This window comes from Helicoverpa armigera, chromosome 28 (genome assembly GCF_030705265.1).
Source record: "Helicoverpa armigera isolate CAAS_96S chromosome 28, ASM3070526v1, whole genome shotgun sequence".
In the NCBI taxonomy this organism is placed as follows: domain Eukaryota; kingdom Metazoa; phylum Arthropoda; class Insecta; order Lepidoptera; family Noctuidae; genus Helicoverpa; species Helicoverpa armigera.
Window position 1 is genome coordinate 5,495,203 of NC_087147.1, and position 565,843 is coordinate 6,061,045.

The following is a 565,843-nucleotide window of genomic DNA, read 5'->3' on the forward strand; positions in this document are numbered from 1 at the left end:
AATGGTAAATCAACTGTAAATCCATGAAAAACATTCTTTTTAAAAAAAGCTGACCCCACCACAGCGTGGGAAAAAAAACATTTTTCCACATTTTACAGCTCAAAAGTGTTTTCTTTCTCAAACACGTCCATAAAATTCATAAAAAAATCTATTCCATGTCGAGTTTTTTCCCGTACGTTTACTCTCATACCCATACATATACATACGCTCAAACCAGTCTATCTACATACATACATATATGCAAAGCTAACACTCAAACCGAGTGAGAATCTGAGCAAATAGTTGAGCCACAGCCAATCAAACCGTCTGTTTGTTTCTAGTTAGTTACGGGGAGTAGAAATTATACTATACTTTCTTAACATTGCGGTTTCACCCGTGTCACAAAGGGGGATAAAAAGTAATTATGTATATCATGGACTTCATTGCTGCCAAGTTTCATCAAAATCCATCCTGTAGTTTTTCTTTAAAAAAAAAACGGAAACCATATACCGATATACATCCTTACAAACTTTTGCATGAGCTTATGATAAAAGCTCAGCAATATTATAATTTTACAGAAATATTATATTGATCCTCAACAAATATAACATACATAATTATGTCCATTATAAATGTCATAAGCAAGATTAATGCACTTCTTAACTAGTTAACTCTGAAAAATTAGTATACAATTATTATGCACTATATTTTATCGTTTTCAGCCATGCACCACCCGCTATGAAAATAAATTATGACAGACGAGAAACTTTGAAAATCACTGGCTCAGACAGTTTAAAAACTTTAGCTGCACTTTACCTAAAACGAGTGGAAATTACAAGTTCAAAACTATTTTATTATTAAGTAGTAGCACTTTAGAGCTAAGTTTGAGAATCATTTGCTTTTTAATTACTTCGTATGAATAATGTTTTAGAGATGAAGATAAAGATTTATTTTGGTTTGGAATGAATTATTGTGAAAGTTTTGAGTGAAAAAATTAATCAGTTAAAGTTACCTAAAATCCATGTTTGTTTCATTTATAAGACTGTTGAATCATAGTGAATAAAAGACATTGCACACTTTTTTAAACGTAAATATTCAAAAAAATCTGACTGTTAATACGTAAGTTAAGATCCAACATGATCCAATAGACAAACTATATTTATAGTTTTGATGGACAGTGTGTACTTTATATAATATAAAATGTAACTTTTAAGGAACAAATAAATAATAAGCATGTTACATAAATAGTACATATATTCACGACTGCACCACGTATTGCCAAAAAGATAATGACGAAAATTTCAAGCACGCTCTCATTATTTCAACCGAAAAACTGAAAATCATTTTACATTTCGATTTATCTTATCGGCCAGTAACTCGGTTGGAAAACTGAACAAGAAATGGCGAACATTTTCCGTTAAAAACTCCAGCAAAAAACATTATTGGATTTTATCGATATGTCCAGCGTTCGTCACTACATACGTATGTGACGAACCTATTTGATGGAGGTCGTGGTTGAATGGCACTCGTGACGAACTTGTGACGAGGTTGAACAAATCTGTCACACCCTGTGCAATGAAAATTCCTTTTTGATTTTTTTTTCAATCTGTGGACGTAGTTATTAATTTTTGGTTTGGATAAATCTTTTCGTCTATCTTAAAGTTTGTTTTTCAATGTTTTGATTGTATTTATTTTGCCAAGAGAAAAGTAAACTTATGAAGGTATATCCTTCTTTCTTCGGAAATTATTTAAAAATAAACTTCACCACAATATTGGTCCCCTATTCGAAGAACCAGGAAATATTCGCGATATACAAGTGGTATCGAGTATCGGAAGATTCTTGGAACAGTTTTTATTGTCTCTTCAAACCTTCTCGAAAGTTTCCAACTAAATATAGTTGCAATATTCTTATTCTTATTTTGCCTTTTGTTATACAACTATATTTCTACTTATTACGAAGCTTAGGTACTGAATGGTGAATGACACTATGTCTCTTATGCACTGAAATGAGTGGCTTTTAAACTTTACTTAACTTCCTGAAATAACAAAAAATCTGTATTAGGACTGTACTTGTATTATCATTAAGAGATAAATTTTGGGAGAGTAATCTCTGGCTCCACTTTTTTTTAACTGATTTCTGCAACTTGGCCATCTGTGTATATATCTGACTCTACTAAATCGATTTTGAAAAATCTTTTATCAATAGAAATCCATATTATTTGTGGATGTCATAATTTTTCAACACCATATTTTCTCTGATTTCTGCAATAGTTAAAAAGTCACTTTGATTTCCCCTATTCATAATGTAAAAGTTCCAACACACATGATAATCCTAACAAGCCGATGCAACACTCTAAACACACTTGCACCTACATATTGCGAATGACGGTGCATTAATGCGTTTGGCTATACTTAGCTGTCATGGCGTCATACAATTTGTATGGTGTACAGTCGCGGACGATAATGTTTGGAGCACTCACTTACCACAATTCGTACTTTCCTCAATACGATATGCCTAAAAAAGAATTAAATAAACTTCTGGATTAATTATTGACAACTTACTATAGAAAAAAGTATGTAAATTATGTGCCCAAGGTGAGTCTGTTGGAATTCGTTCGTTATTGTTCGTAGATAACATAGGTAGGTACTAAGACTTGCTAAGACACACCACGTGCTCCGAGAGTTCTTGTGATTTCACCCGTATCCTGGAAGAATTAATGTTTACGCAGATAACAGATTGCCTATGACACGTACAGATAACCTGGTTTTCTATTTTTATTAAAATAGTTTTTAAAACCACTTCTGTATTATGAAATTATCACCTACAACGTCACAAACTTGCATTTTTTTAAATTTTATATTAGTTTATTTGCGCCTAAAGATCACAAAGTTTTGAGGGCATAAAATAATGTCGTCGACTGTACTTCACATTGTAGCTGTCGGGTAATCCCAGTGCTCTTTGATGTCGAGTTTAACGTTAACGGATTACCATTTTGAATGGACGCTCATATCTACATAGATATACAAAATATGTTTGTTAATATGCATATTGCCTGGTAGATCTAGCATTCGCATAGCACGATTTCTGTGGACAGGGTTCGATTCCCGGGTGGGACCGATATTGCTTTATGGCTTTTAATTTAACCACTGCGCTGTCCACGATGAAGACACAATAGTTAAACAATTAGTGTATATCACATATGACTCATGTGATAGGGAATTTATTAAGGCACTTTCACAAAGCAGTCCCAGAGTCTGGATGTTGGTGATTGATCACCCGTGCACATTAATGTCGGTCCTGCGCCTGATCTCTCTCCGGTCGGATTGCCGTTTTATCAGATCTTTAGGTTACTATATTTAATTTAACAACCACTTCTAGAATTGGTAAAACTACCTAATGTTTCAAAGTAATTTCTAAACTATTTTTAAAAATAAAGACATCCGAATTGACATCCTTTACTTTTTCGGAGTCGGGAAAAAAGATGTGACGCTTATTAAATAAATAACAGCTTTATTGCTAAGTACTTAGTTAAATATTACAAATGCCTTGTCTTAATACCACTAACCACACAAATAAGCTGATATCTATACAGCTAATCTGATGAACCGGTTACGAAATAATTTGATGCCTCACTAGGCTTCGGGAGATTCGCTTAATAACTGAATACACCTTACGAGGCAATATTAGTTTGTTACTCAGTAAACAGATATCGAGATTATTCTGTATTGTGAAAACGGGGTATAATATTGACCTCATCATCCTCCGAGCCTTTTCCCAACTATGTTGGGGTCGGCTTCCAGTCTCACCGGATGTAGCTGAGTACCAGTGCTTTACAAGGAGCGACTGCCCTATCTAACCTACTCAACCCAATTATATTATATTGAGCCCATATACCCAGTTAATGGCGTCCACGACCGATTTCGGCCACGGCGGCTGTTCTCATTTAAGGAGATCAGCCAGCTGCGCAGGATATATTATAGTGCACGAGCATTTGCGCAGACGCAGGTGCACTCCCTATTCCTTCACTCTCATAACCCGATGGGACGGCAATCCGACACGACCGGAGAGAGATCAGGCGCAGGACCGACATTCACCAACGGGTGAATCAATCACCAACTTCCAGACTACGGGCTGCTTTGTGAAAGTTTAAGAAAACCCACAAAGCGATTTCGGCCCGACCCGGTAATCGAACCCGAGACCTCATGCTCAGCAGCCGCGCTTGCGACCACTAGACCAACGAGGCGTGCGATATACCATATACCCAGTTATATTATATAGGGCATAATATTGAGCTCGTGGCTAAATAACAGACCCACGAATCGATCATAAGGTTAAGCAACGCTTAACGCATGTGCTTAGGCAGGTAAAATTCGCGGGTTCCGGCTGTCATATGAAGATCTTGAGAGTCGTTACGGGTACTCAGAAACCAGAAGGTCTGATACCGGTCTTACCAAAGGGTACCGGATCATACCCCTTGGTAAGACAGGCTGTGGAGGTCACATAGGCAGTCACTCGTTGTAAAACACTGATGTTCATCTGTTTGACTGAAGTCTGACTGAAGAAATCAATACTTAGATACTTAATAGAAAATGCAAATTGCAATACAAAAAAAAATACCTGACTCAGATTGTAACGAGTAAGTAACTACATATATGTTAGTTGCAGAATATTCTCAACGATATTCCTTTACTTTGGCAAGTACTTAGGAAACTACACGTGATCTCAAAAAGGGCTCATTTTACTTTGATCGTTGAACCATGCAAACCTTTACGGCGACATTTTATGCCGTAAGATTTCACAAATTATTCCATACGTAGGTATATTCTACTCTCCATCTTTGACGTCATTTAACTGTGGTAAAGGTACTCGTAGTTGCATATACCTACATTATACCTACTTATAGAAAATAGACTGCCTAGCAGTTTCATAGCTTGGTGGGGGAACAACTTCCTGCAACTGGTTTAGAAGTATGTTATCCGTCTTTTCTCATGCTCTACCTGTGTATCTTTTCATTTGGTTCAGTGGTTCTGGCTTGAAAGCGGGACAAACAGAGAGACACATCTAGTCACTTTCACCCATTGTTATATGTGCTAAAAAAGCTGTATTATTCCTGTTTTGAGCTATGATTATAGTACAGTCATGAACAATAATAAATATAAACAGCTTGTACCCGGAAAACATTTGATATTTACCCTAATGTTCGCATGTAAAACACTCCCAAAACTGTCAGTTTTACACTAAGGAATAACTGACACAATAGGGTAGTGTCCAGGGTCGAAATAATGAAATAATATTTAGTCCGCTTTTTAGATACTCAAAAAATATTGGATACGTATTTTTTCTTTTTTTAATTAAACATAAAATGACAAAGATAATACACTTCAAAAATTAGGAGTGGGGGCCTTTTACGTCACAGTGTCCTGAAAATTGTAGCAACTTGTGACGTCACACTCAACTTTAACACGCTATATCTTAACAAGTTCTGATCCAATTTAAAAAAGAAAAAATACGTATCGCTTAATTTTGGACAATCTACAAGACGGACTAATTATTATTTTTTAGGAAACTAGCCTATTACTTTATTAGTTATTTTAATGATACACAAAGTTACAACCGACTAATGACGGGTCATTGGACTTACTAATAAACTAACGTTTATAATAAACTTCCTATATTTAACCGACTTCGAAAAAAGAAGGTGCCCGATTATCTCATGCTTGGCTAAACCGATTTTGCTGGTTTCAGCATAGTATTTTACAAACTATGGAAAAGGTATCACCTATTACCGAAATCGGTGTATTTTTTTTGGGAACAAGTTTTTTAAAAACGTTTTACATATTCACCAGCAGTGTTCAACGCACGTTCCGATCCACGACTCAATAAATTTTCACAAAACACCAACAGCCAATGAAAAGCATAACAAATATCGTTGAAAAAAGGTACAGTAGACTGCACATCAGTGGTAACTGTCATGCACCTTAACTCAATAGTAATAAGTACGATTTTCCTATAAACCTGTTACCACTGACCTGAAGTTGACTGTACGTATGTACGTAAGGGTGAAATACCGTATATTTTATTTACACGTAGGTACACCCTAGTCCACCGAAACGCCATAAAACTGAAGGGTAGTTCATAAAAAATATATTAACTTATCTGAATGGGTTAGCCACGATACGAGGGTCAGTTCCTGTCTCTCTCTCTCTCTTTATCTCTTACTCTGTCTATCTTTTCCTATGTGGCTCTATTTTCATGATGTATTTTGTGGGTTTTTTGACCGACTTTCCCAAAAAGGAGGTTTGTATTTTTTTGTTTTAATTCTATGGTACCTAAACCTATCTACTAGAAATACTTACAAGTTATATTTTTAAAATAACATGAAAAAAATTAACATAACCTGTTTTTTGTAAATATATTTATGTACATACGAGAAAATATGTACATATTTTTGAAGTACTATTTTGAAGTCAACAATAGTCAACTTAAGACAAGCAAAGCTTCTCGACAATGTCTGTACGAACAAATGCGCAAATGGTCAAACGGCTAACTTCACAAGGGCAAAGATATTTTGCACTTACTGTTCATAGATTATCTAACATTACCAACGCATGATCACTAGGTTACAAGTTACAACCCTCCTTTATATGTATTGATTGGCCATAGCTATGGACAATGGACATCCCAATTATAAATGAACTAATTCGATTAGTCATTATTGTTCTGAGAAGTAGACGCATAGTTAATGCTTTACAAGTTACGTATGGGTAACTACAAAGACTGTTAAAATTGCATAATTATTGTAAAAATTGTTTTAATGGGTTGCAAATCGTGGAAAAATATCTAGTACCTATAATGGCCAGTTTCAGAGATTCCAGATAAAGTTCCACATAGCATCTTACTGATAATGCCATAACAATGTTTTTATGTGTAGGTACATTTTGTGTAGGTAATAGGCAAGCTTTTTTGTGATATCAAAATAACTGTTTTTTTTTAATATATAAAGATACACATGTTTCTATAAAAAGCTAAAGTTCTAAATAATATCCGAAGCAACATCTTTTCAAAAATAAAAAAATACAGAGAAAAAAATACAAAAGCAATATCATTCTATTTTCAAATTCATAAAATCTAACACAACCAGTATCAAACGAAAAATTCGAATTTCGAATCGTATAAATTACCTTTGAAACCGCAGATTGCCAATTGGCATCTCGATAAAAATTCACACCGAATACCGATTCGAATCGAGATTGCGGTATCGATATAAATCTCGATTTCAAATCGAGATTAGTTACTAGTAAGGGTTGGCAGGACATAAAGTACCCTTGCCAAAAATAGTGGTAGTGTCGAGATGAAATGTTTATTAGGGTTCCGTACCCAAAGGGTAAAACGGGACCCTATTGTTTACACTCCTCTGTCCGTCCGTCCTTCTGTCACCAGGCTGTATCTCATGAACCGTGATAGTTAGAGAGTTGAAATTTTCACAGATGATGTATTTCTGTTGCCGCTATGACAACAAATACTGAAAACTAGAATAAATTAAATATTTTGGGGGACTCCCATACAACAAACGTGATTTTTTGCTCAATAATCGTACGGAACCCTTCGTACGCGAGTCCGACTCGCACTTGGCTGGTTTTTCATGTATGGCCAACTAGGTTTATTTGTCTGTGAAATTTCAGTGCGGACTGTTCGGTCATAAATCATGATTTTAATACTGTGCTAGTCTAGGGGGAGTTTGTAGACTGATTTGATTGGTTACGGCTAGACTCGGATGTGGTTTGCAGTCTAATTATTGCTTATTTTGTTTGATATGCAGGGAGGATGAGGGTGACTAGAATTTTCGTGTTATTAATGAGAGAGGAGATGGAGTAGTCTATTTTGAAAGCTGATGAGAACTAATTTAACATGGGATATAGTTTACATTAAAAAAAACTATAGGTGTAGGTAAAGTGTTTCATGTTTCATGAATTTTCATATCAGAAGGCACATTAAATTGGTGAGCACCGACTACCATTTGGACATTTTAGGCAGTCGTTACGGGTAGTCAGAGGCCAGATTTGATAACTAACTACCAAGGGGTATCGGGTTGCAGGAGAAGGTAACTGGATTGAGGTGGAAAGTCTGACTAATTGTTCCAGCAAATCTTAAAACGCTTGGACTTATTTAGATGTAACTATCAAAAAAAAAACGAAAACAGCTGATGTATCAAGTAATAACTTTGGCTACTTTTTATCCACGTACGGGAAGTCACCTTTGGACATTAGTCAAACCGCAGAGAACAGCAATGCAACGCAATCAAACAAATCAAACAACTAACAAAAGCGTTAATTTTCACATGAACTTCGCATTTTAGCCGACATTTGCCGAAACTAGTAATTTAGCGAGATCATTCAGCCAGCAAACAGATCTATTGCCGTGGGATTAATTACGGGATACAGATAATATTATCTGGTCCTGATATCGACGGTTTATGTACCTAGGTATGTAGCTGCGTGATCGAAAATACATAGGTTTTGAACTTATTTGAAGCAAGTAAAAAATATGTGTATTTTGGTAGGTAAGTGAATTTTTGTTTTTATTTTTATCACAAACTAATTCAGAAATTATGTTCAATGGCATACTTAGTAGACAAAGGGTAGCAATGTCTAAAAATTCTAAGTAAATATGTAAACTTACTGCTTAAAAAGTGTTACAATAAATACTCCGAAAATCGAATTGTTGTAGGATCTAGCTAAGCCCCTTGTTTAATTCTGCATTAAAATATTTTTATTAAATATTTGAAGTCATAAATACGAATAGAGACATAATAATGGGAAAATTCGTGCTGTAATTCAATCTAGAGCTTTCTCAATCCATCTAGAAAATTCTGGTAGTAACACATATTCCCTTAAAACTATACCTTTCTATTCTTAAACCATAATGTTATCGATTGATGGGATCCTCTCAAATCATTAAAAAGATAAAAAATGTGTGGGGTTCCACCACGAGTTAGGTCATCGACCCCGCCATCTCGTCTAGACAAACAGTTGGTATATCTGATTCAGTCAGTCTGAGATAAACGGCTAAATTATACCTACCTACTTAAAAATCCTTTAAACTAGGATAAAATGTAAAAATGTCATCTTCATAAATATATAACATAAATCATTATAAAGCAGGATAAGTTTCGGGAAATTGTTAAAATCAATAAATTGTTGCATTATACCATCATTATACAGACCCGTAAAATATAGGAAAAATATTACAAGGAAATCGCAATTGATTGAAGTAGGTAGGACATTATTTTATGTTACATTCGGGATCTAAAATTTCAAATATAAAATGTTCACCCTCTACTCGTAAGTATTTATAAAGATGAGAACAAAAGACGTAGGCATAAAGCCTAAAATATTCATCCCCAAAATACGTAGTAAAGCTGAAAATAGAAAAAGGTTCTCATAATTCATGCCCTGCCTACAATATTCCGTGAAACATTTTGATTATACTATAAATAGGCGAGCCCACCTCCAGGAATTAACAAATGAAATGGACATATCGTGATAAAACCTCATCATTTATCCACAAAGGTCGGAGACAGCCATTTGTTTCATAAACGTTACAAAAATTCAAACAGTTTTCAAATATTTAAAACCGACATTAAGAGACAGAACATAAAAATGTCTCAATAAACGAATTATTTATCATCCAATAAAGAAAAATGAGCATTTCACAAAGAATAATCGCGAAAAACATGTTTTCCCAACTTTCAGGACAGTAGTCCTTTCAATCGATTCGCACTTAAATAAAGGACGACCACAAATACAGAATCTTGACAAAAAAACTACTTACAGATTAGATAAGCTGTATGCTCGTATACCTTTGCGTAGAAAAATCCAAAATGTCACACACACCACAAGCACAGAACTATTTTTAATTCAAAAATGACACTAGAACAGACTGAATAAAGCGCGGGATAATTTGCGATAGACGAACGCGACTGTACGGAGCAATGGTGCGGGACCGACTAGGGAGCCATTGTGGCTCCTGCGAGCGCCCCGACAGAATTCGACCAATAATATTTATTAAATATCATTTTTATGGCCGATTCTGTCTAAAATAAGTATAAATAAGAGTAATTTGGTTAGCATAATGTTCAGAAAGTTGGTGTTTTATGCTTGTGCGTATAATTTATTCGTGGTTCGTGCAACAACAAAGGGTTTTGGTAGATGTATTGTCAGCCATGTGGTCGTCTTAATCCTGTTTGAAGGGCTGTCAGGGATTACGATCGTGGACAGCAATTAATCAGATATTTCGACCCACAGTCTGCTGTGCAATGTTGCTTGTTATAGATCATGCATAGATTAAATAACGATATGTTAAGAGGATATACTGCAATTTAATGTGTGGTTTCCTGAATATATGCTATAAAACGCATTTTTGATAATTGATTAATTTGTTTTTGTAAGAAAAATTATAAGTAAATATGAGGAAGTCGTAATAAGATTTACAGATTTTTCTGCATTTTTTTTTTTGAAAGACATTTTGTGTTTTTTTTTCATATTATCTAAGCAACTACATTGACTCAAGTTTACAAAAAGCATCCTATATTTGTCTTCTTTGATAGGGCGTAAACTTTCAGCCATTCTGCCGATCCAGTGTCGTAATGTTATCCCTTAATAAAATATGTACCTCTGAAGCTGGGACTTGCATGGGACTGGGACTGGCATCTTGGGACTCCTACTTAGACGGACAAAGCCGAATATAATTGTATAGACAGCCAGTTGTTTATTTTATAATAGAACCTCGGCTACGCCCGGGGTATACTTTATACGGTACCTACGTATACTTTATACGGTTGGTAAAACCTGAGTTGGTTGGTGAGAAGTGGTGGATAATATGTACAGTAGTTTTTGAGTTTATTTCAAAGAGACAGACAGACAAAACTGTGCTAAAAATAGACCACTAATTTGTTGCTGATTGGCGCTTTTGATTTTTGTCATGTTTTAGTTTGAATGTTTTTTTTTTTTTTGATAAATTGATATTATTCGCTTTTTTCGTAAAATTCAGTTTCATTTGACCATAAGAATGACCTTTCTATGTTTTTCTTCAGGTCATAATTTAAGCTCTGTACAAAGCTTCTTTCTTTCTTTTCAAAGTCAAAGTCATTTATTATTTGTAAAACTGAAATCGATGTGATAAATAAGTACAGAAAAACTTTACATTTTCTCTATGGTGGGACGAACAAATATGGCTTTTATCTAAACGTAGGTAATCCCCGTGCCCTTTTTTAATATTTGTTAGGCGTATCTCTTCACAGCACTTACAAAATATCTCATAACTAAAATAAAACATTGTTAATGTCAAGGTCATGACCGAAGGACGCGGGTGTTTGATAGTGTCCTTCAAAAAGGTCGGTGGCTCATGTATGTATTGCCACATGTATGAACTTAGGCTACTTTAACGGAGTCTTAAATTGATTAAGGCACGGGTATTCTTACAAATCTTTGTGCAATATTTGATACCATTGTCCAACTATACATTTTGGATACTTGTGGCCCTTCTGAATTGAATCAGCGATTTATCTACTATCTTTCCGATTAAAAAATAGCTTAATCAAAAATATCTCTTCATCATCATCATCATCTGTCTAGCCTTCTCCCAACTATGTTGGGATCGGCTTCAAGTCTTACCGGATGCATACTCTTGGTAAGACTCAGACTTTTTGACTTCTGACTAAGTATTCGTAACACTGCGAAAGATGTGCAAATGACAGCCGCGACCTACCAATTTAATGCGATTTCAGATACACGTAAGAACGTGTCATGACTAATCCACCCATCTACGGACCACCCACTCATGAGTGAGATGAATCATCAGTTTCGATCCGCCGTTTCATAGTCAAGAGTTCTTCTCTTCTCTCACTCCCAAAACATCTCTTCATCCAGCTACAGTTAAAATCTGCAAAAAATCTTTAAAAAGACACAGTCCTGCTTATCTTCAAAGCGACTTCAAGAAAAAAGCTCCAAAGAATAAATCGTGGACGATGCTAATATAATTTATAGAGGCAACGTGCTAGCAGAGAGCTTTTCCTTGTTACTTTACTTATGGAGACAGAAAAAATAACAAAACAAGAACACAGAAATTATGTTCGTTTGCATTTTTATTTGTAGTTCGTAGATTTTTTGTAAAAGGGACTCAAAAGTGATGCTGTGATTTCCAAAAGGTAAAGTACCCAAAATTATACGAGTACTTTTCTTGGTATATCTTGGACGTAAATAACTGACTTGCGATTTCATATTTTTCTTAGCCTTTGTTGTCCCACTGCTGGGCAAAGGCCTCCCCATCTCGTCTCCACACCTCTCGATCCTTAGAGTGGAGGAGATTCCCACCAGTCAGGGTTGTAGGCGTCATAATAAAACCTGTAAACACTTGAAATTACTATAAATGAATATCTTTTTGTTTTCCATTCATGTTACTTCTGAAAAAAAAATATTAAAATTCATTCAATTCATTTTAAAATAAAAGTTTTCAGTTTCAATACAAAAAGGTCTTCAGTACAATAAATACCGTAATCCCTACATTCTCCGAATACGATATTATTTCTCACTAGCTTTTTGGAAATAACACGTTGTTACACAGAATTTCAATATGGCGGTTTCCCAAAATACATCAATGCAATCCGATTGTAAATTCTGGTTTTGTAGTAAGTAGGATTAGTATATATCCATTTGGATATAGTGCCTGTGGCTTTTAGCCGACCACTATGGAAGAGTGGCGTAAAATCTCGATATTATGGTTTTACAAAATTTTTGGCAATAAAACAAGTGGTTATCTTGATTTACGAGGTAAGGCAAGATGATAAGTATTTTAAAAATGAAAATAACTCTTACCTTAATAAATATAGTAGTTTTTGTTATATTTTTTATGTTTTGGTCTGCTTGGCCTCTCGGCTAGACTTCGTTTGGTAGTAATGTCTTAAAAGTATCTACTATTTAAGTATTAATATTAGGCAAGTATTCTAATCCTGTATTTAATTTGTTAGTAGCTTTTCCGCTCCAAAGGGAACCACTTCCCTCACCCGGAAAAAAAAATTGTTATCCTATGTCTTTTTTCAGGCTCGTGCCTATCTGTCCTAAATCCATTGTCGTAGTCTTGGCCTAAAAGCGCAACAGTCCGAGTTAGCTACTTTTACCCAAAAAGCTTTTGCTACTTTTAAACCACATTTTCCAATAACCTGCATTTACTACCAAACATTATTTAGACCTTTACCACAGCCCTTTCAAATATCTTACTCCCTAAAGTCCTTCACCAGTCTAATGTAATGACATTTGCCTAAACCCTACCCCCTGATACCTTGAGTGTTTACCGACCCTGCCATACGCCATGTCAACTAGTAAAGCATACAGTTTCACTCAAATCAGGTAGCTATATTTCTCATAGGATATTGAAATGTTTATGGGGAGTAATGGAGAATATTTTATGTATTTATGTAACTATACTTAGGTACGTATATTATTTATTTATTTAGGTTTTGCAAAAATGTATAAAGATATGCATCCTTATCCTAGGTATACATAACCCTGTTAGGGCGCAGTAAATTAACTTAAAACTAGATAGTTGTATCACAACATTTACATATGACAAAATAATAATGTTTAATTTAATTCTTAACTGGACTTTTTTTTTTTTTTTTTAACTTAATAATAAATATATATACAACATACAACTAACTTATTACCTAATATATACACTTACTATAAATAAAAATATTTAAAAAATTGCATCAAAAAACTCCTCATCGCTGCCCACCGGGAGTGTACCCAAGAGGCTGGCAGCATTGCCACGTTGGATGGCAATGCTTACTTTTTGGCCAAAATAAAAACCAGCCCTTGGGTCACCTGAAGTGTCAGCAAGTCGCTTAGCGATATCCTTATATAGGAGATGAGCACTTGGACCCCACGGCCCGAGGGTTTCAACCCCAAACGGCTCAAAGGTATAGTTACCCACCAGGGTACTATATTTGCGCCGTTTGAGGTCCTCTGCCGCAGCAGCAGGAACCAGCACATCGCGCCGAGCTAGGAAGGTGAGATGGTGCAAGAGTATCGACGCAGGTCGCGTCCCATACTAAAGACCTACCCATCTTCCACGGGAACAACGACATACCGTCTGGTCTCTTGCCATCGTCGCGTGCCAGACCATTGGGTTCTAATATGGCTGGAACGCCGACGGCAACAAGAGCGCGACGGATTATGTCATAACTGGACTTACATCCAAAATACAACATTATTGTTTATTTATTAAATACTTTTTGCACATTGTACCCAGGCGGACTTAACGCCTTAGGACGATATAAAACGCGTGCTCTAAATTACTCATTTATTTTAATGTGTGTTAGATATAAACTACAGAATTGATTGTAAAACAAACAATCCATATTAAAACACTATTAAAGATCTTAGAATGAATAAAAAATACAGTCATTTCGTAATACCTAAAGCGCATTTCCACCAAGCACACATTATTATCCATACTCGTTTTTTGTGTACACACACAAAATAAGGATATAAATTGTAATGTAACCTCCGCAGGCTTTCATACAAATGAAACAAATAAACACGGTACTGTTAACGTGAACGTTGTATTTTTATATATTTGCACTCCATACAAAGCCCATTTTTGTAGAACATTTTTTTAATCCAATCGTATAACGTGAACAAAATGGCTGATATGAAAATGCTTTCGAAAATGTATTAAGTTTGAGTTACATAAGACATGTTTTATAATCATCTGCCTAGCCTTTTCCTGTTTTCGAGTCTGCTTACACACCGGGTACCTACATCTGAGTGCCAGTGTTTTACAAGGAGTGACTGCCTATCTGATATCCTCAACCCAGTTAGCCGGAGACTTTCTGGCTTCTGACTATCCGTAATGACTGCCAAAGATGATCTAATGACAACCAGAACCATCTACGGACCGACAGACAGAAGCATTGCTTAACCTTATGATCGATCCACCTGTGCTACTCTTATTTAACCACGAGATATAGTTATCGGCACGAATCTTGAGCTCTGACCTACATCTGCGCAGAAGTGATTTATTAGCAAAGAACCAATCCCGAGTGACGGCTATGATGCGATGCACTGCGGGGCAATCACCGCTTTAGCCCGCCCCCGCGCCTCACTTTATACCACAAAAGGGACCCAATAAAGTAAAGGTCAGAGCTCAAGATTCGTGCCGATAACTGTACTTTAAAACTACGTGGTTAAAGTAACTGCTACCAAGAAAAACACACGTTTTTACAAGTAAAAAAAATAGTTTTACTTATTCTATTCATATTGCATAAGATAGAAATAGTTCCAGTTAATATTCTATGCAACTAGGTCTTGTAACATCTGGCAGTTTCTCACGAGAACGTCGTAAGCTTTGCAGAATCTAATAAATGTTTTATGTATTTGCAAATGAGAGAACAATCGACTTTTCTTACTTCTTACGCTGGTTTTATTTTTGCTTTGGATTAAGTGAGCGAGAAGTAGGATTGTCTTGCGAATAACCTGATGGTTTAAGCCTTTCAAGAACCTACGAGTTTGCAGGTTCTATTCCGAGGCAGGCAATTCACTTTGGAAAAATTTAACTTATCTTAATTTCTAGTTTATTGGACAGCAATTACTGAGTAAAGGTGAAAGAAAACATCTTGAGGCATCGTTGACTTTACGGTCTGAAATCACTTACGTATTAAGCAAATTTAACGCTCATTCTTTCTTTGTATTAGAAGAGGCCTGTGTCCTGCAGTGGGACGATAAAGACGGATCATGATCATAGCATACCTTTTAACGTTAAAATAAACACTTTTGCAGCAAAAATGGTACCCTGAAATTGTGAAACTTTTTAAAGAATATTATATTGATATCATAAAAACCACATATTTAAGCAATTCAAAGTCAAGTAAAACCTCCACATTTAAAAAGCAACAGCATAGCACACACATACAATTTGCCGGCACTTCCAATAAAGTGTAGAGCCGTCGTGTGCTGAGCCTAACTTATGATTATGGCCCGTTATGGCCCGTTATGGGATGCAGCTTGCAAATGACGTCATATGTAACTGAGTCGAGTTACATGCTGAGTTAGCTGTTATATGGCTCACTTAGTGTGTGTAAGGGGTTTTAGAAAAGGTGCTGGGGGCTGGGAACTTTATTGTTTTCTGAATGAATTAGTTATGGTGGTTTTATACCTATATAACGTATTCTTCTGTTGATTTTGGTAACTAGAGATTGCAATTTGATATTACTCGTATGGCTAATTATCTCTAGTAGGTAAGCAAAATAACAGATAAATAGCTTTTTTTACATTGACCATAGATAAGTCAGTTTTTCCGTTCATTATGTAGCAGTTTATTTGATCAAAGGCTAAACTAAGCTTATATTTCATTTTATTTAAGCTAGGTATAGTTTAATACATTATTAAATTACATAGTTTGTCGTGTATACTTGGCAAAATCTTAAACACGATACCACACACAGATACAAATAGCGGTCAACCTATTACACCTCTTTTTACACTTGGGGTATAAAAACCGCTAACTTTAATACTAAACCAAATACTATAAACAACCACAAAAGTATCCACCACATAATTTAAAAACTCAAACATCAAATAAACACATAAAAACACCGTTAACTTAATTCCAACTTAACCGGCTCTCAAGAAAACCCCGACGTTTCAAGTTATCAAAGCAAAGCAAATCTTATTTACTCTCCCAAGGACTGGAGAAAGCTTAACTTAAGTGCATATCATAATCATAAAGCTAGGGTTAAGATACTTTTAAGTTAGCTCACATAACTGTCGGTAGTTAAAAACGGATGAAAAGGCCGGTTAACCCGGTTATAATTGATACTGTGTCTGCGAGATTATTTTATGGGTTTTTGGGGGTTATTTCTGATTATGGTGTTGGTTATTTGAATTCTATTTTAAATATTTGTAGTGTGGATAAAAATCTGATTTTTATATTTCTATGTGGTAAGCATTTTAGAGCCGTAAGTAAGAATAGAGAAATTAACTTTTTTTTAAGCTGATGTGTATGTTAGCTAGTCCTATATTATGACTTTAAAAGAATTAGCGAGGTTGTTAATCTGCATTGATTTCGCTAATCAATCTCTCCACGGAGTGTGGACACCTTTTAAGTAATTTGTATAAACTCCGTGCATTCTTAATTAAGAACCTTAATTCTGAAAGCCATTCCAACTGTATACAATGTGTCCCGGGGATAAGTGACCGCCCGAAATTTTTTGAATATCATCATCCTCCGAGCCTTTTTCCCAATCATGTTGGGGTCGGCTTCCAGTCTAACCGGATTCAGCTGAGTACCAGTGCTTTACAAGAAGCGACTGCCTATCTGACCTCCTCAACCCAGTTACCCGGGCAACCCGATACCCCTTGGTTAGACTGGTGTCAGACTTACTGGCTTCTGACTACCCGTAACGACTGCCGAGGATGTTCAATGACAGCCGGGACCTACAGTTTAACGTGCCATCCGAAACACAGCCAATGGTGTCTAAGATATACTTAGAAAGTACATACAAACTTAGAAAAGTTGCATTGGTACTTGCCTGACCTGGGATCGAACCCGCGCCCTCATACTCGAGAGGTTGGTCCTTTACCCACTAGGCCACCACGACCCACTAGGCCACCACGACCCACTAGGCCACCACGACGAAATTTTTTGAATATTTGTACAAAATTAAGGATAATTTCATTTATATTTTTGAAAAAAATCATTAAAAAAAAATTATTGTCAGGCCTGTTAATAACAGGCTTTGCTCTTTTTTTTCAAATTTCAACTGACTGTATTTTTGCATTTGTTTGAAATAGCAGCAAACATTGTTGTGAGCTATTGTAGGAAATATCATGTAGTTTATTAATAAATTAAAAGAAAGTGATATTAAGGGGGCATTTATTGGACTTATTTTGAAATAAACCGGCCAAGTGCGAGTCGGACTCGCGCACCGAGGGTTCCGTACAAATCCTGTATAGATAAAAAGTGAGTCTCGCGCCAACCGTTCAGTTTAGAACAATCATAGTTATGGTAATTTCGTGAGAGTCAAAATAGTTAATATTTTTTATTTTATAATATAACTAAAATAGTAGGCCAGTACCTTGTAAAAGTTATTTTTTATTAAAGTTATTTATATACAACATTTTATAGTCATCATTCAGAAATCTGATTGAAAATAACTAATTATGTCTTAAAGGTCCATTGGGCATATCTGACCCGCTTTGTAAAAAGTGGTGGACATGAATCAAAGTAGTTTTAAATCGTGGAGAATGGTATGACGTTTCTTTGAAGGAAAATAATTTATTAAAATTCCATGGAGACGAATGTCCAGGATCGTTTGAAAAATATAAAAGACAAGCAGTTTCAGAGGATTGTACAGGTTGCAATGCTAGTTTTTATTGTTAAAGACTTTTCATACAGAAAGAAGATGCCAATTCGGATGACCAGGTTCTGATGAGGATCTGGAAACCCTGAGAAATCGAGGGCAACTCTTGAATATTGTAGTCACGCATCGAGTCAAAACCAGACATGTGAGTGTACTTTTGAGGGTACTTGTAAACAGTGAAGGTTTGGAGCTGATTTGATTATGGAGACTACAGAGAGTCGAGGGAACTCCTGAACGGTATGTTGCAACTACGTGTTTGGGCTTATTTTATTCGTATTGGCGAAGACTTTCCACATAGATAGGTTTAACTGCCATTGTGGGATCGATAGCAAAGATCAGATATAGTTATGGGAACTCCTTTACAATTTATAGCGTAACCTTGTGTTGGAGCTTATTTTATTTTAGGTGATGAGAATTCACTACTTATGGGATCTTTTATTTTTTTAAACATACATAGAGTTCTCTCGACTTTCTCACGTCTCCATCATCAGGTAAGCTCTAAACTTTCACTGTTTGATAGTATCACCAGACATACATCTGAGAATCAAGTTTTAATCCTATGCATACCGACAATTTCTGATAGTTGCCCTCGATTTCTCAGGATTTCCATCATCAGGTCCTGACCTGATGACAATGGAAATAAACGGCGAGTATACTCTTTCATACAAAGAAATGATTTCTCAAATCCGTCAAACTTAGTCGTTTAAATTCCCCATTGAAATGAGGAAAATATTTGATGTTTACACCTGTTTTTCTCTAGACTCCCATGGTTCACATAGATGCGACTAATGCCATAGTAAATCAGAGCCTTTATCATTATACTGTGCTATATTTCGTTCGTATCCGCCGTGGGTATGGTTTCCATACTAAGGAGCCCAATGACCTTTGAATGATTTAAAATTTTTCACTGTTTAGAGGCAATCATATTTAAGAAGTGTTTGATATGAATTTCAACTTTAATATCTCTACGCGTTCATGTAAAAAAGGGTAGGTAGTAAGTTTATAATTATTAAAAAAATATTTTATGTCGTGTAAGCAAAAATAATATTTTAATATTTTATGTAACTTCAAATTTATCATTTTCGCAATTTTTCCTTTATCTGTACTATATAACGCTGCTTCGTGGCGAATTTCAAGATTCTGAGTTCACGGGAAGTACCTTGTAGGTTTTGATTCCCTAGCGTGTGACGGAAATTCGTCTAAGGTGTCGGTAGAACTGCTGTATCTTTTGATCGCGTTAACTTAGAAGTTTGATTTTTTCACTGCCTAAAGGGACAATAGACCTAGGTATTTGGTATAAATTTCAATTTGATATCTTTATTCGTTCGTGAGAAATAAGGTAGTAAGTTTCATTTTATTAAAATATTTTTTTTTTATATTATATAACTAAAAAAATGAGATTTTCGCAATTTTTCCTATATTTGCATTATATGACAATGCTTCATGCCAAATTTCAAGACTCTGAGTTTACGGGAAGTATCCTGTAGGTTTTGATTCCTTTGCGAGTGTCCAAAATTTGTTGAAAATATCGACATAATTGGCTGTATCTTTTGTTTGGCTTGGCTTAGAAGTTTGATATTTTCACAGCTTAAAGGGACAATAGACCTGAGTATTTCATGTGAATTTCAGCTTGATACGTCCACGCGTTCTTGAGATAAAGGGTCTTGACAGACAGACAGACAGACAGACAGACAGACAGACAGACAGACAGACAGACAGACAGACAGACGGACAACAAAGTGATCCTATAAGGGTTCCGTTTTTTCCTTTTGAGGTACGGAACCCTAAAAACTGAAAAAAGGCGTTATTTTCTTTGAATTTTTATTTTCTTTTTTTTCTAATAAATGTTTTATTACATTTTTGTTATGTTTGATAATTTTAATTGATAAACTATGATGTCGGCTAGTCAATAAAGAACAAAGAATTTAAAAAGATGTAAAAACTTAGGAAATATCTTAAAAAAACTGCAGCACGTCACAGTATTTACAAAAAATCATAAAAAAAAACCAAAGGCGGTAAGTCCCAAATATAAAGGAAATTATCCTTAATTTTGTACAAATATTCAAAAAATTTCGGGCGGTCACTTATCCCCGGGACACATTGTATAATATCGCCCTTACCCTATTCCACTACAAGAATTAATTTTCACACTTTACTTGCCCAAAGCTATATATCCTTTTACCCTTAATAGTCGTCAATTCAGCATAACGTTTGATGTCTATAATTGTAATACATAGGTACAAGCAACCCTCGCGACAAACATTGTATGAGAGATCATCCCCTCGCGTAGAAATTCGCTAAGCCGGAAAACGTTAGCTGCTATCATTTGTCGTATTTACAACGAATACCACAAATAAAAAATGTGTTGATGTCTATATTATTTGGTGTTTAGAATGTGGCTTACTTATTGAGGTATGGTAGGACCAACAGTGTTGCATATAAAATTATGAAACGACTAGCTGTTGCCCGCAACTTCGTCTGCGTGGGCAATATAGAATCGTCAAAATATGTAATACTTATCCCGTAGGTGCATTTTTTCACGTGACAATATAATTAGGACTACTACTTAGCAGCCGCACAGATTCATCGATCAAGGTTGTGTTGTGGATGTGTGACCATTTATCTAAACAAAAGAAGTACCTAAAGTTTTGTGACGTTGTGGAAATCTCTGGATCTAGTTATGAAACGATTGTGTTGACAATATAATTTCTGATAGGCATGCATATTGTGGGTGAACCTCTTAAAAGTAGTGAGAAACCAAAATTTTAAATAACTAAATAATACTTCTTAAATATTCGTGCACGTATATGACTTGGCAGTGTTATTTTCTATCCTGAAAAATAAGAGCGTGAAAGAGTTACTTACTTTTGCATGTAGGCAAGAAAATAACCTTATTCTTAACGAATTCGTTCAGAATACAGTTAAACCATATAAAATAGTTACTATTTTATATAAATAGTTACTATAACAACAATTTCTATATTTTTCAATTTACTATTCATATATTTACTAATCGCCATAAAACGGTCGTTTTTCTATCAGAAAGGCACCATCGTTTTGAGTGAGCCTCTTCAAGCTACTTCACTAGAGAGGAGGAAATGAGGAAATTGTGAGAACTCCCCCTTTAATTGAAGAGTCGTGTTTAATTATTTGCATTTCGTTATACAATAACGCTGGTAATTGCTTGTAAATATTAGATAGAACGTTTATTTGGAGCTATTAAGATGTATAACAAAAATAACTTTAGGTAGATACGGAATATAATTTCGCATTATGCCAACGTGAATAAAAAAGAAAATTCATTAAAAAATCCATGAAAAATTCATTCTGATTGTTGCATAATTTAAATGAAACATGATACAATTGTAGACTTATTTAAATACAAATAACTATTTATACTTCAAAAGGTGAAAAAAAATAAACAAAATAAGATGGATTACAATAAACACGATACAATCCTGGAAAAAATTATAATTTTCTCTTGATAAGCTGGAAAGGATCTAAAGGAAATCTACCTTTTATTTATCCTTCCAAAAAACATATACACTTCAAAGACATAAGTCTCACACCAAAAGACAAAACACAAAGAAAAAAGGAACTACCATTGATTTTTATCACCCCATAAGCATAGCATTTTCCCACAAGAAAGTACCAAACAAACGAAACTCAATAACAGTCTTTTATCTTTTCAAAAGAAAAGGATTGTAACCTTTTTGGTCGCAGCACTTAACGTACCTACATATGTAGTTTCCATACGCATTTTACAGAGCACTAAAAAGTCAGAAAACGCACCGTGGTGTTACTAGAAATGTACATGTGTGCTAAGAGCATTTAACGAACTGTAGCCGTAATTCAAGTCGTGGTGGCCGAGTGGATATTAAACCAACCTCTCAAGTAAGTGTAGTTTCGAATCCAGGTCAGGCAAGTTCCAATGCAACTGATTATTAGATTAAATGTCAAGGAAAATATCTCGAGGAAACCTGGACAATAAGTGTAGAATCCTGCATTGAGCGAGCGTGGTGATTAACGCTCAATCTCTTTCTGAGTGAGAGGAGGCCTGTGCCCAGCAGTGGGACGTTAAAAAAGCTGATGATGATAAACTGCCATAAGCCTAAGACTGCTAAATCACGTTAAGGGAACGCAAAAAATAGTGATAGCTTACTCATGTATTTTAAATCGTCACGCATACGACTAAATGTGAACATCTTGGCACAAAATATTTAGTTATTTAGTAGTATTTTTAGTTGATATTTTTAATTTATTATCTGTGTCGTTTCTTATTTTATTTTGTCGTTGTAGTGTGCCAATAGAAAACTCTTTCTTTCTTTCGTTCTAAATTGACAAACAAAAGCATAGACTTGACTACAAACGAGTATAAAAGGTGCTCTTGTACCTTTGACAAAGGCACGTCGATGTCGTGTCCGGTTGGTTGAATTCTCTAAGCATGTATGGGCAAATAAAATTATGATAGTACGGTCTCGCCGGTACTATGAAACGAGAGCGGAAAGTGATATCAATACGCAACCCTTTTGGTTGTAAATATTGGTAACATACTTGGAGAATTCTATCAGAATACCTATATACTAAATAAATGTACTTATTTATGTTTGTAAACTCGTATGATATTGACGTAAAGGGACAAAGGAGTCTACCAAACCATTTTGTCCCTAAAAACGAGTTGATCCCTTTTTTTCTCCTCCAAAATTCCAGCTTAAAATCAATGGAATATCTATGGACAACTTGACATATATTTACCAGTGAAAATCGGTTAGTAAATACTAAAGAATAATTACCTATGTAGTATTAAGAAGTTTCGAAGGCAGTAATAACATTTATCTGCGGTTTATTTTTATATCCTACTAGCGACCCGCTCCGGCTTCGCACGGGATAACAGTATTCCACTATACTATACTATTATTAAATAGTAGGCTATTAAATGTATGTTATTATACATATAAACCTTCCTCTTGAAACACTCTATCTGATGAAAAAAAACCGCATGAAAATCGGTTGCGTAGTTTTAAGAATTTAAGCGTACAAAGGGACATAGGGACAGAAAAAGCGACTTTGTTTTATACTATGTAGTGATAGTGATTTACGTAGGTTACGTTACATCTTTCAATCTCCAATCGAAAACAAGAGATATACGTAGATAGACGTTGTTTTATGATCAAAAATTGAAAGATGTACCTTCTAATGGGGCTACATCAATCGCAAATCCACGGATAGATATGTAATAGAAATCCACAGTAAAGCGATACGATACGAAGTTAAGTTTTTATATTGTGTCATGGTAGAGGGCGGGGAGCAAATTCTGGCGACGTGATGTCTGCCCAGAACATAGACTTATGAATATATAGAGAGATTTATGATTTTATACCTTTTTTTTCGTGGTTATTTGTCGCGTGGTTACTGGTTCTAAATGAACTTACTTTCAAAATAAACAACAGCAAAACCTTAAAGTAACTACTTCTGAAGCCATCATAGAAACAATAAATCTTTATTGATATAACGTAAAACAGATTATCGCTTAATGTAACACATTAACAAAATGGGTAGATCCAAATACTATAACAATCAAGTGGGTGATGTGCTGTTCTCCTTGCTAGGCTACTAAATAGTCTTATTTGGTTTTTAAGTGTTTTTCTTTTCTTAAGTCATTTTCTATATGTTTTTTCGTGAAATGTTGAAACTACGTTCTCGTTAACGTATCTGTGTTTTAGAGCAGAAAATAACAATTAAAAAAACCTCAACAAAATTGCGATCATGTAACGCTAAGTGCTAAATACAAATGTATTTTTGCATTTTAATTCAATTTTTGTATTTTAATTTTTTATTAAAATACATTACAATTTATTTTAATTTTTGTATTTTAAGGAGCAATCTGACATATTTTCAATTAGTAAATAAAACTTTATCATCTAAATTCTCAATACTTATTTCAAAATCCTAAAGGCCATAGACAGCGAACCCATTTAATCAGTACCTACGTCATCATTATGAGAGCTGTAATGAACGTGCTCGTTGCAGCGCATTCCAAATTCAAACCAATTAGCTCACATCAATCAATTACTGCGTGTTAGGATCGTAGTGTGCGTGTGATACGTACGTATAATGTAGGTATTTAGTTTTTTTTTTTTAATACAAAGGATTACGTAATCGTTTTTTCCTAAGCTATCAAAATTGTTACAGCCTTTTATCGTCCCACTGCTGGGCACAGGCCTCCTTTCACGCGGAGAAGAATTGAGCGTTAATTATTGCCAGTCAATGGCCTATCGATTTTTTTTTTGTATTTTAGGTCTAACTTTGAGGTATTTTTACGATACTTAATAAAAGTGGTTTTTCTGACAAAGGTAATTGAATTACTCCTAGTACATCAGTTACTCATGTGAGAGATGTTTAACATTTTTCGACGAAAAATACATATTACAGGTATAGGTTCTCACAACAGAGTCAATTATTTTATCTGAAAAGCCCTTCTTTATCAATCCGTCTTCTTCAACCTTAGATGAGATCCTATTACAATAATCGATATCGAATATACTGAGATACTTACACTGTAATAGACTCAGTGTATATATCTATACATCATTAATAATACACGATTTCGAGAGTTACATAATACTCGAAAACTATGAAAAACGCATATATCAATTTATGTATTATTTCCCATGTACGCGGCGCCATGGACGCGGTAATCGATTACTTCACGATTTATTTTTAACCTTTAATCATTCGTCAAAATAACTCCCAGTCTACGAAGCTAGTAAGTCTATGGTGATCGCCCGGAGACGGTTGCTAGGCAACGGGCGATCGTTCCCCCGACGCGAGCTGCGCTCCGATTTCGTTGCGTAGGTACCTATTTTGAATTTTTAAATGTACGTTCTCGCACTTATATTGAAATATGGCGTTCCATAATTAAAATTGACGTTAGCTGTCAATGCCGCCATTTTTTTGTCGGCATTTGAAAATGGAATAAATTATTTTTAATTTGTTTTTTGGGTCGGATATCGGTGTTTATGATAATTCGGATTATTAATTGCTTTAGTAGAAATATTATTTTTAGACGTACTTTTAACGTAATTTTAGAAATCTTCATTTCTTTGGAAGAGGCATCCACGATCAAAACCTACATAGATACCAGGCTGTCTACAATTTGAACTGACTCTGTTAACCCTCGATAGGAACCTAATCTAAATACCTTATTGGTTCTCAGGAATTGTCTACTTTGACCTAATTATCCTGTCCTTTTTAACCGACTTCCCAAAAGGAGAAGGTTCTCAATTCGGACATTAGACTGTTTTAAGTAAGTAAAAAAAACAATTACTTTCGCATTATTACTAAAGATTACTTCCTGAAATCTGAAACGAAACAAAAAGCCAATCATCCTCCGAGCCTTTTTCCCAATCATGTTGGGGTCGGCTTCCAGTCTAACCGGATTCAGCTGAGTACCAGTGCTTTACAAGAAGCGACTGCCTATCTGACCTCCTCAACCCAGTTACCCGGGCAACCCGATACCCCTTGGTTAGACTGGTGTCAGACTTACTGGCATCTGACTACCCGTAACGACTGCCAAGGATGTTCAATGACAGCCGAGACCTACAGTTTAACGTGCCATCCGAAACACAGTCAATGGTGTCTAAGATATACTTAGAAAGTACATACAAACTTAGAAAAGTTGCATTGGTACTTGCCTGATCTGGGATCGAACCCGCGCCCTCATACTTGAGAGGTTGGTCCTTTACCCACTAGGCTGAAACAAAAAGCCAATAAATCCCATTAAATAGGAAAGAAAGCTCAAAGGCAGTTTTGTTTCGCCGACTTATCCCCTTGATTAATTCGTCAGCCTAGTAAGACATTACGGCCCAAGTTCACCAATAACATTAGCGTATTTTTTTAAACAACTTTTTACTATGAATTTTCACGTTTCAAGTACCTAAACAGTTGCCGTGATAAGCATTTTAAATTAATTACTTTTTTTATATAAAATAACAACATAGATTTCAATAACCCAAAAAAACCGGCCAAGTGCGAGTCGGACTCGCGCACGCAGGGTTTCGTACAATCCAAACTAATATTCTATATATATTTATGGATATCGAGCAAAAATGAGCAAAAAGTAAAATGACGTTTGTTGTATGGGAGCCCCCCGAAGTATCTATTTTATTCTAGTTTTCAGTATTTGTTGTTAAAGCAGCAACAGAAATAGATCATCTGTGAAAATTTCAACTCTCTAACTATCACGGTTCATGAGATACAGCCTGGTGACAGACGGACGGACGGACGGACGGACGGACAGAGGAGCGAAAACAATAGGATCCCGTTTTACCCTTTGGGTACGGAACCCTAAAAACCGTATTCTTAGTCTGCTATGCTGAAAACCGCATCGAAATCGGTCCAGCCGAACATGAGATAATCACACTCAAACATACACTAAACTGAGAAGGGTGCTTAATATACCTGAGAACCTACTTTTTTTGAAGTCGGTTAAAAACGGTCGTTTATACTCTCGGTTAAGTTGAGCCGTAATGTTTATTGAGCCAAGTAACTGTGACATCGTGTGATTTCCCAAATCCGGGCTTATGTCGGACCTTCCGAATTATTTGTTTTATTTTATTAGGTTATTTGGTCTTGTTTTTTTTTTGGATTTTTATGGGAATATCCTTGTTAGTGACAACGTTGTTTACTTTTATAAAAATGTTTGTAAAGACGAACGTATTGATATGATACCTAGTACGTATAAACTGTGAAATAAAAATAGATACCTAAAAGTAGGTAGCAGTACTAAGAAATGTTTCTTTACAGAATCAAAAGCAGGCCAGAAATACACTATCAGACATGATATTTTTCTTGTATTTTCCTTTTGTGCGGATGAGCTAGATTTTTTTTAAAGAAAATCTTTATTCACTGAATGATTCCTCGTGGAAAGGAATCTCTTAAACAAACGAATCGATTCAACCACAACATTGACATACCTAACTTTAATTTAATTCTCCCTGTATAATTCGATACACAATGACGCACACAACACACGACAACGCAATTAAAATCTCCATAAACTGCTCATTACATTTTAATAATTAAATCTCCAATAAACACTGGAATTAATGCGTAATTATTCCTGAATTAATGAAACACGGTACGGAGAAAATTTTAATAATACGACGAACATTCATCGGGATATTGATAATATTTCATTTATTCCGGGCGGGCCTTTCATCGGTTTGCAAATAAACGGAACAGAGATATACACCGCGACTTTTTAGTCGTCTTACAAAGGTGGTCCACTGAATGTATCCGACATAAAATACCACTAGACATGATTATTAATTTTATAGCATTAATTAAGATAATAGGTGCAAAGAAAAATAAATAATACATTAGAAATAAGAAACATCCTGTTAATAATGTTTACGTATCAAACGGTAGAAAGTAGTACCTTCCCAGCGCTCGAGTCGAGTGATCGTTCCATCTCCATTTTTTACGAGACAAAATATCGTAAGCCAATCTAGCACAGTCCACGTGGACTGTCATCCAATGAGACTCATTCCACGAGCGGTACAACGGCACCGCCAAAGACGACGACGGCATTTTTCAAAGAGTCCACGTGGACTTTGATAAATGCCGCCTTTTACTTAAAAATAGGTTTTAAAGGTCATTCTGTGGCTCAGTTGCCGTCCGAACACCGCAAGTGGAAGTGTGCGCGCACTACCGGTAATCAAGTGTTGTTCGCGATCGCTACGAGTGAATAGGGTATACGTCTTGCATGATGAGTGATAGGAACCGTCGCTACTCGAATATCGAGTACCTACAAATGGTACGCGTGCACGCAATAGCTGGTGACAATTTAAGGGAAGCAAGAAGATTGTACGCTGCGCCTAACAATCTAATAATGTTACGGAACCGAGGAGTGATCAACCCGCACGAAATAAAAATAATAATATTGCGTTGCGCGCGGCGCGTGTGACTGTTGTGCGCCCTGAGCCGCGTGGGGCTGCCGGTAACCCAGCGAGCGGTAGGCATTTATCGCGTGCGAGTACAGAGAGTGACAGAGGCCTGATAATAGGTACGTCATTGTCAACTTACATCACTTTGTTTTGGTTTTATTACGAAAAATGTTTCTGACGGTCCTAAGCCCGTAAAAGTATGAAGGAAGAATTGGAATTAAGTGTTACAAGTTAAGTAAGAGTGCAAGTTTACAAACTGCTACATAATGAGAACATTAAGATTGCAATAGTAAGAAACTTATTTTGCGCTAGGGTGAATGAACTTTGATAAAGACGCCGCGCCGCGCCGCGCCGCGCCGCTCCATTGATACAAGACTCGGGCCGCGCTCACTACAGGGTGTTTTTATAATCTATGTCATGCGTCATAATAATGAATTTATTTTTATTTTTGAATTATTCAAATGTCATAAATATCTATTTTTTTTTTTAATGAACGTGTTCTAGTCATTGGATACATGAAGTGGGCTGCCGTTGTAAGACGACTAAAATGTCACGGTGTATATAACGAGGTTAAAACCTTAATTACTTGTATGTTTACGGAATAAACAGAAATGTATGACAGCCTGAATAACAGAATAAACGATTTTTTTATTAAAAAAGGGTTTTAGAGATCATGACATATGAAAGTACGTGTTTTTAAAACAGGCAGCTTGTAAAAAAAGTGATTGTTGCCCAAATCACCTTGTTACTGTTACAGCCTTTTTATCGTCCCACTGCTGGGCACAGGCCTCCTCTCACGGAGAAGGATTGAACATTAATCACCACGCTTGCTCAATGCGGGTTGGCGATTTCAGACTTTATAGTCCAGGTTTCCTCAAGATGTTTTCCATCACCTTTTTATCAGCCATTGGCGTCTCAGATATACTTAGAAAGTACATACAAACTTAGAAAAGTTGCATTGGTACTTGCCTGACCTGGAATCGAACCCTCATACTCGAGAGGTTGGTTCTTTACCCACTAGGCCACCTCAATTTCACCTAACCATCCTGCTAAGGCGAAATCTAATACATACCTAGTTCGAAGTCAATATCAAAAAATTAAGCAAAATTAAAAATTTTGAAAAAACCCACGACGGTAAAAATCGTATTCAAAAATTATAAAATAACTCAAAACCCCCGACTTAACCCAATTATTATGTAACTAAATATTATTACCATAATACATAACCGAAGAATAACCGTCCGGGGCTGCCATTAAACCAGCTAAAGGATTTCTGTATCGTGAATACAATTATTGAAGAATTGTAGATGTTTAACGATGGCATGAAATACACTCATGAGTATGGTCCGAGCGCGCACCTTCTTGCCAGGGATATTTCCCAGCGGTTGGTTGACACTTCCCGGGACCCAAAGGCTGGCTTTTATTTCGCACAGAGGTTGAGCATTGCCATCCAACGTGGCAATGCTGCCAGTCTTTTGGGTACATTACCCAGTGACAGCGATGAGGAGCAATTTTTTGATGCACTGTATTAGTTTTAAGTTGTATATATATATATAACTTTATTTTATTTTATTTTCAATTAATGTAAATATTTTGTGAATAATTAAAAATTTTACTCATGAGTATTATTAATTGTTGAAATTTCATATAGAAAAGGCAGCCCCCGACGGTTATTCCTCGGTTATGTATTATGGTAATAATATTTAGTTACATAATAATTGGGTTAAGTCGGGGGTTTTGAGTTATTTTATAATTTTTGAATACGATTTTTACCGTCGTGGGTTTTTTCAAAATTTTTAATTTTGCTTAATTTTATTTCAGACATTTTAGAGAGCATATACGAATTATACTTTTAATAATATTGCAATATAATCGTTTCACACTAATATAGCAGCGCCCCCTAGGGAGTTAATATCGTAAAACTTATCTTAAACCATGCACCAATCAACTAAAAGCCCATCGCTGAAAACCGCATTGAAATCGGACAATTCGTTATAATATTATTGCAATATTATTTTGCACTAATATTGTAGCGCCCTCTAGTGAGTTACAGACGTAATTTTTATTATTTGGGAACATGCATGAAGCACGTTAACATTGCTGATGAAAACAGAATTGTAATCGGACGTTTTGATTATATTGCAACATTGTATTGCACTAACATTGTGGCGCCCCCTAGTGAGTTCTAGCCATGACACCTATCTAAGAACATGAACTCATCGAACACAAACCCGTCATTGAAAACCGCATCAAAATCGGAACATTAGCTTAGAAGGTAGGTGGGAACATTACTTTGCTGTTTAGCATTAATATTGTGGCGCCCCCTAGTGAGTTACAGCCATGAAAATTATCTAAGAACATGATCACATTGAACACAAATCCGTTTTTGAAAACCACATCAAAATCGGATCATTAGTTTAGAAGGTAGATGGGAACATTACGTTGCTGTTTGCACTAATATTGTGGCGCCCCCTAGTGAGTTACAGCCATGACACCTATCTAAGAACATGAACTCATCGAACACAAACCCGTTATTGAAAACCGCATCAAAATCAGATCATTAGTTTAGAAGATAGGTGGGAACATTACTTTGCACAAACGCACACACAAACACACAAACGCACATCTCTCACCCCAAACGCATATACCTGCTCCGTTCCGTCGTGGGTAAAAAGTTTTATTACAAAAAGAACCACAGGCTCTCATGAGAAGACAGATACCAGTTGCCCAGTTGCAGAGGTGGATCCCATGAAGAAGAACCGGCATGAAACTCCTGTAAAGAATAGGTTATATTTTTAGTTCATAACAATACAAGAAAATCCAAGCGAGCCTTTACAATAAAACGACCCAGCAATACAATATATACGCAGTTGCACTTATTTCAACAAGTTTCATACAATAGCAGCGAACTAGAACAGCTTATAATGGAAAAATCTAGTTTACTAGCTCTGTCCCGTGGTTTCTGTCGCGATCTTAGTAGTACACTAGTAAACGCACGCGGAGTCGACCATATTTTTAACACGCTTATATAAGCTTCACTTGTAACTATGTATGTAAGATAATCTTGGAATCTTAATTTGATCCACTTACCAGACTTCGATTAGGATGAAATTTTGCACATGCTCTGAGTTCTGATGACAATACATGACTAGCGTGTTTTTAACTTTTTTAAATTATATCCGTCTTACCACAAAAACTTTTAAACGTCAGTTTATCACTTGTCTAAAAAAATGACATATTATGACGTTGAAATAAGGTCCATTTTGCAGCCACACTTTTTTTAGACAAGTGTTGGGCACATGTTTAAGTTTTTGTAGTAAGACCGTATTTCTTTAAGATTGCAGCTATGCTGTCACTATAAATGTCATCTTAAGTGGTTCAGCTATTTACAAAACAAACAGCATCTAAAGAGTTTTCTTTGTTTGAACGCGCTAATCTCAGGACTCACTAGATTGATGTGAAAAAATAAATATTTCAGCTTTATATAGCCCATTTGCTGAGGAAGATTATGGCTAGAAGAGTAGGTCCTATGGAACCCAGGTAACCTCGGGCAGAAGCTAGTAGTTAAGAAATTAGAATTAATATTTTCTTAACATTAAATTCATAATACCTAACGCTTTTAGTGACATAATATTCTTCCCATGGTCCTGTCTATCAATACCAATTATTTTTTTTCCTAGCCTGTACTGTCCCACTGCTGGTCAAAGACCTCCCATTTTCATCTCCACACTTTCCGATCCTCCGAAGATGTCATCTATCAATCATACCAATACAACGAAATTGATTTAGCCGATTTATCTAGAAGCGCGTTGTAAACAAACAAACTAACTTCACCATTTATAAATGAAAGTTAAGTTTCTTACAATAGCTATAGTCTAGCATAAGTTATAATGGAAGAATATAGTTTATTTCTTTCTACGAACAAGTATAAGAAACCCTGCAGATTTTAATACAAGTAGGTACTGACTTTTTAACTAGTTACACTGCTCTTTCTAGAACTTTAACTTATACAAGGTGTTGATTTGCATTTGTGCCATATTTCAGGAGGAGATCATAAAATACGTAAATAATCTATTGGAATTACAGTAGAGATAGCTAATATGCACTGCTTTTTTTGTCATTGTAATGTCGTAGTATTTCAGAAGTAATCCAATTTTATGAATGATCGTTGCGTAAGTATGCTTTGTGTTTGCGTTTGTGTAAGGGCGCAGCACGGTTTTAAGGCCAGTAACACACGCGCCAAGTTTAAATACGGCTAGATGACATTGACGGAATTCCGAAAAAAAAAAATTACGTACCAATTTTTTTGTTGATTTGGGTCGAGAATCATTAGCATAATTACGTCCTTGAATATGGCACGGATGCAAATCAACAGCTTGTATATAGGTACTAAGTTATGAAAGAATAGATTTACTACCTTAAACTAGTGTTTTTACCTGCATCCAGCGGAAACTATTCCGCGTACCTGGATAAATAGTAGCTTAAGTTCTTTCTACTACTATATGTGTAACAAATTTCATTTAAATCGGTTTAGCAGTTCTGGGGCTCGATTCTCCTTAGTTAATAATGTCATTATAAATTTTAAAAAACCCTCGTACCAAAAAAAGTACGCAATTACTATGACAAAAGGTTAAACACGCTAAACCCTATAAAAAGCAAAAAATAACTTTTAACACTACGTAAGTACGAATGTTGTTATTAGGTAGGTATCATTTGATTTATGTAAGTATTTATGAAGGTAAAAAGCGGCCCCCCGTGAAAAACGTCTGCTATTTTGGTGATTTTGGTCTATACGGTAGTTTGCTCTACAATCATATTGCAATCGTAAATCATTTGTAGACAAAATGATTCATTATTGAATGACAGAAAAGGATAAAAACGTTTATTTCAAAGAAAAAATTGCGGAATGCCACATACGTTTCAATCGTAATTGAGTCGGGATTGGATCTCAGTCGAACTTGAATCGTATGTCGCTTAAGTAAAATTAGGAGAATCGGGCCCCTGGTGTGAATCCTCGACAGACAAAAGGAGTTTCGAATTTATAATATTAGTAAGAATTTTGCCACGTTACTCTTAAATTGAAATTAACCGTTAATACCTTTTATTACACGCCGTTTAAAACGTTCCTTGTACTCATAATTACATTAATTAACTTAAACATGAAAGACAATAACAATATAAGGTTATTTTAATCTTACACATTCAATTATAAATGATTAATTAATCTTGGATTTTGTCGATAAAGCAAATTATAATTATGACGTCTATCTACTGAAAAATTACACTGCTAATATATATTTTATAAACTCTACACAAGACCATTTATAGCTTTTTCACACTGGTGATATTGAACGTCATTTCTGTAGGTTGACGAGATCCATCTTGTCATGACGAGTTTTTCCATGTTTCGGAAGACACTAGAGGTATAAAGTGGTGGGTCACGGCTGGCATTTCAACAGTCTGACAAGCAGTCTTACCAGGGGATACAGGGTTGCCCCGGTAACTGGGTTGAGGAGAGTCAGATAAAGTTATTTTCTCGAAAGAAGTCCCGCAGACGCAGCGCTAGTGTCTATGCGATAGCTCAGTAAATACGTACAAAAATATATTATTATTATTACTAGCCTATAATGTCCCACTGCTGGGCAAAGGCCTCCCCATCTCGCTTCCACACCTCCCGATCTTTCGACCGAGTCCACCAGTCTCGACAGTGGGCGTCTAGTTCGTCACGCCATCTCTTTCGGGGCCTACCCCGCCCACGGTGTCCATCTTCGGGTGTCCACTGGGTGATAATAGTGGCCCATCTTTCCGGATGCATGCGGCTAACGTGTCTGGCCCAGTTCCATTTCAATGTTGCCGCCTTTCGGCCTACATCAGCAACTCCTGTTCTGGAACGTATTACGGTATTCCGGATGCGATCCGTCCGTTTAATGCCTAAAAGGTTACGTTCCATTGCTCTTTGGCAAACCTTGAGTTTGGACTTCTGACACTCGGTAAGAGATCATGTTTGCGCACCGTAGGTTAGGACGGGCAAGATATACATGTCGACTAATTTTCGCTTGAGTGAAAGGGGGAAGTCCCCTTTAATGTACTGCTTCATGGACCAGTAGCTCTTCCAGGCGTTCTCTATGCGTTCTTTTCCTGCCTATTGTCAAAAGAAACTAACTGGCCCAAGTATATGTACTCGTCGACATAGTGTAGAGCTTGCCCATCTACCTCAACCCTACGTTTCATGCTATTGGTCATTGTGTGTGTCTTACTCATGTTCATTTGAAGTCCAACCTCTCGGCTTGCCCTGCTCAGATCTTGGAGAATTTCTTGGAGCTCTGCTGATGTAGACGCAAAAAGAACTATATCGTCAGCAAACCGCAGATTGGTCAGCCTTTTGCTCCCGATGACGATACCCTTAGATGTCCACGGCACGCTAAGTTTCTTGAATACCTCCTCCAATGTGCAGGTGAATAGAAAAGAAAATGATGGACCCGGGGAAAGTAGTTTTATGGATGCTGTGCTGACCCTGTAGACTAATTCCAAAAGCCAAATATGTTGCAGTCTATAGGTCTCATTTACTTCTTGAGAGCGTAAAGATGAAAAAATCGCTGTGTGATTGAGACTATTAAAAGCCTTACAATAATCCACAAAAGCCAGGTGTAATGGTTTATGGTACTCGTTATATTTTTCTACTATTTGGTTAAGTGTAAACAGATGGTCGGTTGTGGAGAAAAGAGGACGAAATCCGGCTTGCTCGACTGGTTGATGTTTGTCTAATTGGCCTCTTATGCGGTTATGTGTAATTTTTGTAAACAGTTTACATAGATGGGAGATTAGGCTTATGGGTCGATAGTTGTTGATGTCGGACTTGTCGCCTTTTTTATGGAGAAGAATAATATTAGAATGGGTAAATTGCTTTGGTATCTGGTCAGAATATAAAAAATATATAGTTCTACAATTTTCCGCGGGACTTCTTTCGTGAAATGGACTTTAGGCAGTCGCTCCATGTAAAAGAAGGCTGCAATACTTTTAAATTAAGGCCATTTATTATGGCTTTCATTGTTTGCGAACAAATTAATGTGGGAGTATAATTTTGGTGAAATCTCGGCATTAGAGTGCGATAGGACCTACCAATGTTGGGTATTTACTAATATGCGGTATCAATGCGAACAAGACTTTGTTTAACTGTTTGTTGTTAAAACTTTGATGAAAGGTGCGTGGGTTAAAATGTATGAAGTCCAGCTCACCCGCAAACAAATGTGAGATCACTTCAAATATGCTATGTGAAGCACAAATTATACAATAACATAAACTCGTTTTTGAATAGAATACAATAGAATAGAATTTTTATTTTGCAAATATGGGTATATAAAGTTCTTAAGAATTCATGAGGTTATTTTGTTGTAACAATTTTTCTCAATTTTTTTAATTTTTAAATAGTTTTTTTTTCAGCCATTGAAAGCTAATATTGGTAATGTTGTCACAGAAAAAAGGTTATGACATTTACATGTTTAACGGAAAAAAATAGCTAAAATCCCAACTCTAAAACCGAAATATCTCGTTAAAAATTTCACACTGGGTTAAAAATTATCTAATAATTAAAACCAATTATTTACGGTACTTTCCGGTTTGTTATAAATAGGGAGGAAAGAGGTTGCATGCACAGCGTTGCCTGTGGTCTGCTAAAAATGAGATGGCTAGTCCTCTTTGGTCTCTGCCAGGCGATTGTACTAGCTGCCTCTGCCTCGGTAAGTTTGTTATTTTAAATCATGACACACTTTATAACTTTAACTATAATCTGCCTAGCCTTTGTCCCACTAAATTGGGGTTGGCTAGATGCAGCTGTGTACCATTGTTTTACAAGGAGCGACTGCCTATCTGACTTCCTCGACCTAGTTACCCGGGCAACCCAATAACAAGGGATAAGACTGGTTGTCAGACTTACTGGCTTCTGACTACCCGTAATGACTGCCGAGGATAATCAAATGACAGCCGGGACCGGGGTTTACCGTGCTTTCCGAAGATACAATACCAAAATGATTGGTGTGGGAGACATAAATGAAAAAAAATGTGAATGAGTGTTGGAGTTAAATGACGATGTGTATCAGGTAAGCAGCAATAAGTATTCTAAAGGAGAGAAGAGAAGTAAATATGACGACTTGGTTGTAAAGACAATTACAGTTCTATTTAGGATATTAATACCTTTATATTTATCTTCAAAATAAGACCCGTCCTTAAACACCAGTATCCCTAATTTAACACAATTCTCCACAGAGACGAGACCGCTTGGTTATGAAAAACGCCAATCGGAGAGACAGGTCCGACCGACACTACCTACGCGCCAGGCCGTCGTCGTACAACAAGAGATACGACAATAACAACTATGACAACGAAAGACACGGAAATAATAATTATGACAATAAAAGACCTGAAAATAATAAGAGATACCAAAATAACAATTATGACAATAATAGATACAAAATTAACCATTATAAAAATAATAGAGACCGAAATAATTATGATGACAAGGTTAGACCTAAAAATAATAATAGATATAGAAATAACAATTATGACAATAACAGATATGAAGTTAACAACTATAAAAATAATAAATATCAAAATAACACTTATGAAAACAATATGTACGAAAGTAACCTTTATAAAAATAATAAATACGATAAGAAGGCTGATTCCCACTTGCCCCACAAATTGTTCTCTACGGGTAGGGCTGCCATCCGTCCGGGTTTCCCCGGATTTGTCCTCGTTTAGAGGCCGTCCGGGGGCCGTCCGGGCGGGGTTTCAAGAAGTGTCCGGGGAAAACCCGGACACTTTTCATGAAACGAAGCACCTCATTGAATGTAAGTATATGTTAATAGTAAATGGATTACAAATTAGATATTATTTTGTTTAAAAAAAATCGTACTCGTTCGGGGGAAAAATGCGATTTACGCCAAATGTCCGGGTTTTTTTAATGTTTGTCCGGGTTTGGCGAAATTCGAGATGGCAGCCCTATCTACGGGTCCAAAGCGAATGAAATATTAAATTCTTTAAAGTAAATAAAATCCTTCTCCCGAGTTCCAAACATGTTTAAGTAGAGACAGCCTACAAATTACGTTACAATCATTAATGATTATAAGGTTAAGGAATAAATGTATTATCACAAATCGATGGTAGTTTTTTTTTTCGTCATCATTATCCCCCGAGATTTTTCCTATGTTGGGGTCGGCTCTGGTGGGCAGTGTTTTATAAAGAGCGACCTCCTCAACCCAGTTACCTGGGCAACCCTGAAACCAATACCCCTTGGTTAGACTGGTGTCAGATCCGGGACATGTCGGCCGGATCTCCCGCCATGGGACCTGGACGGGAAAATCAGCGAAATAATCTTTAAAATCAACATAAATTCAACGTAACCAATATTTGCGATAATATGACATAGCTTCTATACCCCCATGGATTTCAGGCCGGTCTTTTTGGCACCATCAAAGGTCTATCATAATGAACTCATGGGTAAACATTTATCGAAAATGCCTTTATCGAGTAAGGTATTCCAATCAGTGTTTCCAGTGTCTGAATTTATATTGTATGATGTTTTTTTTTTCATAAGAGGAGTACATAAGGGTAGTACATAAGAGGAGTACATAAAAGGAGTACATGAGATGGCTTGTGTTAGTGTACCTTGTTTTTATGTTCCTTGATGTAACGTTCAAACGTTACCGGAATTATTGCAACTCTCTGTTGAGGAAATTAAAAACTAACTACGAAAAGTCTTTACTCCAAAACGCCAAAACTCTCAAAGATTCGTGGAAAGCAATAAAGGCTATAATTAACTATACTGGTGATAAAACAATTTCGGATAGCTTACTAAATTCTAATTTAAACAATATTGATACAATCAATAAATATTTTTCACAAATAGGCAAGCAACTTGCCGATGCCATTACTGTTACGCATAACCCTAGTTACAATTTTAAGGTACCTCGAAACCAGAATTCTATAGTTCTCTTACCGCCGGATGAATCTGAAATAGAAGCATTAATATTAAACCTTAAAAACAACTGTGTAACTAGCTGGGACTCTATTCCAGTTCAGTTAATCAAACTGTGCAAAAATACTTTAGTTCTCCCTCTGACTTGTCTGTCTGAACTGTGTTATGCTCAAGGTATCTTTCCAGATGTGTTTAAGAGAGCACTCATTACTCCTGTGCACAAGGGCGGGAATCGAGACGATGTGTTGAATTATAGGCCTATCTGTGTATTGTCCTCACTCTCAAAAATTTTAGAAAAAACTCTTAACAGTGGACTTATTCATTTTCTTGAAAGTAAGTGTATTTTCACAAACAATCAATTTGGTTTTAGGGCATCTAAAAGCACCGATGATGCAGTTAGTCTTCTTACTGATTTCGTGACTACTAAGGTTGACGAATAGCAAAAGTGTATAGGTATTTTCCTGGATTTAGCCAAAGCATTCGACACTGTCTCGATTTCAGCACTTGTGAACAAGCTGGAGGTCATTAGCATAAGGGGTACGGCCCTAAAAATTTTTGAGGACTTTTTATGAAACCGTAGGCAACAGATAAAGATTGGAAATCATGTTAGTTCTGAAGAAAATTTTGTTTTTGGCGTTCCTCAGGGCAGTATTCTCAGACCAAGTCTCTTCCTGGTGTACATCAATGACTTATGTCTCCAACCACTCTGTAATGGGAAAATATTTACGTATGCTGATGATACTGCCATAGTATTCCATGGAGAGACTTGGGACGAGGTAACTCGTATTGCCGAGAATGGCCTCCATCGCCTTGGCCAGTGTCTGGAAACCAATCTCCTTATCCTCAACGTATCCAAAACCTCATTCATTCAATTCTCATTTTCCAATAATAACATAAATATCAGAGCTCATTCCTGCAATTATCCTAATAGCACAAGTTGCTCTTGTCTTTCTATTAATAAAGTTGCACATGTCAAATACCTAGGTGTTGTACTAGATGAGAGGCTTAGTTGGGAACCTTATATAAGTGTCGTTACGTGTCGTACTAGGAAGCTAATCTGGGTTTTCAAAAAACTCAGACAAGCCGCGGATTTCTCGCTTCTCCGTAATATATTACGCCTTAGCTCAATCTATCCTTGGGTATTGTATAGGAGTTTGGGGTGGTGCCTGCAAAACCCACATGATGCAATTAAAAAGGGCTCAAAGGTCATTAATGAAAGTAATGACTTTTAAGCCCTTTAGATATCCGACCAAACTGTTGTATGAAAATTGCAAACTGCTTACAATTAGACAATTATATACAGGGTTACTTGTAAGTAGACCACATCCTTTCATGAGGTGATAGTATACGAGACTTTTAACTAATAATAAAAATTTATACATGTACCTAGACGACTTGTTAAGAAAATATCTTGAAATTCGATTATCTTGAATCTTTTTTTTTAATAAATCTTGAAAATCAACATTAATTCAACATAGCCTATTTTTATGATAATATGATATAGCTCCACCCCATGGATTCTAGGCCGGTCTTTTTGGCCCCATCAAAGGTCTGTCATAATGAACCCATCGGTAAACATTTCAATTCTGTCGATTCTTGTTTTTTTTTTATATGAAAAGCCATCTCCTTTCACTTAAATCGGTTCAGTAGATTTGACATGAACGCCCGATAGGCAGACAGACAGACAAAGTGACTTTGGAATTAAAAATATTAGTAGGAGAAAATTTAAAAAGGTTGAATTTATTGATTAACCACATAATTCGTTAAATTAAATTAAATTACCGTTAATACCCATTTACTATACACGTCGCTTAAAACGTATCTTGTACTTATAATAATGGTAATTAATTTAAACATGAAAGTTATAATAGTAACGGTACTTATAATCGCACTTTCTTTACTCATTAAATAATAAATACATATCGAATTAGTCTTGGATTTTATTGATAAGGAAAAACATCAATTATGACGTCGACTTACTGTAAAATATCTTAATATTATTTACTCCACAGAAATCCATTTACATATTTCACACTTTTTTTTTTGGGAAATCATCAAATGACCCTCCCACCTTAGGTTAGCAGCGTGAGGGAGTGTCAGACTCTTACTGAATAAAACCCATCATGTTCCCTCGTAGCTCGGTTTTTCAGCTCGGCAAACCTGCCAATTCGAATTTTTAGAAGGGCTAAATAATGTAATACTAACTCTTAAATTAAAATTCCTGAGATAAAAAATAAGCTGAGAAAAACAACCGGCCAAATTAGAGTCTCACTCCCGCATGAGGAGATCCGTAGACGAACTAAAGTCACCGATATAGCCCACCGGATTAGCAAGTTGAAGTGGCAATGGGCTGGCCATATTGCTTGCAGAGCGGATGGTCGATGGGGTCGAAAAGTGCTGGAGTGGAGACCACGGACTAGCAAGCGCAGCGTAGGACGTCCACCAACAAGGTGGACAGACGACCATAAAGGTCGCCGGAAGACGCTGGATACAGGTGGCCTCCAACAGGTATCTGTGGAGATCTAAGGGGGGAGGCATGCATCCTATGTTCTGCAGTGGACGTCCTATGGCTGAGATGATGATGATGATGACTCCCGCGTGAAGGGTTCCATACGGTTTTATTTGTACAACTGTCTGTAGACTGCCTCGTTGGTCTAGTGGTCGCTGTGCGCTGCTGTGCTCGAGGTCTCGGGTTCGATTCTTAAACTTCCACAAAGCAGCCCGTAGTCTGGAAGTTGGTGATTGATTCACCCGTGCATCGAAGAGCACGTAAATGTCGGTTCTGCGCCTGATCTCTTTCCGGTCGTGTCGGTTTGCCGTCCCATCGGGCTATGAGAGTGAAGGGATAGGGAGTGCACCTGTGTCTGCGCAAATGCTCGTGCACTATAATATGTCCTGCGCAGCTGGCTGATCTCCTTAAATGAGAACAGCCGCCGTGGCCGAAATCGGCCGTGGACGCCATTATTGTCTCTACAAACTTTGTGCGCGAAAGAAACATGACACAACATTCAACACATTATTTGTTCGCGAACAAATGTGGGAGAACAATTTTAATGAAATCCCGATATAGATATTGGTACCCCTCTATAAGAACTAACAATGTTGGGTATATGTATTACGTAAGAGTTAAGTGAACTCGAGCTTACTTGTTTGTTACTAAAATAGCGATGACATTTGGTATGAAAAAAAACTTTTAAGTTAAACGGTTTTATCTTATGTGCACTGAAAACTAGAAAAGACCACTGGGATAGCTGACAGTATTCTACTTGTGTAGCCCTTTCATTCGATACCCATATTGAGGAGGTTGTGGAAAAATATGTAATCCGCCATTTTGTACCGGCGGCCATCTTGGATTAACAATGTTATTGATATAACAATGTTATTGATATTGTATTGTCATCAGAATTAAAGGTGTGTGCCAAATTTCAGATCAATCTAACAACAGAAGGGTACTTAAATTTTAATTTCTAATTTTGACCCAAACAAACAAACAAAGAAATAAATACCGTACGGGTCGAGCTAAATAGAACCGTTTAAAAAGTGATAGGCACTCTGGAGTTATTACTACATATAGCCACGTATCTCCTTTATAAAAAATTACAAAATTATTAAAGTATCAAGTAGGTAGGTACTTTTTTTCAACTATCGACAGCAAGTCAATTAGCAATGTTGTTATGGAAACTCTATTAATGAAATATGTATAATCTCGTCTAAGATTTCACACTAGATTAATAATTAAAAGCGATTATTAACGGTACTTACCGGTGTTTTATATAAAGGGAGGAAAGAGGTTGTATGTACATTGTTCTCTGTGGTCTACCAACGATGAGGTGGCTAGTCCTCTTTGCTCTCTGCCTGGCGGTTGTGGCAGCCGCCCCTAGCTCGGTAAGTTCGTTATTTTAAATCATTGCACACATTAAAACTTTAATTGTAATCATATCATCATCAGCCTTATTCATCATCTCACTGCTGGGCACAGGCCTTCTCTCACACAGAAAAGGATTGAGGGGCAATCACCACGCAAGGTGGGAAGGTGCAAGGGTGTCGACGCAGGTTGCGTCACATACCAAAGAGCTTCCCATTTTCCAACCAATATAGATATCTCGTCTGGTCTCTTGCAATCGTCACGTGCTAAGGCTTTGGGTTCTAAAACGGCTGGCACCACGGCGATGACAAGAGCACGTCGATAATGTCATTAATACTGGCGTGCCGTGCCATGTGACCTGCACTCTTGCTGCATGAAAGACCATGGTGCACAAGGCAGTCCACAGATTCGCCGCATCGACAGCGATGGAGATCTAGTGGGAGGGCCTGGATGTAGGCATATAGCGAGCCATTAGTAGTACTTTGTGTACTACAAACTTGATATTGATGATTATATAAAGTTAATTATACGAAATTGCCACCCAGTAAAAGCCAGTAAGTCTGACACCAGTCTTACCAAGGGGTATTGGGTTGCCCGGGTAACTGGGTTGAAGAGGTCAGATAGGCAGTCGCTCCTTGTAAAACACTGGTTTTCAGCTGCATCCGTTTACATGGGAAGCCAACCAACACAGTTGGGAAAAAGGTTCGGGAGATGGAGATGGATGGAAATAATATTAAAATGCACAAAGTTTCAACATAAAATTCCAAGAATATAGATATAAGATACCTAACCTGCTCCTTAGAAGTAATGATGACATTAACAAATAGATAAACTGAGGACTAATGATGAAAACCCTCTTTCCCAGGACCGAGATCGGGCTGATGATGCAGACATCGGTAATTTGGTAATTATCAAACTTGTAATAAATCTAGAACAATAAGCTATGATCGCTCTAAAATAAAATAAAAATCTCCTAAGTAGGCACACTCATCTCTCAAGCCTAAGTTGCTATCCTTTCAAAGGTTAAAGGTGATGCAGTCGATATTCACAAAAAAATCTAACTTCCCAAACTCACAGCTAACCAGTTTCATAAAGACTTCAGTCTCCTACTGAAGTCTGCTACTGCCCTCAAAATACCTAAAAATGGTGCCAGAAAACAGGAAACGTAATGATTACCTACAAAAGCTGTCACCATGCCACTCAAATTGACTACTTTTGCTTAGACGCAGTAGTTTCAAAGACATCTAAAATTGAAAGGTGATATCGGTCGAAGCTATAGTCTCGCAGCCCAGACCCTTAATTACGCATGTGGCTTTAAACATTGAGTCAAAGATGGGTAAAGAGAGGCTCTAAGTATCAAATTTTATTAGATATTTATTAGGGGAGGCTGATTTAGCTGAGGAATTTAGCATAGTAGTGGTAGATAAAATGATTGATGTAAGAGATATGAATGAAAGAAATGCGAATGAGTGTTGGAGTTAAAAGGCGATGTGTAAGCAGCAAGAACTATCGTAAAGAAAAGAAGAGAAGTAAACAGTGGTGATTGACAGAATTGTAATTCACTGACATGAATATTTAGGATATTAATACCTATACATTTAACTTCAAAATAAAACCCATCCTAAAACACCACTATCGTTAATATAATACAATTGTCCACAGAGACGAGACCTAGCTAAGAAACTTTATCGCTATCGGAGCGACAGTTCTGACCAACGCTACCTTCGCGCCAGGGATTACGACAACCGATATGACAATGACAATTACAGAAACAATCGATTAGAAAATAATAATTACGACAACAACAGACTTGAAAATAATGATTACAGAAACAATCGATTAGAAGATAACGATTATTACAATAATAGACTTGAAAATAATGATTATAGAAACAACCGATTACAAAATAACGATTATATCAATAATAGACTTGACAATAATAATTATAGAAACAACCGATTACAAAATAACGATTATATCAATAATAGACTTGAAAATAATAATTATAGAAACAACCGATTACAAAGTAACGATTATATCAATAATAGACTTGAAAATAATAATTATAGAAACAACCGATTACAAAGTAACGATTATGACAACAATAGAATCGAAAGTAATAATTATAGAAACAATCGGATAGCAAATAACGATTATGACAACAATAGAATCGAAAGTAATAATTATAGAAACAATCGGATAGCAAATAACGATTATGACAACAATAGAATCGAAAGTAATAATTATAGAAACAATCGGATAGCAAATAACGATTATGACAACAATAGAATCGAAAGTAATAATTATAGAAACAATCGGGTACAAAGTAACAATTATGACAACAATAGAATCGAAAGTAACAATTATAGAAACAATCGGGTACAAAGTAACAATTATGACAACAATAGAATCGAAAGTAACAATTATAGAAACAACCGAGTACACGGTAACAATTATGACAACAATAGATACGGTCTTGTCAGATATGACACCACTAAATATCAAAATAACGATTATATCAACAATAGACTTGATGACAGATATTACCCGTATCGTCCTGGCAGATACGACAGCACTAAGTATCAAAATAACAATTATATCAACAATAGACACGATGACAGATATTACCCGTATGGTCCTGGCAGATACGACAGCACTAAATATCAAAATAACAATTATATCAATAATAGAGACGCTGACAGATATTACCCGTATGGTCCTGGCAGATATTACAACACTGAATATGAAAATAACAATTATGTCAACAATAGAGGCGATGACAGATATTACCCATATGGTCCTGGCAGATACGACAGCACTAAATATCAAAATAACGATTATATCAATAATAGAGACGATGACAGATATTACCCGTATGGTCCTGGCAGATATTACAACACTGAATATGAAAATAACAATTATGTCAACAATAGACTGGATTTTGACAGATTACCCGATGCTTTGGGTTCTATCAGAGATAACAATAGATACGGTAGAAGCAGAAGTGATGGGTCATCAAACGACCGTGCATGCCGAAAGTGTGGATACAAAGAAGACGATAGACTCGATAATGATGCCCTCGACAACCAAGACAATGACAACAGCGCATTAAGCAGATACGATTACGATCGCGAATACGATCGACAAAATAGGTATAAAGCTTACACACGAAGCAGATATTACAATGACAAGAGGACTCAACGCGAATATAATAACAGATACTACAATAGCCAAAATAACGACAGAGCAGTGAACGATCGTAATTTAAATAATGACAAATATGACAAGCCACATAACTACTACCGATATGATGACAGCAGGGATAATGATAGAAGGGATGACGACAGAAGGGATGACAACAGGAGGGACGATGACAGGGGCGATAATGACAGAAGATATGACGACCGACGAGATAATGACCGAAGAGGTGATGTCAGAAGCGATGACGACAGGAGGGATGACGATAGAAGGGATGACGACAGGAGGGATGATGACAGGGGGGATAATGACAGAAGATATGATGACCGAAGAGATAATGACCGAAGAGGTGATGTCAGAAGGGATGACGACAGAAGAGATGACGACAAAGGATACGACGACAAGACGTTTGATGACAAAAGGGATGACGACAGAAGGGATGACGACAGGAGAGATGACGACAGAAAGAATAAAAGCGGGAAATATGTAAGTTTCTTTCTGCCACAAATAAATAGGTTGGCAGCAATTGCATCTGTAACATTTGTGCCTTTTGATTGTTTAAACAGTGAGGCGGATCGAACACTTTCGACGAGTTCAGACCATTTCAAACCAAATTACTCTGAAGTTTTCACATTCTTAGCCTGTCTCTTCGATCCAAATAACTGGTACGAGCTTTAACAATGATTTTATTTTCCAGAAACCACTACGCTCTGCCCGGACACTATGATCAGAATAAATACATGTAAACTGACTTTGGCAACGATTGTGGAAACTAGATGATAAATTAATGTGTTATTAAATTAATGTGTTATTAAAGGGCATAGCTGCAGCATAATATTGCGTTTCATTGCTTTCCTATTTTATTAAGTTTCAAAAATACATTACCCAACTGCCATATAATACAATGCAGACTCCCTCGCTCTATGTGAGTAAGTCCTGATTGAAGATTCGGATAAAATGACATTGGCCGTTATTACGGAACACCATTGAAAGCACTATAAAACTTATGATAGCTATACGCACCCAATACAAACTAGGTAATGGCCCGAGTTTTGATAGGCATTTGAATTATTGAGTAGGCATTTGAAGTTAGTTGAAATCATGTCCTACCTGGCTGTAATATAAATATTGTAGATAATGACAAGCTTTCAGCTTCCCTTCAAACTCACAAAAAATACAACCAGCTTTCTAATAATAAAAATATCCAAAACAAATAAAAGTTAAAGGTTTTCATTTATTATAGACCTATTACAGGTGCTTAAGAAACGATTTATAGAGAAGAACTTACAAGAAACTCCATAGAAATCTACTCTTTTCAAATAAATGAAAAAAAAATATATAGGTTAACTCCTAAAAAAATATACAATGCAAGTTAAACGAGGAAGTTATGACAAAAATATGATGTAATTGTAAACTGATTTTACAAAGTTAATAAATTAAACAAACCATCATCATGTCATCTCCAAATAGAATTACCTACATCTGCCATGTCAAACATCATCTACGGGTGATCACTTAAATGTGCAAGAAACAAAAAGGGACCCAGTATTGTACCCTGAGGCACGCCCAGTTCAACTAATGAACCTGAAGATGTTGATCCGTTTATGTTGGTTTATGTCTGTCTGTCTGACAAATAGAATAAGACAAGTTTGAGAGCCTTATCATGAATTCCGTAATGGTTTAGTTTGCAAATAAGTGTATTGTGATCCACGCAATCAAATGCCTTGGAAAGATCACAGAATAAACTTAAGGCATCCCATGAGTTCTTCAGACTTCCAGGATTCAAACAACCGTAGTTTTCCAGCATTCTTCGTACTGACCGAAAAGACTGTCAACTACACCAAAAAACGGTCAGACCACACATATTTTAGGAACTAAATGAATTTTATCAACCAACTCAGAATTTCTTGATTTGGACTAAACTCGAAACGAAAACAACAATTTGTTTTAATAATAAAATTGGCATCAGACAAAAGTAACAGCAAAAATGTCTACTTTTCCGTCCATTGCTTCTTCTTCTTCCTCCTGCCCTGTTCCCAATTTTATTCAGGGACGGCGCAATGTCTTACGCTTCCATTCCTCGCTGTCACTCGTCATACTGGTAGATACTCTTCTTTCAGGCAATCCATCCACCTTTTCTTAGGTCTTCCTCTCACTCTCCATCCACCTACATTCATATAGCATGCACTTTGTTGCATGTATCATCACTCCTCGTTGCGTGGCCATACCAAAAACCTCTTACCTCTCCTCTTTTCCGTAACTGGTGCTACAGTCAGACTTCCTCTAATGTAATCATTCTTTACATTCATCAAAAAAACATTTCCCTCCATTAATTTTATTATAAAGTATTTAATACTTAATTATCCATAATGCTAATAAGCATTTAAAATTAATACAAGCTTCATAGTATAAAATTGAACACAGTATTAATTTAAAACTTTTCCAATTATATTCTTAATTCGATATGAGGATAAGATATTATAATCTAACGGTAAATAAAATAAAAGGAGATTTAACAAAAATATATGTATGTCCAAATATCCACCATGCCCGAAATCTATACCTAATAATTAAACAATCTGCTAAATATAGATTAACAGTAAAAAAAATAACATAGCTAAAATCTATATGTATGCAGAGGATGCATCACGCTGTGGATGCAGCGTAAGGGAGTGTCAGACTGACTAAAACCCACCATGTTCCTTCTTAAGCCCTTTAAGTTCCAGGGCCGCGGGAACTATTTGGAACTCTGTATAGACGTCAATGGTGTCAAAATTTCAAATCTGCCCGATCGTTTGGGCGTGCCACTAGGTTCTATTTTAGGGCCATTTTTGTTTCTTTGACTAAACATATTATTTAAAATCATACTTTGATATCGTATTATTTACTAATGTCGTATATATACAATGTCTTTATTTTTTTAAGTTGATAGGAATAAAGTAAACTACCTCTCAATAATACTCTTAAATTAAAATTCCTAAGACAAAAACTAAGCTTAAGTAGTAGGTTTCAGTCCTTACCTTTTGAGTAGTGCACTCTAGAACTTGCAGTCTATTTTTCTCTGTAACTGAAACAAATAACGGTTCATTTATAAAACTTAACAGTATTCGTTCGTTTAGTTAATCTTTTACAACATTTTCTCATTTCAACTAACTTCAGTCGAGCTTTCAACAGAATTGCTTCTTGAGATAGTTTTCGTGTTGTCTGGTTAAGCGACACTTGGTGCGGCCTAGAAGTAGATGGGTGGCTGCTTTTAATATTCTTGTTCCTACTATCTCTAAGGCTACCAATAATGAAAATTGAAAACATAAAGGCGATATTCCATCTGTGTGTAGCAATGTGACGAACACGAATGATTCTTCTGGCTTACTCGCTCTAACGAAATATCAAATCATTGTTTAGGTAGATACATTCTTAGTTTCTAATAAAAAAGATGAAAAAGCGAGTTTCTTTGTGTGTCTATCTTTTACCTAGGCATTCACGCTAAAATGACTGAACCGATTCAGATGAAATTCATGGAAATAGGTGGTAAGCACAAGCTTAAACACGTGCGCTCGGGTCACGCATGAAATTGCTGACAATTTTACTATCAAGTATGTACTTTATAATTCATTAATCGAATTAGGCATTGGTAAAAGTAAAAATATTATAATTAAAATCCTAACGGTATAATTGAATTATTAATGACAAAGTATCTGAACAGTTCACAATCTCGTTAAGATTTCACACTTTTTTAATGAGAAATATGTTATAATTAAAACCGATTATTTACGGTACTTTCCGGTTTTTTATAAATAGGAAGGAAGGAGGTTGGTTGTACAGCGTTCTCTGTGGTCTGCCAAAGATGAGGTGGATAGTACTCTTTGCTCTCTGCCTAACGGTCGCGATCGCTGCCCCTGCCTCGGTAAGTTTAAAACTTCCTATATTTCGCGCAATTTTAACTAAAATAGTATATAGTTTGACTGTTCTGTGTCTGTGATTTCGTAGCTCTCATGGATGAACCGATTTGATCGGCTTTTTTTATTTCAAAGCTGGTTTCCATCGCAAAGTTTATATTTAAAAAGTTAAAAATAATACGGGGTACTTTCACGTGGGGTACTGCTTAAATTAAATATGTATAATAATTTGTTCTTGCTATCTTGTTTCAGCAAAGTGCGGATTACAAGGTACGTACCTAAACTAATTAATATTTGAATACTAATTTTAACCCCTGGGTCTATCAAATACTTAATTTTTTAGAGGAAAACTGTGTCACTCTTGGAAAAACCAAAGTGAAGTTTAACTGAGGGCCAATTTTGCAATCACCATTACATTAATCTGAAAAATATGTTTCACACTTTCGACAGCGTTTATATAGAAAATAATACAGAATCGCCATACTTTCCTATATAGAAGTGACTATTAATGTATGATGGAAAATGGGCCCTGAGTATTTTAGATTTATTTCTACAGTTATATATATTTTCACTTGTTTTTCAATCAATCAATCAATCAAAACATTTATTTGTGAGCCATAGGTTTTTAATATTACTTTTCTTTTTCTTACATAAGCCAGCGGCAGATCGATTAGACCTTGTAAGTTTCAATAATTTTACTTTTATTTTAGCTTATCTCTTTACAAACTAGGCATTATCCAAACAAATGATGTCCTCCCAGCCGATTGTCAGCTACGGCGGCTGTTCTCATAAAAGGAGATTAGCCAACTGCGCAGGACATATTATCGTGCACAAGCATTTGCGCAGACACAAGTACACTCACTATTCCTTCACTCTTATAGCCTAAACAAACACTAGCTCATATAAAGGAATATCGATTGATTAATACATATTATAAATTCAAATATCCAAAACTTAGAAAAAGAAATGCGGGCCGATGGGCCTTGCATGGTCAGCAGCAAATAGGTTCGTAATATCCACGGCTCTTTTTGCAAGAACGTTAAGTTCGCAAAGGGGGTAGTGAGAAGCTGTCTCCTTTCCCCGTTACGAAGATGTGGTGGTTTTTCTTCGCTCACCATAGGGCGCCGCATGCGGGTGACAGACTAGAGGAGTCAGTCGTCCGACCAGAAATAGGCCTCGAAATAGCGGCGTAGTACTGCGCGTGTCTCTCTGGTTAAGTTACTGTGGCCGCTGGGTGACGGCCACAGAGGGTGACGGAATCTGCCTTCGAGCATTTGGCAGGCCAATACGAGTCGTGGGTACGGGGAGAATGCCTCAGCGATACCTGTGTCCTCAACCTTAGGTACCTGGAGGCAACACCAGGTGGGTTTTAAGCCGTTAAGAGGCCGGGATGACCACAGATCCCAGGTAGAGGATAGTCCATAAGGATTTTCCCCCTAAGAAAAATAAAATAGTTTTACGAATAGGTGAACTGAAAATTGATGATGAAAATACTCTTTTACAGTCACGAGATCGGGATGATGATGACGATGATGACGACAACGATGACTTGGTATTTACATTCTCTTTATAATTTTTACATTAATTGTAGAACAGCATCGGCAAATTTTTACATAAGTTGTTACAGGTGCTCTCATAGCTACTTACTTCTAGCCACACAAGTTTATCAAAATTCTCTTGTTTCTGAATTTTGATACCTACACTGTTAGACCAACTAAAACAGGGTACTTATAAATAACAATGCTTAAATGTTTACTGAAACCCCTCAAAATCACTACACATTTTCTTTACATTTTCTCTGACAAGTCAGAGAAAAATTGTATGACACCCGGTTTTACTAAAAGGTACCCGCGCGAGATGTGCCTGGCAAAGAACCAAGCATGTGCCGAACAGGAAAAGAGGTAATCTGAGTCCTCCTCCTTTGTCACTACACCGTTAAATCGATAAATAATTCACCCTTTTACATTCTGTGTTACCGAGACTATAGCTATATGTATTAAAAGACTTTATTGGGGATGAGGGAGGGGATGGGAGAACTGACATTAATATTTAAGACCTTCAAAATATAAGTCACATTAAAACACACCTTTTCTATTTAAAGAGTGTCAGACTCTTACCGAATAATACCAACTGTTTTATCTGGAACCCTTCATGTACAATGAGTCGCGTTAATTCTTTCACACAATCCTGCGTCACGGTCACGTCAATCGTCCGAAGCCGATGGCTGCGTTTGCTGACTTTCTTTGAGGAGTGCGTGAAATAACGCGAAAACAAACATGAAACACACTATCCTTAATGTAATACAATTTTTCACTCTTTTTTTAAATTTCCACAGAGGCGATACGGGAACGACAACAGACCAGTCGCCGATCGGAGAGACGGTGCCGACCGACTTGACTTGGGGTCATACAATGCTTACAACAACCCGTCGAATCGATACGCCAACAGATACGATAACAACAGAAATTACTACGCTAGAAGCAGAATTAACTATAATAGATACGGTGGCCTCCTGAATGATAGAAATAATAACGACAGGAATGACAGGTACGATAATGACAGGAATGATGATGATAGATACGGCTCACCAACCAACCTTAGATGCCGAAAATGTGGATCATCATACCAAGAAGGCGATAGACGTGACAACGATGCCTATGACCGACGGGACAATGACAACGGTGCATTAAGCAGATACGAAGCTTACGCACGAAGCAGATATTATAGGAGCGCGAGGAATAAACGCGAAAACAGCAATAGGTACAACAATAACCCAAATACAAATAGGTTAGACTATAATCGAAATGACCTTTATATGGCAGGCTATAATAATTAATTTAAAATACGGCAAGCCATATAATTATCACCGTTATGGTAGTAAGGTGATAAAAAAAAAAAAAACAGAAATGATAAAACTAAGTATGAAAAAGATTATTATAATAAGGAATTTATTAGACCAGACTATAATGAAGTGTTTTCTTACAGAGCGTACGACCGATTGGCGGGATATTATGGAAACCGATATGGATTAAATTCTAGACGAAGTTACAGCCCATACAATTTGCTAGAACAAGCTGGTCTTAACAGCCTAGATGATGACAATCTAGCTGATGACCTATATAATAACAACTACAGGCGAGACAACAATGATGATAGGAATGATGATGATAGAAATGATGATGACAGGAATGATGGTAACAGAAATGATGATGATAGAAATGACGATGATAGAAACGATGATAATAGAAACGATGATGATAGAAATGATGATGACAGACTAGATGACAATAGGAGATCTGACGACAGATACAATAATAACCGAAGGGATGACGGCAGTAGTGATAATGACAGAAGATATGACGGCATTAATGATAATGACAGAAGGAATGACTACATAAAAAGATAATCAGGAGGGATGACAATAGAGAATGTCGAGAAGATAACATAAAATAATGAATGGACAGGGATAACGGAATGACAGGAAGGATAACAAGAGAAGAGATAATGGATCGAATAAAAAATAACAAAGGAAATAACAAGAGAATAGATAATGACAGAAGATATCGGGATAATCAAGAATAATGACAGAAGAGAGATAACGGAAGATAACGAGGAGAGACTCGGAAGATACAGAAATCGGAAGATATGAGGACAATGGAGGATAATGACAGAAGAATGACAGAGAACAATCAGAAATAAAAATAAGAATAATATCAAAGGATAATGAGGAATCGGAAATAACAAGGCAACAAAGAATATCGAACAACAACAGAAATGGCGAAGAACAACGAGGAATGACAACAGATCGACAAAGGTCGATAATGAAGGAAGGAGACAGCAGACAGAAATAATGACAGAAGGGATAATGACAGAAGGGATAATGACAGAAGATATGACGACAGGAGGGATGGTAACAGAAGTCGCAATGACAGAAGACTCAGTGACCGGAGGGATGACGACAGAAGAGACAGAAGATATGACGACAGAAGGGATAACGACAGGCGATATGTAAGTTTCAATTCATTATTATTTTTACCCTGAATACTTTGACAGCCGTAACGTTTGTATAAAACCTTTGCCCATTGACTTTTTAACGGTATTTAATATAATACAAACTTTTTTTTCTTTTGCAGAATGACAGGCGTCTTAGGGGCTCGTCGTCTAATAATGATTATGTAAGTTCAAATAATATAAATACTTACTAACTATTTCTACACATTTCTGAGTAGTTCATGGTAATACAGATCAAGTTTTCCTTTGTCTATGGTTCCAGGTCCCCAAGATACAGGCAGCGCCTAGATTGGGGACCACAGAATCTATAAAAATGCCTCCCATAGAGAAGTTACATGGAACACTTGTATTAATTTACCTTAAAAAGTGATTTATTAATGTAACTGTGGATCAATAAACTTTTATTATTATTAAATTATTATTTTTTAGTTTGGTATAAAGGAAATTCTAAGGACTATCCAATAAAAAGACCTGAAACGCTAACCAGACATACTATGGCACATTTACACAAAAACAGTTATCATGCAACTATAAAATGATATTTGCTTCTTTTTAGTGCACCTAGGTATGTTCTTCGGTTAAAAGTTATAATCCTTTTTAGGAGAAAAGGACCTAGTTTTTTTTTTACTAAGTTAACTAGGCGTTAATCCTTAAACAATGATTTTTTTCAGAGGCAAGCACGATACCGCGACAATTACTATGATCTGAAGAAATGAAACGATCACACATCTCAACAAATATAACAAGACACCGGCAATGATTATGGAAACTCGATTATATGTTAAATAAGTAATTAATCAATGTATTATTAAAGAGCATAGCTGCAGCACAATAATGTATTTCATTGCAATCCTTAAAATTACGCCACCCAACTGTTATAGTCTCGATATGTGATCATGATCACAAGTATATTTTTTGGGACCGATTAGGATAATAAGAACAATGATGAAGAGTTTAAAACACTATTCATTGTATAAAACTCTTTGTGTAGCACACCTACAACAAATTAATACCCCGAGGGCAAGTAAATATTTGTGAGCAGGGTATTTGAGTCAATCTGAAAACATGCAGCAAACTGAAAAACTTTATCAGTAACCGGTGAAACTGGCCATAAATCTCCTAAACAAGTACGTACCTACCAAAAAAACCGTAATTTACCAAAAATACAACATGTGGCATCACTATCATCCATAAATGTCAAAGGGTAACGAAAAATATAGAACTTTAAGCATGGCATATGTTATCTCTTTCACTTTCATCATAGTAGAAAGAGATAACCAATACTTACTAATGCTTAAGAACCTAACAAGCCCAACCAAGCAGGATAAAATCTACAAGTAATGTCATAAGGTGTGTTTGATATTACTTAGAATATTTCAATGGTATCAAAATAATATAAAATCACTGAAACTTACTGAATAAAATGTCTACCAGTATAAATCAGAAAGCGTATTTGCAAAAATATCTTGGCGGTCCATCGGGAGACAAGAAAAAGAAGAAGAAAAAGGCTATTAAAGGCACTGGGTATGTCCGACTTATTTTACTTGATGAATTTGGACTATATGTTAAACAATACGTTTTTTAAATAATAATTTCCCGTAAGAAGTAGGAACAGTAGCAATTTTGAGCATAACATCTTAAAATGATTATTTATTTATTGACAATTTTTCAGTATATAGTTATAACTGTGTTTCCCTCCATTTATATGATAAATAATAATATACAATTTGAAAGTATTAAAACGCCCCAAAACCACAAATACATATGAATATACAGCTATGATAATACAGCTTCATACTTATGAAGTACAACACAGTATTCATTTTAATGATTTCCAATTATATTCTTAATTCCTCATATATAATGGTCAGGTTATAACATAATGTTAAATGTGGAGAAAGTTTTGAAGTAAATTGTAGTTTCTAATTTTAGTTTATCATGTTTATTCAGAGGTCCAATGCTAGGACATCATAGTAAAAACTTAATTCACCATTCTGTTTCCAAATCATATAGTGGTAATATTATCAGGGTACCGGATGCTATTTTGATCAGATAGTTACACACATTCCAAGAAAACAATAAACTGATAAGAAAAAGAAGAAAAAAAAACTGCATTTCAAAATAATGAAATCCTTTTTTTAATGTATCCTATGTGCATTTTCATGGTAATCTCAAAAGCAACTAACTAAATGATTCAGGCATTTCACCAATAGAAAGTGGAATTCATGACAATGATTAAGTTGTAATATTTATATCCACGCAAAGCTGGGATAGGTTGCTTGTACAATAATAGTGTCCTTACCGATTGTCAGCCACTAAGGCTATTTTCACTAAGGAAATCAGCCAGCTGCACAGGACATAATTATAGTGTACAAGCATTTGCACAGACACAATTACACTCTTTATTCCCTCACTCTCATAGTCCAATGGGATGATATCCAACACAATCAGAGAGAAATTAGGTGCAGCACTAATTCATATTTACATAGGTACATCACTGCCCTTTGTTGTCCGGTTTCAGAAATAGACCTCTTCCAATTCTTTCCGTCTCTGCCTACTTCTTGCCACTTTCATGTATTTAGACTTTCCTTTAACATGTACATTGCGTGTACTCAACAAGGCAGCGGATAAAATGGATACTTTTACTTGTTCTCTGAATTAATTCATAAAAATCACAATGTATGTAGTTTGCCAATGAAAGTATTATAATACACTATTGAATTAGGGAAACCAGTAATGATGGTGTTGTTGTATAAATAAATAAATTGGGTCAGGGTCCTAAGAGTCCTAAGTTCATAAAATATCCAAAATATTTAAATACTCATATAGTAGCTATCTATATATATGTTACCGGCCGAACCCGATTTTAGGATAAACCAGTTTTGCCTAGGCTCAACTAGTTCGTCCTATACGCGTTAGGATTAACTAGTATAGCCTAGTCCAAACTAATTTGTCCTAAGCCCGATAGGACGGACCAGTTTAGGCTAGGCAAAACTAGTTGATCCTGATATAAGTACGCACACTCTAGGATAAACGTGTTTAGAAAAATAATCATCTTTATTAAACTATGTATAATGATTCGTCGTTATGGATAAATTGATAATACGAACAATCATACTACATATATGTAGCTAACTAACAAATAATAGGTAAGTATTTTTTTTTTAATAGAAGCAATAATCAAATCTCAAATTAAAATTGTTGTCGTTAAAGGTTATGGATAATAATTGGTAATACAAACAATCACACTATAACAAATAATACTGTTTTTTTTAAGAAGCAATAATCATAGGTACGAGTATTTTGTTAATTATTAAAATTGTTATTTATTTTTAAACGGTTTGCTTTGGTAGCACTTAGAATTGCAGAGTATCATTGCCTTCTTGCACTGGCATCTGTTTGTGGAACAGTTCTTGTTGCAGCTGCATCTCACAAAACCTGTTTGTTCAGTTACTTTCCGACCTCGCTACATTTGTTTATTGTTTAGACTAGGCCATACCAGTTTATCCTAGAGTGTGCGTATTGATATTAGGATCAACTAGTTTTGCCTAGCCTAAACTGGTCCGTCCTATCGGGCTTAGGACAAATTAGTTTGGACTAGGCTATACTAGTTAATCCTAACGCGTATAGGAAGAACTAGTTGAGCCTAGGCAAAACTGGTTTGTCCTAAAATCGGGTTCGGCCGGCAACATATATAATCTTACAATATTTCAGATTACAAATAATAGACGATGATATAGACCTATCAAAGCTCCGCACGTTAGATGGAGATGAGCTGGACGTGTTTGATCAGGGTGAGGACGCCCCTCAGATAGCCGGTATCATTGATGACAGACCTGAGGAGGTGAAGAAAGCGGAGCAGTTCAGCTCCAGCTCCAAATGGAAGGTTATTAGTCAGGTGAGTTGTTTGTTTTTAGGTTTTAAATAAAACTCAGCCTCAGAAAAGCATAAAATGTGATTTTCTGCCTAGCAAATATTTTTTACTGATACTATTGATCTATTTTTAAGGATTTAGTAGACATTGCAACTTTTAATAATGAGGTTTGTTTGTTTTGTAAGTTTTTCTATACTAGTTTAAAACAGGGCCCCGATTCTCCTAAGTTAATAATGTCAAAATCGAATAGAAATCGAATCGCAATATGATCGTAATAGCAGTTTTAACCATATCGGGCATTCTGCTACTAATAAAAGACCAATCGTATTCGATTGACATTTGATTGGTGTGCGATTGGTCTGCTATTTTGATGATTTTGGTCTATACGGTAGTCTGTACAATCATTTTGCAATCGTAAATCATTTGCAGACAAAATGATTCATTATTGAATGACAGAAAAGGATAAAAACGTTTATTTCAAAGAAAAAATAGCGGAATGCGACATACGCTTCAATAGTAATCGAGTCGGGATTGGATCTCAGTCGAATCGAGTCGAACGTCAATCGAAGGTCGCTTAAGTAAAATTAGGAGAATCGGGCCCCTGAACTTCTTGAAACCTCCAAAATAATTTTTTTTTATATCTTCACATATTTTTTAATTCTCATCATTTCTCTTTATTAAAATTCTCATATCACTTCCAGGAAACTGAATTAAGTCCTGTGCAGTAGAAATAACTAAAATTGTATTCACAGGACGATGGCTTCAACAGTAAACTAGAAGTTGAGGAGATAAAGAGTAACATAAAACAGGCAGAGAAAGAAAATGAACTGATATTTGGTAAAATGTACAGTGATTCAGAAGATGAGAAGAAAAATGATTCTGATCTCTCACCGCCAAGGAAACAGGATCGAGACTCAAAGAGCAAAGCTTCAAAACCTTCCAAGAAACATGATAGCGATAGTGACTTTAGTCCCCCTAGGAAAAGAGATGGAAAGTCTCCTAAAAGGAGAGATGATGACAGATCTCCTAAAAGGAATGACAAATCACCCAAAAGAAATAGATCTCCGAATGGTAGGCATGATAGATCACCCAAAAGAAGAGGTGACTCTCCCAAAAGGAGTGACAAGTCTCCCAAAAGAAAAAGTCGAGACAGATCCCCTAAAAGAAGAAGTAAGTCTCCTAAGCGAAGAAATGACGATAGATCACCAAAAAGTCGCAAAAATGACGCGAAATCATCCCCTTCTAGGTCTGAAAAACCTAAAGAGAGGGTTCGTAAGCCCAGCCGATGGGGAGATTTCAGCCCAGAAGACCGATCACAGTCTTCAAAAGTCGATCATTCTCCCAAAAGGACTGAGTCGTCAACTGCTAGAAAAGCGAGAAGAGACTCAGATGCCTCACCGCAGAGGAAGTCCAAAAAGAACTACGATTCAGATCAATCTCCACCTAGGAAGTCGAAGAAAAAACATGATACACCGCCAAGGAAATCTAGAAAAGATTATGATTCTGATGCCTCACCACCACGGAGAGGTAAAGATTCCAAGAAGAATAGATCACCAGAATTCTTGTCTCCATCAAAAAAATCTGGACGAGTTTCTCCCCAACGTTCAAGTCATAAGGACAGATATGACAAACAAAGTAGTTCTAAGTCAGACAAGTATAGAAAACAGAGACATTCCTCGGATTCGGATCTGTCTCCACCGAGGAAAAATAAGAGACAAAAATCTCCATCACCATCGAGAAAGAATAGAAAACCTCATGAAAATAATAAGAGAAAATATAACAGTGATTCGGATCAATCTCCTCCTAGAAAAGAGAAAGACAGGAGTGCTGCAGAAAGAGATAAAAGGAGAAATGATAGTCCTCCCCCCTCTAATAAGAAAATGGCTAAGACTTTGGAAGGCAAAATGGCTGGTTTGCAAGATGCTAAGCAATTGAGGCAAGAGAATGAAAGCTTTAGGAAAAGGGAGGAAGAAGTATTTAGTAAAATGACTGACGAAGTCTCTGGGAGGAATGCTCAAGTTGTTTCAAGAAAAAGTAAGTGTTAAAATTATTTATTCTAACATCTTTATCATTGGGTTTTTCGCGAAACTCCCATGAGGAATGAGTGGTTTTATGTCTATTGTTTTTTACTGAAAGCCGATTAAAAAAATTTTATCAGTCGATTTACAATAAAAAAATGAGTAATTGTCACTACAGTTACTTGGTTTGCATGTTCAAATGTTATTCTCTTCTGAATTATTTTTATTACATTACAGGCAAACGAGAGACATCAGAGGAAAGGCAAAAGCAAAAAGAGAAAGCGGAGCGACAGAAAGAATTAGATGAGAAATACAAGAAATGGACTAAAGGGTGAGTGTATGGGTCTACTCATTAAAAAAAATCATGATATTTTTCGTGCATCATGGAATGTCGAGTTTTTGACTTATTTTTGGTCCGTAACAAACGATTTTTAAACATGGGATATAAATAAAATAAGTAATCTTTGACACTAGATTCCTTCTTCTCTCAATCCATCTTAAGGTTGTTTTGAAGAGATCTCTCTTAGCGATAAGACCGCCCATTATGTCACCTACTTTAACTAGATTAAGATCAAAAATGTAAAATTTGTGTACCTTATAAAGAATAATATATCTATCTATCTAGATATTTTTAGAACACCCTAGTCTAACTTTAATATATGGCAGAATCGCGTTCTTAATCTGAACAAAGTATAAATTACTATTTACTCATTATTTTCAGTATAAAACAACTAGAAGACCAAGAGGCTCGCGTGCAAGAGTTTATGCACGAGTCGTCTAAACCTCTCGCCCGACTCAGGGATGATCAGGACTTGGAACATAATCTGAAACAAGTGGAGAGGGACGGGGACCCCATGCTCAAGTATATGAGGGACAGGAAAAGGGAACGGGGAGAGTTGGGGCCAGGTTAGTCAAAAATAAAAACTTGATATTTCAGATATCTTTTAGTAAAAGTCTAAATAAATACTATCTTCCGCTCTCGGTTTCACTCGCGTCTCGAAAGAACTACACACTTCTCGCACCTAGATCAAAAGTACCCTATGTGTTAATTCAGAATACTAACTTTCTGCATACCAAAATTAGTCAAGCTGTTTGCGCCTGAAGAACTGACAAACAAAACACGCTCACAAACTTTCGCTTTCGAGACATTAGTGTGATGCAATGTTTTCTTTAAACTATTTTCACTAATGTTATTTACTGTATTCAGCCTATGCATAGTTTCCTCATTAAGCCCTTGTAGACTAATAATAATTTAATTTTGTCCACAGAAAAACCAATGTACAAAGGTAATTTCCCGCCGAACCGGTTCAACATTCGTCCCGGCTACCGCTGGGACGGAGTGGACCGCTCTAACGGTTACGAGAAGAAATACTTCGAACAACAAAGCAAACGCAAGGCTCAAGAAGAAGAAGCATACAAATGGAGTACAGAAGACTTGTAAATTATACTCTAAATCTACGGATATTAGGACGCATTTTGCATGGCACGTCAAATGTGTAGTAACTTAATTATGTATTATGTAAAGTTGTAAATACTTTTTTATTAATGAAATAAAGTTGTTAGTGGATGTGTATTTTTTTTGTTTTATTTGTCGACTTTATTGGGGAAATTCCGAGGCAATTTTAAGCATCCCGTTATTTTTTTCATATTGTTTACCATACTATACTGCCGTCAAGACGCCTAAAAAATAGAGTGGATTAAAATAATTATTGTTCAGTAAATAAGAACAGAAAGCAGTCCTGGCTGTTATGTGTCAATCTTTAGCGGTCGTTACGGGTAGTCAGAAGCCAGAAAGTCTGGCAACCTTTTAACCAAGGGGTATTAGGATACCCGGGTAACGGATTGTAGAGGTCAAATAGGCAGTCGCTCCATATAAAAACATTGGTACCTACCTATTCAGTAAACTTAGTGTGAACCTCAATTATTTATGGGTATGTTAAGTTCTTGGTGATCGATTGAGTTTTGCGTCCACCCGCGCCCGGGAACCAGAGGATCACCATACTATATCACTGCACAGTGATTCACGTTCCATTCAAAGGCGGCCATAAATACGAAACTCACAAATACTTTTAATTAATTTATTTTACACGTTGAAATATGTTAAGAAAAGTGTAAAATTATAACATAACCACATTCATTTAAAAAAAATATAATTCTATTTAGGTGTAAAAATGTCTCGTAGTAATTTTGTTTTAGACGATAAACCTAAAACATGTACTGCGACTTTTAATGAAAAATCTTTATAAATAATGGTTATTTATATTAAAAACAACCATAAAAGAATACAATAAAACAGCAAAAATACATGAACAACATTTTTTGCAAATACACACAAAACACAAAATATACCAGAATACATTCAAGCTCAAAAGTATTTACTACAAACAGATAACAAATCTAGAACATATTTTGATAGCACACCTTTTGTTTTCAACCGACTTCAAAAAAAGGAGGAGGTTCTCAATTCGGCTGTATTTTTTTTTTTTTTTTATGTTTGTTTCTCGATTTCTCAAAGACGCCTGGACCGATTTCAAAAATTCTTTTTTTATTTGAAAGGGTATGCTTGTCATTTGGTCCCATCGTCATCAGGTCAGGATCTGATGATGGAAACCCTGAGAAATCGAGGGCAACCTTCGAAAGTTGTAGGCATACTTAGGGTAAAAACTTGACATTCAGGTGCATGCCTGAAAGCACTATTCAACGGTGAAGGTTTGAAGCTGACCTGATGATGGAGACCAGAGAGGGTCGAGGGAACTCGACAACTGAATATGTAAACTACCTCGTGTTTGGGCTTATATTATTTGTATTGACGAGACCTTTGCAACAGTGCAGGTTTGGAGCTGACCTGATGATGGAGACCAGAGAAGGTCGAGGGAATTCGACAACTGAATATGTAAAATACCTCGTTTTTGGGCTTATATTCTTTGTATTGATGAGAACTTTCCACATATATGGATAGTGACAACTATTCGTATCACTGAAAAGTTGTAAATAAAAAACTTTTTTTCAAAAAAATTAAACCGACTTCCAAAAACACTAAAAGTAAAACGATTTTAGGTGCATCGGCCTAGAAGTCGGTGGCAAATTAACTTAGTAACATCCATTAGACACCGACTTCTAGGCCGATGCACCTAAAATTCGTTTTTTTTTTTTTACTTTTTAGTGTTTTTGGAAGTCGGTTTAATTTTTTTGTAAAAAAGTTTTTTTTGACAAGTAACTTTCGTAAACCTGTTGGGAAGGGATCTGAATGAAGAAGTTGATGGTTCAACTTTGTCAGACTTCTGAGATACATGTAACTCAATTCGCTCTACATCAATATTTTCAACTACATTCAGACAATCTGAATATTTCTCTATAAACTTAGACCTACTACGATTTGATTTTGCCCAATAATGAGAAATTCGTTTACATACATTCATAATTTTATTACTTAAAGTCTCTAGTTTGATATTTATGATGTCATCCGAAAGGCACGATGTTTCGGTCAAAGTATTCAGGACATGTTGCATTTTTCATTTGGACTACCCTCTTTAGAGTGCCAAATGTCAAAAATAGTCGTCCTCGAAACAGAACATTTGAAAGCTTTACCTAAAATATAAAGTCGTTCAATACTATGGATATGCATACTTTGACACTCCTTTAACCCAAGAAGGGGCAGAAAGATGCAGATGAAACTTGTATGGTTTTATAAGAACATCCTCTTTATTCGAAAAACATTTGCCTCAAGTGCAGCACTGAGCAGCAAAAAGTTATAGGTCCAAATGAAATCAAAATCTACAAAAACGCTACCTTCAATACAAAAATAAAATAAAATATTAAACGCATTAAAAAAAATGTAGTTGATAATAGAAGTACATACCTTGGTCTTGGACCTCCATACTATCACCATACGTAAACACTTGATTTGGAATAGTGACACTCAAAAACAAAGTGTTAAGTTTTGATGACTCACACGTTGCGATAATTAGACTCGAGATGCGCTAACTTCCGATGCACAAAAGTGGTCAATACGTTGACCTTATGACACGGGTATTTAGAGATTTTGGAAGCTTCTTAACTTGTTAATCACTTAGTAAGTAGATCTAATGGGGATAAGCCAATGACATTTTTCGATTTATGGCCTTAGAGTGAATCACTGTGCACTGGTAGTCTATATTTCACGATATATTTTGTTTTACACCGCGCGGCCAATTTTTTGTTCGAACTGATGTTGTCGCTTGAGGTCGACAGGTGGCGCTGCGATTTGTGTATAATAGAGGGTAGGATATAAGACAAATATACCAAAACATGTTTTAGCGATATCCAATATTGAATTTAGGACATACACCATTCGTTCTTCTTTATTTTGAAGTATACACGTGTGAATATGAATAAAAGAAACCACAACAATCATTTATATAATGTATTCATTAAGAAAACTTGTAAATCAGAAGAATAACATACAGAAAATTGTATTAATATTAATTAATTAATTAATATAAATAAATAAAATAATAACTATTTGCTTATTATTAATTGTCCATGTTAAATACATATTGCTATAATTTTTAAAAGGCCTCGTTAATCAAAGTACACATTTATGAAGCTTGATAATGGTATATAATAGGTATTTAGATTTCGTCATTTCGATTCTCAATCTTTCCTTCTTAATTTTGTAAACATGAATCTAGTACAATTATTACCGTAAAAAGTAATGCATGCAATTATGTAATAATAGGGTTAAAACAATACGAATGAGCAACTCATAGAAAAATATATGAAATAACATTTAATATTGCATGTTTTTTCTAATGCAAATCCATCCACAGTCGGGAGTTCACATTTGTTGACAAATTAAATATGATATATTAGAAATATAATAAATCAGACCATTCACATATTAATAAATTAAAATAAAATCCAATCAACAGATTCTGTTAGTAATTTTTTTGTATTTATAAAGCTACAAAAAGAAGAGCTGGTAGTAATTTTTGAAAAAGTATCAGAGTCAAGCTGAAAATCCTATAGTACCAGCAATACTTGTCTTGTAGTTCACACCAAATAACTTTTCAACTCTGAAGTTAGGCATTACTTCTTGCACATTTTGACGTAGACATTGTATTAAGTAACTTAGCTTGTCCGTAATTGGCTACTGTTGACTTTACAACAGTCAAGAACACTACTGCGCTTGTGATCATCCTCCTAGCCTTTTTCCCAATAATGTTGGGGTCTGCTTCCAGTCTAACCGGATTCAGCTGAGTACCAGTGCTTTACAAGAAGCGACTGCCTATCTGACCTCCTCAACCCAGTTACCCGGGCAACCCGATACTCTTTGGTTAGACTGGTGTCAGACTTACTGGCTTTTGACTACCCTTACCAACTGCCAAGGATGTTCAATGACAGCCGGGACCTACAGTTTAACGTGCCATCCGAAACACTACTGCGTTTGTGTGAGGTGTGATATAGCTAACTTTAGAGTTGCAAAGTTATTTGGAGCCTATTATACCTGGCTGGTAAGTAGTGGGACTTTAAATCTACGAGCCAGTTCTTTTTTGGTATTTTGAACTTTATATCGTTTTTAATAAAACTCTTTTTGTAATAAGGCAACACCTGTTTAGCGGTACAAACTATTGGAGTTCTACAATATTAGAATATTAAGATTATAATTATGTAACGCACTATGATATACAACCTGTTGTTACTATTTCTATTTATTTGATTTATATATATTTATATAGTGTATATATTTGCTAAATCATTCTATAGGTCGCTCGCCTTTTGATATATTTAACGTAATTTCATAGAAAATAATATCATATTAATTATATATTATATGTGTAGGTTACGTTTTTTGTATTGAGACTCTTATACTACATTTTATTGCGAAGTTTTTCATACTTTAGGAACATAATTTTTCAGTCACCATCTATAGCGAATTTACGATTCATTTTCATTAAAAAAAACAACAACAAGAACAAAAGGCCATTTCCTTTCAACTTCAAAATAGTACCAATACAAAAAACGTCACAATATTTGGACTAAATTGCAGCAATATATGTTAACTAATTTTATTGTTACGTTTGACAGTATACAGGATGTGTGGTTTTGTCAACGTCTCCCCCTGTATTGTCCGCGGCCGCGTCGGTCCCTGTCGTCGTGTTCGTTTTGATAGCCACCTCGGGAATAACCCTGGTTAGGCTGGTAACCCTGGTTGGACTGATAACCCTGGTTGCCATGGTAACCTTGGTTGTTTTGGTAAGGTTTCTTGTAGCCACCGCCGCCGCCGCCGCCGCCTCCTAGAAAAATAAGAGAATTGTTAGTTAAGATTTCAAACAATACAATTTCGATCTTGAAAAACAGTTTCTTTTAGGTGTGAAGTAAACTTGTGTTCTTTCCAATACAATAAAAAAGCCAATTAAGCAGTTTAACTATTAAGTGTCTATGACCACAAATATTGCATTTACATATGCAACTAACTGACAGAAACCGGACAATTTTGCCTTTAAAAGTCTTGTTAGATCAATAATTAGCGCCCGACAAAATGATTAAAAACGGATAAAAAAATAACATTATGAATATTGACCTTTAAAAAGGTGCTGATAACTATCAGCCTAGTAGCCCAAATAACTATTTAACTTTTCAGTATATTATACATTTCGACTTACCAAATCAAATTATTTATGTACTTAAAGAAATCAAATCCAAATCGAAAATAAATTGTCACCATTACATTTATAAAAATAATTACCTTGATATCCTTGATTAAAGCTGCCCATACTATCGTACCCGCCCTGCGCATACTGGTTATAACCTCCATGCTGGTTATAGTCGTGACTCTGGTGACCCTGACCCTGACCTTGACCTTGGTAAGAATGACCTTGATTGTTGTACCCGCCGGGAGGCACCTCGTACGTTTGATAATTTCTGTTTTGAGGCCTGCAATAAGATACAAAAGAAAATTGAGCATGAACAATGTATAGGATGGCATAGTAAAATACTAAAAATTACACTATAATAAAATTCTAGTAGGAAGTACAAATAGACGATATATTGACTCTGGCCTTTTGCCACTAGTATGACGAGATAAAATGACCTTAGGGGGTTTGATTTGTACATATTCAATAATATCTTATTTATAACATAACACGAAAATCAAACCAGACAATTGACATTAATTAGACAGACAAATGATAAAGCAACACAAAATAACATACCTGCCATGATCACCAGCCCCCTGACTATATCCTCCCTGAACTCGTCCCCTTCCTCCTCGTCCTCCTCTGCCGCCGCCCTGCCCTCCGGCATGACCATGACCTTGACCTCCACCGTGACCTTGACCTTGACCTCCCTGTGCGTTGTTGTATGAAGGCTGTGCGTTATTGTAACCTCCGCCGCCTCCTCGCCCGCCTCGACCGCCACCACCGCCGCCCTAAATGGACATTTATTGTGAACATACATAAAACGTCACAAATGGTAGATAAAGTGAACATACAGTAACTTTAATCCATGTTCATTAATAGAACTGTACTGGCAAATTGAAATTGTCGGTGAAATTGTCGATGGATAAATAGAAAGAAGAAAACAACACACCTTTGAATTTCACAACAAAAAATGTATGAAAAACAAACAGTTCATTGCTATAAGAAACATGATAATTTTCCATAATACATAGAAGAAATGACAGCTGAAGTTACAAAAATGGATAAGCACAAAACACTGGTACTCTGTTGCATCCGGTGAGACTGGAAAATGACCCCACTGTAGTTAGGAAACGGCTGAGTAGATAATGGGATGCTTTTCTAAAGGTGAATTTCTATAACTTATCCATCAGAATTTTGACATAAGCTCCATACAATTTAATCTCTAATCGCAAGAACAATAGATGGATACGGTATAGAACCCGCAGTATAAAATACGTATTGTTACTCACAGCATTTCTCTGTTGCCATGAAGGCATTTCAGGAGGTGGTGCTTGCTGTTCATTGGGACGACCTCCTCTGTCTGGCACCTGCGTAAAAATTATAATACACCATTATCATAGGTTTTTAAAAATAATTCTACCAATTTGAGTCAAATTGTCAAATAAGCAAGTGGAATAATTTTTCTGTGATATCTGATTTTTTATACCTGTACTTTTTATCCTTTATTTAAATTGTTTATGTGTTAAGTATAGTATAAGTAGTTATAGTATAAGTAGTTACAGCTAAAAAGAATACTATTTATATGATGACGACGGATTTGATGTAAATTGGGATTAGAATTAAGATGAAATCCAAATTTTATTCGTGGTCAGTGAAACATGTTTTCTCCTCCCATCATGTCACAAATAAGATTCTTTCCATACATATCGCATGATGAGTATATACTCGTCTTTAGAAAGTCGTACCTGTCCAATAATAACTTTATTGACATCAGTCTGAGTGTTCTTCCTGACAGTAGCACTGGAAGTCTTCTCCACATGTAGCAGTGCAGTCCTGGCTGCGAGGAAGTCTGACAGCTTGACGTCCGGCTTCACTTTGAGGAGCTCACGTTTGGGACGGTACGTGGACTGGATCACGTCTTTCTTTGATTTTAGGCGGTCTGACCACTGGAATGTAGGAAGTTTAGGACTTAAGAACATTTAAAATTATGTAAAAAAGTATTAATAATCTATACTAATATTATAAAGCTGAAGAGTTTGTTTGTTTGTTAGTTTGAACGCGCTAATCTCAGGAACTACTGGTCCGATTTGAACAATTCTTTCAGTGTTAGATAGCCCATTTATCGAGGAAGGCTATAGGCTACTTTTTATCCGGGTTCGTGCAGAGGTTCCCACGGGATGCGGATGAAACCGCAGGCAGAAGCTATAATATATAAAGTCCTACACCACATTTGTTTAATAGCACTACATGGTGAGTTTACACATTCATATCCTAAAACAGTATTATAGATATGCCCCACGCAGGACTCAAGCCCGATTGCCTGGGGCATAGACACTGGCCTTGCAATTTAAGAATCCTACAAAAATTTACAGTAATATAGCTTAACAAAAGAAAACTATTCAGGACAGGATGAATCAAAACCATGAGCTAATACAAACGTTTTATAAGGAGCCCCAATAAACTATCAACTTAAAGTACTCTTGTATTCAGCTGCATCAAATTCTACTGGACACTAACCCCAATATACTTGAGAAAAGGGTAGCCATATAATGATGAAATTACCACAATTTACCTCAAAACTCTGTATAGTACACTCTAACCGAGTGATGAGCGTTTCTCTCCTCAACCGGTACTCTTCATACATCTCTGTGAAGGCAGCCTCTAACTGTTTCCAATCCTTCTCTGTAAGCGCTTTGTTGTATAACGGCTTGCCTACTAGTTGGTCGCCTGGAAATCATAATAATTTTTATAAATGGTTGATTTTTAGGGATCATTCTGAAAATATATCAAGTTCTATAGTTAGACTACTACAAATAGATAAGGTAAAATCCAAATAATTTGAAACCATAGCTGGGCATTAACTCGTTAATCCGTTAATCGTTAATTAACGAAGTTAACATTTTGATTAGCGGATTAACTTTTAAGTTAACTTTAAAAAATGTTAACGGACATGTTAACTTCCGTTAATTATGCAGAAGTCCGTTAATCGTTAATCCAATGCCTACTATTTACCGCACGGCTCCGCGGGAGGAGGCGCGAAAAACAGGTTCAGACAAGTGCCGGGCGCGGCGAGCGCGGCGCGTGGCAGCCAGTGAAACACCAGATTTCAACCAAGTCAAAGGCCTTCTCATAATCAACAAATGCTAGACACAGGGGCTAATTATACTCTTCGGTCTTCTGTATAATCTGCCGCACTGTGTGGATGTGGTCGATGGTGCCGTATCCGCTCCGAAACAGTCGTTGTGGTCAGCTTCGTCAAGTGGCTTCTTCCAAGAGATTGTACGAACACTTTTGACCCCCGATTCAGCTCAATTGCTCTTTCAATGTCAAGAGTATTGGAGCACCGGATTCCTCGGGGAACATCATCATCATCATCATCTCAGCCGGCGGACGTCCACTGCTGAACACAAGCCTCCCCCTTAGATCTCCACAAATACCTGTTGGAGGCGACCTGCATCCAGCGTCTTCCGGATAACAGATATTAATAAATCTATTTATTAAATACAATACTGCTATACCCTCAAGCGCTGCAGTAGAACGTCGGTTTTACACGGGTAAAGACATTTTTACACCAAAATGAGCCTCGCTTTCAGACGAAAACTTCAACATGTTAATGTTTATAAAGGGGAATATGTACCTTATGTCCGACGATTAAATTATACATATTAGAATTATACAAGTATTTTGTTTTGTTCATAACCTGTTAACTTCCAGAACCTAAACTAACCAACAGGTTTTATAAGTTCACTAACGCAACGATATAAAAATGCAATTTTACACATAGTTAACGGATTAACGATTAACTTTAACTTGCGTTAATTCTTCCGAAATGTAACGCTTTAACGTTTAACGAAGCTAACTTTTTTTGTAGCGGATTAACGATTAACGAAGTTAACTATTTTATTAACGGTGCCCAGCTATGTTTGAAACTTATGGAAATACATAAAAAAAAAATATAAATGGAAATATCTGATTGGGAGGAGCTTGTCCATGAATGGGTGACCAATATATCGTCATGATAAGTTTTTAATCTGTGTTTCGGAAGGCACGTTAATTTGTGTATGGGTTGTCACTTGAATATCTTTGGCAGTTATTACGGATACTCAGAAACCAGAAATCGTTGTCGTGGTGGCCTAGTGGGTAAAGGACCAACCTCTCAAGTGTGAGGGCGCGGGTTCGATCCCAGGTCAGGCAAGTACCAATGCAACTTTTTTAAGTTTGTATGTACTTTCTAAGCATATCTTAGACATCATTGGCTGTGTTTCGGATGGCACGTTAAACTGTAGGTCCCAGCTGTCATTGAACATCCTTGGCAGTCGTTACGGGTAGTCAGAAGCCAGTAAGTCTGACACCAGTCTAACGAAGGGGTATCGGGTTGCCAGGGTAACTGGGTTGAGGAGGTCAGATAGGCAGTCGCTTCTTGTAAAGCACTGGTACTCAGCTGAATCCGGTTGGACTGGAAGCCGACCCCAACATAGTTTGGGAAAAGGCTCGGCGGATGATGACTCAGAAACCAGAAATTTCGACAAATAGCCTTACCAAAGGGTATGCTATGCAGTCACATTACCCATGTAAAATACTAAGCTGCATCCGCTTAAACCGAGAACCAATCCCAACATGTTGGCAAAAGGGATGGGCAGATGATGATTTTAGATAGCAGGGGAAAAAGTTAGGCAAATGGGAATCTACCTTCTTTCTGTATGGTATCCTTAAGCTTAGTTTCAAGTTTGGAGAACAACATCTCTGGTGTAATGTTGGGAGGCGGCTTGTTGAACTTCAGGGCTATTAATATGTCCTTCAAGTCTTTGGCTGTGGGCGATTCTTGCTGTAATGAGAATAAATAATATTTCATCGTAAGACCATACTTAATATAACAATTGAGTGAGGACAGACTATAATATAGATAAGGATAGAGTTGTAAAAAAATAGAATAAGTTGGGTAAGATTCCGTTTTTAATATCTTACAAAACAACCTGTATATGGACTCTAAAATGGATGATTTTTAACCAAGCCCCAAATTAAGGAGGTTCTTAATTTGTATGTTTGTATATTTTTTATCAGATTGCTAGATCCTCATCACTTTTGCAGGGCTACCCACAGAAAATTTGATAGAATTTTAAGTAAATCACCGATAAAGGTTTTAGTAGCACTCCCTTCATTTCTGAAGACTTGTACAATTTTTTATGTATAATCTGAGACAGATTTTCCTAAATCGTAGTATATTACCATAACAATCTCCATGCCCGCACCCTGCTTTTCCTTAGGACAGTCCACGTTGACCATGCGAGCTGCCATCAGCTCCGACAGTAAGTAATCCAGGAGTAACAGCCGATCCTCTTTTGTTTGTAATCGGGAAGACATGTGACCTGCAAACATTTGTAATGTTGATTGATTGATTACATACTTTGATAGTTTCATAGGGATTAAATGAGTGATATGTGGTAATTACTCATCGCAGTTGGTGGCTAAATTGATATTATATTGATAAGACTTGATAACATTTGTAGCTGTAATTTATACTTTTGCAAATTAATGAATGATTTCCTATTACAAACAGTATGGTTGAAATCAGTTGTAACACTGCCAAACTTGAGTTCAAAAACAGGGGCTCAAAGGTCACAGATACCCAAGCCCTTCTATTGTATTTGCACACATACACTGTACAGCACAGGCATTTAAGGAAACATCATTTTTTAGCCATGATTTTAAAAATAAATGAACGAAAAATACATAGTAAGTTAAAATTTATCATTTTCACGGTTTCTTAGACCTGACGCTACAATGCTGCTATCTTATGTGCATTTTTCCAGAAAACCTTCCTGGAATCTATTTTTATAGCTTGTTATAACATAGAAATTGTACTATACCTGTAACCAACTTCTTATAAGGACACTTGAGTTCCTTCAGAAAAGAACTGAGCTCCAACAAGAAAGAGCTGGACTCGTCGACATCATTCATCATGTTGACTGTCTCCTCGAGGTTGCATAATGTTTTGATCTCTTCAGCCAAGATGTGGACCAGCTTGGTGAACTCTAAGGACTTGGGGCCACCTTCCAGAGCCTTGGAAAACGCTGCCTCATCGGAGAGTGGGCCTTCATAGCTGGAATTGTGAAGTTTTGGGCTTGAAAATTAGTTTATAACTAGATTGACTTGTTCAAGTTGTTTTAGAAGGTACCAAAGTCTTGCCAATTAATTTGATTGGTTTTGCTGACTTGCAACTTAGATGTTGAAATAAACAAAATTTTTAAACTACGCAATCGATTATCATGCGGTTTTTTTTAATAGATAGAGTGATTAAAGAGGAAGGTTTATATGTATAATAACATACATTAAAAAGTAGGGAAATACTGCTATACCGTGCGAAGCCAGAGCGAGTAGTACTATAAATAATAGTAGTAAAGTAATAAATACTTATGAAACTATTTTTCGGTTTCTTTGTCATAAGATTTCACAGTTGTTACACAGTTTTAGTCAGCGCCAAAATATTTTGATTATCTAATTTACGATTTTAATCTTATCTAAGTATTTGAAAATATTATGACATTTAGAACTAAAGTACTTACTGAAGCTTATCAGAGGAAAATGATTTCTAAGTGGACTAATTACACAATTATTTTATTTATTAAAATATACCAGTTAGTGTTATATTAAAACCGGCACTATGAAATAATTTAATAAAGGACGAAGAGTTCCTGGAGAGTTTTAAATAAGATATTTTGAACAAATTGTCTATAAAATATTTCACTAAGCATTTCAATTTATTTTTATTTGTTGCATTTGCTTGTTGAGATTGTCCTTATTGCACAATGTTAAGCTTTTATACAAAAAATATGATGCAATTCATTATAGGCTGTCAGAATTTTATTATAAAGGGATTTAACCAAATAAAAAGACGTATTAATCTATAAAACTAATTTTTCACAAATAATAAAAAGCAAAATTTTTATTATTGATTTTTTAGGCATCTATCAAAAATAACTTGTAAAAAAAAGTAATTGTTATTTGAAAAGTGTAAAATTTTATATACATTGTTTAAGCTACAGGGCGTTCTTCCAAGCTAATTATTTACTAAATTAGCTTCTGACTTTAGCGTATGTAAGCTTCGCCAACGCAACAATTTAAAAACTTGGCATATTTGATCCAGAATAAATATTTTATACTATTAGAATATATGTTTAAATTGAGTTTAAAATAATTACAACACCATACGTAACTTACAAAGAGAAAATAGTGAATACTTTTCTAATTATTACGAGAAATAAAACCTACTTGAATCAACATAATTCAGAGATCTACAAAAGGAACGATATAACCTATAATTGGATAAAAATCTTACCCCAAATCGTTTAACGAGTCCAAAATATCGTTTTCCATGTTTAAGGAAGTTGAATTAGCATTCGCGCAAATGTATTATTGCTTTAAATATTTGTGAAAATGAAAATTACACTGCCGGTGATAAAATTATTCTCTAAGAATAACCATAGACAACTCTACTTATAGCTTTTATGTCAAATATTGAAATCGACTTGTCGGGTTGTCGTTCGCTAAACAAGTTTACCCCTTTTCCTTTCATCAATTCCGTCCGGATTGAACTTAGGGTTTTAAAATAATTTCTAACGTTCAAATTTCTTGATAAGTAATGCTTATCGATTTGTTATTATTGCGTAAGTGTCGAGTAAAACTAAATCTCTTACTTCAAAACAACAAAGGATGCTTAGATAAAATTAAAACTGCAGACTTAATTTACAAGCCTATCGACACTGTGGGTGCGGAAGTATAGACTATGATTCATAATTTCCCATCTTATAATAAAAAGTACTTATTGAGGTCATAGTATACCCTAAATTAGGGATTTGGAAAACTTATAAGCTTGCAACACTGACATTTTAATACCATAGACAATCTCAGCCATCCACTGTTCTGTGAAGTATGAATTGTTGTTGGAGCTTATTTGTGTAAGATAGGCATGTACGCAATAAAATAGTAAAGTGGAAAAAAGGTCTATTGAAAACAACTAACATTTACGATATGTTGTCACTACGACAGCAGCACGAATGATAATCAGCAATCCTTATAGATGGCGCTGCTTTCATGACTAACTCTACCCAAGAATTTTCCTACATTGTACCTGCAATCTGCATTGTAAAGTCAATCCTAGATAGCTATACCCAGGCTATTATTCATTACTTAGGTAGACTACGTCATAATTAACAACTTAACTGGTACCCCTACTTAATAAATATTTTGGAAAGCTATATAAGTATGCTATTGAAAACATAAAAATGCACGCATTTCAAAATCATAAGGCGAGAAGCAAGTAAGTGAATCCATAGGTGGCGTAGCTAGTCCTCCACTCCAACATTCTTGACTTGCAAGCATAAAATTAATATACTTAACCGATTCTGTCTGTCTTTTAATTTATTTTCTGCGTTTTTGTGTACGGGACATTTTTACATTTTTATTTTTTACACTTTTAGATCATGCAGCGTCTAAAAATATTAATTAGACCGGGGCATAGAAACCTGAAAACCTGGTGCACAGGTACTTAGGAAAACTGTTATGTCTGCAGCGAACAATAATATTATTATTGAAATCGCCATGATTTATTCATTTGTTATTGTTTTAGCATGAGAAATGATGTCATACAACCGAGTTACCCATACTTATAACTAATGCCCACGGCTTATGTCTTACGGCGCACCTGTTAGTCGTATATAGGTACAAACGAGCCATTCTCGCAATAATTACAACCATAACTATAATTGGTATATTCATTTTATTGCGTACCTACTGGCCGATTTCCCGCGGTTTCATCCGCGTCCCGTGAAACTTCTGCCTGTACCGGGATAAAATTTCCAACAGTGAAAGAATAATTGATCGAATTGTTTCTGTAATACCTTATAGTTTTTCACAGGTACAAACAAACAAAAAAGTATTTCCTCTTAATTATTGCTCCGGCCAAATGACCATAGACAACTTTTCGAAACATTTCTAAGGACGCGAGGAGACGTCTTGATGATTTCCACTTAAAAAAAGGGCATTTGGATGTCGATGTAATACAGACATTTATTAGATAGCGTGTTTTGGCACTCTCATAACACATTCATCAATTAAATAAGTACTTGAGCCAATTAATAACTTAGAAAAAAATACGCATTTAAACAATTTCTTTCCGAAGTAACTAGAGCGAACAAATAATATACAATTTCTACCTTACTTTCAACATAATTATTAATACTACCTATTTACTTAAACAAAAACGGGTGCAATGTGAAAGTTTTATGCAGTCTTATCTACTCTCTTTTTCACCGTTTCTTAGCCGTCATCAAATAACTGCAGAAGTAGCCTCATCATCTCCCGAGCCTTTTCCCAACATGTTGGGATCGGTTTCCCTCCTAACCGGATGCGGCTGACTACCAGTGTTTTACAAGGAGCGACTGCTTATCTGACCTCCTCAACACAGTTACCCAGGCAACCCAATACCCCCTGGCTAGACTGATGCCAGACTTACCTACATACTTCTGACTACCCGTAACGACTGCCAAGGGTGTTCAATAACAGCCGGGACCTACAGTACCTACGAAAAAACACTTCTCTACCTACGCAAGTCATGTGGCTGACCTCAGACTAGCCAATTTATTTTAAGAGACTTGTCTGTATCTACCTGGTACCTACTGAATGATCAACAGCACACATATTTTACCTAATAACGTTTTCAACTACAGCGGTCATAGTAATCTTAAAAGAAGTAGTCATTTTAATATCTAACATTATACAATCTGTGAGCTAAGGGGTCTGGCCACTTCTGTTACATTTGTAGATCCTACTGTAAGATTTTATTAAGAGAATATATTACCTAACTTTTATAGACCGACTTTATTATCGGTCAAAGTACAGTCAAAGTAGGTACCTACATGTATAATGCAACGCGTACAATATGTTTTTATCCCTACACGATCGTGAACAATGACTGTCATGTCAGCTCGCTCATTGTAGTCAAAATGTTAAATGTCAGCGCGCCATTGAAGGCGTGTTTAGACCGCATGCCAGTGTAACCGCATGAATGGACTGCGACCAAACGCAGCATAGTTATAAAAGGTTTTAATTGTGTGCTTTATTTTGCATTGACCTAAGTAATTAGGATCCTAAATAAGTAACCACCCTGTTTTCCCTGAAGAAGTTAAGAACATAAAGAAATAGGCAGGTTACATAAATAGTTTTTCTGTGATTATTACTTACCTACTTTAAGATAACTTACAAAACATCACGCACCCATCTTTTTGGTTCAAAGTACTCATTATAACTCGCTGATCCTAAAACCAGATCTACCCGATCCCTATAAAAAAGCGATTATGTATCACAACAAACTACGCGCATACACATACATTTTCAATATTAATCTACGTATGTACATAAACGGATAGTGAGTCCGTTGCATGTGTGAGTAAAGTGCGTTGGTGTGCGTGCGTGCACCTTCTCACAGGTGTTCGAGAGCGTCAGAGTAGAAGGTCCACGTGTTAATTTTATTTATCAGTTTTGAATAGTTTTAGATAAGAGTTTGCCTGTTCGATAGTTATATGGCTGTATCCTGTTGAATAGCTAGTCTGGAAATACTTAAACAGCTCCGTCAAGTAGGTACTTTTGAAAAACAAAGTGGCCATAGAGCAGGGGAAAAAAGTGTTCGCCTCTTCTGAAGCCCATGAATGTTTTTATTGTCTTTTATTGAGTTTATAATAAAGTAGATTTAATAAACTATGAGCTGCGAAGACGATGTTGAATGTTATTAAACTTTGAATCTTCGAACAAAATCTCAAACATCAATCGTGTACCCTCTATCGTAACGCACGTCTGCTGCTGGCCAAACACGTTCTCCGCGACGCTCTCTGTCCCACAATCACAGCCTTTTCACAACCGAAACGGCTGTACTACGACGAACAAGTACGAACGAACTCGAATTTACGCGGCGCGGCGCCATAGTCGACCGCGAAGCCAGCTGCGGTGCACGTCTGTATCACAGCGTCACAAAAAAGTTCTACAACGCATTCCGGATTCGACAACTTCAAATTTTAGGAATGTGATCGGTGTCAATCGTCAAAGCGAACCGTCTATGTGCCATATACAGTGATGTTAATTTGTGTGGATTAAAAAATGGGTGTTCTATTTAATTTGGTTTTATTTGTGACCGCTTTGGTGCCTAGTGTTTTCGGCCAAGAGGCTGCGACGTGCTATGGTGCTGGCAGCGTCGCTGGCGCAGCTATCGGTGCTTTTATTGCTGCACTCCTTTTGGTAGCAGCTGCTTACTACTTGAGGAAACTGTATTGGAAATCGCGGAAAGGTACGTGAGTTATTCCGAGGTTTTTTTCGCGAAGCGCTCGCGGCTCCAGTAACGAGTTCGGCCCACGTATTTCTAACTTGGAATAATAATTCAATGACCTTTGCCTTTGGAGATTTAGCAGTAAAAAATAGTCATTTTATTTATGGTCAATATGGCGAAAGAAATCTTATTTTGAACTTGGAGGAGAAACAAAAATATGAATGTTAATTTGGTTACAGTTCTCAAGTTACTGTTAAACGTTCATTGAATATGTATGACTGAGTTTAATGCTTAACGTGACTTAATTGCGAAATATTCAACAAGAAGTTAGTGTACAAACTGGTTTGTAATATACCTTTTATGGGCACATACCTACAAAGCGAAATGTTCGAATAACATTCAAGTTTTTAAGTGTCATATTTTACAATGATTTACAGTTTAGGCTTTATTAGTGACAGGTTAAATTGACCGTGGAACAGGTTTTAATATTGGTCAGAGAGTAAAAAATCGCCTAAACTGAACGGTATGCGACTAAGTTTTGTCGAAATGTGTGTAAAAAAATTCTAACAGCTAGCAGTAATTCACGATGACATACCTATTTTGTCTTTATAAAATAGACCGTTAATTTAATACCTATAAACTTTCCTATCAGTTCTAATTTTATGGGGGAGGTCTGTGCCCCTATGACGACCCACTGACCCCCCAACGTCTTTGTTCCGATTTCTGACGTCTCGCAATATCCACCAGCTTTAATTCCAGTCTTCCAGACCATGGTAGTCATACAACAAGCCCACAGGTTGATAGACACCTAACTTATGTAGGCACCTATTCTCTATGTTTTTGTAATGTTAGACGGTACCACCTACCTATTCAATTTTTATTTATAAAGTTAGATGGACAGGTGTATAATCACGTCACCTTATGGTTGTTTTCCTCAATGAACAAGATTATAAAAGCCTGCCTAGGTAGGTACCTATACCTACTGTTACATCTGTGAAGTTGTAAAAACCCCGCTTTTTGCCCAGTCACCTTCAAGAATTAGGTTTCCAAACCATTCGTAGGAACTCCTTGGACCAAAACTCCCAAGAGACTTGTTTTACCTGCTTGCCTTTCAATAAATTTTATTTATACCTACGTTGGTAGGTACCTATAAGATATTTTCAAATGCAAATAATATAAAAAATCCATGACCATCAGAAAAGATAGGTAGTAGAGCATCATATTTGACATGTTAAAATTACGTCCGGTTTTCACACCTAAAGAAGTAGCGAAACTTGTCGACATTAATTTTATTTTATTAAACTCCTAGCCAAAAGCCGTGAAATAGCTGATATCGTTAAACAAATAAGTCTTGTACCTAAGCAAACAAACAACAATTAATAAGAACATAACCGGCAATTTTAACTCATAAAAAAACTTTCGCTGGCAAAGGAAACTAATTACTAATTAGTTTAACAACAATAGCTATTAATTATCGATGCGCATAGAACCTGTATGCTCGTCGCGTATCACATGTCGGCATAATAAGCACTTTCACGATTTTCACGTGCTCATAGACAACGCATCAATCATTATTTCATTATTCGCTTTGTTTCTCTGCTTTGGTTGCAAGATTTTACACTGAGACTGATAATTAAAATCTTTTTTTATAGCATTCACTTTAGGTTTTAGTTTAGTTAAGACCTTGCTATATTGTGTAGGCCAATTCTATTTAAGTTATATTATATATCCATACCACAGGAACATACTTAACCAGCAAAATCTAAGTGTCTACCTCGGCAAATAAATGGGTCCTACAAGTATTAGTTAAAGGCTCAAAATCAAAATCATTACTGCAGGACCGATTTTTTACAAAATATTCTATGCCGTTGTGACCAAGGTTTACTTACATCTCAAATGCCACCAAAAATCCGAAGCACTTTTCCATTCAATGTACCAGGTTATGTGACCACTATCCTTGTCCTTTTATCGTCAAACTTCTTCCATTGATGTCAATTATTTCTTTCACGACCTGTGCCTTTAGCGAAGTCTCGGACATTCCAAATCCCTTACAGAACAAATTAACTCCTTACCCAGCAATCTAATGAGCTAAGATGTATATCTTAATTACTCTATCTGCATAACCCAATTTGGATGTTTATTCTAACCTTGTAGACTCTTAAGACTTTCTGTTATCAAGCCACTGAAGCCCTCAAGTGACCTACTATGCTCAATCTTGCTTGCCATACGGGTGCACGCAACATGCATTCAAGCGTAATATCTTTGGCTTTCAATCTATAACTGTACTATTATAGACTGCTTATGTTGTTTTTTGTTTGTATTGAGAAAAGTGTGTCAGTTTGCTAAATTCTAGAGTAAGTTGAAAAGAGTTTGGAGTATTTTTCCTGCAGGTTTTGATCTCCCCGTAAGTATAAATCATCAGAGGTATGCAAGTTGCAAAAACGCGCTGACATAGTTATTTTGGGGAGCTCTTAAGTTGTTTTGGATTGTAAAAGTGGACATGATCCTTTCTGAAATACAGACAAACAACTTTAACCCCAAAATGAAGTAAGTATCAGAGTAGTTTCAAACAAACACGACACCTATTCATTTATCTGTTGACAATCAATCTATAGTCACAACTACGTAGGTACTACATACAATCACAGTTGAGTAGGGATTAAATTCCACTTGCAACGTAAAGGAAAAAGCCTGAACAATACATCGTAGGCTGCCTAGTGCTTGCTGACCATTAGTTACAAAACATACCATTAAACCCAAGGCTGTGTCGTTGTTATGATCGTTTGTCTATGATTAGATTAATGTTTTTGTTCTTGTACGATCAAATTGGACTTAATTTAAGTAATGGGCTACACACGTCGTCTTTTTGGTTTGTGAGTTTGTGATATCATTGCCGAAAATCGATCTCAGTGGCGTGCACTTGGAGAGGCCTACGTCCAGCAGTGGACTGCGATAGGCTGATGATGATGATGATGTCATTATTCTTCTCTTCTTCTATTTGTGATTTATTGGCTATGGGATCTTTACATACCCATTTCGTAGAGCCTAAAAAGCTGTTAATATAGGTACCTGTAGAAATAATAAATGAGTCCGTTAAAGGTGCTCAGAAACTGGTCAGTAAGTAACTAATCGTCAAAAGTGGAAATAGTTTTCACGAGACTAGAGACAAAACATGGCCATGGTGAGCGAAAAACATGTTTGGGAGTTATTAATTTATCATCGAATTCATCTTGAGAAGTACCTCATGTACATTAAACTAAGTACATACCTTCGCAGTCAGATTACAAGCGACAATAGGTATTTAACGTACCTCACTGCGTATTAACATTCCTGAGATAAGACAAGAAAACCGACCCTGTGGATTTAATCTGTAAGATTACAATCTGTCTGAAAGAAATAGTATAATTTGGTCTTATTTAATTAGGAACTTTTCCACGAACATAGACAAGATTTTCTATCTGTTTTTATTCATTCATCCAAAAGATTTCGTCGTGAAAAGTACGCAAATACCACTGTAATTATGATCCTCATATTATTACGTCCTCCTACATATTATTCCTTACATGATATCAGCAATAAAATACTCACGTATTTGAAGTAATCTCTCACCACCTGGTACCTATGCTATCTGCCACACTCAGAATGGATACTTAAATTAGTCCTAACGAGTCCTTAACTAATTAGCATTAAATCTGTTAATGAACGATACATCCCAGAGACGAAATTTAAGGGTTCATTAGTTAATGACAGCTTTAAGTATCCGTAGGGCAGAGTATCGTCAAATTGTCTTTGATAATGCTTAGCGATAAACGAAAGGTGTAGTCGCACCTTAAAATGTGAAATTACTAAGTAGCAAAAACTGTTATTTAAATACATTAAAACCTTGTATACCAACAATAGAAATAAGAATTTGTTAATTTCGGAATAGTTTTTACGTAAAAACACCTATTTTCATGTAAATGATATAAAGTACATGGAAACTTTTTTCTGGTATCACTGTCAATATTGTACTGTCAGTGTCAAGGTTACGTTTAAAATTCTTGTTCCGTTAACCGTCAGGAAAGAAAAGTGTGATAAACTCTGAAATAAATAGCTATCTTAACATATTATCATGGTAAGTTTCGTTTCTATGTACATTAGTAGCTGCACACATGTATGTATTTGAAGAATTTAACTTGTGCTTGTTTCATTTTAGGAGTCTTCAGGAACAAGAGCCCCACGCAAACGTGTGGCTAATTTCACGGCGGACGAAAAAGCTTTGTAAGCACAATTAGTTAAAAAGAGACCAATCGTGGAATCTTAAATAACAGATGGCAAGTCAGTCGCCAAGAAACAAGCAGCATGGGATAGTATAACACAGGAGTTCAATCAGGAATCAATCACCAACTTCCAGACTACGGGCTGCTTTGTGAAAGTTTAAGAAAACCCAAAAAGCGATTTCGGCCCGACCTCCGACCGGCCGAGACCTCGAGCACAGCAGCCGCGCTTGCGACCACTAAATCAACGAGGAAGTCAAATAAACTTTGTACTACATAATTGGCCTCTTGTTCAACAATTAAAAAAGTATTCCTCTTATTTTATGGATTTTTATTTATTAAAAATTATATTATGAGAAAAATCTATCAACTATAGATTGTCGCTCCAAAAACCCATTGCTGTTGGTTGTGCTTTCACGCCTTTCACTCAGGACAACATCATCATTCTCAATATGAGGAGATTCCCAGTTCTTTGGAACCAAATCATCAACCTGTAAAGAAATATTATGCAATGTCGCACAAGCATATAACAGCCACAACTGTATCCATCTTAATGCCCATGCCAAGTTGGAGACAAGGAAACCTTCTTTTCCAAATGCCAAAGCATCTTTCCACAGTATTCCACATTATATTTTATTTGGCTTCTGTTGTAGTTTTCTTGGGCAGTTGAATTTGGTGATAAAAACGGTGTCAGTAGCACATTGCTAACTGCATACCCGCTGTCCCCTAAAATTATCCCTTTTAACACACCAGTATTCAGTCTTTGTTTACTTGCACTGCTGTTATAAATAAAACTATCATGGGTACTGCCAGGCCACCGGGCTACTAGATCATAACATTCCAAGTTTGTCCCAGTGACTGCTTGAACATTGATAGAAAAATACCCTTTTATATTCCTATAGACTTCTAATGTTACTCCTCCTGGGCTTCTTATTTGGCCCCACTACTCTTAACCTTCTGGTATAGTCTACAAAATCAATAAAGTCAAGAAAATCACCCATCTTTACTTCATTGTTTTACATTCCTATTCCTGAGACTTTTTAAAATATTTTATTTACTTTTATAACCTTAAACATAAACGTCAAAATCAATCATTAGAAAGTTAAGTAAAGGTTTTGCTTTACTTAACTTTAATTGTCATTAAGGGATGGTAACGGATCATTAATTGTCTCTGAGAGTGAACTTTTTTAAATCTATACTAAGGAGCCACTTAAGTAACCATTAACTGACTCTGAGTGTGGCAGTAAGTTTTTATCTCCCCACGATAAAAAATCTCCATAAGTCCATACAATTTTATTTCTACTGCATTATCCACCTTTTTTTAACGACGTCAAAAATCATCCAATGACTCCTCCCGCTGTGGGTTAGCAGCGGTGAGGGAGTGTCAGACTCTTACTGACTGTCGTAGGCCTTTTATGTACTAGGGCCGCGGTAACTCTTTCGAACAATCCCGCAGCCATATTCATACACCTGGCTCTGCAATCCGTTGTGTTTACAACCCGTCTGACCTTTTTGAAGGACACTGCCAATGAGGTCAGTGAATGTCCTTAAGTCCCCTTACCCTAACGATGTTTTCGTTTACATCCGTCTTGTATTTACTTTGATTAAATCGTCTTTGATTTATCCTCTTCATCGAATATGATTAAAAACATATTTTATTACGATCTTTATATTTTTTGTCAGATTTTTGGCTATTTGGCAAGAAGATGTAGGACATACGTTTGATGCATTATTTTACAACGGCCATAGATAGAAGAAATTAAAATTATAGATGTCCAAATCAACCTGTCTTTATAAATACGGTACTCTAGATGTAATAGTTTCTAGTGTTAGCAAATGAGGAAATTGTAGTAATTCCACTTATCTTGATTGGTACCTATCTTGATTTAATCCAGAATGAAATAATTCAAGTTGCATCATCACACTTGGTTTTCCTCTTACAATATCCTTGTGTCAATCTTTAAAATAAATCTTGGGGCCTCCCAGACCATACGAAGTAGGTACAAAGGTGACCGATCCTGTGGTTTCTAGAGGTATTTCTCAGTAAAATCAGTGACGATATAAACAGGTACCATTCACAAATGCGATTTCAATCAAACAGGTTATTATTGTGTGGAAACTGATTACTGGTTGTTAGGCAAAACATCTATTTTAGTCTATTAAATATTCATTTTCAAATTCCAAGCGTGTCAGTCTCTTGGGAACTATTCAAAATACGTTCATACAGAGAAGACTCGAGTACCTAGACTTAATTTAATATTTTTATTTGTATGTGAATTAAAAGCTGTATAATCTTGTATTGAATTTATAAATTCATCGTCAATTCAATCAATCACAATCATTTACAAAAATCTTAAACAAAAAAAAGAAAATTAATTTCGCATACAAATTATCAAGTTGACCTTGTAAACGTAGATGCTTGAGGGGTCAAACAAAATTACGAATATTATATATCAAGCCAGATTTAATATTTTAAGTTATAAATAAGTTGAAAAACTAGCGAATCTAGTTTATTAGGTTTGTATGTATGAGGTTTGTACACATATGTATGTAGATATATGTAGAAAGCACTGCGTAATTTGTGTAAGTTAAGTTTCTGAAGTCAGCCGAATGCATCCGGAGAGATGGACCACTATTATCACCCAGTGGACACTTCAGGATGGACATCGCAGGCGGGGTAGGCCCCGGAAGAAATGGTGTGACAATCTAGACAGACGCCTTTAGTTGAGACTGGTGGAGTCGGTCGAAAGATCGAGATGTGTGGGAGCAAGATAGGAAGGCCTTTGCCCAGCAGTGGAAGTGGGACACTATAGGCTAGAAATAATAATAAAATTGTGTCAAGTTGTCTCAAAAGGGCTTCAGCGTGTTGGCTTCGGCCCCACGTTCGCCTTTCAAAAATCCGGGGCTCTGTAGTCCCGTGGTCTGGTCGAGACATACAAAATAATAATAAGTTTCTGAATGAAATCGGTATTTTTGTCAATGCATGGCAACCATAGTCAAAACTTCAAAAGACAAAAAAAACATGAAAATTGTTTATGTAGGACATTTAAAGTGTACTAGGCCATTGCTCAAGTTCCTAACTAAGTTACCCGGTTTTCCCAGTTGACAATACTGTGCTTATCTTTCTATATTTACAGGCACGATAAGATGTCCAAATACAACGTAACGTAACAATTGTAAAATATGTAGGTACACAAAGAAACCAGATTTCAGATAATTATATTTTTTTAAACGGATGTTATTTTCATGTTAATATATTTTTATTATTACCTAAATCTATTTTTTTTTCCAAAAACAATTAGAACGCTTGGAACCAAGCCTATAAAGTCATAGAGTAAAATATTAACTAGTTGACGGACTTTATGCCTAACTTCTGACACTACTTAAATTCTTATCTATGCAATACGAACGAATCAACGAAAAAATATCATTGACGAATTCTTTGCATTAAATTAAGATTAGATTTAATGTTAGACAACAATCATTTGAATAGTACCTATACTATCGTTCTGTCTCTTATCTTTATTAGCCTTTAAAAACCTTTCAAAAATGTAATCATAAAAGGTGAATAATCTGTGTGTGATATTTCTTCAATTGTTTAACAATTGCCAGATTATGTTTCGAAAGTCGTAAATTGTAATCTGTCGATTAAGTAGTTCTTTTGAAATAGTAAGCAGATTTTTTAGAACTTGTATTCATCATCATCATCATCTCAGCCATAGGACGTCCACTGCTGAACATAGGCCTCCCCCTTTGATCTCCACAGATACCTGTTGGAAGCGACCTGCATCCAGCGACTTCCGGCGACCTTTATAAGGTCGTCTGTCCACCTTGTTGGTGGACGTCCTACGCTGCGCTTGCTAGTCCGTGGTCTCCACTCCAGCACTTTTCCAGAACTTGTATTAAAAAGGCATAATTGCAGTATTTTTGCAAAAGTTACCGTTAATGTTTTAGCTGCAACGTAGCTCCAAAACTAGATTAAAATAAGCTTTGCATCAACGAATATCAAAAACATTATCTTCAATTCAATTCACATTTTGGGTGTAATTCAACTTCCAACCATAGACACAAAACAATAAAAATCACAATAATTTTATTGCGAAACTCCAGTCACCATAGAGTATGCTATGTATGTATGTCATCAGGTAACGCTGTCTATGGTCCACAACAAGTCACAAGCCATTGGTCGCCATGACAGATCACGCTTATAATTACATATTTTGAAATCTAGCAAAACTGGTATGGTCACTTGTCACTATTTCATGTTTTTAGATAGTAAATCTTTGATATTGTAGTAGCTGGAGCTAAAGGATATGAGAATTTTTTGCTTATATGGTAATGACCAGTCATTAGTTGCCCTTCTAAGAAAGACGAGCGTTTTTATGTGAAAAAAGTCCTGTGATTTATCGTAAGGAATATGTATTTTCTGGGATCAGAAATAGGTCTTGGGCACAATAATTATGTCATTAAAACTGCGTTAGTTGAAAAAATTATGAAAGAGAAATATGAAAATTCAAGAAAGTAGTAAATAAGGTGTTTATCTGTTCATGGAATTTGCCTCGTAACTTAAACCTGCATAAAATGGTCTTCCGCGTTTGTGGCGATACTAAAATGTACGTCAGCCGCACCCTAAACGTTCAACCCCACCCCGTTTCCATTTTCTTAAAAGGAGATTATTCCTTCCAATATTCTTACAATAAACTACAGTGGGTTGCCAAATTATTAGGGACACTTACGTTTTTTGTCGATTTCTCACGTTGGATGCACTTGACTGCAGTTTTGAGTGGTGTAGGTGTTACAGAAATGTTTTATTTATGTTTGCCTGTTCTTTACTCTTTATATTATAAGTGGTTTTTGAGATTTCGATGGTTGGATTATTTTCTTCATTTTTTTAAATTAAGCGAGTGCTACAGTTTGCTGGAGACGTGTGATAGTGAAAGACGAATTTAAAATTTTAGACAAAAAATATTTCAGTATTAGTGCCTGAAAATTATTTTAAACGTAAGTACAGTAGAATCCGGATATAACGACCTTTAAGGGACCGACGATACTATGTCGTACTAACCGGACGACGCACAAAACGGATGGATTATTTCTTAAGTACATAACTTAACTTGTACATACATACATAACTTACGAATACATATTATTATTATTATCTTCTTATATATAAAAATGAATTGATGTTCGTTAGTCTCACTAAAACTCCAGAATGGCTGGACCGAATTGGCTTATTTTGGTTTTAAAATGTTCGTAGAGGTCCAGGGAAGGTTTAAACGATACGAAGTTTGTTGGGTCAGCTAGTCTTCTTATATATATTAGTATTACTATTTAGTATTCATGAAATTTCATTTTACGTGCACATATTGCAATATTTTTATTTTTTTCATATTTTTTTTGCCTTTCAGCATGGGTAGAGGTTGTGATTTGACTCCAAAAAAGAAAAGCGAAATTAAAACGCTTTTGCAACACACCAAGCACTCTCAAAGACAGATAGCAGATATCGCTGGTGTTTCTAAGTCAGCAGTCAACAAAATAAAAATTTCTTTGGACCTGGATCAGCCAATAACACCTCAAAGAAAAGGTCATTGCGGACGAAAGCGCATCACAACTCCACGTACTGACCGGAAAATACGCGATATCTGTTTAGAAAACAGGAAAAAAAGTGCTGGATTATTAACCCAGATGGTTCAGGAGTCTGGAATAATGATATCCAAGAGAACTGTGCAGCGTAGGTTAGCAGAGGAAGGCCTGACAGGACATCGTCCCGCTAAGAAACCCAGGCTGACAGAGGCCATGAAAAAGAAACGTCTAGCCTGGGCTCGTGAGCACCGGCATAAGACAATTGAGGACTGGAGTAAGGTCAGATAGGGTCCATATTTATAGTTGACTAAATTAAGAACGCATAAATAAAAAATATAAACAACTTAATTTTTTTTTTCAGGTGTGTTTCTCGGATGAGTCATCCTTTGAGATTTTAGCCGACAAGAGCAGCTTTGTGCGACGACGACCAGGTGAAAAATTCCACCCTGACTGCATTGTTGAGAGGGTAAAACACCCAGTTAAGGTAATGGTGTGGTCTGTCATAAGTGCCAAAGGGTTGGACGCCTCTACATCGTCCAGGGAACCATGAAACAAGACCAGCACAAGCAAGTTTTACAAACTCGCCTGTTGCCCACACTTGAAGAATGGTTTCCAGACGGTGAAGAATTCATGTTTATGCACGATTCAGCACCATGCCATAAAGCCAGGAGCATAACCAAGTTCCTGGCAGACCACAACATCCCAGTACTGCCTTGGCCTGGAAATTCACCTGAAATGAACCCCATAGAAAATCTATGGGAGATCACCAAGGCTGAAATAGCCAAGGAGAACATAACCACCAAGGTTAGACTGATCGAAAAGCTTATTAATGTGTGGCACCATAACCCAAAAATAAAAGAAAGTGCAAAAAACTGCATAGAAAGCATGCCCAGGCGTATAGCAGCACTCATTGAGGCGAAAGGCAACGTCACAAAATATTAACTAATTTTTCTGCATGTACATTTATTTATTTATAAATTTTTATTTGTATTATTTTATTCTTAAATATTTTTTATATCATTCTTAAATAGTTGTTTTATCATATTAAAGCTTTTACTATGTCAAAAAGTGTGTTTTTATAATTAATTTAAACCAAATACTTTACCAATACCGTGAATTTGTAACTGTCCCTAATAATTTGGCAACCCACTGTATGTTAGTAACTTACCATCAGTATCATTTGTATAAAATTATAGGTAAAAGTAAACTAATGAAAATAATATCGTTGAGTACCTATTGGCTAGCATCCATTTATTCTTAACCAACAGTCTAGATAGAAAATAAGTTTTTTTTTATAGTTTTTATGAATTTATTTAAAAACGGAAAATTAATAAACACCGATCACCGAAAGATAATGAACTCATATTGCCGGAAATTACAAAACTGCATTTGGCAGAGAAAAATGCAGTTTTCACGCATTCTAGTTTGGTTAGTTTCCGGAAAATGTATTAGTATGTACTTTTTTAGGTAGGTAGTTAATTTTAGTTCGATTCGTTCTCATTTACATTTACATAGGATCCTTGACTTGAATATTTTTACTTGTGCCCTGAAAGCATGCATAAAAAGCCTTGTAAAAAAATACTGACTTAATAAAGTTATTAAGTAAATATGAAACTCTTAGACGAAAGTTTTTGTTTACACCGTACATAAATGTTTCGTTGTTTACGTTGTGAGGTTTCACGCGAATACAGGTTTTGCAGTGGACATGAAACTTTCATAAATTTGTTGTATTCGCTGTCTTCTTATATGGTAACGAAAATATTTAAACTGTACTTGATACGTAGGTAGAATATTTACTCACGCTTTTCATGTCCTTTCTGATGAATGATTTATTGGAAAAACTATACAGAAAAGGGTGAAATATATTGGGTTTGAAATTATTGTTAAAAATTCTCAATTTTTAGGTAATAAAAGAGAGGTTTTTGTTTGTATACCAAAGGCTCCGAAACTACCGCACAGATTTGAGAAATACTTTCACTGTTTTGAACCCAGACTATACCCGAGTAACATAGGCTATATTTTGTCCGGGATGGAGTTCCCCCGGGAAATGGGTGAAACAGCGGGAGGCAACTAGTTTTAAGTATATTCAAGCATAAAAACCCCGTTCACATGCGTAAAGAAAGCGGTTTTGTAACGTTTAATTGCCAAAAAATAAACAGTCTCTTTTATGTAATTTATCCGAGAGAAACGTGTGTGCTTTCTCATAATATGAGTGTGATAATATTAATGACATTACATTGCATAATTTGAAATTACATGAACTTTTATATTTTGCCATATAAAAAGGAACTGGCTTGATCTCTGCTACTAAGCAAATTAATCATACAGAGAACTCATTGTTGAAATGACAACTAATAAGCGTGATAAAAATCGTATGAAATTCTGGGTATAAAATATCTTTTTTATGGGAAATTAGTTGAAGGTACAGTCAAAAAGTCGTGGTGGCCTAGTGGGCAAAGAACCAACCTCTCGAGTATGAGGGCGCGGGTTCGATTCCAGGTCAGGCAAGTACCAATGCAACTTTTCTAAGTTTGTATGTACTTCCTAAGTATATCTTAGACACCAATGACTGTGTTTCGGATGGCACGTTAAACTGTAGGTCCCGGCTGTCATTGAACATCCTTGGCAGTCGTTACGGGTAGTCAGAAGCCAGTAAGTCTGACACCAGTCTAACCAAGGGGTATCGGGTTGCCCGGGTAACTGGGATGAGGAGGTCAGATAGGCAGTCGCTTCTTGTAAAGCACTGGTACTCAGCTGAATCCGGTTAGACTGGAAGCCGACCCCAACACAGTTTGGGAAAAAGGCTCGGAGGAGGAGGAGGAGGATTTGAAGGTACAGTCAAATATTAATATCTAAGAAATTCTAAAAGTTTTATTCTTGTATTGAAATTCCATAGTCAACCAATTCGGTCTGTTCCTACGTTAATAGAGATGACCACCAGTCGATATCCTGTAGCCGAAGTATCGATAAAACCACAAACTTCTCAAACCAGTCAAGTCCCTCTCCAGATCCACCTCTTGACCTTCCAAAGCAATAATTCATATACACATGTACACGAGAACTAAATAATAGTACTTACATACTTTCTCAAAAGGTTACGCCATACCATACTATGATGTAAACTCAAACTCTCAAACTCAAACTCAAACTCAAACTCAAAATTTTTTATTTCAAATAGGCCTATGAAAGCTCTTTCGAAACGTCAAAGTTAGGTGCACGGTTCCAAAGAGTTGGTCTCATGGAGAAGAACCGGCAAGAAACTCCATAAACAGGTGAAGAGTTACCGAAAGGCATGTAACTGACAGTTGTTAGTTGACGGTGAAAGTGAAGATTATATGGGAACTTTGTGTACTGGGAAGCTGTCTTTGTTTGATTGGAACGGGAACTGGGTAACTAGGCTCGGAAAAGGAGCTTTGCTTGTCCGAAGTTGGCTGTTATCGGACTACGACATCGACAGCCCAAAAGTATGAAGAGTTTCGGATTGGCAAAGGTAAACGGGAAATATTCTTGATGAAAAAAAAAATTAAAATATTAGGGTTGTTAAAAGAGGTTTTATTTCAGATTTTAAGAGATATTTATGTTTAGAGACCTCATTATAAGAGTTGTACGAACTTATTTACTATCTTATCGAAAATATTTCAAAATTAAAAAAAAAACTGTTAGTGATATACTTGAGGCTCTCATTCTAATTAAAATATTCGAAAATTATACAAAGCCATCATCTGCTAACTACACTATACAGTTGTCGATAATTAAAAATAATGACAACTCAATTTTTTCTTCCAACCTGTCTCAGTTTTTACATTTTACAGCCAGTAATGATCGAAGCTGCATTTAGCACCACAAAAAAGGTTTTAATACCCGAATTAAATGCTATTAACTATCCAATTTATACGACCAGTTGACTATTTACAATGCTGTCTACTGCGAGTACTTCGAAGGGAATATAACTTGCAAAAACAGCGTGTTTTATGAATAATTGAAAGGAGAATTAAATCGAAGTGCACACGATACCAAATGATTATGGATGAGCGATGTTTATGGATCCAAGTGTTAAGTTACTGGCCTCAATTCAGTGTTAGATTCATGTTTTTTTAATACACGATGTAATCCTTACTAATATTATAAATCGGAAAGTGAGTTTGTTTGTTTGTTTGTTTGTTCCGCTTTCACGCCGTAACTACTGAACCGATTGCTTTGAAATTTTGCAGACGTAAAGTTAGAAGTCCGGATTAAATAATAGGGTACTTTTTATCCCGAAAAAAATAGATATTCCCGAGGGAAAACAAAAATATTGTTTGCTTGATGGATGGATTATAGATGGCGCTGTGTGTCGTTTAAAACAAGGTAATATATTGCAAACGAATATAAACATGTTTTAGAAGCTAAATGATACGATAATGAATCCCCGAAAAAGAGGAATTCCCGAGGGATGATGTACAATTTGTTTAATCGTCTAAACTGTTTTTTTTTTACATCTACTTGTATATTGCAAACGAATATGAACATATAAATTTAGAAGCTAAATGATACGATAATGAATCCTCGAAAATGAGGAATTCCCGAGGGATGACGTACAATTTGTTTTATCGTCTTAACTGTTTTTTTTACATCTACTTATCCTGAAATAACTATAATTCAACGAATTACTGATTGGTATAAGTATTAGTTAAGTTATTTAGTTCTTGAGGTATGCGATAGATGGCGCTAAAACGTGGTAACGATGTGTTTTTAAAATACGTAAGAAGTGGAATGATAGCTTTTTAAAACGTGGTGACGTTGTTTTTTTTAAGATACGTAAGAAGTGCAATGATATCTCGCGCTTTAACCTGTAGCTCATTGTTCAATCGCGAGCTTCCCGATAGCTTGATAGATGGCGTTGTGCTTTTCTGTATCGCGATGTTAAGGTTCGCCGCGAATTAGTCTTAAGGCGAGGAAGTGGTCAACAATAATTCCATAACCGGCACGCGCATCTAAGGCGCCAAAAGGGGTCGGAGCGTCTGAGCGGGGCGAGGATAACAATACGCGCGCTAGCTTATAACTAAAAGTCGTAAGCGACAAAATGGTTTTGTAATTTTATTATTTAGAAATGATAATTTGATAAAAATTCCTACTACCATTTTAAAGAGTATGTATATACTCAACTACTAAAAAAGTTAAGAGGCTTAAATCGGTCCCGTATGCCCATAATATGTGAATCTCTTTTTAAAAAGAGGTATGTTTGATATATTTTTCTCTGTTATAAAAGTTACGTAATCATGTTTCTACAACAAACAAAATAAGGTTTATATCGTGAACTTTCAGATAACCAAGTTGTATTTTGATCCGTTTTGTATTTACTGAGAAAAATTGAAATCCTTGGGGCCAAAAATTCCAATTCGTCCTCTTAAGGTGTTTTGAAATCAGTGGGGCCCAGTAGCGCCAGGGCTAGCCGCGGCTGCGGGTTGTTCGAAAGAGGTACCGCGGCACTGGTATATAAAAGGCCTAGGACGGAACACGACGATTTTAGTCAGTAAGAGTCTGACACTCCCTCACCGCTGCTAACCCACAGCGGGAGGGGTGAACCGAATTCCACGCGGGCGAAGCCGCGGGCGGAAAGCTAGTTTAATATAAGTGTTTGATATTGGTACTTTCACAGGCCTCATTTTAACGACAAGAAAGTTATCAAAATCAAAATCAAAATCAAAATCAAAAGTCATTTATTCAAAGTAGGCTGAAAATCAGCACTTTTTGAACGTCAAATCTACAAAAGACAGCCCCCAAAACGCCCGCCCTTCACCACTTCCTATGTGTTTTTGCTGGGAAGAAGAAGTGGTGGAACAAACTCCCCAGCAACACAATTCTGTCTGTATGGTTTGAAGAACCGTATACAAATTAGAGATGTAGATCACCGTCTATCGACAAACCGACACTTACGTATGATACTACATATTATATTCATTCATACATACATAAGTTATTCGTTTAATTGTATGTTTGGTGATCTTTAACAAAAAAATTGTAACTTCGTCCCCCTTTCTCAAGTTTTTAACAATATCCTTCACAAAAGAAGAGGTCAATTTTAATTACTGCAATTATCTACGATCTCCTAAAATAAAAACTCGATATCCAAAAATAGACTACATACTAAAAAGGCTACAATTTACAGCCCAAATACCGAACAGAAAGGTGCTTATCCCCAAATGTCCTCGGAACGACAATAAAATACCGTAATGTCCAATACCGTAAGATGGCCACGCCAAAAAAGTTAAATTTAACGTCGATAGCCATCCTTGAGAAAAAAGATACAACTATAAATAAAATAGCATCTCCGTATAGCCACAGTATAGCCTCTTTACAATAAACTAAAGGCGGAGAAGGGCCATTCGTAACATAGTTTCAGCATTTCACCAATTTAAAAAAAATGGTACACAGTTGATTCTTACAAATAACAGCTGTGTATGGCAAAACGACTGTCTGACAACATTGACGATTTTGTTGTTGCTTGTCTACATAATAATAAACATGGTATTGTCATTCATATTCTAGCTGGAGTAAGAAGATAAATAGGATACCTCAATAACACTTATTTTTATATTGATCACCATTAATTATAATATTTTCTTTTACAATTTGTTAACTCATAAGATTCGTTTAAAGATTTATGCAGTTAAATAAGGAGTGACAAATGATTCTTTGATTTACAATTCCAACTAGTTCAATGTATATTGTATAATATAGAAAGGACAAGCCTTCTGTGGCTACCTTTTCCTTTTTCTGACCAGAACATGTTGCCTTGTTCGGATACGTCCTATTCCATCTGGCCAGTACTACAGTTATGTAGCTGCTTGCAATCACTAAAAACTTTTTTCTGGTTTTATATTGCAAACTCTTTGGTAAAGAAAAAGTTGAACAGTCATTAAAGTAAATCTGTTTGGGTCTAATTTGCGTTTTAGGCCCTGAATGAATAAAATTATCTATCTTATTTTAAATAATTTATTAATAAAGAAATATTTTTTAATTTCAGGACTTCTGTGTAGACCTTAGAATTGCCCAAAAAAATGATATTTAATCTAGCATTTGTTTCTGAAATAATCGAATGACTAAGCAAAACATAGTAAGAAGGAACCGTTAGTTTAATCCCACCCAAAACAAAAATGTGAAAGACTGCCAAGTTCGATAATATGGGAATGCTTCGCCTATAAAAGAAGTGAGATCTGAATAAGTACCAAGTTCCATACACATACCTCAGTTAAAAATAGTTACTTTTTAATGATGTTACTTGGCAAGTTTTCATACACCTTGTTATAAACCTACTAAACGCAATGAATCAAGTATTTAATTTTCTATTAAAACTTGCCAAGTAATCATCATTAAAAAGTAACTATTTTTAACTGAGGTATGTGTATGGAACTTGGTACTTATTCAGATCTCACTTCTTTTATAGGCGAAGCATTCCCATATTATCGAACTTGGCAGTCTTTCACATTTTTGTTTTGGGTGGGATTTCATTTATTTTTGTAAGGTTGTTTATTTTATTTTTTCTTATGATGAAGTTAGTTAAAGAAATGTCTCATTTATACTATTTTTTAGATTTTTTAATATGCACTATGTTTCTTACAAAGAAATGAACTAGATTAACTAAATGGACTAGATTTACCAACTGACTGACATGTCATGTTATCATAATATTATGTTCGTGGATCAAAGTTACACATTCGTTATTTTCGAAAGTGATTCACACTTGGCCGTTTTCAGATTTTTACTTTACTTTGACTAAATACAAACCTTTGTACCATTCGAAGATATATTGTATAAATATAGATAAATTTAGTTCGTTTTAGTTCCTTAGGGGTATAAATTTACACCGGGTATAAAAAACCTTCATTATTTTGAAACCGACTCACACTTGGCCATTTTCAGATTTTTCCCTTTACCTTGACATAAAGACCTACCTCCATGCCAAATTTCAAGTCAATACGACCATTGGAAGTGGTCTAGGTTTTTGATGAGTGAGTCAGTGAATCAGTGAATCAGTCAGTGAGTGTATAGTAAAAATAGCGATTTTCTGACGTCAATATCTCAAGACCTACAATAGGTATATTAATGAAATTTTGTATTTTAGATAAGTGAGGGGGTCTCAACAGATACTAGAAATTTGATATGCGTAAATAAAATAGATTTTGAGTTACAGGGGGGTCGAATTTGGCCCGAAATGGTTCGTGTAATATAACCCACGGCCGGTGTGTCGCTTTTTTTGCTCGAACTTGGCGGACACACTGCCGTGTGTCTAGATACAGAGATTAAAGGTCTCAACCAAAGATGATGTCTCTAGCTACAGTCCCAACAATGTGTACGCATACCATTCACTACAGAAGAACAAAACAAAAAACAAATGCACGCTTGTTTTACTGCAACTGTTTACAAACACTAGATATAAGCGTAATCTTATTTCGCCGTAAGTCAGAGATAACTTGTCGATATCGGTTCCGTGTCACGTCACTATTCCGATTGTTTGGGTGACGTGGGAATTTTTTGATTATTTTTATCAAGAAAAAAATTGATGATTTGTAAGCGTTTGAAACTTGGAATATATTTCTTATTTATTAAGTTAAGAAATCAACACCTTAAAATTGACTTACTATTCTCTACAATCCTCAATATTTTTTTAACATGAAGGATTTCTCTTTCAAAGTTTTCAAAGATAAAGTAGGTGATTGTAACACACGCTACTTATTGACAAATCTTATAAGGGTTCGCATAAAAAACAAATGACTGCGTTTCTGCACAAACAAATTAATCGATAAAAATCTTGAAGGTAACAAACAAATTATTCATACTTACCTTAGTTCCCACAGCTCAAAGAATGCAAAATGACGTAATTAAGTCTAGAAGCTTCCTTATCGTGCCCTTGATTATGGCAGTACCTACCATAAGAGTAGCTGCACACTACAGAGTAAACTGTCGGTCGACGGTTGCCAAAAAATTGAAAAAAAATATTTTTGTAAGACAATCGTGGATTCAAATTTTCAATCAAAGTTTTCTCAAGTCGGTTGATACCGGCCAAATGCTTGATCGTTATTATGTGCGTACTACCATTCAATTCCATATTAATTTATGAGCCCGAACAAACTGTCGGCCGACTAAAAGTTTTGCAGTGTGTGGTTATTCTTGCTTGATCCACATGCACTCAAAAAAATTGGTCGGACATTTTTTTTCGGTCACGAAGTTCGAAATTTGAAATTGAAGCACGTCAACAATGTTGCCAACAAAAACAAAAGCCCGCCTAATTGTTTTGGGAGTGGGAACGGGGAAAAAACTCCTTCGGCATTCGAAGGACGGTGACGTCATCGATACAGGTACTTCAAGTTATTATAGTGGGGTAAGCGAGCATTGGCGTCGAAACGTGATTTGTTATTAATTTTTTTGTTACTATAGCAAAAAAACTACATAAATTGTGATTGTACATCATTTGGTTTTTACCATTTTGTTTTGCGTTAAAAATTATATTTTTCTCTTCATAATAAATAAATAACAAAAACGTAAATTCCTACCAATTACAGAATTTGTTCAGTTGAATCAAACTATAATAATGTTTAACTATACATATAGGTGTGTAAATACTGAATTAACTCGTATAGTCATTAAACAGCGCATATTTCATTAGTGAATGGAACACTTGTACATGTGTTTATCGTTACAAACGTGAACAATCAGTTTTCAAAGACAAGGTTACGGAAGACAAACAGGTGCTCTGTTACTATAAAATACATGTAATTATTATAATGATAAAACAAATAAATGATACACAGTTGGAGATTAAATAAACTTATAAATGAGGTATGGTTTCTAGTATTAAATCCTTTACAAACATTAAAAAAGAAACGATGGAAGATGGTTTTGTTCTCCTGTAGAAATCGAGTGAAACCGCATGCAATAGTAAGTGGTTTATTATTACACTTAATACGAGTCATAAAAATATTTTACCTACGTGCCTTATCGCTGAGAATAAAAAAAAACAGGTTTCGTCGGAAAATATTTATGAATCTTACCAACAAACAAGTTAATATTAATAAAGAATGTGGATAAATATGGTATAAAATAATTATTGGATTTATAAATAGCATCACCGTCAACGAAAATACAAAGTGGTATTTCGCCAGCAAAGATTTTTTATTTTACGTAAGAAAACACGTTTTATTAAAAACGCGCTAAAAAAATATATAACTCGAAATTGACGTCATAATTCAGAGTAATTTAGGTTATCGCTATTATAATCATATCAATTATGTATCTAATATCAAATATGTAGATACTAATTATATGTTTTTTTTGTATGACGTTGCGAAATAGCGCAATAAAGTATTTGCATAGTTAAGATAAACGTGTTGCTGTATGATTTATAAAGTATGTGATTTTTTCACGGCCGTTATGTGCGCGAGATTGTGTAAGTACTTAAGAAATGAATGCTATTTAGAGCCCCCGCAGACCACAGACTTTTTATCGGCCGATAGTTTGGTCGGGCTCTTAATCAGTACGCAGATGTAAGCAAGTGCGCACACTATGACGATTTGGTATCGGCCGATAAAAAAGTTTGATGGGCTTCCCGATTCCATTCAAACTAAACTGTCGGCAAACTATCGGCCGACCGTATAATCAGTATTGGCTCCCTACCACACGCGCACACATGACGATTTTTTAGTCGGCCGACTAAGCCGATAGTTCAGTTCGCTCCGAGCTCCGATGGTCGATCGCGCGTGTTTTGTAGCTAAGCTAGTTATGCTCATTCGATAAAAGGCGAATTTTTTTTCGGATAATCGAGTAATTTGGAATGCATAGTGTAAAATTTTCCATTTCATAATTTATCACTAAAGATAGGATGCACCCAATACTCTCGGGCTCTCTTTTTAATTTTCCTACTCCGGTGTATGAGAGCAATAATAACATTTCTATGCAATGTTTTATTAATTTTCATTGTGCGGTGCGACCACTCTTTTCACCAGTTGGTTAGAAACTAGCAAATAGTCGGCCGACTGTTGGATAGTTTGCGCTCTCATCACCGACTAAACTGTTTAGTTGGCTCGGTGTGCGTACTAGCAGGCCAACCCGACTAAACTATCGGCCGATAAAAAGTCTGTGGTCTGCGGGGGCTCTTACTTATCATCACGATTGGAATCAAATCGAAACTAGTTTTTTGATACATAGTCTTGTTTCTATTTTTAAATAAAATATAGGTTATGCACTGAGTTAAAATCTTGCTTTATAGTAGCAAATACAGTTTTTTGGTTTTTCTCCATAAGACCCAATCTTGGAAAAGTGCACCTACCTATTGACGTTTCTTAAGCACTTGTAATAATTTTATTAGGTAAAAATTTATTTTAACCTTGGAATAAGAATAACCTTGGAATAAGAAAAAGAAATAGGCGTTGATTTTTTTAAATTAAATTAACAATGATATTGGATGTTTTTCTTAATTTTAATTTTAAAAGGCAATATCTCAATAAAACCGCATACACAAAACCGTCCTTCACTTTACCCGTGCAGTGGCCAATCCACAGCGGCAGTACTACAGACAAGCTATGTGGGTCACTCGTGGAATGCTACCCGGCCAGCCGCTCCCACCTGCGAGCCGGTGCGTACGAGATGAGCGCTGGCAACACTGTCCTATTCTAATTTTGAATTTTTCTTTTTGTTTTTTTTTTTGTTGTTTGTTGTTGGATTTACGCGCGTAATTGACTTTTGTCGTATAGATAAGTTTTTTAAACAATAAAATTAATTTTGAAAATAACAATTACTGCGTTGTTTGCTATTTTAATATTCATCTGATATGTTGATATATTAATAGCCGTACCACTTTTGGTGGGTATTATAGGTAATTATAAATTAATAATCAAAGTAGATATAAAAATATCTAAGCCAATAAATATAGGTAGGTACATACTTAAGCTTTAAAAACTCTAAAAGGGGTACCTACAAGTACTTTTTCTTAAGACTAAATCTTCATAAACTACAGTCGAAGGACAAAACATCTTATTTAGAAATCTACGACTTTTCAATACGAATGTTTACAAATACATTTAGCACTAACAAGCCAACCATCTTTATGAACACTTGACATTTACTGTTTCAATATTATGAAAACGTTCGTAGGCGAAATAGTGTTAAATAGTCCGCCATCACCGTGGCTAGTAAGAAAAGGAAACAATTAATATTTACTTGAAATGATTTTTTACATAGTCATCCTCGCTCTATACTATAGGTATGTATTATTAGTAGGTAACTCTGAAGTCAATTTTTTTGTCCCGCTTTCCGTCCGTCCGATCCGTTACAAAGATAGCCTAGAGATTGAGAAAGAACATAGGCTACTTTTTATCCGGATGCGGAGAGTATTTCCCTTGGGACGCGGGTAATGGGTAAATCCGCGGGTACACAGGTAATACCTAGACCATAGACAACAAAATATATAGCGACCTCTTTACACCACGAAAAAGGTTTAATAGCATACGTGACAATAGTGTCGTCATCTTGAAGATTAGATAGAGCAAATATTTTCCAAGACACTGCGGCTATTAATGGCGTATGTTGACAATAAGTTTTATCAGTTACTTCTTATCTGATAATGGTAGTATGAATATGCTAAACTTAAATGTTCTGATTCATTTTTCTATGAAATGAAAACTAATTGTGCTTTAGAAGGCGCAATATGAGTTTTTTTATGAGTCTATGGTAGGCAAAGGACATTTTGATTTTATTAATTCTCACATCTGAAAACAGATGGTATGGCACTTCATTTTCTATCTGAGCAATTAATTAATTATACCGCAGTAACATGATATGAATCGCTTTTATTTAAAACAAAGTCATCAATTGCTAGCTGTCACAGCTATATCTGTAACTTAAAAAAAATACTTGCACCAAAGACAAAATACTCTATCCACGTTATTCGCACATCAAATTAACCCCAAAAAGAGTATTTATCTCGCTTACATAACACAATGTATTACAGAAGAGCACAAACGTGTTACGAATGTACAACAAAAGGATTTCAATTTCACATAGTTCGTGAGGAATCTTATATTGCAGACATGTTTGTTTTGAGAGTTACTGGCAGTTGGCAGTCTCTGTCGTTACCTTGACCTGAAGATGTAATAGTATACACGAGGTATTTTAAAGACTTTATAACTTGTTATGATGGAAATTATATGACAAACAATCTCTTAAGTTTTATTGTGGGAACTAGGTATTTCCCGTACCCTGATAAAAAGCCTTTATGTGGCTTCCTGACAGTGAAAGAATATGTATTGCAAATCGGTTCTTCTGTAGTTTTTACCCGACTGCCAAAGAAGGAGGGTAATGTTTTTTCTGCATAATATTAATCTAGATAAGTCTTTGCTGGCTCTTATGGAAAAAGTTTGAAACTAGGGGAACCGACAAGAAACTTTATAGACAGTCTTTTCCCCATTTCTTGATATTGTCAAATTATTCTTCAACTAACATTACATAATTGATACGTGCCCATTTATGTCAATGCCCCCAAATCCTGCATACCCAGGTGTGGTAAAACAAAGTGCCTACAACTACATGGAATAACTTCTATTGTCGTAACATACAACAACTTATACTAACGGCCATCCCAATATTCAAACTATCTATAGAATTAATTACTAGACATTACAGCGTGGTAATGCTGCCAGCCTTTTAGGCACGCTCCCAGTCGACAGCGATAAGGAGCAATTTTTCGACGCTTCTTAGTATCAGTGTAAACTTTTTTTTTATTCTAATATCATAAAGAGGAAAACTTTGTTTGTTTGTTTGTTTGGTTGTCATGGATAATCTCAACATTATTTTATCCTGGTGCGGGCAGTAGCTCCCACGGGACGCGGGTGAAACCGCGGGAAAACGGCTAGTCTTTAATAAAATTATCTTTCTTCAAAAGTCTTTTATCAAAAGCCTATCTCTAGTTAGCAAAACAAAAGGTAGATAGGATATTGGAAGCGGCCGTAAGTAAGTATACTCAGTATTCAGGACGCGTGCAATACATTCGACGCACTGCCTTGTAAGGCGCTGGACATTTTGTTTGTGTCTAGATTGTAGATACTTACAAGTAAATGTCTATGGTGTTGTGTTACTGGCTGTTGAGTGGGAAACTTCTTGTATATTTACTAATAAAATATAATCTGTGGTAATCAAGGATAATGTAGAATTCTAATGAAGAAAGAGTTTTTGATATCGGAACAGTAGATTTTGATTAAATTCATAACATTGTATTAGTACTAGCAGCACTAACATCGGTTAAGTTAAGAGAGAAAACATTATTTTATGATGAATTTTATGTAGTGATTCTGAAATCAAGAAAATGGTACTCTGTACCATTTGTAATGGTACATTAAGCATTGTTTTTAAACCAATTAAATTGACGTACGTATTTTAATTTAATTCCTGAAGCGATGAACTGCAAGCAAGGGAACAAAACAACGTCGTAAGAGAATGTTTCAACTGGGATCATTTCTATAATTCTCACGTAAATCAAAGCAGTTCGATTTCTTGCCGCTACATAAATTGCTGCAAGAAGCATCATTCAATCGTTAGCCAGACTAATTGGCACACTTTAGTCGGCCGATAGTTTGTATGAAGATGAATTATAGTAAGCACATTACAAAGATTAGGTATGTAGCCGCTATCAGACCGACTGAAAACTTTGATTAGAATCAAGGTTTTCTTAAAAAAAAATGCCAGCCATATTGTCAACTGTCGGCCGACTATTTGGTTTTCAGTCTGCAGGTCTAATATCGGAATAATTTTATGAAATCATTACGTGTATTCTCAGTTTTATTATGAGATGTCACGCCATCTTGAATAAGCTTCATATTGAACATCGTTTGAGCTAAAATCTTGCTAAGTTCATGCAATATATTTTATTTTTGTATCAACACTTTCTCTTTTATAAAATGAAATAAAATAACATGCGATGTATTGAGTTCTCGATCAGCGATAACGTTCATTTCAGCTGGTTTTATATAGTTTTTATTTTATTTATTTTCAGTATTGCAAGGTTATTTAATAGGTACTTTCTTTGCTAACAAGTTGTGATTTTTTTATCAAATGATGTTGTCATTGTAAGTTACTGTTTTATATTTGTGATTTATTGGTGAAAGCTGATTTAAGTTTCTTCATTTTTGTTATCTGTTGTAAAATGAATTGCAATATAATCATGATAAAATGTTTTACGGGATAAAGAAATTGAAATGGAGTTTAAATGTCTGATGATTGTTAATGCTTTATAGAGTTTAATTTCCTACTAATGCCAATAATACAAACCAAGGAAATTACCTACAGTAAGTAAAAAGTACGTATGTTGTAAACTTATACATACAATAAATCGAATAAAATGTTATCTATACATATAATAATCTATACATATAATAAATCTGTAAAAAAACTGTGTCTGTACATTGAATATATTAAAAAAATAATAATTGGGTGGGGTTTAGAAACAGTAATGGAGCACAAATCCAAAAAAAAAAATCTGTCTGTATGTCTGTATGTCTGTATGTCTGTATGTCTGTATGTCTGTTTGTTTGTACACGCTAATCTTCGGAACTACTGGACGGATTTCAATGATTTTTTCTTTGTTGTATCAGTATTAAGCCTGGTCAACATATAGGCTATAATTTATCTTCGAAAATTGAAGACCTGATGCAGAACACCAACAGACCAACAAAACTATAAGGGATACAAAAATGGTGCCATAGCAAAAATTGTTTCATGTGATGAGCATTTTCAGCTGAGATAATAAATTTTAAGATCTGGAACACCTGATGTGGAACCCCAAGAGCCCAGCTTCTCTGTACCATATACAGGTATGACGTTTTAGCAAAAGTTGTTCAACTTGATAAGTACTTTCTATTGACTTATACAAATTGAAGATCTAAAACACCTGATGTGGAACTCCAGGGGCCCAGCTAGACTATAGCATATAGAGGTGTGACGTTTTAGCAAAAGTTGTTCAATCTGATAAGCACTCTCTGTTGACTTATAAAAATTGAAGATGTAAAACACCTGATGTGGAACCCCAGGAGCCCAGCTAGACTATAGCATATAAAGATATGACGTTTTTGCCAAAGTGGTTCAATCTAATAAGCACTCTCTATTGATGTATATACATCGAAGATCTGGAACACCTGATGTGGAACTTCAAGAACAATACTACACTTGAAATGTATAGAAACGAATGTTATGAAATAGGTATGGTGACGCAAAACCGACGATTATCCCTTTATACACTATAGAAATGAACCCAAGGACAATCCCCGGTGGACGTCGTTAAAAAAAAGACAATCCCCGGTTCTGTGCTATACCATTGCTAACTTTGGATGAAAACTACTTGGGCTATTGTGATGGGATGCTAATGGACTAGGCATGGGGAAATTACGGGAACTATGGCACCTGCCGATGACAATGTATTAGATACATCTAAAAATTGCAGGTGGAGACTTCGCCAGCTCACTTACTGGGCCCCCGGCAATCAGTCACTGAATAGCAACAAGAGGGCAACAGGGACATGAGCGGCTGAAGTGTGAGAATACCTCGGCGGATTTTAAACGCAGATTACGCGCTCCCTGTGGATCACTTACCACGAGGCACCTATCCTCCGAACAGGGCTACTAACCCTGCTCTAGCGACTCCACTCTGGACGGCCAAGCCAAGCCAGAGGCGTGAGACCTACCCCCGTCATGGTTCACTCCGACCGGCCGGAGATGGGGGACAGTATACTCTCCCTGGAGAACTCAGTATATATAGCCCCGCGGGGTAGCTACTCCCCGTCATCAGCCTCAGATGTCCTGCGGTGCTTATATCTCATTAATATTGTCGTTATTATCTCAAGAGCCTTTGTCCCAATTATGTTAGAGTCGACTTCCAGTCACGATGCAACTGTACCAGTGTTTTACATGGAGCGACTGCCTATCTGACCTCCACAACCCGGTTACCCGCTCAACCCAACACCCCTTGGTAAAACTGGTCAGACTTACTGGTCTGACTTACAGCCGGAACCTACAGTTTTACATGCCTTCCAAATAACGGTCATTGGTATCCAAAATATACGTAGAAAGTACCTACATACGAACTTAGAAAAGTTGCATTGGCAGGTACTTGCCAGACCTGGAATGAATCAAAGACGCACGCTCATACTTGAGAGATTGGTTCTCTACCCACTAAACCACCACGACTTCCACTAAGTCACCACGACTTTGTCATCTATTTAATGTTTTTTTACGTAATAATACGTGTAATATTTTTGCCACACATAACTTAAATGCGGACTAATTAGAATCACTACTTTTATCCCTATGGTAGCGTCTATTGCGGTTCAGTTCTCAGCGCTTTGTTAAGTCTGCTTTGCTTGCCGTTGAAGTACAAAAATTAAATATATGGAACGTTTCTAATGCGTATTCCGTTGTTTTCAAGTCAACGGGCCCTTAAAATTAAAATATCGGACGATTCAGATCTTTGATTTTGCTGACCCCGTAGTCGCTGGCATAAGGGACAGGATCCGCGTACGAAGTCGCGGGCAGAAGCTAGTCGTCAATAAAGCAATTTCCTATTGGTTTTAATAATTTACGTGAAATAGGAAATGACAATTTTATTTTTAAACTTTTGAAAATCAAACGCAAGGATAAGGCCGTTGTCAAAGATTGGAGGCATTACCATAAATGCTTCCTGATACAAATTGTAGCGATTTATTTCGTGCGTTCACAATATAATTTAAAACCTTGTAACGTACAAAAAGATGGTCTTTCTGTTTTTGCGCACTATTCATAGTTTTTGTAAGCTAGAATAATGTTATTTGTTCACATAGTTATCTGTAGTATTCGATACTTATGTTTATCGAAATAATGGAAATAAGTTGTCTGATACGCAGTTGTAGCACTATTGAGTATTTCTTTTAGGAACATGGATTTCTGTACTCCGTGACTAATCTGAGAAAATAATGACAATGGAGACCAATTTAGTAACGTCAATATCTACGGAAAATATAGGTGAAGCCCGTTTACTTGAACATGGTGAACTCTCATAAACAGTCATGAACTACTAGTCTGACAAGAAAAAATATTGCAGTGTTAGATAACCCATTTATCGAGGATTCTACTTCTATAATATTAGAGGATAAATATAGCTACTTATAGAGTACTTTAACAGCCTGCATTTATTTAAATAAAATATTCTCACATAGGCACATAAAGTCATCTTGGCCACCGGATGCTCGGCCGTTGATTTGAATACAATCCTTGTTTACTATCCCACGAAATGAAACTCATTGGAGATTTAACGTTACCTACGTTTCAAGACGGAAATTATACAATCCTTATTTTGATTGTGTTTATAGATAGTAAACGCATTATGTTGTTCTTATTAACGTTTAAAATCGTATTCATGGAAATACACATGTTATACATAAAATGGAATCATCATCTGCCTAGACTTTTCCCAACAATGTTGGGCTCGGCTTCCAGTCTAATCGAATGCAGCTTAGTATCAGTGCTTTGCAAGGAGCGACTGCCTATCTGATATCCACAACCCAGTTACCCGGGCAACCCAAATACCCCTTGGTAAGATTGGCTGTCAGACTTGTTGGCTTCTGATTACCCGTAACGATTGAACGACATGAATCTACCAAATATTAGAACGAACTAATATGAAGTCTTCCATACAAGAAAACAGCAAAAGAGAGAAGACAAACAGCCTCATAGTTAACTGCTAAGTAGTAACTGTTTGTTAACGAGAAGGTCGTGAATCGTGACAAACCAACATGTTTTGCATATTTTCTACTAAACGGACCACTAACAGTTTCTCACAATGGCAATGAAACATGTAGTAGTTAAACTGATTTCATTCAATGAACGGATCGTTGAATGAAATCGAATTTAGGTAAAAAAAAAGAAGATTCATTTGAACTTTGTCATGGCACGTACAATATGTGACTTTCTCTAATTCAATTAACATTGAATTGAAGAATTCTTATGACTTATTTTAAAATAATAAAAATTGTACTAGAATAATTCACTGTTATGTTTCTGAAAAGTAAATAACCAAGGGGTATTAGGTTGCCCGGGTAACTGGGTTGAGAAGGTCAGATAGGCAGTCGCTTCTTGTAAAGCACTGGTACTCAGCTGAATCCAGTTAGACTGGAAGCCGTCTCCAACATAGTTGGAAAAAAGGCTCGGAGGATGATGTTTCTGAAAAGTATTTTCATTGGTGTTTCATCTTTTTAGCCATAACACTAATAAGAGTTTTGGAGGTGCTGTCAAAAAGTTCTTACTTATTTATTTGATTAGACAATGTCTACCAAACTTGGAAATTTTCCAGTGGACTATGTGACAGTAAGAATGGACAAGTTTATACTTTCTGATAAGTAAGTAATAGGTACTTCTTTGGCAATATCACTTAGTAACCCATTTCAAGTTACACATAATTTCGATATACATACAACATACAATTATTGATTTCGAAAGTCAATAAAATAAACGTGTTTCTGGTAACCATTTCATCAAACAGTTATGCAAGAAATTATTTTATTTCAATTAGTAATATTAATTTCGTATGAGTAATTAATAATTACTTGAATATAAGTGGTCCAATAAAGTGTAAAAGTAATTTAAGCAATTAAAGCTTTTATGTTTTATATTGAAAACGACATTACATAATTGTATTTATTTTTTAAATTGAAGATATTAGTAATTAAGCGTAAGTAAGTCAGGATATTTATATTATGTTGTGACAAATAAACATAAGGTAGCAAATATTGGAAGTATATACCCGGAAAAACAGTTAAATCTTAGTCTTAAAAATAGTTTCATTGACAAAAAAGTAATTAACATGCATTATTGATAAAAATATTTGAAGAAATTCAAATGTTTTGCCTTCGTTTTTGTATTAAGTTATAATCAATGTCAGTTCAATTAAAATGCATGTTTGGTAAGTGTCCTCAACTATCTCATTTTATTTTCAAGCAATTGAATGCAAAAAATAACAAATTATTTTAACACTTATAATTAAAAACATCGTTGTTTTTCTCTGATATTACAAATTACGTTTTTTGTAATCGTTTTGGGACGAAACAAGTATTCGATCCCTATTAACATGATGACTTCGTCAAAACAATCGATTAAAAACAATAATCGAACAAGATAAAAAAACCGATAACATCACAATTCGAATAAAACATGTGAGGAAAACCGCGGAGTTAAACAAAAAGTTTTATACAAAGCATTCGATACGGATGATCACATCTCGACTGTTGATACTTATCGATATGTAGGTAGTAATACTACCTGTATTGTGTCGGTTGAAATTGACTTGATATACGTTCACATCTGGCGTGAAAATCAAAACATTGCGCTGTTAACTACAAGTAGATACTTACTGTAACTTATAATGATAATATTTCCTACCTATTTCAACATTCATCACTTACAATAATGACCACACGTGTTTCCTTCGACTTGTAACAAGCAAATGACAGTCCTCGCCCATAATTTTGCCGCGCAATTACTTGAGATTCTGTCACTTTAAGGAAAAATAAGAATGAAAAATCACTTAAACCTTGGTATGTAAAATGACATCAACTTCACGATGACATTAACGCATTTGGTATTGGAAGAATTCCAGCGTTTATATGTGCATTGCAAATGCATATTCGCGGCGTCCCACAAGGTCGTTTACTTGGGCCATCGCTGTACAATCTATTACTTATTGCGTGTTTGTTTATATAAAACATTACTTGAGTCTGTGGCCTTGGATGTCTTACTATTAATTTCCTTTGTAAACATGTTTACGTTGTGTTTTTTTTTTTCTTTAAGTAAGTTTAATTCGTTCGATGTTATCGGGTTACCTACATATGTAAACGTATCAGATTTAAACATGATAGTAATAAAACAGTTTTATATCGAATATTTACCTACTTACTATGAAATCTAAATTGGTTAGGTAAAACCACTTGACTACATACTTAATGCTATAAATAACTCTTTATCATAAGAGTAATCATATTTTATTACGCTACGCTTTAAAACTCTTGGATCTTCATTTACTACATTTAAATACTTCAAAAACGAGAAAATCTCTTCAAAACCAGTCGGCCAGTAAATTCCAATCGCAGGGGTCATAACCCTATCACACCTCGAATCCAGTTTCATAGTATTATCAGCGATCATTCACGTGTTTATAGTATAAAAAGAGTTAAACAAACATTGATCCCTACTGCTTAGCATGACAATCTAATATCAGCTTTCTCCCATGGTAATAGAAATGGTAATAGCGTGTTAGATGGTATCATAAACATGGCATCAGATGTGAATATGGCTGGTATAAAAGCCTGCGACAGTGTTGGCATTAAAATGACATCACCTGCCCGTCCGAGGCTTCTTACCACAATGGTGTACGTGACTGTAAAATGTAAACAGAAGGGTCGTTTAGCAAGATCATCCAAGAATAACATACGTAGTAGTTAATCTAGCTTGATTATCTAGACGGAAGATTAACTGTAGCAGATTTCTATAGCTTATCCGTTGTATTGCGATAAGAGATTGAATTTGATTTATAATGTAAATACTCAATCTCACAAATCAAGAGACGGATTCGTTATGGAAATCAAGCGTATAGCGTATATTGTGTGAAATATGAATTTGAGTCCAAAATTAGTATTCGTTTTGCCATGACTCTGGTCGATTTTGTTGTTATCTTCGAATGTATCCAATGAGCTAATAGAGCCTTTCGTCACGACTTCTTAATTAGTTTTCTGGGTCACTTCATGGTTAATCATGTTAGGTACTTATCTCGCATTACGTGAACGTTTTAATCAGTAGGCTTAGCACGAACTACATGTAAAATTGTAGGATGTATTATTTTTGTTCAATGAGTATCTTTGACCGATTGGAAATCTGCCATCATCTCATGCAAAATCATCATCATGCAAAATACTTTTTTTGCATAATAAATCAAAATCTCTTTATGATTTCTGCACTGTTTCTCGCGGTTTCATCCACGTCCCGGGATAATTATTTCCCGTACCCGGACAAATGTAGCTTACGTTGTTCGGAGATTATGTAGCTGTCAATGTCAACCGTGCAAGAATTTTTGAAATCATTTCGGAGCCTTTAGTTACACGCAATCAAATTTACATTGGTATAGATATAGGTTTGGCAGTTCAGTTCAAAACTATTCTTGAAAATAGTAAACCTTCTATTCCTCATTTTCCCATTGTAACAACCGTGAGCAAGCCATCTGACTCGATTACACATGCATAACGCGTGTCATATTGAATACTGCATGCATGTGTGCGTACGTGAATGGACACTTACTTTCTTATGTGTTGGCTCATCTTCACTTGGTGTTAATACTGGGTTCTCTAGAGTTTTATTTAGTTAAACTTATCTTTTTTAATATACTGAAGTACCTCATACATAGATACTAATATTAGAAGAGTGTATTTACATAGTTGAAGCGGCTATCTCAGTAACCAATGGTGCTATTTGAAAAAATATATGACTGTTAGCTCCTTCATAGAGGAATTGTTAACACAACTTTTTATCCGGGTGCGAGAAGTGGTTCTCACAGTACGAGAGCTATCTTCGCTCGAAAGCTGATTTTTAATATGTCTATTTGTTCTACTACTACCGGATATCTATTAAACATTTGATCAATACTTTATTGATGGATATTGTGATTGAATTGATTGATTTCTTCAAAAACACGACATTTTCAAACGTTTAGGATCTCTTTATGGATGCTAAGCTTCTACTGGAAGTTTTTACCCATTCGCTGAGTTTATTCAGGATGTGAGAAACCATATCTAGTACTGGTTTATAAGGCCTCTATCGCATTACCTAACTTTCTACAAATGGTTAAATACCGTAATAATGAATTAAAGAAGTTTATAGTGTAAAGGAGTATTTTAAGAGCTTTTAGTTTTTTTTTACTCGCCGTGAAAAAATTACAGGGAAATACGGCTAGAATTCTCTAGTTTTAGCTTTTCTAAACGTTCTAATGATGAGTAAATTAAAAAGGCAGATAGGTAAATCGGTTATTTACGAGTTAAACCTTCTTAGGAATGATTGTGATCATTAAATCTATTTATAGCAAGGCCTTGGCTGTTGCATGATTTGCAAAACAAATTAATAGTGTACCTGTGGTTATTGAAAATCTAAATACGAGCGCTATGTAAAGTCACGTAGTCCTGTTTATTATGTATTCTGTTTGTTGGACTTTTATGGGAGAAATTCTGAGATGAAACTTAATAACTTACTATTTTATTAAGTAGTTCAATTGCTGGCAACACACCTGTATAGATAAAATGACATATCTTTAGCGTAAATTAGGCAATCGATACGATTAGTCTGTTAAAAATAGTTCCTAAATCAGATGCTTTTATTGTTTCTAAACATCCTTACTTAAAGTATCTACTCTGGAATTTACGAATACATTTTTTGTTACAGGTAACACAAGCTTCCTACTTGCAAATGGACCAGTTTCACCATACAAAACGGCAATTAAAGAAACAGTAATGTTCGTACGTAATTAAAAAACTTAATTTGTACTTGTAAATGCCGGTTTTATATAGGATGTGATGCAGGATGTTTTAGCGGAAAGAAAACTCGTTGGGCCATCGCTCGCTGGCTAGTAGTTGTACCTATAATGTTTTATGGAAATTATATGCGCGGGATCAGGAATATTTGCATGTCTTACCTGCATGAAATATTATCATATCTAGAATTTAGAATTCCTGTTATAATCTAAATGAAAATAACGATCTCTAGTATTTTTACTATTCATAAACAGGTTATTTGAACAAATTTTTGACTTTGCATTCACGATTTCGATTAACAATTCACACGTGGAATTAAGAGTGTACCTATTCGATGATCAAAATATGAAAGAAATTAGATTTTACAATATTTTTAGGCTACAGAAACTACCTAGAAATACCTAAACCAAGTCGTACTAAATAATAGAAATAAAAATAGCCATTATTTATAACAATTCTACTTTAAACAGTAGGCCAAGCACGAATATCTAACGTATTCGTATCGACAATGTATCGAGGCCTCGATTCGAAAACGGAGTCTGTCGATAGTAGGCAGCACGAACCACATTCGAAGCACTATCGAACACTCGATTCGAATTCTAATGTGACGTCATGCAAATGTAAATAGGGACGCGCCATAGTGAGCAAAATGAACGATTGTTGAATGAATGGTGCGTTCGAAAACTAACTCTAGTTGTTAATATTTTTTTTACCTTTGATTAAACGTTTTATTATTATTAAATTATAATAAAAACTGAATGTAATATAAAAAAGAGACCCAAAGTTAATTATTAGACATTATAAAATGACATTATCTTTAGCAATATAACATAGTTACGGAGATTTTATTTTTTTTAAATGACGGGTACCGAACGCACCCACTTGACGTCCGACGCGCGTAAGGGCGCCAAATTTGTTTATGCTTTGCTACACGTCCACAACAAAAGTATTTCTGTTTTTGTTTTGCTACAAATAATTAAGTGCTTTCAATATAATAAATAATTATGAGAACCAGTCAGACGCACGCAATATGAAATGATGGTTGAATTCATGGAAGCGTGAGTAAACAGTTTTAATAAGTTTGAGTGGCATAAACTTTAGTGTGAAGTATTTTAAGTGCAATGCTATTTCTATATTCTATATTTTTAAATTCGGTTTCATTTGTGTCCAGTGGGTTAATTCTATTCCTAAGTTTTGCTCTACAATGATTAAAAATAAACATATAAATAACAATTTTTTTTTCAAACACATTAATTCTATAGGTATCTACGCAAATAAATAAAATATGATTTAATTACTTAGGTACCTTGTTTCTCGTGATTGATATCCATAATTTTCTAGTAAATTTGAAGCTAAAAAATAATATGCGGTACTACGTTCATACAGTGGCGGTCTTTGCATTTTAAAGTATATTGAAGCTATTACTAATTGTTCCAATAACTTAACAATAATTTTAAAACACTTCTATTCACAAAACTAACTCTAAACAAAACATAAACACGGTTAAAACTTTATTTTTACACTTCTCGAAACTTTTCTCACCGACTTTTTTCAAGTGAATAATGTTTCGACCATACTCGATAGCCAGCCTTCGAGAGTTTACGTTACCGTACGTCAAAACAATGTTCGTGCTGCCATTTTTTGTTTCCTTTTACGCCCGATAGGGGCGCTGTACAATTCTCATACAAATGTTTCTCGATTTCGATACGAATAACTTTTCGCAAATATTCGTGCTTGGGCTACAGATAATGATTCTGAAACTCGCTAAGATACGTCGTACACAAGCATCGACTGTGCGTTGCGAAAAGATTATCCACGTATGTTAAAATGCCTTTAGGCAATCATTCTCCATGCCGTTCGACTACACACAAACCTGTATTTTCCCACGATAACTGTACATAAATTTAACTTTATTGTTAACTAACGGACCACGATCGCCATTAAACGTGCATTTAATTAATTGACAAGCATGAAAACTTTTTGGTGGACAAATTATGTAATCTGTGGCAGCTAATTGTGCTCGTGAAAACCATAACAAAATAAATAGAGACGGTTTTCACTTTTTCAAAATGAAATTCAATAATGAGCATAAAAACTGATACGGTCAGGTTTTTACAATAAGTGGTAGGTTCGTTAATCTGATAATTTCTGTGAAAAAAGGGCCATGTTATATTAAAAAGAAATAAATAATAGGGTTTCTATGAAATATTCACAGAATATTATGTTTATTTTACGATACATAGTTAAGTCATACGATGGTATTGTAAACTTGTCTGTTTACTGAACAAGTTTAGTGAAATAGTAAATACTGATTGATGTAGGCACATCTGTTAGAAACTTCGATAGGAACATCAAATAATATAAGGTATATAATATAAGGTTGGAGGAGGACCAGGCACCGTATCTACTAATATGTATAATATAGTAGTATAGCAACATTCGTCTTCACAATATAAATAAGGATAACAATAAAGACACCAAGAAAAAAAAGCGCGCCATTGAATGGATTCGCCGCCATGTTGTCAAAGCGAATAGGGCAGAGACAAACAAAACGTTTTTAATTAAAACTAGCGATTGTTTCAATCAACGTGACAATGATGTATGTTACTCATTCAATGTTTTAGCTTGGAAAGTATTGTTTTCTTAGTTTTTTTCCCTGTGAAATGAGATTGATTAGAGAGTATTAATGTTTGTCAATGGATAGTGTAGGTACGCTAAGTATTAAATTGAAAGTTAAAATTCAAACACGAAAAGTCTGTTTTGCTGTCAAAACCTCTTCTTGGACCTATTCCTCAATATCAATAGCGACCTATAATGAAAAGGAAAACAGGCCATAGACTAAAAATAATAAGAAGTGTAATTGGTTCAATTCGACTCGATTCGAAAATCGATGAAAATCAATTTCCTGTAAATAGTTAACTATTAGTTATTGTTATAAGTAACTGTTTGTTCTGCTAACCCTCGGTTAACTAGCGTGAAGTTAGTGTCAAGGTTACCGAAGAACCTTGCTGAGAAACTGAGACAATTACTTTTAATTGATTTTATTCTTAAGCTCGATTAACCTATTCAAATACAATTGTATAATAATGGTAATTGATGGAATGGCACTGTAATTTGTAGATATGTATTATTTAATGACTTTATCTCAGAATTATTTTTATTTAATTAAGCAGAATGGTATAAATTAATTCAAGAATCGAAAGGTGCATTGGAGGACAGCACTAACCCAGTTTTTAAAATTATTCTTCTGAGGTTAACCTCAAATTATAGACACTTTATTCAGATTGAAATTTTAAAATCTATTTTTAGACTCAAAAGTCTAGCAATAACAGTAACCTAACAACAAAACGGCACAGGAAACGACAAAAAAAAAAAACGCCACCAAACAAAAAAAAATTGTGAATTTTTCACAAACCAAACCGCAACGCTATAGAAATCATTCAAGTCAGCCAGCATCACATGCCGTATCGAATTTATTACTCAACCATAGACAATTACTTAACATTCCCGCCATTACAAGTCAGCTGTCAAGCCAAGATGGCGGCGGCCGTGAGGTATGGCGACCGGTTCGATTGATACTTGACTAGCCACAATAGAAGTCGTGTTGGCACATTAAACTGCATTTAGATCACTGGTTGTTCAAAGCGCAATAGTACATTACGTTTGTTCGCGACATTTTTATTACGGTGTTAGCTGAGGTCAAGGCTCCTTTCCCTTTCATCGTAATTGTAATTGCTCCTCTTGATACCTTCAATTTCTATGCGTTATGCTTGATTCTTTATGCTTATTTAGAATAGTATGCCCGGTTGATCTTATTAGCTCCCCTATTGAATACCTCGTAAGACCAAGGGCTGTAAATTGTAGGTCTGATCCTTAAGGATAAAAACTTCAAAAACATGCATGCATTAACGCAGATTGAAATCTTAGAGCTTAAATATGAGCGCGGGGTGGGACGTGACGGGACGGAACGATGACTGATTATCGGTAAGGGAAGTTCATCTTTCAAAATTTTGGTTATATTTTGGTATTTTCGTGGGTTTAAGTAGTTAGGCTTCATTTCTTTCCAATTATTTCCAAAAGAGTCATTCTGTACATAAGTAAATTTTCTGGTTACGAATTTACTTATCTGAAAACTTGTCTTTTCGTCATTATCAACAACAGCCCGCAGGTACCCAATAAATTAAACACAAGGCGAGGTTCCGCCATTGAACATCCTTGGCAGTCGTTACGGGTAGTCAGAAGCCAGTAAGTCTGACACCAGTCTAACCAAGGGGTATTGGGTTGCCCGGGTAACTGGGTTGAGGAGGTCAGATAGGGCAGTCGCTCCTTGTAAAGCACTGGTACTCAGCTACATCCGGTTAGACTGGAAGCCGACCCCAACGTAGTTTGGGAAAAAGGCTCGGAGGATGGATGGAGGATGGAAGGCGAGGTTCCGCCATTTTTGACTCATTACTTACAGTAAGTATTTCATAATTTCCTCCATAGTTTACAGTGTTTACTGAAGGTTTGGTTACCAGGCATGGTGGTGCCATTTTATCTTTTGTAATATGTTCATTGTTTGCGTTAGATAAAGGAATAATCCGTTCAGGAAATTCTTTGTCTTCAATAGTTTTGTTTGTTAAAGATGAGTTGGTTTTAGGTACTTTATGTAAAATTAATGGTGTAAGATCTGGAGCCCTTATATGTCCTATAAAAATTTGATCCTGCTCAACGTGCCCTGTTTCTTACGGTATCATTCTTAAACTTGATCAAGTCTATTATAATTTTCCAAAATTACGATAGATACGGCAGAATATTTTGTAGACTTGCTTTTTACATCTATCTTCTAATCTCAACTTCCATCGTATTTAAAGAATAAAACCTTCAAACAACGCAAGTTTATTTGCAGTACTGTTTTACAATAAACAGTAATGGCTGAAGCACGATTCACAACTTATTTATCATTGACAGTTTGATGAAATGATCGCTAACGGTGCCCGTAGCTTCAACACCATCAAAATATTTTTTGTATCTAAATCTTGGCATCATTTTTTGAATAATCCCGTTCGTTTTTTTTTTCTTTGCATTATGTGTCAAGTTCTGTTTATGTCGACAGGTCTTTTTAAGTAACTGTCCTTCTATAGTCAGTTGTTTCGTTCCTATTACATTAGTATTTTTTCATTTTGCTTATTCGCTTTGCATTTTTCGTGATGTTACTAGTAACTAACTTGGGAGCGGCTTTCAAAGAGATATTATTTACTTTTACTTCTTGAAGGAAAATCTTTCGTAACTTTTTTTTCAAAATTGTCTTTAGCGTTAAATCTTTTGTAGCTACAACTACTTCTACTATTTTCTTATCAGTTATGGATCTGGTTAAAATAATTATAATATGTTGGCCTCTAGTCATAATAAAATATTCTTGTTCTGATTGTCAAGTTTTAAACCGGTTTCAATATAAGCAGGTCAACGTTATTTTTTGCTGTGTCGAAGAACTATACTTAATGAAATGGCTATTGCTGTTAGTAGACCTCAAAAGGCGTTTCTAACCGACTTTTGAAAAAAGTTATTTGGAATTCGACCCTATATCTATTTTCTTTTTTGAAAGTTGTTTTTTCTTCTGTACTATGTACTGGTTTTCTGCCACGTAATAATTGCCTTCAAACAGTCAAAATTGCTCAACCTGTTAAATGACATTTTATTTTCACTTCAACACCCCATAAAACCATGGTAATAATGTACAGTTGAAATAATTTCACAGCGACGCGTACCGTTCGCATAATATTGTTTTCCTTAAATATGAGTAGGCCGTTCTTCGACCTGTTGGACTACATGAAAAGCTGGTTCTGATGTGTCAAAAACATCACACGTACAAACTTTCCTGTATTTTTGCCGCGAAATAAGAAAACGTTTACATGTTATAACATAGACATAATATTAGTAAACAGGACTGCGCACATAAACCCAAAAAACGAGCCGAGTGAAACAGCTAGTACGCAGGCTGTCTGTCCCTTTCTAATAGGGTGACTATGAGATTAAGCTACGTGAGACCAATCCGAGTTTGCTAAGATTATTAAACATAGATTGGTATTGAAGTTTTAACTTACGAAGTTTGTGACCTTAAAATACTAATACAGGCTTTTAATAATTTGCGGGAAATAGCAGTAATGAAAACAGGAAGATTCGAAGTGCAGACTGATTTTGTTGTATTTTTGCTTCAGATATAGACTGCTGAGCCATTTATATCACCTTTCTACATTTTTTTGGGAAGCTATAACAAAAGTAAAACAGTTTTAAAATCCATCACCCATATTTTGACTCATTACAAGAATTCATGGGCACCCTAGTTGTTTGATTTACGAAAATGTTATTATTAGCTTACCTGTGGAACAATATATTGCAACCACCATAGGATTCACTTTCACAAGTATAAAACAACACTTTTTCACCATTTTAATAGTTTAAATTGATTTAATACAAAAAAATATAAACAACATTTTAAATGCTGATTACGCGCCAAGAATGTTCAGGGTTACCACTAGAAAATAAAAAAAGCAAAATAAAAATTTATGTTGTTTATGTTTTAAGAATTAATACGAATAAATTAAAGCGATTGTTATTAATTTGTTGACTTACAATTGTTAAAATAAGATAAAAATATAAGTGATTCAATTGTTTTTTGGGAAGACAAAACTTTTGATCACAATATTTTTTTATGCTGGCAAGGTGTTAGAAAGAGACAAACAGCCTCCGTTCGAACTATCCCTCTCGGCTCAGATTTGCCTCTGTGTGTTATGCAACCAATTTAGTACTTTATTGCGTTAGAATAGAGTTCATTTTCGTAAATATATATTTTGAGCGTGCGCAATCTTGTTTAGTAATATTATATCTATGTGTTATAATGACTTTGACACACCATTCCCACCAACTGTCATTTTCTTTTTTTTTAATTTTGTCTATGCTTCTGCCGTGTTAACTTCAAAAAGTTTCAACTACAATAAATCTAAGTACAAACATAATATTGTATAATAATAATCCGCCGTTAAAAATTATGTACATTATGAAAATGGTCGGCGTAAACAACATTAATAGCTGGCCACATAAGGAATGATAGGAAACTGGTTGGCTATTTATGTTACAGTGATCACGGTTCCATGTACGCCGTAGATCTATAAGGCGAAGTCATGTTCCCTTCACAAACGCCATCAATAACAGTTCTATCTTTAAATTAAACTGTCAAAACGCGTTGACGTAAAACCAAGATGGCGTCATTAACACGCAATTTTGGCGGTAACCTCAATTGTAACGATGTGAACTACAAAATACATCAATTTATCAATTAGCGTAATTATTTTCGTGGCAAACTATTTTTATACGAGTTGCGGTTGCAATTATGCAATTTGTGTCTTCAGTCTTCCTATTCTACTTATCATAATAAATTAGACCTTATCTTGATGTAAGTAAAGTGCGTTTTTCTTGTAAAACTGCTTAAAAGAACATAGAGTTAAGAATGCGTTGGAAATTAAAATAGAGTTGACAATTAATGTGAACTTGGTTTGACATCTCCTTTAAAATTAGCTAAATCAGTTGTTTTGACCAGTTTTTTCCGTCGTGTAGCATTCCATCAAGATTTTTATCTAAATGTATCTTTACTAAGACACTAATAAAATCTCATGGTATGCAATTTAAACCACTTTTATATCATTTCTTGATAAGGGCTCAAAGCTTGGTTGTTGAAATGTCATATTCACTTCTTCTTAACCATTTCTACCTCCGTGTAACTGAGTAGGATTTCTCATAGCATTTTTTCCCAACCTATAATTACGTATCATGCAGTAAGCCGACTGCAGATGCTTATCTTCAATTGCAGTCAGCAACCACATTCCTCCCGTTTTAGTCATTATATTCTTAATTACGACTTCATTTGTTCCATAATTAACACCTTGATTGAGTCTAGCTGGAATTCTGGAAATATCTTTATAATTTTTCTTGGTAGGCGTTAGAAATGTATGATTGTAAAAGTTAGATATAAAGTTAACTTGGCTGTATGCTATGAACAATTAAGAGATCTTTTTATCCTAATTACTGTTTTAAATGCGAATGTGAGAACTCGAGCGTAGGAAAAATTATAGCTTTTTATTTAAATTAGAATAATGCTGGCCAACAGACGAACACGCATGCTCAGCGCGGTGAGTCTTGACAAATCTCCAGAGCTTGGGCGAGACCCTTGTTCAGCTGTGGATGTCACGGCGGCCCTGGTACATAAAGGGCTCAAGAAGGAACATGGTTTTAGTCAGCAAAAGTCTGACACACAGCAGGGTCATTTGATGATTTCCCACCAAAAAAAGATGTGGACGTTTTTACACAGTGACGATAAACATAGAACACTCGTCAAGGAAGGTTATGTTCACACAAGATGAATATGGCATGAACACAACAAATATGCTCTCTACTTGACACATCTGAAAGCCTTGTACCTGTATTTACTATAAATTCCCAGTACATATCATAGAAAAGCTAGAAACTCTTCACTCGAGAAAGCCTTTCGTTTAGTCTTAGACTAACAATGTGGTGAAAGTGTGACCTCAAGATGCAGGTCATTGTCACTGCAAGCGATGCACTTCTGAAGTTAATAGCTTGTAATATTGAATGGTGGGAATACTTGGGTGACAGTTGACACTAGCTTGGATGCAGTATTAATAAACCACTGCTCAAGAGAGTGCGGTTTCACAATCTGGCAATTACTTACATCGTATTTGGGGCTAGGTACAACTTTTTTTAAGATTGAAAAAATAACTAAAAGGGGAAGTGTGAGGAAAACGGAACATGATAAACAAGCACTGAATTATCGCCAGCAGCTTATATCTTCAATTTGCTAAGATCCTTTGCTACCCGGGGTTTCTACTCTGTAAACCCATTGATTGGCCTAGTTGTCGGTTCTTGAACTTAACTCGTAAAAGACAAACCAGTAAAAAACTAGCTACCAACCTAGTATGTGTGAAACTGGTACAAAAACTATTCTACAAGCCAAACCAACATAGCCTTTTGTTTTACAAGCAACATCTTTGAAGATTAGAATCATTGCGACATCAATCACCATTCTGATTCACACAAGGATGTACATTTGACACGACAATGGTGTGAAGTCATTCAAATACCACAAGATATTTTACATGTAACTCAAGTTCAGAGCTTGGGCAAATTTTGACAAGAATGGCAGTTTATGATGAATGGGTCTTGGTGGAATTTTGGAGGCTTTAGTCAGAGTATTTGACAGATTGCTAGCATGAGGTAATTCTTCGGTATCCGGTTAGACTGGAAGCCGACCTCAACATACTTTAGCAAAGTCTGGTTTGACTCAGTCTGAGGGACTGTCTAAAAAGTATTATGTCTACGGAAAACTCAGCTGTTATATCTGAACGATTTGCTTATTTGCATGTTTATATATGCAGTAAAAATATCAACATTTCTGGTCATTGACTTCCAAAACAAAAGGAGCGACGGCCATCCAAATATCAGCAAAAGGTCAGACAAAAACCAGAACAAACAATAGAAATTCTACACCTCTTTAATTGTTCTCGAAAATAATACAATTTAAAGTTTGCACAAATTACGTTCTAAATGTGCACTGTTCACGCATGCCAATTGTTTTAAGCAGACCATAATTTTGGCAACGTGAGTCGACATACAGTCAGTGCCTTCATCGTGACCCGAATACTCTAACATTCGATAACAATTATTCATGATATTTTATTGTGTCTTCATTTTTTACAAACCAAGAAGGTAGTTGTTAGAGCCTCTATAATTTAACGCCTCTGCCTGCGCGCCATAAAAAAATCAAAACGTCACGTTTTCGTAATGACAGTTTTGACATTTCAATGTTGCTGTATGCAAAATCTTTAATGATGTAATAATAGACAAGCCATTGTTGAGACTTGTCGCTTTATAAGTGTTTATAATGTTATAATGAATGTTAAAATGTTATATCTATGTATGCCCATTTTAGAACTGTTTTATTTTTAATGACTTTCCGACTTAATGATTGTCGTTCTGTCCTTAAAAGTCAGTTACAAAATGGCTTCTGCTACAAGTTTTGCACACGACTTGTAGACGAGACTTTTCCATTACCATAAGTTGGTGCTAAGAGCAACTGAATGTCAATATGTATGTTGCTTCACCTATGCCGTGTAGACGTGTAACTATTGTGGGGCACCCACGCAATGAGGTAGGTGACACCTAACTGTCTGCGGATTGACGAAATTTTGCGTGAGCGGTTCTGGAGCAAAAAAAGTAAACAATGACAGAACAGTCGAAGTTACGGAACTTCTTTTGTTTTGAGACTTTGGCGACATGTTGTCTATGATTCCAAATGTCTCTTCGATGAAAAATGATTGCTAAGAAATCATGTTACTTAATTATATGTATGTTTTGTTGGACTCTTATAAGACGCCCGATCTTTGCTTATATACAGAACTAGTTCTGGGTGGCGCAGTCATCGGCTAAAAAAGAAGGAAGCGATACAAAACATACTCTGTTCGAATTCCCCGAAAAAAATATTTAGAGATGGCTCAGTTTACAATAGTTCCTGCCCAACAAAGACAATTATACTTTTAATAATGAATCACATACTCAATTTCTTGAAACTTGAACCTTTAATTATATTCACGGCGTTTCATGTTCGCGACGCTACTATGTGCAAATGAGCCGGTACATTTACTTACTGATTTGCATGCAACTTGCATTATGAAATTACTACCTTATGTTAGGTTATGGGACATATGACGTCATTAGTTTACGTCAGCATTTTGGCATCTTCTTAGTTAAAAAATGGCGTTGGATTCTATAAAAAGATAAACATAAGGGATAGTGATTCTCTCCGGTTTATTTATGCGTAAAGGTGAAGCGTAACCTGTCAAATATTGGTTTTTAAATTATGCATTTTGAACTTAGAATGGACTTTTCAAGGCTTGTAATACATGCAGACATACTGAGTCATTTTGGTATCATCATCTGAAACTCCCAACTCGAATTCACAACTGGATACCGCTGAGTGCCAGTGTTCTACAAGGAGCAACTGCGTATCTGACCTCCACAACCCAGTAATTTCTCTGAGCAATACAATAGTTAAGACTGGTTTATCGACTTACTGGCTTCTGACTACCCCTAAGGACTGTCAAAGATGTTGAAATGACAGCTGGGACCTACAGTTTATCATGTCTTTCTTTTTGCTGACCGGCCACACCTTCTTTCGTACAATAGTACAATTTTATCAAAATACACTACATAAGTATTTGTTTTCCATCTAAAGTCGAAACTAAGGCAAAATGCGTGAGTTTATATATTTTAATGGCATGTTTACATTATACATTACAATACGCACAGTCGTACAATTTCGCATGAAGAAACTACCGTGTGTATTAATTACTATGGCTTCTCATTAGTCTAGCTAGATGACAATCGTTGATATCGTTCCGATTCATTGGATAGCACGTGAACTGTTTTTGTTGCTTGTTTACTATTAATGTTTGTTTTAGACGTGGTAGTAGGATAGAAACGTAGATGGTTGCAAATGATCTGTGTGCGGGTGATTGGATGAATTTTATTGGCATATCAGAAATACTGAACCAATTTTACCTTGGGCACATCCATCAGGGTCCGTAATTGTGATAATCATTTCATATTCTCCACCTAATGTAGAGGTATATTATGGAATTCAAAAAATGATGTGATATGATAATTTTATTTGTCGTGTTGGTCGGTCTTCTTCAGCATTTCCGTGATATTCTTCTCCCACTCCATCCATTTACGTTCATGCTTAAAAAACTCATGAGGTCATGAGTTTCAACCCACCCCATTACGTGACCATAACACAAGCGCTGCCCTCTCATTTTTTCAGCTCGAGCTGCACTTTTTTTAAACTCGCTCTACATCATGTAATCATTCTCATTTTATCCATTCTTAGTTAGAGTTTAAGCTGAAAAATAATAATAACAACTTCCGAATTTAAAACATCCTCCTTTTTGGGAAGTCGGTCGAAAACCTATTTTTATTCTGTGACACCGTTTGTTTAGAAGTGTTTCGTGACTTCATCCTATGCTATTGTGTCAGTTTTTGTCGCCAATTGTTTTGTATGCTTTGATATTGCTTACTGGGACGGTAGGAAGTTGCACGATTGAAAATAGTCTTTACTGAAATAATCTATAAACATTTAGTAGAAAAACCTTGAAGTCTAATTGATCTGGTTAAATTAGGTGGTAAGAGAATATACCTGACACTCGTTCGAAATATTTATAATCCATTTTGGACCATAGAAATCAGTCATCCATTATTATATTCTTTAGGTATTCCTACTCGATTGTTTTTGATGAAATTCAAACAAAGGTTAGCCTTTTCTTTTGGTGACGGGAAATCATCAAGTGAGTGTCAGACTTTTACTGACTAAAACACATCATGTTCCTTCGTAGGCCTTTAAAGTCCCAGAGCCGCGGTAACTCTTACGAACAATGCTTTCGTACGGATTAAAAGAACTACATCTCTAGCGAGAAGAACAAGATAATTGTTAAAAAATCTTGAATAGACGTGAACAATTGACATTGAAAAAGTTAGTTATCCGATATAAGTTCTCCTATTCGATTATCTTTCAAAGATCAAAGAAACCAATTTACAATTCTTAGGAATTGAAACCGACTTGAACCAACTAAATAGAACAAAAAAACTCTAACTTAGTGACGTGAAAGTGTCGACCCACTTCGTACATCCGACGACTATCGAAAGCAAAAGTCGATAAATAATTACCTACGTGAGAATTAACCGCTAGTGTTGTGACTTGTCATTGCAAATGCTTTATAGGCTGTATAAAGTTATTGTCTGTGCCATAAGACTATAATCATAAAACTATGAGCTTGCTTGTCCTATTATTGCTATATATGAGAAAGTTTGTAAAGATATACCTACCTATGTACGTGAGTATGTATGTTCGATACTCTTTCATGCAAAAACGATCGAATGGATTTTGATGCGTAATTTAGTTTATTTATCTATGTGAGGGAAGTAATTCCCTCGGGATTGTGGGCGGAAGCTAGTGAGCCAGAAACCTTTTATTTAAATCTAAGTAACTTAAGTTTACTTAGATAAATGCCGCAAAATGCGCTAGTTTGAAATCTAAAAATGAACCAATAGATTTTTCTTCTTTAAGCAGTTTAACTTCGAATGTGTCTACCCATTTGTGTACTTAACCATAAAATACATTAATTAAACATAGCATTCATAAAAACTGGGTGCACTATAAATATTCCAAGTTAGCAATAATTTTGCAGTTATCAACGAAAGTGAATTGCTAAGCTGAAAAAAAAAAACAGTGGTCATACTTATTACCGTTAAAAAACCTGCTTCAAAAAGTGCCTAAAACCACAACAAAACAAGTAAATAAACCAATAAACCGCTCACTTTTTTCTAATTACTTACAACATCCGTTCATGTGCACACGGCCTTAATCTGCGTGCGTGCGATCGACTAATTAAGGATTATAAACGCAGCGTTTATCCGCTCGTGCGTACCCGGCCTAATGATTTCACTCAGTGAAAACTGGGCTTTGTTACAGGAAGATGGTAGAAGATTTACTGAAATAAATCCACAAATATCTGTATTTTTATACGGTTTCACATTTCCCGTACCAGTACAAAATGTGGATTTTAATATTCACAGCGCGGCTTTCCAAAATCGGTTCAGCCGTTCCATATATTATAATGCTTTCCTACCTTATGTAAGGCCCGTCCATTTCACTATTTGAAAATATCGTAGTAAGTACGCTATGTCCTTTTTCAATTTCAGTACATTAATTGATTCAGCAGTTTTTAATCTCGAAAGGCAAATTGACTGATAATATTTACATTTTCTTTGGAGAAAAAAAAGTAAGATTCTATAGCATCTTAGTATTTTCTTTAAATACACCGTAGGTAATATTTTCTCTCTACGTCTTTTTTACACTACACCTTTCGTTAGACTCATTACCTAAAGTACCAAATCTGCTAAGTCTTACGCGTGGTTATTCTACTAAATTCCTGTAATAGTAACACTGCACTGGCCACTAAGTCACAAGCATGCTCATACAGTTTCAACAACTAATTACCGCTAACCACAGCTCGCAGTAAAAACTATAAGCCGGTAATCTTGCGCAATTTACCATGACAATTGTAGCGAAGTGGGTTACTGGTGTTGATGGATAAATTCATTAATCAACAATAAAAGTTAGTAAAAATACATGTAAATAAGGTGCACACACAGCACGCGTCATACTACACGTCACAAACTATTTACATATAACTTACCTAATATAAAAAAGCTAAACATATTGTTCAACTAACTTTGCAATAAATAAATGCTTTTCTGGTCTCAGTTTTCTATTTTTAATTTCGGCGTCAGGAAAAATTCAGAAGACGAGATTTACATACATTGATTTTGTTTTGTATGCGTGAGTTTATCTTGTGAATTTTTACTTAGAAATTAATTCACTTCGGTATATTCGAAAGAAAATTTACTGACACTAGTTAAAAAATCCATGAAAATGTGTGGGGTTTCCATTGATTGAATCATAACAATATTCTCAACTCAAATCTTTTTTTTGTCACCGTTAGTATCTTGACAGAAACCCACAAGATGGGCATGAATGAGATGAACCCAATTAAATTGTTAAGAGCAACTGCTTCAGAATTAGTTTCAATGGCTGTATTTAAACCTGAAACGGCGTAAAACAATGTAATACTATGTTTCTCAAAGTTCAACGAACCTTATGCGAAAATGTATTTAATTCACAATCATATTTTGTAACGAATTTTGTCCAACGGAAACCAGGCGCAATAAGTAGGTCTTAATTTGTATCTTCTTTGTTGCTTTAATATTTTATTATTATCAAGCTACATAATGGCCAAGTTTTAACTCTAAACAAAAAAATAATTAAAGTTTGAGGAACACATGTTCAAAATGAGAACAAAAAAATTAAAAAAAGGAAAAACGCAGAGAAATTATATACTTTTATTACACTTGCAATTAGTGTAAGTAATATTTTATTTCAGTATACTTTATGAAATAGGGTTACCAACATAGAATCTTGCTTGTTATTTTTGTAAACGTCATTGGATTAATGCGATTTATGAAAAGTGACAGTTCAGGAAATGTCAGATAAATTAATTGGAGGATATTACAATGGAACAGACACGAGACGGAGAATACAGAGTTCAGCATTTTGTGTTGTATTACTTGTTATTTATATTAAACATTAGACAGTAAAACATTAACTTTATATTTAGAGAGGAAATTCTGATGAGAAACAATAGAGCAATTTCTAAAATATATGACACAAGATTTCGAATAGACACTCAAGGGTTTCCTTCTCAACACAGTTTGTGGAAAATCGTAATCTATAAAAAGGACAAACTGTTCATTTTGAAAATTTGACGCGAAAATACATAGATAACAGTTTATCTTTTATTTGAAACTGTTACTGTTACAGCCTTTGATCGTTCCACTGTTGGGCACAGGCCTCCTCTCACACGGAGAAGGATTGACGTTAATCACCACGCTTGCTCAACGCGGGTTGATGATTTCAGACTATGTAGTCCAATAGTAGTTTTTTTTAGAAAACTGACGTTAATGTGGTCGATGGTCTTGCCTTGGTGTGAAAATATAAGAGCAAAGTTATTTGAAGAAATCATCTATGTGTTCCGATGATATTTTTACAGTTGCCTTTCGTAAGAGTAAACCGGTTACGCCAACGCGTAACAGTAACTTTAACGATAACGTATAATTTATTTGACCATCATTACGATCTTGTTACTGAGATTCATCTAACCATGTATTATACACCTGTTTCCGTTTTCTTTAGAAACGAGTAGGTGCAATTATTGATTCGAAGTTTTGAAGATGACGCTTATGTAACCTGGTTTTAATTATATCATGTATCAAGAGATGAATCAATTTTATTAATTGATATAAACTCATTAAGTAGCTAGGGTAACTAAAGCAACACGTCAAAAATCATCAAATGACCCCTCCCGCTCTGGGCCAAGCACGAATATCTAACGTATTCGAATCGACAATGTATCGAGGCCTCGATTCGAAAACGGAGTCTGTCGATAGTAGGCAGCACGAACCACATTCGAAGCACTATCGAACACTCGATTCGAATTCTAATGTGACGTCATGCAAATGTAAATAGGGACGCGCCATAGTGAGCAAAATGAACGAATGTTGAATGAATCGTGCGTTCGAAAACTAACTCTAGTTATTAATATTTTTTTCACCTTTGATTAAACGTTTTATTATTATTAAATTATAATAAAAACTGAATGTTATATAAAGAAGAGACCCAAAGTTAATTATTAGACATTATAAAATGGCATTATCTTTAGCAATATAACATAGTTACGGAGATTTTTTTTTTTTAAATGACGTGTACCGAACGCACCCACTTGACATCCGACGCGCGTAATGGCGCCAAATTTGTTTATGTTTTGCTACACAACAAAAGTATTTCTGTTTTTTTTTGCTAGAAAGTGCTTTTAATATAATAAATAATTATGCGAACCAGTCAGACGCAGTATGAAATGATGGTGGCATTCATGGAAGCGTGAGTAAACAGTTTTAATAAGTTTGAGTGGCATAAACTTTAGTGTGAAGTATTTTAAGTGCAATGCTATTTCTATTCCAGAAACGGAGATTTGTCAAAACCTTCAGGCGGCCCACGAGGTCGCAATTTCATAATTATGAAATGGAAGGAGTTGTCAAATCAATTAAATAGTGAAGGCACAGGCGAATCAAGGTCTGAGGAGAAATGGCGCAAGGTATGTTAACTCAAGTGACGCTATTTTTTTTTGTTGTTGGGGCACTTGAATAAAGTCACTCTTAAGTGTCTGCTTTAATTAGTTAGGTATCCAATATCTTTGTGTGAAGTAAGTTTGTTTGGAATTCCTGCTTAAATTATTGTTTTTTAATTCAAGGTGTGGAGCGATTACAAAAATAATTGCAAGAAGAAGTGTGCCAAAATTAATAGGGCTGCTAGTGGCACTGGTGGAGGGCCAGCACTTCAATTATCCTTGACTGATTTAGAAAACCGAGTCATGCAGATAATTGGAGTGCAGGCAGCTACTGGCTTGGTGGTGGAAGAAGCAGGGTTTCAACGGGTTAGCTACTTACTTACCTATTTTTAAAATTGTTTTTTTTTCTTTATTAACTAGTAATTATTATTTTTTAATTTCAGGAAGCTGCTGAAATTTCTCAACCATCAGAGATGAGAGTTCCTGATGCACATGTGGATGACTATGAAATAGGTAAATATGAATTTTACTTTTATAATAATTAATCAATTTATGTAAATATGTTTAATGTGGTTACAAATATTTGCTATGTATGTTTATGCATCCATAAATTAGGTACATAAAAGCATCATAATGTTTGTTCAATGTCAAGTCTTGAAAAAAAAATATTTATACATAAATCCCAATAAATTTATACATAAAATATTTAGACATAAATATCACATTACACAGTAAATGTTTTTTCTATGAGAACTCAAGTTTCTGCTAATAAGAAAAGGCCTAGTCAAATTAACATTAATAAAATGTTTTACAGATTGGAATATTCCGGGCACAAGTAGTCAGCCAACAGTGGCTCCCCTAGACCGCCGAGTCCACGAGATGAAACCCTGTTCTCCCATCCACTGATCCTCAAATACATGAAGAGGAGATGTGGAAACCACCACCACAAAAAAAAGCCAAACAACATATAGGAAAAATGTTTTTAGAAGCAGATAGAAAGGCAAAGGAGTATGCTAGAGAGCGTGATAGGGCCTATGAAGAATTAGAGAAAGAGCGGTTGCGGATTAGGACAGAAGAATTGAGAGTTAGAGAATTAGAGGTGAAAGAAAGGGTGAGACAAAGAGATGATGAATTGAGAGTGAGAGAATTAGAGATGCATGAAAGGGTGAGACAAAGAGATGATGAATTGCGATTACAGGCTAAATGGTTGGACTTTATGAAAGAGGCTATGGAAGTTTTTGTAAGGTGTATGGAAAAAAAACTTAGATTAAGGTTATTTTTTAATTGTTATAAAAATGCAATTTTTAAAATTATTAATAAAGAATTAAAGTTATGAGTGTAATCTATTAATTCTATCAACTAAAATATTCCTCATCGCCCTTCCCCTAATTAAGTCATCTCCTCCATTTTCCTGAAAAAGATGGTCAGAAAAAGATAAAGATATGTTTTGGAGTTCTTCTGGTTCCGGTTCGGGTACGTTAAATTTTAGGGCTAAATTATGCAACACACTGCACGCAGTAATGATTTTTGCACATTTCTCCGGTCCATAGTGGAGTGTGCGATCTTTACATAAGCAACGCCATCGGTTTTTTAATCGGCCAAAAGTATTTTCTATAGCCACCCTCGTCTTTCCATGGACTGCTGTGTATTTGTATGCTGGAGTCCCTTCAGCAGCATCCGGAATTGGTGTCATTAACCAGGGGCGTTGTGGATAGCCGGAATCACCTGTAAATATTCAAAACTTTAATTTTAAATATTCAATCTTTTTTATTTTCAATTATCTTGTAAACTAGCTGACCTAGCAAACTTTGTGTTCCCATATTTTTACCCGATTTTTTAATTATTTTAGTTTAGTAAAAATCGTGTTCCTGACTAAAACGAACACAACAAAGAATTATCCAATTTACAGAATAGTCGTTTGAAAATTATACGTCTACATTAGATTACAATTACAAATATATTCGGCAAATCAATTTTATTATTTATGTAGATGGATGAATTTACTTGATTGTTACTAACCTAATAACCATACATGTTCATTATTTCGATGTAACTCCTGCATGTAGTTATTAGCTAGGCTATTTTCCCATATGAAAGCGTCGTGGGTGGCTCCTCCATATTTTGCATTCACATTTAGAATTCGGCCGTCACTATCACATATCTAAAATAAAGATAAAACCATTAGTAGGTACACTGGTATACCATAGTAAAGTGGTACATACATAATGCTAGTATGTTATTAGTAGTGCTCAATCGCATACATAGTTACAAAAAACGAAATGCTTACCATTTGTACATTTAATGAATGAAAATGTTTTCTACAATAAAATAAATGTTCAATTTCTTTCCTGGGTGTAAAAATATGGAAATGGCATCCATCAATGCATCCTATAACTCCAGGAAAACCGTACTTCGCAAAAAAGCTGTAAGACAAAAATAAATATATTTTAATAGGCAATCATATGTTAGTATTAGAAATTAATGTTAAAAAGTATACAATAACACTATGTTTTAAACGTACTTCTACAAAAAAAATACTTAGATACATTTCCCCTCATAGATACCTATCACAATGTTCATACTAACTTGCTTTTTACTAGGTCTCTTTCAGCTCGAGTACTGGGGAATCTTATAAAGGTGTTAAGGATTGCAGGAGTTACAAGAGCATCAGTGACTTCCTTCACACATTTGCTCACTGTTGTTTGGCCCAAATATTTAGCCATTCCCACTATTCGCTGATATGAACCATTGGCATAAAAAGATAATGCACAAAGAACCTGAAACATAAAATATTTACTTATTTGATTTTAAGGATGTAACAATTTACTATTAGCTTTATAGATACCTATTTTGTCATATTAAATAAGTTGCAATTCGGTATACACTTCCATTTCAATACTGAAATACAAGTAGAAGATATTGAATAGGTATAATTATGTAGAATCTAAGTGGTTAGGTACCTACCTTAAGTTCTAGACTAATTCTAGAACTCGATGTTAATGATGTTTTATGTTTAAGTTGCTCACAGAGGAACTTAAAAGCTTCTTTATTTAGGCGATATCTATTTTTAAATTCGGTTTCATTTATGTCCAGTGGGTTAATTCTATTCCTAAGTTTTGCTCTGCGCGTAATTTCTCTACAATGATTAAAAATAAACATATAATTAACTCAATTTTTTTCAAACACATTAATTCAATAGGTACGCAAATAAATAAAATATGATTTAATTACTTACCTTTTTTTTTTTTTTTCACTTTTCCTCATATTCTATTTCTACAATGTACACACTATACATATATACAAACTTAAACTACTTATCTTTATACAAAACTAAAAATAAAATACTATATACAAAATATATATAAACATAAAACCTAAAATATAAAAGAGCATCGATCAGGCGTCGAAGTATTCCTCCGCATCACTGTCCTCCGGAAACGTGCCCAGAAGACTGGCTGCATTGCCACGTTGAATGGCAATGCTAATTCTTTGTCCGAAGAATAAGCCAGCCCTCTGGTCACGCGAAGCGTCGACAAGCCTTTTCGCGATGTCCTTATAAAGTAACCGCGAACTCGGGCCCCATGGTCCGAGCGTTTCGACCCCAAACGGCTCAAAAGTATAGTTCCCAATAAGGTTACTATACTTGCGCCGCTTGGTGGTCTCTGCAGAAGCAGCAGCCGCACCAGCATGACCTGCCGTGCAGGGAAGATGCGATGGCGCCAGGGTGTCGACGCACGTTGCATCCCACACCAAGGGCCTACCCAACTTCCATGGCAACAACGTCATACCATCAGGCCTCTTTCCATCGTCACGTACCAGTCCATTAGGCTCTAACACGGCTGGCACGCCGGCGGTGGAAAGAGCACGACGGATAATGTCGTTAATGCTGGCATGCCGTGCAATACGACCAGCACTTCTGCAGCACGACAGACCATGGTGCCCGAGGCTGTCGACGGCTTCACCGCAATGGCAGCGATGCGGAGCAACACAGGAGCGCCTAACCGTAAGCATGTAGCGATGCGGAATGTTGTGTCATCCAGCATAGTGCCTATGCTAGATGACGGGATCGCCTGTAACCAGAGGCCCGACTCCCACTCTCCCACAGCCAACAAACGGGCACGCTCAGCAGCACTATTACACGTATTTAATAGATTATTCCGTATAGTGCTACAGAGCGGCCCGTCCCATTGTCTCTGAGAGCAGCGGTTGCCGGGCAAATCCGTATTGGGAGTAGCCATTTTCCAGGCATCCAGCGCATCGGTCAAACACGGTACTTCAACATCAACCAGTGCAGAAGACGACAATATCTTTCTGGTTAATGTATCAGTACTGTGAACCGAGGAGAGGAATGCCGGTAAACTAACACTTGAAATTTTGCGGACACCGAGACCTCCCATGCGTATTGGGAGTGCAGCTTGCTGCCAGGCTCGATCGTCCAAGGCACTTACCTTGTTTCTCGTGATTGATATCCATAATTTTCTATTAAATTTGCCGCCAAAAAATAATATGCGGTACTACGTTCATACAGTGGCGGCCTTTGCATTTTAAATTATATTGAAGCTATTACTAATTGTTCCAATAACTTAACAATAATTTTAAAACACTTTTATTCACAAAACTAACTCTAAACAAAACATAAACACGGTTAAGGCGCTGCCCTTATCGGGACACCTGTAAAACGTCCTCTTTTTCGTTCGATAGTTACTCGTATTGCTGCATATTACAAGCTCAAAAAAAATACAATATATAGTCAAGGCTATAAATGAAAGACATATGCAAAAATATTTCCTGAAAATAATCCAGAATCTCGAAAAAAAAATTGCAAAAAAAGTACACGAAAAAAACCTTTCGTCTCGAAATGCTCAATATTTTGAGCGATAACCATTCGCATTTTTGTAACCAAAAAAAAGGAAATTTAATCAACTAAAGACATATGTAAAAATATTTTAACAAAATGGTGTACTTATTTTTTAAATAAATTAAAACTGGGAAATGTCTTTCATATTGGCGGACAAGAGATTGAATTATAATCAAACGCTTCGCTATTTTCGACCGTATTTGCGTACTGCGATGCACTACTGTCGCGTGCTTGGTAATGACACGCCCAGTCTGCAGCCAACTCTTCTAGAGATAGGTCACGTCACGTTGCGGCGCGTCCCGGTTGTCGTAATTCATAAATCAAAATAGTTATTTAGTGAATATTGACACTTTTTAGTATAAGGTTTTTGTGTGACAATTAGACACTTTAGTTTATAAGTTTTGTTTATTATTTATATTTGAGACTCGTGATCCTGTGTGTGTGTGTGATAATAACAATATAGAAAAAAACAATGGGGAATAAAAGAAATAAAGTGCTACGCCGGATTTGTACAAGGAAACGGAGAAATAAAAGCAAAAAAAATACTGTGTCTGGGTAAGTACTTCTAAAAAAATATATATACCTACCTATAATAGCTATGTGATATATGTACGTACAACGCACCATCAAGCTATACATTTCCAGTATAAGCTGACCTCTTATTGTACGAAAAGCCTATAAAACTCGAGATCAGCTCATACTGGACGTGTTGACGTGTGTTAGTAGGAAGGTAAGTACGTACGTTCATCACCCTTTACTTATAAGAATTACTTTACTGATACAATTATCATCGTAGCGCTATGTTGTCATATTTTCTCAATATCTGAAACATACTTATCTCTGGGTTGATCGTAATAAGTAGGGATACCTATCGAAGGTAAACAGAATAATATGATTGATATCACAATGTTTACCTACCGCCATGGCTACCGCGCGGACGGACGGCTCGCGGCCGGCGCGCAGCGCAATGTCAACTTTATGCTGTAGAGAATAAAGTTGAAAATCTACTGTTTCAGTTCTTGTCGACGAGACAGTTTGTCTATAATGAATTTTCAACTTTATGGTCGAGAACATAAAGTTGAAAATCTCTCGTATATAAACTACTATTCGTAACTGTTTTCAAACTTACAGAGTAATAAAAATATCGCACATGTAGATCAAAACTAAAGCAATTCAAAAATAGATATTGGTATTTCACTAATTAGGTACCTGCTAAATTCCTAAATAATACTTATACTGGGCTTTATCAGAGATCGGATAACCAGATGCATATTGGTCTAAAGTTGAGGTTGTGTATCGGAAATATCCAGTTATTCCGGGATGTTGTACCATGTGATTTACCTAGAATTGTGTGCAAATCCATTTATTAGAGTAGGAAAATATTGCTTCTAATCCAAAAAAGTTATCCAGTCCCGTGATGGCGGGACCTTTTTCAGATTATCCGATGTCTTCAAGTACCTACCTACATTCTTCATAATAATAATGTACATACATAATGTAACGCATTTTCCCATAAGGAGCCGTTCAAGTATTACGTAAGCCTTTGGGGGGTCTTTGTTTTGCTTATTTTGGATTAATTTACTTTTTTGCACGAATGGCAACAAATTATAGCATGATAATTATATAGAGCTTGCAAGACGAATATTCGAATTATTCGAATATTCGACTATTCAATATCGATTAGGTGACAAGGGGGGCGGGGGATAAATAACTGTAATAAATCTGCTTACGTAATCTATGAATGGCCCATAGGGATATATATGAATTTATATAATTACAGTAAAATGTAATGTATTAAATATTTTTTTTTATAAAATCACGCCTTTTTCCCATGGGGCTAGGCTGCTTATCCCCATGGGAAAAAGTTTATGTATGTAAATAATATATTATACAGGGACAAATCAATTTAGGTAGCGCGCAGATATTATGATGCAAGATATATCTTAGATACATATTATGATATCATCATCATCATCATCATCAGCCTATCGCAGTCCACTGCTGGACATAGGCCTCCCCAAGTGCACGCCACTGAGATCGATTTTCGGCTTCTCGCATCCAGCATATTATGATATATATGCATCTGTTCCGATGGAGTAAAAATTTTTTTTTGGTAAATTACAGAGAACCCAGGGATTCTCAGAGTAAAACTGCAAAATTACTCACACCTCTTACTGCTGTTAATCCAACCTCAACAGATACCGGAACTACACAAGAACGAAATTATAGGTATGTATCATAATTCTAATGATATAGTTTATCTTCGTAACAGAAATGGCTAAACTAGCCAGCTAGCTAGTTTGAGTCATTTCAATACGATTAAAATACGCATTACCTTTGTGTATTACTAAGATAACCCATTTATCTGTTTTTTTTTTAGGGAAACAACCGAAGTGCCATACCTTGTTGAAACCGATTCTCAAGAAAATTTATATTTACCAATACAGGGTCGAAGAATTGTCAATATGATGTACTTCATTCAGCAACTTCAAAAAATTTCCAGTCATAGTTCTCTGTTTGATTGCAATTTAAAAGATATGACACTGATAGGAGAAAGCAGAAATGGTTTGATTTCAAAATATAAGTTTAGATGCATTATGTGTCAAAAAGATTTTATAGTTACAAATGAAGAGCTAGCTAGCGAACATAATATCAACGCTAATTTGGCTGCAGCTACTGGAATCACTTCTGCGGGTATCGGCTTTTCGCAATTTAAAGAAATCACAGCGTGCATGGATTTACCTATTTTTACAGAATCAACTTATTTAAAAATTCAAGACAACGTTTATGAAAAATGGGAGGCAACAGCAGTTGAATCTATGGAAATAGCTGCCATCCGTGAGCGTGATGCAGCTATAGCTGAAAATAAATTGAGCAAGGATGGTATTCCTATAGTTGACGTATATGCTGATGGCGTTTGGTCGTCACGTTCCTACGGAAATAACTATAGAGCATTGTCAGGTGCCGCAGCAATTGTGGGTCGCAGATTCGGTCAAGTTCTATTCATAGGTATTAAAAATAAATACTGTCTCGTATGTGCACGAGCAGATAAAAAACAAATTTCTACTCCAGAACACACCTGTTTTAAAAATTATACAGGATCTTCCAGTGGTATGGAGGCTGATATAATTTGTCAAGGTTTTGAGACATCCATAGCGATGTATAATGTTATTTATGGCAGATTAATAGCAGACGGAGACTCGGCTACATACGCAAAAATTTTAGCACGTAATCCTTACCCAAACCATACAGTTCAAAAAATAGAATGCAGAAACCACTTACTACGTAATATGTGCAACAAATTGAGAGCAATCACCAAGGAAACTAAATATCCACTAGCGTATAGAAAATTACTATCAGAAATTAAGATTATGACTATTCGGAAAGTTGTGATTGCTTCAATACAAAAATACAAATCGGAGAAGGAGAAACCAGAAGCAATTACAAGTTTTAGGACCGAGGTACAAAATTCCATTTACCATGCTTTCGGTAATCATGAAAGATGCAAAGATTATTATTGTTTAAAAGACAAAACTTTACAGAGCAACATCGAAATAGAGAACACTATGTTCTGGTTTAGAATAAAGATGATTATTCAATCACTTTTAGCAAAATCGACAAGTCTGCTTGAGGATGTAGATACAAACGCCGTAGAGTGCTTTAATAGTGTAGTGGCAAAAATTGTGGGGGGCAAAAGGATAAATTTTTCACTTCGACGAGGTTATCGTGCACGATGTTTTGCTGCAGTTTTGTCCTTCAATAACCCTCATCCAAGACATACACTTCATAAGAAAATTTTAGGGCAAAGTCCCAGAAGTATACTGAAAAATTTTGAAGAACGACGACTGAAGAAAAGAAGAAGAAACCAGGCAAAACCTCATAAGAAAAATAGAATACAAAATAAAGAAAATATAGCTCAACGTGATTATGGACCTCATAGTACTACTCCTGATATGGAACCTAATGAATTCGTCAGAGCCAAAGAACTATTCTTAGAAAATTTAAAAAAATTAACTTCGGACAGAGATAACATACAACAGTCTACTATAAATCAGAGGGAAAGCAGTGACTGGTTAGATCTAAGAAAGAATATGTTAACTGCGTCAAATTTTGGAGTGGTAATAAAAAGAAGAGAAAACAGTAGCAAAGCCAAATTAGTGAAAAATATTTTGTATAAATGCAACCTCAGTAAAGTAACTGCAATTGCACATGGCGTGGAAAACGAACAACTTGCTATAAAACAACTCTCTATTCAAGAAAATGTTACAATTAATCCCTGTGGTTTGTTCGTAGACCACGAATACCCATTTATTGGCGCCACGCCAGATGGTTTAATAGGCCAAGATACAATAGTAGAAATCAAATGTCCTTTAGTGGCTTTCAAAACTGGTCTAGAAAATGCCATAAAGGAGAATAAAATACAGATATGGAGATATAATAAAAAAAATGATACGATCATACTGAACAAGAACAGTAATTGGTATTTTCAGATTCAGGGTCAACTTCATGTGGCATGTAAAAATAAATGCTTGTTTGCTGTGTGGAGTGGTGAAAACCATAACCTCAAAACGGAAATTATAGATAAAGATGATGTGTTCTGGGAAACGAAGATGAAATCAAAACTATTGTCATTTTATATGGACTGGCTCTTACCTGAAATTGTAGATTCTCGTCATGCTCGAGGAATGCCACTTAGAGAAAAAGAATCTCCCAAGCTCGATCATCAAGTCGAAAATAATCCATGTCGTAAGAGAAGACTGATTTTTGACGGATCACCAACACTTCTTTCTTCTTCAAGTGACGATGAGAAAGAAAATTATCTGTGTCGTAAGAGACGCCTAAGTTTTGAAGGATCGTCAAGAATACTTTCTGTTGCATTTGGTGCCAATCAAGAAAATATACCCTGTTGTAGTAAACAGTTAAGTTTTGATGAAATGTAACAAATTCGTAAAAGAGCTGAAATTTAAATGGTTGCCGAGGTCTGGTCCTAAAATTTATCCTCTCAAAATTTTAAATGTCTCGACTTGGCTAGTTTTCACATTCAAGATAGGTTTAGCTAATAAGGTTATCTTGCTTTATGTCAAACGCAAGTTAAATGACATTTACTTTGTTGGTAAAACTAGCTACGTCATCATGACATTTATGATTTTGAGGCTAAAATTCTAATTTTTTTATAGAAATTGGCACCCATTTAGATCTCAGTTCTTTTGTTGGTAATGATAACAACCACGCATATTCTTAGTTGAACTTGCACTTTCACAGTTTTTGTCTTGTGACTGGGACTGTAGCACCATAACTATTTTTGTACTTGTTTTATTTTATGTCTTTTGATAATTCATTAGTGCCTGTAATTGGCCTAGTTGAAATGAACGATTTGTTTTGGTTGATTCATATCTTTTTTGTGATGTTTCTAATACATAATTGGATTTCATGAATATAAGATCGCATTGCCCATTCACTATCTGTTGTTTTTTTTTAATAACTTTATTCCTGATTACCCATCCACAGACAGACTTTGGCAACCATGGCTTTACCTCGATCACTCATCCACAGACAGACCTTGGCAACCGTTGCTTAACCTTGATCACCCATCCACAGACACCTTGGCAACCACTGCTTAACCTTGATCACCCATCCACAGACACCTTGGCAACCACTGCTTAACCTTGATCACCCATCCACAGACACCTTGGCAACCACTGCTTAACCTTGATCACCCATCCACAGACACCTTGGCAACCACTGCTTAACCTTGATCACCCATCCACAGACACCTTGGCAACCACTGCTTAACCTTGATCACCCATCCACAGACACCTTGGCAACCACTGCTTAACCTTGATCACCCATCCACAGACACCTTGGCAACCACTGCTTAACCTTGATCACCCATCCACAAAGAGACTGGCGGGCTTGCAAAACTAATATTCGAATTATTCGGATATTCACCCCTTATTTACCATTCACATAATGACTTTTAATATTCGCTTTTTTTAGGCACTTGCTGTAGAAATTCGGGGAAAAACTCTGTTCACTTGTCTAAATTATTTCTGTCAGTGTATTGTGTTGTTCGGAAACTATAACATTATAATTATAATATAAAAAAAATACATTTATAATTGAAAAATGTTTACGTCAGCAAGGGGGGAGGGGGTAAAAGCTTTTGCTGACCGCGTGGATGGGGGGGTAAATAATAATTGTAATAAATCTGCTTACGTAATATTTGAACGGCCCCTTACCCTTGTTTTAGAGTGTATTTCGAAATATGGGAACTGTTTTCTCACCTACTTTGTATTTGAATAATATACGAATAATTCGAATATTGTCTTTGTCAAAAATCGAATATCAAAGAATTACAAGTCCTACTTGGCAACCGTTGTTTAACCTTGATCACCTATCCAAAGACATGTAGGTGTAGAGAAAATCTCTTTTCTTCTGTTTTATCGTGATTAGATTGAGATTAGAGTAAACAAAGCCCGATTCAAGTAGTTAGAATTAAAAAATATGTATTAGCATTAGAAGTATTGACACTCAAGAGGGCATAGTCTCGGGCCACAGTTTGCTAGTTATTATTATAATCGAAGCATACAGTTACATATTTTTTTAATTTTATTCAACAGAACATTAAATTTATCGATCTCCGGAATCGCGAATTTTTTCTAATCAAAAGCAAAATTTATTTTGGAAATCCCGCGATCCAGAATACGGACGCCGCGGCACCGCATCGGAATAAGGCCACGCGCTGCCGATAGCGTCAGCGGGGCTTAGTGGGCGGAGCTACGCGCTGCGCTTACTTCCTCTGCTTCACCCCCCGAAATACCTAAGATTTGCTGCTTACAGCGCCTTAAAACTATATTTTTACACTTCTCGAAACCTTTCTCACCGACTATTTTCAAGTGAATAATGTTTCGACCATACTCGATAGCCAGCCTTCGAGAGTTTACGTTACCGTACGTCAAAAGAATGTTCGTGCTGCCAAAAATCTCACAATTGTTTATAAGTATCGAGTTTCGTTTACCATCTCGTTTCGATTTCGATACGACAGCGCGCCAAAATCATTCGTGCTGCCATGTTTTGTTTCCTTTTACGCCCGATAGGGGCGCTGTACAATTCTCATACAAATGTTACTCGATTTCGATACGAATAACTTTTCGCAAATATTCGTGCTTGGGCTGGAGTCAGACTCTTGCTGACTAAAAACCGTCGTGTTACGTCGTAGGCTTTTTATGTACCAGGGCCGCGGTAACTCGCGCGAACAATCCCGGAGCCCCGGCAAGGTACTAAAGCAACACCTAACTTCTGCTTTTCACCAAGTTGAGTTATTCCAAACTAATCTTATCAGTTTATTCTTTTGAACATTTGACTTGAACAAAGGTCCCAGAGCACTTAAAATGTGCTTTGTCACAATCAAACATCAGCAGAATCTTCTTTCGTATGCATGTAGGTAAAGAAGAGTATCTAATCTTTAAAACTAATACGGCCATTGCCCCTCAACCTACACACAACGTGACAGGGTAATTTGTAAACATTATGACTAATAATTTTATAAATATAACATTGTTTAGACTGTCATGCCTAAAACAATTGTATTGACTGTTGCTACTTACAACTCTCGTGCCTGAGAAAATTCTCATCTCTCAAATATTGAAACGTTATAGAAAAGGGTCAATAGATAACTACTATTTTCTTATGAGAAAGAATTCTTTTTCTACCATTTAAACGTAGGATACTATCAAACTATGGTGGACTTCTGATTTCAGAGCCGCTAAAAGAGCGATTCACTCGCGACTCGAGATAACTACTTCCCGTAGCTGGATTGTGACAAAAACACCTTCTCCCGGGTCTTAAGCTACCTCCCCTTTAATTTTCAGCTTAAACAGTCCAGCCTTTCAAGCGCGATTGCGTGGCCAAGGGATATAATCCCACAGTCAAACTGCTTTTACAGCTTTATGGGACATTGTTATTAGTTTTTATTTTATTTTATTTTATTTTATTTTTTCTTTTAAGGAATAGCAAACAGTTACATTATATAAACTTACAAATAATATAAAAATGACTTGTTGAGGTCATAATGTAACCCACAACGCTATCCACAGGTAAACATAAAAATTTAGAACAGAAATTCTAATCGTTCTAATCGTTCTAATCGTATTAGTTCTTAAGTTTACTCTGTATTTTTTAAATAAATAAATAAGGATTGATTTTTATACATATTACTTTATACATATAGATAGACAAGTTTATCTAATCAAACCTCTTTTTTCTTCCACAGGAAAGCACCTAGTCTTCTCAACGGACCCCGAGTCGGTGAAAGACGAGTTTGCCTTCGACAACCCAGGGTTCAGACAGGATGAGCGCACCGCGTGGCAGCATGAGGCCCCGACCCTGCCTCTCAGTGGGAAGCACCAGGGGTTACATGTGGAGTTTACGAAGCCTGAGCATAGCAAGGATGACTCGCATTTACAGGTTTGTAGCTTTTTGTTTATGACCGGTCCCAATACTTTGTTTATCTTTTATTTTGCTTACTAGAGATAAGAATGACATTATACTCATACAAGGTGCTATAAAAATATGTGCCACGGCTATAATAGGAGGCAGTCTTGTGTTTAAAGATTACCATGTTAATTCAATTTGAGAAAATAATGTAGTTAAATAAACATTGTCTCGATCTGCATAGCGTGGTTTACAAATTACACGCGATTTATTGACACATCAGAAGGTAATAAATAGTAAGTAAAAAAGCAACAGAAGCTTGTGACAAATAGGTCCTGTTATGGTTATTGTGGTCTGTTTAATGGAAGATAATTTATTCGAAATGCAAGCAAAAGTCATGAAGTTGTAAACCCTTGATGGTACAAATAAAGTATACGACTTCAAATCAAACTATCATACTTGTTCGAATATGAAAATTCTATCTATTAACAAACCCAACATAAACAAACAGACTTACACCTCACAACAGACCCAATCCATAGATCCCACGACCCTGAACTAGGTACAACTAGTGCACAGTCTAACAAATAAACTCTATCCAGATAACAAGACGTTTATCGGCCATTACCGTATCTCTATTGGAAGAATGGACGTTGGATTGGATGGCCAGGGGCCCGATTCCTACTAATTTTACTCAAGCAACATACGATTCACATTCGACTGCCATCCAATCCCGACTCGATTACGATTGAAGCGTATGTGGCATTCCGCTATTTTTTCTTTGAAATAAACGTTTTTATCCTTTTCTGTCTTTCAATAATGAATCGTTTGTCTGCAAATGATTTACGATTGCAATATGATTGTAGAGCAAGCTACCGTATAGACCAAAATCACCAAAATAGCAGGCCAATCGCAAACCAATCGAATGTCGTTGAAATACGATTGGTCTTATATTAGTAGCAGAATGCCCGATATGGTTAAAACTGCTATTGCGATCATATTACGATTGGATTTCTATTCAATTTTGACATTATTAACTTAGGAGAATCGGGCCCCGGCTCGATTGGATGGCCAGCTCGATTGGACGGCTATTCCTGTCCTGAATTGGATGGGATTATCTTTGATGTTTATGGTCTAGGAGTTTAAATGATTGAAGTAAAGTTTCTTGTTTGTGGGGTTTTTTGTTTGCTGTTTTCAATGTTAGGTAGCTTTATTTTGTTTATAGAATATTTATTAAAGGTCTGGATTTGGAGTTGGTCGGTGTGAATGTCGAGGTATAGAACAGTATCTTCAGGGAATTTCGGGATTCAAATGAAGAGGATAAAATCTCTTTGGGTACCCTAGAAGGATTTTCTTTGACAGCATGTTACACAGTTTTTCTTTAACACGTTAGTCCAAATTCTAACTAAAAAATAGCAATAGCTATATCTACACGATCTTTGATACTTGTCGAATGATTCACAAGAAAGGTACGCTCTCTCGATGTTTGTCAAACTGCTACAGCGAAAGTTATGATACGTAACGATACTGAAGATTCAACATTGCTCACAGAGACAGATCATCTACCGAATTAGTAGCTATGTTAACTATGTAATTGTAATGGAATAGTGTACTACTATATATATATATTCTTTATTATGGACCTTCTGGTCTTACCAAGGGATGGCCGGATAACTGGTTCGAGTTGGTCAGATTGAGCTGTTGCTTCATGTAAAGCACTGGTACTCAACTGCACCAGGTTAGACTGGAAGCCGAATCCAAGACAGTTAGATGTAGATTTTAGCTTTGGATCCAATTTTTTTTTGTCAATCTTGAAATGTTTTCCCAAGAAATTCAGTAGCTATCTGCAACTAACTTAATACCATCAATTAACAATTTATCCCTTAAAACATTCAGTCACCGTAACCATTTAGAATCAATTTATTTCTAAAATCACGTATTAAAATTCAACAATCATCCAAGAAATCGCGATTCCGCGCTTAGATGCAACAAGCGAAAGTGATTTTTAAAGAAAGAAAGAAAGAAGCAGTCTATGACAAACTATTGAATCAACACTTACGTAAAGTTAATTTAATATCACTTCCTCGACCGATGTTATAACTTATAAGTAATGTCAAAACGATTCATAACCATGTAATACACGGTAACTCTGTCACGCATGTGTGTTATGCAATTGTTTTTGGGCAATTGAAAACGAATTTTGTAATGGATATATCACTTATTAGAGAAGTTTGTGGTTTACTAGAAGATTCTACTATATTTGAAGACGAAAAATCGTTAGTACAGGTCCTTTTTGCCTGTTTAAAAATGTTATTTTCGTCCTTAAACGGCACCTATTTTCAAATAAGAGTTTTGATCCATAAGCGAGACATAAAATCACCCCTTTACCACTTAATATACTGTTCAATTTACTTATTACTACCACTTATACTATTATTAAATAAGCTACTATAAATCCCAGATTGCCATCAAACGTAATAGATAAAAAATAAAGATAATTCCCGCCATTACGAAGCCGCGCCCAGCTTTCAAGTAAAACTTTCATATTATGCACACATTCCGCGGCCTGTCATTCTCCTGCCGTTTATCGGCGTACATCAGTAATAGAACAGGGTTTTCACTAGTTTATAAGTCATAAGTTAGAACAGAAAGTGGATTAACTTATGTTAGAGTAGAAAAAAAGTAAGCATAGATTTTTCTTTATAATATAAACTGACCACTGCATTTCTAAATGGACCTATCACAAAAACTACGACCTATCATAATAAACCTATCACAAAAACTACTTTTCTGGTATTCCTAATAAATAAAACAGGAGTTTACAACAAACCTATTGCCAGGTTAACTAAGTTAAATTGCGTAACTAATTGTCAAATCTTGGCTTCAATTCTTAGGAATAAAATGTACGAAAGATGCTAAGATAAGATTCCAAATGTTTGATATTAGGTGCACATAATTTATATAACTTTTTGAATGCACCTGCAGGAATCCTGAGACTACCTAATCATTTGACTGTTCTAAAAAACAAACAACTATCTTATCATCACTAAAATAATATTATTTGAGGAGCCGAAAGCGTTACTAATGCACCTATATTAAGTACGTTTCAGTTGATGTGCAGTGAATAATACTCGAATTAACCGGGTAATGTGCACATTACGCTGGCAACAGCACATAATGACCGAATTATTCATGTATTTATGCATATTGTGTTTTTGTTTATATTTAGAGCCATTCCGCGTCAAGTCTGTTATTTGGTGGATTCCCATATTATTGATTATTTAGGTAGGAATTTACATAGTTATATACATAGATATTTACAACACAAAAAAAACTATCCTAGTAAAACAATAAAAATAAAAACTATATCTAAAAAGCGTCAAAAAATTCATCCCCATCGCTGTCAACTGGGAGCGTACCCAAGAGGCTGGCAACATTACCTCGTTGGATGGCCATGCTGATCCTTTGTCCGAGGTAATAGCCAGCCTTTTGGTCACGACAAGCGTACACCAGCCGCCTAGACAGATCTTTAAATAAAGGGATTGCAATGGATGGGAAATAAAAGGTAGGGGTTGCAAAATTCCTTTCAATACTTATTCATATGGTGGAATGTTCGATGCTCTAAACTAGTCTAACCCATCGTGTAATACCGCGTTAAGATGCCAAACCCGCAAAAACGCTCAGGTGCCACATGCGTTACATGAGTGCATAGACGAGCCTCATCTTACGTTATGTAGTTCGCTGTCTCTTGGTATGCATCGCTTTTAATCCCTGTTATATTACATCTTTCTTTGTGTACAAAGGCGTTGTTATCCTTTCACTCTTTGGGGATACATTACACACCTATGCTGCGGGATTGTTCCAAAGAGTTACCGCGGCCCTGGTACATAAAAGGCCTACGACGGAACACGACGGTTTTTAGTTAGTAAGAGTCTGACACTCCCTCACCGCTGCTAACCCACAGCGGGAGGGGTCATTTGATGATTTTTGACGTCGTTAAAAAAAAGGATACATACCTTATGTTATGTAGGTAAATTGCATCGTTATTTCAGATTTCTAGAAGGTGCAAAAAGCTCATTGTTGCACCTGTGCGCAGTGTCAGCCCTATAGCCGTATAATTTCGATCTGCATTCCTAGGCGAGTCATTACAAATCGATCCAGTCTGGATAGGCTGTGGAGCGAATGAACCTGTTCTAGTCTCAACGCCTGATGGTCTTGTGATTCTAAAATTTATCTATAGTAATATTGTAAACAGAAATAGTTTTATGTTTGTGTATTTGTGCCTTAAAGTCTCCAAAACTGCTAAACCGATTTGAAGAATGATGTCACTACTGGGAAGCTACACTATCCCCGAGTGACGTGGGCTATATTTTATCTGGGTACAGGTAAAAGTTCCTCTGGGAAGCGGGAGAAACCGTGGGAAACAGCTAGTAAGTTATTAAAACTGAACTGATAATTTCTCGTCAAATAATAATTTTACCCCTCTGAAGTAACCGTTTGACACTTGGCGAATATTTAGCAGTGTTATGTTTGTTTGTACATTTTGCATATTGTGAAGTCATACATAAGTAGCCAATTTCGGAGCCCCAAATTCATTTGAAAAAACTGATACCACAAAAATATGATTTTAAGTTTTACTGACGAAATTGTATATAGCCTTTCTATTCAAAGTTCCCGTTATGTTTACTAACCATTTATGTATTGGTAACATTATTCACATAACAAGTATTTAATTTACTAATTAGCTCTTAAAGTAAAAGTATTTCTACCTTTGATGCAACCGTGCATAAGTTAGATTTGTTAACAACTGACATAACAGATTTTGCCATGAATAATTTGACATAACATACATACATATTGCTAATATTAGATAAGCGATGATAATTCCGTGTTTATTTCCTGAAAACACTTATGTACGTATATTTACATACGAGCCATTTCTCATTGACTAATATTATAAATGTTAAAAGTGTTTGTTAGTTACGCTTTCATAGTAAAACCATCTTCCACCAGCGGATTATTTTATGTTCATTCGGCATCCAGTGGGACTACTGCGCGCATCCGGATTTAAAGGAGCCCTTAGCCTTAGCCCTAGAATAAAGGATTATCCAATACTGAAGAATAGATAATTTTGAAATCGGTCCAGTAGTTCCTCAGATTATCGAGTTCCAGCAAACCAATAAGATGAAGTTTGTAAGGTGTCAGTCAAGTGTATCTTTGGACCTAATGCAAAAAACTGTTACAAAAAAAAAACTATTTTATTCCAGTGCATGAAAATGTAGACAAGTTCAGGACTTGAAATGGAAAATCATTCCTAAAATAAACTTGATGTAACTATTATAATTTATTTCCATTATTATGCAAGTGTTACGGTTGTGGAGGTCAGATGACAGTTATTGCATATTCAAATGCATCTGCACAAGTTGGATGCTGACCATAACCTCATTTAGAAACTCGAGACAAGTAAACCCTTTTCAATATTGGTGTCTATATACTGTTGGGTAAAACTTTTCTTACTTCTGTACTTAAGTATATATTTCTTACTTATTGCAACCTGATCCCGAGAGAACCAGGATAATACAATAGCCTATGACGCTCGCAAAATATTGTGAGAGGACTTTGATTGGTAAAAGATTTTCAAAATCGATTCTGTAGATACAGAGATTTTCAATCTTCAGAAGAAAGTAGCTTGTATTAGTTTACCTGTTAGTCATATTAATTAATATCTTTGTATGTATCAAACGATTTTCATTCGCACTCACAAGAACAATTAAGAAAACATCAAACCATTAATAACATAACTGATTAACTAAAACCAGTTGCTGAACAGTTTTTAACGAGACGTTCCAATGAAGCCAGTTAACCTAAATCTAAAGATTAAGTGCTTTAAACAGCTATAAAGTTAGTCATCAAGTGATCTCTAGGAATATTCCTTAAGCTATTAAAATATAATTATAGTTTGTCGGTTATCACCTTGGAAGGCGTATGTAATCGTTAGATGAAGTTAGGTTGTGAATTCTTAAGAGGAGCTCTAAGTAATAGCCACACGGGTCTATAAAGTTAAGCAACGCTCAGCGCGGGGCCATCTTGTCATGATGAGTTCCTCCGTGTTTCGGAAGGCACGTGAAGTTGGTGGCTCCCGCTTGTAATTTGAATACCTTTGATCTTTGGCAGTCGTTATGGGTAGTCAGGAGCCACAAAGCCTGAAAAACAGTATTTCAATTTGAACATACACGTCGAAAAATATTACTAAGAGAGCCACATCCTTGTCAGAAATATTTAATGTATTGCAAAATTGCGTACTAAATTCAAATGTGAACATTAAAATTTACAAGAGTTATTCAACAGTTATTTATGAAACTTTTTTCAGAATCCAATTCGTTCTAAGACAAAATCTGATATGCTTAAATAAAAACACAAAAAATCGTCTATCAATACTGCAGTCTGCACAAAAAGATAAAAGCAAGATTGCACAAAAAAAACAAGATATGAAAACAAAAACTAGTCTGTCATAATTCTTCATTCATTTCAATGTCAAGATGAACAGGAGATCAGATTCAGCGATATCATATCAAATGTACACAATCTTACACTTGAGAATTATTCAAAAATAAACAATGCAATAGAGGGCAATGGTTAGAAATGTTAACAGATTTATCTTTGTTTACTTTTGAAGTTCAAGGAGGAAAAACATCTGAAAAGTATCTGTGTATGTTTGATGGAAATACATAGAGCGAATGTTTGTCAGAGTTAGGGGATCAATTGAAAGAGTTACAAAAGTCCTGGAACGAAATGGCAATTAGAGAAATATGATTTTAAAACTTAATTAAATTATCTTTAGGTATTTCAGACATTTAGTCCATAGCTTTTTACACAAAAAATACAAAAATAAATGATACCTTTAGAAGTTATTTGATAATTTCTCATCCTTAAAAGGTCTAAAGTCTGCATAGACATATTTCTAAATTGCGTTAATTGATAAAATAGATTTTAAATTGTACTTTATTTAGTTGCCTTTTGAATATGATGAACTATTCAGTTAACTTTTAATGGTAGCTACTGACCTAAAGGCTGCATACAAGGTCGTGAAGCCTACCAAAAGTGTTGCCATATGAACGGATAGCGCCATATTTGGGGGTAATTTTTTGAGGTCAATGTAGTTTTTTTTTCGCAACTTATAGGGTTATAACACACATGGTTTTTTATGTTGCTCTTTAATTAATCAAAAGTACATTTATAGATTCGATTATTTTTTTAAGTAATTCTAAAATAACAATTTATAATCGTATGTTAACCTACTTGTAATGAGTAGATAGTTATTAATAACAACTAAGTAGACATTGTTATTTCTAGTATCAATGATAACGATTGTGAAGTAGTGAACAATGAAGGAGAATCATTACTTTAAAGCGTGTTATTCTCTAACAATTGAAGTGTGACACAATATGTAAGAATCTACGCACAAGTTATATTACCTACTCAAATGTATGCGCAGACACAGGTGCAATCGCTACTCCTTCACTCTCATAGTCCGATGGGACGGCAATCCGATACCACCGGAGAGAGATCAAAAGTTTTACGTGACCTCCTCTATTGAAAGTTTAGAAATAGTCACATATTTCACATATTTTTTAAATCTTTTTATAATGCATCTTATCCTATCTCTTGTAGTCGGTTTTTACTAGACGTAGGTATGTATGCTACCCCATCTTAGTCCATTTCTGACAGACAGATTATTTCGACAAAAACTCAAAGATATAGTATGAATTATTTATTTTATTACGCTAAAAATAAAATACAGTAAGTAAATAAACACTATACCTAGTTATTTTTATTACTTATGTAAATTCATGCATTAAAGCAAGCACTTACATTTTATATATTCTTGCACAAAACAAAATGGCGGCTACAAACGGATGCAGGACCAACTTCTTGTCTGATGATGTCATAGACTATAGACTAACGTCATCAGTGTCAGGCTTGAAGGTCAAGTCATCACTGCCCGTAAGAACAACGATAATTAAGTATTTAACTATTTTTTGTTCGAGATAATTGACTAAACATTGGATGAACGGATTAGAATCTAGCATTGACATAAACATATATTTGTATGTATTCTTAAGCCAGATAAAATCTACCTATATCTCAGTTAACTTACAAGTCTTTTCTCAACTATATTTTTTTTTGGAAAATAACTTTGAAGTCAGCTATTGGACAGGAAACACGTACATTTTGAGTCCATGTTATTGTGAAGTGACTTTAGTAGCCAACTTCGAGCTAAGGTGAATTGACTCCTCATGTATCTAAACTGGAATGTAGATATGTGTAATATAATCTGTGATCTTTATCATCTTAAAAAACATTGAAACAAACACCAGACTGGTGATGACCGATAATAATCAGACCGATAAAAGTTCTTACTACCATTTTGATTTAAACAGAACCCTAAAAGTATCACTTTAATAAAATCCCCAGAAAATATTTTTATAGTAAAAATATAAATTCTATACTTTTCTCTTTTTATATATAAATGATGGGGATAGATAAAACCAGTGTTTATCGCTTCAGCTTTTGTATTCAATTCTTTCTGCAATAGTTTTATAGGTTGGAGACTAGACTAGCTCATTTCATTTGCATTGAATTGCCCATTGATCGACTATTGAAGTCTAGCGATAATAATTTTTGCAAAGGAAATGTTGTTAAAGGAATGTTGAGTAGAATGGTACTTATGTATAGAGTTCAAGATCTTTATGTCCCTGCAAACACTTTGCTATATGTTGTTTTGTAACTAGAAATTACTTCTACGAAAAAACGATGCGGAAAGTGAGAATTTCAAATTCATAGATTTTTGTTAAAACTGTAGTAAATTTTAGAAACCAGCCGAAAGACGAGTCTGTTTGAGGGCTAACTCTCACTAATTTCAAAACACCCATACAATAAGATGATACAATTTCAATACGACTCGTCTTTTAAGATACCAGATAGCCCGGAATCGTTTTTGGCTTAAGATTATCCTTCTATCTTAATGGGCTTATCTGGAAACGATCCACGTATTTTTTGACTATGAACTACTATTAAATCACTTCAATTTCATTCCTTCTACTGAAATACTAAAGCCTAACATATTTTGTCTCCAGCGAGCACGGATCCGTCGAGTGAAGCTATGGGCTCGCGACTTCACGGGGCTCGGCTTCCGATGCGGAGGCGGCGCGCGCGACGGCGTGCACGTGCACTCCGTGCTGCGGAGCGGCCCTGCTGCAGCCGCTAAACTACAACCAGGTAATGTACTAGCTTCTATACAATAGCTTCTAACTACTCGTGTCGGGTGAAGCTATTGGCTCGCGACTTCACGGGGCTCGGCTTCCGATGCGGAGGCGGCGCGCGCGACGGCGTGCACGTGCACTCCGTGCTGCGGAGCGGCCCTGCTGCCGCCGCTAAACTACAACCAGGTAATGTACTAGCTTCTATACAATAGCTTCTAACTACTCGTGTCGGGTGAAGCTATTGGCTCGCGACTTCACGGGGCTCGGCTTCCGATGCGGAGGCGGCGCGCGCGACGGCGTGCACGTGCACTCCGTGCTGCGGAGCGGCCCTGCTGCAGCCGCTAAACTACAACCAGGTAATGTACTAGCTTCTATACAATAGCTTCTAACTACTCGTGTCGGGTGAAGCTATGGGCTCGCGACTTCACGGGGCTCGGCTTCCGATGCGGAGGCGGCGCGCGCGACGGCGTGCACGTGCACTCCGTGCTGCGGAGCGGCCCTGCTGCCGCCGCTAAACTACAACCAGGTAATGTACTAGCTTCTGTACAATAGCTTCTAACTACTGGTGTCGGGTAAAGCTATGGGCTCGCGACTTCACGGGGCTCGGCTTCCGATGCGGAGGCGGCGCGCGCGACGGCGTGCACGTGCACTCCGTGCTGCGGAGCGGCCCTGCTGCCGCCGCTAAACTACAACCAGGTGATGTACTAGCTTCTATACAATAGCTTCTAACTACTCGTGTCGGGGGAAGCTATGGGCTCGCGACTTCACGGGGCTCGGCTTCCGATGCGGAGGCGGCGCGCGCGACGGCGTGCACGTCCACTCCGTGCTGCGGAGCGGCCCTGCTGCAGCCGCTAAACTACAACCAGGTAATGTACTAGCTTCTATACAATAGCTTCTAACGTGTCGGGTGAAGCTATGGGCTCGCGACTTCACGGGGCTCGGCTTCCGATGCGGAGGCGGCGCGCGCGACGGCGTGCACGTGCACTCCGTGCTGCGGAGCGGCCCTGCTGCCGCCGCTAAACTACAACCAGGTGATGTACTAGCTTCTATACAATAGCTTGTAACTACTCGTGTCGGGTGAAGCTATGGGCTCGCGACTTCACGGGCTACTCCAAGCTCTACGCCTAGCTGCTCCCACTAGCTCCCAGCTTCAGAAGTTTTTATGATTGCCCAGAGTTTTTGAAGTGGAACTTTTGGTTTGGTCTCAAGATTTTGCTGCATGAAGTCTATGTACGTATTCATTTCGTGTCAATGACCACTGAAGATGATGAACTTCAGTAGGTAATGATATAGGCATACTTAGTTATTAGTTCAAACCCAAGAGACAGAGTTTTCCCAAATCCGTCTGACGGCATTTCGCAAGAGTAACGCCGATTGTATTTTAGAATTGAAATTAGACTAAAACAGATAAACAGATTCTTGGTTTTGTCCTTCTAAGTGCTCAAAGATGACCAACGAAAGTCACCAAAATTGTGTCTTGTCATGATACAAAAACTCAGATTAAACTAACAACACGTTTGCAAATTAGTCAAAACGGTAACAAATTAACCGAGTTTTTTTGGACATTTACTGTTTTTCGTACGTTAAACGACGTGGAACCACTTTAATGTCAGAAAAGACATTACGTCTGACATTTGTGAGGTCGGCGACCATTCGGCGACAGACTTTCTAGACATCGCGCCTTTTTTTATAATGCCACCATGTCGCGTGGTGATCTTGTTAATAATGAGTTCCCCATTTATCTTACTAATCTTACTACAAAATATTATAAATGCGAAAGATTGACAATATGTATGTTTGCTAGTCTTTGACGCAAAAACTACTGGATGGATTTCGTTGAAACTTGGCAGTAATATAGCTTACATATCATTGTACATATTTACTGGTTTTTTATCTAGATTTAGGAAGTAGCCCCCTGGGGATGCGGGTGAAACAGCGATATGAAGCTACTTAGTTTTTTTGGTATACTATTACATCTATGAATGAGTTTTAGGCTACCGGATTGCATAACAGACCTGATATAATTTCAATTTTGGGATTACAATCATAAATCAAAATAACATTCACGACAAGAGTAGGTAATTCCTATTTACAGTCTAGATAATTATGCCTAATCATACAAGAATATACCTGGCTAACTGCCAGGGTCTGAGTCTTTGAAGATTTCAGTCTGAAATCATTAGTTTTCATTCTTACGATCAAGTGCATGGTCACGGCCTCATAGACTTGCTTTTGTTTTTTTATTTACGTAAATAATAGTTAAATATACGTAAAAAAGTCGTGTTTGTTCGTACACTTATAACTTGAGAACTACTCGATCGAGTTTTATAGTATTTGTTTTGTGGGGTTTCCAAATAGCAGAATGAATAAAAATAATAGAATGGGGATCGTTAATTCGCGTGGACGAAGTCGCGGGCAAAAGCTAGCAGTGAATAAACGAGGTATGTATGTGTCACCGTAAGATTACAAACATCGTTAGATTACAATCTATCTCGAGAGATTGTAAACTGTCGAATTATTGTGAACCGTAACATCTGATTGCAATTTAACGCATTATTTTTCGCTATATTGTAATCTATCGATGAGAAATTGTCAAATTGTCAACTGTCCGAAAGCTCTCCCTGATTAGTCAGTCTTTTTGTAAGATCGACCAATCACGACCAGCCGTTCTGTTGCCATGGAGTTCCCGTAGAGTTAGGAATGAATTTGTGTTTGAAGACAAACTACCTAATTGTTTTGTTTTTTTTTTATAAAAGTTTCTTATAATTTTCCAGTTTCATTTAAATAAAACTACTTTTACGGATTTTATCGCGGTCGGTTTTAAACGTCGGGATTAAATAATATAATGTAACCGCGATAAAATCCGTAAAAGTAGTTTTATTTAAATGTCTAATATTCGCGTAAATGTCAGAAATCAATAACTATGTTTCCAATTTCAATTTGTGTTTGAAGAATAAATTTCGTTACAATTTGTTCTCTCCATATGTCAGGAATATTAATTACATACTCGTACTAAATAATAAATCCTTGAAGAGCATTTATTTTATTTAACTGACACCTCTATTTCATTCCTAACTATACGGGAACTCAATGGGAACAGAACGGATTATTGGTCGATCTTACAAAAAGACTGACCAATCAGGGAGAGCTTTCGGACAGTTGACAATTTGACAATTTCTCATCGATAGATTATAATATAGCGAAAAGTAATGCGTTAAATTGCAATCAGATGTTACGGTTCACAATAATTCGACAGTTTACAATCTCTCGAGATAGATTGTAATCTAACGATGTTTGTAATCTTACGGTGACATATGCATGCAAATATGAACGTTTAGAATTTTGAAAGTGAATCGTAAAAGTCAAATAAATTCATTGCTTATTTGACTATTTATTGTACCTACTACTTACTACTATTATTTATGTTAATTTTTGTAGAGATATCAATCGGAAAATAAATCATAACTGGATCGGTTTTGGAATGTCATACATTTTAATTACGAATTTGCATATTTTTTCAGTAATTTCTCTGAATAACTGTTTTGATTACTTAATTTATCATTAGAGACTTGTGTGTTCATGTTTATGCCTATTGTTTTAGACGTAGCAATTTAGCGTACCTAGTTGTTATTATATCAATTAAACGGTGGGTACTTTGTTGCGCCAGTTCTTTCCAGCAAAAACACAAGAAATGGTGAAGGGCGGGCGTTTTGGGGGATGTCTTTTGTTTAGACTTTCGAAAACTTATTGATTTCTGACACTTACACGAATATTGGACATTTAAGTAAAACTACTTTTACGGATTTTATCGCAGTTATAGTAATAATATTTAATCCCGACGTTACGTTCGAAAACTGCTGATTTATTAGTGTAATTTGATAAACGTTTTTAAGTTTGATAACATTGTAACAACCAAATAAACCAATACACCTAAGCATTTATATTATAAGCAAGGGTAATAACTAAACATGTTTTTACTAATACGATTCATCTCTAATTTACAGGCGACAAAATCAAATCAATCAAGATCGAGTTCACGGGCACTCCTCTAGAGGATGCTGTGTCGATCCTGTCCCTCGCGTCTCCGTACCCTGTGGAGCTGGAGGTGGTCGAGGGGGGGAGAGCCAGCGGCGCGGGGCGGGGGGTGCACCATCCGTTGTTGAAGCGGGCTGGATCTACGGGCGATGTTAGCACGGTGAGTAGTGTTGACAAATGACATTTGGAAAATACGAATGATCGTGAAAATAAATACACGTTAAAAGACATAGGTAGGTAATGATTATTAATAATGTCAACGTGTATAATGCTTCTGTATTTTTTTCAATTCCTATTGAACTCCATGAAAATTTTCACCTACGGTTATAGACTGTTTTTAAACCATCCGAGTTCACCTTCTCATCTAGGGAAGGGGAGGACACTAATTGTGGAATTTCATATTGGAAAATGCTATAATTGTTGAGTCGTCATCAAGAAATGCAATTTAAACTTTCTTCTGAAAAACAGAGGTCTAGAATTGAATAAGGCCAGTTTATCTTATGAGCAATCCTTAACCCATTCGAGAGTACCCAGATTTTTTAAAAGACATTTACTTATAAATAGAGAAAATAACAGTATTCAAGACCTGGATTAAAAAAAATTCTAATTAAGAAATGTTTCTATACGGTTGATGAGTTCTTAAACGACTAATTTAGATATTTAATTGTAAAAATTGATTATTTTAATTCTAGTAAGTAGTTTAAACCATATTAATAGACAAAACATAGCGCACTATTTTAACTTTAAGATCTTCATTTTATTCTATACCTATGTTTTACAAATAATAAATACTTTGACTTTGACTGGATTTCATTAATAGTTCATTCAACTACACCAACCTTTTAACACTTCTAACATGAACCTATTCCATCACTCAGGTGCATTGGAAAGTGCATTACCGGCAGACAGAACTTTCTTGCAGCCGTGGCTTTCCCACGGTGTCGATATTTTCTTTGCCAACTTTCTTTGACGTTTTGATTGATTTTCTTTTACGTACAATTGTTTGATTTATGCATGAAGTGAGATTATGTAGGTGCATAAGACTAGGAAAGAAATTTTGAATTAAAAGTGGGAATTAGATAAATTAATAGATTTATTTTTTACATAAAATACTGGGTTTTTGTGTGTATTTCTACACCAAATTGCATCTAAATAGGATCATTTTTACCAAGGCAGCTTACAGACGGACACAAGACCTCGCATTACTTATTATTTTTACCATTTTGTACATTACTTGTATAAATTAATCAATAATTGAATTGAACATGCCACTACCAATGAAAAACCTAAATAATATACATTGGTCTAACTAAGGCTAAACTGAAATTAAATAACGATAAAAAGACGATCGATTTTTAAACAGCGTCATTCTTTACAGATGCGTTCAGAATTTGTATTAACGTTAAAAGAAATACCAAAAATATTTCCTGCCATTGTCATACTGGCAACACTGAATGAATACTAAGGAGGTTGCGTTGCCTTGCATAACTGGAGTCATTTCGCGCGCTTTTCAATGAACTATTAATAAATCTAATAGGCGATGCTTTGTAAATACTAAGTATTAAAATAATAATGGCCAACGAAGCTAGTGCTTACTTTAATTCATGAATAAAACATGTATGCGAGATTATGTAAGCATACAAATAAAGTTAAAAATAAACTGCGTTTAACTTGAACTCTAACAGCTAGAGGTCGTGTTAAACTTATTTCAATAAATAAAGTATTTCAGTTAGAAGTCAGATTTTCTGACAATCAGTTTTTATATGTTTTTCTGTAGGCTGAACTCTATAAATTTATTGTCAGTTCCAAAAATTATGTTACTCAGTACATACCTACATACTTGCTTTCGCCTGCGGTTTCTACCGAATACTACTTCAATCACCTGGATATAAAGTATCTTAGGTCCGGCTCTGAGGCACCATCTATCATTTTGACATATTCCATCTCAATCGGTTTGCTGCTTAGCGTGATTGCGCTACAAACAGGCAGAAGTTTTTGTGATCAAAGTAAACATTGTCTGAGAGCGAAGTTACAGATAGAGCGAAGTGCAGTATTGTCTATTATTTGTATTGTAAACACTAAAACCAAGTACACTGAACGTTAAACGGAGCATCTATAGGAAGTTTATGAAGCACAAGCGTCGTTGTATGTCCATGTTTTCAAAACTAACAATGTGTATTTAGAATACAAGTGTTGTAGTTCGGAATGCGACTATTGTGTCATTAACTAAACAATAGCAGGTTTTGTTATGACGTTTGACAGGTCGAGATTAATCTATAGGTAGATATTATCTTATATACATAGTACTAAGGCTGGTTAATATTTTATTGCACATTTGTGTAGGAAAATATGTACACCTTGAAAACAAGTATATCTTAGACACCAATGACTATGTTTGGGAGGGCACTTTAAACTGTAGATCCCGGCTGTCATTGACCATCTTTGGCTGTCGTTACTGGTAATCAGAAGCCAGTAAGTCTGACAGCAGTCTTACGAAGAAATGTTGGGTTGCCCGGGTAACTGGGTTGAGGAGGTCAGATAGGAGTCGCTCCTTGTAAAACACTAGTACTCAGTTGAATCCGGTGACACTGGAAGCCCAACCCAACAGAGTTGGGAAAAGGCATTCGTTTAGGAAAACATGTTTATATCTTGGTAGAAGGTAAAGTCAGTATAGATCTTTATAATAAAGACCTAAAACTTAAAACGTAATCATTGTATGCAAAAGTATCTCCGTCTGTCGCTTTTTAACTACTTGAGGAAGCTACTTTTTATCCGGGTGCGGAAAGTAGCTCTTGCAGGAACAAGCTAATATTTAGAAAATAATATGACAAACAATCATTTCAATTCTTCAAAAGAATCCGCTATTACTGGTTTAATTTTCTTAAACTCAAGTTAACAGTAACATTATTAAAGCTAAAACAGGTTTCTATAATCATAAGCCTTCAAGTATATAATCAGTAAGGCATTCTAATATTACGCAATCGATCAAGATTGAGAGTACCACAGTACTTTGCATGGAGGAAAATATCTTGACCAAGGAAATAGCTACTTAAACTAGTTTCGAAGTATGCCAACTATTTCCCCTTCTTATCCAATCTGGACTGGCGTTGGTATGTCGATAAACATGATTGGCTGGGATAAATCTCTTTGGTTTTAGTTTTTAGATCAAAAAGATTATTAAAAATATGTAACTTGGGATTTGTATTTAAATATATAAATAACGTAGCTGTCATGGCAACTTAGACAAATGATGGATGCTTTTTTTCATAATGGATTTAATTTAATAGTCGATATCATATCATGTATGAAGAATAACAACAATTTCCATAACACACAGCCGTTGCCATAATATGAATCTGTACTAAGTGAACATCAACTTTAATCAAGTCTTATTAAAAATCTACAATAACCAATTATTTTGTTTCAGCTTGAAAAAGAAGGCAGACTTCTCCACCCGCCGCGGTCACCAAACACATCACATTCCAACAACTCCACGCTGGAGACCAAACAATCGAAGAGCGGCATCAAGAAGATGATATCAGACAAGATCATCACATCCACAACCCTAGAGAGAAATAAGAACCAGAAGAAAGACGGCCACACAACTCTAGAAAGAGAAAACGAGAAGAATAACAAACTCGCAAACAAAGCCAGACATTCAGACATCCCACCAGCAGTCAATAAACCCGAAAGAAACAAGAACAGAAACTCCACTGATGACATTCAAATTATTCAACCAGAAAATGGTATCGCTTCTATGACTCATATCGAACACTCTGAAGTTCAGAAAAGAGATTATGATCCTAAACGAGGCATGAAATTCGGCATCAGAGTCTTACCACCAAATGTACCTGATGATGGAGTATTGAAACACAAGAATGTTGAAAATGGAGTCGTTGCTGTAGAAAAGAAGTCTGTGGATGAGATTGATAAACCTGAACCGCAAAGGCCTGCGCCAACAACACAAATTAAACACGAGAATGAAACAGAGGTTAAGAAACCTGTTGTCGCCAAACGCCGAGAGAAAATGGCTCCTCCTATTCCTAACGCTAGAGTTAAAACTACAAATGAATCTGATACAACAGTTAGCTTAGAAACTTCTAGAACATCTGAAACTTCAGTTACAACGAGCTTTGCAAGGAATGATCTGAACTCTAGTGGTATTAAAAGAGACGAAAATGGAATACCTCAGGAGATACCCCAACAAATGTTGGATGCTGCAAAAGCAGCAAGATCTAACAGAAAGAGTTCAACAGACTTAATCTATGAGAAAGAAAAAGTAGAACATAAGAAAGAAGAAGCTCCCAAGCCGAAGAAATCAAAGGGTAAAGCACCTTCTCCTCCAGATCCTGAGAAGAACAAAACTGATGATAGCATCCTCGAACAATTGAAGAATGTAAATGATTTCTTGAGCAACGAAAAACAACACTCGAGTCTTTTACACGACTCGATACTATCCAATAGGTCTTCCACATCACAGATAAATACCTCAACACCAAAAGTCAACAAAACAAAGAGTTCCACTCGCCTCGAAGAATCCATCAACTTCAGTCAAGATGACATTTATGATATTGTCTCGAAGCCTTTTAAACGTGAAAGTGATTCTCTCAACAATTTCTTTGAAGACTCAAAATCTAACATGTCTTCGAACCAAGATATTCATTCAGTAAGATCTTTGAACCAGAGCGATAAAAGTGAGAAAGGTTCGACTACGATAGAACTCAATAACAGTGATATAACTATACATAGTTCTCCAATGAATGATACCGTTCATTCTGCTTCAGATAATACATCGCTGTTAGATGAAAATGAGCGCAAAGCTGCTTCTCTTGGTGACCTGTCTAGATTTGAACTGAGAGCTAAAGCCAGTAAGCCTGCTACTGGCACTTTAGAAAGAGCTCAAAGTCTAGATATTTCTGCAGAAGACGCTGAGAATCAGGAAAGCACAATTTCACCGAAAAAACGAAAAGCCATGTCTGTTGTTGAAACAACCTTCTTTGATCAAGGACATGAAGATGATTTACCTGATATGATAGATGCTGACAAAGGCGTAGTTATCAAACACAAAGAACCAAGATTGAGCTTGAATATTGCTAAAACAACAGCAATGGAAGGACTGAACACTTTCCAGAGGAATCGATTAAAGAAAGGCTCAGAATTTGGCAATTTAGAGGATGCTATAGTGAAGGGATCATCTAGTTCAGTTGATTCTGAGAAAAACGAAGAAAGCAGCTTTACTAAGCCTAAAGAATTTGAGTTGTACAAAGAAAGTGAACACGAAACATCAGATCATCTTGCGAGAAGAATAATGGATGAAAACATGAAAGTTCATTTGAAACTTGTATCGGAATTCGCCAAATCTACATCGGATGGGAGTAATATGAGCTCTTTGGACAGTACGCAAGAAATCGCACCGGTTGTAACTGATACCAAACTATCACCGGCCAAATATGATGAAAAACTCACAATGACTTACGATACCAATGTTCCAGACGACCTAAAGATGTCTCGTAACACTTACGTAAACAGTCTAGAGAGACCCAAGTCAGACATGATGAAGAAACTGCTCGCCAAAAACCCGATATTGAACGTTCACATCGACCAAAGCTCTGAGAAAGAAAAACAAGAGGCAAGTACTAGCAAAGAAACACCACAAACTGACGCCTTTAAATCTGCGATGCATCAACCTGATATCGTCAACTTCGATTTGAAATCATCTCAAACAGAAAAAGTAAAGGATTACGATGACTTCGTCAGTAACATAAGAGTTGGTTCAAACAACAACAGCCTCAAATATAACAAGAAACTCGAAACATTTTCCTCAGAATGGACCGAGCCCAAAGATAATACCAATGTTGTAACCATAACTACAGAGAAATCTCAACCAGTCGTTGAATCAAGCAGAAAAACGTTTAAGGATCATACAAAATCTATTGAGATTGGTGAGCCTACAATTCGCATGATGCCTCCTGACGTTCTAGAAGGTATAAGGAGAAGACACGATGAGAGAGAAAGGACTTTATACATGGAGCCTGCAAACGTGTCTCTAACAATGACGCAAGAACCTGTACAGAAAACTGTAACGGTCAACGTGAACGAAGACGAGTATGGAAACAAAGTCATAACACAAAACGTTGAGAAAATATCAACTAAATACATGACTACGAAAACTGAAGCTCCGTTACAAGTGGAACAAATCAGTTTCGGTATCATGAAAGGAGGAAACATTGACGAGATACAATTAGAAGAAGGTGACGTAAAAGATATTGATAAGAGAGTGTTGGACGAAATTAAAAGACAAAATCCTAACATGCACTTCACTACAGACGAACCAGCTTACACTAGAACAGAAACTATCATACTAAACACGACAGAAATGAACGAGGAACAAGCACAAGCTTTAATGGAGAAACTCAAAAATGATCCGAATTTCATGTCACAGAAAACACCAGAAGAATTATCTCGAATGGGAATCAGAATTATACAAGATCTTGAAGATGTACAAACCTCAAGTGGGGATGCTGTTGAAGTTACTAAAACGAGATATTCTATTAATCCGACGATGACTGACGTACAAAAAGATTGTAAAGAGATTGACAGTCATAAGGACCACATCACAGAGATACAAGTTGTGACACCGCGTACAGAACAAATGCAGAAACAGAAGGAAAGTAAGGATAAAGTGACGAGTAGACAGCGAGCGCCGCCTTATGAAGAACCCCCACTATCCTACGAGTTAGACATAGAATTGCTGAATGATTTCATTCACAATGAAAGGCACTTCTCAGCGAAACAACTAGCTGAAGCAAAGCGATCGAACCAATCGAACGAACCAAAGAAACGTCATTCAGACTTCGACTTACCAAGAAACAGTCATATTAAATTCCGCACAGCTACCTACGAATCTCCTAAAGGCACCATAGTCACAAGCACGGATCTAGAAAACCGGAGATTATCGCAACTAGACCAGCTGCAGTTACGGTCTCCCGAACAACTGTTGTCGGCGAATAAACCGCAAATATCCGCTAAGCCGAGTAACATACCGGTTAAAGCGGAAAAATCGAAACCTGCGCCCGGGGTTTCGTCAAAAATACCGGTTTTTACGACACAAAAGTCGTTGAGTCAGGAGAATTTGAGTGACGCAAAGTTTTCTTTGCCTCGGTCACCCCCTCCTCAGTTCAGTAGTTCGGGTAACATATCGGTGACATCGATAATAAAGAGCAGCTCTAGGAGTCCTAGTGGTGGGAAACTGTGAGATATTATTTTATATCGATGAACGTCAATTATATTGTTTTAGTTAAAGGTCATTATTACATTCAGTGGTATGTTTAGTAACCATTTCTATCATGGTTTAAACACTGTTATTTTTTTTACAATTTACATACAGTGTTCAGATTAGACCATTGTGCATGTTCAAATAACATGGTATATGGTCAAATTGTAGTCAACATACATACATTCATGATTCTAATTTTCGCTTCAAATTCAAAATGGCGACTTAGCTATCGCCATTTCTTTTACAGACGTACGCCGCCAAAGTCTGGTTTTGTTACAATTTGTAGAAACACAAATTAAGAATCAAATGCTTGACTTTTCATGGCGTAATCACCAAAGCCAAAAGCTACCATTTTGTGTAAAATGATCTTTAAACGTTGCCTACACATAAGGATCACATTATCAAAATGTGAATGTTTATTTAAACTACATTAGTGTAGTAATTGAATACAAATTGTATAAAATCCTGATATATAAAATAAGTTTTATTAAAGATAAAATATATAAATATTAAAAAGTATATATAAAAGATGTATTAAGTAAGACTAGGCTTACTTACTCTTCAAAGTGTCTTAAAAAGTGCCACAAACACGAACATGTATTTTTTACAACATTATTTTCTTTTGAAAAAATCTATTCACGACGTGCCTTTTATTATAAAAAAAAAAACAAATGATTTTTATGAAAATGAATATTTAAGATTAAAATATACTTATGAACTTTTTGACAGATTTTTAGGTTGTGAAAATAAATCTACAATAATTAAATATAATTTTATTTTATGTCACAATTTATAATTAATTTAAAACAAATAAATAATCATGAGGATGTATAATTATTGTATGTTTATGTATTACCATTTGACATTCCGTCCGAAAGTATTACCAATATTAAATATTAAGTTTACTTAAGTAGGTACTTAATTAGGTTCGCGGTTATAGCAGAAACAAAGATTTCTGGGCCATTTTCTTTATAAGTATAGTTTAGTTTTCTCGGCTTCTTTACATAATGGCTTCATTAGCTTATTTTTTTACGAAAAAAAAGGTTTTTAATGCGTAAACGCTCTTGTATTTTAAATGTACCTTGCAAAAATAAGAACTACAATGTATGACATCTAGAATTAAAAATTAAAAAAAAAAACAAAAGATATTTGTACTTTTTTTTTATGTGGCCATTATGCAAATGAGCAATAATATTTATTAACATTATACTTATGTTTGTTAAAGATGATAAAAGTCGTAAATAAGCAACGTCTTCTTTGAACAATTACAATTTAACATGTTATTATAATATCACAGTTATAAATATTGTATTTTATCGATGTATTATAAAATAAATACGAATAAAATGTTTATATTTTGTTTTTTTTCGTACAATTAGATTTACAGCCTTTTTAACTTTTCTAATAAATATGCCTTATTTAATTGTTTTCTTCTAGATTTACTTACCATTTAAACTAGACTAAAAATTAATTTAGAGAAAGAAGTCCTTACAGCTCATTTTACATTGTTTCTTCAAAGTTTTTTTCAATTTCCTTTTGCATTTATGTTCATCACAAGAATTCTTATACGCTACCACGCATGCTTCTCTGCAAACCTTCGACGCTTTCTTCTGACAGGACCGCCATCTTTTTCTTAAAACGTCAGCTTCATGCACATAATCTGACATTTCTACCTTATTGGTAGTTTTTGGAGCTTCTTGGGAGGAATCAGATGTTTTATAGTCGTCTTCGTGGTAGTAGCTGGATTCGGTACTTGTGTCTATTTCTGACTCTGAGTCGGAGTCTGAATCTTGATATTCGTCGGAATTACTTTCTCCTGATGAGTCTATGTCATAATCGGAATTCAGATGGTCTACCCAGGGCACCATCATTTCATTTTCACTTGAAATAGTTTTGTTTGATTGTTCTGAACCTGTATGCTGAAATTAAAAACATTAGTATTTTAAATTGAAGTCTTGATAGGCTAGAGTTTAAATCACCAGTCTCTTAGTCTCTCGTCTTCTCTCGGGAAAGTTTTTAAGTTTTCTAACTGTACCCTTTAAGTATATCTTTGGTAAATGACTGAGTCAGGAAAACATGCTGATTTTAATCAACTTCAGAACACGCCGACTGCAATTCAACTGCAATCGGACTGCACGTTTGATTTGCAGTTCTATTGCAGCCGTGTCAATTACATTCAAACTGCCGTTGAACTGCGCAGTTGAAATACAGTCCGTCTGTCTAGAGTCTAGAGCCTAAGCCTATTTGTTGTAACTTTCGTTCGGTTGTTTTATTATCAGTTTATTAGAACAAAGCTTACCTCGACAATGACTAGGGCCAATATATCAGGCTCGTCGTTTTTTGAATCTTCAGGAATGCTAATAGTATCACCGCTACCCGTTCGTAAGAATTCCTTTGCATCTATTAGTGCCTGAAATTCAGCAATTTTTTACATCACTGCGCACTGAGGAACTAAGTAACTATCCATTGGAAGTACTTAGGTACTTTTCAAGATTGATAACTAATATATAAAATAGAGAACCAATACTAAAGTATATTTGGTAATAAATAAAAAAATATTGGCGGATCGCAGCTAAATTCTCCCGCTTTTTGATACCTACCTAAAAATTGTTTCTGGGCAGTGGCTCATAGAACATATTCCAGTATTACAAAAAGTGTGAGAACTATGTGTAACGAATGAAGTGATAGGTCCTCCTGTCCTCATCATAATTTAATTTAGACTTACACAACATGTTTGCTCTAATTCCATTCTCTTCTATTTGCCATCATCTCACAAGTGTCATTGTTTCAAGTCTTATGGACACAATCAGAGACCTTTAATGGTTACTTAAGCTGTTCTTTAGTGCAGAATTTCTATGAAAATCTGTCACTAAGGAGTGACTTAAGTAATTATTAAATTTCTCTGAGTGCGGGGGTGAGTAATAGATAGCAAAGAAACCAAAATTTAATGTTACTTACACCAAAAAATGCAATATAAAGTATGTAATGTAAATCCATGGCAGTGACTGGGGTATAAAAGTCAGCCATCTTTGTTTAACGTCATCGGGTTTTCAATTAATTTTCCCATTATTTGGTAGAATTGTTTCCTTTTGATTAAAGGTTATGCAATAAAAACGAACGTCCACGTTCTAGAATTCTAGATATCGGTATAGTATTCCCAGAACGGCTTGCAATTAAATTCTGAGCACAGGGTACGCGTATGTTGCCTGGTTTTTGTGTAGTGATTCACGTCGCTTGATGTTTTGTTCGAGTCGCCGAAAAGTTCGGCGAGAAGAGTACCTGTGTTACTAAACTCTATCTTCATATAATTTCTAGCTTCAGTCAGCCAGTTATTGAAATCGGTTTCGTAATCTAGGCTGCATATGTGTTCACTTAAAAACGAATTCTTATAGGAACGATTTAATAAGATTTTAATCTTATTTATTTATAGATAAAGGTAAAGGTACCTAGGTTGAAAATAAATTCAACCTAGGTACGTGATAACGGGTAAGCAGACATTTTTTTACTATATTTGCAATCAATTTGGTTATATCAATAAAATAGATTGAATAATAAAAACTACTAGAAATAAAGTTATAATTTTAATACTGTTTTATTTCCGCATCACATGGAACATGTATTTTATTGTACTTTTTGCGACTGTCAATATTTTTGTAAGTAGCTATGCACTTTTTGCCTTTTTATTCCCATTTTCTTGCAGCCCGATGGGACGATCGTATCCGTAGAGATGATCAGCCGTAGGTAGTTTAACAAGGGCTCGGGGCTGCTCTGTGAAACTTTCTTAAAACCCACAAAGGGCAGTCTGTCTTTATATTCATTTCAATATGGTAAACCTTTTTACACGTCATTTGAACGGATTCTACAATTCCAGGTTACCATAGATGCAAGACACAAAACAGCCAGTACTGACATTTCAAGCGGCGACAGCCAACAGGAATTATCTTTGGAAAATGATTTATCAGGATCAGCCGACTACCCCGACGATGTTATGCAAAAATCCAAAGACCACGTGCATAAATACGGCAGAGATTCAAGAAAACATATGGAAACCAGACGTTGGCACAGAAACTGCTTAAGAAAAGCTACTAATATGTGCACGAAAGCCTGTCAAAACGCATATAAAAATGTTTGTAAGAAGCGCAAATGTTCTAGAAGAGCTAAACAAACTTTGAAGAGGGAATGCAGGAAGAGCTGCACTAGGAATTTTGAATTTGACAAGGATAGAGCTGCTTATGAGGAATAAGCACATAGCGGATGGTCTCCAAGTCAACGATCACTATAAGATAATTACATTTGCAGTGAGAAATAAATAGCCAAGTCAATGTTTATTTACAGCACAAATACCATTAGTTTTAAATCGATCAGTAACAAATATTAACGTCGAAGATTTTTCTACAATTATAGCTACATTCTTTATGGAGTGCCTTTTGAGATCTGGCAGAACAGTTGAGTTGACCACAAACATCTTCTTGAACTCTTCTGCAGGATATTATGCATTTTTCGACGTCCTGTTGAGTTTCTAACAAACACTCGGCATTAGGTACCAGAGTGTTTTGAACGGTTTCCTCTTCTCGCATCCGTAAATTATTTCTTTTATCATCAATTCTCTTTTTGTCGTGGTGTTTTCTCTTGTTCTTCTTGCCGTGAGCTCGGGGTTCAGTACCTTCTTCATTTTCTTTTCTTTCATCGTCATCATCTTTAAGGTGAGATTTTTTTGAGTTACCACCTATGTCAAAACTTCGTCTTGTTAAATGGTAGTGCTGGAAAAAAGATAAATTGTTAAAAGCAATACAGGTGTGTTTTCTTTTTCTTATCTTATCTAAATTGTTGTTGTCTCTTTAATACGGTCTTACGCAAGTTTTTTGAAGGAGAACTACTATTTAAACAAAAAACGTGTGAGAGAATATAGATGCATAATAGGTATAATCTATTTATTACACAATCATGTCTATGTGCAACATTCATGTGCCCAAAAACTGTCAATTATTGCATATTTTCAAGAGGTACCAAATTTATTAAGATCAATTATTACTGTGGATTCAAAAAAATCATAATCTGGCGGAAAAAATATATCTTTATTTGCTTAGAAACTATCCTAAATGTTAGAAACAAGAACTATGATCGAAATTTTTCCTGCAATTATATTCGCACTCTTTTCGGAATAACTTCTTTGCTCTCATGGAACAGCTGAGTCTTTCGCAGACATCCTCATACGTCCAAAAGCAAGCCTTGGTGCATTCGACTTTTTTCTTCTCCATTTCCGTTATGCATCGTGTAGCTACACTTTTCATATCACCGTCATCATCTCTTTCATCCGAATCAGGAACTCTAAGTGGCTTCACTTTCTTTTCAACTACTTCTTCTTCCTCTCTTTCCTCCGAATTAAGTGGTTTAACTTTCTTTTGAACTCTTTCTTCATTTTCTCTTTCCTCCGAATTAAGTGGCTTAACTTGATTTTCGACTACTTCTTCATTCTTTCTTTCCTCCGTATTAAGTGGCTTAACTTTCTCTTCGACTCTTTCTTCATTTTTTCCTTCCTCCGAATCAAGTTGCTTAACTTTCTTTTCGACTATTTCTTCATTCTGTCTTTCCTCCGAATTAAGTTGCTTAACTTTATTTTCAACTTCTTCCTCTTCCTCTCTTTCCTCCGAATCAGGAACTGTAAGTGGCATAACTTTCTTTTCAACTACTTCATCTTTCTCTCTTTCTTCTGAATCAGTAGCTCTTAGTGGCTTAACTTTCTTTTCAACTACTTCCTCTTCCTCTTTTTCCTCTGAATCAGAAACTCTAGGTGTCTTTACTTTCTTTTTCACTACTTCTTCTTCCTCTTCTGCAACACTTTCAACTTGCTCTTGTTTCTTATCAGTACGCCCTTTTTTCTTTTTCCTCCCAGCGCGTCTTCTGCTGTTGTTATCATTCATCCTTCTTCTAGTTTGTACGTTATCGTTGTACTGAAAATGTATTATTTTCGACTTAGCAATTCACCACGATATCAGTCTTGTGAAAATTTGACTAAATCAACATTCAAATAAAATCTATCTGGCACCTAAAATGATCCGAACACTTCCAAGCAATTTCGAAACATACACGCGTGTAATATTTATATTTAAAAAAATGGTTTAGCTATTAATGGCACTTAGGAGCAGTGTTATGAAACATTTGCTTAGGTAGGAGTTAGTTTAGAATTCCGCCCGCGATAGTTTAATTTGTTTCTGCCACTTCAGTATTTTATGACATTACCGCAGTTCGATTTTTAGTTTCCTATATAGATATACATAATGTAGTCCCTCTTTTTCTGAATCCCAGTGTAACCTTAAAAGCACTATTATAATAATACTTACATCCAAAATTAAAAGCCCCAACCGCTCAGACCTGTTATCATCTGCTAGCTTATGTTGTTCATTTCTGTCATTCGCCACTCGAATGTCATCATCATCTACTGATGTTCTAGGATTACTAAATATATTCTTGCCTAAGGCACCCTGGAAATTATCAAAATTTTTGTTAGTCTTCATCATCATCATCATCATCTTGCCCTAATCCCATATGTTAGTGGCCTTGTAAATTTTAAAATTGATTCCATATATTAAAATAATGTTTCATCATGTGTTTGTTTTCTCTCCCATAACGGGCCTGCTGGAAGAGATTTCTAATGAATTAAGCTGTGCCTTTGTACTGTCTGTTCTATTTTTCTTCTTGTCTGTATTCTGTGTGTATAACTGTGTACATAAACTGATAAATAAATAAATAATGTTATTAACCTCAATTGCTGTGGAAATTGGAGTTGAAAAAAAAAAAAACAAAATGTCTTTTATGAAAATTTATTTAAAAAATCATCAATACAGTCTTTTATAATAAAACAACTTCTTCTTTCTTAAATTCTAAAACTTGATGTAGTACCTACATGCTGTCGGCATTCATACTTTTTATATGGTTTGTTATTTTGCCAACACTTGTTTTACGACTTATACTTTTACTTATCTAACTACTGTTACTGTCACTATTACTGTCACTGTTACTGTTACCAGACTCATCGCTGTATTTACTAGACTTACTAGCAAAAGTCTTCTTGCAGCTGCGCTTGCATTCTTTTTTCAAAGCTTTTTTCGATCTAGAAGTGCACTTAAGTCTTCGGCAAACATTCTTGTAAGCGCTATTGCAAGACTTTGTGCACATCTTTAGCGCTTTTTTGTTTATACACTTTGCGAAGGTCTTTCTTGATTCTCTGCCTTTTTTAGGTTCTTCAGAGCCTTCATCGGACAAAGCCAGTGGTCTTCCTCTTGCTGGGATGTTATTTTTATATCTAGGACCTCCCTCAAATCCTCTGTAATCATCCATGGCTGATTTACTAATAGAATCAATATCATGTCTTGCGAAATCTTTAGATATTTTAGTTTTTTGGATGTTACCATCAAATGCGCCTCTATTAAGTATCGGTATACTTTGATGCAAATCTCTGGCATCTTTAGGCTGACTGTTATGTTTGTCATTTGCATTAAATGTAGCAATAGGTAATTCAAAATTATGCATGATTTCTTCAGTCTCCTCTGTATTTGCAGAAGGATATTTAAGGACTCGCTCATCTTCACTAGAATCATCTTTCGTCATTTGTAGGCCTAATGGTTCATTTAAATCAATCGTAATCACACGGTCATTTTCAGCAGATCGTTCTGTGTTAATTTTAGAAACCTTTTTAACCTGAGGCTCATTCGTAGCCTTAATCTTTCTGATGTTGGATTGTTTACTACCTTGAATATTTTTCTTAGTTTCGTCTTTGTTTATTTTAGATTTTTTACTATCACGGCCATCATCCTTTTTGTTTTCTTTACTTACGTAGAATGCGTCCTGATTAGAATCTTCTGAAATCTGTTCGGTCTGTGGAAGCTGTTGAATAGGTTTAGTGTCTTTTTTCTTTTCTTCAGATTTATCTTTATTTATTGGAGGATGTTTTTTAACATCGACGTTTGGGCTAAATTGTTTTTTATTAATTTTAGGTTGTTTAGTACTGTGGCGGTTTTTATGATGGCTTGTTTTATTACTATTATTGTCTTTAACAGATTTTACCGTGGTTTGTTTCGAATGCCTTTTACGACGCTTAGTAGGATGTACAGGGGTATGTTTATTTAATGATATGTCTTTGTTGTCAGAACTGATTTCACTTGGATTGTCTGTACTTGTGTTTGCTTTTTTGATAGTACCATCCTCAGTAACATCTCTACCTGATTTATGATGTTTAATGTCACGAATTTCATAAGGGTTTTGTATGGTCAGTTGCAAATGTTTGTGATCATTTTCATTAGATTCGTAGTTATGTACTTCGGAATTTATAGGACCTGATTCAAAGTCTGGAACTTTATAGCGGTCGTTTTCCAAGGAAATCTGTGATACAGCAGGTTCTCTCTTCTGACTATTTCCTGGTAGTTGTATAACATCATCGTTATTTTCACCATCTAAGCTTGCTTTATACGCGTTGGTATTTTCCCCATTACTTACGATTTCAAATCTACCTTTAGGTTTAACAATATCATTCATTGCAACTACTGATTCTTGCTCTTTATTTTTAACATGACTAGATCCATGCCTTGTAACAATAGGATTATTACTTTTATCCTCTATACTTAAATTATCTGCGAGATTCGATTTAAATTCTTCCTTCATGAGATATTTGCTTTGTAAATCAGGGGTTGTCTTTGCAGTTTTGGAATCATTCAATGTTATTCCACCAACATAGAAATTCGCTGTATTGACCGAAGGAACTGAATCCAAAACTTGGAAGCCCATATTTCTTCGCGATGGGTCACTTTGGTTCTGGAAAATATAACCTGCTTTAACATAGACACTTTGAAGTCCAGAACACTTAAAAAATATATTCGCGAACTATTTTTAAAGGTACTTAAGTCCTATTAGGATAGGCACGGATTCCTTGCGTTAGCACTTAAAAATACACGAATTTTAATTAATTTTATTTACCAGGTCGAAAACTGCTACCTACTATTTTAGTATGTTTGTCAACATCGATATTATTTTATGGAAACCTAATCGTACAACAGCATTAAGGTATTTACAAGAAAAGAGGTAAAACAGTAAAGGAAAATAAAAAAGAAAGATGTAGGTATTGCCATAGAATCGCCATTTTAATCAATTAACACATTAGAGCTGTCAATTTGTTTATAATCTTCGTTGATCATATCGACGCTGTAGGTCCCCGGTAGGCTAGAGAGAGAAGAAAATAATAAATATAAAATACACATTAAATAAGAGAAATAATGTCCTCTAGAAAAATACTAATAGGTACATGAAAGAAAAACATTAAAAACTTATGTCGAAAGGTGACAAATCATTAGCATCTATTATATTTATTTTTGGATGCTACAAAGCAATTTTAAATTAAAGTTGGATAGTTTTATTTTAAAAAGTGCCGAAACAAATTACTGTTAGTAAAAATACAGAGTAAAATCGTATTATCATTTGTTCGCAAGAGTTACCGCGGCCCTGGTAAATAAAAGGCCTACGAAGGAACATGATGGGTTTTAGTCAATCAAAGTCTGACACTCTGACACCGCTGCTAACTCACAGCGGGAGGAGTCATTTGATGATTTAACATCAGAAAAAAAGTCCAAGCTATTATGGGGATCAACTCACTTTAGACAGCACAACCAAGAACAAGTTGCTCAGATTCCCGTCCCCCTTCTTGTCTCCAGACCTCAGGACCTCACTCAGCATGCTGTAATCCTCAAGCCTGGACAGCTTCTGTAGCACATTAACTCTCTGTTCGTTCAACCTGATGAGAGACTTCAGAAGGTTCGAGAAGTCACCACGCGTCATGTTGCTTTTGAAAAGATTTCGAATGCTTTCTTCTCTCTCCGCGGTTGCCTGTTGAAATTGTGGTATTAGAAATATCTGGAATGTTTTAAGTACGTGAATTTTGTAGTTTTCCTACATTGTAGTAAAAAGAGGTTTTAATATTTTATCTCAGTTTTGGGTTTATATTCCATTGTATTATCTTAACTGAAAAGTAACGCTGTCATAGATTGGATTTTTATAGGTAAGTACGGTGAAAGTAGTTTAATGTTAGCTTAGCAATAATAAGGTATATTTTGTTGGTATAGTAGAAAATCGTAAGTACATAAAAGAATCTGTTCTAAAATCACTGTGAATATAAAAAAGATACATACTTACTCCCCATATTAACGCTATAAAAATCACATAGCACGCAATTCTTCGTGCCATTTTATGTACAAAAAAAATTCAGACACAAATCATTTTCAACAATTCTTTTTCAAAATGGCGTCGTAATAACGAATTTCCGAGCGTTACCAAATTGATTGGATTGTCGAGACGCACAATTTAATAGTTATTTTAATGAACAAGATAATCAATTACTTGGTTTGTTGATGTTTGCCGTTAATTTGCATTATTCCGTGGTTTTGGCTGCCGTGCGTTCATTAAATTCTTTGGCTAGGCTGTCTCTACACTAATTATATACAACAAAATATTCGTGTACCTAATTATTAACTATAATTATGAATATTAAGCTGAATGTACCGTTGATATTATATTACCTACTGCGGATAATCAACTTGAAGAAAGTGTTCGTACTTAGGTACCTACGTTACGTACCTACGTAATCAAAAAACGTTCTTAGTACGTCTATGACTAATTAGGCAGGCATTTATGTACATGTATTCTATAGTCCATAGTAGTTAATTACCTAAAGAAGATCCCAAAAATTCGCAGAACTAAATTGTTGAAAAGAATTTGCTATTAAACAATGCAGGATTGGAAATAAAAATACGAACTACAAAGATAGAAAACTATTAATCCAAATCATTATCGAAAGCATTTCTGCAGTTATCTTTACAAGAAGAGATGAAATCTCTTCTAGTTTTGAGAATAGAATTTGATTTGCCGCTAACGTCGGCTAAAGTTTGCTTGCAGGCGGTAAGACATTGTCTTATTGCTTGCTCCTTGCAAGTACTCCTCAGAAACTTCGTCGCTCTTCCATTATTATGCCGAAATAGATTTATGTTGTCACACATAGCTCTGGTAATCGCTTCGTTTTCTGCTCTTCTTAATCTTGGAAGGTGCTGAAAAATTAATTATGATATGAGTATTTTTTTAAGGTATAGAAATACCTTCACCTCTGTACCTATACATCAGCCGTTTTACATTAAAAGTGTAACAAACAAACCAATGATTTCACTTTCCCATTTATAACATGGATTAATTAATTTTATCGATTCTAGACTACGATACTCAGGAAAGATACGAAGATTCGGTTCACTAGAGGTCCACTGGTGAAGATAGGATTCTCCCTCTTGATGACCAAAAGGACCTATAATAATAAGTACCTAGCTAAGCATATCGCCGTATCCAGAATCGGTACCCTACTACCATGCTCCTTAATCCAAATTTCAATTCAATCAGTTTATTTAATTCCATAATGTACTAGGTGGAAATATAAAATGATAGTCACAATTATGGACCCTGATGGGCACAGCAAAATGGTTAAAAGAGAAGAAGGCGTAAATCGTTTCAGCCGTTTTAAATTGTTATAAATTCAATTTCGCTTTCACAATCAAGCAAGGATCGGTAGGACCACCTACTTACCTGCGCATAAGCTATTAAAATTCTGCTGTCTTCATCTTCTATGGAGTCATACGAATCGTAATCAGTCTTCAGTTTATTCTTCGTAAGCATGTAGTCTTGAAGATCAGCTATTTTCTTAACGGTGACCAATCTCTGCTCATTCACCTTGACTATGGTGTTTAGGAGTTTCACAAATGTTTGCTTGGCTTCATCAGTTTTCAGAGGTGACTTTTTCCATTCTTCAGAAAGTACTGGCTGTTCGAGAAATGGGTTGATTTTAATTTTAATACCTATGCAATTATGCATATTTCTTATGTTTAGCAGTTGATGAAAACTGGTTGATATGAATATGATGGATGTAGCTATGTATTACCTATATCTTATAATGTATGATGTAGAGTTAGAAATTATTATTCGCGGCGGCAGCGGACGCATAGGAGGGACTGTGATCAAGTCTAGTGCCTATTTAATTTTACCCACCAGCCTGTACCTACACATTATGGAATGCAATAAAGTTATTGAGTATTGAGTATTTTTAGAGAGTCCACTTAGCATCTATCAAAATAGATGCTATAGAGGCTAGCTTTACTTTCAATGGTAAATATGAAATCTTTTTGCTGGAAATATTAATCTTACTGAAGAAATTTCATTCACGTTCTATCGGAACCACCACCTTTCGTGTAGCAAGCGCTTTCATGATGTAGGTCAGTGGTAACGCATTTGAACAGATTCAAACCACCAGCAAGTAAAGAGACAAATATTCAGAATTACCTAAAACTAATAGTTGGAGCAAATCCTAAAACTATGATACCTGCAAAATAGTTCTTATAAATCCATACAGACCTACCTTAGCATATAACAGGAGCAAAACACAAGAAAAAAGTCCAATTTTACGAAAAATCATTTCAAAATATTCACACCATAGTTCGATCTGTTAGAATTTTTTGCCCATTGTAATGTAATGCAGTCACTTGTAAATTCAGATTTAAAAAAGCAAGCCATGTTATCTTGATTGAGTATTAGCAAAACATATGTTTTGACCTTCGGCGTATGTGAAAAGTATATGAAATAAAGTTCACTAAGTCCACGAGCCTGTGTTTCGGGTTAATGAGAAATTTCTTAATTTTTTTCATGCTTGTTTTGGGTTATATCACAGTTGGCCGTCCAGCAAAAGTCTAGGTATCCGAATAAAAATGTTTTCGAACAACATAAGTTTACATGATCTTCATAGTTTACATTTCATTGTAATCTTAATCATTGTTGTTATTATTTAAAGATTTGACCCAAGCATTTGATGTAGTAGGTACCCTAGTAGGCTTTAAGTTGCGAGCCAGTTTTGCCAATTGTTAAGCTTAAATTTGGTGTATCCAAGGGTAGTGTTTTGGGTCCCATGCTGTCTACGGGTTATACAATTTTGAAAACTGTCTAAGATAGGAAAAAATAGGATCTGTAAAAGATAGGATATAAAATGTTACTTTGCTCTGTATCTTGATCATGAATTATTTAAGCTTCAATAAATATTTTAAATAAGGTCAGAGAATATAATAGAAAATGTAAAGAAGTCATAATTTTAAAATGTGGTATTTATTGTAAACTGTATTGACTTGTACATCCTCATTATAAAAACTATAATTATTATTTATTGCATAAGAACAAATTGCTGTTAATTTGAACTTTCACACTATGGTAAACAACCTATTGCTATGGTATACAGGCAACAAAGTTTGTTTTAATACAGGCCACTATTTAGAATATATTGTGTTCTAGTAGTTCTAGTTACTTATGGTGAGTTGCACCATTTAACTTTAATGATAACCAAACCATAACCAGCCTTATACTTGCCGCCCACTGTTCAATTTGGTGATTTGACAACTGCAAATGATTTGGTTATCATTACGGTAAAACGTGCAACTCAATATTAATAAATTATGTTACAAGTAAATGTTCTGCGGATTATCCTAAATTCTCACCGACTAAAATACATATTACTGTTTATCATTTATGTGATTTCATACTAATTATGAATACATAGGTATAACATAGTTTTGGTGCAAAATATTAAATAGCTACAAATACCATGAATAAAATGCTTAGCGACAACTAGCTTCAATAAGTCCAATAAAAAATATCTGTAAAATATTTTGTTTTACTCTGCAGTCTATATTAAGTGTAGCTATACCTCAGAGTACGACTATCAGTACACTAAACTATACTTGTAAAGTGTATGTCGCACTACAGTCATATTTTTATGCAGATATTGTAATGGTATAAAATGATTACACATTAAAACAGGCATCAATATTGCTATTATTGCTTCATGCAGTTTAAACCTAATTTATCCTAATTTAGCATTCTGGCAATGCATAAAACGTCTTATAAATAGTTTGTATAGTATCTTATGTTAAGTGGAACTCTGTCGGTAGTTCTTAGTGTCTAATATCTTTTTTCCGCACATGGCACATATGCCCTTTTTGTAGGCACACGCTTGGCAGTAGTGGGAGCCAACTTGGTGGACCTTTGTTCTGCATATTCTGTAAAAGATTTACATATATTGTTAATGATAATGAAGGAATTTTGTTTGTTTCTTACTTCTAGATCAATGCAGAGATATATTTTAAGTTATGTTGGTAAAGGGAATTAACCTTTATATGTAGTTATGTAGTATTGCTCACCAGTAAGTCTGACACCAGTCTAACCAAGGGGTATTGGGTTGCCCGGGTAACTGGATTGAGGAGGTCACATAAGGCAGCTGCTCCTTGTAACACGTAACTTGTAACACTTGTAACCTTGTAGCACTGGTACTCAGCTACATCCGGTTAGACTAGAGGCCGACCCCAAAATAGTTGGGAAAAAGGCTCAGAGGATAATGATGTAGTATGAGTGTGTATTGAGTAGCTCAATCCGGACCTTGAACTATACAACTCTATCCTTTATAATAACAAAATAACAAATGTCTTCAGTTCTAATGAAAACAGTTTAATTGCAGGATTTATTTATCTCTTGAAATACTGGACAGAGGATGTCAGAATACTGGTGAATAGGATACTGACAGGTCCCCTAGATTATTGCCATTAATAAGGCCATCTTTAAGCCAAGAAAACTACAAGTATGAGTGAAACTTGCCTGCATTCTTGAAATTTGCTAGTGTATGGGTTAAATCGTCCCTTTTTCGCTGTGAGTGCCTTATTTTCACCAACTTTTCTGCCTCCGGACTCCACAGTATTCCTGGCTCCAGTTTTCCAAGGGTCTGGAGTAATCACGCGGCCAAGTTTCTTCTCACATTTCTCACAAACCATGATTTTTGTTAGCGAATCTTGCAAAACAAAATTATAACCTTAAAACTTTACACCGATGGTAGAATAATCTACTAGTCTAACTATAAAAAATATTATTATAAACTTTAAGTTATTTTGCGAAATGAATACCATTTAAAGTATTTAAGTAATGTAAAACTATTAATAATTCAATATTTAGCAACGTCAAACAAACAAACAAATCTCTTCTACATTATACGTCAAGTTGACGTTTTACGTCATGTCTCGAGCGGGCCTTTAAAAACTCGGGTGATATTCTAGTTGAAGCAATATTACGGTTTTTCAAAGATTACGGTTTTTCGTAACGCACGTTACTTTTAGATTCGTGAGTTGCGAGAAAGTCTAGCCACTCTAGCCAGATGCAGTTGTTGTCGTTGACGTGATTTCAACTATAATTATGCTCATCCACTAACTGAATAGTTTAAATCTCAATAAATAGCCACATATTGCCTTAGTAGCCTTGAGAGGCTTCCTCACTATTCATCCTCCATCGGTCTGGATGCCTTTGCGTGTGTTGGCCTCTCGAACAGAGTACAACAATCACGGACGAGTATATTTTTTTACTAGTCCGTGCAAACGATGTAGGTTTTTGACGACAGTCGGTACGATTTCTGAACGAAAAAAAGACTTGTGAACTAAGAGCTGGATTCTAGCTCAGCCTCAACATAGCTCGTTTCTGCTACTCGTAATTTTACGTGTATATTTCGACCATCTGGAGCAAAGTCCAAACAGGGGAAAGGAAACATTTTGACACATGAGTGAGGACGTGGGGTAGTCTGCTATTTTATTGCTTCCACTTCATCCATATGGATAGCAAGATATTGCGAGTGAAATTAAATCAAGTCTATTAGGAGTAGGTACAATGGAACATTACATTGAGCGTCTAATGCATTCAAGTAAAAACACGGTTTAAATAAATAAATAATAAATAACGCTTTAATGAAACAAAAACAATAATGGATGATTACAGATGGTGGATGGTACAGAGACAATAAGAATTAAATTATAATTATATTCGTCAAAGAGGTCAAACGATTGAAGAAAACAAAATTTAGAATGGAAATACATGAGTTGAACATTTTATCCAGGAAAAATGGCTGTTGTGATGATGAAAAACTATCGCATTAGTGTGAAATCATTCTCTCCACACAATGAAGTTTAAAATAATTTAAAATTATCAGCATCAAGTATCTTGTCTGGCGTCGGGTCGGCCGCTTTAACTATATACTTCAACTTGTTTCCAAGAGAATCCACCTTCCCGAGTATTATCTAGAAAATAAACAAAAATATTATTCGACAATCCTCAGATTGTTAACTTAGCACTCTCCAAACATTTAAGTACTAGTAGAACTTATTAATGTTTTATTCATACTCAATCAATTTTGATTTGGATCTAAATCGCATCCCCTTTATTGTTAAACTGACCCCTTTTGGAGCTACCCTGGAGTAGTAGTCAAAATCTTCAGCTACCTATTCACACTTTGCAGCTACCGCAATATCCTTTTAGGGTTGTATCTTTTAATGGCAGTCAAGTACATTTCTAATTTAATATACTACCATCATATTTCTTACCATACCTCTCCCTACCTCTTCCATACTTCTCCCTCTGACGTAATTTCTCTCCCTAGAGAGATCCCTGCATATTCCCAGCCATAGTTAGGATTAAAATTAAATTACCTTTATTTCCTTCGTAACTTTATCCTTCCACGTTTTCCACCAAGAGACAAGATTGGAATTAATTGATGGAGAAAGCAACTTCTTAATTCCCGTTAGGTCAGTAATGGGTATGTCTGAAGCTGATTCAAATTCTGATAGTATAGATGTTAATGGGTTCGTGTTAGACGAGCCAGTATTAATGATAGGTACAGGGTTGTAAGAATATTCTGTTTGAGGCTTTTGTGAAGAAGAACTTTGAGTTGTTGAGCTTATTTCAGGCCTGGCTACTGAATTAAAATAAAAACCAAAGCGGTTCATGGAACCTGAGTTTGAATCTAGATTACTACTGGAACTAAAATCTGAACTCTCACGACTAAAAGTATCCAAGCCTAAAATCGAAGATGGTATACTTGAACTGGTTGGAGACGAAGTGAACATTGAACTGCGACTTATGGAGTTGGCGTTAGTTTCAGAATTTGAGGATGAATAACTTATTGACTTTGAATCTGAACTTGAAGATAAGTATTCCTTACTGCCATGCCTGTCTGACTCGTCAAGCTTGTCACCAATGCTATCGCGCAAAAACGAAAACATTGAATTGCGAAATATGGGATTGGCGTTAGATTCAGAATTTGAGGATGAATAACTTATTGACTCTGAATCTGAATTTGACGATAAATATTCCTTATTGCCATGCCTGTCTGACTCATCAAGCTTGTCACCAGTGCTATCGCGCAAAAACGATGAAAATATCGATGTAGATGTAGGGGTGATCTCTTTTCTTTCGTCATTAGTAAATTCTGCATTAGCATTTACATTAGCCTCATCTTTATAATTTTGTGATCGATAAGCTTTAAGAGTATCTGATGAACCGATCTTTCTATTTTCCCTGGTAAGATCTTGAACCTCAAATGGAGTATCAAAATCTGCAGACTCAAATAATACTTGAACACGGTTATCAGGGAAATACCTTACTATCTTCAAAAGACGAGTGTCGTCACCAGTCAGATTAAAACTGTGCATTGACCTTAGGAAATCGTCGTATGGCATTGTGTTTTTGACTATAAACTGAGGACGGTATACAAGGATTTTGGGATATTTTACAAGATGTGTCAGTTCTACGTACCCTTTATTAGTATTTAGAGCAAAAGGTATAACAAATTCCGGCGCCTGAACTGATCTGTCACGTGCCCTCTTAAGAAAATTCGACATACTTTCATATCTATTGGCATGTATTTTACTTTTTGCTTTGATGTTTTGAGCGTATTTTCTATACTCATCCAAATCCTTAAATGATTGTCCTGTCACTGGGATAATGTCGGCGTATTCTAAAATATAGTCGGCGTATTCTAAAATATAGTCTTCATAATCGACTTTTACGCCTCTCTGTCCTTTTTCTTTGTTGGTTAGTTTTGTTCTTGCAGTCATTTTATCATCATCATCATCATTATTATTAAAAGATAATATCTCTTCGGAGTTAATCATAATGGGGTATGTTTTTTTATTATCTGCTTTGTAAGTCGCATCGTAATTGTTATACATCGGCACTGACTGATAATATTGTTCATAGTACGTGTTGTATTCGTCGTTAACATTTGCCTTACTAATATCAGATTGTAATTTTCGGTTATCGGTATTTTTGGCAAGTGTAGGTGTTGCAGAATGTCTATTTCTGACTCGACTTAGTCTATATTTCTGGGAAGAAGTGCCAAATTTTGTATCATGCCGAAGTACATTTCTGTCATTTTCATGCCCCGTGTCATGACTCTTGTATTTACGTATACTACCTTCTGTGTTTTTCCTCGTTAATTTACTTCTACCTATACCCTGGATATGAGTTTGACTGTCTTCTGAAGGAATATAATTAGAAGCATGTAAATAATAACGATTATTTGGTCTATTATCATCATTTAATGATCTCATCGTGTTATCAACTTTACACTCCTGGAGTCCCATAAATCGTTCTAAGACTGGTCTCAGTGATATCAGTAATTTACGTATAGCAGACCTTTGACATATACTCTTCCCGAGTTTCCTAGTGGCAGGCTTTCGAGTTGATTTCGAACGAAGGATTAATTTATCTTCTGCCTTCTGATTTTCTGAACTGCGTATGGAATGAGATGTATCGTTTTTATTTTCTTTTCTTCTTTCAATAACTCTTCTGTTTTTGTTTGAATTCGGTAGTTGTCTTGGAACTTTTCCTTTGTGGTAGTCATTGTATAATTCATCTTCAATGAGTATGTTTTTAATATCAGGATTTTCCTCAGTGTCTACTAGAGGCGGGTGATTGATTACTAAATCTCTTCCAGACTGTTTTCGTCGTCCGAATGAAAAAGACAGTGAGTTTTGGGCTATTGTATCTGCATCGTCTAGACATTTAACATTATTTTCCAAATAGCTTTTATACAGTATGTCGATTGACAATCTAAGGTATTCATCATTGATTTGTGCACAGTCTTCGTTATTGCTGTCCTCATAGCGGGGCACAAGGTTACTCGTAATTGTTAGTGTTATTTTATCAGTATCAGCTTCATCATTAAATATCTGTTTTCTAATTTTGGCAATAACGTCGCCTATTTTGTCCCTACTTTCATGTTTGACTTTGTGAATGTCGGGTGACGGTTGAGCGTTCTGATGTTCCAAGTAGGCTTGTATGATGATGGCTATGTTGTGTAATGCCTTCTCGTTTGGTTGTTCAGTGATGTTAAGGTGCTTTGATAGGTTGCTCCACAGTTGTGCAAGGTTATCGTTGTATGTTTTGCAAGTGTCTGGGTTTTGGGTGTAGCCTGCTTCTGTGGATCTTTTATATCGTTTGGCGGGGCTGTCTTGCGCATCCTGCAAGTTATATATTTAAGGGATCAATTATCTTTATTTATAATTTCAAGAAGATAAAAGACGGATGCACTTTGAATCCCTTTTCAGTGCTTACGAAAGTGAATGTTTTCAAGTCTCTTTACCAAATACAAATAATTTAAATCTTTACCAAAACTCCTGTAGGGCCCGTTTGTGCTCACAATAATAAAGAGTGATTTATGAAAATATTCACGGATGATCAATCACGGAAATCAATGAAAATAACACTCTTCTTTTCTTCTTGGATGGAAAAAACACTCTACATTTGTTAGTTTTATGATCTTCAAAAGTTACGAACACTTACCCCCAATCGGCGCAAAATTGATTGCTGTAAAATGTAAAATAGTTTATTTAAGTAATAGTTTTTATCTATGCATTAGGTTATCTTTGAATTTACTTGACTTATTCTCAAAAATTCTTTTAGCAATAGACAGCTGACTTCACATCACACACCCAATGAGCCTTGTAGGTTGTAATACAGAAATCATCAATTTATCAATTTATTTATAGCCAGAAGATTTTTCGGATAAGCAAATTCAATATCATATTTTATATTCGCTCCCGTCTAGCTTACTACCATTGATTAATTATTTAAATCATTTAAAAAATAATATAATAAGTGCTGATAGATAGTTTGTGATTATAAAAAATATACTAAAGTATATATTAAAGTATAAATAATTAACGGTAAACCCACGTGATGTGTACACAAGGTTTTGAGTGAAAGAGGTCAGTTGTTTTCTGCATTTTGCTGATTATGGGCCACACTTCGCGATTTCCTATACTTACTTGTTTCTTGTAGTTAGTTGAGGTTTTAGGCAAATTCCTTAAGTTTCCTTTAACTTTAATTCTTTTTTTAAGCAAATTCATAAATTTTTGTTGGTCTTTCTTGTTGATGTCCAAAAATTTCGAATTGCTTCTCAAATCCTTAAATGAGTTAGGTTTACTTTGAAGTTTACGCAAATGTTCAAATTGTTTACTCAATTTATATAGAGTTTTTAAATGACTGGATTTCTTCTCAAGCCTTTGCTTTTCCTCTTTTTTGTCATCGGTATTATCTGAATCATTTTTTGCATCTCTATCGGCTGCATATTTCTTAGCATTATATTTGCCTTCAGAAATTTTTAATACAGGATGGTCGTCAGGCGTTTCAACTGCATCATCCACTGCGTATCTCAAATGTTTCTTATTAAAAGAATATTTTTTATCTTTTGAATTTCTTAAAGACTTGGTGTTCTCGGAATTCACTAGTTTTTCCATAGCTTCGATCAATCGATTAGTATCAACGGAATTCAACGAATCTGCTTTATTTTCCTTTCTGAGGTATCTTTTGTTAAGTTTATGCAGTACAACGGGTGTACGAACTCGTTTTTGTATTTGCAAATGTTTAAGCATTTCCTGTAAATTATCTAAAATTACGTCTGGCTTTCGATAATTGCTTTGAGGTGTGTATGTTTTTGCTGTTTTTTCGTAATCGTCATATTCATCTTGAAATATATGAACTTCAGCATCGTTGCCAGCTGATAAAACGTGTTCAATATCATTTTTGGCTTCTTTTTCAAAATATTGATTAGTGAGAGTGACCTGGCTTCTCCCCGATGTAATTCCGTCATTTTTCTGTAAAAATGTGACTGTGTTAGTACATTTTTGTTGACTTTTTACGTAGATAGTCTTTTAAGGTACTGGTATCGATATTTTTCAAGGCTTAACCAGTTAAACTTTAACAGCTGTAGGTACAGCGTACTTTTCTATCCGGACAATGATATTAAAAGCACCTTCAAGCTGTAATTCTAAGTTATAATAATAAAAACACTTACCGCAAAACTGCCAATAAAAGCACATTTTATTAAAATATAAACCAATGTACTTCTCATTGCGCTCACGCACGATTGAGCGCAACTTAGTGACCGTGCTAAATTCCTACAAAATACTAATTAATGTTATCGGATAAAACCGAAAATTGATATTGGCACGAGTATGTTATATTAAATTGTATTGTTGGTTATTTTATCAGGTTTCCTCGCTTCAAAGAATAAGCCACTCGTAGTATAAATAAATATAAGGTGATAGAAATATTTTCTACATTAAAGTTGCCACATCAAAATTTTACTTACTGCATTCAAAAAATATTTTAATAATACTTTTATAAATAAATATTTTCGTTTAGGTATTCTAGATGATAAATGTCTTTGGCAACCATGCATTTTTTAGGCTTATTAAGTATAGCAATTTCCATACTTAACGTCTATATTAAAGAGCTGTTTCTGTTAAAACTACTTTTTCTCAATTTGACCGAATCTAACAGAGGAAAATGAGCATGAAATAGCAACACGTGGGTAACGACAATTACTTTAGGTGTGAAATAAAAGAACCAAATGATCTATAAACATTATATTGAGCAAAAATAATTTTAATTATTATTTTAAAGGTGTTACATTTGGTAGAGAAATTTTAATGGAAAATTTTCTAGCAACTAAGAGAAATTAATTAATCATTAGACAAATATTTTAAATTTTCTACGTAGGTATTCGTTTTCATTTCTAAGATAAGAAATATTCATTACCGTTTATTGCATTAATCAAAGCGTTGCGTTTATAAAGTACTATTTTCATTTGGAGTTTTTTTTATTCTATTAGTTGCTTCAAAACTATCCTCTGTATGATAAACTAGAGTAAAACCTTTTCAACCGTAAATAACTTTATTTAAGTTCTTCAATTACTAATGAATCAGTTAAATCTAGTTTTTTTGTTGTTTTCTATGTAACTATAACATGCCTAACATCAAAAGCTTCATTAGGTATCTACAATTAATATTTAAAAACTAGCACAAATACATAAAACTAAAAAGCTATATAACAAAATATTGCACAAAAGAAGACAACGTAATTCTAATAAAATTGCTAACTTTGACTAGGTATGTTATCTTGTTGTAAATTATTGCTATCATTCCTTGAAATTTCATGTTCCGAGTTATCGTATGCTTGATATTCTTGTGTATACTCTGAAGCATTATAATTTCCTTCTTGTTGAACGTTGATATCATTTTGCGGATTTTCAGTAAGATATTCTTTAGCATACTCATTTGTGGCATAGTTCTCTTCAACAGGAAAATGATCAATTGTTTCACCAGCATTATATTTTTTATGACTCGGTTCATAGTGCATCTTCGGATCAGGTGTTGTTGGGTCATCATATTCCTGCGCGTATATTTGATCCACATTCTCCGGTTGCGGGTACTCATTGAAGAAACCCTCATAATCTATCTTCTCTTTTGGTTCCTGGTAATGTTGTTCGTAGCGGAGATCCGTAGCTGGAAATTCTTGTGGTTGTTCAACGTCCATAGGGTTTTCCCTCACAGTTTCACTTTCTGTAGTAGCTCTTGGCTCTTCCTGTTCGAAATATTCTGTTGTTTCTTCGTAGCCTCTGTCTGTAGGATGAGCATTTTGAGAAATATTTTGTTGTGCTACAACTTGGTTGTGGTTTATTTCTTCTTGTGGTTCAAATGTGTTGTTGTCTTCGACTATTCCTGTTTGGTGACGGTCGTCTCGTCGGACTGTTGTGTCCGAGGAGTGTGCGGTGTGTCCGGGGGACTTAGCTCCGGGATAGTCTCGTCCGCTGTCGGGTGGGGGATGTGGTACATGTCGGTCGGCTGAGGTCTGGTGCGAGGGATGTGCTGTGAAAATTGATTAGTTTCATTAAAGCTTTAATAATTGTGTTTATTCTTCTTGATTAAATTCTTTGTTCATTCTGGTATTATCTACATTATAGTGCTATGTTTGGGTAAGATCTACAACATGTAACTTAATTAACGCACATCCTGAAATTAGTTTGTTCAGAATCGTTTACTGAATCGATTTATATCATTTTTAATATAGGTAACTTTTTATCCCAAAAATAATTAAAACTACGGAAATTTTTGTCATATTAACCCTGTACAGTCAAAACAAATTCAAATAGACCGTAACTCAAAGTAATAAGACTTCGTGTATAGTCGGCTTTTTCCGTAGTTTCGTTATGTTGTGTCGAGTCGAGCGGCGCGCGGCGCGATATTTGCTTGCGTAGTAGTATGACCAAAAAGTTCTCCAAGAATTGGTATAACTTATTCAATAAATAACAATGCATATACATATTATACATGTTAAATTAAAAATTCAGTGTGTATTATGATTATAACATAATATTCTAATGAGGGTTTTCTAAAATGGCGTCCACCAGGTGGCGCACTGAGTCGTCAGGTCCAGGTAACTGTCAAAGTGCTTATCTTTACTATGAATAGTGAACGATTTTAGTGGTTTTTTTATTTTATAATTAAAGCACTGCATTATTGTTTTACTATTGAGGTTGAGTAAATAAAAAAAACTAAATCATATTGTGTTAACAAATTTTTCAACTACCAGTGACTTTTGCACCCTCTCTCTTAGCTCAATTTTTAGTTCGGAAACCTTATTCTGACCGTAGTCCATAATAAAATCAATAACACTTCCAATAAAACAGAATTTCAATAAACAATAAGTTCGGCACCTACAATTCCATACTATTTGACAGCTGTTTGGACCAGACGCATACGTGGCGCCACCCGGTGGCAGAAAAAATTTCAAAAACCCTCATTAGGGTGTTTGGGGGTGTGCGTTAATTACCTACGTAACATGTTGTATATAGGTACATAATGTTTTTATCAGTATTTTTTATTATAATTTACAATTTATTTTTTATTGTAATTTACAATTACTGGTATAACTATACATATTGCTCTGACTTCTTCCATATCCTGTACCAAACTTGATCGAATAGTCATTATCATCATCAGTCTATCTAATATTGCTATCATTTTGTTAGACATAAGACTCTCCAAAATTGTTATTTATCTCCCGGTCTTCAGCTTGAAAGAAATTTCTATATCTATACTAATATTATAAGGAGGTATCATTTTTATGTTTGTATGTAGGGGGTAATCTTTGTTACCGCTGGTCAGATTTCCAAAATTCTTTCACTTATAGATAGCCACAATGTTCCTGTGTGCCATAGGCTATATTTTATCTCGGTACGGGCAGTAGTTCCCACGGGACGCAGGTGAAACTGCGGGAAAGGCTAGTCATACATACCTTGAAAATGGCTAGGTGCGTGAGGCGTCTGGATGGATCGCGACAGTCCGTTTACTTGACGCTGCAGAGTGGCCAGTTCTTGCCTGAGCACGCCACACGTGAACACACAGACAAACAAAGTGAGGCTTTTAGCAAACACCATGCAGAATACAAATATCTTAACAAGGGTCTTTTAAAGCAAAATCTTTTAAAGTTAGTTCTAGACTATATCAAACTTCAGAACCGATTTCAAAGGGTCACTTTATAAATATAGTAAGCTTTCGGTTAGTAAGGGTCTTTTTTACAATAGGAGACTTTGAGTCAAATATCGGCTATGTAAAAGAGAAAATATAATAAACTAAAACTACAGTTAAATCATGCAAACATGCTTGATGCAACTAACTATAATGTTTCTCCAAATCATCACTCTGGGGCACACAATCATCTTCCCTTACCTTCGCCGGATCGTCATCAGAATCATCAATCCTATCAATGGAGAGATCGCTCAGATTCCTCGTCAACCCCCCAACATCATCCCTTGAAGAATCACTTAAACTATCGGCCCTTCTAAATCTATGTCTATAATTAGGGGTCGAAGTATAGTAAGTGCGATCTAAGTCATAAGAGGTCCGACTGTGAGGGTACCCACTCAAAGGAGTGTAGCTTCGCAAAGGTGTGATGGTGGTGCAATATTTCTTATGGGAACTCCATAAGTTTCGAAGCTTTCTCATTAATTCAACGTTCCTGCAAAGCAATTGTGTTCTTTCTGCTCTGAAATGGAAATTTTGAGTGAATTTTGTGAAGCTACATGAGACTAGATATGAATTTGCTAATGAATCTAAAAATATAAAACTGATAATTTCTAAGACTTTAAAAATGAAGTGTTTTCTAGAGCTGGCTGAATAAATGAATATAAAAATGCATTTTAACAACTATTTATTGCACACAGTTATACATGAAATCGTTACCCATTTAAATATATTGAATTTTTGTACTGTTTCACAACACAGATAACACTGAATACATAATACTTAAATAATATGCCAACAAAATTACAACAAGCTTACTAGTATCACACTACATTGCACGAAGGTTTACAACAGTTAGCATTAAATACTTAACACTGGCAGTCGATAATGGTATCAATTTTTTTTTAACTGCTATAGTCTTATTGATCTAATCTTGTAACATTAAGAACAACCAGTTTCTCTCTATCATGAAGATAGAAATTGTAATCTATTTCATTATCCATAAGGTTCAGATTAATTAAAAGTCTACCAGTGTTATCTACATCTAGCTTAACTAAACTACTCCTCACTCTACTTGTATACGTCATTCGCTTTCAATTCCTTTGCTCAGTCAAATAGAAAATGCCCAGTATTAGCATTTTATGAAGCTTCTTCTTCTTGAACCGTCTCTGATTCTTTCACTGTTTCGCTTTCTGGATTAACAGTATCTGATACATCTTCTTGCATTTTACTTTCATCTGTACTCTCAATGATGCCTTGACTTGCTTCAGCAGATTTAACATTATTCTGATCTGTTGACGTAGCTGGTTCTGCATTCAAATCTGGCTGACTTTCCATTTCTTGGGCACTTTCTTCTACACTATGACTGTCTTTCCCTTCTACTTGTGCTGTAGCACTAGTGTTATTATCAATAATCTCTACAGTCTCATTTAATACACGAACGTCGCCATCTGAGACTTCCATACTAAAGCTATTCTTGACGCCTCTATTCTCATCAGCTTGCACTACTATTTCCTCAACTTGTGCACCTCGCTTCTTCTTCTCCTTCTTCCTAGGCTTTGGAACCAACTTCACGCTTATATCAACTTTAATAGGCTCCTTTTTCTCCCGTAAAAAGGGCTGTTGAATCATAAGCGGTAGGTTGTATATTTTCTCTCCTTTGATGTTTGTGAGATCCTGATTGGTCGTCAACGGGCCAACGACGATTGGCGCGTAGTTATTCGACGAAACGGACTCTTTTGCGGAGCGGCGCTTGGAACGGCGAGTGTCGGCATCGCGCGAGGTCGAACGGTCGCGCTGTGTTCTGATTGGTTCGCCTGAGCGGCCGCGACTCTGCGCACTGCCTGCCACCAATAAAAACACAGCACGACGTTAAGACAATACTTTTTAAATGGGTAACGATATCAGCCAGCAATGTGAGGATAGTGATTACTGAATAAGTCATGCTATTAGATTGTAAAGAGGTCGTACTTGTGCCTACGGTTTGCGTCGTCGAGCTTGTCAGTGAGCGATCGACATTCGCCGGTGAGTTTCTCCATCAGACTGTTTTGTGAATGTATCATGGACTCCAACCCAGCCACCGTTTTAGCTGCGGAACCAAATGTTCTAGCTTTAACTTATCTGTAGACACTACTAATGGGAGCTCTTTGTAAACAATCTGATGAATAAACTATTGAAAGTTAAGAAAGAAAGCCCTTTCATAGCACTATAGATGTACATCATGCAAGCGCAGAAGATGAAAGGGTAAAGTATGAATGTTTTGAAGGTATTGTTCCAAATTGTTTGTGTGAAGAATCTTTCAAAACATCAATAGTTTACCCATTGAATGAGGCAATTTCCCAAAGATCTTGTATACTTTAGACCCAACTTTGAGAGAAACTACATAGTGTCGCTTTACGTACCGTGCTTATTCTCCATCGTCTCCAGCATCGAGGATAACTCTTTCTCTTTCTTGTGCTTCTCCGGCGATACCGGTGTCAAGTTCTTCATTGTTTGCTGTGAACAAAACAACATAATGCTTCTTTTGCAAAACTGCTTTTTATATAACTCTCTATATTTCCAACTCCCCACATCTCTCTAATTCATCTTCTTTTTCTTTCTTACCAATAATGACACACACATTTATTTGGTAAATATTGAAGTAAACAATAATTATTTCGTAGCAATACCTCTTTCTCCAGATTGGAGATCTGTTCGGAGAGACGCAGATTCTCGCGACGTGAGTGCACCAGGTCTGCATCGGCGCGGTCCAAGCGTTGACGGAGAGACTGGATCTAGAACAACAAAATAAATCGTGGGTGAAGAGCATAATTGATTGAAAGAATTTAAAGATGACTTGAATTTATCAGCTGAAATAAATAATTAAAGTAAAATATTGAAGAATGTAACAAATTGTGTACAAGTATTTATGTATCTCATTGTTACCTCTGAATTAAGACGATTGGTTTCATGTTTGGCCTGACGCTGATGTCTCTCAATAGCGAGTCGAGCGCTCGCCAGCTCTTCCTCCAGAGACGCCTTCTCAGCGTGAGCTTGAGCCAAATCCGCTTGCAGAGACGCTGGAACAAAATATTATTCGTTAACTTAATTCAGGTTTTAGCACCCAAGATGATTAAATGATGATGGGTGATGATGATGAAAATCGATACTGTAAAGCACCATATTATGTGTTTAAAGATGGCAAATAAAGCAAGATCAGTTTGTATCCCAATGTATGAATTGGTTCCTTCAGACAAGATATGTCTGTACTTACACATTTTGGTCTTCAATTCATTCTTCAGCTCGTCGATGGTGGCGTTTTTCATGGAGAGTTCTCGCTTCAGCTCATGTTCTTCACGACGTTGGCGCTCCAAATCCAACTGTAAAAATAAAACTTCAATTAGAAGACGAAAGCAGGTTATTACTAGTCTTGAGATTTGATGAATGCAGAGGATAGATGTTCTTTAGGCAAGACTTCTCCGTGATTCAGTTGTTACCTTTCTGCATTCAGACTTGTTTGATCTGTTGAAAATGCAGAAAGACAGTCTTCAATATGAAGGATGTCATCTAAAGTTTTATGACCTTTTTGTGACGTGGCAATGTTGCCGGGCGACCTCGTCTACTAACTTGCGGATTCTATTATTATATACTACATTTAGTTAGCTGCTCGGCCACGCTCCGCTCCTGTATGCTCTAGTAGTTAGCTACAGCTCGGCAACACGTACCTGCAGCTTGGCAACATTGTCGTACTGCGCGGCAAGGTCGTGCTGCAGCTCGTCGAAGTGCGCGTTGTAGCGCTGCTCGGCCGCGCTGCGCTCCTGTATGCTCTAGTAGTTAGCTACAACTCGGCAACACGTACCTGCAGCTTGGCAACATTGTCGTACTGCGCGGCGAGGTCGTGCTGCAGCTCGTCGAAGTGCGCGTTGTAGCGCTGCTCGGCCGCGCTGCGCTCCTGTATGCTCTAGTAGTTAGCTACAGCTCGGCAACACGTACCTGCAGCTTGGCAACATTGTCGTACTGCGCGGCGAGGTCGTGCTGCAGCTCGTCGAAGTGCGCGTTGTAGCGCTGCTCGGCCGCGCTGCGCTCCTGTATGGCGCGTCGAGCGCCCTCGCCCGCTAGCTCGCGGACTTTGTTGCGCTCTTTTGATAAATCGTCCTGGGAAACGACAGTGTTGCTGGACTATAGTTTCACGTACAGTTGATTGACGTAAGGCCGACAATACACGGACCGCTTGAAGCAGTGAGGGGTGACAGCTTTAAGCTGTCGACTGCACAGTGAACTGCAGAGCTCTATGGACGCACATACACGAACCGCTCGAGCAGTTACATGCAACTGATTCGGGTGGACTACTTCAAGCGGTCCGTGTATTTTCGGACCATGAGTACACAATCAATTAACCAGTAAGGCTCGTTACAATGAATCACATGCGTCGAAATAAATGACTACCCGATTTTGAGTCCTCTCTACAGAAAACAGATTGAAAAAAGGCGATTTCCATCATGGTGTGAAAAGCAAATTGTTATTGGATGACCTCAAGCTTTAAATAAATTATAGTCCATAGGACAGTTGCGTTTACCTTAAGTCTGCGCACTTCAGCGTCCAGATTATTCCGTTCCTCCCTGAGCTGATGTTCCAGAGCATCAGACCCTCGCTTGTATCTCCCGTCATCATCACGCTGTTCCAGGCTCAACTTCAGTTTGGATATCTGAGCTTCCAACGACGACTTGTCCCTATTTGTACGAGAATTTGAAAGTAATCGGTGTTTGCCAAAGTCAGGAAATCCGCACCATATAGGGATACACAGCGTAAAAAGAAGAAAGGTTATTTGGCAAAAAATTGTGGATATTTTATTGCCACAATCATATGAAAATCATGGAGTAATTTGTAAACATATAAAAACCGATAAAAACAGAACTTCAGCTTTGACATTTGAGCTTACAATGGCTACCTGTCTATTGTCGTTGTGGAAAGAGAACTTTGAAAAGAGAATTTAATCATCATCCTCCTTACATTGTACCCAAAAGGAGAATTTAATGATGGACAAAATTTATGGTTGCAGGAAGAAACTTGAAATTAAAGTTGATTAAGCGCTTTTTTATTAAAAACCATGTATTCGAATAAATTGAATTATAATGGTTTTGCGCTGTATTTGTGTCCATCCCTGCTAAAAACGATGTTTTATAGAAAAGAATACACGAAGGTACGGGTGACCTACTTTTTTAATCGAGTTTTAAAGGTCATGTCAATTATTGGGCCATGAATTGCAAAAAGATTGACAATTTAAATACATGTTAATTATTCTCTCATAATCTTTTAGAAGTCGGCGTAGAGCACCGTATCTACAGATTAAAACAATCTACATTTTTATACCGGTTTTACAAAATATTAAACTTAAACTTGACTTTGAAGCATCAAAAGTTAAGATAAGGCGAAAGACAAGGTAGCTTACCTTTGCAGATTGTCAATTTGGCGCTTGAAGCCGTCGAGGCAGGTTGAGTCAACCAGCCCGGAGGCCAGCTTGCGCTTGTTCTCATTGTTCTCCTCCTAAAGAAAACCACATTTCTAGCTAGGTTTGTGGCCCAATCTCTTGCTAAATGTAACTTACATAACATCAAAAAACAATCAAGCTTGCTCGATTTTAAAACAAATGGCTTAAAACTGTTCTCTAATTAAAAAGTACATACTTCATATAGCCACTTTTTTAATATTGATCATTTGATCTGAGTTTGATCAGAGTAAGATTTTTTAATCCACCTTGTCCATGACGACAATCGTGGTCTGATTACTCAAAATTGATTGATTAATTTTTTATCAGAAAGTTCTGTCATCTGGAGCTGTATCATCAGGAGTCTAGATAGGTTACTCCAAAAAAGACCTTACCTGCACTTTCTTAAGGTCGATCTTGGCCTGAGTGAGTTGGGCCTCCAATTCAGCAATGCGAGACTCAAACACGATGTTAGGACCTTCCAATCTGGTGGAGCGCGACTTGGCTGATTTGCGGGCCTTTAGCGGAGTTGTCTGGTAACAAAAGGGGAACTTCTAGAACTTTCGAAGTAGTGTTTGTGTGTTCATTACCTCAATTTGTGTGCTCAGGTCAACTCTAGATTTTATAAAGGGAATCAATATTTTTTTATAAATAAGACAGGGAAATATACATTATTTTCTTGTAGGGGTAAGGAGGCAAACCAATATCGTCTTGCCTCAATTCCAGCCTTGGTTAGGCCTTTGTCTAACAGTGGATGTTACTCGGATGTGACAATGACTTCTGGAGATAAAGTACCTACCAACCTCTAAATATGAGAGCGAGGGTACGATTCCAGGTCAGCCTCTAACACAAAAATATATGAACTTATGTATTAGGTAGGTGTATTTAAAAATACGAATTATTCACTTCTTACCTTATTATCACTGTCGAGTCCAGTGCTGTCCCCCAGCTCATCCAGCTCGTCACTCTCGGAGCCGTTGTACGAGTGGAACATTCTAGAGATTAGCTTGTTCTTCTGAGCTTATTGTATCTAAGTGTATTAGTTGTTACCTTATTATCACTGTCGAGTCCACTGCTGTCCCCCAGCTCGTCCAGCTCGTCACTCTCGGAGCCGTTGTACGAGTGGAACATTCTAGAGATTAGCTTGTTCTTCTGAGCTTATTGTATCTAAGTGTATTAGTTGTTACCTTATTATCACTGTCGAGTCCAGTGCTGTCCCCCAGCTCGTCCAGCTCGTCACTCTCGGAGCCGTTGTACGAGTGGAACATTCTAGAGATTAGCTTGTTCTTCTGAGCTTATTGTATCTAAGTGTATTAGTTGTTACCTTATTATCACTGTCGAGTCCAGTGCTGTCCCCCAGCTCGTCCAGCTCGTCACTCTCGGAGCCGTTGTACGAGTGGAACATTCTAGAGATTAGCTTGTTCTTCTGAGCTTATTGTATCTAAGTGTATTAGTTGTTACCTTATTATCACTGTCGAGTCCACTGCTGTCCCCCAGCTCGTCCAGCTCGTCACTCTCGGAGCCGTTGTACGAGTGGAACATTCTAGAGATTAGCTTGTTCTTCTGAGCTTATTGTATCTAAGTGTATTAGTTGTTACCTTATTATCACTGTCGAGTCCACTGCTGTCCCCCAGCTCGTCCAGCTCGTCACTCTCGGAGCCGTTGTACGAGTGGAACATTCTAGAGATTAGCTTGTTCTTCTGAGCTTATTGTATCTAAGTGTATTAGTTGTTACCTTATTATCACTGTCGAGTCCACTGCTGTCCCCCAGCTCGTCCAGCTCGTCACTCTCGGAGCCGTTGTACGAGTGGAACATTCTAGAGATTAGCTTGTTCTTCTGAGCTTATTGTATCTAAGTGTATTAGTTGTTACCTTATTATCACTGTCGAGTCCACTGCTGTCCCCCAGCTCGTCCAGCTCGTCACTCTCGGAGCCGTTGTACGAGTGGAACATTCTAGAGATTAGCTTGTTCTTCTGAGCTTATTGTATCTAAGTGTATTAGTTGTTACCTTATTATCACTGTCGAGTCCACTGCTGTCCCCCAGCTCGTCCAGCTCGTCACTCTCGGAGCCGTTGTACGAGTGGAACATTCTAGAGATTAGCTTGTTCTTCTGAGCTTATTGTATCTAAGTGTATTAGTTGTTACCTTATTATCACTGTCGAGTCCACTGCTGTCCCCCAGCTCGTCCAGCTCGTCACTCTCGGAGCCGTTGTACGAGTGGAACATTCTAGAGATTAGCTTGTTCTTCTGAGCTTATTGTATCTAAGTGTATTAGTTGTTACCTTATTATCACTGTCGAGTCCACTGCTGTCCCCCAGCTCGTCCAGCTCGTCACTCTCGGAGCCGTTGTACGAGTGGAACATTCTAGAGATTAGCTTGTTCTTCTGAGCTTATTGTATCTAAGTGTATTAGTTGTTACCTTATTATCACTGTCAAGTCCAGTGCTGTCCCCCAGCTCGTCCAGCTCGTCACTCTGGGAGCCGTTGTACGAGTGGAACATTCTAGAGACGAGCTTGTTCTGTCCTTATTGTATCTGTCGGCGTCAGGATCCGACATCGTTAAATAAAACAAAGGGGTTCTCACACAATCACTTGGTTTATTCCAATTAACACAATATTAGTCACTACAATTAATATTAACGAAATAAATTATCACGAATTTGTGGGAGGTGTGCACTCGGCAACGGTCGGCGAACGAATGACCCGAGTCGTGCGCGCGCGCCGCTTTATACAAGGTCCACCGTTGACAGATCGACGGTTGACACATCGACGGTGGCGCCGTCATATCTATATGTATTAGTTGTTACCTTATTATCACTGTCGAGTCCAGTGCTGTCCCCCAGCTCGTCCAGCTCGTCACTCTCGGAGCCGTTGTACGAGTGGAACATTCTAGAGATGAGCTTGTTCTGAGCTTATTGTATCTATATGTATTAGTTGTTACCTTATTATCACTGTCAAGTCCAGTGCTGTCCCCCAGCTCGTCCAGCTCGTCACTCTCGGAGCCGTTGTACGAGTGGAACATTCTAGAGATGAGCTTGTTTTTCTGAGCTTCGTGTAGGTGCTCATTCTCGGAGATTACTTCCTTTACTTTGCCCAGCAGGTTGTTTAGTTCATCCTAGAGAATATTTATGTGATTTATAATTTACTAGCTTCCACCAGCGGTTGCACCGGCATTTTATTCTAAAGCTTCGCTTTCTTTCCGAACGTGAATAAAAAGTCGATTTTATTCTGATGTAGAGATAACTGCCAAGTTTCAACAAAATCTGTCCAGCCGTTTACACGTGAAGAAAAAAACACAAATATTAGAGCCTACCCAGGCGTTTTTAAACCCCGATGCAGAAGGCTTTATAAGTTTTATCGGGTTAAGTAAGTATCATGGTAATCCATGTAAATCTTAAATAGATGAACAAACTGATTTAGATGCTGATTTGTATTTTTTTTTAAATCTTATTTTCCATCTGTAGCACCTCATGTTTCATCAAAATTGGTTCAGCGACTTCAAAGTTATATATCTTCAAGCTATGTAATAACAAGTAAGACATACCCTGCAGTACTGGCTCTCTCGTTCCAGCTGTTCTATATACTCCTCCTGCTTCTGAATGAAGTTGATGACGTCAGGGTTGGTGCCACCAGTCAGGTCGCCACCACTGGCTGCCGCGGTAGTTGGAGCTGGTGCTGGTAAAAGTGATGCATTAGATAGAAATTCAAAGTTAGATAGAAGAAGTTAGTGAGAAGACTCATTTTGGCGTAGATTCATTGCTGAATGATTGGTTGCTGTTAGTGAATTAAAAGCATCTTCGACACTAGTACGAACAGTTGACAATCTTGATTTTTTTTTTCAGTCAGTCATTCAGCCATTCTTCAATATGTACATAATTAAGTTTGAACTGACTCCAGAATGATTGTGTAATCGCTGTCTTAGAATGTACCCACAGGTTATACTTGGTCAAAGTTTTGGTTTGCCATTTTACATTACCATCCGATTTCTAAGCTTGAAATTCATTTGAACGACATGAAACATTATATCGTAGTTACTTGTATTTTTATTTAATTTCTACCATGGTATTTATTTAAATAGGTTTATGTGATTTATGAAATTCAGTGAAAGTTTCGATCTAACAAAGTTTTTGTAAAATGTTTTGCTACGTAAAAGCTCGTAGCACGATAACTTGATATCCTGATAAATTATTTATTAATATTTTACTGGTAGGGGAAATGCCCTTGACTCGATAACATAATCAGTTAGCTGGAATATTTTTAATCACACTGAATCTATCAGCTATTGAAGTACGGTAGCGGATAGGTTATATCCATATCCAAAACTTAAAAAGTAGGTAAGCCAGAGTCATTTAGCTATGGTCTTCGCTAAAAACAGGACATGGCGGGTAAACATTACAAAATTGATATTGTATACCTTACCTATGAAGTATATTTTTCATTCTTTTTTTTGTAGATAGAATGATTAAAGAGTATGCGAAGCCGGGACATGTCGCTAGTTAGTACATATATAAAACTCACCAGTAACAGTATGTGGCGGTGTATAATTATTGTTCAGACTGTCGGCGTAGAGCGTGGCGTATTTAGCTGTCAATCTCGGCCGCGGCTTGTACTCTGCCAGTGTGTACGAGCTGGGGTACTTTACGTATAAACTATTCCTACTCTATTTCATATCTTAAATCTATTTAAGTCTATTCAAAACTGGGCTGCGGAATTGTTCGAAAGAGTTACCGCGGCCCTGGTACATAAAAGGCCAACGAAGGAACACGATGGATTTTTAGTCAGTAAGAGTCTGACAGACCTTCACCGGTGCTAACCTGTGGCGGGTAACATTTGATGATTTTTGCCATCGCTAATAAAATAAAAAAGTCTACTTATTACTTACCAGTGGCAGTATGTGGCGGTGTATAATTATTGAGACTGTCGGCGTACAACGTGGCGTATTTAGCCGTCAATCTCGGCCGCGGCTTGTACTCGGCCAGCGTGTACGAGCTGGGGTACTTCTTGTCCACGTCACCGTCAGACTCGTCCAAGTTCTTGACCGATGCTGAGCCACCGTAGCTGCGGACCTGGGTAGGGAATTTTTATTTTTGGAATACAGATTTGAAGGAAACAGCTTATCAGAAATGTTTTGGTTAAGACGTGAGTAAGGTTACATTTTTAATTTATCTAAACTCTTTTGATTTGTTTTTGAAGGTATTTGCGATTTTTTAAAATTATTTAATTATGTATACTATAATTGGGCCCCCGGTTTGGAGGGTCAAATATTAAAAACCTTTTAAAATATTCACAAACGACAGTACTTACTTCTAAAAATACTAAATGAGTAATATTAGTAAGGTAGTGATATAAGATTTTAATTAATTGTAATTAATAAAATTAATGTTAATTATTTTCAGGTCAAAATTACAATTAAAAAATAACACAATTCAAGTCAGAAAAAAAATAGATAAGTAAAAAGTTAAATTATTTTTTTATAAAATAAGTAAGTAGCGATAAATCTTTAAGATTATTTTTATAACACTTCAAGTATAAAAAAAAAATAACTCACGCTTGGCGCATAGTTCCCGGACAAAAAGTATCGCAACTTCGATACCGCCTCTTTGTAAGCCAACTCCGTGTAATCCGGTATCCTCTTCAAGCCATACTCATTCATTTTACTTGGACGCCTGTGCAAATAATTCGTATAATACATAATTAACAACTAAACGCAACTAACGATCAACAAACAAAAACATTTTTAACTTTAGAAAATAAAAAACAAAAAGTAAAAATCAAAATTGTAATTCGGAACTAGTGTTGCGCATTGCGCCCCGTTGTCGAGTGCGGGGCTATTCGAATAGGTATCGATTCTACAACGCGGTTGCTATAGTTACGGTTGTTGTCGTAAACAAATGGCTCGCGACTGCAGCGACATGCAATCCTGCAATCGATGTATCATCATAGATTAAGATAGGTAAATAGGATTATGATTACCGAATCGAGTTCAACTGATTTGCATGAATCGATTATCGTGTCATCGGCTGGAGACATGCGATTTGAAGCGTTCTCGATTCGAATTTGCAAATTAGATTGAAATGTTTTTTTTTTAATAGAGCTATAAAAATAGAACACATATTTTATAGGCCCAATTTAGTAAAACTTTGTTTTAACTATGTATTTAGATACTAATATTGTACCTACTTATTTACTGTTTTGCGTGACGGCTCAACTCAATTAAAGATGTCAGTTCACCCCTGACATCTTTCGACAATCAAAGTAACCCTAGGGCGCAGAAGTTAACAAGTCGGGTATTGGAGGAAGGATACATGTTCGAAGCTATTTATAGACCGTTTACATAGGTACATAAATTAATTAATGGGATGATGCATTTGTATGTACGAACAATACAATGAAAATAGTGGAAAACAAAAAAAATATTGCGTCTTTTTGGCAATTGTAACTTTTTTGTAGGAAAAAACGACGGATATAATATGATGTCCAGCAAAAATAGTAAGCCCGTTTTTCGAATTTCTAAAAAAATATTATTCCGTACAAAATTAAATAAATAAAAATGTTTTTTTTTTTATAGCAAAATTGACTTATAGTTATTTAGAAACCTAACGTTCATTAGATTTTTAAGCGCCAAACTATATCATAAACAAGATCATGTGTCTTTTAATATTGCAAGAACTTCTTTCAACTGTAAAAAATCTATTATTTATTGAAGATCATCTATTAAGATCAGTTTAGCCATTTTATCATGAAAGCACAACGGACAGGTTCACATAATATGATCGAAGATTTTCTTTGGAAAATCCTTCATTGTATTATCAAAGTATATATCTGTGAGTATGTGAGCGTCTGAGTGAAATAAAATTGTACATAATAAATACCTTCTAAAAGTTTTTATTTAAAAAGGTATAAGTAAAATATTAATAATTTGAAAAGTTAAAATTCTAAAATTCTTGTATTCTTTTCATTCATTTTAACATTCATAATATTTACAAAATTTTTTACAATGTCAACTACTTGCCGGATCTTAGTGCGCTTCAGTTTTCCGTTCATCTCCTTGTCGGAGCCAGCACTGGAGCCGCTCTTCACTCGGTAGCCCGTCGACTTCGGTTTGCTTATGTAACTTGTCGAGCCCATACTATCCACACGCCAACTATCCAATCTCACCGCGATTTATATTCAAAACAACGCAAAATTTATGCCACCAGGAAACTATTAAAAACCTTATTTTGCAATACTCGCAAACCGACGCGATAAAGAACCTATAAATTCAAATTTTCGAATTTCGAACGCATCGCGGGCGCGCTCTGCCGCCAATAGACAGGCTGTCGAAAAAGGAATGAGTTTTAGAATAAGAAGTTTTTGCTCCTTCCTGTGTTTTGTCCCGTTCGCACGCGCGGGAATAATGGCTATGGCTGTTTCGTATCGATGGAAAAGTTTTTCTTCAGGATACATAGGCCAGGAGCTAGCGTAGGAAAAATTTTACTTAAATTTTTATATAATGTGAGCAATGGAAAGTATCTTTTCGAATACACTAAGATCTATACAGCCTTACTCATGAAAAACTCATTAATTAATCGGATTGTACAATCTAAGACATTCCAGGTAAGCTAACCAGTGTAAAAAATCGTACATAAAGTTAAAATAATTCTAATAGCCTGTATACAAGGACTATCTTAAGTTCACTTAAATAAGAAACTATATACCTACGCAATGAAAATGAAAATCACCCTCAAGCTCCCGAACTACGCGACAGGCAGTGTCTAGCGTGCATCGAAGACGAGCTAATAACTTTTTGGAGGGAAAATACATTCGTGATCACGCGACAAAATGGCGGCAGGGACCACAAATCATAGCGTTTTACGTTCTCTGACTCATCCGCATAATTAGATCCACGTAGTTTTGTTACGTTTACGGAAATTATGTAAATTAAGGTATGTATTTAATATGTTTTTAATTTTTGTTGAAAAAAAATACGGAGCGTAGTTTTCTTATTAGGCTCAAAGCTAATGACTTTGTTTGGGGTGATTTTTTTTTTCTATTATTGTTGTGGTTAGTTTGAAATTGCTTATTAGTTTGTATTTTATTTTCGTTTCTGAGTAAAATATAATTTACGAATACATATGTAGAAATTGTATATATAAAGATGTCGCATGTCGACTTGGTCCGAAAATCCGTTGTTCTTAAAATAATTGATTCGCATTTAATTTTGGAAGTACATAGTTGTTTGAAAAAAACTAACGTTTATGTTCTCGGTGGAAATGGGCCTAGCCTAATGCATGTGTTGCGTAGGAGGTGGTTGCCCCACTTCTTCACCCCAGCAAAAACTAAAAGGAAGTAGTGAAGATTATGAATTTTTGGGGACTGTCTCACATTGAGCAACATAATATTTTTTTTAGCATATTTGAAGATACATTGTGGAATGCAAATAAATAATATGAATATGAATATGAATATGAAGATGGAAAAGTGCTATTTTTCACTCTGACATGCATTTCGCTACATTTGATTATGATTCTGTCACTACCAGAATTTCGAATTCGTCAACAACGTAGTAAAGAAACTACGTAAAACTCTTCCGATAATATCTGGTGTCGGTGTAAGTCAGTGCCGACCCCAAGCGTCGGGATCGCGTGACCAACGCCGTTGTCTTTTTACGTTTACAAGGCTTTTCTTACAGGTTTTGGGTTTATGTATGAGTATGACAAAGTTTGTTGTGGTTTGAATATGTTATGGCTTTTATGTAATCCTGTATTTATGAGATATAGGTATGAATTGTATGTATGTAGATGTAAATATTTTCGTGGTTTCTCGACATGAGGAAACCACTTTATGTCGGTCAAAGTAATATTAATTAATGTCGGGACACCTTTTCACACACGGTCGGTTAGCCCCATGGTAAGTTATTAATTAACTTGTGTTATGGGTGCTAACACAACTGATAAACTACGTATAGCTACATAAATATAGTAACACCCAGACCACGGCCAACAAGCATGATCATCACACAAATGTCGACCGAACCGGGAATCGAACCCGGGACCTCAGGTTCGGCAGCCCGGCGTGGAGACCATTGCGCCATCGAGGTCTATTAATTAATTATCTTGAGTGAGTCTATAATGGTATTCAGGTTTTCGCGACATACCTGTGTAGTAGGCACATTTACCTACTATTTCGTTACAAAGAGCTGGGTAATTAAAAAAAAACAAAAGCTAGTAGTAAAGGTAGGTAACCGATTGGTTTTATTTTATTTGGAAAAACAAACGTTTAAACTTGATTTCACACATTCCACAGTTTCATTGCAAAACGACTGACCCAATTATAATGAAATTTGGGATAGAGCATGATATAGGTATACTCGATATGGTCGTAAGCTTTATATATCCAGTCCTGAGAAGTTTCTCCTTGGAGATGTGGGTACGCAAACTATCGTGTATGTTTGAAGAAACCTTCGAAGTAGGTATCTTATGATACATGCGTTGGGGCTAATTAAAGCTAGTATTCAATTAAACATCCAATTATTATTGAATAAATTTATTTATTAGTAAAAAAAATAATACTAAAACAATCTTCTCTACTTTTTGGTGTTAGTAGCTACACAACAAAACTTAGTGTCTATTAAACAAAAAATAAATACTTTTAAGTAGATCGTTATTCAATTGCACGAAACAAAATAATTTTCTTTTTAAATTATAAAATACTCGTCTAATATCGCAATGGCACTTTTTGAATAAATACAATTTATAGCAAAATAAGCATTTCCACAGATTATATACACGTGAAGACTGTGCGTAGTGATGTCTTTGCCAAAATATAATTCATTGTCTATGGCACGAGATATCAAAGCTCAAGGAGGTTTGATAGGAGATTATTTACAATAATGATTAACAATTATTTATTATAATCCTAAGATTATAAAGTACAACGTTGATTTTTGGGGGCTTAAGCTTAGATACGATTTTTGATCGAATAAGATACTTATAAAACCAGTATCGTTAAAAATCAGCGTCGTACTATATTATACTAAGTTAAGCTACATTTAAGTTGACGGAATTCAAAACTTGGGAGTACAAAAAGAGACGGAATTATTAATCAAGTCTTGTCAGTTATGTGACACCGTGTTACATACAAGGAGACAAAATTATTTTTTAACATTGGTTTAATTTCTAAATGAGATACAATTTCATAAAAAATATTTATACGAATACAAATATTTACGTAATTAAAAACATGCCTACTCTTCTCAGATGTCACACATGACGACGGATTAAAAACTGACCAATCTACCATAGATTCTTTCTACAGATTGGCCGTTAGAAGGCGTAGTTTAAATGCAAAAATATCACTCATGTAAGCTCATTGAAATTTATTGACAACCTGTTTGACCCAACTGCCTTTCGCATCATCAATTTCTGGTCTATCTTCAGAATTACTTCTACTAGGAATGTTTTTATCAGTACAAGGATTGGATACAGTTTTCTCTTTCACGGAAATCTCACTGACGCTTCTTTCGAAATTAGCTACTTTCGTTGTAATAGACTTTGGTTTAGCTGCCTGTACCGGCTTTTTTACGTTAGTATTCGGTTTTATATTAGTTTTAGATAGTTGCTCGATCTCCATTCGCCTTTCCAAGACAGATTTAGATGTTTTCGGCTGCTCTAGCAAAGATTTCTTCACTTCGTTTGTTGATCTTAGTTTTCTGGTCGCCGAATCAAGGCTGGCTCTTTCGAAGCTAAGTCTTTTAATTTCTATATTTCCTTGAGGTTTTGTTTTAACGTCAGAATTATCTACTGTATCGGTCTTTTCGCTAACTTTACTTGGAATATCACTTTTGGCCATTTTATCTTCAACTGCGTTTGGTTTGTCATTTGGAGGAATAGATTCTGATCTTACTACTGCTGGTCTGTAGTTCACATTTCGTTTGATAGTTTTCATGTTCACCGATTCTGAGGATGAAGATTGTTCCGAGCTTCTAGCTAATGTTTTAGAGGCAGTTTTGATCTGTACGATGGGAGAAGCATTTGGTATCTGATTTATTTTGGGCTTCGTGGGCACAGGTGGAGCTATTTTTGGTTTCACAACCTTTTCTATTTTACTATTAACACGTTCAATATTCGCTGTTTTGTTAGTAGTCACCACTACGCGCGTCTGCTTGTTACATTTTTCGTTCACTGTAGTAGTTATCGTTGTTTTCTGCGATTTGAATGAATTATTCCGTTTCACGCTCTCTACTTTAGTAACAGTCTTGTTTATTATCTTATCTTTACCTACAATTTCAATTTTCGTATCTTCTACGTCTTCCTGATCAGAATATACTGCAGAATCTCTAAATACATCTTCATCAGTCACTTGTTCAATCTTTTCAAATGATTTCTCATAGTAACTTTCATCAGAGTTCGTATGTACAGACTGTTGTGTTCCTTCTTTAGTTTCTAAAATATTTTGATTAGCGTTTCCTTTATTTTGTATATCTTGATACGCTCCCTCGCTCGATGACGTCACGAATGAAGAATTAGAAAATAAACTATCAGGTCTCACGGCATTTTTATTAATAAGTACATTGACCGTTTTAAGTGGAGATTTATCGCTAGATAGAGTCATTGGATCTACGTAATCTGATTGAGCTATTCTGGCGCCTAAATGTTTGCTTCCTTGCATGTATATAGGCAGCTTGTTCAAGCTTTGGTAGGAACTATTATTTGATTTGGATGGCGATCCAACTGAGCTGGATATGCTTGTCACCATACTGACACTTTTCTCGTATGTCGGTCGATGGATTTCTGGTTTTTGGTTGATATTGTCGCAACTAAGAGATAAAGCGTCTAGATTGCTCTTCTCATTCTGACTTTCAGACATCGTGCTATTTTCACAAACACTCTTGCTGAGCAACTCATTGTTAATTGCGTAAACTATAGTTGAAGTTGTAGGACTTGTGTCTGTCGATGTTATTACAACTTTAATATCGCTTTTAATCAAATTATTTTGCAGATCTTCAGTGTGTAGAACTTTGCTTACAACCTCAGGTTTATTTTGATTATCATCAGTATGTTCGTCACCAATTATACTCCTGAATCTTTGCAAAAGGTTCTTAGAGTAGCTTCTAGGGTTCAAGTTTGGTCTTTTTTCACTTGACGGACTTTTGAGATCGGATTTAGTGCTATCAGGACTGCTGTGATCATTCGCGTTAATTTCTGCGTCATCATTGCTCTTGTTCGGAGTCTTATTTTTGAAGCGACTCAGCACATTTTTAAGGGAAAGCATGTTCGATGTTGGCTTATAAATTTTGTGTTCTGGATGAATAGCTTCAATATCATTAGACTTACTGTCATCATTCTGTTCCAAAGGCAAAACTTCGCAGGACGATGTAGTAGAGATATTCAAGTTGGGCTGAGAAACCGTCAAAAGATTCTCATTTTTATTCTTATCGAGATTCAAATCTTCGAATTTACTTTTATAGCATCTATCAATTTCTTCCTCCAATTCCAATGTTGATTGACTTATGTTCTGAGCGAAATCTGTTTCACTAGTTTTTGAGTTGTTGAACTTAATCATGTCTCCTGCACTCATGTCGTCGTAATTAATTTCACTTTGATCAGAGGCTATTGTGTATGGTCTATCCGTGCTCATTACTTTACCATCCCTATTTAAATATGTTTTGCTATTACTATTAGGCTTGCATTTAAATGTAACAAGATTAGTTTCTTCTTGATTACTCGTTACTACTTGAAAGCTTCTAGGTAACGAACCTGATTTTCGATCTCTTGAAACGTTGAAATGTTCTTTCTGTCTACTTAGCCAGATCTCAGGAGTGTTGGGACTTTGTTGGTCTGGACTCATCGGTAAGTAATCGCTGGGTAAATCGTTTGGGACATCTTTCTTCCGCCTGCAAACTTCTATTAGTGAGTCGTAAACGTTTTCAGTAATGATTGGTCCCTTATTCTCCATTGTGACATAATAATCCGAGTTCCTATCGACTTTTTCGGGAGATCTTACTGGAACGTCGTAAATTCCTTCAGTGTCTTGTAATTTGTTAAGTTTGTCGAACGATAAGTAAACGTAGTCAGAATCAGGGCCAACGTGATGAGAGTTCTCAGGTACATCATCATTATTTGGAGGCGTAGGCAGTCGTTTTGGTCTGCCGACGTGAACATTGTGCTGAATAACTTTACTCTTTGTATTCAAAGAATGTAGGCTTTCATCTATTCTATTGTCGACTCGTAACGTTTCGTAAATGTGGTCGTCATCTATTTCTTCAGTGAACTCAGTTCTAGAACTTGTTGTAGTCTCATTTTCGTTCTCTTCAACATTATTTTTATTTGCTTCTAAATCTTCCGAGGTCTGCCGTCCATATTTAGGTTTTAATTGGCTTGATTCTAGGTTCTTCGCTAATATAACTTGTTCGGGATTTGAATGAGACTTCATAAGCCTCTGATGTCGTCTCTGAGCTGTGTTTCTTAGTTGTTGCTTTTTTATTAGCTTTTGGAACTCCCTATTTTGCATAAGTAACTGTGAAATTATTTGTTCTAGAGGTTGTTCTACTTCTTCACAGCTTTCTACTACTTCATCTTTAGTCTCAATTTCACATGCCTTATCTTCAGCTTCTGAGCCTTCATTTATCACCTTCTGCTTATTTAAGTACTTTACTTTCTCCAACTCATTCTTTTTGAATGAATCCGTCTTTTCTATTAGTTTCTTGTAAGTTTCTTCATCAATATCTTCGTCTTTGCTAATAGTTTCAGGTACAGGGATTGTTGTGTCTTTAGGTTTATCAACATTCAAACTGTCATTAGATTCGGATATGTGTAGAATGTTCTCTGTTGACACATCGGTGGAAAAGTCAGCGTAGAATTTAGCAGTTGTATCGGACCCCAACCGTAAACCTTTAGCTCTATTCTTTTTAATTTTAGAAATCTTCTTTGGTATATTTTTCGTGTTGTACATTCTTATTTCAATTGCAGGTTTCAGAGGACCGGTACGTTTTCTGCTATCAACTTCTGGATCAGAAATGATTGTCCCATCACTCGCCCTAAGTTTCTTTGTTATTTTATTTGAGCCACAGTTTTTACATTCAAATTCTATCTTCTCATTTCCTCTTATTTCTCTTTCATTGTCACTTTCCTGAGATTTCTTCATTACAATTCCGATCATATTTTGTTGTAGGCCTGGTTCAGACTTTCGTCGCCAAGTTCCTATTTTGGATAATTTAGATCTCTGTGGGTCATCTTTAGATTTAGACCTTAACGTATCTGTTTTAGTTTTCTCAGTATCGTTACACCTAGATCTTCTAGAATGAATAGTACTAGATGAATCAGTAACAATATTTTCTTTGATTTTGGCGCATTTTAAACAAGTTTTTTGTATTGGTCTCACATTAGTTAAAGAGTTGTTAGTGTCACTTAAATCATCTTTACTTTTGTTGTTTTCAGTATATCCTATTATATTATCAGAAGAGTGGTACCCTCGTGTTTTAATTAATGAATTGCTGAACTCTTTACCGAAACTCTCCTGTGATGATTTGAAGTCGGAACATTTGCAGGCAGATTGTTTTCTTTCTAAGTGTTCAGCGCTACCTGAATCTATGTAATGTAGTGCTCTATCACATTCGGGGCATTTCTCTCCTAGAAGATTGTCATCGTGTCTGCAATTGCATTTGTCTTCTCTTTTACCTTTATTGAGTTCTGTTTCGCATTCAGAACATAAGTCAACATAGCAGCTTTCACAAGTATAGTCAATGCCTTTTTCTACTGAAACTTGAGGACAGTCACATTCCTGACTTTCGGCTCTGGAACTGGGTATAGTGTATTTTCTATTGCCCTTTTTAAGTCTCCCTCGAGTGCCGTTCTCGAAGGATTTTCTTCTTTCTCTTTCTAGTTTGCGTTTTTCGAGGTACTCTGGGGCTGACAGCTGTTTCCTCATCGATGCTTGAGTTATTAAGTTGTGGGATTTCTCTGCTAGCATGTCATCTGCAAAATAAATAAAAAAGTGCAATTTAAATAAAGCTCAAGCTAAATGAATGTGGCTTGAATATTAATGATTATGTTTTTTTTAATTGTTTTGTGTTACAAGTTTAGTGTTACATGTTTTGTATGTTTTTAGAATGCTTACCATCAGTTTTGTTTTGTCCAAGTTCCATGACGAGCTGCCTCGCATGCGACGGGATTACTGCGTTATAGTTCTCCAGGATCACCTGCAATTTACAATTCATAATTAGAGATGTTCTTGTTTATTGAACTATTACACTTCCACCATGCATTGAACCTACTCAGGGAATTAAGTTTTTTTTTTTCAATTTTTCAAATGATTTACACCACTTTTTTGTTAGGTCTCCCACTGTAGGTGCATGGTCAAACTCTTACTGGCTAAATCCCACCATATTTTTTGTGTGCAAGGGTCGCAGTAACTCCTTCCAACAATTCCGCAGCCCCAGCAGGCTTCGACGCATCCCTTGGGATCACGTGGAACACATAATACATACCCGCTTGAGCAGCAGCGTCCACTCCCGCTTGTGCCGCGGCGAGCGCGCCTGCAGCGTGAGCTGTGTCCCATGGGATCACGTGGAACACATAATACATACCCGCTTGAGCAGCAGCGTCCACTCCCGCTTGTGCCGCGGCGAGCGCGCCTGCAGCGTGAGCTGTGTCCCATGGGATCACGTGGAACACATAATACATACCCGCTTGAGCAGCAGCGTCCACTCCCGCTTGTGCCGCGGCGAGCGCGCCTGCAGCGTGAGCTGTGTCCCATGGGATCACGTGGAACACATAATACATACCCGCTTGAGCAGCAGCGTCCACTCCCGCTTGTGCCGCGGCGAGCGCGCCTGCAGCGTGAGCTGTGTCCCATGGGATCACGTGGAACACATAATACATACCCGCTTGAGCAGCAGCGTCCACTCCCGCTTGTGCCGCGGCGAGCGCGCCTGCAGCGTGAGCTGTGTCCCATGGGATCACGTGGAACACATAATACATACCCGCTTGAGCAGCAGCGTCCACTCCCGCTTGTGCCGCGGCGAGCGCGCCTGCAGCGTGAGCTGTGTCCCATGGGATCACGTGGAACACATAATACATACCCGCTTGAGCAGCAGCGTCCACTCCCGCTTGTGCCGCGGCGAGCGCGCCTGCAGCGTGAGCTGTGTCCCATGGGATCACGTGGAACACATAATACATACCCGCTTGAGCAGCAGCGTCCACTCCCGCTTGTGCCGCGGCGAGCGCGCCTGCAGCGTGAGCTGTGTCCCATGGGATCACGTGGAACACATAATACATACCCGCTTGAGCAGCAGCGTCCACTCCCGCTTGTGCCGCGGCGAGCGCGCCTGCAGCGTGAGCTGTGTCCCATGGGATCACGTGGAACACATAATACATACCCGCTTGAGCAGCAGCGTCCACTCCCGCTTGTGCCGCGGCGAGCGCGCCTGCAGCGTGAGCTGTGTCCCATGGGATCACGTGGAACACATAATACATACCCGCTTGAGCAGCAGCGTCCACTCCCGCTTGTGCCGCGGCGAGCGCGCCTGCAGCGTGAGCTGTGCTCGCGGCGCGTCCCACGGGATCACGTGGAACGACAGCGGGGCTCCCGCTATGGACTCCACCAGCATCATGTTGTTACACTGGAAGGAAAACGTCACATTATATTAGAACTTACTCAATAAGAACACAGATTTAAATAAAGCATTTGATTACATAGATCATTCGATTCCTGTTGACTGACTATAAGAAAGTTACGAAAGCCTTTTACTTGGCAGTTGTTCAAATCAGATTTATCGAATCAATCTTGCCAAATAGCATCGAAACTAAAATAATCGTTAAGTTGTCTATTAATTAATTCGGAGTTCCACAAGGAACGATATTAAGGCCGCTGCTATTTACAGGACAGGAAACCTAGGACAATATATATCTCGATCAAAAATTGTTGTGACTGACCATGATATGTGACTTGTATGCCAGTATGCCGTCCTCTCTGTTCTTGGTGACGAGCAGCATCTTGTCGAAGAGGAAGGCGTGACGCATTGCCTTCGCGCCGAATACTCTGTAACACAACATGTCAGAAATATAGAAAATGTGTTTAGTTTAAGGTAAGGTAAGATAAATTTAGATGGTGCCAAGGGGGTATTATGTTTAATTCTACAAGTTCTAACTTAATCCTTTGTCAATAATACTTAGCTGCTGCCCATAATTAAAACACAAAAGCTAAGACTTACCTAAATGTCCCTTCGGCACACAACTCTCCGTACGTGGTGAGGTCCGGTCCACTCCAGCCGTACAGCAGTGATTGGATCTCCTAGAATAATAATGAACCATTTAATATTTGCAATAGTGAAGAATAAAGCCAGCATTTATGTGCACTTACTTTACTCTCATTCAAAAGAATTCCAAAGAATTTGAGCAAAAGGTTGGTTCACTGACCTGCACCCTGACTGCATGCTCGTGTCTTCGCTTCATGTCGTCGATGTGCTGTGCGATGCCCGTCATCTTCAGCAGCGCGTACTCTGTCTCTCGAGACGCGCACTGCTTTACCACATTCTGTAATTGTAAGTGTTGATCTTCTTTTAAGTATTTTACATCGAGGGAAAGCATGTTTGGTGACTTGGGGGTACAACGGTAGAGTTTAACCCAGAACTAGAGGAAATTATATGGAGATAATGAATGCAACCGCATCCTGAGAAATACTCTGAACACCCTGATAAAAAGCCTACCTCTATATTTGGATTAACTAAAAATGAGAGAATTTTTCAAAGACCGTTCCTTGAGGAATACCTCAAAGCTACTTTCAAAGCAGGAGCTCACTATATATATATACAATCGAAAATTTACGTTAATGGTTTCAATTTGAAAACGATACAAATAAATCCTTTCACTTTACTACAAGGATTTTGTAGATCGTAAGCACGTAGTAGGTCGTAGTAGACCAAAAAGGTTATCGACAATAAAGTTCAGCCCAAATGATTCTAACACTATTTTCGTAATCCAATACGAATAGGTCCGTATATTTATATGTTTAAAGCTGTTCTGAAGGTCGTGTGAGAATCTGAGTCTTATTTTATTCTGCGTATGGTTGGCGTAGTCCTAATATGAGCATATTTACTAAAGTTGGAAATGTAAACAGGTTTTATGCACGTGCAGTTTGTACATCGAATGTTGCAATTTTCAACAGTTTAGATGGTATTCATAATACTGGTATGGTATTCTAACTTTCATTGTTTTTGCATTATTACTAAACAAGGTCAGCGAATTTTGTGTAAGTATGCAAATAAAAAATAATGTATATACATTTTGGTACCCTTGATTGTTTAAAGTTTAGATTGACAATGATCTGTTAATGCTGATCAATGTTTATCAGTTCCCATATATTTACTATCCACAAGAGAATACAATTCAAGACACCAACCTGCAACAGCAAATGGTACTTCAAAATCCGCTGCACCGGCTTCAACAAGTAAGAAGCTAGAGGCAGCATATGTCCCAAGGCCATCTGCCTCTCTCTAAACTCCCGAGCACTGGCTGGCTCTGAAGCAAGGGCTGCCAATCGCTCCATGGTTCGAGGGTATCCAGTACAGTAGGACGTGTAGACTGAGAACCCAGCAGTGTTCTTGACGAAGCATCGGGCGATGCATGTTGCGTCTAGTCTGCAAGTGTTGAGTTCTGCACAAAGCGATCTGAAAAAGGAGAAACATTTCATTATCATAAGTCTTATTGACGCCGTAGGACTGTGGGCTCTTCTCATACAGAGAAGGAGTGAGCGTTTTTATCTTCATTTATTTATTTTTAAACATATAATTTACATTTTTAAATATTAAATATAAAAATAAAAAACATTTAAAAATATAAAAAATAGGTTGCCACCGATATCGGGCACAGGGTCCAAGGTACCGGTGGTTAGGGTCCCAGAGACAGAAACCTCCTCACAATACGTGCCGTATCAAGGAGTACTGCCTTCTGAATCAGTCCCTTGATCCAGCCGCCCAACGAGAGCCTCCTGAGGTGTTCGTCGAGGCTCTTGGCTATTAAACCATTGGCCGTAACGACAATCGGCACAACAACAGCCGCGTCGACACCCCACATGGCGACAACCTCGTGCGCTAAGTCGAGATACTTTATTTGTTTCTCTTTCTCAGCTTTCACAAGGTTCTCGTCATGCGGAACAGCGACATCGACTATCATCGCGCGGCGCGCTAATCGATCTATCACCACAATATCAGGTTTATTGGCTACAATAGTCCTGTCAGTGATGATAGATCGATCCCAGTACAACGTGATATGGTCCTTTTTGAGAACTGGGTCGGGCGCATACTTGTAGTACGGTACCTCAAGGTCTACAAGGTTGTATTGCAGAGCAAGCTGCTGGTGGATAATCTTGGCCACTTGGTTATGTCTGTGCAAATATTCACCATTAGCCAAACGAGAACAACCAGATATAATATGTCTGATAGACTCACCCGGATGGTGACATGCCCGACATATGTCAACCGTCCCGTCTTTCACGATATATCTCCGGTAGTTATTCGTAAGGATAACTTCGTCCATAATTGCACATACAAACCCTTCGGTTTCTCCAAACAAGTCACCGAAGCGTAGCCAAGATACGGACGCATTGAAGTCTACATCGGGGCCATGAAGAGCCCCGAAGAAGCGTCCGTGTAGCTGTTTATTATTAAGTGCGGTCAAGATCGGATCGGCGATTTTAGACTTGAATAGTAAAGGTGAACGAAAATATTAAAGGACAGATATTTTTTTATGATGTGTTGTAGATGTACCGACAAAGGTGCTCAGAAACCGGCCAAGAATCAAACAGGAACAGTATAAACCAAATTAACATGAAAACAATATCCGGCTAAATTTTTACGACTTTAATAAAACCATGCAATGCTTAGACACTCTTAAACATTTACAACTTTTTGCAGATCGGAAATCAAAGTTCTTAGAAATACTAATGGTCAGAAATAAATCTCATTCCGTATTAGAACCAGAATTAATCCGCCTACACGTTTTACGAATGAATGCAAAAAGTTTACTTCTAGCAACCGATTTAAAAAGGTCGTAAGTTACGTATATAAAAGACGCTGTTAGGCCCTTTTTTCTTTCAAATTGAGTTAACGACTCGTTTCTAAGGTACCAGGCAATCATGACTTCTAAGGTCATGTAACCCGAGCGACCCTATCAAGCCCTGCATTGTTTTTACATGCGCGGCGTACAATACGTGCCTTAACAAAAGGTGAGGTTTATAGTTTTGCTGTTTTATTGACTTATGTGACGAGAAAAGGCAAAATGTGTGCTTAAAATGTTTTGCTGTATAGAGGTAGAGGTAAGTTGATTTTGTAATTCTTGTTAGGAAAGCTTTCGTTTACTTTCTAGTTGAAATTCTTTAGTCTCGTTGGAAATCTACACGTAAGACAAATTTTATTAAGCTGTATGTAATTATAGTTATCTTTACCAATCGGTGTATGTGTATTACAAAGCTGAAGAGTTTGTTCGTTTGGTTGGTTGAACGCTTTGTCTCAAGAACTACTACTACTATTCTTAATGGAAAAATTGTTTCGGCGCTAGTTAGCATAAATATCTACTATGGTAGACTGACTATTTATATGGGTGCTCGCATAAGTCCCCTTGGAATTCAGACAAAAGCGATACATCATCTTCCGAGCCTTTTCAAAATCAAAATCAAAAATCATTTATTCAAACTTGGCTGCAACAGCACTTTTTGAACGTCAGGAATTTACAATAGACAGCCCCCAAAACGCCCACTCTTCACCACTTCGTATGTGTTTTTGCTGGGAAGAAGAAGTGGAGCAACAAACTCCCCAGCTGCCAACTATGTTGGGGTCGGCTTCCAATCTCACCTAATGCGGCTGAGTACCAGTGCGATCTGACCTCCTACCGCAAGATACAGCTAGTCTATAAAGACTTGTGTATGTAAATACATGTCCAAGTAGGCCAAAAGTGATATAAACTAGATGGTCCGTGTAGGTGTGAATATTTTACGGAAAAATATATATTCGTTGAGAAGTCAATTCATATGTTTTCAACGCCTACTGCTTTACTTTCTAATATTTATGAATTAGTTCGTATTGTATATTATTATGTTATATGCAAAACGAAATTGGTGGTTGTAAATCAATATGTATGGATATAAATCATGATTTGTTTGTGGGAATCAAATTTCTATAATTTTAATGTGGTATTGATATTATTTAGATCAGTTCTCAATAATTCGGTCCGTGTATGAGTAACCATTTATGTCATAAAGAGTTCCTCCATTTTTCAGAAAATCTATTTATGGGTCCTGGCTTATTTTCAACATAGCCGACAGTCCCTACGGGTGGTCGGAAACCAACCAGAGCCCCTTGACAAATTTAGTTCAAGAGGTCTGATAGGCAATCGTTGCTCAAAACATGCTTTGGATTGGATGGGAAGTCGACCCCAATATTTGTTAAATGGCTAGGCATTAGATTATGAAATAGGTCATGTTTACTAACAAATAACACAATAAGAAATAACTATTAAGTTATTAAAGCTCAGGTTAAGTCATCTCTGTTACGTCATGCATGTTGGAATGCAGGTCGGGTATGCGTTATGGGGCACTAATTGCCGTTCGACACCTGGTGGAAACATACGAGAAGGTGGTTTGTATGGACACGACGCGGCTGATATTTACAAGCCTCTTTTACCCGACTGTCCAGAAAGTTTATGTGTTTAAGATGTTGAATTGTTGAAAGAGGGGAAAACGCATGAGAGCGAAAGACTGAACGGACACGGAGACAGTTCTGAACGGACTGTATAGATGGTCAGATTTTTTTTCATCTTATTATACGTGACTTATTACGTGACTTATTATACTTATGGACACAAAAAAAGGATATAGTATCTAACTTTCTTGTGTAGAATTATTTATTTGAAAGAAAAATTAAGTTTACCTACTAAGCTGATACGGCAAAGACTTTCTTAAGAAAGTTATGAGCGGGTTTGCTCAAAACTTCTCTGCCCGTATGTTTCTATGCCATTTAATAAGTGATTAAAAGATGAAACCTTCTTCGTATTACTACTTCGTAATAGATATCATTCTCATAAAAGTCTATTATGGTGGACCGCAGCTAATTTCAGCCAGCTTTTCGCCAACATCCCATGGGAACTAATCCGCACGCTAGTATTAACAGTAGCCTTCTTATAGGTTTCTTCGATAAAAGGGCTATTATCAGTGAAGTCATTTTTACAGCCAGAACAGTAATTCCTGAGATTAGAGGTTTCAAGCAAGCAAACAAACTCCTCGGCTGTTTCATACTATATGTAATTGTGTATTTTTTTACTTAAATTCAAGTAGCGTCATCATCAAGATTTGCATGATAATGCTTGTAAAACAATTGGTTATGTTTCAAACCAGTCGGCCGTTAAATTGACCACAATTACAAGCGTCTTATAGCTTCTGTTTTACCAAGTAACTAATTCACTGATTCATCGCTTCTTTAAATTATAAAAAACCACGATATTCTGCTGAAGCCAAGTAAGTAGGTAAGAATGAATATGACTGGTTTTAGCCGACAGCGACAAAGAAAAGTGGAAAGTGTTGAATGTGTTTTCCTTTATTTTCTAATATAGGCTTTAATGTTATCTTTATTAAGAACATTATTTTATTTTTGCTTTTTGAGTAGATAGATTTTGCTTCTACGATAGACCGTGTATGGTCTTTGTACTGTATGCTTCTACTTTGGATTAAACATCAATAACCAAGTATGTAACTCAATACTTTAAATAACAAAAATGACCTCGTGTGTACCGGAAATAACATATTAAAAAAACATACAAAGATATCCGATAGGTACCTTAAAATTACAGGTTCCTCTATGATGTAAGTTTCGTCGTAAAATAAACCGCACTTAGCATAGAACATAATAATATAATAAGTAATTCTATACTGTATAGAAATTACACTCGTTGAGCAAAAAGAGACCACACACACTTAGATGTTAGAACACACACATTGATGACATTATACAGGGTGTAACTTAAATAATTTACAGCCTTACTTACAAACATGAAGTTGCTTAAGCATGTCTTAATCACTACTTAAAGTCTTAAGTAGTGATTAGTTAAAATGATGCTTAGAAGATGATTAGAGATTTTTATAATAAGGCTGTTAGATTCGTTTCTACCTATATTTAATAGTTATTAATTAAATGAGAAAATAAATATAATATTTTCATTACTTGATTACCTTTAGGCATGTCAAGGTTCTTTTTAATCTGATTTTTACACTACCTTTAAAATCATAGAAAGAAAACTTTTAAGTTTTGAAGTGTATCCTATTTTTGTTTTTATCTCACATACAACAGATGCCTCATATACATTTTTGGTTCGTCATAAACTAACAGCCTGTATAATAATCACACATATACACTATCTTAGCAATATGTAAGTACGCACACACGAAACTCTTTTGTATAGCGTAACCCTCCCAAAAGTACCCTTGCTATTATTTTAACACCCTCTATGGAAGAACGTTTAGGGGATCCATGTAGAAAAAGTAAAAATATTCTTTATGACAGCGGTTTTGACGACACATGTTCTGTTTTCGAAAATATTAAGGTTTGTTCCCACTAGTTCTACTGCTTAGTTCTACCGTAGAACTAATGGGAACTTTTTTTCCCACTAGTTCTACTATATGAGATGTAACAAAATAGTAGAACTAGTGGGAATTATGGTTTTTATTGGTATTCCCACTAGTTCCACTGAACATTGACAGTAGAACTAATGGGACATTTTGTTCTACTAGACAGAAGAAGTACAGTCGACGGCCTGGGTGACATCTCGCCGTGTCGGGTAATCTGTAGTTGTGATTTTTTTCAGAACTCAAAATCGATAGCAGTCAGAAAAACTTAGATTTTTTTCATAACTTTCAGCAAAAATCAAATATTTTTCTTTATAAAAGTACTAGGGCAGCAGAAATAAAGAGGAGCTAGTTAATCCTTTTGTTCATCTAATTTTATAACACCTCTGTGGTGTTGTTTAAAAATCAGATATTGATATTCATTTTCAATTCTACATTAAATTATACAAAATTTATGTAGTATTGAAATTATTTAAAAATATTTGCTGATTGACTGTTTGAATTGCAGCCCTATGAATAAGACAAAAAAAAACAAATAAAAATAATAGTTTAAAAACAAGCTTTAAAAAATTAAAAAAAAACATCTGTTGAACACTTGTCAATTTTTTTACAAATTATGACGTTGAACTAAAGTCCCTTTTGTAGCCACACTTTACTTAGACAAGTGTTCAACCGATGTTTAACTTTTTGAAAAAGACTGTTAGTTTCAATACTCAATACTCAATACTCAATAACTTTATTGCATTCCATAATGTGTACAGGCTGGTGGGTAAAATTAAAAGAAACAATTCTTCAATTTCCAACACAACACTCACATTAAACTAACTTTTTAAAGCGTGTTTTTTTTTATCAATGTCTGATTTTTAAACACCACCACAGAGGTGCTATAAAATTGGATGAACAAAAAAGATTTACTAGCTCCTCTTCATTTCTGCTGTCCTAGTACTTTTCTAAAGAAAAACATTTGATTTTTGTTGAAATTCATGAAAAAAATCTAAGTTATTCTGACTGCTATCGATATTGAGCTCTGAAAAAAATCACAACTATCGGCCGTCGACTGTACTTCTTCTGTCTAGTAGAACAAAATTATGTCCCATTAGTTCTACTGTCAATGTTCAGTGGAACTAGTGGGAATACCAATAAAAACCATAATTCCCACTAGTTCTACTATTTTGTTACACCTCAAATAGTAGAACTAGTGGGAAAAAAAGTTCCCATTAGTTCTACGGTAGAACTAAGCAGTAGAACTAGTGGGAACAAACCAATATTAAAGGACTAGCTAGAGTTCTTCTCCTATCTACATTACTTACTATAGGTTTTACCTTATATGTATTATCTACTCTATTCATACTTACGTACTTAATATACATATCAAGCTACTGATATAATATACTAATAATATACATAGTCTATAAGGTCCTAGTGATTAATACCATAAATAATTTTGATCCAACAGACAAACTATATGCATAGTTTTGTTAGACATTGTTTATAAGTCATAAAAAATTAAAATGTACCGTTTAGAACAATACATAAATAAATAATAATATGAAGATAAAAATGCATTCCTTCCTGCCTCCTGTCCAATTCAATACAAAACTAATATATTTTTCCTATAATTTCTGAGTTTCTGAATATACAAAATTCCATTGATACTTCCTTGTACTTTGACAACAATAATAATTGAATACAGCGATACTTGCGTTATTAAATAGAACTGTGTATTTTCCGGTAGTAAGGTATTTATTCTTGCATTAATCAAACGTCGTATTAATTATCTTGGTTTTCCCTAAACAAGTCTCCTTCTCATAAAATAAACAATTAATTTCGAAGTACTTAATAACCTTTGGACAACATCTAGTCATATAACTTTGCCAGCCAATAACGCTGAAGCCATTCTACGCCTTCCAAACGTGCTGTTCATGCATTTTTTGGCTTTTTTTGGTTTTAAAATGTTTGTAGAGGTCCAGGGAAGGTTTAAACGATACGAAGTTCGCGGGGTCAGCTAGTATAGAATATTTATAATATAAATTAAAAAAATATAAATAAACGAATACAAATTTAATAAATAATAAATAAGTAAAATGTAAATAAATCTACACAGAAATAATACCTACTCAAATATCTAAATATAATAAGATTTTCTACATTTAATTCAATATTATTGTGTTCAAAAAGCGCTCTTCGTCCTCTCCTCTAAAAACTAACTTTGCTGTGCCCGACAGGGTCCATAATTGTTTCTTTTAATTTTACCCACCAGCCTGTACACATTATGGAATGCAATAAAGTTATTGAGTATTGAGTATTTTGACTATCCTGAAGTTACTACCCAACTTCAGAACGGCAAAAATATAAAACTAAACTAAAGACCCCTTCTACACTTGAAATGTCAAAACCTTCATTAGTTACACAATCCTTCAAAAACCAAAAGCATGTTGTATATAGCCACGTTCCGCCTGTCACTCTGCCTACCCTTTTTACTATATAAAGGGCGTGACGAAGTCCCCTTTTATTGTGTTTTAGCAAGCCAAGCAAGGGGATGTCAGTAGTTATGCCGTCTGTCAAGATTTCTGATATTGTCGCTTGGTATTCGACAATTTGCGAATTGCTCGAATTTTGTGAATGGACAGGAGGGTAAGTAATCCTAGATTATTAAAAAGAACAAAGTATTTTAGGCCCTTAGCCTTAACAAACAAAGCGTCTTTTCATAAGCGTATTGTTAGGTAACCTGCAGTATTGCAGAAATGACTCACAAATAAAATTCGGTGGTCGGCGACTTTGGTAATTCTCTGATATCTTGGTGAATCTGTCCCTAGTCATGACATTTATGCCCCTACTTTTGGGAGTAATAGTTTTCAGACAGGTATTTAGCAATTGACTATAAGGTATATAATAATAATACTATAAGTATACCATTTTTCTAAATTAATAGTTTTTATTTTTATTAAATGTCAATGCCATGATCATCAGAATGATCGCTGAGTAGGTACAATGAATCCAGCAACTGGATCAAACAGGAATCAAGCAACTGTTGTTCTTACCTGTTAAAGTTGTAAATGTCCTCAATATTGTTGAAGAGCTCACTGAGCTGCTCATCGGAGAAAGCCACCTCTCTTCGCCACACGTGCAGGTATCCCTGGAACAAGACAAGCTAATTGTTAGTACTTACATGGTACAAGCATCTGTCAGATGATGGACGGAACTCAAGGGTTTTGAGGACAGTGGTAAACCTTCAATAACTGGGCCCCGATTCTGCTCAATTAATAATGTGACAATTGGATAACAATGTAATCGCAATAGCAGTTCTTTTTATAAAATAAAATAATCCAGTAAATACAAGAATATAAGAAAGCCTGACTACGTGCAGACTTGCAGAGACCCTCATACTCGAGATCCATCAGTGGGTTCAGCGAACAATGCTCAATTTAACCGTACCCTACTTATGTGGCTGTGTTCTGTGGTTACTCTTATAACCACAATGTAACTACCTCATATTGATGTATGGTTCGACAAACCTTAGGGCAAAACCTTTGGCATAGACCTTTTTTCAATAAATAGACTATCTAACATCATCATCTCCCGGGCCTTTTCCCAACTACGTTGGAGTCATCTTCCAGTCTATGAGCTATCATACACTGAAATAATGTTTCCAATCGATCCAGTAGTTCCTGAGTTTAAGCAAACAAAGTCATCAGCTTAATAATGTTAGTGCCCAGTTCTATTTAAACTCAATCTTGGCTGCAAAATCAGCACTTTTCGAACGTCAAAACAAAAGACAGTTCCCAAAACGCTCATCCTTCACCATTTCCTATGTGCTTTTGCTGGGAAGAAGAAGTGGTGCAACAAATTCCCCAGCAACATAAAAATGAATGTGTGCATATGTACAAAAGTTTATAAGGTCTACTTAAAAGGTTTTAACACGATTCCAGTGTACAGGGGGCAGGACGATCGTATATCAGTAGCTCCGGCTAGAGAGAGTCAAATTAGAGCGAATTTCTAAAGCAAATTAGTGGAACTTGTGTCAAAGGCCCGGGACACACGGGTCACGCGCTACATAGTGGCTACAAAGCAGTTTTTATATCCTGGTTTTGTATTGTCTGTGGACAGTGTCATGTTTCTTAGAAAGTGTGGTATATGCGTGTCGTATGCACTGTATATCTTTTTATTTCAATTTTACTATTTTTATTAACTAGGTACAAAGTTATATACAGCAAAGCATCAAAACGATAACCTAAATGTGTGGTTACAGTAGCTAATAGTAGAGATAAATATTGGCAAGAAATTCCATAGAACTACAGAACGCGCAAACATTTTGAATACTTTTTATTTAGTCATGTTTAGTCATACCTTTCGAGCAATGATGCTTAATTTGAAATCTGTCAACATAATAATGCCCAGAACACCAATATGATAAACTTTTTTAAACGCCATTTGTGAGCGGGTGTTCAAGGCAGGTTACGCGAGTCATATTGGAACGTCTAGACTCTAGGAGGACATCATCAGCACTTTTTTACCCAATTAAGAAATAAGATTTCTGAGAATGGAAGGCGACCTAGAGGGAGACCAGGGAAACGCTGGAGAGAAGACTTGGACAGCTTCCTCTCGGACTGGCCACAAACAGCGATGGACAGAGAAAAATGGAAGGCAATGGGGGAAGCCTTTGCCCAGCAGTGGAACAGCCTATGCTGTAACCTATTTTATTAATAAAAAAAAGAGATAAGAGGAGATTTTTAAAAGTTTTTTTTTTTGCGTCAGTGTACCCCAGCCTTAATTCTAAGTAATCTGGCCGCGTGCTCCTGTGCACGGGCGGCGCTAGAAAGTTCTGATAACGTGATAAAGGTATCACGAAGCTCGCCTTATTGGGCACAGTTTTGTATATGGCAACATTACGATACTACACGCTTATCTGATCAGTGTTGCCTTTCAAAAGATTATGGTGACAGTAATTACTTAGGTGGTGGTTTTAATTTGTAGGTTTTTTTTATTGCGTAATATGTATAACCCAATTTTATTTCAATAATACACTAGATTAACAAGCTATAAGATGGCTGAGATTGCTAATTTGAACATCATCAACCCAATGCTGGGCAAAACGGTACTCTTTCGTATACATGGATACCAGTTGTCAAAACTTCTGGAATGTGACTACCCTTATCAACTGTCAATGGTGTAGTGAATTTACTGTATGCCGAAACGTTTCCCAGCTTCCAAGACACTGCGAAATTCTGTCTTCCGAAACACGTATGAATTTTTTATGACATAGAGTCTAGAGTCCTGAGAGCTGGTACTCAGCTGAATCCGGTTAGACTTGAAGCCGACCCCAACATAGTTGGGAAAAGGCTCGGGACATGATGATAGAGTCTAGAGTCATGGGTGACTGTCTATGACATAGACAGCATGTCTTCCCATCCACGGAACAACATTGCCAAGCTAATATATCTAATGTAAACCAATATTATAACAGTAGTATGATCTCGTCTGAAGCAATCCGTTTAGCCGACATATTCAAATTGCGTCCCCAATCTGTGTATTGCGAGCGAGTAATGAAATCGTTAAACAGTAGCTTTCAATACGACATGAATGAACAGTTATGGAACGATCTTGTTGAGAATAACAGCATTTTGTAATGTTTTGTGAAGTTAAATAGGCCAAATGTTATAATCTAGTAGTTTTTCGTGATTTACTTTCTGAATCCTTTGGATTTATTCAACTTTAGTCGCGATTAAAAAGTAAGGGACTTACACTATTGCTATCTAAAATACCAAAGTGCAATAGTGCGTAAGTGGATAGGCAGACAAACACTTATGCACCAAAACTACGAAAGCACTGTGGCTATATACTTTATGTTTACATATGAATTTTGAAAACTAGGAAAAGATAGTTGCTTTTTTTCTATGCTAATAAGTTGCTAGTCTACGTACACGAGTAACACCGCAAGAAAGAACTAGCTAGCTATCTTCATAATGCGCTACTCTACGAATGTAGAATGACAACTCTGTTGATTGTCATGCCTCGTTTGAACGGGCTAGCGGGATTGACAAGTCAATGTACAAGCTAGCGATAAGTCGAGTTTAATGTCTGCTAAGCTGTCTTCGTGGTCGATTGATTAAAGTATATTTAACGAGTTCAGAGCACGGATATACGAGACCAGATTGTCTTTAAGTAATATACTGATGTTTCGCCTCATATGTAAGTAGATAAAGTTAGTCAGCAAGCGAAACCTAAGCTGAAATCTAGTAAAATAAATATTTATCGGAAGATATTTAAGGGACTGCTTACATCCTTTGATTTGTGAATGAAATTGGAACGAATTCTTCAAAGTTAGTAAATAAAAAATATTCTAAATATAAGTAAAATCACTTCCTATTTATCAGATACAAAAAAAAACAAGCCAGTAAAAACATTACGAAACACGACTTCCTCGAAAAATCACAATCTACGAACCATGTGCCTCGTTTGTTAGTAAACAAACACTGGCGTGGGCCGCTGTCCAGTACAGTGCTGGCGCCAGTAACTCGCCTAATCGACCAAAGTCATTGTCACGGACGCGAGTAGATCGTGGGCATTCGTGGGCCGATAATGTTGTTATTATATTTCATCTTTCATCTTATACATTATTTATAGGACTATCTACTGGAAGTGGAGACTTTCTTCGTAATTTTAATTTGAATTTTGATTTGTACTTCCGTTTGCTGTTTTTGATGATTAAATTGTGTTTTTATAGGCTTGATAAGTTGAAAGTGTTTTGCCTAGTTTCCTTAATATACTTATTTTTGGCACTATTTTTTGCTTGAATCGGTATATAAAAATATTCAGTCAAAACTTACAAAAATCCAAAATTAGCTTAGAATATAAAAAGTGAATAACTAAAAATCTATCTGCATCAAACACTAATAAAATCGAGCACCTACTTACGTATTTACATAAATTAATATTTATTTTATTAGCCCTATCATCCAGTAACTCGCCCACTAGCTCCTATCTGAACGGGGCACAATACAAACAATGGTTTGCTCATAAGGCTGTGTCCACTGTAGCGTGGTACAACCAGAGACACCGGTTTGTTCCACATTGTCACTGCCATTGTCACTCATATGCGTATGCACATGGGCATCTACGCACTAGGTGAAATAAAAGCGTGGTTTCGATGAGCGTTTTTATTCAGACATTTCTTTAAATAATGAATGGATGGATTTTTGCAAATGTAGGTTTTTATGTTATTACATAGCAAAAACTTAACAGTAAAGGCCATATTTATCGTCCTTTTGTATTATGTTTACCACATGACATAACTTAGAGGACTATTGCCTCTGTGGAGGGTAGAAATATGGCCAAAAGCAACGTGTAAACTCATGTTTGGGCCAGATTTAGGAGCCTAGAGAATGGAGCTAAAACACGCATAAAATCGTCACGTCCCATATTTGTCATAGAGATACTCGTATAGACCTTTGCAGTTTTGTACTGTCTATTTGTTGTCTGAGTGAGAGACACGTCTTGAGAGAACGCACAAGTCACTGGCGCAATGTGGTAGCTATAGTAGATAATATCACAAAAACGACGCCGTTTCCACACCCAGTGCGTACCCTATGGGAAAACGAATCTTAAAGTGGCGTCGAGGTATTAATAGCGTCTGATTATGATACATCACGCACTCGATATGTTAATGAGCTTAGTTTTAATGTATGAGTAGTTGTCATATGCTTATTAAGCGCAAGCGCAGATTTTCACACGATGCCCTTGCGTGGGCTGTGGGGTTCATATGGTGATGCAGAAGTTATTAAAAAGGGAATGTAAAAATGTTTAGAGTTAGGTACATTGCGGTAAGTATATAAATATAAGGGACTAGCCGTTTTCACGCGGTTTCAAAATATTTTAATCGCGAAGAGTGTCGCTTTCCAACAGTGAAAGATTTTTTTACGTTGGTTCTGTAGTTTCGGACCAGGGTTCAAACTAACAAAACAATGTTTCCTCTTTATTATAGTAGCATTTACTTGTGAAATAACATTTAAATTGCATCAGTGTACAAATCAGTCTGTTAATTTGCACGACACTGCAGTTTCAAGGTAAAGTTTTAGATCACTATGGTTTAAAGTTTCGTGCATAATACTTACCTACCTTTAAGAGTCCCTACAGATAGCTGATTTAACTGTCGGCAAACTGTAAATCAACAGTCAGCTAAAGGATTAATTTGATTGTTACCGTCTGAGAATCTTAGAAGAACAGTAACAGAAATAGGTGTAGCTTATAAAATATCAATTCATTTTATAAAATCTTCTCTGTCAGAAATATCTTCACCATAGCCTTACATTTTATACTCGAAATCATAAAATACATTAAATACAATTCAACAACCTCTTCGATAACTTCCAGCACTTAACATTTTACTTCGGAACCTAATTACAAGTAATTATCTTTCTCCAGCACTATCGGACGCCATTTTGAAACGCTTGAAGATTTTCCAATAAACTTTACAAAGCTATAAATTTTCTAATTTCAAGCTGAAAGCTGAGAATTTAAGTACGTTTTAATACTTTGTAAATGGCAAGAATGTGTATGGTTATTTTGTTGCATTGAAACTTTTTAACGAGCGAAACTACCTCTAAATATGTGAAGCTTTGAATGTTTTAAGATATACAAAAGTGGAAGTTGGTAAAAAGGGATAGAAAAGAACCACGGTTATGTGTTACTAGCACGTAAAATTACTTTCTTGTCATAGCATACTTACAGCCAGAATTAGTATTAAAGCTCATGTATTCTTAAAAGAAAACCTTTCTATTTAATCTAATTTAAAACCTAATTGCTCAAAGAAAAACTTGCAAATCATACAAATAAATTAATCTAACCAAAAATTCTATTAAAATTAGCATAAGTAAACAAAATTAAGTCCAAAATTCTTCCAAATTCCATTAACCGTAAAACAGTCGACACTTGACACTAAGGCATAGAGCAGAACATTTTCACTACAATCTATTATAGACTTTGTCTACATACAAATAAGAACTAAAATTAGCTGACAAAACTTTCGCATGCAGTAGTTTCACTGCATTTTGTTTCACAATAGTGTTAATTGATTTTAGACTCTATTTCCATGAGAACAAAGTCGATAATAGTTTGACAGTAAAAATGCTCTGCGCTGCGTCTGCGCTCTCCGTTAGTGTACACACAACCGATATGAAATAACCGTACACACCCACCTTAGCTATTAAATAGGGAATTGCGTTTTTACGATAGCCGGTAGATACGGAAATAAAAATATTTTGATTGCTCAGCCCACGTGCGATAGTGTGGTAATGAAATGCAGAAGTTAAAGTCAATAGTTTTATCCAAAACTAGCTTCTGCCAGCGGTTTCACCCGCATCCCGTGGGAACTACTTCCCGTACCGGCATAAAAAGTAGCCTAAAGCCTTCCTCGATAAATGGGCTATCTAACACTGAAAGAAATTATCAAATCGGACCAGTAGTTCCTGAGATTAGCGCCGCGTTCAAACAAACAAACAGCTCTTCAGCTTTATAATATTAGTATAGATACACTTAAATTGAGGCGCCTATGAAAGGTTTAGTTAGTGTTATATTTGACCTAGCTTCGATCGATACATTGATATGGGTGCGTGGAGTAGTTTCCTCTGCACGTGGGTGAAACCGCTGGCGGAAGCTAGCGTCTCACGTCTTCTTAATAGGCCCAAGTCAAATGTGACACTAATTAAGTCTTTCATAGGCGCTTCAATTTAGGTCTATTTTGGATAAAACTATTGACTACTGGCTACTTCGTTTACTGTTATATGTATAGCAGCATTCTTATATAAATAAGCTATCTAACACTGACAAGATTTTTCAAACGGAGCCAGTAGAGCCTGAAAATAGCTCGTTTAAGCAAGCAAGCAAACAAACAAACAAGATTTTTAATTTTAGTATAGATTTATTTCGTCTATAGTGTATACTTAAACTTCTGTGTTTACATTACTATTGACGGCTCTTAACTCCATGCTTTATCATGTACAACTGGGTTTATAGTCATTTTGATATCGTATCGAGCTCCGATTGAGTTTGATTGTTGAAGTATTTTATTTATTGCTCACTAGCGGCCCGCCCTGACTGCGCCTGCATACAAATGTATGTCTAAACTGAACTCATGAATGACTAGGTAACTATTGGTGAAAACTGCGTGAAAATATATGTAACTGATTTTGTTTTATCTTGTTAAACTAATATAATAAAGAGTATTTCTTTTGTTGATACCTAATGGCTCCAAAACGATTGAACCAATTTAAAAAAACGCCTAAGGCGCCTAAGTCCGTCATTGTTCAAACTTGTGCATAAAGAATTATATAGAAAAGCTACACTTCTCGAATAACATAGGCTATATTTAATCCTGATACGGGAAGAATTTCTCTCGGAACACGGGTGAAACCGCGGCAAAACAGCTAGTAATGTATAAAAGAACCCATGATTCCTCACATTTTTAAACGCAATAAATCTTCACGTTATTCAATAAGTAAGCAGTAAAAGTCAGTTAAATTAAAAGTAAACATTATCGGACAAATCTAGCAGATAATTCATTATTCACCTTAAAATCTTAAATTACTAATTTAAATAATCACATTAAAATATGCAAGATCGATAAAATGATATCCCAACACTATGCGAGATAAACTTCCGGTGTCTAAGCTCGTACATATGTTCGTTGCACAGCCCTAGGCGATCCGACACTATGACGGAGTAGGTATACAGAAGGCCCGTTTTAACAAATAATAATTGAAAATTCCATGATAATGAAATTATATGTATCGTAAAAAAATTACACTAAATAAAGTTAAATAAGATTGTGTTCAAAAATCTCCTATATTTATATCATCATTTGCAAGTTGGCTTGATGTTGGATTACGATTTAAATTATGAATGATATCTATTGAGGTTTAGGAAAATGTTACTCAAATGTTTAAGAAAGTACAGATTTAAAAAATAATTTGAATATCTTAAGCTCTTGTGAACCTACTACCTCAACTATGTATTTCAATGAGCTCCGTGAAAGGGAAAATGGTTTCAACCTTTCTATCATTTGATTTTATTTTCACCAAGAAAAAAACTGAAAATTGGCTTTTTAGAATGAAAAAAACAACAATAAAAATCTCTTACGAACCTACTGCCTCCATTTTATACGACAATGTGCTTGCGCATCTTCCCCGCACGGGCGACTCGCCGTAAGCCACGAGCGCGCGTCAAACCCACGTGCGGAGAGTGCACGCCCTGTTCATATTACTCGATATACCACTGTCAACGACGCACTGAGGTGAGGTGTAGCGATTTAAATCTGTAGTAGGGTCATTTCGCCTGTTGGCGACCATTTAGTGCAGTTGGCAAGTTTGACGGCGATAATAAAAATGCTCCAGCACTCATTTCCATGTCAAATTTGTGTAATGTATTCCTTATATACTCTATTTTAAGATTAACTTTCAGTTGTATTAGAAATATCTTACGTTTTCTATTTAAATCGATAAACCTCAGAATTAGGCGTTTTACCCAGTTTGCGTCCACAAAATCCAATTCGCGTCCACCCATGGTCCAGTTCGCGTCCAGCGGCTTTGAAAAGGAATATAGGGGTGAAATTGTTAAGAATTAATAAAGAAAGATTGTATTTGAACAATTTCTTTATTTAACAATAAACTTAATTATTAAAAATCAACATTATCATCATTTAAAATTCACTTTAAAAAAATAAAATAATTCTTCTCAACATTGGTTTAAGTAACTTAAAATTAGGCAATTAATTTTGCAACTTGAAGAATAAACAGTAATCAGTTCTGTTAATTTTACTCTAAAATCACAGGGAATGCTTAAGATCCGCCTTGATTATACTAAGTTTTTGGCCATATATATTTTTTTTTATTAGCCTATGCTGTCCCACTGCTGGGCAAAGGCCTCCCCCATAGCCTTCCATTTTTCTCTGTCCATCGCTATTTGTGGCCAGTCCGAGAGGAAGCTGTCCAAGTCTTCTCTCCAGCGTTTTCTTAGTCTCCCTCTCGGTCACCTTCCATCCTCAGGGATCCAGTGTGTGGTGATGTTGGCCCACTTGTCCGGGTGCATTCGACTTCAACTTTGCAGACTTATTGCCAACATCGACTATGCCCGGATCTTGGACCGGATAATGGTGTTGCGTATCCGGTCACTAAGCCGTATGCTGAGCAGGCTACGGTCCATGCTCCTTTGGCATACTTTTAGCCTGGACTTTTGAGATTCGGTCAAAGACCAAGTCTGAGCGCCGTAGGTTAGGATGGGCAGAATACACATGTCGACTAGTTTCCGCTTCAGACATAAAGGGAGTTCTCCCTTCATGGACCAGTAGCTCTTCCAGGCGTTTTCGATCCGTAGATCGATTTCCTTTCATATTAAATTAACAAAACAATTTAATAATTTTGTGTAAACATACAACTAAAAGAATTGTTGAGTCAATAAATTATCAGACAAGGTAGCATATTCTTTGCATATTTTTTATCGATTTATTCTTCTCTCGAATAACATTTAACGCTTTATTTAAATCTTCTTCTGTGTATGTTGTCTTTTCCTTCTTTTTTCCTGTATCGGAAGAACTTATTTTAAATGAAATTACTTATATCAGTTGATAATTTAATTATAACCACGTATATATCTTAATAAAAAAATGTACTGTTTAATATATTAATATTAAACAGTATGTTTTAATTATTTTTTATAAGCAAGTATTTAACGAAAACAGTGGACGCAATTTGGTTTATTATTATAGAGGATAGTTTTAGTTCGCGTCCATTGTGGACGCAAAGTGGAAGTTTCATAAAATTCGATGTAGTAATTCGCGTCCACCTTATTTTACTCGTTAAATATAAAAAAACATTACCAAATTCATAATAAACATTATACTTTTATTCATCATTAAACTGTAGAAATAGCTATCCTAAAATTCACATAAAACAATATAAAACTTACCATCAAACACGCCGCTGCACACTAATTTTTATCTAAAATTCTGCGTGTTTTCGCTTTCTTGTTGAAGAGCCTAGACTAATTATTTTTTCTAAAAGGATTGGTTGGACGTACAGAACGTTTGTCTATCTGTGCGTGCCTCTTATACATTAACGTATTAGCGGTAACGACTTTTCGTTTGATTAGTGTGTTAATTGACTTGTTTTCGAGGATTTTTAAAAGGAGTTCGGCAAAATGGACGCGAACTGGGCTATGGACGCGAACAGGCGAAATGACCCTATATCTATACTATAACATTATAAAGCTGAAGAGTTTGTTAGTTTGTTCGACCGCGTTAATCTTAAGAATAACTGGACGATTTGAAAAATTATTTGTTAGATAGCTCAATTATCGCTTAGGCTACTTTGTATGCCGATTCAATGAATAAGTAGCTTCAACGGGACGCGGGAGAAACACTCGCAGAAGTTACATAAAATCAGACAATTTCAACCAAAAAAAACTTTACTAATATCTGAACTGAATAACAAAGATTTAGTTTATTTGTTTTACTTTCACTTCAAAACGGCTTAACGATTGACATATACTTAAAGCATTAAAAAGGTACATGTATGATTCAAGAGTTTACGGAAATATATAAAAATAATAAGTACATATTATATCGCTACAGCTCCTAACTTAATCCACGACTAAAAGCTGCAAGCTTATCAATGACGATCTATAATATTTACCATCAGGGATTTAAATGCACGTTTATAAATCACTAATTATACACATTCATAGTTCATAAAACCTACGCACAGTTGTATAACTGTAATGAGGTTGACAAAAAGGTCATATTAGGGGAATTATCTGCCGTTTTCAGTACGTTAAATAAGCTTCTGCCTAGGGTATGATCTACGCATACTACCTACTAAGTTAATTTTGATGAAAATCAATTTTTAAGTACTCTGGTAATTTTTTTATCAATCTACCAGTTTCTTTAATTACGGTAAAATTATCCATTATCCATCATACATAACTAAGTATATAAAGTACTGATAAAGTAATTTTCTCCGAACGTGCCTAACAGCAACTTGCCTAGACTTTACCCGACTGCCAAGAAAGGTTATGTTTTACACAATATAACTCCAAATAGTCAACTTAAACCAAACTCAACATTACACTGTCGCTCTCGTATTTTTATATTTCTCGACCCACGCAGTCGTTCTTATAAATATGCGCTCGCAGGCGTGCTCATATAAAAATAGATTATAACCAGCGTCTGAGCGTTCATTCATGCTGTTTTGTTTATTATTATCGGTTATAATGTATAGCTTTGTATAAAACGTGTATCAATGGTCCTTGTTTACATGTGATTATATTTGACCTTAGATTAAAATGGTGTAAAAAGTTTACTGTTTTTTCTTGACGAATTGTGTGAAGACATTTCAATTTTATGAAAAAATATGTCACGGACGGGGTAGCTTTTACGGACACAATATCGCATCTATGACTTAGTATGCTGTAAAGAATCCTAAATAGAGAGTAGTCCAGAGAAAGGACTTAAGGCTACTTTTTACCCAGGTGCGGGAAGCAGTTGCCCAGGGACGCGGGGTGTAAGGAACTGCTAGTAATCCATATAAAGGCAAAGAAACTACTCAAGGGCCGTTCCTATAAAAATTATGCAATACCTTATGGGCACATCTTCAAGTGTCGATGTGGTTTTCATTATAAAAACCTATAACATAGCATCTATGGCCTATAACCATTCGGCCATATAAGTCCACGGCCATTTACTAACTACATTACACAAAAACGGGAGCAAAAATATAAATCGACCACAATTAATGGGCTAACAACCTACCCCCATATTAGGGGGTCCCGTTAATATCCTACAACCTAATACACACACAATTTTCAACCTTATCTACATAGTGTAAAGTCTAAATTATCTCGCATGAAGTACGCTTCCCTAAGAACTTAAGTCCAGTATATCTTGACCCCCCTCGTCCCGTGTTCTCTTCACAAAAGGGACGTGAAACAAGAAGCTAGGATTAAATATAGGGGTCTAGTCAATTTGGTGGGTCAGTCTGACTAAGATCAATTGCTCTGTCAATCTGTCTGTCGACGGTTCAACTAGGAAACTTGGCGGTCTTAAGCGGGATAGTTTTTATTTTTTCGGTCTGACTATTTTAGGGTTAAGCCGTTGCACGCTTGGGTTAATTATTATTGCACAAAATACGAAGTAAAAGTCGAGGGAGAAAACTTTTGACACGTCACACTTTTGTCAGAAGTCACATAGTCAGCAACTTGCAGTCATCAACTTTTGGTCAAAAGTCTTATATTTTACCTTCCCTTTGGATACCTCTACTGATGCTGTATAAATTTTTTAACTAAACCTATGAACCAGAAATAATTTGAGAATACTTATAGAGGTATTCATTATAATACAATTATTTACCTTAGGTATATAATTCATGCAGAGTGTATATTTCATTCGTTAACTAAAGTCTACTAAAGAAAAAAGTCGTGGTGGCCTAGTGGGCAAAGAACCAACCTCTCGAGTATGAGGGCGCGGGTTCGAATCCAGGTCAGGCAAGTACCAATGCAACTTTTCTAAGTTTGTATGTACTTTCTAAGTATATCTTAGACACCAATGGCTGATAAAAAGGTGAAGGAAAACATCTTGAGGAAACCTGGACTATATAGTCTGAAATCACCAACCCGCATTGAGCAAGCGTGGTGATCAATGCTCAATCCTTCTCCGTGTGAGAGGAGGCCTGTGCCCAGCAGTGGGACGTTAAATAGGCTGTAACTAACTAAAGTCTAGTAAATTAAAGCTATGGTTAACTTAAACTGTGAACAAACCACGGTATAATCCGCCGCCAATAATTGGCAAGCCAGTATGTTTGAGAAAGTTTAATGGTTATTTATCTGAAGGTGTAAATAGATTAGAAATAGAGCATCTCGTTAGTGATCTTAGAGCATGTTACTATTCGGAGACGCCATTGCATTGGCTTTGCCAAAGACACAGATGCCATGCCAGCGGGTTAACCTACCGGAATATGTCAAAAATAACTAATCGAACATTAACCTTAAACTATTGTAATAATTGGTTGAAAATCTGCTGAAAAAATTAGCAAGTTGAAGTGCTATCTATACCTCTTTAAAAGCTAAAATACTGCCGGTGATAGATTATAGAAACTACTATACCGTATGTTTTTATATGTGTGCGCTACGTTAAGTCTATGTAATTTAGACGTGTGTATATGTAATGATCCAAATGTACTTGAGTGCGCAATAGTTATGCAGTTTAACGTAGTTACTTTTAAGTAATTTGTGGTTACGCGTAAGCATAAAGATTTGTGATCATGGCGACTCCAGTTGGTTTAATGCTCTGTATAGTAGTGTTCAACAGACGTTGGTAACTTTAGACACGAAAGTTTCTACGTAGCGAAGTGTTAAAAGACTAAACTTTGTATAGAGAATGGGAAGTAAAACTTTGCTGCAGGAAGTTTTATGCTACTAATAGAAAACTAGGTCAGTTGATACTATCTATGTAAGTAGTTTCATGCATAAAGAAAAGAAAAAAATAAACATGCAACTAACATCATGTCAAATGACTTACTAATTTTTGTATTCAAATTTTAGTAGTTAAGAGTAAGTGAATTGTATTGTAACTTACTAATTGAAAAGTAAGTAAGTACATATAGGTACTAAATAAACAATCGATCATAGGCAAAAATGCAGTAAGTGCAGCTAAGTCGTTTTACACTAGAGCTACCTATGTGTTGCATTGAGCCCGGATTTGCAGCTAGTGCAATAAATTGAGGATTACACTGCAGCAATCTGTTACAACTTGCGTATAACTGTCTTATTGAAGATCAATGTCCTAGGTAATTGTGGATCATTAATCTGGTTATATAAAAGTTTTTTTAGGCACACTAAGTTAGCTATTTAAATAGCTAGAAGCTCTCGACCTCGAATTTTAGGTATTTTTCAACATTATATCTATCTACTTCAATAATGTACCTACACACAAACGAGCACCATAAAGTCAATGAAAACCTCCTTTTTTTGAAGTCGGTTTAAAATTATTAGGTACCCTTTGAAAGTAAGTATAATTATGAAAGCAAGCACGCAACATGCATTCTTAATTCCGAAAACACGTCAATTTCACTTTTGCCGCCATTTTTAACCCCTCCGGTGTTGGCGACCTGTCGGCTAATTAGCTGTGACAGTGACAGCGACAATTTGACACCTGTCACGTTTGACAGCTTCCTGCTACCTTTCGGAGCGGCGGGCAGTGAAATTGGGCTATACAGCCAATTAATGTTAACTTATTAAAAAAGTATGATGGTGAACATAAATTAATTGCGAAATAAGTGCTTAAAGTATTGGAAATATTAATGAGTTACTTGAATCTTATTGCAGTGGACAAAAGCGGATACGGTTAATTAGGTAGTAATTTCTTTTTTTTTATGACACCTTAATGAAAGTCTTGCAAAGCAAATCTTGAAAGACACGTTTCATTAAAAGTTTACGACAGTACACCGAAGTAATTTTATATTTTCTATGAACAAAGCATTGTGTTTGGGTAGCCAAAACTCAACCAATATTACCAAGGAGTATTGGGTTGCCTAGGTAACTGGTTTGAGGAGGTCAGATACGCAGTAGCGCTATGTAAAACACTGGCACTCAGCTGCATCCAGTAAGACTGGAAGACGACCCCAACATAAAATGAAAAACCTAGCAAGGACAAAATAAACAATAATAAAATACATTATATACACCTAAAGAAGAATAAATAAAAGTAAATCGAAAAGCACAATGATTGATTGTTTCCCTCTTTTCAATTACAGAGTTGAGTGGAACGGATCGGTAATTGTGATGGAGGGCCTACATAGCGAAAATCACCTGACATTCACAGGGCTGCCTGGGGGCTTGACTTTGGTTTATTTTTCGTTGAGTCTGCTATTTTTTACTAGCTTGTGGTGTACCAATAAGATTTTTAATTTCCGTTCGTGTGTTTTTCACTATCTACACCCACAATAAAGAGAAAATACTTTATTTTGAGTATGTAACAAAATTGCAAAAGTGCACCGATTCAAAAAAATTCTTTCACCATTAGAATGTATCCCTAACATTACGCTATGTATTTCATCTGGCTAAGAAAAGTTCGATGGGACACGCGTAAAATGCCTAGCTTAGATAGGTAGATAGATAGATATTGATCTTAATCTAGTTAAAGAAGGTGACATAATGGGCGGTCTTACCGCTTAGTATCTTAAATTCAAGCACAGCTATTTAATATTATACGTTATACGTAGATTACGTTTATGCATTTCCCACAGTGCTGGCCGCATTGCAGGGTTCACCTACTTTACTAATTCTTTAATCCCGAACGTTATTTTGGTTTTAACTGTATATAGTAATCTGGTATTGATGAGGAGTTTTTTGATGCCATTTTTTAGTTGTATATATGTTGTATAAATAAGTCTTTTTTTTACGTCATGTAAATATGTACATAAATTAAACTACAGTGATAAATAAAAAAAAATTTTAAACATTTCATCTGGTATTAATGGAATTGCTACTGATTGACGTTATGGCTTAAAATAATAATTTACTTAATCTATAGTTTTGATTATCTCTTTCAATCGGCTTATTCAAGAATTAGAAGCATTCTGTCTATCAATCATGAACTTCTTCGTGGAGCCTGGGAAAAACATCGGATTAATAGCCTGTATGATATGTTAGGTACTCTGATATAAGCTAAATTAGCGTCAAGTTTGATCAAATGACTTGGGAACAGGGCAAGAAGAAGAAGAATAAGAGACCACCAAGTTTTATCAAAAATCCCTTCACGGTTTTTGACTAAAAGAGTAACAATTTTATGTTTCGTGTGAGCTTTAAATTATTAAATGTTGATTAACTGTCAGGAGCCAGCTGAAAATCAGTGCTGTGCTTGCATGCACAGCGTATACTGAGCTGAGTCTCCTGCTACATTTCGTTTTCTCCTTCTGTTTATTGTCCTATAAATGAATGTGTATGGGTAGAAAATAAATGGTTTAAACAAACTTCCACACATCCATTCATCCACATACACATCCAAACTTTCACATATATTAGTGCAATATTAATTAACAGCATAATATATCCGATTCCTATCAAAAGAAAGTAAAGGCATAAACTCCCAACAAAACATAAAACTGTAATTAGAAACCTTACCGGCATAATCCAGTATGAACTAGCTGTAACTGGGTCAACACAGGTCACTACCTGCCCTTATTCTGATTCTAGATAACAGGCAAAGAAATAAGCTATTTGTTAGTACTAGGAAAATTAGTATCGACCTGCTTTGATAGGAGACTTTATTTAGACTGGGAAAAGTGAATTGAAAAACTTGATTATGGAGTTTTGTAGTAGAAGTACGTGAAAGTGTAAAACACCATATTTACATCCAAACCATACCTTAATTTCTAAACTAATATCATAAAGATGATTATGTTTGTCCTTTAGTACTCTAAAGGCAACGAAATTACCTAATGAACTGATTTTAAAAATTCTTTCACTTTTGGGAAACTATGTATCCATGTATGACATAGGCTATATTTTATACAAGTATTTCAAGTAAGGTCCTATTTAAATTCAACTACTACAACAGTTTTCGCTATAATAGTTCAGTTGTCGCACAAAATTAAATTATAGGTAAGTAACAAGAAATGATGCAACATATAAAAATATTCAAATTTCCTCACCAATTTGCATGTAAACTTGTCAGTTCGTTACATTAACTAAAAACAAACTAGCTGACCAAACGGGTGTTAGTTTACAAAGGTTTACGTAACTGTCCAAACCAGAGTTTAACGTTAACTAAGGCGGTATACCAAATGGGAGCGCGTCTGATGTTACAAAGATAGGAAGTGGTGGCAAAACAAACGGAGAGATCCAAATGAAGGAGGGTTATATGTTTAGTGAGATATATATTGTTATTTTTGAGTAGCATTAATGTAGGTTAAAGGTAACTAAAGACGAGAAATCTCCCATATTTAAAACCCTCATGGGAATTGCAACACATTTATGGAAACACATTAGCCTAGGTAAGCTCAGTCATAACCCGGTAATATATCAACGAACTGTTAAAGCTTATTCTTATTCTGTAGGTTCATCTATTTATATCAACGAATATAGTAAAATGGTCAAAGATAAAGATAGCAACGCGAGGATACCTTAACAATCCAGTAGTAGTTATACATATACAGTTCAATTTTTTTTGAGTAGTTCTTTCTGATACCCATACATCACCTCTTTGCGGCTGTTCCAGTTCTAATAGGTAATTGAATACAGCAATAAACTTACCTCTACAACCTGCCTCAGGTCTTCGACGTAAACAATTTCAGTCTGCACTATCTCTGCACACACTCGCTCCAGCTGCGATAGGCCAGGCAACTCGTCTACTAGCTGAGCACCTGAAGACAAGAGCACAACAGTAAGAGGCTGATCATGAGCAATCTTTAGATATGTAGGTAACTAATATTTGCACGCCGAAATTAAAGGCAGAATAAGAGAACCATTGTCGACAATTTACAAATCTTCTGTACCTTATTTGAGCAAATAAATGATTTGTATTTGATTTTGATTTGATTTGACAGGATGTGGGAAATGCCTGTAAAATCTCAGCTTATGAAATATTTGCTCAAACCCTTCATATTTCAGGACTGTATAAACTCTTTTGAACAATTCTGCAATCACAGGACAGCTGAGAATGCTAGGTGAGAACTAAACCTCAGATAAAGCAGTTTAAAGTTTAACAAAGGTCAGAATCAAATATTGAATTTAATTTTTGGCTTACGTTGCCGTGTTAAGATAATGATGTAAGCTTGCTTGTGAATTTTTTGGAAGAGTCTACTTACGTGGTGTATCTTGAGAAGTCCTTTCCTCCGATGCACTAGCAGTCATGATCCCGGCGTTATTTACAAAATTATTGCTACCGTTTGCCGATGTCATGTCTGCGTCGCTATGATCGTCCAGACTCTCGATAGAAGCCAGGTATGCTGAGTTCACTCCTCCTTTATTTTGTACCCCACTACTTGATGTGGAGCTCGAAGAAGCAATGGAACTCATGGACAAAGGCCGAGAAACTTCAACGGGAGGGTTCAATCTTATCACTTCCTTCTCACAAGTTTTCAAATTCCCTGTAGACCCTACAGCCTCAGGATAAGGAACAGTTTTCGACAAAAGTTTCGAAGGACTCTCGTTCTTGTTAACGAAGTCTTTTCGATGCAAACTGTTTGTGCCTTCGTTCAGTTTCGGTATTTTTGCAGGCGACTGCACTGGACTTTTTGGCATCGGCTTCATCGGTGAGTTGTCTTTTGATGACAGTTTGATATCGAACTCTCTATCGTTTGATGTTATAGAGAGCTCGATCGATTGATCGATGTAAGGTAGGGACAGGGATTCGAAGGCAGTTTTATTATTCACCACTGGAACGTCGTAAATAGCTGGTCTGTTATTTGTAGGGACATCGTAAGTTTGAGCATCGTCAATTTTAAATTCAGGCTTAATCGGCACAGAAATAACTGGAGATTCTATCTCCTCACTTTTGGATTTTGTAAAGCTTTTGATAGCACAGGGCTGGTCGTAAATGTCGACTGAAGGGAGGATTTCAACACCAGACTGGGAGATCTTAGAGGTAGCTCCAACTAAAGGAATGTTAGACTTATGCCTCATTGAACTTCTGCCAATATTGAAAGTTTTCTTTTGGAATTTTAACGTGGTCGTTTCGGTCGCACCAGATATCATCCTTTTCACGTTTGGCGAGAGATTATCGAACGTCGTCTCTTGTTTCATTTCTTTGATTGTTTTATGAATTTTGCTTAAAGAAGTATCACTGAACACTTTACACTTATCCAATTCGTCACTAGCACCGTTGTTATCACTTTTAGTTCGTATTGAGTATAATGAGCTTTTGTTAAAGGTTGCGGTGGGGAGCTTGACACCTCCTGTGATCATTGTGTCGTCTCTAGTCTGAGCTATGTCTGGTTTTGGCGGGTCTATCACTTCTATATCTACTGGTGGATCGTTTCTAGCATCTTTTGCTGTTTCCAATCGGCTAGCTTCAGGTCTTAAACTCTTTTCTGGTTCAAGTAAAGAGTCGTATATACCGATCAGCGTGGGCGTTAGGTCCGTTGTGCTACCTGTAACAAACAATATGATATCTTAAGTAAAACGCTACTGGTTTTCTAATAAGGTCAGGTTTTCAATAAAATTTGGACCTTAAGCATTTGAGGCTAAGGTAGAAATTACTGCTCTGTGTTAAACTTTTGATAGTTATATAGTAAACGCTTAACAGAATTTAATGGAATCCAATCTGATAAATACATACTTTACGCGGCATATATGAATACAAATCCATACAATGATCATAAAATTAAGTGTTTCAATAATTCTTTAACCAAAATTACCCAGCCATGCAATTTGTTTTATGATTCAATAAAATTTATTAGCATTAATAATTTATGAATTAGCTTTTGTAAAGGTCTTTCGCAAATCTTTCAATATTTTGTGAGAGTATACATATTTAAATGTGTTAATCTTTGATATTACTTTACCGGTTATGGATGACGGACATCAGATTTCAATAAGCGGTTATAAATGGCTTAAGTTCATTTAGAGATATTTTATAAGAAGTGATAAATATACTTAGAGGGCTTGTGAACTTGTGATGTACCTACTATTATATAGTGACAATCATTAGTTTTCTTTTATATAATTGGGTGTCAGTTGCACAGGATTTCCATTTTATTTCTGGTTTTTTTTTTTCATTTTAGCAGGTATACAAAATATGTTACCTATATGCTGCTTAACATTCAGGAAAAAATTGAAATATTTCTAAGAATATGGGTACATAATTTCTACTATTTGGTTATGATGTATCATATCAATTGTCAAACCTGGTAATTATTTTTTAAATTCTACATTCATGAATCAGTTTACGCTATCCATATAATAGTATTCCATTCAAAATATCACCGTTCAGATTATTATCAGCAATGGTCCCTGTATAATGTCATTAAGCAAAAGCGTTGCCTAACCAAAGCTTTTAAAATGATTAAACGGAACTCCTCGGTTTGGGTCGATTTCGAAGACATGCCGTGACTTTGATTTTTCGAGTTATTTTTTGTTCTAGCTAGTTTAAATATAGATTTTCATAGGTGGTCTAGTCATTGGTTGTACCTATTATTCAATATTCATAGTTAGAAAAAAGGTTTTTAAGGCAAATGCCCTCCCAAAAGATAAACGATAAAAGATTATAAGAGATAGAAGAAACATTATAAGTTATGTAATCGTGATTCTCCATTAGGAAATGGTGTATTTTAACACGCTTATATTTTTAACATGAAATCTCTAAAATAAATTCCGTTTGTTAGGTTCCTCTCGTGATTTTGAAGCTTTCAAATGTTGTTTGGAAGTACATAGTTAAAGCTGCAGACAGATTCCATAATCTCATTACAAACAGCATATCTTTTGTGTTACAATAACTGTAGCAAAATATTTCTAAATAATAAAACAAAACACACGATACTGACGAACAGAGGCAAACAAGAACGGATTTAAAAATCAATTCTGTATCTATCTAACAAGCATCTATCTATCTAACAAGCATCATGATCTACGCATCTATCTAACAAGAACCGAAAGAAAATGGAGTGGTAACATATATAAAGATTTCAATGGAGTCTCCAAAGTACCAAGATTTACATAATAACAGATAGAAATACACATTACAAACACTCTTTACAAACGGTTTAGAGTCATAAAATAACTATTAAAGTTACCTTTATGTAATTTTATGTGACCGATAAGAAAGGGTTTGGTATTGAATTACTTTTTTATGGTTTTATTTTTATTAAGGATCACTTTGCTTGGTCATTTATTAAGTGGGTGTGGTTGTTAAATTATTTACTGCTTTAAGGGTCGAATATTCTTCCGTATATGTACATATTTGTAGCTAGTAGGCAAAGAGCAATTGATAGTCTGAAATTCAAAAGCAATTCACAACTGAGTGTCGCCGTGTGTTTCTGAAATATATCTAAGTATGTACCTTCTTATCTTGCAAAGACTTGAGAGATACATATTCTAAGCATACGTCAAAGTATTTTTTGAGTCTAGAGTTTATTGTATCTAGCTAGTGTGCTAAAAAAAAATACTTATGAATTTATTAAACTGTTCATAAATGCAAACCTATGTATAAAAAAATGGTACTTACATTATTTGTAAGAGACCATATTATTATGTTATGTACATGAGCATATAAACCGTCAAAAAGTTCGATAGACCCATACCACATAAGTGATTCCCATTCAAATACAATAACTTGGTAAGACAGGCAATCGTCTTTAATCAATATCCTAACACCGATAGCGGATGCTGTACATCATTTGATGGAATCTCTTGATCTGAGCAACACAGGATATGCCTTATTCAGAGGGCGCAGTTCACTGGTACACGAGTTTATAGAGATGTTAATACCACTGTGTGAGCTATTGTTTCTTTTAGTCTGCTGGCTACATTTTTTCTTTACAGTACAGATAGAAAGATTCTTCTCTATGTGAAAGGATGCCTGTGCCCAGCAGTGGGACGATAAAAAAGGCTGTAACACAATCATTTTTCTATTAAAACAAAGAGTAATTCCGTTTTTTTCAGAGCAATAATTTTCATTTTTTTATTGCTGCCCAAGAGCAATTGCAAAGTATGAGTTCGTGGATTCAATTTCTCTAAACATAAAGATAATAAACATAATATTTTTATGATGAACCTTTGGAAGACCAATTAATGTAACTTTCGTGGCAAACCTGTAGGTATTGGAATGTATGTATGTATAATAATAGATAGGCTCTATGGTATCATCATCTCTCTAACCTTCTCAAGATACTAGGCTGTCATAAATGAGTCAGAGTTTTCGTCACCTAAAAGCCGTAGCTCATTAGACTTGCTTGCATGTGTCTCTAATTGCACCTTGTGTTCCCAGTTACACTGCCTGTCATAAACGTATACCTACTGTCGCAATGTATTATGTAGGACTTGTAGGAAGTTTGCTTGAAGAAAGAACATGGGTGTGTGAAATTCCTCTTTTGAACTTTGCTTCGGTGACCGTTAGAACTCTTTATGTAATTTTTATTGCAGATTCTAGGCTTCCTGGTTACGGGACGGTATGTCTAAATGCAGCAAATTGAAAACTGAATTTTCAATAGCAAATGCTTGAGTAAATTCTAAATTAGGGCCGCCAATAAATACATTTAAAAATGAGCTTTTTATATTGCTCTACTTAGACGTATATATTCGGCCTTAACGCGGTTGTATTCTGGTGCGCAGATAAACGGGAGACATAATTGATTTTCTATTGTTTTATAATTAGCAACTGTATGTTGTAGCAGTCAATGGCAAAAACTCTATTCTAATAACACTACCTTAACCATAAAATATTAAATAACTAAACGAGGCACATAAAACATGAATTCACTTAACCCCAGACCACACAACACGAAGAAACTCCATCTTTCATAACAAGAGCGTTAATACAAAAAGTAAATATAATTCTCAAACAACCTCCTTGCTCTATGGGTAGGTATTTTTAGCTAAAACTCTAAAGAGGTTGACTCACTGACACCCACGAAGGAATAAAATTAAAATTCTATAAAACATGCTAAGGTACTGACTCATTCAGGACATACCAAAGTCCTGATTGCAAAAAATGTTAAAGCCTTTAGGTTCCTTTGTTTTTTATAATGTCCTGTCTTTTTGTGAACGTGGGAATTTTGTGAATTTATCTGTTTCACTAGCGATTTTAACCTTTATTCATATACTTAAGGTTAATGTCAAAAAGCCGAACGGATCATTTCTGGGGTAAAAAAAATATATAGTTTTAGGTTTATACGATAAAATATATAATTTACGCAATTCACTATTTATGTTTAAAGGCTCAAAACTGTTTTTTTTTTCAAGCTTTTCTTACAACATAACTTAGTTTTAGACCCCCCTACAATATTGCAGTTAACCTAACTCAAATAAACTGAAATCTAAATATTCTAAGAACTCCGGAAGACATTGTTATGCGAAGGCATCCAAGTATTCAAGTTTAAGACTATAACAATCCATAGTAACACGATCTTAACTTAGACAATGCTTAACAATAGCTTAGAATCTTAGAACACCTACAGCGGTTATAATCTTACTTTGTATACGTACTTAGAAATATCTACTTGAGTTTAATGTGACTGTAATTTACATAAAAGACTTGTAAAATCATGCGAAAGGCATATTTTAATAAATCTTTAGAGGAGTAAATCGCGCAATTATGCTCTTGTAGCCTTCATAAACAATGAGAATGATGATTTCAAGTTAAAACTACTAATCATCGTAAAAGCGTTAATGACTTTGTCGCGTTTTTCGTCAAAATGATCGTAAATGAGTAAGTAACTTTGTCTCCTTTTTCGCCAAAACTATCAACTTGTGAATTGGTACACAGATACATAGTTTAAAACTTGAAACGTAGTTTACTATTTGTCCGGGTGCAGGAGTTAGTTCCCTAGGGAAGACGAGACCAGCTAGTTAATCATATGTCAGATGAATGCCCCTTCAGTAAATCAAATATGTGAGAGAATTAGAGCTCTTAATTAAAAATCCAATAAGCAGGTAATTCTCAAAACTTAACGGTACTTCTAATAATACCAGATTCAACATGAAAGCTATTGCGATGACCATAAATAAATGTTTACACAAAACAAGATATCGATCAAACAACCTTTTTATTCAGTAACTAAGCGACAAGCACACAACATAATCTAATTTAGTCACCCTTGAACCACTAACCTATGCTGGCCTATAAAGCTACTAACGCCATTACTCCGAAACTAATCTATGAATGGCTGACAGTTTCAAAATCCCATTGTCCACAGATAATACAGCTATTTTACGCGCGTTAAACTAAGTGACAGGTGTCAAATTTGAATTTGGAATGTGTAGGTTAGAGTTATGGTATTTATAACGTAACAAAAGCTAAACGCCCCTGAAGACATGTTTACCTTGTATTTAACTTATTTTTTATTTATTCCACTTAATAACTGCTTACTGATCCTCTTATTGCTTTTTCAAAATCTAAAGTTGTCGGTATAAGGATATTATTCATGTTAACGGTTGTGCATTGATTTTGAACTTATTATTCGTGAGATGAACATGAATTAAAGTTGCTTTACTTCCATTTAGCTATAACATATAGTCACATTTACCAAAAAGACTCCTAGAACATAAAACCTGTGTGGTCGAACTGTCACCATAGTTTTCGTCACGTCCCATATATTCAGTGACGACGTTCTAACGAGCCGAGACGATCCGAACAGCGACGGATTTAACCGAAGCTATGCCAACTATGCGGAAGGTTGAAGGGACTTCAGAACTCAGACTATGGGAGAAATATAACCATTTAGACAATAGTTACTGCTTGGCGAAGGAACTTAATGATTCTCAGAAGGAAAACGACAGTTTTCTTTGAAATTAAGGTTATTTTGTTTTACTTTAGGGCCGTTTTTTCAATCATCAGTTAACTTCTGTCTGGGAAATAATATGACGGCTTGACATATTTTCGTCTATACAAAAGCTGTCAAAATGTCAAACATATTTTTCAGATAAAAGTTATCTCACGATCGAAAAATCGTCCCTAAATATGAAAAACTAGCTTTTGCAAGCAACTTCGTTCGCGTGGAATAGTGACTACCAGCAGATTTTTGATTTCCGGAATTTTTCCGGATTGTCCGGAATAATTTTATTTTTATTTTTTTTTTGTAATAATAACTATCCTATGTCCTTTCTCAAGTTTCAAACTATGTCTGTACCAAATTTCACACAAATCGGTTCAGTAGTTTAGGCGTGAAGAAAAGACAGACAGACAGACATAGTTACTTTCGCATTTATAATATTAGTTTGGATTATTCAGCGATTAATCGATACAATCGAATAAACAATCGATAAGCATACAAGCATTTGGAGTTATGGAAAAATTTAGAAAGCTTAACCGAATATTTATCGCGTCAATAAATTATATTATGGAACACAAAAGTGCTGGTTCAAAGCGTAAGATCTACACTTGAGATTGAAGAGCCTCTTGAACGGCCATGATTCAACAATGGCGCGAATAAATATAAATATTAATGCTGGTCTATAACAACAATGTTTAGCGGTTTCTGGTCTTATATTTGACGTCAGAAAGTTTATAGTTAAAATGTATTGTGACTCATTGAATGCACCTACTTTTTATTTGGTTAGGTTAGGTTAGTATTTCCATAAATGAATTGTTACTTTATTAATTTTATTTATTTAATAATGTGGTTTTCCTTTTGGATTTTAATTGTAATCTGTTACATTATCGACTATTGCATGTATCAATAAAAAAAAGAGCATCGATACTCGCTACTGCATCGAACAGAAGAGTGTAAACGCCGAAGAAAATTGCACTTCTTTTTACGTAAACATTGCATATTTTTTGCAACTTACCCAACAAGATTTGCAGGATATGTTAAACAGCTAATACTTATGTTTCTTTTACTCCTTATAAGCGTTTCAAGTATTGCAATAAAAATACCTTAAGTGGAAACTGTGAGTGTTTTGTCTGCGCTCGACACGCTAGGAACTCGATTAGCGACGAGTATTCGATTGCAGGGATCGTAATGTTATTTCGCTAACTGTATCGATACTTATGCGAATTATTCGAGAGATTGCCTTTCCGTGAATGAGACATTTGAATGTGTAATATTCGAGGTGTTTGAACTGTGGCGTAATTATTGGGAATCTGAGGGTCTTGGATTTTTTCTTATACTTATGTATAACAAAATGTTGAGCATTGTAATGGATCTAAATCTGACCACGTTATTTACTGTTATCATCATCGTCCTGCCCTTCTCCCAGTTATACTTGAATGTATAACATAGGCTAAATATCTAGGTATGGTTTGTGTAGAATAATTATATGCTGTGTTTAATTCGATTCCCACACAGATCAAATCATTATATTGCGTTACTGACCATCACATATGGCTGGCGTGATAATACCTACCTATCTCGTAGGGTTAACCTAAATTATGAAGATATCTGGTTTCGTATAAGTCTTATAGGGACATGCTTAGGTACCAGTTTAATATTAGTAGAACACATGATCAAAGGGTCAGTCTGATCGACCACGTCACAAGATGCTATATTAGACATTCCTAATTCATCTGAATGCTATTTTAATCAATTAGGTATAATGAAGTCAGCTTCCAGTCTCAGTACTTACATACCAGTGTTTTACAAGGAGCGACTGCCTATATCATCTCAACCCTTTGCCTTCATATAAAAAAGCCCTTTGTTTCACATTTGCTTTGAAAAAAACTTATACCTAAAGTATTAATTAATGAAGTAATGAAGTTATTAAAAAATACATTACTAGAACTAACAAAATATTTCCATATCTCTAGCTAGAGCAACTCCCGGACGGCGCAAGCGCAGATCAAAGCTTTACGAATAGAAACGCCGTCGCTTCCTGCTTTGTAATGCATGCTTTAATTTACCCAGGAAACTCGCCCTTTTAGGCATTCCGATTTGTTTTTATTTATTTATTTATTTAAATCACGTCTTGAATGTTGATGTCCTTTCTAATATTAAAAAGGAGTGACAGACTGTCTAGTGGGTTTTGACTTTTGCTAGAGGCTGATAAGAGTTCAGATAGGTGTATTGTATATTATACGGCATAGATAGGTAAAGATTTAATGTAACCAAGGCTGTTGGTACATAAGTTAATTTTTTTACATAAAAAGGTTACCTGGTGAGGTGAATGGAAACTCAAGAATCGGCTCGTAGAAGAACTTATACGACATATTTTAAGCACGTGGGTGAGAAATTAAAGTTACAAGTGTATACCAAAAAATAACAATTACAAAAGTCTATTTCATTTACACTACTTGGTTTATCTTGGGATAAACAAACTTTTTTAATTGTAAACTCATTTTAGCTGTCGTAATCTTAATGGGTTCAAGTGGTAGGACGGTATGGGGCGGCCGAACTAGAGATATGATGGTTCAAAATAAATATTATGGGAATCCCAAAGTAGAAGTATGTATTAGATTATGTAAATTGAAAAATCCATGTTGTGTCTGTATGCTTCGGTTGTACCTTAGTCTTACCCTTTAATATGACATTAGCACAGTTTAGCATCCATGTTGTGAATGAAGTGTGGTGGTCATCATCATCGTCTGCCCAGCCTTTTCCCAAGTACATATGTCGGATTCCAGTCTGACTGGATGCAGCTGAGTAGGTATTTCTTTTTTACATGACGTAGCGACTACCTGATTGATTTGACTCTCAATTGGAGCTTTTCTGAAATGTCACGCTCGACCCAAATATAAAAATGTTACACGTAAAACCTTCAACCTTAGAATATTGTCAAATCCAAGCTTAAAAGGCAACGCGCACTAAACAACACTAAACGTCAAAGGTGCAAATGTCAAACAGCAACTTTGTAGGAATAATAAGTAACTTTATTAAAGCTTAGCATTATCTAAGGCTTAATGTCTCGCTTCCTTACCATCAGTAGGTAATCTCCATGTAATCGCTGCCATGTCATAAATCACGATACCAAGCAATACTCAAGCATGTTTACTCGACCCGGGTACTGAACCCGCGACCTCTCCGTACCGAACAAGGCACTTAGGTACAATATACCTCGATTAAAAGTAACTACATGTCATAATAGCATATCATAAAAGTGAAAGCATACAGGGACAACTTGCGAAGCACAGACAATGAGGTGGGTGTGCTCTATGGCATTTGGTTTATGGTGTAATGACAGATCGTAAGTTGTCTATGGCGGGAAAAATGGAGGGAAAGTTGCAAATTAAGTGGTTCTCTGATTAGATAATAAAAGCATATAATTACGGAATGGCAACTGCTACACGACAATAAAAAGAGCAATAAAGTCGATCAATTTCGCAACGTGAATTAGAATAGAAAACTGCTATTCAAAGCAAATTATATTCACACACTGATAGCGACACTTTCTTTTAAAATCATGGGAAAAGATCTGCTATAAATAGTTAATACAATATAAAAAGAAGCTATTGAAAGTTTGAAAGGAAATTAGTCTCACTTTTCTTGGTGTAAAAAAGCAAGATGGCGCGGGAGCAAACAGATGTTGGGTTTCCCGCGTCGCGACGGCGGCCACGGCGCCTGCGCGGTGATGGCGCCATGCGAGTCCATGTATGTACCATAGTGCATACATAGTTAGGTTTAGTGGGACAAGACCTATTGTACTCATTGCTTGAATTCTTCGAGATCCAATCTTTTGTTTTGCAAGTACAATTACTGAATTATTCTTCGAATGTTTAATTTATTCCACGTACGGTTACGGTACGAGCTGGATTACCAACCTGCTTATAGGAACCTAGTTAATATATGATCAAAAGGATTTAGAGTATTTTTATGAGATAAAGTTTTATAACATAAGGCATTAGTTCTTTTTAAATTGAGATTACACCACCGATATGAACAGATTTCTTTGGAGTGCACCGTAAAATCCATAGAGTATGTTCACCCTACCACATTTAGCGAGTGTTGTGTGTACTTTATATTGGCCAAACCGTTACTGTCAAATAAAGCAGCCAGTTAGACATACGACAATGTTTATTTTAGCTATTATGAGTACTAGATATGCAGCCACATGCATGTTTACTTTAAGTATTAGGCTACAGCTGTATAGTCGGCAGTGTCAATACAGAATTAGTTTGTTATTAGTACACTGCGATTTAGCCTGCATTAGTACAGAAGACAGAAATGTGCAAGAAAAGCCTTTAGAACTTCGGAATAAATGATTTCACTTCATCATCCTTCTGCCTTCAGCCCAATTTTTATTTGTAGTCACTCAGCATGTCTTCTTTTGGTTGTGATTGTGACTAAACTCGTAAGTTTTTTTGTAATCGTTATCAGCCTTACTTATAAACGTGAATTAAATAATAAGTAATACTTCATGGCTGTTTAAGAAAATTCTTACTTATAAACATTGTTTAAGCATGTCTTAACTAACATTTAAACACTACTTAATACTTTAAGTAGTGATTACTTAAAATGTTGCTTAGAAGGTGATTAGAGATTTTTATAAGTAAGGGCGTATATGTAGTATTAATAAAGAGACCTTTTAAAAAATAAGTACTAGGTACACTACCTAAACTGTTATTGAAATACCTAATCTAAGTTCACCTTTCTCAATAATGATATAGGTAGTCTGCGATGCACTAGTCATTTGAAGTAAGTTCTTGTTAGCAAACTAATAGATTTCCAACGACATAAACATAACTGGCTTTCGCAACCTACGTGGAAGATTGCTATCCTTATTTAATCTGTGCTTCGATGTCGACCGGCAAAAAAAAGTTAATAGTCAAGAAATGGCGGCAAATTGAGTTTCCTAAGAAATACTATTAATAGTGCAAGACATTTATTTCAATTATTTGCTTCCGTGTTGCTTAGATACTAATTGATTAAAGTTAAAAATATCGTTGAGCTAATAAGCTGTGTTTTCTTTGATGAAATCGTTTTCATTTCCTGTTTACTTCGAGTTAACTGGGTTTATTTTATCTGTGGTTAAACAGGACTTCAATAAAATCTTTCCCCCTTATATGCTGAATGCAAAATTAGTATTGCAATACACGTAAGCATCAAACTAAAGGGCTGACGGCCTCTGACGTGGAATTGTAACAACGACTGCTACTGAGTAACATTCGGGGACGCAGCTTTACATGCCCTCCAAGAACCGGGGGTGTAACACTGCCAACATCTAGAATCCTGCTGCTTTGTGAAAGTTTCTAAAACCCACTAGGCGATTTCGGCCCGTCAAGCACTTCGGCAGTCGCACTACGCGAAAACTAGACCAACGAGGCAGTTTTTTTTGCACTGTAATTGCAACATCGTTAATACATCCTTGGAAAGTAAAGAGTAAAACGCTCATAAATTTTCTTTTATCACGTAACAAAAATTATATTACACTTATTAAGGATTATTGTCAATTATAATCATAAAAATAATGAAAGCCATTAATTAAAGTACCGTTTAATATTCTTTACTGTGATGCAGCACGCAACGATAATTGAGGGGAGATTTTTAAATCTGGCAATACTGTAGCAGCTTGTTTATTACATTTGCGTTGGAATTAAAAATACATAATCTTTATGATGGTCAATTTATGTACTGATTTCAGGATTTTGATCAAAAGACCGTTTCTCGGTCTCATTTTCAGAAAAAAATTGGTTCTCGGTGTTTGTTAGAATGGTCGAAAAATATTTTGAAACGGTGTGATGACGTAAATATAGTACCAATAAGACAAAACGGCGCCAAATGTGTTCTAACTTCTGTGTTTTGTAATACCGGCCACAAATCTTGCCAAAAAATAAAGACTGCATCCACATAAAATCGCATGCAATGAATGCAAACACATTATCGGTCAATGTTTTAGCTGTCCAATAAAAAATAATGAATATTCACGCAACTGTACTGTTAGCTGAGACGGCTTGTGACGTCATCCAATCAACGGCGGATCCAGGGGGTAGGTCACAAGGTCATGACCCCCCCCTGGGCCAGGTTCAGGACCTAAGAGGACCAATAATTGAAATGGTTAAACACGATGTTTTATGTTTTTGTTATAAGTATAAGATAATTTTTATTCCGAGTGAATAGGAAGATACCTACATAGTTACCGGTAGAGTAGTTTTGCTGAAGAATTCGTGCTCGCAACGCTCGCTCTCTATTTTTTATTTACTCTTTATTCGTACCCAAAAGGAGGAAACGGGACCCTGTTACTAAGAATCCGCTGTCCGGGTTGTCTACATTACATGCTGTATCTCATGCAGGGCCGTCTTAACCTATGATGCAGGCAGGGTGTGCGAATAACCCGGGCACCTCGAAATCAGGGGCGCCGCGGGACGCCCCACCACCAGGAAATTTCGAAGAAATTACACCCGTTCGATAAGGAAGTTCCACATTGTATCATGATACTGACAAAAAAGTCGCCTTCTCTTTGTTGGATTGATCATTTTGATTATTTTTAACTTTTAACATCCTCCAACTAAGTGAATAAATTCTAGCTCGCTACACTCGCGAGTAAATGACCATGTCTGTACTGTATTTCTGATTATTTATTATTTTTATTGACGCACCGAATCAAAGAACACAAATGGCACTCGCTCTAATCACGGTTCCTTTTTATTTGTACGTAATTCCCAGTCTGATTGGTGAGTCTTCAAACAAATAATTTTAAAAATTTCGCGCTCGCTTCGCTCGCGCAATATCATACATACCTTGTCTTGATATCTTCATAAGTCAAAAAAAAAAATATTAATGGAGTCCTCAAAAACAAAACAGTTTGCGCTTCCGACTTGTTACTTTATAGCGCTTTTTAAAACTTATGAACTTTTTGTGTCCCAAAATTAAAAAATTTGCGCGCTCACTTCGCTCGCGCTAATTTTTACAATAACGTGGCCCTGTCTCGACTTTCATAACTTAAATCTGGCCAACAGTTTGAGCCCACAATGATTTGGATTTTTTTTTAAGTCCTTTACCTACCAAAAAAGTGACTTTCGTTCGAACGTTCTTATTTATATTCCTTTTGATTTTGAGTAGTACATATTGTATGTATTTGTGCTGTATATTTGTTATACAGCAAGAAAGCGTTTTCATCTACTTTTATTCCTCGAACTGAAAAAAAATTTTCGCGCTCGCTTCGCTCGCGGTTTTTTCAATTTCACGTCTGTGATTATGTCCAAGAAATCGCGTTCGCTCAGCTCGGAACATTTTCTACATAAAAACACTTTTTTAACCTTAGTCCTCGACCTGAACAAAAATTTTCGCGCTCGCTTCCCTCGCGCTTTTTTGTTTAACGCGTGTGTGTAGTATAAATACCTACGAGAAATTGCGCTCACTCTGCTCGGGCCATTTTCTACATGAAAACACTTTTCTTAAGATTCGTAAACATTTCGAGCTCGCTACGATCGCGCTTATTGTATTTATACTACTACTTTTAATATTAACAGAACGCTACAATATAATATTTTTGTGACTTGACCACGACTGTGTGACCCCCCCCTGGCGCCGAAGCTGGATCCGCCCTTGCATCCAATATGGCCGATGTTCTTAATTAAGGCTGGCAACATGTTGGTTAGGTACTTCTTCTTTTATCTTTTTACGTTTTTTTTTACTTAGTGTTGGAATTTCATTGAAAACTTGTAAGCAGCTTTAATTGCATTTGTAAATTTCAATGTTAAAAGAATTGGAAATATGAGTAGGTGTACTTCATTAGAAATGAAGGGGTTGAAAGAGCTAATAAATAAAATTAGAGTGATATTCTTTTTCTGAAGAAGGATAACGCTGAAGTTTTATAAGCTTCTGATAATAAAATCATTCGAAAATTTCAAAATAGAAAATATTTTTATATTCGTTGAAACAAATAGAAGAACCAAATTGTGACCCAGCTTCGTATAAAAGTATCGATTTAGTTTGGCGCCAAACGAGAAACATTTCTTCGGAAATACCTCGGTGACACATGACAAGACATTCGAAAATTCCGGAAATTCCAATTTAATCGTTTGTATTCCACTTCTGAATAAATAATTCGAGTTGTTTAATTTTTGAGTAATCGGTAATTAATTTATTATTATTATTCAACGTTAATCGTTTATTGTTATTTGACATATTTGACATTAATTCATTGACTTATTTTTTAAATGATTTCCTCATTTCCTCCATTGATTTCCAGTATTTTAACAATTTCAAATGTTCAGAACTGTCAACTTATTGACTCCTAAGGAATTACAACAAGAATTCCATTGTTTGGTTGAATTTCCCAATAAATTAAAAGAATGTCGTGTCTCTGTATTTAGCGCTTATCCGTTAATTCCCTTACGTCAAAACAGTTATTTATTAGTTAAAAACATAAACCGCCTACCTAGTTGACAGTTATACTCACTTTTACAATGCACTCTCAAATTAAAAGTACAGTTTGGAAATAAAGATGGCTGTATAATGTTTGACAGCACCAATTCACAAGTACATAGAAATATAAATAGTGATGTAACAAAACAATATCGATAGATATTTTAAATGTGTTCCTTAAATTGAGTGAACGATTGAGATGACCTCTGATCTTGAGATAGCTTGAAGTAAGCCTGGGAAAGTAAAAAAATCATACTTTTTGGTCGAGTACTTAAAGAAGTATCTTTAACTTGAGAGCAAAATCACAAACATTAAATAAAACTTAAGTTTTTTAATAAGTATTATAAAAATACAAACGTTAAATAACACTGATAAATGAAGAAATTATCATAATTTTTATGTTAATTAGTCGAAGCTAAGTGCATAAAATGCCGTTTTGTCCACAAAAGGCAGTTTTAACGGATTATTTGAATAACATAAAAGCTTGGCACCATTTCACAAAGTTACAACATTAAAGAATACGATTTATTTATCTGTGACATTAGTGTTACGCCTGTTAAAAATACTTTTATCGTTTGTGTAGCGTATGGGTTTTTATTGTTATTGTTGATATTGAAGAAAATGTGTGAAACCAATCAAAGCATTATCATTATGAATTACTCAATCAAGTAGCTTAGATAGATACTTATGATATATTGCTGTATTCCCGCGATTTAACCCGCATTCCGTGGGAACTACTGCCCGCACCGGGGTAAAATATAGCCTATGTAATCAGGAAGAGTGTAGCTTTCCAACAATGAAATAATTTTTCAAAAATCTGTTTAATAGTTTAGGAGCTTCTAGAGTAAAAGCAAAACCATGATTCCTCTTTATTACAGTATATGTTGACGAGACTAGCTAGAGAAACAAGCAACTTAAATGTGATAAGGCTGTAAAAGTTACAATCTAGAACTAACCTAAAAGCTCAATTATGCAACATTTCATAATTAATTTCCTTTACAAGTAACATAGTACGCAATAAACTGCCCAAAGGAAATCCTACTCAACCGAGATTTATTGCAAAACGAGTTCACGTTTAGCCACCAAACAAACATAATCTGATAAACTAGAGATGTGCCACTATCGACTAAACATCTCAGCTTATCGATTACGCGAACTATTGTGACACAATCGATATTTATTTATGCGGCATTTTAGAATAGAAAACGTGTATTGCAAAGGTTACTGTAAATGTTATTCAGTGTAAAATTACAATAAAAACATTGCTTTGTTATCTTGCGTTCGTGTCATCTTGTCAATCTACAGCAAAAATTGCTTGTACTAAAATACATTTGAAAATAGAATCAAATTAAAAATAATAGTAGCTTCAACATGAAGGTTTTTTGCTGACAAACTGTTTTTCTATTCAAAAAGGTCATCACTGATAGGTTAAACAGGTATATTCGTATTACTGACTTCACCAGTATAAAAACTTGATTGCCTAATCTGCATTACATCAAAGACAAGGACGAAATCAAAGCTACATACATTATATCTTGTTAGTGCCTCTATGTCTCGTACTAAACGATTGTTTGGAAACAAATATGACTCATTACTTGTCCAGCCATAGCTTAGATCTTAAAACAACAGCCGTAAAGTCTATATTTCCTTGGCATTAAAGCAGGATGTCAACGCACACACGATATACAATTCCGAGGTTTTAATGTCGTCGTACGATAGTAATAATTGCTTGTTTTATGATACTACTGTTGTACTATGGTTTATGACAATGTTGTAGAATGCTGATTGATGTATGTTCGACGATATAAACATGATTTTTAATCAGTTCTGAGAATCGAATGCACTTCGATGTTTTATGGCTACTGAGTAATCGTATAGCTACTTGAATATGTAATTACGTCACTGACCAGGTGACAAACATTGAATTGCACTTTATTTATATAATAGGTACACGTGTCCAATTTCAAGAGTGCAATTATTATGTACAAAGTTATTTATTGACCCAAATATATTAACTTATCTAGCATTACAGAATTAATAAAAAGAACAACACCAATCAAATAATTATATCGAGCAACACACCGCATCACTAGCCGATTTTTTCTTCCAATTTCAAAATTCGAATCCCATCTTCATTCTAACTCCAAAGAGGTTGAGGACTAACATTGGACCTTTTTACATTGACAACCACCAAGTCTTATATCTTTAGTCTGATGATTTCTTCAGAATATAATATGAAACTTTAAAACTTGGCTAGATTTATCCAGGCCCACCCAGGCAGTAGATATCTGGTTCCCTAAGGGGCCGGTTGCATCAGCTGTCAGACAATGGTGCACCTCAATAAGGAAGCTTTCCTAGTCGTGTCGCGCTTATGTAAACTCCGGTTTACTTTAATATCATATAATTATGACGTTTATGTTTGTTTTGTTGTATATTTTTAGGGACTATTTTAGGTATTTTGTCATCAGCTGAGAGGAGAGATTGAATTCCTTTTTTTTTTTCATAAAAAAACTATCATTGCACTTGCATTGTAAATAAAAGACATCATCATTATGGCACGGAACATCATTTTATGATCTATTGTTGTATATCTTGATATCTTCACAATCACTGTGCAGACATGTTTTACTTTGCTCTTATCTAGAAGACACTTGGACAGACTTACTGTTCTAAAATGTGTCTTATGCCTTATCGCTGTGTATTTGAATATCATTTTAGAAGTACTACTTAATTTCACAGATTTTTCCATAATCACCATTTACAAACTAACAAATGATCACCGATGCTTGACTTCCTGGAAGCTGCTCTTCAAGTTTATGAATCATCGTATACATATGTCTTTAATACTATCATCGTTTAAACATAGTATAGTTTCTTACACACGAGTATGACTCACTATACAAACAGGATCAAGGCTCTTGACACAACTCTAATTCCTCTGCTCGTTTGAATACTGAGATGTCAACGTACTTAGTCTATGCCTGTCAAATGAAATTGGCGCCAAAATGTATAGTAATTTGACAGATTCACATAAAATGATCTCAAACCGATAACGTTTTTGTATTTTGCAAACGGATACGAAATATTGTACATAATTTTATGCCCCGGAAAGGTTAATTCTAATAATTCTGGCCTCACAATGAAAACTACACACTATTGTACTCACAAATACAGGAAAAACAACGTGATTTAGTAAACAAACAACGTACTTTGAAATCACAACTTCAAGAGCAGAACGACAAACATAACTTTGCGGGTGGCAAAAATTGGAACTAAAAATAAATGTACTAAATTTGACATTTGAGAGCGCTGTGTCTTGACGAGCAGCGCCTCTGTGGAGTGTCGTAATAAAGTTGGCATTTTAAAAATTCTGTTACCTTAAGGTAATAGGATGATGTCATGTGAGAAACTAGTTAATCGTTTTACCTTCAATGGCGATGACGTCATAAAGCAATTTATTACAAAGAAAATGGCTCTAAACATAATTATTGCTGCTTGAAATAGCTGTAGCAATTTCCGTTTTACTTTAGGACCTTTTTATTATTTCTTCCTTAATTGAATTTTTGAACGAAAATGTCATTTTATAGTGTTTGTGGTTTTAATTACGTCATAAAATTGTATAATTTATGGGTATAATATTGGTTGATATAATATTTAGCAAACAAAATCACAGAATATCTACTGTTACTGCCCTAAATGCTTATAACACAAGGAAAAAACTTTGTGGTCAAATTCGTGGTGCTTATTCATTAATTTACTCTATATCAATTTTGCTACTAACCAGATTCAGTTAGGAGTCATACAATATTCTTTGGTTAGAGAATATACAGTTATTTTTATGAAATATTCCATTGAACCTAAACCGTAGTTTCTGAGTCACATTTTAAATTATTTCATTCAATTATTTAAAACAAATCTGGTTTAATATAATGTCGATTTTCAACCATCAGCTAACTTCTATCTGATCTAAGCTGCAGTGGCGTAGCGTGGGGGGGGCAGGGGGGGCAAATTCCCCGGGCGGCAGGTTTTAGGGGGCGGCAAAATTTACCCAATTAAAAAAAAAACGTTACGTACGCAACTAGTATCTGCGCCGCTACATAAACTGTCTAACAATAACAAAACATTAAACAAGAGAGTTGAAACTTTTTAAACATAAAATTAATTATTGTTAAAATTTGGTACTTAAAACACACGTGACACTACATTTTATGTAATTTTGTTTTTGAGTCTTTAAAAAAATATTATTAAAATTTCGCGCTCGCTCCGCTCGCGTATTCAGAAACTGTATGCGCTTAATTTTGCATTTGTCAACTAACAAAACGTTAAGTACGTTTGGGCTAAATTTTACGTAATTTTTGTTTTAAGTACGATAATTTTGCTCGCTTCGCTCGCGTATTCAAAAACGATATACCCTTCTTTTTGCATCTATCAACAAACAAAAAGTTAAGTACGTTTGGGCTAAATTTTACGTAATTTTTGTTTTAATAAGTCCAATAAAAATTTCGCGCTCGCTTCGCTCGCGTATTCAAAAACGATATACCCTTATTTTTGCATCTGTCAACAAACAAAAAGTTAAGTACGTTTGGGCTAAATTTTACGTAATATTTGGTAACGTCGATACAAAAAAAAAACCCTTTTTTTGAAGTCGGTTAAAAATGACAAACGGCCAGTAACACTTGTTAAAAAATTCATGGGAAGGGGCGGCAAAATCGACAACTGCCCCGGGCGGCAGATACCCACGCTACGCCACTGCTAAGCTGACACTCTATAGACATATACTTATTCTTCAAATCAAAGATATCTGTCAATTTAAAAATCGGTTCTTAGTCTAAGTAAGGGTAAAAGTAGTTTTAGTAGTTACCTATTTGCCTAATATTTGGAAAATGGCCCTTACTCTAACCTAATTTTTAAATAGGTGACTTTGGTTACAAACGTCTACAAGACACCAGCAAAACACAAGAAATACGTTTTATACTTATTATTACTACTTTTAGGTTATTAAATAAAGTTACATATATAGGTCTTGTCATCTAGTCTTGTCAAGCCACCAGGAGTTGACAGGTAACGGTATCCAGTACGAAGAAGCTCAGACATTCCGCCTAGGTTTATCTGCTTGCCTAGACTTTATCTAGATAGTATTAGCGGCTAGAACTTGAGTGCTGATCTACTGATTGCCTTAATATCTAGGTGAAGTTAGGGTAAATGGGCCCTTAGTGATGGGACGAAACGTTTTTTTTTTATCGATAACTTTTTTTATACGTTTATATTCTTTCTAAGTTAAATGGAAAAAAAATATGTATGAAATGAAATAAATTAATTATTAAAAGATCATACAAAATTATTAAATAAAGAAATAGTGTCGTAGTTGAAATAATTTACATACCTATTAAAAACACGTAAGTACAGAAAATCCTTTGATTCAAAACAACACACAATACAACTTCTTATTTAACACAAAACGGGCACATCCAAACACTTCGGAATTAAACTGAACAACTAAACGCATATGTCAACACACGCGGAGTTTTAAAAAAAATAAAACAAAAATGTCGACGTGCGTTACTCGTCCTATAGGTTACGCGCGCAACTGACTTGGTGATTCACGAACGGCAAATAATACCAATTAAACCACCACTACTATTATTTACGTAATAATATTGAATTTGCATGCGATTTTGGACTCTATTGCGTGCCAGTAAGAAACTTGGATGACGCATTTAACTGTGTATTGAGTACTTCTTAAAATCGTGACGGGTTTTTTGTACGTAGTACCTAACACGTTTTATGAATTGTATGAATGAAAAGTAGATGTGTTCGGTAATTTCTAAGCGTTATGGCCGTAAATTGCCTATGAACTGTTAAGGGGTCTACACACCAAAGCCGCTGACCCGGCGGCACAGCCCGGCGGCACGACTGCCGCGGCATGTGGTGTTCTAGTAATTGTCAAATACTCTATGAAAGCCGGCGGCATGATTGTACAAAATACGGCCGGCGGGTTGGGCCGCCGGGCTGTGCCGCCGGCATCAGCGGCTTTGGTGTGTAGACACCTTTAGAACTCAGTTTGTTTACTTAAATAAGGTTGGAATATAAAGCTAAAGGTCTTGGCATAGCTGTGAAATTTATAACGGTGTTCTACGACATTAAACTTTAAATCAACACACGGTGTCTTGAAATAGGAATGCTGTTTAAGTCTGCATGCTTGCTTGTACTAATATATGTTTTATGTAAGTTTACTTAAATAAAATAAAACATTATATTGCACTATAGAAGCAATTTTACTCCCAGATATTTGAAAAATGGATCGCAAATAACAGATTCTACAATTTTGAAGCTAATATTGGGGACATGATCAAAAAGTTTGTAATTAGGCTGATCTCGATATCCACTGTAACCACAGACAGAGCTATTAATAAAACAATACCACAAACAGCTCGGCCCAACCTTGTAGATACAATGGTGAATTAGGTCGAAGCAAATAAAGTAATTAAGCAATAACTTTTGTTCATGCTAATAAGCATGGCGTTCCTTTCTTTCCCAATATTGAAATCCTGCTTAAAACCTTAGACCTCAGTAACCTTAGACTGTAATTTTTTATCGGACGATAGTTTGATCAAAACATCTTGAGGAAACCTGGACTATATAGTCGAAAATCACCAACTAGCATTGAGCAAGCGTGGTGAATAACGCTCAATCCTTCTCCGTGTGAGAGGAGGCCGCAGCCCAGCTGTGGGACGATAAAAAGGCTGTAACTAACTAACTGATAGTTCGATCAGTGTGGAGAAGTTTTTGAGTTATATATTAAAACAATATGGTATCAGCCGAAGAAACAATATGATGGGATTCACGATAACATTCACTTAAGTATTTCAATAAAGTTTTAATTCGACGTTTTCTAATTATAATGCAACTACGCCTCACAATGGCATAAAAAATGGTACGTATAGAACTCCCATCATTTCAGCAATAAAACCTATTTCAAGTGATTCAGTAGCAGCCAGTAATAGGTGTGTAATTATAATACCTAGCTAATTAAAGCTTCCTGCTTGCTACTAACGATGGTTCGCTTTGTAAGTCAATGTCTAACTGTAGGTGCCGACGATAAACGAATAACAAGGAACTATTTCTAACAACTTAGATGGCTAATGGGAAAGGAATTTGATGGGATTTTTTAGATATTTTGTATTATTTGTAATGCCAAATGGCTACGAAGGAGGTTATGTTCCATCTTCCTATACTCTAACCCTCTTATTATAAAACGCGGTATCAAATAAGTATCGGCTTTTGTACTACCTTTAATCCAGCTGTAAGTACGACCTTGAAAAAACGTTATTACAAAACGCAGTTTATCGCAAGTCCTATTACTATCTGTAGTACAAAAGATAAACCATCGAGCCCCCTAGTTTAACTGCAGTACTTAGTCGACAAACGTCAAATTCCGTCATTATTTACTTTTGAGGTTATTTGTTTTGTGATGAAAAAAACGAAAGTTTATATAAATATGTGTGATTTGGAATACTTGGATGTGTTAGAATACTATTGAGAGTGTCCGGGGACCCAACAGTGTGCGTCATCGACAAAATCTCTTCAAATTATCTGACGACAATTTTCGATATAAATATCGATTTATGTTTTTCGAAATAATAGTCAATTGAATGCATGATGATAATCCATGATGATCCTATGATGCTCAACTGGGCTCGCCATAAGGTACGTAGCCTTTACAGGGCAAGTAAGTTGCCAAAACATCCTATTAATTATATAAGAGTCGAAGTTTTTATTATGGATGTTTGTTTATGTTCCACGCATAAACTACCACATGGATTTTGATGAAACTTCGAAAATATATCAGATTATCATACAGTTTACTGTTTATTTACAGATTCAAGACTATTTTGGCGTTTTGCACGCCGTATCTTTGCCAGTAATATGCAATGTTTGTAAAAGACTGGAAGCTTGCTAAAATGTAGGTACAAAAATGCCAAGATGAGCAAGGGAACAAGATTGTGTGATGAAGAACAGTGTCCAACATGTATCAGTGCGTTTCACTGTATAAATAGACATCGGAATAAAATATAATTTTGTACTTTTATGTTGTTTCATTTTCTTTTCGTAATTTAATGCACACGATATTCTGTGTGTAAGTTATTGTGAACTTAATTTTGAAGAGGTTCTAATTAGATGCACAACGTCTTATTTAATAATTTAAATCGAGATGAAAATAATCCAAGTTATTTCTAACCTAAAAACAAAACATAACTCGGATACGCGCGCTGACGTTCCGTTATACGCGCAAACTCGATAGTTGTTTAAAAGAGAATAATTGGATCATGTATATCGTTAAAAGATACTAGAAATATAAAATTACCTTTAAATAATAAAAAGTAATATTTTCAACTGCAGAGATATTTTTTTTATTATCATAGTTATTAATTTTTCATCAAAATAGACTTAACAAAATAATGTAAAAAGGAACGGCGCACAGAATTCGGAACGATTGAACGAATGATTTAAATATTTGTTGCTTATAATCTGTGGATATTATTTGAACTACACTCACACACAGACAAATCGAAGTACCAAGCAGTCTTCTCTTAGTCTACGTTTTGTAATAAGGATGTAAAGACTATCGTAAGTACCGTAACAAACCAAGACGTCTTCAGTCTGGTTTAAACCACTACTTGCGGCAGTTTTTATAATAAGAGGGTAAAAGTTTATAAGAGTGTCAAAAATGCATAAAAATTGATCCAATAAAGTCTCAGAGAGAAAAATTTACAAGCCAATGTTATATGCTCAAATATACCACTTAAGTAATATGTGCCCAATTAATAATGTTTGTATACTGAACAATATTTACTAAATTACATTTTTAAATTAAAACGTTTGTGTAATAACGATGTCTTGATAAGACTGGTCTGCAAGAAACTTCATTATTTTTATAGTCAATTGATAAACCATTTTAATTTCGAGTATTACTTACAATTACAGAGATTGCATAAAAGAATCAAGTTTGATCGCTATCAAACTGCAATTTAGAGACAAAATTAATTATAAATTCTTTGCATAACCAATCTAACGTTTATTTAATCATGTATTTCGTGGCAACCTTGTCAAGTTTTAAATATGTGTTGCCAGCAGTAAAAAGAGAGTGTTCGAGAGGTCGTCATGAAGGTTAGAAGAGGAATATCCTCACTCCTACGCAATCTTGATAGAGTCAGTGTTGATTGATTAAATCAATGAGCATCTCATTAATTATAAATAACATTAATAGACGATGCAATCTTCACCTTGAATATACACATGGAGTGTTTTTAAGATACTTATATCTTTGACTCGGTATAAACTTAAGGTACCTAATTATTATCGACTATTTCTTTAAAATTAAGGTCCATCCTTGTTTCTACGTCTGAAATCACGAATGTTTAGGATTTCCCAGTTTTTATTAATTAATTATGCATTATATGCATCTTGTTGTCTGCATTAAGATAATGCTAAATGTCAAGGATAATGTAATAATTATTTTAATAAAAAACAATAATAACAGAATCATTCCTCGTCTATTTATAATGTGCACGTACTTAAATGTTTCTTGTTACTTGATGCAAGATGATCTGTTTCCTTAGTTTTTTATCATTTAGATCTATTAGTACGACTGGCTACAAAAATAGATAATTTCAACTCCACAACTAAATGAAATGAAAGAAATTCGATCACATAACGGCCCTAATTTGTCAAGAAAAAAAAACTACTGCATACAACGCACTTACAAAACGCAGTCGTCCGAGGGCGTTGACCTCTTGTCATATCGCACGGTACGGCTGTGAACCAGTCGATAAATCTGTGCGATTTATCGATACCCGTGTTTTGTAGGTCGATAACTGTAATGCCTTTTTCTGTACTACGCGTTTATATCTGACCTATAGGTTTTACTACGTACTTGGATGTCTGATTGATTGTCAGGCTTGAAGTGTAATTATTAAAGCCGAGGACGATTCGTGGGTCGTTATTCAACAATAGAATAGACAATTGCAATTTGAATAAATTAGTGGAGACGTTTTGCGTTGTATTTTTATTAGAAATAAAAAAACTTGCAGGTACGTTCTGTTTCTTTAAACTTGTCCAAGAACAGTTCTTCGAATATAATTATCTTTAATGTAATTATCATTCACTAAACTCCTAGCCAACATAAAATAACCTGTCAAAATACAAGAACACATTTCTTCGACACTCCCCATCACTAAAATCCAAGGAGTACATAAAATAAAAGCGAGTCATAATATCCTGCGCCCGCGCCGCTCGGCTGACACACGTGTGCACGATAATCTTGCGGCTCTCACTACAATGCCGCCTCATCTGCATTTAGAACACTTTCAGGATCAAATAATATTCTTTTGAACACTTGACTTCTGTATTTTTGGAGTTATCTTAGCTAATGGATACTACTGGGAGTAGATACAACCATGTTCTTGTTCAAGTCACGTCATTGATAAATTCAAACTCAAAATATTTATTCGCTTGATAGATGAAACATTTAATATTTTTCTTAGTGATCTGTAATCTGGAGGACCTTCTTTGAGTCTATCTCTCATTTGTATCAACATGAACTCATATATTAAAAACATGTAAAAAAAACAATTGTGTTTCAACATGTTTCAATGAATATTACCTTTAAAAAATCTTTGTTTTTATTTCGAACATTTCTTACAGTCACAAAATGTCGTAACCCGAAATATTCAAATAACCTTAAACAAAAGCGTCGTAAACAAAAACTCCGAGACAATTTGCCGTAAAAAACAATAAAATACAGTCGAAGTTATACATCTTTTGACCCACTTACAAGGGCCCGCCCTTTACAACAGTGCAGCGAGAATAATATCAGAAACATGGCTTAAACAAGTAGGCCATCGCGATAAGGGCCTAGGCTCAATGGCCACAGCTACCATAAAGGAATGCATCACTATCTGAACAACGATTAGCTTCTGTACAAGTATTTTTAATCACATCAATCATGTTTAAAGTTGACAACTACCAAATATGAAGGTCGAATTTTGAGGTTAATAACATACTAATTTATGCGAATCTATAATGTGAACGGCCTAGATAGAGATAGATAATTTTATTCCTAATTCGTCATAATGAAAGCTATTTAATTTTAATAATCGTGCTTTTAGATATAAATTCTCACTTGATAACTGTTTTTATGTTTTATTTTTCTTAAATTTTATCACACTATATTTAGATTTTTTTTTTATTTTATTAAAAAATATCGATAAAATTAGATACTTAAGGACATAACACAGCCCCATCACTATTCATAATCCAAAAAGTTCGTAAACATGGAGTCCAAATACGTAGCGTCAAACTAAACAATAACAAAGTATTAACTTTCTTTAAAAGGCGTATGTTTTGTGTGAACCATCTTGTCTGTGCGGACACTAGAGATACAAGCATAAATAAACAGTTGCGTCTTGTGTCTAAATAGGAGATTTGGACACGTTTTATACCAGGGTTTGTTTGAGACTACGAGGATTAAACAGCATTATTAAAAAATACTACGAATCAGTTGGGCGTTTAGGTATGACATACTACTTAGGTTCTAAGGTTTAACCACTATAACTTGTACGAAAATTAAGTCAATTCTGAGCAAAAAAAGGCGAAATCTTTTCTACGAAAGTCATTAAAAAAAAATAAAGCGACACCATAGATAAAATATCAGCCATTGTCAATCTAGTCGCGTTCGATTCCAATTTCAAAATTGGAATTCCGATGAAGGATAAAGTTAGAACATGGCTGCCACCGCGCGCGTCCCAAATTACGCAGGATCCGTTGGTCGAGACACGGTGTATTTTGGTAATTACCATTAATTATTATCATTTCTACTGCTGCGTTAAACTGTTTATCCATATCCGAAGATTTTATTACGTCGTACATTTCAGTTAACACAATAATAAACAAGTTTGAAATTTTAATTAAATTAGACAACATTAAAACGGCCATAGATTTAATTTGACGTATAGAAGCGACATTCTAGAGGAATTGGAACGTGACTATTAGTAAGATTTAGGAGTATGTCAATTGATTTATTGTAAAAATAGACGGAATGTAAATATTTACGTCTCCGTATTTTCGTTTCAGGGATAGTTAGACATATTTTGCCCTACAGTTTCAACCGCGTTAGTCCTCTAGGTTGCTAGTCAACCCATCGCATTGCAATCTTCCTGTGGCCTCTGCTGACTTTAAAGGTTAACCTAGTGATGTCAAATAGCATATAACTTTGCAATAAAATGCAAGAAGTTTCTTATTAAATTCCGCTGCCCAGTTCTTTTTTCCTCAGAACTTGTTAGAAATAGTATTCATCGCATTTTTTTACTTTGCATAGGTAAATAAATAACAGAAGGTAAGAAGTTTTTTTTTTATGCTTGGCACAGGCCTTAAACATATTTCTGGCTACAATATTAACTTTATAACAGCTTAAGCACCTGTAAATGTTATAAAATTACATCCTCACATCAAATTACGGTACTGATTCCTGGCTCACGTTTTTCCGTACCTCAAGGCGACTTGTGAATTACTTTAGCAAACTTTAGAAAGTTTTCCAAAGCCGCGTATTATGGGTAAAGAATTTAAATATTTTGCACGTAACGTACATAAGTAAAAGTGCATTTCGTTAGGTTAAAGTATTTGTAAAAATGTTGGTTCTTGAATCTTGTAAGTTAAGACAAGAATATCACTTTCAGATTAACGCATTTCTGAAGTTAGCCAAAAATGTGTTATCAATATATTACATTTTTGACTATTGTGAAGTCGATTGCCACCTTCGGTCAGGTAAAGGCTTCTCGACAAGATCTATACGATCATGCGCAAAGAGTAACTTCAGAAATGCTAAATTAATTGGTACGAGCTGTTTAGCGTGACATAAAGTTCTCGTCAATTTCTACCGCTCTGAAGTTAGACTACATGTCACTGCAAAATACTCTTAACGTGTATGAACAGAGCAATACAGCAGTTCGAGGCATCGCATGGCTGACTTCAGAACGGCAAAGTTATTTAACAAGATCAGTTTTCAAACGGATCTCGTCTCGACTATAAACGACGTTTTGTTCAAAAACTGCTATAAGTATGTCCAAGGTATAAAATTACCTGAGCAAAATGAGACTACAACCTACCGCATGGCGCCAAATCTATGAGCATCAATTAACATCAGAAAACCGTTAATGAAACTAATAGGAACGCACCTCTTAGGGTCTTATTATACCTATCGAATATCTTGGTTCATCAGAATTTACTATCAGTTTTTTTCAACATTTTAAAGCTTATTTTTTCTTAGCCGGTATGGTCCCACTGCTGGGCAAAGGCCTCCCTTATTAAAGCTTATTTACACGGCATTAATTATTTAAGAAATTTGATACTGTCCAGTCCATGATATCCTAGCTATTGCTCTCAGACATTTTGGTTTAAATGTATGATACATGTACAAATGATTTAATTAATATTTGATCCGATCTCGGTGCATCCCGTATTTGGATGATGATGTATATCGTAAAAATATACCTATTATATCATCCTTAACTATGAACGCACCCGCTTTGTGACGTCACAAGTCATGTTTTAAAAAATTTTATTTTTTTGTAGACAATAGCCAAGGTTTCTAGTATGTAATGCCATGTTTAATTCATGCGTTCCTTTCTTGGTTCGCTTGCTAATTGGCTAAATGTTAAGATCTCGTTCTTATGTAAGTTTAATTAGATAATGCTGGCTAGTTTTCAAAGCTACTTTACTTTACCTGGTATAAATCACAAATCTATGAAAACGTTGCTAAACGAGTATTCATTGAAAATGTTTTTTAATGATTCATGACAGCTTGAAGAACTATGTATAGTTGATATCAGCCTTATTACCTGTAACAAATAAAAAAGAAGTGTTAGACACAAACCAATAAATATGAAATGTGTATTGAATTTGTATTACGAGGTAGCGGTAAAACGATTGACATACAAGGCAGACAGATAGGCGGTACCCGGGAGGCGAACACAGGCTTTTTTACGGCACTGGTGTTAGGCACCTAACTGAAACTTAGGCCCAGGTAACTGGGTTGAGGAGGTCAAACAGGCAGTCGCTCCTTGTAAAACACTGATACTCAGCTGCATCCGGTCAGACTTGAAGCCGACCGCAACATAGTTTGGGAAAAGACTCGGGAGAGATGATTGGTAACTAGCTGAAACTGCGACAGCAAAACTACTCACTTTAAAATCAGTCATCCCAAGATAGTAAGACGACATAATACAAATCAATTTGGTCTTTGTTACAACACAGTAATTAGCCAGCTATGTTACCAACTAGGCATCTTGTAGAATGCTGTTTTTATTCCTTTGTGAGACTTAAACCTTCCGTCTTCTTTGTCTGAACATAATGTGTAATTAAGCTTATGTTTACTGGTTACAATGTCTTTGTGAAAAAATACAAAGACTTCTTGCTGTTTAAATAGTTATGGAGATTTTAATCATTGTAGAGGCTTAGCAACAGGTTAATAAGGAGGTAGGGTTGTGAACTTAGCTCATAACTATAGAAGATGATATAGGATGTTCTCCTAACTAGACTTATACTAAAAGCTAAAGTTTGATCATTTGATAGAACGCGAAGGAAATCCTGGTGTGAAAAATTCTTTCAGAGTTAGAAAGCATTCGAGGACATATCAATAATGAACTAACATGAAATAAAGAGTGAAGATAAATAAAATGATGATGTTGCCGCCAATTCCTTAAAATAGAATGGTTTTGTGCGGCTACAGTAAAGAAAGAAAGGTAAAGAAAGAACAAAAAAAACTCTAAATATGCTTTTAATTCTACTTGCTCACTATCTTATTATAGTTTCGTATAAAAATTACCATATTCACGAGGCAGCATAGGTACTGTATCTTCTAGTAAATACTCTTCCCACGCTTAAGTTTTTGCAAATGACTTCATCTTGTCTTGTATGTTAGTTAATCTTGTGAAAAAACAAATATGAACTGTTTCTTTATTTTTAAAAGGATCATTTATCAATGTTACTTGTTATATTTTAAATGAATTGATGCAGTCAAGTGTTATTTAAGTTATTAATTAAGGCTTCTTTTGTAGCTTGCTAGCTACTAGCTAAAACCCACTAGGACCATGTTCTTTCTTAAGCCCTTTATGCACCAGGTCCTGCAGCTTGCCGGAGCTGCGAGATTGTTCGAAAGAGTTACCGCGGCCCTGATGCAGAAAGGGCTCAAGAAGAAACAGGGGTGGGTTTTAGTCATAAAAAGTCCGACACCACCTTGCGCCGCACCCATAGCGGGAGTCATCTGATGACATCTCACAAAATAAGACCTCGTTTCTAGAGAAGGTTACTTTTTACCAGGTTGCGGGATGTAACTGCGGAGAAGAACTAATAAAAAAACTAACTAGACATTGATAAAGTGATAATTAAGTCCAAAATGTGCAAGCAACATATGCTACGTCACTTCCGTTACAAATGTCAAACTCATGCGCCATCTGACCTCATTTCAAGACATGATGTGCACATTCTTACGAAAACTGTACAAAAAACAACAGATCATATTACTTACGTTCTAAATTACTAATTAAGCTAAGCTATGTTAGGCTTATAGGCAGCTAGGTTTTATGCACCTCAGTTTCGAACGTAAAAACGAGTAACAATTTCTGAATCGGTATTTATTTTTTAAATTAAAAGATTAATCATTTGCAATGCTCTAGGTACCTAGTTTAAACAATCCTTTTCGGGTTCACCATAGCAAAATTTTGGATGGTACCTATATGAAGACAGAGTTAGACATAACATGAATCAGCCATCATAAAATATAGACTGCCTCTCTGACCCACAAGTCCCAGTTGTTGAACTATTTCTTACAACCTTTTTTTCGAAAGTTTAAAATCGTATATTGATTTTCTCTCGAGATTTCCATAACCCACAACACAACGTAACAGCTCACGTAAACTCACTTTCAAGCTCCAAACAAGAGTGAAATCGGTTCCCAGTTCCCAGCTCCGAGAATACCTAACTCCCAGTGGCACAGGCATTTTATTATTCAGCTTGTGAACTGCAGAAGCGAGCAACGACTTATGAATGCTTAATGTTTATATTAATGCGTTACTGGCAATGTAATTAATAAACATTTGTTTGCTTTTAAATTTTAAATAAAGTTATTGACGTTTCTATTTTTAAATTGATTTGTAAGTCTATGGTAATGCACTCAATACAAAAGGTTGTACCACACTTTTATGTATGATCTATATTTTACAGCTGTTGTGGCCTAAAATACAAATACAAATAAAAAATAAATGACGGATTAAAACATAAGTAGGTGCTCTATTATTTTGCAACTTAAATTAAAGGTTTTCACAAAAAATAATGTACTATATCATCCCTTTAAAACTACATAATCTTTTAACACATGTTCTACATGAAACCAATAAAGTACGTAATTTTATGTTATTGGGAATCATACACACACAGTTATTTAAGCATTTTTTAACATCAGTTCAAATGATGATATGTATGTACCTATTAGAAGGTAGATAGATACTGCAGTGTTAGACATAGTGAAGGCGTGTCCATAATCTCTAAAAGAGTATTAAAAAAATAAATAAAAATGCATTCACGAAGCTTTACTATCGTGTTTAATGTATTTCTTGGACAGTAACATTAATTATTTCAGTTGTAAACTAGCGTGATGTGATTACACCTCGCTTTAATTAGCTACCAATTTTATGTTGTTTGTATGCGGAGCAAACCTTAAAATTTAGTAGGCCTGATTAGGGTTTCTTCCGTTTAAACATGTTTGTGTACTCACTCACGTACTACTGAAAAGCAGTTTGTTGCAGTTGCAGCTAATATGTATTTAGGAAAATTAGTTAGGTACATTTTTAAATCAGGTTTTTATTATGTAAAGCACTGGTACTCAGCTCCATCCGGTCAGACTAGAAGCCGACCCCAACATAGTTGGGAAAAAGGCTCGAAGGATGATGATGATGATTTTTCCTAAGTTTGACTGGATGTATCACTAACTTTCGACACTTTTTTCATCCGCGTCTCACTCGTGAGAACAACTCCACCCGCTCGGATAAATATTAGCCTATACCAATACCTATTGCCTTCCTGTATAAATGGGCTATCCAACACTGAATGAATTTTTCAACTCGGACCAGTAGTTCCTCAGAACAAACAAACTCTTGAACTCTATAACGCTAATATAGATTCCCACTGGCACATCTTAATTAACATAGCAAATAAGAATAAAATACCGATTTATATGCTTGTTCCGATCAATGGCGAACAAACAAGCCATGTGATGAATTACTTGTAAGGGCTGCAGTAAAAATAAATCTGATCGGAATTTTCCGACATAAATTAATATTTTATTGAAGGTGCTCGTGGGTAAGTAATAGTCACATGGATAGATGGTCAAGGAACCCAGTCTATGGGTAACCATTTGATGATGACGAGGTCCTCCGTGTTCCAGAAGGTACATTCAAATACTGCTGGCAGCCGCCCTAACATAGTTGAGAAAAGGCTAGGCTGATGATAAAATCACCAACTGAAAGTGTTCTCTCAGCTACAACCTTTTTTCTTTTTAACGACGTCAAAAATCATCAAATAACCCTCCCGCTGTAGGTTAGCAGCGGTGAGGGAGTGTCAGACTCTTACTGACTAAAAACCGTCGTGTTCCGTCATAGGTCTTTTATGCACCAGGGCCGCGATAACTCTTTCGAACAATCCCGTAGCCCCGGCAGGCCTTAGCCCTGCTAAGCCCCGCTGGAGAGCAACATCCTTTACTTTAATTCTACCATTTTACCTACAAAAGTAACATACCTATCTATTTGATCTTTGGAATACTTCCTACATACTTCATTTGTTTTGTAAACAGTCGTGATAAAACAAATGATGGTTTCTCACGCAAATGATTTTTAGTAGAACTGACACGAAAGTTTACTACGCCTAATTTTATGGCAGAACTTAGTAGTTTGCCGCGGTTTCACCCACTATCCGGCCAATAACTACCTGAAACCGGGTAAAAAGTCGCCTAACAATGTTTTCTTGCAATAAAAGATAAACAATATTTTTGTAATGGATTCCTTTTGGCATGGAATACAAGAGGTTCCAAAAGGAACGTGCGTGGATTTTAGTCGTAGTCTATAACTCCCTTCCAATTACCCCTAGCTCCCCAAAACACAGGTAAAACCCAAACAAAACTCCTCATTCACCTCATATTTATTCGCAAAACTTTACCAATACCAAAACAGTTAGACCGCAAGTTGGCTCCTTGGTAGCCGACAGTGACAAATGGCTGGAAGTTGTCGTGAATGGCCAGGCAACACGCCACGCCGTGAAATGTTCCACTTCGGATTAGCCAGGGTTGCCACTACACTAATTGTAAATTACCCCAACAATTTATGGATTGCGATTACAAGGAAGACAAGTGGTCTAGTTTTGGCTCCGTGTTTAAGCACTAGGTTTTTTTTTAGCAGCCAGGATATTTGACAGCGAGTATTGCCAAAGGGTTGCTTAGGCGTTGACTACCAGTTAGACTGGAAGTCGACCCAACTTATTTGGAAAAAGGCAAGCCAGATGAGATAGATCATGTACCTCTAAGTGCTTTTAGCAATATTAAATAAACTGAATAACATCTTTGCATATATTTAGGAGGGTAATTTTTAACTTTGACTAGGTTAGTCTGCTTTTAGCACTATTAGATACGTATAAAGTGGATGACGTCTTTGGATATATTTAGGTGGCTTATTTTTTAACTTTAAGATACATAGATTCGTCACCGATTTCCATAAACTATAACCACATTTATGCCACGATCTTAAAGAATTCAATATTCTGGAATATATTCCCAACCATTAAAGAATAATTCTAGTGACTAATTAATCTTAAAAATAAACAAAGAATTCAAATGCTTTCTGTGCGTTATCACGTACGATTCATAGAACGTTCAATCGTGGACCATAAAGCTTACGGATTCCAATGGATAGATATTTCACAGAATACTAGTTTTAGTAGGAAACCGACAATTCTGGGAATAGTCGCATTGTTGGGCAGTGGCCACTAATAGATCACTTTAAATAAAGACTTTGTTGAAAATCTATCTATTGTCTATGCGTCTTTTTTGCTGCTGAAATAATATTCTCACGGTAATAATAACAGAAATAGGTCTGGTTGAAGGTTCCATAGCTGCTTTTGAACAGCAAATAATTTGTAGGTACTGAAATAAGTTTATCAATTAGTTTGGACTCAAGGCAAATTGGAGATTTCACAGACTTTTCCAGGTTTCTTAAAGATATTCCCAATAAAGATTATAGTACTTACCTAACAGCATTTACTCTTAAAATAAAGCGGGAATATCTATACTACTATTATAAAGAGAAAAACTTTATTTGTTTGGTTGTAATGGATAAACTCAAAAACTACAGGACCGATTTTAAATATTCTTTCACCATTAGAAAGCCATATTATCTGCGAGTAACACAGGCTATATTTTATCCCGGTGCGGGCAGTAGCTCCCACGGGACGCGGGTGAAACCGCGGGAAAACGGCTAGTTATAAAGTGTTATTGAAATATAATATCTAAACGTCAACAGCCCTGCTATGATATCAGTTTCACAACATTATTATAGTTATGTAGTGCAATTTATTTCATAATTTCCACATAATAATGTTATGGTATTGAGTTTTACAACTATTATAAGTGGTGTTCAGATAAATCGAATAATATTTTCATATTCAGTTATCATGATGGCAATGATTTAATGCTTATTATAAATTCTATGAGTAAAGTCCGCGAGCAAAAACTATATTTACCTATTTTTGATTCCCAAAAATATCTATACTAATATTATAAAGCTGAAGAGTTTGTTTGTTTGTTTGTTTGAACGCGCTAATCTCAGGAACTACTGGTCCGATTTGAAAATTTCTTTCAGTGTTAGATAGCCCATTTATCGAGGAAGGCTATAGGCTACTTTTTATCCCGGTACGGAAAGTAGTTCCCACGGGATGCGGGTGAAACCGTTGGCATAAGCTAGTTTTGCCATAAAAATCGAATTTATTTGGAACACAAACCGCCTAGATTATAGATGACCCTCTAAGAAATTCGATACATGATTTTCTAACTGGGTCACATTTACATTTCCCAAGGAAAACTGAAATCGCTTCGACACACTTGAGTATGTTTTTAGAGAATCAAAAATAAATACAATATTAAGTATGTGGAGCCTATAGATTCTCCGATAACAACTGGTTTAAGTAAGATTATAGTAATAAGACATTCAACCAAGATAATATCCTCCCAAAAAAATATGCCATTTGCCTAACAACCGTAAACTTACTCCATTTTTACAACCCGCCATCATTGTCAAATCAAACTCGAAAGTGACATTTATGCAAATTGCGCGGCAAATCAAAGCAGTGTTGCCACTCGTAAAAAATAAGTCCTCGGTGTTGCCAACAGCGGCGTAGTTATGGCCACTTGGGAGGTCCGTGAATTATGGAAGGGCTTTTGATTTACATGGCTGAGGTGGTCTGTTTTAAGAGTGTTTTGACATTTGTGGGTCGTAAAACCTTAAAATTATAAATGCAAAGCTATGTTTGTTTCACACTGAGTTACGGTAACACCATTTTATTTGTTTCTGTGTAACTTTTTGAGAGTTACAATCTATGTTACCATCCTGCTTACACGTAGGTATAAATTCAGGCTCTTTACCACTTTATACATATCTACAGATCTAACTTAACATTCCAAAAGTATATTCAAATTCACATGCAAACAAGCCACATTATTATTATAATTAATTTATGATAATACCGTACGCATAAGTATTTTAAGTTACCTGCGCGTGAGTCGGTCGGCGTGGGCGCAATTGTTATTTGTTTTGTTTTGCAATCTTTTGTCTAGACGAACACTGTGGAGATAGTATCTTTATTTACTGTTTATTTAGAAGGCGTAGAAATTTATTTATAAAAGTATATAAACAAATTACATACTGTACACTATTTGAGAAAAAAAATACAACAACTTTTCATAAGTCATTCTCTAGTCTCTACAAGAGGCTTGTTGCCTAGGTAATGAATTAAGGAGGGCAGATAGGCAGTCGTTCCATGTAAAACACTGGTACTGAACTGCATCTGGTTAGAAGGAAGAAAGCTGAACAAAACGTAGTTCGGAAAAGGCTAGGAAGATGATGATCAGAGCTAGAAAATTATTAGGCTTATATCGTATGGACATCTAACTTATCCTTTTTTACGCTAGAAGATACGCAGTACACACATTTTTTGCAGTAAGCAATCATAGATTTTTGAAAGTTATTTTTCTGTCTTATCATAATGATAACCTAAAAAATAATTTTAAGAATAAATTGAACTCAAAATTAGGTTTCTTTTGTAGTGTTTAAGATAATTGTATGCGATTATATCGGAGACACACAATTTGCATGAATTTGCAGTTTCGTCAAACGGTACTTTAAAAATAACTGTCTTATTTATGTATTTGACACAGTTATTATGCACACATGACATAGAAAACTAAAGAAAAACTGTTTTTTACTGATAAAAAATAGCAAACCGTTTTTGTCTGTAACATATGACAAAAATTTCTAGAGTTTAGGCCAAATGAACAATGAAGTAGACTTAAGGTGAATTGTACCATTGAACTATAACCACAGATTATTTAATAGTTTGCTGTAACGATAAGTAGCCAAACTATAACTTGCCGCATAATGGTCAAAATGGAGATTTGACTACCTACTGAAAATAGTTCGGTACTTATAGATACAGTAAATGGTACAACCCGCCATTAGAACACTAGTATCGTTTCGCAGCATTTTTTTCTATTAAATTATTTACGCAGGACATTTTTGTGCTGTTCTCTAAAAAATTTATATGTAAGTAGATGCACATTTTGATTGTTTAACATACTTTAAAAAATTAAGAATACAATACGATTTATATCACAAAATAGTAACAACCACTAAGTAGTAATAAAAAACGGCAGATCATTTTTCAGGAGAAGGTTTTATTTTACTCGAAGAGCAATCAGAACTCTCACATTCATTTTGCACTAAATCAGGAGTCGAAGCTAAATGATCAGACTTGCTAGGAACATGTACCCTATAAGGCAAATTACTATTAACACAAGAATTAAAGTTCAGCCGGTTGGTTCGCGCCAAAAATATCACGTCAGATATTAATTTTTGTGCTATAAACTTTTGATCTTTGTTCAATTCCCTCATTTGAACTTTTATGTTTGCTGCAAAGGTGTGACAATCATCTTCTATGTCTGTCTGTGGTACGGGAATAGACTGAGCAAATATTCTAGAAGGTTGGTGTTCGGATCTTATGTCAGTGATCTTCATTCGTTTTTTTGAAGGTGGCGTATATTTTTCCTCCTCACTTTCCTCTGATAATGTTGCTTCGTCTAGCCGTACCTGGAAATAAGATTTGAAAGACTTATTATTTCGTCATACATTATAGTAAAACTTCAATATTTATTGCGATCATGAGTAGATATACATTTGATGTTATAAAAAGTTAAGGTAAATACATGATAGTTACCCATTGTCATAGTGATAAAAAAGTTTTTAATTGAATTCGAAAAAAAAAATACGAGGTAAATTATTTTCGAAAACAATGTTTCTAAAACCACAAAACATACGAATCAAATCCACTTTTTAAGTAGATTATTCAAAACGCGACCCATTTTTGCAACAAATAAGTACTAGGCGCGCATAAACACACAAAAGGTCTGAGCTAACGTAAACACTGGCTTGTGTCGCAAGCCTTGTTTACTCTGAGATAGTGACTGTGGGACAGTCGCACTGTCACTTGCTCATAGTATTGTCGAGTTCTCGACCAGCTGTTGTTGTGAATACAGGAACTATATGAATGACAATTCTGCCTGGAATCCTACTTAAGTGGTTTAGATGTCGCTCTAGTTTCTTTTCACTTCGTATATAAATTAACATGTTATAGTATGAGGTCCTGCTGGTAGAAAACCTTTGAAGACATCTGTATTATGCCATTTCGTATTGTTATTCACAGTATGTAGATAAATTATAAAATAAATAAGTACATAGTATTAGTATTGGACATTTAAAACTTACCTCAACCATTCTGCATTCTTCATTATTGCAGGACGCTCTAGAAATAATCAAATTCCTATGTTCCTCTGTGTTATTGCCAAGAAATTCTTCTAACTCTCTATAATACCATAACGTAGGAGAATATATTTCATTATCAAGAGCTCCGGAATGCATGCTCAAAATGACTTTTTTCTCTTCTCTCCGGAACGCAGTGCGAAAACTGTCAATCTTTTTCTTCACGGTGTCCAAAGTCGCTGTCGGGTCGACTTCATTGACTTTAGCTAGTAGGACTGCATACGCTTCTCTTTTCACGTCTTTGCGTAGATAAGAGGGATCTTTCACGTCCCAGAGGCACGGATAACTTCTGTACATCTGTAGGAATTCATGCCAAAACTCACGTCCAACTCCTCCGGTTAGATGAGACATGATACGCGCGCGTAAATCGGGCGTCCGAGGCCAACTACGCTGTGTCGGCCTCGGCGGTCGGAGAGACAAGATGGCCAACTTCGGGGCCCCGGGGGTGGGACGAGGAGCGCGGGGAGGTTAGGCGTCGGATCAATTCGGGTCGACATCGGTTGCGTGGGCCGGACGGCGCGGTCGGCCGCGAACGTCAGACAGGGAGAGCATATCGGATGGTCGGTTCGCACAACACTCTGGTATCGTAGAAGCGTGTCAATGGTTTGTATGACGTACGTACTACCTACGTAGTCGTGTGTAGAAAAAAGTCGGTCAACTGAAAGGACATAGAACTTTTCAGAACCAGAATCAAGTACAGGTGTTTATTGTTGATTTTGTGAGTAACACATTATTGCAGATTTCAGTCACTTACCTAAATAAAATCATAAAACCGACATCTAGAACTTCGTTATCTTTAGGATTAAAATCCGCGCCAACGCGATAACGAAAACTAGGGCAAAGTAATGCAGTTGATATTGCAATAGACGCCATATTCTATACTAGGTCTTCCTCGCGGTTTCACCCGCATCCCGGGGAAACTTCTTCCCGTACCAGGAGAAAATATAGCCCATTTTCAGCGCAGATAGTGTAGCTTCCTAACTGTGAAAGAATTATGCAAATTGGTTAATTCTCTCAATAGTCTACTGTTTTTATCAAAGAATTTGCATAACACTTTTGACCTTAAATTAAAAGAGATAAATTAATAATAGCCATTTCCATAATTCGCAAGTCATCAATCATTGCTTTTAAAGTAAGTAGGTGCCTACCGTTTATATTTAAAAAAAATATATAAGGCAAAAAAAGTGAAAGAAAAACAAAGCAATCTTGGAGATGTCTGTCTTTTCAGATTTCTTTCAAACATATCCGTTATAATTTTAATGGTGTTTAATGTTTTGCAATATGTATTGTTTAAAAGCCAGTTTAGAGGATTGAAAGCCATTGGACTGATTGGAAAGTATCCAACCTTAACGAACTCTTTCTTAAAAATATCAATGTAAATAAATATAATAGATGGAGTTTTCCCGAAGGAAGTACGACAGTTTTTTTTATGTAAATCTGCCGCAATTTTCAGCAATTTCTGCCAGCCTCGCGTAATGACACAAGGGAAGTCACTAGGCTTTATCAGTTTCTAGAACTAATGAGACGTACGCAATCCTTGTCAAATCAAAACAAATCTGTCAAAGATTGGTCTTGATTTTTTAGTGATTTTGTTTCGAAAATAGTGTCCGGGTTCCATCGAAGGCATGTAAGGGTGTAGCTAGTAGCGTGCCTCGTCTCCCGAACACCCGTATTTTGACGAGCTATGAGAGATTTTGCGTTATGATATGACATCTTTGCAAGAAATATTGTTATCCGTTTTATTTATAAATAGGGATTAAAGTTACTGTTACACCAAGGGGAAAAAGGAATAACTTTACTTTTAATTGGTTTAAACTTTAAACTTGAATTAACTCCTTGATAAATTAATATGAGGGTTTGCTGTGTTTGGCATAAGACAGTATGTAATTAAAGTGGCTATATTGAAATTACACAGTGCCTTTAAATTAGCGGCTATTAACGACACCATACAACACATATTTTAATGAGCCACAATTTATTTGCAAGAAACATGCGACACCAATTTTGATAGTAACATGAATTTAGTTTATAATTTCAAGATAAACTATCGGAAAATTATCTTAATCGGTTAAATATTTAAGCGTAAAAGGTGTAACTTTAACACTAATTTGTCACCACTTTACCGACTAGTTTGGTTTATTATAATAAAGTTAGTGGATTAGGCCATTACAAACCATAATTTTATTTACCTATCTTAGTTTTTAATTCTATGTCATGTCATGCTTTAGAAGTAAAGATTGATTATTATTCTTTATTGTACACAAACATATTTTATAGAAACACAATACAGATAAATAATGTACGGCGAACCCAAAGATGGGTTCTCTAACAGCAAACCTTAGACCCTAGCGATAGAGAGATGCGGTAGGGAAAAGTAAGGTTAACTTAGATAGGGATTGATCATAAAATAACTACTGAAATTGCTTAATTTTACACTTATTCTTTTTCGTAACTCACTTACTTTAACCAATGTTTAGGTCATAAATAAATCATATCTTTAGGTGTATGACTGCAATTTTTCTCCTATATTTCTTTACATGTAGGAAAATCCGATCGATCTTTCTAACAACTTTAAATAAGCCATTAAAATGGATAAATAGTTATTAGTCATTATTAGATACTCAGAGCATTTTCTCTAGCTTCCTGAAGCTGTTGACGTGACGACGATTGCCTGTCAAATAAATAACATATTACTTGTCAAAAGTAATCACAAGCTTTCTATATCGATACTGTCAATAATCATTAATTATCTAGGAAAAAATCAACAGTAAATACTGTTAAGTGGAACGAACTTTTTGGAGAAAACCCCATAGCAAAAGCTGTCAAAATAATTAGGTATTCAAGTTGGGGTACCGAAGTTTTGAGTTTTTAAATGAAAACTGTTGTTTGCGTGTTTTTTTTTTTATTTATTTTTTATGAAACTGGGACAACAAGTGAAATTTCTCTTACATTGGCCAACAATAAAAATTTTAGTCTATGCATGCAGATTATTAAAACCAATACTGTGGTTTAATTATAAACATTGTTAAAAGCATGCTTAATACACTTCAGTTATTTTACGACTTCAGCACACTTGCACGGTATAAGAAAATATACTATTTTAATTGCATAGCTAAGACATGTAATTAAGAACCGCGAACGATCGTGCATGTAGGTGCATATTTATTTCTACAGACGCGTTTAAAAATACAGTGTGCCCACAATAAACGAGTGATAAACCGACATCGTTATTCAGCCTCACATACAATTAGTTGTCTGTCTACTCTTCGATAAACGGAGTGATAGCAATTAAGACAAAGCCATAGCAATTACGAGACAATGCTATAAACACACGTAATCGGACCCTCATCAGCCACTTGCGTCATATTGTCATTGAACTTGAGTGAAAGTTACATTATTTCATTACAGGCATCCGTTATGGTCTGTTCATTACGTTTTTTTCAAACGAAAGTGGTTTACCGAAATTGGTGAGACATATTTTTATCTCCGCCATAGAAATGATTAAAACGAATATGGAATTGGTTACGTCAGCTGTCATTGAACTTGAATTTGGAATGCGTTCAAAATTAAAATGTCGTCATATCACGACGGATGACATTCCAAATGCGTTCGGGACCAATCGATGATAATGAAATATGGCCTCTCACAATTTAAATTCAATGATTTTTAATGTGCATTTATTTTAAGTTGTGTTTCCCAATAACTCGAAACATAATATGACATAAACAATAACAAATACTTTATGTTTGTACATAAAAAGTAAAAGTTACAACCCTTTAAAATTCGAACAGCTGAAAATCTCAACTCATTCGATTCCAAAATCGAATTTTCAAATAAGGAGCGGTGCGTTCGAAAATGGCGCGGATGTTACACAACAGAGAGAAAGTGAGAAGTACAAAATGAAATTAAGTAGAATTGATGCGTCTAATATGGGCTCATTGTGGACCTTGAGAGGCGATTAGGCTTTTGTCCGCATAATGGCCGCGACTGTGTGAGCGATCAGAGGTATGTGATTAAATAAATGTGAAACATCAATAGCACTTTCTTTACACGTGTGGTTTGAGATGGGAAGCAAATAAGCAATACATTTGGCCATAATTGTAGCTGTTAAAACCGTTTAGGCGTAGAAATCAGATGTATGGTAACTTTGACAGTGGCTAATAACCTGAAGGGAGAGCCTAATAAAAAACACTATGTTTACTACATAATTTTTTATATAGCTTATACTGTCTCACTGCTGGGCAAAGGCCTCCCCCAGAGCCTTCGATCTGTCTCTATCCGTCGCTGTTTACTACATAAAGCTCGTCAAAATTTTTTAAGTTTAATATTTTTCCTTCACTGCCATAGCCGTCACACATAATGTCTGTTTCATAGTCAGAAGTGAACTGAAGACGTCAATTTAGAGAGAGAGTTGTATATCACAAAAAGGCAACACAGGCAAAACAGATCTTTCACCCTATTTCTCCACAAGAAACATCTTTAGCACCGCTATCATCACGGCTGTACCTCCGACCAGACCAACCTGTTCGGCTGGATGCCTCGCACGCGGAAACAGGTACCTCCGACAATTTCCCCGCAACCTTGAGCGAGGGACAAACGTGTAAACACTGTTCATGATACTGGACGATGGACGAACTTGTAAAGAGTGTCCATGGTACTGGACAACGTGCAATGGGGTTTAATCAGTTGACGTAATTGAGACGTTTTGGCGTCCATGTGGGTGTGCGGTTTTTGAATCTAAGTTTTTGTAAATAAAGAACTGTTTCAGTGTTTCGTTGTTTTGTTAGTATCGTATAGAAAGTAAGCTTTCAGTGTGTACCAAGTTATATTTTAAGAACATCGTTTGTTTTTGCAAATGAAAGAGATATGCACTTGTACAAATCGTAGCTTCAGATACTCTTGCATTGCTCTTACGTATTATTGAAACATCTGAATAGTTCTACTGCCCATTTCATACCTGAAGTAACTTTTCCCTTGACAAAATTTCTAAATCCAACTACCGCTCAATTGGGGCGTATACCCCAATAAAATTAAATTTTGATCACAGAGAATCGAAATACAATTGAAGTACATTTAGGGTTCTCAGAATACAACGAGATATCCAAATAATGTTTTTGATTACTAGTTAACAATTCTCCTAGACCTTGAATTGTTAAGATAAGCTTTTGATTGACCAACGATTACTTGGTTTTTCCTTAAATTAATTGCATTTTAATAGTTGGAAAAGATTACCTGTAGGTGATTTTATACTCTAAAATTATACATGGTCTTATAGGTCATAGTATTCTGGGTGCTCACTCTATTCCTAAACTATTATAGTCCGATAGGACGGCAATCCGACACAACCAAAGAGAGATCAGATCAAAAAATACATAATCTTTGAATGTTAACGAGTTGTTCTAAGCGAGAATTTGGCATTGAAGCTTGTGTTGTCGAATTATCGACTTGACACAGCCATGTTAACTCATTTCGCCATCATTGTTACTGAACAGCCAACGAGAGAATACACTATGAAACTTGATGAAATTCGACACTAAACAAAGTTCTAGCTCGAGTATAAAACACTGCCATAAGTGAGCAAAGACATATATTTTTATAGCAACCGGGTTGTTCGGCGTCACAGATCTTTTAGAGACAAGACTGTCTACTTCTAACTTAAGTCTCGTCAAGATATAGTCGTCGAATAGTAATGTTATCAAACAGCCACAGACTAACGCGTGCGCGGATGCGTGCACAATTCGCGGTAGTAAGTGCAGTCATTCAAGTAACTGGCAGTGGGCGAACTTGCTCTGCCTGTCCTATAGGGCGCGGTCGCTTGGCAAGGAAGACGTAGTAAGACAAGTTCGTAGTTATATGCTTATACGATGATACATATGTTGTGTAAAGCAGCATAATAATATGAAGCACAGAACAGAGCTTTTTACTCACACATGAAACCTAAACTACCCTGATGTGTTTCAGTTTTGTCTTCACCCAAATCGCCTTTCGAATGCCAATCATCTATCTACTATTCTACATACATATTTTACATTACATTGATTTTACAGAGACATTCACAGACTATGAAAGAGCGGCTGCTGGAATGACAAGATGGGTAACAAGTCAGCTGTATACTAAACGCAATCCATAATTTAGGTACTTGCACTTAGTAACAACATTGCATTTTGATAACGCACGTTCGAGCCTCAAAGATTTGCTGACTATCATTTATACAAATATGTATTTACAGCGATATATTTGCTTTTACACTTGCCGTCTATATTTATACGTGTCTACAAGTCCAACTAAAATGTATGAAGCAATACTGCATACACGGACGAAAAACTGCGTGTGAGTATCTTTTGATCTTCACCACAAGTACTTAAAAAACACAAGTAATAAGTGTAGATTTTTTTCTATCCATCCAAAGTTGGCTTCAAGACAGTAATAACTTTAGGTAACATTAAGCCCACTTTGCACAGAGAAATGTTTTATTCATACATTTTGCCTATTGCCAAGCACTGGTAGCTAACTTCAGACCAGCAAAATTACATTACTATGAAACTTAAGTATGGAAACTATATCAACCACTTATGGCTGCAGCTAACCGATTTACCTACTATTCAGTGATGTTGCGATATTTTGCATCCCAAGCACGTAAAATGCGAACTAAGAGAAAGGCTTAATATATTTATATGTAGTAGAAACAGAGTTATTTGTCAGTCTGTCTATAAACAGGTCTGTTTTCTTTTCATGCGAACACGGCATAAATATCAATTAAATCTCTCCTTAATCTACATTATTATTTACTTTTGTGTTACAAACATCAATCTTTTTGAATTGATTTTAATTATTTACATACACGACGACTATGAAGAGCAATTATTATTTGTAAACAATCTACCTGTCTTATTTCAATCGATTTATTTTGCAAACACGACACTGTAGGAAAGATATTTATTATAAGTATATCCATGTCCGTGTAGGTATATTTCTGGTACATATGTAATTTTGTGGCTTCACGCCCGAAACCATGATATCTTTAAGTTTGAGGCAGCCTTATTATTCATAATTATTATATAAATCAGTTTCACACACTTTGTGTAACATAACTCAAGGAGTAGGTATTGTAACATGACAGGTGAGATAGTCGTCAAATGCATATATATAATTTTATTAAACACTAGCTTCTGCCAGCGGTTTCACCCGCATCCCGTGGGAACCTCAGCACGAACCCGAATAAAAAGTAGCCTATAGTCTTCCTCGATAAATGGGCTCTAACACCGAAAGAATTGTTCAAGTCGGACTAGTAGTTCCTGAGATTAGCGCGTTCAAACAAACAAACTCTTTAGCTTTATAATATTAGTATAGATCATGAGTGGGACTTCTGTCAGCTGCCTGTTAAGTGGCGTCTATGATACATTTTTCATCGGCACCTAAGGCCCGTTACACCTACTTGTGTCAAAGTATTTCCACGCCGCGATTGTGTTGCTCTCAATATAAATCGATACTGGTTCCGTATAAATCGCAAACGGAATCAACACGGATTAGTGTTGCCAGCACGTTTGATGTGGCGCCATTTATTTTTAGAAAAAAGGTTTGAAAAGAGGTTGAATGTTTTATAGAGGTCTGGCCATTTCACTTACATTCAGGGAACACACAGCTTTCAAATAGGTTTGCCGTCATGATACGACTTAATGCGATGACATTTGGCCCAACGATAGGTGTTACCGTAAAGACGAAAAGAGCTACTTTTTTGCGGATGTACCTAAATATAATTGGAGTTCCTTCCTCGACAATTGCGGGCGAAAGCTGAGTTTCGAAATAAACCCCAAAGAAACTGACAAATCGTAAGTCCCACAACAAACGCCCAGCAGTGGACATCCGTTCTACAAAGCCCAAGCCAGATTACCACCTCCACAGTGCGTGGGATAATCCGGAAAGCTCAGATATTGGTAACACTTAGAGAGTGCACCAACTGCAAACTTTTAGTCGCTTGATAGATTGATCAAGCTTATATCACTATAGAGATAAATGGTAGTGCGATCAGGTATATGGCCTATGTCAGATTCACTAAAAAGTTTTATTGGACTCGACAGCCAAACCTCGGGCTGACCATTGGCTGTTAGTCGACAATTCAGTCTACTATGTTCAAACGCAAATTAAAGCCTCCTTTTTCAGCCTACTGCGCGGTGGTCTCTACTAAAGGGCTTATTACATTTGACTAAATTCAGTCGTCTAAATAGGTTTGTCTAATTAGGTTTCTAAATGATTTAATGAAAACTACCTTCCTAAATGCGATTACATTTGACTGAATTTAGTGACTGAATCATTTAGATGACTGAATTTAGTCAAGTGTAATAAGCCATTAACCCGAGAGTAATTAGTTGGCACGGTGTGCGCGGTAACAATCCAACCTGAACAAACTATCGGCCGACTAAAAGTTTGCAGTCTGCTGGGGCTCATAAACATGAGTATCGTTGTCGCCGTTCAGTCCGATCAATTAGGTCGCTGAACTGATAGTGTTAGCCAGATTAGTATAAGTTTTATTTGACGTTTTGAATATATCAAATATCCAAGATGAAATTGGGATATAAACTCTTTCACGAAAACGTGGTTGTTTCTGGCTGATACACGCGGTTTCAACCGCTTCCTGCGAGAATTACTTTAAGCACCCAATTTAAAAGAATCCTAAAATTCAGCATATTTAAGACATCACCTGGCCTAAAGTCTGATTTTATCTGGATCTCAAAAAGCAAAAATTTCGCTTTTAAATCATGAAATCTTTAAAACTAATTAACTTTAAGTAGGTAATTAAAAGTTTCCGGTATTCAGGCATTTAAGAGTATATCTACTTAGAGATAATAGAAAACACACATTCGCTTTATTTTACGCTCGTGAGCATGTAAAGAAGATGAGCGCACAAAAGCACGGAAGTCTTGTTTTGCACAGCTTTATAGTCGTTTTCGTTATCTTTGCATGTACAACATTTAAGAAGATAGAACTTCCTGACTAAATATTGGTATTCCCTGAACACATAAGGAACGTAGATAATCTAAAAAGATTGAAAATCCTACATTTTAGTAACTGGCCAGTATCCCAGGGTCAAATTTGTCCGTATTGACCTATACTATCACCTCCTGAAAGGATGCGGTCTACTTACCAGTAACCCTGTATATAGGTATGTGCTCTTCGAGACACGGGTGTTTCACACATTCAACATCCAGACTCCAAGCTGCTTACTGAGTTTCTTTAAACCCACAAGGTGACCCTGGCTCGGCTAGAAAATCAAACCACAGACCCCGTAAACAGTGACCATAGACCAACACTACATATTTCTCAAACAGCTGTTGTAATATCTTAAGGCCCGCATCACTCGAGCCAGTCAGCCTGTCAGACCAGAACCAAAAATTTCACCAACGACATTTGCCGAAGGTAAAAGTTTATAAAAGTGAGCAAACTTGTTTATCGATAAACAACATTGATATGAACAACATGTGTGATCGTGTTTGGCTTTTTAAAATGATTTTAAGTATTTATTTAGTTGACGTGAAGTTATTTTTTAAGTGTTGTGGCTTCATTAAATCTAGGTAAAAATATGTAGATTTATTCCTCAAAAAAGTATTGTAGGACGTCCTCAGGCACGGAGTGATGACTTGCGCAAGACGGCTGGCAGAAGCTGGATGCGAGAAGCCGAAAATCGATCTCAGTGGCGTGCACTTGGAGAGGCCTATGTCCAGCAGTGGACTGCGGTAGGCTGATGATGATTCCTCAAAAATAGCGAAAACCTTGAGAACATGTAATAAATATCTTAATTTATATTAAATGTTGACTTTTAATTTAATCGAATCAAAATGTTTATTAGATCATCCTACACAGCCTTACTCATCCGTGCTAAGTGATATCAGCTATCTCGTTCTAATTACCTGTGAACAAGGGAGACAAGAATATAGTTGAAATGTTTGTTTTTTGATATACATTATGTAGTCATCTTTTGTAAAATGGGTAATACAAACAGGCTCTTATTACAAAACATAATGATGCAATATGTACTTGAAAATAAGGAGGTAGGTACTAGCAATGTATGTTCATCTGCCTAGCCTTTTCCTAACTAAGTTGAGGTCGGCTTCCAGTCTTACCGAATGCAGCTGAGTACCAGTGTTTTACATGAAGCGACTGCCTATTTGACGTCCTCAACCCAGTTACCCGGATAACCTGGCACCCTTTGGTAAGAGACTGGTTGTCAGATTTTCTGGCTTCTGATGTATTTATCGTGTCTTCCGAAAGGCAGAAGAAATTACTATTAGTTTGGTCACCAATGTTTGTAAGTCTCTTTCTCAAATCTTTTACCAAATCAGACTTTTAAGTAAGTATATTTTTTGTGAATCTATAATATTTGTATACCAATACTTAGGTATATTATTAAAATCTCCTACACATTGTTATATTCGGTGTAGTAGCAGTTGTAATTCCAGCTATTATTATTGGATCACATCAAATCATAATAGATACAGCTGTTCCCAATTTAATACCTACTTTATTACTCAATCATTTAACTTAAGTTAGACAATAACCAAGAAAGTAAATAGAGCTTTATATAATACTCAAACTCAAATAATCACTAACCTTATCAGTTTAGCGTTCCAATCTATCGTGATCGTGACAGTAGTACTTCACAAATATTTGATTAAATACTCATTGGATGACGACAGACAATAAACACGCGAACTAACAAACAATACGATAGTTTATACTAGTGAAAATATAATACATAACAAATGACTACAGTGTAAACTGATGGTTGAAGGAAATTAAGATTTCTTTTGGAGTAATCTCAATAGCTAAATTGTAGTAAGTTGAGATAATATGGTTTTAAAAAGAACTAGGTATCTACGCCTGATAATATTATGAAGAGGTTTTGTATGTTTTTTGATACCCTAAACGCCCCAAAGCTACAGATCTGACTTTTTAAAATTCTTCGTCAGTTCACATTATCCAAGGGGACAATGGTTTTGTTTTATCCTGATACGGGAAGTAGTGTCCCCATGAAACCGCGGATTTTACCTAAAGCTTATTTTAAGAATGGTTCAGCGTTCCTTTCTTTTCACACCTTCTCTATCGGCCATCTTTCTAAAGCTTAGTATTTGGCCTAATGTTAACTATATTACCATTCGCATAACCCATTGCCTTTATTGATTATAAGACCCATAAGGTCTTTACTACTTAAACATATATAACTGTTCAGCCTTTTAAAGCTAAAGTTATTGTCTATCAAACGATTGGGTTATAAACAGTAGCTCAAGAGAGACAATTTAATTCACTTTTGCCATTTCAGCGCTCAGCGATTGTGTTGAGATTGGTGTTGCCATAATGGCAAAGCTTTGTCCTTGACACGGAACACGCGAGCCGCCTTGGTAAACGACTTGCTGACTTTATGCCGATTCGATTTTGTATTGTGAATAAAATGTAGAGCAAAGTAACAGTGGGTTGGTAAGTTATTTGGCCCGATCACGTGGTAGTTGCTTTATACCGATATGGACTTCCCTTGATTATCTGTTAACTCCATCATGAATAAGCTCCAAACCTTCTTGGTAATTGGTCTTAGTGGTGGCAAGCGTGACTGTCATGCACGGGCCAGGGTTCAATTCGATTTGTGGGCTTCAGAAACTTTCACAAATGAGCCTGGAATTTGGAAGTTGGTGGTGTTAATCCCGGTGCTTGGGAGGGCACGTAAAGCATCCCTGAAGGTTCTGTAGCTACTACTGCAGTACCAGTCGTTGTAACGATTCCACGATAGAGGCCGTCAAGAGGATTTGCCGATTCAAACTGGCCCGTTTAGAAATCTAATGTCAAATGCAGCAATGGACGTTATATGGCTGAGAATAAGCTAAAAAAAACATGAATTCAAATTATTCTAATAGACCATCCTCCAAGCCTTTTTCCCAATCATGTTTTGGTCGGCTTTCAGTCTAACCGGATTCAGCTGAGTACCAGTGTCTTACAAGAAGCGACTGCCTATCTGACCTTCTCAACCCAGTTAGACTGGTGTCAGACTTACTGGCTTCTGACTACCCGTAACGGCTGCCAAGGATGTTTAATGACAGCCGGGACCTACAGTTTAACGTGCCATCTGAAACACACTCAATGGTGTCTAAGATATACTTAGAAAGTACATAAAAGTTGCATTGGTACTTGCCTGAAATTATCCTAAAAGATGATCTATCGATTTATTTCCAAGAATTCTGTCATCAGCTGTGATGTTCTCTCTTGACGGAATTAACATGGACTATTGTTTTGTTTCGAATGTTTTGCATATCAGTAAGCACGTGTGTATTATTTAGTTTATTGTAGATTCAACACGCGCGCCTGACTAATATCATTAGTTTGTACGCATATTTCGTGTACAACAAATTGTATTACGCCATCTGTTTTTAAATGTAAGTAGTAAATTGTTTGGCAATATTTGTTTCTGTAGATCATCATTACTCTTCCGGCAATAACATATCACGTAAATATGTAAATAAATAAATAAATATATCACGTAATAGGTCATGAACATGAATTATGTATACCTATTGATATTTGTCCGTCTCATCATCATCTGCCTTCTACCTAGCGGTCCCAACTATGTTGGGGTCGGCTTCCAGTCCAACCGAATGCAGCTGAGTACAATCATAGTACAATTGTTCTTCTACACGGAGCAACCACTTCAACTAGCCTCAACCCAGTTACCTGGACAACCCGATACCCTTAATAAAACTGATTCTCAGACTTTCTAGCTTGTGGCTACCTGTAACGACTGCTAAAGATGTTTGTCTCTCTTTCACGTAAAAACTATTGAAAGGGTTTTGATAAAACTTACTTTGTACCTACATCAAAATATGCTATAGGCTTGTTTTTATCGGGTTGTTTAGGTTGGTGAAACCGCAGGCGGAAGCTATTTCTAAACTATTTGGAGTTGTCACAGCTCATCTTTTTAACGAGTATGCTGTAAGGATTCTGAGAACTTTTTACGAGCGAATGTCCGCCTGTTTGACATAAACCCTTTTAGGAAATGTTCTTGTCTGTGGTTACCAACTCTGGAATAATCTAGTCGTAATTGAATTCGTAATCCATTAGTAATCTGGATGACTAGCTTCCGCACGCGGCTTCGCGTGCATTGAGTTCGGTCGTATCGCATTTCCAAGAGAACTCTTCAAAAGTCTGGTATAAAAACTATCCTATGTTCTTTCTTAACTCTCTGTACCTACCAAATTTTACTAAAATCAGTTCAGTGGTTTAGACAAAGCGTAACAGACAGACAGAGTTACTTTCGCATTTATAATATTAGTAGGGATAATATAATATTGACAAGAATCTTTGACATGCAAGAAGGGGTTCACAATAGGGTTCCATAATGAGAAAAAATTCTAAAAAGTCTTTCCAATATAATATAAAAGCAGCTTACAAAATCCTAACCACAGATGCAACGAAGAATGTGCAGCCATTAATTTCAACTGCAATACACAATAGACAAAATACATGTCTCTGGTCTAATTTTAGGTGACACAATAACTTCTCAGTGACCAATGAGCGAGCTGCGAACTGATTCATGACTTACTATTTCGAATATTTGGTAAGATTTTAAGCCAGTGATATTCTATTTGGCTGCCTCGTTGGTCTAGTGGTCGCAAGCGCGGCTACTGAGCTCGAGGTCTCGGGTTCGATTCCCGGGTCGGGCCGAAATCGCTTTGTGGGTTTTCTTAAACTTTCACAAAGCAGCCCGTAGTCTGGAAGTTGGTGATTGATTCACCCGTGCATCGGAGAGCACGTAAATGTCGGTCCTGCGCCTGATCTCTTTCCGGTCGTGTCGGATTGCCGTCCCATCGGGTTATGAGAGTGAAGGAATAGGGAGTGCACCTGTGTATGCGCAAATGCTTGTGCACTATAATATGTCCTGCGCAGCTGGCTGATCTCCTTAAATGGGAACAGCCGCCGTGGCCGAAATCGGCCGAGGACGCCATTATTATTCTATTTGGTAAAGGAAATGCCAGTTATTCCCGCGGTTTTACCTGCGTCTCGAGAGAACTACTTACGTAAAAAGTATCAAGTAATTACGTAAAAAGTAATACATGCGTGGCCGTCACCAAAATCTGTTAGTAATTTTGAGTATCAGAGTCAGTTTCTTCATCAAAGTAAAAGCCAAAGTAATGTCATAAAGTAAAAGTAACGGTCAAATTCGTTTTATCTATTAGTTATGCTGTTACTTTAGCCTTGAAAAAACGAATTTGACCGTTACTTTTACTTTATGACATTACTTTGCCTTTTACTTTTGATGAAGAAACTGGCTGTGAGCGACAAGACGTTTGAACAACTATTTTTGTTTAAACACTTATCCGTTCCTCTCCAATTTCGTGGAGTCTAGATCCAATTTCATGTTCCATAAAACAACTAAGAGTGGGTTGTTTTAAAACAATCTCTAGACACAGGTGTTTAAATCCGCGAAGGATATTGCTTAAGGAGTAATTTCCTTTCCCACAAGATCATCTTCTAAAAATACCGCGTAAACTACCATAGAATATTCCGCAATAAGATAGTACACTTCTAGTGAATATTAATGGTGTCGTGAAAACTCCGTTAGTGGTGGTTCTGTAGACATTCCCATTCATAACACGAAGCTTATGAAATAATCATTGTGTACACTTGAGGACGGAGAAATATACTCGCGATTTTGGTACGATTTAATTTACGTTTGTGAAGTTTTCTTATATAATAAGTAAGTAAAGAATTCAAATAATCTGTAATAACTATAGATATTTAACAGTTTTTGTGTTTTGAAATCTTCTACTTCTGAATTCTGTGTAAAGATCAGCAAGCAGGCTAAATCCCATCTGCCCGCGGTTTCAATCTAATACTGAAGGAACTACCTCCAGTATCCGGATAAAAAGTAGACAATGTATAATTCTAATGTTACAAATGCTTAGCATTATTGTACAGTTTCAATCAAAATCTATTCAGTTTTTGCTTGATAGAGTAACAGACAAATATGTTCTTCAAACATTCACGTTTATAATATTAGTATGTTCTTTGATAGTATTGTGTATGTTATTTATGGCCGTTTTTTTATTCTTCGTGCATGCGGTGTTAACCTTTAATTAATTGTTGCACTCATAAATGCAACCCAAGTTAGTAAGTTAGCAATTTACCTAATGTTTAAAAACATTTTGGTTAACTTTAATAAATAAATAAGCTATTGAAATTTGAACCTTCATTCCTAAGCAGATAATGTCATTAATTCCTCATTGTATAATAAAGATAGGTAAGTACCTAAGTATGATAGAACACGGACTCTTATGATAGGTAGACTTCATTATACAAATGAAAATCGATCGTCTGTCAGTCAACAACGCCCCCTGCCGGACTAATTAGACAAGTTCATTAGTTGAAACGAGTGCTTCTGTGAATAGGGAGGTACTTAATGTCAATATTTAGAAGTTTCATTATCAAAATGTATAGTTTTAGGACTTTTAGGCCTTTCAGCTACAACATAATGGCCGTTTTTCTTAAAACAACTGTCGACCCCAAAATTGTACGTGAGAATTCATAGTTAACAGTTTTTAGGAAAACTTAACTTATGTCTCAGTATCTTAATAATTCTAAAGAAGCCTTTAGAAAACGTAGTGGACATGGGGTTAATATGGAAAACACAATACATATAAAATAACTACAAACTCAAATAGAATACTGACGTCTCAAGTTACTAGGCATAGTTCCGGCGCCAACTATCGGCTACTATCCATTTCGTTTATCTACTTTATGTCAACACTTATCTTAATTGCTAATTAAACATTCACTATCGACCATCTTTATCTCAACAGCCAAAAGCTCACATTATAAAACTATTATCCAATTAAATTCTTCGTAAAATGCTTTTTCAATAACATTTTTTGTAAAATACCGATACGGTGTACAATTTCTTGTCCGGCAGTGTACCGGGAAATAAGAATCGTGGAATAACAAGCTTGGAAGGTAATATGTATTGAATAATGTAAGTTTGCCGTGTGTCGTACGTAATATGTCTCTCACGGTTTCTGGACTACTGGACTAGCTAGTAAACTGGACTCATGACGTCATCGTTTCAAAATTCTTGGTAATGCGTGAGAAAACAGTTATTCTTATTTTCATGACCTTTGAATCCAAAAGCTTGGCCATCGCCTTTTATTCTTCTCTATTCTCTATATCCGTAGCAAGCCTGAACACGTATTAAAAATTATAGCTCAAAGTCACGTTCCGACCTAAAATTATATCCTTCCTTCTTAAAATAGGCGGCAAATGGGATCTGAATGAAGCTATTATTATACTCCATCATAATCAACTGGAAATGAAAAGCCACATTGTATTATCGGAATTATTATTGTAAAGAACGTCAAAATCGTATCTGACGCATATTATTTTATTACAAGAGCCAAATTTTCTACAATGGGGATATCATTGTTGGATTAGCACACCTGTTTCCAAAATCTTTTCATCATTATTATCATCAGCCTATCGCAGTCCACTGCTGGACATAGGCCTCTCCAAGTGCACACCACTGAGATCGATTTTCGGCTTCTCGCATCCAGCTCCTGCCAGCTGTCTTGCGCAAATCATCACTCCACCGTGTCTGAGGACCCAAAATCTTTTGCTTGTCACAAAATAGCCTAAGCTAATACTCCCTCTTTATTTTCCTTGCACCCAATTCTCCAACACACATCATTATTTGTGCCTACACAAGCTACAAATGAGATCAAAATGGATCCATTAGCACTCCACCAAGATCGTAACAAGATGACAAGCTACCTCAATCGAATTACCGCGTCCACATGACCCTAGAGGGCGCTGTATAATGTCGTTGAACTTGAACTCACACAATTAGGGTGGAGTCATTCATACAGTGGGGTTCCGCATGGCGCTTTTAGCGATCGATACGAACGCCCTAGACATTGGAGTAGACTGTGTTATGGGTATTGACAATTGTGGCAATTAATGCTAAAGTTTGTCTTTATTAACATAGTTGTTTATGTGCTTTAGGACACAGTACCCATCGTAGTCTTTTGTTATGTACCTATTTGAAGATAATTTGACAATTATTTGCATCCTGTACCTGTCGATTAAAAGTTTATACGAGGTTGCAGCATCGCGTGTCTAATGCATGACAGCACGGCCTAGGTTTTGATTATTAGGTACACGCAAACTGCAATCTGATAATATGATGTGCAAAACATACGATCTATGAAGACTGAAGACTTTCTTTTAGGTCTCTAGGGAGACGCGTAGAACATGTGCTTGCTTAGATAAATTTTTACCCCTTCGAAACACCGAATTTCTCCACAGACCTGCAGCATTTTGAAAATCGTCACCCCGCATTACCACAGAATATCTTAATACCTAGAAGGGCTTAGAGATCTTCATAAAAGAAAACCTATCTAAAAAATCTGCAGGATAAGCTTACTGAAACATTTTTCTCCTACGCAAAAGTTAAATTCCCACCTACACGATCATTTCCCCAATTTCTAAAACAATCGTTAAAACTTCATTACAATTAGGACATTGACCTTATTTTCTCCGCCATTACTTTTATTAACCATAGATTAAAGCGCGCGAATCAGCCATGTTTACGTTACGTTCCGTACCACGAATAGCTTGTGTAGCGTATCTATAGGCGTATACTACTGTCTTCGGAAGCCGGGGGCAAAGCCCGGGAATAAATAGACTCGTGGTATTATTCTACCTTGTTTGGACACTAATACGGTACATGGAGATCTACAGTAATGCTTGGAGGTTTTAGCTGTCGCTTTTTGTTAGGCTTGGAAACTTACAGACCATTTCCAGTCGAGAATGTATCCTGCATGCCTGCATGTCACACTTTCGTATGACATTTTGCTTTTTAAGAATGTATTTGGAGTCTTTTAGTAACACTACGCAACTTTCTGATTTCCTAACATTGCTTTTAAAATGAAATGCTTTATTTGGACAGAGCCATATTTCCTCAGTAACGTTAAGGTGTGGTCTGCATAAAGCACAGGTGGTTCGGTTGGTTAATAAGCACACCTGTTACTAATTTCGATTGTTTATTTATAGTAAAGGTCGTTAAGAAGTATGCCGAACACTTCAAGACAGAATTTCTAATGAATTGGAAGTTTCTCATCGATCTAGCTCTAGCTGAATAAATAATATTTTATTGAAACAAAAATTATTTGTTTGCTCGTTACGGACTTGAGACTATAAACTTTATAAGAACTTAATTTATTCTGGGAAAACAAACTATACACACAAGCTATAGAGCCATAAATTCATCAAATATTAAAACTCATAGTTCCCGAGCCAGTAATAAAGAATGAAATGGTTTTGAGCAAACATACGTCCGTCGCAATAAAACAAAAATCGATCTCTGTTTCCCACGAAAGCATGCAGCTCAGGATTAACACAAGCCACGCTATTTTCAACCTTATCACTAGAAAATAAGTTCTAAAATACGCACTAAGACCATACTAGTGTAAATCCGAAACAATGAACGCTTACAACGAAACCTATTTTGAGAGTACCATCAACGTAGACCCCTTGAATCTCAAAATTACAATTTAAGCCGCAACCTTATAAAACTGGCCACTAGAATAAGACCTTTTCAAAACTTTACCGCATTTTGCATAATCTGTAAGCGTTTTTTATTCTGTGGACTTTAAGTTGCGCGGGATAGAGGTTTATTCTGCAAACTTTTGAAACGTCAAACGCAGGGATATTTTTGTTTGGGACAAATTACGTTTGGTTTCCCCTGAGTAATGCGCTATTCTACGCCAGTCGCCGATAGTAGGGTGTTTGGCAATAAATCAATCCTACCGCACTAAACTAATGCGTTTGGCGTACGTTTCATTTTGTTCAACGTGTTTTCATTAGGTTTAAGAGGGTGGGAATGGTCATAATAAGCTTTTGTTTTAGAACAATAAAATTCATTCATTATAAATTCTGGCGTTTGAATAGAGCAATAAAGCAACTTGGGCGTTGGTATTTTCCAAATGTATTTACATTTCATCTATGATTTATTTAGTCCAACAGTACCTCAATATTGTTAAGAACCTTAAAATAGGTCTGTAATATGATGGAAATCGTAAATGAAAATTAAAAGCCAAAACCAGTCTTACCTAGATGCATTGGGTTGCCAGGGTACTCAACTGCATCAGGCTTGATAGTAACATAGTTGCGAAAAGGCTAGGCAGGTGATAATGAAGTATAAAGATTTGTGTAAACCAGGAAATAGAGGCATCAACTAAGTTAATAATATAGGTCATTACAATACACAGTTATAATAGGCTTAGACAATAAGCCACAAAAACAAGAATGTCTAACAAAACAATAGCTTTCTGTATGGACATTCATGTTTATGTCACATTCTCTCATTTCCTTAAATCCTATACAAAGTTGTAACATCAACAAAAATAAGAAATAACACATGACTTCCATACAATTTTATGGACATGTGACTTGAGAACTTAGAGCAAATAACCAACCGGAACCTCTTTGAGCATACAACTCTAAGAATGCCAATTTACGCCATGGAGGCAAGGCAACGTGCACATCTCATGGCTAGGCAAAATCAGCAAATAAGCAGCAACAAAGACATTAAACATACACTTAAATCTCTTTAGCAGCAGCCTGACGCACAGATGTAGGACTACGACCGGAGCTCTTGTACCATAGGCACAGCGGCTGGATTGCTGTCTGCATTGGCGTCTCCAATAGGTTAAATTATCTAAGCTTCAGTATTACGGGCCGTGAAGTCGTAACGTTATGCTTACAAACTGTCGAGGGTGGAGCGGCTATCGACCCGACCTATCCCAATCTACCGGCTCGCCCGGATAAGGGTGACAGACAAAGGAAATGCGAAACTAAAATAGATGAGACTCGAGATGAAAGGTAAATAGTCTGTATAGAATATAATTTTGGTCATTCTGTACCTACTGAGAACATGTATGTGGATTTGATACCAAATTTCGTTTCAAACAAACTTTGTAAAAGGTATATTACCTAAGTCACTCATATTACATCGTAGCATGTAAAACCGGAAACCAGGATGTGTGAGTAGAATGCTTAAACATTGAAATCCGATATCAAATAGAGCCAAACTAGAAAACGTAAATAACAATAAGTAATTAAACGGCGTTCAGACACAGAACGTTTTAATTTAAATGAGAAGCGACTTAAAATACAAAGCCGTGACGCCATTTTGAGCAAACTGTCAAGCGCATTCAATGTCTGTACGTTGAACTTTCAAACAAAATGAAAGGAACTCGAAATATTTGCTAAATGGATATCACAATGCAGTTTTAATCAGCAACGTCTCGGCTTTAATAAACGCGTGTTTTATTTGTCCGACGACGCCGCATAATTCAAATTTAACTGAGGCGGCAAGATCATAACTCAAATCAAATAAGACCCTGCTGTCATATACGACATCATTTTTAAAGAATTCTTTGAATGGTCTTCTTGTACCAGTATGTAAACTTCATTTTTCTGATGATAACTATAAAATTGTGCATTATACTTAAGTATTTTTAAAGCAAAACATTTATTTACAGCAATTTATTAGTAATAAAGTCGTGACCAGACTTGACAGCACGCCCGCCCTGCTTCGACCAGAATTTATTTTTCAATTTTGATTCTGACATTTAGGATTGTACCTATAAAATGTACAGTTAAGCAAATAATGTTTCTCAATAACCCGCAAAAAAATACTTCTCTCATTTGAGGCAAACCAAACATTTACTCAAAGCAGTCGTTATCACTTATGGATGTGCATAAACTTCTGTTTTAACATACACATTTCACTGTTTCCCGTAAACAAATTTCGCCAAGTTTGTAGCAGCCCTGTTTCTTATCTGTCCACACCCCAGATAATAAAACGCGCCCTTATTTCACTGCAGTGTTTTCCTGTGGCGTTTAGTTTCCGCGTTATCAACAAACCCGCATTGGAAGACATTCTCTATGCCCGGCCAGGCGTCGAACATCAATTTGGTGAGATAAAGATGCCAGTAATACTTTTAACGACTGAATTACATGTCGTAAAGATGGATGCGACCTTTTTTCTATGTGTGTGTAAGGCACCGATTTATGTAAAGGCTATGTTTGTAAGATCCGCTTATTGTTTTAGTCGTGCTTCCTTTATTAATGTAAAATTATGGGCAAGTGGGGTTTGTGGCGGATGAAGCGGTTAAAATAATGTCGGAATAGAGCTTGGTGAAATTGATAAATAATTGAATCAGGCTTCCTTCAAAATATTTAATATACTAAGTATTTACTTAAATTAATCTAAAACCTTGGCCTTCCGCCAAGGTTAGCGAAATCTTTACTTTCGGCATTTTGCTCTAGCAATTTTAAAGTGGCCTTTGATCTGGCAGCCATTTCGTAGTCACCATAAACCGAGATGCAGCCGTGGGGAGCTCACTTTATGCTGGCACTACAGAATATAAAACGTATGAGAATCGCCTCCCCGTCTAGACGTACGTCTGCGTTCCCGCATGCGCGCTGCAATAAACCATTTTGTTTACATTATAATGAGAGATGCCTAATAAATTGAACAATAACTATCGAAGTTAACAAGTCCTACTAAAATTATACTTAGAAATAATAATATCTTATTCATATTAACCACTCAATCAGAATTGTTACGACTTTCATTGATATTCATGCACTTTTACCTCCTACTGCTAAATGGCTGATTCAATTTGAACAAATGAGCTATAAATATGAGTTAAATTAAAGTTAGTGTTCAAAATGGTGATGGAGCAATCATTTTGGGAACCCAACAAGACGATTGTGACGTTAAAATTAATGGTTTTGAGATTAAACTGTTTCGAGCTAACCGCCTGACGTTGGAATTATTATTTGGGAATGCAATATGGCGCATAAACATATTGATTCGCTGAAACGACCTAATAACTGTTTTACAGGACTATTAACTTTTCATTCCTGATTTTTTAATAACTGTGGTTAGAGAACGCAGATGACTTACTTTCTGAGAATAACCCGTTTACGCTAGTATTTTTGGTATTCCATTCCATTGTGAGCTACATATTTCCGATTTCCTACACTGTGTATTTATAATAAAGACATCGATTATGAATTTGTATCAAGTAAGTATTCTCAAATATAATATTTTAACCCAAAATTCTAAAACTATTTAATGGGACCTGTAAAAAATATTGGCGTCTGTTTTCGCGCCAAAACCTATAAGTGCAGTGTTGCCATCATTATTAATTGGCTTGTGTTTAAACACCACCCAAAAAAGTACCTATTTTACTACCAAAAAAATTCTAAACGGTTACCAAAATGGATAAATGGTCACCAAATAACGTTTCCAAAAATATTATTAGGTAAAACCATTTTTCGTATAATTGACTACTAAAAAATATATGGACGCCTTTAAAATACACTTTAGACCAAATATTATATATTGTCACTGCTTAGATGTTACCAATTATGTAATACCATGACTCCTAATTTGGTCATTTTTGTTAGACTAAAAAAGCTAACGATCGCTAGAATATTTCCCAAATACCAATTAATATACTGGGGTTCCCAAACGTACGTCGCTTATTTATTGTTATATGAATTTGTGTGTAACTCAGTAGTAAAATGTAAGCACGCAACATGCAGCAAGCATGGCTTCTGTCACGGCTCCGGCACTGCGTGGCTCCGGCGGTCCCATGCGAGCTTATCGTCGCAGATGGTTTTCACGCTCACCATCACCACCGCAGCTTCGGCTTGCTGGCCGGCTCTGCCGGCCAGCCTCAGCCGCGGCGGCGAGCCTTAAAACTCCGCGCCTACGCGGTTTTGAATTGCACTCTAGGGTAGGGCAGACAAGACTACGTGGAGTCGGTTTTGCAGCTATTCGTTTTCGTCACTAACTTTTATTTTTGGTAGTAATATTAATCTTTTAGTTGGATAGAATTTGGTGACCATTAATCCATTTTGGGAACCAAAAATAATATTTGTGCGAGATTTGCGATTTTTCTGATGTTATTTTACTTTTTTTGGATCATAATATTATATACTTTAGTGCCCTATTAATAAAGTCAATTTTTTTTTTTTTGGAGTTGTTTATTTTATTTGGTGCCTCAGCTTAGATTCCTAAAAATATTTTTGGTGACCGCCTAAATTATACCCTTATTAATTTAGTAGCAATTTGACGTCATAGCGTGCGAACGAGGCATTGCGGCTGTCATCAATTAAAAAACAACAACACTAGCTTGTTGGGCCATGAAATAAATCGTCACATGTAAATAACTGTAGATTTATACTGTAAAACGGTAAGGAATATAATATATATTGTGGAGATGCTTCTTATAATTTTGAGGAAGATACCTGTACCTACATATTATTTTGGGAAGTGGCAAAGTGAGAGATTAATTCACAAATGAACCGTGCATACAGGTTTTCACACATTCATTTGTAAACAAATGACCGTGCTTACCGTTATAAAAACGTAAACCGCTTCAGAAACACATCTCATATCTACATCCACATAATTACCTACATTTCTTATTATTATTTTTCTGAAGGAATATACCTAATATTTTAACATATTTACCAACACTTCATAACGATCCGCTTATTTTGTACCCACACTAACCATCACGGTACGATGCACACACACAGCTAGCTAAACTCAACCTAACAGCATGGTGATAAAGTTCAAATTCGCGTAACGACGTTGTACAGTGCGCCCATTGTCCAGCCCTGCAGATGATAGGTGGCGCACACTGATGCGATTACACGCTTACTGAACGTGTAAAATAAAGCTTAGATAACATAATTGTGGATAAATGTTGCCTTGAAGGCTTACCTAAGCTACATAGATGTCTGTGTAAGATACATAGTAAGTACTGCAAAAATATGCGCGAGACTGATGCAGTTAACAGACTCATAAATTGAAATAGGTACTCGGAGTAAAATTATTTTTAGATAAATACTTTCTGAATGTTTTTACTAAACAGACAGATATTCCTATCAGAATGAAATAAAACAGAGTAAACGTTTATTTAGTTCTTTCAAAATAATAAACTACATACTATTATGTCAGTCTTCTTTATACCTACTTATTTTTTATTGCAATTAAAATACGCTCATAACTGTCTCCTTTTATTTCACTTGAATTTATTAGCAAATAAATTAATGTCATATTTTGAAAAGAGAAATTACAAAACAGATCCGTCACGCAGCATTAATGCAGTAATCATAAAATGTTTAAGTATCAAAACGATTGCTCCACGAAACATCTTGGCGGGGAAACTTGTATCTGCAGAGTATAATCTTACAATTATTACGAAACATTAACACCGGTTCAAAATGACTGCAATTTATTTAAACGCATAGGTACTTGCAGTAGTTGTAGTCAATGAAAGTGACCAGAAGCAATAAGTTTAAATAATTTCCGTACTGCCTTTATTTTATTGGTATTTAAAGTTCTACAAGTTTTATGTGTTCAATTAGTATGTTATATGTCTGTGGTTCAATAAAAATGTAAACATAACACTCAAATGTAGGCATACTTAGGTTCTTTTCTGATGGAAAATCATCAAATGAGCCATCGGGCTGTGGGTGCAGCGTGAGGGAGTGTCAGACTCTCACTGACTAAAACCCATCATGTTCCTTCTTAGCCCTTTATGCCGGCAACTTTTTCGAACAATCCCACAGCCCTCAATAAGTGCCCTTTATTTTTGTTCTTAACTTCACTTTTACATATCTGCCCCGTAGAAATCTTACGATCTGTCCTAATTTTTCCGTAAGGAAAGTGATCCTTAAAAATTAGAACAAGATTTTGCTCACCACCTGACGAAACACAGCCTAAAATATAGCAGTACGACAATAGGTTATTATTCTGCAATAAATACATGTGATTACGAAACGTAGGTCGAATGGCAAACTGTGACCTATCATTATGCTAATGTTAGATAGACTGTGGCATGCCAAGGAGTTACATACGATTCTCTTTATATCTCTCTTAAGTAACCTCATATTGTGTTACTATATTTTTTGTTCCAACTAATGAATTGTGATTACAGGTTATAGTAGCACAGATTTTTTCCGAAGCCCTCATCAACCGCTGGTCAGTCAACTGTGGCGAAAAAACTTAAGTAGGATCCACAAAAACTCGTACTCAATATCGTTACATACTGAACCTAATACACATACAATTACGTGAATTTCTGCACGCATTTGTAGTTTCAGTTACATTAATTCAAGTCCAATTACTAAAGCAATCAGTGATATTAAGTTCTCTGTATATTAAGTGTGTCATCGCCATGCATCCGCGTGATCACTCATAGTCGTAAGGCTGCGCTCGCGCACCTCTGCCGTTGACGATTAACTTGATACGCCGGTTGCGACACATGGCACACAACACTCGGTTTACTCTGACAAACGTTGGAGCCAATCTTGGAACAAATGTTGTTCCGAATAATATTTGGATAGGTTTCAATTCAATTAACTTGATGTCTCAAATCCCAAAGGTAGTCTTGAAGTTGTTCCTTCTGTAGCCTTTTATGCATCAGGGCCGGGGAACTCTTTCTAATAATACCCTTACTAAAGTAAATCTTCATTCATCTTCATCTTGTAGGCCATGGCTTGTCGAAGCATTAAATAGGTATTTCGCCATTGGACGGGGAGTGTAAAAAGTTATAGCTACGACGCTATATTTACTGCATCCCTCTAACCCTTATTTTCCTTCATTGCAAAGTCTAAAAATACCCTGAAAATGGATGTGAAGATCGCGTGACTACAATCTTTATACAAATGTTATTGCAAATTACCAATATTGGTCCCAAGGTTTGCAATCAAAGGCAGTGGTCTTGCAATCTGAAACGCGGTCGGGTGCAGGAAACCGCTGGCGCCGGCGGTCTCAAGCTGTATGAAAGATTGGTTTCATCTTCATATTTATTGGTCTCCTTTATCATATGGCCTACAGGTGTTCTCTTGTATATTTATTGCTTATTTGCTTACTACTTGTAAACATGCTTGCAAAATTATGAGATGAAAAAGAAAAATTTAAGAACTTTGCGATCCTTGTAGATATAAGCATCTACAAGGAGTGTTCCATTTCAGACGAGTAAAGCTAACGTAATGTTTGAATAACTTATTCAACAGTTAATTTTAGCACTTTAGGAAATCACTAACAAAATATTAATCATAATAATATTATACAAAAGCTCTACTGCCGGTTACTCATACAGTGTTTATAAACAGTACAAAGTTAGACATCGACTCGAAGCGTTCGATCGTTCGCTTTGTACCTCCAGACATTTGATTAAACGAATTTGTATAGGTTTGATAGAGAGCTGAGATACGCCACAGACGCTCTCCCATCGTCTAGACTTCAAAGATGTGGTACTTCATTTTCATGCACTAAGTGCACTCGACAGGGCGAGTCGATTTCCGCTTAGCGTTCTAAGATGGGAGCTATCATTGACTTGTTTATGGTAATGAGTATGCAGATTCTCTTTTTATTCTTGGCTGCTTGATTGTCTATGCGAATTATTTTGTTTCTTATTTTGCTATTCCGGAATTTAACAAAAATAAAAATGCGTTCTGATTTAACTAAGTATATTTGGAATATTTTGCAATCTGAATATATATGGTTGTTGTCGCAATACGTAGCCACCAAATGCTAAGATACGGACACAATGGCTTGCACAAGCAAGTGACTAATGACAGCAGACAATGCGTTTTGTACTAGCTCAATATTAGCGGGATATTGATTCATCAACACATTTTACGTGACACGCCTTGCTATCAACTTGACATTCTTGTAGGGTCGCTCCTGGTATTTCAATTAATCATTGTGCGGTTTTCATCCACTATTGTTGTAGTTTAATTGTTAAGGACTCTAAAATCATCCGGGTCGTTCTTAGAACAAACTACTTAGTTGAAAACCCCAATGAAAGAATTATGCATAGGTGTACCTAGTAGGGAAATATTTATTAAAAATTGAGCCTACGTTCTTCGTTCCATATTAAGCGTGCCATTGCTTTACAAAAACTTTTATCATAGCCAGCACTTTCTTGATTTATAAACAAAACCTCAAAGTAAATGTTTTACTTGGTTCTGCTTGTAAATCGTGAATTTATCTGGCACGTCTGCTTAACGTTTCCTGCGGTTTCTGCAGACAAAGCTGCACTTGCATCAAACATTGCACAACTTACACGTTATTATATCTACGCAGCAGAAACAATGCTAAACAATTTCAATAAATACATTGCATTTACTAAATTGTTAGTTTGTAGGAGTTGCTTGAAATGTTTCCTTGTTCTTAGGTAGGTGTAATCAAAAATGAGTCAAGTTTATGTATTCTGGTTGAAGACTTTCTCCATTTGCATTTGTCCTCGTCCTCTCATGTGGACTCTTGTAAATTGTCAGTTTGTCATCCAAAACTCTATTTACTTTCCTGAGCACCTACTGCCGCTCGAAATATCTTGTTCAGTTGGCAGTTAGCAGCACAGTAGAATTTCTAAGAACAAGATTGTTTAGTGCCCAACCTATGTATCAGATAACTTCCAACTGGTATATAACAATTCCAAAATCCATAATTATTTAATTAACCTATAAACTTTATTCTAAAAGTCAAGAAACAAGATCGTGCGTAACATTTTAGTATCTCTGCAATCAGTGTCGCCATTTAATTGAATGCGTCTAATAGTTCATCAGCTGATATTTCGATTGAAGTCTTATTTTTATACAAGCAATTGTTTCCATTGAGAAACAATGATGTTTGCAAGATGAAGACGAAAACTAGCGAAAGAGTAAAATGAATTGTAACTGAGAAGACATTTCTTAAGTGATTGACCAAGAAGTTTAGTAACTAGGATACAAGCTGACTTAAAATTGGTAGAGATAATATTATGGAATGAACCTGGCAAAGGCCGTACGATTGTGAAATGTTATCCGAGTTAACCAGACACCATATCGTTCAACAGTTACCCCAGGATGCAATGGAATCATCTAGCACCCAATAAATAAAAATTACGAAGCCATAAAAGCCATTCCAACGGGTGTGGAAACGCAATAAAATTCGGCTCATTTGATATCAAACCTCCATCGTGTTAAAGGCGCCAACTGTCGAATTTCAAATTATCGAACATCCGGTGTAACGGCTGCGTTCTGAGGAAGTGCAGTCCATTAATAAATTCAGTAAAGTAGCCGTACAATGGCGGTACTGATTTCTTACATCTTAAGACAATGAGGTTGATTAATAGAGGCATTTTTTATTAAACTTGTGTCTTGCAGAACAGGTTGTGTTATTTTAGTTTTTTATCTCTTTGTGTACATTCTTGTCGGATAAAAGATAAATGGACATAATAATTACATATTACACTTTATCCAATAAGTTAAGTTCGTTAATCAGGTGCCTAGTCTTTTCCCAACCATGTTGGCGACCCGATTTAACGTGCGTTTAGAAACACGGTTAAGTTCGTTAAAGAAGTATAGACTATTGTAGTTTTTTTTGACATAATGGTTACTTTGAAGTATCATCAGTGAACCGTTGTACGTGTGGCGTGAGTCATCGATTCTATGGCCTTCTTATTGATAGTAGTTACTGTCTAATATCTACTAGTTTGCGTGTTGCTGTGCTATTTAGATGTAGGTACCTTACCTACCTATGTAGTTTCGAGATTCATTCATAATGATAAATTGGCTGGCCGTGTAGGTACCTAATATCTTCTAGGTTATCTACGCATACTCTATGCGTAATCTACGACATTTTCAATGCATCAAGTTTTTAAAAGAATTGTGAAGTGGATCAAATGCTGGTTTTGTGATTGTATAGAGATCCAAGACCTCTGTTTTTAAAGTTGGTTACAGTTTAATTTGTGATTCTTTGAATTGCGAAAGTAGAATTCTCAGTAATTTCGGTCATAAAGTTTATTTTTCTTTTAAGTAGTGATTCGCGTGATGAGCTCCTTCTATAGTAAATCAAAGTATTCCTTTACAAACCTACTATTATCACGTTTGATATTAATAGCTGTAATTTGAAACGAAACACGCGAACCCAAAAAAACATCAAATTAGTGTTATTAAAGTTTAATAAAAATAAATAGGTAGGTACCTGACTGTTTCTAGTGTAAATGTTTGCAAACCTTGTTCTCTCAAAAACTTTTCGATTTGTCTATTATAATATATGCTAATGTGTAAACCTATTTATATATTTATCACCTATTTATGTATTACCTGTCTAGTGTAATTACTGTCGACATTCTAAATTCTTATAAGAAAAAAATCGACAACATACTCATTCTCATTCGTTTTTTTTTTTTGCCGTGTGCCTAAGAAATATTGTTTTTCAAGCAAGAATGCAGACACCTTTATTAAAAAGTTATAAATTAATATTATTATCACCAGCCATGCCTACGGGTTTGAATATAGAATGATTGATCACGTAGTGGTTAATACCGCATAGCTTGATGCAAGCAGTTGCAAGCGCAACGAACGCAATCCACGCGCGCCTTAAGTGGAAATGCTGAGCAAAACCTGTCCCTTCCCGCCTCGGGAAATTCATGACCACGGAGTTTCAAACATTGCAAAAACTTCTTTAAGTTTTATTTTTAACACTCATAAGTAGACCACTTGAAACAAGCGTTACATTCTCTTCTTCGTCATACCTACTCTCTGCTTTTTAGGACAACGGTTTTTAATCGAATATTCGATTCTTAATTCAAACTACTCACCGAAAAAGTCCTCCCAAGTCATAGAGTGATCAGAATCACCGTTCGCACCATCCATCTTCAAACACTGTTTTCGGCTCCGCTAACTCAACATATTTTCATAAGAATAACTTTGAAGTAAAAATAAAACACACAAAATCGTTTTATTGCTGTCACCAAACACAACTGGTTACATTTTGTTTGTTGATAAACAAAAAGACATCGCGTTCGATACTCTCGCTCGGCGGGGCAACGAAACGCACGCCCTCACGCTCAGCGACCGACTCGTGAATGGAACCAGAAATGAAAAAGTTTGTTGCGTTTCGGCTCTCGCCCTCGCACACCCATCCCGTCAGCGTACTCTCCGCCTATACGCTGTGCATGCTTCACTTTATCTCAATTACTTGCTGTACTAATAAGCATAATCTTAGTGGAAGTTTCCTGAGGCACTACCTGTGCATAATTATCTTAAAAGAAGTACCTAGGCGTTACAAAAGTAAAGTACACAGTCTCTTATCCATTGAATGATCTAGATAAGCAAGGAATGTAATACCTCTACTTGCATTTCAATACAATATGCGTGCGGTATAAACTCACCTTACTGGCAAGTTTATTTTGACAATTTGAACCTTGATAGAAAGTAGAAAAGTTTTTAGACTACATTAATTTCTGAATGAAAATAAAAGCATACCAATTATAAATGATTAACAAATAAAAGAAATCGTTAACTATTATTACAAAAACTTACAAACATTGGAGAAACGTAATTGCTATAATTTTATATTTTATTTACTTTCCGCGTTTTTTCATTTGCACAAAGATTGAAGATTAAAAATAGAACCAAAATATTTTGTTATCTGTGTGAGGAGAGCGGGCATTGATCTTTACAATTTAGAGATGTAGCAAATGTTTTAGTCGAATTACAATGTTTACGTGACGTGCAGCACGTCATACAAGTCTGCGCTCTGTACAAGCCTAGGCGAGTTTTCGCGACAGTCAGTATCACTGCCAGGATTGATGGTTGGTAATTTTCACTTCAGCAGTAGCACAGTAAAGTCAAATTCCGTAATAGATATATAAAGGATGAAAAAATATTGTGACATAATAATGTAAAGTATTTAAATAATAAAACTGAGCCTTCACTATATCCTATTCACCGATGGCAACCCGACCGATGACAAAACATCACATTTTTATGTGAAACGGGTATATATGCACAAATCTTTTCATTTAGGGTCAATTCACACTGAAAGAGCAGCGGCCGGCAGCGGCCGGCAGCGGCCGTAATTGCAAGGGATTGAGCGTGAGCGCGGCGGGCCGCGCGGCGCCGCGCGGCGCCGCATCGCGCCGCGCTCTTACATTTTCCGTGCTCTTACGGCCGCTGCCGGCCGCTGCTCTTTCAGTGTGAATTGACCCTTATAATTTGGTGTAAAGACACCAATAAAATGCTACTACTGCTATTCTAAATATAATACAACGGATATAACATATAAATCCTTTATTTCATTCTTTATTTACAGTAATTGTAAGCTAACTCCTGAACCTTATCTTCTACATAATAATCTTTTCGCAGTAGTAGTTTCAGTACAAGGGATATAATCATCGGCAAGGTTATTGGGCCCTGACCTTCACCTGCGCAGAAGTGATTTATTGGTTTATTGCCTTAAGTGTACAGTGCGCAAAGCGATTCCCACTCTTCCGCCGAGAGCTCATTATCCGTGCCGATAAATATACAAGGGATGAAAACAATACAAAGCCTACTGTAGATTTGAATAGGAATCTTGATGATAAGTTGTTCTTACTTACTGCCAGTGGGCGCTATAAAATGTTCGAGTAACGTCTCCATCCACAGAGTACATTTATATTAAAGTACTCTGTGGTACATTGTCTCTATCTCATTTTAGACAATGTACTCTGTGGGCCGATCTCAAAATTCTTCAACAAAAGCGAGTTGATATTTTCTGTGAATAAAACAGCGCAAGTGAATTTATTAATATGGAGATTACGCGCACCACCTTAGGAATTGCAGTTGGAATAGCTGGTACCTTGTTCCTTGGATATTGTGTGTACTTTGACCAACAACGTCGCAAGGATCCTCTATTCAAAAAGAAGTTGAGAGAACGTAAGTTTTTATAATTATTGAATTAAAACTGTTAGGAATTTATAGTCTATGACATTTAAAAAATGTAGGGTTGTTAGTCTATGAAAAAGAATGACGGTGGTGTGATTTGTCATGATGTAAAAACCAGTGAGAACAATGTTATAATTCCTAACAAAATGTGATTGTATTTCTTTAACTATTAATAAAGACTTTCAAGAATACCAGAAGTTTGAATACCTACAATAGGTTATGGGCCCAGAACGCCCGAGAAGAAAAATTAAAACCGGGATTGGGTAATGAAAACCCAACATGAAAAACAAGTGAAAAACTAAAAAACAGTAATAACAAGGAAGAAAATAAAAAACGGTGAAAAACTAAAAAATGGAAAAACCTGAGATAATACAGATAGAAAAATTAAAAGATGCGGAAACATTTTTATTGTGGAAATTTGAATTCAATATACACTTAAAAGCGGCAAATCTTGCAAAAACAATTGCACAAATAAAAGAAGATGACAAGAAAAGTGACTTCAGTATCAAAGATGCTCAGGTGCAAAGAATTATCATAAGCAGTATTGATAAGAAACTAAAAGGTCACATAATTAATTGCAACAGTGCACGTGAAATGTACGTAAAATTATGTGAAATATTCGAAGGTTCTGAGCAAAGAAACAAAGATGCCCTATTACAAGAGTTTTCACATATAAGAAACAGGACAGTCAATCGCTTTCCCAATTAATAAGCGAAATAGAAAATTTACAATTTCGTATAAATCAGCTAGGAACAAAATAGATGATGAAATGGTCATATCAAAATACTAAGCTGTTTACCAAATAATTTAAACTATTTTATAACTTCTTGGGAATGCATGGCAGACGATAAAAAAACCCTTCAAAATTTAACAAACAGACTTCTGGCTGAAGAAAATCGAATGTTGAAAGCAAAAGACAGTGACAAGCAGCTAGCATTTCAAGCTACATCTTCATCTACATCTAAGAAAAAGTTTAATACAATAAAATGTTTCAAATGTAACAAAACAGGGCACATGAAGAAAGACTGTAGAGCCTGTAGTATCTGCAAAAGGGACAACCATGAAGATAAAGACTGTAAGTTTAAGAATAAACAGTGCTCAATCTGTAAAAAATTTAATCACAAAGAAGAAAATTGTTTTTTCAAAAATAAGAATAAGAATGAGAATGAAGAAAAAAGTAACAAAAGAATAGAAAAGGCATTTTTACAAATGGTGAAATTCAAGAACAAAACAGAAAGAATTTGTTGTAGATTCTGGGTTACTGCACACATGACCAAAAATTTAGACATACTAAAATTTTTTGAATGTAAACCATCATCTGTTTTGACTGCAAATGAAGAAACAATAGAGGTGAAAGGGACTGGTAAAGTCATTGGCAATAAATGCACTCTTAATAATACCCTGCTTGTTCCTGACTTATCACAAAATTTATTATCGGTTAATGCAGTTACAAACAATCAAGGAGTGGTTATATTTACCAAAGATAATGTAAAATATATAAGGAGTCAGAATTAATATTAACAGGAAAAAAAACGGTTTATATAAAATTAATTTGGATGATAATAATATGCAAGAAAAACACTGTTAATGAAAGAAAATGGCACTGCCTTAGAATGGCATCAAAGACTTGGACATCCAGGAAAGAAAATACTAGATATATTACCAGATGTGGCAGATGGAATAAAAATAAATGGATTAAGGCAAATAGACGAATGTGAAATCTGTACACAAGCTAAACAAACAAGACTCCCATTTAACACAGTAAGAAACAGAGCCAGTAGACCACTTCAATTATTACATACTGATGTATGTGGACCGTTCGAAAACAAAACTTATGATGGCTATAGTTATGTTTTAACCGTCATGGATGATTATACTCATTTTACAAAAATATACTTGCTTAAATATAAAATGAAGTTAAAGAAAATTTAAAACATTATATAGAAGAAACAGAAAGAGAGAAGAAAAGGTATCTACCATAAGATGCGATAATGGAGGTGAATACACAAGCAATGATTTTAAAAATGGTGTACTGAAAAGGGAATAAAACTAGATTATACAGTACCATATTCACCACAACTAAATGGTAAAGCAGAAAGACTAAATCGAACCTTATTAGATAAAACCAGAGCATTACTATTTGATTCAGGGTTAGATAAAGAAATGTGGGGTGAAGCTGTATACTGTTCTACTTATATTATAAATAGATTACCAAGTGAATCTTTGAAGAATAAGACACCTTATGAGATGTGGCATGGTAAAAGGCCTAATATATCTAATATATGCAAGTTTGGTTCAATAGTATATGCTAAACAATTACATTCAAATATTAAGAAACTAGATCCAAGAAGCAAAAAGTTAATCATGATTGGATATACTAATAATGGATATAGATTGTGGAATAAAGAAGAAAGAAGAATTGAAATAGCAAGGGATATTGTTATAATTAATAATAATAAGAAAATTGGAGAAAAGTATGAAGAAACAGGAAGTTCGGTGATAACAGAAATAATACCAGGTAATAATGAAGAAGAAATAAATCAAGAAGAAGAAAGTGATGACAGTTATTATGAAATAGAAGAGTTAGAACAACAAAGGAATGTAATAGAAGACAACATCCCAGATATTATTGATGAAGTAGAAAATGATGAAAATAAAGAAAGTAATACTGCAGAGATAGAAACTATAGAAACTATAAATACAAAACGACAACGGAAAACCAGCACCTGCAAGATTATGTATTACTTACGTATGATGAAGTCATGAAGTCTGCTGAAAAGAATAATTGGGAGAAGGCCATAAATTCGGAGAAGGAATCATTGGAAAGTAACAATACATGGGAAATAGTTGATATAGGAAGAGCAAAAGGACACAAGATATTGTCAAGTAAATGGGTATTTTGTGTAAAAAAAATGGTACTTACAAAGCAAGACTTGTAGCGAGAGGCTTCGAACAGCAAAGCATTGACTATCAAGAAATATATAGTCCAGTAGTAAGTCAATCAGCAATAAAATCATTAATAGCAATTGCTGCTTCAAAGGAATATGAAATGATAACTTTTGATGTGAAAACAGCATTTTTGTATGGCGAGTTAAAGGAAGACATATTTATGTATATTCCTGAAGGATATGAAAGACAGCCTAATAAAATTTGTCGTTTAAAGAAAGGACTATATGGGCTAAAACAGGCACCAATGACATGGAATAAAAGATTTACAGAAACTTTAAGGAAACTTGGACTGAGAGCTACAAAGTCAGATCAGTGTGTGTTTTTTAACGAAGACAAAACTATAATATTGGCTATATATGTTGATGACGGTTTGGCCATATCAAAAGACAAGGAAAAGTTATTACAGATCTTGCATCAATTGGAAAAAGAATTTATCTTAAAACATATGAACAACCTCAAAACTATATAGGTTTTGAAATAAAAAGATCAGAACAAGGCATTTTGTTGCATCAGCAGAATTATACAGAAAAATTACTTAGAAAATATAATATGTATGATTCCAAAGCTGCAGATACTCCATGCATTGTGGGAAAGGAAAATGAATCTAAGATGGCTACGTCAAATTTTCCATACAGAGAACTAGTTGGTGGATTATTGTACTTGTCAACCAGGTCAAGACCAGATATCAGTCAAGCTGTGAATGAAGCAAGTAAAAAGGTAGAAAATCCATCAAGGCAAGACATATTAGCAGTAAAGAAGGTGTTGAAGTACTTGAATGGAACGAGAGATAAAGGGATTTTGTATAATGCTGGGAAAGATATTACAAGATTGCATGCATATTGTGACTCAGATTATGCAGGTTGTACAGAGACCAGACGAAGTACAACAGGGTTCATAATAATGTTGGCAGGTGGACCTATAGCTTGGTGCTCCAAAAGACAGCCGATAGTAAGTCTATCGTCAACTGAAGCTGAATATATAGCAGCAGCAGATTGCGTTAAAGAGTGTTTATACTTAAAGACTTTTATAAGTGAATTAATTGGTAGCAGTATTAAGATTAGTTTGAATATTGATAACCAGAGTGCTATCCAATTGATAAAAACAGGTTCATTCAGCAAGAGATCTAAACATATAGATGTGAGATTTTATTTTATACACGAAAATTATAAGAAAGGATATTTAGATATTATATATTGTCCTACAAATTATCAGATAGCGGATATGTTGACGAAACCACTATATAAAGAAAAATTTAAATTTCATTGCGATAAAGTTGTTGTGTGAATTATTGAGTGTTATGATTAGAAGTGTTTAAGTTAATGTTTTGAATACTTGTTTAAGTTAATGTTTTGAAAACTGATGGTGTCTCTGAAGTAATTATAAGGTATTTTTTATGTTCATATATTAAAAATAGGAGAAGGTGTTAGGAATTTATAGTCTATGACATTTAAAAAATGTAGGGTTGTTAGTCTATGAAAAAGAATGACGGTGGTGTGATTTGTCATGATGTAAAAACCAGTGAGAACAATGTTATAATTCCTAACAAAATGTGATTGTATTTCTTTAACTATTAATAAAGACTTTCAAGAATACCAGAAGTTTGAATACCTACAATAAAAACAGCATCAACAGGCGCTTTAGCGTTCTCAGTACTAAGTTCTAGCATAATTACTTCACTATTTAGACATATCAAGTTTTTTTACTAACCTAAAAATTTCACAAGGAATATTGTTACAACATCATGCATCAATCAATTTTCGCTTGAATAACTGTTTAATTTCGTTACTGCACCGCACAGAACTATAGTAATACATACTGCTACTTCATTGTGCAATAATTCAATTATGACTTAGTACATAGTTTGTTGCTTATTAAAATTAGTTACAGTTTGGTGGACTGTGCCAAACATGCTTTTGCAATGGTCTGAAAATATACTAAATATGACATGTGTAATCTAGAATAAGCATTTGTCAGTCATAAGGAGCCACTGGTAACCAAAATGTTCTAAATATTTAACTATAGCATCGTTAGATATCAAACATGCTGTGATTCATGAGATCATTATTGAAAGAGTTCAATGCATAGATATTTACTAATACAGTAGAATGCCTCGTTGATTGATAAAAAGGCAAAAGTAGTATAAAAAACATTGTCTAGTTTATGTATCTCTTGAGGTTCTTAACCCTGCATATTCCGTTTAATATAAAATGTTTTTATACTTATTTCCCAGACAGGTTAGAAGAACTGGTCATAAAAAATCACAATAGCATTTCATGAATAACAGAAAGAGATCAGTTTAGTGCACATTGTGTGGGAATTGTTTATGCCCGCTACTGTGAGGAGGTGGTGATGTTCAAAAATTCATTAGCCTCTTGTAAATTGCTAATTATAAAACAATAGTAAATCAGTTGTGTATTGCATACATTTGCGCTCCGCTAAACTGTCTAAATATAAGTCTATAGAATTTATCATGAAAAGCAGAATGCATCAAACTAAGGAATAGGGATTATGGCATAATTTTAGAGGTCTATGGTCAACAGAAGACCAGTATATATTGATAACAAATAATCTGATTATGATGAAAATAGCCTAAAAAGTAAAATATTTAGGAGATTGGCAATGAAGAGCATAAAGTGAATAAATTGCGGGAAAAGGCTACCATAAAGAATAGAGAGTATCAATCTTTATTCATATCAGAACCATTCCATTTATAAGACTATATATAAAAGCAGTTGATTAATGAAGAAATAAATCAGGATTTGAATTAGAAATTTGATGGTGATGCAAGAATGTAAAAAAAAATAATTTTTTACATTCTGGGAATGATGAAATTGATCAGACAAATTACCGTCCATATGATAATGATTAATAAAGTTTTGTTTATTACAGGCAGACAGAAAGCCCAACAGAATGCGACCCGGTCACGCAATCTTGGAGGTCCACTACCCGACATGAGCGATCATGAGGCTATGCAAAGGTTCTTCCTGCAACAGGTATATTTCAAATAATATATTTCACTACATAGTATAAAACAAAGTTGCTTTTTCTGTCCCTTTGTGTCTATATCCCATTGTATGCTTAAAGCCATGTATTCACTGAGAAACAATTGTTTATAAACACTGTTTCAGAAACAAAATCTGTTTCTGAAACAAATAATTTTGTTTCAGAAACATATAATTTTGTTTCTGTAAACACTACGTGTTTATCGAATGTTTCTGTGCTCCCCATCCGTGGCGGGGAGCACAGAAACAAATCAGTTGCGCAACATGTGCATACAAGTGTGGACGCGGGTTTCATTTGTTTATAAACGCCAAATAAATGTCTTCATAGCAAGTAATTTCTCTTTTCTTTTCTTTTCTTTTACTAGAAATGGACTTAAGCAAATAAATGTAGGCACCACACAACAACACTACTTCCTCGGGCGACATATTGTAAACATCTGACGGTGTGGACGGCAGTTTCCGAAACATCGTTGCTGTAAACATCTACGTGATGTTTCAGAAACTGTGTATCTGAAACATTGTTTCCCAGTGAATACGTGGCTTAAAACTAAGCAGCCGATTTTCATGCGTTTTTTAATGAGTGATTAAAGAGGAAGGATTGTATAATAACATTCATTAAATAGTGGGGAAATACTGTTATCCCGTGCAAAGCGGGCGGGTTGCTAGTTCTACATAGATCAATGTATCCATGGATAAAATATGTATATCTTATGTCACTTGCTTAAACATAGGTTGCGTTTTAGGAAGACTTATATTTATGTTGTCATTGAACTTAAGCCTTAGTCACTTTGATGTAGGTAGATCAAGAAATAAACTAGTAAATTGTTTTGTTTCCAGATCCAACTAGGTGAGGAGTTGCTAGCCGCTGGTGACTTTGAGGCTGGAGTGGAGCACCTCGGCCAAGCTGTGGCTGTCTGCGGCCAGACCCAAGAGCTCCTGAGTGTAAGTCATATTACTTATTTATTACTTTGCTGCGTATAACAAACTTGCTATTACAATTATACAGTAAGAGATCTTTCTAATCATGTGTGGCTGGGGAGTTTCTCCCACAACTTCTTCACAGCAAAAAAAAAGTTGTGAAGGGCGGGTGTTTTGGGGACTTCTGTAAATTTGACCTTCAAAAGTGCTGATTTGCAGCTCACTTTGCAAATGACTTTATCTTTACTAATCAATAAGATATGTTTTATGTACTTAGATGTATAACTTAAAATATTTATTTTCGTACATAGAACCACTTTTAAGTTCCGATATTTACCCATAAATATGTGTACGAATCTCACAAAGTTTAGAAATACGCTAATAATAATAATGACGTCCACGGCCGATTTCGGCCACGGCGGCTATTCTCGTATATGGAGATCAGCCAGCTGCGCAGGACATATTATAGTGCACGAGCATTTGCGCAGACACAGGTGCACTCCCTATTCCTTCACTCTCATAGCCCGAAGGGACGGCAATCCGAAACCACCGGAGAGAGATCAGGCGCAAGACCGACACACAGAAATACATAACATTGTTATTAATGGAATGTTTTGTGTATTCCAGGTGCTGCAGCAGACGATGCCAGCGCCCATCTTCCACCTGCTGCTGAAGAGGCTGCCCGAGGTGTCGGAGCGGCTCCGAGCCTCCATGAAGGCCAGCGGCAAGATGCTGCAGGAGGAGGACGTCGAGTAAACAGCCCCCGCACAAGACGAGAGAATATTTTCATAATATATCTACAATATCTCGCTAATCATGGAAACCTCCATCTTTGGTCGATAGATAACGCAACGTTGACGTAAGGCCTAGTGACTTCCATTTACTCATTTACTCATTTAATTTAATATAGGTCTTTCTTTCTAAACGAATATAATCTTTCGCAATTAATGCCTTATTTAAAGTTTGATTAATTAATAATAATGACACTTATTAACGCCTTACGTCAATGTGGCTATAGTTTGTAACATTCAAGTAATTTGTAACTTTCCTCTGACCGTAGTCTCGGAGTTGTCGCCGAATTATATCCGTGAACAGCGACCGACCGTTTAGTGGCGATGTATCGAATACCGCGTCGACACTTAGAACATGCAACAAGCATCTGCTTTGTAGACAGTTAAGTTATTTATAAAAAGTCCCATCAAAGAAACTATTGTTATGATTATTTCACCTTAGAGTAAATTGCCTTTCGACTTGCAAAGCCTTAAATTTTCCAAGTGCATGCATTGGGCTGTGATACAAAATGTGCTTGAAATCGATCCGCCATTTGATCGAGTGTTAACTTTGCAAATGGGAAGTGTAGCGTGGAGTAATGCAAGTTCAATAATAATGTAGGTATTTGTTAGTGTTATTTAGGTTTTGTTTTGTGTTCACAACTGGTTAAGGATGCTTGTGAGTTTTGATTGAGATTTTATTGTGAAATAAAAGTATTGTACAAATATGAGTGTTTTATTTCGAGTGCATTATTATAACTCGTTTCAAGGCTTTTAAAAAATAGTCCCATAACATTTTGCAATATCTGATAAACAGTACTGTATTAAAGAAAAAATAGCTTCATAGAAACTATCTGTCATGAAAGCGAATTTAGGGTCAGTTCACACCGAGACGCGACGATGCGCGCACATTTTTCACAGAGCGACTCAGAATATACTTTATTCACTACACGAAAAGATACACATTACATTGTGAGAATTCAGATTACGTTGCACCATGCAGCGCTGCGCCTCGCGGCGCCGCGCGCTCGCGGCGTAGCGCGACGTATCGTGACGTAGCTGTGCATCGCCGGACGAGCGACGTGCAAGAGCGGTGCTGCGCCTCGCGCGGCGCAGCGCGGCGTCGCGAGGTGCAGCCTGAGGCCGCTGTGGCGACTTCTCTACTACTTTTTGTCCCATGCATTATTTTTAGCATTTCTGTCACTATAGTTTTTGACGCTACATTATACAAACACTCGTAGCGCTGCACAAAAATTAACTTTCCTCGATCTCCATAATGCACGCACCGGCCAAATATACGTAGTTCTCGTGCGCTTGTCAGTGGTCGACTGCGGGAGGGCGCGGGGGCGGGGCCGCGCGGCGCCCGCGGCTTGTAGATGCGTTCCGCTGCGCCTCGCGGCGCAGCGAGGCGTCGTCCTGCTACGATTTTAAAAGATGCGCCTCGCGGCGTTGCGATGCGTCTCGCAACGCCGCGCGGCGCAGCGCGAAATCATTGGCCTCTTTGAGTATCGTCGCGTCGCGTCGCGTCTCGGTGTGAACTGACCCTAACTCAATTTGTAATAACTGGCCACTCTGGGGTAGTAAATAAGTACTAAACGCTTATCACCGCTGATAAGAGTTCGCGGCATCGCATCGATCGATATCAGTCAATGTACCGACGGGGGGGGTAATATTTTTCTAGTTCTATTCTTCAGTGATGCCATACTTGGGTTTTATTGTAGGCTTACTTATGTTCAAGTCCCATTAAAACACAAATATCCCAAGTCACTCACCATTTTATTTCAATAAAATTAACATAACAATTTATTTAAAACCATAAACTGTGTGCGCAGACGGGTAAATTGAGGACAACCAACAAATCGTACACTACCTACCTAGTTACAATGAATGTTAAATATATTACGAAATTTTAAATCTTAAGCTAAGTGTAGACTTAATTATAGGTTGCCACAGCATGCATAGTCGGATCTTTGTTACCTATTTATTTAAGGGTATAATTTAGGCGGTCACCAAAAATATTTTTAAGACTCTAAGCTGAGGCACCAAATAAAATAAACAACTCCAAAAAAAATAAATTGACTTTATTAAAAGGGCACTAAAATCGAAATGATTTATTATGATCCAAAAAAAAATAAAATAACATCAGAAAAATCGCAAATCTCGCACAAATATTATTTTTGGTTGCCAAAATGGATTAATGGTCACCAAATTCTATCCAACTAAAAGATTAATATTACTACCAAAAATCAAAGTTAGTGACGTCACTGCAAAACCGACTCCACGTAGTCTTGTCTGCCCTACCCCTAGATAGAGTGCAATTCAAAACGAAAAGCTCGCATGGGACCGCCGGAGCCCCGCAGCGCCGGGGCCGTGACAGAAGCCATGCTTGCTGCATAATGCTTGCTTACATTTTAAACGTAGTAGTATATTTAAGTATTGACTACCTACAATTTTTTTTTCTTGGGCCAATAAGCTTCGAATATTGACGTATTTTTTATAAACAAAAACTTAATCGGTATAAATAAATCTGTCAGGAAACCTTTTCACACGGTCGGTTATCCCCATGGTAAGTTATTCATTAACTTGTGTTATGGGTGCTTACACAACTGATACGTTTGAGATTGTTATTATGTTTTATTTATTCCCTTTAGTAAATGATATCTACTAATTAATTTTAAAACCACACATGAAATTAAATTTCAATGAACTATAATAGTACTTGTAAAAATATATTTTGAAGTTAATATTGGAGCCTTTGATTATATACATATACATAATCAAAGATTGGAGCCTATTATTTAATCAATGTATGGTATTCTATGTGGTCTATGTCTGTGTGAGTATAGTGCATGTGGTGTGACAACCTATGTATATGTATATGTGTTCTAACTATGTGAATAAGCTCTTGTTATCATTTTACGTTTCTTTTAAAGTAAAAATATTACATGTAAGTTAAGAAAAGTGGTCAACGAAAAACTTACAGATGACTACCCCACAAAAAAGAATCAGTTTTTAGTAGAATCGACTAACTTTCCTTTTCTAGAACAAACCAAACTAAAACGTCCCTCTCTACTGACACAAACAACATGGCGGAATTTTGATCAGTTGTTATGTTTCCTAGTAATTTAGTTAAAAGTTCAGCACATAACAACTGCTAACATTATTGAATAGTTTATATTTAACTATTGCATCTAACAAATCAACAAAATTATAAAGTGATTCGCGAATACTCGTTCTTTGGATAATACGCTATGAAAAGGTGAGTTCAATAATAAAAGTAGAAATTAACGGATAATTTCATTTTATCGTCACATTGTTGTCCACGTTAGACTTTATTAAATTAACAACAACAAGTTTATGTAACTATGTGTTTATTTTTAGGTGTTCGGTGGCGTCTGCGGTCGTAATTTTTTTTAATAGCAGAAGGGATCGTTGAACTATACATATTTGTGTATGTTTTGCGATGCCGCGGCGAGGAACTGAACTGGTGCAGCTGCCGTTGCCTCCTAAGAAGAAGACGAAGACGGTGGAGGAGACTCCGAGTCTGGACGTCAGTTTCTGTGATGACGAAGCCCTGCCTCCTGGCATAGTGTTCACTGATGTCTTGCAGAAGAAATGGCGGATTGGGAAGCCTATTGGTAAGTTTCAGTAGCTGAATCTTCTTTACAGTAGGTTTGGATACAATATTCCACCTTTAAAACCATTATCCTGCCATATCTTTCACATTATGCAAGGCAATGTGTCATTGTTTGCATTATACTTATGCGTGCACTGCATTCATAGATAAAACCTTAAGTTTCTAGATCCTGTTTCAGTGTCTGTCTATCAGACAGCTGATGTAATGCACTAAAATAGCAGGTGCTAAATATGGAGTCTACCTACAATATGTAAATATCAATGATTGCTGTTGACTCAGAATAATTCACATGTGCATTATAAGTGGTTCAAATTATTGCAGTGATGATGGCATTTTTATTTAAAGTAGTTTTTGACTGCATTTGTCTAAATACACAATTACATCATCTTTGGAATGTTTAAAATGACTAACAATGAAAAACTTTAGGTTTGCTCATTTCAGTACTTTATTTTCCTGACTTTATCTAAAAACATGTTTAAGACAACGTGTTTAAGAAACTTGGGTAAAGAAAGCACACTACATCTATACATATAATAAATCTGTAGAAAAGTAATAAGTACTAAGAATGTATGAACAGCTTGTCTGGGGGAGAAAACTAGTTTGTAACCAGATGGACCACTTTAACTCATGACTTATCATTAACATAGGTTATGTACCCACTCTGTATGCTGATAAATATTTTCTAGCCTACCCACAATTTAGCTGTAAAAGAATTTCAGCTGCTTGTTACTAACTGAAAGTCAACTAAGTAACAGTGAACTTTTAAATAATAAATACCTAATTTGACCATGATTTTCTATGAAATGTATTTTTTTATATCTTCAGATTATGTATTGTATGTGTTCAGAAAAAAATTTGTTAATTTAGGGCTGATTTTTCAAGAGCCAGATAAAACGTCAAGTAGCTAACTGATCAATAACTTTATCTGATTCTTTAACGAACCAATAAAGAGTTTCAATTTTTCAAAGCATAGTTACCAGTCAGTTTACTACCTGACCTTTTTTTGTGACTAGCTTCACACTACATCTGTGTGAGCGAGACGCGCTTATGAACATTTACAGATCTAAGAAAGAGACAAACAATTTTCAACTTAATGACAGCGGTTGTCACATTTTAGAGGGAATCATAACATAACCTTAAACTTTGACGACTCGTCTTCGTGTTAATATTTATTTTCCGTTCGAATTTATTGTTTGCTTTTTGTGTGTTGTGTGTAATCATGGAAAATATCGTAAAACGTGAACGTTCCACGAATTTTAACAAAAGCGAAATAAGATTATTGACTGAATTGGTGGCAAAACACCGTACTATAATTGAAAATAAGCAGACAGACGCCGTAACCAATAAAGAAAAGGAAGCAGCGTGGATAAAAATCAGTTCATTATTTAATGCGGCTACGGGATTTACAGCGAGGAGTACCAAGAGCCTGAAGCTTAAATATGAAGGCATAAAAAAGGAAACCAAAAAAACATTGGCCAAACATCGGCAAGAGCTGTACAAAACTGGTGGCGGGCCCTCTTCAGCCCCAGAGGTTACAGATATACAGGAGAGGGTTATCGCGATATGTTCGAATATCAATGGGCTGGATGCTCGAAATGACAGCGACAAAATTCCAGGTATGAAGTCAAATATTTTAAAATATTTTTGTTGATGTTACCATGGGAATTGATATAGTGTTTATGAAAACAAAAGTAATAACGCACTACATTTATCTTTAGCATCTTTCTAAGCAGTTTGTGTATTGTTGTTTTTTTTCAGAACCTTTAGAACTGGAAGAGACTGCTAAAGTTGACCCGCTATCGTTGCCACTGCAATCATTAGAAAATAATTTAGTAATTGTACCATGTGATGACGATATTCCGTGTACTTTAGGTAAAATATCTAATTCAATAATAATAAATAACTTTAGAAAATAACTAAACATGTGCTGTAATTAATCTCTGGCTGCAGAATGGAAAAGAATAAATGTTTGATTTTTACTCATATCCTTGATAGATTTATGATCACATGATGGCCACTGATTTTTTTACAGAATGTTCAACCTATATATATTTATTTAATGTAAAATGAAAAACAAGGACCTGAATATATTTTTTTGTTTTAGATCAAGAAGAGTTTTGCCCGCAACAGGATTTAAAGGAGAAAGTTAACAGTGAAATTGGAAATGGTATTTTAATTTATTGAAAAAAAAGTACATAGTATAATAGTGTAATAAAATATAATAGTAAATTAATTTGTTTTCAGACAAGGCCTTTGATGACTTTCAATCTATAGAGATACAGGATATGGAAGTGGATCAAACTGAAAAAGGTATGTCTTTATCAATTTTCCAGTTCATTTATTTACATTGTATAAAATAACATTAATTAAAACTTATCATTATTTTCAGAGAATAAGTGGTCTTCATGGAAGCCAAAGGCTTTAAAACTAAGATTAGTCCATACTTGAAAAGTAATCAAAAATTACTAAAGTTGGAGTGACTGCAAAACTGGACCATTTAACTGAATCTCGCTTAGAGCTAGTGAAGCTCAGAAGGAAATTGCCATAAAAGAGCATGAGTTTGTCAAACAGGCACACTTATTAAAAATGCAGAACCTGCATAATGATGAAAGAAGGAAGCAGGAAATGCATGAAGTACTATTAAGTAAGCTCCGTACTGGTGTAAATTATGGAACAAGTCCTTTAGAAATAATAAATAAAGATTTATAAAATGTTTTTTTTTTCATTTACCTATTCAACAAAACAAGGATCTCTTTAGTCTTTGACCATTTTTATTGTAATGTGTGTGTTTAGTTCCAATAAATTAATTTTTATCACTACAAACCCAGACTGTTAAATTCTAATAATCCTATTCAAAAGCAGTGAATACCTCACCACAAATTATTTGATTATAACAATATGATTACTGTAAAGTGGAGGTATAATAAAAGAACACATTGTAGTTATAAAATTGTGTTTATTAATATATCATTACTAGTTGATTAGACTTTCAAAATATTCTAACATAGAGTCCCTTGTACTATTGTGTTGGTGTCCTGGCTGGTCAGCAATGAGAGTTTCAAATTGTGGTTGTTGTGGTATGTGGACTTCAGGATCCACAGGTGGTTCGCTTTCATTTCTAATTCTTGCAAGATTATGTAAAATTGCTGTTGCTACAATAATGTCTTGAGCGAGAGGGATTCGGCACCGCATTCCTATACTTAACACAGGAAATCTCCTTTTCCAAACCCCGAAACATCTCTCAATTACATTTCGAGTACGAATATGAGACTCATTATATAGTCTTTCGGCTTCTGTTCGAGGATCACTTAACGGAGTTAGTAAATAATGATTTAAGAAATAACCACTGTCACCTAGGACCAGTCCATTCTGAAATCTATTAGTATCAAACTGAAACTTTGCTGCAGAGTTTGAGAATATCAAACTGTCATGTGTTGAACCTGGCCATCGTGTTACTATATCTTCAAATTTTAAGTCGCTAGTACACATAGCTTGCACATTCAATGAGAAGAAACCTTTTCGATTTCTGTAGTCTTCTGCAGTATTGCCACCTGGTGAAATTATCTTGATGTGAGTACAATCCAATGCCGCTATAACCCTCGGAAATCGGGCAATATTAAAAAATCCTTCCTGTACTAATAATATTTCTTCTCTGTTAGCTGGCAATGTAACAAATTCCTGGCGAAGAGAGGCAATTGCTTCAGTAACTTTTCTTATAATTTTGCTCGCAGTTGAGTTGTGTATTCCAGCAAAATCACCTATCGTAATGTAGAAACTACCACACGCATAGAACCGCAAAGTCAGAAGTAATTGTTGTAAAGCTGGAACAGAATTGTTTCTGAAAAATAAAAAAATAATATATAGGTATCTTTCAATGTTACCTAGATCGTAGTCAATATACAAAATCTCGTTTTATTATTTATATAGAAAATAATTCTTACCTGTTTGTTACGTTGGCGATTTTACTTTCAATGAGGGTTAATAAAAATTGCACAGTACTTTTTTCGAGACGAAATCTCCTATGAAATTTCTTATCATCCCATAGAGACATATTATCAGGTCTCTCTCTAATAACTCTTTCTCTTCTCTCTGACTCTAAATAATTTAGCACTATATCATCTTCCTCGATTGTTTCGTCGTCGATAGAATCAAAAATATCCATTATTTTATAATTTAGGAAGCAAGAACACAAGTATAACCTACAAAAACGAACGCGCGTGATTGCAGAAATGACAAAATATCTGAGTTATCTGACCGTTAGCGCGCTACCTGGCCCGTAAAGGGCCAGATAAATTTATCGGCTGGATAGAGAGTTTACCTGACCGTTAGGGCCTATCTGTCAATTGAAAAATTGAGATTCTCGCTAACTGTGGAATAAACCTTATCTTTCCCTTTATCTGACCATTGAAAAATCGGCCCTTATTCCGATATTCGATATACCTATACTATCTTCACTAGTTACTCATCTAAGTTATGATTAATTAATTTCAGGGCGAGGCAGCTTTGGCAGGATCTATTTGGCATCAGATGACATTGACAAAGAAGTCTCCAAACAGAATGCCAGATATGTTGTGAAGATAGAACCTCATTCCAACGGGCCCTTGTTTGTGGAGATCCACTGCCTCATCAGAACTGCCCAGTCTTCACAAGGTAACTTCAATCAAAACCTACGTAATGGTTTATTTAATAAATTTGTTGCTAAGTTTACAGTTATTTCATTATCAGTCAGTATCCTGGCCTAATTATCAAGGTCAAAGTTAAAGATAATGAGAACACTAAAATAAAAGAAATTGATGTTATAAAAGACTATGGTTGAAATTATACAGACCTGTTTTACTACAATCTTATTTTGTTTATTGTCCCCAGTGAAAGCATGGCGTCTACAAAACAAGCAAAAGCGCATAGGCATGCCTGTGTATATTGCCAGCGGGTCATTCACAGATGAAAACACAGGCACCAAGTACAGATTCCTTGTCCTACCGCGCTATGACATAGACTTACAGAAAATAGTTGCTAAAACAAGAGTCCTTGACATAAAGAATGTTCTAGTACTCGCACTACAGATACTTGATGTCTTGGAGTACTTACACAATCAAGGTTACACACATTCAGACATAAAAAGTTCCAATCTAATGCTTGGTTTCGATGGCTCCAGAATTGGTAAGGCAACTGCAGTTAAAACAACTCCATCATTCCAAAAAGATACTAAAGAGGTTGCAGTGCTTACGGGAAAGTATAGACGCGCAAAGCCATCGAAATCTAGGTCTTCCAATTACTATGATGATGAAGATTTTGTCATCAAAGAACATAAGAACTCAAGTAATTTGGATGATGCAAGTGATAATGACAAAAGACTTGCTAATGTTAAGAAGAAGTTGAGGAGAATTCTGTCAGATAGAGACAGCAGGACTCTGCACAGACATCATGCATTCAACCTCAGACAGATATCTCACTATGTCAACTATGAAGACATGACCAGCTCTGTGTGTTCCGACCAATCCTATCAAAAACTTCTCGACGATTTTGGCGGCAAAAACTTAATTCGCACCACAAAGGAGTTCCGCGAAGATACTAGAAAGCGCAATGCTAGGGAGAAGAGAGAGTGAACCAGAAAATGTGGATGAAATGTTCCAAGAAGCTGTGCTATCACAAACTAACGGGCAGATCTATTTGTTGGATTATGGCTTAGCTTCCAAGTTCGTAGACTCGGAAGGTAAACATAAAGATTTTGGTATGGATGCCCGAAAAGCACATGACGGTACTTTGGAATACAGTTCCAGGGACTCTCATATCGGAGCTCACTCCAGAAGATCAGATTTGGAAACTCTTGGCTATAACCTCCTCGACTGGTTGACTGGCACCTTGCCATGGAAGACACCAGAAGTACTGGCAGAACCTGACCTAGTCCATGCTTTGAAGAAAAACTTCATGAGTGATATAAAACTGTTATTAAAAACGTGTTTTAAGACTGAATTCTACCCAAAATTTATGGAGAAGTACCTTGAATATGTCACAAGTTTAGACTTTACGGAAAATCCTGATTATGACTATTGTAGAAGTTTATTCAAAAGTGAATTGTTGAAAAATGGCTGTAATAGTGATAAAGATATGACTCTGAATTTCATGGAAGCGCCCATGTCTCCTATGAGTCGCAAACTGTGTTACTCAAAGAGATTTGGCAAGAAGAATACAACACCTAGTTTTCTAGCACGAAATGGTATCAAAAAAGCCTATGAGAGAGAAAATGTTTGTTCTCTCGAAAATGACCTAAAGTTAGAACTTTTGAAGCAAACATTGAACACCTCTAGTGATGGTGTTCGCAAGCCTTGCGCGTCTCGCAACTTCTTTATTTCAGACGCTGATTTAGTGGCTCGTCTGAAAAAGTCTTTAATGCCACACGACATATTCGGCAAAAAACTGTCGCCGAAAAACTTGCGATCTAAAAAGAAGAACATTAAAAAACGTAGGGGTGTCAGAACCCATAGAAATAGCATTGGAAAGTTCGGTAATTTCATGGGATCTGCGCGTCAATTTACTTGGGCCGAAATTCTGGCTGGCAACCCTGAAGACATAATTCGGAAAGAACGTAACACTGTGGCAGTAAACACCGAGTATGTAGATGATGAAACATGCAAATATAGAATTCGTAAATTATCAAATGCATCAGAAAACAGTGACTCACACTTACAATCACCATTAATGCAGAAAGACTACTTACAAAATATGAATCCTACTTATGCCATGAAAGAAGTGTTAGCTTCTTTCAAGAGGAAGGTTGCTGGCAAGCCTAAGGAGCCAGAAGAGACGATTGAGGGCTTAGAAGGGTACACCCCTGCGATGATCAAAGTATACAGAATTAAAGAAAAACGAGAGGAAAAAGAAAAGCTAGATGCGTTAAAACAGCAATCATCAGCTAAGAAAGAATCTGTGCAGAGCCAACCGAGGTGTACAAGATCCATGAGGTCTAAGAAACCACCAGAACCCAGTTCCCGAGTAACTAGACAGAAAGGTAGTGTTGACAGTAATAAGTCAGTAGAAGTTGAAGAAGTAGTTCCTAAGTGTACTGGTAGATCAAAGTCTAAGAGTAATAAGAAAGTTGCAAGTAAGAAAGAAGATAAGGAATCTAGTAAGAAAAATGAAAAAAGTTGTAATTACTGAGCCTGTTAAACCGGCGCCTAAAGAAACGAAAAGTAAGTGCTTTTTTTCAGCATTATATCTCATAAACAGCCTTTCAAGTTCTGACATAGAAACACATGACTATGGCATGGTAAGCCAGACAAGTAAATATATATGCATATTGTCTTTGTATGCGTAAGCTCAGAAGTTTTCAGTAATAGCAGAATCATCAATGACAATATGCATGTATGTTTACACACATATGTATCAAATCCACATTTGCCTTTTTATTTTATTTATAATAATAGAAGCAATACCCCACCACCGTGTGGGATAAATAGCTGGAAAGAGAGAAGCAATAACCAAATTAATATTTTAACTTTTCAGAAACATCACCCAGAAAAAAAAGCATGGCAGTTGTGACAAATAGGCGGCGGCTCAGGAGTAGTAAGCGCAAGTAATTATTCAATAAATAAACTACATTTTGAATTCTGTGTTAGATTGACAAAGTTATGTGTGTCACTTTTCAAATCTATAGGTTAAGTTCTACAGTAGGTAGCGTTTTGACTATTTTTTTTATTCTCAAATCATTTACGGATGTTAAATAAAATCCGTTCTTATTTTCAAATTAAGAAATAAGTTTACGGTGTAACTTTGACCCACCATTTTTTGTTTGCATAATAAAATTGAGATTTGTATGATTGATACAGGAAAACTGTGATTTTTATAAGTTGTTTAAAATTAGACTTAACATTGTCGTGTTTATAATATGCTGTAAGAATACAGTCTTCATAAATGCGGACTATATTCGAATTTTGTTTTGCATTTACATCCATACATAGTTATTGGATTTTCTTCAAGCTAGTGATTTGGCCGTTTTATTGATATCGGCCGACGTTCCTCTTGTAATTCCTTATCAATAAATCATTTTGTTTAAAATATTTTAGTTTTATTGAGAAATCCTTGAAGAGAACCGCTCTGGTGACCTTGACCTCTCAGAACGTGCTGTTTTCAGCAGATTAAGAACATTTTTCAAAATGTTCCAAGCTTTAGAAAGCACTATCGTAAGCAAATAAATATATGTGTCTGGAAGTTGTCCCAGAAAACAACAATATAAGATAATCAGCTTCTCCGTGATCTTGCCCTTCCTTTTTATCCTACTGACAAGGAGAGTTGTGGAAGTGTAAAGAATCTTTCCACTTAGCACGACATGTATGCGTGTGTATTGGCGGCTACATAAATTCGTGCAAGTTGTACACGGTGCAGCCGGTTGCATAACCTCAACAGGAAACAATATAAATTCCTACACATTTCAAATTACCGGTTTTTACGTCTAGCAACATAAAAACCAAAAATAACGGTGACAGCGTGTCAAATTGTTTGACAGATAGTTTGTTTGACAGGCCCACTAGTTGTCAACTCTTGTCAGCAGAGTGACTTGGTTGCCGAGTGATGTATTAGTTTTATTTTTCCAATTAATTAATTGCATAAATTGCCGACTCGTCCACTACAGTGATAGTGACAAGTCATTAGGCATCTAACTATTGAAGCTTTCCATTCAAATTCTCCACGTACATGACATAACCTAAAAGTTCCTAATATTAACATTCTTATGTAAATTTGTGTTTATTTGAATTAACAATGGATAGTGAAGCAAAAAATGTGATTCGTGTTGGTTCGAGGAAGAGTGAGGTATGTATTAAAATATTCTAATACTGTTTCCATCACTTATAAATAGAGCTCTTGATAAATATTACGTGAATCGTCTTAAAAAAATGAATTAAAATTTCGTCTCATATCAGTTACGAAATGCTAACATTATCATACAGTACCCACGTCTTCAAGTCATCATTTTTAAAATTTCAAGGTCTCAAGTAAGGTTTGTTATCATTTACATAATATTTATCTAATGTTAGTTGACCTCAATACACTTTTGTACTCTTTTTATTAAATTTTTGGATTTGGTTTCTATGATGTCCTCCTAGCCGATTATCGGCTACGGCGGCTGTTCTCATGTAAGGAGATTAGCCAACTACACAGGACATATTATAGTGCACGAGTATTTGCGCAGACACAGGTGCACTCACTATTCCTTAACTCTCATAGCCCGATGGGACGGTAATCCGACACGACCGGAGAGAGATCAGGCGCAGGACCGACATTTACGTGCTCTCCGATGCACGGGTGTATCAATCACCAGCTTCCAGGCTCGGGCTGCTTTGTGAAAGTCTTCTAAAACCCACAAAGCGATTTCGGCCCGACTCGGGAATCGAACCCGAGACCTCGTGCTCAGCAGCCGCACTTGCGACAGCTAGACCAACGAGGCAGTTGGTTTCTATAGTGATAAGAGAATAGGTACAGTTAAGTTAAGACCAATGATAGAAGTCTGAATTTAATTAAATATTTTACACACACAAATTATAATCGAAGTGTATTTTTATGACTCTTGACAGGCAACCTATGGTCAGAGTGTAGCAAAGGCATATAGGCATAGTAAATAATTAATTTATTACTATAAACATTCTTACAATACAATATTTGACCTGCCGGTATGAAATTGGTTTTCAGTACAAAATGAGCAATTACTTCAAGTTTCGAAGGAACTAATAAGTACTAATATCCTGTTCAATGTGCAAAAGTTAATTGTGTATAAGAATTATGTAGAAACTGCATGACTTGTCAGTTTACACAGGTGTTAAAAAACAACTTTTATGTTTTGTTTGAACATGTTACCTTGTATTATAAATTCATGGGCAAATAATATTCAACCTTCTTAATTAGTGTTTCCTTTTCTCTGCTTGTATATTGCAAATAGGCCAGCATTTTTTTTTTTTTGAGTTCCTGACTTGGATCTTCTTTATTTGTAGTATTTTTTATTTTGATAGGGCGAATATCACTCCTTTTTTTGTATTCTGTCAATGATTTTGACTATTGCTCAAAAGTTCTTGGAACTGTACCATGAGATTTTTAATTATTATTGTAGCCCCTAGTGATTCTCATGCTGTCTTGTAAAATCCAGATTTTTTATAATCCAAATGTTATTTTCAGCTGGCTCTCATACAAACCAACTATGTAATTGACTGTTTGAAGAAATTGCATCCAGAAAAGGATTTCACTTTAGGTAAGTTCTATGAATAAACAATTTTACCAAAAGATAGTTCCGTTTTGTTGATAGTTAATAAGTTTCTAAAGCACCAAAAAATACATAAGTTGAACATGTATTTCTTAAAGAGAACAAATACTTACTTAATAATAATGGTGTCCAAGGCCGATTTCGGCTACGGCGGCTGTTCACATTTAAGGAGATCAGCCAACTGCGCAGGACATATTATAGTGCACGAGCATTTGCGCAGACACCGGTGCACTGCCTATTCCTTCACTCTCATGACCCATGATCTTGATAAATACTTACTACTTACCCCACTACGATTTTGTAATAATACCTAGAATGTATCAGAATATTATGTAAATTATAGTTAGGTATGTATTTATCTATTTTCTAGTGTATATAAATACTGGTAGGTATTACAAATGGTAATTTATTCACAACTCACAAGTGCAATACTATATAACTACAACATTATATAGATTTCATAGTGTTTGATGTGGGCAATATTCTCAAGAAGCAAGATAGACTTGGATTGTATACGCATAGACCAAGTAAATGGATGAAACTCTGGCATCACTTAGTACTCAAAAATGCAATATAACATTATCATCATCCTCCTGCCCTTATCCCAATTTTATTTGGGGTTGGCGCAGAATGTTTTCTCCTTCCATCCTCTTCTATCTGCCAAAAACCCAATATAACATTAATACAATAACCAGGTTGTGTATCCTTGAAAAATCCCTAATAAGTATATCTATACTAATATTATAAAGAGGAAAACTTTGTTTGTTTGGTTGTAATGGATAAACTCAAAAACTACTGGACCGATTTTAAATATTCTTTCACCATTAGAAAGCTATATTATCAGCGAGTAACACAGGCTATATTTTATCCCGGTGCGGGCAGTAGCTCCCACGGGACGCGGGTGAAACCGCAGGAAAACGGCTAGTCTATCATAAAAACAGTAATACTTAACAACCATTTAAATCGTAATTTCAACTTTATTTCTACACTATTAAGTTATATTTTTATTTGCAACACAAGAGTACCTACTTACAGCCAGTTTCTTCATCAAAAGTAGAAGCCAAAGTAATGTCCTAAAGTAAAAGTAACGGTCAAATTCGTTTTTTCAAGGCTAAAGTAATAGCAAAACTAATAGATAAAACGAATTTGACCGTTACTTTTACTTTATGACATTACTTTGGCTTTTACTTTTGATGAAGAAACTGAATAAAACTAACATTGTTTATTCCAGTAACCATGACAACGCTAGGAGACCGCATTTTGGATGTATCTCTACCCAAAATAGGCGAGAAGTCACTATTCACAAAGGATTTGGAAGATGCCTTAAGAAATGACACCGTGGACTTTGTAGTACATTCTTTGAAAGATTTGCCGACTACCCTGCCCGATGGACTGGCTATTGGAGCTGTTTTTGAAAGGTATTTCATATATTTTATATGGTTTACTCTTTTATGAGCTTAAATTATATCAATCATGAGAAGAACAAGAGGTAAAAATATTGCCAACTAGCTGATCCCGCGAACTTCGTATCGTATAAACCTTCCCTGGACCTCTACAAACATTTTAAAACCAAAATAAACCAAATCGATCCTGCCATTCTAGAGTTTTAGTAAGACTAACGAACAGCAATTCATTTTTATATATTGCCAATGAATGTCCTCCTAACTGATTATTGACTGTCCTCTTGTAAGGAGATTAGCCAATTGCGCAGGACACGCAAAACTTACGTAAAGTGCACAAAACTTAACGTAGGTAAACGTTATAGTATATGCTTATTATATATAAATATAATAAGCGTATACAACGTATGTAAGCAATTCGTTTTTAAAGTAATCTACAAACTTTGCCCCTTAGGCAGAGGTTGCAGATTCACAAAATTCTGACTCTAGTGCGTTCTTAAAAGGAGGCTCTTACGAATAAAGAGTCCCTAGTTCAGTAGGAATTATAATAAATTCCACTTATTATTGTTAATACCGGTGATTAACCTCTGATGCAGGTAAATTACATTTACCCCGATGTTATACGTGAACGTACGTATTTGCGTACTAGCTTCTGCCAGCGGTTTCACCCGCATCCCGCGGGAACTACTTCCCGAACCAGGGTTAAAAAGCCTATAGCCTTCCTCGATAAATGGGCTATCTAACACTGAAAGAAATTTTCAAATCGGACCAGTAGTTCCTGAGATTAGCGCGTTCAAACAAACAAACTCTTCAGCTTTATATATTAGTATAGATTTAACATCGTGTTTATAATGTTGGGCTTGTATTATTTATAAGTAGAAGCGACCAACTGACAGCCCATCCCATTGATTATGGTATTCCAGTACCAAGGATCTAGGGAGTATCTATTTGATTACCAAAGATGCATTTAAAGTGCAATCAATCCTGTAGTTGCAAGCTAACCACGAGATATTTTCATCCACTTCTATATTACCAATTTCTCGAACGGGCTGAGTCCTGTGGGACCGGGATGTGATAGCCAGGTTCCCGTCCAGTCGCGTCACCGGGACATATACGATTTCATATACGTATATTTCCTTCGCGTTCCGCCTGTCTATAAAAAGAACCCGTCATTTAAACAGCATCCTTAACTTTGTAGCTTCGAAAATGTCTAAATGTACGAAAAAGGCTTCAACTTTGCCGTCCTTATGGTGTAAGCTATTCTCGCTAAAATGGCTAGATATTTCGGTACTTAAAAAGAAAATTGTTTTGTTTATTTATAATCTCATTTTTAGAACTGTCATGATGACTGTCCTGATAAGATTGATATAGACCCTATCCGTTTATTATTTTTCTTCTGAACGTATTTCGTGACTAGAGGAGGTGTAACTAAGGAAGAGGAAGACCTTAGAAAAGATGGATGGATTGCCTGAAAGATGACATGAACAGGAAGGGAGTGAGTGTCAGTATGACGAGTGACAGGGAGAAATGGAAGAGGATGACATATTGCGCCGACCACAAATAAAATTGGGAACAGGGCAGGAGGAAGAAGAAGGAGGTGTTACTAAGGCCAAGTTCATCGAAAACATAAGCGTCAGTTTTTCGTGAGACAACGATTTATGTACTTTGAAAATTGAACTTAAAAAATCATGGTAAACAGTTGTTATAAGAAAACTGACGTATATATAGGTAACTGACTGATATATTTCGGTGCACTTGGGCCTAAGTGAAAAATTATATTAACTGCCCCATGACTATATTATTAATGGGAAACTGGTTTTTTTTTCCCGTTTCATCCACTTCCCGATATAACCACTTTCCACAACCGAGTAGAACCTAGCCAATGTCCTTTCTCAAACTCTAGATACATGTGTCCCATATACAAATCGGTAGGTATGGTAGTTTTGATGGCAAAGCCAGACAGACACAGACACACCTAAAAATCGATGCAGGCAGTCTTAAAATTGTTTGTCATTGCAGCAAATTAATAAATTATTTGTCACCATGATTTGCATATTGTAATTTAACAAACCTAGTTTACAGAAGTAAGCGTGATATGTGTAGGTAAGCATATGTTTACTAGCGTTTCACCCGCATCTCGGGAGAACTTCATTTCATACCCGGACCAAATATATCCTATTGTTACTCAGGGATAGTTTAGCTTCCAAAAAGTGAAAAAAAAAAATCTAATCGGTTCAGTAGTTTCAGAGCCTTTGCAGTACAAACAAAATAACGTTAATATGATATTGGTATAGATAATTATTGGGTCCTAGGAACACTAGAAGATGCAGAAATTAATCATTTATGCGCCTTATTCATAACTTTCTCCCTGCCGGGGCTGCGGGATTATTCGAAAGAGTTACCGCGGCCCTGGTACATAAAAAGCCTACGACGGAACACGACGGTTTTTTGTCAGTAAGAGTCTGACACTCTCACCGCTGCTAACCCACAGCGGGAGGGGGGCTCATTTGATGATTTTTTACGTCGTTAAAAAAAATCCATAACTTTCTTACTCTAATAACATAAGATTAGTTACCTACCTAATATGTAGTATTATACCTACTTAGTGGCTTATTATCCACCCGAAGTTATTAAACAATACATTATCGTATGCACGTACTACTTACTTATACCTATTGTAGTAGGAACGACCGATATAGATTTTCCTTATCTCTAAACAAAACTGTGAGTCATGTTGACTCTCAAGATTTAATTTAAAAGCATAAAGATATATCTAAGTAGGCAATATTGTATGTACTTGACTTGTTACAAAATGCAATGTAATCGCATTTGTCGTAGTAACGAAATTGAAAGAAAAGCAAACGCTTGATAAAAAATATTTTTTCAGTTTTACATTGCCAGCAAAGACAATTTGTTTTCTTTTTTAATTTAGGACATAGAATGACGTACAACGGGAAATGAAAATACTAGCATTTATTTATTGATGATAGAGTAAGATTCATTTAAATATCGCATAAAAAAGTTTAAAAAGGTACACTGGGCAAAGATAAAATCAAAACAAATTACCCGCCACATCTGTCTGCCTGGCCGCGATAAACTCAAAAACCACTGAACACATTTTCATGCGGTTTTCAGATACTTATACACAATAACTGAAGAAGGTTTCGGTTGGCAATGGTTATTTTTAGGGTTCCGTACCCAAAGGGTAAAACTGGACCCTATTGTTTTCGCTCCTCTGTCCGTCCGTCTGTCAACAGGCTGTATCTCATGAACCGTGATAGTTAGAGAGTTGAAATTTTCACAGATGATGTATTTCTGTTGCCGCTATAACAATTTTTGTTCATTTTTCCTCGATATCGATAACGGCAACGGGTAGATGCGGTTTTATAAATAATGGTACGGAACCCTTTGTGCGCGAGTCCGACTCGCACTTGGCCGGTTTTTATTTAAAGTTAAATATGTTTGTTTTCAGAGAAGACCCGAGGGATGCACTGGTTCTCCGCGAAGAGTATAAAGAACACACGCTAGCAACGTTACCTGAAGGCTCCGTTATTGGTAAATATTTATCGATCACTTGAGGAATACCATTAAGAGTACGAATTGGAATTTTTGGCGCCAAGGATCTCAATTTTTCTCAGTAAATACAAAACGGATCAAAATACAACTTGGTTACCTGAAAGTTCATGATATAAACCTTATTTTGTTAGACGTCAAAACATGATTAGGTAACTTTTATAACAGAGAAAAATATATCAAACATACCTCTTTTTAAAAAGAGATTCACATATTATGGGCAAACGGGACCGATTTAAGCCTCTTAACTTTTTTAGTAGTTGAGTATACACATATTCTTTAAAATTGTAGAAGGAATTTTTATCAAATTATCATTTCTAAATAATAAAATTACAAAACCATTTTGTCGCTTACGACTACTAGTTATAAGCTAGCGCGCGTATTGTTATCCTCGCCCCGCTCAGACGCTCCGACCCCTTTTGGCGCCTTAGATGCGCGTGCCGGTTATGGAATTATTGTTGACCAATTCGTCGCCTTTAGAGTACATTACGCCTGAGGTGAAAGACAATCTGGACATTAGCATGGAGTCTAAAATCGATAAACTGCCTTGAGCAAGAATTGTCACTTAGCTTGTTGTGATATTTTCATCATTTCCTACACATTTCATAGTGTACTAATGGCATTCACGACCGATTTCGGCCACGGCGGCTGTTCACATTTAAGGAGATCAGCCAACTGCGAAGGACATATTATAGTGCACGAGCATTTGCGCAGACACAGGTCACTATTCCTTCACTTAACTGGGTTGAGAAGGCCCGATATGCAGTCGCTCCGTGTAAAGCACTGGTACTCAGCTGCATCCGGTTAGACTGGAAGCCGACCCCAACTTAGTTGGGAAAAAGCTCAGAAGATGATGATCATGTATTTATTCAGCTTTGGTCCCAGACTTACCCGTCTTACATTATTACTCTTTGCTCATTTACAGCCAGTTTCTTCATCAAAAGTAAAAGCCAAAGTAATGGTATAAAGAAAAAGTAACGGATAAATTAGTTTTTCACGATTTTATCTATTACGGCCAGTTTCTTCATCAAAAGTAAAAGTCAAAGTAATGTCTAGTAAAAGTAATGGTCAAATTCGTTTTTTCAAGGCTAAAGTGACAGCAAAACTAATATAAAAATGAATTTGACCGTTACTTTTACTTTAGACATTACTTTGACTTTTACTTTGGCTTTTACTTTTGATGAAGAAACTGGCTGTTAGTGTTTCTGTTATTTTAGCTTTGAAAAAACGAATTTGACCGTTACTTTTACTTTACCTATGAGTATGACATTACTTTGGCTTTTACTTTTGATGAAGAAACTGGCTGTCAAAGTCTCTTTGGTCCATGTAGTCTAATATACTAAAATTGTAATTTCTCAGGTACGTCATCCCTCCGTCGCACGGCCCAACTCCGCGGCTCATACCCGCAGCTATCCGTGGTAGACGTGAGAGGTAACTTGAACACGCGTCTGCGCAAGCTCGACACTACGGGACAATATGCTGCGCTGCTATTGGCCAGCGCCGGTCTACAGCGGATGGGATGGAAGGATAGAATATCTAAGGTAGGTTGAGTCATTTTAAAGGGGGGTGTCATTGTCTTACGAGCCTTTTCCCTACTGTGTTGGAGTTGGCTTCCAGTCTGAAAATTTTAAAGACTGAAATCTTTAAATGATAGTGTTTTTTTTAGTGCCTTATTACGAAACGTAAGAATGCTCGCAATACAGAGCTGCTAGCATTTCTTTCCGCATAAAGGCTGCAGTTTCGCGGAAATTTTAGAAATACAAGCAAGCACGTTATGTTTTTCTAGAGCGAGTAAACCAGAAGATTTATGCACATTTCAAACCGGCACGAATCTCGCCTTTGCTAACATAATACATCTCTAATTATCGAAGGTGAAGATATATGTATAAAGTAATATTTTAACTCTCTTTCCAGATCCTGCCGTGTGCTGAGATGAAGTACGCGGTCGGTCAAGGCGCGTTAGCCGTGGAGTGTCGCGCGGATAACACAACTATATTGAACATGCTGGCTCCATTCAACCATCCCGAGACATACTGCAGAATACTGGCGGAAAGAAGCTTTCTTAAGACCTTGGGTAAGTAGGAGAAATAGTGTAAATAGGTTATCTATACTAATATAGTTTCTTTTTTTATTATTAGCCTACGCTATCCCACTGCTGGGCAAAGGCCTCCCCCATAGCCTTCCATTTTTCTCTGTCCATCGCTGTTTGTGGCCAGTCCGAGAGGAAGCTGTCCAAGTCTTCTCTCAATATAGTATTAGGAAAAAAAATTGTTAGTACCTTAAAAGCTCCGAAACTATTGGACCAATTTAACCGCTGGATAACGACTAGTTTAATACGTAGAAATATTATTTTAAAATTACTTACATTTGTAACATTATATTGATAAAAAGATTACTTTGTAGGAGGCGGCTGCAGCGCCCCTGTTGGAGTCTCCACAACCTTAAAACCCGTCGATACACAGTTCAAACTATCCATCACGGGCGCAGTATGGAGCATGGACGGAAAAACCAAACTCGATTGCACCTCCCAGCAAACATTCACACAAATAAAACGCACACAAAAACACAAACTCAGCCCCACAGAAGAAAACGAAAGCAAAAAACTCAAAATTGACAACAATGAGGCAGAAAACGAAATTATACCACCTAAAGTACTTAAAGACACAATAAAAGATAACCTTGTTCCTTCAAGTGATGAGAAAAACGATGATAGTGATAAACGCATATTTTGTGGTTTGACAGTCAATCCTAGCATACCTATAGAAGTTATTATTAAATGTGACAACTTAGGACGCGATTTAGCTAATTCACTCATAGAGAAAGGTGCTTTAGATGTTATGAAAGTCACACAAGATTTGATCAGAAGTTCGACGGCTGCGAAACAATCATGATTAATAATAATATTTTTGTTAGTAATGAGGTTGTATATTTGTACTTTAGGTAAAGAAAGGTGGCCTTACCAAGTTTTTTAACATAAAAAAGTGCTTATTTGGTAAAACATCCTGTATTTGGAGGTTCTATGCCTATATGAATAAAGAAATAATGTAATAAGACCTTTTTTGGTATGGCTCAATAAGTACTGCCTCGCAAATGTGTAAATAATAAAATTGATGAAAGAAATCGGTAGTAGGTTGTAATATATAATTATAGACACAGTTTCTTATACATTTAGTAATAAAATATATTCAAAGCACCTGTTAAAATGTATGCTAGTATATAAAACATATTTTTTTGTTTATTTATTTGTAACATCTTGAAAGATGACTGACTATCATGCAACGATTTTATTTTTATTTATTATTAAAAAAATGTGGATCGACCTTTATTTGGCTACAAGTAAATTATTTTTATTGGCTAGTTTGTAGTGGGTACTTATTTAAGAAATAAATTTAACACTGCCTGGTTAAAAATGTTGCATTTATAAATCGTTATTAAAATAATCTTTCGGTTTAAAATTTTATTTAGTTTGTTGGAAATTCAATATGTCCTGATAGATCGTAAATTGACATTGAGCGTTGCTACTGTTACTGTCACATGAATTTATAATTTAAAAGAAAGCTTTTCAATCAATGATTTTTTATAGTATAGATTTGTTACAAGCGCTCGCGTTGTGAAGACTCAAATACCACCCAATTAGGACGTTTGGTAGTTAGTAATGAACTAGTAAACATTTGAAGCGCAATGACTAAAACAATAACTATCTCTTTCATTTGCGTGCTTTTACGCATCTTTTGTTTTACTCATCAGTAAAAGTTGTCAATGTGTGCAATTTTCGATTGCGCGGAACAGATTGAAAACTGCAATTACATGAAGGTAACATATCTGTACTATAAAAAATCATTGTTTTCAATACCTTGTTGTATTTTATTTTACAAACTCATAAAAGTTACATAACATTTTGATTATTTACTTTCATATAAACGTTTGAAGATTACGTACGACGTATTGTATAACATATGCATTCCTGATTATATCCTAATTAAATCTTCACTTATTTGGATATTCAGCCTGAAATTAGGTTATCTCCCTTATTGGTAAATGACTAGACAAATTGTACCTTATTCTTTTGTGCTGAATAAATTGGCAACTAGACTAATTTTAAAATGGCAACATTTAAAACTGATCCTATACTTTTGAAACCAAAATTAAACAATTAAATATGTCTACCTTATGACGTCATTAGTCAATAAATAAACTGGGATTTGTAAGACTTGTTTATGGTTTTCAATAAATTGTTGTTGTTTATGTTAATTTTATTGAAATAAAATGGTGAGTGACTTGGGATATCTGTATTTTAATGGATCTTTGTTCAAAATCTTTCGCGATAAAACCCGAGTGTGGTAACACTGAAGACTAAAACCAGACCAAATTACCCCTGACCTCGACATGACTCCCCCTGTTGTTACAATGACTGATATCGAGCGATTTATCGACGCGATGCCGCGAACGCTTATCAGTGCTGGTAAGCCGTAAGAGTTTAGTACTTATTTACTCCCTGAGATAGATCGTTTCTATCTCAGCAATTTTGTTTTATTACGGTACTGTTTATCAGATATTGCAAAATTTGATGGGAGTAGATTTTTAAAAGCCATGATACGAGTTATAATAATACACTCGAAATAAAACACTCATATTTGTACAATACTTTTATTTCAAATAAAATCTCAATCAAAACTCACAAGCATCCTTAACCAGTTGTGAACACAAAACAAAACCTAAATAACACTAACAAATACCTACATTATTATTGAACTTGCATTACTCCACGCTACACTTCCCATTTGCAAAGTTAACACTCGATCAAATGGCGGATCGATTTCAAGCACATTTTGTATCACAGCCCAATGCATGCACTTGGAAAATTTAAGGCTTTGCAAGTCGAAAGGCAATTTACTCTAAGGTGAAAAAATCATAACAATAGTTTCTTTGATGGGACTTTTTATAAATAACTTAACTGTCTACAAAGCAGATGCTTGTTGTATGTTCTAAGTGTCGACGCGGTATTCGATACATCGCCACTAAACGGTCGGTCGCTGTTCACGGATATAATTCGGCGACAACTCCGAGACTACGGTCAGAGGAAAGTTACAAATTACTTGAATGTTACAAACTATAGCCACATTGACGTAAGGCGTTAATAAGTGTCATTATTATTAATTAATCAAACTTATTACTTTAAATTTCTTAAATAACGGCATTAATTGCGAAAGATTATATTCGTTTAGAAAGAAGGACCTATATTAAATTAAATGAGTAAATGGAAGTCACTAGGCCTTACGTCAACGTTGCGTTATCTATCGACCAAAGATGGAGGTTTCCATGATTAGCGAGATATTGTAGATATATTATGAAAATATTCTCTCGTCTTGTGCGGGGGCTGTTTACTCGACGTCCTCCTCCTGCAGCATCTTGCCGCTGGCCTTCATGGAGGCTCGGAGCCGCTCCGACACCTCGGGCAGCCTCTTCAGCAGCAGGTGGAAGATGGGCGCTGGCATCGTCTGCTGCAGCACCTGGAATACACAAAACATTCTATTAATAACATGTTAGTGTATTTGTAAACTTTTGCGATTTGTACACATACATATTTATAAAGGCTTATGTTTAACTGATCACCAGATATAGTAACAAATAGCAGACAAAAATAGTAAATGATCACCAAAATGAAACTCGCATTTTAATGTAAAACTATAACCAAAGTTTTAACACTTTGCTATCCTATTTAAGTGAAATTACTCCAAAAACAAATCATGCGTACGCCAAAAATATTAAATGATCACCAAAATTAAACCACCATTTTAAAGGGGAACAAATATAATGACCACCATAAAATGCTTTGATACCCTAAGTTTTGCAACCAGAAATATCTACTGAACACCAGAAAAATAAAGTCTAAAAATGTAATAGTACCAGCTATTTTAGTCACGACTTCACTTTAAATTGTATTCGACCACCAAATTTAGTAAATGATCACCAACTCTTGACGACCAAATTAATGTATTATTTTTGCCTAAATAAGTCACTGTGATCGCCATAAAATGTAGGCTTATTACCAAATAAAGTATTATGATGCCATATTAAGTTATGTGTCCGACTTGCAATGCATGCGTGAGTGTCAGTATGACGAGTGACAGGGGAAAATGGAAGAAAATGACATATTGCGCCGACGCCAAGTAAAATTGGGAACAGGGCAGGAGAAAGAAGAAGAAGAATGTGTTTCTCAATACACTCCCTCGAAAACACACTCTTATCGCACTGTTTAGAGGCATGCAATAGACAATTTTCCACGCTAGTGCAGGAAAAGGGTCCCCATAATGTTATTACATTTATTTTATCAGGCCGAACTTATTTTTTTGGAGTCAGTTTACTTAAACAGGATAGCAAGATGTAAAAACTTTTTTGATGATCATTTACTACTTTTGGTGATCATTTACTACTTTTGGGATAACAATGATTTTTTTGGACTCATTTTGCTTAAATAGGATAGCAGAATTTAAAAACTTTGGTTATAATCTTACTTTAAAATGGTGGTTTAATTTTGGTGATCATTTACTATTTTTGGCTTACGCATGATTTATTTTGGAGAAATTTCACTTAAATAGGATAGCAAAGTGTTAAAACTTTGGTGATAGTTTTACATTAAAATGCGAGTTTCATTTTGGTGATCATTTACTATTTTTGTCTGCTGTTTGTTACTATATCTGGTGATCAGTTAAACATAAGCCATTTTAAAGTAAGATTATAACCAAAGTTTTTAAATTCTGCTATCCTATTTAAGCAAAATGAGTCCAAATAAATCATTGTTATCCCAAAAATAGTAAATTATCATCAAAATTATACCAGCGTTTTAATATAAAATGATAATCAAAGTTTTTACATCTTGCTGTCTATTCTGTTTAAATAAACTGACTCCAAAAAAGTAAGTTCAGCCTGATACAATAAATGTAATAACATTATGGGGACCCTTTTCCTGCACTAGGGTGGAAAATTGTCTATTGCATGCCTCTAAACAGTGCGATAAGAGTGTGTTTTCGAGGGAGTGTATTGAGAAACACATTCTTCTTCTTCTTTCTCCTGCCCTGTTCCCAATTTTACTTAGGGTCGGCGCAATATGTCATTTTCTTCCATTTTCCCCTGTCACTCGTCATACTGACACTCACGCATGCATTGCAAGCCGGACACATAACTTAATATGGCATCATAATACTTTATTTGGTAATAAGCCTACATTTTATGGCAATCACAGTGACTTATTTAGGCAAAAATAATACATTAATTTGGTCGTCAAGAGTTGGTGATCATTTACTAAATTTGGTGGTCGAATACAATTTAAAGTGAAGTTGTGACTAAAATAGCTGGTACTATTACATTTTTAGACTTTATTTTTCTGGTGTTCAGTAGATATTTCTGGTTACAAAACTAAGGGTATCAAAGCATTTTATGGTGGTCATTATATTTGTTCCCATTTATAAATATCAGGAATATACCAGCTCTAGACATAGACCGAGCGTGATGGCCCTGAAAGGGTGCCGCTTATAATTTCGAATAGAAAGTTTGTTGTACACAGCTAAGTAATAAATGACTTACACTCAATAGCTGTTGGGTCTGGCCGCAGACGGCAAGAGCTTGGCCGAGGTGCTCCACTCCAGCCTCAAAGTCACCAGCGGCTAGCAACTCCTCACCCAGGTGGATCTGGAACCAACACAATATACTAGGTTTATTTCTTGATCAACCTAAGTTAGAGCGACTTAAATTGAACAGTAAATCTGATGCAAGCTAAGGTCAAAATAAGGTTTATAAATTCTATCTCTGAATATAAAGAATAAGCAGTTGATATGGCTCAGAGTTAACCGTTTTGCTTGTTAACAACATCCTGTTCAGAATAAAATACAGCATATCGGGTGTGTCGTTCACAATCACATTAAATCATATCGCATATTTTATGATATTATATGGCGAATTGTAAAAAAAATAACCTAATCCATTCAGTGGTTTAACCACAGGAGTCATTTTTCGTTTTTATAATTTACAACATCATGTGTAAAGCAGAGATAAAGTTAGGAGTATTGTATGTTTTGATCAGTTGACAGCTGTCAGTTTTCAAGGGAGAATTTCAGTTGTTTGTAATGACTGACTTTTATATGGTGTTCTAATTTTTGCACATTTTTATTCCATTTACTTTGTTTGAAAAAAACATTTTTTTATTTTTACATATTTTTCTTTTATCTTTGTGTTAATCAACATATATTAACGCATTTCATTTAATGTGATTATGAACGACACACCCGATATATCAACTGGGGATATGGAGGGAGGATAGGAGTCTGCACTTTGCACGGGAAAACAGTATTTCCCCACTATTTAATAGATGTTATTATACAACCTCCCTTTTTAATCACACAAACTATTAAAAAAAAAACGCATGAACATCTGCTGCTTAGTTTTGAAGATTTAAGCGCACAACGGGATTTAGGTACATAGGGACAGAAAAAGCGACTTTGTTTTATACTATGTAATGATATATATTATTTGAAATATACCTGTTGCAGGAAGAACCTTTGCATAGCCTCATGATCGCTCATGTCGGGTAGTGGACCTCCAAGATTGCGTGACCGGGTTGCATTCTGTTGGGCTTTCTGTCTGCCTGTAATTAAAAAACAAAACTTTATTAATCACTAGCTTCTGCCAGCGGTTTCACCCGCATCCCGTGGGAACTACTTTCCGAACCAGGGTTAAAAAGATTTTCCTTGATAAATGGGCTATCTAACACTGAAAGAAATTTTCAAATCGGACCAGTAGTTCCTGAGATTAGCGCGTTCAAACAAACAAACAAACTCTTTATAATATTAGTATAGATTATCATATGGGTTCCTTCTTCGTCCCAGCAGTGGGACAATAAAAAAAGACTAACAAATAATATGGATTTGTTTTGTTTCAAATGGAATATGCAGGGATAAGAACCTCAAAAGATACATAAACTAGACAATGTTTCTTATACTACTTTTGCCTTTTATCAATCAACAAGGCATTCTCCTGTTTTAGTAAATATATATGCATTGAACTCTTTCAATAATGATCTCATGAATCACAACATGTTTGATATCTAACAATGCAATAGTTAAATATTTAGAACATTTTGGTTACCAGTGGCTCCTTTCGACTGACAAATGCTTATTCTAGATTACACATGTCATATTTAATATATTTTCAGACCATTGCAAAAGCATGTTTGGCACAGTCCACCAAACTGTAACTAATTTTAATAAGCAACATACTATGTACTAAGTTATAATTGAATTATTGCACAATGAACTAGCAGTATGTATTACTATAGTTCTGTGCGGTGCAGTAACGAAATTAAACAGTTATTCAAGCAAAAATTGATTGATTGATGTTGTAACAATATTCCTTGTAAATTTTTAGGTTAATAAAAAAACTTGATGTGTAAATAGTAAAGTAATTATGCTAGAATTTAGTACTGAGAACGCTAAATCGCCTGCTAATGCTGTTTTAATTCAATAATAATAAACAACTTACGTTCTCTCAACTTCTTTTTGAACAGAGGATCCTTGCGACGTTGTTGGTCAAAGTACACACAATATCCAAGGAACAAGGTACCAGCTAGTCCAACTGCAATTCCTAAGGTGGTGCGCGTAATCTCCATATTAATAAATTCACTTGCGTTGTTTTATTCACAGAAAATATCAACTCGCTTTTGTTAAAGAATTTTGAGATCCGCCATTTAGCCATTTAAGAAAAAAGGATTATTTCATTGTGGCAACCCTGAATTAGATTTTTTATTTTTCGCGTTCATAGATAAGCAATTTATGATGTTACACTGTACGCAATCGATTATTGATCGGTTGAATATAACAAGTTTTAAAACATTAATATTAAATAAAAACAAGGAATGTTGATCAGATAATGCAAATGAGTTTCAAACTATGTAAGGAACAAGAAAAAAATAAGTTACATAACAAGCCAGTGAGAAGGGATCTTTATATTTTTTGAGTTGCCTCATCAAAATTTGTCAATTTGTACACATGACTGAAATTCAGTATTTATAAATACTTTCCTATTCCAATTGTAAAATAACTATTTATGAAGCAGGACCCTTGCAAGAAATTCGCGTGTGCTATCCAGAGATGCCTTGTTGGTGAGTTTATTCATTTTAATTTTATTTATGAACCTGTTCGCCGACAGCCGACATAAAATCAGTCGCCATCTTGCTTCAACCTTTCAATCGCTCTACAGATTTGCGGGCGTTTCATCGCCGTTTTTCAATGTTTTGCTCAAATAAATCGTTACATTTTCGTTGTAAAGCCACATAAAACCTTTGCGATAGTTTGTGTAAGTGATAAGTGCGAAAATGAGCTTTTTCGGGTTCGGACAGACTGCGGATATTGAAATCGTATTTGATGATGCTGACAAACGGAAGGTTGCCGAAGTGAAAACGGATGATGGCAAAAAGGAGAAGTTGTTGCTGTATTACGACGGTGAAACCGTTTCGGGAAGAGTGAACGTCACTCTGAGGAAACCCGGGTCGAAACTTGAACACCAAGGCATCAAGGTCGAGCTTATAGGTCAGATTGAATTATTCTACGACAGAGGTAATCATCATGAATTTATATCGCTAGTGAAGGAGCTGGCCCGCCCCGGTGACTTGTTACAGCACACTTCGTATCCATTCGAGTTCGCTAATGTAGAAAAACCTTACGAAGTTTACACGGGCGCTAACGTCAGGCTAAGGTATTTCCTAAGAGCCACGATCGTGCGTCGCCTCACTGATGTCGTCAAGGAGGTGGACATCGCTGTTCACACACTATGCAGCTACCCAGATGTTCTAAACTCAATAAAAATGGAAGTAGGCATTGAAGACTGCCTGCACATAGAATTTGAGTACAACAAATCGAAATATCATTTGAAAGATGTAATTGTCGGCAAAATCTATTTCCTTCTTGTCCGCATTAAAATTAAACATATGGAAATATCAATAATTAAAAGGGAAACAACAGGTTCTGGGCCTAACACGTTCACTGAAAATGAAACAGTTGCAAAGTATGAAATTATGGATGGGGCCCCTGTTAGAGGGGAGAGCATTCCTATAAGAGTCTTTTTAGCTGGTTATGACCTCACACCAACCATGAGAGATATAAACAACAAGTTCTCTGTCCGATACTACCTAAATCTTGTGTTAATGGACACAGAGGATCGCCGCTACTTTAAGCAACAAGAAGTCACACTGTGGAGGAAGAGTGACAAGTCTAGACTGCCATTACATAATGCACATGTGCCGCAAACATTGTCCCATCCGAGTCATCCCATGCCAAGACAGTTGAGTGCTTCTAGTGAAGACAACTCAAACAGAGCCATATCTCCATCCAACCCCAACCTGATGCAAAGGTCCATCTCTCCCTCCATGAATGATGAAGAAAAGCAGAATGGCCCTTCTGAAATGGAGCAAGAACATCCTGATGTGATAACAAACAAAATGTCCAACACGCATTGATAATAACCAGCTAGGCGAAGAAGAAATTGATGATGAGTCTGCCCCATTAGCGGAGAAACAAATAATACCTGAAAAGCCACTGGTAGCAGAGAAACCTCAGGTGGCTGAGAAGCCAGTGATAGCTGAGAAGCCAGTCCTAAGCCGGCCTGAAAGTGACGCTAGTCCGAGTCAATAGCCGATATGTAAATGCGCGGTCGACTCGACAGGCGCCGACGATATGAACTATTTGTTTTCGTACTTGAAAACTATCATATAAATAAATATAAAGGATTGTAGTCGTATTAACTTTTCATGTGGTTCCATCAGACATGGTTTGTGGGCTACAAGGAAAAGTTGGTACAACTGTGACCTATACAGAAATTGTTGTAGAATTCAGGATTTCTATTATTAAAATGTTGAGCTGTATAAATCGAAATTATTGACATAGTGACTGTCAGCATCAAATGGAATATGGGCTCTTAATGTAAGTGTACATTGCTATCATTGCAAAAATACTTGCTGGAATATCTTGAGATATCTGTTATACTATATGTAAGTTAGTGTCCAAAATAGAACCTTGTTGCAGCTGTGCAAAGAACATTTTAGCACAATACAAGTTGTCTGAAAGGCCTTTGTTTTTGCATGTAAAGGCTAATTATTTTAATTCAAATAGAATGTGCTTGTTTGAGCATTTTAATTATTACAATTGTGAATTTATTTGAGTTCAAGAGACATTTATGGTATGGCAATAATTTTTAACTGAACCAAATTACACACATCATATTAATCTGTGGATTATTAACCACATTGAAATTATAATATAAGTTATTATTGTTTTAATTGCATTGTTGTGTATAGAATGAATTCTACATTGGAAGCAGTACAATGTCTAGGTATCTGTTATTGTCACAACACTTATCACTGGTTCAAAGCAAATGTAACTAAACCTCTGTCATTTTATTTATCTGTAATTGTTTTATATGTACAATATCTCAAGCTAAAATAGTGTCTGTCCATTTAAACAGTAGGAATAAACAGTTTTTTTTAAAGTAAACAAGTTAGATAATGATTAAATTTTGATGACCGCACAGAGGGTAAAAGTGTAAAATGTAATATAGCCAACTTGATTAGCATTTAGATATGTGCTTTTCCAGTATTCTGAGACTCTAACATTGTTTTTTCACTATTTTTATTTTAATGTACTAAGCAAACAGCCCACATTTTAGGTAGGAACATCAATAGAGTGCATTAGTCAAAAATAAAATTATTTAACATTTGTCTCAAATTAGGCAATGTGCAGCTTTTTATATTACATACATTGTTTCTAATTTCGCCAGATAGAAGATTGTTTTCATAGAAAATTATCAAAAGTGTGATTATACTTAGTGTGTATATTAAAATTAAAAGATGTAACTCTAAGAATATTTGAAAAGTCAAAATTGTAGGTGTCGGAAACTATAATACGCGGAAACTTTAATTTTATTTTAGGACAATGCTTCATAATATATTCTAGTTACGAATTGCGATGTATTTTGATGATTTTTTATTTATTAGCATATCAGGATCTGTCAATGCTTATCATTTTATGAACATTATTAATTTTACAGTAATTCATGAGTCTGATTTTAAGTATGTATTACTAGCCAGTTCTACCAAATTAGTTTTATACAGTATGATTCATTGTAGAATGAAATGGTATCATATTCACCGTAGGTACACGTCCATTGGTATCTACGATTTGAGCACAGGAGAGATACCAACCACGTCACCTCCATAGTTTTGAATATGGTTAATCAACGTATGGAATACGAATTCACGCCACAGCTCTACAACCGGGAAACCCAGAGCTCAATATTTAATTAATTGTTAAAACCGCTATCGACAAATTAGGGCGTGATGTCTGCTATTGTTATCGTTTTAATGGGGAAAATATATTTTTAAAGTTGATAGTAACAACACTTTACCACTACTGGACTTTTTTGCCAGTGATTTTTTACATAAGTAACGCAGGTTTCAGGTCAGCTTTGTAAAAAAATGATATTGCGATCCTTTCAAGAAACGCTCGTAAAAGTATCGTTAGCGAAGTTCTGTCCGGTAATATTTCTTCATTTGTAACAATAAACCACGGAGCGAGATGTCTCCCGCCTCGTACTACAAATTTTATTATAAAAGTGATTTGTTAAAGCAATTTTAAAGTGTTTGGGCTTTGTTATTTGTACATATCATTGCATTGTTAAACAATGCACGACCATATATTGTATCTACATCAATTTATTTCAATTGAACCCGTCAAGAGAGCAGTTTGTACCAATTGGAACTATGTCACCATATTAGGAAACTATTGTGAGAGACTCGATTCTGGCGCGGGCGAAAATATTCTTCAATGAACCTAAAGTAATAATTTTGATATAGCTTCGATAGTAACAACGTGAATCTAATGAGACAAATGTCTGTAAAAAGTATACTAAAATAATATTATATTGCGTATATAATTAGTTTAAGTTTTAAAAAGTTTTACAGGCTGTGGGCACGCTGAAGGAAACGCCTTATTATATGCATGCAAGAAATAGATCCAACCTATTTGTTAAAGGCTCTTTGTGCTGTCCATGGATAATTTATGTAGATTCTATCCATTATTTTTATGTAAATTAAGTAAAGTTACAAGTTATTAAAAATATTGTGTTATATTATAATTGATTGTTTGGTTTTAGTATCACACTGTATAATAAAGATATCTTGTTTCTATTGAGATTAAGGCGGCATGTCGATTGTAACATTATTGTTAATAAAATATATATGTATAAATTGCTGAATATGGTATTTTATTGTTGAATAACACTGTCTTATGAAGGTTTCTATTTACTACGTTCGAATTAATTGTGACGACAAACGTAGAACAACATGGCATGCGCGTATCCATATATAAGTCCAAACACGACATCCCAACTTCTAAACCAGAAAGTCCTGATTTCCGCATATTATTATCAATCCAACATTCAACAAAAGTAAATTACTAATCAATGTCAACAAATATTTTGCCGAAATTAGGAACTTGTCTTTTATTACATTTCTTGATTACGTAACCGTAATTAACATACATCAAATTAATTTTTATTATGTTCTAAAATATGTACCCGCGAGCCTGTTATCGGATCGAACCGCTGTTTATGTTTAAAGGCGATTATGTCATACATTCTCGCTAAACTAACAGAGGGTGCCTTTTATATTTTTTTTAGGTGGGAGAGGCCATAAACCCATAGAAACATAATAATATGTATGGCTAAACCAAAGAATTGCTCTTGTCATTCATATTTTTCGTATCAATCACACCAAACCTATTAACGTGATAAGTTTGGATGTATGTTGTGACTATGAAACGGGTTTTCAAAATAAAGGCAACATAGCCACTTAATGTCCGGTTGCGGGAAGTTTTTCACCCGGTACACGGTGATCAGCTAGTGATATCGTTAAATTATAAAGTTTGGCGTGGATTTGAAAACTAGCGAGCTGCATATCTATGTATTAGGTATATCATGTGCCAGCCGCCCCCTTTTTCGATAACGTAAAACGTTAAAATATTTTTTTTGTTTACATTACACGTCTGAGCACGCTACAATGCTATCCATGTCATTTTTAGAAAACACCATCCCGAATCTTTATTTAAATTCAATCTTATACATCTTTTACTATTTAACTACTCGCAGTGCTAGGAACATAAAATCTGTCACATGGTAGAGGTCGAGGCAATGATTATTAGTGTCGTTATTACCATAGGTACCTACACTCGCAGTGCCGGTTTTAACTCTACCAGCGCCCTGGGCGAGATTCCTACGGCGCCCTCCAACTGCAATTCAAACCCATACGAAAAACAGAGACATAACATGTAGATCAGCCGTTCCCAAATGGGGTTCCGCGGAACCCTAAGGTTCCGTGACAGGCCCTCAGGTGTTCCGTGGAAAATTCAAGATTTCCATTTGGTAAATCGTCTCACTTTTGACAATATTAAATTATTATTCACTTTCAATTAAATTGTTTTAAATATTGCATTCCAAAATTCCATTTACCACCATCCATTTTCCATGCACCACGTAGGTGGGTACCACTCGGGAGTGTAAGTCTCGTACTTTCGCGACAAGTGGCGGGGGAAGGCCACGGCAGCTGATAATTTAATTCCGTTTTTTACAAATTGTAGATTAACTTAATACCTCCAGGTCTTCGGCAATCGGCAAAAAATCACCGCATTTTTTGGGCTTATACGTTTTCATACATTTGACAGGACGTGAAATGACACGGCATAAGTATTTCCAGTGGCTATTTTTACCATGAATCAAAGTATGATATTATTTACAATTTTGCTCCTCCGCGAATCCGAATTTCGCGCTCGCTTCGCTCGCGACTTCATGTTACGTGTGGTGCTTTTATGTTCGTTTAATCGCTCAAGTATCCAACACACAGTTCAGGAAAAGCAATAGCGCTTTCTTCGCTAGCTGCGTATTCATTTGCATTTGCTTTTTTGTTTGGATATTGTACTTTTTGAGACTTATTAATTTACAGTGGTTTTGTTTATTTTGTGTAGGTACTTACAACTAAAAATTCGCGCTCGCTTCGCTCGCGATACCGGCTACCGCTGAATGTCTTTCAATGCTAGCGGGTGCTCGGACTCCTACTTTTAGTTAAAAAAAATCGCGCTCGCTCGCCTCACACCTGTACAAACCCAATCTATTTCTTTTTGCGTTTACTTTGTCTGTCTTCAAACTGAAAACTAATACACAAAGTCAAGGGCGGCTAAATTCTGGCCCGTGTGGCAGATAGCCATGCTACGCCTGAGTATACTGAATGTGTTTCTAACCATATAACCATTTGGTGCGCTTCCACGGGTCATGAGCCATACCTAAGTGTATTTACGTCTTTGGTTTACTTCTTAGGTAAGCTAAGGTTCCGCCGAAAATGCTGAAACGAAAAGGGTTCCGAAGCCAAAATAATTCGGGAACCGCTGATGTAGATAAAGATTGCGCGAGCGAAGCAAGCGCGATTTTTTTTTATAGTTGTCAAGTCAAAGCAAAAATTACGTCAAATGTAGTCCAATCGTACAAAAGTTATTGTCGGTAGATGAATGCAAAAACACGGGTACGCAGCTTATGATTGCGCGAGCGAAATTTTTTGTTATATTTTAGTACTCAAAACAAAAATTGCTTAAAATGTAGCCCAAACGTACATAGCTCTTTGTTGGTGTTGGCGCCTATGTATTAACATTTTGGGACTTAAAGTAGTATCGTAAATAAGAAAAATTCATATGGAAACTAGAAGTTATTTTCTTATTAATGAAAGAACTTTAAAACGACGCTACCTTTTGCTAGGGTAGACTAAAAAATGTTGAAAAATATAAACAACTGTGAAGTGAAGCAAGCCCGAAAATGTTTGAGTTTTGAATCACTAAAAGCCCTAAACATATATAATAAAAGGCAACCGTGAAGCGAAAAAGACCGCGAGCAAAGCGAGCGCGAAAGTTTTTGAGTTTTGGAACATAAAAGTAGTGTTCTCAAATTTAACCCGGAATTAAACACAAATTAAAAGAAACCGTGACTGGATCGACAATCAGCTGTATGTGTTTGTTTCTTCGGTGCTCCAACTTTTTGTTAAATTGAGAACTCTAAAAGTAAACGCAGAATAAATTAGAAATAAAGAAGAAACCGCGAGCGAAGTGAGCGCTTATTTTTTTCTTCGACGTCTGCAGCAAATTTGCTTGTCTATTTGACGTTTCACAAGGCTAAACTTTCATATAACGCAAGCAATCTCATGTTTATTATTTTACAGGCTAGCAATTGAGTTCGTTGGTGGTTTTAAAGATTGTTATTGAAAAACCTATTTGACTTCTAATCCTCTCAAGTCGAGTGATCGTCCTCTGGAATCGAATGTCCTAGGCCTGTATGGCCTTTGTACAAATCTAACGCGCCCGGCATTATACGACAATACATTAATTTAATTGTATCTGTATAATATCAGTGCGTAAATGTTAAAATTTCTCTGTCTGCTCTCGAAAACTCAAAACTAGCTCAACAGAGGGACTGGATTGCACTCTACCATTCTGTGGTGTGTATCTGTATCATAATCAATTCCTGACCGATGCCATATAGATATAGATAACTTCTAAAACCTAGACTCCACATAAGAAGATTTTTTTAAACGAACAATATTTAGTATTTCTCTGCTCAGACAAACCTACTACTGAGTGAGAGGGCGGATTGAAGATGTTTGATTAAAATCTTTGCAGCTTTCTTGTACTGACAGAAAGAAGTCGTAGTCAATATATCCCGCCTTTTAGGTACCTCTTGATTTGGTCTAAAGAAGTTGCCTCGCGCATGAGGATAATCGGCTTCAGTATTTCGGTCACCAGGTTTGAAATTGAGTAAGTATCATGTTTCGACGTAATTCAGTCATCCATGGTGCAAGAAACTACATATTCTATTTGCTGTCGAATGGTAGTTTCTCGAAATAAGCCTACTAGAATAAACGCCAATGTACCGTTCCTAAGAAAAACGAACAGTTTCTTATTATTTTGTAGACTCAAAACTATACCAATTTTAAGTACATGTTCAATCGACTAGCTTGTCAAAGCACCTTTGAATAATAAACCTGACTTAACGTAGGCCATACAACCATTTCTAGCGCGACCATGACCCATATCACTAGCCAGGGACTGAGTACCTAAGACTAGATAGTTTATCTGCTATATAGAAATGAAATCAAAAGTTTATCAATAACTCGGCGATAATTGTAGATAATTAAAGCCGTTGTAAGCCACTACAGGGCAAAGGCCTTTCATAAGAACTCAAAGAGTCTCATTGACTGTTTCTTAGTGACAAGCCTGTTTTACCAAAGGTTTTTTATCAAGTAATAATATACCTACCTACATGAATTAAATAAGCAAGTTGCATTTGTAATTACTATGAGGAAAAACATTGTCTAAGGATATTATCGAACCAAAAAACATGTAGTTTTGCATGAATAATAAAGTCACACAGCTGGGTTTGATACGTCAGTGTACCTACTACAGCACAATAAAACGAATACATCCGAAAGATATGCTTCGGAATGAAAATGAATCCATTGATATTCCCCAAAAATTGTATCAAATGAAAGCAAAAGTAAGACAAGCTTTTTCCGATCATTTCTTGAGACTTCAGGACAGCGAGCCAGAGTCTTGCAAACTATGTAGTACGGCAGTTAATTTATTTACGCCTCTACCAAAAAGGAGTCGTGTGACTAAGCTGGGCGGCTAGCAAGCGGATTGGTGTACCGAGCCGATCCCCCTCTAGTGACGTAGGTACTTCGACAGTGTTTGCTGACGTAAAAGATTTTTTTCAGTCGACTTGGCACAATCAGCACGCTTGATTGATGTGTAGGTACAGAATTTTACAGTTGTGGACAAAAAACACTAAGTACCAAGCGAAGGAGATTAGACACTAGGAAAAAAATTCTGGCAATATCTTAAGAAATGTAAATCACCTCAGCTGTGTGAATCGAGATGCAATCAGCTAAATGTTCAACGGGTATCAAAATCAGTATTTATCTTGATTATCGAATAATTTGCATGTTTATCAAAATTATTTATTAGCATCTTCAGGTGTCTCCTTTTTAATCGAATTGCAGAAAAGGAGGAGGCTCTATATTCGATTTCTCGTCCATCCTCTACCACGGATATCTCCGTAGCTTTGAACCTTTATTACTTATTATTCTATGTAAATGAAAGAGCGTTAGTATTTACGAGATGATTTACCATAACTAGAATCGATTAAATCGCTCTAGAATCTAGAGCGATTTAATCGATTCTAGACTCTAGAAATCTCGAGAAACTTGAGAGACCTCATTAAATATTTTTGAAGTTTGTTCAATTAACTACAGATTTGGTTTACTATTTCCATATTCTCTCACTACATACGCATGCAAATTATCGTTTACATGATCAATATAGATTTCCGCATAAGTGAACTATAAACAAACAATTCGAATCCGTCGATCATGGCGACCACATTGCAATGCGGTTATTTGTACTGCATTTCCATACCACAAGCCACAGTTTCGCATATGCGCCATTTCCTGTTTCTCTATGTATTTATTAGTACCTAGGTATAGCTTAGATGGTGTTCATATCAACAATGTTAGTGGTTTGGACCATATATAATAATTCCTGCTGTTGATTTTTCTCACTTAGAAATCAATAAAAACGTCGTCATTAACCTTTTTGTACCACTACAGGGCACAGGCGTCTTCTTATACAGAGTAATGATGAGCATTAATCACCGAGCTTGCTTAACGTGGATTGGTCATTTTTGACTCCTGAAGGCCACACACAGGTTACATCACAATTTTCACCTTCACTCAGTTATTGGTAGCCAGGATACACTTTGAAAGACGATACCTATACGAAGAAAAAGATTGGTACTTGCCTAACCTGGAATGGAACCCGCACACTTGTCCCCTTACTTATAAAATCTCTAATCACCTTCTAAGCAACATTTTAACTAATCACTACTTAAAGTCTTAAGTAGTGATTAAATGTTACTTAAGGCATGCTTAAACAACGTTTATAAGTAAGAATTTTCTTAAACAGCCCTTAAGTATTACTTATATTTAATTCACATTTATAAGTAAGGGGGTTGGTCTTTAATGGCTGGTGCTTTAATAAGTAAATACGAAATTGAACGGACAAATAATGGTAAATCTTTGAAGGATAATATAGTCCTAAAATCTGGGCTTGCGAAACAATAAGCCCGAAATCACCAATCTAAGGTGACATGACGTTTTCATTCATCGACAGTAGGACTGCAATATCCATCCTCCATCCTCCGAGTCTTTTTCCCAACTATGTTGGGGTCGGCTTCCAGTCTAACCGGATGTAGCTGAGTACTAGCAGTGTTTTACAAGGAGCGACTGCCCTATCTGACCCCCTCAACCCAGTTACCCGGGCAACCCAATACCCCTTGGTTAGATCGACAGTAGGCCTACAATAGGTTGTTGTTATACTATTGCTATTATGTATTTCCATATGTTCTACGTACCCACAGCTGACTGTAAAGTCCATGCGTCGCGACGTAGATATTTTTTCGCGCACGATCACGTGACGGGCCGTCAATGATCGTGCGAACTTTGGGGGCGTTATGTTTACTTCCGAACTCGATGACTATGTATGTAGGTTTAGAATGATCTAGAACGGTGGGCGGAACTATTGAGCCAGTTTTTTTTATTTAATAGGTATTTAAGAGAACTGGCTGGACGTTTCATGCTTGATGTTGAATTTTGAATTCCGTTTCCGTCTTTTTTTGTTGAAATGCTCGAATCACTTCTAGGTAAGTAGCAGGATAGGTTTGGCAACGGACAGGCGAATGTTGCAGAATGATACCTAGCTTTTTTATTATTTTCCCCTTTTTTTGCAATTTTTATTAAGTCTCAATCTTAATAAAAAAAGGAATTTAAGTAGGTGGGTACCTACTTTATTAGTTGCTATTTATATCAAATGCAAATTAAATATTCAGCCTTTCGGTAAACGGTAGAAACTTATTTTCAGCAATTTGTAAACATGAAACTGTCAGTTACTAGCGAATACAAATGTGAGGAAGATAAGCTTATTGTGGCATGGGTACTATCTCGCATCCGGATAAAACAATATACCCTAATATTGTTTTATCCTATAGAGGTATACCTACCTACCTAAGCAGAGATATGTTTCTATGAAGAACCAAGTTCATAAAGATTAGCTCTTAGGTATTTAGGGCACGCCACCATAGAGGGCACGCCACCATAGTGGCGGTAAGTCCCCTCTTTGAGGAGTGGCTCGGGAGGAGTCACGGCGCCCTCACGTACCGCATGACGCAGGTCCTCACCGGACACGGTTGTTTCGGGAGGTATCTGCATCGAATCGGTCGTGAGGAGGCGCCCGGGTGTCACCACTGTGCGGATAGCCCCGAGGACACGGTGGACCACACAGTCCAGGAGTGCCCTGCGTGGGAAGGGCACCGCCGGGTCCTCGTCGAGGCTGTGGGCGGCGGCGACCTCTCGCGTCCGGCCCTGGTTCAAGCCATGGTCCGGGGCGAAAGGGAATGGGATGCCGTCGCCTCCTTCTGCGAAGCAGTCATGCTCGAGAAGGAGGCGGCGGAACGTCAGAGAGTTCGCACCTCTCATCCCGGCCGCCGCGCTGGAGCAGGTAGACACCACGGGCGCCGGGTGTCGCGAGACGACTCCCGGCCACCGTAGGCGTGGGTCTGTGGGCGGTGAGTTCGGGTGGCTCATCGCTCATGTCTGTTTTTAGACAACAGACCCGTGTCGGCGGCGCGCGTTGTTCCACGCGCTCCTCAAAGAGATGTCAGCAACCCCAGAGGGCCCAGCAGGGCTGGCCTGCCGGGGCTGCGGGTTGTTCGAAAGAGGTACCGCGGCCCTAGCACATAAGGCCTACGACGGAACACGACGGCTTTTAGTCAGTAAGAGTCTGACACTCCCTCACCGCTGCTAACCCACAGCGGGAGGGGTCATTTGATGATTTTTTACGTCGTTAAAAAAAAAAAGCTCTTAGGTATTTATCATAGAAAATGATTACTTTGGCAAATAGGCAATGTCACGTTAAACCCAGCCCAGTCATCCCACAGCACTCTCATCACACTTCTTAATCTTCAGACAGGGATATCTAAATTAACTTGAGAACCATAATTGAAATTAAAGCGTCTCGTTATTAGGAACCGTGATCCTGAGTTTGATATGAAGAATCCCTTAATCCTACGTCATTTTACAGCATTGTTCATTTCGTGAACGTTGTGATGACATTTTGACCCCTAGCGATTAAATAAAGACCAGTGGAGCAGTTACAAGTTCTAAGTACATATTGATGATATTTTGGTTTTAGTATCACACACAGGTTGGAAATCTTTTCAGGAGTTTGATCCTATGAATGCTTGATAAAATGTATAGGTAACCAATTTAGTACCAATTAAACTTTCATTTATTTATTTAATACTGTATGCACATTTTGTACAATGGCGGACTCAACGCGTTAGGCGTTTTCTCCCAATACTTCCGTTCTGTTCTGTCAGTTCTTCTGTCCGCTTATTTTCTTGGAGTGTTAAGTTTGTGTGTGTAAGTGGAGAACCTGGTTTGTCTCAACTGATCTCCCGGCCCAAAAATTGTAAGAAAGAAAGCCCTCTTTTTTCCAATTTTTGGTTCGGGAGATCAGTTATTCAGTATGTTCAGTTCAACACCGACGATCTTTTAAGTCTTAACATATTTTTTCTCTCCCTTCAGAAAACGACTTCCAAGAAGTCCGATGCGATAAAGTGTTCGAGGCGATGCGCAAGTGTTGTGTCAAGTTCAAGCCCCTGAACTCTTCTCTTGTATGTGAGGGTTACGACCTGGAACCGCGGAAGTACGCCCAGGTCACTGATCGACCGGCTAAGTAAGGTAAGTCACGGAAGACGTTCCAATTTGTTCCCCGAAAGGAATTTACTAGTCTCAATTTTAATGAGTAGATGAAACAAAAGCTCGAGAGTTTAGACAAAGGTTGTATAATTTTGTGCTTCTGATGTCAGGTTTCTAAAAAAAAAAACTATTCGCATATTTGATTCTTCTATCAATGTCATTCGCATCGACATTTCAATACTGCACAAGTCTGTGAGGGGAACGGGAATCTACACAACGTGATCTACAGGCTCATTAACACGACTTTTCTTTTTTCAGGAAGCTATGGATTATCGTCATCGCAGCCAACCTCTAGGCAAAAGAAGTTGGATCTACAGATACCCAAAGACCTTTCAATTCACGTTTACGGCTTTAGCGCTCGGGATATTATTCTCAAAGCCCATTTACGATATATTCTTCAGTCCGCGCATTCCATTTGACTACAGCGAACCTCCTACAACGCTTCAGCGTCGCAGGGCTGATAATTAACTATGGAATCAGTCACCAAAGCTAAAGATAGGCTAGCCAAGTATCCCCTCATATTCGCCAAGTGTTCCAAACAAAGTGTTTTATACGCCCGCTGCGTTTTGCTCAAAGAAGGTTCGGTAAAAAAAGACGACTGCGCTAAGGAGTTTGAAGAATTCAAGACGTGTTTGTATTCTGCCGCGAAGAGTTTGAAGACCAGAATTTAAAATGCACCGTTGGTTGCAATTTATGACCTTACCGCTAAAGTACCACCTCGTAGCGGGTTTCTTCATAAGGCTATTTTTGATTGCTTACGCAGATTTCCACGATAAAACTTACGATGTTGCTTACACTGATATTGACTATTCCGTCTTCTCAGACGCTGCTAGATACGTTTTTCATGGAGAATCGCCGTACAAACGACAGACGTATAGGTACAGCCCCATCCTTGCCTATCTTCTTGTTCCCAACATGATCCTGGGCAAACATTTTGGCAAAATTCTCTTTTCAACTTTTGATATTTTGATAACCGTCGCTGTGAAGACATTGGTTGAACATCAGCTAGGACCAAAGAGCGCTTCTACTAATATCCCGATGTACTGCTCATTACTGTGGCTTTACAATCCGCTCAGTATTGGTATATCGACCCGTGGTAACGGAGATTCGGTGTCTTGTTTCACTATTATACTATCCCTTCTTTTTTTACAAACCGATGTAGTCAAGGGTTTAAAAAAATATGCTCTATCGGGATTTTTTCTCGGTTTATCAACTCATCTGCGTATTTACCCTCTCGTGTTTAGTTTTCCAATGTACCTTAGTTTAGGGATTTCTAAAATTCCTCGTAAAACTACCTGGAAACAGGGACTGATGATCCTGTGGCCCAATATGAACCAGCTAACGTTAGCTTTGAGCTGTGTGGTAACATTACTCAGCGTAACATACAGTATGTGGGCTTTATACGGTTATGATTTTCTCTACGAAACTTACTACTACCACGCGTCCAGAGTGGATATACGTCACAATTTCTCTGTGCTTTTCTACTACTCTTATTTGAGCACGAACCAGCTTGCCTTCGACATAGTGAAGCACGTCACAACTTTATTCAAAGCGGTCATTTTGTTCATCTTGAGTATTAAATACGGAGCTGATCCCAGGACGTTGCCTTTTGCACTGTTTTGTCAGACAGTGGTGTTGGTCGCGTTTAACAGCGTTATGACGTCACAATACTTCGTCTGGTTTCTCTCTTTGCTTCCATTGGTGGCTCATTCGTTCCGTCTCAGTATAAGAAAAGCTATACTCCTGACCATAGTGTGGGTGACCGCGCAAGGCGCTTGGCTGTTTTACGCATACTTATTAGAGTTCAAGGGTAGGGAAGTCTTTTTCCTGATTTGGCTCAAAGGAATTGTTTTCTTTTGTTCAAATATTTTTGTTTTAGTACAACTAGTAAAGAGTTACACAATTGGGTACGGCTTTGGCTACGGTCAAGCCGCTCATTTGAAAACTCAGTAGCGATACTGGTCAGTATCATTAGATAATAAATTATTTGTAATTGTAGATAGTTTTTTAGTATTTTGTCATGAAATTGTGCACATGGTGTAAAATAAAAAAATGCATTGGATTTGAGTAGTTTTATTTCTAACAAATGAACTAAAATCAACCACTAAAGCATAAAATTACTAATAATAATGACCCATTCTAGAAAACAGAAATCGCATCAACTTGTACATAACTCCACAAACAGAGATATTTTTGCATCTTCCATTTGTTTTATGACACCATTACATAATTTTTTCTCACATTAATTTGATTAAGTTGTGACGACTTATGACGAATCAATTATTTAGGATGTAGCTTTTACATTTTATCGATAGACTATTTTTAAGCAGTCTTTATTGAGGTATGTGTTACATTAAATGCCGCCGAAATTGTATGTTTTGTCACGGGGACAAGAAATATTAAAAAAAAAAAACATTATTTTCTTATTTCTATCGGCTTTTTTACCATAATTTCAAAAAATACAATGCAATGTGTAATACATTATAGTGTATTTCTGTTCCAAGTGATTCAATTCCGTTATTTTTTAGCTTGGCAATACATAATTAATGTCAGGTACTGGTACATTGTCTATGATTCGTCATAAGTGTGTTCTTGTGCCTATTTATTTCTATTTCTTGCCATCAGCCAGATTAACCTTGGTTAGATCCTCTGTCTCTCCTTGGGACATGTTGGAGAGCTTCTTGCCAATGCGTTCGTGAACGTCCAGGTACTTGGCCACGCAGCGATCTAGGCAGACTGACTCGCCTTTACCTGGAAGTCAGAAACAAGGAATTTTTAAGTGATAGGATAACAGAAACATGTTACTGATGTTTACCTTAGTCTAGAAAACAAATTACTTTGAACATAAATTAATAACAGCCAGTTTCTTCAACAAAAGTAAAAGCCAAAGTAATGTCCTAAAGTAAAAGTAACGGTCAAATTCGTTTTATCTACTAGTTTGCTGTTACTTTAGCCTTAAAAAAACGAATTTGACAGTTACTTTTACTTTATGACATTACTTTGGCTTTTACTTTTGATGAAGAGACTGGCTGTAAGACTGTACCATTTTGTGCCATTACGCAGTAAGTTGTCACAGCATACTAGTCAACCATGAATTGTTGTTTTTAATTGAATGTGTGAAAACATTTAACAACGTATTTAATACACCAGACCATATTTATTTATTTTTTACTAATTTATCATTGTTATTTCAATGCAGATAATGTTTTATGGAATGGAATATCCACTTACATAGTTCAGTCTCTTGGTATTTGACTGGTATACACTTGCGGTGGCATGCAGTGACCAATCGGTTGTACATGTCCGACATCATCTCAATCTCCAATTCCTGAACCAGCTGCAGTTTGGCAGCATCCAGCACCGGAGACGCCATCTTGATTTGTTCTAGTTCTTTCTTTTAAATATTTAGCTTGAGTGCAGTCTGTCAAAGTTTATTTATTGATAAGTGTGAATATTATTTATATATTGACCTAGTAATAATTGTATCATACAGAAGGCATTTTTAATGACTTAAAAAGTCAATTATCATACTTTGCAGGACGCATGCGGTATTACATCATTATTTTTTTATGAGAGTAGAATTGAAGGCTGTAGAAATTTTTTATCATGTCAACGTTGATAAGATTTTGGCATGGTACACCAGTGGGCCAAGTTCATAAAAACAATTGTACATCATTTAATAAGATGTGGTTGTTAACAAAATATAACAGATAGTCCACAACTATTAATAGTACTAAGTCTATATAAGTTGGTAAGATCGACCAAATAAGCACAGTGGAAGACCGAGAATTTCTCACTTAACTTCAACCAACTGCGTCCAGCTATAAGATATTCTAACTGTAACTAAGTTACTCACGCTTCACAGCTTTCTGTAGACGTCTGGATACTCTCCCTGATTGGACTTGCGCATACGTTCCCGCGCTCTCATGTTCTCCAGGCGACTGGCATTTATTGAGTTCTTGGCCACCACAAAAAGCGATAAACTAGTCACTGTTACTGCTAACCTGGAACAGGGTCAAAATGTTACTTATTTACATTCGCAAACATATTCTGAAGTTTCTCAATTTTATTTTAAGGTAGCAGAATAAAAACAAGAGGTTATGACGGCGTAAGTATTTTTCATATAGTATGGAAATCAGTCTTGTTAGAGGAAAATTAAACGCCTTTGGAAATTTATTGTAATTGAAAGGAAGGAATGTTCATGCTTCTATTGATTACGATAAATAGTAAAAAAATAAGTAAGTGAAATGTACAGGGCTCACCACGAATGGAATGGACCGTATTATTTTACAGACAATGGAAATTTATGATTCAAGTAGTTACCACGAAAGTGTAATTTTCCCGAATTTTCCAAGCGGCATAATATATTCTCGTGAAAACTTCAGTAAAATTTTTGAGGTTACAGTTTTAGTTTCGCAATATTTCACGTTACGTCATAGTCACCACTATCGCATTATATGTGGCAACACTCGATCAATATTTTTGTGAAGAAGGTTTTACAATTTTATTACAACATTATAATTAAATTAAAATTAACTGATAACCTTAATAGTTTTTACCTTATGAGCCATATACTCAGCTAGAGAATGCTATAGAATAAAAACATTTCTCTAAAAGCCACACGATTTTTTAAACCAAAATAACAGACAATAAACAATAAGATCCGAACGTAGTTTTCTCTGTCTACGGATTTACGGATCCGAACGCAAACGGTAAACGACGCACGCCGCACCTTCATTGAGCAAAAGAGAAACGTCACTGCTTCATATTACGTCAATCAAAAGTTCAAAACAAAACAAAACGTGGTTTACTTGAAATAAAGAGTGATTTTAAGTTGTAAATATGCCTAAACCTACTAAATTACATTCTAAAGGAAAATCCAACTCTCTCCAGAAACCTTGTAAAGTAGAGAAAGACACATCTGACGCCGTAGATCCCGAAGAATCTGTGAGACAGTTTCAGCTTGAACTGTGCTGGTGTATTCAACAGTTAGAGAGATGTTTAAACGAAAAGAAAGGCACTGAAAAGCAAAGTAAGTGTAATAATATCTTATTATTACTCTTGTTATAAAAATACCACAGTTCTGACATGACACATGACGATACAATGAATGTGGTTTTGAGTATCGTCAAAATAAGGTTACTGGAATACAAGACAATACTTTACACCACCTTGCATAATAAGATAAACCTAACTCTTTAAATTAAATGACCTACTAAACATTTTTTTTTTATTTATTTATTTGAATCAGGCATCTAAGGCCCATAGAAAATACAATATGTAAATATAATAACATTAAAACATACACTTATACATATTTTATATAAATAGTAATATTTTTGTCCGTCATCATTTATTTAGAAATTGTTACTGTAGAAATTGTTACCCAATGTGCATTCGAATATACAATAAGCTACCATCTCACATTAAAGAACTACCTATGAGTAAATTTAAGAAGTCCCTCAGAAATTGGCTTATTGACAAATGTTTTTATACAGTTAATACCTAGAGGAGAAATAGAATTATAATAGAAATTTAGCTGTTAGATTATAGGAAAACTTAAATATTTGCATGACTAATTTATAAGTCGAATATAGTGAAACCATTTTTTGTTATTGTATTTACCATCATAATGTACCTATTCTAGCAAATAAATAAATTTCATTTCACTTCATTTACGTGGAAAAAAGTAACTAGTCTGCCATGGGGTCTCTTTATTACAAATTTTTGTTAATTTTTCAGTGCAAGAAGCATGGAAGGTGCTCACAGTGTTAAAGAACAACAATCAGCCTGTGATCCGCAAGAGACAACTAATGAGAACACATTTTGGAGACTATAGAGCTAAAATGGCTGCCGAAGAGAAGAAATTAGCAAAAAGTAAGGTTAAAGTAGTGTCCTAGAAAAAGTTGATGCGAAAATTGCATAATATTGGTCAATTTCAACTGACTTACACAAGAAAGGCCCTTAAACATAGATTAATCAAGCAATATTAAAGAACTATAATATAACTTGTAAATAATGATTAAATGTACCGGGCTCTTGATAATATACTGGAAGATTGCATAACTCTGATCTCAGACTCCAGTAGAAGGAACAGCCTTTCTAGAATTGAGAAGTAATCTCATTGTTCTATTGTGAAAGCTTTTAACCTCTTTTATATTGAGGTTATTTGTTTACAGTGGCCAGTAAAATCAAGATATCAGATGTTCCTGACAAGCCAAAAGCTACATTTTTGAGAAAATCTGCATTTCTAACTACGGGTGATGAATCATTTAAATTCAACTTCAGTTTAGCACCAGATCAAGTAGACAAAGGCAATGCTGCTACTAAAGATGACAATGCTACTGAAATTATTCCAAAAGATAGCAACACTAAGCTTGATCCTGAAGTTGCCAACACTGAAAAAAGTGATGATAGTGCAAAGAAATTTAAATTTTCATTTACAAATTCAGAGTTTAAGTTTAATTTTAATGTAGATAATTCTTAGGTTGTACTTAAAATAATATTATATTAATTCTGTACAAATATAACTGGATAATATAAGTGCTTTATTATGATTTGTGTTTTATTGTCATTCCTTCTTGCAAAGCACTCTTTGGCAAAATTAAAGATTTTAACTGTGTCTGAAATGTCATACAATGCCTAGAAATAGAAAGTATAAGGTACTTTATACCATTAACCATATTACAATCATGAAAACAAAAGAACTGTACATTTTTTTTATTCAAATATAAACATTAGCCGCTGTTACACAAAGTCTGATAATATCCCTTTGTAATCAGTAATCCATTATCATCCCTTATCTTGGTCGCACACCTGAAGTCTTCGAAAAAGTTTTCGGAATTAACCACTGCGAATCCAACGGGCAACTCATAGTTCGGGACATAAGGGCCCCAAGTCGCTACTCCCATTAATTTGTTATAACCCATTACATTTGCTATAACGGCACCACCCTCCACGCCATGATAGTTGTAACATCTGTCGTTATTTTTTTCATGTTCTTGTAAAGTGCATGAGTGATAACAAGGGACGGCGAACCCTGAACGTCGTTTATTAATAAATTTTAATATTTTAGGGCATAACTCCATGCTTACGACGACGTTCAATTCCGTAAGATTAAATTGATCGGTTTGTGACGGTATATGTTCGTAACCCTAGTGAATAGAAAATGTGTGAGCTGATGGGTACCTAATGCTGATGGTGGGACTCAGTAAGTTTTCTCAGGGTACAAATTATAAATAAAAATTCGGCCAAGGGTGAGTCCGACTCACATGAACGGTTCCGTACCATTACCTACTTATAAAACGTAAAAAATTGGTACGTTTGTAAAGTTGTTAAAGCGGCAACAATAATCATCATCATCTGTCTACCTATGAGGCATTGGGTACGATTCTTGAGGTACAATGTAGTGACAGTCGGATAGCGAAGTCTTAGTAGGTACCTACCTAATACCCCATTTAACTCTTTAAGTACTTAAAACAGGAGTTACAAGTCTCACCTTTTCCATAGCATATCCAACGACTTTGTACTTATACGACACGAGTTCGGAGAACCAAGCAAACGATTCGTCTGTTCTGTTCACGCTATCGATCAGTTGTATAACGGGCCAGTCCCTTTTAACGCTTTTGTCATCTTCTACCACGATGAACCCTATGTCGTCAAAAGCCTGTTTTGTTGGCTTTGAAGGTATCACAAATGCTAGTGCGTCGAAGCGCTTCGACATATAAATTATCGTCGTGTGATTTACTTTTAGGCTGAAAGTAAAAGAAAAATCGGCTTTTTATCATATATTGGAAATCTCATCACATTTACAAAAAAATATTTTTAAGGATCACATTCGAAATCGACGTCCAGCTGCGGGAATCGAACGAACGAAAGTTTAACATTCACTACTTACGCCAATAGATTCTACATCCACACCCACCAAATAGTCTTTAACTTCCTTTTATAAAGAAAATAGTAAATTAACAAACTACCGTCCACTCTGAAGTTAGCTGGTTACTCGAACTCCCAAATCTATACTAATATTATAAAGCTGAAGAGTTTGTTTGTTTGTTTGAACGCGCTAATCTCAGGAACTACTGGTCCGATTTGAACAATTCTTTCAATGTTTGATAGCCCATTTATCGAGGAAGGATATAGGCTACTTTTAATCCGGGTTCGTGCAGAGGTTTCCACGGGATGCGGGTGTAACCGCTGGCAGATGCTAGTCTATACTAATATTATAAAACTGAAGAGTTTGTTTGTTTTGTACTGGTCCGATTCGAACAATTCTTTCGGTGTTAGATAGCCCATTTATCGAGGAAACATATTTATATATACAACTAACCAAATTCTTTTACTCTTCATTCAGAGGGGCAAAGCTATTTGACAAGAATTATACGATATTTTGCCTTATAGTCACAGAATACAACCGAACCATTAACATAGGTAAATGTTGGTTTAGAGATGAAGACCATTTTCAGCCAGCTATAAAAGGCATCGGAGAAAGACTGTTGGTGATATTTTTTCGCGGCTGTTTTGAAGACGCCCTATGACACAAAGTCAAAGTCAAAAACGTTCATTGAAACTAGCCTAGTTTTTAGCACTTTTTCACGTAAAAAATTACAGCACCCCCAAAACGCCCTTCCACCATTTCCTAGTGTTATGGCTGGGAAGAACATACTTCCTAGCAGTCTATTAAAATTTAATTATAATTAAGTTACAGCTATACAATGCAAATGTTTACATATGTAGGTATTACAAACACCGAAAACAAAAAAAAGCAGACTAGCCCTTTAAAGGTTGAAAATAGTCGTCGATTAAACCTAGCTTTAGTAAAGTACGAAATACCTACTAATGAATGCATCTCGAGGAAGTAATGAAAATGGCTTCGGCGATACAAGCAGCGGTGCACATGTGAGGGACATCGGCTGTGCGCGAGTGTACCACGCGAGCTATCCACGGATGCTGCGCCTCTGTCACCGGCACTGCGTTAGCTTGGTAGTTCAAGAGGTCTGGGAAAACTGAAATTGTTCTTAGTTATAAGTTATCGGCACGGATATTGAGCTCTCGGCGGAAGAGTGTGGATCGCTTTGCGCACTGTACACAAGGCAATAAACCAATAAATCACTTCTGCGCAGGTGAAGGTCAGGGCTCAATATCCTTGCCGATAATTATACAGTTGTTTGTTACAGCATTTTATCGTTCCACTGCTGGGCTGCGGCCTCCTCTCGCACAGAGAAAGATTGAGCATTTATCACCACGCTAGCTCAATGCGGGTTGGTGATTTCAGACTTTATAGTCCAGGTTTCCTCGAGATGTTTTCCTTCACCTTTTTATCACACTTTGGTGTCCAAGATATACAACATGTAACTTAATTAACGCACATCCTGAAATTAGTTTGTTCAGAATCGTCTACTGAATCGATTTATATCATTTTTAATACAGGTAATTTTTTATCCCAAAAATCATTAAATCTACGGAAATTATTGTCATATTAACCCTGTACAGTCAAAACAAATTCAAATAGACCGTAACTCAAAGTAATAAGACTTCGTGTATTGTCGGCTTTTTCCGTAGTTTCGTTATGTTGTGTCGAGTCGAGCGGCGCGCGGCGCGATATTTGCGTGCGTAGTAGTATGACCAAAAAGTACTCCAACAATTGGTATAACTAATTTAGTAAATAACAATGCATATACATGTTAAATTAAAAATTCAGTGTATGTATTATGATTATAACATAATATTCTAATTGGGGTGTTTGAGGGTGTGCGTTACTTACGTTACATGTTGTATAAGAAAGTAGTGAGTTACAGTCATTCAGGATAATTAAGCAAGAAGACTAGGCTAAGTAAGTAACAGCCATAGTAAGTCAGGTACCTGTGTAAATCTAAGGGGGAGGCCTATGTTCAGCAGTGGACGTCCGCCGGCTGAGATCATGATGATGATGATGATAGTAACTCTGTGAATGGGCGACCACATATCGGATGTGTCGTACCTAATCACATTAATTCCTATCACATATACTTTATGATATTCTTTGGCGAATTGTAAAAAATTAACCTAATCCATTCAGTGGTTTAGCCGCAGGAGTCACTTTTCGTTTTCGAAATTTACAACATCATGTGTAAAGCAGAGATAAAGTTAGGAGCATCGAATGATCGATCGATGAATCGATTAACATATTTAATTTAATGGGATTAGGTACGACACACTGTTGAACATGACAATTTTCTTCGCGTTTCGAAAGGCGCGTTGAACTTTGGGATCCGGCTATCGTGTTTGAAAGTTGCGGGTAGTAGAGGTATTGGGTTGCCCGGGTAACAAGTTGAGGAGGTCAGATAGGCAGTCCCTCCACTTAAAACACCGGGGTACCTACTCGGTAAACTGGGAGGTCCAAACGGTTACACCGTAAAGCTGGGTACTCACTCAGCTGTGTAGCACGTAACGTATCAGATACGGTATCAAGTGAGTACGGAGTACGTAGGCACGAGCCCGCTGCGAGCCGCTCGCGCGTGGAGCGCTGTAAGCTCGCAGTGCTCCGCCGAGTGGCGGGCACACTGCGAACACAAAGGCGGCTCGTGAGGACCGTGGACGAGCCGTACCCACTTGCAGGTTGATACCGTATCTGGTACGTTACGTGCTACACTGCTAAGTGAGTACCCAGCTTATGATGAACATGAAACAGATAGTCACACACACAAACACAAACTCAGTTCACCAAACCACCTGCCGGGGCTGCGGGTTGTTCGAAAGTGTTACCGCGGCCCTGGCACATAAAAGGCCCACGAAGGAACACGACGGTTTTTAGTCAGTAAGAGTCTGACACTCCCTCACCGCTGCTAACCCACAGCGGGAGGGGTCATTTGATGATTTTTGACGTGTCGTTAAAAAATAAGTTCACCAAATCACGAAATTAAAAGAATATAAGTACATATAAAAACCACTAACATGTAAAAGTTAAATCGGGCTTTTTAGCATTTCTCATAATAGGATTTGAAATGAAATTCAATGACTCCAAAATATCTGTTGAACCTGCCGCCATTTGCAAATGAATAAACGTAAACACTAAAACTGGCAACATCTTAAATCACTAAAGAAATAAAATAGCACAGGTATATAGTTTTATATTGTTTTTATTTCATAAAATTTTACAATAATACGCAAACCATATCGGTTAGGCGAGCTTATCAAACGGCATATTGTATTATAAAATAGATTAAAGTTTTTGCTAACTTAGGTACTTAAAATTACATTTTCAAACATGAATTTTATAAGTCGATTTCACCAACGCCAGATTTTAGATAGTGACTCAGAAAATGTTCAACATAAGAAATAATCTGGATCTAAATATAGATCATGCCAATTAACTCTGCCTTGAAGTTAGCTATTTGAATCCTCCTTCCTCATTGTTCTTACAGATATTTTCAAACAACTTAGCTCGTCCGAAGTTAGCTATTATTGACTTCACAATCGTCCAAAAAAACTATGAACTATGTCAAACGCCAAACTTCAGAATAGCAAAGATATGTGACGTGAACTGTTAAGTTCGACCAAGTGTACTTGTGGTCGGAAGTTAGTTGCAAGCCGCCTTTAAGTTTGGCGAGAACTATACATATATCTGAAGTTGAGAAACTTTCTCTAAATGAAACATAGTGGCACACATATACAGGAATGTTAGATAACATAATAAGTTGTAATACAAAATCAAAGATAGTCTAACAATATTAATTACATTTTATTGATATAGTTTTTAAATTAACACTAAATAATATACGACATCTTATTTGAATCAGTTTTAGTCATGTTTTGGCGGTAAAAAATGAACTTTATTGCTGTGATATAAGACACATTTTAGTGAAAACATCTCTGAAATATTGTCTCATTTTTTAGTTTATTTGAGAATAATTCCGTTTTTAGCAAGAATATCACTCAACTTGAAGATATTTAGAAGACATTAGCATCGCCATGATTTCAAACCAGATTCAAATAACAATAACTATTATTTCTTAAATACAGGTTATACATAACTCAAAGTCCTAAAGTTATCCGAATAATGCACTAGCTGTCGCCCAGCGGTTAGAACCCATTTTCCCACACCTGGATAAAATATAGCCTATACCAGCTCCCGCCCGCGGTTTCACCCGCGTAGAGTTCGGTTATATGGCGTTTCCAAGAGAATTTTTCAAAAGTCCGGGATAAAAACTATCCTATGTTCTTTCTCAATGTCAACTCTATCTCTGTACCACATTGTATTAAAACCAGTTCAGTGGTTTAGACGTGAAAGCGTAACAGACAGACAGACAGAGTTACTTTCGCATTTATAATATTACTTTGGATATGCTACTTTATATGCAGGCGTGGGAGGTATTTACAGACAACAGCTAGTTTCAAGATTTTCAGAATATTGAGTCTTATATAGACGTTTTTACACAATTTCATACTTATCTGGGTGGAAGCTGATTTCTTGGGAGTAGTCGACGGGTGAATTATCTTCCGCATGCGTTACCTTCGTAGCCTTGAGGAGTGCGAGCGAGGTGTCTGATGTCCAGGTCACCGTCAGGGGGAAGAAGTCGTTCGGTACCGCCGGGGTAACACTGCAACAACGGGGAACTTGCTTAAAGTCAAAGGTTTTTATTTCTTACTAGCGAACTCAGCGGGCCGCGAACCGCGGGCGGAACCCGCGGCTTCGCCCGCGTATACTTCAGTTATATCGCGTTTCCAAGAGAATTCTTCAAAAGTCCGGGATAAAAACTATCCTATGTTGATTCTCAAGGTCATACACATAGAAATAAAAATAGAATATAATAAAAGTAAGAAAAGGTTGCGCCAAATAGATCCAGTTCAGCATTATGCTAGATACCTAGTGTCTGACGCTGGTTTTCAACTGGACCTATGAGGAGTTGCGGGTGTCGATCGGTTCAATCGGTACTCTATCTCTGTACCAAATTTTATTAAAATTTCAGTTCAGTGGTTTAGACGTGAAAGCGTAACTGATAGACAGACAGACAGAGTTACTTTTTCATTTATAATATTAGTAGGGAAGACCTTTGACATTAGCACGTTACACGATATAATAGTCGTTAGCGGACGTATTTTCAGCCCATTCTTTCAAGCACCTCTACATATAACTTAGCAAGAACTATAGAGTTAATTAATAATTAATACGGAGTATCTTGTCGGCTCTTCTCCGTGAGACCAACTTTTTGGAACCGTGCAACTAGTGTGTCGTTTCATAGGAGTCTGCAAAGGCCTGTTTGAAATAAAAAACATTTGATTTTGCACTCAAAGTGAGTACTCACGTGAACTCGAGGCTGGCAGACTTCTGTTGCTTGTTGATGATGGGGATAGTCCACAGCAGTGTGCGGCCCTTCTGCGAGTAACTGCCTTCCCACTGATGGACCACCACCTGAGTGTTGCCGGACCTGCCACACAACATACCATTACAAAGAAAAATTACAGAATCTAGTACATATATAGGTGTTTTTATGTTATTATTCCATCTCTGAATTTATAAATGACAAAATAGACATGTCATAACATGACATAGCAGCAGTATGTGTATTTTAACAAGAGGTAAAATATTGGGGAGTCCATGAAATATATTTTTTTTCTCCTTATAATAATGAGTGTAAAAATAAAGATAAACGGACCTGCTGGAAGAAATTTTATATGAAATAAGCTGTGTCTTTGTTCCATTTTTTTTCTTGTTCGTGTTGTATGTGTTACTTTGTACATAAAGTATTAAATAAATAAATATGAACACAGTACTAACGGCAGCGGTATACGTATGTTGACGTGTTCTGTGTTACTTTGTACATCTATATATATAAAAACGAAACCCGCTTTCCGTTGTCACGACATAACATGAAAACGGCTTGACCGATTTGGCTGAAAATTAGAGGGGAGGTAACTTAGAGCCGGAAGAAGATTTTAGGATTTTGTCACCATCCGGCTAAGTGATGCGGGTGAAACTGCGGTCGAAAGCTAGTAAAGTAATCTATACATATAATAAAATGATAGGAAAGTCAAAACTGTACATTGTATATTTTTTTAAAAGAATACTTGGGGGGTGATCTGTTATCGATTCTGATCCCAAATATGTAGTTTTTAGAATTTTTGTCTGTATGTCTGTTTGTCTGTATGTTTGTCCCGGATAAACTCAAAAAGTACTGCATGGATTTAAATCAAATTTTGCATGACTATTACCTGGGGGCCGGTTCAACACATAGGCTATATATTATCACGCTATCACTTACGGGGGTTGAGCAATGAACGATTAAATAAACGAAATTGGAAAATTGGAAATTCTATATTGCCCACGCAGACGAAGTCGCGGGCAACAGCTAGTAAATAAATATGAAGACAGTACTAACGGCAGCGGTATATGTATGTTGACGTCGGTGAGCGTGAGATGTTCGTGCTCGAGCTCGTACTCGATGTTGACGTCACAGCCGCCGCCCGCGCCCTCTGACGGCCAGCAGTTCACTGCAACATTATATACGTGTTAAGAGGCTGAATGCACCCAAAACACTCTCTTTCTCTCGCGTACGTAAATACGTACGAGAGAGAAAGAGAGAGAAGCCTGTTTAACGCGAAGTTCGTAACATACAATATAAATTATTAGCTTTAAAATGAGTTGAGTAATCAAAAATTAAATTAACCAAGTTGTCTGTATTTACATATGGACTCGTTAATGTTACAAATTTTATCAATGTACGTTGATAAGTAATACAGAGATTTTGTTTGAAGATCATTTTAGAGGTAAGTTTTCAATTTTTTTTCTATCGAGAAAACTTGAAATTAACAGGGTTTTCAGAAATATGTTCAAGATTAATATATATTTTTTTCGCCGTCAAAAACTGTATAGATTTGGCCAAAAAGTTGTTTGAGACAAGCCGATTTCGGCATTCAGCCCCTTAATACTGCTTATAGAATACAATTACTTTATTATATCATCCTCCTGGGGTCTGATTCTGCTAATTTAGGTAATAATGTGACCATTGGATAACAATGTAATCTCAGTTTAAACCCTTTTTTATCGATGGCAAAAATCATCAAATGACCCCTCCCGCTGTGGGTTAGCAGCGGTGAGGGAGTGTCAGACTCTTACTGACTAAAAACCGTCGTGTTCCGTCGTAGACCTTTTATGTACCAGGGCCGCGATAACTCTTTCGAACAATCCCGCAGCCCCGGCAGACCTGAGCCCTGCTGGGGGCAGTTTTAATCTTAGCGGGCATTCTGCTATTAACATAAGACCAATCATAAGTTTGCTATTGGTCTGCTAATTTAGTCGCGTGACACCAACCCTCACACCAATGATTTTATTTAATATGATTTTTAAAGCCATAGGCGCGGCAATGAGGAGATTCGTAGACGAACTAAAGTCACCGATATAGCCCACCGGACCAGGAAGTTGAAGTAGCAATGGGCAGGCCATATTGCTCGCAGAGCAGACAGCCGATGGGGTCGAAAAGTGCTGGAGTGGAGACCACGGACTAGCAAGTGCAGCGTAGGACGTCCTTATAAAAGGCAAACGCGGGATTGGGAAGACCTACTTCACAAAAAAGAGGCAAAAGGGATGATAATGCGATTGAAACAATATTAAATACTAAAAACTACATTAAAATGTGATTTATGAGTAAATGTTGTGTTTTTCTTGTATTCATAAAAAAATATAGATTTTTCGATAGGATGAATATGCGATGCATTGAACGCTCGATCAAACGAACATTAGATATTTTGAACACTCAATGTATTGAATGTTCGATTTAATAACCATTCGATATTATGAATGTTCGAGTATTTAGAATTTCGATTTATAGTTGTCGATCGATTATTTGTCATTCGATTTGGCATAGTACAGCCCTCCAACAGGTATCTGTGTAGATGTAAGGGGGAGGCGTATGTTGAGCAGCTCGGGGTACCTGAGAGCGGCGCCAGCTTGTCGTCGCTGGCGTTGAGGCGCCACTTGAGCAGTGGTCGTGCTGTGGCAGCGCGGGTACCTGAGAGCGGCGCCAGCTTGTCGTCGCTGGCGTTGAGGCGCCACTTGAGCAGTGGTCGTGCTGTGGCAGCGCGGGTACCTGAGAGCGGCGCCAGCTTGTCGTCGCTGGCGTTGAGGCGCCACTTGAGCAGTGGTCGTGCTGTGGCAGCGCGGGTACCTGAGAGCGGCGCCAGCTTGTCGTCGCTGGCGTTGAGGCGCCACTTGAGCAGTGGTCGTGCTGTGGCAGCGCGGGTACCTGAGAGCGGCGCCAGCTTGTCGTCGCTGGCGTTGAGGCGCCACTTGAGCAGTGGTCGTGCTGTGGCAGCGCGGGTACCTGAGAGCGGCGCCAGCTTGTCGTCGCTGGCGTTGAGGCGCCACTTGAGCAGTGGTCGTGCTGTGGCAGCGCGGGTACCTGAGAGCGGCGCCAGCTTGTCGTCGCTGGCGTTGAGGCGCCACTTGAGCACGCCGACGTCGCTGTTGAGGGGGAAGGCTCGCTGGCTCTGCTTCAGGCCGATCACGCCGACAGACCGGAACGCTTCTTTGTCTACGTTCGGATGCGTCTGACAAAAAAAAATATATTCATTCCAGGTAATCATAACCTATATTGTTACCTACATTGTTAATAGCTATACACATTATTTAAATTTAAATTGACACAAAATTACCAATAAAAAACAGACGGTTATTATTATTACAAAAAATCTAAACAAACTGTAAGTAAATACATTTTTTCTGTCAAAACAAAAATGGAAGAGCCGAGTCTCCTAACACAAGCCTTACTTGCTTAAAAGGAGACTCTAATCACAAAGTAAAATAATGTCAAAATGTTTTGGTACAGAATTAAAACATTTAAGTAAGTCTGACACCAGTCTAACCAAGGGGTATCAGTTACCCGGGTAACTGGGTTGAGGAGGTCAGATAGGCAGTCGCTCCTTGTAAAGCACTGGTACTCAGCTGAATCCGGTTAGACTGGAAGCCGACCCCAACATAGCTTGGGAAAAGGCTCGGAGGATGATGATGAGAATTAAAACATTTTGTGTTTTGTAAAAAGTTACATGGACAATGGACATATTACATACTTAATTAAGAAAATGTTGTTTGAAACACCTTCATTTTTTATGATTTATTTTTCTGTCAGAATGGGAATGGATAATTTATGAATCTATTTCTGAATAAAATAATATTTTTTTATGGATCCTTTACCTATGAATAATGTTCAATCCATTCGTTTGATTTAGATCTTATCAATTTCTACGTTAGGACAAAGGCAAAAATATATGAAGTTAAGTTTTTTATACATGTATAGTATTGTAGAGGAATTTATTTAAGTTTTTATAAGTATTGTTATGTATGATGTATGTGTATTTGTATTTTTATGGGCACTAGTTGCTTGAAAAAAAGGAATCCAAACTAATATTATAAATGCGAAAGTAACTCTGTCTGTCTGTCTTTTCTTCACGTCTAAACTACTGAACCGATTTGTGTGAAATTTGGTACAGACATAGTTTGAAACTTGAGAAAGGACATAGGATAGTTTTTATTACAAAAAATAAAATTATTCCGGACATATAGCGCCATCTATTGGTCAAATCAAAAATCTGCTGGTAGTCACTATTCCACGCGAACGAAGTTGCGGGCAAAAGCTAGTAAATTAATAAAATTAGCAAAGAGTGAATTTGGTTAGCATACCTGCAACTGCAGTGGCCTTGTATCCTGGTTGTCAACATGGACGTGTATACGAGAGAACTGCTCGTTACTGATGCGAAGAGTCAGCAGACCTGGTCAAAATACCTCATTGTAAACAAAACATACAGCCTAAACAAGACTGAAGCTTCGAAATAAAGATTCAAAGTCAAATATGTTTATTGAAAATAGGCTGATTAAAGGCTCGAGCAGACCGGATGCGTATGCGTAGACGTAAGCGTAGACCTGTCTCATACATTTCCATACGTTACAACTCAGTGGTACGTGCACGTCTACGCTTACGTCTACGCATACGCATCCGGTCTGCTCGAGCCTTAAATAGGCATGTAGAATGAAATAGAGTAATTAGTCGGCCTTCTAGATACCCCTTATTGTCCCTTATATATTATTATAAAAAAAGAGAGAACAACTGAGAACAGGAGGTTCAATATAAATTGCTGCTGAAAAAAACATATAGTGGTAAATTATTGTTTTTTTTTTTTTTTTAAGAAAAGGAATGAGATTTGAAAATATACGAAGCAAACGTACCGCTAAGTTCAAAGTTTTGTACGTCACCATCGCGTCCGGCCACCAAAGTCAAGCGCTCTTCGAAACGCAAGTGTACACTGCAACAAATATATCAATAACTAACCATGTTGGCAGATTTCAATTTATTATCAAAAAAACATGCTTTAGCAAGCGCAAAAAAAATACAAAATCCATAACATCCAGTCCGCCATCTTGGGGAGGCCACCATATTGGATTTCCAATGACCTTTCTAAGCTAGTCATGTATTGTTATTAGAACTCGGAGCGTGCGCAAAATTTCATCGTTATTGAAGACCGGGAGGTGGGTCAAATTAAGATTTCAAGATTTTCTTGCATAATACAGTTTCAAGTGAAACTAATATAAGTGTGTCAAAAATCAATAAGCTTCTTAAGATGCGTTGACCCCAAATTCTTTTAATAACTTTACTTGATATACTAAATTGGATGATGATTAATAATTAAGATATGGGTAGGCAGATAATTATAGAGAACTTTTACCTGTGGCTTTTTTTAAATTAAATATTTATAAACTTTCACGAAGCAAGTTAGTAATTGATTCACCCGTGCATCGGAGATCACTTTAATGTCGGTTCTGCGCCTGATCTCTGTCCGGTCGTGTCGGATTGCCGTCCCATCGGGTTATGAGAGTGAAGGAATAGTGAGTGCACCTGTGTCTGCACAAATGCTTGTGCACTATAATATGTCCTGCGCAGCTGGTTCATCTCCTTATGTGAGAACAGCCGCCGTGGTCGAAATCGGCCTTGGATTATTATATCGGGTGTGTCGTTCACAATCACATTAAATGCGTTAATATACTGGTTAATATATGTCGATTAACACAAAGAAAAAAGAAAAATACGTAAAAATAAAAAAATCAATTTTTCAAACAAAGTAAATAGAATAAAAATGTGCGAAAATTAGAACACCATATAAGAGTCAATCATTACAAACAACTGAAATTCTCCCTTGAAAACTGACAGCTGTCAACTGATCAAAACATTCGATACTCCTAATTTTATCTCTGCTTTACACATGATGTTGTAAATTATGAAAACGAAAAATGACTCCTGTGGCTAAACCACTGAATGGATTAGGTTATTTTTTTTACAATTCGCCATAGAATATCATAAAGTATATGTGATAGGATTTAATGTGATTAGGTACGACACACGGATAACTCACTCCTTATGATCAGTGGGCTTTGGCTTGGGCGTGTCGTGGCGCAGCGGCGCGGGCGCAGGCACCGCCTCGCCCTCACTGCGCAGGCGCGATACAAACGACTCCGCGTCCGTGCCGCGGGAACCCAGCTTCATGGCAGAACGACCCGCCGGACGAGCACTAAAGTAAAAAGAAAACATCGCAAATTTAGTAAATATAGATAAAAATCACGCTTTTCGTATTCCTGACAGCAAACCCTTACAATTAAAACCCATATCATGGGAGTGGATTTCAAATAGCCAGTCCGCCATTTTTGAGAAGCCGCCATATTGGATTTGTAATGACGTTCCTTGGCTAGTCATATATTGTCATCGGAACTCAGAGCGTGTGCAAAATTTCATCCTAATCGAAGACCGAAATTCAAATCAAAAGGGTCAAATTAAGATTCCAAGATTTTCTTACATAGTTACAACTAGAGATGCAACGGATATCCGGTTGCTATCCGGTATCCAGCCTATCCGGCCATTATTTTACTATCCGGGCAAATACCGGATATTTGCGCACTATTGGGCCGGATACCGAATAGTGATTTGTTTGGCATTTAACTCTGAAAAATGGTTAACAACATCAATATTCGTTTATTAGTATTACCTTTTACGTACAATTTAAACTTATCAAAAAGCCTCATTTGATGTAGATAAGAAATCAGCATTAGGTATCCATTCAACCAATCGTAGCGTATCGTATGTTAATTTTTAATCAAATAAAATAAGCGTTACCAAGTAACAGGTTGAATCCTTCACGACGCGGTCGCTGCCAAACTAAAATGTAGGTATCGTTTGGCCGGCCGAATATTCGGCGGCCGGATACTCGGATAGCCGATATCCGTCCAAACAACTATCCGTTGCATCACTAGTTACAACCATTCAGGTCGATCTAATGAAAGCGTGTTTAGATCGATATTTTAGTAAATACCTATAAATAAAAAGAAATACAGAGAACTCTCCCTTTAAGTCACATTGTTATAAGTCACAATTGAATTATGAACTTCTGTACGATCTGGAACTTTCGATTCACCCCTTTTGGAAAGATTTAGATTTCATTCAATAAAAACCAACCCCTCATGACCTTTACAATACGAGTATCAAATTATACACTGTATGGGTGTTGTGTAATAGAATGGATAATACAGCCATCTTGGGAAAGCCGCCATATTGGATTTCTAATGACGTTTCTAAGCTAGTCATGTATTGTTATGAGAACTCTGAGCGTGTGCAAAATTTCATCGTTATTGAAGACCGGGAGGTGGGTCAAATTATAGAATAGTGGACAATATAATCATTATAATAAATATTAAGGTAGGTCCCGTGCACCAAAGGCTGGTTTTTATTTTGATCAAAAAGTCTCTTGGGTACACTCCCGGTGGGCAGCGTAGAGGAGTTTTTTGATGTAATTTTTTTAATATTTATGGTAAGTGTATATAATATGTATCATAATATAATAATGTTAAGTATATGTTTAATACCGTTTATATTTTAAGTAAAATATATATATATGCTTCCATTCAGGTGAGTCACTACGACACAAATACATAAGTTTGAGGTTCCATACTACTTTATACTTACGTCTCACGCGCAGGTGTGGTGGGAATCTTTTCAGCGATTGGCTCTGACACCGCTGATGAAGACATCGATGAACTGCTGAAACTGCTTCCTAAAACAAAATATAAGAGTAGTATATTCTATGAATAAACTAGTTTTCCGCCCGCGGTTTCACCTGCGTCCTGAGATAACTGCTTCCCCTAGCTAGCCGGATCATCTAATTTTCATCTTAAACGATTTAACCATTCTTGAGTTATAAAATGTGTAAATAACTAACCCAACTTTCGTTTATATATAATTATGTCATCATCTTCCGAGCCTTTTTCCCAACTGTGTTGGGGTCGGCTTCCAGTTTAACCGGATGTAGCTGAGTACCAGTGTTTTACAAGGTATGTTTATATGTATAGATAGAATAGATATCTCACCGAATGCCATCTGGCTGCGCGTGGGCACGCCTCGCTTGGCGGCCTCCAGTCTCTCGCGCTGCAGCTCCTTGGCTCGCTCCCGCATGCGGTTAGCGGCTTCGCGCTCTTGTGTCTGAATGTTGTGATTTTATTTGAGATGATGTTTGATTGGTGATAGATATTGATACACTTATTTATTATAATTTGTACAAACCTGGCGCACAGCTTGATAGATCTTCTCTTCATGGGAGTCCATTTCGACGAAGGAGCGAACCTGAACACAAAACAAAACAGAATTATAATTGGGCATTTTGAAATTTTTCTTTTTCTCTTAAATAACATCAATATATTAGAGTTACAATTGGGTTAAAGTTATCGGCACGGATATTGAGCTCTCGTTGGAAGAGTGGGGATCGCTTTGTGCATTGTACACTTAAGGCAATAAACCAATAAATCACTTCTGCGCAGGTGAAGGTCAGGGCTCAATATCCCTGCCGATGATTATAACTATCTGTAAACTATTTCAGAAAACTTTAGAACTTGCTGAAATATACATTTCAAAGTATGCAATAAGTCTTAATATCTCTTTATATTCTTGAACAACAGATAATTCTGGTTAGAGGTACTACTAACCTGTGCCAAGTTGACACTCTCCCTGTACCCGAGAGCCACAATCTCGTCGAAAGCAAACAGCAGGTTGAAAGCTTGGTTCAGTACTTCAGCCTCTGTCAACTGGGTGCAGTATTCAGGTACCTGTTGATTATTAATAAGAAATTAATTTATTGAAACCAAAACATAACTGGCCTTACTACAAAAACTTAAACATGTGTTAAACACTTGTCTAAAAAAAGTATGTCTGCAAAATGGACCTTATTTCAACGTCATAATTTGTTATAAGTTTATAAGTTTTTGTGTTTTTTTTTTACACAATTTGATTGAGTTAAAGTTGTTTCAGTTTTAGGGGTTGTCTAATAAAGCTATGAATATCATACATATGGAATATCAAATTAAATATATTCAACAATATTATGCACTCACCACTCTGCTGAACAGTCGCAGTGTTTCCAGATCTTCCAGGATATTGCTGGCTTTAGTAGTAATCAGTAACATGTACAACTTGTCCAACGGTTGGTATACGTATCTGCAATGTATAAAATATGCACTCAAAAACATATTACTTTTGGCTGACAGCACTCTTGTCTGCAATGAAAGAGGTCAAGGAAATAGTGTATACTATATAACTTGGGACATGGGTGATAACCGAGTGGATAAGATGGTTTCTTACAAGAAACATCAGTATTGGATGGACTACTATCATACACCTAAGAAAAGACTTTTTATTGTTTCTTACCTGACAGACTCGGTTTCTACAAATGTATGTTGTCGCCCCCCAGTCATGAGCTTTGGGAAGGCAGCAAGTAAACCCTCGATACGTGCCTTCGTCATTTCGACGAATTGACGTGAAACCAGAGCTGAAAGTTACGTTATGTTTATTTACATATTTTTCACTGTTTTTGCGATTTTAGAATATTACTAGTAGGAATAATATCAACATAAGTACCTTTTCCTGACTTCGTACATACTGTTGCCGCAATGAGCACCTGAAATTACACAAAAACACTTCATGAAACTATAAACATAAGCCGGATGGATTTTGTAAACTTTAAGGGAATAACCACGTAGGTATGTGAATTAAAGCAGTGGGGAAGTTACATTTATGTTCATAAACACTGTTTATAGCATTACCATTTTGATATAGCTTTAAATTTCTCAAATATCATAAAATAATCACAATTTGCAAACTTGACAGCCAACACACCGAGATGACGTGTAGACGACTTTTTTTAAATAAAGATTGCCATCATTAAAATCTACCCAGAAAATATGTTTGTATCCGAACGAAGCGAAGGGAAATAGATCATGCATGACCAAAAGACCAATATAGCAATTTCCCAAATGTTGACGGTATATAAAAATAAAATTTTCACTCTATGTCCCAAAATAAATGTCAAATTTGTCAAAAGTAAGCAAAGCACATTGGGGTTATTGTTCGTTTTTTTAACCAATTTTAGCGTTTAACTCGTATCTTTTCACGTAATTAAGATATTTAGTTGAAGTGTTCTATTGTGCAATTTGAACAATGGAGGTTTTCATTTGATTTGGTGTCTTAATTCTATGGAATACGTTTGCATACCACAGAAGCCAAATAACAGTAGTAAGTGGCAAGATTTTAATTATTTTGTATTGGTATTTAGATGTAGTGGTATAGGTCACATGCTCTCGAATATGCATTCGTTGTAAATGAGTGTTACCGTCATTATTTCGCTAATGGTCAAACGTTTGATTTGCATACAATGATACGTATTTTTTTATGCCTGATTTTATAGATAATCTTTTCATCCAATAATGTTCACAGTTGTTAATACGTGATCATGCCGTCGGTACAGATGGCTGGACAGTGTTATGTCTGGTGCAGTTTGAGCACTTCTTTAATATTAATTTGTGTAGTGTAGTTTTGAATTTGGATGATGGAAGAGGCCTTCCTAATTGATAGTGATAATGAGGTATTTACTTCTCTATATTCTCTCTTCTTAGCACACAATTATTAATAGAAGGTACTCATATTTTTTTATTTTTTATGCTGATGATTTTTTTTTTAAATTAGAATGTAAGAAAATTGGCATATTTAGGCAATGACATGGAATCCTAGGTCATTTATAATGTGTCCGTTTTACATACTGGAACTATTCAGAACCTTGAGTGATATGAGGTCGTTTCCTATAATACTGAAGGACTTTATTGACAGTCCACAGTTGAGAAGTATGTGTAGAGATGAAGAGATGTGACGCGTGCCGTGTCCGTTCAGAACGGAGGACGGAGGAGAGAGCGGACACCAGTGGAGACAGGGACCCGCTCATTGACACAACAACTGTCTCTCCGGAGGACAATTACGATAACCAAAATTTAGTAAGATCTATATCATTTATGTAGTTAGCACCTTTTTTCTTTGTATGTGCACCGTTCGTATTTTGTGCACTCACTTTGATAGTTATACGTAATATTTTATGTGGTTTGTCTTTTGTTTACTTTACGTTGTATCAGCATCATGTTATTTATTTTGTTGTGTCTGTAGTAATTGATAATTTATTGGTACTTAAATGTGGTTGATAAAAGTACAATAATAATCTTGGATGGTAAATGTAAATAGTACTGCGGTTACTTTCTTCAATGTTGATAATGGAGTGAGAGTGGGGGCAAAGGTTACTCACACAGTTATTCCGGGCTGTAGGATAGTAAGATATGTCCCAATGTGTAATATATGGTTTATTTTTTATAGTCATGACCTCTAAAATGCATGATGCCAGTAATTTTTATGTGTCATAAGATTACCATGCTTCTAAATTCCTGATTCACGATTTAATGTCAACTTGATTTATTTAAACATTTAAGTAAACAAGCCAGTGAAATAAAGATAAAAAAAGCATGTCTGCATATGCGCAACAATCATATCAAAAACTTATAGTTGTATAAGCCTACATCTCAATTTTACGCCAAAATAAATGCATAAAATTCATTAAAAAAGTCATGTAAATTGCTGCATGTAAAGCAAAAGGCTCTCGCAATTTGTAAAAAACATTGCCCTCACATGGTTTTATTGTTTATCAGATAAACCAGCAATATTGAAGAGGATTAAATTTTAAACAAAGGATTATCGTAATTAAATCAGGGTATCGTATATTTAAATCACGTGGCAACATTGTTTTCAAAAAACAACAGAAGCTTCGTCCTTGGCTATATACTAATTTCATGAAGAGGAAGAAAATGTATTTTGGTTTGTTTGCAATGGGTACACTCAAAAACGACTAGACCGATTATAAAAACTCTTTCGCTGGTGGAAAGCTACACTCTTCCCGAGTAACAAAGGCTATAATTTATCCCGCTACGAGCAGTAGATCCAACAGAACGCGGGTGAAACTTCGGGAAAATGGCTAGTGTATGAATAAAAGAATTTCATTTATTAGGCGTATGTTTCGCGTCAATCCGGGACATTTCGGTGCGTGGCGTAAAATGTCTCGAGACCCCTGTTGGGCCTTATTACGCACAACCTTTTTTGAAAGGATAAGGTTACTCATGATTTTGGGTTGCAAACGATTTGGGATCTCGGCCCGAACAAAATAAGCAGATGTATTGTTCGCGATTTATTTAAACATTTTCTATTGTAGAGACAGCCTTTTCAATGTTACGTTGAATCGAAGTTTCTTTGGACAAAAACAGGAAGTAGCAGAAGCTGATTTTTTGAGGATAAATGGGGATTAATTTAACATTTTTGCATTAAGACTGTTCACGTTGACGCAAGCATGAAGCTATACGCAAGCGCAAGTGATGCGAATAAAGCTATATTTGATTTAGTCTTCACTATAACTAATCTCGCTATCGTAGAAAGTAAACAAAGAAAAATCGTTTGGTCATTAACAGCTACTGATAGCGAACCTCTCCTAGATTATAAGTTTATTGCAGATTAAAAAAAACTGATAATATTGATGCGACCATCGTATTTATGTCTCTGGTTAATAATAAAACCGTCAATGAGTATACGATGCTTGAGGTCTTATTACATTGGCGAGGATTTCCCGCCTTTCGAGAGCACACAATTCTTTTATGTGGAGACAGGCAAAGCCAGTCTCAGTGATACAGCCAAAGGATGCGGTAGTGTGTATATGTGTGTGGATCTTCCTGTGCCTGTGCTAAAAATGATATATTAGTGTTCAGAATTAAAATAATCGATCAACAGAATGAAGAAGAAAATCAATATAACCATGACACCCAAAAAGGTAGTGTTAATTTTGCTTTAATTTAAAAGTTTCGCGCTTAAAAGAGCGCGGTAATTTCTATTATAAAGAATTTTATTATACTAAACACATTGGAACAAAGAAAATCGCACAAAGTATTTATGAAACGTAGAAACGATATAAATAAAATACACGAGTTTTGTTAATTACTTTGTCGCAAGCGGTCATGCGAAAACCCGAGTAATAAGGTCACTTGTACATGTTTATGAATATTTTATTATTGTTGGTAATAAGGCTTTATTACATACTGACTTGATTCAGCAGGCCTGTTCACTTCCCTGAAAAGTTTTAACTAACGCGTATGTACGTTACATGTTAGACGCAAGCGCAGCGATAGGTCCTAATTATTGGTTAATACATCAATGTATGTATTTAAAACAGATACTTCTTATCTTTCAAACATTCTTTGGGTCAGACCTTTCTGACATGACCTACAGCTTCTCAAATTAATATAATATCACTTTCACATACTGTAAGCATATTGTGGTCATTAGTCCCTGTAACTGTCCCTACAATTTTGTATTACTCAACTTGTCGATAGTAGTTTTTAGAGCAGATGAAAGAAATCACTAAATAGCCAAGAACACCCTTGGGATACATTTGGCAACACCATAAAAAATCAAAGACAAGGCATTCCTCACAGGCATATAAAGAATGTTACCTAAGTGTCTTTTAAGCCATTAAAAAAGAAATATTGAAGTCTAATTTCAAACAAAACGGAATTATGTATCGCGTTCGCATCAGTCCTTGCGACTTAATTTATTCTAGCGTGCACACAGCTGACATTAACGTTGTTGTTTTCAAACAAAACCCCGCTTCTGTCATATTAGTTATAGTTATTATTTATTTTGAGTTGGACCTGTAGCCATGTAGCTTAGAAACTTGGAAACGAGTTGCGTCTTTCAAAGATTAGGAAATGTTAGCTTTTGAGTAAGTTTCTGCGAGTTACGTTGTATTTACCTCCTAATTTAGGCAATTTCCTGAGATATTCTGTCGTATAGAATAGTGTGAAAATATTTAGGGTCTGTAAGAATAGGAATATAGGCCTATAAGAAGCACATAGGGTCTAGTTTTTTTCAAATTAATCCCTACTAATAACTAATATTGTAAATGCGAAAGTAACTCTGTCTGTCTGTTACGCTTTCACGTCTAAATCTCTGAACTGATTTTAATAAAATTTGGTACAGAGATACAGTTCACCTTGAGAAAAAACATAGGATAGTTTTTATCCCGGAATTTTGAAGAATTCTCTTGGAAACGCGATAAAACCGAACTCTACGCGGGCGGGAAATATGAAAATCTTTCGCATATAATATTGTTTATAAGCGATTTTCTTACTCTCTTATTTCCCATGGGGATAATAAATGTTACAGAGTTATGACCTTATGACAGCTGTGGCCCATAAACTAGGTTTATTGAAAGAAAAAAACTATTTCTTGGTCCGTTGCAATGTGACCGTGAATTACCTTTCGCATTTAAAACTATTTTTCTTTGTTTCTTTATTTACTTATACTTAGGTGCAATATCGAATACCAGTTTCTTTATCTACTCTAAGCTGATGTTAGTCAAGAGGATTTTATTATTTTCCTCCATTACTATAAGATTCCTTGTCTACATATTGCCTATGTATGTAGTTTTCAAAATTAATTGTAAGCAAAATTTCCAATATTGGAAAGAGGTAAAGTCTGTGCTAATCTCTCTACCGAAACGATTATGACAGTTTTAAATATCACAAGCTTTTACTATTACTGCAAATTCGAAAATACTCTGCTTGTCTGTAGGGCATTAACGCAGAAAAAAGGACATGATTCTATCCGGGTGCTGGAAGCAGGCTCTGCGGGACGCAAGTAGATCCAGGAACAGCTACAAAGCTATATGTCATTAAGCACCAGCTAGCAATTAACAAAGTCATAGAAAACGACCAAGAGCACCCATTGCAAGCCGTTGACACGAGGAAACACTCGGTAACCACGCGTTTCGCATGACAGGCTGTTGAGATTGGCTGCAAGTGATTAACGTTGCGTTTCATATTCCTGTACGACAGGGGAATTGGATTAGAAAACTAATAGCCTTTACTACATAAACTTAAACATCTGTTGAACACTTGTCTAAAAAAATGTGACTGCAAAACGGAGCGTATTTCAACGTCATAATTGACCTTTTTTAGACAAGCGTTCAACAGACGTTTAAAAGTTTTTGTGGTAGGACTGCAAGAGGTATTTGTTTACTGAAATATGACAAAATCACTATGGGTTATGTGTTATGTCATTTACATCTGCGAAAGAAGTGAGATTTTTTGACACCTGTGTTATACAGCTCATATAAACATAATATATTTTGGAAGTATATATTCCGTTAAAACAGTAGTATTGAAGTATCTTTGCTCTTAGGAGAGTAGTGGCTAAACAGGAAAACTAACACAAAAGGCAGAACTTAAAAGGTTTTCAATTCCGGTTATCATGCATGACCCACGGGTTCCAAGCTCCCATTTTGATTTCGCATTCAATGTTTATGACACGGCTACTGCCCTCCTATTAATTTAATAATGTGGATTGTATCCGACTCTGATTAAGACTTTCCATTATTATTGAACTAGCTGGTGCCCGCGACTTCGTCTGCGCAGGTTTAGTATTTCGAACAATATGTTTACAAATTGTAGCCTATGTGTTATTCTGATGTATAAGCTATATTATTGTAAAGTTTCATTAAAATCCATTCAGTAGTTTTTGCGTGAAAGAGTAACAAACATCCATACATACAAACTTTCGCGTTTATAATATTAGTAGGATTTCGCGTTTATAATATTAGTAGGATGTTCTTAAGTGCCTCTAAAGTTTTACGGTCGAACAGAACTTTTCTTTCCTTCATCATATGTCAAAGTGATCCATTATGTTTCTTTGTAATGGTGACTCCCCTTTAGATAAGCATTATATTTCTTGTTAGGACAATGAATCATCATTGATTTTATAGGAAATCGACAGAATTCCTTTAAATATAAACGTCCTAAAAATAAACGTGGTTACAAAACAACATTAGTGACCCTTCCTCTACCTTTGAGGCCTTTTAAGTTTTATCTTCATCCTAATTGGTTGAGGATAAAAATCATATAATACAGTTTTACGTATGAGTGTTTGCAATTCTCATATTTACATACTTCGACAACCAAATGACGTCTTTCCATATTTGTTTCGCATATTCCTAAACAAATTAAAGCTACCATTACGACAGACAACCGTAAAATTAGCTGGTGCAAAATACAAACGCTTGTTTGTCGTGTAAACGACTACCAAACCAGTATGTTAATAGGCCGTTTAGCCAAGTTTTCAGTTACTTTTGTTCACGAAAACAAAAGGGGATCGTGTTAATATCGCGTTACAGCACTCTTAGCAACGTCAGAAAGGTCAGGAGCGATTCATTAGCTTTCTGGCTTTCTTATACACTTGTTGGTTCTCATATTAATTATTGATCTTGTTCTGATCGATATGAGTGTCAAGGCGAATGATTTGTTACTCGGCTTTGCGAAGTTTCTGGTTTAAGAAGACTTATAATGGTATTGTTTTGGGGTCTTTGTGAGGAACCCTCTCAAATGTAGTTGGAAGTTTCAAAGAGTTCTGAGAATGGAATAGGTGTTTGTGTTAACATTTCCAAAACTTAATAGGGAAAATAAAATTCGTAAATTGAACAATTTCAGAAGAGTCGTTCAAGACTCTTGTTGGTCTTCCAGAGCGCTGCAGCATTCTAAAAAACATTTTCGCTTACCTTATCTTACCTGTAATAGATCCAAAACTTGGGACTACTGATAACGCTATGCAATTCACTAGTAAAAGTAAATGCAATAAACACGATATCCTGAAAGCAATACGTCCAGCAATAACTTGACCCTAATTCAAGTAAACCGAGCTTATCTCTGACCAAGTTAGGAGACAACTGTAGGAAATGGCACACTTAACTTGCTCTAAGCTATGGTTGGTGGGCACGCTAGGTTCTGCACTCAATATCATGTAAGATCACTATAAAACTTACTGCATTAGTGGTACGGCTGCACAATGCGACACAAATGGGCTAGGAATAAACTTCCCGTTTACTCTCCCGGGGCTTACCTATCGGATATAGATATGGACTAAGGGAAAAACTTCCTTTTCTTTTAACACACTCGTACTTCTAGGGCCATGGGCCAACCAGCCTTCAAAATTACCGCCAATTGATCAAATAGGAGACAACAATTGACATCTGGTTTTGGTTAAGTTATCGGTTTCTGAGATTTATGCGTTCAATATATATATTTTACTATAACGTAGACAAATGGATGAAAACTTAAACAATCTTAATGTCCACGCTATATTGATTCGATCATAATAATCTCGATTGAATTGTGTTGTTGTAAACATATTCCATTTTGTAACGGAATAGGGCTATGAAAATGTGGCTTCAGCAGAGCATTATGCATAGCACACAATTTATCAGTTTCATATATCTATTTAAAACTATTATTTCCCCACCAATACGTTCCGCACCCGGTTAAAATCCAGCATCCTTTCTCAGGGTCTAGTTTGTGTACCACATTTCATTTCAATAGGTTCAATACTTTTCTCCTCTTTCATATTATAACGGATCAGCTGTTACACGAAAGTTACAAGCACACATCATCATCATCCCCTGAGCCTTTTTCCCAACTATGTTGGGGTGCTTTACAAGAAGCGACTGCCTATCTGACCTCCTCAACCCAGTTACCCGGGCAACCCGATACCCATTGGTTAGACTGGTTTCAGACTTACTGGCTTGACTACCCCTAACGACTGTCAAGGATGTTAAATGAAAGTTACAAGCACAAATCAGTACTGAAATCACAGTCAATACATACCTACGTATGAACGTTTATCGACATTGGCGTTTCAACTTTATCACAACTTTAATTGTGTGGCTATCGATATCGAGCGCTCCAATTGTTTCTACGCTTAGCTTTATCGGAACATTATCGAAACCTGTTGCGGTTTAGTTTTTAGAGAGTATCATGATTTATAATATAATACATAAATATATACCTAATGCTGGCAGTGGCTTAGAATTTGAGGAAGACTACAAGGAAAATTAAATCATGTGTGCTTTCTTCCTAAGAAAACTGTTTTGTCATCTGTGAATTGAAATAGGCTGATCTTTACTATAAACTAACGCCTATGATCAATAACAAAAGTATGTAATAAAGCTGAAGCAATGAGGGTTTTCTAAAATGGCAATCCACGAGGTGGCAGCACTGAGTCGTCAGGTCCAATAACTGTCAAAGTGCTTATCTTTACTATGAATAGTGAACGATTTTAGTGTTTTTTTATTTTATAATTAAAGCACTGCATTATTGTTTTACTATTGCGGTTGAGTAAATAAAAAAAACTAAATCATATTGTGTTAACAAATTTTTCAACAAGCTTTTCCTTAGTACCAGTGACTTTTGCACCTTCTCTCTTAGCTCAATTTTTAGTTCGGAAACCTTATTCTGACCGTAGTCCATAATAAAATCAATAACACTTCCAATATAACAGAATTTCAATAAACAATAAGTTCGGCACCTACAATTCCATACTATTTGACAGCTGTTTGGACCAGACGCATACGTGGCGCCACCCGGTGGCAGAAAAAATTTCAAAAACCCTCATTTGTAAATCTCTTTCAGTGTAAGATAGCCCATTTACTGAGGATTACAATGTAAAGTTAAATAAATAGTTCTTATCGGGACACGGCTAAAACCGCTGGCAAAAGCTAGTAGATAATGACAGCCTTACTACAAAAACTTAAACATCTATTGAACACGTGTCTAAAAGTTTTTGTGGTATGACGGTAAAAGTCTGTAACTAAAACAATCATCATCCTCCGAGCCTTTTTTCCAACTATGTTGGGGTCGTCTTCCAGTCTAACCTATGTTGATGTTAAAAAATGTTAATGTTAAAAACATACCATATTTATTAAGCTTAATAGTTCTAGGCTAAAAATTAGGAGCCCATTACAAAAACCTTGGTAGCCAGGAAGCTAAACTAATGGTAAGGTTAGTAGGCTCTAGGTCACAGACCTAGAAAGTAGAAACTTAGGTAAACGAAGTGCAAATAAAAGGTAATTTAAAACGTTATCACAATATTAACCTACTGAGCACTGTTGTACTGACTAACGACTTGTTAGGGAAAGTGTATTTATTTAACATTTCAATTCACTTGGAGTACAATCAGAACTTTTTACGGACTCTTTCTAAAATAAAAACTGTTTCAAAGAAGATGGTCATTCTTCATGATGAAGTAAAAGAATTGGCATTGTAAATGTTCGTATATATATTTTTTCTTATTGGACCATGATGACATATTTTCCGAAAATAAGTATCACAAAATTAAAAAAAAAAAACATTTCTCAAATTCCATTTTCAACTCCCTTCGTTTGAATGGAGAGAAACTTTTAAATATACGCCATATTTTAAAGTGTTAGAGAAAAAGTAGCCTAAAAAATCAGTGCAGCACGATGCATGTTCCAAATTTCCCATAGTTGGTCATAGAGACGGCCCCCTGAGGTCGTGATCTCCAATTAGCGGCCAGACGAGAGGCGTGCAGTTCCCTCCCGGCCGCGTCAATCATACTCCTCGTCTGATGTGCATTTGACTCGCTCCGCTCGTTAAATTCCGCGCCAAAACCTTTGAAATTGGAACGCTTTAAAAGATGGCCGGTTGAAATTAGAACAAGGAGTCTTTGATGCAAAGAGTCTTTATTCTTTGTGTTAAATCAATGTGTGAGGATTTCCTGTGTCCGTTATGCCTCCCAGTAGTGGGTATGTACGTATCTTTTACGATTTGTTTGTTTATTTATTTAATATGCGCAGCGACTGTTGCTAGCGTTTTCGTTCGTATACAAACATTAAACCTCTATAATTACCCTGATGTGCTTTACCTTGCGAACTTAATGGACTGGCCATAACCTAAGCTTTTTACTTATTGCGTTAATTTTTTCATATTGCGGATTTTCTAGGTTCCAATTCATACTAGTATACTTGACGGATAGTAGATATGCGGACAAGTATACTATACGTATACTATACGGACGGTATACGGATTGATGCTATTAAAATTGACTGCCCATTTAACTTTAAGACCAGCTGAAACTTTCTACCGCAATTGGTCACAAAAACTAAATTATTTTAAACACCGGTCAAAATCTAGTTCTTTTTATATTTTCGGCAATATTGTAGTTTCATGGTAGAGTACAGTTTAGATTGACCAAAAAGCGTTGTTATAACAATATACTAAACTGTCATGTCGATAACATTTGAACGTGTTAACTTTAGTGTGGCAGTATTTAATTATATCGCGGACGTTGTTAAAACACGCATGCTGAGAAATATTATAATTTATAACAGCTGTAGACTACGTCATATAATAAAATTACTAGGTATCTGCAGTTTTTCATCCATATTGGCTTACTTTAAGACTTCTCTATCATCTTTTCTCAATACCTCCATCACATCATCGTCATCTCAGCCATAGGACGTCCACTGCTGAACATAGGCCTCCACAGATACCTGTTGGAGGCGACCTGCATCTAGCGTCTTCCGGCGACCTTTATAAGGTCGTCTGTCCACCTTGTTGGTGACGGCTTGACGGACGGACGGATTGAAGTCCTACGCTGCGCTTGCTAGTCCGTGGTCTCCACTCCTGCACTTTTCGGCCCCATCGGACACTTTGCCGTCCCATTTTACCCTTTGGGAATCCTAAAAAATTACAAAACCAGCAGTTCTATAGAAAACGATGAACAAAAACAACGTCTATTTCTTCCTTTTCGTTAACAAGAAACCAAGTAAAACAATTTACTTGTTCTACAACTGGATATAAAAAGTTCAAATACTCGGCAGTGGTTGTGTTCGTTTAATAGTGTGTTCACACGCTTGCCACTAGTATTACATCAAGTATTAACTCACACATATACAAACCAAGCTTTGTGTGTGTGTTTGATTTTCTTTTGTTAACTTAGTACTAATGAGGAAGAGGGTTTGGTTTGTCGAAGTTTTAGGTCGACCTCTACAATCCTTCTACTTCTTTCGCCATATGATGATGATAATGTAGGGAAAACTAGAACTGTCATTGTATCTTCATTTCTCTAAAAAGTAGAGTTAGAAAGGTAATCGTCCTAGAAAATTAACTAGTAAGCCAAACCATGTATATTTATGGATTTTATTTGTCCAAAATAGTAAAGAGATCAGTTCAATTTTTTGTGAATATCTGATCTGACATATTGAGACAATGTATGAGTTATATATGTATAAACAAAAGTCGTCATAAAGAAATACCACTAACTCAATTTATTACAGGCTATAAAAGCTATTTAGTTACAATATGCAGTTTTTTATATTCTAAAGAAAGTACAAAAGAAAATAGGTGTGAAAAATAGCTCGCGTGAACACTATCGTAGCGATTTGGCGAGCGTCGGATTTGCAAGCCCCGAGTCGCGACGTCCCAGCCTTTGTAGCAAGGCCCCGGCATTGCTTCTGACAAGCCTTTGACGTGCTAAAGCTAAAATGCTGTATTTAGCGCTTAAGTTATGAGCAATTAAGCGCTTATTATGCTGTGTTCCACTTTGCCATCACACTTATGAATTTTGAATTTCTTTGCCAGAGGATTTTTGATTTTAAAATAATCATCTCCAGTTTGTAAATCAGCTTTGCTGTGTTTTCTAAGATCTTCCTTTTCATCAACAATCTTACCATTGTCTTAACCAGGCTTTGCAAATCGCTTTTAAATTTTGTAGACTCGTGGTTGCCACTACTTCTAATCCTACTGTTAATGACCTCATATATGATACAATCAATCAATCAATAAAATTCATCGAATCGTAATTAAAACTGCTACTATCTTATCGTTTGACAATCTAGAGTACGTCCGGGCTTAGTCGAAGCAACTATGTCAAGTAGGCTTGCAAATTCGTGTAGAGTAGTTCTGTGTTGTTCTTCTTTTGTTTGTTTATAGATCACCCAATCATTGTTTAGAAGTTGCTTATATTGCGTATGGTATGTAGTTTTAAGCATCGGTGGATTTAGATTCCTATAGTGTTGGGTTACAAAAGAATAGATGTATGAATGTAATATGTACGAATATTACTGAACTAACAGTAGCTTCATTTCCATGTCCATTACTTGGTGGTTACCTAAAATGCCTGTCTGTCTGATCTCCACAACCCAGTTAAGCTGAACAGCATGGATGGCATTGGATGTCAGATTTCCTGCCTTCTAAATACCCTTAGGGATTGCCAAAAATCCACAACTGATTTGTTTAACATGTAGTTTTTGATCACAAATTCTGTGTACACGTTTAAGGAAACGGCCCTGATTCATAGTTCAAATCCGGAAGCCGAATTAATATTTGGAACAAACATCAATCGATACTCCCACGCATCTCAATATTTTGTAAGATGTAGGTTAACGACTGGGAACATCGTAAAATCTTCTCCGAATGCAGATTAAACTTCGGGATTTGATGAATCTTCAGTATTTATCTTTTTAAAACTCCCTGTGGTAGAAACAAGTTAATCAATGTAATTGGCAATCGATATCCATTCTAATTGGAGGGATGACACCACCAATCAATCGATATTGAACTAGTATTTATGAGCTGAGAAAACGCGAGTCCAAAGCTCAAAAGTTACTATTCCAAAGTTCGTTGACTATCTTTTAATGTCCAAGACCCAAAAATCTTGTTTCGCAGAATTTAGGTTTGCATAAAAGCCCTACGACGGAACACGACGGTTTTTAGTCATTAAGAGTCTGACACTCCCTCACCGCTGCTAACACACAGCGGGAGGGGTCACTTGATGATTTTGACGTCGTTAAAAAAAAAGGTTTTTGGGATTTAGAAGCCATATTGATTTCTGATACTTACGCGAATATAGGCATTTAAATAAAACTACTTTTACGGATTTTATCGCGATTGTATTAATATTATGCAATCCCGACGATTCGGATCCTTTAAAGCATCCATAGAGAGAGCATAGAGAGTCTGCCCGTGACCATGGATGCTCTAAAGGATCCGTATCGTCGGGATTAAATCATATTATTATAACCGCGATAAAATCCGTAAAACTAGTTTTATTTAGAAGCCATTTGAAAGCCTTGGCACATTCTACATCTGTCATACAAGCTTATATTTTTAGAACTATCCTTATAACTTTCCATCGTTTTAAGTGTCGATAGTTAAAACAGTACATTACAGTTGGTCTCTCGACATATAACGGTAGGAAACTAATCGCTTTATTACGACATCGGCGTAAAGTTCAACTGCCTACACGTCATTATCTGTATAGATAATATTGTCTGCCGTCCTTTGGGTGTTGTTAGAACTAGTCATTTTGGAGAATGAAATTATTGTCTGTTAGTTTTGAGATTTAACCTTGCGTGCTACACAATTTCTATGAATACATAGAAAGGCACGGAAGAAGGCTTGCTGCGCCGATCACATATAATAAATTGAGATAAGGGCAGGGGAAATAATAAATCGGGATAAGATGAATGATGACAATATAACACAATTTCTGTCTTAGGCATCTACTTCGCTGTACAAACAAACATAACCCATTGAAGTTAAGTATTATAGTATTCTATTAGTGCATGGATTATTTGATTGGGATAGTTCAGCTAGAAGAATGATCATATTTAAACTAGTATCTCTTCTTCTTTCGTGTCAATGACATGTCTCATAGTGAGACTACACTTTGTCAGCCCAATATGCCGCCAAAATATACGTTAGAAAGTCTTCCAAATCTAAAATTCAATTCAATTAGGGCTAGGTTTTATATAAAAAAGTACTCAAGTTACATGCGTAATATATTTTTGCAGTGTGCAAGTCCCTTCAAGACTTTGTCAGAAAAGGAATCCAGACACAGATTTCTTAAAATGAACCAAGGATTGTTATTGATGGTATATTTTTTTTCATATCTAACGAAAATTTTCGGAAAAGTACAATAGTTGTACGTAGTAATGTCTGATTCAGTTGTGTAGACAGATCCGTTTTGGGCTTCTGTTTTTTGCTTGGTCCTGAAGGGACGAAGCCTGTTTGTCACATAGCAGAGAGAAAGAGAATAGCTTAGGTCACAGCTAATTTTCAATTTCAAATCCGTCTTTAAATATACTTCTTTAATACGTCCTCGTTACTCTTTAAGACTATCTCGAAGATTTTTGCCGTTTCTAAAATTTACTAAATTGCAAAAACAGAATATCTCTGTAGGCTTGACAGTTCTCAACGAGGGTAGCCAAGTATTACATGTAGTACATACTTATTGATGCTACATTCAGGTCATATTCCTGTCAGTAATACCTCTTGTCAAATAACTTAATAATCGCTTTGAATTTGGCGTCGCGAGGGGTCCAATGGCCGACTTCAGAGTGGCAAACTTATTTGAATAGTCCTGTAGTATGTTGATTGTATATTTTGACACCGTCAGCCAAAATTATTTGAAAATGTCTGTACTTTAGGACGGCAATACACGGACTGCTTGAAGCAGTCAGGGGCGACAGCTTCAACCTTTCGACTGCAGAGTTCTATGAACGCACAGACACGAACCACTCGAGCAGTTGCAACAGATTCGGGCGGTCGACTGCTTCAAGCGGTCCGTGTATTGCCGGCCTTAAAAAAACCCCTCGTAACATCCAATCCTCTACTCCTTAAGTCTCATTTAACATGTGTGTACTCGTGCGCAGTCGTGCGGCATCTGCGCAATGTTTCCGTCGTGCATGTCGCTGCTCTCGCGGCGGGGGGAGCAGCGGGCGCCCCGGCCTGGCCAGGCGGCGGTCGTGCTCAACGTCTACGACATGTACTGGACGAACTGGTGAGTTAACAAAAATCGTCTATTCAAACTTGGCAGCAAAACAGCACTTTTCGAACGTCAGAAATTTACACTGGCTGTTATCAGCGATTTCACCCCTGTCTCGGGAAAATTTTATCCCGTAACCTGATGAAATAAATCCCATGACAGCCAGAGACAGTGTAGCTTCTTAAATAATAATTATATTGACGGATAGCTAATTGCAGTAGCTTTGTTAGTAAAAACCCAACTTTTCCAGCCAACAGTGACAGCATATTCTTTTAACAGCTGAAGTTGCCTTTAAAAGGAATTGTAGAGTTTAAAATTCTCTATAGCTAATCTTGAAGCATTTGGGCTGGAGACTAAATCTCTGTATATCCCCTCGCTCTACAGACCTTCACTATATTAGTCACTGTTGCCTATATATGCTCCTGTTTCCACAGGTACACGGCAGGTGCAGGGGTCGGGGTGTTCCACAGCGGGGTTCAAGTCCACGGCTCAGAATGGGCATACGGCGGTCATCCGTATGCCTTCACCGGTGTCTTCGAGATCACGCCCCGAGACGAACGGGAGTTAGGCGAACAGTTCCGATTCAGGTAAGAATCATCACGACATTTTCCACCAATAGGGAGCTAGGATTATCACGTCATCATACCCTTGAGGACTGGTCATCCGTGTGCCTTCACCGGTGTCTTCGAGATCACGCCCAGAGACGAACGGGAGTTAGGCGAACAGTTCCGATTCAGGTACGAAGGGTTACGAACCATCACATTTTCCACCAATAGGGAGCTAGGGTTATCACGTCATTATATCTTTGAGGACTGGTCATCCGTATGCCTTCACCGGTGTCTTCGAGATCACGCCCAGAGACGAACGGGAGTTAGGCGAACAGTTCCGATTCAGGTACGAAGGGTTACGAACCATCACCTCATTTTCGACCAATAGAAAGCCATGATTATCACGTCACCATAACTTTTGGTCTGGTTACGGTGTGCCCCCACTGGTGTCTTCGAGATCACGAAGGGTTACGTACCATCACGACATTTTCGACCAATTGGAAGACAGGATTATCACGTCATCATGTGGAGAGACCAATACTCCTATGTAGAAAATTTTTCAAAGACCATAATGTGAACATTAAAAAGTCCCGTTTTAGTAAGGATCTAGAAGTATTTAGTACTTTCAGTTATAGTATTTTTTCTTGAAAATCTGATCGCTAATAACGTCTTACAGTGTCCAGTTGCATGATAGTTTTTTTAATGTTTTTTGCAGACAAAGTGTGCACATAGGTTATACGGACTTCAGCGAAGAGGAAGTCAGACGGTTGGTAGCAGAATTAGGCAAGCAGTTCCGCGGTGACAGGTATGTATGTCTACTTACACTGTCTTATTTATACATTTTTATATTTTTTTATAGAAATATCTTATTTACACTATATTATGTACTCCGTATTATTAAGAAATACAGAAGCATTTCTCTATATTTGGGCTATGTAACACTGAAAGAATTTTTCAAATCGGTCTAGTAGTTATTGATATTAACACGTTCAAACCAAGTTCAGCTTAATAATATTATATCCGATTTTTTCGCTAACCGATTTACCATGTCCAGAGGGAAATACCACCGCACCCAGATAAAAATTAGCCTGTAGTTTAAATATAGACAATTTCATTAAAACGAAACATAGGAATTAAAGCAAATATTTTTGTTCGCAAACATACAATTTTCAGTCATCAACCCGTATTTTACACATTTAGAAGCACTATCCTAAATGTGAGTGATTACTGAAATTGTACAAGCCATTACTGAATACCGCGCCAAGGTTGGTGACAGACAGACAAACATTACCGGCTTATCAGTTACTGAGGTTATCGCGATCATAACCACAGACACGTTTTTCGTTATTTAGTTCGTTATCTGTATCGCGGATTATGTTTTCTGAAAAAATTATCGTGGCTTTCGAAAATATTGGGTCATGTTCAAAAATGCGAAAGTACGATTTCGATTAAATAAATATAAAAGTACTAGCTTCCACCCGCGGCTTCGTCCGCGTAGGTTATATCGCGTTACTAAGAGAATTCTTCAAAATCCGGGATAAAAACTATCCTTTGTTCGTTCTCAAGGTCAACTCTATCTCTGTACCAAATTTTATTAAAATCAGTTAAGTGGTTTAGACGTAACAGACAGGCAGACAGACAGAGTTACTTTCGCATTTATAATATTAGTAGGGATTAGAAACTAATTGAATCAATCTGTCTTCAAAAGGTGTTTAAGAAATCCGTATTGAAATCCATTGCGTAGTTTTATAGATCTAAACATACATAGGGACAGATATAAAAGATTATCGGGACTCTATTATATAGTTATATAACCATACCTATATATTAGCTATTGTTTGTCGAAGTAATAAAAAGTACATCAATGGTGTGTGATCTGAATCTCACACGCGATGGACAATCGTTTACCTATTAAACGTGACGTAAGATTTTACTAATAGTTGTAGGTAAAGGTAATTACACGCGCTATACAAATAGTTGTAACTGTAAATACCTATTTACATGTTCTATTAATGATCGATATGAGATAATGCCTGAGAAAGAGGTCATAAAATCAATTTTTTAAAAACTGTTCATTTTTGTAGTATTTTTTCATTTCATATTTGTAGTATTGAATGCTCAATCCTTTTTCGTGTGAGAGGAGACCTGTGCCCAGCAGTTTGTAGTATTCCGCTTTAAAATTAGTTTTTTGGGGTCTTAAAAAATATGGATATTCAACGACACCAATAAAAAGAGTAGTCTAGGAATCAATGTTTGTATGTACACTTAATATTATAAAGGTGAAGAGTCTGTGTGTGGGTGTTTCAATGCGCTAATTTGAAATCGGACCCCTAGCGATTTGAGAAAAACTTTTTATCCTGATGCGCGAAGTAGTTCCCAATGGAGGCAGGTGAATCTGCAAAAGTTAGTATCTAGAGGTAGATGAAAAGAATGTATAGAAATACAGAATTCATTAAATTAAAAATTAATATACTTAAATAATGTTGATTTTTATTTCTATTAATATTTTCTTTATTAATTTAGTACCTAGAATAAATAGTAATAGATAATAGTAATATGTATGAGTTAATGAAATAATATAGCTAGATTAATCAAACAAATTGGTTTTATCTTTTCAGGTATCACCTAATGAATAACAACTGCAATCATTTTACGTCGGCGTTTTGTTTGGTGAGTCACGTTTGTTCAAATAATCGAAATTATTTGGTTTTGTTCACTTTGCCTACCTGTCAATGTTATGAGTCAACCTTACTGCTAGTAGTTATTTTATCTATGACGTACCTACCATTCTGAATATAAATATTTTTCCAAATTAATAATACGGGAAATTACTTGCGTAAAAGTACCTATACTCTATCCACGGAAGCAAGAGCTAAAAGGTAAACAAAGAATGACACTTTTTCAAGATGGCGATATAGCCCGACCGATGACAAAACGTCACATTTTTGTGTACAATGTTCGCAGTATCTGTGATTTTGTCATCGGTCGGGTTATACCGCCATCTTGAAAAAGTGTCATTCTTTGTTTACCTTTTAGCTCTTGCTTCCGTGGATAGAGTATAGGTATCTGTATTTACTTCAGAACAAAATATTGTATGTCCAAATGTGTGTGTGTGTCGAAAATTTTCTTGTTTTCTAAATAAGTTTTTGAAAAAAAAAAAAAAATAACATCACTGATAGGCAGATTAAAAAAAAAATTGGGACATTTATCTACTGTTAAACATTGGGATTTTTTAAAATCAATTTCCTAATTACCAGTAAAAAGATAATAGTATTTTTTCGGTGAACTTGGGCTCAGTTGTTTCCTAGGATTACATATTACATACAAAACTTAACAACATTGACGTCATACAAATATTAATGTAGTAAAAAAAATCTTTCAAAACGTATTTTGCAAACTAAATATGTACAATTTATTGCCGGTGACAAAGTGTCAAGTTTTAACGTTTAACATTATAAATGACTGCCTGCTTAACATGCATGCAATTTCGGAATTAACATATACCATGAATAAGGCCTAAGTTCAACAATTTAAACGTCAGTTTTCTTAAAACAACTGTTTAAAAACTGTCTAATATAAAAAAAAAATATATTATATATGTTATAAATGTGATAAAGTATGTTTTTTGTTTTTACTAGGATAGTTTTTTTTAATATTTATTGTTAACTAGCTTCTGCCCGCGGTTTCACCTGCGTTTCGGATGGTGATAAAAACCTATCCTATATCCTTCTCCCGGGTCTAAGCTACCTTCCCTCTAATTCTAATAATAAATTCAGCTTAAATGGTTCAGCCATTCTTGAGTTATAAAATGTGTAACTAACATGACTTTCTTTTATATATATATGTAGGTATGTAAATATCTGTGTAAATAAATAAATATTAAGGTACATTTTCAAAGAAAACGGTTGTTTTATGACAAACGGACGTTTATGTTGTCGGTGAACTTAGGCCTAAGAATGCTTTGATTTATAATAACTAGCATTTATTTAACAGAAGGTTATCATAGGCTAAATTATTCTAATACCATTTACAAATATTTCTAATCTCTAACTTTGTTTGTGAAGGTCAAAGGTCGTATTTAGCATTTGTACTGACAATTTTAGAATCATAAACTATCTGCTATTAACATCATTTAAATACCTACCGCGTACCACAAAAACTTTTAAACTTCTGTTGGACACTTGTATAAAAAAAATTACAGATTATGACGTTGACATAAGATTCATTTTGCAGCCATACGTTTTTAGACCAGTGTTCAACAGCTGTTTAACTTATTGTAGTAAGGCTACTAATGTGTTACTAATGTAATAGGATTTTTTTATTTTGTGTAAAAGGTATTTATTCAAAGTATAATCTTGATAACATGACATTCTGTAATGTAATCGAAGATCTAAGAAAAACTATAAAACTTTAACTACCTATTGTGTACCTACATAGAGTAGTTAATAGAATAGTCTAGTGAGATAAACCGTGTATGTATGTAAAATGAAAATCAATATTCATCTCTCAGAGCTAACATCAAAAACCATATATTATGACTTAACTGTAAAATAATATAAAAATAAATAACATGCAACTAGCTTGACGTTTCGAAAGAGCTTGCGTAGGCCTATTTGAAATAAAAAAGATTTTAACTTTAAGAGATCGAAAATGATTGATGATATAAATTAACATTTTGTGAAAGTTACTTAGAGTGAAAATTCCAGCCCCATCAAAATCAAAAGACATTTATTCAAAGTAGACTGAAACTCCGCACTTTTTGAAGGTAAAATTTACAAAGGACAGCTCCCGAAACGCACGCCCTTCACCACTTCCTATGTATTTTCTCATCATCAAATCTCAATAACGAAGCACACGGTTTATATATACTTTCCGTTAATTACATACGTACTTATAAAAGTACCTACTCTTGTAGGTACTTTTATAAGTACGTATGTAAGTTTACCTACAACAGTACACCTACGCATGGAAGTTTGCAAAATCTTTTTTGCAAACTTCCATGCGTAGGTGTCTTTCACCTTTCCATGCGTAGGTGTATGAATTATCTATAAGACAACTCCTTTCACGAAGTTGTGAAACCAACCTTTAAGTTTTAATATCAAGACTCAAGTTTTAAAACAAATAAAGTTAAGCGGATCTACAAGGAGTAGTTAATTGCTTGTGAGACAATGGCGTAATTAACGATAGAGCGGTGTTATCTCTTTGTCGATAATTAGTGAGGCGGTAAACACGTGTGTGTTGAGAAACTAGATTTAATGATTTTTGAGGTTTATTAAGAGATGGTGGAACATTCTCTTTGTACTAAAAAATATACTAATTTTGTAATTTATAATAAATCTTTTAGTACTTTTGTCGCTTTGGAGGCCAAAGGATCAAAGCCCTATTTTTGTCAAAAAAGTAAAAAAAAGCGAGAAAAAAATAGTTTGCGTTAAATTCATCTTTTTTTTTTCAAAATCACCCATTCATCATCATCATCATCTCAGCCATAGGACGTCCACTGCTGAACATAGGCCTCCTCCTTTGATCTCCAAAATCACCCTTAATTTCGGCGATTTGAACATTCAGTCAATTTAAATTATCAATAGCCACTAAAACTACACGATACATAGTTACTTTGCTACGATACAGTTTATCATAAACAAGCACCCTGTATCTATCACCATTCATATTGACAGCTAAGCTATCAATATAGGGTAGTCTGACTAGACGGATGTCGGAAACGAACTTATCTATAGACCTCGACACTTTGTAAGCGAACGGAATAGATATTGGAAAATAATACCTTATCGGAATGGAATAGTTATTAATAAAAGTTGATGATTATTTTACAAAATTTTATAAAATTACGACAGTATTTAGTATATTTCTAATTTAATCACTTTTGAGCATATAGTTGTCCTATCAAAAATGTAAGCATTATACGTACGTATTGATTTTTTTTATCACATACAACCCATTAAATGTTTTACAGAGAAAAGTGTCAACGAGAAATGACTCCATAATTACCATGGGTCTTTTTTCCCTGGGATAAGATTACCGATTCCTTATTTATTTCTGTACTTCATCACATCTGTCCAGCCCTTCCCAATAATGATGTCGTCTACTTCCAGTCTAACCTCATGCAGCTCTATACCACTATTTAATCATTCCTATACATAATTTGAAGAGATTGTTATTAATTTGCAGGCGCTATGCGACCACGACATCCCGGCGTGGGTGAACCGGCTCGCGTACGTGAGCTCGTGCGTGCCCTTTCTGCAGCGGTGTCTGCCCAAGTGAGTCTCTACGTATTATTGTCATCATCATCATCATAATCAAGGGCAGGAGGCCCTTGTCCCAGATTTATTTGGGTTCATATTATTTACTAGCTACTGCCAGCGGTTTCACCCGCATCCCGTGGGAACCTCTGCACGAACCCGGATATGAAGTAGCCTATAGCCTTCCTTGATAAATGGGCCAGTAGTTCCTGAGATTAGCGCTTTCAAACAAACTCTTCAGCTTTGTAATATTAGTTCAGATTTGCATTTCACAATGTATAGAGTAAGCTACTACAAAATGCTGCCTTACTGTTCCATGCTTCTATACTTTTCTATCTGCTGTCATCTCTACCTATTATATATACAATAGTATACGTATTATATTTAAATATTATATATTAAGAGTTTGTATGTATGGATACTTGTTTTTCGTTCACACTACTACTTCAATTAATACAGCAATATGGCAGTAATACGGCTTATGCATATGTATGTATTCCAAGAGTTCTTTCGGGAAACGAGTAAAACCTTTGGTGGAACCAAAGGTTTTACTCGTTTCCTTTCGAAACCTTTGGTTCCACCAAAGGTTTCTAAAAGGTAGTGCATGATAAACCTTTTGTCATTCTTATCTGTGGACAAGGCCAGTCCTGTAACTGGTAGAAACAATTCATGATCATGAACCTTAGAATTAAGTCATTTCCTAGTCATACCTTCTGATAAACCTTTGAATACATGATATTTGTATGTATAACTTTACTAACAATACGTTCAACCTACTGAATAGAGAGTGGCTGACCCCGGCGGCGCTGCAGCAGTCGCTGGCGGCGCACTCGCGCTCCTCCTCGCCGCAGACGCCGCAATAGCTAAGTGAGTATACACTTTTTTTAACGACGTCAAAAATCATCAAATGACCCCTCCCTAGCAAGCGCAGCGTAGGACGTCCACCAACAAGGTGGACAGACGACCTTATAAAGGTCTCCGGAAGACGCTGGATGCAGGTCGCTTCCAACAGGTATCTGTGGAGATCTAAGGGGGAGGCCTATGTTTAGCAGTGGACGTCCTATGGTTGAGGTGATGATGATGATGACCCCTCCCGCTGTGGGTTAGCAGCGGTGAGGGAGTCTCAGACTCTTACTGACTAAAAACCGTCGTGTTCCGTCGTAGGCCTTTTATGTACCAGGGCCGCGGTAACTCTTTCGAACAATCCCGCAGCTCCTGCTGAGTATAACGTTAATAACACTCTTTCTTACCCCCCATTGGGGCACTCCCCAGTGGGTCCCAATGTCTACCGCGGCTGCGTGGTTGTTCGAAAGAGGTCTACGGTGAGTTTAACCCTCATTACCTCTCCTTCTTTACCCCCTGGGTACTCCCCAGTAGGGCCCACTCCCCAATGGGACACACTCCCCAATGTTACTCATTGCATAATGGGGCCCACTTCCCAGTGGATTCCGTTAAGGTCAAACCCTGCTAGGGCTGCGGGATTTTTCAAGAGAGTTACCGCAGCCCTGGTACATAAAGGGTTTATGAAGGAACATGGTGGGTTTTAGTCAGTAAGAGTCTGACACTCCCTCACGCTGCACCCACAGCGGAAGGTCATTAATTGATGATTGCCCACTAAGGAAAAAAACACATACACATAACCCTAGGATACAGTCATCACTTAACTAGTTTGATCTCGCTTAGACACACGAGAGAGATGTTGAGATGTTTTCAAATTTTCGAGTCTTTGAACTTTAGGGGTACAGATTTAGTTTCGTCCCCACTCAGACACATTTAATGGTTACTTAAACCATTCTTTAGGGAAGGATTTGTATGACATTCCGTCACTAAGGAGTGACTTAAGTAATCATTAAATGTCTCTGAGTGGGGAGGTTTGAGTATGAGATATTAAATTAATAAATATTTTCGATGAACATTTTCATTTTTTTCTCTAAATTTATTTATGATTTTTTTTCTCTTTTCCCAGCAGAATATGTACTGCACTGTTGCAGTTAAGCAGTCAGAAGTGTTGTGCGAACTAATACATACTAGAGTTAAAGTTAGCTAGTACTTGGTTTGGCGCATTGTCGATAAATACTAGAGAGGCGGGCCGCGCCACGTTCAACAATGTTTTAGTCGATTTTGTCTATGAATCCAAAAATCGACTAATCGTACAAACTAAATTGTTTAAAAACGACTTCGACGCGGCTCTGGCCTTTATATTATATTAATCTAATCATAGTTCTCTTGTAACGTTAGTAAAAACCGAGATAATGAGTCAAAAAGATGTCAATGACTCACTCAGTTTTTATTAACATTTGCGGTAGTGTTGTCCCCGTTTTAAGAGTTCCTATTTTGAAATGGGACCTTATTTAAATTTAAACTTTGACTTCTGAAGGAATTGAGCATTTACATAATTTTGTTTTAAGTAATTATGTGAATGATAATATATTTCTTCAATGCTAAGTATCTCTAAATTGATTCTATTTCTTTTTTGTATATTAGGACAAAAGACAAAAGATTTTTAATACTTGATGTGTTTAGTTAAGGTTTATATTAGCCAACATTTTATTTATAAATAAATTTAGATTTTCATGATCATCACGTAAATTATATTCATTTCATTTTAATATAATCATTTTCAGGCATTTACATATTTACGGGATAAAAATAGGAATATGGGTTTTCTTATTTTGTCGTTGGTAATGTAAAGATGGCGGATGTGTGAGTATGTGTGTGTGTGTGTTTGTGTGTTGACATAAATATACGTAGATCATTGTAGTCCGTCCGTCAGCTAATTAAAACAGGCGTGATTCTTAAAAATTAATACTAAGTGCGTTTTCTATCGTTATTTATACTTTTTTTTAAGTCGCGTTTTGCAAAGGGCGGGAAAAAAAAATATTTCAATTATAACCGAGACCCAAGTTTAAACGAAGATATAATTTAGTTACACAGTTAATATTAATCCAAGAAAGAAATGCTAATTTGGTATTTGACAGTTTATCAATATTTTAATATTATGTTTTTCAACAAATAATATTTAAGGAGACAGCATTTATTCCCAAAATATTCGCCAAAGAAAAAAATATCACACCGCCGTTTGTGGGACGCGAAAAAATTACTAAATTAAAAACTATAAGTACCTATATCTTGTTACTGTTTTTAAAGAAAATCGTTTGGGAATTTAGTGTAATCATGAAAAATAATTTAATTATTAAATGTATAGGTATAAATGTGTCGAGTTGTTCCATATGTCACGTCATAGACAAGTAGACGTCATGTGGGGTGGGCCTTTCAACTCTACGTTTATATTTAACATTTTGAATTATTATCTTGCTTTTTTAATTCAATTTTGGGTCCGTATTACAGGTAAGAAATCGGTCACATAAAGACTTTTTTTAATCGATAAAATAATTTAAATATAATTTGAACTTAAGAGGTTATTTAATTAGATTAAAACAATGAAATATTGAATTACTTTTCTTCTATATTAAGCCATTTGGTTTCTCAATAACAGAAATTATAGATATGGTCATACAAAGTCATGTAATACGGACCACAGATAACTATAAAAATTTCAATTAACTTATTATAGGTCGCTGGTTTTACTTATAAAATATAACTACAGTTTTACAGGTCGAATAATTAACTCATTTTATTACTTTTTATTAAATAGATAACTCAGTTCATTCATTAATATTACTAATTATTCTTAATTTGCAAAGCCGTGACGTGTCAGGATATAATCAAAGTGCACTTAGATATCGTGCATTTACTGGTTTAATTAGACTTAAAGGATTTAATGTGTTAATTGTAAGAATTCCTCTATACAGGATCGCACTCAAGGGTGTTGCCAGACGATAAATACATTCATTCGTCTTTTAACGAAGGAGGATTTATTTTAATGACGTAATTTTTAAGAATACGAAAAATATCTAGATTCTTTGGCTGTGGTTTTCTAAAGTAAATATGTTTAAACGTAAATTCAGTATAGTTATCGGCACGAATCTTGAGCTCTGACCTACATCTGCGCAGAAGTGGTTTATTAGCAAAGAACCAATCCCGAGTGACGGCTATGACGCGATGCACTGCGGGCCAATCACCGCTTTAGCCCGCCCCCGCGCCTCACTTCATACCACAAAAGGGACCCAATAAATTACTTCTGCGCAGATGAAGGTCAGAGCTCAAGATTCTTGCCGATAACTATAATTTAGTTTGAAATGTGTTGTATATGCTCGTTTGGTTTCACCCTTATTGAAATACGCTTTATATGACAACGATCCACAGATCGTAATCCTAACTAATATTATAAACTGCGAAATTGTCGTTTCTATGGCAACGGTTACACGATCAATTTGGTGTCAGTTTAGTCTGACCTTGATCATTGGATTATATTATGGACTACCTTCTGCCAGCGGTTTCACCAGCATCCCGTGGGATCTACTTCCCGTACCGGGATAAAAAGTAGCCTATAGCCTTCCTCGATAAATGGACTATCTAACACTGAATAAAATTTTTCAAATCGGACCAGTAGTTCCTGAGATTCACGTGTTCAAACAAACAAACAAACAAACTCTTCAGCTTTATAATATTAGTATAGATTTAAGGAAAAAAATCTATACTTTGTCTCAGGCTCGGTCTGCTATCGAGGACGCTTTTACGAAATTAAGGTGAATGCTTCATGTTCAACTTGTAGTGGGAACTGGGGTCGATAAACATACTAGTCAAAGAATTCACCTTTAGTTCAGTCTATCAAATAATAATTATTATAATCAGCCGTATCAAGGCCTCACACTGAACTGATATTAGAATGAACGTGTAAACTCCGCCTTACGAAGCAACGGCATAACGGAGTTAGATGAAATAGGACCTAATTAACCATAGCTATACGAATGATTAACTAATCCTTTGTAGAACAGTTCAAATTACCATTATAAATTATTTTAAAATGGCATTTTCCCTTGGTTGCATAGTCTATTTATTGCATTTTAAATGAAAACCACCTTCCTTGGTATTTATTAGTGTTGCTGTCATCTTTAAAAACGTTAGAGAACTAGAAGAAGATAGCAACATCGATGGTTTCATTTACTTTATCGACATTAGAGATTGTGCTTACTCTTAGAAAAATGTCGATATTTTAGATTTCAAAACTTAAGTGTCATTTTTATGGATTACTGTTCCTTTTTTTGATAAAATGATTAATGAATAATAGATTTTTAAATTATTTTCTGTATAACCCAAAACTAGACACCATTTTATCTGAAAGGCGAAAGATTAGGAGTATTTATGTATTACCCGATAACTAAAATTAAGCATAGTATGATCCTGATAATTTCACAAAAGTGCCATTGATATGATAATGGGAATTAATTAAATTAATTTACTAACTATAAATTATTTTTTCGCTGCCATTTTTAGTTTTGAAAGGATCTTAGAAATAGACAAGGTTTCTTAGTAAAATAGGGTTATTGGCTTGAAATATTCAATATGAGCGAAACATGATTATTATGATGTTAACCGAAATTTTTCAAACTGTGTACTTGACAATGCGCCAACGAATAACGTATTTCAAATGGAAACACTTGTGTACGATATATAGATTTTTTCTCTGGAGATATTTGGTATAAAGAAAAATTATTATTATTCTTTTACAATCATGATATTGTTGCAAAGTTATTTTTTTTTACGGTTACACTAGCAGGCCGTGACGGAATGTGGCATGGCGGTAATTAAAACCATGCTTTTTCATTTTTTTTCGTATTTGAAGTTATCGTACTACGTGTCGTCTGGTTGAAATACGTGTGTATCGTGTGTAAGTATCGGACTACACAATAATGTGCCACTTCTCACCTCAGTGTTTCAAATTATGACGTTTTTACAAGTTACGACTAGTTAGGGTATAATATGTGAAGTCGCGGGAACGCCCTGTCTACTAACAAGCTTATCTAGAGTTTTTACGAATAGCTTGCTATGTCTATAAGTTATTTAAACATTTTAAATAGTTTACTCGCTTTTTTGTACCATCTCTAAAGCAAATTATTGATTTAATTTGCGAATATGTGTCTACTAATAATATTATATAAAATACTTCTTCTTTCTTCTCTTTGAACTTTTACCTAGTTTTTATAACAAGATATTTTTTAAGTTTACAAGCAGTTCCTATAGCTCATGACATTGTCTATATATTTTATAACACCGTATGTAGGTCAGAGCGTTTCCCCGACTAAAAATACTGTAGGTTCGGATCTATAAATATAATATGCAAATAAAAGAGTTAAACTGTTGAATAACACTATAAAATATTACTGTTTAAGGTAGATCTTTATGTATGGTGAACAAGTATGGTATGTCAACATTTTCTTTTTTGTAAGGTGAATTTTAATTGCGTGAGAAAACTGTAAAATGGACTAAACGCACCTTTATTTTCTTTTTCTGTAAAAAGTGCGGTATAAATGAAAATAACTGAACTGAATTCATGGATTTTTGCTTTCATTAGAACATTCCTCTCTGTCTACTGTCTCCAATTGTTCTCTGAAAATGACTCAATATATAAACTTGGTAAATAACGTATTTATGCCCGATTATTGAACAGTTTGTGTCACATTTTCAACTCAATACATACATACGTGAGCTTGTTAGTTATTTACCAAAGTTTATTCTAGTTATACTTAATTAGTGTTTGCATTTATTTGACTTTGTGTTGTGCATGTGTGTATATTATTTGTACCTAATCTTAGGCCATATTTTTAGCTTATTATTATACTATTTTATGTAACGCGTTTATTCCTCGAAAAGGTATACTTTTGAAATGTTTGTACAATTTATTTCTAGTTATGAAACTATGTAGTTGCGAGTTGAATTTCAATTTGATGTTAGTCTTGAGTGTGGGATAAAGTCTCTATTTTTATTATGATGTGGTAACTGAGGATGTAACGAACTAATCTAGATGTTAAATAACATAACACTGTTACATACAAGTAAATCAATGTATATTCTATTCGGTGTATCGGAAACGTTGTGGATATTTTCCGATCACTTAATGGCGATATTTAACGGTTTTTCACAATATTGTCAGATTCAAGTTTGGCAATAGTATAATTTTTGAATGAATAAACTGTGTAAAAAGTTTGCAATCTGATGTTTTATTTCTTTACTGGTAGCAAGAGATAAATAAATAAATAAATAAAATAATGTTTATTAACAAAAGTAACCTTTCATAGCTCTGACATATTCGTTGAGCCACAAACTAAGCGCAGCTTGTATCTTGTGGCTCAAATTTTATGATAAAAGATATGATAGTAGATAGATTGGGCAACGTATGGACGGGTAAATATTTGACTCGAAAAGCCCTTTGGACGTTATTTCGTCGTAGGGTTTTCGTTGTGAACTGTACGGTTGGAATGCAGTTGAAAACGGGCCGTCTGTCTACGAGAGCCTTAAACTACTACCTGTCAAAAATATCATGCCAGAACTTGACTTTTCAATTATTTTTTTTGCTTGAAAATACTTACCAAATAATCACGTCATCATGAGGTCCAGGATTTGATGGCATATACCCAATACCCTGAGAAATCGAGGGCAACTCTCGAAATTTGTAGGCACACATCGGCCAAAACTTGACATTCAGATGTAAGATTACACACTGCAGACTAAGCATTCGGATAATTGACCCGATGGTTGGCAATTTTTTCTAAAGAGTCCTGATTCGATTCAAAGTTTCCATTCGGTCTGATATCGGCTAAACACCTCCGTCTTTGTAATATGAGTACTACCATCCATCTTCAAATGATTGATGAGCCCAAACAAACTATCAGCTGAGTAATTAGTTATACACATAAAATCAGATTTCGCTGGTATCAGACCGACTAAAAACTTTGATTGAAATTACGATTTCTTTTTTTCCAATCATCGTGCCAACTGTCGGCCTACTCTCAGACAGATTACAGACAATTGAAATGCAAGGGAGAGGTAGGCTGGCAGACCAATTTTGTCTTCAGTTGGCGTATTTCACTTCGTTTTATGCTGTCCTGAGTTACAAGTTACCTATACCTATTTAGTACCCATCTTATCTTAAAACCCAAAAAATGAAACAACTTAGTTTTCTTACATTTATTTGTATTAATTTAAACAAGTTCTTTTAGTTAGTTGTCGTCGTGAGTGTCGGAGACGGCGTTGGTTTAGGCGTCGTTTCTTCATCTTCAGAATCTGCACTTTCACTCGACTCATTTTCGTCGGAGGCCGGATTGTCATTCGATCGTTGAAGCTTATGATGTATCGTTTTTATCGCGCCCTGCGTTATTATAGGCCCACTTTCATAATGCCGGAAATGCGCAGAGGCAGAGGGAACAACAACCTTGTTTATTACGATTTTCTCAGGAATGCTCGTCTCTTGAAATTGGACTACTTTAGGAAAGTATTTCGCTTCATTCACCTTATTCAGTTCCAACAATTCTTCTGGCGTAATACCCGTGTTCAGAGACTGGACGTACTTGATCTGATCATTCAAGTTCTGGTTCTGTTCATCTAAAATCTTTGCCTGAATTAAATCTCCGCCGTTGAAAGTCAGTTTCATAATTTCGTCTTTAGGGTAACCTTGCAGATTAGGAGATACTTCTGTTACGTTAGATATTAGTATCAACTCTTGTAACAGTTTCATTGGGTTTGCAGCTAGGTGTGGATTCTCTTTTAACAAAGCTTTGAAATTTGTTATGAAACTCATAATAGGCAGCCTGTATTTAACGTAATATACAGGATGGTAAATAAGTGGCTTCATATGTTTGAGCATGTACGTTAGTTCAACAACACCCAATTCGCGATCACCCATCTGCAAAATCTTTACTATATTATTAACTATTTCGGGATTAGCTCCGCTATCCGGATTAAATATGCCTTGTTTTTGCAACCAATCGATAATCGATGAAACATCATTATCCGGAGTTTCAATTGCAATACTAGGTATTCTGTCTTGATTGTTTGGACGTGGTTGATCATATATAAGTTTTGGACCGTTGACTTGATCAATTATGCCGATGTCTTGAGGTTGGTAGATTGGAACTTCAACTACATCAGGTTGAGGTGACTTAAACCATTCTAATAAGTTACTGTGCAGTCCTCCTTGATTCAAAAGAGTTAAAATATCAACAACCATCTTAGGATTAGACTGTTTGTATGGTTTTAGCAGGACTAATAATGATTTTATCTGGTTTTCGTCCAGTTCTCCCATTACGTCGTTTTGCAACAGTTGGGTGATGATCTCTATAAGTTCTGGCGTCAATAGCCCCTCATTGTTCAAAAAGATCAAGATGTCCACAAATCTAGAATTCATAACCCCAGGTGTATCTTCCATAAGTAATTCAAGCAGACCAGTTACTTGACCCGGATACATATGAAGAATGCCCAATAAGAAATGTATAATGTCTATACGTTTTATATCTACACCTCTCATGCTAGGATTCAAGAATGTTAATATAAAATCTAACTGTGGTCGACTCAACTTCGTACTTTGAGTCAATAGGAAATGTATTATATCAAGAGGCTTAGAATCAGTTTGACCATATGCATATGGCTTTAAGTTATTGAATATTAACTCCAGTTGTTTTGGATTAATTCCTATTTCATTCCACCTGTCTAAATTGTTAGCAACGTCAATTGCTTTGGGCTCATCGATTCCATTTTTAGACTTTTGCAAAAGTAAGAATAGAATATCTATTTGATCTGGACGCAGTAAACGAGTTCGGTACGCCTTTATTAACCGAATTAATATATCAGCTAGTATTTGGTCCAATTCACCATCTTGGTATGGTTTCAAGAGATGCAGTATATGTTTGACTTGAGTCTCATGTGGTTTCATTTTAATTAAGTTCAAAATGATGTCTAATATTCTGGTATCTATGGTGCCAGATTCATCTGGTTTTACGAAAGACAGAATTTGTTCTGTGAGTGTATCACTCAATGGCCATTCTTCATTCTTTTGGGAATTGAGCAAATTCGTTAAAATTTCAATAATCCTTGGGATATCATTATGTTCTTTTGGAACAAACGTGAGTAGCTTTAATAATTTCATTATGTACGGACGGATATTTTGAGGGTGTGAATCTGTGACAATCTTCACATTATCAATCAACTCCACAATAGGCGCATTATCGTCATTCTCTAATAGTTTTATTATGTAATCGATAATATTTTCTGGAATTATTGGCTGTTGTGCATCAGGCAGGACCGGTCTTAATATTTTAGGCAGATCCGTCTCTTCGCTATCCACGATCGTAATCTCTTGTGGGATAGGGACTTTCGGTATGTATGGTTGGACAGGTAAACGGATATCTTCAGGAATAAGATAGTCCGAAGTAGGAATTTCATATTCTTTAGGAATTTCATATTGTTTAGGAATGTCATATTGTTTAGGAATGTCGAATTCTTCAGTAGTCATATATTCTTTCTTAGGTTTGTGGTAATTCGGGGCAGTAATATATTTATTATTAATAGGAATATAAGGATAAACGTATTCTTCATTAGGAACATATTCCTTGGGGATCTGGAACTCTGAGGCAGGATAACGGTATTCTTCGGAAGGAAGAATATATTCTTTCTGAGTGATTTGAATTTCCGGTGAAGGTATATGGTATTCTTTTGTAGGGAAATATTCTGTTTTAGGAATTATGTATTCTGTCGTAGGATAACGGTATTCATTGGGAGACTGGTATTCTGGCGAAGGAATAAGGTATTCTTTCGTAGGGTATTCGTTAAACGGTACTTTGGCATAATGTTTTGGAATTTTAAGTTTAAGTGTTGGAAGATCACCTGGATTTATATCACCATAACGATCATCTGGTGGTGTCTTCGGTTTCTTTGTGTCAAGCAGGTCTAAAATTGTAATGATCAAGGTCTTTAAGCCTGGAGCCTGTTCGGCATAACCTGTCGGTCGGTCGTCAGGTTGGTTGCTGGCAAAGTTATACAAATATTCTTTACATTGGGGGTGCTCCATTAGTTCCAGATATGCCTTATAAGCTATTTCTATTAAACTGTCGAGCGCATCTTTGCACTGAGCCTGATCCTGAGCGCTAGGAACTTCGTATTGCAATATAAAATTAGTTCTTTCAGGATGTTGTGGTTTGTATAATTTGTGTTGCTGTTCTTCCAACTTGTGATCTGGCAGACTGTCTAAATCTTGATCGATTAAATCGACAATGTGACGTAATTCCGCTGGCAGTTGTGTAATTTGTGTAACGTAATCCATTGCTGTCTTAACTAGATGCTTCACCGCTTTAGGGGAAAAACATAGCGATTTCTCCGCTACTTGCTGTCCTTCCTCAACGATGTTAATGGATTGTGGTACCTAAAACACATTAAGATCAATTTTATTATGAACTCGTGAATATGTTCGTTGAAGGTGTATTAATGAACCTTGAATACTATAAAACATTGCCCTAGATATTTTATTGATTTCATCATCATCATCATTGGTATGCCTTACCTAGACTAACATTAGCTTATTATTTTTGCTGTTTTCATCCTGACGAATTTATCTACAGCCTGGATATCTCTCGTCTCTCTAAAGCGTATTATACGTTATTTTCTCTGAAGCTTGCCATATGACGTCTCACGCAAGCATGTTACTAAGTAGCCACATTCAGACAAGCAAATAATGGGCTGCGGGATTGTTCGAAAGAGAAATGAAATGAAATGAAAAAAAATGTGTCAATTTGTGTGAATTTTACCCAACTTTTACAATAGAAAACTATAATTTACCATGTCGATCGTTGAAGGCGCCGCATAGGATGTACTGGCCGAAGAATAACCGTGTGCTGTGTTCGAGATAGGAAGGCTAGGTGTTCGATATCCATAACGATTCTGGTGGACGAAACAGTATATTACGTGTTTGGTTAGATTTTATTCCCTTAGATTCTTGTTCGACTTAATAAATTCCACCATATTTTTTTATACAATATCAAGTTAGTTTTATAAAACCCTTTAATTTTCAATTTAGCATAAAACCCGATTTTGATGTACGTTCTAATTACGAATATTAGACAATATCTCTACCAACAATTCACAAGTGTATAAAAGTAATATTAACACTCATCAAACAAGCTGTGGCTTCTATAAATGACTAACTGTCATATCAATATCATGAAATAATTTCCTTTAACCTGATTGGTCGGCATACGTTTTAGAGAATCCGCAACCCGCACTACATCGGACTAGTCACTTTGGTTATCTGCGCATTGTGTAATAAAATCCAATGGATCGCTTAAAAACACGGGTAAGATTATTGAAAAAAAAATTGAAACTATTAAAATAAATGTAGTGCCGATGTGCAATATTCACGGTTAATTTGAAACGGTATTTTGTTGATTATTATGCTTTAACCAAAAATATTGGCACGAGTGGAAATAATTCTGAATTTTTGAATGAAATTCCGAAGATGAATATGACAAGACCTACAAGATGATCAAAAAGCTCTACCAGACACTGCAAATTACAAAAACTTGAGTTTTCTCTAACACTTCTAATTTTACCAAATAAATCCTACTAACTTTTACTCTACCTTCAAATAGTCTTAAATCTTGTTAAAAAAGAAGTGGAAACTACGCTTTCTAGTGATTTAAATGACAATGGATCCAATGATTACCTACTATTAGAAGAAAAACCGTCTATTAATAGACTTACCTTAATCTTTTTGAGAAGAGGTGACTCATCAGATAGCATTTGGCTATGATTTTGAAGTAATGAAGATGGATCAGGATTAGTCTTTCGATGCCGCTGATCTTGACAGTTACAAAGTGTATCACAAGAAACCTTCTGATCTACAGTAGTTCTGGCTTCCCTTGTGACATCAAACTTCGAAGAAAATAATGAATTTGATGAATTAGGAGTTTGACCTATAGTTACAGCCTTTTTATCGTCCCACTGCTGGGCACGGGCCTCCTCTCACACGGAGAAGACATATTACCTTATGTATGCCTATCAAAATTGTTTTGTTACTTTGAAAGAATGCCCCTATATTCACCTGTTGGGTTCATATTCTGTATTAGCTGCTGCTAATAATTTAAGTACCAAAAATGTTCTAAGAATCATCAGAGCTCGTCATAAAGAGTCTTTTATTGAATTTCAAGATTCCCCACTTAATGATATAAGAATAAAAATGGCATATAAAGTGAGAATAGTTTTTTAGTAGGTTAAGAATGGAGTAAAAATAAATTTTAATGGAAAAAGTCACCGTTGTGGTAGTATCTACATCCTCGCGCGATAGTTTAGACCAACTCAAATTGAGCGAAAAAGCATCGCGTAGCTATATAACTGAATCATTTATTTCACTTGTTAGTTAGAATAGTGGTCATTAATGTGTGAATGTTAAAATATCCACGGTCCGTTTTATAAACACTTTTCTTAACGGTTCTAAATTCACTTTCGATATTTTAATGGCGATTAAAACACTTACCCCCAAGGTTCCCGTTATTAAATTTAAGAACAAAAAACGATACACTAGGCGAAAAATCATTATGGTGTATCAGAGCCTCAAGTAGCGTCTGCAAAATATATCGAAATATACACAGTATATAATTGATTGACATGTCACATTATATACCGTGAAATGGGAAACAATAATTGAATGATTAAACGCAATTCTATTATGTACAAAACGACGACCTGTTTTGCAAGTAGTACACGATTGAATGCTTTATTAGAATATAATATTGTTGTGTTTTCAATGATTTGCCGAATTAAGAGAGCAGTGTTTAGCATGTTTCGATTTCTCAAGAGGCTTAAACGAATTTATGAGGGATTTGTTAATACCTTATTTTGGGTTAAGGATAACAGAAGAAAGTATAAAAAGGCCCGACGGGCTGCGTGTGTTTTCAATTAACGTCTCTACATGTTCGCAATCAGTGGCATACTGTAATGCGAATTGAGCGAAACTTACTAACTTACATAAAATTCAATTTTCTTAGCCGTGTTTTTTTAATTAATGGTTATAATTTAACATGTAGGCGTACATGGTATAAGAGACCTATCGACCTTGTGGAAGTCAGGATCTGTGTGATGATGATGAATATTGCAATAAACGAAACAATGATACAAATACTTACCAATCTTTAATTTTCGTGTAGCTCTTCAGTGTTTTAGTTTGACTAGGCACATCATATCGTCTCATAGCAGCCAATTCCTGTCCGCAAGAAAGCGTGAAGTCATTAGTATTTTTTTTTCATTTAATAACCGAGAAACCCAATTTATAAAATATGAAATGAATATGAAAAAAATGGGTTGTCCTAATAGGCATCCTGGAGGCATGCCTCTTACAAACACGTTTCTTTTTTAACTATTCTGAATATTATTAAAAAAAAACCATTTACATGTGGACTCATAGTCATGTAATTGCGTATTCAAGACATTTAACAAGGATAACATTGTAATATATAGTTTAATTGCTATGATAACGGAGTCAAACGCTACACTAAAAATCTGATGGTAAAAGGGTTACATTTTTAGAAAAGATTTTTTGACTCAAAACCATCTTTTTTACTGTACTTAACTTGTTGAGAAAGTGTATAGTTTGTAAAAGAATTGCAAAAATCTCGTCACGTTTGGAAGTAAAGGACCAAATCGGTTCAGCTTTCATAGCGTGAAAACGTAACAAACTCAATGTTACAATAAAAGAGAAAAAACTATTTAGGTTGTTACCTAAATCATTAGACATTCTTTGGAAACTGCAGTCGAACTTTGGTTCAAAATACTTAGAATATGTAAATGCTGGTAAAGCGAATTACCTTACAAGATCAATTATGAAAAGTGGTATTTCAAGATTGTAGTCAATGGATTAAAATACTAAGAAAAATACTCACCCAACCAAGCAGCGTATTAAATTCATTGTTCATTATTAAGTCTGATACAGACTTATTTGAGTGCTTCTTGAGTAGAAAATTTCATTGTTGAGCTTATTGATTTGTAATTCATGATTTCATTGGATTGTAGGTATATGTTTCACAAAGAATTGCATAGAAAAACACAGGTCTTTTACAATAGTAGGTCTTTATTTTTTATTAAATTGAAATATATGCATATCTTTCAAAAAATTAAACAAATAATTATAACAAAGAGCATGTCGACATGATAATTAAAGTAACGAGTATTGACGATAAGTCACAAAGGTACATACTGCTATAACAAAGTCGTCTACATAGAATAAATATGAGTACTTTTAAAATACAAAATATAAAGGAATACAAATTAATATAAAGCATCAGTCTGCACGACTAAATACATAATTTTTATTTTGAGAAGCAATTATTAATAATTATTTATTATTTACTGTGCGGACCTTCTCAAAACTGGAAATATAACGTTATATAGATGATGTACAACATCTGGCTTATATCCGGTATGACATGTATGGCTTTCAGCAAAATCCATTTCTCCATGAACTTTTCGAATCAAGTCTTTTATTGTAGTAAGTCCATACCCTTTCTGTTTTAAAAATAGTGCAATTTCTTTCAGTACCATCATTTTATTTGCACCAGTTTCGTTCTCCTCCTTTTTTTGAAGATACATGTTAAAGCGCATATATTTTTGAAGTATTGCTAGTACAGCATTAGCATCAGCCTCGGCTATCTGGACATTGTTTGCTCCGGCATTCGTTCCTACATTAGAGATGTCAACTACGTTATTAGTAACTTGATTCATTGGAGTTATTAGGCTTGGAGGATAAGACATTCCAGAATCAACACGGTCAGCTATTAGTTTTTCTGTATTCATGAAACTCGTAATAGTTTCAGGAAATTTCCATGCTGCCAAAAACGACAATATTTTAGGGTTATACAGCGCTTGGAGATTATAATTATTGGTATTTAAAACCATCAAAAGTTCGTGCAACCAACGTTGCCGAATTACAGCATAAACGTACGGCTGTAATGGATGATAATTTTTCTTCACGTTATAAAATACATTTTCATACCAATTATTTCCTTTGCCATTTTTAGCGAAATGATTTGCTAGACTCAGAAGTAAGTTGACAATTCTTCTTAAATTCAGTATTGCAAGTTTCTGATTATTTTCAAGGGTGTCAAGTTGAATTTTTCTTAAATTTTCATTCAACTTGAGCAAATTATTTATAGAAAATAGCTGGTAGGTAGCAGCTAATTGTGGTCTCTGTTGTTGAACATTGATAACCCCATAAGGCTTGACTCCGTTCATGTTAGGACTGGCACCATAGTTATATATATTACTTATTTGGTTGTTGGGCTGGTATTGCAACGGGACTGTCATGGGAACTAAACCCCCATTATTAAAACTTGTTTGCTGCACTGTAGGACGACCATTCAATGTGTTATAATTAATTTGTGAATTCGATGAATGTGCATTTTGCATTGTCGTTTGAGGTTGCGATCCGGCTTGGATATTTTGGGATTTTTCTTGAGCTAAGGGTTGTTGCTTTCCTATATTTAAATTAACGTTGGATTCCATTACAAGTTTCTTTCCTGATTCCTTGTTAGATTGGCCTTCATATCCATTTGATGGCATATTTGATATTGAAGCCTCAGCGTGTGCTGATGCCGTTTGAGATGCTGCGGGTTGATTGTTCCCCACATCGATATTAACACTAGATTCTACTGAAACTTTATTGCCAGTAAGCCTATTAGATTCAGATCCATGTGTGTTTTGTTGGGTATTAGATATAAATTTTTCCTTCGTTGGATTATTTTTTTCTGTCATCGGTAGATTATTTATTATACCATTATTAGCTTGCTGTCCAGAAACAATTTTGTTATGGTTCGCTGAAGAAACCTGAAAGGAAGGTTCATTCAAAATAGTGTTCGATTGCATCATTGTTGGATTGTTTTTCATAAAGTCCAGTTCACGAGAAGGCTGGGGACCAACCGGCAGAAAACTTTGATTCTCAGTCATTACTGATTGGGAATAACCTGGATTAATACCCACTATACTTTGCGGTTGGGACGGTTGAAATTGACTGCCATACATGTTTTGGTATTTATTCAAAGCAGATATAAGTCCCACATGATTTTGATTGCTGAAATCGCCATTGCCATACTGTAAGGAATTCATTCCAGCAATTTTGCTGTTTGGATTTATCACGTATGTGTGAATCTGATATGGATTACGAGATTTATTCTTGTTTATCGTCCAAGGCATAACGTTCATCGCTTCTTCGTCTATTAGCTGTGCCAAATCTTTGTGTTTTCTATCTTCTATATGCCAGGGTAGTTCTTCAATAGTTAGCGGTTTAAGAAGCGACTTCAAACCTTGTGTTGTTATTTGCTCAATGTCCAATGGTTCGCTTTCTTTTATTTTTGATTCAATTCCAGGTTCCTCAAGGGCTTGATCATAAGCACTTAGCGGATTGTCAAACATGGCCCACGGTGTTTTATCTTCTGACGCTTCTTTAAGGATCCTTAGCCAATCTTGTTTAATTCTTGAGTCCATCACAGGCGGCTCATTCTTGATACCGTCAATGCTTGGTGGCACGTCATCAGCTAACCACGGTACATCATCTGATATTTCCTTAATGTTCAGTGGATTATTTTCATTTATTGATGACCCCATAGGGTTCTCATTTGTAATTTTATCGAAGTGCAATGGCACAGCATTTTGTAACCATTCATTGGTCAACCATGGTACACCTTTATTAAATATTTCCTCATTGTTTGATGGTGTCTTATTTAAGATTGGTGTACCAATTAAAGAATCTTTATCTACAATATTATTAACGCGCAATGGTACAGCATCTTGTACCCATTCATCGGAGATCCATGGAACATCTTTATCAGATATTTCTTTACTATTCAAGGAATCAATCGCAGGGTTTTCTTTTAACACATTTTTAACGCTCAACGGGTTGTTTAATGTTATCCAAGGATTATCGTTTCCCTTTATTTCTCCAATGTAGGATGGGTTATTGTGTTTTATTATAGAGCTTATCATAAGCTGCTCTGGTTTGCTACCGCCAGTTCCTAACGGTACATAGTTGTTCACCCATTTATCAGTTAACAGTGGCATAACCGTTTCCAACATTTTCTCAATGTGTAATGGATTATCTTCTGTTAATCTTGAGTCAAGTATAGCTGGCTCTTTTGGATTTATGTCACCGTTCAGACTTTTATCGACTAACGTCCACGGCAAATCCGTTTCAGTAATTTCTTCCATGACGTTAGGTATATCGGGTTGTTGTCTTAGTTTAACCCCAGGCACGTTGTTAGTATTATCGGCAATGCTCAACGGAAGATCGTTTTCCGTTTTTGCTTCAGGAGTCAAAAGTTTTTCAAGATTTGCTTCAGGCACAGCGTCAGGCTCTAGTATAATGCTACCGTCCCCGCTCGAAAATATTTCCTCAATGTTTAATGGATCCTTGTTTATTATTGGTGTACCATTTACAGGGTTCTCATTTGCATTCTCCGTTCTCAACGCAATTGAATTTCTGTCAGCGTTCAGAGCTTTGTCCATTATCGTCCACGGCAAATCCTTTTCATTTATATCTTCAAGCACGACGGGTGAACTTTGTAGTCTTGATTTAAGCGCAGGCACGTACTTAGTATTATCGTTAATTTTCAACGGTTCGTCATATTTTACCCATACACCAGCATTCTGTGTATTTTCTGGAATAATCAACGGTTTCTCAATTTTTTCAAGCACAGTGTCAGGTTCCAGTTGAATGCTATAGTCAGCACTCGACGGTTCATCGTACTTGACCCACTGACGAGCGATTTTTGGCAAATCCTTTTCCGACGTTTCCTTAATGATCAGTGTCTTTTCTGTGACTGAAAGCGGTGTACTCGTACTCGATGGCTCTTCGTATTTCACCCATTCGTCAGTGTTCCACGACGAGTCCTTTTCTGTATTTGTTTCTGGTTCAGTCCTTACTCCGTTCATTATCAGAGGAACATCATTTTTCACCTGATTTCCAATAGCCCAAGGCTTACTTTCCCACGATGTGTTTTCTATGATTATAGGCTCGCTCTTTACTAGAACTACGGCTTCCTTAGTAGGTGTTGCATTTTTTAATGCTTCATTTCTAATCTGTCCGCTGTCGGCAAACTGTAAACCGCTGTCGTCAAGTCTTTCTTTAGAGGAATTCAAATCACTCCGTAGAACATTGGAGGGCTCATTATCATTTACTCGACCAGAACCGGCATATACTTTTACACTTAAATTATCATTTTTCAAATCTGGATTCGTTTTATTTCTTGCTGTTTTTGATTTGGTCTTTTTGACGCTACCATATTTTTTAAGAACTCCTAGTAGGTCATCAATTATCGGCTCAATAGGCATTCGTTTTGATTTTCGACGCAGTATTCTGTAAATATCGAAAAATGTAGATAGTTTCTCTATCTTTGATAACAGTTGAACTTGGTTAGGTTCTGTAGCAATATAATGTTTAACTAATTTCCAAAAGTTATCCACATTGATTTTTGCCTTTCTATTTACTTCGCCACCAAACAATGACAGAATGAGATTTTCTTGTTTTTTGGTAATATCAAAATCCTGTGTATTGTCAGTAACATCTGGAATTGTTTCAACTGATACTCCTTCAGGACGTTCTGTTTCGTTGAGTTTGACGGTGATGTCTGTTCTAATAGTAATAGGTTCAACTAGAACGCGAAGTGAATTGTTAGGAATATTTGGTTGTGTGTTTTCTGATACCTGAAAAATAAATATTATTAAAGTTCGAACTTACGACTCATTCATCGAAAATTTATCGCCTCAACCAATAAAGATATTTTTTTTTACTTACCCGTGCTTCAGCATCCACGGCGCTTACATGAGATCTGCCTTTGTGTTTTATACTAACATTTACTTGACTAGCTTTTCTTTTTTTTCCTTTTTCATTTAAATCATCTTGTCTACCATTTTCCTCTTCTGTTCTTAGTGATATTTTTTTCACAGCTGGTCCATTACTGCTATCGTTGAAATCGTTTGGGACAAGGTAATATCTCGATATGGTATGTGTGGTTCCATCTTTTTTCACTACTTTCCGATCTCCTGGTACAATTTTTACAGGAACTGCGTCCTGTGGAATATTTTATTTATTAACAACTATTAACTAGGTACGGGTACCTAACTTTGTTCTGTGCAATGCTTTTTTTTTTGTAACTAACTAGGTGCTTTCTGCGTTTTCAGTCATCTAGCTAGAGGTACTCAATTAGGATGATTGTCTTTTTAGATAATCGTATTATGTAAACTACAACCTCTTTTGCCATTTGTGATATTTAAGGTAAAGCTTAGCAACATATGTATTCACGTAAAACATTTTCTATATAATTATTTTATGTTCATGTAAATTAATATATTTGTAATATAAATTGTGTGGAAAATATATTCATAAAACTGCGAAGTGGGTTTACAACTAAAATACTCATCTAGTATACATATAAATAAATGTTGTGAATTCGACACATTTAGGTAAATTCGTGATAAAATTATTATTATATTTAACATACTGTAAATACGCTGTGTGCATTGCCATTTCATATTTACAGCAGCCTGCTAGTTATAATTAAAATTATGTATCTAATATTTTCTATAAAGGTGAGCTGCACCATTTAACTATAACGATAACCGTCAAATCCGCGATTCGACAATCGGCAAGGTTCGGTTATCTTTTAGTTACACGGTGCAACTTACCGTAAGAATTCTATTAATTAAGCCATATGCCATCTCCTTGTCTCTTCTTTGTCTTTTGAAAATTAATGGTTTGTCCTTTTCGCATCACTGCGTTTGTTAATTACTTAAAAATCTATGTAGGTATTACATGTTAAAGTGTGCGTTTGTTCAACAAATAAATTAAATAGGTAACCAATAAACATATTTTTATATAGCAACTTTTCCTGGTAGAATCACTAAAAGCTAAGGGCTCGGAAACCACAAATAATTAAATATTTATAAATACTAGTGTCCCGAAGTACTAGTCCCGAATTCATCACTAACCACGATGATGAAAAAACATGACTTACCGATATCACCAAAAACAAAACGTTGATACACAAACCACCGACAAAAATCTTCATTTTCTCGTTTTTCGTGCACTACATCGAGCAACGGACTCCGTTTAAGCTGCCAGCAGTCCAACCTTAGCCTATTTATTAGAAAAACAAATAATCGAGACAAATTATATAGAGCGAATCTTTCAAAGAGTAAAAAATAACAGAAGGGACGAATGGAAAATGAAAAAAAGTTACTTGCTAGATGACTCAATACTCAATAATCAATAACTTTATTGCATACCATAATGTATAGGTACAGGCTGGTGGGTAAAATTAAAAGAAACAATTATGGACCCTGTCGGGCACAGCAAAGTTAGTTTTTACAGAAGAGGACGAAGAGCGCTTTTTAAACATAACAATATTGAAATAAAGGATGAAAATAACAGCAGATAGAAGAGTATGGAAGGAGAAATTATGCTGTTAAAGATAAAGATAAAGATAAAGATATATTTATTTTGCAAATATGGGTACAAAAGTAAATGGTGTTATAAAAATAAATAAGTTCTGCCATATTTTGCCATTCGGCGTGCAAACATTTACAAATTGTTGACGTTACAACTAAACAATTAAATTATACAAATCAGTAGCATTAAGTTAAAACTAGATGAAAATTATTAACATAATATAAATAAAATAAAACAATGAAACAAATTAACAGTATTCAATTAATGTGTAGACTTATTACCGACTAATTTAATGTCTTTGTCAGACAGAAATTCACTTATATTATAGTATGCTTTGGTAACTAAATATTGCTTTAACTTATTTTTAAATAATTTAATAGGCAATTCTTTCCATGACTTAGGTATATTATTATAAATGATCGGAGCCATGCAGAAGACACTTTTGCGCATTAAAGTAGTCTTAGCGGTCTGGAGACATAGTCGGCTATTGTCGCGTCTGTTTCGTGGAACAGTATCGGCAAGTCGTTTAAAACGGCTCGGGTTCGACTTTACAAAGGATGATGATGATAATGAAGGGACGAATGAAAAATACTTACGGGGTTTTATCCACACAGTTATCAGAATGTTGGTTTGGTGTTTCGATTTAGATGTGGAACGATCGCTGGGTTGTTTCGGCAATCGGCCGTGAGAACGACTCGTGCAAACGCGTTTGCACCTACTACTACACAAACAAATATTATTTATAAAATTAAACGCGTGAAAATATATACCTCCCTTAGGTACTTAGTTTTTATAACCCCAGTTGGTACACAATTTGAAATGATCAGATAAGAGTTACCTATTTATAAATCTATCTTAATGCATGGGGTACGTTAACACATTGTCTCATACCTGTACATAATACCTAGGTCAGAGGGATTTGAGAAAATTCTGTGACACTAGGGATCAAGTTCTGGGCACGTAGGTATCAAGAATAGGGCGTATCCCTTCAATCTTAATTAGAAGTAGATAATCTTCTAACTAACTTATCGTGACTGCGAAATAGCAGTAAAAAAACAAATCAGTTCGATATCGTAGGGACTCTCAGGCCCACAAAGGTGCAGGTCCCGTGATAATTGCTCCTCTTGCCATGTGATTAATCCGGCACTAGCGGCATTGACTATGGAGTATTTTAGTCAACCCTAAGACCACAAGATATAAATATCTGAAGATATAAATATTATTCAGAGAGTAACTTTTCTTGTCCGAATTTTGTTACTAGAGACTGCAAAAAGCTCAAAATGTATAAATGAAAAGTTGAGCATTGCAAAGCAACAAACGATTTATTTACTTGAGTGTTTTTCCACACAGTTTTTGACAAATAATGGTGTCCACGGCCGATTTCGGCCACGGCGGCTGTTCTCATTTATGGAGATCAGCCGGCTGCGCATTGCGCAGACACAGGTGCACTCCCTATTCCTTCACTCACATAGCCCGATGGGACGGCAATCCGACACGACCGGAAAGAAATCAGGCGCAGGACCGACATTTACGTGCTCTCCAATGCACGGGTGAATCAATCACCAACTTACAGACTATGGGCTGCTTTGTGAAAGTTCAACAAAACCCACAAAGCGATTTCGGCCCGACCCGGGACCCGGGGGGTACTCAAGGTCTCGGGTTTGACAAATAATCGTGAGGTAACAAGTCGCTACTTTTGAAGTAGCAAATTTACTTGATGGAAGTTATAGGTAGGTAGGTAGAAAACTTAATAGGCAAAAACTTGAGTTTCTGCAAAAGAATAACGTCTGTTTCATACATATTCTATGACCACTATCACTAACGATGTAAACTTGTAAAATGCGATAAATTGGTCTAACATCATGTGTAGGCTAATAAGGCTGTTTTTTATGAATAAAACAAAAACATACCTACGCCTGAACACTGTTTTTGCCTTATAGAAATAAATAAAGAAAAAACTGAACTGAGAAGCGAGAAAAGCGTTGAAATGAGAAGTTTGCCATTTTGGATTCATACTTCCACGCGCTCCTCAAAGAGACGTCAGCAAACCTCAGAAGTGCCTATGTTCGGGATAGTTCGAAAGAGTTACTGTGGCCATGGTTCAAGAAGGAGCATGGTGTGTTTTCATTAGCAAGAGTCTGACACTGATTCTCTCTGATGATTTTCCACCAAGAAAAGGTACCTACTCTGAATTGTAGAATTTAGACTATACATTTACAAGTGCAAGACATCTAAGGATAACTATTAGAAACCTTTCCAATGAACTAAAAAAAAAATGCATGAAAATGCGTTCAGTCTTTAACGTGTTTATCACCAACAGACAGGCGAAGGATTTTTTTACATGTAGTGAGTGACATACTTACTACGAAATAAGCACGTTTTTAATATAATCATTAGAAACTTGTAAAACTGGCGCGTAACACGGCTCTCCAATTTTATTAATGATCCTTAAACTCTCGTGTGCATATAATGCATTATTTCTGCTCCTTATTTTATAAATACATTATATGCTTTGAACTGTTCTTTTGGTGAATTCGCAAAGGAATTATTATTTATTTTATGTTACAAAGATAATAGGTAGTATATAATTTTAACTTTAGTGGAATACTTAAACGTAATAACATGATTGTAAATAATTTAGTTTTTAAATAGTTTTTAGTTCTTAGCTGTCGTATTAGGATAAGAGATCCTGTAAAGATAGTTTAAGGTGTTTATAAATAAATTAATTAAAAAAAAATGCTTTGAACTGAATGCTTTGTTAAATTCAGTTCTATTAAGTCTGTGGTTGTTCACAGCTGTGCTGATTTAGAAAGAAACTAAAACAAATAAATAGATAAATAGACAAAAACCGCGGTGCCAAATAGTATAATGTCCATACAAGTTATCTTGTCTATGTGTAATCCGTAGACTATATAATGTAACATATTTTCAGTCTTTAAAGTGTTTACCATATATAGTTTCTATGTATATGTATGGTCTAGCCGTTTTTTGACAGTTCAGTTGACAGTTCTGGTAGTCAGTACAAAAAATGGTATGGATATACTATTTGACGTCATACCATGACGGTAAAAAATATATGTCGATAAGTCGATAATAACAATGAAAACACAAAACTTGTAAATAACATTATTATAATATATTTCAATTGATAATTGCACGTTAGAACCAATACACAAGAATAACAAACAAATACAAAAATTATACTTATAATTATTAATCACAATCCGTTGCCCAGCAGTGGGCAACCGTTCCAATCAAGGTATTATTTTTTCCCAACAATTTTACATATAAGTACTATTTTCACTAGATTTTTGCTTATAAACTACAGGTTTAATATTTTTAACTGTCCTATAAATGTTTGCGGTTAAATATAACGTAACAAACTTTTGTCCAGCAGTGGGCTATCACATTAATAGTGTTTACTTATAACTATTGACGTTGGTTTCCCAACAGTGGGGCTTGATATACAATTCTATGCATTTTCTTAAGTTTTAGTTGTTGGTACAGTATAGAATCATCATCTGCCTAACCTTTTCCCAACTATGTCGGGGTCGGCTTCCAGTCTAACTGGATGCAGCTGAGTACCAGTGTTTTACAAGGAGTGACTGTCTGTCTGACCTCCTCAACCCAGTTAACCTGATATCCTTTAGTAAGACTTGTTGTCAGACTTTCTGGCTTCTGACTACCCGTAACAACTGCTAAAGATGTTCAAATAACAGCCGGCACCAATGCAAAGTGCCTTTCGAAACACGCTAACTGTTATGTAGCCACTAGTCATATGACTGTAATTTTCTCAATTCCTTCCTTTTAAACTACAAGCCGTCCCAACACAGTTGAAAATCTAGTTATAAACAATGAATCCTACACTGTAGCAACATTATAACATGCAGTGGGGGTTAAACAACAGTGCTTGTGAAGATTTCTATCCAGTAGCCGTCGGGGTCTTGGATGAAAGCCAGACCTTTCATCTTACCTTCGTTGGGACGCTTGATGAATTTCACTCCTTGTTGTTCAAACCTGGAATTTTAATGGTCAATGGATTAGGGAAAATTTCTGAAGAATTATTTAGTTCTAATCTACTGAAATATGAGAGTGAAACCGTTGGCAGAAGCTAGAATTATAAAGAGAATAGACTTGTATGCTGCATGTATTATGTGGGTAATTAATTAACTCATAATCTACTGATTTATAAATTTTTTACTACTATTAGTAATATTGGATTCCCATACAGAAACATGATTCATAATGCAGGTAATCTACTCAAATTATAGTTTTGGGAAGCTATCTTAAAATAACTTTTTAAATTTTTCACAGACTTATCTTAGCGTTAGAAAGTTTCTTGCAGTTTATTTTTTCTTTTTTGAATTTTGATTCGCTCGCACGGGTTTAAAATATAAAATTAAGCTATGATTATTACATTGAGCAATTGTTTTACTTAGCTAATTTTTATCTGGGTATGTGAAGCAATTCCCACAGAACTTCAGTGCAACCTTGGTAAAACGTCTTTAACCCGTTAACAATAAATTTTCTATTGTTCTAAAATTAGGTAAGTAAACGAGTAAACAATAATTACCTAGCACAAGCTTCATCGACATTCTTGACGAGTACGCCGATGTGACCGAAGCCGCGCGGGTCTGAGTTCCCGTTGTGGTAACTCGAGTCGTCGCTCTCTGTGCCCCAGTTACTGGAAATGTTATATGGGGAAGTTAGAAATCGCATATATTTTGTTATGACTGTGACCATCCTGTCAAGCACGTGTGGTTTCGATTCCAGGTAGGGAAAGTAATAATGCAACTTTTGTAAGTTGTATTTATTCTTGAAGTATATTTGGAAGTATATTTTGACTGATTAATCTGATTATTAGGCGATGGAAAATACAGACTATAAGTCTGAAATCACCACCCCTCATTGAGCCACCGTGGTGATTATGCGAAATCTTGGCTGACGATAATGTGATGAACATGAACATCAAGAAGTCTTGCTTATCCTCTTTCAAGCTGCAGAAAGTGTGTATTTGGCTACCCATCTAAAACGGTTGATGGGAATTTTGGAAGCAGATTTTTTTTAATGAACAACCCAGCTTTGTCATAGATTTTATAGCTGAATCCATTTCAATTATATTATGTATAAGGCCAGATAAATAGGGCCCTGACAATCATCTTAGCACTCTACAATTATCTACAACCCAAAAAAAAAACAGTAACATATTTTTACTCACTATGTCAATTCCAAGGTAGCCTTCCTGGTCATAGCCCAAGCGGTCCTAGTAGCCTCATCCGAAGGAATTTCAGCAGGGTTTTCATACCCCATGAAGAATAACGAGAACTTCATAGCTGGGAAGTGCAGTTGTTTCAGCAATGTCATACCGAGGACTCCAGTGTAGAAGGGGATGGACTTCCTAGGGTCTTTGATGCGGTACATCGTTTGTTGGAACATGAAGTCCTGGAAATATTGGAGAAATTATTTAGCTTTTGTTTACATATAGTTACTTATGTATAGTTTATAACTGTTGGGACTTATATTATTATAGTAGGGGAGGCGAGAGTGCTAAATCGGGAGTGACTCGAGCGTCAATGAGACCTATTAGATTGCGAAGCTTAGATGATAAGAAGAAAAAAATGTCCTGACATACACACACTTTCATCGGTGGGTGGAGCGGCTATAAACTTTCAAAAATGTAAAAAAAAACAGTTGCATGGACATACTGGAGCGCGTCAGATATTAATAGCATGCACGTCGTACGTCATTTTGAAAACATACGTATATTAATCTGACTGTTTCCATGGTGGGGGTGGTAGTAGGTAAGGGTTAAAAATGGGAAAAAAAATAATTTTATCGAGCGTGTCAGATTATCAAAAGGGGTGTTAAGTGAACCAAAACGAAGGCTCTTATGCAATAATCTGACGATTTACACGTGACCTAAACTCGTGGCCATTACTTGAAATTGCAAAAAAAAATCGCCATTTTGAAATACTCGAGCGCGTCAGATTAAGATATATATGGTTCATTTATGTACCCTTAACGTAATCATCTTATAATCTGACGATTATCTGGAGGAATTCGCTTAATCTGACAATGGAAAGTTTTTTTGCAAACCTTTTAACAAATTGAAGAACTGAAAAAATTGCAGGTAAATAAACCAGTATGTACCTATTCTTTGAAGTACAAAACTTTTATTTATGAGCAAATAAGTATGAAAAACATAAAGGACAATGGACACAAATATACGGAACCTCGTACACTCCACCAATAGCAATGTCATACAAATCATTGTATAGGCCTTTTTATCTAGAACAACCTATATGACAGCTTTGTTGACGTTTGCCCGTCCTGAGATATAGATCAAAAAGTGTGTAAAAGTTAAAACTAAATAATCCATTGATATCTCAAGTTTTTAAGGGAATATCTAAGTGCTACTACGAGTATGTCTTCTAAGTACTATCAACTTTTTGATCTATAGATCAAAAAGACACTTTTTGAGATATATCTCAGAACGGACAAACATTTCAACAGAGCTGTTATAATAAAGGTTGTTCTCGATAAGAAGGCACATAATACAATGATATATATGACATTGCTATTAGCGGAGTGTATCAATCTGCTCATACATTACATAAATTTCTATAATAATTACATTGAATTATAATGACATTGATAAATATACATGTGTCATAAACAATACAATAGAATCTATAATAACATGGCTTGACGGAAATAATCTAAGCGTAAATCTTACAAAAACTAATTTTATTCAATTTAATACCCATAGATAAATCTAAAATCTAAATAATCTGCCCAGCCTTTTCCCCAGCTATTTTCATAGGTACAAAAAAAAAATACGTATAAAGACTTAATTTATTAGTTTAATTAAAACCATCCAGTAGAGTTGCGCGTTGCCACTCTTGCAGAACAGATAGAAAGAGATAGCAGTTGCTTTCATTGATGAAGCGACACTACGCGCGTAATTTGTGAACCACGTTATGCAGAGTAGAGCCAATGTTAACCGGATGACTAGGCCACAACGACCTGTATAGAAAAGGCGAAGTATACGAAACGGCATTTCTCGGTATCACGATAGACAAACAATGCAACTGGAAGGCACACGTATTTAACAAAAGTATGCAATAAAATGAATCGTCTTCGTTAAAAACAATATATCTGCATACCATGACCAGTAACTTCCTGAGATTAGCGAGTTCAAACAAAAAACTCTTCAGCTTTATAATATTAGTGTAGATTATTTAAGACCCAAAATGTACTAACACTTATTGCAAATTAATTGAATTGAAAAAAGAGAGAGAGGAATAGAAACTTGGGAGGAGAATACCGGCATCACGTAGCTGCACGCTTTAAACTATATCGATTAATTTTCCTTACTTCGGCTTACGGGAATCGTCAGATTTTATATTTTTCGTGAACGTTGAATTACTCCCTTCAAAAAAAAAAAAAAAATAGCCGCGCTCGAGAAAGTCAAGATGACGTTTTTTTTTTACAAGTTTGTAACCTTCCTACTTCTTATCGTCAATCGCAAATTGTCAGATTAGTGGAATATACACTTTTTAGCATATAACTAACTTACCCTAACTTAATCTGACGCGCTGGAGAATGTCAGATGATAATTTTTTTTTTACTAATCTGATCCTTTATTCTAGACGCGCGGCTGCACATACAGGGCTTATATTTGGTGGAGGTGTTAAATGGGGTAATAGGTACCTCCCTATATACTAATCTGCCGCGCTTGAGTAAATCCCGAAATCCCTTCTAGGCCTCCCCTACTATTACGTTAGACTGGAAGCCGACCCCAACATAGTTGGAAAAAGGCTTGGAGGATGACTTATACTATTGTGGTGGAGGTTTGAATTATGGTTAATATTAAGTGTTTCTGAGAAACAATGTAATTTTGATTAAGCACATTTTTAATTGTGTTTGAAATCGTAGTTTTTTTGGATTTTTTTAAAGTAATTCCGCTTTCTTTTTCATTTGTAAAGAATTCCTTTTTGGGCCCAATAGTAATTACTGTGACCTCATCATGACTCAAAGACCATTTAGAAATAAGCATATCTCTATCTAGATTGATTGAAGTGTTAACTTCTCAAGTATGGTATTGAAAAAGCAGAAAGCGATAAAATATGATTTATCTCTATTTATATTACAATATGACTCGACAAATCTACTAAAATCAATACCAGGCTCAATTACCATTGATAAAATACTGCAAGTAATACCCTTATTGCTCACTAATCTCATCTTTTATCAGATTTTATCTTGTATACAACATAATACATTACATTTATATATTTCATCTGTAATCAGGTACCAAATGGACCAATGTACAATGATTTGGCAGAAATCGGACCACGGTTCACAATAGTTTAATAATTTTTTGTTTCACAATATTTCGTCACAAACTTGAGATAACAATATGAAGTAATTTTAAGATAATGGTTTTTAGATAATTCTTGATTTGGAATGTTAACTACTACTTATTTTGTAACATTATTGTTGTACTGATAAAATGAATATCAATAAAAAATCTTAAATTTTATGTTAAATTTTAAGTATGGTAACATAAGAAATTGAGGGTTTCTAACTACTTGGAAATTCTTTAAGCACTTAGAAAATGAAAATGGGGCAACAAATGGTGACCTTGTCAGCATATGTTAGTTCAGACTTATAATATTTATACAGCGGAACTTAACTGTAAATATTTAAAGAACTATTGATTTTTCGCCTTGTTGGGTAGTTACTGTGTGAAAAAGTGATGACTATTACCTCTATATTTTGTCTATATTTTACAGTTGAATGATTTATTGTACTGTTAACTATAAATGGAAATACTAGATTGAACAAAATATTAGATAATTTTTCAGGGCAATATTAATAATTTTAGTTTGTCTAATTCTTAAATTAAAGAGAGGATTTCAATAAAATATTTAAATCTAAAATAACACTAACTAATCCAACCCATTCCGCAATTATAGCAATGTATTCTATGGATATTTTAGTGTTTGGAACAGTATTTACTTGTTATCAAAAATAAAGTTCAACAAAGGACCCTGCATTTCTCACTTCAAAATATGAGATACAGATTTTTTCTATAAAAATTACAATGTAAGTATCACATAGCAACTACTGTGTGTAAAAAATAATATGCTAATTGGAATCAAATGTATAAAATTGTTTTACTGACCTCCAGAACTATATTTTTTATACCTACTATGATTTTTGTATCAGATAACAAACTGGAACTTAATTAAAGAATTTTCTCATTTGCTACATATTAATTTTATTTTAACTGGTATTTCTACACAATTTATCCACATAAAATTACAAGATAAAGTAATTAAATAATATAGAACATGCTTGCCTGGATTCTAGATGTCATTAAGTCAGTCAAATATTTAAAAATAAATTAAAAGTGACTCTAATTTGAACCATACTTTGAGTTTGAATCTAAATTCAAAATATGTTTCTAAATTAGGCATACAGGTTCCCAATTTTCATTACTGATCTAATCTGGAAGATGGACTGCAGTTTATAAGATATAAAGTGCTGCAAATATATATATTTTTCAAGATAACTTACCCTGGTTGAAGGGTCGGGAGTTTGACATAGCGCCTCGATCTCTTGCGGTGAAATTCCTTCGTTTGCCATGGTTCTAAAAGAAAAAATGATACATATACTCAGTATGATGTATACCAATAAGAATATAACCTAAAAACACCGACCTTTGCTTTCTATAAAATCTACTCAGCAAGAAAAGTAAGGATAAAACTTACGACAAAGTTGTAGTTTGTAATCAAACCGGAGTTTACTGAATATAGAACAGTTTCCGAAATATGTTATATACACGTACCGATAGCAATCAATGGTTGAGATACCGTAGTAATTGTATGCGGTAACTGATAAATACAACACAACACACACAGAATGGGAAACTTGGGAAAGATAAGATTACAAAAAAAAAATCCGGCTGTCTTATTGGGGTCTGACGTTTGTTATATAGGGCTGCCATATTCAAAAAAAGCTTTCCCTGTTTCTTACATTATTTATGAATCTATTTACTTATCAAGTTCATTTAATTTGGCTTTACTTAATAAGTTACTTACTTTTAATGATAGATCTGCTGACCACGAACTGTTGATAATCCATTACAATTTAAAGGAAGACCAATCTGGACAAATCATTTACAAATATGACGTTGTATAAATTCCCTCTTTTACCGTATTGTTTAAATTATTCATTTTCGAATTCAAAAGTTTTTTTTGTTTACATTTGATTAAAGTATATACGTGGATGAAACTAAAATACCCTAAATTGGTCAAAAGTATATTTTGCTAGCCACCCGAAATAAAAAATGTTGCAGAGCCGCAGCAGATTACATTTATCTTGAAACCCGAGAAAACCCAGAATTTCAGATTTACAGCATTCAGTACCAAAAGGCCTATTATATTATACAAAATACTTATTAAATTCTGTTTTTTTTTGCGTTGCATTTATTTACGTTCAGTTTTGTTTATACATTTGTGTCTAAATCAAGCTAAGAAAATTGTTATAGTTTGGTAGTAGAATATATAAAAGAATAAAAGACATGAATGACAAAAAAGTTATTTAATTAATTACTCCTAAGGTAATATTTTTCGTATAAATATCTAAGCTCTTCCATCCATACAACATCTCGTTCCGCCGAAGTTATTTTACATTCGTACGCTGAAACCATTCTTATTTTTTTCTCATCTAAAAATATATCTCCAACTACACTTAAATAGTCTCCCAGCGCAAAATTCAATGGTTTTTTCGCTATACGGTCTAAAAGAGTAGACATAATGTGAACGTTGTCGTTGCCTGCTCTCGTCGCTACAGAAAAACCATAATATAAATCTTTCAAAATGGCGGGTGATGTATTTATATTACTTTTTGTGCTATCATAATAAATTTGAACTGATCCTGTACAGTCGGAGAGCTCTATATTTGTTGCGTTGTTCACTGTATTGTAAATAGATGTAATTACGCCATGTATCATGATATTCTTGAATGTCAGTCCGAATAATTCGTAAATGTATTTGTGTTCTGTATTTTTGGCGCGAAATACGTCTTGTATGTAGACTTTTAGTGGGCACTGTTGGAAGTTATTCATTTCTTGTAGATATTTATGTAACACTAGGAACAAGATCACTTATTATAAAATAGTCATGTCCTTATTAAGTTTTTTTAACTGATATTAACAGCACAATTCACTTTGTTTTGATTAGTTTATTGACACATTTATTTCCATCCAGCTGACTTAAATGTCAATGTCAATCATAAAATCCTAAAAAAAACGTTTCGTCCAAAAGTGTCTTTGATTTCGTTAAACATTTCATTAAAAATCTTTTACCCCAGCAGATACCTTAAGATTATGTTTTGCTTAATTAATATTATATTAATAACTTGGTACATATTAATTTTTATTCAGAATATTTGGAAAAGGTAAGAATTAGGCAGCGAGCTTAACAAGATTACAAGACTTAGAGATTTCCTAAAGCGCTGATAGATGGCAGTTTATTAAAATCCTTTCTCCGCTGCAGCAAGATTATTGAATTTGTCCACATTTACTCGAAACAAGGAGTAACTAATACCTTTACACATCATAAACACAATAACAACTTAAGAAATAGAAAAAAAATAATTGAGGAAAACCGAAGTCAAGAGTTCGTAACTCGTAAATACAGGAATGATGACGTCAGAAGTCAATTTGGCCCTCTTTTCCTGAATTTCCGCGCTCTCGGTTGTTTTGAAAATAATTGGCTACACAAGGCAAATGCGAATATCACGGGCAATCGAAGATCTACTGGCGCGTTTCAATCTCACGGAGAATCGACTATTTTATTGCTTTTTACAAAAATGACTGTACATTTTCCGGGTATAACAATTCGGGTTAATTTGCTAGAAGAAACCAATTTGTATCTTTTCAGTAGGCTTTTAATGAGATTTTATTACTATGTTATATTATATTGTGGGTGGATGAATACGATATTATTTTAATTTTTGAAGTTGCTTATAGCTAGGGCTGCCATCCGTCCGGGTTTCCCCGGATTTGTCCTCGTTTGGAGGCCGTCCGCGGGCCGTCCGGGCGGGGTTTCAAGAAGTGTCCGGGGAAAACCCGGACATTTTTCATAGGGCCATCTTAACCTATGGTGCCTGGGTATGCGAATTACCCGGGCGCCTAATAATGCAGAAGTCGAAGTGTCCCAAAACTCCAAAATTTTCGCGCTCGCTTCGCTCGCGGCTTCTTTTCTTGACACATTTTTTTTTACGTTTAGCTACTTTAATATCCCAATATCCAAAAAATTTTCCGCTCGCTTCGCTTGCGGCTTCTTCACTTTGCGGATTTTTTTTTTATACAAGTTTAGGTGCTTTAGTGACCCAAAACTCAAAAATTTTCGTGCTCGCTGCGCTCGCGGCGACTTCACTTTACAGTTGTTTGAGTTTTTCAACATTTTTTTGTCTAACCTATCAAGAAGGTAACTCCTAGTTTCCATATGAGCTTTCTTAATTATGACCTTCGAAATACACTAAGTCACAATCTTTTAATACTAGGTACTACATGAGCTAGAGGCGGCCCTGACTTTTAATGTAAGGAAGGACCTCATTGAATTTAAGTACTATGGTAATATTAAAAATTAGGTCTTATTTTGTTAAACAAAAAAAATCGGACTCGTCCGGGGAAAAAATGCTATTTACGCCAAATGTCCGGGTTTTTTTTAATATTTGTCCGGGTTTGGCGAAATTCGAAATGGCAGCCCTACTTATAGCATGCATATTTACATCTTTATTTTGTGCATAGAGGAAAGTAATATATCGGGTAGTGTTAGGTCTTAACTAGGTACTTAGGTATTGACAAGTGCCTTGAACACCAGCTTTCGCTTTCAGACTAATGATAATTTATGGGCCGCATTTTAAGCTACAGATTTCTCTTATTTATATTTTTAACGCTTTGTCCACGCTGATAAATAAAAATAAAAAATGGAAATTGAGTATTTTTAACTGTTACCTACATAGTGAAAAATTAAAAAGGATTTTTTATTATTTGTTTACCTCCAATCGTGGTATAGCAAACTGATAAAGGATTTCACGTAAAAATTTAAAAGTTTTTAACTAAAAATGACTTGTTTTACAATTTAATGTAAGCGTCGTGTAGTAAAATTAAAGTTGCTACGAAAACAAAAGAGTTGTCGACCACTTTTAAATAAGGGTTGTCACTCTCAAATACATAGTTCCACAAACATAAGAAGATATAAAAAGTATGAAGCTTCACATAGAATTTGTAAATAAATAAGCTGAAAGAGTAAACTTAGTTCCTACTGCTATTTTCGTCCGTCATCCTAACATCTGTTATTTTTAGTTAAGATTCATCTTACAATAGATATACCTATACCTCTATAATTAGAAAATTGCTTTTTTTATTTACTACATTTGTTACGTACACAGACACAGTCGCCAAACAAACGTATAGGTACAATACCTACTTACACAGACGACCAACGGATATGACAGCTGTCAATTTCCTAACATTTCCTTCCACCAATTTACATTGTTTTAAAACTATAAACACTAGAGTACCAGCCCTAACTAGAGGTGGCAGTCGACGCGGCAATTATGCAAACTGCGCCCGTCTGCTGCTTATTTGTAGAGTGTTTTCCCCCGCGAATAGAGGTGGGACATATCGATGGATAATTGAGACGTAATTGATTTTGTATTGGTTAACCTGGTTATGTCTGGCGTGGTGGGGATGTGGGGGGAAAGTTTTTTTTAACGTGGGATGGTCACGGTCAGGGATCGGAAGTTTTTATGCGAAACAGTCATATAGGGTTTTGGTTTTTTATTTTGTATCGAAAAAAAACTTTTGAAATTTCTTAAATAGAAGTTTATATAGTCCTTATATACTTTCTAAGGATTTTGAATAAATGCCTTTTGATTATCTTTGGATGCAACAGTGAGTATTTCTTATTGCATTTTAACAGTAAAGTGCATTAAGAAATATTTATTTAAAATGTCGGCAATCGTTACGAATAGGTATTATATCCAAAACAGATCGTGCCCTGGTCACAAATGGCTGACTTTTGGCATTCACTAAAGTTGGTCGTGGATTTGAATTAAATAACGCAAATCGGGAAGTCACGCACTTTGTTTTTGTATTTTAATATTATTGTATCGAGACCTAGTTCTGCTGTAACAGCAGAATTCTCTAGGCGAAGGAATTATAACATCTCAGTTTATTAGTCAGTACACTTTCATGGGATCCGTATTATCGTCTATAGCGGTAGTGAAAAACTTGAGACAGAAATTATTCCTCTTGATGTTTCCTATAAGCTTCATTCGCGTCCAGCATCTGGACATAAAACACCAAAAATTAAAGCAAATATCGATACTTTAAATATCGATATAGCCCCATCACTAGTGCTCTCATCATCGATGCGTCTATAGCGAGCGTCGTCGCATCGGAATCGTCTGCTTTGGCCTTCACTATCGAGCTTATCGACAACCTTGTTACAGAGCATTGTTTTGTTTTACACAGCAGATTATTATGATTAGTAGAACTTACTTTAAAATTTCCCAGATCCTGGGAGATATCAAAAATCTTATTTAGTATCGTTTCAAGCTGATATGAGTAATGGTGAAGAAAAACATCTTGAAGAATCCTAGACTTGAATTAGAAGAAAAAGTATGAAATCGCCAATCCGCATTGAGCAAGAGATTAACGCTCATTCCTTCTCTGTATGAGAAGAGGCCTGGGTTCTGCAGTGGGACGATAAAAATGATGATGATAACATTGATAGGAATACATCCTTGAAAGAGGAACAAATGAAGATGAGGACTCATGAGGACCTGGATTTGATAGCAGAATGTATGCTGATGAAAGCTTATATTATATCCTTAATAGTGGTACCATAGAAACGATGACCTTCTTAACCAGAGCTTATTAACTGGTAGGGCAGGTGTCTCTAATAGAACCTACCTACTTATACCTACAAGTACCCAACTCTTCATCAATATAACGGACGTTATTTTCTAGCATAAATCTCTAGGAAACGTTTAAATCTATTTAATTGTTTGTTCATCAATGTCAGAAGTCGATCCTGTGCTTGGAAACTCTTGCAATTACCTAGATCATAACTTTGTCTGAAACTGCTGGCTTTTCATAGAAGCTGTAGGTTTAGAACTAAACGGTTAAGCCGCCGTGAAATACTCGGAACTGTTAGAGGTATTAGAATTTACGAGATTGTATGTTCTGGTGTGATTAATTTTAATTTAGTATATTTATGTACTTAAAGAAGATGGAAATCATCATACTTTACTTGGGTCAAAAAGTTCGGAAACTGATACTAGCTGCTGTACCTACGGTTTCATCTGCGTCCCAAGGGACCTACTTCCCGTACCGGAATCAAATATGTTTATTATACTAGCTGTTCCCCGCGGTTTCATTTAATTCCATAAGAACCACATCCCGCAGCCGGCACAACTTATAATTATCGCACTTATCATGTCCTTTCTCAGGTTTTGGACCCTTTTTGTATCAGCCAAAATTTAATTGAATCGGCTTAGTAGTTTTGGTGTGAAATCTGTAGACTGGTTCTAAACTTCGATAACTGTTAGAATAGCTGAAAGTAAAGCGATACTGAATAGTATCCATAAAACAGATCCCCTAAACACTAACTCAGTTTTAGTACTTTTAAATCCGCTATAATTTTCCGCGCACTGATCTGAATGGAAATGAACAGATTCCTTTTTGAGTAACAAACACATGTATGTCTTTATGTTCTGTATGTTAATTTATGACAATTAGTTACCTATCTAAATTAAGGGCACGAAGATATTTTTGGCCTGGAAAGAAAATACATTCGAGAGAAATTGGTACGTATAAGTAATATAGAATCATTTAACTTTCTAATTTACCTATATGCAAATCAATTATCATCCTCCTCTTCTTATCCCAGTTTTATTTGCGGTCGGCGCGGTATGTTTTCTTCTACCATACTCTTCTATCTGCCATCATCTCACTAGTAATATTATTTCTAGCCAAAACGACTTTCACACAATCCATCCATCGTTTCTTTGGTCCTCTATCGACGTTCATACGCAAACTCTTTTGACAAGATCCTCATTCCTAAAAGAACTTCTAAGCTGTAAAGTGTTGCAAATATCTAGGCCAAAAAACCATATTCAGCACGTCCTTCAAAAACACAACCCTTTTTACCCCACATACCCTTCTTTTGCCCGAATTTAGGGTAAAGCATGACCTTAATCACCATTACATTTCGACAGAGCCCACAGTATGCAAACATTTGCCGGCAATAATAATTAGCTTTAATATAATAAAACAAAAGTACTAATTCCAGTAATGCATAACAATTCGAAGAAAAATAAGAAGTCCCACTTCGTAACACAACTTCCTAACATACTTCTCATGTCAAGGGGATTTCAATGATAACTGGAAACTCTGATATCCCATGGTTATCGCTTACTGGTTTCGCCATCAGTTTTGCTCGAGTAACGTGAAAACTACTTCGTGTACCAGGGTAAAAAGTCTTCTTCCAATGGTCTATCTAACATTGAAATATATTTTCAAATGGGGCCAGTAGTTCCTCAACACGCTCCTCAAGCAAATAAACAAACAAAAAAAAATTCTTCAGCTAAAAATTCTTCAGGTACCTAATAAAAAAAATCTGACACTGTAGGTCTCATGGTGTCAGTTTTTTTATATTCTATAGTATAGGACATAGTGGAAAGTTGCTGGGGAGTTTGTTCCACCATTTCTTCTTCCCAGCAAAAACTCATAAGAAGTGGTAAAGGGTGGGCATTTTTAGGGGCTGTCTTCTGTAAACCTGACTACCAAAAAGTGCCGATTTTCAGGCTACTTCGAATAAATGTCTTTTCAGCTCATAGGTTAACAAAGTCCAGCTAAACTTTTGCAAGTTACTTGTTGTATATACAAGTAACAGTAACTGTGCTCCCCCATTTAAGAAATGAACAGAATCGCGCGCGTTTTGTTTCAATGTTTATAATAAGTGTTTGTTTTATACAATTCCAACAGCTAGGGGTTTTTGATAGGTACTACTTTTGTAGGAAGTGCGGTTTTGGTAAAAGTTTATGTTGTATGCTTACGATTTTATTGAAATGACCTACTTTAGTAAAAACACAGTCATATAACTCACTAAAAATATGTATAATTTCAATTATTTCAGTTTTTTCATGCGTTACGTTACTTCATCATGGGTATGTTTACTAAAGTATAATCTCACATTCGCAGTAGATTTTATTTAAATCAATTCAGCTGTTTTAATGAAAGCGTGACAAAAAACAAGGATTAGGTATTAGTTCAAAATTGCTTGACCAATTTTACCTATTGGATATCTAATTTATTTTATGTCCCTCTAAAAAACGGGATTCTGTTAGGTACTAAGACTTCTCTTCAAGTCCATTCTTATGTCACCAGGTTCTGTCAGGAAGGTCTCATGAACCATGATATGTAGACTAAACAGTTGAATTTTTCACAGATATTGTGTTTCTGTTGCCGCTATAATAATACTTAAAACTAGTATAACATTAATATTTTAGAAGATACAGATCACTTTAAGCTCAAGTTCGATTTGTACAGTTTTTTTCCTGTCACCACTTGAACTATGAATCTTGAAAATGAATATCCCAAAGTAATGTATGTTACTAAAATTATATAAATTATATAATCATCCTCCGAGCCTTTTCCCAATCATGTTGGGGTCGGCTTCCAGTCTAACCAGATTCAGCTGGGTACCAGTGCTTTACAAGAAGCGACTGCCTATCTGACCTCCTCAACCCAGTTACCCGGGCAACCCGATACCCCTTGGTTAGACTGGTGTCAGACTTACTGGCTTTATATGGCTTATTATATAAATTATATCATAATTTGTTAAATGAGGCACATAATTTGTATAAACAGAGGAAGTTAATAACGTTAATGGCGATTAAGTAATGCTTTATTCATGAACGCAGCGAGCAAACATTTTGATGACCACATTTTATTTTGTGTAATAATAATAGTAAATGCTTGGTGTTTTGTTATGTTATTTATGTGGGTTTTGTTATGTATTAATTTTGTTTAATTCTGTCACTTCCAAATCCAACTGTAAAAACAAAATAAGCGACAGTTTGTAAGCTATGTGTGTTTGTTACGCTTTCAGGCTAAAACTACTAAAAAGATCTGTTTTTTGTCTGAAAATGCTTAATATTTGTCATATTCAATCATGGTGTTTATTTAGTAATATTCAGTGTTTGTGACTTAGAGACAGTTAAAGAAGTAGAAGCAAGTAGGTACTGTCTAATGGCAAAGAAGGGAAAAGGCTAGGCAGATGATGAATGGTAAAAAAATAATCCCTATGTTCTTTACCCAACAGAAATAAAGATTCAATCTCAAAATTTCCACATCACGAAAGAAAACCTCAAAAAATTCTACCCAAACATTGTCATAACAGGATTCACAAAATCAAAACCCGTGTCCAAAAAGCTTTCCCCACAGAAACAAGGAAAGCATACTAGTAATAATTATTTCCTTTTTTTCTCCACTGTTACCGTGTAAGGCAGTCTTAGAGCGCATCTTTGGCATCAAGCCAGACTCGACTCAGCCGAACGAGCTATGCACTACTGGGCTAGTGATGCGCCAATTATCGATAATTTTCATCGATAAAACGTGACTCTGATTTTCGTTGAAGATAGCTTTAGGTGTTGGATTAATGTTAGTGATGGGATTTTGATTTTTTTTCTTGAAGGAGTTGTTATCCTTGTTCTGATTATATCTCATGAATCTAAATAATGCAAAAAAGATAATTAATAACTCGTTTGACTAAGTACATACCAATAGGATACAATTTTATTTTAGTATTGACGGATTTAGTATCCGTCCCACCACTATATTATTTTAACAATTCAATGAATTTGAATACTTAGATATAATTTAACAATTCAATGCCAAATTACATTCATTCATCATAGTGTACAACATCGATAACAAAAAACAAACCATCGACCCCATCACATCACTACAAGAATCGTTGTCAATAATCGACTAGGTATAGACCGCAGCACCGCCTTATCTTCGATATAGGTACTTGCTACTCTTATGCTCAAGCTTTTTCCTAGCAGGGTAAGCAGAATACTAGGTTCTGCTTTAAATTCAAGAGGTGTACGAACTCAAATGGTTCCTTTTAAACTTGTGGGAGATCTTTCGAAGCGTATTGAAGTCGATAGCAAGTCAATTGGACGATTGTTTTATTTTGACGTTGTTTTATGTGGTGCGGGTAATAAATTGGAATGAATTATTTGCTTGTTGGTTTAGATAAAAAAGCTGTCGACTAGAAGCGTGCCTAAAAGGCTGGCAGAGTTGTCACGCTGGATGGGGCAATACTTATCCTTTGTCCAAGGTAGTAGGCAGTGTTTTGATTTCACGAAGCGTCAACCAGCAGTTTGGAAAGGTGTCGTAGATCTAATGCGAGATTAAATCGGTGTGACACACACTATTTTTTCTTCTGGTCTACACAGTCTAGCAAGCAGTAAGAAATTGCATGCGAACATGTCTAAAATGGCCATGACTTTGCATCCCTGTGCGCGTGAACAGATGCTAGGTACCATGTATGTATGTGTATGCTCCTGTTGTGGACTCGCGCCGACGCGTGTATCTATATTTTTGTTTGCGAACAATTTTAGTGGAATCCCTTGAATGAGTGAGAGGATTTGGTTTGATTATAATTACGGAGTTCAGGACGGTTGTCAACCACAGCGCCTATTCTCGAAGGAGATCAGCCAGCTATGTAGGTAAGACATATTAGGTATAGAGCAAAAGTGACTTTTTATTCTCTTACTTCTCTCCAAGTAACCAACCATTTACCTGACAAAAATTCCTTGTCCATCTTTCAATTATACCCAGCACATAATAATTCTCAAGTACTGCAAAACTTAAAACATTCTAAAACATCTAAAAATAAAATTTCAACAAATAAAGACGGACAAAACTCCAGTAAGGTTGATGTTCCTAATTAATATCTTGATGTTCCTCCATCGTTCTGCAAACACACAGTAACTTTGTTACTAAACACGGGTATATAAGTTGGAATTACCGTAGCATCGTTAACTCAACAGTTACCTAAGTTCAACCCCGACGTAGCCTTGAGGTAATTTTACCTTTGGGATTTACGGGGAGAGCGGATGGGGAGTATCTTTCTTTTGATATTGTTGTAGAATATAGTTTATGGAGTGGTATTTAGCTACAACTGATTGATGAGAAAAAGAGAAAATAGGCAGATGATGATAGAGAACATGATTATAACTTATGTATTTTTGAAAAAAAAATACAAAGCCGGAGGTTCTTACCAGTCCTCTGCCATAAGATTCATCTTTGATGCCATACAACTAATTTTACGGTTTGAAAGAGCGCTAATTTAAATAAAAATATAAAAAAAAACTGTTTTGATTTTGAAGCTGTATTATTTAGGCATACTTCATAGGTTTTCCTTGCCTAGGAAGCACATTGAGCTGGCAGTTTTTGCTAAAAGTGCTAACTAATTAATTACTTACTAATTGAGCTAGTCATGCTACAGATAAAAGTCCTGAAGAATAGAAACCTGCCTTGCTCCCAAAGTCTTCTAAATGGAGCTCCAACATTTGCTCAATAATCTTCGCTCGTCGTCCAATCTCCCCGTATGTATAAACATCCGAAATATTTCCGTTATTAGGCATATTGTACAACAAGTCGCAAGGCTGCTGACTGATGAACGAGTAGTATTACTGCTTACCCCCTGTTTGTTTAGGTACATTACTGTCAGGCATTACTGAAATTCATATTGCAAGCTTATAGATAGGCGATGTTTATGGTGAAATGGTTTGGCAGATCTTGAAAAAAATTGTTTAGAGTTGTAAGAAGTTCTTTTTTTGTCGCGTGAAATAGTATGTTTTGTTGGGTTCAATAAACTGTAAATGTAATCGTTGTGTATAAAAGCTATCGTGATATTTTGTAGCTGGCTTGTTGGGGTAAGTTAGGGAGTCGATTCATGCTTACCGTTCGTTTTCAAATAACCCCGTGATTCAAAAGATGGCTAGGTAGACGATGATGAAAGAAAAACAATCAATAAACTTCAACTAAATTTAATATACAAAAATAAATTATATACATCCTAAAAACTAAAGTCGACTTTTTATATTTTACTTATATGATAAATACTTATTAATCTTATTGATAAACTGATTTGACAAAACAGGCTTACTAGCTAAGTTTATTTGGTGTTTCAAATTCGCGATTGTAGAGACTAAATAACTTTTAGGCGTTGTCGGAGATACCGTAGAAAAAGAATAAGGTAAAGGAGTAACAATATTCTTAATGTTAGTATACAAATTTGTTTTTTTCGGTGTTATTTCAACAACTTCAACTGGTGTTACATCATAGAGAGGTCTAGCAGTAGTAGCGATAGAAGGAGAATTTCTACGACCATTGGGATTTGTAACAAAAAGATCTTTTAAGTCATCGTAAGATGGTACAACATTTGTTTTTGCATCCTGATTACCGAACGCAGAGAATTTGCTTTTATGAGGCTGATATGGGTCATTGAGTTCCGAAGAATAATCCATAAGCTCTTTAGACGGTAATTCCTGAGAGAATTTGAAATAATCGTCATCTTTTGTTTTTGGCGCTTTGTCGTTTCTTTCAATGAATTTTTCATTATAATGTTCTAAATATTCGTTATTGTTATCAGTCAAACCACCACTTCCATTGTCATTGACACTCACTTTAGTTGCATCCACGTAAGTACTTTTAGTTTGATAGTTATTAATATATGGTTGGTAATCATTTTTGTTTGCATAATCATTGATTGTTTCAAAGTTTTTGTCATGATTACCATAAATATCATTTAGAGGATTACTGTACGCAGTAGGTTTGGGCAATTCTGGTATATTAATGCCTTTATTATTCCGTAAGTGTTGACGTATATATTCTTCGTTTTCTAAAGAATCTGTATCGACTGCATGGTCGTTATACGGAGGATTAGTATGTTTGTATGTGGTTGGCAGATTATGGGTTTTATATTGATTTTCTTTGCTTACATCAATGTCAATACTATTATCTTGGTTGTGTTGTTCATCGTATCTAACATCAGCTTTATAACCATTTTCGTCAGCTGTGTATGAAACTATTTGCATGCGTCCGTCTGGTAGTCGAACTCTGTACTCTCCGTTGGTAGCTGATCCTGTGCTCTGCTGAGAGTGAGAGAAGTCGTCACCAGTTTTGTGGTCTTTCACTGTGTAGGAGAAGGCGTAGTTTTCACCCTGGAAGAAAAAGTTATGTGTTATTTTTGTTGAAACATAGTGTTATTTGAAACAGTCACTTATAAAAATTTGGTCTTTGGGTAGTTAGGTTCAAATTGGGGGATAAAAAATAGTATCTTATGTGGTAAAGGTTCCTAATTATTCCAAGTTATCGAGTAACACTCTTCTTGTCTAGACAGTTTAACTTTCATTCGGCTGAACATAATAAAGGTCATTTAAAGCAGTCCTATAGAACAAAAATGATCTTCTACAAAGAAAACCACATCAATAATGAACCTTTTGCCCCAGCACATTGCCACGTCAATGCCTAGATTTTTATTTGAAACACGAAGTTGGCGTATTGCCCACCTGCTGCATCAGAGCAATTGATTTACGAACAGCCATATCGATAGAATTCTTTTCTTATACAAATATAATGGCTAGGCTTGGGGCTTTTGTGAAAATGTCTTCTTTCGCTTTAATAAAGGATACTTTTTTTATCTATAGCAAAACTCATCAAATGACCCCTCCCGCTGTGGGTTAGCCGTGGTGAGAGAGTGTCAGACTTTTACCGACTTAAATTCCATCGTTTTCCTTCGTAGGCCTTTTATGTACCAGGGCCGTGGTAACTTTCGAACAGTCCCGCAGCCCCGGCAAGCCTTGGCCTCGGATTAGTTTTAGGCATATTAATTTTCTTTCGTGGTGCCGTTAAATCTATGTATACCTAGCTACTAAATAATATAAAGATTTTTTTGTAGCTAAATTGTTCCGAAACTTCTGAACGAATTTGAAAAAAAAACACTGTTAGGAAGCTACATCACGGGTGACAGACTGTATTCTATCCAGGTACGGGAATTCGTTTCAATGGGACACGGGTACACGGACGATTTGATATAGGTGATATAGCTTTTATTGTGGCATAGATTTCTGTCATCGATGCAGTGGATGCAGTTATTATTAAATTGGTGAAATAATTGTAATTTTATATGAATGCCAGGGTGTATCTTTTATCAGCAGCCGAGTACCTTCTAGATTTTTTTTTGGATAGGATAGGACAATGGTAGGGAGTTCGAGAGTTTCTAGTCATACATAGCATTGGAATTTTCGTTCTTCTCCATAGGAAGCTACTTTTGGAATGGGCAACTAGAATCAAACCTATTTATAATTTTTGACATTCATAAGTGCTCGTAAAGGCCTAAATTAATAAATGATTTGACATTGACTTTATTCTCACAAGAAATTGCTAGTATTATTAGAATTTTAAACTTACATGATTAAATTCTTTACTGTGGTCGTGATCACCCTCATTTGTTGGGTAGTTATAGTGCTGTGGAGATTCCTGAAAACAAAACACAATTATTCTGAAGAATAAATATTTTTATATAGCTATATACCTACATAAGGGCGATGTTAAAAGGGCTAATTATCAAACTCTTTAAGAACATATGTTTTTAATTTTAAAGTAATTGTTAATTTATAACCGGTCGTTAATTTTTTCGCACTTTATATTGTTGTATTCATTCATCATCATCGTCAAACATCTTCGTTCACGGTTGGAAATTGATTCTTATAAAGGGCTTATCTTGTTTAACCGTTAGGCTATTTACTTAATATATGTAGTTTTTAAAGTAGTACCTATAGATATAGTATTTAATTCTGTATCTACCTTGTATTTGTTGTCGGTTTGCGGAGATGAGTATCTATTCTGATGTCCCTCACCCGTCGCCCCGTACAGTGGTTGCACATTTCGTTGCTGTGAAAGAAAATTATATTTTAAAGTAATTTAAAGAAGCATTTGGTGATTCAAACCTTCAAGAAGATACAAAGTATGCTATGAGATGTCATGGAGAAGAATTGGCATGGAAGAAATACGTTTATAATTTGCTGCCGAAAATGTTTATAATTTTTTTTTTCCAGACCCGATTTCTGTGCAAACTAGTTTCGGCTAGGCCACACTAGTTCTTTCTATAGGAAATAGGATTAACTAATATAGCCTAGTAAAAAAAAATCCTAAGCTTGATAATATAAACTAGTTCAGTCTAGGACAAACTATCTAACTAAACTAACTGATCCTGAAATCGGGTGTTGCAGGTAACATATATTATATGCACCAAAACTAGTTTGGAAACCTAAAAAAGAAGGTGCAATGATATGCTTAAAAAGATAACGAATAGCTCCAAATGACATACACACCCCAATCTCTAGTTACAAAACGAAACAACCAACAATTGAATACCCCAAAAACATAAACACAACTAGCAGATTAATCACCGATAACCAGCCGCTGCGAACCGTTTACAATGATCCCCATGTTATCCCGGATAAACAGGCACACCTGTTTCTGTCCACGGCTAACAATAGACGGTATAATCAATCACCAGCCTTGTGCTAGTGAATACAGAAAAAATAATATCACGGATTCATTTTCTTGGGTGGCTGCGAAGTTCGCGGACGGCGATTTTGCAAAGAAAATGTAAAAAATCGGAGAGGGGATTCGCATGGCGATCCAACGAGGTAATGCGGCCAGCCTCTTGGGCACGCTCCCAGTCGACAGCGATGAGGATACATGTTTTTACTAGGACAGTTTTTATCTAAATTGTAATATGTAAATATACAACATATATAATGTAAATGTACAAATGTAAGTACTTAAGTAAACAAAAAAGAATATGTGCAAAATAATTTGAAAGAGCTTTGCAAATATTTATATACATCATTCTCTAATTTTGATAAGAAACAAAGATTCAAGGAAACTGGTTTGAATGATTTATGTAAATATGCTGATGATGATTGATTTATTGATAACGAAGTAAATATATAAACTAAAATAGAATAATCTAGAATTCCTCATGTTAATGATAAAGAAAAAACTGACAAAAGGGAGATAATTGCCACCAATGATGGTTATCCATTCGTCGATATAGTGAATGCTGACTTGAGTTGGATGATGATAATGATCTGAATGATCAAAGATCCAAAAAAATCCAGAAAAAGATATGACACCCAGATAGATTAACGATGTCAAATAGTTATAAAAACCTGCAGCATTTCCCCAGTTTCTGGATTGTAAAATGGTTTCTTTGGAATCCTTTCTGTATGAGCTTCAGTTTGCCTCAACATTTCAAGAATACGAGGAGTAGTCGTTTCAACCTTCTCAGGGATCTGAGGTTTTTTCTCACTCAGAATATTATCCAAAAAGTCTATACTTTCCATAGATTTAATTCTGGGTAAATCTTTAAGTTTCTCACTACTTTGCTGTTCAGGACTATGTGAAGGCCTTCTTCTAAGAAATATTTCTTCATTATCTGTATCTGCCAGTCTTTGCCAAACGTTGCGATTTGGGACTTTTCCCCTATATTCTCTAGATCCTCGCAAATTATACATACTGTCCTGAGGACGTAGCTTTCCATAATGGCTTATCTTATTCTCTATGCTTAACACAGGTCTTATTCTGAGAGGCTGTGGATTGTCAGAAGGCATTCTTCTAAAATTTCGACCGTATTTATCGGGGATTGTTTTGGAAAATTCCAGGCTATTGCCGCCGAGTTTGTCATTGTTTCGATTGAGTTGCTCATAGCTTTGACCTCTCCTTAAAATGCGATCTTTGTATTCAATAAATTTTCTAGTTGTATCAATAGTGTTATTGTTTTTATTTCTTTCTTGTCCGTCATATGTTTTTATTTTATCAGGGTCGCGTATAGGTCTCGCTAGAACATCTCTGTCGCCAGCAATGTGTGGGTGTTCTCTCCTGTTCATATTTCTTCTTCTGTAATGATAGTGATGATGATATTGAGGCCTCCTATAGAGAATTCTTCTTCTATCTTCTACATTAGATTTTCTTCGAGTATCCTTGTAAATGAAACGATATTATTGAAATTGTTTCTATAAAGGTAATTTGGAATAGATACGTCTTAAAAGCTGTCAATGAGTAAACGTAAACGTTTTGGACACTTATCATTGAGTAAAAAGTTTGACTTTTTTTAGTACCATCATTCTTTATGTGATGGTTTATTGCAAACATTTTTATCGAAATACATAAAACTTACGGTGTCAAAGATTTAGGGAGCTAGTAATCCAAATTGTACCAGAAAAAGGGAGGTTTTAGTCACAGTTACAACAAGATTTTTTACCATATAATCCATATCGTTTTCAAGAGCTTCAAGACTATGTTCTGCGGCATGATGAATACGATGGTCGCCATCTTCGTAATAATAAAATTCTCTACTGTAAGGGCTGTGGTAATATCGTATTTCTCTGCTTTTCACTTCATTATCGTGAATTGTTTTTCTTGCGTTAGGGTTTCGTTCATAGTCCTATTTTGAAGAAAGTGTTATTAATAGATGGTCCTTATGCTACAGTTAAAACTTCAAATCTAACTATATGTTATTGTTTATTAGTCAAGAAGTACCTTGCTTCAGAAAGTTGATGCTTTCTCGAAAGTTCGAGACAAACTAAAACATCTGTTACATTATTGGCCTTTTTGTACCATAATATTGTGGCCACTTCACCCATATATTATTTATGCTAATTACGAGTTTCCACCAAATTTTGAGTGAGTTGAGTTTGTTGAGACCACTGCTAGCGTTTATTTATTCGAGCACAAAGGCTCGCAGTTTCACGGATATTTAGAAATGATTGCGCATAATGTGTTACTGTTTCCTAGAGTGAGTTGATCCACAATAATGGAAGGTTACATCCTAGTAAAAGTAACAGAGATAATGAAAGAACCTGTTCATATCTTCTCTGTCGTAGCGGACGCTCCCAAGGATATGTTTTTCTTCTGTGAAGACTTTCTCTTTTCGGATGAATCGGTTCCATCCAATGTTTCTGATAATATTAACACAAGACTGTTTGAAAAATATTAATTAATTTCAATTTGTTATACAAAAAACTGTAGTACAGAACCATGTTAACACTACTTAAGTTTTAAGAAAATATAGACTGTCATCATCTGCCGAGCCTTTTCCCAACTATGTTGGAGTCGGTTTCTAGTCTAAAAATGGATGCAGCTGAGTACCAGTGTGCCATAAGGAGCACCTTACCGGCCAGTTACCATTACTGGCTTCGGACTACCCGTAACGACAGCCAAGGATGTTAAATGACAGTCGGGACCTACAGTTTAACGTGCCCTAAGAAACACACGAAATAATTGTAGACTGTGATAGATTATTAAGGTAAAGTATAGTCTTGTAAATCGCGTGTTCTCTAGCCCCACACTAGAGCTAGAACTAAGAAAAGATGGCGAGTCACCGCGGGCAAAGAATAGGCACAAATATGAGTCGGCCTAAATGCCCACTGGCCTATTCTTGTCATTATTAAATGGAAAATATCTTTCGTTATCTGATATCTATCGACTACAGAAGTATTGTTTAGAAGTTTAACTTTGATATTAATTCGGCTTCAGTATTGAATACTCGATAACTCTGTTTTTAGGTTACTGAAAATAAAGTTGGTGAAGGTGGTTTTATTATTAAAAAACTTTGAGAACAGGTATGACAGGTACCTACATATTTTGCGAAATTTATAAATGCTATTTTAGGAGTTAAGTTAAATTATATTTCAGGCAATATTAGCGGAAAAGTGTCGACTCGATTCATATTATGTAGATTTTATTATACACACAGATATAGCTAAAGATAGAAATATGTACACAACTAATTTAATTAGGAAAACAATATTGAAAGTATTTATTGTTTTAGATCATCTTTAACTAAACCTTACCTGCCCAGGTTCAACCACACTTCAAAATACAGTCTCAATTTCAAAATTTCTCCTATACTTACCAAAACCCAGAGAAAATTCATGGAATACTTAAGTAAAAAAATAAACAAACGTGCATCCCTTACCTCATAATCATCATAAAAATTGTCCCTCTGTCCACCAGCCGGATTCTCATAACCCAACTTGGACAGCCCATAGTCATACACAGGAGTAGCCGTCGCCACATTGTACGTAAACGGCTTATAATTCTTGTTCCTCGCTAGGAATTCAGGCTTGAAAGAGACCTGGTGGAACTGGGACTGAGCTGTCAGGGTGTTGTTGGGGTTCAGCTCGCTCCTGGCGATGGACTCGCTGAGGGGTCGTGAGGTGACGATGAGAGGGGTCGGAGGAGGCGGTGGCGCGTCATTCGGGAATAGTATTGGCCCTTTTCTGGAATTGAAAGTGTTTATTTATAGTTAGATAGATATAATATGTAGAATTTACTTTGTTGTGCGCTAATAGGACAAAGTAAATAGTATGTATTTTATAATCTTTATATTAAATTGATATTTCTATAAAATATTGCGTTGTCACCTTTGTAACATATTTAGTAGCAAGTTATTCTAGCTACGAGAAGTGTTTCTAATTTGAGTTTAAAGATTTCATTACAGATACAAACATCGGTGAAGGTAAATAAAAGCTTAGGTACAGCAAACTTTTTTTCGGTCGATAGTACCTATGATCGGGCTCATAAATTACTATGGAGATGAATGGTAGGGTGCACATTGCAACGAAAAAACCCTTGATTAGGTTCACAATTACCTATCTTCAAAATAAACTGTCAGCTAACCAGCTAGCTGTTGGTCCAACTATTGACTAGGTAGTTATTTGAAGGTGTTCTCAGTAGGTAATAAATCCAAACCAATCAACTTTTATTTACATGTCACACAAATAAAACGCATACTACTAATCGCTCCGACTTTTCCTCTCCCGTGGACGATACTACAAGAAATAATTGCGGACTAATGCGAAATCAATACTGCAGCTATCTGGTTTAACCGATGGCTTTAACCGTAGATCATATAACTAATTGGAACCGCCAGGAGCACAAATCTTTATGTAAAAAACATCTTTATTTGGACAATCATCAAATGACACCTAAGTCCACCATCACCATCAAAGTCGTGGTGGCCTAGTGGGCAAAGAACCAACCTCTCGAGTATGAGGGCGCGGGTTCGATTCCAGGTCAGGCAAGTACCAATGCAACTTTTCTAAGTTTGTATGTACTTTCTAAGTATATCTTAGACACCAATGACTGTGTTTCGGATGGCACGTTAAACTGTAGGTCCCGGCTGTCATTGAACATCCTTGGCAGTCGTTACGGGTAGTCAGAAGCCAGTAAGTCTGACACCAGTCTAACCAAGGGGTATCGGGTTGCCCGGGTAACTGGGTTGAGGAGGTCAGATAGGCAGTCGCTTCTTGTAAAGCACTGGTACTCAGCTGAATCCGGTTAGACTGGAAGCCGACCCCAACACAGTTTGGGAAAAAGGCTCGGAGGATGATGATCAAAAGACACCTCCCGATGTGGGTTTAGCGTGAGGGAGTGTCAGACTCTTACTGACTAAAACCCACCATGTTTCTTCTAGAGCCCATAGTGTACCAGGGCCGCGGTAACTCGCACGAATTATCCCTTAGCCCCGTTACACATATGTAGTGATTGGTCCCTTATATATTGTCGATCACATCGTTAAGCACGAACACTACAAAATTGACAAACACAATCATAATAATGAATCAAACATTTACCGTGCGTCCAATATGAGCGATCTGGATGCGAACGCGAAGCGACGCAGCGCGAAGCAAAAACAACAAACAGTCGATTTCGGAGTAGAGCGGTACGGTGCAGCATACATCCATCAATTCACTTCGGATCGCTTTGCATTCGCGTTTATTCGCGCATATAGGACGCACATAACGTACGAGTACGAGTGACACTCTCTTAACTTTGGCAGAAAGTAAGGCGATGGCGTATCCAGTAGGCTATATGCTCTAAGAGTTTAACCGATGGCTTTAACCGTTCGATTTAAACTTAGCGAGTTAAAGCTAACGACTTCTTATGTTCCGCTTCTGTTATATTTCTAGGTTCATTTGTGAAAAACGTTTAATTAAAAATCTTGAGGTTGAGTCGAATCACAGCCGGGTTTAGAAATGTAATTTTAATTTTCTACTGTTCTTAAAGAAATAGAAAATGTGTAAGTTGTTAAGAACGTACCGTTATATTAACCGGTCGTTTTCAATTGTTCCATGTTACTCATATACCTATCAACGCCTGTCTGAACCGAGCATTGCCGCTCAGAAATATCGAGTTTAAAAGCCGCTGGTGTGAAAACGCTCTAAGATGTTACTCGGGGTGTCTTGGTTTAGGTGGAGTTTTCTTCTTATTGTTTATCTTACTTAAAATATAATTGCACTGATTGGAAATATTAATTATCTACTAATATAATAAAGACAATTTTATTTGTTTATCTCTTTTGGTGTACCCTAAGGTCTCCGAACCAACCGAAACGATTTCAAAAATTCTTTCACTGTTGGAATTAAGCTACATTCTTCCCTAGTAACATAGGCTACATATATCTTAAGGAACTACGGGAAAACGGCTAGAATTAAACATTGAATCCATATTTATAAAATAATATTTCACTATTGTACCACGGTACAAGTATAGTAAGCCACTTATAAATTACTTAATCAAAACAGGAAAACCTTTTATATCTCCAAAAATAGTAAGAACTGTTTGTAAAGGACATTCTAACCATTACTTAAAACTACATTAGGAGAGAAAAAGTCTATTTTCGGACATCGATTCTAAGATTGGTCACCCAAACCATTAGAATAGGTCGTAGAGTAAATACAAGATACCCTATTTTCTTGCCACTTATACACAAGATACAAGATTCTTGAAGATACCCTATTTTAGGTACCTAATGCCTAGAAAGATCGTGGTTTCACTTTGTATCCTAAAAAAATAACCCCCTTACTTATAAAATCTCTAATCACCTTCTAAGCAACATTTTAACTAATCACTACTTAAAGTCTTAAGTAGTGATTAAATGATAGTTAAGACATGCTTAAGCAACACTTATACGTAAGAATTTTCTTAAACAGCCCTTAAGTATTACTTATATTTAATTCACGTTTATAAGTAAGGCTGTTAGTTAGTATAAGTAAGTAAGGCTGTGCTGTAAAAGTTCATGTTTCGTTACTTAATATTGGTAGAGGTCATTTTCATCGGAGAGCACGTTAATGTGGGTCCTGCGACTGATCTCTCTCCGGTCGTGTCGGATTGCCGTCCCATCGGACTATGAGAGTGAAGGAATAGTGAGTGCACCTGTGTCCAAGCAAATCCTTGTGCACTATAATATGTCCTGCGCAGCTGGCTGATCTCCTTTCATGAAAACAGCCGCCGCGGCCGAAATCGGCCTTGGACGTCTTACGTTTTCAATACCCAACTGTCAACTGCGACGACTGCACATGCCTCAACTGCATGGAGTCGGCCGCTCCTGCACTACTGATTTGTATGTATTTACATGATACCGTTTTGGATCGAAGCGGCAGCAGCACGTGCAGTCATCCTCAGTTATAGTTCGATTTCATGCAGTTGATGCAAGCGCAGTAGGAAACTAGCTTTCAAAACGCCCCTTAAGAGTTTTGACACATCAAATGTGCAAAAAAGCTCTTAGTAAGATCGAAATGCAATCTCTCTATCATTAGGATTTTTTTGTAGCTTGCAATTGACTAGTTATAAAATATGGTCAGTGTTTTTATGCGTTTTTTACGAAACCATATTTTGATTGGTCATTGCTAAACTTTCTTACCAGTCCATGATTTTAATGGTTCTTGCTGTTAGCTAGCATATGTAAGTTTTGGTTGTAATCACACTAATAAAATATTTTCTAGAGAGAGTGTATACGAGGATGTAAGTTGGTCACTTCTTCAACACGCAAAAGGTTAAAGGATTTAGATGAAACTTGGCAGGAGCATTTTACATCAGAATAACATGCTTCTTACCCAGGCATGGAAATAAGTTCCCCCAGATGTGGCTAGAACTGCACGGACCAGCTAGAACATGTATAGTAGTAATAACCCTACTCGTTTAAGAAATCAAACTCAGGACACTACGTTGTAACCACTAAACATACACTAAACATTGATGTACCTACGTACTTTTCTGTGTTTATAATAGTTTTTCACGCCAAAAGTGTGTAATTATCTAGACAACAATCCAGCCAGCCCTTCGCTTAGCTAAAGTGTGAAAACAATAGCAGCGATACTTTTTATACGCATTGCTGGGAAAATGCTGTCTTAAGAATGACTGCCTACGTACTACCTTCTTATAATGTTAGCTGTGAGAAAATACTTCCTAATCATAGGGTTTACCTTGAAGGATATAATAGCATTTTACTATATAATAATAGGGATAGGTTTGTGTTTGTAGCCTAGTAGTTAAAGCATCAGCCTGAGTGTGTGGGGTCGAGGTCAGGTTAGTATCAATGTACGTTAGTCTATCCTCCGAGCGCTTTTTCCCAACTATGTTGGGATCGGCTTCCAGTCTAACCGAATGTAGCTGAGTACCAGTGTGCAACAAGGAGCGACTGCCTATCTGACCTCCTCAGCTCAGTTATCCGGGCAACCCAATACCCCTTGGTTAGACTGGTGTCAGACTTACTGGCTTCTGACTAACCGTAACGACTGTCAGCAAGTTCAATGGCAGCATTCACTTTCAGGTTAGCGTTAGTATATCTTGGGACGTAATGACTGAGTAAAGTTGAAGGAAAACATCTTGAGGAAACCTAGACATTAAAGTCTGAGATTGATAGTCCGCTTTGCAAATGTGGTGATTAAGGCTCATTACTTCTCTGTATGAGAAGAGACCTGAACCCTGTATTGGAACAGTTAAAAAGCCGTTGATGATTGTTATTCTTAATCCTCGAAAACGATAGTAAATCGACCTATCTGCTTGTTTTTGTTTACAAATTGGTAACTATCCCGTAGCCTAGTGGTCTTAAGTCGTCATCTCGAGTTTGAGTCCTGGGTCGAGCTAAAAATGGCGATGTTGTTTTGAAACAAATTTTCTCAAAGAAGCCACGTGGAGGGAGGTGCACTGAACCGTGTGATAATCGCTTAAGACATGAACTTCTATAGGTACCTAATCATTGTTATTAAATTCTATTCTATTCAGAAACACGTGCTGAGGTATTTAACCTACCTTATATAACAGTGTTTAATTAAAATATGACTTTATCATCATAATAATTCTCGGTTTTGTGTAATTACTTATAATTAATTTAATAAATTTTGCTCTTGTTTGATAAATAGCAGAGACTCTAGTGAAGATATCATGCTGGGAAGTTGAATCTAGGAATTTCTGATGCAAAACATTGTTTTATTTGGACGAGTCTGTGTAAAAGGTATTTTAAGACATCTGCCTGTTCCCAGCTATATAGCCAAATAGCCGTTTTCCCGCGGTTTCACCCGTGTCCCGTGGGAGCTACTGCCCGCGCCGGGATAAAATATACCCTATGTTACTCGCATATAATAAAGCTTTCTAATGGTGAAAGAATATTTAAAATCGGTCCAGTAGTTTTTCAGTTTATCCATTACAACCAAACAAACAAAGTTTTCCTCTTTATAATATTAGTATAGACTATATGCCTTCTCCCCGCTACCCAAAGGTAGACTGGTAGAGAACGCCTTAGGCGTTAAGTCCGCCATTGCACTGTATGTGCAAGAAGCATTTAAATAAATAAATAAACTATATTGAGGTGGGCTTCCAGTCTAATTGGATGTAGCTGAGTACAGTCAACTTCAGATCAGTGTTAACAGTTTTATAGGAAAATCGTACTTATTACTATTAGGTTAAGGTGCATGACAGTTACCACTGATGTGCGGTCTACCGTACCAATTTTTTTTCTACTCATCATAAGCCCCCAAAAATACTAGTAGCAGGTACTTAACAACTGCTAAACGATAGAAACAAATGAATGTTCTTTCTTTATTCTCTCTTTTCGTTCTTTCTTTGAAACTTACTTGGCATTCTTATGTGGCACAAACTGAACAGCGTTGAAGAGAGGTCTGGGGCTGGTGCCTTCCTGACTCCTCACTCCTGGCAGCAATAGAAGTAGGAGGAGGATCATGCTGCTGTAGGTATCTGTAACAAGGGATAATTGGGCTGATTAACGGCTGTTCCTAATATTCTATCTCTATTTGTCTGTAGTTTTGATAAACAGAGATGGAAATTTGACATTACTTGTATGGGGCTGTTGTCATCGTCATCATCATAATCATCCTTGTCCTTCGAGCCTTTTTTCTAACTATGTTGGGGTCGGCTTCCAGTCTAACCGGATGTAGCTGAATACCAGTGCTTTACAAGGAGCGACTGCCCTATCTGATCTCCTCAACCCAGTTACCCGGGCAACCCGATATCCCATAGAACAAATCAATAGATAAATTGAATATTGGGAATGTCCGTTAATCGTTGCAGCCGAAAGACGCTCTCGGATGGGCTGCAACTTCTCCAAGCTGTGGAGATTTGCCATCTTTACTTTTCTACTAAAACTAGCTGCTGCCGGGGCTGCAGGATTGTTCGAAAGAGTAACCGCGGCCCTGGTACGTAAATGGCATAAGAAGGAACATGATGGGTTTTATTCAGTAAAAGTCTGCACTCCCTCACGCTGCACTTATAGCGGTAGGCATTATTTGATGATATCCCACAACCCTTTTTCTTGTATGAATAATATTTCATATCGTTAGGCGAAGTTTCATCATACCATCCAGTTTAAAATATGATTCTCATAGCATCAAAAATACAGTTAAAAAGATAGTTCAAATAACACAGTAAACAACTCTTGCTTCAATAGTTAATAAATTCACAGTTACACAACAGTTAGCTCCAATTTTCACATAGTTAACTATCATTGTTAAGCTTGCAGGTTTTTACTTAATATTTAACCGAGTTAGTGAATAGATTACGTTATAGTGAGATAAACCAATAAACTTTGTTGAGGCGTGTGAATGTAGTTCAAATTTAACTGTTACGGTTAAGTGATGGAAATAATTATAACTTTGGACAGTCGTTATGGGTAGTTAGTAGTCGTGATAATCAATGCGCCTGATCTCTCTCCGGTCGTGTCGGATTGCCGTCCCATCGGGCTATGAGAGTGAAGGAATAGTGAGTACACCAGTGTCCAAGCAAATGCTTGTGCACTGTAATATGTCCTGCGCAGTTGGCTAATCTTCTTACATGAGAACAGCCGCCGTAGCCGATAATAATCGGCTAGGAGGACATCAACCAGTCTTATGTTGCTTGGTAAAAGGTTTGAGGAGCTCAGATGGCAGTCGCTTCATGTAAAACACTGGTATTCAGCTGCATCCGGTTAGACTGGATGTCGACCCCAACATGGATCGGCAATGGCTAGGCAGATTACATTTTAAAATAGATAAAAATTGAGTCCTATTTATTTTTTGCAAAAAAATATTTGAATTGGATCAGAACTATATCTAGGGGGAGTCCGGGAGAGTTTACCCGACTTCGACTAAAATGCTCATAAATCTCTTTATATTAATAAAAAACTATTTTCTAAAAATTTTACCCTAAGCTGCATTATTAAGGTTTATTTTTTCTTAAGAAAGTTTTGTAAATCATTAATACTTTTTGAGTAATTAACAATTTTTACCGAAGTGAGATTTGGCTATTATCTCCCGTCTGGGTGGGAGACTTGACCACCCGACAAGGGAGACTTTACCCTTGGTAAAATAAAAATAACAAATTATAATTAAATAAAGAATTCAATTAAAAAAACATTGCATATAATAATTATATAGTTTCAGTCTGTCTACAGCAAAATATCTGGTACATTTAACAATATCTTAATACACAGACCCTGAAGACAAACCCAAGTATGATGATAGCTTATGGACTCAGAGCTATCATCATACTTGGGTTTGTCTTCAGGGTCTGTCTCACTGTCACTTGACTGTAAAACTTGTCTTTTCACTGTATTTGTCCTTGGTTTACCTTTTTGTTTCTGTTTAGTTATTTTAATTATTTTTTTGGCCCGATTACATCTTGGTGTCCCTTTTCTGGTGTTTTTGTTAAAATTTAAGTTTTTCCGGGCTGTCTACTACGACGGAGTTTCTTTCTGGGAGATGCTTTGGGAAAGGGATGAATCGTTTGTGGCAAAATTATTTTATTGATATTATAAATTGATGGTGAACTCGCTCTAGACTCTGCAGTTTCATTTATTTTTCATTTAAAAATATTACTGGAACAGAAACAGAGGGAGATTACCCTGGGTAAAGTCTCCTCCCGTCGCCATGATAAAGTCTCCCACCCCACGCCAAGCTATCTGTTATTCAATTTACAAAAGAAACTAAAATATCCATGTAAAATCTGTCTGTCGTAAAGGTTATAAGGATAATTACACTAAGGGTATGTATTCATCACAAGCTGGAATCTATAAACAGTAAGCAACAATAGTCAAATATCGAAAATTGAAAAAAAGTACTTGTGGGGCTCAAAAACGTGTATTTACTTGTAACTCTAAAACGAAACTGCTGAACGCAACAACGCCGCGTAAGTAAGGTGGCTGGCGCCTATGGGTTGTAAGAAGTGTGGCAAAGCCGCAATATCTAGGTAAACAGAGATTCTATGACCAGTGGCTATTGTCTCCCACCTGCTAAACTATCCCGGACTCCCCCTACATCAAACAGATATATGAAAATTGTGATTTTCCCTCAAGCCTAAACCAAAGATCCAAGCAACCATGATATTTAGCAACCACATTACCTGATCAGGGTCTCGATCAGTATTAGTAGGTCTATTTATTTTCATAAATCAGGGGACCTTAATGAGGGTCAGAATAAAATGACCCCAAATTAAATTGTAAGGGTTGAGGTCTGATGGTTGAACAAATGGTAGACCTATATGTAGCGTAGTTTCGGGTTGGAACTATTTTTAGAAACGGTTCTTAGCTTGTTTGGTTGTTTTTTATTTGGCCTTTAACAAATACTGGCTGTACCCGGATAAAATATAGCCTATGACACTCGGAGACAGAGTAGCATCCATATAGTGAAAGAATTATTAATATCGGTTCAGTAGTTTCAGAGCCTACAGGCTACAGGTTACACAACACAAACAGAGACGGGTCAGATTACAAAATGACTTCATAAAAGTAATTTACCTAAGACTGATATTTCAAAAAGCAACCGAATTCAAAGTGCTAAATACTTAGCATTCTCCGATTGCATGAACGAACGTAACAAACTAATTAGACAGATATGTAGATAGTTAGTTAACACAAGATGTAACAGTTACCCATTTCCCACACTATTGATAACCATCGCTTATGGCGTGTTTTCTTCCATTCTCAGAACTCTATGGATTCATCGCTGTGGGATTACGAAGAAATGTTTGTTTTATCTTGTTTTTGTGTCTGTTTGAATTACTGTTGATTTTTATGTTACATCTTTGGGATTAGAGATGATGTCTCTCAATAATTATGGCATAACTAGCTGGGAACTACTTCCTGCACCCGGATAAATTGACTGACTCCTTTTTGAGGCTATCTGTGTACCTTTAATTTAAATTGTTTCGGTGCCCAATTTTGTCGGGAGACATGACAAACAGAATTAATTTCTCAGTCATAATATTAGTAGGAATTTATTAATCGTCATAAAAAACTCAATAAGTTACATGAAATGAAATATGAAAATATTATGTAAATCGATCGTACTTTTTCATGACAATTACTAAGTGATACGGCGATATTTATACCTAGTAGTATGAAAAGGAAGAAATGTTTTTAAAATTATGAAGCTACGTCACATGTGTTATTAAATATCTTCAAGAAAAAGTCTATCAACTTCATCTCGAGGGTTTGACGTAGGTACTTAACCATGCCATACAAAAACGCCATATTGAAAAAAAAAATCCGACTTGATCCCACGTAAAAACAATTTCAAAACACTCTTCGAGCTATTATCTAGTACAAAACACGTAAATATTTCTTTTCATTCATCAAAAATCTCAACAATAGCCACGCATGCAAATGGCGGGCGTTCGCACGGAGCGCGGGAAACAATCGGGTTGCCATGACAACGCCAATATGGCGGATATGTGTGACACGAGTTCGCAAGCGCCATGAATCAAGATAACTATGCATTGTTTTAGATTGATTGGGACGAAGTTATTATTGACGGGGTTTATTTTTGGGTCAGTTGTAGGTAAATTAGTGATTAGATGGATTTTTAAAGATAAAGATAAAGACAATAATTACATAAGTTATCGTCTTAAGTGGACAGAAGATTATAATCAGATAGGTGTGCAATCCTAGCTACGAGTAATATCATGAATGCGTTTGCTTAAGTAACTACGTCTAAAACGATTGAATGTATAAGACCTAAGAAATTGCATAGGTTACTTTTTTCGTTATTAGCTCCCTTGGGGTGGGGGTCGGTGTGAGTAGATCTAGCGGGGAACAGCATAATTATTTATTGGATTATTTAGACGTTAACTAATCATTCACCATAACTTTTAAGGAAACCTGGTTTGGGAAATATTAATTTTATTTTCATAAAAACACACTGCATTTATTGTATATTAGTACAACCTGGATGTAAATGATATAACAAATTACATTACTAAAAAAAAGGTGCAAAACCAAACCAAATGTTTTGAAAAAAGTAACGTCCCAAAATTCGTAATAAAACGGGCATTCATGGCAACAATATTTACGAGCCGCGTGAACACCCTGTATATCGTAAAACAAACACGCTGTATATAGGGCTCAGGGGTGCTATCGTTTTACTGGTGATATTTATGAATGTAGCTCAGAGGTGGTGTAGAAGATGGAATAGATAGTGAAATCAATTCAAGTTGTGATGCAGTTATAAAAAATATTGAATACAGATCATCTTATTATGAATAAAAAATATTAGGTATGTTCATATTTCGTAGAGGTGGTTAGTTTCTAAATAATAATAATATAATCTATCTTAAACTTGTATAGTTCAAAACTTCGGGCTGGATTTGATTTGAATACATTGTGTTAGTTTTTCTTCACAACTTAATCTCAAAAATTACAAATATTATTCAATTAAAAAAACTTACCAATAAAACAAAAATCAAACAATAAAAATCACTTGAATATTACTGTTTTTTCTTTTCACATAATCACTTTCACTCACACAATACAAAAAAATAATACAAATACAATAATTATTTTTTAATTAAATTATTAACTGATAGTTACACAAGTGTTAACTATGGTTGTTAGTAGAAGAATGACGGTTGAGTAGAACTCACGGTTATTTATTACTAAGCCGTGGTTCAAATGTAGGCCAGGAGGTAGGCAGATTCATAGACTAACCTTTTCAGTTATTATTTCATAGTTTTCAGTAGTTATTGTTTAATAGGATTAATAATAAAGTTAATTGTTATTTTAAATAACTATGAATGGGTATTGAAAATTTAAAGTTGCAGCCATTATCAATAAGCTATTTTTATGTTGTCTTTATTTGTACATATTTCCATGTATTTTCCATGTTACTATTAAACATTAGGTACCTAAATATGACAGCATAGATATCTGTATGTATGTATCCTCCAGTCTGATTCGATCATATTGTATCTTTGACATATTTACATACATACAAATTAACATAGATTTAATTTTTTATATACTAACAATGTTGATAATAAATATGTAATAATAAATAAAAAAATAAATAAGTAATTGTAATATAATATATATGTTAGTCTTTAAGGTATATATCTATGGGCCAATGCAGCCTAAAACTTAAGGATTTGACACATTTATCATTTCTGCTTCACATTAAGTTTTGTTATTATTGTTATTGTTTGTTTATTTTAATTTTTACATATTAAAAAAGGAAATACACTTACCTAAAAATAGTAAAAAATATTTATTAAAACTAAGCTTTTGTAATATCACATTTCATTGATTACGTAATGAATATTAAGTTAAGTTAAAAACAAAGTCCTCTTATACATTATTTCAAATTAAATTGAATTTCGTTTAACTATGTTAAAAATAAAACTGTGTTAGCCTTATATAAGTGATAGCGTGTTATTTATTACCATAAACTATAAATGTTTTATTTTATGTACCTACAATAAAATAGTACATGGAGTTTGTGAGCATTTGTATAATTTTTTTTTCCATTGCTTTTGCGTTTTAAATCTTTTCTTAAAAGAAGCAGGTTATTTAATATAGGTAAGTATAGTGATTAGAAAAGATTAACTTTTTTGCATTATAAGTCCTTTATAACAAATAACATAAAAAATAAAAAAGACTTCGTATTTATCAGTCCCACAGACAGATATTATACTAAGAGATAATTTGTTCCATGGATTTCTTTTCATTAAAAAGACTCAAGCTCTCAAACTATGAAAAGTAAAGTTCCTTATTATAAGTTAGAACCTTATCGCATCGCATAGCGGACCATTGTTCGTTCATACTTTGTGGACCACAGTTCGCAAGTTAGTTTGACAGAGTACCAAGTGCCTATCTACAGTAACTACAATGAGATGAGTGATGCAAGGAAGGTTTCAGGTTTTGTTTTGATGTTAATTGTTATCTTTTTATTAGTGTTTTATCGGTCGTTGTTCAGTAGTTCAGTGTAAGTCTATAGAATACAGTTTTTTGGACTGTGTATGTTTTACTTAGACTGCATTGCAAAGAAAACGATGAAAAACAAAAAAATATTTATTTCAATATTTTTAAACTAAAGTAAGACGAATCTAATCCTGTGATTTTTGCCACTCGAAAGGGTGAACTAAGTGACTTCAAAATAGTCAAATTGTATAAAGAAAACACTACTCGAACAGTCAATAGCTCCTGCCGGGGCTGCGGGATTGTTCGAAAGAATTACCGCGGCCATGGTACTTAAAAGTCTTAAGAAGGAACATGATGGGTTTTAGTCAGTAAGAGTCTGACACTCCCTCACGCTGCACCCACAGCGGGAGGGGTCATTTGATGATTTTCCACAAGAAAGATGGTTAACTTTCTAGCTGCAAAATCAATTGATGATAAGTAGGTATAGGTACCTACTTAAATTAGTTCTAAGATCAAAAATGTAAAAATTGGTGTACCTTATTAAGTATAGGACGTGGCACATTACAGCAGCACCGCAACAGCACGGCTCCACACCAGCATTTAAGTTGTCATTCAATTTAGAGCATTAAATCGTGTACATTATAATATATTTCGTAATGTCAATATGAAAAAGCCAACGGCGAGCAGTCAGCGTGCTTGCCGCTTCCACACAACTCGACTCGCCGCCCGCGTGCTGCAAGCGAGCGGTCCTCATGCGTACAGCGCGCCGACGGCGTGCTAATTGCGCGCCGACTCCGAGCCGGCAGCGAAACAACGTCATTACGTCGTGTTCAATCATAAAATCAATCATAATCGTCTTAAAATAATATTGAGTTTGCGGTGACAGCAAGCTTACGCCTCGCGGCCGGCGCGCGGCCGGCGCGCCGACGGCGAGCGGACGGCGCGCCGACGGCGAGCGGACAGCGCGTGGTTGGCGCGCTGGCAGCTAGCCGTAGTCTTAATTCGAGGCGACGCCGTGCTGCAGCCGTGCTGTTGCCGTGCTGCTATAATGTGCCACAAGCTTATATCTGTCTATAGAATTGGGTCTATCCTTAATTTCCACAGGACCAAAACTCGACCCCAATACAGTTGCCAATACAGTTGCCCCAGTTTCTGACAGCGATGCGGATAAGTTGTTATAATACTTAGTTGTAATTTGTATATCATTAAGTATAGCTATAAACAAATTAGTTGTAATTTGTATATCATCATCATCATCATGATGATGATATACAAATGATGTTTATAGCTATACTTAATTGTTATCTGTAATTTTGTAGGTATATTTTTACTATTAAGCTTGCATGTTAATTCTACTTAAGATTGAGTTAACGTATTTATGTATTTTGGGTGTAATATTTTTCTATAATAAACTGACAAGACTAATCATCTGAATTAAATATAAATAGAAATCCTTATAAGCTAAAATACACATCGAACTGAGAATCCATCCCAGGACTTGATTTTTATACCATACCATAAGCAACGAGCAAATAATTAAAAAATAATGAAATCAAAAGAAAAATAATGAAAGTTCTATGATTAATCCTTAAAATAAAACACAAAACATTAAAACCCATTCCTAAATCTTAAACCTAATTCAAATGAAATTAGACAAATGATAATGAAATTAATTCCCAAAATTAGTACGGAACCATAACAAGGAAGTGTATAGACAAAAGTAAGAATGGAATCAAAAGATTGATCAACGCATTTTGGATGTCGCAACTTCCTGTACACAAACGGATATTGCGAAATGCTCCTTTAATAAATTAGAGGGTGGTTACCCTGGAACATTGAAACTACTGGAACGCTACTAACACAAACCTTTTCCTCTATGCGAATAAAAACTTCCGGCTTCAATCAAATTACCTTAAACCCAGGCCCAGTTCATCAACAACATAACAAAGTATTTATTCTTTAAAACAACTGTTTAGTATGAATTATATTAATAACCTATACAGTTATTTCAAGAAAAGCGGACGTTTATGTTTTCGGTGAACTTTACTTCAAGTCTGTCAAATACAATGCTGCAGACCTCATCCAAAGCGGGTCTTCCAAACGTGGGATAATCGCACACAAACATACATACACACAGGTTAAACTGAGAATGTCCTTTTTTGAAGTCGGTTAAAAAGTCTGCCAATTTACGTGCAGGGTGCGAGACAATGAAACAAATAGTGATAGCTCATTCATGTGTATTCGATCACATCGCTACGCACGCACACAATAAAACTGACATACACTAGCATATGCTTGACACATAGATGAGGTGATCCTGTACCTTTGACTGGGAGGAAGGCACGGCGTCTCCAATTGTTATATTATCTAAGTTGGTTACAAAGTTTTAAGGGTGAAAAGGGGGTTGAATCTGGGGGTGAAAAGGGTTAATTATGTTTTGTAACGGGGTTTAATGCTATCTTTTTACGGCTGTTGTTCAATCTTAGGGGATGATGTCGGATATACTTCGTTTGTATAGATTCGAGGAATCTGCAAGCTCTTGCGTTGTTTCATTTGGATAGAAATGTTGTTAATTAATTAATTACTTTTGATTGTTGGAGTCTATTCAAGGATATGTATGGAACATGATTCTCTAAGTACGTAGATAAATACAAAAGTTATTATAAATACCCGTAGTATCGATAGGTTCGCGTATCAAAAAGGAAAGTAGGTCCTGCTGTTGGACACTATACTTCTGAGATTTTGAAAATGTCGATTGTTTTGATATTCTTATCGACAACGGTAAAGCCAAAAATCATTTATTTTGATATAGTTTCGACTAGCTGCAGGTTCCCGTGGTAACTAATCCGTGCAACCGACGAAAAATTACCTCCTCTGTGCTCCTCGATAATGGGCTATCATACACTATCATATTTTTCAAATCAGTTTAGTAGTTCCCGACATCAACACATTCATACACTTTTCAGCTTCATAATATTAGGCTAGGTTTATCATTGAATTTGATCCTCAAACACACCATCCAACAAACACTTGTCAATTGCAACGTCATTCCATCCAAACTGCAATTACATTTAATGCAAGAGCCACATGCCACACAACTAATATGTAGGAACATCCTGAAGGTTTTAGGGAATACTTTTTATTTATTCCTCTATTTCAGGCATCTAAGGCCCATTTTAAATACAATACAAAAATATAAACTAATACATAAGATTATAACAATGAATACAATATTTAACTTAAGTTACTATACATACATACTCGTACAAAATAACAAAGTAAACAAAAACTACTGAGATCTCAATCTCAATGTCTATCATGATGGACAAAATGGTAACCAATTTTGGTATTTATTGATTGTTTTATTGTAGTTTTGGAGTTTATCTATAAATAAATATTTTTTTTGGGAAAATATTGGGAGGAATGTAACTTTCTAACAGTGAAAGTATTTTTCAAAACAGTGCAGTAGTTTTTGAGCCAACAAACAAAATATTTCCTCTTTATAACATCAGTATAGATACTCGTAGCATAGAGTGGATTTTCACTGGCAACATCTAACAAACGGTATCACAAACACTTGTCAATTGCAACGTCATTCCATTCAAACTGCAATTACATTGAATGCAAGAGCAACATAACGTCTGTGCACTATATTGAACTAATCTCAAGGTACCGCCTGAAGGCTTCAGGGAATATACACTGAGGTCTCAATGTCTATCATGATGGACAAATTAGTAACTCATTTTTGGTGGACTTTGGTGTTTATTGATTATTTTATTGACGAGTTATATTAGTAACTAACTAGCATCCGCCCGTGGCTTCGCCCGCGCCGTGTTCGGTAATATCGCGTTTTTAAGAGAACTTCAAAAGTCCGGGATAAAAACTCCTATGTTGTTTCTCAAGGTTAACTCTATCTCTGTACCAAATTTTATTAAAATCAGTTCAGTGGTTTAGACGTGAAAGTGTAACAGACAGATATACAGAGTTACTATTGCATTTATAATATTAGTAGGGATTTAAGGAACCTTATTTTTCGCTTGGTGGGAAATATTCGTGTGGCTATAGTTGCTAGTGCTATATTCCAATAATAATAAAAATTAAGACTTCGCATAAAATGGTAGTTTTTTTTTGAATCAATAATATTTACCTGACAGCTACTTACAGGATATAAATTCCTGAAAGTAAAGATATGTGTATGTTACGTGTCACTATCAAATCAAAGGAAATTATATTTTTTTCCGCAATTTCCCCCTTTCACGTAAACGTATCCAAATGATTTTTTTCCTGTTTATGTTTAACCTATAGAAACCACCATTTCTATAATACATGATTTATTGAAAATATTAATATTATTAGTATAGTTATTGTTCAGATTTAGGTATGTTTTTGTTTTCATATTTATCTTGAAAATATAATCTATCCTTAAAACTAGATGGAGTTTTTTTTTAGCTTGTGTAATGAAGACGAAATCAGAGGAATTTGGTGCCTATAAAATGACAGTTTTTTTCGGTCATCTCGCATATAAGGCCGTCATCTCGAATTTCGCCAAACCCGGACAAACTTTAAAAAACCCGGACATTTGGCGTAAAGGATGATGGGTAAAATTGGCCGGTATATCCAATGAAAAACATTCGCATATCAAATGATAGCTTATACCCTAAGCTTCATTTTTTGTTATGGGCACAACCTTGTAAACCACCGGAGAACGAAGATATAACACCTGATAGCATAGGACAGCCCATGGACTTGAACCACCTCAGTGCGTATGGGAGGGATATTTAAGTGCATTATTAATGTCAATAATTGTCAGAACGAGTCACAGAAGGTATCTGAGCCCATATTTTCCAAGTTTATTGAAAAAAAAAAGATTATTTAGCAGGTAGTATTTACAACGTATGGTGTACGTATTCCGCCGTTCTAGGACACTTCTTCAAACCTCGCCCGGCCGGCCTCTCAACTAGGATAAATCCGGGTAAGCCCAGACGGATGGCAGCCCTATCTGGCATACATAACTGCCTAATGTGTGAAAACAGAGAAAGTCTATTAAATAAAATGAAGCCAACCTACAAAAAAGTCACTAACTTTCAAGCCCTGAAACCTGAAACACTGAAAACCTAACTACGCATGCTCGGAACATAGGTTAGAAGAAAGGTCACATATCCCAAGCGTGGGACACGACGATATTTATGTAAGAACCGGTTTAAACCGGTTAAACCCCGTTTAAGCGAACGTAAACACAGATAATATTTAAATTATTGTTTATCCATTATTATATGGTGCACGGATGTGGGGGTACTGGATGTGGCTTGGAATTTTGAGGGTCATGGTTAGGTGTGACTTTCTCAAGGAAGCAGACCGATTGTCAGCCAGCCAGGGCTGTTCTCTCCGTGAAGATGAAACAGCTATGCAGAACATATACGGCCTTTTCATTTGCACATACACAGGTGAACTTCTTAATCGATTACACTCATATCTGGATGTGATAGCAATCCGACTCGACCGGAGAAAGATCAGACGCAAGACCAACATTTAAGTGCTCTCCGATGCACGGGTGTATCAAGACTTCCAGACTATGGGCTGATTTTTGAAATTGGCTTACTCAGGAATTGAACCCCGTACACAGCAGTCGCTCTATGTAGCTACTAGATCAAAGAGGCCGTTAAATTAGTGTAGTACTCTGCTCAGTACTGGGGCAGCAAATATGTATAATGGTGACCTGTAATTAAAAGAAAACTGTTCATTAAGTTTAATGTTCTACGAAATCTTTACTTCTCTCCTACAACCCTCTCACTACGCTCACATATTACCTCCTTATTACCTTACCCCATCCAGCATCAAACCTCCGTGCCCATATAGTTATGCGGCATCACGTGTTACTAAACTGACTCGACAGTCACCGCGCCGTATTTTTGTGATCATAACTCTGCTGTAACTTCAGAATTTCTGAATTTCAGACGATCAGAATTCTGAATTCTGACCGCAAATATGTTGTGTGTCTGAATTGAATGTAAAGCTGGTTGGGTTATAGTAGAAAATGGTGAGTTATGACTTTTTATTGTAAGTGAAGACATGTACTTCGTTTGTAAAGGCTCTGTAACTATTTAAGAGGGCTATCACAAATTTTCGAGTTTTATACGAGTTTTGATGCGTCATTATGCTTTGGATATAGTCACAAAAAAAAAACAAAAATAAGATTAAGAAAGTTTGATCATTTATCTTGGGGCTGTTTTCAATAAATATTTTAATTTGTCCACGTACATCAGTAAAATCTTTGTCTCTGCAAAGGATGTTTCATAAAATGTTGCTTTTGGGAATCTTTTGATGCTTCAGTACTACGAGGATATAGCAATTTAACCATTTATAAAAATGTTCAAGATACAACTATATCTTGTACTTGTGCTTGCTTACACCAATTTATTACAATTCATACAGTAATACACCAAAAATAATTCTATAAAACTGAGAGTTACTGACAATTTTCCGTACAAAACTATATTTTTTATCTATGAAAGTATAATCCAAATTCAAATAAAACATATTTAATAATTAAGGTGGTATTGTTATAAAGCTTGAAAAAAAAATTGGTCTATTTAAAAGTAAAACAATATTTTAAAATAATTTTTGTTTGCAATGCAAAAATCAATATAAATCTTGTGACGCGCGGTGTTCAACTTTAGTCAGCGCCAAGCGCTTATCGAGGGAGGACGTATCGCTCGCTGTTGCGCCGCGCAAACTCGCCGGAGCTCGAAAATATAGCGCAACCTGCGCAACGAACTCGTTTTGATACTAGTGAGTTTTATTTTATTTATTAGTTATAATGATCTGATTGAAATGTAATATACACAAGTATTAACCCATGATATTCTAATGCGAAAATGTTATAGATTGGGTTCTCTTTTTGATGTTGGTTATATAGAAATATGTACGTAAATGTCATCGTCGTTAGTTTCGCTGTTGCATAATAATATTATTGGATATCTTTGATTCTTGCAGGATAATGAAAGCATATTTAATTCAGATTATCAGACTCAATCGGATACCAGTACAAATAATATGGTAAGTATTTTTTGTCACTCGCAACAGACATATTTGTTTTAATAAACTATTTACATTCCTAGTTTTTATTGTTGCAGGAAAATGAAGATACAATACATGGAAGACGAATTATAGATTTTAGTTTTTTTATAAATCAATTACTTATACCTAATTGATAAACATGGTGAAAAGTTTGGTTGTCGATTAAATAATTTAAAAATTGTAAACGATTATTTGTTTATTGTAACTCAATCGAGCTATTCTAGGTTATAAAATTCATCGGTACAAATAATATTTCATAAACTATAAAACCAATAAACTATTTCGAAAATAAAAGTGGCAAAGTCTCAAGTTTGTTTGTGCCGCGTGGCGGTCCGCAGGTGTGCGTTGCGTATTTCACTAGACGCACACGCGCGCAAGTGCTGCCGGCTATCGTCTAATTTACCTAAACCTGAGCGATTCGATTTTGTAATAGCGCTCTTAAGTGATTTGAAAAAATCTTTCGTTGTTAGGTAGCAAGACTATTCCCGAGTAATATAGACTATGTTTTGTCCGCGTATGGTAAGAATTTTCGCGGGTAAAACGGAGGGAATTAACTACTCATGTGTTTGATTATTTGTATGCATCAATGGGACGATCCCATCTTATTGAGAAAAGTATAGACAGATAGTTAAATTACTACCAAAATATCCTATATAATAATAACTCGACAAGGTATAATACCTAATTATAAGAATCTGAAAGCCTCTTAAAAACATGTCTTGGAAACTCGGAAACTTGGCTGTACAGTGAACAAAAAAGGTATACAAGTAGGATATAAGCCGCTCACCTATGAACGCTGCAAAACTTTAAACCTAGACAAATCCTTGCGAGCAGGCTTATTCCGGGAAGTTCAGATGACATAAGGATTATTATGGTGTTTGCTTGATAGTTATTTTAAAGAATTAGAAAAATAAAGCATTTATTACTTTTATTACATAAATAAAATAAAAAAATTGCTGTCTTAAATAATTATTTAATGTAAAAAAAAAAAAATTAAGACTAGATGTTTTCCACAGTTTCACCCATTTCCCATGGAAACTACTTTAGGTATCTATTAAAAATATAAAATATAGCCTATGTTATCCGGGGATAGTATAGCTTCCTAACAATGAAATTTTTTTTTCAAATCGGTCCAGTAGTTTCTACACCTGGGTAAATAAAAAAAAAACACTCAATAACATGAGTATTAGAATAGATAATATCAATATCATTATGTTTGTTTCTTTTTTACGCTTTTACAGTCATAAAAAGCTGATTGAAAAATGAATCTACATATGTTTTAAGACAAAGAACTAATAGTAGATAAGGAATTATCTACTTATAGTTATCGGCACGAATCTTGAGCTCTGACCTTCACCTGCACAGAAGTAATTTATTGGGTCTCTTTTGTGGTATGAAGTGAGGAGCGGGGGCGGGCGGTGATTGGCCCGCAGTGCATCGCGTCATAGCCGTCACTCGGGATTGGTGCCTTGCTAATAAATCACTTCTGCGCAGTTGTAGGTCAGAGCTCAAGATTCGTGCCGATGACTATAACCGGTTAAAACAAAAGACAGCCCCCATCAAACACTAAACTTAAAAAAAAAACCTACCACCCACGGAACCACAAATTTCCCAGAATAAGCATCTCCTAGCAACAAGCTCCGCATATAAACTGAAGGACGAACTTTAATATATGCATTTTGCACCCTCACTACACTACATGCACAGCATGCATGTAAAATGTATGGATATTTATGCATGAAACCGCACTGTGGACTTTTAGCAAATTGCAAATCAATGTTTTATGTTTTTCTCGGCATGTTTCGTGGTTATTTGGGCAGTGGGTTACTTGGTTTTATTGTTATTATAAGGTTATTTATTGTACCACTAGTTTCCACTAGCGGTTTCCGTGGGAACTACTCCGCGCATCCGGATAAAAGTAGCCTCCTTAAAGCCTGATTTTCTAACACAGAAAGATTTGTTTTTTTTTTTGGGTACCGAAAATAAAAGTTGCCTAAAGTTGTCGTTACGGGTAGTCAGAAGCCAGTAAGTCCGACACCAGTCTAACCAAGATGTATTGGGTTGCCTGGATAACTGGGTTGAGGAGGTCAGATAGGCAGTCGCTTCTTGTAAAGCTAGGTACTGAGCTGAATCCGGTTAAACTGGAAGCCGACCTCAACATAGGTACATGATGAAATAAAAGTTGCCTGTAGGTTACGTTCCAGCAGTTTCCAAGGGTTTCACTCGCAACCCTGCATGGTAGCTAGTATATTCAATACTTTAATGATTATTTCTTTGCAAACCCTGACAAGAAATAACGGAACAAAGTCAGCATTCGTGGTCATCTTGCTATTATGTTTCTTAAGGTATCAAATAGTATCAATATCCTAATTAGTTTCCTATACTATATAAAATCAGTCTAACTATATCCTTAAAGGACCTTATATGCTGTAATTACTAGACTAACATACTATACATAGAGATTAGCTATGGATTACTAAGTTAAATACTGCGACAAGGATTTTAGGAGATTACACGTTCGACAAACATACGGGACCCTTGATAGTGTATTGACGGGACTAATTAGGGACCGTTGTGCGGATCCCTAATCTTAGTGGAAGTCAATATGTTTAGTTTCTGTCCACATATGTATACGTAGACAGACATAAGTGATCGGCCCAATGTTCGTTTTACAAATTGTCGATGTCGACTGTACTGGATAAAAAGGTTTCTCTTGAAAACAAGTAATGTCATCGAGAAGAACTCCAAAAAAATGCAGAAAATCTAACTTATATAAATAAGTAAGAAGATCAAAAACACTCTAAAACATCAACGAAAGTTCAAAAATAGGCTAAAATATATATTCTGCAAAATTTAATCTTAACCGGTTTAGTTTTAAGCGTGATTACCTACAGACAGTCACTTCTCATTTATAATATTAGTTAGGACCATGTTAGGATCTTGTACCTTCCTGTTTGGCCATCTTGAATAGTTGAAGATAAGTATGACAATAATTCTTGATATAAGACCAGTCATCTTTTAAATTGAGATTCCCGCATATTTTGGAGTACACACCTAGCATGTGTTCGCGCAAAAGCTTGCAGTTTCGCGGCCATTCTAGAAAACATTGGCATGCAATTCATCTAAAGTGAGTAGACCAAAACAATCTTGTGTGCATCACACTACTACACTTACGGAATCTCCCCTTCGCCGTCACTCAAATAATTCCCGCCTTCATATTAGAAACATCTGTTGAAAGTTCATAGCTATTCCTAATTGAGCAGTGTCCCATGTCCAGAACTAGGCTAGGCCTAACACGATTAGCCTGGTGGAGCCAGTCCTTGAGCGTTATATTATGTTGACAAGTCAGATTCCTACCGACGTCAGTGTTGGGCGTCTCTCTTTACTTTCTAGTAGGGATGGGATCGTATCGATAGTTAGATGTTTGATTAACTGTTGAGTTATGGGTTGATTTAGGTGGATTTAATTTTGGGGATGGACGTAGAATTATTACCAGAGAGTGTAGAAACAAGTTTGAAGACAGATTTGGATACAGCTGTACCTTTCGGCGGGAAGCAGTTTATCGTCTTTAATAATGTTTAAGATATATTTTAAAACAATTGAAATGCAGAAAATATTGTAGCTAATATTGCTTTCATTTGGTACCTGAACATGTTAAAACTGATATATTATTTTCAGCCCTTATAACATTGCCAACAAACTAATTTAACTTATCACTACGTGTTTTCAAAAACCGCACAAAAACAAAAACGACACAAAAAACAACACCCTTCATTCCAGCACTAACAAACACCCAAAATTAAATCGATATCGATTAAAACCGCAAACAAAATTTCAAGAATCTATCGTAACCACCCCCTCCCTAATACGTTTGCTTGGCAAACCGCATTTTGTGGAAGTCGCTTGTCGGTTTCCGAAATTAGATTTGCTCTAGAAGCTGTAATACTGATTAAAACCATTTTCGTTCTCCTTTCGTCTCGTCTTCGAGCATTTTTCAATAGTTGCTTCTAACTTACATGGTTAGGTCTCAGTTATATTTTAATTAGTCTTTTTACTTGCCATTTAGGGGGTTTTTGAAGTCGTCGTGGTGGCCTAGTGGGTAAAGGACCAACCTCTCAAGTATGAGAGCGCGGGTTCGATTCCAGGTCAGGCAAATACCAATGCAACTTTTCTTAGTTTCTATGTACTTTCTAAGTATATCTTAGACACTATTGACTGTGTTTCGGATAGTAAAGCACTGGTACTCAGCTGTTTTTGTTGCTTTGTCTGTACCCCAAAGGCTTCGAAATTACTAACCTTTTTGGAAAATTCTTTCACTGTTAGAAGGCTACACTCTTCCCCAGTAACATAGGTTAGTCTATTCGGGTACGGGAAGAGGTTACTAAGTCACACTGATGAAACCGCTGGAAAATAGCCAGCATTAACAAAACCTCTATAGAAAAATGTAGCTAATAAAATATATACTAATATTATAAAGAGGAAAACTTTGTTTGTTTGTTTGGTTGTAATGGATAAACTCAAAAACTACTGGACCGATTTTAAATATTCTGTAGTGGGACCTACACTAATTGTTGACGCATCAATATTGTTCATACTGTACTTGCATTGTGTTCGCCTCCTCAGTTGTCCCGTATATCGCACTTCCAGCGCACGCTACTAAATATTGTGACCGTACCAAATCGTATGTAACCTAATTGGAGTCAGAAAATAAAAGTGTATTAATTAGTATTCGGTTTATTTACTTATCTCTGAACACGACACCCCACCATCTAAAATTCTTTCACCATTAGAAAGCTATATTATCTGGGAGTAACATATCCTATATTTTATCCCAGTGCGGGCAGTAGCTCCTACGGGACATGGGCGAAACCGCGGGAAAACGGTTAGTAAAATATATAATAAAAAGCAGCAACAAAAAAAATCTTAACCCCGCTAATCCTCAGATAAAGCGTCCCACTCATCATTTGTAAGCGCGACTTAATTCTTTCCGTGTCATTTGACGCACACAATAGAATTACGGATGATGAACAGGAGGCTTTATCACACATCCCTTGCTAATAGACCTATTGTCTTCTCTAAGCTTCTTGGATTGATGGCACAGATTTAATTGAGCGCCATTAGTTGTTAAAACGACGACCTTATAAAGGTCGCCGGAAGACGCTGGATGCAGGTCGCTTCCAACAGGTATCTGTGGAGATCTAAGGGGGAGGCCTATGTTCAGCAGTGGACGTCCTATGGCTGAGATGATGATGATGGTGATGAGTTGTTAAAACTAGAGGTTCTTGAGAAATTAACCTTTTTGGTAGTACTTACACTTTTAGAATAAGTTGTTGTTGACTTGCCTCGTTGGTATAGTATTCGATAGCGCGGCTGCTGTGCACGAGGTCTCGAGTTCGATGCCCGAGACGAGCCGCAAATGTGGGTTTTTAAACTTTCACAAAGCAGCCCGGAGTCTGGATTTTGGCGGTGTTACACCCCCGTGCCTGTGTAGGCACGTGTCACCGGCGTCACCAAATGCTGGTCAGCAGCTGTCATTACAATTCCACGTCATAAGGCCGTCAGGCAGATTTGAGAAAACTTTGACACCAGCTTAGACTATGCTTGCACAGCGCCAAAACTACCCTCATGTGGAGAAGTTTGTTCTGTATGGCTCCCAAAATTTATAATAAAGTACCAGATAGATATAAGTTATTAAATATTAACCTATTTAAAAAAAGACTAAAAAAACTTTTATGTAAAAGAGCATACTATAATATAGGTGACTTCTTAAAAGATAATATTTAATATACTAAGTTTTGTAGTAATATTTTTAGTTTGTATTGTAAAGTAAGTATTTGTAGATTTTAAGTTCAATAAATGTTTGTAAATTTGTTATAGATTCTAGATTTTAAGTTTAATATATGTAAATTTGTACGCCTGACATGGCAAAACATATTGAAACCATAAATACTATTGTAACACCTTTGTAACATATGTTTTAAACAAATAAATTTATCTTTATCTTTATCTTTATCTTTAGCGCTTGCTAGGTGATTAAACTCTCACTCAATAAAAAGAAGAATAAATTAATAACTAGCTGTTCCCCACGGGGGACACTTATCCCCACACTCGGATAAAAAGAAGCCTACTTATGACCTTTTTCAGGTTCTAGATTACCTATGTATACACTTTTCATTTAAATCGGTTCAGAAGTTTTGGTATGTAAAGACATACAGACAGAGTCACTTTCCCATATCATCATCTCCCAAGCCTTTTTCCCCAACTATGTTGGGGTCGGCTTCCAGTCTAACCTGATGTAGCTGAGTAGCTCTAACAAGTAGCGACTGCCTATCTGACGTTATGTAAAAATTAAGCTTTGCTTTAAGTTCTTGAAGATTTAATCCAAGAAATCTTAGCATCCGGTATTGTGGTCACATAAATCTGACTGAAAGTAAGATGGATGCTGAATAAGTAATTGTTACTCTATTGATTTATATCTTCACTAGATGTTTAACGCGATTGCAACCACGTTTCCTTAATTATTAGAAAACAGCTGTGTTTTAAATAATTTCTAGGTATTATAGCTCTAAGATATTTTGACGATTTCAATCGGGCCAAGTTCACAGACAAAATGACTGTTTAGTGTTTACTATGAATTTTCACGTTAAATCAAAGTCATTGTACTTTGAATAACGTTTTAAGAAAACTGGCATTTCACGTTCAATATTCAAATTACTTTTGTAAGGAAAAACGCACGTTTTTGTCGTCGGTGAACTTGGGCATAAAATACATACATATTTACATACTGTTACAATAAAAGATATACTTATTTCAGCTACCTTGTAGTAGTACTTTATCCGTTCAGTCTAACCATAAAGTAAATAACCACTAGAGAGCGCACTCGCCAATTTCTTCTAAGAACACGACTCACCACTGCGGGCGGGGGGACGCGGCATAATCCGCGGCTACTATTGGTCAGTTCACGGTCGCTACTAAAGGATCGTACTGATCGTAGCCTTATAGTACGCGCAAAATCACTAACTTTTGGCGAGCGTCGGGGCACTGTATGCGCAGTCAAGTGGTTTTATAGTCTTTGAGTCTAACGCACCCCTCACACAAGACAGCGTACAGTATAGTGAACACAGTAGTGAGTGCTCACATCTGTCACCAGTCGCCGGTGAACGCTGAACCGTAGCGCGCGTGATACTCTAGCAAAGACAATTGTATGGACAACAGAATTATTTGAATAAATAAAGTATACTATTAATTTATCACGCTTATATTAGCTTCACTTGTAACTATGTATGTAAGAGAATCTTGGAATCTTAATATGACCCACTTTCCGGCCTTCGATTATGATGAAATTTTGCACACGCTCTGAGTTCTGATGACAATACATGACTAGCTAAGAAACCTTACAAAAAGCGTATTTTTTTTTATTCATGCTCAATTTTCAAAATACAACAATTGTACGCGTGATACTCTATAAAAGACGATTGTATAGACTGCAGAATTATTTTAGTAAAATAAAGTATACTATTAATTTATTTTTTTAATTTTTAAAGTAAAATAATTGTATTGATAAAAACGTAGGTAGGTTTAAAAAGAAACAATACATAACAATTGTTTTAGCTCTAGTTTTTCGTTCAGTCTAACGCACCCTCAACACAAGACAGTGTACAGTATAGTGAACACAGCAGTGAGTGCTCACATCTGTCACCAGTCGCCAGTGAACGCTGAACCGTAGCGCGCGTGATACTCTATCAAAGACTATTGTATGGACAGTAGAATTATTTGAGTAAAATAGTATTTACTATTAATTTTCACGTTCAATTTTTCAAAGTACAGTAGTTGTATATTAGGCAAAGCGTAGGTGGGTTTACATTAAAAGAAACAATACACCTTGTTCTAGCACTAGGATTTGGTTTGTTCAGTCTAAACGCACCCTCACAGAAGACAGGGTACAGTATAGTGAACACAGCAGTGAGTGCTCACATCTGTCACCAGGCGCCAGTGAACGCTGAACCGTAGCACGCGTGATACTCTGTCAAAGACGATTGTATGGAGAACAGAATAACTTCAACTAAATAAAGTAGAAAAAAATCTATACAATACAGAACATGATATTTATGTATGCCATAAGCATACAAGGGTACACATTGTACACAACTATCCGTTTGCTTCACATTTCCTCCGTTCCCTATTTTAATTATGTTATATTCATCACCATGAACATCATTTGTCTAGCCTTTTCCCAAGCCACGTTGGCACCGGCTTCCAGTCTAAAAGGTTTCGGCTGAGTATCAGTGTGCTACATAGAGCGAATGCCTATCTGATCTCCTCAACCCACCCCAAATCTGGGCACCCCGATGCCCTTTGGTAAGACTGGTTGTCACCCGAAACGGCTGCTAAAGATTCAAGGGACCAAAAAAATTATGTGCCTAAAGAAACACGGATGAATTCGTCATAACATAATATATGGTTACAAATTTTCTGTTACTTAGCCACGAGCCCCTCAAATAAAACAACATACAAATAAAATAACATCTGTTATGCTATCAGTACTTGGCAACAAAGGTGCAATGAGATGACACAAATATTTGTTCGTTAGAGTCCGGCGCCGATCATTTGTGCAGAAACTGTTTATATTGCTGACGAACTGAACCCTGTAATGCAACCTTATTTTTATTTATTTACTTTATATTTCTTCTGGTAGAACATACCTTCAGTTTGTTTTTTTAGACATGTGGCTAGCCTTTTACCCATCTATGTTGGAGTCGGGTCCTCCTATTATTTTACTCTTAGAAATTATAGTGTTCGACTAGGTCAGGCAAGACCAGTGCAACATATATAAGTTTGATACTTTCTAAATATATCTTAGACACCAATGACTGTGTTTCGGATGGCTTTAACTGTAGGTCCCAGCTGTCATTGAACATCCTTGGCAGTCGTTACGGGTAGTCAGAAGCCAGTAAGTCTGACACCATTATAACCAAGGGGTATTGGGTTGCCCGGGTAACTGGGTTGAGGAGGTCAGATAGGCAGTCGCTACACGTAAAACACCGGTACTCAGTTACACTGGAAGCTGACATATCAACGTAGTTGAAAAAGGCTAGGCAGATGGTGATATTTAATCAATAGTTCTCTCCAATTTTTTCATATCGCGATTACCCGCGCATTAATCAATTTAAACAAACTTTCAACCTTTTAAACACCCCATTCGTTCAGTCCATCACAAACCATAGCACACCCTACTCAGGTGCGGGTAGTCATGTAAACAGGGTTCTTAATTAACGGCACAAAGAGTAGGGAGTTTATGTGAATCATGACTGATAGTCGACATGTGCGCATTGCGTAGCATAGGAGAGCTGTGGAGACGACTTCAGCGTTCAATTTTCATTTAGTTTATTTTTCGTTTTCGTGTTAGAAATTGACAAGGTGAATTTGGAGAATCTTTGACGGAGCTTATGGTTTATGTATGAATAGTTTCAATCTTAAAAGTATATACTTACCTATTTATCTTATTAATCATCATACTCTTACCCATATTCCAATTTCATTTGTGGTCGGCCGTTATCATACGAGTTACATTTTTTTTTTCTCTTTAGTTCCTAAAAGTATATGAAAATATATAGACAAAAATGTACGTGAAATCTATTTAAAAGTCGTCCGCCTTACTTACAGACCAATATTAATGTAGAATTTTAACATTTAAGAGCAGTTAGATATTTTGTGTAATATACTTAGAAGTACTTTAAGTTTTAAGTAAAAGTAAAAGTGTCAAAGTTTTTAAGTTTATTACAAACAACCACACAGACATGGCTTAAATTTTATTTTTGCAGCTATTACTTTAATATTCACAATATTAATTTTATTAAGCACTATTCGACTCCACATTCCTCACTGTGCGATCTCATTACGGCGGTGTAATAAACCGGGTGTGCAGTAATTTGTGTCTTTTGATATTATACATACTTTGTTAGTTGTCTAACGCATGTAGGACATAACGCACAGATTGCCCCTTATAACATTGTTGCTAGATGACCCCAGTTTTAAAACTGTGTTAAGTTTTGACCTACTTTCCATACAGTTTAGTAGCACTCATTTTAAGTTGTGCTTTTAATGTTATGCTATGTTAAGCTACCCCTATCTGGTCGGGGTGGTACAACTTTCAGGCTCCAAGCTGCTTTGTGAAAGTTTCTAAAAAACTGCAAAGCGGTTGTGGCTTGGTAAGGAAATCGAACCGTAGACCCTGTGCACTGCAGTCGTGCTTTGCAATGACCAACGGGGTAGTAACACTACTCCTAACTCAAGAACTTCTGAACCAATTTTGCTGAAAATTGGTAGCGACCATTGGGTTGCCCGGGTAACTGTGTTGAGGAGGACTCAGTTAGGCAGTCGCTCCTTGTAAAGCACGGGTACTCAGCTGCATCCGGTTACACTGGTAGCCGACCTCAACATAGTTGGGAAAACTGTACGGTTAGACTGGTGTCTTAGGTACTGGTGTAACACATAACATATCTGCTAAAAGTGAGCGCACTGATGGCTAATTTAACAATAGGTAATGTTAAACCACTGGGTGTTTCATGTGTTCTGGGACTGGTGCAAGAGAGACTTTTTTGTAATTATTGCCGTGAAAAACTGCTAATCTAATGAGCCTACTTTCTGACTTTCACTTACCAATACTCCGAATATCCCTATCAACACTAACAAAAGCATTGTCTATCGTTCATAATGTTACATAAAGCCACAATTTGAATAGTAATGTGCAAGCGGTCACGTGGCTGCGAGCTGTGGTACAAGCTGGACCGCAATGTGCCAGCGAGTTTCATATAGCTGAGTTTAACAAGGGGACTTTTTAACTGAATTTTCGAATGGCTTTGGTGGGGATTAGGTCTTGGTTGGTAAAATTTTAAAGTTGGTGATTCTTTCTTGAAGAACATGTGCTTTATAATAGTGTAATATCACCCTCTCTTCGTTAGCCCATTTGCTATGTATTAAAAAAGTAATTTCACTCGCGTTCTGAAGGAAATACTTCTTGCAAATTTTGTGCCGTTTTTTCACACTGGGAAAAGTGACAGCCATCCTGATATCAGAATGGCTTTCACCTTTAGATGCTGAATATCTTCAAAACCACGAGGGTAGCAATAGGTAGCAACTCTCTACATGTATTTCGAGAGGATCGGAGAGTTGTGACAGGGATCCTGAAGCAGACCCGAAACTAATGAAACGATTTGAAAAATTCTTTAATTATTGGACGGCTACACTCTAAAACAGGCTATATTTCATCCGGGTACGGGCAGTAGTTCCCACGGGACGCGGGTGAACAGCTGACAAGAGCTACTAGTATACTATAATGGCACCTCCACTTAACCCTTTCTCAAAAACTATTAACAAATCTAAATTACTAATTCCTAGACAGCGAATCCATCTTTCTAGGTAGCCAATCAAACGCCACTTACACGTCACGTGTCTATAAATAATTTAAAACTACCCACTAGAAGGCACGAAACAAAAGTTTTGAAAGTACAAGCTATTTCACTTAGAGGGCGCTAGTGTGCGAGCCGAGTATAATTGAAATGGGTTCCGTAGAATATTCAAATAGGCTTGAATTATTTATTTCGTTGTACGGAATCGGGAATTAGTTTTCTGCTTGTGTAACTGGCTTGTAAAGGGTTATGGGTTAATTTGTTGATGTTACTGACCAACGTAACTTAAATTTTTTAAATAGGCATGGAGTTCGGAAAAACTATGACTTAACCGTTGGCAATAGATGCGTCTTGTTTGAAAACTAGATTTTAATAATTGTAAATAGTTTGATTTAGCAAAAGAGAATGTGAGGTGTATCAGCGAGCTGCGGGTTGTTCGAAAGAGTTACCGCGGCTCTGGCACATAAAAAGGCCCACGACGGAACACGACGGTTTTTAGTTAGTAAGAGTCTGACACTCCCTCACCGCTGCTAACCCACAGCGGGAGGGGTCATTTGATGATTTTTGACTTCGTAAAAAAAACAAGAAAAGGTGTATCAGCGATCGGTAGATGTAGATTGTATTTACTTTAATTTCGTTAAGAATCCCACTTGGTGTTATCCCAGAGCCTCGTCCGTTGTTCAGCAGGGACGTTGTTGGTTTGTCTTTACAACTCCTTGCAATATGCAAAAATATAGCCTTATCATTGCAACTATTAGTTCTCCCATACCTTTAATAATTTACCGTCTCAAAGTACCGCCAGAGGCTATAAATCCCATCGCAATAAGGGAAATAAACCTTTTCCTACGGGGAATCAAGAAAAAAACATTTTTACAAACAAATTGCTGGCTCTTTGTCTAGTTTAGTGATGTGAGTGATTACGTGCTGAGATGTCGATGAAACGCTAGTGTTGGGCTGTGGATAGCAACAGTTTATAGAGCTGTTGTAATATGGATTGCTAGCTGTTGACGTCGGTTCTATGAAAAGAAAAATAGAGTTGTAGTTCTAGTATGAATGGTGGTGTTTAAATGATTGAGGATATCAGGTTTTTAATTTTGTAAGTGGGTTTAAAAATCTAAATCCCTGGCTCTTGGCATACTTGAATTCTGTCAATTAGGACATACAGAGCAAATGATATTACATAACTTCACTTCACTTATGTAGGTACTCAATATTCAATTTTATTTGCCGATTTGTTAAAAGGTAATATTGGCATAAAACAAATATTATATTTTCGATTTGGAGAGCACTATCTACCCATTATAAACATCAGTATTTTCTTTCAACCAATTAAACATTTTTATTGCAATATTTGCAATAGCTCTATATACAAAAATATTATATATTTCATTTAAATTATTTGTTTGTTTATTCCAAATATTGGGTATAATAATTTATTCATCTTTTGACACTGCCTGTCTTCATTTCTTTTTACTCTAACCTAGCCATAGCGGGCCTTTTGGAAGATTTTTCTTAAGAAATGGGTAGTGCCTTTGGCTTAATCAATATTTTAAATAATTTTAATGTTAGATAGAGATAGTGAGTGTACATAATTTATCTACATATACGCTATTAAATGTACCTGTAAATCAATATATTTTTATCGATACTCCTCACATCACTAGACAGGTATCCGTCGTAGTGTCTGCAAATGGCCATCATCTATCCTTGCCAGTCAACGCTTTGTAGGGGAAGGGGGGGGAAGGTCAGGTAGTATCCAGGTAACAAGTTTCATATCGATGGACAATAATGTGACAAGTTGTGCCCCCATCAATGGTGAAAGAACATTTTGAGGAACTCTAACCACAAAACCTTTTAAACGTCTGTTGAATACTTGTACTAAGAAGTCAGTCAACAGGTGTTTAATTTTTGTAGTAAGGCTGTTATAGTTAGTTATTTAGTTTACTATCTTTCACCAGTGCTTTGATTAAAAAACGCCTACAGGTTTCCTCGATAAATTGGCTATATAAGACACTAAACGAATTTCACCAATTGGACCAGATAAGCGCGTTCAAAGAAATTTCAACTTTATAATAATAGTGAAAATCGTCGGTTTTGTGTCATAATTTCATCAAAGTTGTCTCAAAAGGGCTTCAGCGTGTTGGCTTCGGCCCCACGTTCGCCTCCTAAAAATCCGGGACTCTGTAGTCCCGAGGTCTGGAAGAGACATACAAAACAAAGAAAATTAAAAATCAAAATGCAAAAAAATGATTATCTGTCTCAAAAAAGTCAGAACAATTTTATAAATGACACAACCCTGAACCCCTTTATGTATATATAGTAGTATAGTAGTATGTAGATTCCAAATCTATGCTTATTAGAACTACATTAAAACCAATCACGATTTCACGACCTTTCGCCCAGCAGTGGGACATACAAAGCGGAAACTGTTTTGTTTTCCATTGTAATTGAAAACACAAAAACCCTCTTAATAACAAAAGCCATTTGCTAACAAAATGAATGCAATCAATCAATCGGATCGTTTATTTCAATTAGAACTTTGTCAACACAGATTGTCATTGTTATGAATTTATATCGAACTAGCTGTTTCTTGCGGTTTCACCCGTGTTCTGGGAAAACTTATTCATGTACCCAGATGAAATATAACCTATGTCATCCAGGGATAGTGTAGCTTCTCAAATGACAGAATATTTTAAATCAGTTCAGTAACTTTGAAGCCTTTAGGGTTTTAAAACCAGATCAACTCGAGTTTTTTTTTTATCGTGGATAGCTAAGAAAGCACAAAAAATGTAGTTATCTAAAATCATAGCTGAATAACTACGTAGAAATCAAAACTAGCAAATGCAAGAAGACATATTCCCAAAAATTGCAAGTAAAAATTCTAGGAAAAATCTAAGCTCCAGTCGAAAAAAACTCTTCAGTTCTTTTTAAATTCGCATGGATAGCTAAGAAAGCACATTTGAATAACTACAAAGAAATCAAAACTAGCAAATTCAAAATAAGCACTCCCAAAAAAAATTGCATGTAAAAATCCTAGGAAAAAAACTAGCTCCAGTCAAAAAACTCCAATTTCATTGGAAAAGGCTAGGCAAATAACTTGGAAACCTTTTACCCTGTATATCAACTACCCTTTACACTTGATGACATGACTTATGGGGGTAGAAAAGTACAAAATCAGCCGTTCGCTTCAATATAAATAAAACCTATCATTGCGCCGTGGTAAGACAGACGTGAATGAGGAATGGGGGGTATTTTATACTGTACGATTTTGGTACGATTGCTTCACGATTTCAGTACGACTGGTGAGATATATATAAGACTCGTTCGGGACTGTGGGATTGTTCAAGAACCCGCAGTCCTGGTACACGAAGGGGTCTAGAAGGAATAAAGGTCCATAAAGTCTAACACCTTTCTCTTAAGACGAGATTCCACCAGTGTGAGGTGTACTGCAGCATCTGTGGTGTAAGAGAACATATTTCTTCTTTAAAAGAGTGTCCATGGAGTTTCTTATCCGCTCTTCTCCATAAGAAAAACTTTTTGGAACCGTGCAACTAGTGTGAAGTTTCATAAGAGCCTTCTAAATAAGAGTTTCATATAATGCCTATTTACTTTGACTTATAGCACACTTGGGGGAATCTCGCCCGTGAAGGAATTAGTTATTTTGTAGGACTTTTCACCTATTTGCTCTAGCAAACAATAACATATCGCTTACGAATATTGCTAAAATGACAATCAAACAGCATCCTTTGCATGCTAGCACTATATGAATTTTCGTCCATTTTTCCACGATCGTGACATAAACATCGCACCATATAAATAAGGTTCCCACATTAGGCAGATTAAAATTGTTTTTTCGCTGACAAGACAATGATCCGTCCTATTTCGATAACAATATTGTTTAATTCCGTTTTTTCATCCCTCACGCTAAACGTCTAGGGGTTGTTTATGTAGCATAAGTGATATATGTTCACAGGTAATATTTATATGTTATGTTTTGTATGTTTTTGTTTTGCACTGTTGTGGAAATAGGTTGGGGATCAATTTGTTTTGGGTGAAGCAACTCGTTTATTTTTTCAGTGGCGTGCACTTGGAGAGGCCTATGTTCAGCAGTAGACTGCGATAGGCTGATGATGAACTCGTTTATTTTTAACCGTCTTCCCAAAAAAGAGGAGGCTTGCGATTCGGACGTATGTATTTTTTTTAACCCCCCCTTGCAAAAAAGGGGTGTTCTGACTACTCGTAGAACTGCCAAAAATATTCAAATGACAGCTGTGACCCACCAATTTTAATAAGGTACTTTTAGACGAAAGAGGAACTACACATGGTCACCCATCCACTTACCAACCTCGTCAAGCGTAGCTTAACCTTATATTCTATTGATTCATGTGGCTGTAACTTAGCCACGAGCACCCTCAATCATGTACCTACTTACTTCCCAAAATCTAGCCAGCACAGCACATTATAGACTGTACCCAACTTTACTGATTAAGGGTAACCAAGGGTAAGGCAATAATTTTATATTAAACGGACAATTTCTATGCGCAAAGGTCCCCCGAATTTTATGGACACAGATAATGTATTGAGTATCCTTAAATATATATAAATTATGAACTTTGTATGTGTATCATGGCTTTGCAAGCGGCCCTTCAAAAAGAAACGATGTTCAAACTAATTTTATGAGGTCAATTTGCATGTTTTTTTTTTGAAAGTCAGTGTAAAATTTTTGGTGTATTCTTTCAGATTTGTGTTCTTGAATCGTATTTTATATTATAATTAATTAGCTTTCTTAATTTGCCTTTTCGTTTTTAGTGCTACGGAATTAGGATCGAATCAGGTGCGGGTCGATATTAACGTGATCTCCAATCATGAGCTTCTAGACTCCAGGCTGCTTCATGAAAGTTTCTTAAAATCCACAAAGCGATTTTGACCTGAACCGGATATCGAACCCAAGACCCCATGCGCAGGAGTCTCGCTATGCAACTAGTAGACAAACGAGGCAGTGGTACACTCATATGCTTGTAGATAAAGGTACGGTTAACTAAATCAAAATTAACAAACTACGCTTTAAATTCCATAGATAAAACAGAACCTAAACTAATTTCAACGCGTTGAATTCACGCTTCACATCAAACAAATTCCGCAATAACAGCGAAATATTAATAAGGCCCTAAGACATTAAAATCTGCCAACCGTTAATATTTTCATGCCGAAAATCATGAAAATATATTTCATAATCAAAATAAATCCGCCATATTTATAATTTCTGTCAAAAAACGTCAAGAACTTAGAAATAAATAACTGGAGGCGAGAGTCGGTCGTTCACTAGAATAATAAGGTCACTAGTGATGGGGTGTGTTCGGTATTCGGCTTTCGGCCTCGGCTTATTTTTATTTATTTACATTATTTTTGCTTGTTTTTATCACGATGAAAAAACCAGAGAAAATAATAAGTACATAAAGACTTATTTCTAGTTTGTAGAACGTATCATCTGACCGATGTTGGTGTTGATGCTTTTAAACTGTCATGCGTATTCTTTTTTTAAAGTAATGAAGTGGTGAGTCGGAACGCGATAAAACGGGAAATAATTATTTATGATGCCAATTTCAAAAGTAAATGACATTAGCCTTTTTTTTGTCAGATATTGATGTTGACAAGTAGAAAAGGACATAAGAGAAGAGTTTACTTCGATCCCGTTTTATCGCGTTCCGACTCACCACTTCATAACTTTAAAAAAAGAATACGCATGACAGTTTAAAAGCTCCCGGATACTCTTTCCCCGGATTCCTATCTATACTCATACGCAATAATCTCTTGTAATGTACAAAAGTTACAAACTCACAGCGAAAAGCTACGCCAATATACAGTCGACTGCAACAAATAACTCTCCTCAGAGGCGACGTCAGATCCACTTATCAAATACCTACAAACCAAATACCTACAACACAACAGATAAAATGAAGTTCCCCAGTCCACGTGCTCACCGCTCGATTAGTTCCTTTCAGCGGCCGAACAAAAGACGAGGAAACGATAGGGGGGCGACAAACCATTCGGCCTTCGGCCTCCCGCCCATCCTTAATTGCGTTTTTCCGCAAAATAACGCCTTCACTAATTGCAAGCTTTGAAAGTTCATTAGTACGCAGAATGAATTTTTATTTCTCCTTTATTTTTATACATCAATATGGTTAATAGCTTTGCATTTTTTTAATGTAACCCTCCATTATTATGGTGATTGGATTTTCTTAATTTTGTTAGTAATTTGGCTACCCATATTTCTTGCGGGTTAATGGGAGATTTTTCCTCCTTTTTTGTTACTTTTGAATTCCTCGTGTCACTGTGAAAGTATTAAGCCAGTTACCAGAATGGATTTTAGGCGGTTCCTGTGCATAACACTAACATTTTTAAGATCAGAATTTGTGTGTATGGTTGTTACTTTGCCAAGTGACAATTGCTTAACGAATTTTGATGAAAACTTGGTAGTTATGTAGCACGCAATCAGAACACTATACAAGCTGTTGATTTGCATCCGTGCCATAGTCAAGGACGTAAATATGCTAATGATTCTCGACCCAAATCAACGAAAAAATGGGTAGGTAATTTTTTCATGTTTTTTTCTTATTCACGTATATCCGTCAGTGTAACCCAGCCGTACTTTAATTCGGCGCGTGTGTTACTAGCCTTACTACCGCGCTGCGCACTCACACAAACGCAAACGATACATGCACAAAGCATACGCAACGATCGTTCAATAAAAATCGTAGATCATCCAGCCTACCCAAATTCACCCAATCACAGTGCGAGTACTCCCACACACTCGCCTCGCCGCTCCCCGCGTGCCCTTGAAGCCGGAACAAACAAGCGCCGACGGCAAGCAGTGTGTTTGATGTCGCCGCCGCTGCTGCGTACGTGCGCTTTGAATTCCGCGACGTGTAGGTACAAAGTGCGAGATGACGGAAAACAAAACAACACGAACACGAGTTGGTGGCGATGGTCCGCCTTTATGCCATCAGTGACAACAGTGTACTAACAGCCATCCATCCTCCGAGCCTTTTCCCAATCATGTTGGGGTCGGCTTCCAGTCTAACCGGATTCAGCTGAGTACCAGTGCTTTACAAGAAGCAACTGCCTATCTGACCTCCTCAACCCAGTTACCCGGGCAACCCGATACCCCTTGGTTAGACTGGTGTCAGACTTACTGGCTTCTGACTACCCGTTACGACTGCCAAGGATGTGCAATGACAGCCGTACATACCTATGTTCCGGGAAATGTTTACCGACCGGGAACCCTCATCACGAAGGGTCATGCTGGTCATGTGACAGACTTATGTGCTAGGACCGTTAACTTAGTGCTTTCGACACATTAAAAACGAATGTGATAGTGTTATGTTAGCTGAAGGACAACCAGCTACTTCGTCGTGCTCGATTGTGCCAAGAGTGTGAAGGTGACAGCTTTGAACAGTACCTCCGGGTAACTAAACTAGGTAATTTATTTATTTGTACATTTTGTAAATACGTAGTCAGCTTAATCAATTTTATTAGTGTAAATAAGTTGATTTCTTAACCACGCCAATAATACCTACGAGCCGAAAGAATCACCTCGTGCCTACACTTAACTAACACATCTTTCACCAATTTAATCGAAAAGTAAAACAAAATTACTACGAAATCTTTACGCTGAATGTTAAAGCAAACCGAAAATGTTATCAATCAGCTGTTAACAGGTCAGTGAACTTTCCTTTAGCGCACTAGTATTACGTCATTAATAAGATTTCCGTGTTCCAAGGTCCTAAGACCGTTAAGAAGGAAGCAAAATTTCTAATTATTAACCAATTTAATTCAAAAATAAAAACTAAATCACTGCGAAAACTTTATGCTGAAAGATAAAGCAAAACGAACATTTTATCAATCAGCTGTTAACATGTTAGTGAACTTTCTTTCACGCACTAGTATTGCTTATTACTGTAGTTAATAAGATATCTGTGTTAAATTTATGCTCAAAAATTAGTACCTAAGTAAAGTAAAACGAAGTTAATGACAATAATGAAGGTGATTTTCGAAACTTTAGGTAAAATGATTGCTATCGCGTATCACTCGGTCTCGCTCGCTCGCGCTGTCATGTCGTAGATAAGACACTCACACATCGACACTCACGCACACACGTAGACATTAGTTTTCTCTGTCTACGCACACATAGCTGCCATCACGCACACACTGTGGCCGCGGGGGAATTCTGTTATGATTTGTGTTTAACCGTGGGCTAAATTCTGAAATACCATGAAATTACAACATCAAAAAAAGCAGCGCATATTAGCTTTTTCCCACCTACCCTAATTCAAATCGATTATTTACGTATTTAATTTTAACCTCCTTGACTATGGCACGGATGCAAATCAACAGCTTGTATATGTTATGGACCAAGTGATAAATTGGGCAGTATACATAATGCCCGGTCATTATGAAAAATGCCCAATATGAGAGTGCAATTTGATAATAATTATTTAAATAATCAAATTGACCGGGCACTATAATATTGCCCGTGACCTTTTGGGCAAAGTAATACAAACATATTTAATTTCAATTTTTTTTATTGTTATTGCCATTTAATTTAAAATAAACTAAGTATCAAACGCTATGCTAGGACAAGTAGTCCAATTAGGCAGGTCCAACTTCGAGAAAGAAGTCAACCGCCGAATCCAACTCGGCTGGACAGAGTTCGGGAAACTACGCAATGTCTTTTCGTCCGACATGAGGTATGTGCCTCAAGACGAAAGTCTTTAACCAATGTGTGCTAGTAGGGATGACTTACGGCACCGAAACGTGGTCTCTCACTATCGGCCTCATCTCAAAGCTCAAAGTTGCTCAACGAGCTATGGAGAGGGCTATGCTCGGTGTTTCTCTACGTGATCGAATCCGAAATGAGGAGATCCGTAGACGAACTAAAGTCACCGATATAGCCCACCGGATTAGCAAGTTGAAGTGGCAATGGGCTGGCCATATTGCTCGCAGAGCGGATGGCCGTTGGGGCCGTAAAGTGCTGGAGTGGAGACCACGAACTAGCAAGCGCAGCGTAGGACGTCCACCAACGAGGTGGACAGACGACCTTATAAAGGTCGCCGGAAGACGCTGGATGCAGGTCGCCTCCAACAGGTATCTGTGGAGATCTAAGGGGGAGGCCTATGTTCAGCAGTGGACGTCCTATGCCTAAGAAGATAAAATATCAAACCACTTAAATAATCAGCCTCATGATTTGGATTAATTATGAAGGACTTCTGCCTTAAAAATTTACTAGTTTTTGCATTTAAAAGTTAAAGAAAGTCATTTTAAAAATATAACAAAAATATTATTAAAAAACAAAAATTTTACAACAAATCTTTGTTTTATAGAAATTACTTATTATTACAAAACAAAATAAACTAAAGTTTAAGCAATTACCTCCCCACTCAGAGACATTTAATGGTTACTTAAGCCATTCCTTAGTGAAGGATTTGTATGACATTCCGTCATTAAGGAGTGACTTAAGTAATCATTAAATGTCTCTGAGTGGGGAGGTTAGACTTATTATTTGGCATAATTAATATCTTCTCTTAATAAAAGTCAAATGAAAATATCACCGCGTAAAATATAGCTTTTTTATCAAATTGCCCAACTGTCTTGTAGCAATATAATAATGCCCGTGCAATGTGATAAATAATGAAGTTAAGATAGTTATTAATCATGTGGCCCGATAAAGCTAGACATTATTCATAATGCTCGGGCATTATTTATAATGCCCGAATTAATCACATGGTCCATAACATATACACGCTATATAGGCTACTTTTTATCCAGATGCAATTAGTTTCCTCAGCTGTATTTTTTTTTTAATGAAACCATTATTCATATCGATTCAGTAGTTGATGAGATTAACTTTGATAGTTAAAGCAGAAAGTCTCAAATACAGTTTTTCCTAACACTACAAACTGACCAATACATCGCACTTTTGCCTGCAAAGCGTTGGTCACGTAGCTAATATTAAAAGAACAATAAATATTAATCCTTACGAGGACCGATCGCATCAAATTATAACAACTAACGAACTAACATTCCGGATTATGTAGTTAGCGAGCTCAGAGTTAGCTGGGTTGCCAGTAGAGGAAAATATTTTTCCCTGAAGTTTCTGATTGGTTTTTGTTTTCTTTACAGGTTACTCTGGTTAAGATAGTATTTCTTTGTGGAAGTGGATGAAAAGCTTGTTAAGTTTCCGTTGTCCTATTTGTCTTCATATTTATCGATTTATCTACGTACTCGTTTTACGTACTATTTAAGCTTGGGACTAATCTTATTTGGTAAGGCAAAATTGAAGAACTGTCAGGTGGCCATCGCCAAATGACCTAAAATATTAACTTGTAATATAATATTAGTCAGACATTACATAACTTTAAGTTGTAATTAAAACTATTTCTGTTTTTACGTACATAAGTAAGATACATGACATGTGCCGAATAATAAAAGCAGTCTTTAACACGGCCGTACGGCAAGCGTTTTACAGAATGAACTAAGCGGTATACTTGTAGAGAAGATAAGAAGTCGATACTTTGGTGCAATTTTCCCTGATATACAATCAAGCTATTTACCCCGAATCAGGGTAAATCAGTTCACCCTGGTATTCCTGAAAGTGAGTTGAAGACAAGTTGGTAGAAAATAATTCCATCACTATAGTTTTATTAGTGAGGCGTGTCTATTGAGTACGTGGCCTTCTATTGTGGAAAAGAGGGTAGGCAGCGTTGGTACATGAAATAGTAGGTAGTAGAGAGAAATATTATGAGTGAAATTTAAATTGTTTGTGATTAGAAAGTTCCTATTTCTATATGTACCTAATTACATTTTTCATGACAAGTTTTTTAGTCGATTATAAGATTTGTTTTTTTTTTTGTGTAATATCAGAGAAGAAAATAAATATAAAGGTGTTTTTTCACTTTTAAATAAAATAAATATTTTCAATTTTAATTTGAGGTATTTACGACTAGCTGGTCCCCGCGGCCTACTCGTGTCCCGAGAAGACTATATCCCGCACTTGGATAAAAAGTAGCCTACGTCATTTCTGAAGCTGTGTCCTTTCAGCCTAATACTGTTAGTCTGAAAGCCGGATAGATAGGTAGAGATTTGATAAAGATAGATAGAGTTACTTTTCCATTTTCAATATTAGTAAGTATTTTATAAATATCACCAAGTTCACGAGTTTTAAAAGGTATATATTTAGTTATAACATAACCGCGATATGTTCAAAGCGATGGTAACATATTACATTGCGTATGACTGCACTTCAAAGACAGAGTTATCTGATGCTAATGAAAACGTATTTACACGGGGAACGTGATGGGCATTTTAAAATGTATATAAAACACGTGTTATAGAGGTATTCTAGATTATTTTGCCAGTTCCTTTTGGGTCCCGAGGGAACTTTGCGTACACAGGTAAATCTAGCAAGTAATCTAGCAAGTGCTAGTCAGATCTTTGGCCCAATATTTGGATCTTCAATCAACAGTCGTTATGTAAGTATGTCAGAAAGTCTCAGACCTGTCACCTGTCAACCTGTCATTCTGCTTATCATATTCTACTACATTAAATTGGTACAGTAAAGGTTGTCTGGAAGAAGTCGCTGATTAGCGATAAGACCGCCATTTGTACTTCTTCTTTGTGTATTGTGATGTCCTGTGTTGTTAATTTTCTTGGTGTATAAAAAATAATCTATCTATCTATTGGTGGTTCAATTTCCGTTGCCGGTTTTTTGTGGTTTGGTAGTCTTCTCTCATAATTAAGCTGAACGAAAATACCATACAACGTTCAGCAATCCTTTTAAAAGGTATCCACCGTAAATAAATAAAAGGTAACGCGTGTTACCGTGAGTTTACCACATCAATGGGATCAATACATTTTAACTGTTTTCTGACCAATCAGGTGGGAGGATCAAAAACTTTTTCGAATTGAGAATGCAGCTTTCAATAAAAAGCTGCGAAGATCTTGTGTCAAAAAATGATTACGAAAATAAATGATTTTGATTGTATATTCTAGTTGTCATATTGTACATACATATATGGGCTCGGAAAATGGCATGGCTTGCCGATGTCCTGATCGAACCACTTGGTTGGACTGTATGGATCGCCTTTTGTTTTTTGGGGGGAAAAAATTATCAAATGATCTCGCTGTGGGTGCAGCGTCAGGGAGAGTCAGACCCTTCCTGACTAAAACCCACCATGTTCCTTCTTCAACTCTCTATGTGCTATGGCTACGGTAACTCTCGCGAACAATCCGGCAGCCAAGTTTGTCACCATAGATGAAATTTGATAGACATGGGACAGTTTTATGGTGCCTCACAAAATACACATAAAACTGCAAAATACAGCTTTTGTAACAAACAGAATTACCGCACATTTTATTCATGCGTAACTCCTGTTATATTTGAGTCGAGTGTCATCAAGCCTTGTTTGCCGGTCTCTGCTTTTTGCGATTAGATCATTCAACTAACTGGATACGCTATCACCATGATTCTATTCACTCTGCAAAATAAACAGGCACCTGCAGATCAATCCGACCTGAATCCAAGCCGAATCTGTCAAAATTTACCAATTGAATATAAGCCTTCCATGATTGTGATAAGATTGAAAATCTATTGAAGAAATTTGACAGATTAAAAAGAGCTTTTTTGGTTTGGCTCCAAGAATTTACAATAAAATTCCCACCTTAATCCGAGATCTGCCTCTTAGTAAATTCAAAAGGGCTCTTCAGGCACTATTAACCGAAAAATGTTACTACTCTTTGGATGAATGTTTGAATGATGTGTCTCTGTGAATTGTATTTATTGTTGTTTATTTTGTTTTCTGATGATTTAATTACTGTTTTTGTTTGTCAATTTAATGTTAAGTTTTTTTTCTCTACTACATTTGTACGTCGTAATGACAAAACATAGCGTTCTAATTATACATACGTAAGATCTTTATTTTGTCAATACCTATGTTTTACAAATAAAAAATATTCTATTCTATTCTATTGGGGTAGGTTGATCTGCTGTTGTCTGTACTCGGCCACTCATATTTGTGCATGTGTTAAGTGTATGCTTATGATTGTTTGTCAATTTTGTAACGATGTGATCGAAAATACATGAGTGAGCTGTCACTATTTGTTGCCTCGCCTCCCCAGCCACGGGTAAATTGGCTGACTTTTTCGCATACACATTTGCGCTCACAGCCGTTCCAGTTGTTTCAATACTCTAAGGTTTTACGTATAATTTATTAGTATGTATTTATGTATCACCACGTTTTGTCACGTCGGGTAGATATTACAAACGGGTATCGCAAACTGTAACCCATTGCTTTTGGGTCAACTTTGCTAATGGAATTTGGGTCAGAAATATTGTTCTGACTTATTGTCTTACTGGCTGGTTTTCACGGTTTCTTCAACATCGATGTACTGATATTAAAAACATTATTTAACAGTCTTACTACAAAAACATAAACATCAGTTGAACACTTGTTTAAAAAAAGTGTGGCTGCGAAACGGACCTTATATCAACGTCATAATCTGTCACGCTCAATCCTTCTCCATGTGAGAGGAGGCCTGTGCCCAGCAGTGGGACGATAAAAAGGCTGTAACAGAATCTGTCATTGTTTAACAGACAACAGACGTTTAAAAGTTTTTGTGGTACGACGGTGGGGAGTATGTTTACTTGAACGTGCTTAACTCAAAAATTACTGGAAAGATTTGAAAAGGAAACTCAGTATTAGTTATTCGGGTAGAAACTATAACATACTTTAATGTACCACAAACCTGGTCTGATGATGGAGACTGAAGATAGACCTCAGAAAGCGAGTTAAAAAAGCATTAACCTACTTTTAAGACCCGTTGCAAGTCATATCTTGTAAGAGATATCGTTGCTGGCCCAAAAATGTGGTAAAAATATTTATTTATCTTCGCATCATATCTATATGTAACTAAAATCTGCCAGCGGTTTCACCCGCAACTGTGCGAACTTAGATAAAATTCCAATTTACTTTACGAAAGAAAGAATTTACAAAGGTAATTCTTATTTCTAATGAAATCTCTTCCAGCATACCTGCGAAAGGAAAATGAGAATAAAAGAGATGTAGACAGTGTGTAAAGAGCAATGGAAACAGAAATAAAAATCTGTAAATGGACCGTCTAACACTGAAAGAATTTTTCAAAAGTTCCTGAAATTATAACATTCAAACTAACAAACAGTAAAAAATCCACCGCTTTCTAATATCAGTATAGGTTTCTCTACTTTCCATACATATAAATCAGGCTGTCCTATATAAAAGCTACATATAAATCACGCAATATGACATTTGCCGTCTACTACCAGCATGTCGATTCTATAAAATATCACAACTCACTTCGACATCACTCTCACTTCGACTTCGATGTAAAGGTAGAATTCCGTGGACGCGACAATAGTCAACCTATGAAAATGTATGGCACCGTTGCCGAGGCCCGTGACAGTCGCGCGCGGCCGACGAATTTCGTAAGCTGCTCGCGGCATTGTCAACAATTTAATTCTGGTTTTACTAAAATTCTATAGATGTTATTAAGCGCTAGACCATGTTGAGAAGCGTACGGCCGCCAGCGGCTCACGAAATTCGTCGTCCGCGCGCGACTGTCGCGGCCCTCGGCAGCGGTGCCATACATTTTCATAGGTTGACTTTTGTCGCGCGCGGCTGCGACAATCGCGACCCACGGAATTCTACCTTAAAGTTTCGTGATTGACATTGTCAAACTACACTAGCGCTACACTATCGAGCGTGTTGACAAGTTGAACTAAATTAAAGTCGAGATTTTGACAGATCTGCCAAAATCTGTCTATCTATAGGGGAGGTAGGGGAGAGATGGGCAGTTGAGAGACATGATCAAATCAGATTAAAAGGGGGGGGGGGTCCTTTTATTCTGATTTGATCATAGTTTTTTTTTTATTGGGTAGTTTACGGTACCGACTGGTAACGGTGTTCATCCATAGACTATCTGTCATTTCTGTGAGTTGTCAAGAACAAACACTCGTAAAAGTACTTAAATATTTTGTTGCGGTTTCGGATCGTTATAAAGAGAAAACTAATGAAAGGTATGTGTATTTTCTATTATTAAGGCGAGGAATTGGTCAACAATAATTCCATAACCGGCACGCGCATCTAAGGCGCCAAAAGGGGTCCGAGCGTCTGAGCGGGGCGAGGATAACAATACGCGCGCTAGCTTGTAACTAAAAGTCGTAAGCGACAAAATGGTTTTGTAATTTTATTATTTAGAAATGATAATTTGATAAAAAATCCTACTACAATTTTAAAGAGTATGTATATACTCAACTACTAAAAAAGTTAAGAGGCTTTAATCGGTCCCGTTTGCCCATAATATGTGAATCTCTTTTTAAAAAGAGGTATGTTTGATATATTTTTCTCTGTTATAAAAGTTACCTAATCATGTTTCTACAACTAACAAAATAAGGTTTATATCATGAACTTTCAGGTAACCAAGTTGTATTTTGATCCGTTTTGTATTTACTGAGAAAAATTGACATCCTTGGCGCCAAAAATTCCAATTCGTCCTCTTAATGATTGATTGTCAAAATCTCCAGTTACGATTATAGTAAGTCGATGCAATCCACACCTATTATACCTCTAGAAGAGGTACTACAGCAATAGTTTATGGGCCCCACGTTTTTATTTTATTCTAGTCCGGGACCACCTACGTAGGTTGACAGGTAAGTAACTATTTTTTATTTTCTAGTTTTCAGTGCACATAAGATAAAACCGTTTTACTTAAGTTTTTTTACCGATTTTTTTTTTATAAACTAAGTCAAAAGTGTCCAATGCTCCCTATGGTAGGGAGGCTTGGACATACCATGTAATGTATAATTTGTAAATTTTTGTTCTTCTTCTTCAGTGAAAATTTGTGAGGTTATAAATCTGCGCTAAAAATCCTTTATAGAATCTTGTTTCAGGTACCGTTGCCAACTTGATCTAGGGACTCCATATTTATCAGCTGTTAATTTTATTTTTTAACCTTTTGATACCTCTTGTATTGCTCGTTATATTAAATCTTTAGGAATTTCCCGTCGCAAACCATTCTTTTTAACCCCCGACGCAAAAACGACGGGGTGTTATAAGTTTGACGTGTCTGTGTGTGTGTGTGTGTATGTGACATCGTAGCTCCTAAACGGATGATCCGATTGTAATGGGGTTTTTTTTGTTTAAAAGGAATGTCATTCGGGAGTGTTCTTAGCTATGTTTGGTGGAAATCGGTTCAGGTCTTCAAGGTCATCAGCTCGTTTGTTAGGTGTGATAGGAATGTTACACGCTCAGTTTACTTGCAAGCATATGTGGGATCTAAAATTTGAAATACTAATGTCTTCTGGAACCACTGAGCTGGTCTGCTGTTAGGACACGAAGATAGGTAACCCTGAACTGCCTTTTTGTAAACCCATCGAGTTTGGGCTCGTTTAATTTGTCTTGACTAGTTCGTAATGTTGAAACTGATTGTAATTTTTAGGATAGCTCTTTGATTTTATCTAGCCAAACATAAGAAATGGCAATAAAAGTTGATTATCTGTAAAATCTGATTTTTTATGCAATAAATGTGAAAAAGTGCCCATCGCTCCCCTACCTCCCCTAAAGTATGAAATGACATTACGAATCGAAGTGAAATGCGAGTTGTTGATCGAGTTTTATAGAATCCCAATACAGGTGACCACAAATGATATCCACGTGGGATACCAGAATAGATGACACCTGTTAATACTACCTTCGTAAATAGAGGTAAATCTAAATATAGCGCAGTTAATTATGGAATGTCCTCACAATCGATGTAGCTTGGTCACCCACGTGCGGAACGTAGGCAGGATATTTATTATTGGAGGCAAGTTTATTTATGGACAATATCCTTGCTGATATTATAAATGCAAAAGTTGTGTCTGTATGTTTATCTGTCTGTCGCGCTTTCACGCTAAAACAGCAAAATATTACCTACTGATTGGCTTTAGTACCAGGTTTAGGCCGTTATCTTTGTTCGTGATGATGGATTAAACATAGTGCTAAAGCCGGTACTTTTATAATAAGGTGGCAAGAGCCTTCGAAACGACATAGGCTATATTTTTGTCGCAACTCGGACCCTCAAGAGACAGGCTGTAGTCTAGTTTGAGGGTCATTGCCAATCATTTATTGTAACTCTTTCGATGAATGAATAATTTTGAATTTTTGGAATTTTTTCGGTGGTATTGCCTAGGTGAGGGTGAAACCGCGAAGACAAGCTAGTATGCTAATGTTTATAACTGTAACGTGACTTCACACTTCTCCTGGAAGAACTATTTCTGTAATAAGCTAATCGTATCACTTTCTAAGACCGTTTGTTCACTGGGTTAAGCTAATCTTACATACACGTGCCTATGTACGACACTTTATATTTTCGTGTTAGGTTTCTACGTCGTGTGAGAGTTCAAGAGGCTTTCGCGAATATTTTATTTGAATTGGTTCAGCAGTCTAACAAGAAATGTCTAAAATAGAAGTCTACGACATGGACATATGCATTGACAATGGCAAGAAATAATATTAACTTTCGCTTTATTGGGTTGAGGGGTTCAGATAGGCAGTCGCTCCTTGTAAAACACTGGTACTCAGCTGCATCCGATATGACCAGAAGCCGATCCCAACATAGTTGGAAAAATACTAGACAGATGGTGATGAAGCTTCCAGCAACGGTTTCCCACGGGCGTTAAATGGGTTATCTAACCCTGAAATAATTTTCCAAATCAGATCTTAGATTTCTTAGCTCAACCAAACAAACTCTCCAACTTAATAATATTTCTTATATTAGTACCTATATATGTATAACTATCACGCAAAGAAACATAATAATACCGAGGGTCAGAAAACAACACAAGTTATGTGTAGTAATGCAAGTTTGATGTGTCCCTGTAACAGACAGATGTGTCATATTATTTATGTTTATAATATTTCTGGCTCCCTACAGACATTATTGCTTACCCATTGTGTTGTGTGTGTAATGGTGGAGAAAGAATCATGACTGAGTATGGGATAAAAAAATATACTTAGTGATGTTTATTCTTCGTGAGTTCGATGTCAAAAGGTCTACAACGGAACACGACGGTTTTAGTCAGTAAGATTCTGACACTCCTTCACCGCTAACCCACAGCGGGAGGGATTATTTGATGATTTTTAACGTTGTTAAAAAAAAAGATCAGGCAAGTGCCAAAGCTACTTTTCGGTTTGTATGTATACTTTGTAAGTATATTCTTGGAGACCGACGACCGTGTTTTGGAGGGCACGATAAACTGTAGGTCCCGGCTGTCATTTGAACATCTTTGGCAGTCGTTATGGGTAGTCAGAAGCCGGTAAGTCTGACAACTAATCTTTACAAGGGGTAAGGTTGCCCGGGTAGCTGGGTTAAGGAGGTCAGATAGGGCAGTCGCTCCTTGTAAAACACTGGTACTCAGCTGCATATTAGACTGGAAGCCGACCCCAACATAGTTGGGAAAGGGCTGGACAGATGATGATTTTCGATGTAAAATAGATGTTTAACCTTTGACGTTCATGCTAGGGTGATTTCACCAATATGCAGCTTTGGAAAATATTTTTATTTGCTAATATTTTAATATTTTTAGCGTGATAAAAGTAGGGTTAAGTGGTTAGCTGATATCATTTATACGTAGCAAAATTGATATCATTAATCATTTTTGCGAAATGTTTTTAGTTTTTTATATTTTAAATACAGTTGACGAATTAGTTTTGATAATTCATTTGAAACAAATATTTGTTAATAGATTGCCAAATTTTGCTATAAATTTTAGTTTTGGTAAACTTTAATTATTTTTCGTTTATTTATAATCAAAATATAGATTTAATTTAGAATGAGTAAACTATGGCCTCACTGTTTATTTTAGTTATAATATTTTAAAATAATGTAGGTAAAAGTTTTTGTTATGGATAAATGATAGGTTATCTATATAACTATGCGTTTTCGTCCCAAAATCAAAATGCTAATTTCACAAAAAATTGTCACAATAAGCAGGTATTTGGGATAAATTGATTGAATCATATTATAGGTAATACACAAAAAAGTCCACCTTTGGTTTTATTTAATGAAACTTTTCCATCTTATCGGATGAAAAATACCTTTCAACGACGTCTACGGCCTCGGCCCCTCTATTCTAATTTCGTCTTGACTCAATCTATGGGTACAGCCGCTTGATCGTCATATTAAAAAGAATATCTCACAAACTCACTTTCACATTTCAATATTAGAAAAATACGTAGGTACGTACAAGTTAGCAAGACAAAAGCACACCGAATAAAAAGACAGTGAAAAAAAAAACCATTAAAAAACTACATGGGTATAGGTGTTGTAAAAAAATATAAGAAAATTACAACCCAAACTCATTTCCTTACCAAGAAAACACAAACAAATTAAATAGAATAGTGCATAAATAAAATTACTTGTCTCAATCCACTTTAGTACCAATTAGTACTATCACTAATTACCAAGAATACGCAAGTGGCTTACTAATACTAATTATATTAGCAAAGTATGTGCTGCTCCAATTTTCAGTGTAGTTTGTGACCTAGTGTTAGATAATGAATATTGTTTTAGAGAATAGATAATGACTTTAATGGAGTTCTTAGTTATGTAGCAAAACTACATGAGTCAATCATACAAAAGTTCAAATGTTTTTTTCATCCAAAAATGTCCGTGGTCTGTTCATAGGTGACCATTTTCATCATCATCATCATCATCTCAGCCATAGGACGTCCACTGCTGAACACAGGCCTCCCCCTTAGATCTCCACATATACCTGTTGGAGGCGACCTGCATCCAGCGTCTTCCGGCGACCTTTATAAGGTCGTCTGTCCACCTTTTTGGTGACCATTGTGCCATAATGAATTTCTCAGTGTCTTGGAAGGAGCGTCATATTCATTTGTTTTTTTATTTCAAATAGGCTTATGAAAGCTCTTTCAAAACGTCAAACTAGTTGCACGATTCCAAAGAGTTGGTCTCGTGGAGAAGAACCGGCAAGAAACTTCATAGACACTATTAAAAAAAACATTATTTGCAATAGTTTTCAAGCTATTTTTAAGAAAGTTGTACAATGCAAATGAAGCTAACAAATTGATGTTCCCGGCTGTCATTTGAACATCTTTGGCAGTCGTTACGGGTAGTCAGAAGCCAGTAAGTCTGTACCAAAGGTTATTGGGTTGCTTCTGTAACTGTGTTGAGGAGGTAAGGTAAGTCGCTCCATGTAAACACTGGTTCTCAGCTGCATTTGGTTAGACTCGATGCCAAAGATATTCAAGGACTAACCACAACTTTTGAACAACCAACTACAACCTTTAAAAAGGATACTTTTGAAAAAACAAATTATAGATGATGACTCTATATACAAAAAAACTGCATACAATTTTAACAACTTTTTTTTTGTTTTTATTTCTGATACAAAAACAAATACGTAACGAATTTCCAAAACGAAATTGAACACAAAAAAACGTTAAATAATAAAAAATACGAGGAAATTTAATAGTTTTTATTTACAGTTGTTTTAAATGGTTTTTCCTAGTTCATTGTATAACGGTTTTCTGATAAATTTTTAATTGCTAGTATTTTTAACAGATAAACGGAAAAAATTGCCTATCCGAATTCGTCTATAAAATAAAAGGCCAGTTAAATATTTGTAGCTGTATTTTTTTGTACCTATTTTATAAATTCATAGTGATTTTTGTGAATCGTAACTGACAGTAGGTATAGTTTTCTATGTAAATTGCATATAACTTTTTTCTAGTTATCTGAAATAATTTTATACATAAATATTCACAATAATTATACAGCACAAACACAAACAATCCCTGAAGAACTTTGGGTGGAGTTTGAAAATAATTTTTGAGCTAAATCCCGCCAAAATAATCTTTCCCCCTATCACATATCGTTGACTTAGTTTTAATCTGAGTTTTCGCTGCGGGTACTCATTTTCACCTCCCAGGAGCGCAGGTAACATAAAAACTAAATAACATTTTAATTCAATTTGTGTAGTGAGGCCGATAATTACACCACTCGCCCTACCCAGATACGCTGTCTATGTTATAAGCGGCAGCGGGATCCATTTTTAGGTGTTACAAGTTCTACAAGATTTTCGGCATAAAATTTAAGTACTGTACTGTACAAGTTGTATTTGTGTACTATTATTAAGGTTTCAGTTTTAGTCAACAGTTTCAACTATGCCTTGTGGAAACTACTATACCTTCCTCGATAAATGGGCTATCTAAAACTGAATAGTTTTTTTGCGATTAGCGTGTTCAACAAACAGACACTTTAGCTACAAAATAGTAGTATAGACTATAAGTAAACAGAGGAAGAGTATTATTCATCAAATTTTATGAATTACTGCTACACAGCATTGATCAGTATTGAGGATTTTTGCTTAAAACGCTTAATGTTACGCAACTTTGATTTTTTTGATTGATTGATAATAAACGATTGATTGAACTCTTGAATTTTACTTTTACTCAACAATGCAAGACCCAGTGCATTGAGGATGCACTCCAAATAAAAATCTTACCGACTAACCACTAAAATTAGCCTCCCAACCCTTTCAAGACCTCTAGCCCCCATAAACAAAAGCCAAACCAGCGTAACCCCGCGACATCTCATGCCTCGCACCACATAAATAGTTGGAGAGCTTAGATGCAATTTAGACCACAGGCCCTCTCAGTACGGTGCACCGCGCCATCGCGTATTTAATAGGATTTTGGGGGCTTTTACCATGCTATGTAGGTAGCTTTGTATATAATGTATGCCTGTTTTTTAGGGTTTTTTTTTGGTGTAATGCGGCTGTTAGGTAATATGCTGAGTTATTTTAGTCTTACGTGACGTAATTTTTAAAATACTTTTTCGTCCTACTTATTTTTTGTAGAAAGGCATAAAAAAGTATGATTATTTCGCCAGAAAAAGGTGTTATTAAATTGCTATTCGATGATTATTCGAAGAATTTGACACATTTAAAGTATGCTTAAATTAGAGATGTTAGCAATCCCAGCCGGGCCCAGCAGGGCCAAGGTCTGCCGGGGCTGCGGGATTGTTCGAAGGAGTTACCGCGGACCTGGTACATAAAAGGCCCACGACGGAACACGTCGGTGTTTAGTCAGTAAGAGTCCGACACTCCCTCACCGCTGCTAACAAAAAAGATATATTTATAGCTCGTTTTTATATATAACAACAAACGTAAGACATTCACACCTTTTACGAATTCCGGCTTATTTCCCCCCCTATCTTCCAGTACTATTATCAACAGAAACAAGGTAACAAATAAAGAATTATACTCATGAAACAAAATGGCGGCTCGCACTCAGACGTAATTCCGGATAAAACAACCTGTTTTTATTAGCACACGTACTTTTTACGCCAATAACCATTCGCTAAACGATAATATGTGTGTGGCCACTAGGTTTGAGGGTAATTGAGGTTTAGTAATAGCGGAAAAAGTCGCTTAAGAAATATAGACGTCATCTATGCTACCTCTAGTACCTATACATATAGGTCATCTAAGGCCCGGTTGTTCGTACGACACGGTAGAGTTAAAGTTAAAATTTGACCGATGTCAATTTTGACCACCGTTTTTACTATGAAATTTTAACGTTCGTTAAACTAACTGGTATTTCAACAACGCTTTTTGCATTTAAATCCTGTTAATTTTACTGTAACTAGAATTTAACCCTAACCTTGACGTAACTGAGCTTCCAACAACCGGGCCTTAGGGTATTTTTTAACGACGTCAAAAATCATCAAGTCAAGAAATATAGACGCTATCTTGCTAGTATACATATAGGTCATCTATGGGTACTGACATTATAAAGCTGAAGTGTTTGTTTGAGCGCTTTAGTTTTATTAAATAAGGCATCAACATTTCCTGAGCCTTTTCCCAACTATGTTGTAGTCGACTTCCAGTCTATCCGGATGCAGCTGAATACCAGTGCTTTACAAGGAGCGACTGCCTATCTGACCTCCTCAACCCAGTTACCCGGGCAACGCAATACCCCTTGGTGAGACTGGTTGTCAGACTTACTGGCTTCTGACTACCCGTACCTGCTAAGGATGTTTAATGACAGCCTCAAATCGCAATCTTAGTACTGGTCTGATTTGAAAAATTCTGGAAAGAGTAACAAAAACCTTTTACTTACAAAAAATCGAATGTAACACTCACAGCCACGAAATCATCATCATGATAAGCCTTTTATTGTCCCACTGCAGGGTACAGGCTCTTCTCATACAGAGAAACAATTCGGTAATCGCTCTATAAAACAAATGAAAATAAGTTTAGAACACTACAAGAAACATGCACGCTAATTTCGTAGCCCACAGTTTAATACCACACATGTATCTAAATATTTCGTTATAAAAGATCGAATGGAATCACCTCAGTAAAAATCGAATGAAGAATTCTTTATTCCTACTAATAGTATAAATGCGAAAGTAACCCTGTCTGTCTGTCTGTTACGCTTCCACGTCTAAACCACTGAACTGATTTTGATAAAATTTGGTACAGAGATAGAGTTGACCTTAAGGAAGAACATAGCATAGTTTTTATCCCGGATTTTTGAAGAATTCTCTTTAAAACGCGATATAACCGAACTCTACGCGGGCGAAGACGCGAGCAAAAGCTAGTGGTTTATAAAATCTCCTTCGGCAACATAGTTTTCTTTGAAAACACAAGAGTTAAGCAAGTTTTTAAAGCTGATCTCAGAAACTGCATTTAATGCCTTGCCGTCAAACACAGGCATAATCCTTTTAAGAGTCGGTAAAAGACCGGTAAAAACTGACTACTTTTACCCGCAGTGTGGTAAAGTAAAAAGAAAATGAAAGAAGTTTCTTCCACATGATTAGCTGCATAATGCATAACGTATTATAAAAGAGTACTTTTTTTGCTAGGAATTTCACTCGAAGTACTAAATTATAAAAGTAACATATACATACACATACATATTAACTTGAAAACGGAACGTAACCGTATCGCAAGTATGTATAGGATTGTCAGACTTTCTGGCTTCTGACTACTCGTATCGACTGTCATTTGTCAAAGATAGGTATTGAAATGACAGCCGGGAGAATGTCGTCATGACAAGGTGGTCACCAATGAATGATATCCTATACTCAATCCTATAATATGTAGCCTATAATATGTATATGGATAATATGTAGCTTTCCTCGATTAATGGATTACCTACCACTGTTTTTTTTTTCAAATCCAGATTTTTGTTTCTGAGATTAGTGCGTTCAAACAAACAATCTTTTCAACTTTAAATTATTAATACATAAACGCCACTTATGTATCCAACATAATCCTAACAACACAAATACCTCTTAAAACAAAGTATTTACACAAGATTTTCTTATCTCAAAAAAATCCTGAACATACAATAGCAATTAGTCTACCTTCCTAAAACGAAGGATCCAGTCGTTTGAATTAAAATCTTATTATTTCATTCAATAATAAAGTTGGCTCCGTATATTCTGGTCCGACGTAGATTATGTCTATTTTTTCTTTTCAGAGCGCCCATTACAACTGATACAATGGAATTCCCTTGATGAGGGGTTAGGATGAAGGAAGAATGGAGAAGGTAAATGTTAATAAAAATTGTTGGTTTAGAATCGTATGATATAGATGGCACGTTAGACTATAGGTCCCGGCTGTCATTGAACATCCTTGGCAGTCGTTACGGGTAGTCAGAAGCCAGTAAGTCTGACACCAGTCTAACCAAGGGGTATCGGGTTGCCCGGGTAACTGGGTTGAGGAGGTCAGATAGGCAGTCGCTTCTTGTAAAGCACTGGTACTCAGCTGAATCCGGTTAGACTGGAAGCCGACCCCAACATAGTTGGGAAAAGGCTCGGAGGATGGATGTTGGTTTTGAATCGTAGCGTAGTATCACAGTTTAAATATATTCTCTTGTGAACACTTATATGCTCGATGCGCGACACTCAGAACTGACAGAACCGATATCGCCGATAAAAGCTCGTCGATGCACACGAAGTGACATTTTTACGAACGTTAATAGGTAGGTTCATAAGTAGTAGCATCGAGCGTAGTAAGTTAGTGCTACGACATTGCTACGCTGCTACGATGTATTGCTACGAAACTATGTTTAAGTTAGATGAGTTAAGTTAAAGTGTCGTTTAAAAACATCATCATACCAAAGGAGATAATTGTAAACATTAAATGACACGTCATTTGATTTTTCTAAATATGTTGGGATCGGATTCCGATCTCACCGAATGCAGTTCAGTAAAAATATTTTATATGGAGCGACTACTTATTTATCTCAAAATCAAAATCAAAACTCATTTATTCAAACTTAGCTGCAAAACAGCACTTTTAGAACGTCAAAAAAAAAATATATAAGACAGCCCTCAAAACGCCCACCCGTCACCACTTCCTATATGTTTTATCTGACCTCTTCACCCCAGTTATTAGAGTAGGCTATACAGCATGTTAGGTTTAATAGTTACGACTGCCTAAGATGATCAAACGACAGCAGGGATCCACCACTTTTACGTGTCTTTTGAACACTGAACACTGAGGAATTCGTGTCGGCGAAATATTTTTCCTATTTTTGTCACAGTCTGCCATCCCTGCTTATCCCCTAACAGAACATGAGAACACATACACAGGACCCTTCATCATTCGAAGTTTATGTTTTCCAATCGAAACACTGAAGTCAATCCACGTTTATCGACCAGCTCTTCATAAAAACTCTACGACCTTTGTTTTTATTGCTTGGCGTATGAATGAGACGATGTTAGTGTCAATATGTGTGGTAAACGGTAAACGGGGTACCTATGTGAATTTTTTGCGTATGGAGTAGTGAGTATTTTTGGTTGGATAACTGAATTGAATATTAGTTTCAGGGGCCTATGTGTTAGTTTAGTTTATTCTTTATTGCACACATAAATACATTTTGACACAAAGATAACAGAGAGATTATGCACAACGGCGAGCTTAACCCAGTGTTGGGTTCTCTTACAGCCAACCTTAGAGTGAAAGAGTGATTTGATGGGGTAGGGCAAATTCGATGAATAATTATATAAATGTTAATCGAAAGGAAATACGAATAAGTTTATGACTCTTTTTAAACACCAATAAAGAACCTTTAGGGACGAAAATCTAAATTTGCATACTTTTGGAAACTGTAAGCCAAAAATCCAATTATGTTTTAAGTTTTTCAATTGAATATTTTAAACCACAATAACAAACCTTACTGTTTCTATCAATTGTAAACTACACTATCAAGCCGTATTTTCAAAAATTCTTACCACACATATATTTTACGAAAAATACGTAGCTTTAATTCCCATAAGTGACACTTTATTCCTAACATTTTACGTCATGGATTTTCAAAAGTAACGCATGATTGCATAATTTATCAGTCTTACTACACAAACGAATTCCTAACCTCGTCACATTTATACCCAAACACACTAATACGTTTTACAGCCGACGACCATGAGATCAATACAGTATATAATCAGCACGGTTTGTTCTATGACGTCATAAAATAATACTTTTTATCACTTACGGGATCAGATGGCTAAGTTTTTAAGCCTACTGTTATTGGTTAGTGTGTTTTTGTTTTATGGGGGTTTAGGTGTAGAATTTGGAAAAATGTATGTAAAAGTAAAGTATTTATTTTATTTAGTAAGGATAAATTTGTGTGTGTAGAAATATCATTTTCATGGAACGACTGCCTATTTGACTTACTCAACCTAGTAACCCGGGCTATTCGACTCCTGTGGCATTCTAGTTTCTAAATATCTGGAATGAATTGCCTATGCCAATGATAGTTGTTCAAATTAAAATGTCTTCTGAAACACAGCGGAACTCGTTATGACGTAGATACAAAGAGGATCTTCCGTGTTTTGAAAAGCACAAAAAACTGTAAGTCCCAGCTATATTTGGACATCTTTAGCAGTCGTCACGAGGAGTCAGAAGCGTGAAAGCAAGTCAACAGTAAGTCTGGCAACCACTCTTACTCTCTAAGGGGTATTGGGTTGCCCGGGTTACTGGGTTGAGGAGGTCCGATAGGCAATAGCTCCTTGCAAAAAACACTAGCACTCAGGTTAGACTGGAAGCTGACCCCAACATAGTTGGGAAAAAAGCAGATGATAAAACTACTTAATAAAATCTTCGTCTATATAAAATACCGCATCCACCGCCTAAGCATTTAGCGACACCAAGCTATTCATTAACTCAGCAACGGTTTAATTCTGCTCTGAACAAGGTAATGAGACGCCAACCCAGCGAACACTTTTAATTTTATACCCTCGCTTAGAGGAACCCCTGACGATGCTTGTAGTAGAAAAAGATTTTTAAACATTCAAAGGTAAGATTTTATATTATTAAAAAAAGTATGGCAAATACATGCCAGTAAGTCTGACAAACAGTCTTATCAAATGGTATTGGGTTGCCCGGGTTGAGGGGTTTAGGGGTTGAGGAGGTCAGATAGGCAGTCGCTCCTTGTAAACGGTACTCAGTTCCATCCGGTGAGACTGGAAGCCAACCGAAACATAGTTGGGCTTGGGAGGTGATGACAACGGTAAGTTGTTATATTATTAAAAGATACCTAAAAAACGCACCACATTTGTATATAATTAGAGGGGAGATAGCTTATCACCATCCAACTACGGGAAGCAGTTATCTCGGTACGCGATTAAATTAATAATTTAATAAAAAGCACTAGATAAACACTTTAATAGAGATGCACGGTTAAAACCAGATCAGCATGTCGATTCTATAAAATATCACAACTCACTTCGACATCACTCTCACTTCGACTTCGATCTAAAGGTGGAATTCCGTGGACGCGACAATAGTCAACCTATGAAAATGTATGGCACCGTTGCCGAGGCCCGTGACAGTCGCGCGCGGCCGACGAATTTCGTAAGCTGCTCGCGGCATTGTCAACAATTTAATTCTGGTTTTACTAAAATTCTATAGATGTTATTAAGCGCTAGACCATGTTGAGAAGCGTACGGCCGCGAGCGGCTCACGAAATTCGTCGGCCGCGCGTGACTGTCGCGGCCCTCGGCAGCGGTGCCATACATTTTCATAGGTTGACTTTTGTCGCGCGCGGCTGCGACAATCGCGACCCACGGAATTCTACCTTAAAGTTTCGTGATTGACATTGTCAAACTACACTAGCGCTTCACTATCGAGCGTGTTGACAAGTTGAACTAAATTAAAGTCGAGATTTTGACAGATCTGCCAAAATCTGTCTATCTATAGGGGAGGTAGGGGAGAGATGGGCAGTTGGGAGACATGATGAAATCAGAATAAAAGGGGGGTCCTTTTATTCTGATTTGATCATAGTTTTTTTTTATTGGGTAGTTTACGTTACCGACTGGTAACGGTGTTCATCCATAGACTTTCTGTCATTTCTGTGAGTTGTCAAGAACAAACACTCGTAAAAGTACTTAAATATTTTGTTGCGGTTTCGGATCGTTATAAAGAGAAAACTAATGAAAGGTATGTGTATTTTCTATTATTAATGATTGATTGTCAAAATCTCCAGTTACGATTATAGTAAGTCGATGCAATCCACACCTATTATACCTCTAGAAGAGGTACTACAGCAATAGTTTATGGGCCCCACGTTTTTATTTTAGTCTAATATGACCGGGACCACCGTAGGTTGACAGGTAAGTAACTATTTTTTATTTTCTAGTTTTCAGTGCACATAAGATAAAACCGTTTTAGTTAAGTTTTTTTACCGATTTTTTTTTTATAAACTAAGTCAAAAGTGTCCAATGCTCCCTATGGTAGGGAGGCTTGGACATACCATGTAATGTATAATTTGTAAATTTTGTTCTTCTTCTTCAGTGAAAATTTGTGAGGTTATAAATCTGCGCTAAAATCCTTTATAGAATCTTGTTTCAGGTACCGTTGCCAACTTGATCTAGGGACTCCATATTTATCAGCTGTTAATTTTATTTTTAACCTTTTGATACCTCTTGTATTGCTCGTTATATTAAATCTTTAAGAATTTCCCGTCGCAAACCATTCTTTTAACCCCGACGCAAAACGACGGGGTGTTATAAGTTTGACGTGTCTGTGTGTGTGTGTGTGTATGTGGCATCGTAGCTCCCAAACGGATGATCCGATTGTAATGCGGTTTTTTTTGTTTAAAAGGAATGTCATTCGGGAGTGTTCTTAGCTATGTTTTCTGGAAATCGGTTCAGGTCTTCAAGGTCATCAGCTCGTTTGTTAGGTGTGATAGGAATGTTACACGCTCAGTTTACTTGCAAGCATATGTGGGATCTAAAATTTGAAATACTAATGTCTTCTGGAACCACTGAGCTGGTCTTCTGTTAGGACACGAAGATAGGAGACGTAACCCTGAACTGCCTTTTAGTAAACCCATCGAGTTTGGGCTCGTTTAATTTGTCTTGACTAGTTTTCTTCATGTTTCTAATTGACGAGAACCTAATGCTGGAAATGGGATGTGGCGGATGAAACCCTAGAATGATATATAACCCTGGATCAACAAAGGTCCATCTTTATTGTTTCTCAATCTGTGCAATTCTCCCAGAGCCAGTTTGTCATGAGGATTGTTAAACAGCTTCCTTTGGCTGAGATCGCATATAGCGAACCCATCATAAAAAGAAGGAAAAATTAAGGAGCTCCTTTAAAAAACCATGAAATAAAATAAAATTATAAATTTAAAAAAACCCCCGACCCAAAAAAGTACGCAATTATTATGACAAAATGTTATAAACGATAAACCCTATAAAAAGCAAAAAGTAACTTTAAACACTACGTAAGTACCAACTAAAGCATGTCAGACTAAACAAAATTTTGACGTGTCGACGGTTTTATTGAAACCGTTTAAATATCTCGTAATGTTGAAACTGATTGTAATTTTTAGGATAGCTCTTTGATTTTATCTAGCCAAACATAAGAAATGACAATAAAAGTTGATTATCTGTAAAATCTGAATTTTTTATGCAATAAATGTGAAAAAGTGCCCATCCCTCCCCTACCTCCCCTAAAGTATGAAATGACATTACGAATCGAAGTGAAATGCGAGTTGTTGATCGAATTTTATAGAATCGCAGGACAGTTCTTATTGTATTGTCATTAAAACTGGGTACGTACGGCTACCAATGGAAGATGGTTAAATTACTCAACTTAGATTCCATTATATTTAGTTACCTACAGGTCGACTTAAAGAAAGCGTTTTAATAAGAACCTTACATTTTACAAATGGCCGGCCCCAGTAAAATAAACCATCGTCAGTAACTACATAATTTAGCAATCTTCCATGGATAGTAGCATAGTGAAAATTGGCAGCTTTATACATATACCTAGTTCTGATGACAATACAATAATATAGTACCGTCGAACTGATGTGATGATGGACCCGGAAGATATGAACTGGAACTTCATGATGGATTTTAGTTTTTATGTACATTTATAAAAGCGTGTTTCCCTATTGTTTTCTAAAGTATTATTTATATTTAGAAGGCACGTGCATAAATCTATTCTTGCTCAAGCAGGCGACAAGTAGTAAGTATAGTTAATTCTAGTTAGTCCACATTTCCTAGTAGTGTTTTCCTCCACCGTTCATCAGTTGTATATAAATGTACTTAATGTTAAAAGCGTATAAATACTTTGTAAATGTCACAACATGGTATTTCCTTTGATAATACTTATTTAATTAAAACCTCAGTTCCGCACGTGTAGCTATACTAATACTAGTTTATGGCCGTGGTTTCACTCGCGTCAGATGGAAATACTTTTCGTACATGGATAAAAAATAGCGTATATGTTTAATTTGGTTCAGAGACAGGTTTTTCGATTTAAATTGTGGGATGTTTGACAAGAAATTCATTATCAACATCAGTCTTTTTATCGTCCCACTACTGGGCACATACTTTCTCTCACAAATAGTAATTGAGCATTATTTATTAAAACCACATCCAGTAAAAATCTTAACCAATATACCTACGTTGTTAAAATAATGCCTATCTCACCCCACCTGACACAAACATGCCCAATCGAAACTTTCCACCCCACCCCTTAACACGGGGCGAAAATCCGGAATTTTTCCGCGAAAAAAACTTCCGAAAACCGGATGAAGACATTGACCAACTTTTTTAATTTCCAAAAGTGGACATAATCGTTGGAGGGTACATCATCAATCTGCGAAGACATTCAAGTGGTTAGAAGTTCTTTTTTTCAGTATAGTTAGTTAAAGTTTGTGTTGTTTTAGTTTGGGGAAAGATTGTGGGTTAGTTGACACTGGGGTCGGTTGGTGTGAGATACCGTTCAGATCATATCATCATCCCATTTAATAAGATAAGAATGTTGTCATGATTGCTCAAAGTAGATTAGCGATTTCAGACATTTAAATTCAGGTTACCTAAAGATGTTTTTCTTTTCTTTTTCTGTACCATTGGTGACCAGGATACAGTTAGAAAGTACATTATTATTAATACTTATAAAAGCTATGTTGCTTCTTGTCTGATCTGAAAAAGTATCCGCACACTTATTCTTAAAATACAAGAAAAGGCGTTTGATATAATTTGTACTGACATTAACTGTACGCTCACTTGATAATTTGTAGAGACGGTGGGTCCAACAGACCTTCACAACCCTTGAAAATAGTTATGAAAATAACACAACAGGTAGCTACAAAAAGTCTTTATAACCCTTGAAAAGAAAACATTTCTAAATATAACATACGAGTTTCATTACGAGAAAATGTTCGTTTTCACCACAAAGTCAAGCAAAAATTTAAAAAGTCAACAATTTTTTATAAAAAAATCTGTAAAAAAAAATATTTTCAAAACACAAACTACATAGTTAAGTTGTAATAAAATATATGACCTGCCGCCTGTCTAACCGACTTTTTCTGGCGGCACGTCGTTATAGAATTGATTGATGTTTCCGACGGAAATGTTGTGTAGGGTGACCAGGATGTCAGGAGACAGGTGGATTATTTTATAGGGTTTTTGGGAAACTGATTTTTTGGTCTTGTTGTCAAGTTTTTCATTGGGAATTGTCAAAGAAATTGTCATTATTTACTGTGGTCTAAAGGGTAGTATGGGATGAATATAATGGTCTATTTACTGCATAGATTTTTCTAACAGTTTTGAAGTATACCTAATTTTGTAAAATATTTACTACATTTCTTATCACTCTATGCTCAATTCCATCTTAAACAGTTACTTAGCTGTTTAGCGTTATAGCGCAACAAGGTAACAAAAATAATGAGTCTCAAATCTCAAATATAAACAAACAATTTTAAAGTATTTTAAACTATTATTCGAACCCTGTAAAGTGATTTTTTTAAATTGTTATTTTTGAGGACTCTAATTTAACCCTAATTTTAAAGTACAGATTATATCATCCTCCGAGCCTTTTTCCCAACTATGATGGGGTCGGCTTCCAGTCTAACCGGATGTAGCTGAGTACCAGTGCTTTACAAGGAGCGACTGCCCTATCTGACCCTCAACCCAGTTGCCCGGGTTGCCCGGGTCAGGCGCAGAGGATGAGGATGATGATGAGTCTCAATACTCAACCATTAACCGACAATCATAAACTACTATAATGTTTTCTACATACCAAAATCATGGTTCCATTACACGAAAAAAAAAATGTATCGTGTGTTAGAAAGTGTGTGAAGTAGTGTACAAGCTCTCAACACGCGTGAACTAAGAGCCGTGTCAGACGGGACGTAGGTAACTTCCTTAGACGTTCCGTTCTACCGCTTGTAAGGCTGCCTACAAACTTACACGCTATTGAAGTATCGGAAATATTGACGTAAGGTTTTAGACGTGTGGAGCAAAATAAACTTTAAAGTCTGAAATTGGCAATCCGGTTTGAGTAAGTGTGGTTTAATGCTCATTCTTTCTCTGTATGAGAAGAGGCTTAAACCTTGCTGTGAAATAGTAAAATAAAAATTGCATTAATAAGGTGTTTTTTCAGGGTGAAAATCATGAAAGGTGCCCTGTAATATTTTCAGGGGAATGAACAACCACTGTGTAATGTATCTGAAACCTACTATATATCCCTACTGAAGGCACTTGAATTGAACTTTTCAGTCAATATATGTAGGTATACATAGGATAGTTTATCCTTTAAGAAAAAAGAAAGCCATACATTTTTTTTAATGAGAACTTAGACATGAATTTATTTTTATTTTATTTATTTTTGGTTTACCAACAATTGTATACACTGACACAAACAAAGAAACAAGCAACAAATAAGAGTAAAGTGTAACAACCACTTACAGGTAAACACTGCGTGCACACAAATCGTTGCCGTAACTTACAATTTTAGATACTTATAGGTATATAAAAAGATAACAAAATAAATTAAAGAAATTAAACACTATAGGTACTATAAGATAATAATTTTATAACAAATCCTTCCCAGCGAGACAATGCGGGAAGGGAAAGGAGCTCAGTGATCGGGGAGATACTTGTGAAAGCTGGCTTTCAATTTTCCCAATCCATCAAAGTGGAGGTCGATACGATCACTGCAGCTGTTAAAAACCCCGCAAAACCTCGCGTAGGGAGAATTTGCACCCAGAACATAAATAAATAGCTAATAATAAATTAGGAAAGGAAAAAGAAAGCAATTACAAAGGCTCTTCTAAAAACTTGTTCTTCGAACCTTCAATACCTACAAAATGTCATTAAAATAGTTACTCTTAACGCTAAAACTTGTTTGTTCGTATATAACCAACCTACGTTTGTGTTTGACGTTCACCTAAGTACTTGAGTAAACTTTCAGAGTAATTAGTTACAGATTCTAGTCTATAAGTTTAGCTGGGATGCTGAGCTGCTTATGGGTAGTGCCTTTTCATGTTATAAAGGTGGGCTCGAGTTTACTTGTGTTTTTTTTTAAAGGTAGTTTTTTCATCAAAGTGCGACGGAGTTGGTTGGGTTTAATTATTAACCGACTGCAAAGAAGTGTGCTGTTTTTTTTGTTATAAATTTTATTTCCACGATTTAATTAAGGTTGTCTCTAAGAGATCGCTTTTAGCAATAAGTCCACCAACGCTTTTAGCAATAGGTATTTTTATTGCAAGTATAGCTTGGTGTGTAGCCCTGTGTACCTAATAAAGTAAATATAGGTATCTGTCTATCTATCTTATATGTAACGGTTCAAACCGGATTATGTATCTGTCTTATCATCAAAAAAAAAATCATTTTTAGCATAGCTAGCCCATTTTCTTACTCAAAATACATCATATTTACCTACCAAAAACAATGAATTAAATAAAAAGTTCAAAGCAAAAAAAAATGCATAAAAAAAAAACAAAACATCTTCCCCAGCATCAGTCTGACACAGATACAACGTCACACCACAGCACATTCACACACAAAGCTAAAATATCAATCAAACTCGTCGCTAGAACGCGACTGTGACAAGCGATGATAACGATGTGTCACGCTTTATACTGACAACTATCGTGATACCTGTAGTAGTGTAGTTTTTAGAGTTCCGTCGTCGTTACTGGTTGTATCGAGTTGCCCGGATAACTGGGTTGAGGAGGTCAGATAGACAGTCGCTTCTTGTAAAATACCGGTAGGTACTCAGCTGCATCCAACGTAGTTGAAAAAAGGCTCGGGAGGTGATGTAAATATGAAACCCTATTTATTGGTAGCTCTGGCCGTATTTCGCCAAATTGTAGGTATGCTATGAACCTTGATAAGACAGTTGAAGTTTCCACAGAACTTCATCATCCTCCTCTCCTTATCCCAATTTTATTTAGGGTCAGTGCAGCATGTATTCTCCTTCCATACTCTTCTATCTGCAGTCATCTTACAAAACACACAAATCTAAAATATCAATCAAATATTATCGATACTTATTGCTAAGTCTGAGTCGTGGCGGTTTAGTAGGTAAAGAACCAACGTCTCAGGTTGATGCGTGGGTTCGATTCCAGTTCAGGCAAGTACCAATGCAACTTTTCTAAGTTTGTATGTAGTATTTAAGTGTACCTATCTTGGACACCATTGACAGTGTTTCGGAGGGCACGTTTAACTGTAGGTACCGGCTGTTAGAGTTTTCTATCTTAATTATTTCTAACACATGTAACAATATTGTTAACATACGTCATTCTGCAAACATAAAAAAAAACAACAGCAATTAACAAGATAAAATAACAAAACCAATCGACTGAAAAATCACTCCAATCAAACAATATACTCGCATTAATTGCAATAAAAACAAGAATCAATTAAAAATGGAGTACCAATGCATTGCTGGTTGTCAGTCAATTGAAAATCAATGCATTACATGACTAGAGCGCATTGAATGTGACGTATGACGCCCGACGCCTCGTTATCGAGACATGGGTGAAACTTCCACGGGGGTATTATGTATCGAATTTGAAAGTAGTAGTTGCTGTGTTGTTGAGCAACTTTTTGGGTGCTGTGAATTTTAGATGGGTGAGAAATATGAGTTAATTTACAGACTGTCTAGTCTTATCTTATCATTAAATAATTTCATTTTTTTTTCTGAAGAAAAACTTGTATCAAACATTTTGAATCTTTCCGTCTAGGCCGCCTAACTTTACCGAACCCGAACCATTTTCAGTTTTAAATACGCGTTTTGACTGGTCAAATCGACGATTAGAACATGTAAATAAGCCTGGTCTGGGTCTATTGTATAATTGTATCGAATGTTACATTACAGATTTAACTATTTGTGGATAAAGTTTCGTAAGCTACACTAACCACGCACACGTCATATCAAATAAATTCATAAAATGTATGAATTTCAAGTTTTCTTAAAAGCAATAATAATTATTTCACTGAAAACCAGATGAAGCACTTCCCGAAATCCATAAAAAAGTGGCGCCACAATCACGCAACTTTAACCAAACATAATACCCCCGTTGAATCTACACAGCACAGTTGTCAATGCATTACACCGACATACTCGTGCAACTTGTGATATTATTGACTCTGATGAAAGGGTAAGCAGAGTTGCAGCTTGTCATGGTAATTGCTACCTAGTATGTACCTCGTGGAAACAAGATGGCGGATGTGGGGAAATTAGTTCGTGTGAAGTCTTTTGGAGTTTGCTTTCATTGGGAGTTTAAATGTGATTTCAATTGCAATTTTGATTTTATTGATTTTGATGATCCGATCTCAGGAACTACGGTGCGCATTATAGTTTTCTTAGACTAAAATACATATAAAAATGATATAAAACTTAAACATAATGAAATAAAGATGATAAACTAAATGAAGTAAAATACCATGACAATTTTTATGTCCAGCTTTTCACTCGAATTCAACGGAAAATCCTTCATTTTACAACATTAAAAGTCAATCAATACTAAATTCTTTATTAGCATTCCATGTATTATACAGGTGATACTTTCATTTCACAAACTAGAAACAATTTGGAGGGTTCATAGAGCAGCTTAAAAAAGTACAAGGACAAACAATATAGGACAATTACAAACATGAAGCGGTCTTATCACGAACTAACTCCTGAAAACCCCACATTTTCATAGGCCCTCAACCACAGGTTTTTCATGAGCAACATTTACTTGATCAGAACGTAACTTCCTCTAATCACCGGCAAATGCTCATTGAACATAATTCCCGTTCTGACCACATCATTAACGCGGCCGAAGTGGGGGGTAAGCCCTAGGCTAGGTTATAAGTGGAGCGGGAATTAAATGGTTCGACCTATGTATTCAAATTACTTATATCGAGGTATTTTCTATACTACTCTGGCGCAAAGCTCAAGCATAAAAAAAAAATAGGCACCTGATTATGTCCGAAAAAGGGTTATGTAAGTATTTACTACTTATGTATATTTTTGATGTCACTTTTGAGTGTGTACATACTTACTCCTATATACTTAGTACTGTAGTATTGGAAGGTAGTTTGCATTTAATTGGTTAACGCTAGTATTTCTGGGTCTATATTTTTTCTCCTTGGCTAATTTTGGAGACCAAAAGAGTAACGTATTGATTTGTCGAAGAAAGCTAATAGTTATGTACATACCTAATTATTAATTGATAGGGATTAATGCATACATTGGAGCGTATGTTTTATTGTAGGCACCATCTGCGACACACATATATATAAATGATCTTTTGTAACTAAATTGGAGTCAGATAAACAATATTAACTTATAGAAAAACATGGCTACTTATATCAGTATTTTTTTACATTTTAAAATTATTGAAATCTCGCTCCGCTGCCTACATGACATAGACCTACCAAACTAATACAATATCGTTTACAAATGACTCCATGCAAAGCCTATTAGCAATCATTGGAGTGACGTCACAGCCCGCTGGACTACAATAGATTGCATCTAGTGGCTTTATCATGTTCAAAAATGTGGTCGTTTTGTTTAATTTTTGGAATAATTTTTCTGCAAATTTCTGCTCGCGATTTCACCCGTAAACCGAGAGAAATGCTTCCCACATATCACTAAAATGCGGCCTGTATGTTTACCTGGTATATGAGCTATATTTGTGCCAAGTTTCATCGAAATTCATTCCGTAGTTTTTGCGTAGAAACGAAATCCATACATACAAACTTTCATATATGTTAGCAAGATAGTAAAAAAATTACGAAGTTTATATTTATTTTCACATAAGTAAATAATAAATCCTATTTAAACACACATATTCTATATATCCACATATCCTACCTACTCTACAAGTTTACAAAAAAAAAGGAAAAAAATACGAGCAAAAATTTAAATCAAGAAGGTTTTAATTTAAATCAAGAAGGTTTTATTTTAAATCAAGAAGGTAGTCATGGTCGGTTAAAAAAGTTTTTTAGGATATTTGCACATACATATATGTATATGTGTTACCGCGAGAAACAGCTAGTTCCACATAATATTTGCACATATTACAATTAACATTACATACAACTAAACCTACGTACATCAGGATATGAGTACCTTAAGCCACAATACCTGAGCCGAGCCAATTGTGTCAGCGGATTGGCTGGGCGCGTAATCTCCGATGTTACATTATCAACTGATGGTTATTAGAGTATTGCCCTGTTATGTAGGTCTGTCTGGCTGTTATATTATAATCCTTAGTAATATTGTAAATGTGAAGTACATATGTTTGTCTGTTGAACTATCATGCTAAAACTATAGAAACGATCTAAATGAAAGATACCAACACAGATAGCCTAGTCTTTTTTTCTTATCTTATTTGGCCGAGGAAAATGATTTTCGTGGCACTACACTAAAACTACGTAGAACAGCTAGTAAAATATTAATTAAAAAAGTGACTACTTTCTAAGGGTGTCTTGGACACCAATGACAAAGTAAAGATGAAGGAAAACGTCATAAGGAAACTTAAAGTCTGAATCGCCAATCCAATGTTTTTTTTTTCAATGTTCAATGTTATTCTTTTCCAGCAAAACAATATAACAATTTTGTTTGACAAACTAATGTGAGGAACCACAGGACCAATTTGTAAAAAATAGAATACAATATTAGGTATATACATAGTACTTTTATCGTGGTGGCCTAGTGGGCAAAGAACCAACCTCTCGAGTATGAGGGCGCGGGTTCGATTCCAAGTCAGGCAAGTACCAATGCAACTTTTCTAAGTTTGTATGTACTTTCTAAGTATATCTTAGACACAATGACTGTGTTTCGGATGGCACGTTAAACTGTAGGTCCCGGCTGTCATTGAACATCCTTGACAGTCGTTACGGGTAGTCAGAAGCCAGTAAGTCTGACACCAGTCTAACTAAGGGGTATTGGGTTGCCCGGGTAACTGGGTTGAGGAGGTCAGGCAGGGCAGTCGCTCCTTGTAAAGCACTGGTACTCAGCTACATCTGGTTAGACTGGAAGCCGACCCCAACATAGTTTGGGAAAAAGGCTCGGAGGATGATGACATAGTACTTTTATCGGAAAAGGTAATGTTATGCTACTTTTTAATCGGGTGTGCGGAAAAGATCCCTCGGGATGCAAGTAGAACCGCTGGCACAAGCTAGTTACAACTAACATTAACGGACGAGATACAAAATAAAGTGAAAATATTCGGCGACTCAAACTCGGAGTGTGGTGGGAACGAGCGTGACGTCACAAGCGTTTTGGTGACGGCTCGCGAGATGTTTAGCTGCGGACGAATAGTTCTTAGGGTTGCCAACATACAAAAATAATCTATCTATAAATCTATATAAATAAAAATGAATTGTTGTTCGTTACTCTGATTAAAACTCGAGGACGGCTGGGCCGATTGAGCTGATTCTGGTTTTAAAATGTTTGTCGTAGTCCTGGGTAGGTCTAAACGGTGAGCAAATAAGGAAAAGGCGGTACGCAGTTCGCCGGGTCAGCTAGTCTACGAATAAAACTTTAAGAGTGGAACCAGTCTTTATCAAGGGTGCTAGCTTGAAAATGTAACTGGGTTGAGCAGGTTAGATAGGCAGTCGCTACAAGTAAAACACTGTACTCAGCTGCAACCAGTTAGCCTGTGAGTCAACCAACGCATGTTTGGGAAAGGCGATGGAGAACAAATGACCTTTCCATGAAGTGTTGTTTTATGTTTTTGCACTTGTACCTCGGGGGAATGGTACAATGGTACATTAAACCCAGGCCTAGAAGATAAGGAGGTATATATCTGATATTGTAGGCTTATTTTTATTAATGCTATGGTTCAGCATGAGGACATGGCGATAGGTGGTACGCTGAAAACGGCGAATGTCGAGGCAATTTTTTATATTGGGATGCCCGAAATCACGGGTGAAATTGTAGACATATTTGACGGTAAAGCTATTTGTGTAAATAAAACATTTACTTCTTATAAAGAGGTAGAATAAATCGAGATGTTGTAAGTAGCAGCCTATTTCAAAATTGTATTGTTTTTTTTTCACCGTGTAGAATTTTGTGGAATCGTCAACCCTAGCATAGTTAGTTTAAAGTTGGTCAAAAATATTCGCGAGTCACACTCGTCTGAATATTGAGAATTATTTGTTTTTACTTGAGTTTGTTCTGTTTTGTTTTAAACTGTTAGGACAGACAGACAGTTCTCGTTTCAATGAATTGTTATGTTGTATGTGTTAAAGTTTGTAGACAGATATGTGTTAAGTAGTTTATTTGTATTTACTTGATTAAATTGATTTTAGATAATTAAATGTTATAGATCTTAATCGAAAAGTATCGTTCTCTAATTCGAAAAAAAAAACAAAGTTGTGATACGTAATTAAAAGAATACTAGGTATATTCTTAAGCCTAACAGCCTTACTACAAAAAATTAAACATCTGTTGAACGCTTGTTTAAAAGCGTGGCTGTAAAAGTGTGGCTGCGAATAGGGCCTAATTTCAACGTCATATCATCATTAACTTCATTGTTGATGATGTCTGCCAATTTTTTAAAGGAGTGTTCAACAGCCATTTCAAATTGTTTGTGGTACGACGGTAAGAATTTGTTTGAACGCGCTAATCTCAGGAATAACTGGACCAATTAAACACATGCTGTACTCCTTTAATGTTAGATACCCCATTAATGGACATAGCTATAGCCTAATATAAGCGGGTAAAACTCAGAATCTATTTACCTAACATACAAAACAATTAAATCCACAGCATTAATATATTTTGAGGCACACAACCAAACTTTGTTCCCCAAACAAGGCTTTATATTTCCTGTTAAACATTTTACCAAAATACCCTTCAAACTAGCGGTGAGTAAGTTCAGACGCTATAATATCGAGGAGTACTCTGTGATCGATTACTTTATAACTTGATAAACTTATAAACTAAATAAAACGTAAACAAAGCACTTATAGCTTTGTTTACGTTTTGGGGTAAGTTAGCGTTAAGTAAACTTTAGAATGGTGGGGGGTATTTTTTGTTAATTTTTTAACTGATTTCTGAAAAAGGAAAAGGATCTCAATTCGACCGCTTAATATATGGAGCGATGTGTTTTTATTTTTGTAATTATTTTTTAATCGGTTAGATAAGTGCCTCACTAACGCATTAAATTGTGTCTCTGTAACATTAGTGTCTTATCTAATAAAGTTGATGAATAAGTAAATATATTTTTTGAGCTGAATTAATAATTAAAAAAAAAAATACTGCAAATCTGTACCAGGGAACGTGCTTTCACATCATAGTCAATCCGATTAAAAAAATCTTTCTGTGTTAGATAGTTAATTTACAAACGAAGGATACCTATGTGTGCATTATTTCCTTTGCATGAGGACCTGCAGGGATCCTATTGAGTTTAGAATAAGAATAAGTTTATTTCCAAAAAGGTACATTTTCTGTTATCATGTTATCATCATTAAGATTATAAAGTAACGTTAGAAAGAGTAGGTATTTCAAGAAAACAGTCAACCAGTGGATACAGGTTTCCGTCAAGGTCAAGCAAAGTAGCTAACCTTTGGGTAGGCCTTTGTCCAGCAGTGGACATCTTTTGGCTGTAATGGCCGACAAAATAGCCCAGTTTAAAAAATCTTACAATAAAACCATAGCTTTGAAAAAACAAAAAAAAAATACCAGTTTTCAGTTCCGTCAAATTGATTTATGTTTTCCAAAGCACCATTGTCAGTTATATAGCTGAACCTTTGTTGAGTTCTGTTTTATAGCGTTTTGAGTAATGGCCTCCGTTCCCAGTTCCCAGTTCCCAGTGGACGTTGTAAAATATCATGACATTTGTAACTTATGGCGGTTCACATATGCAGTTTGAAAGCGATGTTCAAGATTTTTCTGGGTGTGTTTAAAGTTTATGGTAGTTTTTTAGGTTAGGTTTTTATCTGTATGTGTATGTATTTCCTCTGTTTTTGTTTAAATATCTACTGGGTTATTCCTATGACTTGAACTCAAATAAATATGTGTTTAGTTTTTCAACATCCACATAAAAAGTAGTCGAAGTCCTTTCTAAGACTTTAGACAGATAGATAAAAAATTTACGGAGCATAAACCAAAAATTCACAAAAATACACAATAAATTTTATTATTAGATGTAAACCAAAAATACACAAAGTACACAATAAATTATTAGGTGTAAACCAAAAAACACAAAGTACACAATAAATTATTAGGTGTAAAAATTACATTTGAATCAGTTCATTAGTTTTGGCGCGATAGCGAGATAGACAGACAGATAAAGTTACCTACCTTCGCATCTATAATATCAGTAAGGACAAGTTACCAATCAAAACTCTACGACTCTAACAATAAAATTATAAATTCAAAAATACATTGAAAACAATAACTCGACGATGAAAATAACTGGCCTATTAGGTGCCCGTCAAATTGGGGCCTGATTCCGCCATTATATTGAACGGGGCCCTATTTCCAGCGGATTAGGGCAGATTATACAAATGTCTGTCACTTTATTATGGAAGGTAATTGACTGGTATTAATTTATGATAATTTTATTGTTTTACGTTAGTATTATGACTGTTTTTTTTTACTATTGTTACGTACATAAAAGTATGAAAACTGCTGAGTAAATTGAGATGAAATGTAGGGCAATGGAACGCGGGGGACCAAACACCTACCTTCATAAAATGGTCTCCTAAGTCTGACATATACCTACTATGCTGAAAAGGCGTCAACATTGGTTTAGCCAAACGTGAGATAACCACGCACAAACAAACACAGGTATGTTCCTTTCTATATAGTATTTTTATTAACCTAATAGAGGTTATTCAGAACTCAGAAATATGAATCACTTTACACAAAACAGACTACCAGCAAACACATACAAACTACAAAAAAATAAAAATATTTCGTTCGCTGTAAAATTTTAATTTGATTTCCAATAAAGTAACGCATGAATAAATACTATATGGAACAAAAAATAACTGTTACAAAATAACTGTTACAAAATAACTGTTACTAAAATCACTGTTACTGTGATCGCTGTTCCGATACTCAACGTTCCTGTTCAAACAGTAATTAACGAGTAACTCGCACTTGGATAGGTACCTATGTGCTTATGTATTATGGGACGGTTCCGTATAGCTTGATGAGAAGTTTGTTTTGTACGTTTATTATTTTGTTTTGAAAGCAAATCATCATCTATCAAGTCTTTTCCTAACTTTTTTGAGTCTGGTTTTCAGTCTAACTTAATGTAAGTGAGGACCAGTGTTTTACAAGGAGCGGCTGCCTTCTTGACCTCTTCAATCCAGTTACTCGGACAAAACAAGACATTGCAGTAAGACTGGTTGTCAGGCTATCCATAAAGACTGCCAAAGATGTTTAAATCACTGCTGGGAGCCGCCAATTCAACTTGCATTCCGAAACAAAGAGGAACTCGTCATAATAAGATGGTTACTCAACCACGAACCAACGACGTTTACCATTGCTTAACCTTATGATCAATATATAAGTCGACTCAAGACTTTTCAAGGAAAGTTATAACTCTCTATTGTCACCCATCCAAAGTCTAACCGCATTAAGCATAGCTTGATCTATGGTCAATCCAAGAGTGCATCGGTTACTTAACCATATGCTTCTTTAATTTCAAAATACCTACCAAAAAACAACTATCTTCAATTAAATTCGAATAACTATGTAAATACAGTTACCCATACACTACATTACCATAATATTACTTCCAGTCCAGATATTTGAAGATAAAGTAAATTGTACTATTGTGTACTGGGTTATTATGTTAGAATTACACTGTAGTGCAAAATAAATGTCTCACCGAATGTTCCCTTGTTTTAACTTGGTTACAAATACAATACGTATTTGTATTGTTTTTGAAGGAGAATACAATACTAGTAATGTTTCTTGGTTGCTGAAAATAGTTTGGGTAACTGAATTGACCAAATTATCTTTATTATATTGCTATTATTTTTATAACTTCTTAGTTGTTTCATCTGGCTAAAAAAATACATGTCAATTGGTACGTACATTTTACCGATTCTGAGAACTTAGTATATTACCTTGGTATCATAATATTTAAGAGTGCTGTACCCTTAAAAACTAGTTATACATAGGTACTGGAGCTAGAAAAAGATCTAACCTAAAAAAATCTTGTGGTACTGAAAAATGTATGCTAACCTACTTTAAAATGAAGTCAAGGGACCCCAAAACTCCGCGCTTTATCTCTGCAGTGATGAATTTTTAATTCTGACTCGCGCAAGAATGTTGAAAGATTAGAAGTGTATTAGTAGGTACTGTTAGCATCCCTGGCAGTCGTTACGGGTAGTCAGAAGCCAGCAGTCTTACCAAGGTGTATTCGGTTGCCCGGGTAACTGGGTTGCGGAGGTCAGATAGGGCAGTCGCTTCTTGTAAAGCACTGGTACTCAGCTGAATCCGGTTAGACTGGAAGCCGACCCCAACATAGTTGGGAAAAAGGCTCGGAAGATAGTAGACACTATTGGCGCCCTAGCAGGGACCTTTACCTGACGGTATAAAAACGTATTTCTTCAGAATTATACTTTTGGGAGATGCTGTAGTTTTACGTTCGAAGGAATAGTTCAAGTTTTGCGAACATAAAATGTTAATAGAGGTCAACTTTGTATATTAGTGATGTGACATTTTTGTGGCACCCAACGTGGGACCTTTTATGACTATTTTTACACAGTTTTTTTCGTTATTAGAATAGACTAAAGTTGGAGAATGTTTTAGTTGCAATATCGATAATATAACAGAAGATATGTCTTTGATTATATCTAAAGTTATTACTTTCTTTGAAGTCTCAAAACCAAGAACGGAGCAACAATTTAAGTAACTCCAAGTAATATGAAACTGATAAGCGGTAAATTAAGTAAAAGACACTTTGAATTCTTACGGCGTATCTACGATATTCCATTTCTAAGATATACCTTACAAATGATGCTCAAACTTCTAAGTTAAACAATCCTTTAACATGAAACTTAAGAGTTTGAAGCCGCAACTTAGAACGATGAATAAGTATGAATTTTAAAATTTAAATTGGCTAAGATATGCAAAATTTTGATTTAAACTAAGCTAGTGGAGGCTGTCTCACACAAAGCGACGGATTTGTAGGTAATTAAAATATTTTTTAGTTGAACTCTCAAATCTCTTTTGTGACCGTTTATTAATGGACAAAACGTTGTTAATTTGGTGGTTTAAAAAGTCATTGACTTTAGTTTTGTTTTGATTTTTGAAGAAGCATTGAACTTGTCTCATAAAAGTTTTACTATTTTTGAAGTGGACTTCAAGATGGCGACGTTAAGTGTGATCCTAAGTGAATGGTTTTTAGTTATTTTAGTTAATCTTGCAAGTAAACGACACTTGTAGGTAATTAATAATGTGTGTGAAATGAGAGAAACATATAATGTAATTGCGATATTATTTTTTCTATTAAAAATCATACACTTAAAACAATCAGTAACTGATATTCATATAACCCATAACACAAAAAAATAGGTCTCGTGTCGGTAAGCGCGCGAGGTGAACGTATGCATCTCATTAGCGAGTTACATTTTTTAATCGTTGTGCATCGGTCCCTGCGCGCTGCAGTACTATACGTACCTGCGGGCCGCGCCCGCCGCCGCCGCCTAGCGATAACGACGACATTGATCACGATTCAAGTGTATGGACAAAAATAGTAACCAGACGGAGAATGATAGTGCCATAATTATGGATAGCAATATTAATGATCGGGAGCAAGAGATGTCAGATTCTGAAGGGGAGTATCACCGAGAAGAGATAATAGTACAAGCTGAAATAGAAGAGAATACATTAAGACCAGAGAAGCGAGACCGAAGTGATGAAGAGGAAGAATGGAATTTAGTAAATAGAAAGGAGAAGAAATTAAAAATGCAGAAGGAGAAAATCGAGATATATTTATCAAGCCAGGAAAGAATGCCTAAACAATTTGCGTTAGCCAAATTGTTTAAAATGAGTGGTATAGTGGATATAGACAGAGTAAAATATATAAATTCCTTTAAAGTGCGCATCGAGGTAGACAATGAGTTTAGCGCAAATAAAATTGAGAAATGTCAAGCATTTATAGACAGGAACTGGAACATACAGAGGGCTATGGAAAGAAGCTCATCCTATGGGGTAATTAGGGATGTGGATTTAGATCTGTCGGATGAAGATATATTAAAATGTATATCCTGTAAGAAGCCAGCTGAAATAATATCTGTATATCGGCTAAAACGCCGTGACCCGGAAGGAATAGGCTGGCAGCCGAGTGAAGCCGTCCAGGTTTGTTTCAAAGGTTCCTTTATACCACAATATGTGTACGTAGAAGGTTTGCGTATCAAGGTTACACCATACTTGTTTCCGGTATCGCAATGCTCCAAATGCTGGAAATATGGTCACTTGTACAAGAAATGTCCTTCTAGTAAAGTAGTTTGCCCGAAATGTGGTGGACCCCACGAGAACTGTGAAACAGAAACCTTTAGGTGTGTCAACTGCAGCGGTAAACATATGGCATTGGCTAAAAAATCTTGTCCAGTATTTTTAAAAGAAAAAAAGATAAGGGAGATTATGAACGAGTTCAACTGCACTTATAGAAAGGCACTATCGGTTTACGTTCCTCCGTCGCCAGTGAATGTCGACAACAGCAGTGCTGAGATGCAGTCGCACCCCAACACGCGTATTGTTGAGAACACTAAAATGGAAATGGATTATGTTTTCAGTGATTCCCCCGTTCATATTCCTACTTTTTCGGAAATTGTCAAGGCAAAGACTTCGATACCTGTTACAAAAAAGAAAGTCTCACCGGTCAAATCTTCTGTCAAACAAAATCGACTGAATGATGTGTGCGAAATAGATCAGATTTCGACGACCACGACAGAGACGACTGGCCAGGATAAGACGGATAAAATTCCCTCTCAGGAACATAAAAAGAAGTCGGTTAATTTTGAAGAACTTCTTAGCAGATTGAAGGAAATTATTTTTTTGAGAGGGCAAACAATGAAATGGAAATTTCATGAAATAACAAGATGCTGTCTTGAGTGGTTTATATTAGTGGTAGTCGATTATGTTTCAGATTGGTCATTGTTTAAGATAATTTTGGATTACTTTTATAATAATGGTTAAAAACAATCATATTGTTAAGCTAAATTTAATGCAATGGAATTGTCAAAGTCTTAAACCTAAGTTAGTTACTTTAGAGCAACTTCTTTGTCAGAATAAAATTCATATTGCCGCACTCAGCGAAACTTGGTTAGATGGTGAAGCACATGTAAAGGTCAATGACTATATCATTTACCGTAAAGATCGCGATGACGGTTATGGTGGAGTTGCAGTTCTGGTACACAAATCAATTCAATCTAGCCCGGTAACTCTAACCACTGTTAATCCAGGAATTGAAATAGTCGGGGTCAGGGTGTATAACTGTGACTATATCCAACATATTGTATCTGTGTACTGTGCACCATCAGTTCACACTGAACGCCGGGATTGGGATCATATTTTCTCTCTGTTCAACAGCAAATGGATGGTCTTAGGAGATTTCAATGGCCACCATACAAATTGGTCATGCAAGACAGATCATACAGGTTTACAAATCTATGATGCATTAATGGATAGTTCCCTAGTAACTTTAAACGATAACAAGCCAACCCGTATTAAATTAGTAAATAGCCAGTTGCAATCTTCTTCTCCAGATATATCTTTAGCTTCCGTAGACATAGCTTATAAACTAAATTGGACCACTCTCAATGAAACCTTAGGCAGTGATCACATTGTTATTAAAATTTCAACACATGTATCCTGTGTCTCGCAACCCATCGTACGGCGAAATTATAAAGGGGCAGATTGGTCCGGGTATCATAACTTTTTGGCAATGATCTGTGAGAATTTTAACATTTCAGATAATCTGCAAGACTCGTACGATACATTTTGTGATTATATAGATATGGCCGCTGAAATTAACATTCCATTAATAAAGATGAGCACAAATCCCGAATCCAACTTTAGACCTAAACCATACTGGGAAACGTCATTGTCAAAACTAGTAGCAGAAAGGCGCCTCGCGTTATCGCAGTTTAGACGCAATCCAACTCCTTATAATTTAAATAAATTACAAAAGAAGATAAGCGAGGCTCAATGTTGCATGCGAAAAGCTAGAAGCAAATCATGGCAAGATTTTTGTTCATCCATAGACGGATCGCTATCCCAAGGTGATTTCTGGAGAAAATTGAAATGGTTTAAAGGGTATAGTGCACCTAAATATTTTATTAGTAAAGAGAGATCATATGATTTGCTACAACAATTGGCACCAGACTATGTAAGTTCAGAAACGCCACAATTTTTTTCTAACAATCCTTGCCTGGAGAAGTCTATTTCCATCAGCGAGTTGAATAATTGCATTAGGCGTAAGGACACTTCTCCGGGTTGCGACAATATTTCATACTCAATGCTGAAGAATTTACCTACTAACGCAAAACTAATCTTGGTATCTTTTTACAATAGTTTCCTTAGAATGGGTTTTGTACCCCAACAATGGCGTAATATTCGAATAGTGCCAATCCCTAAACCTGGACGTGATTTAAATTCGAGCTCGGCGTTGCGTCCCATATCCATGATATCATGTCTGTGTAAGGTATTCCATAACATCATAATTAATCGAATCGAATGGTATATTGAAAAAAATCACATGCTGTCTGATTACACCACCGGTTTCAGAAAGTGCCGATCAACCCTAGATAATTTATCTTCGTTAATAAGTAATATTCAAGTCGGATTTTCGAAAAAACAATCGACTGTTGCATGCTTTATCGATATAGACAATGCATATAATAATGTAAATTTAGAACGGCTTCTAACCACAATGGATGAGTTGGGTTTAGGCTATAGAATATGCACATATGTGTGGAATTTTTTAAAGGAGCGAAATTTAACAATTAACTTTGATCACGAGGGTTATATTAGTAGGAAAACATTTTATGGTTTGGCTCAAGGCGATCCTCTTTCCCCTATTCTTTTTAATGTTTTGACACATGAGATTTGTAAATCTATCGATGAAGTTTGCATTAGTCAATACGCGGACGATTTTGTAGTGTATGTAACGTGCAATAATCTGAATGAGGCAACGCATAGACTTCAACGTGCATTGAATAAATTAACTCAACTTCTGTCTCAAGCCGGTTTAGAAATATCTCCACAAAAGAGTAAGGTATGTATCTTTGACAATAAAAATAGTTTAACGCGTGATCACATTAGCCTCGTGATAAAAAACACTCCATTAGAAGTAGTAAATAACGTTAAGTATTTGGGACTTTGGCTCGACAGGAAATTGCGATGGGCTAAACAAATAAATGAGATACGAGAAAGAACATTAAAATTAGTCAATATTTTTAAAGTTTTAACCGGACCGGGTTGGGGCATGCAAGTGTCAAATTTACGAAGACTTTATATATCTTGCATTCGCAGTAGGCTGGATTACGGCAGTTTCCTGTTTGGCAATAGTTGTAAAACTCATTTAGACAAATTAGATAAATTGCAAAATCAATGTTTACGTACAGTGGGTGGATTTATAAAAACTACTCCGATCCACGTCATGGAATCCGAACTGCACCTACCGCCATTATGTGTTCGTCGGCACTACCTCGCCGGTAAATACTGGTTAAAAGCGAAATCTTTTTCGAACTTGCAACTTATGCAGATATTAGATGAATTATGTTTGTTAATAGAAAATCCCTTTTGGAGATATAAAAGTAAGCCATTATTAAGTTTAGCTCATAATTATTTAAAAGAAAAGTCTATTTATGTTAGTAATCAATTAGATATGTTTAAATTAAATACCTGGGTGAGTAGTATTAATCTAGGCAATACACTCAAGTGCAACATAGACACTGTGAATATGCCAAAAAGGAGCTATAATTCACATGCTTTGGAGGATATTTGTTGTAACTACATTAGGAATAGATATTTAAATTATTACGCAATTTACACGGATGGCTCGAAAACTAATAATGTAGGTGGATTGGCTTTTTTCGATCCACAGTCAGATAGTTCGGTAAAATTTTGTATTGAGGCTAACATATCCATAATGACGATAGAATTATATGCTATTTCAGAGGCATTGTCCTATATAAGTTCCTTTCAAGCGGGTAAATTTGTTATTTTGACTGACTCCAAAAGTGCAATCCAACATTTAGCTCGATGCACCTCGAACAGTCGAGGCACACCGATAGCTTATAGCATTTTGAAATCACTGCTTGAACTGAACATGAACAATTTCGAAATAATTCTTCAATGGGTGCCGTCCCATATCGGATTATTCGGGAATGAGATGGCAGACCGTCTGGCAAATGTAGCTATATCAGATGGTGTCAAAATTCCACATGTACCTTATTATACAGAAGTAGTTCAAACAGTTAAGCAAAAGTGTATGGAGATTTGGAATGAATATTTCGACAGTCGATCACTCACAAAGGGAATCTGGTATAGAACAATTCAGCCGGGGTTATCTCGCTCGCCATGGTTTGTGGATTCTGATCTACCGAGAAATGATATTGTAACGGCGTTAAGGCTCCGTTCCGGACATATACCACTAAATAGTTTTGCTTTTCTTATGGGCAAAGTTCCATCTAGTAAGTGTACTGAATGTGATCGAGTCGAGGACGTCTACCATATTTTGGTGGAATGTGTGCGAAATGGGCCTGAAAGAAATTTATTTGAGACTGCGTGCAACATTAGTTTACATGAGTGCGGTATATGTAACAGCATTCTGGCTTACCCATTGTCAGAGCAAGCTAGAATGCTTTATAAATTAGCTCAGTATGCTCTAAAAAGAAGGTCTTAGTTTAATTTTAGTAGTAGGTATTATTATAATTTCTGTATAGACATATTTTTGTAAGCCTAATGGAGATGGCATGATCATGTTTGATCAAATCTCCTTTTTCATCAATAAAGATTTAAAAAAAAAAAAAAAAAATAGGTTATATTCCAATACATATACCAATTGAAGGTAAAAACAGCATTTACATTAAAGATACCAGTTTAAATACAGCCAAAATATCTTAAAAAAACCTATACAAAAACACTTTCCTAGGCTAGATAGCACTAATTTCAATTCAATTACTTTCACTATTCCACCAACAGATGGCACTATTACCAACTACCAATTCTAGGCAAGCGTGAGTCGGGCTAAAAACTATAATGGAAGTAGCGCAAAGCCATCGCCCAGTTTCAAGCAGTTTGACTGTGAATTTTATAATTTTACTTTGAGATTTGTTAAAATGTGTCTTTTAAGTTAGAGTCAGATAACGTGTAAGATCTTGAATGAATAACTGAAGATATGAACGGGGTTTTATGACGTTGGCGCCCATTCAAACGGAGTTGCTGGGTGCGGATGTTTTATTTTAATTTATTAAAATAGAAGCTTTCATATTAAAGTAACCTGAAAAAACATAGATAAGTCAGTAGTCTCCATAGTTTAAAACATTTTTTACTGGAGGCAGTCATTATTTAAGGATTAATCGTTGGTAAAAGAACCGTACCTAATATGCGGAAGATATATTTTTACGTGTGTATATGTGAAAGACACTGGCTATCATTAAACATCCTTGGCAGTCGTTACGGGCAGTCAGAAGCCAGATAAACCAGTCTAACCAAGGGGTATTGAGTTGCCCGGGTAACTGGGTTGAGGGTGCAGGTAGGGTAGTCTTTCCTTGTAAAACACTGGTACTCAGCTACATCCGGTTAGACTGGAAGCCGACCCCAACATAGTTTGGGAAAAAGGCTCGGAGGATGATGATGATATGTGAAAGACACATTTTACGTACATTTATAGTTAAAACTTTTTTTCAGAACTATCCACTTCTATCAATTAAACAAAACAAAACATGATCCGTCCATTACACTCAAAATTAAAGATAAAAGAAAAACTATTTGATGCAACAATTAAAAAAAAAACACTAACAAAATCCAACAGCGTACAGTCGAAAACAAATTGGAAAAACACTGTAAATAATTAATCAATTTGTTTTTAAATAAAATTTTCCAAAAAAATACGTTATCAATCAAAATGAATATATAACAAATCCATCTCCAGTTGAGCAAAAATAATATCTACTGGAGTGTTTTCATATTGTTTTATTTATGTACTGTCGATGACAAAAGCGTTGTAACATTTTATTTTACTCGACACTATATTTTTGTCGCGTATTTTATATTCATGTTAAGTTTGTCAGCGCGGGAAGTATTATACATGTTTGGTGTTATACCTAGATCATATGGTACTAATTTACTGAATTAGGTAAATCCTAAAAGACTTTTAAAGTCACCTTTTTGTCATGATGATTTTGTGTCTTTAAGTCAAGTTATTTTTAGTCCACAGTTAAGTCACTATTTCCCACTACCATGTTATTTGATGAGTTTTGCACAATGTTTTACCTTCTGGTCTAAGAATATTATTACCTAAGAAGATTAAACTACTGTCTTATTTTTAGCCCACGACTCTATGGATATCATCATCATCATCTCAGCCATAGGACGTCCACTGCTGAACATAGGCCTCCCCCTTAGATCTCCACCGATACCAGATACCTGTTGGAGGCGACCTGCATCCAGCGTCTTCCGGCGACCTTTATAAGGTCGTCGGTCTATCTTGTTGGTGATATAAATAACTTAAATTATGTAAATAATGAACGATGCTATTCTTTTATTTAAGTTTACCGTAAAGAAATGTACGCAAAAAAGCCACAAGAAAGAGCTACCCTACAAACAGCCAAAGTTCATATAATACCTAGGTACACGCAAGTTTTATCAAAAAAATAAAGGTAACTCAATTTTATGCGCGACTGTACAGAAACGGTAATAATTATGTTTTGTGTTCCAGTGATGTTGCGATATTACCTGTTGAAATAATTATTGTGTCCGTGTGTCTGTTATTTATTCATTTCTACGTGAATATACGTAGGTATTATGAACTAGCTATTTCTCGCGGCTTCACCTGCAGTAGTTAGCTTCTTTTTGTTCACGTTCTGTGATAAGTTCAATTGCCTATAAGTTGCAGTCTTGATTTTTATCTACGAGTATATTTTTTAAGAAAATTTTAATGACATCTGTATAACAGTTTTTATAGGATAGGTTCGTAAAGAATAATAAAATTAACTTCGTTTTGCTTCTACAAAAAATTTACTGTAGGGGTTTTCGTATTATTATCTCCCTAACGTTTGGTTACTTAAATGTACTTCTGCCAAGTTTCATCAAAATCCATGCAGCAGTTATGTCAGAACGTGTCAGAAAAAGATATGTGTGCTAGTCAGAAAAAGTAACAAACATCCATACATACAAACAAACTTTCACCCTCATAATATTAATACGATAAGTAATTAAAACCACACCATTAATTCGTCCTTCAAACGTTTTCGCATTAAGAATAGTAGAATCGAATTGTGGCGTCCGCGGGGCCACAAAGTAGACTGAATTATGCCGCCATTTTGAGCCAAAAGAAGCGACAAGCCGGATAAAGGCAGTCGTAACCGGCTCTAGAATCGACCGGGATACTAGACCGGGAGTAGGGAACATGTTTGAGGAAAGAAAGTACTTCTAAAACTTACTAATATGAAAATTTTGTTTTCCAAAAGATGTTTTATTGGTTCTCCGCGGTTTCATCCGTGAACCAAGGCAGGTACTAACTAGTTTCCGTACCTAGATAAAAAGTAGCTTAGGCATAGCCTTTCATTATATGTGAGCTAACCAACACCAAAGGATTTTTTTCTAATTAGATATAATCAAACTCTCATCACAAACTCGATGAATTATACACACTTGCTTGTAGAAAAAAAAAGTACTTAGGTAAGGGCCTATTTTTTTGTCATGGCAATGTTTGTCAAACCTTTTCTTCACTACCTACCACTTCATCATTTTTCTTGAATGAGCGAATTATATATTTTTTTTATGATATACTTTGAAACTAGGTATTTAAGATATTCAAATGGCTATCTTCATAGGTACCTATTTGATTTTTAACTAAGTAGCTAAAAGTGGATGAGTGTTTGTAGTTTTGTATTTATTTTAAAAACTTTAGGCACCAAAGTTAGCTTTGTATTTTGTACCAATATTAGTTAATCCACGCACGAACAGTTTCCAATGTCTTTCGATTAACACGTTTCTTACAAAGTACTTGTTTAACGGAAACATTCTATTTAACGATTTTAACTGTTTATTTTATCTTTAACATGTACATTCTGCTACTATTTTTTTAGCAACAATTTGGTAAGTACTAGTATTTTTGAGCGTCTATCAACTATTTTGAGCATTTTTTGTTATATTATTTGAAATGCTACAGAAGTCAATAAACTGTGTTGCAAAAAAAACCGACCAGGTAATGATAAGATTTTTTTACATTAATACTTCACTAGCTATTAAGTGGCACCCAAAACAATCCTTAGATACTATGATCAAGTTTAATATGTAAAAAACTTATTTATTTTGAAAAAGTTTTAAAAATATTTATTGTAATTATTTGTTGGGCTTTCGACAAAGGACCTAGGAGTTATAGCTAAACACCACAAAAAATATTAACTAGACCGTTTTCAGAGGTTTTGCCTAAAATCAACATTCCAATATAGTTTGCCATGTCAACCCAATTCCCCACTCCCGGGCTATCGTTTTAAAGCGACCGCGGCACATAAATCAGCCACACTTTTCTACCCCCAACCACCCTTATATATTTGCAATTGGCCCGCGATAAATTTGAACCAAATTAACACTCCGAACGATTTTCGATGAGATTTAATACGTTTTTTATGTATAATGTTGTAGCTAAGAAGTTTAGATTAACGGTCGTTTTCATTTGGGAGTTTTGGAGTTTTTTTTTGTAATTTTGATGTGTTTTTTTCATTTGCAAACCTAATAGTCATCAATATATTTAAATGTTCATCATCATTATCATCATTATGTAACTTTTTACCAAAAAAAAAAAATTATGTGAAAATCGGTAAAAATATTTTAGCCAGAAATAATTATGTTGCTTAATTCACATCGAAAGTCACGATTATCATGTTTTCCATTTATTTTTTTGCAATGAAGTTTATTTTTTGATACATATTTATTTATTTTCTTGCATTAAATGATCAATATCTGCCTGTGCTGTAACTACATTCTAAAAATATTTTTTTCTTTCTTTCCTTCTTCAACTAAGAAATTAAGCTTGCTTTTTGAAACACCTCGTCATGATAGTCACCCATCCAAACACCATCCGGACTAATCATTACTTAAGCTATCCAAGCTATTACGACGAAAAACTACTTCACCCTTTAACCAATTCATAAAATAAACAAGTTAAAATAGCCAAGTTTTAACCCTTCAAACGTCCATGTTTGATCAGGCCAGTAAGACATTCACACGCTCATATTAAATTCTGTTCATGTTCTGTCAGGGTCACTGTGTAGCGTCGGCTACTTAGTATAGAGTCTATACAAGAGTGTGTAGTATAGACTCTATAGACTCTTGTATGTACAGTGATGTGCATGGAAATGGGGTCGGTTTGGAAAAGTTAGTTTACTAAATTGAGGATATGATTATGAAGTTGTAGGATTAGGGAAAAGGATGTAAGTAGTGATTTCATAACATAAATCTGTGATACCTGTATACTACTCCGCAGTAATAATTAGTACAATTTTAAAGACAATCAGGCGGATTTCGGAAAATTTTGACACTAGGGCTTGTTATTACACTTGCAGATAACTCGATTGGCCGAAGTCAAATGCAAAATGCTTAGTTAAAAACACTTAATCTATACTAATATTATAAAGCTGAAGAGTTTGTTTGTTTGTTTGTTTGAATGCGCTAATCTCAGGAACTACTGGTCCGATTTGAAAATTTCTTTCAGTGTTAGATAGCCCATTTATCGAGGAAGGCTATAGGTTATCCCGGTACGGAAAGTAGTTCCCACGGGATGCGGGTGAAACCGGTAAATAGTTCCTTATAATAAGTACCTTAGTTCAGTTAGGATATTTTTAAAAATTTAGAAATTGATCATTGCCTTTGCCACGTACCTACTTACCTAATTATTAATGACACTTTTACCATATATTTTTTTGTTTGTTATTATAAATTAAGACATATCAAATTAATGCATACATGCCTATTCAAAATATTAAAAATTAAATCTATATATTAAAAAAAAAATTAAAAGTTTTCTACTGACCCGATTTTCTTGCACCTCAGTGTACTTGAACACATAACATGTATACATACATTGGCCCAGATTCTGTGAGGACCATCGTTTGCATGCATGAGACGCAGCAAAATTAGACCGCGACTCAAACAACCCGGTTGATTGATCAGCAAGGTTAAGCTGGTTGCCAAGGCTAGAGTTTGGATGGGTTGTTTTCAGAAATTCAGAATTTATGTTACTTTCTTTAAAAATCATTTTTTATGGATGAACTGGATAATCCTCACACGAATATTTTTTGTACAAAAAAATATAGAAACCGACTTCAGAAAACAGTATAAGCGACTAAATAAAATTTTTGTCCTGGCTCTAGAAGACGGTGTTTATTTTGCCATCCCATGATACTGGCTTATAACGTGGCTTTCAAATAATAAAATAATTATCCAAATCATTTCAGTAAATGCAGAGATTACCCCTATATCCCCAGAATGTACAAACTGGTGACTCTTATATTGACTCTTTTTCGACTTTTGAAGCGGATACGTGAAGTAGTATTTCCAAAGGTCGGACCTTGTTTGTTTTCCTGGAAACAAATGCTTTTTATACCTACACCTAACAGCCTCCCCATCAATTTCACGACACCGTCACGAATTTACTCAATAAAAATCCACTTTTAATATCCCAAGTCCAAAAACAAAATGAAATAGTAAATAAAGGTGACATGCTACTGCTACCTGAAAAACCCTGAAAAAAGGTATATTTTTAACGTACGTGGCTAGCTTGGTAATCGGGGAAACTGGGCTGAGGTCCGCAAAGTACGTGGGTACGTAAAGTAAACAGATGTTGGTGGCACTCACACTGCCACGACGCTCGGATGTTTAAGGTTGGGTTACTTTAGGTTTTTTTATAGCATGATTTCGAACACCGGTACCTTTTAAGCAGCGCCAAAATTATGTAAATTGTCGATACTGTATGCAGTTTACTACAGATATTGCTCTCATTAAAATGTTCTACAAAAAATAAGAAGCAATATATATAAATACATATTCTCTAATTGTGTTTTTTTGTCAAGTCACTATAAGTACAATAAGAAAGCAACCTCTCTTATCCCAAGCCGACTTAGTAACGATAAGGCTACTACCGCTTACTTGTATCACTCTTACTATGTACCAATAGTTTTCACAAATGATCTACAACAAGTCATGTTAGAGCGCGAAACGTTCCCATTCCATTTCAATGAGATGTCAGTTCACAATTTATTTCATCAATAATCGGTAAATTATTCTTAACTGGCTACAAACACTGACCACAACATGTGTCACATGTAAATACATATTTGACACGTATGTACACAGAGGTCTTTGCGTCGCTTATTCCACTCAACCACGCTACTTCTGACATGTTCGACACTCTTCGTGTGGTAGTATGGGACTCGCCTTAAATAAACAATATGGCGACTACAATAGGTGCACTTTATTTGAAGTTGTCGTCCGATAGTTTTCATTTGAAAGCTTGCTGTATGATAACTTTGTTCAGTTTGTTAAATTCTTTAGTTTACTTATTTATTTAATCCGTTCAAAGATAAAGGTTTTTGTTTCAAACTGGCTTTGACTAGCTGTTTCACTTGATGCCTGAAGAAGGTAGTTTCGGCACACTGATAAAAAGGAGCTCGCATATTATTCTGATGTGTAAGCTATATTATTTCCGAGTTTCATTAAAATCCGTTGAACCGTTTGCACGTGAAAACGTATATTATTAAACAATACACGAAAACAATCAAATCATTTATTTACAATCCTGATAAATTATCCTCATGTCACGTCACGTAGGTATTCTTTGAAATCGATATTTCATGGATTTAACTGTATGTATACGAGGGTCAAACTGAAAGTTTTTAGAACTGGCCACTTATAAACAATATAATAAAAAAATAATTCTAAAATTTGAAAATAGAACTCTTTGCCAATATTACTGATTATTTTTCCGACCCAAATATCGACCAATAGAATTGCACCATTCGACGTCACGTGGTACAACCTACATGGTATTATACTGAAAATTTTTTGAATATTTTCTCTGGTCGTTGCTATGTCAAACTGACAGGTTGTGGCCGACATTTGGGACGGAAAAATAATCCCCGAATACCAGCTTCGAGCTTCTTCTCTGGCATTTCCCTCAAGGTTCCCAAACAAATAAAGTCGTCAAGTTTTCCAGGAAAAATCACTCGCGCTTCGCGCTCGTGATTTTTTAACCTGAAAAACTTGACTCCTTCATTTGTTTGCAACGAACCTATCGGGAAATACCCGATAATTTTGAAGCTCTTGTGGTATTATAAGTGAGTATATATTTAATTCATTTGTAATTTTTTTACGATTTGGCGGCAAATTGAAAATTGTCTGTGTCACGTCAACATGAATTTAACACGAGAAAATTTTCGTGCAATGATTTTTTATGACTTTCGATGTCATTTAAGTCAACAAGAAAGTTATGATAGAGTACGATTGGCCTTTCACGATGAAGCCCCATCTCGTGCGACTGTTTACAACTGGTTTAATGAGTTTAAACGTGGTCGCACTAATCTCACTGATGATTTACGTGAGGGACGGCCTTCTACGGCGACGACTGAAGATAACATCTGTGTTATGCGGCGTATGATAGAGACTGACAAAAGAGTGACCTATCAGCAGATTCGGACAAGCTTAGGCATCGTCATGAGTCAAGTGCACAAAATCCTCCACGAACATTAAGCGGTCAGGAAGCTTTGCGCCCGGTGGATACCTCATAATTTGACTGAGGCTCAAAAACTCCATAGTGTGGATTGGTGCCGTAAAATGATTGAAAGATTTAACGGAGGTGACTCAAATGCTGTGTTCGACGTACTAACACTACAATAAAACATATAATAAAAATAATAACTGGCTAATGTAATCAGTTTCTGATTTTCTAAGAACTTTCAGTTTGACCCTCGTATATTGCAGTTTAAAATAGGTCAAATTAAATGTTAAGTTTAACAATAGACTCATAAAGGAACATTAAATTTTATTACTTTTACAATTACAATAAATACAATTAAATTACTACTCCTAAGAACATTTTCATGTTATAAAAACGTGTCTTGTAAAAAACTTTTTTCTCCTAAAATAAAACCTAAGTTATGTACGGCGCAATAGCTTTAAAAATGAATATTTTATATAAATCAAGGTTACTGAAACACGTATGTTTACTAAGCATGAATTATTTAAAGCATCATATCCCTTACCATGAGATATCTTATATACCTAAATGCGAAAGTAACTCTACCTGCCTGTGTCTTTCGCGCTTACACGCCAATACTACTGAACCGATTTTAATAATAATGACACTTGGTAGATTGACAGTCTAGTGCCTAAAATAGGATATGGGTTACAAATTCAAAGAGCTAGAAAAACTGTGTTTTTCTCCAGGTATCGTCATCAGACTTGATTTAGCCATTTTGTATGTCTTTATAAAACAACGTAAGCTACACACTCAAAATCAAAAATCAAAATCAAAATCAAAAGTCATTTATTCAAAGTAGGCTGAAAATCAGCACTTTTCGAACGTCAATACAAAAGACAGCCCCCAAAACGCCCGCCCTTCACCACTTCCTATGTGTTTTTGCTGGGAAGAAGAAGTGGTGGAACAAACTCCCCAGCAACACAATTCTGTCTGTATGGTTTGAAGAACCGTATACAAATATTTAAATATCACTATACAACATTGTGTACATAAATTTGTATATAAAATCAATTCAAATAGTTAATCATGTTGGCTAGTACACACCTTACCCATACCTATTACTCAAGCAGTTACAAAAGAAATCTATTAAAAAAAGAGTGAAAAATATAAAAAATATAAAGCCTCCATTCAGTGAAGATAGATATAGTTTAGGGTGCACCCACCGACATGTCAAACAGTTTTTATGAATAATTAAAATAAAAATAAAATAACAACATAAACAATGAAAACGGTGAACTAGGACTACCGTTCAAACCAAAATCATATACATTAGGTATATTACGGGTGTACAAATATGTAGTCAGCAAGACGACCTGGTACCACAAGCAGCACCCGTTCACGAGCATAACGCGAGGATCAGCCATCGCCCCCCTCGCACATTTTTGAGGGAGGGAGGCAACCCGACCACCGACGCTACCGCAAGCAATACCGTCAAAGGGAGCATGACGACTTGCAGCTACACGACAAGAAAACAGTTAATACTAATAGATTCGCAGTCGCTAGTAGACCATTTACAAAATTAAGGAACAACTCATCGTAAAACAGAACGATGATGGTAATTAGTCAGTATACATAAAAATAAAAAATGTCACGTATAAAATAATATAAATCACATCAACTCATAATGATAACTTTTGAAGCTGTCCAGTGTTTAACATGAGGACCAACTATTTTTATCGTTTATGTAGTCATTAACTGTATAATAAGCTTTCTTCGACAGAATAGATTTGACCTGCACTTTAAATTTATCAAAAGGCAATTCTAAAAACGACTGAGGAAGTTTATTATAAAATCGAATACCAAGCCCCATAAATGTTCCATGTACCTTGTGAAGCCTGTGAATGGGTACGCACAGTTTATGCTTGTTCCTAGTGTTGATACTGTGGACATCACTTTTCTTGGTGTAGTGATGAATATTCTGCCTAATGTATAATATGTTAGCAAGGATGAATTGCGATGCCACAGTAAGGATACCTATTTCTTTAAAAAGTTCCCTTAAGGAATGCTTGCTACCTAACTTATATATTGCACGAACAGCTCGTTTCTGTAATACGAAAATGTTTTCTATATCTGCAGCTTTGCCCCACAGTAGAATACCGTAGGACATAACGCAATGAAAATAACTAAAATAGACTAGTCGAGCTGTGTCTACGTCAGTGAATTGTCTTACTTTTCTGACGGCGTAGGCAGCAGAACTAAGCCTTCCCGCGAGGCTAGATATATGTGAGCCCCACTGTAGCTTTGCATCAACTGTTATTCCCAGAAACACTGTTGACTTCACAGTTTCAAGAACTTCATTATTTAGGATTATCTTAGGTCCTAAGTCTTTTACATTAGGCAAAGTGAACTTAACACATTTGGTTTTTTTAGCATTAAGAACTAAATTATTTGCTGTAAACCAGTGCGTAACTAAGGAGAGTGCATTGTTCACGTCATCAAACTGCTGCCTATTCCTATCAACTTTGAAAATGAGAGATGTATCATCTGCAAATAATACTACATCACATATATTTTTTAAATGGAATGGTAAATCATTTATATACAATAAGAATAAGAAAGGACCTAGAATAGAACCCTGCGGCACGCCTAATTGAACTGGTAGGCCTGAAGATTTGACACCGTTGATGTCTACGCATTGCAATCTATGATTTAAATATGATTCTATGACGTTTAAAGCTCCGTTTTGAACGCCGTGATAACGTAACTTGCGTAAAAGTGTGTCATGTTGAACGCAATCAAATGCTTTGGAGAGGTCGCAAAAGACTCCAATTGCGTTTTGAGAGTTTTCCCATGCATTAAAAATATGTTTTAAAAGAGCAACACCAGCATCAGTAGTCGAACGACCTCTAGTAAAGCCATATTGTTCGCTATGGAGGAGGCAATTTACATTAAAATAACTGAGCAACTGCTTGAGTATTAACTTTTCAAATATTTTACTAAACGCAGGTAGAATTGAAATTGGTCTAAAGTTACCAATATCCGACTTGGTTCCTGATTTAAACAAGGGAACGACTTTACTTTGTTTCATGAGGTCCGGAAATACACCCGCATCAACGCATTTATTGAATGTAACAGCTAGATAGGGAGCAACAATGTCAATGATATTACTTAAAAGTTTAGTGGAAATACCCCAGTAATCACCGGTGTTTTTTGACTTAAGAGTTTTGAAGACATTGATGACGTCATGCGGCGTTACATGCTTAAACTTGAACAAGAAGTCACACTTGGGTACACTACTACGCAAAAGCTTCTCAGCATCAGTCGAAGAAGAATTTAAGGAGCGAGTTGTAGCTATGGGTATATCGGCAAAGAACTCGTTAAAGGCTTTTGCTACGACGTCCGCATGACTAACAAGTTTGTTATCGACTAGGATTTCAAACTTCTTTTCATGACTGACCGATTTACCAGTTTCGTTATTTATTATTTTCCATGTAGTTTTAACTTTATTATTAGACTTTTTAATTGTATCGCTTATGCATTTAGATTTTGCCATATTACAAACCTTTTTGAATAATTTTGAATATTGCTTAACATAACTAACAAACGCATCATCAAATTGATACGTTTTTATTTCATACAGCTCATACAGCCTCGCTCTACTTTTATAAATACCTGTCGTGGCCCATTGATTAAAGTTAGCCGAGGTACTTTTAATTTCCAAAGTTTTAGTTTTAAATGTAGAATCAAATTCATTCTGAACAATAAAGTCAAAGTCAAAGTCAAAGTCAAAATCGTTTATTGAAAATAGGCTAGATTCTAGCACTTTTTCACGTCAAAAAATACAAAATTACAGCACCCCCAAAACGCCCCCCTTTCACCACTTCCTAGTGTTATGGCTGGGAAGAAGAAGTGGTGAAGAACAAACTTCCCAGCAACACAGCTGTCTATTACAATTTAATTATAATTAAATTACAATTATACAATTCAATATTAGTCGCAAAATATATATATATAAAAAAAAACACTTGTTGTCCACTTCAGAGCTGCCATCTGCGTGTATCTGTGAAATAATCATTAATGTTATAATAAGCCTTTTTAATCAGTATATCCTTAATTTTGATTTTAAAAGAACTGTCCGTTAGTTCTAACAAATGAACTGGGATTCTATTATAAATGCGTATACAAAGGCCCACAAACGAACCGTGCACTTTATGCAATCGATAGTTGGATGCGGTTAATTTATGTTTATTTCTAGTGTTGAAATTGTGCACGTCACTCTTTTTACTAAATAACTCTATGTTTTGCCTTACATATATTATATTGGCATAAATATATTGAGACGCCACAGTCAGAACACCAATATCCTTAAACCTTTCCCTTAGGGAGACTCTAGTACCTAGTCGGTATATAGCACGGATAGCACGCTTCTGTAACACGAAGACATTTTCTATGTCGGCAGCATTGCCCCACATAAGAATTCCGTAAGACATAACACTGTGGAAATAACTGAAGTACACTAAACGCGCCGTGGCTACATCGGTGAGAGCTCTTACCTTTCTGACAGCGTACGCAGCAGAGCTTAGTCTATTCGTGAGGCCAGTTACACAGTGAGGCCACAATACTGAAAAGTGATCCATAGATGGCATTAGGATCCTCGTTGTTAATAATTTTGGGATTAATTTTTTTAGCTACATTACATTTAAATCTGTTACAACGACTAGCTGAATGGGGCCTGCATTCAATTTTTAGTGGACTCGTATGGATAATCATGGGAAAACTCACTTTTTGGCCACAGTGGTCAGACGTGAGGGCGTTGAAGACTAAATTATTATTTGATTCATCGGAATCGGTAAATATATTATCGAGACAAGTAGAAGAAGAAGCCGTTATTCTCGTTGGTTCATAAAATAAATTCACTAAATTGAAAGACTTAAATAAGTTCAAAATTCTAGTAGTTAATGGCGAGGCCTCCAAGATATTAACATTGAAATCACCACATACAATTTTACGTTGTGACTTGATTTTAATTTATTAAGTGAATCTTCAATTACCGATTCGAATATATTGAAATCTCCTTGGGGGGGGCGGTAAACGCAGATTATAATATAACGCTCAAGTTCCACACAGGACAACTCTATAGTGCGCTCGATAGAAAGTTTAACTATATCCAGGCGTTGTTTACATTTTAAATTATTTGAAACTAGAATCAAGGAGCCGCCTCGAATAGCCTTACTTCTTACAAACGCACTTTGTATTGTGTAATTGTTATCATTAATAAACAATAACTCATGCTCTTTTAACCAATGTTCAGTTAAACACAAAACATGAACATTGTGGGTTTCCATAAATAAACTTAATTCTAATTCTTTGCCAGACAGGCCCTGCATGTTTTGATGTACAACATTCAATACATGCGGTCCATCCTTTGTCGCGCCTAATAGTTTAAACTACTGGGCGAATCAATAATTATGTTAGTAGTACTACTAACAGTATCCGTAGGTATGTAATAAGTACCAGTGTCAATGTGTATATTATATGCTAAAAGATTAGCAATGTGTCTTCTACAGCTAGGTGGCAAATACATTGAGTATTCAGTTAATTTAAATCTACTTGTAAATTGGTTTATATCAAAAAATAAAATCGCATTATCAAGACGACATGTCCTATTATAAATTAACATATTTAAATCAGATATGTGCCTATTTTGTTCCATTGATAAACTGTCAGAATAAGGCAAAGCACACAGTATGAATTTGATTTTTTTAGTTTCATTTAAATGTGTCATCAAGGAAACACATTCTAATATGTCTTTCTTTGTAACAGCCAGGCTATCCCCATAAAGCAATATAACAGTTGAAATGGGATAAAGCTGTGATGATTTAATATTTCTAATTAAGTGGCTAAAACTGGCACCAGGTACACAATGATTAATTACCTTATGATGCGAACACTGATTAAAAATGCTACCAAAACCTTGACCAAAATGATCTGAAAATATGTAATTAATATTTTTATTATTATTTAAATTAATATTTGCAATGGAATCTACTACTTGACACACTGGAGCCATGCTGGTGACTAACTGCAACTCAGATGTTGGAGGATTACATGGGAGAGTGTCAACCGGTTGAGACACCGGTGCCATGGAGGTTAATTGTTGCTCAGATTTTGAAGTGCTGGCATGATTACAAGAGAGGTATTTTGTCAGTGACTCCTGCCTCTCTGCATTTTGCCTCACTAGGTCAGCCAGCTCACAGGCCTCCTGCATGCGCTCACTCAGGACATGTTGCGATGCTTCATATTTGCTACAAATATCCCTAAGAGAAGATTCTGTACGACAGAGATCCTCTTGTAAGCGCTGAGTGTCTCTCTCATAGATATACCTACAAACATCCAATTTTTCTTCACAATTGTTTAAGTCACTTAACAAATTAATGTTTTTCTTTCTAAGAATGTTATTTGTTTTACACACTTTTTCCTTCTTTAAAGTTTTCCTAATTTTTCCTATAATTCTATTTAATTTTAAATATTTTTTAATTTTATTATGAGAATTTAATGTTCTACTTTTAACTAAAGTGTCATTGGTAAGGTCAATAGTAACAATTGGCTCATTACAAGGGGGTCCGGACAAGCTACCGACTAACTCATTGTACAGGCTGCAGGTGTTCGCAGACTGTTCACTGGATTTGGCAGCTTCCAACTGTGTAATGGTGTTGTGGGCCCTGCTTAACTCGATTTCCAGTTCAGAGATCCGCCTCAATGCCAGTTCATGTGTGTCATGACACTCTTGGTAATTTGACACAAGTTGACGGAGGTGGTTGTGTTGGTCAAGTATGTCCATGTGTTGGATATGTAATTCTGCCAATTGATTTTTGAGGTCAGTGTTCTTGTCTACTATGCGTTTTACTTCTACCTCACTGTCATCCCTCTCCTGCAACAGTTGATCACACAGGTTTTTCCTGGATTCCAGTTCCTTTAGCGTAGCCCTCAACTTTTCATCCAAGAGTGCAGCACTGCGGGTCATCATGATGGTATGCTAACCCAAAGGCACCCTGGAATGTCAGAAGAGACAGCTAAGTGAAGGAAGGAGAAAGTTGAGAAAGTAAAGAACCTAAGTAACTAGTAAATTTGGGGAAACTAATTGTGTAAAGTAATAGAACAATTTAGATGTTAATAAACAAATACAGAGTTTGAGTTAAAAGAATTAAGGGAAATGCATACTCTGTATGCAGTATCTACTTATGACAAGTTTATGAAGCTAAAGTAATTTTAAAAGATAGATGGAAAATAAAAAAAATATATCTAAAAGTTGAGGGTATAATTTTTCCTTTGTAATTTTGAAAAAGAAATTAACTTTTAAGGCCTTGTTGGTTGAATTGCAGCTAATTTAAGTAGCCAACTGTGAAATAACAGGCTAAATCATTATTCTCTGAGCGGTGAAAAGTATCTTACAGCTATTGTTGTTTTGATCAGCTGTTGAAAAATTAACTATAAACTTTACAACAAGGCGGGCTATTTTAATACTTTTTCGGAGCTAGGGACTTCTGTAATAAGTTAATTGAGTATGGAAAGAGGTAAGGGATGTGACTGGACTATATAATAACGAAAAAATATGAAATACTCCCCGGGTTTCAATGTTTTCAAATCCGTCCGTTGTTAGGATGACAGCCGGTTTTTTCATATGTCGATTTCATGCACAATCTTGCAACGAAATCACTCACAAATACTGGTACACACATCTAATTACAATATCTATCGAATTTAAGGCAATTTACTACAATATAGGCCCGAAATATATTTAATTTTACTTACACACTTACAGACTTCTGGTCTTAGATACCTACCTACTTTTCTCGAATTTAAGTGTTAATAGTAGTGGTATTTATTTGACATTGAAAAGGTTAAATAAGTCTTAAGACTAAGTGAGATGTTCATTGTACTAAGTGAAGTTGGTAATCAACAACCAACAATTATTTTGAGCTCTAATATCTATGTAGTTTGGGCATACACACAATTTGCTAGAGTACTCGGTCATTAACTAAACGCTAGTGAGTTTATTTTTAGTAAGCAAGTATGTAACATTGAAACATGTTTTAATAATGTACTTACAAAAAATAGACAGTCAGTTAGTGTAAATATCACTAAAACAAGTTTTAATCTATACTAATATTATAAAGAGGAAAACTTTGTTTGTTTGTTTGGTTGTAATGGATAAACTCAAAACTTACTGGACGGGTTTTAAATATTCGTTCACCATTAGAAGGCTGTATTATCTGCGAGTAACATAGGCTATATTTTATCCCGGTGCGGGCAGTAGCTCCCACGGGACGCGGGTGAAACCGCGGGAAAACGGCTAGTAATATTATAAAAACAGATAAGCTATTACTATTTCAAAATTCTTCATAATTATTATACGCTATCTCTTTCATCTAAAAAGTTCTTCCCAACCAGTAATAACCAGTTTGAGCTTCCAAAATCTTATTCCAAAGTACAAATAAAACAAAGGTAATACCCATAAAGACACCTTAAAGCTCTCCCCAACACATATATCAAGGTTTAAAAACGATAAAAAAGGTATTACAATAAAATTCTTAACACTCAAATGTTAACATCGCCAGAGAATCCCGTTATCACTATGACATCGTTTAATCCCGGGATTTATAAAAGAATGAACGATAGAAAACGACTTCTAAATTTGAATTTCATGAACGCATTCGCCTCCTTTTGAAATTAGAACGTGGAATTCCGTGTTCAAACGTATTTTCACGTGAAAATGCGGGCGTCGAGTGAGCTCTTAGTCGGCCGAGTAATTTATTTTTAATTGGTCAGGCTGGCTTTTTGAAATTTTAAAATTAAAAATTACGTGTGCGAGATTAAAACTGTCTATCGGCGGTGGAGGGTTACCGTTTAACGTGGTTTTTTGTAGTGTCGGCTTTGTAATTGTGTGGGGTTAAAATATTGATGGTGTTTATCATCGAGAGGTTTTTATTTTAATTACATTTATTTTTTTATATACATTTCTCATTGATAATTATTATTATACAAAATTGTTGTCTGAATTTATCATTTGTATTACCATGAATAAAGTTATCATTTGGTGACTATGGCGTTTGTCGTGCCATCCGAAATGCGGATTTATTAAACTGTCAAGACTGTCATTTGAACGTGTTTGGCAGTCGTAACGGGAAGTCAGAAGCCAGTAGGTACCTAAGTCTTACAACCAGTCTTGCCAAAGGGATATTGATTAGTCCAGGTTACTGTGTTGAGGAGTTGAGATGTGCAGTCGCTCCTTCTAAAGCACTGGTACTCAGCTGCATCAGGTTAGACTGGAAGCCGACCCCAACATAATTGTGAAAAGGTGAGGCAGATCAAAATCAAAAATCGTTTATTCAAACTTGGCTGCAAAACAGCTCTTTTCGAACGTCAGAAATTTCACCACTTCCTATGTGTTTTTGTTGGGAAGAAGAAGTGGCGCAACAAACTCCCTAGCAGATGATGATGTATTCACTCTTGAAACTTTCTTTTACTATCGACAGATTATTAGAACATATTCGACCATTTTACTGACTGACCAGTCTAACGCCTGATCATCAACATACCCACAGCCACACAACTTCAGCATACGTCCAAGAGAAGTTCAGGCGACAATCCGGTTAGAACTAGTTATAAAGTTGAACCCTTAACTTGAACCGTAGTTACGTCGCGTCACACATCACTTCATGAATACGATTGATATGGAAATATATATTACTGTGTGCGGAAATACCTCTCGAGTATGTGGGTGTCGGTTCGATTCCAGGTCAGGCAAGTACCAATGCAACTTTTCTAAGTTTGTATGTACTTTCTAAGTATATCTTGGACACCATTGGCCGTGTTTCGGATTGCACGTTAAACTGTAGGTCCCGGCTGTCATTGAACATCTTTGGCAGTCGTTACGGGTAGTCAGAAGCCAGTAAGTCTGACACCATTCTAACCAAGGGGTATCGGGTTGCCCGGGTAACTGGGTTGAGGAGGTCAGATAGGCAGTCGCTTCTTGTAAAGCACTGGTACTCAGCTGAAGCCGGTTAGACTGGAAGCCGACCCCAACATGATTGGGAAAAGGCTCGGAGGATGAGATTGATCAAAATAAGATATAACGTAGGTTCTTGCCGTTTCTTCTCTGCAAGAATCACTTTTTCTACACTTTTACTTAAAATATGTGTTTCATCACTACATAGTATAAAACAAAGTGGCTTTTTCTGTCCCTATGTCCTTATGCTACGCTTAAATCTTCAATGCTACGCAATCGATTTTCATGCGGTTTTTTTGTAGATAACGTGATTGAAGGGGAAGGTATATATGTATAATAACGTCCATAAATAGTATATTGAGTGGGTGACAAATGAAATAGGTAAGATTTAGGACCATTTCTTACAGATATACCTAATTTAAATTGCTTAAATAATAGAAATATTAGCCTTATTCATATTAAGCTTCTGTTGCGCATCTACATGGTACTGCCGTAAATATCTTTTAAAGCTATCGATATTCGTAATTTTTTTGGACTGCAAGTTCTGAAATCACCAACCCGCATTGAGCAAGCGTGGTGATTAATGCTCAATCCTTCTCCGTGTGAGAAGAGGCCTGTGCCCAGCAATTATTTGTATTTTTTTTCTATTTCGTAAGCGAAACTTCAAGATATAAAAATAAAACAATGCCACCATCTTGGCACGTGTAGTCAGACCAAAGTTTTAGGCCGAAATGCAAACGAACCCGGGACATTTCGTAGTCAAAAATACATTTTTCCATCCAACGTAAATAATGTTTTAATAATACTCTGTTGCGGTCAACGCGAAAATATATGGCGTGGTTAGTGTGGAGGCGGATTTTATTTTATATAGGTATAATATTGAAACCGAATGATAACTTATTTATATAACATTAACTTTATAACTTACTGTTAACTGGCAAAGAACAGGCATCGACATCATAATCTCGTCTATTTGTTTGTGTTTATTGCGCAATATTTGCATTGCTGACTTACTTTGGCTCTTGCCTTTTCATTAAGAAGTTCATTTTAAAAGCTTTACTCTTTTACTTCAGATTATCGTCTGTATTTATTTTAAAATATCGAACCCAAATCGCTTGAATTATATTTAACTAGCTGGTGCCCGCGACTTCGTCTGCGCAGGTTTAGTATTTCGAACAATATGTTTACAAATTGTAGCCTATGTGTTATTCTGATGTATAAGCTATATTATTGTGAAGTTTCATTAAAATCCATTCAGTAGTTTTTGCGTGAAAGAGTAACAAACATCCATACATACAAACTTTCGCGTTTATAGTATTAGTAGGATGAACCAGCAACATATATTTTACGTTGAATTTAGTGAAATGTACATTCACATTTATAATATAGGGAATCTTTCTCCTGTCACAGTTTAAATATATGTAGCTCCTGTCGTGTCGGATTGTCATCCCATCGTGTTATGAGAGTGAAGGAATAGAGAGTGCACCAGTGTTTGCGTATATGCTCTTTTACTATAATATATCTTGCGCAGTTGGCTGATCTCCTTAACAACCGACTCAGCAACAATCGGCTAGAATAGGATGCATTTTTTATTATTATAGGAGTGCCTCTCCATACTACTCAACTAACCCCTAAACGTGGATATGTCATAAAATTCTCATTTGCTCGGTTCTAGTCGAAAGCGAGGCTGCAATATTATCCACTGTTCTGTAGGCTCCTTAGTTTTTATCCCCTCCCATCCCCCCTTCATCCCCCGAGGCAGGATAATGATGTTTTTATGAAACAATGCCTTTTATGATTGAAGAGTAGTGTCAAGGTCCACTTTTGTGTGGTGGAGCCAAGTTTTCAAAGTAACTGGGTTGAGGAGGTCAGATAGGCAGTCGCTCCTTGTAAAGCACTAGTACTCAGCTGCATCCGTTTAGACTGGAAGCCGACCCCAACATAGTTGGGAAAGGGCTCGGGAGATGATGATGAGGTAGCCATGTTTTTAGATGAATTTTATTTGAATGTAGGTTTAACTTTCTTCAAATCACTTCATTGTAAGATATATCAAGGTGCTCGTGGCTAAGTAACAGCTGTACGGATTGATCAATCATAAGGTTAAGCAACGCTTAGCGTGGTCTGTCCGTGGATGAGGGACCTTATCATGACGAGTTCGTCCGTGTTTTGCGAGGCTCGATAAATTTGTGGGCCTCGGTTGTCATTTGAAATCTTTGGCAGTCGTTACGGGTTGTCAGAATCAAAGGGTATCGGGTTGCCCAGGTAAATATGTTGAGAAGGTCAGATTCAGGTCCAAGATTTTAATGGATTTCATCATCTTCTGCCTAAGCTTTTCCCAACCATGTTAGACTCGGCTTCCAGTCTAACTAGATGCAGCTGAGTACAAGTTTTCAACCGATTTAATAACGGTAATTTCGAATAAAACTTTGTAGTTTAGAAAACATAAAAATAATACGAAAAACCTGATATTTTAAACAAAAATAAAAATAAAAGCCAACAAAAATAAAACTAAAAACAAACCTCTTCAACCCACAACCAATAAGATTCTCAAATAAAAATTATCTCTCATAAATCGTAGTCTAGAGGCTGATAAAGCCAAAATCTTACACCTAAGAATCTATTTCATCTCAAGTGTAATATTATAGGAATATCGTTGGTGAGTGCACTTCAAATCGATATAGCGTACAAAGACCCCAAGATTCAATTTTATGAGGATTCTGTGAGAAACTCTCAACGGATTGATAAATATCGTTTAAGTTTTCTTTTTGGAATAAATGGGAAATTCTAGCTGATTTTGGTAAAAAGTTAGTTTAGTGATATTTTCTTGTCTAGTTAGGAGAAAGAGCTAAGTTCGATTTATCTTATCTATCAAAGTTTAAACTACACATATGTACATTTGACTATTTAAGGCATTGATGTATTTTTATTTACATAATAATAATAATATATCCTATTTATACATACATATTTTACATATCCTACCTAATCTAAATATTTACAATAATAAAAAAAAGGAAAAATAAAATCTATGCCTCAGAAATCATCGCTGTCAGCGATGTCTTATCTATAGGTAATTTCATTATTACTTATACGTTCAAAAGTCTTCGTCGCTTTCGTCACCCATCCAAAATAAGGCCGCAGCAAGGATATCGGTCTCTATCATTTGTTCACGAGTATCAAAACTCTTCATCTAAAACCTAACATTACTAATCATAACTTAAAACGCACTTAGAAATAACTTAAACGCAACTTAGCCATCATAACAGTAAACTTAAACTCCAACAATATTGTGAGAGAAGTTTTAAAGAGAAGAGAACAAGTAAATACTGGAACAAACCCATTACTTAGAAAAAAACACAATCTCAGAACTGTGGCCGACAAAGAATGATCTCAAAGTTTCTATAAAGAATTTTGCAGAAGGTGTAGTTGGTACAAAATATAATAACCTGGACACGTACATATTTACTTAAAAACAATTTTAGTATATAATAAATATTATATAATAAAATAAAAAAAAATATAGTATATAATAAGTATTATATACTAAAATTGTTTTGCTACTCCAAAGATCATAAGTCTTCCGAGCCTTTTTCCCAGCTATGCTGGGGTCGGCTTCCAGTTTCAGCTGACCGGATTCAGCTGAGTACCAGTGCTTTACAAGAAGCGACTGCCTATCAGACCTCCTCAACCCAGTTACCCGGGCAACCCAATACCCCCTGGCAAGACTGGATGTAACTTTCTATCTTAATATTGAGTACTTTCTAACTGAAAGTAACGACTATCAAATATGTTCAATTGACAGCCGGGACTCACGAATTTAACATATCTTCCTAAACACCGAATAACTTATAATGACCGTCCATCTACGGACCAATAATTGATCTATCAATTTACCAGGACATACCTTATTATAACTTAACCAGGACATCTAAAAATAAAATGTGTACCTTGCGGCTGTCACTTAAACAGCACTTCTAAAAATAAAATTTCACCTTCTGAGCACCCCCTACATTACAGAGGTCAACCAACCACCTTTATCTTGAAGAAACAAAGTCCTGAAAGCAAAGTTTCAGCTATCCGCCTTTGTCTATAATATCCGGTTTACAGGAACTTCAATCAACAGTTAGTTCTACCTTCAGAGGCTATTTCCTGCTTATCATAGATTTGTATTTGATATTATAATGGCTGTATGTATGGGCCTTTAAAGTTGGACAATGAAGTTAGACTGGTGTTCTGAAGTTCTGAGTTCTTGAGCGTTCTATTGGATTGGTTGGTCAGGATGTCAATTGCAAGTATGGTCTTGGAAATTGCTCGACTGTTTTTTCATGAATGGAAATATAGTGTTATTTTTATGTCTATATAGTTATGTAGGGGCTCTCGCTAAATGTGGATGTTTTTGGTTTTGTTTGGATATAAATATCCTACTTAATAATATAAAGCTAAAAAGTTTATTTGTACGCGCTCTCAGAAACTACTGGGTCAATTAGAAGATTTTTTCAAAATTAGATAGCCCATTTAAAGGAGAAAACTATGAACTACGTTTTCTTTACAATGCGGGCAAAACCATTGGAAACTACTAGTGCTTTTATAAAAGAAAACAGTTTAGAAACTAAGTAACTAAAATCATTACTGTCTGCTAGTCAGTTCAGTAGTTTCTACCATCCATCTACACAAACTCTAAAACATAACATTAACAGGATTACAGCACTTTAGTACTCTGTATTTAAGTTAAACATTAATTTAGTTTCACATAATTTCAATTAGTTAATTCAACATGTAAAACTAATTGGTTAAGGCACCTATAAATCAAGAGGTTCTTAATTACTAAGCGTAGAATACCTGCAGACTGCAAACTTTTAGTCGACTGATAGTTGACCCGATGGTTCATCATCATCATCACTGCTGAACATAGACCTCCCCCTTAGATCTCCACAGATACCTGTTGGAGGCGACCTGCATCCAGCCTCTTCCGGCGACCTTTATAAGATCGTCTGTCCACCTTGTTGGTGGACGTCCTACGCTGCGCTTGCTAGTCTGTGGTCTCCACTCCAGCACTTTTCGACCAAATCGGCCATCTGTTCGATCGACCAATTTTTGTTTAAAGGAAATCTGGATGCCAATCAATGTTTTCAGTCGGTCTGATACCGGCTGAATACCTGATCTTAGTTATGTGCGTACTACCATTCATACTGATTTATGAGCCCGTGCATCGGAGAGCACGTTAATGTCGGTCCTGCTTGTGATCTCTCTCCGGTGGTGTTGGATTGCCGTCCCATCGAGCTATGAAAGTGAAGGAATATTGAGTGCACCTGTGTCTGCGCAAATGCTTGTGCACTATAATATGTCCTGCACAGTTCGCTAATCTCCTTACATGAGAACAGCCGCCATAGTCGGTAATCGGCTAGGAGGACATCATCATGAGCCCAAACAAACTATCGGCCGACTAAAAGTTTGGCGTGTGCTCTAAGCGTTGGTACACACGATCTAACGATTGTGTACACAACATGGTATCTACGCACTCCACTTCAGCTTATCCTATTAGTGAAGTATTGATTAACAAAGAGATGCTGACTTGTTATTATTGTTCAAAATAGTTGTCTTTTAATGTCCTTGTATGTCGCTAATTATAAAACAATAGATAATCAATTGTTTCTCGCGTATATGTGCGCTTCGACTTACAATATGAAAAATACGATACTAAGAAACTAATTAAAGATTCCTTGGCCTTCTTACAAATCTATTTTTCATAATTTTTTACAGGATTTAAAGAAAATGGATCTGCATTTACAGTAAGATGTACTACCTACTATAACTACTTATTAGAGTTACAATTTCGAGTCCATCTCAGTATCCGAACTACCGTACTAATTTTCACAGATTATAAAATTATCACCCTACTTTGAAACACAAAGGTAAAACAAATATATTGTAAAAATCACAAATCAATTCCAAAATAATTCTCATAAATTGCGCAAAGGCTCATGATACTTCAATAATAAGAGAAAGGCAGTAAAATAACCCTGATAGAGCACTTAAAAACCCCAATATCGTGACTTCAATAAGTCATACTATATGCTCTGGAGTGGGGTACGACCATGGAGAACCAAATGACTATCGGAGATGTCATAACGGAAAATCTCCTAAGAAAGTAGCGCGGCAAAATGCAGATTTTCCCAACTACGTTGTGGCCGGCTTCAAGCCTAACCGGATGCGGCCGAGTATCAAGTGACCTCCTCCACCCAGTTACCCGGGCAACCCAATACCCCTTGGTTAGACTGTCAAGCTTACTGGCTTCTGCCAATTTGACTGCCAAGGATGTTCAATGACAGCCGGGACTTACAATTTAACGCGCCATCTGAAACACAACACATCACAACACTGGTGTCCAAGATATATGTACTTAGAAAGTACATACAAACTTAGAAAAGTTGCATTTTACGAAGAAGGATGTCGAACCCACGTACTCATACTTGAGAGGTTGGTTCTGGTGGAAAATCACCAATCAGTCAAGACTAATCTGTAACAGATTGGTTTAGTTACTAATCACCTACCGTACGTTGCTTGGCCTACAAGAAGGCGCCTGACCTACCTTCGCTATGACATCTCTGCTATATTTCTTTCCTCCATGGTATACGACACCCCCAGTCGAGTGCAACGCTAACTGATATTCCATACGATTAAACTCGGGGGTCTGTCGTTTTTCGAACGGTTTAACATTATTGACCCTTAAATTGTCTGCGTGAGACGGTACGCGAATTGTGGTATAGTTGGCTTCATTTAATTATAAGTCATAGGTTCTGGCAGTTGTTTCCGCCCTTTTCTTTGGGAATTAATTCATGCACCTGGATAAAAAGAGCTTTCTTTATCTATAGCCTTCCTCAAGAAATGAGATGTCTAACAACACTGACAAGAGTTTTTCAAATAGGACCTCTAGTCCCTGAGATTAACGTGTTCAAGAAAACACACTCTTCAACTTTATATTATTAGTATCTAAGTAGTTTATTTTGGTATGGCTTCGAAAGATGGGTAAAAATTGAATCTTCTGCTACAATTTAATGAAATAATTTAGTACATTATTTCCTGTATTATGTACGTAATCGAGTATATGTACAGTCAACTTCAGGTCAGTGGTAACAGTTTTATAGGAAAATCGTACTTATTACTATTGAGTTAAGGTGCATGACAATTACCACTGATGTGCAGTCTACCGCTCATGTATAATTCTAACATTTACAATAAGGAAAAAGGAAGTCCCTATACACATGCTATTAACACAAGTACACTACCCCTTCAATTTCAAAACTCACACACATTTAACCATTCGCACAAAAGACAAAGTTCCACAACTTTTGTACCGTATAACAGTGAGAAACCCTTTCACAATATTATTAAAACCAATATAATATACTCGTATATATATACTACTTATAAACCACTTCGCGGGTATTTACGATAGGTATTTTAACTGAATATTGGATCAATCGTAAACAAATGAACTTCGAAATATAATGTTATTTTACACACTTCATTTGGTCGTAGATTTCAATAACTATAGCAATTGAATTTTATTCGTTTATATTGCACGCGAGTGTATTGCTCGTACACTTCAGTGCAATAATTTTTGGGCTAGTTATATTTTACTTATTTCAGAAAAATAAGAAAATCAGTTGTGAAGATAGAGAATCAAACTTCTATTTTCAGATTATTGTCAAGGTTACAATATTACCTGGATACTCTTACTACATAATTACACGATATAAATTATATTTCTCAATTATCACTTTAACTTATAATAAAAATTTATTATCGTGTTTGTCAACCGACTTCCCAAAAAGAGGAGGTTCTCAATTCGGCAACACTGGCAGCCAGTTGTCAAAATAATATGTGTTAGATTTAAAATATAAATTAAATATATTTCGGGCCTATATTGTAGTAAATGGCCTTAAATTCGATAGATATTGTAATTAGATGTGTGTACCAGTATTTGTGAGTGATTTCGTTGCAAGATTGTGCATGAAATCGACATATGAAAAAACCGGCTGTCATCCTAACAACGGACGGATTTGAAAACATTGAAACCCGGGGAGTATTTCATATTTTTTCGTTATTATATAGTCCAGTCACATCCCTTACCTCTTTCCATACTCAATTAACTTATTACAGAAGTCCCTAGCTCCGAAAAAGTATTAAAATAGCCCGCCTTGTTGTAAAGTTTATAGTTAATTTCCAACAGCTGATCAAAACAACAATAGCTGTAAGATACTTTTCACCGCTCAGAGAATAATGATTTAGCCTGTTATTTCACAGTTGGCTACTTAAATTAGCTGCAATTCAACCAACAAGGCCTTAAAAGTTAATTTCTTTTTCAAAATTACAAAGGAAAAATTATACCCTCAACTTTTATATATATTTTTTTTTATTTTCCATCTATCTTTTAAAATTACTTTAGCTTCATAAACTTGTCATAAGTAGATACTGCATACAGAGTATGCATTTCCCTTAATTCTTTTAACTTAAACTCTGTATTTGTTTATTAACATCTAAATTGTTCTATTACTTTACACAATTAGTTTCCCCAAATTTACTAGTTACTTAGGTTCTTTACTTTCTCAACTTTCTCCTTCCTTCACTTAGCTGTCTCTTCTGACATTCCAGGGTGCCTTTGGGTTAGCATACCATCATGATGACCCGCAGTGCTGCACTCTTGGATGAAAAGTTGAGGGCTACGCTAAAGGAACTGGAATCCAGGAAAAACCTGTGCGATCAACTGTTGCAGGAGAGGGATGACAGTGAGGTAGAAGTAAAACGCATAGTAGACAAGAACACTGACGTACACACGAACAAGTTACGTTATTACGGCGTTCAAAACGGAGCTTTAAACGTCATAGAATCATATTTAAATCATAGATTGCAATGCGTAGACATCAACGGTGTCAAATCTTCAGGCCTACCAGTTCAATTAGGCGTGCCGCAGGGTTCTATTCTAGGTCCTTTCTTATTCTTAGTGTATATAAATGATTTACCATTCCATTTAAAAAATATATGTGATGTAGTATTATTTGCAGATGATACATCTCTCATTTTCAAAGTTGATAGGAATAGGCAGCAGTTTGATGACGTGAACAATGCACTCTCCTTAGTTACGCACTGGTTTACAACAAATAATTTAGTTCTTAATGCTAAAAAAACCAAATGTGTTAAGTTCACTTTGCCTAATGTAAAACACTTAGGACCTAAGATAATCCTAAATAATGAAGTTCTTGAAACTGTGAAGTCAACAGTGTTTCTGGGAATAACAGTTGATGCAAAGCTACAGTGGGGCTCACATATATCTAGCCTCGCGGGTAGACTTAGTTCTGCTGCCTACGCCGTCAGAAAAGTAAGACAATTCACTGACGTAGACACAGCTCGACTAGTCTATTTTAGTTATTTTCATTGCGTTATGTCCTACGGTATTCTACTGTGGGGCAAAGCTGCAGATATAGAAAACATTTTCGTATTACAGAAACGAGCTGTTCGTGCAATATATAAGTTAGGTAGCAAGCATTCCTTAAGGGAACTTTTTAAAGAAATAGGTATCCTTACTGTGGCATCGCAATTCATCCTTGCTAACATATTATACATTAGGCAGAATATTCATCACTACACCAAGAAAAGTGATGTCCACAGTATCAACACTAGGAACAAGCATAAACTGTGCGTACCCATTCACAGGCTTCACAAGGTACATGGAACATTTATGGGGCTTGGTATTCGATTTTATAATAAACTTCCTCAGTCGTTTTTAGAATTGCCTTTTGATAAATTTAAAGTGCAGGTCAAATCTATTCTGTCGAAGAAAGCTTATTATACAGTTAATGACTACATAAACGATAAAAATAGTTGGTCCTCATGTTAAACACTGGACAGCTTCAAAAGTTATCATTATGAGTTGATGTGATTTATATTATTTTATACGTGACATTTTTTATTTTTATGTATACTGACTAATTACCATCATCGTTCTGTTTTTACGATGAGTTGTTCCTTAATTTTGTAAATGGTCTACTAGCGACTGCGAATCTATTAGTATTAACTGTTTTCTTGTCGTGTAGCTGCAAGTCGTCATGCTCCCTTTGACGGTATTGCTTGCGGTAGCGTCGGTGGTCGGGTTGCCTCCCTCTCTCAAAAATGTGCGAGGGGGGCGATGGCTGATCCTCGCGTTATGCTCGTGAACGGGTGCTGCTTGTGGTACCAGGTCGTCTTGCTGACTACATATTTGTACACCCGTAATTTACCTAATGTATATGATTTTGGTTTGAACGGTAGTCCTAGTTCACCGTTTTCATTGTTTATGTTGTTATTTTATTTTTATTTTAATTTTTCATAAAAACTGTTTGACATGTCGGTGGGTGCACCCTAAACTATATCTATCTTCACTGAATGGAGGCTTTATATTTTTTATATATTTCACTCTTTTTTTAATAGATTTCTTTTGTAACTGCTTGAGTAATAGGTATGGGTAAGGTGTGTACTAGCCAACATGATTAACTATTTGAATTGATTTTATATACAAATTTATGTACACAATGTTGTATAGTGATATTTAAATATTTGTATACGGTTCTTCAAACCATACAGACAGAATTGTGTTGCTGGGGAGTTTGTTCCACCACTTCTTCTTCCCAGCAAAAACACATAGGAAGTGGTGAAGGGCGGGCGTTTTGGGGGCTGTCTTTTGTATTGACGTTCGAAAAGTGCTGATTTTCAGCCTACTTTGAATAAATGACTTTTGATTTTTGATTTTTGATTTTTGATTTTGATTGGATGTTTTTTTCAAAGTTAGGTAATAATAGATTCAGTTGTCATTCCATACAAATATAATATTCGGGGAATCTAAGTAACTAATTTTTTCAGAATCAAAACTATTTAAAAACCAAATAAGTACCTATTGCTAAAAAATCATCCCATAACATTGTAAAATCAATTAACCAAATAAGCAGCTTATTGGTATAAAATCATCCCATAACACTAATAATGTAATAGGTATGTAATATCGAAAACTTTACTCAAAACCGTTGAAACAATAACCTTCGTACTTATAGACATCTGCATTTAAATATCTTTACTCATACATATTAAAATTAATTATGAACCATAACAGTTTATTTTCAAAGCTTATGATAGTCAGACAGGCAATGACCTAAGTTTAGTCCTAACTAGTCTTTGTCTAAAACCGATTTACAATGGTCTGGGAAATCGCACCCTTGCTACTTAATGCGTTTAAGGATTTAATGTTATCTTCTTATTTTTTTTTGGGGGGTTTAAATCACCCCTTTTTTGGGGCTAATGCCTTTTTGGTTGTTATAGTTTAATTGTACTCTTTTCACCATTTATAAAATATCATGGTTTGAAATAAATAATGAGATTTTGATATTCCTTACAAATAATATCAAAGTTTCTTTTTCTGCTTGCCTTACTTTCACGCCAAAACTACTGGCTCAAGCTAGAGCTAAATAAAGATATAGGTCACTTTTATCCGAGTGCGTAAAGATGTTTCCTCTGTTAAAGAGTGGAACCGCGAAGAACAGCTAGTATACAATAATTTCTATTAAAATAGATATTCATGAAAAACCTCTTTAATCATTATAAGTCTTTTATTACGTAAATATAGATATTGTTTGTAAAATAGGTACTTGAAGAATTAGTTACCTTAGATTCCATTTCATAGTTACATACATTTTGAAAACAATAATACATGAAAAACCTTGAGAAAATTACAAAACCCAAATCACCAAGAATTCTTCACAAATCCACGCATACAACAAACAAAAAATATACAAAAATACACCCTTTTAAGTACCCTCAATATACCAAGAGTCTTTTAATTCCCAGCAATGGTTATGCTGATTAAATACGCATTTTCAAAATGGCGTCCAAGCTCTTCACCTTCAAATGGTTCCGGAGCATTTAAACTCTCATATAATTGAGAGTTCTCCGGATTTCAGGAGTTGGTCTTTGAAAGCGTTATTGAAAATGCTATTTAGAAGGCATTTAATTGATTTTAAATGGCCACCCTGTATTGCATTGGTTTGAGTATTTTTTTGTTGTGGAAAGGTAAATTGGAGATTAATTTCGAGTGGGTAACCCAATTTTGAATCAAAAATTCATGTTTACTATCTAAAAATACCATTAGGAACTTATTTTAAGAAAATCTGCCCGCCCATTCCTCTAATTTAATAACTTATTTTGAAACGTACATAATTATCCACTTCATTAGCTATGATGACTGCGATTGTAACTCTATCTGCCTGCATTTTCACGCCGAAACTACTTAACAATTTTAAATGGAACTTGGAAATAGACTAGCTTGATATGGTTGTAGACTACTTCTTATCCCGTCGCGTATATTATTTCTTTCGAGATACGGTTGTAAAAGTAATGGATATACATAGGACTATTATGGTATCTACTTCTAGCTTCCAAATACTTCAGAATAAGCTTTCTTCTCAACCAATCCCATACCAAGAATTAACCATCATGTCCTACAGTTAAATTAACAGCAGGCCAGCTCTATCGTTCACATACCGGTTCACTCTTAACTGTGTTTTTATGTAAACCAATTAAATTTTACGAGTACCCCGTATGAATGGCTCCGGATAAACCGATGTGTCCCCTATTAATTTTATTACATGAAAAAAAGGTTGTTTTCAATTCAATAAACGTTTTTTTTTGGGAAATCGTATTTTTTAAAGCTTAATTATTTTTGGAGAGCGGTAGACCAGTGGCTATAGGTTTGACATTTTTAGGTGGGACTTATTTATATATTTCTGTATTTGGTTGAAAATCGGTGGGTAAGTAGTCTAGAACCATGGCCGGGTAACTGGGTTGAAGGGGTCAGATAGGGCAGTCGCTCCTTGTAAAACACTGGTACTCAGCTGCATCCAGTTAGACTGGAAGCCGACCCTCAACATAGTTGGGAAAAAGCTCTGAGGATGAAGTAGTCTAGAACTAGAAGATAGTCATAGGATACTTTTTATTCCCATTTGATAACGGGGAGTATCTGCCTTGGAACGTTTGTGAAAACACGAGAAACAGTTTAAAATATAAGCCTTAGATTTTAAACTTTAAACCTGCATACTCTCTTTCTGCACGTAAGCAAAGTTCATAGCTTACAGAAAGGAACACTGGGCATCTTATTGCGTTACCCAATGAAATACATTAAACGTTCGTCCTGAGCGATTGTGCTCACGGTAGAAGTAACTAAGTGAATTAATTTGTACAGATACAGTCGGTTACAGTTGGATAGTGTTATGTGAGATGAAACAAAACTAGAATAAATTCTGATTAATATTTTTAAATGCTAAATTTCGTATGTATGCTTGGCAGTAACTACATGTATACCTACTTATGTTAGAATAAATAATCAATTTTTCTGACTACAATAGCTGTTAGGAATATAATTTGATATAAGAAAATTAAATACTGATACAACATACCTAAATATAGTATCTATCTATAGGCAACGCTAGACTTACATATATACCTAGATACTGAAAGGTAATGATTTATTGACGTGGACACTTACGTATTTTTACACTTACCTATATGTACATAAAAAAGATTATGTACCTAATTTATTCGGTTTACCAATTTTTTTTTGGATAATCACTAATTAAATTACAAATTCAGGTGTCTGTAAAAAAGATATCCATTGTAAATGTATAAAGATCTATATAAATGAAGTTCGTCAAACCCTAAAAAAAAGATATAAATCCCAAAGCCACATTTTCAAAATAATTCCCATTTTATCGTCACATATTGCATACCATCATCCATTTGAAAGCTCATCAGGCGTCGAGAAAATATCATTAACGTTAGTAGCGAGATGGAAAAGAGGCTTCCACGCCATTTCTTAGTGCATCCCTGATCATAATTATTCGTTCCCTTTTCGGTACGTTTTGTTGTCTGTAATGCGATGACGGTTTATATAGGAGGTGAACCTTTGTGTATAGGTAGGAGTATATTATTTACATTGAGTAGGTATATACGTATTTATATGAATTGAAATATGTTGAATATTGAATACCTCGTCGCCTCGTTGGTCTAGCTGTCGCAAGCGCGGCTGCTGAGCACGAGGTCTCGGGTTCGATTCTCGGGTCAGGCCGAAATCGCTTTGTGGGTTTTAGAAACTTTCACGAGTCATCCTCTTCCATTTTCCCCTGTCACTCGTCATACTGACACTCGCTCCCTTCCTATTCATGACATCTTCCAGGCAAACCATCCATCTTTTTTTAGGTCTTCCTCTTCCTCTTTCTACATTCATACCGTTTTTTTTAGCGACGTTAAAATCATCAAATGACTCCTCCCGCTGTGGGTTAGCAGCGGTGAGGGAGTGTCAGACTCTTACTGACTAAAAACCGTCGTGTTCCGTCGTAGGCCTTTTATGTATCAGGGCCGCGGTATCTCTTTCGAACAACACGCAGCATCTACATTCATACTTAGCACACACTTTGTTGCATGCGTATCATCCCTCCTCATTACATGCCCATACTATGACAAAATTATACTTCTCATCTTTTCTGCAACTGGCGCTACTTTTAGACTTCCCCTAATGTAATCATTCCTTACTTTATTCATTCAAAGCTATAGAAACATTATAATAAAAAAACACACAAAACCTACAAAAATAACAACAATTTACACCAAAAAAACACTTCAATAAAAAACAAGGCAATCTAAAGATGCCCAGTCATCTCTCATTGCCCAAAAGATATCTTGCACTAGGGGCGACCGTTACCTACAAATCCTGTAACAGAGGTCTGTAATAAGCGTTGTCTGAAAATATTTTCGTTTATAGGGAATGTAAAAAGGCTGACCTCTGCTAGGGACCTCATATTGTTTCACATAAAGAACTTGTGACGGAATCTAAAGTAAGCTTCTGTGGGGCGACAGCAGAAAAAATGTGTGATGAGAAAAAATACAAAAAAAAATGTTTTTTTTTTTTTTGCAGAGATTTTAAGAAAAATTATTTAGAAAATATAGACGGTACTTTTTTATTTTTTACAAATCACACCACAGACAGATGTAAGGAGTGGCCTAAAAATATGACTCACAAATAACACATTTTAGCTGAATTTAGATATAAGGTAGTTGACTTTTTACCACAAATACATAACATATAACAAAAGAAAGATATTAGTTAGGTAGGTATATAGAGGTATATTTTATGTTTTTATCTCAAACTATACAATTAATAGAAGTTTAAAATATAAACAGCTATAAAATTAACGTGCCATATTTACAAAAATCAAAACTTTAACAAGCAAACAGTCGGACCAATTTTAACTTTATCCAATAACGAATTCTAGTTTGTATTTCAATGCAATTTATAACAGTTTATCTTGTAAAACTACTTCCAAAATATTTGTATATTAACTAGCTTGCAATAAAATTCTATTCCATTATTACTAGAGCTATTGACCGCAGACAAAAGTAGCCTTTCTATAATTACTAAAATTATAAACGTAAAAATATCTGCGTACCTATGTTTGTTTGTCTTTCATGAAAAAACTACTGGACGGATTTTGATGAAACTTTGTAAAAATATAGCGTATAATATTTCAAAATAACATATAGGCTGTTTTGTATTCGTGGGGATATTTTCCGCAAGCCGCGGGTGAAACCGCTGTCGGAAGCTAGATTATAACAACAAAGTTTCGTTATGAGCTAGCCCAAAAAACATTAAGATATATTTACAATCATGAAGTTTTTTTGGACTACACGATGTATTTATAAATGGGATTTTTTATTGAGTAAAAAAATAAATTTTAAATATATTTTTTTGCTATCGCTCCTCGTATTTCATCACAGATAGGTAGGGCGGAATGGGCCGAGGCGAATGTCGGTTTATTGGACGCGAAACCCAACCAGACAGGAATCATATTTTATTGCTTCAAAATAATAATATTATGATAAATATTGCGAGCTTTTTATTTTATACTTTACCTATGTTTTATGTTGGGGATTAAAGTTCTTTTTTCCTGTTTTTGATGACTGCCATTTTTTATTTTGTCGTTCTGGCTTTTCTTTGTTTTATATTTCTGTGATGGCAATACTTTTGTTGATTAGATAATTAGCAATTTTAAGTTCATTAAATATACTTTTTTTTCCGACGTCAAAAATCATCAAATGACCCCTCCCGCTGTGGGTTAGCAGCGGTGAGGGAGTGTCAGACTCTTACCGACTAGAAACCGTCGTGTTCCGTCATAGGTCTTTTATGTACCAGGGCCGCGGTATCTCTTTCGAACTACCCGCAGCCCAAATAGACTTGAATAATGAGTATGTTTCATAATGCTATTTTGTATTTTACAGGCACAAGTTCACCACCGACGTAAAAGTCAGCTTCCTAAAAAGAC

The 565,843-nt window shown here is 35.9% G+C and overlaps 34 protein-coding genes and 4 long non-coding RNA genes across 49 annotated transcripts; 18 read left to right on the plus strand and 20 right to left on the minus strand.

Moving 5' to 3' along the window:
- The first annotated feature begins 42,118 nt into the window (after positions 1-42,118).
- Positions 42,119-46,208, plus strand: LOC126056911 (probable serine/threonine-protein kinase clkA). The gene is made up of 4 exons (XM_064042473.1): positions 42,119-42,203; positions 43,049-43,087; positions 43,846-45,867; positions 46,079-46,208. The coding sequence occupies exons 1-4, from the start codon at positions 42,144-42,146 to the stop codon at positions 46,106-46,108; spliced, it is 2,151 nt and encodes a 716-aa protein (XP_063898543.1). The 5' UTR covers positions 42,119-42,143; the 3' UTR covers positions 46,109-46,208.
- A 2,992-nt stretch (positions 46,209-49,200) lies between these two features.
- On the plus strand, positions 49,201-52,683 carry LOC110371458 (uncharacterized). Its single transcript, XM_064042265.1, has 6 exons — positions 49,201-49,285; positions 49,530-49,547; positions 49,933-49,956; positions 50,782-50,829; positions 51,613-52,037; positions 52,263-52,683. The coding sequence occupies exons 1-6, from the start codon at positions 49,226-49,228 to the stop codon at positions 52,681-52,683; spliced, it is 996 nt and encodes a 331-aa protein (XP_063898335.1). The 5' UTR covers positions 49,201-49,225.
- Positions 52,684-53,126: 443 nt separating this feature from the next.
- On the plus strand, positions 53,127-54,123 carry LOC135119021 (uncharacterized). The gene is made up of 3 exons (XR_010277921.1): positions 53,127-53,285; positions 53,411-53,452; positions 53,960-54,123. It is a non-coding gene; the product is annotated as an uncharacterized LOC135119021 (long non-coding RNA).
- Positions 54,124-54,602: 479 nt separating this feature from the next.
- Positions 54,603-60,753, plus strand: LOC110371457 (BUD13 homolog). Its single transcript, XM_021327725.3, has 6 exons — positions 54,603-54,812; positions 57,003-57,186; positions 57,915-59,196; positions 59,418-59,511; positions 59,902-60,086; positions 60,449-60,753. The coding sequence occupies exons 1-6, from the start codon at positions 54,712-54,714 to the stop codon at positions 60,619-60,621; spliced, it is 2,019 nt and encodes a 672-aa protein (XP_021183400.3). The 5' UTR covers positions 54,603-54,711; the 3' UTR covers positions 60,622-60,753.
- A 2,815-nt stretch (positions 60,754-63,568) lies between these two features.
- Positions 63,569-73,318, minus strand: LOC110371432 (protein FAM98B). Its single transcript, XM_064042380.1, has 10 exons — positions 73,137-73,318; positions 71,668-71,900; positions 71,027-71,166; positions 70,490-70,625; positions 68,373-68,527; positions 67,546-67,746; positions 67,090-67,167; positions 66,374-66,588; positions 65,908-66,095; positions 63,569-65,455 (listed from the first exon to the last, which is right to left on the minus strand). Exons 1-10 carry the CDS (start codon positions 73,172-73,174, stop codon positions 65,268-65,270), a joined length of 1,572 nt encoding a protein of 523 aa, XP_063898450.1. The 5' UTR covers positions 73,175-73,318; the 3' UTR covers positions 63,569-65,267.
- A 3,308-nt stretch (positions 73,319-76,626) lies between these two features.
- Positions 76,627-162,516, plus strand: LOC110371413 (uncharacterized). 2 transcript variants are annotated; one of them, XM_064042247.1, is made up of 5 exons: positions 76,627-77,135; positions 140,431-140,624; positions 149,729-149,870; positions 153,859-154,049; positions 157,317-162,516. In XM_064042247.1, the coding sequence occupies exons 1-5, from the start codon at positions 76,949-76,951 to the stop codon at positions 161,142-161,144; spliced, it is 4,542 nt and encodes a 1,513-aa protein (XP_063898317.1). In that variant the 5' UTR covers positions 76,627-76,948; the 3' UTR covers positions 161,145-162,516. The 2 variants fall into 2 exon arrangements, with proteins under 2 accessions (XP_063898317.1, XP_063898316.1); XM_064042246.1 differs by lacking the exons at positions 76,627-77,135; positions 140,431-140,624; positions 149,729-149,870 and adding an exon at positions 152,157-152,295.
- On the minus strand, positions 128,616-131,911 carry LOC135119005 (putative nuclease HARBI1). The gene is made up of 6 exons (XM_064042249.1): positions 131,749-131,911; positions 130,265-130,436; positions 129,887-130,077; positions 129,588-129,723; positions 129,320-129,461; positions 128,616-129,025 (listed from the first exon to the last, which is right to left on the minus strand). The coding sequence occupies exons 1-6, from the start codon at positions 131,841-131,843 to the stop codon at positions 128,631-128,633; spliced, it is 1,131 nt and encodes a 376-aa protein (XP_063898319.1). The 5' UTR covers positions 131,844-131,911; the 3' UTR covers positions 128,616-128,630.
- LOC135119004 (uncharacterized) lies at positions 132,397-138,207 on the plus strand. Its single transcript, XM_064042248.1, has 3 exons — positions 132,397-132,713; positions 134,283-134,387; positions 134,539-138,207. The coding sequence occupies exons 1-3, from the start codon at positions 132,631-132,633 to the stop codon at positions 137,096-137,098; spliced, it is 2,748 nt and encodes a 915-aa protein (XP_063898318.1). The 5' UTR covers positions 132,397-132,630; the 3' UTR covers positions 137,099-138,207.
- An 84-nt stretch (positions 162,517-162,600) lies between the features above and the next one.
- Positions 162,601-164,612, minus strand: LOC126056912 (uncharacterized). The gene is made up of 3 exons (XM_049851577.2): positions 164,124-164,612; positions 163,465-163,575; positions 162,601-163,084 (listed from the first exon to the last, which is right to left on the minus strand). The coding sequence occupies exons 1-3, from the start codon at positions 164,190-164,192 to the stop codon at positions 162,638-162,640; spliced, it is 627 nt and encodes a 208-aa protein (XP_049707534.2). The 5' UTR covers positions 164,193-164,612; the 3' UTR covers positions 162,601-162,637.
- A 115-nt stretch (positions 164,613-164,727) lies between these two features.
- LOC126056945 (uncharacterized) lies at positions 164,728-165,453 on the plus strand. The gene is made up of 2 exons (XR_010277913.1): positions 164,728-164,818; positions 165,037-165,453. It is a non-coding gene; the product is annotated as an uncharacterized LOC126056945 (long non-coding RNA).
- Positions 165,454-165,526: 73 nt separating this feature from the next.
- Positions 165,527-167,695, minus strand: LOC135119015 (glutamic acid-rich protein-like). The gene is made up of 3 exons (XM_064042266.1): positions 167,507-167,695; positions 166,370-167,116; positions 165,527-165,925 (listed from the first exon to the last, which is right to left on the minus strand). Exons 1-3 carry the CDS (start codon positions 167,693-167,695, stop codon positions 165,527-165,529), a joined length of 1,335 nt encoding a protein of 444 aa, XP_063898336.1.
- Positions 167,696-167,979: 284 nt separating this feature from the next.
- Positions 167,980-171,864, minus strand: LOC110371494 (uncharacterized). Of its 2 annotated transcripts, none has more exons than XM_021327787.3 (3): positions 171,345-171,864; positions 170,808-171,038; positions 167,980-169,973 (listed from the first exon to the last, which is right to left on the minus strand). In XM_021327787.3, the coding sequence occupies exons 1-3, from the start codon at positions 171,393-171,395 to the stop codon at positions 168,147-168,149; spliced, it is 2,109 nt and encodes a 702-aa protein (XP_021183462.3). In that variant the 5' UTR covers positions 171,396-171,864; the 3' UTR covers positions 167,980-168,146. The 2 variants fall into 2 exon arrangements, with proteins under 2 accessions (XP_021183462.3, XP_049707809.2); XM_049851852.2 differs by having other exon boundaries at positions 171,341-171,397.
- An 80-nt stretch (positions 171,865-171,944) lies between these two features.
- On the minus strand, positions 171,945-174,196 carry LOC135119040 (uncharacterized). Its single transcript, XM_064042433.1, has 3 exons — positions 173,602-174,196; positions 172,776-173,009; positions 171,945-172,252 (listed from the first exon to the last, which is right to left on the minus strand). Exons 1-3 carry the CDS (start codon positions 173,656-173,658, stop codon positions 171,983-171,985), a joined length of 561 nt encoding a protein of 186 aa, XP_063898503.1. The 5' UTR covers positions 173,659-174,196; the 3' UTR covers positions 171,945-171,982.
- Positions 174,197-174,319: 123 nt separating this feature from the next.
- LOC110371474 (cysteine-rich PDZ-binding protein) lies at positions 174,320-176,298 on the minus strand. 2 transcript variants are annotated; one of them, XM_049851889.2, is made up of 3 exons: positions 176,180-176,298; positions 175,878-176,067; positions 174,320-175,285 (listed from the first exon to the last, which is right to left on the minus strand). In XM_049851889.2, exons 2-3 carry the CDS (start codon positions 176,048-176,050, stop codon positions 175,156-175,158), a joined length of 303 nt encoding a protein of 100 aa, XP_049707846.1. In that variant the 5' UTR covers positions 176,051-176,067; positions 176,180-176,298; the 3' UTR covers positions 174,320-175,155. The 2 variants fall into 2 exon arrangements, with proteins under 2 accessions (XP_049707846.1, XP_021183433.1); XM_021327758.3 differs by having other exon boundaries at positions 175,878-176,275.
- A 709-nt stretch (positions 176,299-177,007) lies between these two features.
- Positions 177,008-182,642, minus strand: LOC110371487 (uncharacterized). Its single transcript, XM_021327781.3, has 5 exons — positions 182,395-182,642; positions 181,367-182,194; positions 180,882-180,905; positions 177,746-180,559; positions 177,008-177,337 (listed from the first exon to the last, which is right to left on the minus strand). Exons 1-5 carry the CDS (start codon positions 182,449-182,451, stop codon positions 177,227-177,229), a joined length of 3,834 nt encoding a protein of 1,277 aa, XP_021183456.3. The 5' UTR covers positions 182,452-182,642; the 3' UTR covers positions 177,008-177,226.
- Positions 182,643-182,960: 318 nt separating this feature from the next.
- On the minus strand, positions 182,961-198,619 carry LOC110371476 (uncharacterized protein). Its single transcript, XM_064042408.1, has 17 exons — positions 198,382-198,619; positions 196,918-197,035; positions 196,252-196,435; positions 194,914-195,044; positions 194,311-194,484; positions 191,765-191,902; positions 191,334-191,428; positions 190,461-190,614; positions 189,878-190,039; positions 189,159-189,264; positions 188,831-188,964; positions 188,575-188,679; positions 188,308-188,401; positions 187,877-187,994; positions 186,307-186,428; positions 185,679-185,756; positions 182,961-184,249 (listed from the first exon to the last, which is right to left on the minus strand). The coding sequence occupies exons 1-17, from the start codon at positions 198,495-198,497 to the stop codon at positions 183,477-183,479; spliced, it is 2,802 nt and encodes a 933-aa protein (XP_063898478.1). The 5' UTR covers positions 198,498-198,619; the 3' UTR covers positions 182,961-183,476.
- A 2,258-nt stretch (positions 198,620-200,877) lies between these two features.
- Positions 200,878-304,214, minus strand: LOC110371445 (uncharacterized). Of its 2 annotated transcripts, none has more exons than XM_064042278.1 (11): positions 303,792-304,214; positions 235,808-237,091; positions 235,254-235,363; positions 218,000-218,094; positions 209,748-210,015; positions 208,766-208,882; positions 208,561-208,640; positions 208,283-208,388; positions 207,826-207,969; positions 206,466-206,547; positions 200,878-206,323 (listed from the first exon to the last, which is right to left on the minus strand). In XM_064042278.1, exons 1-11 carry the CDS (start codon positions 303,844-303,846, stop codon positions 201,717-201,719), a joined length of 6,948 nt encoding a protein of 2,315 aa, XP_063898348.1. In that variant the 5' UTR covers positions 303,847-304,214; the 3' UTR covers positions 200,878-201,716. The 2 variants fall into 2 exon arrangements, with proteins under 2 accessions (XP_063898348.1, XP_063898349.1); XM_064042279.1 differs by lacking the exon at positions 303,792-304,214 and adding an exon at positions 256,278-256,507.
- Positions 258,139-258,981, plus strand: LOC135119048 (uncharacterized). The gene is made up of 2 exons (XR_010277945.1): positions 258,139-258,601; positions 258,774-258,981. It is a non-coding gene; the product is annotated as an uncharacterized LOC135119048 (long non-coding RNA).
- Positions 272,920-274,684, minus strand: LOC126056943 (uncharacterized). Its single transcript, XM_049851876.2, has 2 exons — positions 274,027-274,684; positions 272,920-273,351 (listed from the first exon to the last, which is right to left on the minus strand). Exons 1-2 carry the CDS (start codon positions 274,429-274,431, stop codon positions 272,920-272,922), a joined length of 837 nt encoding a protein of 278 aa, XP_049707833.2. The 5' UTR covers positions 274,432-274,684.
- A 1,432-nt stretch (positions 304,215-305,646) lies between the features above and the next one.
- LOC126056944 (mitochondrial import receptor subunit TOM20 homolog) lies at positions 305,647-313,680 on the plus strand. Its single transcript, XM_064042318.1, has 4 exons — positions 305,647-305,889; positions 311,737-311,840; positions 312,687-312,791; positions 313,395-313,680. Exons 1-4 carry the CDS (start codon positions 305,763-305,765, stop codon positions 313,521-313,523), a joined length of 465 nt encoding a protein of 154 aa, XP_063898388.1. The 5' UTR covers positions 305,647-305,762; the 3' UTR covers positions 313,524-313,680.
- A 2,919-nt stretch (positions 313,681-316,599) lies between these two features.
- LOC110371446 (uncharacterized) lies at positions 316,600-325,229 on the plus strand. The gene is given in 6 exon segments (XM_021327712.3): positions 316,600-316,796; positions 316,919-317,175; positions 321,666-321,824; positions 322,041-322,773; positions 322,775-324,364; positions 324,678-325,229. Coding segments are annotated over 4 exon segments (2,625 nt in total). The 5' UTR covers positions 316,600-316,796; positions 316,919-317,000; the 3' UTR covers positions 324,333-324,364; positions 324,678-325,229.
- LOC135119007 (uncharacterized) lies at positions 318,041-319,622 on the plus strand. Its single transcript, XM_064042252.1, has 5 exons — positions 318,041-318,790; positions 318,933-319,046; positions 319,279-319,341; positions 319,419-319,484; positions 319,564-319,622. Exons 1-5 carry the CDS (start codon positions 318,394-318,396, stop codon positions 319,620-319,622), a joined length of 699 nt encoding a protein of 232 aa, XP_063898322.1. The 5' UTR covers positions 318,041-318,393.
- Positions 320,111-321,606, minus strand: LOC135119006 (putative nuclease HARBI1). Its single transcript, XM_064042250.1, has 2 exons — positions 321,116-321,606; positions 320,111-321,012 (listed from the first exon to the last, which is right to left on the minus strand). The coding sequence occupies exons 1-2, from the start codon at positions 321,334-321,336 to the stop codon at positions 320,148-320,150; spliced, it is 1,086 nt and encodes a 361-aa protein (XP_063898320.1). The 5' UTR covers positions 321,337-321,606; the 3' UTR covers positions 320,111-320,147.
- A 463-nt stretch (positions 325,230-325,692) lies between the features above and the next one.
- On the plus strand, positions 325,693-336,680 carry LOC110371447 (porphobilinogen deaminase). Its single transcript, XM_021327713.3, has 7 exons — positions 325,693-325,982; positions 327,339-327,411; positions 328,655-328,841; positions 332,296-332,378; positions 333,756-333,937; positions 334,311-334,470; positions 334,800-336,680. The coding sequence occupies exons 1-7, from the start codon at positions 325,932-325,934 to the stop codon at positions 335,285-335,287; spliced, it is 1,224 nt and encodes a 407-aa protein (XP_021183388.3). The 5' UTR covers positions 325,693-325,931; the 3' UTR covers positions 335,288-336,680.
- A 347-nt stretch (positions 336,681-337,027) lies between these two features.
- On the minus strand, positions 337,028-342,163 carry LOC110371443 (mitochondrial import receptor subunit TOM20 homolog). Its single transcript, XM_064042452.1, has 4 exons — positions 341,931-342,163; positions 340,934-341,037; positions 339,981-340,085; positions 337,028-337,906 (listed from the first exon to the last, which is right to left on the minus strand). Exons 1-4 carry the CDS (start codon positions 342,055-342,057, stop codon positions 337,778-337,780), a joined length of 465 nt encoding a protein of 154 aa, XP_063898522.1. The 5' UTR covers positions 342,058-342,163; the 3' UTR covers positions 337,028-337,777.
- A 429-nt stretch (positions 342,164-342,592) lies between these two features.
- On the plus strand, positions 342,593-346,694 carry LOC110371441 (vacuolar protein sorting-associated protein 26B-like). The gene is given in 2 exon segments (XM_021327704.3): positions 342,593-343,899; positions 343,901-346,694. Coding segments are annotated over 2 exon segments (1,314 nt in total). The 5' UTR covers positions 342,593-342,762; the 3' UTR covers positions 344,078-346,694.
- A 9,181-nt stretch (positions 346,695-355,875) lies between these two features.
- LOC110371442 (GPI mannosyltransferase 1) lies at positions 355,876-357,406 on the plus strand. Its single transcript, XM_021327705.3, has one exon. It carries the CDS (start codon positions 356,017-356,019, stop codon positions 357,295-357,297), a length of 1,281 nt encoding a protein of 426 aa, XP_021183380.2. The 5' UTR covers positions 355,876-356,016; the 3' UTR covers positions 357,298-357,406.
- On the minus strand, positions 357,402-359,780 carry LOC110371444 (mitochondrial import inner membrane translocase subunit Tim10). Its single transcript, XM_021327708.3, has 4 exons — positions 359,607-359,780; positions 359,201-359,348; positions 358,576-358,765; positions 357,402-358,095 (listed from the first exon to the last, which is right to left on the minus strand). Exons 3-4 carry the CDS (start codon positions 358,715-358,717, stop codon positions 357,953-357,955), a joined length of 285 nt encoding a protein of 94 aa, XP_021183383.1. The 5' UTR covers positions 358,718-358,765; positions 359,201-359,348; positions 359,607-359,780; the 3' UTR covers positions 357,402-357,952.
- A 287-nt stretch (positions 359,781-360,067) lies between these two features.
- Positions 360,068-361,901, plus strand: LOC110371468 (UPF0488 protein CG14286). The gene is made up of 3 exons (XM_021327747.3): positions 360,068-360,376; positions 361,087-361,221; positions 361,524-361,901. Exons 1-3 carry the CDS (start codon positions 360,187-360,189, stop codon positions 361,829-361,831), a joined length of 633 nt encoding a protein of 210 aa, XP_021183422.2. The 5' UTR covers positions 360,068-360,186; the 3' UTR covers positions 361,832-361,901.
- Positions 361,902-362,043: 142 nt separating this feature from the next.
- LOC110371466 (uncharacterized) lies at positions 362,044-366,411 on the minus strand. Its single transcript, XM_021327736.3, has 4 exons — positions 366,277-366,411; positions 364,181-364,349; positions 362,843-363,098; positions 362,044-362,498 (listed from the first exon to the last, which is right to left on the minus strand). Exons 1-4 carry the CDS (start codon positions 366,407-366,409, stop codon positions 362,082-362,084), a joined length of 975 nt encoding a protein of 324 aa, XP_021183411.3. The 5' UTR covers positions 366,410-366,411; the 3' UTR covers positions 362,044-362,081.
- A 32-nt stretch (positions 366,412-366,443) lies between these two features.
- Positions 366,444-378,575, minus strand: LOC110371434 (coatomer subunit delta). The gene is made up of 15 exons (XM_064042453.1): positions 378,449-378,575; positions 378,264-378,303; positions 378,054-378,174; positions 377,741-377,843; positions 377,336-377,455; positions 376,917-376,976; positions 376,724-376,835; positions 376,323-376,410; positions 374,722-374,877; positions 373,541-373,617; positions 372,998-373,086; positions 371,721-371,868; positions 369,702-369,813; positions 368,628-368,750; positions 366,444-367,922 (listed from the first exon to the last, which is right to left on the minus strand). Exons 1-15 carry the CDS (start codon positions 378,449-378,451, stop codon positions 367,754-367,756), a joined length of 1,521 nt encoding a protein of 506 aa, XP_063898523.1. The 5' UTR covers positions 378,452-378,575; the 3' UTR covers positions 366,444-367,753.
- Positions 378,576-378,685: 110 nt separating this feature from the next.
- On the plus strand, positions 378,686-407,291 carry LOC110371467 (deubiquitinase DESI2). Of its 6 annotated transcripts, XM_021327739.3 has the most exons (9): positions 378,686-378,917; positions 379,509-379,669; positions 393,262-393,389; positions 393,809-393,961; positions 394,638-394,727; positions 396,541-396,592; positions 400,109-400,197; positions 400,964-401,046; positions 402,149-407,291. In XM_021327739.3, the coding sequence occupies exons 2-8, from the start codon at positions 379,535-379,537 to the stop codon at positions 401,040-401,042; spliced, it is 726 nt and encodes a 241-aa protein (XP_021183414.2). In that variant the 5' UTR covers positions 378,686-378,917; positions 379,509-379,534; the 3' UTR covers positions 401,043-401,046; positions 402,149-407,291. The 6 variants fall into 6 exon arrangements, with proteins under 6 accessions (XP_021183414.2, XP_049707839.1, XP_049707838.2 ...); XM_049851882.2 differs by lacking the exon at positions 379,509-379,669 and having other exon boundaries at positions 378,688-378,917; XM_049851881.2 differs by lacking the exons at positions 378,686-378,917; positions 379,509-379,669 and adding an exon at positions 379,051-379,266.
- Positions 407,292-415,254: 7,963 nt separating this feature from the next.
- On the minus strand, positions 415,255-421,389 carry LOC110371481 (uncharacterized). Its single transcript, XM_021327767.3, has 3 exons — positions 421,122-421,389; positions 419,903-420,178; positions 415,255-419,811 (listed from the first exon to the last, which is right to left on the minus strand). Exons 1-3 carry the CDS (start codon positions 421,173-421,175, stop codon positions 415,465-415,467), a joined length of 4,677 nt encoding a protein of 1,558 aa, XP_021183442.3. The 5' UTR covers positions 421,176-421,389; the 3' UTR covers positions 415,255-415,464.
- A 3,280-nt stretch (positions 421,390-424,669) lies between these two features.
- Glo1 (Glyoxalase 1) lies at positions 424,670-431,570 on the minus strand. Of its 3 annotated transcripts, none has more exons than XM_021327753.3 (5): positions 431,412-431,570; positions 431,141-431,213; positions 426,774-426,997; positions 426,129-426,239; positions 424,670-425,572 (listed from the first exon to the last, which is right to left on the minus strand). In XM_021327753.3, the coding sequence occupies exons 2-5, from the start codon at positions 431,207-431,209 to the stop codon at positions 425,452-425,454; spliced, it is 525 nt and encodes a 174-aa protein (XP_021183428.1). In that variant the 5' UTR covers positions 431,210-431,213; positions 431,412-431,570; the 3' UTR covers positions 424,670-425,451. The 3 variants fall into 3 exon arrangements, with proteins under 3 accessions (XP_021183428.1, XP_021183427.1, XP_021183429.1); XM_021327752.3 differs by having other exon boundaries at positions 431,335-431,495; XM_021327754.3 differs by lacking the exon at positions 431,412-431,570 and adding an exon at positions 431,284-431,323.
- A 581-nt stretch (positions 431,571-432,151) lies between these two features.
- Positions 432,152-432,821, minus strand: LOC110371454 (uncharacterized). Its single transcript, XM_021327722.3, has one exon. It carries the CDS (start codon positions 432,690-432,692, stop codon positions 432,171-432,173), a length of 522 nt encoding a protein of 173 aa, XP_021183397.3. The 5' UTR covers positions 432,693-432,821; the 3' UTR covers positions 432,152-432,170.
- Positions 432,822-442,712: 9,891 nt separating this feature from the next.
- On the minus strand, positions 442,713-460,818 carry LOC110371490 (uncharacterized). Its single transcript, XM_064042267.1, has 9 exons — positions 460,731-460,818; positions 455,651-455,771; positions 449,710-450,013; positions 448,592-448,690; positions 447,994-448,176; positions 446,888-447,712; positions 445,530-445,616; positions 445,134-445,202; positions 442,713-443,884 (listed from the first exon to the last, which is right to left on the minus strand). The coding sequence occupies exons 2-9, from the start codon at positions 455,755-455,757 to the stop codon at positions 442,766-442,768; spliced, it is 2,793 nt and encodes a 930-aa protein (XP_063898337.1). The 5' UTR covers positions 455,758-455,771; positions 460,731-460,818; the 3' UTR covers positions 442,713-442,765.
- A 7,482-nt stretch (positions 460,819-468,300) lies between these two features.
- Positions 468,301-469,463, plus strand: LOC135119050 (uncharacterized). The gene is made up of 2 exons (XR_010277948.1): positions 468,301-468,987; positions 469,192-469,463. It is a non-coding gene; the product is annotated as an uncharacterized LOC135119050 (long non-coding RNA).
- Positions 469,464-526,293: 56,830 nt separating this feature from the next.
- Positions 526,294-527,951, plus strand: LOC135119016 (uncharacterized). The gene is made up of 2 exons (XM_064042268.1): positions 526,294-527,520; positions 527,886-527,951. Exons 1-2 carry the CDS (start codon positions 526,294-526,296, stop codon positions 527,949-527,951), a joined length of 1,293 nt encoding a protein of 430 aa, XP_063898338.1.
- The last annotated feature ends 37,892 nt before the right edge of the window (positions 527,952-565,843 follow it).

What these genes read in the sequence shown, in the direction of transcription:
- LOC126056911 (XM_064042473.1), top strand. Translation starts at nt 42,144, where the DNA reads ATGAGGTGGCTAGTCCTCTTTGCTCTCTGCCTGGCGGTTGTGGCAGCC. An exon ending in ATGCAGACATCGGTAATTTG is followed by an intron (nt 43,088 to 43,845) that starts GTAATTATCAAA and finishes AATTGTCCACAG; the next exon opens with AGACGAGACCTAGCTAAGAA. An exon ending in AGAATAAAAGCGGGAAATAT is followed by an intron (nt 45,868 to 46,078) that starts GTAAGTTTCTTT and finishes TTTATTTTCCAG; the next exon opens with AAACCACTACGCTCTGCCCG.
- LOC110371458 (XM_064042265.1), top strand. Translation starts at nt 49,226, where the DNA reads ATGAGGTGGATAGTACTCTTTGCTCTCTGCCTAACGGTCGCGATCGCT. An exon ending in CGGCAGATCGATTAGACCTT is followed by an intron (nt 49,957 to 50,781) that starts GTAAGTTTCAAT and finishes ACTCTTTTACAG; the next exon opens with TCACGAGATCGGGATGATGA. An exon ending in AAACGCGAAAACAGCAATAG is followed by an intron (nt 52,038 to 52,262) that starts GTACAACAATAA and finishes GTTTTCTTACAG; the next exon opens with AGCGTACGACCGATTGGCGG.
- LOC110371457 (XM_021327725.3), top strand. Translation starts at nt 54,712, where the DNA reads ATGTCTACCAGTATAAATCAGAAAGCGTATTTGCAAAAATATCTTGGC. An exon ending in AAGGCTATTAAAGGCACTGG is followed by an intron (nt 54,813 to 57,002) that starts GTATGTCCGACT and finishes ACAATATTTCAG; the next exon opens with ATTACAAATAATAGACGATG. An exon ending in TCAAGTTGTTTCAAGAAAAA is followed by an intron (nt 59,197 to 59,417) that starts GTAAGTGTTAAA and finishes ATTACATTACAG; the next exon opens with GCAAACGAGAGACATCAGAG.
- LOC110371432 (XM_064042380.1), bottom strand. Translation starts at nt 73,174, where the DNA reads ATGGAAAACGATATTTTGGACTCGTTAAACGATTTGGG. An exon ending in GACTCGTTAAACGATTTGGG is followed by an intron (nt 71,901 to 73,136) that starts GTAAGATTTTTA and finishes TCACAATTCCAG; the next exon opens with CTATGAAGGCCCACTCTCCG. An exon ending in GGATACCATACAGAAAGAAG is followed by an intron (nt 68,528 to 70,489) that starts GTAGATTCCCAT and finishes TATGATTTCCAG; the next exon opens with GCGACCAACTAGTAGGCAAG.
- LOC110371413 (XM_064042247.1), top strand. Translation starts at nt 76,949, where the DNA reads ATGGGTGTTCTATTTAATTTGGTTTTATTTGTGACCGCTTTGGTGCCT. An exon ending in GTATTGGAAATCGCGGAAAG is followed by an intron (nt 77,136 to 140,430) that starts GTACGTGAGTTA and finishes TTTCTTCCACAG; the next exon opens with GAAAGCACCTAGTCTTCTCA. An exon ending in CTACGGGCGATGTTAGCACG is followed by an intron (nt 154,050 to 157,316) that starts GTGAGTAGTGTT and finishes ATTTTGTTTCAG; the next exon opens with CTTGAAAAAGAAGGCAGACT.
- LOC135119005 (XM_064042249.1), bottom strand. Translation starts at nt 131,843, where the DNA reads ATGCAAAGGCCGCCACTGTATGAACGTAGTACCGCATATTATTTTTTG. An exon ending in ATTCATTAAATGTACAAATG is followed by an intron (nt 129,462 to 129,587) that starts GTAAGCATTTCG and finishes TCTTTATTTTAG; the next exon opens with ATATGTGATAGTGACGGCCG. An exon ending in TGAACATGTATGGTTATTAG is followed by an intron (nt 129,026 to 129,319) that starts GTTAGTAACAAT and finishes GAATATTTACAG; the next exon opens with GTGATTCCGGCTATCCACAA.
- LOC135119004 (XM_064042248.1), top strand. Translation starts at nt 132,631, where the DNA reads ATGGGGAATAAAAGAAATAAAGTGCTACGCCGGATTTGTACAAGGAAA. An exon ending in AAAAAAAATACTGTGTCTGG is followed by an intron (nt 132,714 to 134,282) that starts GTAAGTACTTCT and finishes GGTAAATTACAG; the next exon opens with AGAACCCAGGGATTCTCAGA. An exon ending in ACACAAGAACGAAATTATAG is followed by an intron (nt 134,388 to 134,538) that starts GTATGTATCATA and finishes TTTTTTTTTTAG; the next exon opens with GGAAACAACCGAAGTGCCAT.
- LOC126056912 (XM_049851577.2), bottom strand. Translation starts at nt 164,192, where the DNA reads ATGGCTGACTTTTATACCCCAGTCACTGCCATGGATTTACATTACATA. An exon ending in TTTATATTGCATTTTTTGGT is followed by an intron (nt 163,576 to 164,123) that starts GTAAGTAACATT and finishes GCTGAATTTCAG; the next exon opens with GCACTAATAGATGCAAAGGA. An exon ending in TGGCCCTAGTCATTGTCGAG is followed by an intron (nt 163,085 to 163,464) that starts GTAAGCTTTGTT and finishes TTTTAATTTCAG; the next exon opens with CATACAGGTTCAGAACAATC.
- LOC135119015 (XM_064042266.1), bottom strand. Translation starts at nt 167,695, where the DNA reads ATGATGATGATGATGATGAAGACTAACAAAAATTTTGATAATTTCCAG. An exon ending in TGGGGCTTTTAATTTTGGAT is followed by an intron (nt 167,117 to 167,506) that starts GTAAGTATTATT and finishes ATACATTTTCAG; the next exon opens with TACAACGATAACGTACAAAC. An exon ending in GCTTTTGGACGTATGAGGAT is followed by an intron (nt 165,926 to 166,369) that starts GTCTGCGAAAGA and finishes TCTTTTTTCCAG; the next exon opens with CACTACCATTTAACAAGACG.
- LOC110371494 (XM_021327787.3), bottom strand. Translation starts at nt 171,395, where the DNA reads ATGGCACGAAGAATTGCGTGCTATGTGATTTTTATAGCGTTAATATGG. An exon ending in TTATAGCGTTAATATGGGGA is followed by an intron (nt 171,039 to 171,344) that starts GTAAGTATGTAT and finishes CAATTTCAACAG; the next exon opens with GCAACCGCGGAGAGAGAAGA. An exon ending in TCTTGGTTGTGCTGTCTAAA is followed by an intron (nt 169,974 to 170,807) that starts GTGAGTTGATCC and finishes TATATTTTCCAG; the next exon opens with AACCAAAGTGACCCATCGCG.
- LOC135119040 (XM_064042433.1), bottom strand. Translation starts at nt 173,658, where the DNA reads ATGATTTTTCGTAAAATTGGACTTTTTTCTTGTGTTTTGCTCCTGTTA. An exon ending in TGCTCCTGTTATATGCTAAG is followed by an intron (nt 173,010 to 173,601) that starts GTAGGTCTGTAT and finishes TTTCTCGAACAG; the next exon opens with CCAGTACTTTCTGAAGAATG. An exon ending in TTTTAATAGCTTATGCGCAG is followed by an intron (nt 172,253 to 172,775) that starts GTAAGTAGGTGG and finishes TTAATTTTTCAG; the next exon opens with CACCTTCCAAGATTAAGAAG.
- LOC110371474 (XM_049851889.2), bottom strand. Translation starts at nt 176,050, where the DNA reads ATGGTTTGTGAGAAATGTGAGAAGAAACTTGGCCGCGTGATTACTCCA. An exon ending in AGCAAATTTCAAGAATGCAG is followed by an intron (nt 175,286 to 175,877) that starts GCAAGTTTCACT and finishes AATCTTTTACAG; the next exon opens with AATATGCAGAACAAAGGTCC.
- LOC110371487 (XM_021327781.3), bottom strand. Translation starts at nt 182,451, where the DNA reads ATGAGAAGTACATTGGTTTATATTTTAATAAAATGTGCTTTTATTGGC. An exon ending in CAACTAACTACAAGAAACAA is followed by an intron (nt 180,906 to 181,366) that starts GTAAGTATAGGA and finishes TACATTTTACAG; the next exon opens with CAATCAATTTTGCGCCGATT. An exon ending in AAGTTACGAAGGAAATAAAG is followed by an intron (nt 177,338 to 177,745) that starts GTAATTTAATTT and finishes TTTATTTTCTAG; the next exon opens with ATAATACTCGGGAAGGTGGA.
- LOC110371476 (XM_064042408.1), bottom strand. Translation starts at nt 198,497, where the DNA reads ATGGGCTCGACAAGTTACATAAGCAAACCGAAGTCGACGGGCTACCGA. An exon ending in CTGAAGCGCACTAAGATCCG is followed by an intron (nt 197,036 to 198,381) that starts GCAAGTAGTTGA and finishes TTATTTGCACAG; the next exon opens with GCGTCCAAGTAAAATGAATG. An exon ending in GACGATGGAGAATAAGCACG is followed by an intron (nt 187,995 to 188,307) that starts GTACGTAAAGCG and finishes TTGGTTCCGCAG; the next exon opens with CTAAAACGGTGGCTGGGTTG.
- LOC126056943 (XM_049851876.2), bottom strand. Translation starts at nt 274,431, where the DNA reads ATGTCTCATCTAACCGGAGGAGTTGGACGTGAGTTTTGGCATGAATTC. An exon ending in AAGAATGCAGAATGGTTGAG is followed by an intron (nt 273,352 to 274,026) that starts GTAAGTTTTAAA and finishes TCTTATTTCCAG; the next exon opens with GTACGGCTAGACGAAGCAAC.
- LOC110371445 (XM_064042278.1), bottom strand. Translation starts at nt 303,846, where the DNA reads ATGGATGGTGCGAACGGTGATTCTGATCACTCTATGACTTGGGAGGAC. An exon ending in GACATTTACAACTTTAACAG is followed by an intron (nt 210,016 to 217,999) that starts GTAAGAACAACA and finishes CTCCTTTTTCAG; the next exon opens with ATCGCTTTGTGCAGAACTCA. An exon ending in CATACAAGTCACATATCATG is followed by an intron (nt 207,970 to 208,282) that starts GTCAGTCACAAC and finishes TTTTCCTTCCAG; the next exon opens with TGTAACAACATGATGCTGGT.
- LOC126056944 (XM_064042318.1), top strand. Translation starts at nt 305,763, where the DNA reads ATGGAGATTACGCGCACCACCTTAGGAATTGCAGTTGGAATAGCTGGT. An exon ending in CAAAAAGAAGTTGAGAGAAC is followed by an intron (nt 305,890 to 311,736) that starts GTAAGTTTTTAT and finishes TGTTTATTACAG; the next exon opens with GCAGACAGAAAGCCCAACAG. An exon ending in AAAGGTTCTTCCTGCAACAG is followed by an intron (nt 311,841 to 312,686) that starts GTATATTTCAAA and finishes TTTTGTTTCCAG; the next exon opens with ATCCAACTAGGTGAGGAGTT.
- LOC135119007 (XM_064042252.1), top strand. Translation starts at nt 318,394, where the DNA reads ATGGAAAATATCGTAAAACGTGAACGTTCCACGAATTTTAACAAAAGC. An exon ending in TAACAGTGAAATTGGAAATG is followed by an intron (nt 319,342 to 319,418) that starts GTATTTTAATTT and finishes ATTTGTTTTCAG; the next exon opens with ACAAGGCCTTTGATGACTTT. An exon ending in AGTGGATCAAACTGAAAAAG is followed by an intron (nt 319,485 to 319,563) that starts GTATGTCTTTAT and finishes CATTATTTTCAG; the next exon opens with AGAATAAGTGGTCTTCATGG.
- LOC135119006 (XM_064042250.1), bottom strand. Translation starts at nt 321,336, where the DNA reads ATGGATATTTTTGATTCTATCGACGACGAAACAATCGAGGAAGATGAT. An exon ending in ATCGCCAACGTAACAAACAG is followed by an intron (nt 321,013 to 321,115) that starts GTAAGAATTATT and finishes TTTATTTTTCAG; the next exon opens with AAACAATTCTGTTCCAGCTT.
- LOC110371447 (XM_021327713.3), top strand. Translation starts at nt 325,932, where the DNA reads ATGGATAGTGAAGCAAAAAATGTGATTCGTGTTGGTTCGAGGAAGAGT. An exon ending in ATTGGAGCTGTTTTTGAAAG is followed by an intron (nt 328,842 to 332,295) that starts GTATTTCATATA and finishes GTTTGTTTTCAG; the next exon opens with AGAAGACCCGAGGGATGCAC. An exon ending in GGAAGGATAGAATATCTAAG is followed by an intron (nt 333,938 to 334,310) that starts GTAGGTTGAGTC and finishes CTCTCTTTCCAG; the next exon opens with ATCCTGCCGTGTGCTGAGAT.
- LOC110371443 (XM_064042452.1), bottom strand. Translation starts at nt 342,057, where the DNA reads ATGGAGATTACGCGCACCACCTTAGGAATTGCAGTTGGACTAGCTGGT. An exon ending in CAAAAAGAAGTTGAGAGAAC is followed by an intron (nt 341,038 to 341,930) that starts GTAAGTTGTTTA and finishes TTTTAATTACAG; the next exon opens with GCAGACAGAAAGCCCAACAG. An exon ending in AAAGGTTCTTCCTGCAACAG is followed by an intron (nt 340,086 to 340,933) that starts GTATATTTCAAA and finishes TGTTGGTTCCAG; the next exon opens with ATCCACCTGGGTGAGGAGTT.
- LOC110371442 (XM_021327705.3), top strand. Translation starts at nt 356,017, where the DNA reads ATGCACCGTTGGTTGCAATTTATGACCTTACCGCTAAAGTACCACCTC.
- LOC110371444 (XM_021327708.3), bottom strand. Translation starts at nt 358,717, where the DNA reads ATGGCGTCTCCGGTGCTGGATGCTGCCAAACTGCAGCTGGTTCAGGAA. An exon ending in ATACCAAGAGACTGAACTAT is followed by an intron (nt 358,096 to 358,575) that starts GTAAGTGGATAT and finishes TCTGACTTCCAG; the next exon opens with GTAAAGGCGAGTCAGTCTGC.
- LOC110371468 (XM_021327747.3), top strand. Translation starts at nt 360,187, where the DNA reads ATGCCTAAACCTACTAAATTACATTCTAAAGGAAAATCCAACTCTCTC. An exon ending in GAAAGGCACTGAAAAGCAAA is followed by an intron (nt 360,377 to 361,086) that starts GTAAGTGTAATA and finishes TTAATTTTTCAG; the next exon opens with TGCAAGAAGCATGGAAGGTG. An exon ending in AGAGAAGAAATTAGCAAAAA is followed by an intron (nt 361,222 to 361,523) that starts GTAAGGTTAAAG and finishes ATTTGTTTACAG; the next exon opens with TGGCCAGTAAAATCAAGATA.
- LOC110371466 (XM_021327736.3), bottom strand. Translation starts at nt 366,409, where the DNA reads ATGTTGCCAGTTTTAGTGTTTACGTTTATTCATTTGCAAATGGCGGCA. An exon ending in GCCCGATTTAACTTTTACAT is followed by an intron (nt 364,350 to 366,276) that starts GTTAGTGGTTTT and finishes GAACAATTTCAG; the next exon opens with TTTTCCCAGACCTCTTGAAC. An exon ending in TCCTCGAGATGCATTCATTA is followed by an intron (nt 363,099 to 364,180) that starts GTAGGTATTTCG and finishes TTTTACTTTCAG; the next exon opens with CCTAAAAGTAAATCACACGA.
- LOC110371434 (XM_064042453.1), bottom strand. An exon ending in TGCGACTGTTCAGCAGAGTG is followed by an intron (nt 377,456 to 377,740) that starts GTGAGTGCATAA and finishes AATAATCAACAG; the next exon opens with GTACCTGAATACTGCACCCA. An exon ending in AACATACATATACCGCTGCC is followed by an intron (nt 368,751 to 369,701) that starts GTTAGTACTGTC and finishes GTTGTGTGGCAG; the next exon opens with GTCCGGCAACACTCAGGTGG.
- LOC110371467 (XM_021327739.3), top strand. Translation starts at nt 379,535, where the DNA reads ATGAAGAGATGTGACGCGTGCCGTGTCCGTTCAGAACGGAGGACGGAG. An exon ending in GGCGAACAGTTCCGATTCAG is followed by an intron (nt 393,962 to 394,637) that starts GTAAGAATCATC and finishes TGTTTTTTGCAG; the next exon opens with ACAAAGTGTGCACATAGGTT. An exon ending in CTGCAGCGGTGTCTGCCCAA is followed by an intron (nt 400,198 to 400,963) that starts GTGAGTCTCTAC and finishes CCTACTGAATAG; the next exon opens with AGAGTGGCTGACCCCGGCGG.
- LOC110371481 (XM_021327767.3), bottom strand. Translation starts at nt 421,175, where the DNA reads ATGAAGATTTTTGTCGGTGGTTTGTGTATCAACGTTTTGTTTTTGGTG. An exon ending in TTTTGTTTTTGGTGATATCG is followed by an intron (nt 420,179 to 421,121) that starts GTAAGTCATGTT and finishes AATATTCCACAG; the next exon opens with GACGCAGTTCCTGTAAAAAT. An exon ending in CCGTGGATGCTGAAGCACGG is followed by an intron (nt 419,812 to 419,902) that starts GTAAGTAAAAAA and finishes TTTATTTTTCAG; the next exon opens with GTATCAGAAAACACACAACC.
- Glo1 (XM_021327753.3), bottom strand. Translation starts at nt 431,209, where the DNA reads ATGGCAAACGAAGGAATTTCACCGCAAGAGATCGAGGCGCTATGTCAA. An exon ending in CTCCCGACCCTTCAACCAGG is followed by an intron (nt 426,998 to 431,140) that starts GTAAGTTATCTT and finishes CAATATTTCCAG; the next exon opens with GACTTCATGTTCCAACAAAC. An exon ending in GCTACCTTGGAATTGACATA is followed by an intron (nt 426,240 to 426,773) that starts GTGAGTAAAAAT and finishes TAACATTTCCAG; the next exon opens with TAACTGGGGCACAGAGAGCG.
- LOC110371454 (XM_021327722.3), bottom strand. Translation starts at nt 432,692, where the DNA reads ATGAATAACTTCCAACAGTGCCCACTAAAAGTCTACATACAAGACGTA.
- LOC110371490 (XM_064042267.1), bottom strand. Translation starts at nt 455,757, where the DNA reads ATGATCCTCCTCCTACTTCTATTGCTGCCAGGAGTGAGGAGTCAGGAA. An exon ending in AAAACGATATGGATTATATG is followed by an intron (nt 447,713 to 447,993) that starts GTAAAAAATCTT and finishes TTCATTTACAAG; the next exon opens with GATACTCGAAGAAAATCTAA. An exon ending in TGCAGGTTTTTATAACTATT is followed by an intron (nt 445,617 to 446,887) that starts TGACATCGTTAA and finishes TTTCTTTCACAG; the next exon opens with CAACGAAATGTGCAACCACT.
- LOC135119016 (XM_064042268.1), top strand. Translation starts at nt 526,294, where the DNA reads ATGGATAGCAATATTAATGATCGGGAGCAAGAGATGTCAGATTCTGAA. An exon ending in AGGAACATAAAAAGAAGTCG is followed by an intron (nt 527,521 to 527,885) that starts GTTAATTTTGAA and finishes TTTACCGTAAAG; the next exon opens with ATCGCGATGACGGTTATGGT.